This window comes from Maniola hyperantus, chromosome 4, assembly GCF_902806685.2.
Source record: "Maniola hyperantus chromosome 4, iAphHyp1.2, whole genome shotgun sequence".
Classification (NCBI taxonomy): Eukaryota; Metazoa; Arthropoda; class Insecta; order Lepidoptera; family Nymphalidae; genus Maniola; species Maniola hyperantus.
Genome location: NC_048539.1, coordinates 7946357 through 8398046, shown reverse-complemented (window position 1 = coordinate 8398046; position 451690 = coordinate 7946357). Strand labels below are relative to the sequence as shown.

Below are 451690 nucleotides of genomic sequence, written 5' to 3'. Positions count from 1 at the left end.
TCAAGATCGGTTGGCTAAGCAATTATTATTACAGTGCGACAAGGCTATCTTAGCCCGTGGCGAAAATCGGAACTAACGTTGCCGTCATCCCCTTTGTTCTTGTTTGAATATTCCGAATATTCTAAGCCTTTTTTTTTTTAATGGCGCGCGGCTGCACCAAACGGGCGCAATTTACTTCGCCAATGTCGTGTGGAATTGAAGAGTAATTCTAAGCCTTTGTTCTCCAACAGCGCCCCCCTGTCAATGTCATTCAAGTGCCAAGAGAGACTTGTAGTACTAGCCTTGAAAAGGTAAACCGTTTCCAAAGCTTTTATACAATTCTTGTTAAAACATGACTTATGACCCTTTCAGTAGGCAGTTTAGGATTTCAGTCGGCTCCTTAACCGCTGAGCTATTGAAGCTTCTTTAGATTCATTAAACATTTATTTTAAACCAGATGATCCCCGTAACAACGTCCACGTGTATTTAAATTTTTAAAATCTCGGGAACTTCGATCGATCCGATTCCGAGTTGCAAGATATCTCTGTACCAAATAGATGAAGCCCACGCTTTCATCCCTGCGGATTTAGGTTTCTATAAAATAATCCCGTGGGAGCTTTTTAAATTTCCGGGACTCAAAACAGCATAATGACCGTCCTCAGGATGCTCAGGCAAGTACTACAGAACGTAATCTAAATATAAAATCATATCAAAATATCTTAAGGAAAAGGGGACTGATCGACTCATCTAATCTATCATCGCATAGCTCAACAAACTATTGAACGGATCGGGCTGAAATTGGCATGCAGATAACAGAGCCAATGACATAGACATCCACTTTTGATATCATATCTCATCAACTTAGGTTTGAGTGAATGTTGTCTATGGTCAATTGGTTCATTCAGATTCATACGCAAATAATATTAAACTCTATTTCTATCATGATAAACCTTATAATTGCCTGAATAGAGCTGAAAGGCGACCGCATCTGCGTAAAAAAATGGGTCAGATCCGACCCAAATCACCGAGACGGGCTCCGGTCGGAGATGATACAAATCAATTAATAAGCTAACGAATTTTGAAAATTTAACTCAGGATGTAAAATAGATAGGGGTTTGTGTAGTCCACGCAGACTAAGTAGCGGCTATAAGCTAGTAATTTAATATAAACAAATCGTGAAGAAAGAATTGTGAACTACTGATAATATAATAAAGTATACCAAAACTATTAATTATTTTTGTGCTTTAGGATTGATTATAATATGAATGGTTTATTAATGAAGAAAACTACATTCTACGATCCAAATAGTTTATTATATTTCAACCACTGTTAACAGCCAAAAAAATAAATATCACTTGGATAAATAAATAAACTTATTGTACTTCAAGAATACCCATTGACGAATACGTAGTATAATGAACTTGTCAAAGTTAGCTATATACAAAGGAACATACAAGTACGTGCGGTACTATATACATGATTATTGCAACGATACACGTTCGGGGACACTTCATAAAGTGTCCAAAAATAGGTCGGAGTTTCGCTAATTAGTTTCGATAATGTAATTTCTAAATAAACAACTTAAAATAATGGGTTACAATACTCAATACGGTTCTATGAAAGTATTTTAAAAATATATTCGAAAATTATAAAATTCATTCATTTTTTAACAAGAAATTTGACAATTACACAACAACCAATATTGTTTTTAAAGAATCATTAATAAATGACTATTGGTTATTATTTTTTATTAAAGGACTGCCCAAAAACTAGCGTAATGTTGTGAGGATTCATGTGTATGTATATGAATTCTTTTCTGCACCATAACTTCTAAATACCTTAACAGATTTGAATGAATATGGTATCGTTAGAATCCTCACAGCATTGAGTGAGTGACACTGGCTATTTCAAAAAGAAACAAATTCAATATGGCAGGGCAGTGTTATTTTTTTAAAATTATCACTTGTTTACTTGAGTAAATACTATCTATATATCGAACCTGGGACCACTGCTACGCAACAGGTCAACAGGTTGTCATATATTGGGAACACGAGAATAATTAACATACATTTTATATATTTACTAGAAGTAGTAGACATGACGACATACTGATTACTATTGTGATTAAACACGGTGCACTTACTCTCTAAATAATTATACATTACTATGTGGTGTCGATCAAGTGAACATGAGTAAGCTAATTGAAACTTAATATGACAAAGGTACGTAATACAATAAAATAGTTAATAAATAACATTAATTTAAAAAAAAATTAAACATTTGTTTCTACTATCTACATATCAATCTAATATGAATAAATAACACAGCTCGCACAATTCATATACATTTAGCAATACGCTCACAACGTGACTAACTTACGTTCCACGGCGATATTCGACGAAGTTATGAGATTAATAGGATGGCAAAGAGTATAATTATTATTCTTTGTATTATTGGGAATTAGTGCACAAACAAATATTCTGGGAACACTTAATATGAATATGCGTACTTTCAGGGCAAGCTAGTTTTAACCGTGCGCACAATATAAATAATTTAGTCGAAAACATTATACTACTGAAACCCGCTCAAATCAATGATTAAGTAATTCATTAATTCCTTGCGTTTGATATAAAATCACATATTTAAGTTTGTCGTAGTTATTCGTGCACAAATCCTCAGTGTCGTATGATGTAAGGTGTGATTACGGCTTAGCTTTTATATAGTTCAGAAACCCGTGCTTTTGTGGGGAAGCACCTTCTGCCTTCATGGTTGAAATCCCAGATTTTAAAAGTATCATGACATACCGCCCAACACTGCAGTGAAAGCATTTTGTACATTTTAAATTCATTAGTAAGCTTGATCACTGCCCGTTTCTGAACTGTATGAATTAGCCGGGACCCCGTTCACACGATTTGCATATCACGCTTTTGACAGGATAAGTGTCGACGTAGTGACTGCAAAAAAAACTTAGTCAGTGTATGCGCCACCTATGTATTGGGTAAGATTTAAACCATGTGTTCACTAAGGACAAAGTTGTAGAAACAGTTTCTGGAATACTACGTAGATATTGAAAGAAACAACGTTTCGGAGATTTTTCTGTCCACGTCAGTCAGTTGTTTAGAATAATGCCGCCTAATACAATCAACTGTCTCAATTTTTTTTATTAATTTAAAATTAGTTTCGTAGTCTTACCCTATAGTCATGTTTTACTTTACATTGCACTTGCACTTGAAACACGCGTTTCACTCGTAAGAATTTGTTGTGAAACTAAATTGTATCGCTTGCTGCCACCACCAGCGACAGTAACATAGAAACATGCCGATAAACACGTAATATATACCACAACAGTTTGTACTGTTTCAGAAGCATAATAATTTATTTCAGAAATACGTAATTTTGGTTCTGAAACAGTATTTATATAGTCCGTACAAAATGACTCCTCACGCGCCATTTATCTCTATGGTTCAATCACGTCAGATGTACGGTTCACCTTTAAAATAAGGACTAAAATCGTACTTTTCACATGAAATTTGACACAAAAAGTTAAAATGGCGCGTGAGGAGATAAATTTTACGCGTTATAAACAATTGTTTCACATGGGATACATCGCTTTATCCTACAAAAATCGTGCGGTGTTAATGCCGTGTGAAGGGGGTCTGAGCCGTGCCTGCGGCGGCAGTGTTCACTTCTCGAGCATGTATCGAGGGATGTCGAACTTGACCTCGACACCGGCGCGCTTGGCGAGCCCCACGATCTCCGAAAGCTGCACCACCAGCTTGGCCGCCTCGTCCAGGTCGTCGCGCGGCACGATGCGCAGCCCGGAATCCGCGATCAGCTTCCGCGCCTCGTTGACTTTTGTACCCTGGAAACATACATCTATATTGAAACTTTAAATCTTTAAGCAAAAAGAGTTTTTGAAAATCAAAGTGAGTTTTAAGCGAATACTTTTTTTTGTTGCATTATAAACAAAAATATTAGTGACATATTTATGTGACTTATCTTGTTACAAATGTTGCATGCTTTATCTAAGATTTAGTTAATCCATTCAAATACTATAAGTGCGAAAATGTATCTGTCTTTGTCAGTCTATCGGTCTGCTAGCTTTTCAAGGCCTATCTGTGTGACTGATTTTGACGAAATTTAGTACAGAGATAGCTTGTATCTCAGTGAAGGACATAGTATACTTTTTGTTTCGGAAAATCAAAGATCGATCGGAATTTCTAAAGTCCCATACGTTTCAACTGATTTCTACGAAATTTGGTTTAGCTTGCATCCTGGGCACGAACATACGCAACTTTATATGTAGGAAAATCAAAGAGTTCCCACGGGATTTGTAAAACCTGAATCCACGTGGACGAAGTCGCGGGCAGCATCTAGTAGAAAATATATAAAATCGAGTTTTTAATTTATGTTCAAATTGCTGAAACATGGATTTTTAAAAATTCAACTCCTAAGGGGGGGTAAAATTGACGTGGTCTGACGTAGTCACGGGAATAAGCTAGTTGAATAATAATATAATCGTTACCTGCAAACGAACGATGACCGGTATCTGAATGTTGAGGTTCTTGGCCGCGTTGATAATTCCCTCCGCGATCACGTCGCACCGCATGATGCCTCCGAATATGTTCACCAAGATGGCCGTCACCTTGGGGTCTGACAGGATAATCCTGAAGGCTTCCTGGTGACAACGACGATGGTGATTAGTAAACTGTCACAATTTTTATGGTTCTGTAATAAACGCGCGGAAGTGGGGCCAGTCTTCTGCACGGACCTCGTCTCATCGGCGGACAACTACAACCGGTAGCCATCTGTGACGCAGCCATTTTATTCTAAAACTCCGTTAAGTTTTTTGCATAGTTGTTTGATGCTGTCTACAGTAGCGATTCATTCGAATAACATTCGAACTATTTGATTGTGATTCTTATTCGATGACAATCGAACAATCGAAAAACATCAGATTATTTTCGAATGTTCCATTGGTATTTAGCGCGGGTCTGGGACAAATGAATAGAAAACCGAATGCAATTGCGCAATTCGTTTAGATTTTAGATTTATTCGTTCCACACCGTGCGCTCCGCATGCGTAGACTTAACAATCAATTATCGAGAACAATCGATTGTCGATTTTTATGCGATTGTTTTTTGGGAAGACGAATTAATCGACAGTCAATGGTTCAATGGTTCGAGTCATCCGATTGTTTTTTTGCAATAATAGCCTATCGCTAGTCCATAAGGGCAACCGCCAGACCTACGCCATTCACCATATACCCGAAGCATTCTATAGCCGTAACATGAACACTGAACAGTATAATATTACCGAGACAGCCTGCGCGGTGGCGCCGCCGCCCACGTCGAGGAAGTTGGCGGGGTCGCCGCCGTACAGCTTGATGATGTCCATGGTGGCCATCGCCAGACCAGCGCCATTTACCATGCACCCGATGCTGCCTATAACAAAGCATTCATACTAATGTCACAGAATACTTAACTTACAGGTACAAAAGGCTCACTCCCCAGAAACTTTAAATAAATAGCGACTTTTGTAACGACACAATAAAGTGCAATTTAGCTCGCTCTGCGCCGTGTCAGCTGGAATAAGAGTAACGCGATAGAATGAGAGGCGTTATGTAGGTGAATAAAAATTTTGGGTCACCACACGAGCGCTACGCGAGCAGAATTGCGCTTTATTTCCCTAAAATTAAAAAACTTCCGAAACAAAGTAGAATTGATTTCAACTTACCATCAAGAGCAATATAGTTCAAGTCAAACTTAGCTGCATCAATTTCTTTGGGGTCTTCTTGGCTGATGTCTCTGAGCGCGAAGAGTTCTTTTTGTCGGTACTGTGCGTTGTCGTCGAATCTGAACTTGGCATCCAAGCAGAAGACTGAAAAATAATTATATTTGTATCCAGGTCTATTCTAAGACTTTTCTAGTGGGAACTAGTCATAAAATGAAAAAATCTATCCAACACAAAAGACCGATCGCATGAAATTACACACAGAAAAAACTGGACTGATTTTTCAATCGCCAAACAAACTTTATCGGAAGAATAAATTTGGCATTTCGAAAGATGTGCAATACAATTTGCTTTTATTTTATTCGTTAATGTATGTTCTATAATTTCTTACTTATACGGTGACATGTAAATTTTATTTTATTACAATGTTTAACTTAAATAACAATAAAATAAAATAAAACAGACTAATCACTACTAATTTTATAAATGCGAAAGTTTGTTTGTTTGTCCTTCAATCACGTCGCAACGGATTGACTTGATTTTTTGCATGGGTATAGTTAAAGACCTGCAGGCTAGGCTACTTTTTATCCCAGAAAATCAAAGAGCTTCCGCGGGATTTTTAGAAAACCTAAATCCACGCGGACGAAGTCGCGGGCATCAGCTAGTTTTAATATAAAACTGACTAATAATTTGCACAGCAGTATCTGGTAGAATGAGTAAGGACTGTTCTGTACCTGCTTGAAGAATACGCTCTGCGATAGCAGATTTCTGTTCCTAACTGTTGTATTAATCGTGATACATACAGGCTATTCACATTATATACTGTTAAGTTGTTAGTACGGCGTGTTGTAGTCATCTTAACGAAGTGTCAAGTTAACTTTGATTGGATATAAGTTTTATAGCTCACATTGGCCAGTTATAGCGTCCTCAGCGTAAGGGTTGATTTCAATCAATAGAGCATCCTTCTTGAGAAACAGGTCATACATCTTCTTGATCATACCACAGGCCTCTTTGTTGTCATCTAGACCAATCTAAAAAAAATATACATATCTACTCTGTAAATTGTTGCATATTAAAATCTAGAATTTGAGTACAAGATGCGAGTTAAATACGGAGTGATATTGCCGATGCTTATTTTTGAAAAGTAGTCATAATCATCATCGTCAAACGATAGATCCGACTGCTGGTCATAAATCTCTAGTAGGGACTTCCACACGCCACGATCTTGCGCCGTCCGAATCCAGCGGCTCCCTGTAACTTCGTTTAATGTCGTCTGACCATTTAGTGGGGGTCTGCCAACGCTGTGCTTTTCTGTGCGAGGTGCCATTCTAGCACCTTGGGATCCGAACGTCTATCGGTTTTCTGGACTGTGCTACTTCAGCTTCACAACCTATTGAGCTGTCGGTTACTTTAGTTCTCCTACACATCTCCTCATTTCTGATTTCATCATATAAAGAAACCCCAACATGTATCTCTCCATCGCCCGCTAAGTGACTCTGAGCTCCCATTGCTGCTTCAGCTTAACAACCCAATTAGTGATGTCGGTTACTCCAAGTATAGCTCTCTCCAGAACCCATTGAATGAGTGAAACACATAGTAGTGATAAACATTACCTTCTGAACAACCCGCGACACCTGTTCGTCGGTGATGCCCAGGTTGATGTCGATGGGCTCATACGTGATGGCGTCGGGGTTCTCTGCCGCCACGTCCTCGATGTTCACGCCGCCTTGGGACGAGGCTATGATGACTGGACCCTGAAAATATCATCATCATCACCAACCTATCGCCGTCCCACTACTGAGCACGGCTCTTCTCTTAGAACATGAAGGGTTTAGGCCACAAGTGCGGATTTGGCAGACTTCACACACCTTCGTGCACATTATGGAAACTATATTTTCCTTCACTGTTAAAGCAAGTGATATTTAATTGCTTAAAACACACATAACTCAAAAAAGTTCCGAGTTCCGAAAAGCTCCGGAAAGACGGAATCGATTTGCGCATCGAAAAGCGGCTATGTTCAGAGCGGCCATAAAGATTGGCGAGGGCTGAATTTTCATTTTTTATGCAATGAAAACATAAAGTTTTGTTTTACATTATGTACATTTCCTAATTAATTTAATGATACAAAAGCTACAGAATATTAGTAATAATAACTAATATTTTGTTCAAATCATTAAATTATATCTAAGTTTATATAAAAAATATTGTACCGCTAAGAAAGGGTTTCTGAAAATTTAACTCCTAAGGGGGTGAAATAGGGGTTTGAAATTTGTGTAGCCCACGCGGACGAAGTCGCGAGCATAAGCTAGTAATCTATATTTAGATAATGTCGTGTATGATAATTCGTGTAAAATACACACTGCCCGTCTGTCGCCGTTCTTATAAGAATCTTGTGTCTTGATTTTCAGGAATGTAAACTGTGTGTTTATTTATATTTTGTTGCAGCTGTACTTTACGGTCCGCAATCCATTTTCTTTATCATATACTAGATGATGGACCGCGACTTCGTCCGTGTGGGTTTAGGTTTTTTAAAAACCCCATAGGAACTCTTTGATTTTCAGGGATAAAAAGCCTACGAGTATATCCCTGGGTTGCAAGCTTTATCTGTACCAAATTTCGTCAAAATCTGTAAAACAGATGGGTCGTCACAAGCTAGCAATCAGACAGACGTGCTATGGACGTATAATTATAACAGTATGGACTATGGATTATTTGGAAGAATGGATGGATTTTATAATATTATTAGCATGGATGTGATAAATCTTTTGGCAAACAAGAAGCCCAAATATTTAATGAAAAATACATCAGTAAATAGTTTCAAGGATAGTGATCGATTGAAGATCACAGAGTTACTTTAATCGCTTACTAAACGTTAAGTACCTACTCAATTACAGACAATTAAAATTAATTGCCATGTTTGCAATTAATTATGTTGATTTGTGTAGTGCGTGCTCTATTGCCAGTTACTATTAATAATTTTAAACAACAGGATGCGACTGATAATTGATGTTTTCGTCAAGCATTGTTATGAACCTATCAAATGCCTAATATTATAATTTTGTTTACTTGATGCATAGCTAGACGATGCCCCCGACTTCTGCGTTGCGTAAAATGTAGCTTTATGCGGTTCAATCAAATCAAATCAAATAATTTACTAAAAATATCTAATAAATTACACTTTTTGATTGTCAGTTGTTGGATTTGTAAGATATAGTGGTGATAATTTTTACGCAAGCTTAAAACTAAAGCTACGAGGGTTCCAAACGCGCCCAGGTCTAATTAGGGTATAAGCTATTTGCATTCCAAATATATCAGCCAAATCAGTTCAGTCATTGTGCTGTTATGTTAGGATTAAAAATATCTTTCACCTCAAATCCTGTTATTTTTAAGAGACATTTCAGCACGATTAATAGCCTGATCTGGTGACAGCTGGTGGAGCTGGCTCATTTTTTGCGCAACGGATCAGTCTGGCTGTCCAGCGCGGAAATGCAGCCAGTATTCTTGGCAACATTCCACGCGGGAATGATTTGTATAGTAATTAGAAAAGGCTAGCTCAAAGTTTTATTGTAATATTTTCATTAATCTATTTAAAAAAATTCTGTTATATTTGTTAATAGTGGAGTTCATTATTACAAGTTCAGAAGTACAATATTGGGGCAAGGTTATATTATTATATTACTTGCCTATATATATCGGATTCGTCAACCTCGGTCCACCGACTGCATAAAGTATCTGTTTAGACTGTGTGCTACACTGGGGACACGGAGCAAGCAACCGGCAAAAACACATAAAATTTCTGTGAAGAATGTTTTCGTAAAATACGTACATTGAAACTGCGTTCCATCATGATGGCAACGTAGAACTCTCGTCGTGGGAATTTCCTCTCCGTGACCATAACCATGTTGCAGATCCTCCCTGCTGCGCCAGTCTGCTTCGTCACTAAATACTGCTTTAGCATTTTGTCAACTATATCTCCAGCCGTTTGAGGGCTACAATTAAAAAATTAACACTTATTTGACTAATCTTATTCTAACATAATCATGGGTAGGCCCATGATTGTTAAAATTAGATGAGTTCATTCAACAAATAAATTTAAAAATGTGCTTGTTTCGCTTGTGCTTTATCAATTTAGTACATACCTACATTTGATTGCCACAGTCCAGACATATTACAATTCAGTATGATTTAACTTTTCTAACACAATCCCTAATATTATTTTCCAATAAAAATAACTAATCTATTTTTGTACCATAATCGCTATTAATAAAATTAGTTTTAGCGTTTAAATTATCGTGAGTGAATTCCATTATACATGTAGGACTTGTACGAGGCTTTACTCATGTATTTAGTAATTGTTAGTCCGACAACGATTACGTTAATCGTTAATTTGATTAATATATTTGACAGATTAAGGTGGGTTTTTTAAACCAGAGAAAAATTACAAAGCTGAGAGTTGAATGATGTAGTCTATGCTTGGCATTTACAATATCAATTCACAATCGATATTTTCAAAATGTCCACAATTTAGGTGGGCAGCACGCATGTAGCATCAGGGTTGAAGAGTTTGAACCATAATTTTTCAAACTTCTATTGATTACAAAAATAAATACGCAAATTGGATCAGACATCACAGAGAAATCAGTTTTGATTTGTATTTAAAAATTTAAAAATAGCACCAGAAACATACGCGCCGATTTGAGAACCTCCTCTATTTTTGGAAGTTGGTTAAAAATGATTGTTGTAATTTTACAACAATATATGTAATTTATAAATTAATCATAGGTTTTTAATCATTAATCAGATTAACTTTTTGCTAACATTGGCAGACTGCAGGTATTCATCTAGTCTAAATAAGAAATGATTATTCTTGGAATTTTTAAAATCTTAACTTACTTGTCAACCATTCGGACACCACCTTTGAGCCCATTTTTGAAGGCACCCTTTCCCCTGCCTCCAGCGAGTACCTTAGAGAAGACTTAGGTTAGGTTATTTTATTGTACTACTTGTTTTTCAATGCTTGTTGTGACTGCCCGTAAATTGAGTTACACAAGACCTATAGAACTCAAAAACATATTATGCAATTTAAGTGTGTAAGTCTGTGGGTGGTTCTGTGACAAATAAAATAAAATAAAAATAAGATATTACTTTAGCTTAATTTATACCTATTCAGAGATAACAAATCACAAAATACTTTTGTAATACCTATGTTAAGCACCCCAAAGCAGTGATGTCAGACAGCTTCAAAATGGTCAGTGCCACAATTTTTATATGTCTAGAACTCTAGACTAATATAATAACGAGGAAGGATTTGTTTGTTTGTAATGGATAAACTTTGAATTTACCGTTAAAACAAGTGATATTTAATTGTTTAAAATTCACATAACTGAAAAGATGCAGGTGTGTCTGGGATTGAATCCCAGACCCTAAATAGCTGGCTGTTGTTTTGTAACCCTTTACTATAAAAAGAAGAAATGCATGTACAAATATGTAAAATACCTGGGCTTTCAGCACAATATCTCTGGTGTTGAGCTCTTGAGCAAACTTGATTGCCTCGTCTTTTGTCTTGGCAACATTGAACTTTGGCACAGGGATGCCGTGATCTCTGAGCAGCGTGTAGCTCACATACTCATGCACGTTTAGGTGCCGGACCTGCTGCTTGCATGGTAGGTTGCTTTGTGATGTTGCTGCCAACAACTAAATTTTTATATATATTAATTTATAATTTATCATATTATTTAGACTAATTGTTATGAATGACAAATTTCTTTCTGGTAGCTTTTCACAGTTCATCTGATTTAGACAAACTTTGATACAGAGATAACTAATTGCATCCCCGGACAGACAAGGGTACTTTTTGTCTCGGGAAATGTAGTTCTCACAGGTGCAAATAAATCTACTAATTTTCTAACAATTAAAAAAAAATAAACATTGTACTGATGACGTAAGGACCGTGAGAGCTGAAATTGACAAGGTCAGGCTTTTTAATGACATAAATTAAAGCCAATTGCCTTACGTAACTGTAGATTATAGCTGCAATGTAGCATTCAAAATTAGCGCGATAATTCTAATGAAAATTAAGACAATATTTTATTGTTCGAAGTTTACATTGCTACAAATTAAAACTTAACAAATTATTTTTTTGGAGAATAGAAACAAAAAATAATTACACCATTGGAAAGGCCATCAAATTTTGTAAAAAGGCTTTGGTTCGTACCTTAGTTCCATTTTTCAGAAGAACTGTTTCAGCAAGGCCAAAAGAACGAGGTAGCATAGACGCCATTTTTCATTTAAAATTGAATTTCAGTGACCAAGTTCAATATGTCAAAAAGACATTTTTTTAACTGGCTTTACGGCTCTGGATGCCTTTTTGTTTTTGAGCCTGTCAAAAAGACAATTTTCATGGTGCTGCCACACCAAAAAAACATTCTGTACAATAATCTAATATACTACAAATCTCCTATAAATAGTACGCAACAGGTTGAGACTCGAGATGGCAATCGGGGAGTGAACGCCCCACTCTCATCTCATACCCCGATTGCCATCTTAACCCATCGCAGACTTTATTATATCTATGGATACCTTCGATTAATGGCGGCGCTACATGCTTGCGGCACACCACAGTACTACTGTAGTGTTGTTATGTACCTACGTGTAGTAACTACTACACGACTCGCCTATCATCATCGATAGATGTATAAGTCCCGCAAATTGCTATTGCGTTGGAACCATGTCTCATTAACACCGTGCTGACGTCACTAAAATGGCGGCCACGCGCATTAGAAATTTGCGGGATTTATACACTGCTGGACATAGGTCTTTTGACACTTTTTTTTTAAATAGATATAGCGAGCAAACGAGCAGGCGGGTCACCTGATGTTAAGTGATTACCGCCGCCCATGAACATTTGCAGCACCAGAGGAGCCGCCGATGCGTTGCCGGCCTTTTAAGAATTTGTTGGTCCGCCCCTTGAATAACCCCATGTTATAATCTAGTGGGAACACCGCCGATGGGAGTTGGTTCCACAGTTTGCATGTGCGTGGAAAGAAGGATCTGGCGCAGTGGACGGTCGAAGTGCACCAGACACCCAGATGGTGAGGGTGAAATTCCTCTTTTAGGGACTGCCACACGCCACGGTCTGGCGCCGCTTGAATCCAGCGCACCTCCCACGGGTGCTTGAAAATAAAATAGTAGGTACCTATGTCACTCAGGAATAATGTAGCTTTTTATTGGTGAAAGAATTTTCCAAATCGGTTCAATAGTTCCAAAGATTACTTCCTGCATACAAACTTACACACTACCTCTTAATAATATTAGTATAGATAGATATAAAATGTGGAAATTAAAATAAATTTTAAAGTTCTTGTTTTTATGTTTGTATTAATTTCTGTCAAAAGTTTGCGATAATGGACTTGCGGGTTTCTTGTTCTTTTGTCAAATCAACAATATTTTTTTGTTTTTCTTCTGACCAGACTCCATTTCCAGAAAAGTAATGATTTCTTTCAAGTATATATAAAATCAAACTTAGTTTTTGTGATTTATTTATTGCTTTCAAATCTAGTAATTCATTAAACAGCGATTCAGTGCCAGAGTTTTTTTTCATGTTGAGCAGATTTAGTACATGCCGAATTTTATTCCATGGATATAGGAGAATAGTACAATTTTCAAAAATATCACTAGCTGTAAATTCACTACGCAGTTGTTCTTGAACATATTTTACTTGAATTAGAGGTATATACTGCCAAAATGGATGTCTTTTAATTACTTTTCCAATATCATTCATACTATACAAACTGTCCAAGGATTGAGAGATACAAAACAGAAGATCTTTTCCCTTTCCTAAGCGATCCCCTTGAGCCCTTTCAAACACATTGTAATGTGCTGAACTTCCCGAAAGTATATTTAGGCTCAAACATTTTTTGTTGTTGTTATATAAATTCATTAGTCTTTCTGATGCTTTAGTATTGTAATGAATCATTTTTAAAAACCTTGGGTGATTATAAAATGCATTGAACTCTGGTGTGTTTTTAGCCTTTTCTAATCTCTCCTTAATTGTACTGGGACTCAGTGTGTATATTTGAAAACATCTCTTTTGTGCCTCATCACCAATTCCATAATCTTCCAACAGTTTTTTTATTTCTAGCAGTAAAGAACAATTTTTAGTAGCTAACTTTGGGTGCATTCTTAGAACCTCTTTTATATCTATTCCTCCAATAGTTCTGAGATTGTATATCATATTTTCTAAATTTTCCGGATCAGCATGCACTAAATAAAAATTTGATTTAATTTTATCATTTGTCATCAGTATTTGTCCTTGTAATATGTTCAGTGTCTTATTGATAGCCTGCAGGGGACGATGTTTTACAGTTGGGTATGTCTGCAGCCCTCTATCAAATTCATTTTGACTAAGATCCAAAATAAGTTCTAAGTATCGTTGAATAATTTTAAGTCTCAATGCATACAAAGTCATTTTATTTACATCTCCATAAACCAAAGTTGTAAGCGATGTTGGCCACTGGGTCATGTAACTTGCAAGTCTGTTCTCAACATTTACAGTTGCTGGTATAATTTTAGATTTTTTTAATTCTCCTATAGTTTTTTGTTTCATTATCATCAAATGTGAAAGCAAATGAGAGGTTGATATGTTGTCGACTCCACATTCTTGTAATACTTGGAACCGAAATTTAAGTGTCACAGGCAAAATACTGCAAAGGGATGGTTCTTTGAGGAGAACTTCTCTGTGAAATCCAAGTTTATACAGTATTTCAATTACATTTTTTATTCTTGTACTATCCAATTTCTTTATACCTGGATGTTTTAAAAGTAAATATTGAGCTTTACTTTCATTCACATTAAGATACTTGCACAAAATATGTTTTACATTGCTATCATGGTAATAAGAAACTGAGCGCACAGAAACTGGGCGCCACGAACTGGAGCCTCTAAGGTACAGTATTCTAAGAATCATTTGTTGAATCTATACGAACCGAACTACGAAGTTCTTGAAGATACTACTTAAGGAATATCAATTATAAGCATTAAAGGTGTGATTTACATTTGAACGAGCAATTTGTACGAACCACAAATCACGCGGGGTACTCTTACCGGAATATGGCTTTCAAATACAATTCAGATCAAAATTACCTTACCTATTAAAAATAAATATATAGCTTATTAACATTCAACATCAAGTCACGTCACAAGTGTCAAAAACACAGTCAATTAGTATATTATCTATGGTCAAAACCATAGAATATTCTTAGTCTGAGTGGTTGGTGGTTGACCAACCTAGTAGCCTATAGTCTTAGATAGAGTAATAAAGGTAGATGCAGGAACGTTTGCTTTCTCATTCGCACTAAAAAGAGAGCACAGATAAAGTTACTAATGTGATAAACAGAGACGCAGCTAACCTATTTTTTGTCCCTTATCGTGTAACTGGTTTTTTTCAAGAATACATACAACTTACACATACAAGAAGATGCAAAACAAACTTTGAAAATTCGTGGCGTAATTGTATTTCTCATTAGGTATTTACTTGTTTTCACATAAAAAACGTTTAATACAAATATTGTTGATCGGTTAATACAAATACTGACTACTAAGCAATGGTAATAATTGTCGTGTTAGTTCATCGTTACGTCGTGCTATCGCTATCTCATACGCGGTTACACAGTACTTACATCTACCTATTATTCTATCTACGCCTATAGTACTTTAAATACTCTAAGGTATTTATAGTTATAGTGATCTGTGGTTGACCAAGCTTGAATCAAATTGAAATTGAAACCTGACTAGTATATAGGTAGTAGATAATCTATGAACGTGCTATGAACCTGACCGAACCTGACATCTCCGCCTGACATCCAGGGCCGTAAAATAAAAAAAAAGTAAAAAATTGAAACAATGTTGAATTCATGAATTGGGCGTGTTTCCTAAAACCAACAAAATACCTACTATTTAGCAACTTAGTTAGATTACAAATTCATAACTGTTTCTCATTTTATTTAAAAATGGGTTCTAAATCCAAAACGGGCCTCTTCGCCCTAGGCTTTTATGGACTAGCTTCTTTTTTTATAATAATAGCTTTTGTAAGCCCGTACTGGTTGGTTACGGATGGTAAGCTCAAAAATCCCAAGTTTCTCAAAATAGGTAAGTCGTACAAAATGCTTAGTGTTTTAATTTAACGTTCAGAATTCAGATCACTGAAATTAATATGTTTAATGTTTATAATTTCATTCTGTTTGTGAATGTCTTTGATAGCTATAAAACCGCTTTAACTCTTAAGCTTGCCTCAGTTAATGAGAGTAGGTAATAAGATTCTCTTGCTAATTTATTTCTGCAAATCGGCTACATTAAATATTTTCATGAACTAGATTTGGATCATGTAATAGAATGCCAACTGTTCTACAATGAATTTGCTGACTGGTCATTTATATTTACAGGTTTATGGCAGGTCTGTTTTAATGGATTTGAAGAAGTTCATCATTGGTATGATGTATCTTTCAAAGGCTGCTGGTGGATATTTGAAGAGGAATACTACATTATACATGACATATTGTTGCCAGGATTTTTTATAGCAACACAGTTCTTTTTTACTGTGTCTATGTGCTGCGTTCTAATTTCACTTGTTCTATCATTTTCATACATAAAGAAGGACCATGATGATGACAACTATGTTACTCTTTTAGTAACATTTGGTACAATTCTTGTTATAGGTGGTAAGTTCAAATACCTAATGGTATTGAAGTATACATATTTTGAATCCATTTCTATCTAAGTTATTGTTGAGATTGGGCAATGAAGATCTGTTTCGTAATAATTTCAATATCATTTTTTATTGCCTCATTTAAAAGCAATAAAAAATATTTCTATCTTATTTAAATCTATACTACTAGTACTAGGTAAACTAGCAAACTACAAATATTATAATGTTAATTTGCAGGTTTCTCAGGAATAATATCTGTTGTAACATTTGGAGCTAGAGGTGATGGCCGTGACTGGATGCCCAATTGGGAACACAATGACTTAGGCTGGGCATTTGCTCTTGGTGCTATTGGTGTGATACTATTGTTTCCAGCTGGCATACTCTTCCTGGTTGAAGCTAGGGTACGGAAGTACAAGAGGTTACATGAAATGCAAAGTAGGGAGCCTTCTTCTTACACAATGCAGGAGAGAAAAATGGCATATCCAGGCCACACAGACATATAATAGTTCTTATTGATATAACATTGTAACTGCCTATTAGGTTTTGCAAGTAAATAATGCGCTTTACACAATTCCGTCCATTACCAAGATAATGAATAGAATCTCATAGAAGATAAGTAAATTTTATTATTTACTTACTCTTTCTGTTTGTGTGTTATTTTTATTAGTTATTTTTATTTTTCTGTAATTTTTAAGATAATGAGTGTATGAGAATTTTTTTGGACTCTCAAGTAAGTAGTAATAATCCATACTAATATTATAAATGCGAAAGTGTATCTGCCTGTCTGCTAGCTTTTCACGGCTCAACCGTTCAACCGATTTTGACGAAATTTGGTACAGAGGTTGCAACCCGGGGAAGGACATAGGCTACTTTTTATCCCGGAAAATTTAAGAATTCCTACAAGATTTTTAAAAACCTAAATCCACGCGTACGAAGTCGCGGGCATCAGCTAGTATTATATAATTATAAGACAAAACTTATATTTCTTATGAAGGAGAATCCATACCTGTGAGCTGAGCAACTCAGAGCTGCTTAGGTTGCAGATGTGTACATTGTACATGGATAAAGTTGAATGGCTAGATTCGCGGCCGCACAAGCTGAGTGGTAACTTTTGAACTAAGAGCCAGCGCGTACCAGACCTCCGTTATTTTATAAAATCAAAGTTGTTATATTTCTTTCGGAATATTATTAGATATCATGTCATACAATTGCCAGACATTCAGTACCGTGGCAACACTGTGCCAGACACCCTTAAATTTCCTAAAGCCACCATGATCAAAACTTCATAGTCGCTGATTGTTCCTCCCTGTGCTGGGGACAATATGCAGAGAAACTTAGCTTTTATAAAATAACGAAGTTTTGGCTCTCTCTCTCTATTTAACTTGATCTGCAAACTTGAGCCACTTTATTTGTAGGTGTGGACTGTGGATCATCCTTTACAGAGTTGAATAAAGGTTTGTAAATATTTGTAATGGCATTTTATTAAAAACTCTTTTATTTTATTTTATGTATTTGCTTAACAGAAAACATCTTGCAACTTGCAAGGCATCTTTGGTTTAGTTTTGTATGGTCTTACATAAGTTACATTAATATTTCAGTTGCTTAAATCTGGAGTAGATGAATAATTCTCTTGTCTATAGTTATTTTTTACTCAAAAAAAGTTGAAGCCTTGTTGAAGCTTTTCCCGACTTTGAAAGATGTTACACTTTATAACTTGGATGAAAAATTAGAGTATAATAAATTATTATAGGTCCCGCAAATTACTATTGCGCTGGAACCATGTCTCATTAACATCGAAATGACGTCAGCCGAAATAAAAATACATCGACATAGAAAGTAATAATTGTACCTAGGTACTAAACGTAGTAGTACTTCCAACTTCTTAGCTAAGAATTAGTAGTTATTTGTAAAAATATACCATCAGCTCGAAACTTCAGTCTAGTGCTGACGTCACTACAATGGCGGCCACGCGCATTAGCAGTTTGCGGGACTTAGAATTCCTTTAATTTATAAAATTATGAAAGTACCTAATCATAGTTCGTGAAAGATTTGTGATCATTCGTGATATAATATTTGAATTTGCCGCCTTAGCACCTGCAACAGACCATGTCATTTTGACTTTGTATCGATATGTAAGGCTTGTTGTACACAACTTTGAAAAAACCGGACGATATGATTATTGCAAGTACATTCCGATGTATACCCACTTTGAGTGTTAGTTTTTAAGCTATAACATTTATTAATTAGCACATTTAACTTCTATACATAAAAGGACTAGCTTATGCTTACGACTTCGTCCGCGTGGAGTACACAAATTTCAAACTCCTATTTTACCTCCTAGGGGTCGAATTTTCAGGAATCGCTTCTTAGCTGATGCCTACAGCTATCCGAATGCCAAATTTCAGCTCGATCCGTCCAGTAGTTTGAGCTGTGCGTTAATAGATCAGTCAGTCAAACTACTGGACGGATCGGGCTGAAATCATGCTATTTGGCATGCAGATAGCTATTATGACGTAGACATCCGCTAGGAAAGGATTTTTGAAAATTCAACCCCTGTGGGTGTAATATAGGGGTTTGAAATTTGTGAAGGCCACGCGGATGAAGTCGCAAGCATAAGCTAGTTATGTATAAACAATAAAGACGCTTTCATTTTTTATTTAACGAGTACGACGCCATAGATAGGCATAGATAGTGACAGGACTTGCGATACAAAACATTATTTTTTGTTCTTAAGTAAGTCTTAACATAAGCGGGACTGTTTCTTTACTAAGCAGTGCTTGCTTCGCAGTTTCAAACCCAATGGATATACTTTGAGATTCTTGTAAGTCTTGGAGGATACCATGTATGAAACCACTTGCAAAGCAATCTCCCGCTCCTGAAACATTCTCAACAGAATTTAAAATTTCGGTGGGATACACTTGTACATCCAACTCCTTAACATACGGTTCAAATTCAAACGATTTATTTATACGTTTGATCGTAATAGCACCTTTAGATCCTCTTGTTACTATTAGCACTCTGACACATTTTAATATAACTTTAGAAAGTTCAATAATTTCGTCCAATTCGTTTGTTTTGATAACGTTAATATCAGGTTCCATAAAGTTTGCCATAGTTCTAAGTTCCATCAAATTTGGCGAAGCATATGTTAAGCTATGTTTTCCATGAAATGGTTTTATTGCTTTTCTTCTGTCCGTTGGCTCGTAAAAAACTAGAACAAACATAAAATAAAACATCCATATTAGTTATTCAAACTAATAATAATCCATACTAATATTATAAATGCGAAAGTGTGTCTGTCTGTCTGTCTGTCGGCTAGCTTTTCACGGCCCAGCCGTTGGACAGATTTTAACGAAATTTGGCACAGATATAGCTTGCATCCCGGAAAAGGACATAGGCTACTTTTTATCCCGGAAAGTCGAAGAGTTCCCACGGGATTTTTAAAAACCTAAATCCACGCGGACGAAGTCGCGGGCATCATCTAGTTTATCATAAATACGATAGTATTGTGTCTGTCTGTTATCTTTTGAGTACTTTTGCAGTCATCTTTTTATTCAATAAATTGAATTTATTTCATTAGAAATATTTCATTTCATACTAAGTAGGTGCTGATGGCCACGACTTCGTCCACATGGATGAAATAATTCTTTGATTTTCGAGATAAAATGTAGCCTATGTTACTCTCCGGCCTTTCAACTATCTCTATCCCAAAAATCAAGTTGATTGTTTGCTTAGGTAGGGCGTGAAGAAAGAACAAACAAACAAACACACTTTCGCATTTATAATAGCATAGATTTAACTACTATATGTTCTAAATATGTATACATATTTTATGAATGTATTGAGAACATCTAAGAATTAATTTAGCTGTAATATTGATATCCCTAAATTCGTCGTCCCAACCCTAGATGGAGCACTTAACTAGTGACAAAATGACGCGCGCACTTTTGGAGCTTATTATCCATCCAGATATCCAGATATCCAGACATACATCATTCATCCATGTGCTTGACTCAAGTATCAAGCAGACAAGTTGTAAACAGTCAAAATTCTTGACTCAAGCAAAAATCTACGTGCTTGACGTCTTGTTATTGTTACCTGTCCATAGTGAATAGTTGAAATAATGAATAGTTCCATTAGAACTTATATCTAGACTAGTAGTAGGTATATAGCAAAGAATTTGGATGTACCTACCTACTGTACTCTTGGTTGGGATAGCCCACGAATCTATAGCCACTTCGGTTCCGATTCATTTTGTATAAAATCGGAAGGTATAGGCATAGCCTTTTGTTTTTAATTCTTGAAATATGCAACGGTTTGGCAGGGTTTGGCTAAAAATAATTGAGAATCTATAGAACTCAGAGAACTATGATTATGTAGTCTGTGGTTGGACTAGGTTAGGTTTGTGGGTTTAGTGTTTCTTCATTTAGGGATTTCGCCCTATTTCGCGGTGATACGGCCTATTTTATGTAGGTACGGTTTCGCCTAAAGCTTTTTTATGTTGACAGGAATTTAGGATTAAATTTGGGGTATAAAAAAACCGACTTCCAAAGCCACTACAAAGTAATAAATAACTTTTGTTGGAGCAACTGATTGACGTGATTTTTTGAATGGATATAGTTTGAGACCTGGAGAGTGACATAGGCTACTTTCTATCCCGGAAAATCAAAGAGTTCCCACGGGATTTTTAAAAACTCAATTCCACGCGTACGAAGTCGTGGGCATCAGCTAGTTATTTCATAAAAGCTGAAAGTTTATAAATATGCGTATAGTCCCCAGTACCTAGCACAGGGAAGAAAGATTCGCGACTACGAAGTTTGGATCATTGTGGCTTTGGCGGTTGGGCACAGAATATACCCTGAATCAAAGCTGATATTTTAGGGTACCTACTTAATTTAGGGCGAATTTCTACAGAAATTAGGGTAAAACTGAAATCGTAAGTGTGAGCACTGGTTTGACTCGACAATATACACTGTAGTCTGTGATCGACATCGACTGACGACTCCACCATAGAGTAAAGTACCTACCTAATACACCATTACACTGACTCGGACTGCTCGGACTCCACCCGAAAAGAATAAAGTCGTTGGTCGTTGGCTCGTCGTCCGCTTTTCTTTTGATTAAAACTTTTGTAATTATTTCGACTATCATCGTGTTTTGTGTATTAGTTAGTGTAAAGATTTTGTTTTTGACTTTTTAGAAATACCTAGTAAACTGTAGCTAAAAAGTTAAAATTTGGTGCTTCTGTTTCAGAATCTCTAAAGTTTGTTTGGAAACATTTTGTTTGGGTTTTATAGAGTTTGAATCTTGAGTGTCCCTATATCATATTTGAAAAAAATAAACACTACTGCCGACTGAGGTATGCATATTTTATTCATCTATTTATATTCGACTTTATACCTGGACCACATTTTATTTGATGTTAGTTAATCCCATCTTCAATACATTTTCTTTTTCTTTTCTTGTTTGGTGGCTTTTTGATGTGCCAGACCAGCACAATGCACTTTGCCAGTGTCAAGTCGCTTGAAGGATTTTATTAATTAAATCCTATTTTTGTAATTTCAATCAAAATACGACTATAATAGGCATTAGATATTTAGTTACTTGCTTCTTCGAAACGCCAGAAATTAACAAATATTTAAACAAGGTAACGGCTAGTTTATGCACGCAACTTCGTCCGTGTGGACTACACAACTTTTAAACCCCTATTTTACCCCCTTATGAGTTAAATTTTCAAAAAACATTTCTTAGAAGATGTCTAAATTATAATAGCTACCTTTATGACAAATTTCAGTCCAATTAGTTCAGTTATTGTGGCAAGGAGTCACAAACGTCCAAAAATCCAAACTTTCACATTTATAATATTCAAGTAATATTTAAAGAAATCTGTCCATCTGCTAGCTTTTCACGGTTCATGTGTTCATCAAATTTTAACGAAATTTGGTACAGAGATAGCTTGCATCCTGGCGAAAAGACGTAGGCTACCTTTTATTCTGGAAAAATGAAAGAGTTCCCACTGGATTTTTAAAAACCTAAATCCACCCCAACGAAGTCGCAGGCATCATCTAGTATGGTATAAAATATAATAGTAACTTTATATTCTCTTGTCTAAAAATTAAATGAACTAACCTCTAACCAGTAAAATCTGCAAAAACCTTGCAGTTTTTAAAGAAAGGTCAATTTTTTTATTCCATTACAAGTTGACTGCCCTTGACTGTGATTTCATCTGGTGGTTTAAGTGATGACTGATGATGCAGTCTAAGATGGTAGCAGACTAACTTGGAAAGGGTAAGACAGTTTTTGTTACACCCATGCCGCTTATTGGTTCCTACATGGCATAATACCAGAATGCTAAATTGCTTGGCGGCACAGCTTTGCGTGTAGGGAGGTAACTAGCCACTGCCTCCCAAATTATAAAGATTACATTTTTCTAAAGTGCTTCTCAAGCAGCAATTCCATTTGATTCAGAATGAATTAACACACCTAGGCTAATATTTTACCAGAAAACAAAAGAAATTTATAAAATCTATACCAAAACTGAGATACGAAGTTGCAGGCATCATCTACTTGATTCATTCATAATTTTTTCAGACTTTATATAAAAATCTTTTTATAAGTAATATTATGAAGATATTTTACTAAAAAACTTGAGTTTTACTTTTTTATGTGATTCTGATGAATGATGAAAAATAATAGGACATTATCAAAACATTTGAAGCTGATCAGAAAATAATATAAAAAATATAAAGTATTAATTTGTTATGATAAGCATTTTTTTCATGGAAAATCACAGTGATCTGTTTCTAAAAACACCACCTAATCAAAATATGATTTCTACAGTATACTTTCATAACTATGACATTTTTCATATTCTTACTTTTTTTTTCTTAAAAGGTTAAAATGCTTCCTTTCCTGTATCCGTTAAAGATAAAATTTAGTGCTTTTTGTTAATATTTCCCACAGTAGGTGTGTGTGAAAATTTTAGCATTGTAAATGTTACTTTGAATGTACGTCTACCATTCATTTAGCAAGGATTGCGAAACATTTCAAGTTTGTTATTCATCACAGTCACACAACCTTGTTTTGTGTAAAATGAACCTCAGTTTTAACTCTAGCACCATTAATGGTTTGAACCAAGGCTTTTGTGATTAATGGGTAGGTATGTTTATCATAATGGTATCATGTTCTTGAGATCTTACACCACTGAAGCAGTATTTATTAAGTACAGTACAGTTTTTACCTACACATAAGTTAAGTTTTGATCAGAAGTTGGATTTTTTTTGTTGGATATCCATAGCTTAAAGCTGCATGCTCACCAACTGTGTTTGTTATTAACACTGTTTGCAGCTTTCAAAGTAAAAAAAAACTTTTTTTGGTGAAAGTAGTTTCTACCACACTGGACCACCCTGGACTAGACTGGATAGTCTAGTCCAGTCCAGTCTAGATAGTGCATAGTCATCAATGCAGGCATACTTAATGACCAGCAGACGTGAAGGGAACTATACATAATTAGAGTGAGAAAATTGTTCTCTCAAGCCGGCGATAACGGTGCGGTGACGCGATGTGGATTTTCTAAAAATTCAATATGGTTGCCCTGGAAATTTAAAAAAAGGGGTTGTTTCTTGTATGATGGCATGGGACGGAACAATGTGCGAGTCCGACTCGCACTTGACCTATTTTTCTCATTTTGTTTCCCGGAATCCTTTAAAATTATTTTGAAAAATTAAGCTGGGGCCAGACGAGCGCCATCCATCCATTTGTGGACCATATGGTCCATTGACTCTTCAGATTGGAATGTAATAATAAATTACGTGTTTAAACTTTAAATTACTATTGTTACAGTAACCATGAGGAAAAGAAGCATGGCAGGTAATTGTGGGATCATTGTTTTTATGATTGCCCTTGTCACTGTGGCATTGGCGTTCGGCACGCCCAGCTGGCTCGTTAGCGATTATAGGATACGAGGAGCCAAACTAGACAGGTGATTAATATGTTATTATGCTTTTAGAAATATAATACAAAAAAAGCGTGAAACAAACACAACGTGCGACAGAAACTGCAAGGTGGTATGTTTCACTGACACGCATTATGTGTGGATTAGTTTTACAAGGAACAAGAGTTTTCAAGAATTTCAAGAGTACGACGACCTTTCCAGCGATTTTTTTTTTGTTAAGGGGAAGGAAATCTTAAGATACTCGACGTCCTGAGAAAGATATCGGGTTATCTAGAATTCTTACCTACCAAAAATCCCCTTGGTGGTCACCCTCAGCGCATATTGGGAGGCTCCGAGATCTCTTACGAACACATCGGTGCCCCCCTTGCTCAACGCCAATTGGGTTCGTCACGGAGAAAAAAGCCCCTGTTTGCATGGACATTGACGGCCTACGACTACAAAAGCGACAAGTGTGGCCGTGATGCGTACTTACAGTGTGAACGCCTTTTTCTTACAAGGAACTGTATTTGTTCTTTGTAAGAAAATTTGAGCCGGGACGATAACATACACAAATATGTACGTCGTTATCGTCGCACATTCTGTTTGTTTCAGTCTTTATTTTAACTTAATGAACCTTTATGAAAATGATAATTTTTCAGCGTTTAAACTACTGTGAGTGATTTCCATTATAAATAATATCTGTCCCGGCTGTACTCACGTGTTTAGTCGACGTTAGCCCGAGCCGGGACAGATATTATTTATAATGATAATTTTTCACTTTTGACACACTTCCCTGGTCTTAGGCCTAATTCTACGGCTATTTCTACACATGAACTATTATGTTGGTATAAAATCTAGTTTAAATGTCTAAGACAAATGCAATAATTTCGATAATTTTTCCGAAGTATTTTGCGTTGACTTGTTCGTGTTTATTTTAGATTGGGATTATGGAGTCACTGCTTTAGATCACTGCCAGATCCTTTGGATCAGTATCAAAGACGATTTTTCGTTGGGTGTCGTTGGGTCTATGATCCTTTTACAACTGGATACGATAAAATTCGCGGTTATCTGCTTCCAGGTTAGTATTAATTTTTTTTAATAGAAATAGCGAGTAAACGAGCGGGCGGGTCACCTGATGCTAAGTGATTACCGCCGCCCATAAACATTTGCAGCACCAGAAGAAGAGGAACTGCCGATGCGTTGCCGGCCTTTCAGGAATTTGTTGGTCCGCCCCTTGAATAACCCCATGTCATAATCGAGTGGAAACACCGCCGATGGGACGTGATTCCACAGGTATGTGCGTGGAAAGAAGGATCTGGCACAAAAGACGCACGAAGTGCACCAGACACCCAGGTGGTCAGGGTGAAATTGCCTACGGTGGCGCGTGGTGCGGTATTTACCGAGCAAGTTTTAAACATCACTATTATTAAGTTTATTCCGAAAAAATAAAGGGTTCTCACGGGATTTTTATCACTAAATCACTATCCTATATTTTTGTTTCAGGTTTTATGATCGCAACTCAATTATTTTTCACTCTGTGTTTGATCGGCGTGTTGATTTCAACTGTTTTGGTCATAGTGTTCTTCCTGTGCTGCGGACCCGATCAAAATCGATATGTTATGATAATCAGGGCCATAGGATTCTTAATGTTAGCTGCAGGTAAGCAATTTACTAAATTTCAAGTTTAGTTTTTGAAATTCGATTACGCCCATCGATATAAATGACAAGATATGCCCAAGCGAATTTTTCACGGTTTTGGAACCAAATAAATCAGCGCCACCTCTTGGATACTAATGAACGACCCGTTTGAAATCCAGACGTCACTGAGGTTGCATTGGTGCTAATAGCACCACTGAGTCGGTGCCATTTTGTTTGTTCAATGGCCCCGTCCATACCAATTACGAAGTAATATAGAAGTCAATGATTACGCCATTAGTATGCGATAACGAATCGTCATCGCCTTTACGTCATAGGCATAACCTATCTTATCTGAAAGGGGCCTAATAAATTGATAATGAACTAAATCACGACTGAGATAGAGTTCAAAATAGCGTGCAAGAGAAAATCCACAGATAATTATCTTTTGCATGCTACTTTGAACTCTATTTTAGGTATGATTTAGTTCATAATCAATTTATCAATGAAAATAGCTCGGACATTTTGCTGCTCGAGTGTACACTGTGCGATGAAGCAGGCGTAAACGTTAATATTTTCGTTACCGCGTGCGAATGCGTCATTGTACTAAAGGCGTAAAGCAAAAATTTCGTCAACTTACTTTTAGACCCATTACGCACGGTCGACTAGTCGCCCGGCAACTCGGTCGACGGCGACCGGTAGGATCTGTAATTTATATGGAAGTCGCCGTGCCGTGCCTATGCGCACGCAACAGTGAAAAAGAAAGAAAGAAGAAAAGTCGCGCGTCTACAGTTAGATTGTTCATGATGTTGATGTGTTCAAAAATGTATTAATTACAAGTGATGTTATAATTTTTTTCAGGGATAAGCGGCGGGATAGCAGTAATTGTTTTTGCTTCTTTGGGAAATACAGATGGGTGGATGCCTGATCATTCTAACAATTATTTAGGTAAATATCAATAATAATAATTCGGTATTTCACAAATAGTCAATTCAGTAACTTTTTATCAAACGTCTAAACGCGCGCTTAGTATGCGATATTCTATGAAATACTGGAATGTGACGCACACGTCGCTCTACACGTACACGCAACTTTTTATCAAACGCACAACAGACGGAAACGTTTAAGTGCGGAAACCAGCCCAGAGCGAAGAAGTGACGGCACATCATAATGACGTACTTTTTTAGTTTAATCGATAATTTAAAATGGTTATTACACTTAAATCTAACAAAGGGCGTAGATTTTACGTAATTTGGAAGATCCTCTATTTAATAATCACTGAGATATAATTAATTTTTGATGTAGTCAATACTCAATTACTAATAGCGTAATAATGAGGAAATCAGGAAACCCGCTCGATGAAAGGCAGGATGACATTTTTCGGAGTCACAGTATGTGTTCCATAGTGGCAATGTACAAGTTTTCCTTGCGTGTCTGTCCAAAGCTTTAAAATTTCATAATAGTAGAGAAACTTATAGGTATTAATTTTTGTAGGGTGGTCGTTCGGCCTAGGCGTGGTAGGTGCAGTGGCCTGCCTCGTGACTGCCGCGTTGTTCCTCACAGAAGCGAACATACAACTGAAGAAACGTAAGAGACTAAAGGAGTCCCAAGCGCGCTTCGAGATGGAACACGAATCCAAAGCGTAACAAATCAACCTAAGCTTACACTAGTCTATCTATAGTTCTTGCAATTCACGAGTGCGCGTAAACTTTACTTGTGGTTACGACGTATACGCACGCAGATTGCGTAAGTGTGCGTATGTCTGTCGGACCAATTAGTTGCGTGCAAGCGCTCGCAAAGGCAAACATTTACTTTACTTATTCCAATATGAAATGCAAGAACTATAATAGGCTATTTGTACTGTCCATGTCCGATAACATGTGATGAGACCTGCCGTTAATATCATAAATACGAAAGTGTGACTGTCTGTTTGCTAACTTTTTAATGCTCAACTACTAAACCGATTTTGACAAACGGCATATAGATAGCTTGTATGCTAGAGATTGAAATAGGTTATTTTTTATTCTGAACAATCAAATAAATCTCACGGGATTAAAAAAGTAATCCTAAATCCACGTGGACGACGTTGCTACAACGTTAGAGTAGTGGGTGGGAAGTCACATACCTGATAGGTCTCATGTTATGCTATGCACTGTGTACAAAAAACCCTTCGCATTTGTTCTATTGATATATAATTATTATTATATTAAGCTGATCGCAGTTTAAAGCAAGATTCGCAAAAAGCATAAGACGTACGCAAAACAACGCGTTTTCAGCTGCTGTTGCAGCTGAGTTTTCGCCAGCCGAAAATTTCTTTGGCGCGTCTGATGTGGTCGAATCGTGCTGTTGCATTCTCGTTTTTCGTGCTGAAAATTTTTGTGCAATCGTCGCGTCTTGCGGTTCATGCCGCTAACCACTAGTCTGCGATCAACTCAAACTATATTTAAGCTAAATGTAGCTGAAGCGAAGTCGATGATACTTGCTCCGCGATTTAAAGAGCCCAACTATGTAAATATTTAATAACTTTTTCATTCTGATTTTTTATTAAGTATTCAAAAATTTTCATTCGCCAAATAAAGTATAGAGTTAGATAATGTGCAGTACGCCATAGATATGCTGTGCGGGTGTGCGTGGCGGTCCCTCCCCGATTGCCATCTCAACCTGGCAAGGACTATATTTTCGAATAGAGACATTTTGTTTCACAGATTTCCAATAGCTACAGTAATTGTCAATACGTCAAATTAATTTCTAAGTTGGCGCTTGCAAAATCGTGTCCTGTCTAAAATATACTATACTACATTCCAGTGACATAATAATGTGTACCACCAGATTACCAGCGTGTGTATTACCAGATAAAATTTTACACTATCAGGCATAGAAACTTAGATCTGAAATAAAATGATAACTGAAAATATTAAAAAGTAATAAAAATATTTGTAAACAAATTTATTTGCATATTGGTGGCAATTTATTAAAAATAAGATTAATTTGAATCTCTGAATTTGAAAACTTACATAGTTTCTACTGTTGCTTAGGTTGGAAGTGGATATAATTAAAATATGTGCCTTATAATAGTTTATATTTAGTCCTACTGTATAATTAACTAAGTAATTCCACCGAAGATTTTGTAATAATTGATAATGCGGTCAATATTTTCAGGACCAAATCTAGGTTAAAAACAAACTGCAGCAAAAAATACAACGTTAGTAAGTACATAATTTAATGTTCGCTATTTCGATACTGCCTCTCCAAACAGAATTCTCTTTCTGGAGAGGTGGTGTAGTTATTTTAAATAGAAGACGTTATCGATGAATCATAGATATGATACATGGTTGTATGGATTTATAGATGTATGAATGTATGGATGAATGGGTGGGTAGAGAGTTGATTGATGAAGTGTGCAAAACGTAATAAAGCTGTCTATACTGCGGCGTTTGTATTGCAACATCCCAAGAACTAATTATTAAGCATAATTTTAAGACAATTAACTTATCCAGTTTTTTAAATGTTTCTATTCATAAATGTATTGTGAAACGTTGTATTATATACGTGCGCATAGGAAATAATGCTTTCGGTTCTATATTTTAATACCCTCGCATTCGGCCCGGGTATTAAAACTTGCGCCTCGATTGGCCTCGATTGTAATTATTTTCATCATACCACAATGGCATCATTAAATATGACTACGTGATATTATAATGAACAACCATCTAATAAATGTTTTGTTTCAGAAAAATCTTAGTTGGTGACTTGTACGAAATATCATTATTAGTTTTTATTTAAGTAGTTTAAACATATATTTATTTCTAAATGAACGATTTATAATTAATTACTATTTAGTGATACTTGCACACATTTTGTTTTACCTAAGACAATTGAGTGAATCATTTACAATTTTTATAGTTTTTTTCACAAATGTACGCTTAATAGGAAACCATTCCGTCCAACATTCTGTAATATTTGTTTTCTTTTTGACTTTGATTTTATCTTTATATACTTTTGTAAACTATTCATATTATATTGCTTTATTTTATCTTAAGTAATTTAATAATTATTACAAAGTATTTAATGTATTACTATTCCAAATACATATTAAGGATTATATATAGTATAGTTATTTAACAATTTGGCTTCTGATGGTGAATGATTTTTAGTGGTATATAAACGTACCTTAAATAGCGATCGAAGTAAGAATAGTAAAGTCAATTAAGGGTTTCGTTGCAAAAATTGTTGCCAATATGTTTGATGGGTATAGAAATAGATCGATTGATATTTTAAATTAATCTAAGATATATTATAGAAATAAGTAACAATATTTTAAACACAGATTCTGAACTGCTAATGCAAACTATCCGTCCAACATAATTTCGCAAAATAAGTACGTCTACCCTTTCTAGGTAATATTTTTTGTAGATGAGCACTTTTTTAAATAAATTTTTTAACACTATATTATTATTCTTTTATTCACTCATTTACTGAGTTAGTTTGACTTCTTTCTTTAGACAGTGAGATTTCATTTTATTGAAGCTAGTTTTATTAATGATTAAGTTTTAACAAAGGGAGTGCTGGTGCCATGGACTTATGAATACTCGCTGGTGCATAGATATTATGTACCAGTACGCCCGTGAAAACTTAAAATTAGATCTAGTTATCAATAGTTAATAAATAAATAAATTCCGTGACATTGAAATTATTCACGACCGTGTTAGTTTATCAGTTATCATGCTTGGTCAGGTACTTATTGTACCTTTTTTTTGACATAAGGTCATGGTATTTTGCTTTTTGTTCAAATGAACCGCTTCAATCTATTACCGCTAGGTATAAATCGCATTAAGGCTCCCCCACACAGGCGCGTTATTATAGGTCGATAATATAGCATGCGTTATTGCGATATCTGTTTTCAGTACATTTTGTATTAGGATGGTCATGTAGTTACACACTGCTGCGATAATACGTCCTACTTCCATTGCGGCGTTATTATCGCAGCAGTGTGTAACTACATGACCAATGACCATCCTAATACAAAATGTACTGAAAACAGATATCGCAATAACGCATGCGATATTATCGACCGATAATAACGCGGCTGTGTGGGGGAGCCAGTAATTAATGGTATTTAGCTAAAAATCAACATCTGATTGGAAAAACAACAAAAGTTAACATCAATAACAATACAATTCAGAACGCAACTGTACACTGGAAGTGCGCGGGCACGGTAATATTAACATTACCGTGGCGCGGGGCCCGGCCCCCAGCTATACCTCCACGTTTCGTTCAGCGCTAGACTTACGTGCCGCGAGGCCGCGATTTATATTAGGCATGCCTATTTAAATTTCTAAAAAAATAACTGATAAAAGTCATAAGTCGAAAAACTGGAGTTCCGCATTACAGCCTTCTAATACTATAAGCCCCGCAAATTGCTAATGCGCGTGGACGCCATTTTACGTGACGTAAAAGTTGCGAATGGTGATTTCTAGATATTAATATTTTCAATCACAATGCAATTCGTCACGTAGAATGGAAGAGCCACGGGATAGTTTAAAATAGGCGACTTGGTTCAATTCAAGATTGGGTTTATAATCCATATCTATACTTCCATACTAATATTATAAATGCGAGTGTGTCTGTCTGTCTATCTGCTAGCTTTTCACGGCTCAACCGTTTAACCGATTTTGACGAAATTTGGTACAGAGATAGCTTGCATCCCGGGGAAGGGCATAGGCTACTTTTTATCCCGGAAAATGAAAGATATCCCACGGTATTTTCAAAAACCTAAATCCACGCGGACGAAGTCGCGGGCATTATCTAGTAAATAATATGAATTATAAAGCTTCTTTTTTTGTAGCGGCGCGGGTGTGGTGTTAGGTTGAAAAGAGCTAGAAACCAGAGTCATAAAGCCAGTTGAAAAAATAAAAATATGGTGACCGTCTAAAATGGACCATTAAAATCGTAGATGAGGTAGATTGAAGTACTGTGTAACCACGTATGAGATAGTGATAGCACGACGCGAGATGAATAACACGACAATTATTACCATTGTTTAACATTTGTCAACATTTGTAGTAACCGATCAACAATATTTGTATTAAACGTTTTTTATATGAAAACAAGTAAATAACTAATGAGAAATACAATTACGCCACGAATTCTCATGGTTTGTTTTGCAACTAAAGTTGCATTCCTTGTATGTATTCTTGAAAAAAACCAGTTACACGATAAGGGACAAAAAATAGGTTAGCTGCGTCTCTGTTTATCACATTAGTAACTTTATCTGTGCTCTCTTTTTAGTGTGAATGAGAAAGCAAACGTTCCTGTATCTACCTTTGTTACTCTATCTACGATTAAAATATACTCTAAGCAATGGACCGACATTACAGTGCAACAAGGCTATCTTGGCGCGTGGCGAAAATCGGAACTAACGTTGCCGATAAGTGTCCCCTTTGGCCGTATTTGAATATTCTAAGCTTTTTTTGTTCTCCACAAAGAAGTTGGAATGGTTCTCCAACAGCGCCCTCCGTCAATGTCATTCAAGTGCCAAGAGAGCCTTGTCGGACATGTGATGAGAACTAACTTTTGCAGTAAAAATGTGACTTTTTCTTTTAAGCAAACATCGTAACTTTCGACCAACGCCCAACGCGCAACGGACAGATCGGACCCATGCATGACCCAGGCATGGCATGGCAGTGGCAACACTGAATTGGTAAAAATTTTCGCAACCGCTTTCGTTTCGTTTGTTTCTTTTTCTCATTCTTGTTTATGGTTTAGTTGCATTTTGGAATCGTTTGAAATAATAAATAGAAGTTTAAGGTTTATAGGGATTGAATGAAATATATAAGCCGTAATTTGTAGCAAAAATAATCATCAAACGCAGGCGGCAGGCTTTCTGACTGAGAACGTAGAGTTAAAAGTTAAGTTATAATCATGACTGCAGAGGGTAATAATGAATACCCGAAGGCTTCTAGTAAGTGAATTGTGGGCACGCCCTTTATGTATTTGTTTATTCTTCAGATAATATCGAAAAATACTAATGGAATAATAATAATAATGCAGGAATAGGACTATAGAACTTATATCTTACATTTCGTTTATAAAATCGAAATCAAATGACTTTTGTTTACTGTATGAGGGTTTACGTTCTGCTTCAAACCAATCTTTCTGTATCCAATTTTTTCGATAAGTTACCAGCTTTATTTTTGTCAATATTGTACGGTCTTATTGACAAATAACAATGTTGCTAAATAACATATCAAGTGATTACAGGTAGACTTAATATTGAACCCGATATTAGTCTACTTGGTCAAACCTCAAGACTACCACATGACTACCACCGGTTGTGAAACCGGCCTCTACTGAGAAGAGAATCAGCAATTACACTTTTCAAAAGGCAACATGTTAATATAGTCTGTTAAAGCTAGACATAACAAATCATAATTTTATCTTGTAGGTAGCTGAAGGCAAAGTCGAGATTGGCATTCAGATAATAATCAAAAATATTATAAAATTCCAGATAGGTCATACAATTGTATCTTATAAAGTGAAGACTTTCATGCTAGTATGTGACACATAGGCATAGCAACATAGGCTACATAGATATTAGCGTGGGGTTTATGCACCTTTTGACATCTACTAGAGTGTTTCAACAAATGGTGGTCTATTATCAAGTTTGATATTGACAATAATTATTAATAAGTAAAATTTTTCATAGATGCAACCCTAATTGGAGCGAGTATCACTTATATAGCAGGATTATTCTTGCTATTGTCCTTTGCGGGACCATATTGGATAGAATCTTATCCAGAGATGTTCTCTTCATTCAAGCATATGGGTCTCTGGGAGTATTGCTTTGAACGATTCAGATTTCCATCCTATCAGTATGACAAATATTTCCATGGATGCCACTATATTTTTGGTCAAGTAAGCAACTTAAATGTTCTTTATTTTATTTTACTACATATATTAACATTATTTGGGATATGGGTAGGAAGTTTACTGCATAACTGAAACACTTATCTAAATATATAAAAGGAAAAGGTGACTGACATTGATCTATCAACGCACAGCTGAAACTACTGGACGGATTGGGCTGAAATTTGGCATGCAGATAGCTATTATGACGTAGGCATCCGCTGAGAAGGGATTTTAGAAAATTCAACCCTAAACTAAAAGTCAAATGCTATGTGATATTTTAGAAATTCGCTTCCATTCCCTTTCAATGTAAATTGAGTCTTACGCAATGTGCTTGTATATACGACGTAACCACAAGGTAGTGTTCACGCACGCTCGTAAATATACAAAACCTTGAAAAGAATAATTTTTTACTAATCTGTTGCTTGTAGGAGCTGTATGTTATCCGGGAATGGCTGCTGCCGGGTTGGCTGATGGCCGTGCAAACATTTGTGACTCTTGGATTGATAATGTCGTTCATGGCCCAAGTTCTGCTGGCCTGTGTGATAGTGCGGATGCCGCTCCGCACTGTTTTGAGATATGAATGGATCTTTGTCTCTTTTTCCTTTATAATGGTGGCATTATCAAGTAAGTTCCCCCCCAGTAATATAATGTAAATATAATAATTCTAGCTGATGGCCGCGACTTCGTCTGTGTGGAATTAGGTTTTCAAAAATCCTGTGGGAACTCTTTGATTTTCCGGGATAAAAAGTAGCCTATGTCACTCCAATCCAATTATATACAATACAATACAATCCATTGCACAGTTGTGACGTGATTGAAGGACAAACCAACAAACCAACAAACACTTTCGCATTTATAATAAGTGTAATAATATGAATGATGGCGCCGATTCTGTTGTCTTTCTCTAAACTAATTTTAGACTATCTGCATCTTTTTGACAGACATGAAATTTACATTTAAAGACTAGTGAATGCTACAAATTTAAACAATAGGCTTGCAACTTGCAAGTCACTAGGTTTGACAGCTTTAAATTAAATTTTAAACTTAAACTTTGTCTGTCCTTTTCATATTACATTAGTAAGAAGAAGATGCAAATATTCTAAAATTTAAATGTGCTCAGAATCAGTACTAATGTAACTAAATTCTAAGTATTTGTTATTTTTAAGGTGTATTCCTGTTTTTGGCTGTGGCTATATACGGAGGCAACTGCTACCGCCGCGATTGGCTCCTGTATCCTTCTTTTAATGTTTTATCGTGGTCATATGTATTTGCCGTTATTGCCTTCATATTGTTTGGTAAGATATTAAAAAAATTAAATGTTACTTTAATTGATTATATTTTGCCTGAACATCGATCTAGTACTGTGTGAAGATAATTATTTAGTACTATCTTTTAAACAATGATCTCTTCAACAAAGGCTGATATTATTTTTCTTTTAAATTACCACTGTATGAACAATTTATTTTTGACAAGACAACATCATCATTGACAGGTTTGGCAGCAGTCTTGTTGTTCCTGGAGGCGCGCAAGTTGTACGAGATGCGCTTGGAGGCGAAGAACCTCGTGGCACAGATGCAGCACAGCCAGCCCGAGCACGCGCTGCATCAGCTGCGCCACCAGTTGCACCAACAGCAGCAAATCGGTTACTTCAGGAATTAATTACGTTTTTCGGCGCACAAGTATGTATGCTACTCGTAGAGGTCGTTGTACCCTACGTTTCCTTTAGCCTAACAATAAACAAAGATTCGTAAAAATAAGAAATAATGAAAGACGAATAGAAATTGATGTTCACATTTGTGAGCCAAATCGTGATTTAATACAAAGCAAACTTTATGTAGAACCTCTACGTAGTACTAAATACTAAAGCTTACAACTTGATGTCCAGTGTCATAATAATTTAGGCAGGCTTATACAAAACGATTTTTATACAGAATGGTCATTCTATACATGGTTTAAATCAGATAAGATGGATAATCTTTAACTGAGCATTAACAAATATCCAATACAAAAAGTAATAATGTGGTCAGTTTATTGTATGAATTTAATATATATGGGGCACACCACATAGTTATATAATCAGTTTTTATAGTGTAATTTTTGCTTCGCAACGCATTTTATGACGTCAGGTTTTTCATTTACAATACATTTCAAGCTATATCACTCTAATTAGAATTACCTGCTGTGGTTAAATTTTACACACTTCATTAGATTCGGTAATAAGGATACCGAATAATTATTATAATAATGCGATAATAAATATTGACCTTACTTCGTGAGCCTGTAAAATATTACCAATTAATTTTGAATATGTAGGTAAAAACAAACTCAAAAAATTTCCAATCTCTGAATCGATGAAAGACAATCTATTATTATTTTTGTTATATGTAATATGGATTTTTAGAATTAAGATGTGAATTTGAATGTATTTATAAGTTTACATACAGTATGTAATATTTTTGTATTTTACTGATGTCCTAAAAGGCGAAAAAAAGGGACAACTTAAAAAAATATTTTTGAATCTCATTTTGAAATATTTCCGTCCAAAAAACGAAACAGTCAACTAAAAGTTGTTAACAATCTCTTTATCATTAGGCTTAGGTATTAATTGAAGATGCATTTGGAAACTCATCTGTTTTATATTTTTTACTGATTTCACAATATTCCACTGTATTTGCATCACAATGGCGTGAATTTTTATGCACACAAAATTTTGATAAGATTTAAAATAGCGTCATTGTATACAATTATCTCTATAGAGAATGACGTGATTTTTAAGTCTAGCGTCCATTGGGCCACCAAATCGATTCGCAAATATTTGCTTCAATATAATATTACAATAAAACTGCGTCTTACAAAGAACCGCGGCCCACTGAGTCGAAGTGTTTACGTACAGACAAACAATGCGACTCGATTGGGCGTACTAGTGGTCGCTAGACTTTATAGTTAAAGTTTTGCGTGCGTTGACGCAAAACAGTATTTTGCCATCAAATCTTGAGACAAAAATATATTTAGTATAAAAATGTTTTTTATTAGATCTCTAGTTTATTTAACGATTTTCTCAAATGTATTGAAAAACGTTGTGTGATAAATAACGTTAGGGTTAATATAAACTTGCAAGTTAGTTGCAACCATGGAAAACCCTCGCCTCTTGCTCGAGCTTCGGGATTTGCTATAACCCACTTTCCGCCCTTATATCAAAATGCACTATTATGTGTAAGACAGCAAAGTCTCCCCTGGATGTCGCGCCCGAAGCGCCTTTGAGCATTGGGTAGTAAGTGAACTGTGGTAACATACTACCCAGTGCCGAAATTTCAGATAATATTGGGTTTTTATTCAGTACTACTAGCGACCCATTGCAGTTTTCGAAACTACTTTCACACATTTAATTTTTTGCAATTTTTGACATGTGGTACCTATTTAAAATGATTTAGAAATTTCGTTGAAATGTAGGTAAAACACAATCAAAAAACTATAAATGTTATAATTATTCCCAGATTCATATTGAGTATTTTTTAAAGAAAATTTAACACCGATATTACACGCAATAAAAGTTGGCAATAAACGAACTACTTTGGCACACGAGTGCATTTTTAACCGACTTCAAAAAAAGGAGGAGGTTCTCAATTCGTCGGAATCTTTTTTTTTTTTTTTTTTTTTTTTTTTATTTTTTATGTATGTTCCCCGATTACTCGAAAACGCCTGGACCGATTTTGAAAATTCTTTTTTTGTTTGAAAGGGTATACTTCAAAATTGGTCCCATTTCAATTTGGTGAAGATCTGATGAATATCTTCGAAGATAGATACTGGAACTCCTCAACGGATAAGAGTAAATTGCTCGCGATCAGTGTAATAGCTTAGTAAACAGTAGATTTTTAACCAGTCATAGCATAATTCCATGGGCCACTAAAAATTGTGAAATAAAAATTTTTTACAAAAAAAATAAAAACCGACTTCGTTACACAAACACTAAAAATTGAAAAATAATTTAATTTATTACCGATTATATTATGTATACAAGAGTTAATATAGTTCCATAATAATATTTTTTGGGGTCGGTGCCAATGAGGTGCCATTGTGGAGTCCCATAAAAATATGAAGTCTAGACGATTCGCGCAGCTAAAGCTAATTGGTACCGGCACCAAAAAGTATTATTATGGAACTATATTAACTCTTGTATACATAATATAATCGGTAATAAATTAAATTATTTTTCAATTTTTAGTGTTTGTGTAACGAAGTCGGTTTTTATTTTTTTTGTAAAAAATTTTTATAAATGCTACGTAGTTATGTCGTATCTATGTATTTCTCTATCACTCAATAACGATTATTATCGATTTTTCAGAAGTAAAATGTATATTTAGAAGCAACAGCTATACGACAATTTATTTGTGTTGTTTATTATATGCCATTTTTTGTCACATGATTACTATACAGATATTTAAAAGATACTTTTCAGTTTTCAGTTTTCATTAGTTTTATCCATAAGCTTAGTAAATATTTACTATGATGGTAACAGTATGTTTCTGAGTTTATTCATATTAAGTTTTTAAGTTATCTTAATTATTAGAGCAGATTTCTCGTCGGTTGTATTTAAAGACTTATTTACTTTGGTAATTTCATGTATTTAACGCCACATAGTCTGTATAAATTTATACTTATATTAAATATAATTATTACTTTAGGATTGAATGACTTGCTATAAATATGATAACAATTTTTAATCGTCATTAAAAGCACTTGAAATTAAGATGCTTAACATTTTCATCAATAAAGGTATATTTTTATATCTAATTTATTTTTTATTTTTCACTAAAAAAGTTTTATGCAGTAGAAGAGTGCCTGTACAGTAACGCGTCATCTCCGCTCCGCTTCAATGGAAAGACAACCTAAGGCTGCCTTCAAATTGAATTGCGTTCGACACCGATCCTTTCAAGTTAGCCCGCTTCCTTTTTAGACTAAATCACCACTTACTACCTGGTGAGATCGCACAAGGGTGAACTTGTATCAATAATAAAATTACGTAGGTATGACTGTGGTATTATTGCGTGCGCAAAACAAGTAGACCAATGTGAACATGAGGCGTATGACTGCACATTGTATAAAAGACAGATCTCGGCCGGGCCGAGATGTATTTAATTCTAAGACCCGTGCAAACCGTCATGTTGTAACTTCAGATTGGACTACTTGTTTTGCGCGCACAATAAATTATACATTTTTACAAAAACATTTCATGTGATGCATATGGCCATACTTAATTATTATGCTTGACACCACGATTCACGGACATACGAGAGCTTGGTGTGGTCAATATCTACGTACGGTAATCAGGGCCATACGCTTCACAACTGATATTGTGAGATTCGCTAGATAGATGCATTCGACAATGGAAACATCTATTGTGTCGGACGTGATGACAGTGATGTTTCAATCTAGCTAAATAATAATCAAGAAAAGTCCTAGGAGTATAATAAGAATAGCAGCTTGAGACACAAACAAACGAGAGCATGGTATGGTAAATATCGACGTGCGGTAATCAGGGACATACCTACGCTTCACAGATATTGTGAGATTCGCTTGATAGGTCGCATTCGACAATGGAAACATCTATTGTGTCGGACGTGATGAGAGTGTTGTTTTCAATCTAGCTAAATAATAGTCTAGAAAAAAGAATATATTAATAAGAATAGCAGTTTAAGACACAAACAAACGAGTGCTTGGTATGGTAAAAAATATCGACGTGCGGTAATCAGGGCCACACGCGTCACAGCTGATATTGTGAAATTCGCTAGATACTCGTAGGTCGCGTTCGACACTATGGAAACACCTATTCTGTCGGACGTGATGAGAGTTGATTTCAATCTAGCTAAATAATAGTCTAGAAAAAACCTAGGAATATGATAAGCATACCAGCTTGAGACACGAACAAACGAGAGCTTGGTAAAATATGGATGTGTGGTAATCAGGGCCATACCTACCTACGCTTCACAGCTGATATTGTGAGGTTCGCTAGGCTGGTCGCGTTTAACAACGGAATACCTATTGAGTCAGATGTGATGTGTGTTTTCAATCTAGCTAAATAAAAGTCTGGAAAAAAGCCTAGGAGTATGATAAGAATAGCAGCTTGAGACAAAAACAAACGAGAGCTCGGTATGGTAAATATCGACGTGCGGTAATCAGGGCCATACTCTTCACAGCTGATATTGTGAGATTCGCTAGGCTGCTCGCGTTTGACAACGGAATACCTATTGAGTCAGACGTGATGTGTGTTTTCAAGCTAGCTAAATAACAGCCTAGAAAAAGCCTAAGGTATAATCTACCTACTGCGATTGAAGTACTTAGATGCGAATTATTAAAACTAGATGACGCTAGCTGATAAGCTGTGATAGCGTAGTAGTTAGGACGTCCGCCTCCTAATCGGAGGTCGGGGGTTCGATCCCGCCCCCGGGCACGCACCTCAAACTTTTCAGAGTTATGTGCGTTTTAATTAATTATGTATCACTTCCTTGAACGTCGAAGGAAAACATCGTGAGCAAACCTGCATGCCTGAGAGTTCTCCATAATGTTCTCAAAGCGTGGTAGACTATGTCCAAAGCCTTCTCACTCTGAGAGGAGACCCGTGCTCTGGAGTGAGCCGGCGATGGAATGATCATGATGATGATGATGATGATGTTAGCGCCTTCGTTCACGTGGATTTAGGTTTCAACGCTCCGCCTCAGGAAAGTCCAAATGTCGTTTGTGGAAAAAGAATCACGTCGACCCATCGTTCCGTTGATTAAGGACGAACCGACAAGCAAACACACTTTCGTCTTTATAATAGTACCTAGTGGTCTTACCTGGTTTTTGGAATTGTGCACATATTCCAAGAACGTAGTCCATAGTTGTTAGTGGTATATTGCCGTCAAGGACAACGAGCGGTGCGCTTTTCAAAACATTTATGTGTCGATTTACCTGCGAGATTAGTTAATAGTCAGATAGATTTAAGTATAGTACGCGACAGGTCGAGATGGCAATCGGGGTATGAGGCGGGGAGACGCCCCGCACGCCCACACGTCACCCGCGCTATCCCGCACCGGGTTAGAGCGGGGGCTGTGTGGGTGTGCGGGGCGTTCCCTCCCCGATTACCATCCTGACCTGTCGCGGACTATATCTATAGAAATGTATGGAGGATATTTGAGGTGAGGTGGAAAAACCGGCCTAGTGCGTAGCGGGCCACGCGCAGTGTAGGGTTCCGTAGTCACAATTAACCTCGAAAAACAGATATAACTCCTTAACCTGTGAACCCTACTTAGCCATGATACTTTTCCTTTAAAATTGATCATATATTATATTGATTATAGATTTTTCACGTTCCTATATACTAACTACCATTTGGCTGATAGAGGGGGCGGGACCATTTAACTCTAACATTAGCACTTTAAAACATCATATTTAACAAACGGATCTAGAAATCGAGAAATGATGTTCCCACACCCACAGTATTTTAAAAGACCTATTCAACGATACCCCACACTATGGGGTAGACAAGAAAAAAAAATTCATCCCCAATTTACATGTAGGGGAGCTACCCTAAAAAAAAATATTTATCACAATTTTATTTCGCCACTTTGTCGGCGTGATTAATATTTGTACCCATGCCAAATTACAGATTTCTAGCACTAATAGTCTCTGAGATTAACCGAGGACGGACGGACGGACGGACAGACGAACGGACATGGCGAAACTATAAGGGTTCCTTGTTTACTACGGAACCCTAAAAAGCATCAGTGAGGATATTTTTAACCGACTTCCAAAAAGGAGGTGGTTATATACTTATTCAATATCACTAATTAGAATTAGTATAAGTAGATACTTACAAGCTCAACGGTGATTTGGTTATGAATATCCATATCTCCAAGACCGAGACGACACTCTCCTTTAGCATCAAACACTGCAGCGTATTTTGCTGTTCTCGCAGATTTCACTACGCAATCTGGAAATAATATGTTACAGTATTTTAACAATTGATATAATATCAGTATTCTATTTTCTAAAGTTTCTACATAAGTAGTGGCAAGTGACGGTGACCTGGCGCAGACACAGGTACCGTATGATGACGTATACTTGGTGTTACATAGGCAACTTGGCGCAGGATACCAACGTAACGCCAGCTGATATACCCATTGCCATACAGTTTACTACCTACTGTGATTGGTCCGCGCAGCGAGCCTCACTAGGCGCGTACTATAACTTAGCACAGAGAATTAAACCTTCTTAATAACCTTGACACACATTTTTACACAACAACAACAACAACAACAATACAGAAGTACAGTAACAATCATTATTTGAAAGTCAACACGGTGTTCTATTTCAAAGTAAATTTTCGTTAGGTTAAAAATATTATAATAAAATTGTTTATGTATTGACGTAGCGTATATCAATGGCGTAGCGTATTTGTAGGTTTGGCGTAGGCTTCGTAGAATTTCCAAGAGGTATTTAAAAACGAAGAAGCGAATCGCTTCGTACGAATGGGATTTCAGCTATGTAGAGGGGTTTATATAAGGTCAGAATAGGGATGTTGCCCATGTCAAAAATAAATTATTTATCAGTAATTTTTAAACATATGGTCTTCCAAAATATGAAAAATCCACGTATTTTGTTAGTTTTATGTGTGATACCCATTTTAAATCGATCGTTTCATATCGATTAAACTAAAAAAGCGCGTCAAATGATTGTGACGTCACATACCAGTATTTTATAGAAGCTTGCACACTAAGCGCGCGTTTTGACGTTTGATAAAATGTTACTGATTTGATTGTAGTACGCGACAGGTCGAGATAGCAATCGGAGAGGGAACGCCCCGCACACCCGCTAACCCGGTGCGGGCGAGCGCGGGTGACGTGCGGGGGTGCAGGGCGTCCCCCGTCTCACACCCCGATTGTGATATTGACCTATCGCGTAGTAAAGTTGTGAAATACCGTATTGCTCATAGTATGGCTTACCATCAAAAATTAAACCTCGCGCGATATTTTGTAAGTATTGGCCATCGGCGTCGTCACCGATGGCAGTGAGGAGACGTGTTCGACCGCCGCGCAGCCGCCACAGCGCCTCGGCGATGTTCCGGCCAACACCACCGCCGCATTGCTCCGTCATGCATGCATGAGTGCTGCCATCCAGCTATACAAAATAGGACAAACAATTTCATAGTAAAAGAAATTTTTTTTTTTTTTTTTTTTGTGATGAACCACAAATCCATGGTTTTCTGATTTTCCCCTTTTCTTGAGCTATAAGACATTGCTATCTACCAAATTTTATGATTCTAGGTCAACGGGAAGTAGGTAGTACCTATCTACTCTGACAACAAAGTTATCGTTTTTTGAAGGGTTTTTTTTCCTTTTGAGGTACGGAACCCCAAAAGTATTTTTAGTGGAAGTAACAAATTGTAACGTTACGGGCAAACACCTATTGACTAACGATGTGAAAAACATTTTTTGAAAGGATGCTTTGCCCGTCGTCGCCGACCTGCGACATAAATAATGGTGCTAAACCTGGTAAAGCTGCCCATTTATATTTTGATGTCAGGTTTTTAGGGTTCCGTACCTTAAGGGTGCCAAGTACTAAGTCTCCGCTGTCCGTCCATCTGTCTGTCAGCGGGCTGTACCTATCTCATGAACCGTAATAGGTAGGGAGTTGAAATTTTCACGAATTATGTATTTCTATTGCCGTTATAACAACAATTTTTTTTTTTTTTAAAGTAGCCGCCATCAAAATAAAAAATAAGTAAGTATAGTGTGCAACAGGCCGAAATGGCAATCGGAGTATGAGGTGGGAGTACGCCCCGCACCTGGAAGTCACCCGCAGTCCGCACTCGCCCGCACCGGGTTAGCGCGAGGGCTGTGCGAGTGAGCGAGGCGTTCCGTCCCCGACTGCCATCTCGACCTGTCGCGTACTATGTCTACATAAACTTTTACTGTGGTAAGGGACCTTTCTTGTGCGAGTACGACTCACACTTGACTGGTTTTTTATAGGTACCTACGTTATTCTCTATGTAACGGATATTTTTGTAGGTAGGTTTATCTTTATCACAAAGGCCGTTAACTTTACCTCCATTTAAATCTAGCCTATCTATTTACTTGTCTAATTTCTCTGTAAATAAGTAAGTTTACATACCTAGATTAATTATTGGTCTCGCTCCGCTCTTAAGTTTATTTGAGTTTAACTTTGCGTGGTTTGCAGTTTAGGATACTGTTGTAAGTTAAAATAATATTTTTTCCAGAGATCACTACCCATATTATAATTAATGCGAAAGTGTGTTTGTTTGTTGGCTTGTTGGTTTATTGGTTTGTTCTTCAATCACGCCGCAACGGAGTAACTGATCGACGTGATCTTTTGCGTGGTTATAGTTAAAGACCTGGAGAGTGATATGGGCTACTTTTTATCCACTAAAATCAAACAGTTTCGACGGGAATTTAAATAACTGAATCGACGCGAACAAAATCGCGGGCATCCTTGTGTTTTTATCCCTTATTATGAAGGGACTTCTATGCACAGCTTTCTACATACAAGGGTTCGGGCTGGGCGTTGTTGAGGTAGTCAGGGAGTCAGCACTTTTCTTCAATAATAGGTTTTTAAAAACCCCGTGGGAACTATTTGATTTTCTGGGATGAAAAGTAGCCTTATTACTACTCTCCAGGTATTTAACTAAATCTATGCAAATAATCACGTCGTTTCATTTCTCCGTTGTGACGTGATTGACCAACAAACCAACAAACAAACACACTTTCGCATTTATAATAATACTAGATGATGCCCGCGACTTCGTCCGCGTGGATTTAGGTTTTTCAAAAATCCCGTGGAAACTCTTCGATTTCCCGGGATAAAAAGTAGCCTATGTCCTTCCCCGGGATGCAAGCTATATCTGTACCAAATTTCATCAAAATCGGTTGAACGGATGGGCCGTGAAAGGCTAGCAGACAGACAGACAGACAGACACACTTTCGCATTTATAGGTATGGATATGGATGGGTAGTGATGTATTAATGTATTGTATTGATGAAAACTGATAACCAAACAAGAAACTTTATCAAATTATGGGTAGGTATGTTTCAGTTTCAAAAACACATGCAACTTGATGATTAGTTGTTGGTTGCAATATAATTATTAAAACGATTTGAACGATTTATTGCATGCGAATATTAAAATGTATGAACAATTGTCACGATATTCGTGCCTTTGAAAGTTATGTGTGGGTGCAAATGTCTTCATAAATCAACATTGGAATAGCCCATTTACATAGGTAATGATTTACATTTAGAGCTGGCAAAGTTTTTTTTGATCCTGCTTGCCTAAACTAAGCTATAAGAACCTTTATTGCGTTAAGTATAGTAGCGCACTTATAATAATTAATTATCTCTGACAGAAGTCACGTGATGTGTTGCATCACCATCTGGAATCGATTGGTTTGGTATAAAAGCGAGTGTTTGATGACTCTTAAGGCAGTCTGTGTTCAACCACAGACTCATTCGACTATAAAATGCTTTTGTGTTTAGGTCGCATTCCTGATTGAGTGGTTTCAATAGCAATTGTGCCCTAATCAAGTTAATATTGCAGTAAGGTTATTTATTATGAAAGGCAAAACTCTCGATAAGCCGCTGTGTATCGTGGTTAATATTTAACTTCACTTCTGGTATGTTATGTATTAAATTAAGATAAGATGATACCACAAAAGTACCTACTCTACCTACCTCTAGTACCTCTAGTACCTACCTATAAATTCACTAAGTACCTAAATAAAATATAAGTACGTCTAAGTATGGAATCCCGGCGTCCGTTTACCCCGCCAGTTGCAATATCGAAATTCGAGAGTCGATACCTTCTAAAAAACCGGCTAAATGCGAGTCAGACTCGCGCACCCAGGGTTCCGTACTCGGATATTTTTTTCGTCATTTTGCACTATAAATCAATAACTATTATGCATAAAAATAAATAAAAATCTGTTTTAGAATATACAGGTAAAGCCCTTTCATATGATATCCCACTTGGTATAGTTATCTTACTTTGAAAATTAAAAATACAAATTATTTGTTCAATAAACATTTTTTTTGTGTAATATAAGCACAAATCCACGGTTTTCGGATTTATTCCTTTATTTGTGCTATAAGACCTACTTACCTGATAAATTTCATGTTTCTAGGCCAACGGCAAGTACCCTATAGGTTTCCTTGACAGACACGTGAGTCAGAGAGACGGACAGACGGACAACGAACCAAAAAAAAGATGTATTAACCACGTATAACTAGAACTTTTAAGTCACTATTAACGGAAAACTTTGAACCAACCATTTCTAAATAGGTAGGTACGAGGCTACAGCTATTATGTAAAGTTTGGTTGAAACCACGTTGAAACTTGGCCTCTGTAACTTTTGTGCTATCTTGTGTTGCACTGCTAGGTCGTTGACCCCGAAGATAGTATCTACGGTAGGTAGGTACTGCACGCGATACTTTGCCCCTCATTTATGCAATCTATTTTGTGCCTGAAATAAATATAGCCTGGCAAACGCCTACGACTTAATGTAAATGAAAGCTGATTTAAAATATGCTCCTTAGTCCTTACTTAAACCACTGTAAAAAAATGTGGCATCGTGTAGGCAAGTAAATAGAGCATTTAACCTCGCACTAAATTTCCGATCCAATTTTAATTTTTTTTTAGGTTAAGAGTCACTTACTTACGGACTATAAAATCACAAAATGCTGACAGATCCAGGTGGAGCTTCAATCGCAATCATGAAGCAAAATTTTTGGCCGATATATCGGAAACTATCCGCTTTAGGGCAAAAGTTATTTAAACTATTATTGTAGAAAATAAAATTTCGCATCTTTTATTTCCTATAAACTTTTTTGTAACCGTTTACGATTTATAGCCGATTTAATGAACCGGTTTTTCTATTTCGGTCGATAACTTTTAAAATATTGGAAAAACCGGTTCATTAAATCGGCCATAAATCGTTTTTAAATTTAGGCTCTATGATATTCAATTTCAGATTCCTTGCTTGTTTGTTTTCTGAAAATTTCTTCTTAGTAGAACTCTACCTCTAATTGCAAAATCTCAAGTTTCGTTACTTAGAAGTTTACGTTGTTTACGTTGATATAGTTTAGCCTTTTACATAAATAAATAAACTTTTTATCTAGGAAACAAAACTGACGGCTAATAAGTAGCTAGGTAGTGCTTTTTCCGTTACCGTCTTAACTAGCGACTGTCCGCGGCCTCACTCCCGTGGGAATTTCAAAAATCCGATTTTGTTCCTTGTCTACATTATAAAATGGGAACTGGGTTTGGGTTTATGAATCAGTCAGTGAGTGAGTCAGGGGTATTTATTTTATACTAGCTGATCCGCCGGGCAACGCTCGGGTGGAATTTAGAAAATCAGCTTGATGGGGGGTGGAATTTCCAAAAATTCTGAAACACGTATTTATTCATTTGTAAACGGCAACTCATATACCAATTTTAATGGAAATAACTTGAAATACGGGGGACTTTCATACAAGTCAAGAGTGAATAGGAATAAGATGGAGTGAAGAAGAGCATCTTCTAGGCAAGCGCGCTCCATCTTAGGCTGCATCATCAGTTGCCACCAGGTCTGATTGCAGCCAAGCGCTAGTCAATAAATTAAAAAAAAAACTTTCACCCCCTATTTAACCTCTTAGGGGTTGAACTTTTAAAAATCCTTTCTTCTTCTTAATTTGCTTTATGGCTTTCAGTAGTGCCACACCGAGCACAATGCAAAATCCTTTCTTAGTGGGTGCCTACGTTATAAAAGGAACCTACTGCCATGTTTCTAACCCCAGCGGTTTAGGCTGTGCGTTGATCTCAGGAAAAGTCTTTTTATATAGTAAAAAAAATATAGATATTTAAATAGATTCTAGGTAGGTATTTCAGAATATACAGAATAACAATTTTACGTTGCTTCAGAATATTTTATCTTTGTAGGCACTTGATAGAATGTAGTGTAGCCTAAAGTAAGCCAGTCTTTCTGCTTTTGGCCTGCCGTTGACCGCGGCTGTGGTATCATTAATCTTGCATATCACACGCGATGGTGCGCTGCTCTATTATGCAATCCACGTGGTGCGCACAAGCATAAGTAAGGTTTATGTATTTTATAGATAGTAAAACTAAGTTCAATAAAACGATAATAGCCTTAGTGGTCAAGTAGAATGCTAACTTAAAATCTTTTTCCACTCTGGTTAAAATTATACCTACAAGGTTGAGCGCATAAAAAAAGCATTTTATTGTTTCCCAAAAACATGATTGTAACTCAAAATTGCTACAAAGTGAGTTACGACGATTTTCCTTGCAGGGGTCCTTAGGATATTGAGTCTGTTAGTCTGTTACCTAATATATTCATATAATAATAAGTAATATACCTAATACTCGTAGATAATAATTATATTGTCACTAAAAGTAATAATATAAAGTACAAGGCTATGCAATGTCTTGATGTATAGGTGGCAATAGTTTACCTACTAGTGCATTAAATATGCAATCTAATACCATGTTTTGCACCTGCAGTAAGTAAATTCTTATAATTTACGTTAAGGAAAATAATTTATTCTAGGAAGTAAAAGGTACCTTAGTTCATGCTACAGTTGCTGACTTGCGAGTTTGGAAGGTTATACCTACGTTTATAGACGGAGTTAATATCGATTTTCGTAACAAAAGGAAACAAAGGAAAATAAAAAGAGCCTACATTCACTCAATAGCAGTTTATGTAGATAGAACCTATTTCTTATTAGCATGATTAGTGTAGGAGACTGTATGTCTGTTCGCTGGTTTTTGGGTGCTTGAGGTATTGGATTGAAATACTTTATTGTGGCACTGACTTTGACTTAGTATAATTTGATATAGGAAGGGATTAACAACACGTCTTAACACTGTAGCAACTCGAAGGTAAGAGAGCGAGTTCAATCAGTTCATTATTATATATTACATAGACTGAATGACTACCTGAATGAACGAGATACAAAGATAATAAATTATTTTAGCGTTTAAACTACCCTCCCTCCCTTGAAAAAGGACCCCGTATGCGTTCGAAACTAGTCGGGCTAACGTGGACTACACACGTGAGTAAAGCCGGGACAGATATTATTTAAAATGATAATAAATTACTTACTTATATCATTCTATGTTTGTGTTTCCAACATAGATAGGTACATCGTAAATGCATTTTTATAACTCTTTCGGTGTTTTAATAATATGTTGAAATTTGAATACTGAATAGGTACCAATATACAGAATTACTGTTGTGTTCATAGTGCAATTATTTCACTGCCATCCACAGGCATAGCTAAAACGTATAACTTTCTCATTTTTACGTTTACCTAAACGAACCCAATTTCACCCTTCTAATTGCTATCAATACTTTGATAAAATTTCACATAACCAGCTCGTGATGTGAAACGTTACCTGAAACACTAAAACCTGTGGTTTTCAAGTTCTGCTGTTATACTGATTACAAACAGATGGAAGTTTCCAGACAAATATCTCAATTTTGGTTTGCTCAGGTCTGGTCCCAAAGGTTGTTCTAGTCTATGCTGGGTTATCAATCTATAGTACGCGACAGATCGAGATGGCAATTGGGATGAAGACGCCCCGCACACCCGCACAGCCCGCGCGCTAACCCGGTGGTGACTTGCGGGTGTGCGGGGCGTCCCCCCGTCTCATACCTCGATTGCCATCTCGACCAGACGCGTACTATATCAGCAAAGTCGTGCCGCCGAAAGATAAAAACGTTTTGGTATGGAAGCCGTAGGGAGTATGATAGAAAGTAGAAACTGATTAGGCGTACCTAGGTACTATGTTATACAAATTATTTAGCAATAAGACCGCCTGTGTATACTTTAATACTCTTGTATGTTGTTTCTCTGTTTAAGTGTGTTCAATAAAGAGTGTATTTATCTAACTATCCTTTTAGGTTAGCGGACTGAGATCGCAGTCAAGCCCTCACTTGTTCCACAAACAAACCATTGAGCTTTGCAGAGGTTTTTAAGAGGCAATTAAAAATGTTATGACTTTACGCTTCTTTTATTTCTCATACAGTACAGAAGACAAAGTGATGTCAAATATAAAACGATCTCGAGCGTGTATAAAAATAACGAGACAAGACTGCATAAATGAAGCCGTCTACGTGGCTAAAAGCTGTTTGCTGGCAACTCTGCAAGCTACCGGTTTGCATAAAAAACCCATTAAAAGCTTTCCCGTTGACATTCTGCACGGGAACTGATTGCGCTCCCCTGCTAGGAATGCACATTCATTACACAATAGCGATGTAACAAATTGACAGTAGGTAAGTATAACATACCTACGTACAAACGAATATTTTGTTACAATTTTGCATTTTTATTTCGTACCAAGTAGTTTTTGCCTACGACTGTCTATGAACTAAGTTGTTTAAAGCGCTGGACTAAAATAATATTTTCTCGCGATAAAGTCTTCGCTCACAATTGGCTACAATTCATTGTTGCAACAAAAATACCAAAAATTCAGCCAATCACAACAATTGTAATAATGATTGATGCAGGTTTTGCGATATTGACTTGCTGGCCAACATTATGTTGGTGCGGCCCATTACACCCCGATTTCCCACGATAAAGTAGCCTGGTTAAGAAACTGCAAAAACCACAAAGATCTTACATAACTTGCCACCCTTTTCCTTGCTCATCTTCGTTCACAATTTTATAGTGACTTATTTGTATATACCTACCTACCAGCTACGCTTAGTATAGCGTATAGCTAACCTACTGAGGTTAGGTTAGAAGATTTAAAAGTGTGATAAGCGTATAAAAAAGGTGATTATTTTGGCTGTTGCACATAATCTCTAAACTAAACTAAATTGACAGGTCTAAATCTACATCTGCCATTTTAGAAGAGATTGTGTGTACCAGAATGGGCCACATTATTTAATACCTACTCATTACCCACTCGTTCACGTAATGAAATCAGTAAAACCATTTATTCTAGTTGGATATTTTGAATCTATCAGTTAATAGATAAGTTGTTGAGCCTGTAATTATATTGCTATTCAAAGCACAGCTCAGGCATCAAATAACAAATTAATGAGGACGATTGATGGGGATGGTGATGTCACGCTTCAGAAAGTGATTAATGTTTCAGTGTATACCTATTTAGGTTATGATGTACATATATAACACTAGCGACCGCCCTCCACTTCACGCACACACTCTATAAAGGGAACATCTATGTAAAGTTTCAGCTTTCTAAGCCCAAGTGTGTGGGCTGGGCATTGATGAGTCCATCAATGAGTCAGTACTTTTGTTATACTTATTTAGATAATCTTGACATAGGTACATCTCTTAGCTCTGCAGTCTGCTTTATAATCTATCCATACATACGGTGGGTATGATGATAAAAAAGTCATAATAACACGATTTCGTAACTGTCTCCAAAATATATCTACTGGACAAAAGTACATAATAATGAAAATAAGGAATTGGCGATTACGTATAGTTTATAGAGAGTGCCGGGAATAACTGGACATCGAGTAGCAAATCACATAATCCATTCTATTTTAATACTCATCATATTACCAGCGTGAGCAAAATCTATTTTAAAAATCAGCCAATAACAAAATCAAAATACTGGATGTATTTTGATTTCTAGCAGCATCATCTAGGTATTTGTTGAAAATAGAGACATGCATCTTCGAGTTCAGCGATTTCCGCACTTTTCCGCTGGGTACCTACCTACTTACTTAGGTATAAAATATGAAAATAACATAAAGTGTGAATAGAAAAGCAAAATAACGTTAGTCATAATTAAGAATAAAAAGTTAAGTAAAATAAAATAATATTGTATGTCTGAAAGTGGAAATAAAATGACTATATTATTCTTATTCAGATAGTCACTCGATATTTATGTCAGCGTAAATATATATATCACGGAAACATAAAAATTCCGCTTTCTGCGCTGGTATGATTTTATGATCTCAGTAAAATGTATTTGAGGCGAAATGCTGCCAACTAGACTTTACGGGCGTTATTTTTCAGCGTTCCGAGTAAAGTGAAATCGATTGCTCTAAGGCATCGAATGCACATCAAGACCCGCAGAAAGTGCCAGAACCACTAGAGCTCAAAAACCGCAAGGATTGCAAATTGTATCTACAAGAGGGACAAGAGAGACGTATTTCAGTATTAAGGCTCGACCAGCGACAAGTGGCAGCAACGGGCGACAGCGACAAGCGACAGTGTCGCTGATGCAGGGATGCACCGGCAGTGTCGCCGTATGTATTCGGAATATCTTCACACAATATCATAGAAAATAGGAACGAATAGTTTTGCCTGCGGTCGAATCGATCCTTTAAAATTTCAAGAGACGAAAGCGTCTGCTGCACTATGAAAATTTGTGAGTAGAGAGTGAGATTTCTGCAGACGTCAAGCATTTCTTTGACGCGTGAAGCGGCGGAATCTTGCTGCTGACATCACACGCATCAAATATATAAAAGGAAAAGGTGACTGACTGACTTACTGACTGACTGACTGACTGACTGACTGACTGACTGACTGACTGACTGATCTATCAACGCACAGCTCAAACTACTGGACGGATCGGGCTGGCATGCAGACAGCTATTATGACGTAGGCATCCGCTAAGAAAGGATTTTTGAAAATTCAACCCCTAAGGGGGTGAAATAGACTAGTTTATAAATATTTTAATAAAAATCTACTTAAACTAACTTTTTTAGTAGGTAGGTAAGTTTCTCAATTTTTTATTACAAAAACGATTCACATTAAAATCTGCAGCTCGCTTCCTTTTATTCCTAGGAATAAAAGGAATAAGCTTTAAGCTGACACTTCAAATGCACTTATAGAGGCAGTATAAAGCCTTGTAAATCCGATAATGACCTGTTTTCCACCTCGGCGATACTTTCCATTCAATTAGGCGCAAGAAGCTATTTTGCATATCTTCAACTTCATTCACTGAAGCACCGAATGTTCCGTTGTAACCAATGCATGAATTAAAGAGCTTAATAACTCTAGTTACGCTTTCACAGAATATTCGTGTTTGTCGTCCCGTTCTCGCTCGAAGACAGTCGTTAATACTGTATAAGCCTCTCCCCAATATGTGTTCAGCTATCACTTGGTAATTGATCTCGGAGTACCATTTTGTTTCGAGACTCTCCGGAAAATCATTTTGATTCATTCGGCTTTTATAAAGAATTAAATTTTATTTTGGAATTCAAAAAGATTGCAGTAAAGAGCAAGAAATTATGTAGTTAAAAAAGGTCAAATTCTTAGTAAGCAAGGCCTTTTACTAACAGGAGTTAGATAATATTTAGAAATGTTATCTATTAGAGTATAAGACTCTATCGTCTTTCACAATCCAATAGTAAATTATCGTTAGCAAAAGTCCTACCTAGTAATCGTTTTAACATGAACAAAGATTGCTTTGTATCCGATCACTAATGGAGTGTATTGGATACTATTTTGGCAGCAAACAGTTGGTTTTTCAATGGTTTTGCAATGTGGGAGGGCGCTAGGGGGCGGCGGTATCGAGCGTAGGCGCGCCGCCCCGCGCCACTGAAGCCCTACAGTAGAGCCAGTCCGCCTGGAGGCATCACGCGCGCCCGCCGCTCCACGTCCGCGAAACTTGTCTCAAGTGCAAATATAACAAGTTTCATAGTATACCAAACCAATATTCACGTGCAACCACCAGACCACTAGACAGTGGCGCCCTCGTTGGCAGACTAGATTTATTAACCTTCGCGTGTTCCTTGCCGTGACATCTTGCAAGAGCGGAAAGATTGGAAAAATACAGTGCGAAATAAATTTAAATGATTTGTGACAGTAGGCCAGTGTTTATAGAATAAATTGGGTGGTGGCTGTAAGTCTACGGGATGCTACGAGGTACGTGAGTCATTTCTACATAATCGTAAAGATTTTTTGAAGAGAGCTTTCAATTTATTTTATTACAAGACAGGAATACTGCTGTCGTGTTTCTTGACGATAATGGTTTTATTTCTAGAAGGTTTCCTTTGCATTACATTAAGGAAAAGGTAAATTGAATTAAGTATATTTTATAAGACAAATGATAATGGCAAAATTTAGCTAACAGTAATTAATTGTCCTTTGATACTTACCTACTTAATACCTTTCTGAAACTGTAAAAAATACGGATTTATATGGCTTATAAGTCTAAGGACCTTTGACCCTGGAACTCCACCCGAAGTAATAGTATTCCTTTCGTAAATTAAGGCTTATATTTTTATAGTCTCGACTCTCGTCGTTAATCTAAGGTCACTCGAAAACGTATGTGATGCCGGCGGCGTAAACAAAACAATTTTTTCAAGGCCGAAAATATTATTTATTCTTGTATCTAGATCTATTCTAGAAATAGATCTCATGAGTTATATTTACTTTATATTAGATAAATCTACGTCATAGTTTGCTTATGAATAATAATTAAGCAAGCAGAGATGCCAAGTCTGTTTCTTATATCTCACGAAAACAATCTCCTACGCGGCTCATACTGTGTTTATAATTTTTGGCGATTTCTCAAGCGTTACAGAATATTAGCCTTGAAATTCCAATTCCGATTTCCTATTAATATCAATTATGAATTAAAAACACCAAGTTTTCACTAAATTTGTTAAACTAGAATTGATTTTTCAAAATAGAAATTGAAAAATAAGCATTCCTGCACCATTCTTGTCTAACTGTTCCGCCACTTGACAAAATTAAGGACTTGCTAGGTTAAATCATAATTATTCATTTATTCGCAAGCTAGCAGGCGGTACTAATGTTGTTTCAGTATAAGTAGCAGTAGGTACACAATCCACAATCAGCCACACTATAAAAATTAGTGATGACGTGTTTAGCCCAGATTCCCATATACTTAGATTAGTTATTAGTAATATTAGTATGTTCCTGAGAGAAGCATATTATGATACAGTCAAAGATTATGTGAATGATAAAAGAGCGTGGAGATGACTAGCAGCTTGCTTCAGCAATGTGCGGGACTGCAATTATTTAACATGGCACAATATTGTAAATTGAATATTTGAAAAGAGCAACTGCTTAGTTTCTTACCGATTCTTCTAGATAAGAAAGGCATTCTGAACCAACGGTAAATTTAGTGATGATTCAAAAGCACTTGTTAAAGTTTATTTGAATACAATCCTTTCTTTATCTATTTAGCACAAATTGGATACAATAGATTATTCAACGCAATACCAAAAAACTATAGTTGAACAATAAGTTCATCAAATATGAACGTTAACAACGGTAAAGGAGCAGACTAGGCTGTTTGCTCGTTATAACTTCTAACGCCCTTGGGCCAGCCCAGGAGCGGAACCGCGATCAAAGTAAGACCCCTACCAATGTATATTATTACGAGGTAGCCTTGAAACGTTTTATGAACTTAGTAGACACTTATGTTTTTTGCTAAATTAATATTTCGAAACAACCTTTGGCGTGCTTTGGTTAGCCAACAGATTGCAGTTATTCATACTCTACACATGTACCTATACCCACTATTCTATTATATACTTATTTGTATATCATGACCGTATACTATAAAAATAACTATGTGATAGCTAAAGTCGCAAGGGTGTGCAATATCGACTCGGTTCACGTTAGTTATAATGTTGCAGACTTATCCTACCGACTGCACCTTTTATATGTAGGTATAGTCGGCGACAGGTCAAGACGGCAATCGGGGAGGGAACGCCTCGCACACCCGCACAACCCCGCGCACCCGGTGCGGGCGAGCGTGGTTGACGTGTGGGTGTGCGGGGCGTCCCCCCGCCTCCTGCCCCGATTACCATCTTGACCTGTCGCGTAATATACTTATAACCACTATTCTATATCTACCTATTTGTATATTATTACCGTATACTATAAATAACTATGTGATACGCAAAATCGGAAGAGTGTACAATATCGACTCGGTTCAGCTAGGTGATTCGCTAACTCAGTGTCTAACACAGAATGATAGCCACCGAGGTTGGTTGGTTCTACATTGCTGCTTCACTGGGTGGTAGTAAAATATTTTTTCGTAGAAAACCTTCAACGGATTAAAAAATGAGCTCTGTGGCTATTGTTCAGTGTTAGACACTGAGTAAGAGAATCACCCCACAGGTAGAAGCCCTAGTTATAAATGTTGCAGACTTATACTACCGACTGCACCATTTATATGTATAGTCGGCGACAGGTCGAGATGGCAATCGGGGAAGGAATGCCCCGCACACTCACACAGCCCCCGCGCTAACCCGATGCGGAAGAACACGGGTGACGTGTGGGTGTGCGGGGCGTGAAAACACCGCGTGTATTGTTAAAATATAGGTATTTTTGATCAATAATTGTTATTTTGAAAATCGAGTGTCCTAAAATATACCTATATTTTAGGACACTCGATTAATTTTTTTGAAACTACATAAACGCGTTTAGTATCAAATTAAGCATTTTTTAATTACTTAATAGTAATAAAAAAAATTAATTTTAAGGAAATAGCAAAAAGGTTAGTCGACATCACAGGAGACCGAAGAGCTGGCAGCTACCTCGGGCAAAGAATTAGCCTAGCTATACAAAGGGGGAACGCTGCCAGTATCTTCGGAACCTTGCCTAAAGGGACTCCTTTTAATAATATATTTTAGTTATAATATTATATTTTTTAAGGTTTTAGTTTTAGTTTAAATTATTAATTAAATTGTAGAAACAATATTAAAATAAAATTAAAAATTAGTGGTGTTTATAAGGGTGACTCGAAGCTAGTTATATGAATGTTGAAGTCTTTTTTGGTGTGAAATGCTTTATCTCATTGGCTTACATAAAGTGGTATAATAAAATGGAAGAAAGGTACGTGTCCGTCCGTTCGTTCCGAGATTAGGTAAGGATACGAAGAAGTAATTGTCCAGGATGACGGATTCACGGTGGAATTAGATACGCGCGGCACGTTTCGCTGACTAGGGTCCGGTAGTGTAACATCCTGGGCAAAGTTCTCGATTACCGAAAACAGCTTAATTTTTGCTACGCTCTGGAAAAAACATTTAATCTATCCTGGACATTATTCTATTTACTGAACAATTTTTTGATCCACCACCGGTTGTACAATCATACCCATATTATAAATGCGAAAGTGCAGTGTTTGTCCTATGTTGGTTTGTGCTCGGCGTGATTTTTTTTTCATGGTTTTAGTTAAAGTCTTTTAGAATGTCATTCACGGAATTTCAAAAATCACAATTCATGCGGACAAAGTCGCGGGCATGAGCTAGTATTGTATTGTGTATTGATAGCTAATCAAAATACTGAACCGGCTTCAACAAAAAATAAAAAGAGCGTCACTCAGTTTTAATTTGGAGATGGATTATTCGATATTTTGGAACTCTGCCCAGAATCTCTACGTAAAGTGGACTCTGCCCGGGCAGTCATTGTTCACCCTTCGAACTTTACGCGTAACAAATTCATACTCAAACAATCTTTTAATGATAGTAGCAGTGGTAGTCTAGTCACTAGTGGTTAAGACGTCGGCGTCCTATTTGGGGGGTCCGGGATTCGAGCCTGGGCACGCCCCTCTAACTTTTTCAGGGTTTAGGTGTGTTTTAAACAATTAAATATCACTTGCTGTAGCCAAATAATACTATCAATACGTAAGGGTATGCCTAGTGGTACTACTGGCTCCTTGTCTCGCTCGATTTACGTATTGCACTCTCCTTGTCAATAGTAGTTTGTCTGTATGGGTGTGCTATAACGGCGAAGGTAAATATCGTCATGCATGTCTGAGGGTATATAATGTTCTCAAAGGTGTGTAAAGTCTTTCAGTCCGCACTTGGTCAGCGTAGTAGTCTATGGCCAAAATCCTTCTCATTCTGACAGGACACTCATCTACAGTAATGATGAGGCCGATGATGGGTTGAAATGATGATGAAAATGTTGATCTTATAATGGGAATAATATATATATTTTTTTGCCATTAATTCTTCCTGAATTTTGTTTAATAGTAGGTAGGTATCTATCACAGGTTATAATACTTATAGGTTTCCCCTTTGGTTTCTAAACGGCATCGTCGGCAGCACGTGCTTTGCCGGTAGGGTACCATAGCCGAAGCCTCCCACCAGACCAGACCAGAAATTTAGAACATATAAAATTCCAAATCCCTGCCAGGAGTCGAACCCGGGACCTCCCACTTATAAGACCAGAGCGCTTACCAGGCACTGTGCCAGGGAAATCGTCAAAGGTGTTTCCGTATTCTCAAACCTAGGTATAGGTCTGTACGTATAGATACATGTAGGTATTATAGCTCAAGTAGGTACAGTAGGTACCTGTAAAAATGTTTATGTCTCGGTCACATTCTAACATTAATTTGAGGACAATTATTTTTGAAGTGAAAACTTCTTCGGGTGCATTGGGCGATTTTAGGATGGGTAAAATTCAAGGTCGAGTCACCGACATGTGTGCTAATAGTGCTCTGATTTCTGGTAGATGTAAAAACTATACTAATGTCAAAGGTTTTATTTTACAAAATATGAAATTTTAATTTTTGATACCTACTATAGGAATGACAATCAATTTGTAAACCCAAAAAATTACTGTTATTTCATGGCTTTCACTTCTATTGGTAGTTCGCCTGCCATTTTTTTAAATAATTATAATTATTGTTTTGTTTGATTCATGAACTTACCTTCTTATGTACCATCTACGTATCTATAATCAATTTTATTTTCTCGATCTACGGCACAATCTACGGGTACAATAAATACAGGATGTCCTAAAATCAAATTCTGCATTTTTCAATAAATAAAATATTATGTGTGTTCAGAGAATAGGTACCAACTTAAATAATTAAATACGGGTGGCGTGGGTTTATAAAACGTAGGTAGGTAGGTGGTAGGTAGGATATTTATATAAAAGTTTTTACTTAAAAAAAATTGTTTTAAAACATTTTAGTCTTCATTAGAACAGTGTCTACTTTTCATGTCTCTTTAAGTCATTAGTACTAGTGCGGAAAAACTTAATTAAAAACTGAAAATGTAATTGAATGATAAAAAACGTTTTAATTTAGCTAGCTGAATCAAGCATTCAACTACGAGTAGCTTGAGATTAAAAGACGAGCTTAATTTCCTAAAACGCTTACGTATTCCGGAAAAGGCTCTCTTGGGAACAAATTGTTACCGTCCCGTTCATTTTTTTCAGCCCAAAGAATCTTCTTGTACTACGAAAAGGCCACTTAGCTGTCATCATCATATTAATTGGGTAAGTTAGTTCAGCACGGTTGATTGATACCTATCGGTGGTCGCAAAATGTTTTTTGAAGGTTTAAATTTAGGTTGGTTTTACTCGCCCGACTCGCCGGTCTACGGGTCAGCTGTTGTTTTATATAAATATCATTAGACTGTATTTATAATAGTTCATAAATTCCGATGCGTGGTCGCCATTTCAGCACCTTGGGACCCCAACTAGTACTATTATACTATTCTGTGCCCCAACGTCTATCGGTTTTCCGAACTATGTGCCCTGTTTGTTTTATATACCTATATCTATGCCTATTATATTTAAGTAGGTATATACAATAAAAATCTATTTGAGAATTGAGATAGGTGCCGCTTTTTTATTCCTCCTACATCAATGACTTTTTGCGTAGACCGATGTGATTTTGTTCTCCGAATCGAAATATGCCAGATGTGAGCATAAAAAAGGTAGAGTGTAGAGAAAAGTAATTAGTTTCAGGTTCGAGCTAGTGTGGACACATTGGACACATTTCGAATATTATATGCATTTTAAATTGAATATAATCTGTTGCAACTGACAGCTTGAAAGCTCGCTCCATTTATTTACTGAAACTGTCTTTTGTCTTTGCAAGTTTTACAGATTTTCATTTCCATCAACGTGAAGATCGAGCTTTTAACACGTTTTTATTCGAAACGAAGATCAAAAGAAGGTCGTAATGTGATCTTCCTTTGTGATTTGTACTTAAGTAAGCTTTAAGCTACTTATGGGCTTCAAATGAAGTCGACCTAAAATTAAAATAAGAATAGAATTAGTATAATTTTATTTTCCAACACGTCTACTAAAACAATAAAAATATAATCATTCTAAAATAGTACTTTACCAAATAGACGTAAATTGAATGGATGCCCGGGGGCATCCCTTTTACTTATTAAATAAGAATAGAATAGAATTAAAAAAAAAAAAAAATGTTTTTTTATTCATGTAAACTTTTTACAAGTGTTTATGAATAGTCAGGTAGTTTTAATTTACCACTACTTTACTTTACTAAGTAATGTTTAGTTACAGAATATTAGCTTCTGAAGCTAAAATAAGGTGCAACTATGCTTCATCTTCAGTGCCGACATAAAAACATGTGGTTAACCTAAGTGCGATAGCTACTGGTAACAAAACATCTCATAGGTCCTTGCTAATAAAGATGCTCTGACTGATCACTCATTCACGTCAATTGTATGGCAAAAGTCAGTAAATTTTTGATAGCTAGGATCTTAAAATTTAAGCTCGACTGAAAATGGATGTGGTGGTGGCAAATAACGATATTGTGGCTGAAATTAAACGCGGCTTTTATTAAATTGCCGCTTTACCTGCCGTTGAACTATAAATGAACAAGTAATGGCGAACACATTAATCGCATGATGTTGAAGAATGATTAATTGTTTAAGTTTTTATTGCCTGGAAATGCAGTGCACTTAAAATGCAGGGGATTTTATGGGAGTGGAAGTATATGATAGGAAGCATTGCAGTATTTTGACTATAAGATTATTCGAAATAACTCACTATATTCTGAAGTTAACCTTGTATAAAAATCAGGAACATGTTAGGATGAAAAAGAAACATTAGTTACAAGTTAATTTTTGTTGAAATATAAATGACTTCGATGGCCTAATGGTGAGTTTTGGTGAGTCTTATACGGGAAGTATTGTGTGCGGTTGCCGGTGGGGCCATTTGGGAGTTCATGATTACTTATCTCTGTTCTGGTCTGGTAGAAGGTTTCAGACGTTACTAGTTAGTAGTTACCACTATACAAACAAAAACGTGTGTCAAGCGATTTTTAAATTTATGTGTAGGTACGATTTCGAACAAGGCAGGCTTCATCCCCTTTATCAAACTGTACCAGAAGTAGGTAAAAGTCAATAACAAGAAGTCTATCTACAATCTACCTAGCTATGAAGACGGTTGCTGCGTAGACTCCGTGTTTGTAGTGGACGAGGACGGGCGACACACGGTCACGGCACGGTCGCCGTGCTTGGTGAAAACTGTCATAAAGCTCGTACATTACTACTCTACACACACGGTGATCGTGCCGTTACGATAACGGCACGATCACCGTGTGTGTAGTGTTTTCACCGCACGTGAAAAGTGCCGGAGGGTAATGTTTCATGTTGTGTATACTATGCATTGCCAATTGCCATTGTGGCATTGACATTTCTGTTTACTGAGTTGCGAATGGCACGCCGCACGACTGAAATAACCTTTACCTATTAATAAATCGTCCTTCTCAACGTGCCATTGAACAATGCAGAAATGCTCTAAGTTCAACTTCAAGCCTTAATAGAAAATGACGCCTTATTTTTATAAGAGCTTAAAAACGATTTAAGTAATTTCAGTAATTTTAAGTAATAGTATTATTCTATGTATATTTTATAAAACAAAATTTCCCAGTACGTTTTGTAATACTAAGATTCTTTATTTTTAAGACTATCAAACTGAGAAAACGCTAGTGTGGAGATGATATAATTATATGACTGATAACCTTATTCAAAGGTTATATAAAAGGTAATAGATAGAGAAGCTCATAGAGCGTTTTTATTAATTTATTTTATTATTTAAAGTCTGCCAATCCGCACTTGGCCAGCAAGTCTGCCAATCCGCACTTGGCCAGCGTGGTAGACTATGGCCAAAACCCTTCTCACTCTGAGAGGAGACCCGTGCTCTGTAGTGAGCCGGCGATGGGTTGATCATGATGATGTATTAATTTTGTGTTATAATATTCCTGTAACCATATCCTACACCGTAACAGGAATGTTATTCCAATTTTAAAATCAAGATTTTTAATGCCTGTGTGATTAAGTATTCAGGGTTAGGACAGAATTCAAGAAGAAAAGGTAATAATATTTTATATTATAGGCGCTTAACTAAACAATATTCTGCATAAAAAGGTGATTATTCTTGTAAAATGAGAATCTCCATTCCTTATATGATATAGATTTAAGGCACAACTACTCTTTAGATTTTGTTACTCTTACAATAATAAATTACACTGATATCTCTACTAACCAACATTCAGTTATCAATCAACGAGCACTCGGGTGAGTTTTATAACTTATTTTTGTTAGATATATTGTACCGTAGAAATATTATGATAAAATAAGTGCAAAAAATATATCTTTTATTGTATCAAAAGTAGTTCATTCGTAAATATAATATTAACTATACATTTTTGTTGGTTTTTAGAGAACATGAAAATTCTACTTATGCTAACAAGTGCAGCAATCATACAGGCTGCTGTAATTGAAAACAAAGATCAAGAGGACATAAAATGTGATGGAGTTGTAATAGATAATGTATATCATGATATTGAAATACTAAAAACTGACATCGATAGACCATACTTGTTAGCTGTAGACTATAGCACCAATACAGTTTATTTCAGCTATAGCCTTAATAAAGATGACGATGTATTCAAAACAGCGTATGTGAATTTAAATACAAAAGAATATGCTGATTTACAAGGTATTAGTAACGGGTTTGCGCAGACAGTTGACCAAAAGAATCACGAAATATACATTGGTGGAAGTGATGGATTGTACAAATATAACCACATAACTAAAACAGGAGAACGTATTGGCGCTAAAGATAATGACATTTGGATTATTTACTTCAAAGATATACTTTACTACTCTACTTTTCCCGATCAATTTCTATATACATTTATCAACGGAGAATCAAGTCGTTTCAAGGACCTTGAAAATACTAAAGTAGATCAATTTGTGATTGATAATGAAGACATAATGTTCTTCACAAATGGAACTGGTTTGTTTGGTCAGAAGAAGGGTACACAAGCCGCTGTTTTATATAAAGCATCAAGTGAAGGAATAAGAGGGCTAACAACAGATATTAATGGAAATGTGTTTGTGTGTACTGTTAATGGTATTTTTAAAATTGATAAATCTACAGTTTCCGTGGAAAAGGTTGTGGATATTGATGATGCATTTGGGTTGGCTTTCGACAACGAAAACAATATCGTTTACTCGGATGCCACAAACTTGGTAAGACTTAAGCCGAATAAGTCAAAAACTTGTGAAATTAGTTAACAGATTTAAAACCTTTTTCAGCGAACTAATGACAACCTATATTAGTTAAAACCAACTGTAACAAAGCATAATACGGAAAATAAAAACAGTAAAGGTTTTTTGGTGTTTTTCTTAATTTTTAACGTAACGATGTAATGTACGACCAATGTTGATTTTCACAGCGTGGACACAGAGTAAGACTTGATTTAAATATCCGCCCTCGCCTTCGGCTCGGGTAGATAAACGTCTCGGATAAAATGGCTCGTTTTATGCCCTTGTTGTACAATCTACTATTAACCATGGCCACGATCGTTAGAAGATACCTATCGGTAACTGAACCTTTGAAGCAATTTAAAAACTAACGGATATCTTGGGGTCTTGAAAACAAAAACAAAACAAAAGAATTACTTACCAATTCCAACTAAAAAATAAAATTGGGTAGGCAGGCTTTAAGACATGGGATCCAATGCTTTTAGATAATTATATCGTCGCATATTAGAAAAGCTTATAATTTCAGCGGCAACTAGGAACCTGCTTTATTGTTTAGAGTTGATAAGGCGGCGCCTATTGTCTGTTACGCCTACACAGCAGCAACAAAAGGAATATATGTGTTTTCCATTTTCTATTAAAAAGCAACGTGTGGTAACTTTATTTAACTGATTTGTTTAGCAAAGCATTATTTGTAGAGTATTGACAAATTGTCTGCCAATATTATGTTAGTGTGTAGTAATAACTTAGTATGTATATTATTATTTGGCGAAATAGATTTTTTGAAAATTATGTGACTTACTTAAATTGTAAGTGTAATTACTGAGAGATAGAGACGTATGACTCGTCGTGCCTGACTCGTCATTGGTAACACGTGTGAACCCAACCCTATGGTGGCTGTTCCAATATCAATGTGTAAAACATACTCGTAATTTCGTAATATGACTACAGTGTAAAAGTCTATTGAATCTATTGAAGATTAGATCCTGAAATAATATACATAGCTCCCCGAGAGGGTGGCAGGCCTCATTATATTTATAGGCCAGAATTACAAAAAAATGTAGTTCCGATCATTTATTTTAATTGGAGGAACTTTTTTACAATTTATAGGGGAAACCCTTTGAATTATAAAAAAAAAATTACTTCGTAGTAATTCAGCACTCTGTGTTAAAAAATCTTTCAATTAGGAACAAGATACAAAATGAAATGTTGGTTTTCATTCTCTTTCCTTGTTTCATTAATGTTGACTGTAGTACACTACATTAATTATATTATTATTGTGATGAAAAGTCAGAGGCACGTTCAGACGGCAATATTTTTCCCGTTCGAGAAACATTTTTTCCAGCGTCTGAAGTTATTAGTGAGGAGGCCACGTCTTGAAACTATCTTACGAATACCACGCAGTGGCACATTAGTTCATGTTTTATCGTTCACGCGAACAAACTTGTCTTTCGATTCGATACCCGCGCGTATGCAGTATGCACGCAGTTGAGCTTGTGACGTAGGTAGCTGTAGTACCTATAGTACGCGACAGGTCGAGATGGCAATCGGGGTATGAGGCGGGGGCACGCCCCGCACACCAGCACGTCATCCGCGCTAGTCCGCACCGGGTTGGTGCGGAGGCTGTGCGGGTGGGCGGGGCGTCCCCACCCCGATTGCCATCTCGAACTGTCGCGTACTATAGAATGGAAGTGGTCGTCGTGTGAATGTCTCGTAGGTATACGGTAAAACCTTATACAAGAATAATCGAATCAAAAAGCCGCCCTGTGAGCGTAGCCAAAGAAATTAAAAGCTATATTAATTGTTGTATTTATCGTTTGCTGTAATGAAACAATTTCAAGTTTCAAGTGTCGCAACGCTGCAGGAACTTGGGAAGTTGGATGCTAGGAGCTAACTGAGACTTGTTCCATAATCTATATGGTCTGGCACTGCGCCAAACCGACATGGTGATCCTGCAATCTGTGTCTTGCCGCCATTTCGTGTCCAAGTACAAAAATTTATCAATTTAAAATCTTTAAGGTTACTAAAATAGTTTGCAATAAGGTCGTTATGATTTCTGATGAGAGACTTTACTAACTACGCAAGTTACCAGTTACAACCCATTGCATGGCAGAATTTTAAAATGTTTTTAAGACCTTATGCATGACATCATCATCATCATCATCATGATTCCATCCCACCAACGCTGCTCACTACTGAGCTTGAATTTCCTCTCAGAAATTCAGGTGTGCCCAATAGTCTACCACGCTTGCAAAGCGCGGATTGGCAGACTTTACACACCTTTGAAAATATAATGGAGAACTCTCAGGCATGCAGGTTTCCTCACGATGTTTTCCTTTACCGTTAAATCAAGCTATATTTAGGTAATAAATGCTTTAAACGTAAATAACTCCGAAATGTAAAAAGTGCGAGGCGGGATTGAACCCGGCTCGGTCCCCTCGACTTATCGTTATTATGTAGATTTACAATTAAAAAATAATCTAATCAGAGTTGCATGGGACATAGCTGAAAGAAACGACATCTATGTACCTATAGGTATTTAATTCCAACACTCATACCGTGTCGGAGGGAAATTTTATAAAAAAGCCATACTGCTTTCAGGCCATTGTGGTTGGCTGAATTTATGGTATTCTTGCTACAACAATGTTTTTTAACCAATAGAGAGAGTAAGAGTATCATCCAGTCAGAGTCATTTTTATCATCACGCTGTAGCTGGCAAACTTTAGTGCTAGGGGCTGAAAACATTTTTGAATGAATCACCTATTTTTAAGTGAAATTGTACGTATTGCTTGTTTCCATTTGTCAAGTCATAACTACACTTCATTTTACATGAACAAGTCTAAAACTAAAGCATTGTGAAAGAATATCTAAAACTATTTTTCAACCGAAATAGCAACATAAATTTTAATTTAAAACATAACAGAACGCGTTAGTCTGAGAACAGAACAGAACCTATATTTCCACCTATTCTTATTTAAATAAATGGTTTTGCGTGGGTGTTTCTACCGACTAGGGGTTTTCTTGCAGTCATCATTAAGTTCAAGTAGGCAGGTACGTGCCACGTCACTGAGAGGTTGAATTGTCGACTGGCACTGAGCCAAAGCTTCTCGTTGATCGCGCAATCCGTGCCTCCTTACAACTTTGTTTTACCACAATTATTATCATGTAAAACACAACGAAACAATTTGGGGTTTTACTCGGTGGTCCAACTGTTGGAACAGAAATCAATAATTTGATTACTTTCCAACAATGAGAATCTATTTATGGTGATTGGAAGTTATTAATTGGCGCTAGAATCTTTTTTGTCTTGCTTTCCTCTACAAATCTGTGCCATTTACTTGGTCTTAGTGGCAGTCTTAGACTACGATGTTAACTTTTGTAATTTAACGTAACTAAGTAGATAATAGATTTGGCAACTTTCACCTAGATAGTAGATATCACGGAATTCAAAATAAGTGTACTTAGGTACCTATTTTTAATTATTCACAATGAAAAACTTCTAGAAATAGGGCGTTATTAAATCTAACTCGGTTAATTTTTAATTTTTTAAACTTTTACAAATATTTATTTTTGGCATACTACAAAGATTTTGCAAGCAGGTCAAAGACGGATCTAGAAAATTCAGAAATACACTATATCCACCTATATACTAACACTTAAAAAAACTAGAAAATGAATAGAATAGAATACCAACGAGTGTCAGTACCATTGCCTTTAAGAAGAGGTTATTTGATGATAACAAAATTGATCAATTTTTCCTCAATTATGTTAAAGCAAAAGTAAGTAGATAAATTGCACCAGGCAGGCTTGCTTGGTATCCAATAGTCATTAGCTTATAATGGCTAATTTGTGACAATAAACAGGCAACATACCTATGGTAATAATATGATTTTATTTGGGTATGTATCAAAGACTGCAGATAGGCAAAGCTCATACAATTCGGCTCGATACCAGCTGCATGATACTGATACGATTGCGGGAGAATGACAGCTACAATGTCACGATTGCAATCATCTCTGATTGGTTAACGCTCGCTCACTATTGGCTACAATGCATTGTTGCAACAAGAATCACTCAAATTCAGCCAATCGGAATAATTGAGATTGTAATAATGATCGATGCAGGTTTTAGACAATCGCCCTACAGAGTTGTGATAACTAACAACCTCGAAGTACGGGATTAAAAACATTATTATCTACCTACTTTGATGTTGTTAAACTGTAATATGACTTATCGATGACTAATCGAATACTTACTCTAACTATTGGATGTAAAGTAAGAGGAAAAAAATCGGGTATTATTGCGGTATTAAAAAGCGGTATTTTAGGAATACCGCTAGCTTCGTATTCCTACCAATATCTAATAGGATTTAACTTATACGTGACTTAGGTAAACCTGGTACAAAATAATTACTATAAATTATTTTACAATAAAGAAATACGATGGAGATTGGGATAAGAATATACCTACTGACAGAGATAATATATTAATATATTATCTCTGCTACTGAGAAGAATTCCACAGTCATTCGGAAGAAAGTTCACAACGAAATATTTGAGAGAACACTCGAGTCTTGACTCTTGACTTAGGTATACCTACGTAGAGAAAGGAAATTGCTTTTCCCTAAGAATGTGTATATACGAAGTGTTGAATAGTGGACTTCAACGGCTATATGCAGAAGTGGCAAGTTAATATCTATGTGAACTATTTTACCTACTTTCAAATAGAAACAAAACTGCATTCAAAGTTTTTCTAAAATTCGCTAGTCTCACCCGGGAATCTGATTTTTAACAAAACAAAATCGATAAAACTGTTCAAAATGTTCGTTCCAAAATTACTGTCCCGCACCGCAAACAAAGTTTAACGTTCCATTTTTAAATTTTTCATCAGAACGCCTCGTACAAGAAGAAAATGTGCATTGAATTATTCTACCACTAGTGGAATTAGGAACGCGTGAAATTAGGTTTGATTTCCCGGGATAAAAAGTAGCATACAATGTCACTCTCCAGGTCTTTATCTATACCCATGCAAAAAAACACGTCAATCCGTTGCACCGTTGCGTTGTGATTGAAAGACAAACCAACAAACCAATAAACCAACAAACCAACAAACAAGCACACTTTCGCAATTATAATAAGGGTACTAATTAAACGATTTTCTTAACTTTAGTTTTCAACAAGGTAAGGTAAGAGATAATTAGCAAGCTTATGTACTTCATACAATGTCTTTGGATGTTAGAGTTATTTGTTGAAAGTGAACACGCTGAACCAGTTGAAGGTAATGTTGGTTAGAGAACTTGTGTACTAAAATATTAAATTTTATGGATATCTTGTGCGACAAACGAGTGTAAGACCTAATGTTTCTTAGACTGTATCGATTAGTAGATTAAAATAGCGAGTATTAATTTTTTGAATTTTTGACTGGTTCGATTCCTGGATGAGACAAGCGAATTATAGAAAATTTTTGAATGCAGTTTTGTTTCTTTTTAAAAATAAGTGAATGTTTCCTGAAGTTGAAATTTATGTAGTCCACGAGGACGAAGTCACGTGCATAGCTAATAATAATAATATAGCATAATCTATATAAATAAAAATACTTGCCCTGATTGATCTATCAACGCACAGCCTATAAACCGCAGGGGATAGAAAGATGAAATTTTCACAGTAGGGCACACACACACACACCTTTTATAACGTAGGCACCCCCAAACAAAGAATTTTTGAAAGTTCAACCCCTAAGAGGGTTAAATAGGGGATGCAACTTTGTATGAAAGTCCATCGTTTTTCAAGTTGTTTCCATGAAAATTGGCATATGGGTTATCGGTTACAAATGAAGGAATACGTGTTTGATGACTTTTGGAAATTCGACCTCCACGCTGATTTTCTAAATTCCACCCGAGCGAAGCCCGGGAAGATCAACTAGTCTATACATAGAAATGTAGGCACGTAACGTAAACAAACAGACGAAGAGATTTTGCAAAATTGAAGTCCTTAGGGAGTGAGTGAAGAGCAAATCAAACTAATGGACGTCGCTCGGCTTGTATTCAATTAGTTTCTGATTAATGGTGACAGTAATTTAAGAGAATACGGAAATCATAGATTTCTGTCATAGAATCATAGATATAATCGATCGGTGATAGCCTAGTGGTTAAGACGTCGGCCTCCTAGTCGCACAGTCCGGAGTCCGACTCGACCTCTAGAATTTTTCAGAGTTATGTGTGTTTTAAGCAACTAAGTAAGTATTACTTGCTTCAATGGTAAACAGCGCGAAGAGACCTGCATGTCTGAGAGTTTTCCATAAAATAATGTTCTCAAAGGTGTGTGAAGTCTGTCAATCCGCACTTGGCCAGTGTGGTGGGCTGTGGCTTTAACGTTTCTCATTCTGAGAAGAGATACAGTAGGCCGAGCGATGGGTTTCACTGAGATGATGTTTTGAATTGAGCGAGTCTACTTTGTACTAGTAAAGTATGATTTATGCTAACATGAGGCGGGCAAAACTTCACGAACATTTTATATGGAGCAGTTTATGCTTCACCGTGTGGCATCCGTGGCACGGCCTGCGCCCGCCACGTGTTAGCATAAATCATCCCTAAATAAAAGACCATCAACGAGTGAGTCCAATTTAGTCTTATTAACTATATTATGTACGTATAAAAAGACTTGACTACATCGTTTCTTACCTACTATTGTAAATGTGAAAGTTGGGATTTTTGTTACCTACTCCTTCACGCGACAATGACTGAATTTTGAATGGGAGATAGCTTGTAGGTTGACCTGAACTTTGAATAAACATATAGGCTACTTTAATCCTAGAAAATCAAAATATTCCCGCGGGATATTTAAAAAAACTATTCATGAGCGAGTCGGACTCGCACACGAAGAGTTCCGTATCATCGTACAAGAAAAACTTTTTGTATTCAAGGCGGCCATTTTGAAAGTTTTATTATTTATCGTTATAGCGGAAACAGAAATATACATTCCGTGGAAATTTCTCTACCTATTAAGGTTCACGAGATACAGCTCGCTGACAAGACATACGGGCGGACGGATGGACCGACAGCGCGGACACTTAGTAACAGGGTTCTCTTGGCACATTCACGCGGACGAAATCGTGGGCATTATCTTGTATTATATACAAGGAGAAACTGACTGGCATAGCAAAGTATAGCACAGCTCAAACTGACCCTAGCAACTAGGTATCTTGCAAGTAGGTTTCTGTATAACGTAGAATCCCTACTAAGAAATAATATTCAGATATTTCACCGGAGCACAGCCTAGGGCTAGCTAGTTTATACAATGATTAAACCCGAGCTAAAGCTATTAAGAAAGTAACGAAGTTTGCATTGTTCATTTACAGATTGGGTCCTATATATCCTAAGAAAACACATTCGTGATATTTTATTACAATCTCGTTATCCGAATTCGCCCAGGCAACGTTAATTCGGAAGATTTGTGTATAAATAGGGCTGTAATCGGCATTGACCTGCTGTCAACGGAGAAGTGGGTTAGGGGCGCGTCGGCTGAGGGTGAGCCTAACGATATCCTTGCATCCACAAAACTTCCCATCGTTTTCGTTTAAGTAATTATAAGCTTAACGTAAGCTTTAGCTTAAGTGTAAAACTAAGGCGAGCTTAATGTTCTATTAGCAAACCTCTTCCATTATGTGATGAAAAGAGAATGGATAGCCCAGCAATGAGGATAGGTAGAGGACAGATAGACTAAACTATTGCAGTGATTATGAGTTCTTAGCTATCATCATCTATCTCCAAAGATATTCATCAGATCTTCGCCAAAATATAGGACCACCTCTTTCTTCGTATAAGTCTTCTCTACATCTTTGTTATTTTTCTGTCGTTTTGGTTTAGTGTACAGTAAAGTATTTTTAACTTTTACTTTAAGTCCACCTGGAAAGCATAAACTATAAAAAAGAATCATTGAAACTGATGCACACAATGATAAGTTAAGTTTGGACATCGACAAAAATTAAAGACATATATAAATAAGTACTGCTTGAATTAATGACCAACTCTTTTTTGAAATCAGTACCTAATATAAAACTTTTTGAAACTAGGTGTGTAGTATTTTGGTTGACCGTTGAGTAGGTATAGTATTATCACTCATAGTACATATGTATAATCATACTATTGTATAATGTATATGCTATATAATATGTAGCGCAGTGTTTCTTACATTGTATAAGGTCAAAAATAAAATTTAAGTGTACGTAACCAAATTCTTTCTGTTTTTTTTAGATATCTTCAGTCATTTAGAGCTGTGAACAAAATTAAATTGGTAAAAGATTGCCGTCCTTAATTTAAATCTGAAAAGCTGCCAACTTCGAATAAAAACTCAAAGAATTTTGCCATAAACCCGGGGATCGTCTGATGGACCGAATTACTTCGCCTTTTATACCAAGAATTTTACAAATAATGGAAATGTTTAGAAACGCCTTGAATTTAAAAAATAGACTGGAAAATTATGATGAAACAATGAATTTTTCAATTCAAACAACCTAGGCAAGATTTTTAACGCCAAGTAGGTACCTAGGTGTAAATACAGTGTAATAATTAAACCATCTGTATAATACTGTACCATCTGTGTAATGTATAATACTGATTGCTTTGTGATATATTAATGACTGCGCTTAGTGATCTCAGTTCATACAGTTGCGTCTAAGCAACTTGAGTCGCAGAAAAATATATAGTAAAACTAGCTTATACCCGCGACTTCGTCCGCGTGGAGTGAACAAAATTTAAACCCCTATTTTACACCTTTAGGGTTGATCTTTCACAATGAGATTTTAACATAAAATATGTCATACTGCTAATTGCAAAAATATTAACTACAAAACTTCAAACTTCTAACTTGAAAACTGACTGACTTTCATACAAACTTCAAAACCCTATTTTACCCCTTTAGGGGTTGTATTTTGAAAAATTATTTCTTAGCGGATGCCTACGCGACGTCATAATAGCTATCTGCATGCCGAATTTCAGCGCGATCCGTCAAGTAGTTTGAGCTGTGCGTTGATAGATCAGTCAGTCAGTCAGTCACCTTTTCCTTTTATATATATAGATAAGTAAAATAAGTTAGATATAAATAGAATTGTTGGTGATCAAGTAACATAGTCGCTGCAGTAAGGCGAACTCCAAGCAAAAACCATTATAGTACCTAATTATACCTATGTAATTTCTAATTTTAGTGCTACCCACTACAATGAGGTTAGATTCCTGTCACCAAGTCACCAAAATATCAAACGTCTTTACACAGTCTTGCAAAGAAGCGACAACACCCTAACAGACTACACAGTACTATTTTTAGAATTAAAAATCAATGTACGGGCCGGTAACTTCATTCACAAGGTTCATTTGCTTGCAATTTCTTCGTAGAAAAGACAGACGAATCGATATTATTATTCAGGGTGAATAAGGGTGAAGGTTAGAACGTTAAAAAGATAGATAGTAGTACTTACTTAAACTAATTGGAAAAATGCGAGACTTAAATATTTTAAACATGGAAAAATACTATTTATTTAGAATAACAAGTGTAACAAAACCACCCCTGACAACTGAAAATAAGTCTACGTTTGATAAACGTGTTATCCTGTTACCCATCACCTCACAACTCCAACATCAGACCTTGATTAGTATTTATCTGACATATACTCATCGAAGCAAATCCAACGATTAATTACTAACTCTCTACGTACTTTTAATAGAGCGCTTTATAGAAAGCACATAATATGATAATGGAGCAGGGAGGTGTTCATAGGAACACCTCCCTGCTCCATTATCATTAGACCTCGGTTACTGCCTGTAACTCGACTACTCATCGAGACCAAATCAATCAGTCCCAACACGATACTCATCTGCTATAACCTTTCGAAGAGATAGGTATAGTACGCGACAGGTTGAAATGACAATTAGGGAGTGAACGCCCCATGCACACACTCGCACAGCCCCCACGCTAACCTGGTGCATGCGAGCGCGGCTGACATGCGGGTGTGCATGTATGATAGATCCATTCCAGTGGCATTTAACTAAAACTTAGCCCTTTGTAGCATATAAAATACAGTGAAGGAAGTTTATGAAACTTTCTTTTACTTCCTTAATATCATGTGCGTGGAACAAAGTGTTGTAGTCTGTAGACGGTTCGATAATAAAATACTCAACCGTAATAAGTAGGCTCTTGACTTTCGAGGTCACACATTTAGTGATACGGCAAATTCTATAAAGACCTATTTCCCTGTCCTGCCGAACCGAAATGAGTTTGGACACGCAACTGGCCCTTATTTTTTTTTTTACTCCTCCGCCCTAGCACGTTTCCTGTGCTTGTATCTTCACGAATTGACTATAATTAGTATCCTAACGACTGAGTACTTAAATTACTAAAGCTAAGTGACTTTCATGACATATTTTGGTATCAAAATCAAAATTTATTTATTTCATGTAGGACAATTACTATTGTCTCTTATGCTACGTCTGTGACTCTACCACCGGTTTGGAAAGGAAATTCTACTGAGGAGAGCTAGCAAAAAACTCGAGCAGTTGCTCAATTATTAATTTACTATACCATATTGTAGTTAACTGAAAGCTCAGCCGGTTGCTTCCACGCAACTTTGTCATTAAGGAGTTCAGCAATTGTTTAATAGCCTCAACTTAATAAGAATATTTTTACACAATTTTTTATCTGTGTGATGGCAAATCTAAAAATTTTTTTGGAACCATACTTACTATAAAAGCAAATAGTCAGCCCCACGAAGGATTACTGTGCTTCACGCAAACGAGGTAGCCGCGTTCCGCGTTAATAGTTTATGGTGGTCTCTAAAGTAAAACGATTTTGTGTCTTGCTAGAAGAGGGGTCTCTTTGTTTATAAAGATTAATATTTTGTCTAATAAAAACTAGACAATTGCACTGTAAGAACATCAATCTCTTTTTTTCACGAAGGAATGCGCCTCGCCTTCGTATATGGACAAAATGTCAAAAATCAGACAAGGCGTTATACATGTACCTACGATTAGTATTCGGTCGTATGTCAGACTTGCGATTAAGTTATTTTTAATCAAAGCTTTTTCTATCATTCATCGTGCAACCCAAAGTGGGTTTTTTAATGGATAAGTTTTTTTTAACCGCCTATGATCTGTAACTGGATCTAAGATGGATTGTGGACCAACTTGGAAGGTATATATACTTTGCAGTTTTAATTAAACTGCCATACATTTTGAAGTAAGTCAATCGGTTTCTAACTTTTTACGCGGCATCCTACCGGAATTTTAAATCGTCGTAAGCGTTAGAGCAACTAGGCGAGACCGAGGCCTCCCACTAAGACGGGAAAAAATTGTGCAACGCAATAGTTTGACATAAATATAATACGAATATCATGCGTTGTTGTCGCAACTTGTAACTCAAATCGTGTTTTTGGATTTTCCCGTGTCATGGGGCGTCAACCGGAAGGTAAGTTTGTTCGACTAGCGTTTAGTTTATCAATGTGTTATAAACTTAAATTGCATGGGAAATAAATATTTCTTTATGTAGACGTTAATTTGAAGAGTATACGCACAATGTTTGTGTAAATCGACACATCATCAATAGCAAAACAGTATATAGTAGGTATGCCTATACGTCAGATGTGCTTATATTTTTGATTCCATTGAATTCCAACGCTAGTTGTATCAAATCTCTGCAAAATCGGTTAAGCGGATGGACAATGAAAAGGTAACAGTCAGATATGAGCTCAACATAAAAATATTACCTAACTATATTGACATCAATTACTATAATGCCATATTACAGTTAGAAGTGTTAAAAAGTAATCTTATTTGCAAATCCATTGCTTTATCCATTTTCCGTAACTTAATGACTTAGCTCCGACTCGATATAGAGATTATTACTTAAAAGGAACGGAGGACAGATTTTTTTCATTTAGGAGAAACGCGGTTATGTTGTCAACTTATACTTCATTTTCCTTAAAATCCAAGACTTGGTTTTCATGGGGGCACAGTTGACACAGAGATTTTGACGAAAAGTTGTTACGGAGTTTCTTGAACGCCTTCCGAGTTGGATTAGGTACGCAATTAAACTTTTTTCAATTTTTATTTTAAATCGTTCCAGTTTAACTTAGATATAAAGGAATTTATAAGATCCGGCTCGAAAAACCATTCAAAGTAACTTAGCGGATGCGGCTCAAGGTCTGCAAACGTTAGGATTCTTCTGAAGAATTTGTTGTATCTTTACACTTGGTAGTCTCTTGGTCATGAATTTTATAGCGATATAATCAATCATTTGAATTTGGAGTTGGACGGTAGCTTCATGAATCAATGCCTGAGATGTGGAAATAAATCAATATCAAACGATAAACACTTTTATGACAAATGGTGATCGGTAAAAGCGGTAAAAACTGTGTTTTGTCTATTTTTCAATGTGTTATCAGATCAGACACTGCACTGACAGTCTAGAAGTGAGTTTTGCGCAGTGAAATATGATGTCGGTTCGTCGAATAGGTACAGATAATGTTTTGTTCTCACATTTGAGAGTAGAAATTAGAATGGTAAAACTGTACCGTACCTACTACCATTAAGCTATTTTACGTTCAACGAATAGTATGGCTTGGCCGTTTAATATTGAAATCTCGAAAATGTATAGTGGGGCCTTTTTTGATTGTCGCACAAACTATTCTTATGGGCTTAAATGTTATATCAGATAAAAATACCACGAACATTAAACGGCCAAGCCATACTTTTTTTACCAAGATGTAGGAATTGTAGAATCAAGGCTTATAAGTAGAGTTATTTGTTATTTAATATTATAAATGTGATACAGTCAAGAGCACTTAAAAGAGCTATATACTTTGGACTTAGGACAAGCCCCGTGGGCAGCACAAATCGATGCTCAGCTAGGGGCTTGGCTCTACTAGAGATCTCATAACTTTTTAACAGTGAAAGAATTATGAACTTGTGAGTCTTGGCAACCAAATTTACCTGAAATGTTTTTGGCGGAATTTATCTTTCTGTACCTACATGAGACGAGCAATTAAAATCGTAACGTAAATCACAACAAGAATAAAAAGTCAATTTATCCGTAGCTACCAATTACCAAGTAGTCAATTTATACGTAGTAGTACGTAAGTATTAGTACTTACTACTATTGATCCGAAAGTGTATATCTGTTTGTTATGTCTTTAACTAAATAAGCGTAAAGAAATAACAGGAAAAGCATGTCTATAGCTATATCTACACAAATTCAGATAATATCACAGAATTCATTCAGAAAACATTCTATATTCTGTGATATATTCCTACCTACTTTAGAACTGCTCTAGAAAATAATAAATCTTTTGATCTTAATTAAAATTAAGGATGTATCGATCCCAACAACGTGGATACCGGATGAGAGCAGACATCCGGTCTGATTATCCGCTTTATTGTTCAGAATATACTCGTGTTCATAGTAAGACTTTTAGCCCTGCTTGTAACAATGCTATTGACTATAATATTATGTGCATGTGAATAATATTGATTTAAGTATGTACGTTCTATGTGATGCCCGCGATTTCGTTCGCGTGGATTCAGGTTTTTAAAAATCACGTGGGAATTGCTCTGATTTTCCAGGATATAGAATAGATAAGTATCTGTCTAAGCTATCCTGTACCAAATTTCGTTAAAATTGGTTAAACAGATGGGCCTTTAAAATACCTTAGGAACCCTTTAAATTCCCGAGATAAAAAGTAGCCTATATCCGTCCCCGGGATTCAAGCTATCTCCGTGCCAATTTTTGTCAAAATCGGTTAAACGGATGGGCTGTGAAAAACTAGCAGACAGACAAATATTCGCATTTATAATAACTAAGTATGGATTAAGTGGGGGCACTTTATGGAGTCCGCTGTTCCATGGCATTTTCAGTGCAATGATAATAAAATATCCATACTTACTAATATTATAGATGCCTAAGTGTGTCTGTCTGCTTGTTTGTCTATCTATCTCTGCTAACTTTTCACGGCCCAACAGTTTTAATGAAATTTGGTACAAAGTTAGCTTACATCCCAGGAAAGTAAATAGGCTACTTTTTATCCCAGAAAATCAAAGAGTTCCCGCGGGATTTTTAAAAACCTAAATCCACGCCGACGAAGTCGCGTGAATCATCTAGTTGGTAATAAATATTAAAACGTCAAAATTTCAATATTGCTTTATTTTTTTATTTACAGTATTTGATTCCCCTAGTGAAATCACAATTCAGAGAGCTCAGCTTATAATACGATTTTCCGACCATTTTGTCTTCAAAAGAACAATTAAAAATTGCAACTGGAACTGGCTTAATGGTAATGAAAAATACGACAGAGGCGACGCGACGTATTCACTTTTATGTTTTTGGGATTTTCATATTTTCATTGTGGTGTTTGCCGGCTCGATGAGATGCCATGTTTTCAGGAGGTTGTTTATGAATGTTGTAAAACTATTAAATATTTGTGTACCTAAATTATGAACCTAGATTTTTTCCATACTAGCTGATGCCCGCGACTTCGTCTGCGTTTTTTAAAATTCCCGTGGAAATTCTTTGATTTTCCGGGATAAAGCCTGTGGCCTTTCCCGAGATATAAGCTACCTCTGTACCAAATTTCATCAAAATCGGTTAAACCGTTGGGCCGTGAAAAGCTAGCAGACAGACAGACAGACACACTTTTGCATTTATAATATTAGTATGGATGTTCGAAAGCTAATAATTATTATTATCAACGATAAGATCATACAGGACAAGACAAAACAATTACAAAGACACCTACTACTTAACACTTTGTTGTGTCATCTTTTCTCACTGATTTTACTTTATGGTAATTACTGAGTTAGTTTCAGATGTACTGATTAGTTAGATAGATAAGATAGGGCAGTAGGGCAGTAGGTATCAGCTTATTTAGGCGTAAAGCGTACACATTTCGTTTAAGTACTTGGTCATTAGGTCATTACAATGGAAGAAAAAATACATACGGAAATAATACAAATAAGTGCTCAAGTATCTACCTCTGTGTATACTATGGTAATAGGTTCCTTTTAAATTTTACAAGTCTTATAGATTATTTAAAAATAGCTGTGACACACAGAAAGATGGACAGACGGACTGGACGAAACTATGAACGTTCCCTGTTCATAGTAAATAGGTATGGAAATGAAGCTACGATAAGAGTATTGCCCTTTCACCTGTACAGTTATAATTTAAAAGGTTAAAAGAACGTCAAGATAAATTAGAGTGTAATATAAAAGTGAGTAAATATGCAAGAATAAGACTAAGAGTTAGTACATTTGCAAGAGGTTCAGACATTCAGGAAATTATATAACTGGTTGGCAAGCTACGTTTGGCGAAAACGGGAAGTCTACAGTTCATTTTCGTTCTTCATTTTTTACTTGGCAACTTCGGTTATGCGATTAAGTGAACCTAGGTTTATTGCTAGCCCATTAAAGTGTAGCTGCAATATGATGAATTTTTACGGCTGTAGGCTCGTATTTAGGCTTATAGGCAGCGGCGTTCAGACGGAGTAAGTATTCATATAAAACAACTAGATGATGCCCGCGACTTTATATGAGTGAATTTAGATTTTTGAAAATCCCGTGGGAACTCTTTGATTTTCCGGGATAAAAAGTAGCCTGTGTCCTTCCCCGGGATGCAAGCTAGATATAGCTTGAATCCCGGTACCAAATTTCGTCAAAATCGGTTGAACGGTTGGGCCGTGAAAGGCTAGCAGACAGACAGACAGACATACACACTTTCGCATTTATAATATTAGTATGGACAAATCTTGTTATCTAATTACTTTTACTCACAGTTTTTACTTTAGAACAGAACAAAGTAGAGTCAGTTTTTTATCTAATTTACTAGCCGATGCCCGCGATTTCGTTTAGGTTTTTAAAAATCCCCTGGGAGCTCTTTGATTTTCAGCGATAAAAGTATCCTATGTTACTCTCCGTCCTTTCAACTATAGAGGCTCAATAGCTCAACGGTAAAGGAGCGGTCTGAATTCCGAAAGTTTGGCAGTTCAAACTTTTCGCTTAGTTGGAGGCGGAAGGGGAATATAAGTCATAATTTAACAAGGCTAAGTAATATTCTTTAAAAAAACAATCTCTATGCCAAAAATCAAGTCGATTGGTTGCTTAGTTAGGGCGTGAAGGAAGGCAAACAAACAAATACAAACACACTTTCACATTTATAATATTATCTTATTTATTCCTTTAACTGCTTCGAGGTGGTTTTATGAAAATAGTAATTCTGATCCTTTGATGTAAAAGTTTGGATGTTTGTCACTTCTTCACGCCACAATGAATAAACCGATTTGTCTGTTTGAAATGAAGATAGTTTGTACCCTGAATTAACACATAAGCTACTTTTTTATCACGCAAAATCAAGAGTCCCAGTAGTTTTTTTTAAACCTGTATCCACGCGGACTATGACGCGAGCATGATCTAGTACTTAAATAATAAATGTGCCGGCGAAAAAAATAACCAGACAACTGCAATGGATTTTACGGAAACTGATCTAAGTAACTAATTACTATCAAAAATAAGTAAAAACTTAAGATTTTTGCTCCGTGTATACTTCGAGAGTATAATCCGAACATTCGCGTTTTAATATTATCGACATAAAGCATTTTTTTGTGATAAAGTTAAGGTAGATAGGTACTGAATACGTAGCTGAGTAGTTAAAAGTTTTTCAAAAAAACGTTATCTGACAAAGTTCATTCCGAATGGCAGTTCGCTGTCAGTAACTACGGGAGTCGACAGCGCGGATTAAAAATGTACAATACAAATAACATCGCATGCCAAGATCGTTTTATACTTTTTTCTTTATACGGTTCGTTTGATTGCTTTTATTCTGTGTTTGCTGACATGGAAGTTAGCAAATTACAAACCAACCATACCAAACTAAGTCCTTTTGCGATTGATCATCCTGTTAGCATTTTCCGTACTAAGTAAGTATCTACTAACCTTCGAAATTGTTGATCTTGCGTTAAATATTAATATAGGTACTATATGTAGTTATACAGCCGATTAAAAAGATAAAAAAATCGTATCGTAGATCGTGAAATAAGTGTATTATACGATAGTATTTTTGTTGCTCAGATGTGGTAAAAGTCTACTTTATAGTTTTGATAGCGATGAAATAAGATCCACTTTAAGAGCAAATGCATTTGTTTATTGAAAATTGTATTTTTAATAAATATATCAGCTATGAAATATTGTCAGTTATATTACAAAACCGCGGGACTATTAATATCATAATCGCGTTACTCAGAAACATAAAATAGGCTAGTTGACACTTTTTTTAAGTAGGTCTTAAATGGTTTATATTTGTCCTATTAGATCAAAAAAATTAACACTATATTTTTTTGCGCCCTAAAAACCGTAAAACTTTAATTTAAAAATATATTTTTCTTAGACAGGTGAAAACACTGTCGGCCATGTTTGGCCGATAGATTATCTGTGCTCTGACGTCATGTATTTGTAAACAGCATAACCTCCCAAAGTTTAATAAACATGACTTCTATACTAGTTTACATGAAAAATATAGTAATTATCGTTATTGTATCATCCGAGAATGTAAAAACGCATCGATAAAGACCACAGGAAAGTTGTGGATTAGAGTGCCCAGTGAAATAAATATACGTAACACGCGAAGACTTGCTTAAAGGGATCCTATATCACTAACGACTGCAACCCAAATTTATTTTTGCAAAGATCACTTTGTTGTAAGTCTTACTTAATAACTTATTCAATTTATCAAGAGAAAACGATAATTTTTTACGTTTACTATGAGTTTTTAGAAATATATAAAGACTAGCTTATGCTCGTGACTTCGCCCGCGTGGACTTCATAAATTTCAAACCCCCATTTAACCCACTCAGAGGTGGAATTTCAAAAAATCCTTTCCTAGTGGATACCTTATCTTTACCTACAAAGAACACACCCACCAAATTTCATGTATCTAGAACCAGCTGTTTAGATGTTTAGGCTGTGCGTTGATATATAAGTTAGTCAGTAGGACTTGAAATTTTATATATATGGATACTACGTTAGTCAATAGGGATGACATTTGTTTGTTTACATATTTAATGACGTCACATCATGGCTGACAGCGTTTTCTGAGTTTCAAATAAAAATAAAAACTGTATTTTTTTAAATTGGATTTATATATCCATCCTGCGTTTTTAATAATTGTTATTGATATATTTCGTTGTCCTAAGCAAAATACTATAATAAATAATCATTTATTGGACGAAATTAGATATGAGTCAAGTAGCCTATTGTTCGCTATTAATGCTCTAGCATTAATAGTTATTTGTTATGCAAGGTTGCAAACTTGTTATTTTGTCGCGAGAATTTGTATTGAATTCCGAGCCAGCGAAGGGTTCAAAGATAGAATCCTGAGCGTAGCGAGGAATTCAAAGACTCGAGCGCAAATAAATTTGCAACCGTGCGAAACACACAACTTTTCATCTCACTACAGCGAGGAAAACGCTAGGTGTTTGATACAAGAGGCGCCAGTACCGTGAAGGTTTCAATAAGAAGTTTCTATATTAATAGGCCACAAGTCAGTCAATTTAATTACCTAAATAAAAATAGAAATGAATTAGACATATTTTAATTTAATTAAAGTAAAAGTTCCTACGGGTCAATTAACAAGTTAAGTAGTAAATAATAATAACAGTAAAGACTGTAAGGACGAACCGCGTTTCTGAACGTTTAATTATGTGGTATTTTAATAGAAAGAAAAATTTAAGTAGGTACGCAACCAATAACCATAGACCACAGTTCGTCACGTTCGAGTTTCAACTCGTACTTTGCGCGCTAGCGAGCAAAATTACCACTTTTCACTCAGATTTCACAGGGCAAAAAGATTCTTTCCGAGCGAGTGAGATGAAAAATTAAACCTATTTTTCACGATTGAATCTCTAATAAGGGGTTGAATTTTTAAAAATCCTTTCTTAGCGGATGTGTGCGTCATAATGGCTATCTGCATGCCAAATTTCAGCCCGATCCCTACAGTAGTTTGAGCTGTGCGTTGATAGATCAGTCAGTCATTCAGTCAGTCAATCAATCAGTCAGTCCGTCACCTTTTCGTTTTATATTATTTAGATAATATCGCTATTCCTTTATTACGCTTACTATAACGCAACTTCTATGGTTACATAAAGTAACAGTACTAATCGGTACAGCAGTAATTCGGTTATATCGGAGAGCTTTTTGACGTCTGATGTATGAGGTTTTGCTTCTGCCAATCAGTCTATGGCTTCTGCATACATTTATCTGGATGTAGTTAGGTTATACAAGTAACCATATTTAAATGTTATGCATATCTTGTTTTTTTTAAGTTTGAAAGGTAGGTAGGTAATATTAATACAAAACAGTTTCGTCTTTCGTCGTCTCGTTTTTATACCTAATTACAAAGGTATCTCATTTATTTTGTTTCAGATTGCTGCAGCTTGCACCGTAGCACTGGATCAACATAATGAAGCTCATTAGTGAACTATATAAAGAAACACTTGAAAAGAGAGGTACTAATTTATATATTTATTTAAATTTAAACACCAAACACCTATATTCACGTTAATCACCATTATAAATGCGAAAGTTTGTTGGTTGTTAAAGACCTGGAGAGTGGGTGGGCTACTTTTTATCCCGGAAAGTCAAAGAGTTCCGATGGGATTTCAAAAACCTTTATGATACAAAAGCCACAACAGGCGTGTTTTGCTATTAGCTTTTATACGCGACTTCGTCAGCGTGGATTTAAAGGCCCGTAACCTACATCACTTTTTAAATAAACCTTTCCGTGTTTGTGAAAGTTCCTTTAAATATTTTCTTTCCTTCCTCTTGGAATTTCCTAAAATCCTGAAATGCATTCCCTCCCTTGGCATGGAATTTCTGAAAAACGTAAAATACGTATTCTTTCTTTTTTAACTGAAAACCTAAATACCAATGTTCAAGGATATACTTAGCTTAAAAATTGACAGAATTTCATACTTATTTCCCCCCCTTGTGGCTTGAATTTTCAAAAGTCCTTTCATCCCGGATTCCTACTGTGCCTGTAGCTATTCTGTATGCCAAATATCAGCCCGATCCGTCTTATTGCGGTGGTTTGAGTTAGCGTTGATGGATCAGTCAGTCGGTCATCTTTTCATTTTTTGAATATTCAGATATTCCGCAAAACCAAGTAAAACAAATGTGACATATGGTCTTTGTTATGTAAAATACAGAGTCAATATCTCCTGAGGAAGTGTCAGTTTCGAAATAAAACGCGCGTAGAGTCTGAGAATCTGTGTGATGGTGGTGCCGTATGTACGTACCTACCTAAATAAGCTTGTTGTTCCTTGTGTAAGTAGTATTATATGTAGAAACGATTTTACATACTCATTAAGTTCAAGTTTCAGGCAGATATTTTAAACATAGTCTACGAAAACTTGAATGTTCGCTTTTTTACATGAACTAGCTTCATGAAAGAAATCTTCACTTTTCACGATGACGTTTAACTTTTGTACTCCTTGATACTTACTTAACGAAAAATTCTGTTATTAAAACTAATGAGAAATTGAATTTGATATTGTCATAAAAAAGCGAGTTAAAAGTATTTTGAGCGTTATACTCCGTAGAGAACGCTGCGTAAACGTATGACGTGGGTTCATAAACCTCTGAAATTGAGTTTGTTTGCACTGAACCATTAAATTAAATATTTGTAACTCATATTCTGTTTATATTCATATTGGCTACTGAAATAGGATATTTGAAACATACCTATAGGCTAACAAACATCAAATCAATAATAATTGAAGTGTGATATAACTCTGTTGGTAGGTATTAAAACAGTAACGTATTTTGCAAAAGCAAAATGGTGGAATCTATTCCCAGTAAGTAGGTACTGTGGCACAGAAGCATGAATGTTAAAAGCATCAATTAACTATACAACTCCCAAGTATTTTTAACAAAGTTATTAATGTTATTAATTCAATGTTATTAAACTAATTTTATAACATTAAAAACCATTGTTTTTGAAGTAAGCTAAAATTAACTTGCGGGTTTTGTGAGCTATATCTAAATAAGTATATAAAAGGTAAAGCTGACTGACTGACTGACTGACTGACGGACTGATCTATCAAATCACAGTTCAAACTACTGGACGAATCGGGCTGAAATTTGGCAAGCAGATAGCTATTATGACTAAAAAACCGGCCAAGTGCGTGGCGGGCCACGCGCAGTGTACGGTTCTGGAGTCACAATCCTCGAAAAACAGATATAACTTCTTAACCTGTGAACTTTACATAGCCCTGATAGTTTTTCTTTAAAATTGATTATATATACTACTGCTCTGAATTTTGTCACGTTCCTATATACTGCCATTTGGCTGATAGAGGGGGGGACACTTGACTCTAATAAAAATTAGCACTTTAAAACATCATATTTTACAAACGAATCTAGAAATCGAAAAATGATGTTCCCACACCCACAGTATTTTTAAAATACCTATTCAACGACCACAAACTATGGGATAGACGAGAATAAAAAATTCATCCCCACTTTACATGTAGGGGAGCTACCCTAAAAAAAATATTTATCAAAATTTTATTTCACCACTTTGTCGGCGTGATTAAAGTTTATACCCATGCCAAATTACAGATTTCTAGCACTAATAGTCTCTGAGATTAACCGAGGACGGACGGATGGACGGACAGACAGACGGCCGGACATGGCGAAACTTCCTTCCTTGTTTACTACGGAACCATAAGAAGGATTTTTTAAAATTCAATCCCTTAAGAGGTAAAACAGGGGTTGAAAATTTGTGTAGTCCAAAAAAAGTGTAGTAAAAAACCAAAATCTTTAAGAAATCTGGTCTTCTAAAGTTAATGTAAAATCTGTATGAAGTTGGGAAATACTTACTACATTGCTGGCAAAGTTTTGAGTCGCCTCTATTCGACTCACTGGCCGCTCCCAAAAAAACACAATTAAATATAGTTCACAATTAAACGATGTTAACGATGTGTATTAATGAATTTGTGGTCTGTTGAAAGTTTTCTGTTAACTACAGGTTGTTTGTTGTTGTTAATCGAGAACTCGAATCCAATTTCAGCGCGGGTCATTTAAGTTGCGCTAACGATTAATTGCTCTTGAAATTTTTTAAAACTTGTCATTTGAAAAGGCTAGTCTCTATCGTAGTCTTGTAAAATATGAAATATGTTGTTTAAACGATATACCTACCTTGACTTTATTAATGGGTTTTAGGATATTTAAAAAATGTTTTAGGTAGTTATAATTTCAACGTGTAACCCCATATGTTTTTTATTTATGTGATATCTATCTACATCTTGTAGTGTTTATTTTATTAATTATTATAATTTTGCAATGTTTTGGATTCGGGAGGTGCTGGGTTCAAACCGGGGTTCGCATGTAGTTTGCCTCTAGCTTTTCGGAGTTAAACATCGTCGAAGGCAAACATCAACTAGTGAGTCATGTCTAAAATAACTATAGTCTTATTAAGTAGGTATAGTAATTAGGCAATTCTGAGTGGTATTATTAGTGATTATCAATACCACTTGAATATTTATCACTGCTTCCTCTAATTGGCTTTTAAGTTACAACGTACGTGTCGTATATAATAACGGGGCTTTGTTGACATGTTTATATTTTTTGGTAATGACTTTTCATTTAGCCTTTGACCATCCACACGAAAAAAAGTACGATTGATTCTTTAAATCTAAATATATAAAAGGAAAAGGTGACTGACTGACTGACTGATCTGTCAACGTACAGCTCAAACTACTGGACGCACAGACTGGACGGATCGGGCTGAAATTTGGCATGCAGATAGCTATTATGACGTAGTGGCATCCGCTAAGAAAGGATTTTTGAAAACCCTTGAGGGGGTGAAATAGGGGTTTGAAATTTGTGTAGTCCACGCGGACGAAGTCACGAGCATAAGCTAGTTACATCTTTCTATAATATAAAAATTAATTACTAAATGTGTTGGTCATCGCAAATCTCGAGAACAGCTGAACCGATTTCGCTATTTTTTTTTTATAATATTCCTTGAAGCACGAGGATGGTTCTTACGGAGAGAAAAATTTAAAAAAATTGAATCGACTGTTAGGCGGAACGAAGTTCACCAGGGCAGCTAGTATAATATACAATCCTACTTAAAAAGTCAGATTATTATTACAGTATTATTTATTACACCCTATATAACATATTTTCATACCACATCATATCAGCAATATAATATACGTGAAAATACCTTTTATTCATTTTATAGTAAACTCGATACGTTTGCCTCATTTATATTTACTTCTCTGTAGTGGGGTAAAAATAATAAAAGGCCTATTGAAATTAAGTGTTCACGTTAAGAGCGTACCTACTTAATATATTTCAAGTTAGTTAAATAATATCGGCATCTGTATTCTTTGTGTGCTTTAGAAATAGAAAGTTTATCTCTGAATCGATGTTTGATTCTTTTCGGCAGCTCAAACGTAATTGATACTCTAACAGAATGGTGAACCACGTTCGATAAATTTAATCACGTTCTCTTAACTGCCAATGTTTGCATTGTATTCAATCTAGCTTCTATTCAATCTAAAATCGATTTAACGATTCTTAGTTTTTACAAAACTGACTACTTAACAGTAATTTTTTAGAGATTTCTATTATTTTTATTATTTAAAGCTATTAATTATTTTCACGTCTCTAACTTCAAAAACATAGGACTTTCATACAACTTTCCATCCCACATTTCACGCGCTTTTATGTTCTCAAAACCGTTTCTTAGCTGACACCCACCTCCTAGAAGGAACCTCCAAGTTTGTAGACTTTATAGTTCCTGAGATTTCGTGATTAGAAAAAAGATGGTTCTAAAAAGGTAATGTTTGACCAAACTCGAGTTCAAGTTTGGTCCAACATTACCTTTTTAGAACCATCTTTTTTCTCTGAATTCCCATATTTTTTGCGATATACGGCTTTTTAGATGTAGGACGGCAGATTCGCTGTTATTTCATCCCAACAGCATTTTAGCCTCGCGAGGCATTGCTTTGCTCGATTTGACTTGTAAAAAGGTAATGTTGGACCAAACTAAACACTTACTAATAACCATACATACTTAGCGTCCTTTTTTGAACGGATTTCTGAAAATTTTCACCTTTTTAAACTCAAACATTATTAATTTTTGCAGTTAACTAACCACGAAACCAGTAAATAATATTAGTCCGTACACTAACAAACAGTTTTGACTAGGTTCCATTTCATCATGTTAATAAATAACTTACTCAGGGGAGGCAACAAAAAAGTTTAATTAAAATGTAGACGAAACCTTACAAACCTGCGAAGCTGACACATGAGAGAGGCAAAATTACAAGCTTTGTCAACTCCCAAGGGTGACGCATACGAACAAACAGAGCACAGACGACGCCATAATTAAATACATTGGTGCTTAGTGTTTACTGAGATTGGGGATATAGGGACAGAACAAAGTGAAGTTAATGATGTTAACGAACTAAGGAATAACACGGTGGCATCGTTTACGCCCGCGGATTAGGTTAATAAATATTTTCCTTTTAATTTTTATGGTATTATCTACACTAGTAGAAATTTATAGAACTATATTATAAATACAATTACTCAAATAATCTGTCACTCTGACCAAATAGACGTATTTTTCATTGATATAATAAAGTCGGTCAGTCAGTCTGTCTGTCAGCGGGCTGCATCTCATGAAACGGTCATGATACAGGTATAGGCAGGTAGAGTGTGTATTTCTATTGCTGCTATAAAAACAAATAATAAAAACCAAGATGGCGAATTTCAGAATGGCTGCCATGCAATTTTAAAAAGTATAGATAGTACTCGCACTTGACTGGTTTTTATGAGTAAGTAGTTCAACCACAGTTCACGACAGTTCTAACAGGGAACTTCTAACAAAACGTCGAGGCTTCGACCCTAACGCCCTATTGTAGTCAAATTTTTCCATGATTTTACATCAAAATAGCCCAACATTTTGTCATATTGCAAAACAGGATCAAATCGAGAGTTCCCTTACTCTAGTTTATTCTGGTTTTACGTTACGATGTCCAAGCATAATAAATCATAAGCCGTAGCTTGGATCTATGCTACAGCGTGATCTATGCTACGGCCTACGATTACGCCGTAGCCTAGATCCATAATCAAGTCATTAATATTAATTGTCAAGTCTGAAACTTATCTTATCTATACTTATAATTAAAAAACCTTCTAATTTGGAAACATTTGTAAGATATTTACAGTACCTAAGTAGATAATTTTATTAAGATGTTCAGACTGAATTGATGCTATGTAAAATATAAGCCTTCGCTTCATATTTTTCATTTATTAGATATCATAATATTGTAGCCCGAAAGAATAAACCAGCCTAAAACTTTCATTACATTTCTATCAATACCATCAACAACATATAAACCTCTTTCCTTATAGATAAACAGACCTATATACTTACATAATACAACAACAACTGCCAACCTTCTTATAACAATATTGCGAAACTTCGCTTACTTTTTTCAAATGAGGGAGACACAGTAGTCAAATATTGCAGAACTTCAAATAGTTTCCGTTTGCCTCGGTAACTTATTGGCTCGTGATATTGCACTAAGTACTATGTTGTTGCATTTTGTGCCTGCAGGTAAGTAACAATAGTTACATTATTATCTTGCAGCTTATCTTGCGGTATACCTATTTCTTTTTTAACATTGTAATTAAATTAAAATAGTTGATTCCCGCTTCTTGGTCTGCGGGATTTAAATTTGTAAAAATTGTGTGGGAACCTTTTGATTTTCCGGTATAAAAAATAGCTTATAGGTAATATCCGTCTCCTGGACACAGCTATCTCTATACCAAATAGATGATGTCCACGATTTCATCCACCTGTAGGTATTTACGTTTTTTAAATATCCCATGGAACTCTTTGATTTTCCACGAAAAAAGAAGTCTATGTCCTTCCCCCACAGGATAAAAGCTATCTCTGTACCTTTCGTTAAAATCGGTTAACCAGTTGAACTGTGAAAGTAAACAAACAGGCGCACTTTCGCATATAGGTATAATGTTACTAGATTATGCCCGCGACTTCGTCCGCATGGATTTAGGTTTTCCGGGATAAAAAGTTGCCTATGCCAATTTCTGGTAGCCAAGCTACCTCGGTACCAAATTTCATACGATCGGTTAAACAGATGGACCATTAAGAATCCCGTGGGAACTCTTTGATTCTCCGGGATAAAATAAAGCCTAGGTATGTCTGTTCCCGGGATGTAAGCTCTCTAACTCTCTAACTCTGTGCCAAATTTCATCAAAATCAATTAAAATGTTGCGCCGTGAAAAGCTATCAGACAAACATACAGACACACTTTCATATTTATGATATTAACAGAGTATTTTATTTACTCACAGTTCAGTTACTTCCTCTGGAATTTGTGTATCTATGATGTTCGTATGTCGATAACGAAGGTTAATTTATAAATTTTAGTTTATAAACGCGATTTTGAGAATGTGCTTGAAACCCATTTTTAAAGCTTTGTGTTTTAGAATATTTTGTCTGTAACAGTAATAGGTGAGAAAGTTTAGATAAGGCACGGACTTCCACTATCGAGAAATTGCCTTTTATCTCCAAGCACCAGCCTCGTTTCGAGCGTCCTTATTTCGGGCCTATCAAATCATATGATATAACTTTCTCAATAGGATCGAAGTAGTGTGGAAAAAGAAACAAAGGCCATCATTAGCGACAGCCCATTTTAGTTTTATCAGATAAATAACGACGAAAAACAATAGGTATATGTTGTAGGTAACTTGTATAAATGACTAGTCACCCTACCCGGTTTAACCCCAAGCCGGGCGGGCTTACCTGTTGTACAGATAAATATTAATCTATATAATATTACTAGTATTTTGCTCGCTGCTCGAGCTGCTAAAGCAGCTCTCGAGGTCTATAATCGCCATTTTGAATAATAAAAAATTTTGTATGAAAAAAATAAATTCCGCCATTTTGAATTTTTTTTCTATCCATCGAGTAGACCTTCGGACCCTGATCATCTCTTGCCAAGAAACCACTCTTCCATCTTTCATGCCCTCCGAGCTGGACGCGGATGAAATTTGTATGGCGGCCATCTTTTTTTCGGAATTTTAAATTTTTTTTCAAATTTTTGGCAATTGGATGAGGTTTCGAATGACATTTGCTCGAGCACCTCCCACCTATCTTCAATACCTTGAGCGTGCCCTTCACCCGTCTCCGAAATCCTCAATCATCAGCTCCCTCCATATGTTGCCCATAAGGAATCTTTGTCTTCTATATGAAACCATAAGTGAAAAAAAAAAGTTTCATACAAAATTTTACAGGAGGGAATTTTTTGAAAATCTCGGCCGCCATCTTGTTTTTCCAATTTTTTTTACATTTTCTAAAAATCGTTTACTAACATCTACAAGAGCTGCAAGTTTAAACAAAATCGGTTGGAAAACAAAAAAGTTACAAAAGTCAGGTCGGCCGCCATCTTGTTTTTCTGAAATGTCATAATTTTTCCCTACTCGAATCCCACTTCTGAACATATCTCCCATACATTATTATATCATTTTCTATCTCTTTCTAGGAGAACAATTATGTCAATCAGTGAGTGAGTGGTAATTGAGCTATATATAGTATAATAACTAGTATTTTGCTCGCTGCTCGAGCTGCTAAAGCAGCTCTCGAGGTCTATATTGGCCATTTTAAACAATTTAAAAAAAGTCGTACATTTTCTATGAAAAAAAAAATCCGCCATTTTGAATTTTTTTTCCATCCATCGAGTAGACCTTCGGATCCTGATCATCTCTTGCCAAGAAACCATTCTTCCATCTTTCGTACCCTCCGAGATGGACGCCGATGAAATTTGTATGGCGGCCATCTTTTTTTCTGAATTTTGAAATTTTTTTCAAATTTTTGGCAATTGGATGAGGTTTCGAATGACATTTGCTCGAGCACCTCCCACCTATCTTCGATACCTCAAGCGTGCCCTTCACCCGTCTCCGAAATCCTCAATCATCAGCTCTCTCCATGTTTTTCTCAAAATGATTTCTTGTCTTCTGTACGAAAGTATTAGTGAAAAAAAAAAGTTTCATACAAAATTTTACAGGAGGAAATTTTTTGAAAATCTCGGCCGCCATCTTGTTTTTCCAATTTTTTTTACTTTTTCTAAAAATCGTTTGCTAATATCTAAAATAACTGCAAGTTTAAACAAAATCCGTTGGAAAACAAAAAAGTTACAAAAGTCAGGTCGGCCGCCATCTTGTTTTTCTGAAATGTCATAATTTTTCCCTACTCGAATCCCACTTCTGAACATATCTCCCATACATTATTATATCATTTTCTATCTCTTTCTAGGAGAACAATTATGTCAATGAGTCAGTGAGTGAGTGAGTGAGTGGTAATTGAGCTATATATAGTATAACTAGTATTTTGCTCGCTGCTCGAGCTGCTAAAGCAGCTCTCGAGGTCTATAATCGCCATTTAGAAAATAAAAAATTTTGTATGAAAAAATAAATTCCGCCATTTTGAATTTTTTTTCAAGTCATCGAATAGACCTTCGGATCCTGATCATCTCTTGCCAAGAAACCACTCTTCCATCTTTCGTACCCTCCGAGATGGACGCCGATGAAATTTGTATGGCGGCCATCTTTTTTTCGGAATTTTAAAAAAAATTTCAAATTTTTGGCAATTGGATGAGGTTTCGAATGACATTTGCTCGAGCACCTCCCACCTATCTTCAATACCCTAAGCGTGCCCTTCACCCGTCTCCGAAATCCTCAATCATCAGCTCCCTCCATATGTTGCCCTAAAGGAATCTTTGTCTTCTATATGAAACCGTGATTGAAAAAAAAAAGTTTCATACAAAATTTTACAGGAGGGAATTTTTTGAAAATCTCGGCCGCCATCTTGTTTTTCAAATTTTTTTCACTTTTTCTAAAAACCGTTTACTAATATCTTCAATTGTTGCAAGTTGTAACAAAATCGGTTGGAAAACAAAAAAGTTACAAAAGTCAGGTCGGCCGCCATCTTGTTTTTCTGAAATGTCATAATTTTTCCCTAGTCGAATCCCACTTCTGAACATATCTCCCATACATTATTATATCATTTTCTATCTCTTTCTAGGAGAACAATTATGTCAATCAGTGAGTGAGTGGTAATTGAGCTATATATAGTATAATATAAAAGGAAAAGCTGACGTACTGACTGACTGATTGATCTATCAACACACAGCTCAAACTACTGGACAGCTCGGGCTGAAATATGTGATGCAGACACGAGTAGCTATTATGACATAGACATCAGCTAAATATGTGTAGTCCACGCGGACAAAGTCGCGGGCATAAGCTAGTGTGTTATATTACAATATATTTTGCTGTTGCGAAGGTCCGTCCTACATCTCCAAAACTGGAATTCATCAGATTTTAACTAAACTTTCATGGGTTCAACCTTTGAAAAAAATAATTACAAAATTGGTTCAATTGTGAAGTAATATCGACAACAATTTTTATTCTCTATCCAACTCTATCTAACCAAGTTATTTTTCGTGAAACTATCCTTAATCCAAACTCAGTGTATCGATCAGTAGTTTCAGCGTGATCCGCACACTGACAGATAGATGAGCAGACACAAATAAAAAATACTCTTTTGGGTTCTATAACGATAATAATGCTTCCTTTGCTTGAAATTTTCGAAAATGGATCGTCTAGTTATAGTTTCAATTTAGGTAAGTATAGTAGTGAAATGTATTTATATGTGTTTTGTCTAAATAGTTTAATTTGTATGATTAATTAATTTTCAGTTATTATTTAATAATACCAATCTAAAGATTTCTTTTCTATATTAAAAACATCCATAATTAGTTTCTACAAAAATCGCATTATGTAATCAAACTTCAGGGCTGCCTGCAAACTACGAAGTTGTTTTACGTAAGCGGTAACTTTGATCATCTTATAACGACCACTGGACCTTTGGGACTATTAGAAGACATCTTAAAAATATGCCGAACATCGGAAGCTGGCAAATCTCAGGCTTGACTACCATTACCATTATAAGGATTAATTTTGTTTTAAGTATTTATCAGTAATCAATGCAGAAGAGATACCCGGCGTCGTATAAAGTGGCTCGACAGCTAAGGAAAGTTCTACTTTGCGCCTGGCACTGTTTCACCACAAACATTAGCAATTTACTTAACTGACTGTGTTAGCACTGGTTTATGGAATATAATTTCGCACCAGCCACCGTTTTGCGCAGTTCGTGCCAATGAACTAGCTCAATTTATGCAAATCGCAGGTGAACAACTCACCTTTAAACATCTACAATAGCTGAATAGAATTCAATAACTTAAATTGGTTGGTTATCCCTTCTTAGGGCTGTCAAAAGAAAAAAATATCTTCTCTAAATTATTATCACTGTACCCATATTATAAATGTGAAAGTGTTTGTTTGTTGATTTGTCCTTCAATCACGTCGTAACAGAGCAACGGATCGACGTGATTTTTTCATGGGTATAGTTGAAGACCTGGGGAGTGGCATAGGCTACTATCCCGGAAAATCAAAGAGTTCCCAGAAGATTTTTAAAAATTTAAATCCATGCGGATGAAGTCGTGGGCGTCAAGTAGTAATTAATAACTAGGCACCCTATTCGGTTTTGGATTGAATTTTCCGATATAATTAGGAAGGTTTCCGATTACGCTTAATACTTGTTTGTTTTTTATATAATATTATTTTTGATATACTTATTTGGTTTTATCAATAATTCAGACGACATTATTTTGTCATAATCAACTAATAGGTATGCAATGCATAAAAGTACGCAACTTACAAGTTATAAAACAGATGAGTGTCAATGGACTCTAGATGCTTATACCTACCTAAACTAGCGGCACGCTATGATGGCCGGTTTGACGTTTGTCCGCTCATGAAGTTCCGTATTAATTGATAACGACTTTGAAGGAAATAATTGTATTACTTTATTGACGATAGTGATGTGCAGAGATTCATAAATTTTATCGAATGTAGTTTTAGGTTTAGGACTCAAAATTTATTTATTAAATTGATTTCTTAAATGTATACAAGTGTAGAAAAATCAGTTTGCACCATTTAAGGGGTGAATGTACTTGTGAATATGAACAATTTTCACTATGTGGACAAACCTCTGAAATCGCAAAAAAATATCAATAAATTTTTAAAAATGGAATCTAATACGATCGTCACATAGGATCGCTGGCTAGCACAACTACTACCTCCGGCAAACTCGCGTCAATGCTCAATGCAAAACAAAGCAGTTTCGAATTGACGTTGCTTCGAAAAGTATAAACTGTCAGTGCAATGCGATTGTGATATAGTTTTGACCTGGCTTTGGATTTCAAATATTGATACTGCATTACTGTTGACCCTTGCTCGTTAATTTGGACTCTGTTCAAGCCCTTTGTTGTGGATTTCGTCGATATGACCGAACGTACGCAGAGAACTGTTCTAAATAGTCAGACACGTGAGTTCCTAATACGCCTTCGTAACTATTTCGATCGTGAAGCTCAAAATGGAGGGCCAATTTTACCTATAACGTCAGTGGTTGAACGCGTAGCTGATGCGCTTAATATTGGACAACGAACTGTTAGACGGATAACTAAAAAAAAATATGGCGAGACTGGCACAGAAGAAAATAAACTTCACACACCAAAAAAGAGAAAACGAGCAAAACCAGTCGTAGGCATCGATAGCTTTGATGCCGATGCTATCCGAAGACATGTTTACGGCTACTATTTACAGAAGGAGTATCCAACAAGAAAAAAGTTGGTGCATTCACTGAAGGAAGCTGGATTATTCTTCGGTGGGGAAAGTTCTTTAACGAAGATTTTGAAGACCATTGGATTTCGATACAAAAAATGTAACAAACGCAAAATATTGATGGAAAGATTTGATATAGCGATGGCAAGGTATACTTTTTTACGGCAAGTGAAAGAAATCAAAAATTGGCAAAATGTTGTGTTCTTGGATGAAACATGGCTTAATGCTAACCATACTGTAGGCCGTTCTTGGAACGATGACACAGCAGCATCTACTTCCAAAGTTCCTGTAGGAAAAGGATCGCGACTTATAATTTGTCACGCCGGAACCATCAACGGGTTTGTCGAAGGTTCTCTCATGGCTTTTGCGTCAAAAACCACTGGAGACTATCATGAAGACATGAATGGAGAAAAGTTTACTGAATGGTTTACCTCAATGTTGTGTAGCCTCCCTGAACCATCTATTATAATTATGGACAACGCCCCATACCACTCGATGCAAATTGACAAGCCACCTGCCCAATCCCAAAAGAAAGCTGATATCGTCGCATGGCTTCGTAAAAATGGCGTAGATGCAAACATGAATATGTTAAAAGCGGAATTAGTACGTCTTTTAAAAGAAAACAAACCAACCAAGATCCGATACGTCATTGACGAAATAGCATTAGAACATGGGCACAGAGTTATACGGTTACCGCCTTACCATTGTGAGTATAATGCGATTGAGTTGGTGTGGGCTCAAATTAAGGGATATGCTGCAAGACACAATACAGAACCCCCATTTACCACAAAAAAAAATGCTAAAATTATTAGAAGAAGCTTGTGAACATGTGACTAAAGGAGACTGGGAAAAGGTTGTGAATAGAACTGTTAAATTAATAAGGGAAGATTATGAAAGAGATGTGAAAATAGATAATATTATAGAAAACGAACATATAATTATTAATGTATGTGATGATAGCAGTGACGACAGTGAAAATAGTAGTATGGACGAATCTGATTAATTATGGCCTTTTGTGGCACCTTTTCGGTATCTTTTGTATTCATATGTTTCTTGTGTGCATATAAAGTATGTATATTCATTTTCGTTCAAATATTCAGTTCGTTCAAATAAATTAAATAAACATATACATTTTTGTTTTATTAAACCTATTTAATCAGGTACAAAAACAAAACTTAATTGTTTTTTGTTCGAGAATAAATTGACATTCCACATCACTATTGTAATGTGTCAAACCGGCCATCATAGCGTGCCGCTAGTGTAGTATCTATAAGTAACTCAGAGTTACAGAGCTAATTTTAAATTTTCTATAACTATTATTTATTATTTTCTATAGCTTTTATTTAACTTGCCATGTTAGCATGTGGTCAAATCTTGCCACAAAATTTTAAACCAAACCCCAATGGTTTCCGTTAGGATTTGGACAACCCTATGCAAGATGCAGAGTGTAGACTGAACTTAAATGGTGTCAACGCTTGCCAAGTTTCTTGCCACGTTTCCATTTGACCTGAAAATAAATGCGTCTTTTCTTAGTTATTGATGATCAAAGTCTCCCGATTACAAATAAAAATTTTTATTTTGAAAGTCAGTCTTTCTTTTACCGTAACATATTTTTCGATTTATGTTAAGAGTCTTAAGACACCATTAAACAGATGTTTACCTGTAAAATATGAACGTACAAGTTTGTACTAATACTCCATGTCTCCTATAAATTTATATTAAGCTCTGGAGTGCAGTTTCCCGGTGGTTTCCACGGAAATCGTATTTCCTAGAACATTCTGTAAAACCCGCTTTTACTGATGTTTGTAAAGCTTAACATAATAGTAGCATTCCGTAAAATAAGCGCGAATATCCGTGGGAAATATCGCGGAGGAAATTGTGTAGCGCCTCGCTATATTCATTTTTATACTGTGGTAATAGCCTCCTTGCATGTCATGAATTTCTACTGTACTATCTATCAAAAATAAAGTTTACGTATTCAAATCCATGTGTAGCATTCGATTTTTATCGGGAACTTACAATTTTCACTGCTTATCTTATTAACTTATAAAACTTAAGGCCTAGCCTTATCTAATTAATGTACAAATCACGCCAGCGTGGAATGGTGCCAAGAATACTGGCTGCCGTTGGACAGCCAAGCTGATCCTTTGTGCAAAAAATGAGCCAGCCCTTCTGTCACTAGATGAGGCTTTTAATCGCGACAATATGTCTCCTAAAATTAAAACAATTTTATTTATACCCACTTACCCAAAATTAAAGTAAAAGGCAAAAGATTAAAGTAAAAAATAAAATGTAAATGAAAAATGCAATAAAAACGCAAAATAGTGTCAAAACGAAGACCATAATGCAAAGTGTTAATTTTAATTCCCGCTACGTTTGGTCTTCGGTAGGACGTTCGAAATGGCACAAAAAAAATCTGTCATTTTGCATGACATATACCTCTTCCAGCGTACATGTTTAATGTTACGTATAATTCAGTGAGTCAAAGCGAACATGTTAACTCATAGTATATACGACGAACATGGCTTAATATTCCGGGAGCCCGTGGGAAATTTTGAGTCCACCACGCGCCACGGTTCGATTGCACTGGCAGGTTTAGCAGCCAAACTGAGAAAAAGTACAGGTAGATTTGATTACTCATTTTTAATTTATATCAAGCAGCCCTCTAGGTATATAACGCTTTTTTGGGTCACTGGTGATTGCAATTAATAATCATTACTTATTAATGATTATAATGGGACGTCGAGTTTTCAGGGGTTGCCTGAAAAACAGCGCTGAGGTAGTGACCCACATTCTTTTACAGCATACTTCTACAGCATTACGCTGAGGCAATTCCCCTTTTTTGGGACAGTTTTGCGCTACAGACACGCATTCGGGCTTATGCCAGACAAGATTAATTTTACTGTGATTCCAATTCGGCTGGGAAGATCACCGCCTCTATCGTACAGTCGTACACCATCTATCGGAGCTAAGTAGTGGCGGTGGTTTTCTCGGTTGAGATGCATGGAAAGCCGTACTTATTATTAGTTAGTACATGTGATCTTTTTGTCTTCATGTTTTGTTCTTTGTTGTGTTTTTTGGTTTTTTCTGTACGTTTATTTGGTGTTATGTTTTGTATAAATAAAAATATTTTTTATTCAAATAAACTTTTACAAGTACTTTCGAATAGTCGGATGCATCTACCTTCTTCTTACCGAGAAGAACCAACTAGAAACTCGGCGGTAGCTCTTTTTAACTATTTTGTTTGTCTATCTGTCTGTCTGTACACTCTTAAACAGATTGTTATTTATTTTTATGCATACTTAACAGTTTTAAATTTCTCGTGCAAAATGTCGAAAAATAGGATTGTGGACACGGAACCCTCGGTGCTCGAGCCTGACTCGCACTTGGTCGAGTTTTTTCGTTCTAAATTCTTAAAGCGGTGAAAATTTGAATTATAAGATTTAAGATAAGTACTACGGACGGAAATATACGGTATATTTAATACGCGCGTTTACGTGCACTTATATTATGGTAAATTAATCAAAATATGACTGCCTCTAAGTATTTCCTAATGACTATGTAACTCCACACAAACCAATTGTATTTCGTACTTTACGTACTTTTTAATTGGCTACGCGAAAGGGCCAAACACAAAGCAAAGTTAAAACATGCGAGTATTAACTTATTTTCAACAGCAATTGCGAGGAAGTATAAACGGTGTTCCCACTTCCCAGTTTATACAAACGAGCAAAAAAAACTCGTTAATCGACATACCGACTCTTTGTTCTTCTAATATACCTACCAAATACGTAACTCGGTCTGACTGTTTAATTAAAATTTTGAACGAACGTAATTTTTTAGGAAAATATCGTCGCTATAATTTAATTTTATACTTGCTGCGGGGGCGATAATGTGTTATTTATAGCTAAATGTTTCCTATTCCTAACTTTGATTGATAATAATGGAAAATTTTGCTCATTTTACACGATGGAGTGCGCATATTTTATTACGAAGTGAAGCGTTCATAAAGAGGATGGTCTCTAAAAAGCAACGTTTAATTTAAATGAAAAAAACAGAATCGAGTATTACCCATAAGTAGTAGGTACATGTATAGTTTACGACTGTGTTTGAAGTTAAAACGATTTTGTTTTCAGCAGCTTTAAAAAATAGATTATAAAAGTTTCTTCCGACTTTCACGAGTTTTGATTTGTATTTTAAAACGACAGAAAAGGTCGTGGTTTTAAGTCGTGAATTTTATTACATGCTAAACTTTTTACACAACTATGAAACTTATGAGTTGAGTAGTTCAGGTAGTTCTGTCTGGTTTAGTATGTTTGTTAATTCATCGGTTCACGCATAATACCTAAATAAATATCCATTCGATTTTGATAAGGAGGTATCGCTGACTTCGTCTTAGTGGTCTTAGCGATCCGCGTTATATTGTTAGGTAGATTACTCCGACATCAATGGTTACTAAACAAAAATACGTCATCAATGGTTATAAAGTAAAATATTATAATATATTAAGAGGGATTTATTCGTAGTTCGCATTGTTTGGAATAAACGTAGTTTGGCTCTTATTTGAATACTAACCAATAAAACTCAATGTTGTAGTTACGTTCTAGGAACTATTCTGTTGTGGTCCAGATTTTCGTTAAAATATTCAGTTTCAAAGTTACACAGTCTTAAGAATTTACACATAAATTTTTAACCTGTGTAATTTTAAAACTACTTATTTTTACGGAAAACTGACCAACCACATACATTCTAATTAGTTTCTAGAACGTGTCTACAAAACTACATCGAGTTTGATTGGTTAATATTCAAATGAGAACCAAACTCTGTTTGTATGGATCTCTGGTGGAAGGCTTCGGCCGTGGCTAGTTACCACCCTACCGGCAAAGCCGTGCCGCCAAGCGATTTAGCGTTCCGGTACGATGCAGTGTAGAAACCAAAGGGGTATGGGTTTAATAAAAACTGCCATACCCCATGCAGGTTAGCCCGCTATCATCTTAGACTGCATCATCACTTACCACCAGGTGTGATTGCAGTCAAGGGCTAACTTGTATCTGAATAAAAAAAAAAAAAATGGAGCGTACTGATGGAGAGTTCTCATAAAAGCTCATAGTGTAGTTTCGGAAAATTATGTATATTTAATTTACTTTGAATAATTAAGCAAGCAGGAAAATATTCTTCACTTTTCCGTGGTGGGTAGTATTTTTAAAAAGAGAAGTCGGATTTTAGTTTTTATGTAAGTAATTTTGTTTTTGATACACTACAATTTTTTTATATTTTAGGTACGTAAGTATTTTTCATTTGAATGTTACTTTTCGGGTCATCCTTTATAAAATTTAATAAAGAGTATGCTCGATTATCAAAATTAGACGTATAAAATACACCTAAATTACACGAGATAGACACGGACTTTTCACATTATAATTACGTAAACAATATCGCTGATTGTACAAAATCTCTTTATCGAGTAACTCGAGTGTTTACGCGTCGGGGACTTCACCATACTTCCCTCGTTAATTAGTATTCTATCGGTACTCGAGGTGATGGGATAATGATATTAGGGATTCACGATAAAATAGGGCAAATACCTCTATATTTTCTGCTTAATCGGTCCCGTAGTGGCTGAGGGACGTGACCTTAATAATTCGAGATGTGGTCTTTGATCTGTTACGTGCTTCGGCTGGGGCTGAAATTTTCCAGCTGTGACGTTTATGTAGGTTCATTTCGATTCGAATCCTTATAAAATATCCATTTTTGTGGTATAATATTGGAATAGCTACCTACAAATGTCTATATATCTGTATTTTATCTTGCATCCGATGTTGATCCGATGACTTCTTAATTTAGTTGGAAAATCGAAATAAGCAGTTTCAATGAAAAAATGAGACAATGAAATTGAAGGCCAATCATTTTAGTGTTGACCCCAATGGGTTATGTGTTTGCATGCATTTGTACACGGAACTCTACTGGGAGTCCAGTCTATAGGTATAAGTTTTAAGTAAGGAAGTTCCGAAGACCTCTCTGGTGCAGTGGTGAGCAGTGTGAGCATATTGGGAGGTGCCGGGTGCGATTTCGATTCGATCTGGTTCTGATTTGATCCTGAAAATTGTCTCTGGTCTCGTTTGGTGGGAGACTTCGGCCGTGGCTAGTCACCAGCCTATCGGCAAGCTGTGCGCCAAGCGATATAGCGTTCCGGTACGATGCCGTGTATAAACCGATGAGGGGTATGGTTTAATAAAACTGCCATAGGTACAGAGATATCATACTTAGCCCGCTTCCATCTTAAACACTACATCGTCACTTACCACCAGGTGAGATCACAATCAGGTAGTAACTAATTGTAATCATAAAAACACTGTTTTTAGTTCTGTGGCAACATTTTGTTGAAGTTGATTGAGAAGATAATTTTGGTGCCAAGAATTAACAACAAAGAGATAAACAGTACTTTTGAATTTATAAAATGTACCTATCTATTAAATAGGTACATTGTTTTTGCTTGGATATTCCAATGTGTAGATAGGTAGATTATCTAAGCAAAATATCACACTGATACATTTCATTAGAAGCAAATATTTGATAAACATTCCACCCAAGTTCCACTCGAGGGTAGAATTTCATTTATTTCGTTCATGCTGTAGGTAATAACCGTTCTTAACCTAAATAAGGAATTTGTAAATATGGGCCAAGGTTCTCGTGTGACGTCTTGCTCCTTTCCCTTTGCTAGCAAGGTCATAAAATTAGCATACGCTTGCTTTGATTAGTTACAAAGGTACCTTACGCGTATACGTCGACGCAACAGTTCTACTTATATAGTTTTTGGTAAACTTTCTCAATGCATAAAAATAAATTTAAGTTCTAGCTGTTGTCCGTAACTTTGTACGCGTGGATTGTTTTATAAAAACCGGCCAAGTGCGAGTCAGGCTCGCGCAATGAGGGTTCCGTACTACAGTCGTATTTTTTCGACATTTTGCACGATAATTCTAAAACTATGATGCATAAAAATAAATAAAAATCTGTTTTAGAATGTACAGGTGAAGACCTCTCATATGATACCCCACTTGATATAGTCACTCACTTCGAAAGTTGAAAATACTAATTATTAGTTCATGACCACAATTTAATTTTTTTGTGTGATCTAACCCTAAATTCACGGTTTTCAGATTTTTCCCCAAATTTCAGCTATAAGATCTACCTACCTGCCAAATTTCATGATTCTAGGTCAACGGGAAGTACCCTGTAGGTTTCTTGACAGACAGACGGACAGACAGACAGACAGACAGACAACAAAGTGATCCTATAAGGGTTCCGTTTTTCCTTTTGAGGTACGGAACCCTAAAAATGAGGTATGAAGATTAAATTAAATTTATTTTACGTAAAGACGTGATTAATGACACTCTTGTTTCTCTCGAATAATAACGAGAACAACAACTCTGCCTCTGTTTTTAAATTGTTAATCAGGCAATAATTTAATATGTACAACAACCTATTCGGCAAGTGCCTGCAATAATTATAATTTTTCTATTTAGAGTTAAAAATAACTGAAAATAACACAAAAATAAAACGACATTTTGTAAGTTCTCACGTATTTAAAATCATACGTTATGCTGATGGCCATTAACGTTTGTGTAATGAATACGGAATGGCGCTCGACTGTTTAAAGTGTGTCATCGGAGCCGAGGAAATGAGTTCCGGTGTCAACGAGTGAACATCGCGTCGGTCCTCATGAAGGGGCGTGTGTTAACCCTTTTAATAAATTGAAAGAGAAAGAGTTTTATTAGTGAAACTACGCATGACAAAATTTACACTACAAGACAAGCATTGTTACCTTATGAAGATACTAGCTGATGATCGCGACTTACGACCGCGTGGAATTAGGTTTTTTAAGAATCCCGTGAGAACTCTTTGATTTTCTGGGATAAAAGTAGCCTATGTCACTTCTGAAGGTCTTTGTCTATACCGATGCAAAAATCGCGTCAATCCGTTGCACCGTTGCGACGTGATTGAAGGACAAATCAACAAACAAACAGACTTTTGCATTTATAATAAGGGTACTGATAAGGGTACTGATTTTGAAAGCGTAATTCTTCGCTGTTTTCATTAAAACATTTTAATTAGACAATAGGAGGAGAGCCAGGCTGGACTCACTTGATACTTGTAAGCTCTAAGCTACTATTAAGTCACTTAATTTGAGTGTTCGGTGGTAGAGCCAGGGTGCTAAGTGGGCAGTGGCTATGCTATGGCTATTTATAATCATGAATTGCTGATCTTTGTTCAAAAATAGGTATTCGTCGAATAGAAAACTTCATTTCATGTCTGCGACTTCGTTCGCGTGGATTTAGGATTTTAAAAATCCCGTAGGAGCTCTTTGATTTTTCGGGATAAAAAGTAGCCTATGTCCTTCCCCGGGATATAAACTTACTCTGCTCCAAATTTCATCAAAATAGGTTAAACTGTTGGGTTGTGAAAAGCTAGCAGACAGACACTTTCCCATTTATAATATTAGTATGGATTACATCAACACCATCATCATATTCCGTTATGTTAGAATATCGGTCGAAAATCGAAAATAATCAATCTATCTTCAATCTGGCGATGGCGGTTTGAACATCAATGGTCAATAAGTTACTAGCAAATAGCAACGTTGTAATTTGACAAAAACAGTATGATCTTTTTGACAAATTATAATAATGTTGCAAATTAACATATCACAAATAGATTGATTAGATTATTTTATGACCGTTAAATGACTATATCAAAATCAAACTACATTTTTAGGAATATGTTACTCCTTCAATATGAAATTAATAATTCAAGATATAATTATTAAAAACAGCTGTTGTAGGTAGGTTTACTATTGTATTCAGAAGGCGGTCAAACCGTTTGACCTTAACAAGACTTATATTTTGTAATATGTACGTCTTGGTTGACCCACAACTTCTCTATCCGAACACCAACATAACATAATATCTTATTTGAGTATATACAATGCTCGTTTATCATGTCCTCGATTGTTATGAAGATTAAGAACGCCACATTTAAATTATTCTGGCTCTCCTCCTCCTCCTCTGAATTGTGCCAAGTTTTTGGCACTAAATCCTATAGATACAGAGTAAAAGTTCAGGCTTGTATTGCTTTATTGTACTATAGTCCGCGACAGGTTGAGATGGCAATCATGGTATGAGGCGGGGGGACGCCCCGCACACCCGCACGTCACCCGCGCTCGCCCGCACTGGGTTAGCGTAGCCTACTACTAGCCTTACGCGGAGCGTTTATATAGCCTAGTGGTTAAGAGCGTCGACCGCCTCCTATTCGATCCCGGGGGGGTGGTCGGGGATTCGGGCACGCACCTCTAACTTTTCGGAGTTATGTAATAATAAGTAAGCAATAATAATTTTACAAACCTTGCATGCTTGAGAGTGCTCCATACTGTTTTCAAAGGTGTGTGAAGACTGCTAATCCGCACTTGGCCAGCGTGGCTGACTATATAGCCTAAGCCCTTCTCATTTCGCGAAGAGACCTTTGTTGAGTAGTATAGGCCAGCGGTGTATAGGTTGATCATAATGATGATCAGTTACTCAGGCCAAGTTTTCAATAGCAATAAAACTTTCAGAATTTACCCATGAATTTAGGTATGTAGCCTACTGTGTCACTTGCACTGTAAAAACATTCACAGAAAGTCAATTTCAGCAACTAAAACTTGCAGAAATTAACATTGATTGACATGACAAGGAACAGCTTGATAAAAAAACCGCTTATTTTCACTGAATTGCTATCATAATTTACCCATGAATTTAGGTATGTCGCCTACTGTGTCACTTGCACTGTAAAAACATTCACAGAAAGTCAATTTCAGCAACTAAAACTTGCAGAAATTAACATTGATTGACATGACAAGGAACAGCTTGATAAAAAACCGCTTATTTTCACTGAATTGCTATCATAAATTTCTGATTGAATTGATAAAAATAAACGTTTATTTCGTTGAATTGCTTTAAAATTAAAATAAAAAATAAATGTGCTCCGGAAGAATTTCCGGGAAGTGCCACTTTGAATTCAAAAAAGATTCGTGTAAATAATTAAGCAAGGTTATTTTTACACTTATAGTATAAAAGATGCAGAAAAAATACTCGCTGAATGGGTGCCTGCAATTGTGTATTTAACGAGTATCCAAAAGAAAGAAGTCCCAGACAAACTTAAAAAAGTAGGAAAGTACGTTTATTTGTATAATAGTTAAAATATTATATTATAGGTTAATGATGAACGCGGAAGGCACAACTGTATGTGGATGCATTTCTCATAACAAATTATACACCTTATTAATACTAAAAGTTACACTTGAATTCAAAAAAATAATTAAGCAGAATGCTAGTCATTCTAATATTAAAATCTAGTTAAATGCGAAATGCAATATGCAAACTCTATCGTGGGGATCATACAGTCGACGTCATAAACGAATAACCACAAAGTTACTGTGCCGTGTATTTACAATAATTGCTTGATTGCATACCTAGTAAAAATTTGTGGTGGTAGGTATTATTTACTTTTGTGCCATAGATGAACTGAATTAAACATCATCAATGTAATAAATAACTAAATAATCTTATTAGTCTGGTAGTTTACCAACGCTTATCAAGTTACAGTAGCCGGAATGAAATATTATACATCGATCTTAAGAATAAGATTTCGGCTTTGTAAAGCGTTGTCTCTGTCACTCATACCTATGTAATCGGTCCCAACGACAACACTCTACGAAACCGCTAAAGGTTTTTCTAAAGGTCGATGTACAGTATTTTCTGCTGGGTACTGTAATTACGTTGCAATACAGGGCTACGTCGATGGATGAGTGGCTCTACATTATTTATTAGTCATGTGATATACTATACCAGATATCACATATTTTATTTTTTTAAGGCATCATACCGCAGCGAACAAGACTCAAGGCCCGGAAATCATTTATATTAAGTATTATTGTCGTTTTGAGAGTCTAGAGAAAATTTACGATCGGTAAAACGGTCGGTTGAATAGGTTCATTAAAAATTAATCACCGACGGATAAGCACTCTCCCATAGAGGACGCCGGGTTTCGTCCAGTAATTGTAATCTAATGACATAACGTGATCTGACTTTATTGGAATGAATAAGTAAACATTTTATTCAATAAAGCATTTGTATTATGAAATAAATATCTTTGTTATTTAAATACGTAATAAAATTATACATATATATATATATATATATATATATATATATATATATATATATAAATTTAAATTCAGATTTAAACTGTACTTAGCTACAAAAATATCTAAGGTTTAAGATTTTTTTACTCAATATAGTATAGAGTTCTATGACAAGCTATTTCAACTGTGGCATGTTTACAAATATTTGTGGAAGTTATTATCCTGCCTGCGACATTTCTATTACAAATATTATGTGGCGCTGTCTGTACATGCGCTTTGCAATAACGAGATGTGGGGCGTTCCTCTTGGCTAACATTTCAAAATATGAATTTATGTATTTCCGTTCTAAATTTCAGCCAAATCCGTCCAATAGTTTTTGTGTGAAAGAGTAACAAACATAGACACATACAGAGAAATTTTCGCCGTTATAATATTATTATGATAATATTTTATAATATTCTCATAAATTGTTGTGTATGTTATTTATTATAGCTCCAGTGATGTTTAAATGCGAGGCACTTTTGCAAATTATGAAGAAAACGACTTTTTCAACTATTTGACTTGTAATAAATATCTCAGAAACGGTGACTCTTAGGGGAAAAAGTGTAAAGACAATTTTTATAGATAATTGCATGATCGTCAATTTGATTTAAGATCTTTTTTTATGAAACTTACTGCTTGGCTGAAAAACGCAAAAAAGCCATATTTGTGAACTTTGACCTTGAAATTATTTTTTGAAAATGTCGGATCGATGGGGACTTTTCACATTTCATTTATAATGATGTTTCGAACATTCGTACAAATTTTCAGTTCTATGCGAATCAATGTAACCTTGAATGTCTAATTTAACTGGCCTATAAATAACTTATCCAATGTATCGATACACGATTACAAATAGAGGCTAGAGCGTCTACGCACCCTTACGATAGATATCTATTTACCTGATCGTTATTTCCAAAGTTTTTATATTATAAGTACTAGCTTATGCTCGCGACTTCGTCCGCGTGGACTACCTTAATTTCAAACCCCTATTTAACCCCTATGGGATTGAATTTACAAAAATCCTTTCTTAGCGGATGCGTACGTCATAACAGCTATCTTCATGCCGAATTTCAGCCCGATCCGTCCAGTAGTTTGAGCTGTGCGTTGATAGACCACTCAGTCAGTCAGTCGTTCAGTCAGTCAGTCAGTCAGTCACCTTTTCCTTTTATATATTTAACAGATAGAATCGTTTTTTACTGACTTGAGCGGTTACGCACTCATCGGATCCGAGTCCGTGAAAATACGGATATACAAAACTCGCACCGAACTCTGATATTGTTTACGCGCTAATCCGATCTCTGATTGAAATCCTACCTATTCAGAGGACATCTTTGACATATTATCTAGTCTCTACATCATGATTCCGATTTGAATCCGAGACACAACCGAGATATTCTCACGGATGACGAAAAGGACTCGGACGACGGAAATCGGATCTAGTGCGTAAGCTACCATACAAATACAGTAGTTCTATGACTACTTCGGAACGTATTTTGATGGATTCGGATCGGATGCAATGCGTAATCGCCTTTGTTTAGTTCCTACCATTATATTATTATCTTGCATGTATCTCATACATCGTCAGAGTGCGTGCGTGTAGCCCTCAAGCTACCCTCGTCCATTGCGTGTCGAGATGGCTTTCGGAACTTTTATTAAGACGCACATTGAGTTATCTACGTAGTATAACCAACACAAGCCCCATCAATATTTCTCACCGACATTGAAATAATCAAAGTTATATCTATTTTTGTTTCCCGCCGCTTTGCTTTGCCCGTGACCCACCCTAGCTTCACAGGCTACATAGTTTTTGTGTAACTTTAACTAAGTATTTATGCAGAGCACGCCAGCTTACAGATAGAGTTCGTATACTTAGCAAGTAATATTTAAATTTTAATAATAAACGAAAATGAAGTCAAAAATATAATTCTAACATTCGTTGATCGCTGTTATTAGATATACCAGATTTGATAAAACTTTGGCAGCCCATTATAGGAGCATACCTACATGCAAATCGATTTTGGCACGCATACGAGAACATCAAAAGAATTAGTTTCTGTTAACAAGGACCCCTCATTGGGTATAGGCCTCCTCAAGTTGATGCCATTATTCTATCTTTGACATAGAATTGATAAGAAAAGGTTTAATAGTTAGATAGATTTGTCTTTTCTAAACTGACCTAAACCAAACCCGGAACCTTTATTCACAAAATGGCGGTTATGACTACGTCACAGTTTAGTAACCGGATATTATGTTGTTGTTTGTATAACATGTACGCTAGGTGATGCTGCGGTTTCGACTCTTGTAATTTCCTGCCCCAAATTATGTCATTATGTCGTGTGGACACTGCAGGCTCGCCAGAATATATTCATTTTCTACTGCATTCAATAATCATGACTACATTTTTAAAGCATAGGATTAAAAATATATATTCCAATGTTGTTTTAGGATGGCATTTATTAATCCAGATTGTGCCGTATTCACATATGGACAGTATCCAGATATAACTGTAAACGTGCTGTAAACTGTATCCGGATATAACTATAACTGTGGATTTCATATTCGATTATATGCAATGAAACTAATTATGTACTTATTTAATTTAATATAGTCTTTTGAAATGGTTTAACGCGTTCGCAAAGTAATAAAAATGGAAGTGTGTAACATCCTAATAACACAAAATCCTAATAAAATGTCTTTCTCTTTCTAATATTACCAAAAAAATATTTTTGGTAATATTAAAAACAAACGTATTTCACAAAGGGGGTTTAATATGAGATGAAAGTTTGTATGAAAGTTCGTCATTTTTCAAGTTATTTGGATGAAAATTGGTATTTGGGATTTCGGCAACAAATGAAGAAATAAGAGGTATTTCAGGATTTTTGGAAATTTAACCCCCACCTCGATTTTCTAAATTCCACCCGAGCGAAGCCGGGGCGGGTCAGCTAGTAGCAACATAAATAGTAACGCTTGTGATGACGAATAATTTGTCTTCTCTTCTCCAAACGAAATATTATTTCACTGTAAAATTATACCTGCAAAACCTATTTTATTTATACATATAAACATCCGGTTGTAGGTAGGCAACGTTTAGTAATTTACTTAAAAGCGTCGTATAAATTCACAAGAAAAGACGAGGTGTTTGAAATAAATTCTTCACATCAACAATGTTGTGACTTGTGATGCCCCAGATTTCTAAGAACTGACTGCTGACCTCTTGCAAGGCAAAGATATTGTAGGTATAAAGTTGCATCTTTACTTACATCTCTCATTAAAATCTTCCTAGGTACACTGCGTTATTAAGTGCCGATATGAAAATAATTGCGATATTTGAAAGTTTTTATTTGGAAAATATAAATATAAAAAATAACATTGATATTTCAATTATGTGCTTTTGGTTCTGTAATCTAAATTCGCCGTGGTTTTCCATGGCGAACATACTTAATTGGATATAAATCAATTCTTCGAAATCCGAAAAATACTCTAAATATCTAGCTTTCTTAGTTTTAATCGGGAACGTTAGTAAATTTTGTTGTAGTTCTTCTAAGTAGGTATTATGTTTTGTAGAGGCATGCGGCCTCTTCTAAGACTGGCAGCTGTAAAGAAGACATTTCACATCGCAGCTGCCACTTAGAACGGAAATTTGAATACGGAGCGATTCGAAAATCCTGCGGCCCTGGGCGAAATCCAGGGGCCACATTCGCTCCTCAGATACCAAGACCGAGACATCACTGTCGAGCACCGAGCTCCAGTTTTCTTGATTTCGTCTGTTATATTAATTGTGTTTATCCTGAATTATATCTTGTAAATATGTGAGCAGCCGTTTCATTCATACTCCGTGCTACCACAGTTTTATGAAAAGTTCACGTAATCCTTGATGTCAGGCCCCTTAGATGAATGATTACCATCTCTATGTCAGGTCCACAGTGAACAATGACATACCGATAATCCGACAAGAGGACGTAGGTATCGTAGGTCTAAAGGTTTTAGAGCTAAATGCTACATTCTGACAAATTGCCAATAGGCTAGTTGACACTTTTTTAAAGTAGGTCTTAAATGGTTAATATTTGTCCTATTAGATCAAAAAAATTAACACTATATTTTTTTGCGCCCTAAAAACCGTAAAACTTTAATTTAAAAATATATTTTTCTTAGACAGGTGAAAACACTGTCGGCCATGTTTGGCCGATAGATTATCTGTGCTCTGACGTCATGCATTTGTAAACAACAGCATAACCTCCCAAAGTTTAATAAACATGGCTTCTATACTAGTTTACTTGAAAAATATAGTAATTATCATTATTGTATCATCCGAGAATGTAAAAACGCATCGACAAAGACCACAGGAAAGTTGTGGATTAGAGTGCCCAGTGAAATAAATATACGTAACACGCGAAGACTTGCTTAAAGGGATCCTATATGACTAACGACTTCAACCCAAATTTATTTTTGCAAAGATCACTTTGTTGTAATAACTTATTCAATTTATAAAGAGAAAACGATATTTTTTTACGTTTACTATGAGTTTTTAGAAATATATAAAAACTAGCTTATGCTCGTGACTCCGCCCGCGTGGACTTTAAATTTCAAACCCCCATTTAACTCACTCAGGAGTGGAATTTCAAAAAATCCTTTCCTAGTGGATACCTTCTCTTTACCTACAAAGAACACACCCACCAAATTTCATGTATCTAGGACCAGCTGTTTAGATGTTAAGTCTGTGCGTTGATATATAAGTTAGTCAGTCAGGACTTTAAATTTTATATGTATGGATACTACGTTAGTCCACGCGTGACATAGGGATGACATTTTTTTGTTTACATATTGAATGACGTCACATCATGGCTGACAGCGTTTTCTGCGTTTCAAATAAAAATAAAAACTGATTTTTTTAAAATTGGATTTATATATCCATCCTGCGTTTTTAATAATTGTTATTGATATATTTCGTTGTCTTAAGCAAAATACTATAATAAATAATCATTTATTGGACGAAATTAGATATGAGTCAAGTAGCCTATTCATTGAAAAAATGATTTCAAACGTAATCATTAAGTTAAGCACTATCGAACGAAGTTAATTTGCGCATATAAACAGGGCGTAAAATGTAGGTTTAGTAGACAACAAAAACCAGAAATACTGGTTAAAAAATTGAATGCATGGCAAGTGTTACAGGTATCATTATTATACATTCTAAAGATTACAGGTTTCTAATTATCAAGTTTTGCAATTACATATATTGATAATATGCAATCGAATTTCAGCGGCTCATAGGTAGGTATATTACACTTGGTTTTAGAATGGAGGAAACCAATTAAGATTTGAGTTAGACTAAGTAGGTAGTTAGGTACCAATACTAAGGTCTGTAGGTTTATAGACATAGGATTATAGACATTGTGAAATTGAGTGTCACATTGGTTGAGCGTTTATGCTAGCGAAACACATATATTAAAATGACAGGCCTAAAATTATTGCTATCCCTTTTCTTATACTCCATGCGGAAAAGGAAATGACTAGATTTAGACCTCTCAATTTAATTAACTTCTGAGATTGTGCGCAACAGAATTGGTACTATTGTCGCAATCACCTAATAGCTGTTTTAATTCTACGCCACATTCAATATCTTGTGCTCGATAAAGTAAGGAATAGTACTGAGACTCCATTTAGAAGACGCAACTTCACCAGTTAAGTATACTTATACTAGCACAAAGCTACTAATAAATCAATCCCTCGCAGGGTGAAATTCTGAAGTAGTACTTAATGTTCTTTGTTGGAAGATGACAAGTCATACATTTTTCACAATAATTTATGATATTTAGCTACAGTACTTCCCCAATTATGTATTGGGAAATTCAAATTTTATAAGCTTTGCTGAAGGCAAAAAATATAACGTGCTTTGTGCTTATACTCACACACGTTCACATGAACTTCAAGGTCAAGCTATAGGTATCTTTTTTTATAGGCATCTTTACAGGTTTTAATGAATTGCTTTTGATTAAAATCGGAGTAATTGGCATTCTCATGTGGTTTTTACTAAGCATGATTGTCGTCAAGCGCGTGCTTATATCTCACAATTAAAAAAAGTGTGTACATACCTGTATTTTTTTTAAACCATTTATTTAAATAATTAAATAAATGGACCAACCATTAAAATTAATTCATAATAGAAGTGAAAGCAATAGTTTTTCTTTATATTGGTGAACACAAAATTATAATAATACTTAAATACTTAGATATTACTAAGATTTCACATTCAAGAAAACTAACATAATATTTGAATTGCATTAAATTCAAAGTTAATGAGATGTCTAGACAATGCAGTAGGTAATGTTTGCCTTTTACTTTACCGCAAAATCGCCAAATGTAGTTTATTTAATCTTCTCGGCGAATAAAGATAATGTTAATTAGTTTGAGAAAGCAAGTAAGATTTCACAGACATACGACTCTAATCTCTTATCTACTTAACAAAACACAATCTAATACTGACTGACTGATAGACAATGCACTAAGCAATTTGTCTAATCAAATCAAATGGTTTATTCAAAATAGGTAATAAATTACACTTTTTGAAAGTCCGTTGTTGCAGTTATAAGTTGATTTCGTGGTGATAATTTTTACACGAACTTAAAAACTAAAGCTACGAAGGTTCCAAACGCGCCCAGGTCTGAGAAGAGCCCACAACAAACTCAGTCTAGATGCATGGTCATTCGTTTTTGTCAAATTTGAAAGGAATTTGTTTATTGTTGAATTTATTTATTTCATACGGTGATGTAAATTCCATGTTTCTTAGATCAAATCGGTCGCAATTAAAAATCTGTCTTTTTTGTCGTATCGTCCGTCAATCTCAATAGGCTACTTGACTCATATCTAATTTCGTCCAATAAATCATTATTTATTATAGTATTTTGCTTAAGACAACGAAATATATCAATAACAATTATTAAAAACGCAGGATGGATATATAAATCCAATTTTAAAAAATACAGTTTTTATTTTTATTTGAAACGCAGAAAACGCTGTCAGCCATGATGTGACGTCATTAAATATGTAAACAAAGAAATGTCATCCCTATGTCACGCGGGGACTAACGTAGTATCCATATATATAAAATTTAGAGTCCTGACTAACTTATATATCAACGCACGGCCTAAACATCTAAACAGGTGGTCCTAGATACATGAAATTTGGTGGGTGTGTTCTTTGTAGGTAAAGAGAAGGTATCCACTAGGAAAGGATTTTTTGAAATTCCACCCCTGAGTGGGTTAAATGGAGGTTTGAAATTTATGAAGTCCACGCGGGCGAAGTCACGAGCATAAGCTAGTTTTTATATATTTCTAAAAACTCATAGTAAACGTAAAAAAATATCGTTTTCTTTTTATAAATTGAATAAGTTATTACAACAAAGTGATCTTTGCAAAAATAAATTTGGGTTGAAGTCGTTAGTCATATAGGATCCCTTTAAGCAAGTCTTCGCGTGTTACGTATATTTATTTCACTGGGCACTCTAATCCACAACTTTCCTGTGGTCTTTATCGATGCGTTTTTTACATTCTCGGATGATACAATAACGAAAATTACTATATTTTTCATGTACACTAGTATAGAAGTCATGTTTATTAAACTTTGGGAGGTTATGCTGTTGTTTACAAATGCATGACGTCAGAGCACAGATAATCTATCGGCCAAACATGGCCGACAGTGTTTTCACCTGTCTAAGAAAAATATATTTTTAAATGAAAGTTTTACGGTTTTTAGGGCGCAAAAAATATAGTGTTAATTTTTTTGATATAATAGCACAAATATTAACCATTTAAGACCAACTTTAAAAAAGTGTCAAGTAGCCTATTCAATGCGCATTTTTTTTGTTTTCATGTATCTACGCAAGATTCAAAGTGATCTCGCAAGTATCTATATTTAGGCTGTATGCTGAATTCGTCGCTTTATTGTTAGCATGATCGCCAATCTCGCCCACTCAAGTTGGCAGTTGGCACCAGTTCCACTATCGATACCATGTTATCTTCGTATAGTAAAATTGGTGCCAAGCGAATTTAACATGTTATGTTATCTATATTTTATTATTACCCTATTGGGCTATAGGAACTATAGGTATGGTACATTCATTAATTATAGCGAAAATCTTCTTTTGCATCGTAAGTCGTAACATCCTAAAAATCTATTTGCAAACGTTTTATAATTTGTGTTAAAATCAGTTTAGGAAAGAAAAGATATAAAAAATGGGTGCTAATTTCTAAATAAGGACCAGTTTTTTATTATATAACGGGATTAGTCACGAGTTCAAGATCATATCCTAAAAAAAGGTCGTTACATATTTACACGTTTTCACAGCAGGTATTAACGTAACCTAAATGAGCTACTCAAAATTGAACGCTTACGTTTTACGAGGTCCCGGGCATAATATTTACAAGAGTCAGGGCATTGAATTAGTGGGCCGTAAACCTCGTATACTGTAATCGATCCATTTTCTCCGGTATTAGGGTGCGTTTTCACTGAAGCGGGGACAAACGAAGTGTAGATCAGAAGTGCAGTAGTGAATGCAGCATGCGGTTTAACAGCTTGGAGCCAGAAGGGCGTGATAGTAGCGTTGATCTTGTGAAAAAATATTATGCCTTATAATGTAAACATGGAATAGGTCTATTAATAAATATAAATCTTCTATTATTTTCTACTACCCTTCATACATATTTATTTTCGAGATAATAAGTATTCCTTTATTTATTTATGATTCTCTTTTCTTGCAGGAAATTACCAGAGTGTACGAGTACGAGCTTCGAAATGCCACCTAAGTAAGCCTCATTGCAAATTCAGTTTACTATTATAGACTAGTTAGGCTAGGTTCGGGATTGTTTCGTGACTTCCAGATGACTTCTTTTCACCGTATGCTGAGTATTGAAAATAATTATTTTATCTATTGTTTACACGGTACAAAATAAGCGAAGTCAAGAACCAGTCCGGACATGCCCTTATACATTTTGATCAAGTCCTAAAAATATACATGTATGTATGTATTTTTCTTTCTATTCGTTCTTTTAGTCATATATTTTGTAAACAAAAAAAAGCGTCCTCAATTTTCAAATAAGCTCATCTTTACGTTTATAATATCCACACGTTCACAAAATCTGAGCCGGCTATACGTACCTATAGCTGGCTCAGATTTTGTGAACGTGTTTGGTGTAAATCATAATATGGATTATTCGCAAAACCATATAATAAACATTATACCTATTACCTACCTAAGGCCAAAACAGACCTTCGAAATTAAAAGTAGGTATACATTTTTTAATAAACAACTATTTAAGGTGACCAAAAAAATATTAAACTGATCTGTACAAGGCATAAAGCCTTTATTAGCCCGACATAAGTGGCGTGAATGCGACGTTTTATCTTAAAATAGGCAAATACAAATGACCTCTAAATAATCTGAACCAGATAGAGAACAGTGCACACAACCCTTGGGTTTTGTACAGGGAATTCGTTCACGAGTTAGAAACTAATTTCCTGCGACACAAAGCAATCGGCAGGATCGATGCGCCTCTCTGATAGGCATTAGCCACCATTTGGCACGTCCCGTTAATTGATTTAGTATTTTGCTAAGTATGCTTTTTTCATGACCGTAAAATCAGTAGGTATACTAAATGTTGAACAGGTAAAAAAAACCGGACAACTGCGAGTTGAACTTGCGTGAAGAGGGTTCTGTACGATGAATAAGTACGTAAGTTTGTACGCACGAAATTGAGATATTTACCATGTTATTTTAAGGGTATAGACTTCATAGTTATGGGCTTATTGTAAAAATATGTCATTTTATATGGCACACGATATAGTTTGCAAAACTTTTTTTAGATCTTATAATTTGCCACCAGAACTGACTCCCATATTAAAAATTTATTACTTTTTACGTTACAAGTCTGTGTTGGGGTCACAGAAATTTATATGAGTAGCAAATTTCAACTTAATCCGTCTAGTAGCTTTGGATGACTGTGAAAGTGGCAGCCAGACAGGCAGACACATGAGTATCTTATCAGCGTTCCGTTTTTGCATTCGAGCGTACGGGACCCTAAAAATAAATTCTATATTTATGTTATAGATACGTATAAGTTTTCAAATATTTTTTAGTTTTGGCTTTATTTTCACTCCAGCAATCGCGACCGAGTTTGGTTACCTGCGACGTGCTTGCGACATATTTGCCTTGTTTACGACCCCAGTCGCGATGAATTATTGCTACCATTATTTATGAAACAAAAGGAAGGCGTACACGGTTGATTGGCAATTTTACGATAGATATAAGATTTTTTCTTCTTTGAATATGATACATATTATGTTTTAAGATTTAGTAATATATGCCCCAACTTATTGAACTTAGTAAGACGGTAAGCCAACGGAACGGAATGAAATTATAAAAGTATTTAAATCGCTAAGCTTTGGATAAAGACAAACTTGATAAAAATAAATAATATTATTGATGCCAATTTCTGCTGGCCGTCTTCTCTGAAGTATGCAAGGATGAAAAGACTGCCTCCCTTGAGTGTAATAACGTAGACCCCTAATGCGAAACGATTTTAAGAAACTAGCTGATAGCTTATGCCCACGATTTCATCCGCGTGGATTTAGATTTTAAAAACCCCGTTTAAAAATTCTTTGATTTTCCGGGATAAAAGGTAGCCTTTGCCACTCTCCAGGCTTTTAACTACCTATACCTATACCCATGCAAAAATCACGTTGTTTCGTTGCCTTGTTGCGACGTGTTTGAAAGACAAACCAAAAAACCAACATACAAACACACTTTCGCATTTAATTATGGCTATTAGTGATCGTAGCTACGTGCAAAATCTCAAGTTCTGGTAGGTACTCAGCTTAGGTAGTGCAGCGGTGTGAATATTATGCAAGTGAATAGTGATGACTTTATAAATCAGTAGTTCACTCTGGTATTGCTACGAGAGAGCTACGAGTTTGACAGCCAGTAGAAAGACGATGTTTATATTATGTGAAACGGCATAATATTATTAAGGATGACCTAAGACAGGACTTGTAGGTTTTTGCGTGAGATAAAAAAATAAATAAAACTTGTGGACATTATTGGATAACTTTCATGAAAATGCATAATTATAGGACTGAACTAGTTTCATTTTCTGTTAGTTGTTTTATGATAATTAAAAGCGCAGTTGTTAACTTAACGTACGTAAACATACTCGGAATAAGTGGTAGTTTTAATTAACGTTGTATAATTTTGCACGGAATTTATCCGATGATGAAAAATGTTATGTTTTGAGTTGAGTAGGAACATATATATCTAGTTTATTAAATTGCCCCTTCAATTATTTTATCTGCTTTTGTTTTTTTAATACTTACGATTCTTTAAAGTTAGGTATGTGTCGTTTTTACGGTTTTAGTCTATAATGGCATAACTTCCTTTATAATTCTGATAATACCTATATACTTACCTAATTTTGATATGTACCATCGTTCGGTCTTCGGTTTGAATAAGCGCAAATCAAAAACTATCTACCTAAGTAGGTATACTTTTTATGATGAGAACTACTTACCTATATTTAAATATTTACTACTTAAAACTTAACTATGAGTGTGATGATTCAGTTTCCATTACCCTAATATAATAAGTCAATGGTTTCTATCTAAAACTCGTTGCCTGTATTTAATACTTACCTAAGGATTCCAACATCAATGCCTAAATAGGTACCTAAATACCATAAATAAACATTTATTCTCGCCCCAGTGACCTTGCAGGGTGAAATAGTATACGTAATTAATTGGCTAAAACTATTTTAGGCTGAAGGACATTCTTAACCAAAATAGCTTCCTGAAACATGATTAATTATACATACTAAAAAAGCCGTAAGAAATATTATTTTGGTTTACCTTTTCGAATAGTTTTAAAATAGTTATTTTGCTACAAGTGCGGCATAATACATTTACAACAAATTTAAGAGTGAAACAGTAAAAAAACTGGGTATAATATGTTAAAATTATACTATAACGTTTTTACAACAAATTTAAGAGTGAAACAGTAAAAAAACTGGGTATAATATGTTAAATCCATACTTCTATGACCTACAAGACACCTATATCCAGCAGTGGACGTCTATCGGTTGTGATGATGATACTTCTGTTTCATCAGAAAACCTTTTAGATTTTAAATAACTAAAAAATAGCAAACACCTGCTAGATTTCATTCTTGAAAATGAGTTCTCAATCTGTCGTAATATCCTATCGTACTATTAATTATTCTATCGTACTGTTAAGTATTCTGTGGCTCAATGCGGTTTTCAATATTATTTTATAACGTGCGAAGCCGCTGCACTAGCCTAGGCTTCCAAAAAAGAAAATAGTTTCAAATGAAATTTCCCGAGTCACGCCGCGTTCTATCACAGGCGGCGATTTCATTTTGTTGTCTGCATGAGGAAAATAGAATGCGTGCCACAGGCTATACCTACTGTATTTTGCATTTGGCTTTAAGCGACTTTGGAAAAACTATTTAGGTATTAAATGCATGCTCCAAATGGATCGGTAATGAGAATGACGGTGCTATAGTTATAACTAAAATCTACCTACAAAAAACACTTGCTTGCTTCGCCTAGATTAACATATTAATGTATAGGTGTTGATTTTGCATAATAATTTTGCTGTATATTTGTGATGTGTGAATTTCGATGCAACGATTTATTTTAACAGAATTTCGAAGAACATTACAATTAAGTTGTTTCTAATTTAGATTTTTTTAAACACATTATACACTATATATACATATAAAAATGTTGTAAAATAAGTAAGGATATGGCTGTTGTACAAATAATATCAATACACTTTGATGTACCTACCCCTTCCAGGTTAGACCGCATCCATCTTAGATTGCATCATCACTTACCACCAGGTGAGATAGCAGTCAAGGGCTAACTTGTATCTGAATGAAAAAAATGAGTATTTTATAACTTTTGAACACCTGAATCTAAAATCGGGGATTTTTATTCGCCAGTTAGGAATATAATAGCAGGAAAATTGTAGTCATTTATACAAAGCATCTGAACACTTTTAGTGTCGATACCTCTTTCGCTTTTATCTACCGGAATAATAAACACACATTAACATGTCTGTCATATGCAAAGAGCACATGCATGTCACACACCACCGACGTCGCGTGAACGTCCCGTGTTTCCATAAGTTACCTTGAGGAACACCCATGCTCGTAAACGTGTTTTTCCTTTTATGCAAATAGCAACACGTACTTTGCCACGCTAATGTTTCTATCTGACACGGTTCCTATGTATAAATCATCATTACTACATATCTACAATATATTCCAAAGCTCTAATCTCAGAGAATCTTGCTCAGTTTTTATTTAGTATCTACAAGCTGATAGAGATTTCTAATACTACTCCGAAGAAAATATTAATAAAATTAGACTTTATACTTTGACGTAAGATTTTTTACATTTTTATTACCTGTTATCTCCTAAAGCACCATGATTCAAACAAACATCCAAACAAATGCTCCTCCTAGTGTTGGGGACAATATGCAGAGAAACTTTCAGCTTCTATAAAATAAGGAAAGTCTGGCACGCGCTGGCTCTTAGGCCATGATGCCCGTGATTTTGATTTTTCGGTATAAAAAGGAGTCTATGTCACTCTCCACGTATTTCGGTTCGGTTTAAAGAATTTTATTCTCAAAAAGAACATACTGTTCACTTACATTAAGATTAATTATATATACATTTTAGTAACTACTAACACAGACGCATGCATTACAAATACAATTTTTAAATTTTACTATAATAATACTTAACTATGTCTATACCTAATTATAATATTTTTTATCTAACTTATTAACTATTTCAATTTTATGCAAATTACAAGTTCTAGTTGAACAATATTGTCCGCAACATATTTCTTTAGCCTATTCTTAAATTGAACAATGGTTTTAGGCTGTTTTATCACTTCAGGTAAGCTATTAAACATAATATGTACACCCTCACACATTATATTTTTAGTTCCGTAGGTTTTTGTTCGTGGTTGCCAAGTGTGTAATTTACTTTTATTTCTAAGATTATAGTTGATAGTTTTTTGTTTAAATGTTATATTGGTATGTACAGTTTTACTAGTAATTTTTTTAATGAGAAGACATGTGTTGTATGTGTATAATTGTTTTATGTTAAGGAGTCTAGTCTTTCTATATAGGTCTTTAGTTGGTGTTAGGTAATTATAATGAAATAGTGTCTTTATTAGTTTATTTTGGGTTCTTTGTAATCTGTTGATGTGTGTTTGTGCAGCTGATCCCCAGATTTCTATCAGGTACTCCAAATGTGACTTAGCAAGGGCGTTATAAATGATTGTTCGGATTTTAGGTGGAATGCAATTTGAGACTTTTCGTAATGCTCCTGTTTTAACTATACCTTTGCAAAAAATCACGTCGATTCCAACAAGCAAAGACTTTCGCATACTTATTTTATAATAGGTATAGGTAGTGAAGTAATAATAGTAAGGTAGTGATTTTTCGGAAAAAGTTCCTATAATTGCTACATCAGGTTACCCGTGTGAAGTCCAACTTCAACTAGTCAGTCATGTGAGCAACCCATCGCCGGCTCACTACAGAGCACGAGTCTCCCCTCAGAGTGAGAAGGGTTTTGGCCATAGTCTAACCACGTTGGCCAAGTGCAGATTGGCAGACAACTAGTCAGTACTGCAGTAGCTAACTAACTAGTCTTGCAGTACTCTGCAAAGTTGTTTCTTTCTAATTGGTGAAGGACATATTCCAGTTCAGTCACATTGCTCTATCTACAATATTATGTAACAGTGTTATTATGTAACTACAGGAATCCTGATTTCCGTCCAAAATTATTTTTCCGCGATGTTTGTTTTCATTATTTTTACCAAACTTTCTTCCCAAACTGAAATCTGAAAACAGCTCCATGTTACGCAAGCTTAAAGTCCGTCCGATTAACGACAATTATTTTGCAATTTTTTTACATAAAATATATTTTCCCGCAGGGATTACTCTATTTTTAGTATGTTAAAAAATTGAACAATATTTCTCATTTACGTCTTGTGACGTTATTAATCGCTTTCCGTACAGCGTGACGTTAATAATTATTAATTATGGTATATTTTTACCATATCATAATTTTTATTTCATCAAAACATCTCAACAACATGTTCCCAAGTGCCCTGTACTGGTGAAAGTATTACAGAACTATTTTATTATACAACTTTCTAAGGATTCAGATGAAAATATTACCTATTTATTTGGCGAGTGAGCAAATTGTGGACTAATAGATGATGCGTCTGACTTTATGATTTTCCGGGATAAACAGTACCTTATATCTGTCTTTGGGATGCAAGATATCTCTGTGCTAAATAGATGACACCCACGACTTCTTCAGTGTGATTTAGATTTTTAAAAATTCCGTGGAAGTTTTTCCATTTTCTGGGACTAAAAGTAGCCTATGTCCTTTCCTGGGATGCAAGCTATCTCTATGCCAAATTTTGTCAAAATTGGTTAAATGGATGAGCCGTGAAGAGTTAGCAGACAGACAGATAGACAGATACACTTTCGCATTGATTAGTATTAGTATGGTAGTATGGATTCCTTAACGTTTCGGTTGCAAGCTAAGCCGCAGGAGGCGCAAAACCGCTGGTATGTAACAGTATTGAAAAATGTATTAGCCTTTTACATATTATCGTCACATTCCATACGATCTACTTTTACTACGTCTCATTGTATACGATCTACTTCTACTACGTCTCATTGTATACGATCATCTTTAGAATTGGTTCTGGGAATGAGAACACTCGGCATTGACTGCTATTGACAGGGAAATGGCTGTAGGCATTTAAATGATCAGCAATCCCGTTCGACGTCGACTGCCAATGACTCATTGGCTCATTGCTCATTTCTATTCGGATAGTTAGCTATTGTGCATAATTACTGCGAACTCTGCTACAGTTTAAAGCTTTTGCGTTGGATTTTTGGCTTGTGATTACTTTGTTGTTTCTACTGAAATCATTTGCATTCCCTCGATATCTACGCCGTAGCGGCAATTGGCTTAAACTCATGATTGGTTTGTGGTTATTTTTAAGCAACTTGATTAAATTATTAAGTAAACTTGCGAGCAAATGCAAATCTGGGTTATTTATCATCAATGGGTGCCAGATATAATTTATTACAAGAATAAATTATCTCTGTCAATTCTTATACGTACAAAAAGTCCTAACTCAATCCCGGACTGACTCATCAACACTCAGGACAAACTTTTGGTCCTCCACAAATTTCAAACCCCTATTTTACCCCCTTAGGAGTTTAATTTCAAAAATCCTTTCTTAGCGAGTGTCTACGTCATAATAGCTACCTGCATGCTAAAGTTCAGTCCGATCAGCCCAGAAGTAAACGGCTGTGCGTTGATAGATCGGTCAATCAGTTAATCAGTCAGTCAGACAGTCAGTTTTTCATTTTATATATTTAGAATAAGTAAAAGATAGATATTAAACTGAGCTGGATTACTTTATAATGTGGTCAGTATTAATGAGTTCAAAGTATAACAGCGTAACTGTTTTATTATTAAAATAACATATCATAAATGTATGCCTCTATAATGCGTGCGTGATTCCATTGTAGCCTCGGAAGTAAAGCCACAGAGTAGGTAAAGCCATCAACATATTTACATGTTAGATTTAATTAGCGCTAACGAAGGGGGTGGATAAATACGAATTAGTCATGCAAGAACTAATTTGAACCGTTTTTCCTTATATCGTCTAAATAAACAGACAATCAAGCTAATACACCTATATATAGTCATGTGCGGTGAAATAGTAACCTTCTTCATTTTGCTGTCATCGTCAACCGTCCTTTGTAGGCTTTTTACAGGTCTTTTGTAGAGACTTTCATAACACACGATCTTGCGTTGCCTTGATCCAGCGGCTCCCCGACTTATTTGATGCCGTTTTTTCACCTAATGGGAGAGTCTGCCAACGACGCTTCGCTTTCCAGAGCGAGGTCGCCATTCTTTGGGACCCCAATAAATGTATATCGGTTCTTTGGACTATAGTACGAGACAGGTCGCACAGCCCCCGTGCTAACCTGGTGCGGGCGAATGCAGGTGACGTGCGGGTGCGCGGGGTGTGGTCTCAACCTGTCGCGGACTATATTATATGCCCCAACTTTTACCACTTCACTACCCGTTGGAGTTATAATAAAATAATATCTAAGATTGAACAATTTTGTAAAGGAAAATTTAAGATTTTTTTTTATGAATACAAGGAAAGGAAAACTGTCATACGGAGATCATTATAAAGCTGACACAGTGACCCGCTTCAGACCGCAAGCTACATTAGCAAGTCAGCACGTCTGCGGTTACCTTGTGATCTGACCGGAACAAACAAGTAAGGAGTGACACAAGCTCTCTATTGGTATACCTATCACGAGGCTTAAGGAGCTTGCATATAGATCAGGTTTCCGGTACCGACAGGTTGGTAACGGTCGGAACCGCTCGGTGCGGGTAAACAAGTAAGGAGTGACACAAGCTCCCTATTGGTATACCTATCACGAGGCTTAGGGTGCTTGCATAAAGAAACAGGTTGCCGAAACCAAAGATAATATATGTTTAATATATTATCTTTGCCGAAACCGACAGGTTGGTGCCGGTCGGAACCACTCGGTGCGGGTAAAATAGCCTTATGTTATCTTATATCTATTACTATTTACCTGTCTCATAGTGACATTATGAGAGCTCTTAGACAGACAGTCTGACAGACTGACAGTCAGAAAATCCTTAGACACCACGGACCTGGTTTCAATCCAACATTTTTAACAGATGTTTGGGATGGTAATAAAGGTATCGCCAGGCCAGGCTTGAGCACTCGTTCATGTGACCCAAAAAATACCAATGGAGGCGCACCCCTTCGACGGATCTCGCGTAACTCATCTCTTATGAGAGAGAGAGATAAGTGTTTACGGGATAAAATAGAAGCGTTCGTTAAATTTTAGGCCGTAGGTCTGTGCCAGCTGAATCACAATTAGTTGCGTAGTAATAAGAGTCGTTATTTATTTACACGTCTTTACGGAGTGATCCTTCTGTACCTAGAAGGACGCGACCTTATTGACTGGATTAACACACAATCTATAACAATGAAGCGATCACATTGTAGGATTTCACACATCCTCGCTTATCCATATAAAAGTAGCCTTCATATCGACCGATAAGACAGCACGTACGAAACTGCGTCCATAATTAAAATCTATCGACAATAACGACAATCAAACCGAAATTGAGTAAAAATATTCCAGTTACAAGATTTTGGTAAAAATAATAACTAAGACTTTCACTAATCTCTGCCCGAACAGAACACATTATTTGGTAGAAAATAATAATCAAATTATTATTGCCATAGGGTTATATTGATTATCGAATGAAATTCTAAAACAATGTATTCCATAATATTCAATTTAGATGCGATTTAAAACATACATTGGGGCCGATTCTCTAGGCGGTTTTCTAATTTTAAAATGTCTAATATTAGACTTAGAAAGGTGTGTTATTCTGAAAACCCACTTAAATGACAGGTCTAACCTAAAATTGAATTTGACAGCACTAAACTATTCAATTTAGATTTTAAAGAGCAAAAGTTATTCTGTTGCACGAACTAAATGCCTAAATTAAGAAACGTTAACCTAAAATTTTCTAAAATTAGAGTGGACCTCGCGAGGTGCCCACTAAATTTAAAGAGTCTGCTTAAATGGCAAAATGGACGTGTTTTGAAAGAAATATTTTTATTTGAGTTTAGAATTGTTATATTTAAGATAAAAAAAGTATCTTTTAAGTGTTTTAATTTAATTTAAACTTTATAAAATGGAAATATACGTGGTTTCTCTGGCTCGTCGTTAATTCACAAAAAATAATTAGGTTGGTTATCTACTTTGTTGTCTAAGAGTATCAGACACCTCCACAGACATCCTGGCGGCTTCAGCAAGGCAAACCTAAGATCCTTAAGTCTCCTTATTTCTTAACTAGCAAGTGGCAGCTGTTCGAAAATCCTGTGGGACTAGGATACTTTTCTGTAGGTACTTAGCTTACCTACCTACCTAATAAAAGTAGCCTATAAGTATATCCTTCACTAGTATGTGTCCTTGTGAAAAATCTCTGTGCCCAACTAGGTTAGATGCATAAAGGAACATACCCAGAGACAAAAACTTGCATAGGTAGCTACCTAAATATTAGTGTGAACATAAATCTTTGCCAATTAGGTATGCCAAGGTAAAACTTGATGCCTTGTTATCATTATCAATGAGATTAATTCCTACTACCTACTACTTATTGCTAAACATATCAAAAATAAAGCAGAATAAGTGTGGTGGTAGAGTAGGTACTTATAATAAAGTTTAAGTTCTAAAATCTTAATGAGTTCACCTAAAGGTTTATTTATAGGCTAAATTAACAGATTTTACATTTAGTTATGTCTTATACTTACATACCCCTAGTATTGAACTAAGTACTTGAGTAGTACCCAGTTACTTCTTTATTTTCAACTCAGTAGATACCTGCTTGAAAGACTACCTATTACATGCATAAGTAGGTACTTATACTAGCTACAGTACAGTATAGATAACTACAACTAACTGACATAGCCTGGGTTCACTTTAATCATCTGATAAGTTTTAGTTGAGAAGTACCTAGTAGATACATCTTGTAATTCCTAAACATATCATGATAGGATCTTGTTGAGTTTACCTATATAGGTATACCCATACCCATATGGGTATACCTATATAGGTATACCCATACCCTTATGGGTATCACATTTCAGGTTAACTAGCTGACCTGCCTGAGTTGTACCTGCCCCAGCTTTGTTCGGGTGGAATAAGTACCTATGTAAGTATCTGAAAATTATGTCGTAGTGGTCTATATAGGTACTTAAAGTAAACGTTCCTTACATGCAAATTCTCAAGTTTTTAAACTCAGCAGCTTAATAAATTACTAGACTCAGGAGTCAGCAGCTTATATGCTGATGTCAGTCAGTCAGTTTATATTTTTACATTTACATAATATGTACAGAAGAGAGAGAGAAAAGCTAGGACTTCTCCATAACATCCTCAAAAATGTGTGAAGTCTGCCAATCCGCACTTGGTCAGTGTGGTAGATTATGGCCAAAACACCTTATTCGGAGAGGTGACCCGTGCTCAGTAGTAGTGACCCGGCGATGGATTGATAATGATGATGATGATGATGATGTACTGACCTAGCTACCTGCCTTTAGGTCACAAGAAGTATATAGGGTACTTCTAGTACCTAAAGTGATCCTATAATGGTTCCTTTTGAGGTATGGAACCCATAGTTAGAAGAGAAATAACGTCAAAAAATAATTTGATTTCTTTTATCTTTTCTAGATCTATTTTATTGAAAACGGACTAAAGTTTTCTACACATTCCTATAATTCTACAAATTAATACAGAAATCTATAGACTCAACCTTTATTTAGTTTGAAATCTATAGATCTCTGACTTTGCATAGACTTAAGATACTGATAAAAGAGACAGAGTTATATCATTGGCATAAATCTGTCTCGTTTTAACTGAAACTTACGTCAGAGCAAAGTCAAAGTATGCTCTCTATACATATCTGTGCTTAAAGTATTATGTTTTAACTATGTCTAGTCTGAGCTAATTCAAAGTATAGGTACTCTATAGATTTTAGCCAAAGAATATGCAAACCTCAAAAAATGATTTTATAATTGTTATGGTGAAGACTGCATTGAAATTGATATAAATAGGGACTGAAAACTAATTTTGAACTATTTATACCTATAGATTATAAATTTCATTTTTCAGGTAGTACTAGTACAACTAAGTCATACTACAGCTGCACAGTATGATGAAGGCAAGAATTTCCTAACAAAAGCAAGAAAACTTCAATCAGATACTTAATTAACAATTACTTTTATTAAATAAAATAATAAAATATATACATATGTTTCATTCTGTACTGTACATAATTAATATTTATTTCAATAACATTTAAATAAAAATTAAGTTTAGGAAACAACTGTTCATTTTTGGTAGATGAGTGACGGAACATCTTTTTAACTCGCAGACTCCATATACTTGGTTTCATGAAATGGGCTGAAATAAAAATTATCAACGTTGAAAGTTTGTTATGATGATGTGTTGAAAGGTGTAATGTATCCTACACTTCAATTTTTTGCTATGCATACTAGCTGTTTACTATGCAATTAAGCATCACTTTCTTTAACGGTGAACCAAACCATTGTGAGGAAACCTAAATGCCTGAGAGTTCTCCATAGTGTTCTCAAAGGTGTGTGAAATCTGTCAATGTGCACTCGGCCAGAGTGGTGGACAATGGCCAAACTCTTCCCGTTTTGAGAGGAGTCCCCTGCTCAGTAGTCAGCCGGCAATGAGTTGATCGTGTGATGATACTAACTGTTGCCTGTAATTATTATTTTTATATAGGTATGCTACACTTCCATTTTTTGCTATATTATAATATGTACTAGCTGTTTAATAAGCAATTAAGTATCACTTTCTTTAACCGTGAAGGAAAACATTGTGAGGAAACCTACATGCCTGAGAGTTCTCCATAGTGTTCTCAAAGGTGTGTGAAGTCTGTCAATCTGCACTTGGACAGAGTGGTGGACTATGGCCAAACTACATTTTGAGAGGTGAGCTGGCAATGAGTTGATCATTATGATGATACCAGCTGTTACCTGTTATTATTATTATTATACACGTAGGTATATACATTCAATCTTGATCTTGTAGGTACTTTCATGCCTTAAATCACATTACCGCCTTAGTTTGTTGAATTCATGGATACCTCGTTCCACGTCCTTGCACGCCAGATTTGTAAGTATACCGCCAAGTTTCAGAACTTCCTCGCTGTATATTCCTTTACCTGTATATTCAATGTACTCTGTGGCAGTCAGTTATTTAGGATGATTGCTTTTCATCTGTTTGCATTGATTTCCTAGCAAGAGTTTGACAATTAGGTACCTCGGTGATTTCAAGGTAAGGTAGGTAGGTAAGATTCCAAGCAAAATTCTTTGCTTTTATCTATTTTATGCACATAACCACTATTTTCACAAAGTTTTGTAACAAAAACTAAGATTCTTTAACCACAAAACATAAAGAAATTAGGTTAGAAATTATATTTGCAACAAAAATAATAGATCTGTTTTTTTAACTAGTTTTACGGCTCTGGGTTCTAGCACTTTTGATCAAAGACTTAAGCCTACTTCACACGATAAAATGAACAAAACTTCAATTTTCGACACTTTTATTGTGATTCGACCTAAATAAATCAAGTAAAGTTATTATTTTTGTATTTCAAGTAACATCGTTCGATATTTTTCGCAAAAAATAGTTTTAAGATTAAAGGGGAAAATCAAACACAAATTTAGTGCAGTTCTTGTTATCTTAAATAGCAACACTTACTATTCAATTCAAACGTCATTTTAGACGGCCATTTAGGATGTTTAAATTTAGTTGAAGCAAAAAAGCGAATGCAGTTTAGAAATAGAAATCCTAAAATTAAAGAATCTAAAATTTAGTTTAGGTTTAGGTTAGAGTACAACAGAATTAGCGCCAATATTTTAGAATTTGAAGGAGGCTACCCTCCTACAATATTATGTGCTACGCCAAAAGAGTTTTAGATATTATACAGGTATCTAAGAGACGTCTGTACCTATATCATATCAGTGGCAAGGTAATTTAGATTGAGATGCTTGAATCTACTAAAGGTAGGCGAGATATTGAGGCTTTTATTTTATTGATAGAGCATTTCTGTCAATAAATCACAAATATTTTGACCATTGTCAGATTGCCAAAATATGTATAATAGCACTCATACCTAATATAAATTATGTTGTAGGTATGAGTGAAATTATTTCAACCCGCAACATCAGAACTGGTCTCTTTTGTGAAATATAGTAGTAGGTATACTAGTTTAGTGGTTTTGTGCCACAGACGACGTGTTTTGTTTCACATAAACTTACATATTTACAACATTTTCAATCATGAAAAATAAATCTTAATTTACCTTTATTACATTATATCCAGAGTTATAGCTAAGATTAAAAGTAAAACTTATTCCTCATTAATTAGCGTACTGTTTCCAATAAACATCAACTGTATCATAAACATTTAACACACCCACACTAAGTTTTTTACTATACTACACACTTACAACAGATTTATAGATACCTAAGGGTACGTAAACCATGCAGCAAGTGTTGGCGAGACTGCTAACAATTTGCCAAAGCGAGACTATATTTTCTTGTCACGTTGATAATTAGTCAGTCATCACTCGTAGAAAGATTACTGCGCGTCTGGGAGACGTCTGGCAAGACGCCAACACACTTAAATACATTAAGTTATGTTGGCCTGTGCGTTGTAGCTTTTTGATTTTATCCACAACTAGCTGATGCCTTCGGCGTGTTAGCGTAAAAAAGGTTGTAAAATATGATAAACATTGTCTCAATATGTTTCATGTCATTTTAGGCACCGCACAGACGCTAAAATGTCAATCCCATACAATACAAACGTACGTGTTTAACGTTAGTTTAAAACGCGCCTAAAGTTTTTGTAATAGGACCCTTGTTTTCGTTCTCGTACTTGGTTAAGCAAGTTCTGATCAAGGTTGTTGAAATCTATCGCGACAATCCATCATTTTTGTGTATCAAAGACTCTACAGATCTTGAATTTTACTCAAGAAAACTCGTTTCACAAGAACTATTAAGTGAGTTATTACTTTCAAATTGGATCCATCATAAAACGAATAATATTGTAGCGCAAAAAGGGTCCGTTGATTTGAAAATTACGATGACAGCTAAATTTCACGATGTAGGCAGCAATTCGAGTTAAAATGACGTCAAATTAAACGTGTCGCTACTTTATAAAGCTTTTTGCTGTACAACGCCTTACTATAAAAGGAAGTTGATTAATTTACATTATTTAATCTATATAATTTAAATTTTATTTATTCATCCTAAAACAGCCACCCTGAAGTCTCCCAGAACTCTGTCTATCTATCATCCACGGACGTTGAATTTGTACCTATAGTATTATTTTTTAATCCGCGGTGGTTGGACGCACACACGTTTCAGAGTTTGCGTTTGTTTTAGGGTGATACACGGAATAAGTCTTATGGCTTTAAATAGAGAAGTCCTTTACCAGCTCACATAGGTCGCACAAAAATGGTATATTTTTTACATTTAATTTAAATCGTCATAAAAATAAAACTATCGCTAGGTTATACCTACTAAATATAACACGATAGAATATGCTACGATACGAAAATATTCTAAATTAAAATACCATGTCTCAAAATTATGGTTATTTACTGTAATCCAGAGATCTTTATCTATGTTTCAGCTGGAAGGTATTCTGTAGTTACATATTGATGTATTCATGCATTGCACTCCGCAGTTAGTTGCTATTTAAAAAAATAAAACCAAGTTTTCGTCTCATTTGGAGTAAATTGTAGCCTACAAAGTTCTTAGAGTTGTTTGAAAGTTTTGTTGATTTGACCATCCTATTTGATTACGATACATACCATTGTTTAACGACTTAACTATTTGAGGTAAAGTGAACTCAAATTATTGTTTTCTCTTCAATCCCAAATGCTAAAGTAAGGAATTTAACAAAATATATACCTACAAAGTTTTAACTGAATCGAATGAATGATGTGTGAATGCATAAGTAACGAACTTTTTACATAATTAGATCAGACTTGACTTTCCTAGTTATTCGATACTAGATGATGCCTACGATTTGGTGGATTTATTATAAGAATCCCGTGGAAATTCTTTGAATTTCCGGGATAAATATGACACCTGTGACATATTCGTCCACGTGGATTTAGATTTTGTTTTAATCCCGCGGTCTTCGATTTTCCGGGACAAAAAGCCTATGTCCGTCGCCAAGATCCAGGCTATTTCTGTACAAATTTCGTCAAACTGGTTAAATAGATGGGCCGTGAAAAGCTAGCAGACAGACACACGTTCGCATTTGTAATATAAAGTATGGTAAGTATTAAGTAAAGATGGATAGGTCGACCAGCAGTGCAAAAACTTTTGTTGTAAAGTTGACAAAATTTCCGATGATTGTATCTAATTTTTAATTCAATTTACACGTTTATTTAGGCTTTGGAGTTAAAGGGGGATGTGAGGCAGCTGTTCATGCGGCTCGCACGTTCCTTCTTGGCTCCCGGGAGGAGGTACTCCTTAAAATTGATGTTAAAAATGCATTTAACTCAATAGATCGTGGTGTCCTCCTCTCGGAAGTTAAAAATAAATTTCCACAGCTGTTTCCATATTTAGCGCAATGCTACCGGAATCCGTCTAAACTTGTATATAAAAAAAATTTACTGATCTCCGCTGTGGGCTGTCAGCAGGGGGATCCACTTGGACCAGCTGTTTTTAGTTTGGCTATCCATCCTATCATTTCGACGCTAAATTCAAAATTCAATGTTTGGTATTTAGATGATGGGACCTTAGGTGGCGAAGTGAACACAGTTTTGGACGATCTAAGCAGTGTTATATCAAAATTTGAATCTATTGGCCTAGAACTAAACTTTGATAAATGCGAAATATATGTTCCAAATTCGTTTTCGGCTGATTCTAAATTAGATATTTTAGAGAAATTCAATATGTTGGCTCCTGGTATTAAAATTTTAAATGATGAGTCACTTCGTCTCCTAGGGGCTCCCGCACTAGATGCATCAGTTCCTCAATTTGTTGAAAATACTATTTCAAAATTTAGTAGTAACTCCCACCGTCTGTTTGAAATTAATCCACATATGGCTCTCACAATATTGCGGTTTTGTTTATTTGTTCCAAAATTTACTTACTATCTAAGATGTTCTCCACTTTGGAAATTTAATACTTTATTGGACAATTTAGATGCTTTTGTTAAAAATATTCTCACTAGTATTCTAAATTGTCCAATAAGTAATCAAGCATGGTCCCAGGCTTCTCTTCCAATCAGGTATGGAGGTCTGGGAATTCGCAAAATTTCTAGTGTTTCGCTGCCAGCATTTCTTTCCTCTGTTTACAGTACACACACTCTCTATGGCAAGATTATATCCAATTCTTTGGGTTCCATAGAGGTGTCTGGCTTAACAGAGGCAAGAAATGAATGGTCCATGCATAGTCCCAGCCAAGTGCCGGTTTCTCTTTCTTCCCAGAGACAGTGGGACGACATTATTTGCAAAACGACATTTGACACTTTACTAGCAAACGCAAATTCTAAAAAAGACCGTGCTCGTCTTCTCGCTGTCTCTGCAAAAGAGTCCGGCTACTGGCTACATGCTCTTCCCTCTGCCAACCTGGGCACTCTGTTAGACCATACGACACTTTCTGTTTTGATTGGTCTTAGGCTTGGCGCCACAATAAACCAGCCTCACCGTTGCCACTGCGGTGACTGCGTTGACGCCTTCGGCCACCATGGGCTCTCCTGTTCGAGAAGCGCTGGTCGCTTCTCCCGCCATAGTACCCTTAACGACATCATCCGGAGGTCCCTTGCCACCGCCCATGTGCCAGCTGTACTAGAACCTATTGGTTTGGCACGTGGCGATGGCAAGAGACCTGATGGTATGACGCTCGTACCGTGGAAGATGGGCAGGTCGCTTGTTTGGGATGCAACTTGTGTAGACACTTTAGCTGCATCCCACATTCAGGCGACCTCCTCTATGGCGGGTGCAGCGGCCATCAGCGCCGAACAGGCCAAAGGGCGCAAATATGAAAACCTCGATGGGAGCTTCGTATTCGTGCCTTTTGGTGTGGAGACCTTGGGGCCGTGGGGCCCGGGGGCTCGAGCTCTTTTTGAAGAAATTGCGAAAAGAGTTATCGAGTCAACCGGGGACCCGAGAGCTGGCAGCTACCTTGGCCAAAGAATTAGTTTGGCCATCCAAAGGGGTAATGCTGCCAGCATCTTGGGTACAATGCCTCGCTGCGGTGGTCTCGATGAGGTTTTAGATTTAATTTAATTTATTTTAGTTTTAATTTAATATTGTTTTCTTTTTTTTAGATTTAAGTTTATTAATAGTTTATTTGTTTCCATCTTCACATAAATAAATTGATGTTAAACCTTTAAAAAAAAAAAAATTTACACGTTTGAAATGATTGTACTTATTCAATTTTTAATTTAATTTACACGTTTGTAATGCTGTTAACTAATACATACATATTAGGTTTGATTGATTTGCAAAACATTTTGCAAAACAAACGTTAAATTGGATTGCAATATTGTTAGCTATTTCAATACTAATTAACCCCATCAAAGCTAAATTGTTGTGTAAATTGTTCTGTTAAAGTAATTCCAAGTATGGCAAACTCGGGCGCGTCAGAGTGGTGACCTTACACGTAGACTGATTTGCATTTAAGCTTTACGATATACTAAAGGTTTAATTGAAAATAATATCGACATGTGAACTGGCAACCGGTATACTAACTCAATTTATAACAACTTTACAGGATGAAGAAAAAAAAATGTTTCTTTAGCTAAATAGTGATTGTATACGCCTGCCAGTGTAATGGCCTCGCTAGTATACGTGCATTTCAAATTGCTACGAGTAGATAACTTTCTTAAACTGTGACTCTGCGGAGACTGTTTGATAGGACATGTTGCAAGTTCATAATGGATATTTTGTGCCTTTTCTTTAAGGCCTTTTCCCACGGCTGTACCACTACATGTACCTATCTATCGCTGCAAAAAGTCACCATGGGCGGAGCCCCTAAAAACAACTGCTATTGGTTTCTATTCTTCAAGTGGTAATTTTTTTTAAAGTTCTTGTGCTCTAATTCGAATCAGATCCTGGAACATATTTTGTTTGGATCTGACACTGGTTTACTGTTTATTTTTCTAGCGTAGCGTATAGCTTCCGAAGCATATTTTCTTGAAACTATCTTGAACTATATAACTATCCTGAATATAAAGTGTAAAAAATATTTTATTAAACTATTATGAGTTTTTGATTAATGTTTTTCTACTACTAATTCGAATTAGTGTTTTTCTGGAGTTTATTTTTTACGTATGATATTATGTTTATCTTTATTGTACTTAGATACTCACTAACAGTTTGTAGTTTGATCAAAACTTTGAAGTCTCCAAGACTAATGCGGTGTAGCTGAAAGATTCGCCTCAAGCTCTATCGTAGTTTCAAACTAAAAAAAAAGAGTATGTAAGTACCTACTTGTTTTGAAATACATAAGTATATATCTTTCGGGACGGGGATTCAATTTATCGTTTACTTCGAATTCGTTGACTTGGAAAGATGTTTGTTCCTTCTGTTTATCATAGAAATATTGTATGAGCAAACTCAAGGACGTAAACTAGGCACTTGGAATCTCAACGTGTCATAGAACAATCACTTATAATTTTTCTGCTTTCGTTTAGTGACTTTTATTGAGTTATTTTGGAGTCCCAAGGTGCTATAGAATGGTGATGTTGCACGGGAAAGTGCAGCATTGGAAGACCCCCCACTGAGTGAACAGACGACATCAAACGAGTCGCATGGAGCCGTTGGATTCCAAAGACCGATGGCGTGTAGAAATCCCTACAAGATACCTGTATGTCTAACAGTGGACGTCTATCAGTTGATAATGATAATGATAGAATTTCCTTTTATTTATACTACTGGCTCCAAGAATAAATCGAAACTTGAATACCTACTATCAAAATTAATACAGTAACTTTCAGATCCGCCCTGGAGCACGTCCTCGTAGTTTCTAACTAAAAATTGTATCCATGTTCTCAAACAAATCTCTTTCGGGCCGGATTTTCTCTTTAGCAAATTCGCTGGCTTGTAAGGCTACTTGTTCTTTCTGTAACATGGATGGTAGGGTGGAGGGATTTATCCCAATTTGTTTCGTTCATTCAATGCAACTGACATGGAGGAAAATGGAAAACATTTAACATTATCTTACACATTTAGTACTTCCTCAGTGTTATAATATTGAACTAGCTATTTATTACTTTAAAGTCTTCACGGGCAAGTTGTTTTTTTTACATCAAAAATATAAATGTGAAGTATTAGTTATAAAATATCATCTAGATATAATATAGGTATCAAACACGTTAGGTATAGATAGTTAAACATTTTTAAAAACTTCAAGTACGTGAAAATGACCGACGTACCTACTTAGCTCTCAAGGCTAGCAAGTAGCACCACATCAGAGTGAACGACCACATGGCTTGTGCTAGCACGTTGAAGTGGTAGTGGACTAGTGACGTGTGTCAGAGGCCCGATGCATGTTAAAAGTTATTAAGGAAGTTGGCATTGATTAAATGTGAAAAGTCAAAGAACGAAAACGTTGGTGCTACTTAAAAGAGGTCTGTGTCCTTTCTTTATCCAATTTAAAAACTTGGCAGACAGGTGGGGACTGTCGACAGAAGTGAACAAAACTATAAAATAATAGTAACTTATTTTGGACTTTTCTTTTTGGATATAAATCGTAATTTTTAAACTGAAACAATTTTTTATGCCAATCGCCCAATGCGGGTAAAGAAATTTTTACTTGAACTGTGGAGACATATTTTTGAAATTGATGATAGACCTACATATAATTATACTATCTATAGTACGCGACAGGTTGAGATGGCAATCGGGGAGGGAACACCCCGCACCATACCCGCACAGAGCGAGTGCGGGTAGCAAGCGGGTGTACGGGGCGTCCCCGGCCTCATGCTGATGCTCGTACTTCTTTACGAATCGGCCATTTTGAACGATTTGTTGCGCACTTTATCAATCCGCGTCAAAACAACCATGACCTTATTCCAGAGGCCTAATTTCAAACGTTTCCAATAATATCTTCACATTAAATCGACGTTGTACCCTCGTCAAGCTTAATGTGACCAATCAACGATACAATATCTAACAGGGTAAAATACTTGGCAGGCTTTTATTACTTTCGTTGAATTTTAAATTATTTTGACTTAGAAGTGTAATAAACTATGTATTTATTTGAAGAACTAATAGAAAGAATAAGTCTTTCAATTGTTAGAAATTCAAGTTCCGTAACATATTACCATTGATGGTGGCAATATGCCACCATCAATGGTAATATGTTTGAGAACCTATTTGAAAATCATTGCCCACACTGTTTTTCAAATTTTCTTTTTTTAAAGGTGTTTATTCGACACCCTGGTACAATGATCTGTTCTGGTCTTATAAATAAGAAGATTCTCAGATGGGGTCCATTCAACTTGCATTGTACCCTACATGTGCTTTAAAAATATCTTATTTCAACAATTCCATATTATAATGGATAATAGTAGATGATTTTTCATTTATAGTATAGAAAGTACATATTATGTATATGTAGCTTCTCCTTATTAATATTATTTAATGGTCATTTCACAATACCTAATATATTTAATATTAAAAAAAAATATATATGACGAATAGCTTTGACATTACAAGCTCCATGATACCTATTCAATCCCCACAAAAGAGCAGATACTTTAGGATCTTTCATTCAAAATCTAAAATCTAAATGAAACAGGCATTGTGACCAAGTAATGGTGATGATAGCGATAACTGAGCCCTTATCGGCTCTCCGATCAAGCGTGCTTTGAATAAAAATACCTGTTTATTTTTACGTTCGAAATAGATGACAGAAAAAAAATTCGTTTGATGTACACTGTAGAGCTGTAGAGGGAATATCTTCATGCCTAATTCTAGGTACGTCTTATTGTATGTTTCAGGGGCTATACTTATAAGCAGATTTTTCGTTCCAAATTATAAGTATGCAATCCACACTAATATTATAAGTGCAAAAGTGTGTCTCTCTGCCTGTCTGCTAGCTTTTCACGGCCCATCCATTCAACTGGTTTTGATGAAAGGCACTTCTTAGCTTACATCCTGAGGACGTAATCCTGATCATTTTTATTCCAGAAAATCAAACAGTTCCCTCTAGATTTTTTGTAACCTAAATCCACGCAGACAAAGTCGAAGCCATTTGCTAAAAAAAGGAAGGAAAGGATTTTTCTAGCAATTCTATTCATCCAACTATTCTAACAGAACTAAACCTACAAAGACGGGTGAAGCCACACTTGACGACATTGCTACAGAATTCATAGATATAGAGATGTAGAATAGACAGAGCAGTGTACAGTCAGTGTACGTTTTTGCTTTACTTCTTGCCAACTTATCGTTAAAAATACAAATGAGCAATATATTCAACTTAATTTCACAGTTACAGTAGTTAGTATACCATCATAGATTACAATAGTTTTGTTGCCAAATTACCTACTAGGGTTAGTGCAATAAAAGGTAAGAAGGTAGGTATGTATTATAAATTTATACTCCACTGCAAAACAATGGTAATCTGAAAGCAAATTAAAAATAAACACAAAAACTATGCCTAGTACAGATTCGAAACTTACATGTGACGTGAGCTTAAGTTCAATACAATTTCCAAGATAAAAGCTTGTACACGATATCGACATCGTACCCTGGTTTCAATATCCCAGTTGCAAACAATCTCTAATCTCGATCGCTCTGTATGTCTGCACTTCACTCAAGTGCCTTCAACTTGCGGTTACCAAGCAACTCGGGTTTGTAGTAGACACTAAATCAAGCGACAGTTTATACATACTCTACTAACAAAGATTGTATGTGGCTTAGGTATGGTAATCTTAGAATAAAACTGTTACGAACCAGATTTTGAAAAGCTTGAAAAGTTGAAGCCATGGAGTTCCTTAAGCTAGCTAAGGATTCTTAATTCCATGGATGAAGAATAGGACTTACTACTCAAGATATGATAAGATAAGCCTTTGTTGACAATCTACATGTTTTTAACTTATTTTAAGTACTATGTACGGTAAACTTGTTTCTTATATTATTATTTAAAGACACCGACAAATAATTAGTAGGTATTAATTAACGCGATGGTCTTGCTCCCCCAGGCTCTTCCATGTTTCACGGTCGTCGGTTTTTCTCTTCTAGAGTATTCCTATGCCGTTGCTCTCAGATCGTCTTCCCACCTTCGTAAATATCTACCCCTTCTTCTCTTTCCCTTTCTCGGATAGAGGTCTGTTACATTTTTGGCCTAATTTAGTCTCTTGTATGTCTCGCAACCGTAGCCAAACTGGGCAGTAAACACGAGTTCCATGGATTTATTACCCACAAATTATTTCCGGTCATGGTGATAGGTTAAATCACTCACTGACTTCCACTTCAGCCGCAATGAGAAAAACCAAAGACCACCACTTCAGCTTCGCAACCTGTTGAGCTATGTCAGTTACTCTAGTTCTCCTACGGATCCCCTCATTTCTGGTTTGATCACGTAGAGAAACTCTGAGCATAGCTCTCTCCATCACCCGCTGAGTGACTCTGAGCTTTTTATGATGCCCATAGATAGATCCATATGTCCTCACTGGCAACACGCACTGTTCGAAGACTCTGGTCTTCAAGCACTGAGGAATTTTGGACAAGAAGACATCTCAAAGCTTTCTGAATGCTGCCCAATCCAGTTGGATTCGGTGGCTAACCTCTTTCTCGAAATTAGACCTACGTGTCCTAGGTATACATACTAATCTACAATTTCGAATGCAGAGCTCCCAACGATTACTGGGTGGGAAATTGATGTAAGAAATGATAATGATAAGTAGGACATAACAGTTTTGGAAAACTGTTACGACAACCTAAGTATCATCTCTCATCTCTTAGCGAAGCGACCTGCTTTCTATTATAAATGATGTGTACTGACATTTATCTGACCCGCCGCCCCGACTTCGCTGTTGTAGAATTTCTTATAAGTAATCCTTTCTACTCGGCTACGTTACCTAGATATAGAGAAAACTCATATCTAAATCTCAAGTTTTTTGACAAAGCGGTTTGATTGCACATTGAAAACAAAAATTGCATTAAGTATCCAAAAATTGGCAGGTCTGCGGTTTTTTTATAGAGATAGCTAGCAAACGAGCAGGCGGGTCACCTGATGTTAAGTAACTACCGCCGCCCATGAACATTTGCAGCACCAGAGGAACTGCCGATGCGTTGCCAGCCTTTCAAGAATTTTTTGCTCCATGATGAGATGGGATTCCATTGTTTTGATTGGGTTGATTCCACAGTTCGTATGTGCGTGGAAAGCAGGATTAAATCTGTACAAGCCTTACCTAAATACCGACCCAATTGTACCGACTATTTCTGATTTGAGATTGATGTTGTTCCAGGCCCCGCACCGGTCTGCTAGGCGCACTGCAAAGGCTCACCCGCCCCCTTCTGTGACTAGCCAGACTTCGAGAACAAGGCACGGGCGGCGGATTGTATGGATTTTTGTACTATTATAGAACTACATAATATTGTAATTTTTCTTTTCCTAATTTATATAACTAGTAAGTATAATATAAAGTTGGAGAATTTAGAGACATCTTACTATAATAAAACGTAGGTACGTAGGTACTTAAAATTAAAATACCTACCTGTACCATTTATTATATTAAAGTTTGTGTCCGATAGGGTAGGTTTCCAAGCTTCTATAGAAAGTTTATACTGAAAAATTCTACTGCAACCTGTGTACCTTTGAGTAAAATACTTTATCTTCAGAAAACTAGAAATCGAAGAATTGCTTTCTCAGCTCATATCAGCTTCTAAGCTCCACGATTTCTAAAACTTTTAAAAGGAATTTTTAAAATTTTCTTTCAGCAGTTAATTACTTTGGAAGGTTAGAAGCGATTTTCTTGCCCTCGTTCGTTCTACCTACTTGCGCTGTTCTGAATAGGGGCAATACTTAGATACTTAAGAACCGGCATTATCTCTTTGAGGCTATTTATCATGTTGTAAGTAGGTTAGGAAGAATCTACAAGATATAAACCAATTAATATAGTCTGTTAGGGCAGTTCTCCACAAGAACTGTGACGCTGCGAAAATTTATGGAGGCTATTTACAATTTTGGTTTTGAGAGGTTGTGAAATATTCCTTTGTTCAGTCTACAGTAAGCCAACAATTTATTGGAATTCCAAACTAGGATATTTGGCATCTATATTTCTATTAAACCTACTTATAGCTTGAGATTACGAGTGTTTTTTTATCACCAACATCTTACAAATTCAACAATTGACAATCGAACCAATTTGAATAAATGATTTGACTTGCCTTGTCTTTTATAATTAATCATGCGTTAGAATATAGCAATTATAGGTAGGTACTATTCAACAAAGTCGAAGTCTACTACCTACTGGAAAAAGGCGAAGAAATAGAGCTTTTGTGTGGTACGGTAATACTTAGTAGCTCCACTATCGGGCATCGGCAAATGAGTTATGATAATATCACGAATTTTGTGGCCGGCTTCAATCGTATCGCTCCGCACATTTACGCTCACCCTAATGTAATAGGTAAGAGTTATAGGTTTTACAAAAACCTCCGATAGTGGAGCCGTAAATACCATAACAGCACTGAATTGTTGCAGAGGCGTGGGGCGCGGCGCGTGGCGGCGGCGCGGGCGCGGGCGGCGCCATGACGCGGCGCCCGCCACCATGACGCTGCCGCCGCCCCCGCGCCCCGCGCACTACCCCGCTGCGCACCGCGCAATGCGCTATTACCGCATCTGGATCTACGCGTGCAACGGGGCACTGCTGCTGGGGGCGCTCGCGTTTTGTGCAGCAGCGGGCCGCGCGCTCGCGGACTACCGCCGAGCGCTCGTGCCCGGCCTTGGCGCTGCGCAGCCCGGCTTTCTCTACGGATACGCAGCTCTACCGGTGCAAGCCGGTCTCCTGCAACTGTTAGGTTGCTTGGCCGCTTTGCGCCTCTCCGAACGCATGCTCAACGCCTACTGGCTAGCACTCCTGGCGCTTTTGGTCGGAGACGCTGCGATAGGTGTCTATTGGGCGTTCCGATTCGAACGTGTTTGCCGAGAGCTACGACCGCAACTACGCATACGCTTAGCGAGAGACTACGATTTGGACGTCGACTTCGCAGAGGCCTGGGATCGCCTCCAGAGAGAACAGCGCTGCTGTGGGGTAACGGGCCCGTCAGATTTCACCGCGTTCAACCGCACTGTATTACCACCCAGCTGCTGTCGGATACCGGCTCACACTCCCGCCGTGACGCCGGCTTCGATCGCTGCCACCTCCGCTTCATCACCACTACCGTTTACGCCCGTTCACTGCGTGCCGCATACGGCTGCTTGCGCTGAACGCTTACTTTCGTGGCTTCGAAGAACTGCGGATGCGTTATTTGTTTTAGGCTATTGCGTTATAGCATTTCTAAAGTTGTGCTTCCTTGGAATATTGAGATACGAAATAAAAGAAATGATTCAGAAAATTAGAATATTGCAAAGTGAGCTCGGTGCGGGAGAGCTTCTCGATGGCAGTCCGCTACACGGCGGACCTTTATCTCAAACCATCGTCGTTAACGCAGTGAACGCCAACGGAGGAGTTCGCACTCACGGCGGCAGCCCTGACCGAGCGGGCGAGAGGGAAGCCCTACTCGGGCGAGCGTCGGAGCCCTTTTCGCAGCGGCGCAGCTTGCACGACGAACCGCTCGGTCCCAAAACTGTAAACGGAAATAACAATTGCGAGATGCGTGAGCTGGCGCGTGGGGAATACCGACCTCTGGCAGCAGACAGTGCGGCGACTCGAATCTGACTAAGATGTTACTTGGAGCGCTTGTTTGGGCGGCGCTGGCGCTCATTCCCGGCAGATGGCTTCGAGGTGGAGCCCCCGATGGCGCGCGGCGTGCCCGTATGCGTGCGCCACTCGGGGGCTCGCGTGCGTCTCGACCACCGCCGCCACACACGCTCCGAATTCGAACTTTAAGCTTATCGCGTGACTAGCGTTCGGTGCCGGCAGAGCCGCTGATGCCGCCGCGGCTCAATATCGCCGCTGTCAATTCAATGAACTGATTTTATTGACTACGAGTATTTTATGTTCTTAAATACATAGTAATCCAGTCCTGACTGTATTAGTGGAAGGATATTTCGTGTTGTTACTTTAGATGCATTGTGATCAGCGTGAACTTTGATTATTAAGTGGCAACGACTAATTTAGGTGAATCGAATCCACGAGCAAAGCTTGTGTTTAGTTCCTATGCTTGGCAGTTAACACATTTTTGAAAATTTCATAGTTTATTTAAGTGTTTTAGTTTATCGTTACAAACGTTACAATACGAATAGGGGAGTGATCGGAAAAAATGCGTAGCCACTAGCCACTGAAAGACGGTGTAGTGTGAATGACTCAAACGTGTAAATTACTAGATCAAATATTGTGATTATTATTATTAAATTATTGATTGTATTATTTATTAGGCATAAGTCGGCAGCTTTTAATTGTATACCAAATACCAATAGATTAAACATTACACCTACCTACGTTGTGCAAAAAACAACATTATCTTTTTATCAATTCACTTACCTATGTAATGTTTGTTATTAATTACCTACTTCTGATCAATTCTTGGTTCTATAACATAACTAGGTATACATTTTAAGAAATGTTGTCTCTCATCGTAGGTACATACTTATTATAGACAGTGTATTCCCACTTTCATGTCAGTTTTTAAATCTTTTTGTACTAATAATTTTATTGTACCTTTGTCAGTTATTTTCCAATTTAGTAGAAGTCAATGCTTTTTTGACCAATACCTAACTAACATAATTATTTAGGTATTTTTATTGGTTTTAACCTCGGACCAACTGTTGATCAGAGAATAATAATTGTGACTATTATCATCCTATGTTATATCAATAAATTACTGTAAATATTAGATCTGTTTTGTATTTAAATGTGTAGAATGCGAGTTGTGTATGGACAGGTCAACAAAATAGTACTGATATGAGCTTATTTGACGTAGTGCCTAAGAATAAAACCTAATAACCAGTTTAAAATGAACTACAATACAAAATATTTTTTGTGTATTCTAGTAATACGGCAGATCAGCCTCTTTCTGGTACGAAGGTGATACCTACATTCGGATTCGGATTTAATTTGATTTTAAAAGGCAGACAATGGGGGCATTTACGTATTAAATGGCTGTGTACCTACATAGGTGTATAAAGAATTAAACTTGAAACTATTCTAGCTTCTTACTATTATTTTAACTTTTATTTCACTTAGCAAACAATGTTAAGTACAGATTTTTCTGGTAAACAAGAACTTTTCTGTGTATTGAGATAGCAAAGTTTTTTTTAAATTTCGCCTTTTTCGTTCAGATGGGGAAGTGTTCAAATGAAGTGAATCAAAAGTCGATTTCTGGCCAAAGTCGAAGCCGAAGCTGATAAATTTTATATTGCCACAACCTTCAGTCAAACCTTAAAAAATTCAGTTCAAGGTTGGCTAAAAGTGAATAAAATAATATTTTTTTAAAGTTTATGCTGTGTTGTCTTGTTGAAGTCAACACTAACTAAATAGCAACACGTCGACAACAGCCCCCTGCTCGACGCCTCTTCCATGCGCTCTCGCGCATTCATAACAGTTCGTTCAATTTCGGCATTTGCTAGAAATTTTTGGCTTGGACGAAAACCTTCAGACACATTGGGCTTTATACGAAAAACTGATTAACCATCTTTAAAAAAAACTTTTGCACGCCCAAAGAATACAAAACGCGGACTTCAGAATCTTACCTTTCCTGTAAGCTAAGTAAAAACAAAGATAAAACTGCCCATTTTAAGTTTAACTTTTTATTAATAAAGCTCATTACGTTTATTATAGTTGTTTCAATTTATAGTGAATATATATATTTGCTACACAGAAACGTGAGGGTAGAGAGATCGGGTAAATATACAAGTAGCTACTCATAGGGCCCACGCATATACTTACCTACATCGATTTTGGATGTACGGCATGCCATTTGAAAAGTAATAGAGATGGTCATTGTCACCTTTTAAGAAAATGCAATGTTTTTTCCATTTCTAAGAACAAAAACTAAGTAACCTTCCAAAACAGTTGAGTCTCGTTTCCTAAAAAGTCGACTAACGGGGGATTTCAATATTCAGTCTATCTCTAATCTGTGTGATAACTTAAGCAACGTTGCTATTTGCCAAAAAGACAATACCATTTCTGACCTTTAGTAACTTATCCAGAGGTTACAGATAAATTGAATGTAGAGAAATCAGACGTAAAAAATCCAAACCGTATAATGAAGGCCATCGAATCGATGTTTGTGTGTAGAGCCCTACTCGGATAGAAAGAACTAGTATGTAGTAAACACGAATAACCGTTAAATTTAGTATTTTCAAAAAGAACCAAAAATTACATAATATAGATAAGTATTTCAAAGAAACGGGGAGAGCGCAACATGGTGAATAACTAGCCTTAATATAGACTGAGAGTCAGAGAAGAGGTTTCTTTCTGGATACATAATTAGACACATATATGTATATATACGTATAGGTTGAATACATAGGTAGTTACTTATTCCTGGATTAGACACACCTGGTAAAAGAGCTGCGAATGTTTTTTGAAAAGTTTTATATGATGATTCCACAATTCATTCGTCGACTCTTAAAAAAACCACCTTAGGGTGTATACTCGGAAATTCCCTCTATCCATCCTAGACTAAACAAATAATAATATACAAATTCCTTTAACAAAATGAATACAATAATATATTTCCGAGTGTACATCCTAAGGTGGCTGTTTTTTAGGGTACATAAACGGAATTAACCGTTTTATAGAATCAAGTCGAACGTAACGTCAAAGATGGTTTACAATCTGTGTTACTATCCAAATTGTTCATCTCAGTTAGTGAGTACTACTTAGTTACACCGAGAAATTGTATAATACATACATATGTATTGCCAAAAGAAATCTGTCGACCGTCTCTCGGGCTATAAGAACGGAACAGTTAGTTAGTTAGTCTAGTTCTTTCGCCTAAAAATGTCGTGGCGTTTTATCCATTTCGCAAAACTACACATACCTACATTATTTTGTACTTATATGGTGTAACTTTTTAGAAATATTGTAATGATTATTAAAATTATCTATTATGTTCGCTTAGAGTAGGTATAATATTTTGTGAATTTATGCAGAAGAATAGTTTTTTAATATTGTTGTCACTGAATGTACCAATCTTATTAAAATTTGTACCTATATTCGGAAAGTTGGATAATATGTAGCTAGGATCAAATCTAAATCCTGCAATTTCTTCCAAATGGTAAAATAACATGTGCCTTGGCTTATGAAATCGTATTACTGATGTTGAGTTTATTAAAGGATTCGATATTAAATACCATTGTTAAATGGACCTCAGAACCTCATCTCTGACGTGCGACCTACACCTATTATTCCTTTTACACTCAATGGCTAACCCCTTTTATCGTTAAATAAAATATATACCTACAGGTTTTCGAATCAACTCAAAACAAATGAACTTTTCAAAACTACCAGTAATTCAAAATTATGTTTTAGAAGTTTATGCCCGCGACTTTGTCCGCGTTGACTACACAAATTACAAACCCCTATTTCCTGTCCTAGGGTTGAATTTTCAAAAATCCTTTCTTAGCGGATGCCCACGTCATAATAACTATTTGCATACCAAATTTCAGCCCGATCCGTCCAGTGGCTCGAAATGTGCGTTGATAAATCAGTCAGTCAGTCAGTCAGCTTTTCCTTTTATGTATATAGATTAAGAGCCGTTAAAGTTTTGATTTGAACGAGTGTTTCGATTAACTATATTTTCAATTTAAATAGAGCGTATGAGCGATTTTTTTACAGTAGATACTAGTAAAGTATACTTAAATTTGATATGAGAACTTTTGTACTTGGTTCGAGAAAACTGTTAATAAATAAAACACCGTGAAAAGATAAAGCTCAAACGGCTGAACTCATATATTCGTCATAATATTACAATTTCATTAATTATATAAATATGTTACAATAATATTATTTTGTAAAGCTCATGCTCCCTGGGACAGCGGTGCCGTCAGCGGATATTATAACGGTATAGGAAGCAGTTACAAACGGCAGAGGAAACGATGTTGATACCTATGTTACAGTGTCAAAAACGCTTCCCTTCTTATTTCAATCGACGCTCTGATACAATAATATATGACTGCACCGCTTTCCTATTAAATCAGAGCTTAAGGAACTTACGTACACCAAAAGTCATACCAGCCTATGAATTACTTGAAATACCTAAGAGTCATCTGCATTGTCTTAACTTTGTATGAATAATTTTAACTTCTAGACCACCTCGGAATAAAATAATAAAAAATTGTTAGCAACGTTAATAGGTAACTATTTTTGTGAACAGGCCCGTGCATGGATGACTTTTGACTTGTACTTTTTACTTCTTTAGTTTATTACCGTGTATTTTCGAAAGTTCTTGTTTCAAAATAGCCTTGTTACAACTTTCCGAAGGTATGCACTAGGCGACTGAGCTAATATTATCATAAATAAATGCATTAAATAAAATCTTTGTTAAAACGTTCTGCATTTTTTTTAGATCCTATGAGCCAAATTTCACATATTTACTTTAAATTTTTAAATTATTTCGAAGAAGTAGTAGGTAAATAAATCTAACCTTCTCATTTTACTGCTGAAGTGTAGATTTTCCCGAGCCGTAATCTATTAAATAAACGAAATTTACAAAATTACGCTACCAATAATGGTAGCGTATTTTCTAAGGTTATTTACTACCCAAATTGGCAAAATTTGCACAACAATCCAACCACTCATAGTTACGGAGCTAGTTCGATGTTCCTCGAGGCAATTAACCGGCATACGGGAACTAGGCCAAACCGCCTTTGACTTTGTAGATACACCATTATTTACGGCTATATATTTTTAGAAAGCAAAATCTAGCAGTCTTCTAATGAACGTTTTCAGTTTAAAATATAAAGGGGAAAACAGCAATTAAGTACCTACCTATGTTAAATAAGAAAAAGTTACAAAAATTACGTCCATCTCTTTAATGCATTAACGTAAGTAAGTTTTCTATTAACTTCACCTCTTATCATTATCCTGATTATTGAGGGCTTTGACCCCTTTCATTAATCATGAATTAGTCAGCGATTTATTAGAGACTAGCTGATACCTACTTGCGACTTCATCCGCGTGGATTTAGGTTTTCGAAAACTCTTTGAATTTCCAGGATAAAAGACGACTATGTCACTCTCCAGGTCTTTAACTAAAATGTGTCACATCACGACAGCCCGTTGCTCCGTTGTGGTGTGATTGAAGGACAAGCCAACAAACATACACACTTTCATATATTTTGTAATATGTGGTAGTAATAACAAAACTTAAGATTCTCCAAAATTTTTTACCTGCACGGCGTTAAAAGAAAATTTTAGTTCCGGCATTCGGTACCGCAGGCAGTGCTAGAACTTTATTGAAACCTCTAAACAACAGCATTAAAACAATATAAGTAAGGGAGAAAGGAACCCATTTCAGGAATAGGTTTCATAAGAGCTAACGACAGTTACAAAAACTACGCAAATCTTAAACGACAAATGAGAGAAGTTGGCGCAATTTGTAAGTTGGCATGTGCTATGGAAGGTACGTTGTGTGCTATGAAATTAAATAGTCAAGCAATGTGTTCATGTCTGAAACATAATATTATATGCAGGTGGTATCGGCAGCAAAGGATTAGTGTTTTCTTAATTTTTTTGTATGTCATTAACCATGAAACGTATTGTAACTGGTACTGAGCTTGACTGTGGACTGTACGGTATGCTTAGTAATAAGCTAAGCCGATTCCTAGTTCCATTATCCATAGTACGATAGAACATATGTACTTAGGTAACTTACAATAAATAAATAATTAATTACTAGCCCACGCAGTCCACTTATAAGACACTTATCCCAACCTATATTAGATAGACCATTACAGGACAGACAAAATTATTTCAATTTTCAAAGTAGGCACATTTAGAGCGCTTATGCACTCATCCAATACGGATATAGAAACCTCGGACCAAACTCGGGTATTGCTTACGCACTAATCCGATCTCTGAGAAATCCAAGCTATGACATATCTACGTCATATTATGTCCGAAGGTCCGATTTGAATCCAAGACACATCCGAGATATTCTCACGGATAACGCAGAGAAGTCGGAAGCGAAAGTCGGAGCTAGTGCGTAAGCTACTATACAAATAGTTCTATGACTACTTCGGAACGTATTATAGAATCCGTAAAGATTTTGATCGGATGCAGTGCGTAATCTCCCTTATTGTACAAAATTTGTCCCATTACAGTTTTATTATAAGCTTATATTATGTCTGAAAACTCACCTGAACGGATTCTTCTGTCACTCTGTACGTCCTGTCGACGTTGGCTCCACCGATAACGAGCACGTCCCCTCCCAAATCATTATTTATCATATTTTCTTCTTGTTTGATACCCATAGCGCACGAAGTATGGAACCGTCTCGAAGAATTTGTCGTACATTTTCCCGGGCTCTTTGAGACCCCGATATTAAAAGCATTCTCTAAATTGTCAACATTCCTCAGTTTTTGAAATTGGACGGCAATATCGGCGCCGACTTTAGCATTGTTCTTTATGAGCGCGATGTCTGTGAGTCGTTAAGGAAAAAACCGGTCAAATGCGAGTCGGACTCGCACACAAAGGGTTCCGTACCATCGTACAAGATATTTTAACATTTGTGCAACACTACAAGTTTATAACAACAGCGCCATCTGTATGTGATTTAGTAAATTGTTTTTTTTTCGTGAACACATTTTAATTTTTTTTGTGATGTAATCAAATCATGAATTCAAGGTGAATAATTCAAGGTTTTCGGATTTTTTCCTTTACTTGTGCTATAAGACCTACCTGCCAAATTTCATGATTCTAGGTAAACGGGAAGTACCCTATAGGTTTTCTTGATAGACACGACAGACGGACAGACAGACAGACCGATAAACAACGAAGTGATCCTATAAGGGTTTTTTTTAGGGAACCCTTAAAAATTGCAGCAATTAGCTTTAGTGGGTATCATTTTAGGAGCATTTATGCTTCTATACGTTAAATTTACTGCTGGCATTCGTTACGAGCGGGTCAAGATTGTAATTAAGGATTTTTAATGGCTCCAGAAATTGTTTTCTATTATATTGAAGTGACTTTCCTTATGTGTTTTATTGTTTAATTTCTGAATCCTTATGATACATAGAAATCGCCGTGCCATGCCCCACGACGCGCAACGCACCGCGCACTGTGGATTTGAGTATTGGGTGCCACACGGGCACTGCGTTGCCGCTCCGGAAAAAATTATGACGTTGCAACGCACCACCCCTCCCCGCCTTGTCTCTCTGGTCCCAAGTTCCGCTGTGCGTGGGGTTTGGCATCGCACCACGTCGTAACGCATCGTGTGGCATGGTACACTGATTTCTATGTAGCACAACGCAGCGGTACCGCTCAGGCGCCGTACCGCTAACGCAAAGCATCGTGTGGCTTCACTCTTACGGATTTGAAATGATTTCAATATCATTGAGAAAAACATTATGGTATGTACATTTTGGTGAATATTTAAGTCAAAAAGGATACTGGCATCAAGCGATGCACCACCCGTGGCTGCAGACACGGCAGCCAAAAGGAACGGAGTTACTTCTTTGCCTGTAATTCCTTGCTGACTGACTTCAACTAATGCGTTCTTGATAGCTGCTTCAATAATTGTATCTGTCCAAACCGGAAAACACCCATAAACACTAATAAATAATTAATAATTTTCAACACTTACATCTAGTCATACAGAGAAATTCCTAAAATAGTTTGCTCGTGTACTTTCAACATAATATAATAGAACCTAGCATTAATACTAAATACAAAATATAACGAAACTATGCAAAATGTTTTGTTTAAAAATTCCTCGCTAAATTCGACCCTAAACAAAAATTGATTTAATTTAATTCATTTTTCGAACCACCTTCGAACATAATTACATATAAAAACTGACATGATGAAACCTTAGGTGCAGCTAGGTATAATTCAGTGAAGCTAGTTCCATCGTGCTGTACAGACCATGTAATTCGGAAAACCGATAGATGTTGCTACTTAAAACTACTTTATTTAATTCAAATTAAAGAGTAAAAATTACACTTAAACATAAGGTCTACCACTAGAGAGTCAAGATAATCTACATAGTTTAACTTTGAACTTTGCATTTTTTTTGCAAAAAACACATTATTTAAACACATAATCTATGTTGACTTATCTTTTTCTATAAAGTCAAGTCTTTTAGGGAATGATGTCCGAGATTGGTCCTGTGGACTCGATGACGCTAAAGAGGGCTGAAAAACTTCTGCTCTAGAAACTTGATGTATATTATCCAATTATTTATCTTTCGAATTCAATACGAAAATGCTCGTACATTTCTTCAGCGCTGTGGTAATTTACTTCAAAGGAGACCTTTAAATGCCACCACATTATAAGTACTCTACCTTTCGCCAAAGGTCTTTTTTTGAAAGGGTACGATCGTAAGAACGCTATTGAGCTTGTGTCGCATGCAAAAAGGTATAGAATGTATGCAAATGGCAAACTGGTACGCTCGGGTAATATGATATGCAAATTATAACACTCTTTTTTGTTATATATTTTTAATTTGCATATCTTTTTCATTACTTTGGGTTTATTCATAGGAAACTTTTTGCTCTCAACCAATATTAGCTTTGCAATATTATATTTGGTAGGTATGTTATAATGTTACTGATAACATTAAAAAAAAACAACAGTCCGTTCACTATAAATTTTTCCCTGCCGTCAATGTTGGCACCATTGCTTTGTGTGCTTTATTCCTTAGAGCTTAATAGGGTTTATTACTGCGTGATTTGCAATGGTGCCAACATAACGTCAGGGGAACAGTTATAGTGATAACGGGACTGTACCTAAAGACTATTTTCAAAAACCGACTTCCAAAGCCACTACAAAGTAAAAAAATAACTTTTGTTGCTATACGTATCAGGGGGCACGGGAGTGCCCCCGCCAAGACGAGCCAAACTAAAGGACGGGGCACTACGTACCTTTTCTCGAAGCGTTTCATCGTATTTTCGAGCTATTATATACTGAAATCGGGCGAGCGTCACGTATCAATTGTTAGTTTATTTTATGCTGTTCCTGAAGATCCTGCAGTTCCTGAATCTCCAAGGTTTAGAATTAGAAGAGCTCTGCATCTAAGTATAATATCATGGCCCTGCATCAATAGGGCTGAGGAGTTGATACGTATAGTTCAATCAATATCTGCAATATTAATTCACCATCAACAGTTTCTGAATCTCCATAACTTAGGCAGACAATTTCTGCAGATTAGGATTAAGGATACAAAAAATTTACGAGACCATCTCGCAAACTTACTCTATTGTGTAAAACAAGTTTTGTGAATCGATTCAGAAATGTCAGAGAAATCGGTGCACTTGTACCTATATCTACCTACATGGAAAAAAGGCACCGAATTGAGATCCTTCCCTTTTTTGGAAGTCGATTAAAACACCGAGAAAATTATAGGTTTTAAGGTAATAAACATGTACTCACTATCCATTGCGTTTTTCTCAGGCACTGGTACAGCAATAACTATACCAGAAGAGAGATGTAACTGCCGCGCAGTGTACAAAATCCGAGCTGCGTGTAGAGCATCGGTCGCGCGGTTAGGCGCGTAATATCCTGAAGACGTGGTGTAAAACGCCGGGAAATCGTTGGACTCACCAAAAGAACACACTGTCACTCCTTGAGTTTCCTGTCATGAAAAATTAAATCTGAGCTTTATCTATAAGGAGAAAAACTGGTTCAAAAAATTGTGTTTTTAATAAGTCAATGGTTGCATCCGGCTCACCACAAAAAAATAAAACTAGTTTAGCTAATAAACAAATTGTCACAGTTTATGAATGGATGGGAAATCTGTCAAGTTTAAAATAAAACTGCTTTTAACGCTTATTTAAGTTTTTTTGTGGTAACAGTAGAGTGTGTTTTAACATACTTAGTTTTTTCTCTAGCTTATTCTTGTGTATTTTAATTTGTAATACTTAGTTACCTTCTGCCGATGATCATGAGTTTTGGTTCTTATTTATAAGATCGCTTATTTTATAGCTATGACAAACAAATAACAGTAGGTACCTACATGCAGATCGCAATTTTTTAAACATTGATTTCAAAAACCTTGCTGTTGAGTTAAGTTAGGTAGGTTGTGAGAGCGATGCAGCAGCAGTTTTCTCAAGATTGATGCCTTAAGGTAAACAGAACTACGTGCCTTCGACACGCGTCACATAGGAGGGGACACTTACGCACTGCTTCGCACAGAAAATGGAGAGCAATTGAGGTGAGCGACTGCAACGCGCGACAGCGGCAGGAGACCGCAAGTCTACCTTTAGACCCGTTACGCACGGTCAACTAGTCTTCCCGCAACTCAGTCAACGGCAACCGTTATAGAATCTGTAATTTGTATGTAAGTCGCCGTGTCTATAACTATTTACGCACGCAGTCACCGTAACTCCGTGCGCATAGGTACGTCAACTTTTTATATAAATAACAGTCAACCGAGTTGCTGGGAGACTAGTGGACCGTGCTTAGTGGGTCTTACACTTACCAAAAACTCGAGTGTTCGTCCAATATCTAGAATTGACTTGACACCGCTACACACTACCAGTGTCTTGCTGCGCCCCAGCTCAGTGAGATCTGCAGATATGTCCATTGTGTCCTCACCTTCACGATGCACACCACCTATGGCGAATTCATTGGAATGTATTATAATGTAAAAATCTGAACTGATTAAACGATTAACATTATTTCAGTTGTTTCAGTCGATTAACATCGGTTCAGTTCATAGGATATGAATAATGGAACGAGAGAACAGCAACTAGCACACTAGCAACTAACAGCTGTTCCGGTAACCCTTTTTCGTTGAATTTTAATGTGAATAGGAGCTTATAATTCACTTTCGTTGTATTAAAATACTAGATGATACTTACGACTACGTCCACGTAGAATTCGGTTTTTAAAATTTTGTAGGAACTTGTGGATTTTTTCGAGGTAAACGTAGCCTAAGTATATCCGTTTCTGGGATGCAAGTTTTCTCTGTACCAAAGGTCAAATCAGTTAAATGTATGGATCACTTCGTTGGATCTGGTTGAAGGACAAACCAACTAACCAACGAACACACTTTCGCATTTATATGGGTAGTGATGATTGTCGTCAAGCGCAAGCCTATCTTTCAATAAAAATAATATAATATGTAGGAACTCTTATAAAGTAGGTAATATATGGGATTTATACATATTTCGTGGTATGTTACGAGTATAACTAATAACAGAGACAGGACAGGCGAGAGCGGAAGGAAGAACGGTCCGGCACCCGCGCAATGCCTTTCTCATTCAAATTGAACATTTTCAGTGTACTTGTTTGAAATAAGCCTAACAAGCTCTTTTGAATTTATATCTTCTGTAAACTGACATCTGGGTGGAAGTTGCGGTCTAAGTCAGAGGGTACTTGTTAAGTTTTGTTACAGCGCTAAAGTAATATCAGTAATATCGTGAAGAAGCAAGTTATACTTTTATTAGGGGTATGAGTTTAAACATTTTGCACACTCTCCAACTGTAAGGAAAATTACTCGCTACCTACAAATAATCGCAAAAACATACTCAATGAAGTCATAAATTATACTCTCTACACTTATATTGAGGAATACCTATATATTTCTATCAATTTCAAAGTTAAGTCGCCTAAAAACTACTTCCTTTATTACAACATCATTCTCGCTATTTGACTAAACTTGAACTACCTAATTAAACATTCATTAAGTAGTTTTTAATTAAATCATTCGTCGATAGTAAGACCGCGCTATTAAAAAGTTTAAGCGTAATAGTATTAAAAACCTATTTTGATTTAAAATTGAAAATACAACGAATATATTATCCGTACCCTTATATAAATGCGAAAGTGTGTTTGTTTGTTGGTTTGTTGGTTTGTCCTTCAATCACGTCGCAACAGTGCAATGGATTGACGTGATTTTTTGCATGGGTGTAGATAAAGACCTGGAGAGTGACATAGACTTTTTATCCCGGAAAATCAAAGAGTTCCCACGGGATTTTTAAAGAACCTAAATCCACGCGGACGAAGTCGGGGGCATCAACTAGTTAAGTTCTTAAACTAAAAATTAAAACACTTAATCGTTTAATTTTAATTAGAGTGTAGAGTAGAGTAGGTGGGTAGAATAAATAAATTATTTATTTGCGGAGAGGTGAAACTATTCCATAAAACTTTAATTACAGGCAAACCGCATATAACATTGTACAAAATACGTAAGCGTTCCACGGTAAGTTCAATTATGCCGTATGGTGGAATGCTCGTGAATTTTAGCACGAATGAATTCACTGGCAAGCACCACATTCAATTAGAGCGCACGAGCTGCGTGATGAATGAATGATGAAATTAATAACAAATTCCACGCGACCTCCAATTCCAATATCAACCCGCAAAATCTCGTGAGCAAACTGCGAACACAAACCCAATTCGGTCCACATAAATCTTAGACCAATTCGTTTAAAGAATTACTGTGGAGTCGGCGGTTTGGGGATTTAGAATATTTCACCGCGTTGCGTAGCGAAGAATAACTTTTAAATGACCTTTGTGGTGTGTTGGTACAAACAGCCGCCTTGCTTACAAAAATTCTGGGTTCTATGGATGATATTTCAATTTATTGCTGATGTTACAGGAAATAGTTCATAACATATTACTTTGCAGAGTATAGATTATGTACCTATACCTACCTATAAGCTTAACCATAACATATATTAACAAAGCACAACAACAATTCGCTAACAGCACAGATCACGACAGTTAAGAAACTTCTAACAAAACGTCCAGGCTTCGACGTCACTGGGAGGCGTCAAATATTACTACATTGGACACAGGTAGCCCTATTTTTCTTTGATTTTATGTCACCATAACCTAATATTTGACATATCGTCGATTCAGGATTAAATCAAGAGTGCCCTTACTCAAGTTCACTCTGCTAACAGCCTCCGCATGTTGGCCTGCACTCACCAAAATCTTTGAGCCAACGCGAACTGGAACCTTAATATTAAGATTCAACACAAAGGGTTTTTACCGACAAAATTATTCAAGAGTTACATCGCCCTAGCTGTCTGCTCACTCCCAATATTTCATATTCATGATACAGCACGGACCTACTATAACATAAGACATTCTTTTGTATTACCAAAGATAATATATTAAATTACTTAGTAAGTAAAATTTTTATTTATGATCTTTTTTATTTTGTTTACAAGTTAGCTCTTTGCTGTAACCTGTTGGTGTCTTATGAAGATGCAACATATAAATCGGAAGCCGGCTGACCTGGAAGGGGTATGGTAATTTTATTATGGCTATTATACTACCTACTCCTAATTTTACCGTACCCGAAATCCTAAATCGATTGCCGGTAAGGTGGTAAAGTTTGTCTGTCAAAGTCTCCCACCGGACAAGAATGAATTTGGAAATTGTAAATTCGATAGATAGGGTATCTATCGAATTTATAATTTCATCAATCAAAAGACATCAAAAGACATAAGAATTGTAGAAATAAATTTTATAGACATTAATAGTCACTGAAGTAAATCTGCATAACAAACTTGTCATGATTGTTCGCTCTACGCTTCGTAGACTCGTAGCTTTTCCGCTACGACGCAGTTAACAGCTACAAATAACGTTAAATTTAACTTAGAGCAATCTAAAAATACTTATAGCTTTCAAATACAATTCAGTTACTATTGCCCCCTAACTATTACGCAATGCAATGAACTAGACAATTTTAAGAATTAAGGCTTCTTTGATCAAGTGACCATTTCGATCTTACATTTGAGCTGAGAGGTAAGCCATTGTTATGAATTATATTTTTGAAAGCATTTTTTATTATTTCAAACTGTGTGTGCTGCCAGTGCAAACATATTGTGGACTCGAAACTACTCACTAAGTATGAGTTTCATAAGAAAACTCAAAGTCAGTCACCGATGGAAGGAACTATACTTGGAGCTTCTCTACGTGATCAAATCAGTAATGAGCTATAGACATCGGTTACCCTAGATCTCCTACGGATCTGTAGGTGATCTAGGGTAGCCGATGTCTATAGCTCAACGGGCTGTGAAGCTGAAGTGGCAATAGGCAGGGCACAAAGTTTAAAAAACCAATAGACGTTGGGCTCCCTAGGTGCTACAATGGCGACCTTGTACCGGAAAGCGCAGCGTTGCAACATCCCCCGCTAGGTGGACAGACGACATCAAACGAATCACAGAAAGCCACTGGATACAGGCTGAAGACTGGCGTGTGGAAGTCTCTACAAGTGACCCATGCCCAGCTGTGGACGTTTATTGGTTGATAATGATGACGATGAAAGGTTATTTCCCAATATCTACAGTTACAAATACTGTGTTACATATTCCAACGTCGACATACTTAGTTGAAATCACTTGCGCAGCAAACCAGCCTCGAAGACTATGGTACTAGGTTATGAGTCCGACGCACCGTCAGCAAGATTCACCTCGACGTCACACGTGACTCCAATTAATTGGGGCTAATCTACATTTTAATATTAGATGTTATAGCTAAGGTATTAAAAGTAAGTAAGAGATATGAAGAGGGGCATTCTGTGTCGTCTCACCTCAACGCAGTCTCTTAGTTAAGTTAGATTAGATTAAATTTAGGTCGTCACAATGTGAAACTCTGCATCTAATCTCGGTGCAGAGTGCAGGCGTTAGGTTAGGTTAAAATATAAGGATTTTAGAATAAATTTAGTAAAATTCCATTTTCGTTTCCTTATAAAATCCTTCTGGCTGCGGCTTACGTAACTTCTGTTATATCAGCTAGTTATGTGTGGGGAAGGCCGTGCAAGAGATCTAGGTAGGTCAGTGGACGTCTGTCGGTTGATAATAATGATGATAATGAAAGGTTATTTACCAATACCACCAGTTACAAATACTGGTATATCAGCTAGTTCTGCTGCGATGATGGTGCCGGCTACTGTGGTCGCACCATCTTGCTGTCCCGCTATGACGGGCGCCAGGTCTCTTCTAGATGCTTTGATAACACCTTTGGCTTGTGCAAGATATTCCAGTTGTTCCTTCGTTAAGCCCACTGTTAGAACGCCTTTCAAAATGGCGATTGTTGCAGGAGTAGCTCCCTGAAATATAAAATTATTGTTAAAGATAAATTTTAGATGTAAATTAGATTGCATAGATTTGTTGATTATATATTATGCTGTTAATGCAGTAAGTATACAGTAAGTATATCGTTCGTTTGACATGGTTAACGAATTTTATAGACTAACTAGCTTATGCTCGCGACTTCGTCCGCGTGGACTACAAAATTTCAAATCCCTATTTCACCCCCTTAGGAGTTGAATTTTCAAAAATCCTTTCTTAGCGGATGCCTACGTCATAATAGCTATCTGCATGCCAAATTTCAGCCCGATCCGTCCAGTAGTTTGAGCTGTGCGTTGATAGATCAGTCAGTCAGTCAGTCAGTCAGTCAGTCACTCAGTCAGTCACCTTTTCCTTTTATATATATATAGATATAATAACGCACGATCATGGTAGAGTGAGTCATGGTTTCAGCATGCTCCTAGGTGTCGTTTTGCCCCATATGTGCTGAAACACTGCGCCAGTATCTATACCCGTACTACAAGATTTTACGTCTCACCAAACCATACCAAATTCGAGAGTCGAAATACTTCCGCGTTACAGTAAAATGGACCTAAACAGCCTTGAATTCAAGTCAAATATTCAATGCCTCTGATTTTAATTTCGCAATGTTTCCGCTTGGAGCGCTGGCTGTAGAAGTGTAGACAAACTTGAGCTTTAAAACAAGGCATTTAAGATCCAGTTTACTGTAACGCGGAAGTATTTCGACTCTGTAATTTGGTTTGGTTTGGTGAGACGTAAAATCTTGTACTACGGGTACTGGTCAGTGCTACTACGCGCATTGGTGTTATATACACTTGAAATTTTTTTCAAATACCTTGCCTTTCCGGTGTTTTAGACTTAATATCTTTAGATGTCGTGTAAATACCAAAAACAATATTAAAAACTATTAAATTAATCGATATTCATAAAAAATTACTGCACCTCGGCTCTAACACAGTGAAACTACTCTATTCTGCGCCTTTATTCCGTCACGATGCTGCGTAGAAATCAAATAGTGATATGAGATACATATTATATTCCTTCCAGAAATTTATTTACTTTTGTTTATTTATTTATTTATTATTATTTATTACTTTTGTTTATTTATTTATTTATTATTTTGTTTTATTTATTTATTTATTATTATTACTTTTGTAATTATTGTTAAGTACTTAAAATCATCAACTTCACATCCTTGTCATTCCTGGACCGTTCTATTACAAAACAACAAGCATGATGGTCATCAAGGGCAAGACTATATTATTATTTAAGAAAAAATTGTTCAAAGTTGTTATATTAGCTGCAGTAGGTGTGTAGATACTTTTCAAAAACATACCTGTTTTCGTACAATATCTTCAACCTCACGAGCTGTCTCCAAGTTTTTTGGATAAGGCATCCCGTGGGTTATGATGGTCGATTCTAGTGCAACTATTGGTGCTCCTTCCGCTTTTGCTTGGCGTACTTCCTCAGAATAAACTAGGGGAAGAGACGAATAGCGCCGTGTATGACGAGAAAATCCAGTCGACTGTAGTCTCCACGTAATTCTCAACAGACGCGACATCTTGATTATTATGAGCTTGACAGGTCACTGTGAAAAAGTTTTTTACAATAAAATTACAATAAATTGTTTTAAACAATAAGTAGCATAACTGTTATAATTTTAAGTAACTTCCAAGTCTTCGGGGTAGTTTATGTTTGTCCGTGTATCACCGGGACCTAAACTGATATGAAAGAGTTACTGAATATAGCTGTTTCTAAATAATAGATGATTCCTTGACGTTATCCACGTGGTTTTAGGTTTTCTTAAATCCCTGTGTGAACTCTTTAATTTTGAACATGACAAAAGATTAGATGTACTCTAATCTTGTACCAAATTTCATCAAAATCAGATTAACGGATGGGCTGTGAGAAGCTAGCAAACAGACAGACATTTGCATTTATAACATTAGTATGGATAATGGGCAGACTTTCGCATTTATAACATTAGTATGAATAATGGAAAGATCTATCAGGATACCTAGCTATAGTATATCTGGATAAGAGAATTTTTACTAAATGGAGTTGCCAACGCGACAGGTCGAGACAATCAAGGAGGTAACGCCCCGTACATCCGTATACGTACAGCCCCAGCGCTAACCCGGTGCGGGCGAGCGCGGGTTACGTGCGCGTTCCCTCGCCTCATACCCCGATTGCCATCTCGACCTGTCGCGGACTATAGATACTTTAGTTTTACTGAGAATAAACTTGGGTGAAGGCTAATTAAAACTAGTTTATGCCAATAGAAATAGAAAGTTTTTTATTCAAATATTTTTTTACAAATGCTTCCGAATCGAGAAGTGACTCGGTCTTTTCTAAGTTCTATGCTTTCGGAATAAATGTGCTTCCGAGTAAATTTACAGGCTCTGTAATATAATACATCTTCATAATTTTACACCTAAACTAATTTTAAATAAAAATAATACTTAATTAATTACTAACAAATAATTATTATGCTTCAAGTTTTTAACGGAGCCTCGATAAATTACTTATTCTACCTGAGCGAGCACCTATTATAGAAGATAACAAAAGAATTATTTGTTAAAATAATCTTGATCATTAAAGTGGGGTAGGATTTAGAAATGATTTATACCTATTATAAATTATTATTATGTGACTTAACCGAATATCGATGAATTATAGCAGCCATTAGCGTTCTACTGCTCTTTAAAACTAAGTACCTATCTCTTGCGAAAATAAAAACCGGCCAAGTGCGAATCAGACTCGCGCACTGAGGGTACCGAGGAGGGAGGGAGGGATAAATCAAAAACTACTATGCAAAAAAACTGTTTAGAATGTACAGGTAAAGCCCTTTCATAGGATACCCCATTTGGTATATTAATCTTACTTTGAAAGTTGAAAATACTAATTATATTTGTTCATGAACACATTTTAATTTTTTTTGTGATGTAACCACAAATTCACGGTTGTCGGATTTTTCCCCTTACGTGTGCTATACGTACCAAATTTTATGATTCTAGGTCAACTGGAAGTACACTATAGGTTTCTCGACAGACAAACAGACAACAAAGTGATCCTGTAAAGGTTTTTTTTGAGGTACATAACTCTAAAAATTAATGGTCTACTATAGGTCATATTTCACTAAAACTGCCGAGTTTGCTCATCAACTCGCCAGAGCGGTCGTCAGAGGCTTTGCCACTGACGACCGCCTCTTAAAAGAATAGCACTAAAAATGGAACGAGCACGAAATGATGCCTTTGTCGCAAAAAGAAACATAACAATAACGCTTCATATTTTGTGATTGTATTGTGATGAACGCTTATGAATGAACTAAGTAGCTTATGCTCGCGACTTCGTCCGCGTGGACTACACTAACTGACTGACTGATATATCAACGCACTGCTCAAACTACTGGACTGGCTCTAACGACCTAAACATCCGCTAAGAAAGGATTTTTGACAATTCAATCCCTAAAGGGGTAAAACAGGTGTTTGAAAGTGTAGTCCACGCGGACGAAGTCGCAGGCATAAGCTAGTTCAATAATATGTCAATTACATTCCAAATATGTGATAACGTTCGGTCATGAAAGCGGTCTTTAGCAATTAGTTCACAGCATATTAGGCTCTCAACCAATACAAAAGATACAACATTGTTACCTGAAAAAATTCAATGATAAAGCAATGTATAAAATTAACCTTTATTACGTTAAGTATGAAGTTTAAAGTCGCTTGCAAAAACAGGATGAACTGGTAGTGAATTGGCGGAGTTTTTTTAGCCCTGTCATCCTTTCCAGCATTTTTTTTCATTGTATTTTATCCACAACGAACTCGTTGAAGGGAAAAGAATGAAAAATTTACTGAAGGGGATAACTTGAATATCCAATTGTATTAATTTTGAAAATGTCTGTAAAATAAAAGCGGTGGTCAAAACGTCAGCCTCCATTTCGGGAGATCGCCGGTTCGATCCCGCACACGTGCATTTCTAAGCTACGAGTATGTGCGTTTTAAGCAATTAAACATCACTTGCTCTAACGGTGAAGGAAAACACCGTGAAAGTTGCACGCCTGATGCCTGAGAGTTCTCCATAATATTCTCAAAGGTGTATCGAAGTCTGCCAATCCACACTTGGTCACTGTGGTAGACTATGGCCAATCTCTTTACATTCTGAGAAGAGACCCGTGCTCAGTAGTGAGTCGGCGATGGGTTGATCATGATGATGATGATGGCTGTAAAATACGTGCTCAAGACATAGAGTTATGAGATAACCACATCACTGACTCAAGAATAAGATCTTCAACTAAAAATCATCAGCTGAAAAATTGTTAAAAAATATTTATTACTAATGAAATAGAATACTAAAAAGTAGGTAAAATTAAAATTTTCCTTTTCATGCCTTTTCTCTACTTTTTTAGCCTGACTATTGATACAGTGCTGTTGAGGTTTCAAATACACAGATATGGATATATGCTATATACATATACGCTAGATAAGGTGTGCCATACAAAATATGAAAATCTATTCGATAAATCGTTATCGATCGCGTTTGTACAGTTTTATCGTAGCATGTGGATGGAAGTCGCAGCAATCGTTCAGTTTGTTCGAGTTATGCCATTAATTTTTTCTTCACGTTGTGTCAAATGGGTTTCATGTTGACAGATGTCTTATGACTAAGTAACATTAAGCGCCGATTAGGCTCAGTTAAACTCACTATCCGCGCCAAAATGGTGACAATCAAGTCGTTTCAAAAACAGGTCGGCAATAGCAAGTCCAGCGCACTTGTATTAGTAGAAATCAGTACTTCATTCATAATTAAAAGCATTCAAAGAGACCATGAATACTTTAATAACCCTCTTTTAATCGATAACGCATCAAAGAGTCTTGGCAACCAATGGCGTTATCTCCAAGCAACCAAATTGTTTATTTTTGACAATATTTGACTAATCTGCCATACAATCAAGGCATGACGCCTTCATAGAGTCATACTAATTAATATTGTACTAAGTTTAGTGTATTTGCTTTTATTTTATATAGCAAAATATTATTTTTTAACTCTATTTTTGGTAAGTCATTAATTATGTATCACTTTACCTTTAGTAGGTACTTAATATCAATGTACCTATATTTAACGATCGTTTTCTTTCCCCATTCATTTATATATTTTTCTTACAGTAATAGAATATATTGCATACATTTTGAGAAAGGTGTTGCTCTACGTGTCAACTCTTTTGTCAAAAAACGATTTTAGTCCTTAATTTAAGGGTTAACTGGGGTTAACGCACTGGGTAATTGGGGTAAACGCATCGAAACTTCGAAATGGGTAAACGGTTGAAGTTTCAGCTCAGGACTTTATCAGCTTTGAACATGGCGTGGGGTTTACCGAAACTGCCAGGGTTGACGTTCGCAGACCCAACGAAGACCCAGCAACACATGCGAGGCTCACTGAAGTACTACCAAGGATATCGATTTCCGGACACCACGGTTAGAGCTCCAGGGGGTACCGCTACAGATGTGGATAGCAACGCGTTTGCTTTACCCGAAGATACTTTAATGTAAGTCTTTTTATATATTTTCTCGTTAGCTGAAGTAGTTTATGGGACAAGAATAGGTACTCTCATAATACGTAGCCGAGTTTATTAAAATTGATTTTATTATTGATATTATCTTCAAAATTTATTAGGTACCTAATGTCTCCGTTTTGAAAGATTAAAAGCAAAATTGGTCACAGCTATGCTGCGATGCCACCGAGGTCGTGACCTATTATAGATCCCAAAGTAATCGGGCTAAGCCGATAACTCACTACCGACGTGAATAATGACGGTTCCAATATGAATGTAGCCCATGAAACTAATACTATAAAGTATCACGCAATAACTCTGTCAAACCAACTAAAGTAGCAAAGCCAAGTTCGAGATAAAGTAGGTTTAATCTAATATTATTTTTATACCTATCGCTTATATACCCAATGATTTTGGGTTTTGCACATGCACAGTGCGGCAGCGCCGGTGCATTTAAGCGCTGAATAAGTCTTACTTGTATTTTACAGTGATTAAGTTAAGTACCTACATAGTGGTTAAATGTTTACGAACACTAAAACGTTTTCAAATACTTAATTAATAATATGAGACTGTTTTCAACGCTTGCTATACAGAGAAAATATATAGGTATATCCATCCATACCTAATATTATAAATACGAAAGTGTGTCTGTCTGTATATCTGTCGGTATCTGTCAGTCTGCTAGCCTTTCACGGTCCATCCGTTCAACCGATTGTAACGAAATTTGGTATAGAGATGAACAATGATGAGTGATGACAAATGAAAACATCAATTTAATCGTGGTATGTACCCGTTATCTACATTAAAGTAATATTTTCTAGCTACGACCCTTCACTAACCTACGGCAGAGTGAAACAGCCAGCGTTGCCAGCTGTGATACCACATTGGGTGCATTACGACAAACGATGCTTGAATTTTACGGCTTTCTTCAAACAGCCGGTCTATGATAACCCTGACGAAAACTATAGAGTCCGAATTGTTAACCTGGTGTACTTCCTCGAGGACGATACCCTCACAGTGATGGAGCCACGAGTTAAGGTAGTGTACATCCGAATTCCGATATTTTGTACAGTATTAAGTATATTTATTATATTAGATTATAATTGTATAAAATATCATAATTTCTCCATCAGAGAAAACATTGTCTTAACTCTGGGCACTAGTATTGAGAATTTCTTAACAGAAACCCCAATACCTATTTTTGCCCTGCTTGTATATATCTATATACAAGCAGGGCAATATCTATGTATCCATAGAACCAAATACTGTGAAATGTAACGGTACCGACTATCGCACATGTTTTATTCACATCAGACTTCACTGCAGATAAACAAGCCAATGTAGCTACGAGGAAATATTACGTCCCTGTTTATTTACTAATGCACGAGAGTTTCCTTTTGGGCTTTCAGGGAATCACTGCGTGTTCACGGCAAAGGATAATGCAGCTTATTGGTTCTGACGGGGAACAGATTGGCTTATGTTATTGCTGCTTACGTTGAGTATACTGCATTGTAGTGAAATGCGTCGAGAAGTACATTGTGATGTACTCAACCTGCAGCTTGATTATGTACCTACTTTAGGCAAGATTTATTTTATGCTGAGCATGGGCAGGATTGTGTCGCAGCTGGGCAATGGTCAATACATATTTTGCAGTCGGTCTCATTTTATTACATCACTACCTGATGCCCGCAAGTTCGTGCGTGTGCGTTCACACGTCCAAAAATCACGTCAATCCGTTGATCCGTTGCGACGTGATTGAAGGACAAACAAACACACTTTTGCATTTATAATAAGGGTACTCGTACTTAGGTACTGATTCATATAAATATACGACCAGCTATACTTAATTAAAATAAAACGTACAAATCACTTTAACGAATGTCTCACAGAATTCGGGATTATGGCAAGGAAAAATCGTGAAGCGAGGCAAGATACCCAAGAATGATCTCGGAGAATATTGGCACTGGAAAGATCTGGACATCGGGAAGGACTTCTGTATCTACGGCAAAGTGTTTCACACGGTCTCTTGCGACCTGTTCACCAAGGTAATTTTTTTTTATTACCTAATAGCGAGCAAACGAGTAGGCGGGTCACCTGATGTTAAGTGATTACCGTCGCCCATGAACGTTTGCAGCACCAGAAGAACTGCCAATGCATTGCCGACTTTTCAGGAATTTGTTGATCCGCCGCTTCAGTTAAATTACCTACTCCTTATCTATTAATGAGACTATGTATGTATCTAGACAACATATTAATTTTATTTTATTGCAGGATAGGTAGGACAATCATCACCTCTCATAATATTATAAATGCGCGCGAAAGTGTTTGTTTGTTGACATATTGGTTGTTGGTAGTTCCTTCAATCACGTCACAACGGGGCGATGAATCGACGTGTTTTTGTCATGGTTATAAAATGAAGACCTGGAAAGTGACATAAGCTGATATTTATATCGGAAAATTAAAGAGTTTCTACGGGATTTTAATAAACTAAATCCACGCGAACGAATACGCGGGCATCGCCAGCAAGGTTGGAACGCACCTGCCTAAAAGATGCTTGCAGATTTACTCTTGCCTTGAAGTTAGGTTATACGTGACAAGTAACATGTACACCGGAAGGGCCGGAAGGCCACACCTTAGCGATTCGCGTAAAAGTTGAGCAAAAACGTTTCGTGCGAGTAAATTAATTGATGTCGACCACATGAGGATGCCACCGTGCACGGTTTTTCGCTGTGGTAGAATGATGGAGGAGGAACAAGGTTAATAAATTATAATAATTGAGGGATGTGTGACATATTTGGAACAGGGGATATCAACCTCTTACTGCGCGTAACATTGATGTAGGAAGCCCTACGCACGAAAGCATCATTAACCTAAGTCTGTAGATGGATGGGTGATTGACTTTAGAGGTCCGAATTTAGCTATTTCGTTTCCTTCCATAGTCCGCGGAAAGCAGGTTAAACCGCTGGTCCCCGTTATCTCACTAGCTTCTGATAATAATCGTTAAACCCAAGAGTTGAAATTTCGCACGCTTAGTAAATTACCCTGGCAGCCTCTACCGCATCATTATATCAAGAAAATCCCTACTATTACGGAATAAATGGGTACGGATTACGACCATCGGCAGTGAACAGACGTCACACAGAGATTACATACACCTCTATTAGTTCGAGATTGCTAACGTTATCTACTCGTTATAATGTATTTTTGCGATAGAAAAAGCTTTTCATTATTTTACGAATTGTGCTTGACCACAATATAATGTACTTAATCAAATTTTGTGTCATGATGTAGAGTTTTTAAGGACACAATGAGTAAAACACTGTTGTAATTTGGGTAACAACAGTGCCCATACCTATTATAAATGCGAAAGTGTGTTTGTTTGTTGGTTTGTCCTTCAATCACGTCGCACGTCGACGTGATTTTTTGCATGGGTATAGATAAAGATCTGGAGAGTGACATAGGTTACTTTTTATCCCGGAAAATCAAAGAGTTCCCACGGGATTTTTAAAATTATTAAAACCGGCCAAGTGCAAATCAGACTCGCGCACTGAGGGTTCCGTAGTACAATCGTATTTTATCGACATTTTGCAATGATAAATCAAAAACTACTTACTAGATTTCGTTCAAACCAATTTCCGGCGGAAGTTTGCATGGTAATACGTACATCATATATTTTTTTTAGTTTTATCATTCTCTTATTTTAGAAATTACAGGGGGGGGGACACATATTTTACCACTTTGGAAGTGTCTCTCGCGCAAACTATTCAGTTTAGAAAAAAATGATATTAGAAACCTCAATATCATTGAGTTCCAGTTTATTGTTTTTATGTATATGTTTTTTTTTCTATTTTTGTGTAAAAGTCTTAATGCGGTGCACAGAATACATCTACTTACCAAGTTACAACAGTGAAAAAAATGGTTGTGACATACACACTGACAGACAGACATAACAAATCTATAAGGGTTCCGTTTTTTGTCATTCGGCTACGGAACCCTAAAAAGTGTTTATAATTTATACGCTTACTATTTTCGATTCCTGATGTTAAACAAAGCTTATTATTTATGACGGACAGTCATAAATTAGCAGCTTATAAAAAAGTTACTGATTTATATTTTTAATCGGTCCGTACCAGGCTGGATCAGCTAGTTTTAATATTACAAATTGGGCACTGGGCATACCGCCAGCTACAATATTATACCTACATAATGTAAAACTTTTTGCGCACATACTACGTCAAAAACCTGCAACATTACTGAAAATTACTGCGTGTAAAAATTAGTTTGGCCCACTTATAGCTAATACTCTGGGTTAATGTTTAGGATATTTTTTATCCCGAAAAACAATAGGGTTTTTTCAGGGTGGACACTGAATTTTTTTAATTGATCCCATACCTAATTTCGTTAAATCATTCTTTTTATTTACAAAAGTTTTACTGTCAGATGGCAAGTAGAAGTAAAGATCTGATAAATACTTTTTGAGATGGAGGACGGAACTCCTCAACGAGTATGTATAACAGAAAATCCATCGCGATCAATATTTAAAAACTTAATACTTAAAAGAAAGTTTTTAACCATATTTTACTGAAACGAAAAATATGTACAAAGATGTTCTTTGTAGGGAGCATATTTTCTTTAATATTAGTATGAAAGGGTTATTAAAGATAGATATTTATGTACTTAAATTAAATCTAAATCTAATCTTAAATCTAAATATTCAAATGAATACGACATACTCATAAGTACTGAAGATCATATTCAAAAATTATGTGACGGTATTGCATATCCCGTTTTTATTTTTGGTCTAGACAGATAAACTTATATTGCAGATATAGTAGTCTTTTACTGTTACGAATACTCGCAATTTGTAGGTAATAGGTATACCTATTCAGTTATTTAAGGGGAATCGTCACAGTTAAATCGTTCAATAATATATGAAATATATTGCAATCTTTCGAATAACAATAATTTATTATGTTTCAAAAGTGAATTCATAACACGCAAAAGATTGGATTCCGTAGCCATGTTAAATCCTAAAGCTTTTTGCGATTCCTACAGGGTAATTTTATTTCCTTTCGAAAAACTATCTTAGAAACCTTACAATTAATAATATTTTTTTTAATATTTCGTTCAGTGTGCTTAACATGAGATTTTAAATCAAATTCGAGCGTAGAAACACCTTAAAGTAAAATGGACCTTAATTTTTTAGTTCAAAGGTCAAGTTTGTCCATGTCTACAGCCAGCGCTCTAAGTGGAAATCTTGTGAAATTAAATAAGTGGTACTGAATTTTTGACTTTAAATCAAGAACACTTTTTCTGGTTCACTGGTTCACTTTACTCTGACGATTGTGTTTTGACGCTCAAATTCTATAACGTTGCGAGATGTAAGATCTCATACTAAGCACACTGGTATTGTCACGCAGTGGCATCACACGTTTTGTTCTTTCAGTCTGGAAGAACAAATATTTTTTGATAAGAGAAGAAAAAGAATGGGAGAAACCTGAGGGTGAAACATATAAATAAAACAGTGTGACAGCAATCTATGTAGGTGCATAAGACCTTTGAATAGGTTCAGAGTCAGACTAAGGTTACCTACTTATTTATTGAAAAATAGGAAGTTGTTGTTGTAATTATGTATGATTTAAAATAATACAAAATTAATATGCTTGTTATAAAATGCTTGTTATAAAACATGGTAAGTACGTGAGAATTCACTTAAACAGGTTATTAATTTAAAGATCTTTAAAGAATTCAAGTGCATCTGCGTAAAGTAGCAATTTGCAAATCTTTGAATAATTCAGTCGTGTTAGCTAAGATAGAATAATAATGTAACACGGTTCAGTACTCCACGCTTTTTGTCGTAATAAGGTAAATTAAAAATTATACTTAGCGTTAAATTCTTCTTAGTTTTTTTTTACTGATATTTTAGGAAATTTTATGGGTTACCTTTATGCCAGTTACTAACTAAATTAAAATTAAGTACCTACTTAAGTATTATTAAATCTAAAACTTCAATAATTAATTTGAGAGAACCACTTATACAAGTTCATACACTTTCACTGTCGAAATTAAAAACTGATGGGTCTAAGATACAAAAAGACATTACTTATACCTACTATTAAACTCATAAAATATCCCTTCCGTTGTCTGGTAAAAAGATATTTTGCAAAAGTTACTTCACTTTGCGTAGCCCATTCAGTGTGATACACTGACTAGATTACGGCCTTTTGTCGCTTTTTGCTTTTCACATAGAATCATTTGAGAAGGGTTGTATTATCTTGGTTCATCGAGTCGAATTCTAAACAACGACACACTTTTTATTTAAATACAAAATATTTAAGTTATCTATTTATACGACTGCCCAAAAAGAGGAGTGTAATGTTTGCAGGATTCATGTACCTATGTGAGTTTTTTTGCTCCACCATTAATTCTTAATGCCTGAACTGTTTTAGGAGTAGGTATCGTTAAAATCCCTAACATCATCTCGAGTGACACAAGCTTTGATTAATTTTTTTGGAAAAATTTAATATGGTGACGGTATGGCGCCATTTTTAAATGTGATTTTTTTATTTTTTGGTTGGTATTTAATTTTTTTTTGTTTTTTTTTATAAATAGCTGTAGGTAGACCTACCGTTCATTTCAGCGTTGGACGATTTATCTACATTATGTGCCTAAGCTGAAATTATATGCAAGCACAGCACTACACAATAATTATAATATACCTAGCTATGGAATTCCCTAGGCACATTATACCTACTGTTTTTGTAATATTTTCTGTTAATTAGAAATCGTCTTCATTTTTCAGTAAGTATTTGAAATATAATTTGAATAATATTAGTAGGTATTTAATGTGAATCTTAAAAACTGAAAACTTATAATACCTAAAATTTTGTCTCTAACTTGAGAAAAGGGTCCTCTTACGAGCGTCACACTACTCTTTTGTTACAAAATGACATTATTTTGTGATATAATAATTTATATTGTTACTTATTTTGAGTTTACATTTTATCTGTATAAAGGCCAGTTCAGACATGCGCAAAACGTGCGGCTGCAGACCACGCGATTTGCCTGTGGAATGTGGATATGTAGAGAGAGGTGACGTCACCACATACATCTTATTTCTCGTCTCAAAAAAAATCCTGACGGTATACCTACGTAGACTTTACTCCAACAGAATTATGTAGGAGTTGACATAATGCTGTAATACGTGGGACCAAAACTTGTGCGCTAAGTTTCGGCTCAGTAGAACTTAGAAGTAATTCATATAGTAATATCTGTCGCAAAAAACTAATGAACACATATTGGCCTATCAACCAATAAACAAGTTGGCCGGTAAGTATATCCAATAAAAACCACTTGCACATGAAATTAAAGCTTATATACACACGCTTTAATTTTTATTATGAGCAGAACGCTGGAAACCACCGGAGAAAAGAGATATCACCCCTGAAAATACCACAAAAACATGCAGTTTTTACTAGTATTTTATTGTAATTATAAGTAGTTCAGCTATAAACCACTTACATTACTGTAACTTAATCACTCTAGTACGTATGTGTACGTATGAATCTTTTTGTTCGTACGCTCATTAAGTACCTGAGAAGAACAATGTTGCAACTTGCATTGCATGCAATCAAGCTTGGTCTTTCCGCGCTCCACACTGTAAAGGTTCTGCTTTGGTATCACTCTAAGGTGAATAACCCAAGTGATAAGCTGACCAAAAATGCACCACAGCATGAATTTCTCCTTTGTTGATTGAATTTTCACAACAAAATCGTCACAAAAACATTTTATGTCCTTGACTGTAAATACCCGGTGGTTTCATGAGATAAACTATTGCGTTACAGTAACTGTAGGTTATATATAAGCAACAAACTAACATACATTAGAACTCTATTGGTTACAAAAATGCCCATGCTCCTTTACAATGAAATAAACAAAGTAAAACAGTTTTATAACTGTTTAAAACCCGCGCGGTTTGACTATGTGCAGATTTTAATGTGTCTGAAATAGCGACAAGCGTTAGCCTGCACTGCGATATTTCACCGCCCGAATTTTGCTCGCAGATTTCTGTAACATACGAAAAATGTATGAGGCTGCACAGGCTTAATAGAATACGCGCGAACGGCTTCATAAAATTTCCATAATATTATATTCCACAGAATTCTGCGGGAAAATCGCACGGTTGAACTTTCATAGTCTGGTCTTACCTTTAGTCTCACTCACCGCCCACGCACGGATGTAACCCATTGAACCGGATTGCTTATGAACTTCCATAGCCCTTGCCTCCGTCACACTGGAGAGAGGTTTGAAAAGGGTTGCTTCTCGAGTATATTATCGAGTACCTACCTAAATTGGGAGACATTTTTCATTTCTCATATAACTTTTGACAATCATCCACTCAGGCTAGCGCTAGGTTCATGTTAACTTATCATAAATGCGAAAGAGTGTCTGTCTATCTGTCTGTCTGCTAGCTTTTCAAGTTCCATCGTTTAATCGATTTTGACGTTTTGTACAGAAATAGCTTGCATCCCGGGGACTACTTTTTATCTCGGAAAATTAAAGAGATTTTTAAAACCTAAATCCACGCGGGCCAAGCCTTTCTTCTTTAACACGAAAAGAGAAAACAACCCCTCGAGTGGTACTTTGTTAAATTAAAATCATTATGAGGTTCTTAGACAATTTTTGTAAAAAAAAACCGTTTCAGAAATAATGACAGCCAAAGTTTTTAGCAATTAAACATGGCTACGGAAAAACGCGCGATTATAACCTTATGCCGTTTTATTTCTGACACGCACTTGAGCGTTTTTAGGGTTCCGTACCTGACAAGGAAAAAAGGAACCCTTACAGAATCACTTCGTTGTCTGTCTGTCTGTCTGTCTAACCGTCAGTGTAGTGTGTGTCAAGAAAACCTAAGGGTACTCCCGTTGACCTAGAATCATAAAAATTGGCAGGGAGGTTGGTCTTATAGCACAAGTAAAGGAATAAATCTGAAAACCGTGGATTTGTACTTACATCACACATAAAAATTAAAATGTTTTAATGAACAAAATATATTTAATACTAGCTGACCCGCCCCGGCTTCGCTCGGGTGGAGTATTTCGTACTGGGAGTGTCATCGTGAAGCCGTTGCTTGATACCTAAAATATCAATTCACTATCAGAAATTCTTAAATCCCCACGATTTAGGACTTTAGTACTTTGCAGTTTGCAGCATCAGGATTGAGGAGTTAGGATCCGAAGTTCAATGATGTAGCCTATGCTTGGTATCTAAATTAATTTTGCATCATTCGCAGTTACTGAAACATTATAGTTTAGGAGTGCTGTACCCTACATCATCAGGGTTGAGGAGTTGGGACTTGAAGTCTGAGAATAAAGTCGTTGCTTGGTACCTACAATATGAATTCACTATGAACACTTCCTGAATCTTGATAACTCAGGCGGGCAGTAACCCTGCAGCATCAGGATTAAGGAGTTGAATCTAGATTTTTTTATGTGACCACCACGAAAACTTTTTTTGTTGATTTAAAAAAAAATGCAAATCGGTCCAGAAACCTCGAAAAAATCGATGTAGAAAAAAGAACCACCTCCTTTTTGACAGTCGGTTAAAATTCGATGACCTTGAAATATTTACGGAACAATCTTTAAAATATCCCCTTTCTAACAAAAAAAGAATGAATGAAATCGGACTACGCGTTAATGAATTACAACTCAGTATACATTTTAAATTTCATCCCCTCTCCTACGGGAACCATGCTGAATTTCGGGATAAAAAGTATCCTATATTCTTCCTCATAGTATGACCTCAAATCGTACCAAGTTTCATTGGAATCCATTCAGTAGTTTCAGCGTGATGAGCGGCCGTGATACAGACAGACAGACAGACAGGCAGACAGACAGACAGACAGACAGACAGATAGACAGACAGACAGACAGACAAAAATGAAAAAAATTACAGTTTTGGGTTCAGTATCGATTATAGAGTGCCCTCGTAAAAAAAATTTCAAAATATCTTCAATGTACAGAATTTGACCTGTTACAGTTTTATTATAAGTATTGAATTGATTGATTGATTTTCAAATTTCAAAATAAGATACTACAGTACGACAGCAAGACAACTAAGTAAGGTATCATATTATGAAACTTTCATGTCAACAGTACGGTTCACCTTTAAAATAAGGACTAAAATCGTACTTTTGACATGAAATTTGACACAAAAAGTTAAAATGGCGCGTGAGGAGTTAAATTTTATACGTTAAATACCTAGGTACCACTAGTTGGTAACATGTTTCTAATTCTAACTCTGTTAACCTTGATTCCATAAGAGTCTCGGACCACACACTCGGTTGCTCACATGTGAGAGCGAGATAGATACCTCATGTGGTCTCACCAACACATCTACCTATGACGTCACATGATAACAAACCCGGTTTTATCGGTCAGATGCTTCACGATTAGCGACTTATACAGTGTAGCTATAAAGTATATTTTATTAAACTACTGAACATAACCTTACTAATACTGACTGTGCACATTACGAATTAGGTACCTACCTAGATAATTGATGATACCGTGCATTTGACCGTTTACTATTGTGATTGTTTATTATTCAGGTACGCTACATTGAGTAAATTGCTAGCTTACCTCTGCTCGTTGGTTATGTTTTGAGAACACCACGCGTTTGGCAGCCGGCCGTGAAACTGGGGAGCCCACGTCACAAAACTGGTTCGGCAATGGAATCGCTCAACTCGAACTGTACGAGTAGTTTACTGACGATAATACGTTAACGTGGACATCGGGATTTGAATTAAATTATTAAAAACTTATCCCGTTGTCCCCGTTGTCGTTTCTGTTTAACGGGGACAACAGTATTTGAATAAAATTATTGAAAATCTATCCCGTTGTCCCCGTTCTCTATTCCCCTTCAACGGGGACTGCGGTAAATGAATAAAATTGTTAAAAACTCTTTCCGTTGTTTCCGTACTCTGCCCCCTTTAACAGTATCCGAGAGTCAATTCCACAGTCTTATGGAATCTTGCTATGGGGTAAAGCAGCAGATATTGGAAAAAAATTCGTATTACAAAAAAGGGCAATACGTGCAATTTATAATTTAAAACCGCGCGATTCCCTAGGAGAGAAATTTAAGGAAATAGATATTCTTATAGTAGCTTCTCAATATATTTACAATAATATAATTTTTGTTAGACATAACATTCTCCGTTACAAAAAAAACGGTGATTTCCACGACAGACAAGCTAGGAACCGTAATAAACTTGCAACTCCTACGCTTATCTAAGATTTTTTTACGAAAACATAGAGGTTTTTTTACAGAGGTAAAATTGGAGTTAAAAGGTTATATGAAAGTCCTATGTTTTTGAAGTTACAGGTATGAAAATCGCCAATAGGCTTGAGTTATTTTGGAAAATCCCCTCTTAAGGTTTGTAGAATAGGGGATGAAATTTTGTAAGCGAATATTCTTTTTAAGGGGTAAGTTTTTGTATCAAATGTAATGTAATAAGTGCTTCTATAAACAATGTAAATTGTTTATAGAAGCACTATTATTATGTATTAAGAAATAGACGGAATGACACACTTTTTAAACCTTCGTGGTTTTTTGCTGTGTCTAAATTAGATTTGTTAAACATTCTTTATGTTGGTAATTTAAAAAAAAAAATCTGATAAAGAAATATTTTGCGAAAATACACTCCTAAGGGGGTGAAATGGGGGTTGAAAGGTTACATGAAAAACCTATGTTTTTGAAGTAAGAGATATGAAAATTGGCATTTAGGTATTCTGGGTTCTGTGCCTTAAGGTGAGTAGGTTAGTGACGCCTTTTGCAGCGGGAAAATTTCTGATCTCATGAGAAACCAGAAATTTTACGCAGACGAAGTCGCGGGATTATCTAAAATAATTTATACAGATTTTTATTATTTAAAGCTAGTAACCTAAATGACAATTTTCACGTCTCTAACTTTAAAAACATAGAACTTTCATACAACCATTGACCCCCCTTTCATCCCCATAGGAGGGAATCTTCTTACCTGATACCTACCCCCTAGAAAGAACTTACGTTTCAAATTGAAAGTTAAAATAACAATATTTAAAACTTTTCTATAAAACTATTTTGCCACCCTTACGAGGGGAATTTCCCAAACTGACTTATACAGATTTTTATTATTTAAACTTAATAACCTAAATGTCGATTTTCACTTCAGTGAGTGAGTGATATTTCTATATACACGGTGAAATTTTAGTGTTTGCCTTCCCGCAGCAGAACGATTTGCCCTCAGTAGTACTATGGAAATTTTGAGTTAAACTTAAAAAATACAAATGTTTTTGTCTTAAAATAATTTAAAAAAAAATCGACAACTCTAAAGTGTGAGAAACAGTAGTACCTCTCTAGATGTAACGTGAATAGTGGGTAGGTACATCCACTCGAACCACGCTGTCAATAAAGTGAAAAAGTTTAGAGCAAAATAAGCTCTCGCGCGTAGTGATATGGCATAAACTAGCCTGCACGCACGTGGTATCACTATTGGTTCGAGGCCTCTCTCGAGGTCTTTTCTCGATTGTAAATTTGTCATTTTTGACTCAAATAATTTTTTTTATTTATAAATCGATTGTAATACCACGACACAATCATTTTGCTTTGGGGAAAACAACCATTAAAATTTCAGCGTGTATATGTCGCAGGTATATTGTCAAAGCAGTGATATTATAATTTCAGTAGTGATATTATAATTAAACCGTAGATTGTCAATCGACTTCATTTCTCAAAATTTAACGGTCTGGTTTTAGTGTCATTGTAATGTGACGGGGACACTATAGTGATATTGTAAGGCAATGATATTTTGACAATTTGTTGGTCATTATGAGGCCGTCTCTGATTGGCCGTTTCGAATGTCAATTTTGCAATCATAGAGTTATAAGTACTATTGTACTAATATCATAGGAAGTAATAAGATACTTTTCTGGAGGAGGACTTTATTGACCAAACAGAATGCTCGACGTCTCCCACTGCCAACTTCACTCATAATAAATAAATAATGAATAAATAAATAAATATCTTTATTTGCAAAAAGATTTGGCACATATGAGTTTGACCACTGGCTCCCAAAGAAGTAGAAAATGTGTCATGGGAGCCAGTAATATACCTAGATTTATTATAATGTCGCTATAATGATCCCATGATATTACAATACCACTAAAACATGACTAAAACCAGGCTATTAAATTGTAAAAAATGAAGTCGATTGACAATCTACCGTTTAATTATAATATCACTACTTTGACAATATACCTGCGTTAGATATAAGAAGAAGAAGATAATTTAAAGCTAAACACCTCCATGTTTATGGTTTTTACTAAACGATTTCATTACAGTGAAAAAACTGTGTATATGGTACCTAGGTACTTAGTTTAATTAAATAATAATGTCGACTCTCGGATACTGTTAAAGGGGGCAGAGTACGAAAACAACGGAAAGAGTTTTTAACAATTTTGTTCATTTACCGCAGTCCCCGTTGAAGGGGAATTGATAACGGGGATAACGGGATAAGTTTTTAATAATTTTATTCAAATCCCGATGTCCCCGTTAAACGGAAATGACAACGGGGACAACGGGATAAGTTTTTTATAATTTTATTCAAATCCCGATGTCCCCGTTAACGGGGATACGGCTAACGGGGACAAAGGGACTACATGCGTTTGACGACCTCCCTGTCGCAGTGGTAAGCGCTGTATTCTTATTAGCGGGAGGTCCCGGGTTCCAAAAATTCCAAATTTCTGTTGACGTGAGTTTTATCATATCGCACTGATGATACAATACTGTCGTAACTCAAAATATGTCAAATTTGAGATAAGACCATATTCAAACGTAAAATTCAATTCCCTACACGCCAATAATACCGTCGTTAGAATAGTGTAAGAAACAAATAAGATATGGCGCCGTGAGTCAGTGTTCATGATTGTCCAACTATCGTGATACCCTAACCAATATTGCATCATCTTTAGTTACATCTAAATTCGACGAAAAAGGACGTGACACTTTACGGTTTAGACCGCATTAATTCTAATTGGAACGATATTGTTGAATCGGGTATGTAAAAGTTCAACTATTAATTCGAGTTAATACATTATAGCTGATTTAAACCTAAATAGATATTTCTAGTTTATAGGTGTATTTCTAGTTATTACACTATTATCAATTCACAGAAATGAAATTTAAAATAGTATTTTCACTTACGACTTCCTTGTTGGTTTAGTAAGTAATTTTAGACTTAATACTGTTTTGCTGAAACATTTTAACTAGCTTATTTCTTGTGATAATTTATTAATATTTAAACAAATACTTATTTGTTAATTACAGCATTTAAAATGACGTATTCGAACATATAAATTTAAAAATGAGAATATTGTCATTTACCGTTTTTTTTTAATAATTTTGAGTTACTACATTGTAGGTGACATACAATATTTAAGGTGTTTTACTCAATTAATATTTGTTTTTCTTGTAGAATCAGTATGCATTGTGGGCGATTGCTTGTTGATATGGTGATAAAAACAACGTCAACCAATCACCAGAAGAAGGAAAACGATTAACCTATTCTGAAAATTGGAAGAATTGGGACTAAAATGGAAGTTGCATATAGAAAAAAATACACAGGCTAATCCTGATTAAGAACTGGATTTCATATTTTATTTTGATAATTTCCGCGGCCAGCAAAATAATAAGTATCTCCTTACACTTACGCAGTACAAAAAATGAATGTTAAAGTATAACTTATAAATTTCTGATTCGTGGTCACTCTCAAAACGAGGGTGACAGCGTTATAGAAAAGCAAGTAAAGTGCTTCCTTTCATCTGGATCAATCTATCTCCCACTAATATTATACCTTAATTCAGACCGCTTAAAAGACAGGACAACCCTATAGAGTCAGTGAAATGACTTATGATAAATTTTTTGACCTTAAATCACTTCAACAACAGTGGGGTAGTAATTTTAATGTGAACACGGATAGAAACCAAGTATAATGGCACGACATTAAGAAGTTTGTATGTATATTTTTTATTGCACTACAAAAACACAAATAACAGGTTACAATAAAAGATCTTAAAAAGTAGGTACAAAGATGCTTTGCATTGAAAAGGAACATCCAAGTACTTTTTTCTATAAGACTTCTTACGAAGATGGAAATTACTAAAATGTTTTAGTACGTAGTACATGACGAGCTGGAAACCAAACGTTATTATTTTCTGTTGCTTTGACACCAGCATAAACAATTAAATCAAAATATAAAAAAGACACGAAAGAACTGCTCGACAAAAATATAATTCCCAGGACCTATAATGAATCATACTTTCGAGATTTGACTGGTTAATTATTTTAAGTACTTAAATAAAAAATATTACTGCCATTTTGATGCTAATTATTAGTAACAGACTGATGTATTAAGTATACTTTTATTTGTTTTGCCTAGCTCCAATTTAGTGACTACGTACAATTTCAGTGCAGTTACAATAATAGCTGATTATTTAAGTAAAACAATAAATATTTTGATTGGCTCTGTTTTTTTGTATTCAAGACAAATTTTGTTTATTGTTTTGGAAGGTATATTTTGTTATTTTATGTTGAAATGGGCACAAATTGGTGAAATAACATTTTGATTATTACTTTTTATAAATAAAAACTGATTATCTGATTGATTTTTCTTGATTATCTGGTTTTATTTATCAATTTCCAAACCTAAATGTGAAAATTATTATGTTGGAGGGAACTATAAAACTTAAAACTAAATTTAAAAATTGTTGTAACTACAAAATTTTACTCAAAACCATACGGAAAAAGTCACCTATTATTTGTAGTAACTCAAAAATTTTCAACAATAACTAAACAACTAAAAATAATTATTCTTTCTGAAAACTCTTTTTTCAGAAATACAGTCTTAACTCAAAAATTGCGAATTACAGTTACTACTTGTAATTTTTAAAATAATTGGTAAAAGATATTTGCGTTAATTTTATTTATAAACCTTATAAAGTATTTACTTTTTTATTATCTATAACAGGAAGTGAATAATCAGTTTTTCGTCGATTCTGAAAAAAGTCATTTTTTGAGTTACGACAGTATTGTATTATTAGTGCGATATAGGCACTAGAGTATAGTTGCCATATTTTCTTGAGACCCTGTCGGGACACTTTAGTGGAGGGAAACGTTTATACTTACATGGTTAGGTACTTATGTGAAATTAAACAAAATAAATTCAGAAACCATAATGCGCCAAAACTCGCCGTTGTTTTAGAACTCTTTGATTTCTAAAACAACGGCGATGAATTCCTAGTATTATTTCACTCTCCAGGTCTTGAATGTTATCCTTGGAAAACATCAAGTCGCGTCGATTCTTTGCTCTGTGGCGTGATTAAACGACAAACCAACAAACAAACACACTTTCGCAAATATGATACCTAATGTTAGAATCTAACAATGTCGGTTTCGTAAAATAGGTAGGTACCTACCTTATAGTATCATTAGGTACCTATCTAAATAGATTGCTACAAAGAGATAGATCGTTAGTTAGGGTTATGTTAAGTAGTGTCAGAGAGCGTTGCAGCGGAGCGTTCGGTTTCATCAATCATTCCGTGCCAGGTGGTGCCTTGACTAATTGTACAGGCTGCCACCAGGGACGACGGTGACAAATAACACATTCCATGAATGTCCAAATTATACAAACCTTTTTTGTTGTCAGCATAGAATTCAGATTGGTCAGGGGATTAAATTATCAAAAATTCTGAAACACGCAGGTATTTTTATGGTTTCGTACCACAAATGGAAATAGGAATCCTTATAGGATCACTTTGTTGTCTGTCTGTCTGTCTGTCTGTCTGCCTGTCGTGGCTGTCAAGAATGGGAGTCCGACTCGCATTTGACCGGTTTTTTTTTCATTTTTTACCGAAAGCCCAAATAGGTAGGTACCAATTTAAAACTGATTTTCCGGGATACAAAATTGCTTCTGTCCGTCCCCGGGACTAAGTTAACTCTTAAGACTTGACTTGACTTAAGTTAACTCGGTAAAAACATTTTTTTTACTTTGCTTTGGAAGACGGAAGTTGTTTTTTTTAAATTATTTTTATGTATTAGATTATACCTATAGAAGAGAAGAATAAAAAGATAGCCTAATCGACAGGAAGCTGTTTGTCTTTGTACCAAATCTGTAGAGACGTACTTAAATGTCTCTGGTAGAGACTAGAGAGTAGATAAACGGAACACTTAAATAAGAGTTCGGTTCATCAGTCACCAGGTGACAATCTGGGAAATCGTACTTTTCACGGCTACCTATCGATGTTAAAGATGTTAAAATAAAAAGTTTCAAAGTTCATTCCTAAAGTTGTCTGCTATTTAAAGGAAGAATATAAAAGAAATAATACGCCGGCGAGAAAACGACTAACTATCGGCGATTTTCTCTGTCAAGAAACGCACAATAAATGTACATTCCATGTAAACGAAAGAGGCATAATATATCAAAAGTTGCTCTCTGACTGTTCACACTGCCGGCGACGACTCGCTGTACTAGTTTTGTCGCTGAACTTTATCCTGCTATTAATATATATAATGCAAAATCGTTTTAAGCTAGACCCAGTGTTTTGAGCCAGACAGTTTTTCCTTTAATAAATAATATTGGTACATAATAATTAATATTTCATCATGACATAGGCAGACAATACTGATTTATCGAACAATAATCATTTATTATTATTATTACCAATTCGTAGGATCGATGTCAGAACTTTGCTAAACGGTTAATTTCAAATTAATACAAATTACTAATAGTGATAGTGTCAATGCCAAATACAAACTTGTAACAGTATTGTAACAAATACATCTATAAGTAGGGTACCTTTTGTAAAGAATAATTTCATAAAAAATCAATAATTAGATGTTATATTAATACTTTGATATTCTTGGTAGCACTTACAAGATAAAGAAAATCTATTGGCGCAAGAATCATTCAAATCAGTCGACAATATCTTAAGTACCTAGAGCACCACAAAGGAATAATCAAACCATGGAGCGAGACCAATAATTAATCTATGAATCAAACATTAATTATATAGAGAACACGATAATCTATTATTTTCGTTGCGTAGTCAATTAAAATCAAAGTCATTTTTCCATACCCGAAATGCAAAAATATATGCCTTCTTAAATACGACATAAGATCTGGATTGGTAAATTGTGTATTTAAATATAGTTTAAAAATTACAATGCGCTTATGTAATGAGATACAATTTTTAAACCCATATACCAATTGATGAAATATGGAATTCCGAATGCAATAGCGCGCGCCGGCTGAGGCAATGGCTTGACAGCATAAACAATAGTGTGTAGTATCCGACCAGCTGTGAACACTCTGAACAGAAGGGTAGCCAACTCGGTGGCAGGTCCTGTCGTCAAATACAAAGCACCGAGCACCCAGAACGCCGGTATATTCTCCAAATCGTTTAAATGGGCGCGTCGGGTTCTCTCTACGTCAGGATCGTTGAATTTTACAACTCCTTTGGTCGCTTTAGCATCCTCTTCATTCGCGAACACTTTCTTCTTGTGTCTAACCATTCCTGTTAACACTGACATGCCTAACACTTTCAGGGCTAAAACACTCGAGTAAATGATGTAAGACTGCACTGCGGGGTCAGCGATAGTCACAGGCACCATGTTTATTTCAGTTATTGATTCTTATTGTGGTGAGACGTGCGCTCCCTGCGGCTCACTAGCAACGAGTAGTCTCTGTCTGATTCACAATCCTGATGGGATAGTATATTATAGTAGGTATACAGTTGCAGCTCCTAACATGCCAGTCATGCTTGATAAACAAATTAAAGTACCTATGACAAGTGTTTATATTTTGTAGTTATAAAAACTTATCGTCATCCAATCTAACAAAAGGAAAATATGACTGATTGGCTGATCTATCAACGCACATCTTAAATTACTGGACGGATCGGGCTGAAATTTCTCATGCAGGTAGATAGCTATTATGACGTAGCCATGAGCTAAGAAAGGAAAATTCAACCCCTAAGGGGGGTGAAATAGGGGTTTGAAATTAATTTATGTGGTCCACGCGGACGAAGTCGCGGGTATAAGCTAGTTATAAATAAAACTAAGGGCCGGCACACCACACATTAGAAGAATCAAAGATGCTTGTATTTACAGTACGCGAGTCTGGTGGTTTTTCACGGAACGTCTATTTACGCATTTATGATCGCAAATGCGGAAACTCGCTTTCCTCAAACGATTGCTTGTTACATTAATTAAATAGTTTAAATATGTACCATTTGTAAGTGATGATGTATCATATTTGAGTTTTGACGAACTCCCTGGCGCAGTGGTACGCGCTGTGGTTTGTTAGTTTGCGGTCCCGGGTTCGATTCCCGGCAGGGATTTGGAATTTAATATCTTCCAAATTTGTGGTCTGGACTGGTGGGAGGATTCGGCCGTGGCTAGTTACCACCCTACCGGCAAAGCCGTGTAGAAACCAAAAGGGTATGGGTTTAATAAAAACTGCCATACCTTTCCAGGCTAGCCCGCATTCATCTTAGATTCCATCATCACTTACCACCAGGTGAGATTGCAGTCAAGAGCTAACTTGTATCTGAATTAAAAAAACCTAGGCTGCCGTATACCTACTCACTCAGCAGTAAGTTTTAAATTTTGGATTCAACAACTGAAAGTAGGTAATTTGTGAGGTTATGTTGTAGGTATAAGAAAGAAAAACATTCAAATAACATTAAATAAATTTATGTTGCTAGTTGCTACCTATCACATAATCTTATATCCATTAGGTACCTTCTTGTATCTATCGTTTAGGTATGAAACAGTAATGTATTATAGATAAAGCGACCTTCGACAATGAACTCATCATAACACAATAATATTAACATTGACTCTGATTATAGATTAATAATAATTAGAGTAACAATTTGAATCAGGCTTTTTCACAATACCTAGTGCCATTTGAATTGACTTAGTACCTATTGAAGTGCTATTTCAGATTAAAACAGTGTTCTAGGTGTTAAAATTAGTGAGATACTGGATATCATGTTGTATAACGCGTAAAATTTAACTCCTCACGCGCCAATTTAACTTTTCGTGTCAAATTTCATGTCAAAAGTACGATTTTAATCCTTATTTTAAAGTTGAACCGTACTTTTGACATGACAGTTGGCCTATAGAGTTTAAATAGCGTGTGAGATGTCATTTTGTACGAAATGCAAAAAAGAGTTGCAGCCCGTAAATTTTTTTGTCGTCCTGTGGTCGTTTAGTAACTGATGCTACAGTACCTAGTCTATAGGTAGGTAATATTTTGTTCATAATTAATTATCTTGTACTTAGGTGACAAAATCTCCTTTTGTTGTTATTATTCCAGTGTATATATATAAATATTGAAGCCCCACTGTCTTAACATTACCATAAAGTCAGGAAATTCACAAAGTTGTGTCTCCAAATCAAACCTCAGTCCCATAAAATACACTTAGCCTGAAACAAAACAAACGCTCGATGGCAGTGCGATGTGACATCAAATGCACAAGTATGACATAACGTTTCACAGAATGCGCGCGTACGCACATGACTGATTTATAATACAAGTAAAAGACGACAGTAGGGACTAATTATGAGCTCCAACGCACACCTTGCCTTTATTTGAGTCGTTGTATTATTAAAACTTCTAAAAGCAATGGAGGATACGTTTTTGTCGCGCCGCGCTGACGTCGCGCGTTATGAGTGTTTCAGGACCTACTTACCTACCTAAATTTCTATACAATGTTTACATCCGTAATTTATAGAGCGGTTATATAATAAGACACAATTCGTACTCCCATGAACCAATTGATAAGATAAGGAATACCATAAGCGATAGCGCGCGCCGGCTGGGGCAAAGGTTTGATGGCGTAAACAATCGTGTGTATTATCCGACCAGCCGTGAACACCCTGAACAGAAGAGTAGCCAATTCGGCGGAGGGCCCCGTAGTCAGGTACAATGCACCAAGCAACCAGAAGGCTGGAATATTCTCCAAGTCGTTTAGATGCGCGCGTCGAACTCTCTCGACGTCAGGATCATCGAATTTTACAACTCCTTTAGTCGTTTTGGTGTCTTCCGGATTTGCGAACACTTTTTTCCTGTATCGTACTCTTCCAGTCAACACTGCCATTCCCAGCACTTTAAGCGCCAAAATACCAGAGTATACGATGTAAGATCGCACAGCGGGCTCAACTAATGATGTAGGCACCATTTTTATTTATTTACACAAGTTGTTTCGTTATCGTCTAGTAAACAAGCGCGTGCGGTCGACACGGCAATCTGACACAATATGATGTTAATTGTGATCCTACTAGTTCCGAGAGTCAGAGTGAGACGGTGAGACCTTTAAATTTTGATATTACTATGCTGATACTTGATATGAACATGCAAGTCATGCTTGTTTTTACTCACCATCAGTTAGGACTTAGGAGTTTAGTTATAACTATAGATAGGTAGTATCGACCTATTACAAGTTACAAGTTTTCTGTCAACATATCGTATATCGTTATATCTATATTTATTTGCCTTTTTTATTAATAATCATCTATATATATAAAAGGAAAAGGTGACTGACTGACTGACTGACTGATCTATCAACGCATAGCTCAAACTACTGGACGGATCGGGCTGAAATTTGGCATGCAGATAGCTATTATGACGTAGGCATCCGCTAAGAAAGGATTTTTGAAAATTCAACTCGTAAGGGGGTGAAATAGGGGTTTGAAATTTGTGTAGTCCACGCGGACGAAGTCGCGAGCATAAGCTAGTATATTATAACTAGTTTAAATTCCAAATTTCAGCCCGATCCGTCCAGTAGTTTGAGCTATGCGTTGATAGATCAGTCAGTCAGTCAGTCAGTCACCTTTTCCTTTTATATATTTAGATAACCTACTTGTCTATCAAGTGGAATTGCAAAATAAAATTAATTAATTAACTCGCCCTGGCTTTGCATGGCCTGAGATTATATTATTAAACTTCATTCAATGTTAATAGTGTTACATAGGCAATTAATATTATGTTAAACATACAAACCTTCCTTGTAAATGCTTACTCTGCCAGATCATGATATTCTTACTTTATTTTTATTTTATTACTCTATTATCTAAACTAAGTAGGTACTTACTACCTACTTACCCAATACCTATCTATAAAATTCTAGCCTTGTACCTAACTCTACGTTAGTCAAGGTAACGGCTAGTTCTTTCATTGTCTATCTACTCTTTTTTTAAATAAGTTCTGTTTGTCTGTTTGCCCGTTTTTTACAAAGACTGGTCTAGGCTAGGTAAGTAAGTAGGTACCTTTTACCGCAGAAAATTTTATCTTATTCCCCATGGGAAATCAAAGATACATACCTATAGGTAACACGGTTAAAGTCGCAGTCAACTGTTGCTGATAGATTAATAATTTATTATTATTATTTTAAACGATTCTGAAAGAAAACAAAATAATGCAAATTGTGTAAAGCAATTTAATGATCTTTTTGATTAAATTTATATAAAATCTTAAAAATTAACACATAACAAATGCAAAACATACAGAACTTCGTAGTAAGTAGGTACTTACAATTTATATAATGTTCTTAACACTCCAAAAAATTAAACTGCAATTACTAAACCTTAACCCTACAGAGCTGATAAATAATGCAAGATAACCTGGACTCCCATATACCATTTAATAATATACGGCACCATGTATGCAATTCCTCGAGCCGGCTGAGGTAATGGGATAACGGCGTACACCAACGTGTGAATGACCCGACACACTGTATACACTCGAAATAGTAGAACAGCCAACGCCGCTGCCGGTCCAGTGGTCAAGTACAATGCTCCCAAAATCCAAAATGCAGGAATGTTTTCCAAATCGTTGAGATGAGCACGACGTGTTCTTTCCACTATAGGGTCATCCAGTTTCACCTTCCCTTTAAAAGCTTTAGCATCTTCGGGATTCGAAAACGATCCTCTTCCCATTCGCACCAGAGATGTCAGAGTCCCCACGGCCAATAATTTCAACGCTAATATTGCTGAGTATATAATATACGATTGAACTGTTGGGTTCGATAACTCTATTGCAGCCATTTTACTTCGGGGACAAGTAGACAGCTCACTTTAGCGGTTGATGATAGAATGAGGAATATTAATTATTCTGCTTTGAGTTTGCCGTTTGGTGGCGTTACTTGTAAACCAACAAGTTTAACGGTAAATGGTGTGGTCGGCTTAAATCCGTTGCACATATTTTATTGAAGGTTCGTAAGTAAAACTTAGATTCATGCTCGTACATATTCTTCGATGTATGATGTTGTAACATGAAATTTTTTATCGACGTGTGAATATAATGATGATTATGAAACTTATATTTAGCATTACTCGGGCTAAGGTTAAATTTAACGAAGAAAATTTTTACAAAAAAAATAAAAACCGACTTCGTTACACAAACACTAAAAATTGAAAAATAATTTAATTTATTACCGAATATATTATGTATACAAGAGTTAATATATTTCCATAATAATACTTTTTGGTGCCGGTGCCAATTAGCTTTAGCTGCGCGAATCGTCTAGACTTCATATTTTTATGGGACTCCACAATGGCACCTCATTGGCACCGACCCCAAAAAATATTATTATGGAACTATATTAACTCTTGTATACATAATATATTCGGTAATAAATTAAATTATTTTTCAATTTTTAGTGTTTGTGTAACGAAGTCGGTTTTTATTTTTTTTGTAAAAATTTTTTATTTCACAATTTTTAGTGGCCCCATGGAATTATGCTATGACTGGTTAAAAGTCTACTGTTTACTAAGCTATTACACTGATCGCGAGCAATTTACTCTTATCCGTTGAGGAGTTCCAGTATCTATCTTCGAAGATGTTCATCAGATCTTCACCAAATTGAAATGGGACCAACTTTGAAGTATACCCTTTCAAACAAAAAAATAATTTTCAAAATCGGTCTAGGCGTTTTCGAGTTATCGGGGAACATACATAAAAAAAAAAAAAAAAAAAAAAAAAAAAAAAAAAAAAAAAAAAAAAAAAAAAGATTCCGACGAATTGAGAACCTCCTCCTTTTTTTGAAGTCGGTTAAAAAGACAGTAAATAGTTTTGATGATACTGAAGATTGCTATCTATTCATTTTGCTTTAGCATTTTGTTTTGTTTGTGAAAATTAGATTTCAGTTCAACTAGGTAATAATTTTAGATTTGACGGACGGACAACGTCTAAATGCAATAATTAATAAATAATATAAAAGGCCCAGGAAGAAATGAATACCTTTAAATAATTATGTAATTATACATACTCATTAAAGTGATTATTATTTTCAGTAAAGACTGTGTCTTTCGACTTGACAAGAAAACAAATTGATTAGGTACGATAAATGATTACGATAAATTGATTATGATAACTTGAAACTAATATAAATTGACTACGATTGATAATTCACTCTTTTATTTATCAAGCAAATTAAAGCGCAAAACTACAATAAAAATACATTCTATAGAATGAATGGAACAATCTTTTGAAGGGGCTCGATAGAATTTTTGACGCCTTTTAAGGTTTGTTCAAGCTTAGTCAGTCCCTTGGAAACCTTTACGTTAAAGTACACTTCATTCTTTGATTACGGTTTCAGTAAGTGCACTTAAAAAGGCGGTTATCATGGAATTTTTGGTTGGTTCAAAGCAAGTAGGTACAGTACGCGGCAGAAAGTAATGTACATAGGCCTTTAGAATGACATTTTGGCTTTGTAGAGCGTTGTCCTGTCACTCATACCTATATATGACGTTTTGTCGGTCTCAACGACAGGGACAACGCTCTACAAATCTGCTATCTCCTTCTAAAGTCGTCGATATACGTCACTTTTGGCCGCCGGGATTGAATTGAACTCATTGGGCTATTTTGAATAATAACAAATTTTGTGGAGCACTGGCGCCGGCAGCAATTGCCAATTCAATTTGCATGCTAATAAATACAGAGTATTTTCAATTTTCGTTTCAATTTTTGTTTGAAAAGTGTCCATGTAAATAAGAAAGCGGGTCGTCAATATTTAAAAATTATCAGTCGGTGTCACATAAAGAGGCATCTTACTTTCAACCTGAGCAATAGGTGATTTATCGATCAATATAATATCTATTTTGATGGTATATACCTACATACACCATACATTACAAAAAAAATTAAATTAACATTACACCATACTGATACATTACACTTTAGAGTAAAGTTATTAGTGGGAGGTCCCGGGTTCGATTCCTGGCAGGGGTTTGGAATTTTATAATTTCTAAATTTCTGGTCTGGTCTGGTGGGAGGCTTCGGCCGTGGCTAGTTACCACCCTACCCGGCAAAGCCGTGCCACCAAGCGATTTAGCGTTCCGGTACGATGCCGTGTAGAAACCAAAGGGGTACGGGTTTAATAAAAACTGCCATACCCCTTCCAAGTTAGCCCGCTATCGTCTTAGACTGCATCATCACTTACCATCAGGCGAGGTTGCAGTCAAGGGCTAACTTGTATCTGAATTTAAAAAAAAAGTAATACACTGGTATACACTAATACACTCATGCATGGACACAATTTCCCGCGACTGTTGTCTAGACTCTAGAGGCTTATCTAGACTTGCGGTTGTCTACCTGTTTTTGAAGCAATTTGATTTTGAGCGTCAAGCGAGCGTACTCGGAATCGAATGTTAGTGATGAAACATCTGTCAACATAGTGTCAACGTGACATAGAATACCTAACAATTATTAAGTACCTACTTACTAAAGCGAAGACCGTTTGCTATAAAGTATCAATTTAAATTCCCAGTACGCTTGTTGGAGCGCTTTGAATGGGCACAAAAATAACTGTCATATTGTATGGAATATCTTTTCCAACGTACTTATATATTCTACTTCCTCTATTTCAGTGGATCAAGTGGATGTGTATCAAGACAATATAAAAAGTTCAAAGTCAAATGATTAATTCAAAATAGGTAATAAATTACTCTTATTGATGGTCTTATATGGTGTTAGATTTGTAAGATATAGTGGTGATAATTATTACGCAAACTTAAAACTAAAGCTACGAGTTATTTATTATATCTAATCGGAACCTATTTTATTGAGGTTTTCTCGATTTATCTAAAAGAATTTTTAAAAGGGTCTTATTTGTTTTTAAATTATTTACATTGAGAATATATTTTAATAAGGTAATAGAATACCCAAGGCTGAAGAAATATGAAATTCCGTTGAAATTCAGCTTTAGCCCTGCTTAGTAACAAGATAGGATTATTAAACGCCTATCGTGCGGTTAGTGGCAGCTGTGTTCTCATGTAACATTGCTTTACAATCCACTCAAGTTATGTACTCTGCATACCATCATCATCATCATCATTATGTACCAATAGATCATAGACGTCCACTGCTGGACGTAGGTCTCTTGAAGATATTTCCATACGCCACGGTTGTGTGGGTCTTCATCGACCTCCATGCAGGCCCTGCACAGAGGACTGTCGGTGACCGAAAAGGTATTTGCTTAGTGGGCTACGCCCTGTTATGAGTCCCGCCACCTTCCTAAGTTTACCTCTATCCAGGAGTAGTTTGTTAATTTGTCGATTGTTAGGGTTCGTGGTTGTTAGAAAAAGCTAGGTAGCCTATGAATTGCCTATTTTTTTTTGATTTCACGTCGCCCATAGCCTAATATTTGACATTTCGTCGATTCAAGATCAAACCGAGAGTTTCCCCAAAGTGCTGAAGTATAAGTGGGTATTGCCAGAGTGAACAAGCACTCTGGCAATACCCACGTACACTTCCGCAAATAAATCTACAAGCCAAGTGTAATGCAACTAATGTCGCGCAACATTTTCCTCAATTGTTGCTTAGTTAAGACATGGCCTCAACAACCGTGTCTTTCATAATGAAAACAAAATTAATTCTATTTATTTCTTGTCTAATAGGTACGAGCAGATAGTGTCTGTAATTTTCACAGCTATCAGCTGTGTATCGTGGCGTAGCGTGGGTTTAGATTGCCCTGTGATTGCCTTATCGAATGGTTCCGTGCAAACATCGACGCGGTATACAAATTGCTGCGAACGTATAACCTAGATTAGATGTTAAGGATTTGATTTGTTGTACGGTTAGAGTGAAGAAAGCCCACCGAAGAGTTTTTTACACTATCTATAGAATACATATGCATAAGATACAAGTTAGCCCTTAGGTGGTAAGTCACGATGCAGCCTAAGATGGAAGCGGGTAGACCTGGGAGGGGTATGGCAGTTTTTTATTAAATCCATACACGCCTTATCAGTCTCTGCACGGCATTGTACTGGAACACTAAATCGCTTGGCGCTACGGCTTTGCCAGTAGGGTGATAACTAGCCACGGCCGAAACCTCCCACCAGACAAATTATATTTCCACAACTCTACGAACTATCTCTTATCATTGATCCAATGATTTTCATAGCCCTTTAATTGTTAGGATTCCAACACTTTAATCGATTTTGATGAAATTTGGTACAGAGTTAGCTTACATCCCGGGGACGGACAAAGGCTACTTTTTATCCCGGAAAATCAAAAAATTCCCATGAGATTCTTAAAGGCCCATCAGCCTAGGTACGGAGCTTACATCCCGGGGATGGACGTAGGCGACTTTTTATCCTGGAAAATCAAAGAACTCCCACGGAATTTAAAAAAAAATTAAATCCACGCAGACGAAGTCGCAGGAATCATCTAGCATTCACTTAACAAAAAATTCGCCCCCGGGTGGGCTTGAACCACCAACCTTTCGGTTAACAGCCGAACGCGCTAGCCAATTGCGCCACGGAGGCACTTGAAGTATTGTATCAATTTATTTACTTATCAACAATTTTTACCAACACCTTGCCTTTTTTCACACATTATTATTTATCATGAAATCTAACAACATAGTTTTTTTTTTAATATTAATAAACTTAGCATCAGATAAACATAAAATAGCTTCAGATTCGTCGTCATTGTTCGTCTTATTCGATGGTCCACTATTGGATATCTCTTATAGATTTGCAGATTTGATATCGTGTGTACACCTGTACCTGGACAAAAAAAAACAGATTTATAATATGTGCTGTGCTAATGAGAGGGTACTTTACAGTTTGGGGCCGCCAATCAAACACCTTGCGACCCCGACGACGTCTATCAGTCCTCTGTGTTCTCAGCCACCTCGTCGTCAATTCGTTGAAATGTGTAGATGATTCTGGGTTTCTACGCATCTCCCCATTTCTGCTTTGATTACGTAGAGAAACTCTAAGCATGGCTTATTATAATCACTATAGATTATTATCTTTTCAGCATAATTTACTTTTATAGACACGTTTTTATAATGTCTTTAATCTCCTCAGGAATGGTTAGAATCCCAAGGCGTAGAACTCTCGAAAGAAGAGGATTTGCCCGTGGATTCTTATACTCAAAAAGAGCGCTGGAAAACAATACAGCCGCCCAAAAGAAAGCAGTCTCACGCCGATACTTTGCGAAGGTTCCTGGAATATGACGGAAAAGTCCTAACGTAAGTACTTATTTCTTTAAATTATAAGTATAAAAAAAATAAAAGTCTTGACTCTCCTACTGACTGACTCAGTTTGACGACCTCCCTGGTGCAGTGGTAAGCGCTGTGGTCTTATTAGTGGGAGGTCCCGGGTTCGATTCTTGGCAGGTATTTGGAATTTTATTATTTCTAAATTTCTGGTCTGGTCTGGTGGGACGCTTCGGCCGTGGCTAGTTACCACCCTATCAGCAAAGCCGTGCCGCCAAGCGATTTAGCGTTCCGGTACGATGCCGTGTAGAAACCAAAGGGCATGGGTTTATTAAAAACTGCCATACCCCTTCCAGGTTAGCCCGCTTCCATCTTAGACTGCATCGTCACTTACCACCAGGTGAGATTGCAGTCAAGAGCTAACTTGTATCTGAATAAAAAAATTAAAAAAATCATCAAGGCCCAGCCAAATCTTTGGTCCTAGAAAACTGATATTTTGTATACAGGTTTTCCTTTAAAATTTGACAAGGAATATAAGGCCGGATTTTTCCAAATTCCCAAATCTATGGAAAATTATACCTACTAAATGATGATAAATAAAAGGATGATTAGGGAAATGTCTATAGTTTTTTGCCTTAAGGCAATGGGCACTAGGCAAGACACAGACTAGAAATGATAATATTGTTTCATTCATACAAAACTATACAACTTATCCTTCATGAATCCACCTACTTGTCTAGCTTATTTCATATGTCTGTAATATATTCAGTTTGCCCGAAGTATGTTCCCGCATTTCATGAATATTGTTCGGTAAATTCAGTAGGGTTATTACTTACCTATTAGATATGAATTATGAGCTTTGATAACGAGAACATCTGGATGAAAAATCACGGGTGCGTGGAATTTTAGCAAGATTTATTGCATTATAATACAATACTTAGATATCAAATTGTTAGATATTAAACTTCACTGTACTCATCGAAGAAAGAGCTTGAACCTCGCACCCCCGACTATTCCTTGTTCTCTGCCTATTATAATGTGAGTTGTGTGTGACTGTATGTTACCTTTTTAAAGATGAACGACTGAATCGATCTTAGCCCCACAGAAAAAAAGAAGTTCGAAAGGACCTCAATAATTTCACGTGGATGAAGTTGCGGGCAACAGTTAGTATTAAACTAAAGCACAGAATACCTGTGTCAATAAAGTCATCCAATAATTTCAAGCAATCCAATTATTACTTGCCGATATCTATTCGTGCACGCCAGGCTACGTACAGACGGCAATATTTTTCCCGTAGATGTTGTTTACGAGATTTTAAGATTTTGACAGCTGAAAATACTTATATTAAACTGGCTTATGCCTGCGACTTCATCCGCCTGGACTCCACAAATTTCAAACCCCTATTTCGCCCCCTTAGGGGTTGAGTTTTCAAAAATCATTTCTTAGCGGATGCCTACGTCATAATAGCTATCTGTGTGCCAAATTTCAGCCCGATCCGTCTAGTAGTTTGAGCTGTGCGTTGATAGATCAGTCAGTCAGTCAGTCACCTTTTCCTTCCACCTCCTTTTCACCTCCACGAAGACGACACGCAGTCGTGCTTAATTGAATGAAAATGGTCGTTTTGTGAACGACTGTCTCGTATACGGTGAAAACGTATACGTGAAAAAATCGAATCGAGTAGCCGCAGTGTGAACGTAGCCTTAAATTTGCAAATTGCAGTAACTTGCAAGTTGTAGTGAACGTTAGTCGAGCTGTTTGGTGTTCCACATAATTTGGCAGCGAAGAGTCAGGTGTCTAGATGCACTACGATTTTCTGAATCTCTAACATAATCAAACTGTATGCAACTCGAACTTAATTCAAGTTGGAATACAATTTATAACTTTCTCGGGCTACGTAACCCAGGTACATTATGTTCACAGTTATTGTGTTAAGTTAATATTATGCAAGAACATGATTACAACTTTAAGATAATCTTACTTGACACTTTTTAGGGTTCCGTACCTCAAAAATAAATCCTTACAGGATCACTTTGTTGTGTGTCTGTCTGTCAAGAAACCTATAGGGTACTTCCCGTTGACCTAGAATCATGAAATTTGGCAGGTAAGTAGGTCTTATAGCACACGTAAGAGGAAAAATCCGAAAACTGTGAATTTGTGGTTCTAAAAAATTAAAATGTGTTCATTGACAAATAATTAGAATTTTCAATTTTCAAAGTAAGATTGATATTATACCAAGTGGGGTATCATATGGAAGGACTCTACCTGTACATTCTAAAACAGATTTTTATTTATTATTATGCATTATAGTTTTTGATTTATCGTGCAAATATGGAAAAATACGACTGTTGTACGGAACCCTCTGAAGGGTTACTTATTTCACTACGTAGCTGTTAACGCGATAGGATTGAGTTTTGCTCGTTTCCACTGGAGAGTGTGATTTTAAATAAAAGACGCGTGCACTCTCTTTGAAATTTTAATTGTCACTGGGATGATGCAATAATGCAATGAAAACTTGCACCTTATATATAATACTCTTTTACAACCTCATATTATATTTAGACAGTAGCCCTAAAAATCCCAGTGCCTTTGCCAACTCCTATACCTACGATTGTCAATATTCTCTATACTATACTATACCGGAATCGTATAGATAGGTAGCGGGTAGTAGGTACAAGGCTTGTGTCCAGTGTCCACCGATTTGAACTACTTACATTTTTTGCGGGAACACGCAGGCAAGAGCGGCGCACTTCCTACCACGATATTAGACTAGAGGACAGTGTTAGTACTATTATATATTCTGTGACAGTGTTACGTAAATTTTATGAGGGATAGCTAGAGTTATGCAATGCCAAAATATTCTTGATAAACAAAAAGACACCGAAATGAGAGGACTTTAGAAAGTTTAGAAAGTAGTAGAATAATTGATTTAATCAATTTTATTTTAAATCCCGTGGCACCTGATACATTGCAGACAGACACACTCTTGCATTTATAATATTAAGTAGCTTGTATTGTACGCGACAGGTCGAGATGGCAATGGTGTATGAGGCGTGGGGACGCCCAGTAGGTACATCCGCGTATGTCACCCGCGCTCGCCCACACCGGGTTAATGCGGGGGCTGTGCGTGTGTGTGGGGCGTCCCCACCCTGATTGTCGCGTACTATAGGTATAGTGTGGAGTGTGGACTAACAATCCACCCGCGGCATCATTCGCGTGGGAATCCCGTGAATATTTCGAAAAGTCTGGCCTTATTTCTCGTCTGCATTTCAGCTTTCTAGGTGCAAGGGTTTGGCTAGAGACACAAACGTTAGTCTTTCATTGACAGATAAACTCCGTAAGTTCGTGTGCCTTCTCATTATAACTGAGAGATATTTTCTTTCCGTAATTTAACAAACTTTATCCATAAATCCAACGAAAATAGCTCCACTAGAATATCAGCATTTACACCACTGTTATATAAATGTCATATTCCTTCATACGATGTGTAAGCTGTCTCGTGAGAACGCGCGCTGGCTTGCTCAGTTATTATGATCCATAAACGTACCTATACCTCTTCAAAGGCTGTAATCCACTGAAGTACCGAATCGACTATGTATTTGGTTATTTATGTGTAACTAGCTTAATGCCCGCGTCTTTGTCCGCGTGGATTTGGAACCGTAAACCGTAAACCAACAAACCAACAGACGAACTCACTTTCGCATTTATAACGTGGGTAGTGATAACATGATTAGTGATAATATGGGTAGGATATTTGAACTCCTTGGTGCAACGGTAAGCGCTGTCGTACGGGTTCGACTCCCGACAGGGGCAATTTTGGAATTTATAATTATTTATTAACTTTCTCTGGTCGGATCTAGAGCTTCGAGCGTGGCTTTCTAGACTGTATTATCACTTACCACAAGGTAATAACGCAGTCAACAGCAAACATGCCATCGATTAAAAAAAAATAGTAAGTGTGGTGTCCGTACACAGACGCCACTCTGTCATATTTCCTTGCCAAGTAAAGTCAACCGAGCGAATTTCCCTCGCCGCTCGTGGCAGTTAATGACTGCCTCAACACCATATTGTGTTTACGAATATTAGGTCTGTGTGCTTAGTAAGAGATTTCACATGGCAATGATAGAATTCGAGAATCGAAATGCTGACGATACGAGACGAGATGTCAATGTAAAATGGACTAATAGAGAAGAGAGCCAGCGCTTGCCAGACCTTCGTTATTTTATAAAAGCTGAAAGTTTCTCTGCATTTATTGTTGCCAACACTGGGAGGTACGATCATCATCGTGGTAGCCCCCTGCCAGACACCCTTAAACTGGCGTCTGGCAGGGGATTTCCACGATCCAAAATGTCTGGCAATGGATGACGTAATTTCCAGTACTCGTTCGAAGAAAATGTAAAAAAAATTGACTACACTTTGACGTAAGATTTTTTACACCTTTATTTTTTATTTCCCAAAGCCACCATGATCCAAACTTCATAGTCGCTGATCGTTCCAGTGTTGGGGACAATACGCAGAGGTGCCAATGAGGTGCCATTGTGCAAGTCTAGACGATTCGCGCAGCTAAAGCTAATTGGCACCGGCACCAAAAAGTATTATTATGGAACTATATTAACTCTTGTATACCTACATAATATATTCGGTAATAAATTAAATTATTTTTCAGTTTTTAGTGTTTGTGTATCGAAGTCGGTTTTTATTTTTTTTGTATTTTTTTTTAAATCATTAAGTATGCGGTTTCTTGTACAGATTTTCGAAAATTCAGTTAGCAAAAAAAACAAAAAGAGAAAATTCTTCAATTAATCCTTACTTTTATACTAAAATGCGAAAGTATGTCTTTCTGTCTGCTAATTCGACCCCGGGCATGCACCTCCAACTTTTCGGAGTTATGCGCGTTTTTTTAAGCAGTTACTCGTAAATACACTTGCTTTGACGGGACGGAAACCATCATGAGGAAACCTTCGTGCCTGAGAGTTCTCCATAATGTTTTTAAAGGCACACTTTTGAGAACATTACATACCACATCATTATTAAAGTACGAAACTGGTTTTCATAATTAGCTCGAGTTATAAAAGTTTCGTTTTACAACCGATTCAAAATTCATATCATAATAATGGATGTGAAAAATGGGTGGGTCGTTCAAGGGTGTCCTGAAAGTAATATATTATGAATAGCGAGGGTTGTGCAGGGCCACGTGATTTATTAAATAACCAGCACTTGTACGGTAGAGTTAATAATACCTACGCCATTTTACTTAGTAAAATAGGTAAAAAAACCAATTCAATTATTTTATTAAAATAAAGACTACTTCAACAAAAAATAGATTGAATTACAGGGTCTTACGACTAGAATCATGATCATTAAACCTTCGCCGCCTTACTACGGAGCACTGATCTCCACTCAGAATGAAAAAGGTCTGACCATAATCTTCGGATTAGCAGACTTCACACACCTTTGAGAAATGAGAACATTATGGCGAACTCTCAGGCATGAAGGATTTCTCACGATGTTTTCATTCAACGTTAAAACAAGGATAGGTACTAATTGTTCAAAACGCATATAGCTCCAAAAGTTAAGGTGCGTGCCCGGGATCATGGCCTGGACCTCCCGACTAAGAGGTCGTCTAGGACATCTTAATTCACTAGGGTGTCACCCATACTGGTTTATACTTCTAATGAATAATGCCGACGGACGTGTTATCCTAGGCACAAGGTTAATCCACAAAGTTTATTATATCTATATCAAACATATTTTCTAATATTCACCCAGGTTCAACGTTGCATGGGACAACCGAGACGCGGAGTTTGGCGAGCTCACGGAATACAAAATGTTCTACTTTTTACAAGACGATACAGTCGCTATTAAGGTAATCCACATTTTATTTTTAAAAAGACTTTACGGCGTATTATAGCCATAGGTAGAATTAAAACATTAAGTGTAAGGCCTAAAGTACAGTGTGCGAATTGCGATCACGAAGCTTCGCAGCACAATATAAGACTATTCGATCGTAAACTAAAAACTTGATTTACGGATGAAATTAATAAAGAAATCTATCTGCAATCTGTCGACAACTTACTAGGCAATATTGCTACTCATTTTTTTTTAAAAAACTCTGTTAAACAATTTTTGACATAATAATATAGCAATGTTGCTAAATCGCTTATCAACAGATTACGGATATGATTGATTTTATTATTAATTTTGGCCGCAGTAGTATGATCCAAATCCAAATAACCAAATTCGATCGTCTGCGAGGTTAGACTAGTTTATAATAATATCATTGTATAAAATTTACATTCTAGCAAGGTAATCTTAAAGGTAACTATTTAGGAATGTGATAATAATTCAAACTTTGAATAGACTTTTATAATAATATGATGTTGAAATAGTTGAAATACCTAATTGATTGTAATTCTGAGGCAAATAATGTAAGTACGTACCCACAATAGCTAGAAGGATATTAATTTTGAGTCGATGCGTCGATTAGTGAATTCGCCATCATTTCGTTATTTTTACAGTGGGTAAGTAAAGTTTTGAGTGTAATTTAAAATCAGTCTGTGTGGTTTAGCCTTAATAGTAAGCTATTTTCTTGAACAAACGAAAATGGACTTTCATGTCGTGCTTTAAAATTAAAATTTGCATAACGAAACATAAATGCACCCTTATTATTTATCAGGCTTTAATCTTTTCCTTACATTTTTTGCAACGTCACGTATACTATCGGGTTTTAAAAATATGAGGTATTAGCGTTACTTTATCGAAGTTTTTTTATGAAAGAAATATTAAACTACGAGTAAATTAATAGAAAATGCCTTTGCAGCTAAATACGGGTTTTAAAACTTTTTAAACAGTAAGCTTGTTGCATTCGAATATAGTATTAACATTTGTACTGTCTACCTACATATTATGTACGTCTATAAGAACTTAGATAGATGGACTTACACAGAGTAGGTAATTACGTAATTGGACAGTAGATTCTTGTCCAATTAGGGAGAATCCATACATTTTGAGATCTCACTCGCCATTATAGCTCTATATTGTGTCAACAGTCATGTCAAAATATAAAGTAAGGATACCTATAATCCTATGTAAGTACCTATAATCCTTAATCTATGTGTCAAAATTAGATTTTAGTCCTTATTTTAAAGACTTACCGTACTTTTGACATGACAGTTGACAGTGAAACAGAGCTAAAATGGCGAGTAAGATCTCAAAATGTACGCACTATATCTACCAATCGTTTTATTTAACGTTGCTCATTTTCTCACAAACTTAACTGTAAGATGAGCACTAACTTTTTGTATCTGAAACACCCGATATGATAACTTTACTTGAGATTTAAAATTATCGTGGTCAAGACACATGCACAGCAATCTATAGGTAGTATAGTAGTAGTATCTATAGGTGTATATATTGAATCAAGACACAAAAAAAGATAATTAAAATCGTTAACACTTCCTTCTACCTTGTTACCATAAAGTTGTACGCCCATTAAAGCGACGATAAAAAGCTTTTAAAAAGATGGTAGGTAGTGTAAACTTCCCCTCTGAATTTCTAAAAGTTCAGGCTTGTAGGAAATCGAAGAGATGAATATATTTTATCCGACGGAGTTTGGCAGCGGGGCGCGGTGCTCTGTTTACGAAGTTTTGCTATAATATCTAATATTGCTGTGAGTTTACGTCCTAATTAAGATTTACTACTATGCGTGGAATTTTGCTAAAATCGTAACATGTTTCAACCCTGTTTTAGTTGTAGGTATAACTGTAGGTATATGGTTTGATTTAACGTTACATTCTTAACGCCTTACTACGTAGTACTATGCCGCTGCTATTGACGTTACTTACTGGTAATGTTGAACGAAATGTTTTAGTAGTTTTAATGTTAAATTAAATAGGCAACGGCAACAGCCCTTCAAAATAAATGTGTTTATCAAATATTCACAGGAGCTTCATGACGGTAAAGGTGGTAAAGATCCTTTCCCTATGCTGCTCAAGAAAAGGAAATTGCCTAAGAAATGGAAAGAACGACCGGGTGAGTGAGAAAATTTGATTTAATATTTAATCAGAAGAAGACAAAAGAAAAATGCAATGGTAGTCTCGTGCCAAATGAATTTCATTATTTTTTTTAGCTTTAATTAAACGGCCAAATATTAATTATCGTGCTTAACTTTGATTGTAAAGGAATTTTCATCAAAGATTTTTATAGAAAACCAACATGTCTCCAGGTTGTCTAGTGTGTGTGTGTGTGTTGTCTACAACATGTGTCTAGGTTTGTTGAAAAACACATAGGAAAATTTTGTTATCCCGGAATCATAATTAAGTATCCAAAGTCCATCAACCGTCACCAGGATGCAAGCTATCACTCGGCCCATTACAATCAGTTGAGCAGTTAAAGCGTAAAGTAGAAATACATTAACAAAACAGACCCACTATCGTAGTTTTATTTTAATATTAAGAACTAGTTACGATTTCTCTGGTAGGTACTAAATAAGAGGGACTTAAGGAAAAAGAAACGAATACATTTACAAAGTTTGAGTAAAACTCACTGGGGAAATCTTAAGAGGATCCTCAGTTACTCTTAATCTTGTCGGTAAATAACCTGGAGGGCGCAACATGACATCAAAATTTCACAGCTTAATCGTTCTATTAATATGAGACTGTGATAGCTCAAATATTAATATTCCTGTTTTCCTGTTAATCACGGGATTTATCTTCCAAACTATCTTAAACGTCTCATTTGCAACTTTCTTAGGTACTTATCCTCTTTTAACACAATTTTAAACTTGTGTAGGTAAAGGCAAGTCTAGTGTGTGTTATCGGTTTTTCAAACAAACATCACGGGTTTTTGGCACAATTCGCAAACATTTGATCGACACTCACCGAACGTGTTGGATTAATTTGAACTCCACCGTTCTTTTTCTAAAAAGCAGCCCGCAAAAAGTGTTTTTGAGGTTTTATCGTCATAAAAAATTAAAATTTTTAAAAACTTATTTCTAAAGAACAATGCTACGTACGACCTAAATTTTTAGTTACTTACAGTTTAATTTTACATATCAATTTTTTTTAGATAGGTAAGTTAGTAAATCAGCTTTTCTTAATTCACATCTTTTTTATCGATTACTCACAAACTATTTTTTGTAATAAGTCACTTTTTAGAAAAAATACGGCAAAAATGGAAACTATTGTACTGGACTTGGTATTATGTAGGTACACTAGGCAAACCTTCGTTCGTTAATCGGCAATGACGGTAACATTATATTTGCATTGGTAATTTAAGCCATTTGCGCACTAAATGACCAGAAGTTAACGTAGGCAGATAAGAGCAATTCATAATTAACATACCTAATTGTATTTAATGTAAGTGCAACGAATTGCAAAATCGAAATGCGATCCAAAGTTTTAAACGCGTGAATGGAAGCAGTAATGCAAGTTAACTAAATTGGATCTTGATTCTCGATACGTTACATAGCTGCTACTGCTCTATATAACATACAAGAGGGATTAAAGAACAAATCCGGTTTGTCAGTGCCACTGTTAAACGAATATTGAAAAGCAAGATAAAATCAATGCATTAATTTGCAATCGGTTTTTTTTTCTAGATAAAGTTTTATTTTCAATTCAATAGAAATGGAATAAAAAGTAGGTATACTTATTTAGTCTTGATCATTTGCATTCTTTAGCTGCATGACGTAAGAGCTCCGTCAAAAGTCAAACATTTCTGAGATTCGCCCGTACAAATAGACAGACAGACAAACCGAAAGGTAGTCTTTTATAGATGTAGGCAATGTACAAAACAAAATAAATGTATAATATAACAACGTACAGCTACGTTGTTATATTATACACTTATTTTGTTTAAATTACCATTATATTATGACCTTTTAACAAAAGGCAGTAATATCGAAATCACTGACGGACATTTCATTTATTTGTATGATTGCAAATTTTGGACATCGTAATATTTTATTACCACCCAATTTGAATATGTCGCAACCAAATTTCATGTTCTGTTTGCGAGATAGTTCTGATTCAGTTTTTGATATAATTATGCCAATTTTTATTCACATGTTCTATAATAATCACACCTACTAAAACTTTGTAAATGTTTGTTCATCATCATCAACCAATAGACGTCCACTGCTGGACTTAAGTCTCTTGTAGGGACTTCCACACGCCACGGTCTTGCGCCGCCTGAATCCAGCGGCTCCCTGCGACTCGTCTGATGTCGTCCGTCTACCTAGTGGGGGGGTCTTCCAACGCTGCGTCTTCCGGTGCGAGGTCGCCATTCCAGCACCTTGGGACCCCAACGTCTATAGGTTGTACGAACTATGTGCCCTACCCATTGCCACTTCAGCTTCGCAACCCGTTGAGCTATGTCGGTTGAGCATGTTTGTTCCGGACAACGTAATTAAGTTAGTAGATATCCTTATTTCCTAAGCGCATACTGAAGATACATTATGCACCTGCAAACCTAGCATGTGAATTGTGAACACAATACCACGAATTTAATCGAGAAAAGCGTTTCGTTTCTATGCGAGAGAGTCTATTTTTTATCGATTCTCTTCTGCAATGCAAGACATTTCCGTTGGGTCATGCTAGGATTGCGATATTGCTTCTATTCGCCAATTCCCGACGCGGCACGGTCGAATTGTAGAAAATATTTATGGTTTTGATTGCGTACACCTAACACCTCTTGCTTTATTCAGTGACCTTCCCGTCGATTGCTCTGGAAATTACGGAGGAGGAGGTAACGGAGTACTATGCGCCCAGGGACCTGATTGTGGGGCAGACTGTGTTCGTGCTGGGACGGCGGTTCCTGATATTCGACTGTGACACCTTCACTCGGAATTATTACAAGTTGGTACCTACCAGTAGCACAAAATAAATACTATCTATTCTTCAAAAATATTAGATAGGGAAAGCTCTCAGAGTTTTATTTTATAAATTAAGACAAATTCGTACGCTTGTGTGCGTGTGACATGGTAGGTATACTTGATTATATAAGCGCGGGGTGTTTGTAACGGGGTGACCTTTTGACAGTCTGAGAGTGTGCTTCAAAAAATGGCGGACCGTTAGCAGGGTTTCTGTACTTAGATAGAAATCTGTAGGCACAGTACTCCTAGATATTATGCTAGAAGTTAATTTTACTTGCAATAGTTGATTTCTCGGTAGGTATTAATAAGATTATATACCTAAGTATGTAGGTAGGTACCTATAAAAGTTAATGTTTGTCTGTATGTATGTCTATTCGTTACTTAAGTACGTTCGTTTGTGCGATTGAGTAGTAGAAACTTTGTTGTTGATACTTGCGGGAAGGTAAGTCTATGTAGAAGAATAATGTATTTTATCTAATAAATTATAAGGTAATTAGATCTGTACCTATTGTGCTCAGAAGTTTTACACATCATAAAATAGAAACAAGTTAGGGCTTCTAAAGCAAAGATAAATGCGAATTAAGTGTAACTTCGTTAGTAACTTGACTTGTTTAAAATAATGTGGACAAATAATTATTACTATTTTAATTTTTCAAAGTGTTTCAAGTTATTGGATTAGGATGCTTCTAATAAATTCACACTCTCGTACATATCATCTACACTAGATATTGGTGTGCACTCATATGAGACCAAAACTCATGATTCGATGTTTCAACTGTACTTAAAAGATTAACTCTTAGAGTGCTCGGAGCAGATGTGGTAATCCGTACTTAAGTCGTACTTTTGAATTTAAGACGTACAAAGTTTGAACTAAGTATGAGTTTTGAATTCAAATATCTTTAAAGGTACCTACATATTATAACACGGTACTATTCATTTTAATAACTATTCATTTATGCATGAGTACCTAGTAATAACTTATCAGATCGCTGACGATAAAACCTCCTTCGAAATTTGTTAATTCTTTTTTAACTGCGCAAGTCAAGTAGCCAGAGCCATAAGACCAAAGGCGAATTTTTCATCACTAAAAATCCATAAGAAGAACACGGCGGCATTGGACGCGAAATTTTGGATAGTTTTTAAAAATTTGATAATTTTTAAGTTTTGAAAATTCGTTTTTAAGGGCACATAGATAGATTTTAGAAATCCTTATTAGATTTGTATAGTGAGGCCAAAGTGTGTTAATTTTAGGGTTCCGTACCTCAAAAGGAAAAACGGCCGACTTGTAAACAAGTCGGAAATACCTATTCTATAACCTAAAGGTTATAATCAGATGTAGAATCAAATAACAATAATTTATTAATATCTCTACGATCAATCAATATATTATACAAAATGTCATGTTTACAATTATGTCATGTTTACAAATATAGGGTTTAACGGTTTACATACCTACATGTGGGGCACTCATCAATCACTTACTTAGCAACTGTCAAATTTATGTTAATTAACTGAATTAATAGGTACTTACCTACTAATAGTGTTATGTCAAAGATTAGCCATGGAAACTGAAATGAAATACTTCATACTGATACATATCTACCTATACTGCATCCAATTAACAATATCACGACAAAATATTCATCATCACGATATCGCCGGCACATTACTGAGCATGGCTCTCCTCTCAGAATGAGAAGGGTTTTGCAAGTTTGCCACGCATGGTTAAGTGCAGATTGACAGGCTTTATACGCCATTCTGAGAACATTATTCTCATGCAGGTTTCCTCGACACATATGTTTTCCTTCACCGATAAAGCAAGACATATACTTTAATTGTTTAAAATGCACATTAATTACCTACTTCGAAAAGTTAAAAGTAAGGTGAGGATTCTAATGATACTCCATATATCCAAATCTGTTCAGACATTTAGAAATTAAAAGTTATGGTGGAATAAAGAAATTCGCATACATATTACCTACATACATGTGATACATGAACCCTGACACCAAACGAGTCGCAGGGAGTCGCTGGATTCAGGCGGAGCCAGACCGTGGTGTGATGGAAGTCGCTACATGAGACCTATGTCCAGCAGTGTTTATCAAAAAAAAAAGGTTTTTATTCAATTATACACTTTAAGAGCTACCGCGCACCACGGAAAATATCCGTAGGTACGTTTTTTTCCCTGCAAAATCTGTGAACTGTAGAACTACATAGAAGTGAATTAAATCCGCACCGGATTTTGATACATTAAAGTTCAAATTTGCGGATTTTAAAACGCACCGCAACTTACCGCACCGTGGTGCGCGCTAGCTCTTACAGGTACTTTTCAATCGTCAAATGCATCGACCACTAGTTCGGAACGCCTTTCCTACCGGTTAAGAGTGATGAGTATGATCACATGAAACTTGATAACATTACACTTACTTCTTTTTCGGGCAGTCATGTAATTACAATACAATAGGTATAAAATACAAAATACGATAGGTAAATCAATATACTTATAATAAAACTGTAACAGGTCAAATTCTGTACATTGAAGATATTTTGAAAATTTTTTTCGAGGGCACTCTATAATCGATACTGAACACAAAACTGTAATTTTTTTCATTTTTGTCTGTCTGTCTGTCTATCTGTCTGTCTGTCTGTCTGTCTGTCTGTCTGTCTGTCTGTCTGTATCACGGCCGCGCATCAAGCTGAAACTACTGAATGGATTCCAATGAAACTTGGTACGATTTGAGGTCATACTATGAGGAAGAATATAGGATACTTTTAATCCCGAAATTCAGCATGGTTCCCGTAGGAGAGGGGATGAAAGTTAAAATGTATGCTGAGTTGTAATTCATTAACGCGTAGTCCGATTTCATTCATTCTTTTTTTGTTAGAAAGGGGATATTTTAAAAATTGTTCCGTAAATATTTCAAGGTAATCGGTTTTTAACCGACTGTCAAAAATGAGGTGGTTCTTTTTTCTACATCGATTTTTTCGAGGTTTCTGGACCGATTTGCAAATTTTTTTTTAAATCAACAAAAAAAGTTTTCGTGGTGGTCACATAAAAAATTCTGGATTCAACTCCTTAATCCTGATGCTGCAGGGTTACTGCCCGCCTGAGTTATCAAGATTCAGGAAGTGTTCATAGTGAATTCATATTGTAGGTACCAAGCAACGACTTTATTTTCTTATAATAAAACTGTAACAGGTCAAATTCTGTACATTGAAGATATTTTGAAAATTTTTTTCGAGGGCACTCTATAATCGATACTGAACACAAAACTGTAATTTTTTTCATTTTTGTCTGTCTGTCTATCTGTCTGTCTGTCTGTCTGTCTGTCTGTATCACGGCCGCGCATCACGCTGAAACTACTGAATGGATTCCAATGAAATCTTATAATAAAACTGTAACAGGTCAAATTCTGTACATTGAAGATATTTTGAAAATTTTTTTCGAGGGCACTCTATAATCGATACTGAACACAAAACTGTAATTTTTTTCATTTTTGTCTGTCTGTCTGTCTATCTGTCTGTCTGTCTGTCTGTCTGTATCACGGCCGCGCATCACGCTGAAACTACTGAATGGATTCCAATGAAACTTGGTACGATTTGAGGTCATACTATGAGGAAGAATATAGGATACTTTTAATCCCGAAATTCAGCATGGTTCCCGTAGGAGAGGGGATGAAAGTTAAAATGTATGCTGAGTTGTAATTCATTAACGCGTAGTCCGATTTCATTCATTCTTTTTTTGTTAGAAAGGGGATATTTTAAAAATTGTTCCGTAAATATTTCAAGGTAATCGGTTTTTAACCGACTGTCAAAAATGAGGTGGTTCTTTTTTCTACATCGATTTTTTCGAGGTTTCTGGACCGATTTGCAAATTTTTTTTTTAAATCAACAAAAAAAGTTTTCGTGGTGGTCACATAAAAAATTCTGGATTCAACTCCTTAATCCTGATGCTGCAGGGTTACTGCCCGCCTGAGTTATCAAGATTCAGGAAGTGTTCATAGTGAATTCATATTGTAGGTACCAAGCAACGACTTTATTTTCTTATAATAAAACTGTAACAGGTCAAATTCTGTACATTGAAGATATTTTGAAAATTTTTTTCGAGGGCACTCTATAATCGATACTGAACACAAAACTGTAATTTTTTTCATTTTTGTCTGTCTGTCTGTCTATCTGTCTGTCTGTCTGTCTGTCTGTCTGTATCACGGCCGCGCATCACGCTGAAACTACTGAATGGATTCCAATGAAATCTTATAATAAAACTGTAACAGGTCAAATTCTGTACATTGAAGATATTTTGAAAATTTTTTTCGAGGGCACTCTATAATCGATACTGAACACAAAACTGTAATTTTTTTCATTTTTGTCTGTCTGTCTGTCTATCTGTCTGTCTGTCTGTCTGTCTGTCTGTCTGTATCACGGCCGCGCATCACGCTGAAACTACTGAATGGATTCCAATGAAACTTGGTACGATTTGAGGTCATACTATGAGGAAGAATATAGGATACTTTTAATCCCGAAATTCAGCATGGTTCCCGTAGGAGAGGGGATGAAAGTTAAAATGTATGCTGAGTTGTAATTCATTAACGCGTAGTCCGATTTCATTCATTCTTTTTTTGTTAGAAAGGGGATATTTTAAAAATTGTTCCGTAAATATTTCAAGGTAATCGGTTTTTAACCGACTGTCAAAAATGAGGTGGTTCTTTTTTCTACATCGATTTTTTCGAGGTTTCTGGACCGATTTGCAAATTTTTTTTTAAATCAACAAAAAAAGTTTTCGTGGTGGTCACATAAAAAATTCTGGATTCAACTCCTTAATCCTGATGCTGCAGGGTTACTGCCCGCCTGAGTTATCAAGATTCAGGAAGTGTTCATAGTGAATTCATATTGTAGGTACCAAGCAACGACTTTATTCTCAGACTTCAAGTCTCAACTCCTCAACCCTGATGATGTAGGGTACAGCACTCCTAAACTATAATGTTTCAGGAACTGCGGATGATGCAAAATTATTTTAGGTACCAAGCATAGGCTACATCATTGAACTTCGGATCCTAACTCCTCAATCCTGATGCTGCAAAGTACTGAAGTCCTAAATCGTGGGGATTTTAGAATTTCTGATAGTGAATTGATATTTAAAAAAAAATTAAAAAAATTGAATCGACTGTTAGGCGGAACGAAGTTCGCAGGGTCAGCTAGTATAAAATAAAATAGATTTTGACCAGATTAAATTACAAGGAACTTTGTGAAGCACATCACACTGCAGAGTGCAATGGCAGCACCGCAACTTTTATACGGTATCTTTTTATCAAACGGTGTATAGTATGCGAGCTCCTAACTATAAAAATACTGGCATGTGACGTCACAGTGATTTGACGTGCTTTTTTTAGTTTAATCGATAATTTAAAATGGTTATTACTTATTATACTTAAAACTAATAAAGGACGTGGATTTAACGTATTTTGGAAGACCCTCTATTTGATAATCACTGAGTAATGATTTACTTTTGACATAGGCAAATAGCCTATTATGATATTGTCATAAAGTTCCTTGTACTTACTAATTATAACTACTGGGAGCCGGGTTATGTGTTGTCTCAAAAACAATTATACCTAGCTGCGCAATTAATTAAGGTAGGTAGGTAATCTTCTATTGTTGTGGTAAATGCCCCCGCATCAGTCACGTAGGCACTTACAACTTATCTATAGCCTACTAAAGCCTGTCTGTAATTGGGATAATTGCGTTTAGCATTAGGTACCAAGATGTTATCTAAAGTCTTCATAGCGTCTAGATAGCTGGTTTAAACTCGAACGCGAGTATTGTGTGTACTTTTATGAGTTTATAGGATTCCGTACCTCAAAAGGAAAAAACCGGCCAAGTGCGAGTCGGACTCGCGCACGAAGTACACCAGAATCAAGAAAGAAAGAGCACCATTTTCTATAAAAAACGAGCAAAAAATCACATTTGCTGTATGGCTCCCTTAGATATTTACTTTATTCTGTTTTTTTAGTATTCGTCGTTATAGCGGCAACAAAAATACATCATCTGTGAAAATTTCAACTGTCTTTCAAGTTGAAATAAATATTATCAAATATTAATTTCTTAGATCTACATAATTTACATTGTATATTTATCTAAGTAGATACTTACTATTTTAATTTATTAATTTTATTAATTTTTGTACTATTTATTTTGGCACTATCTTCTATAAAATATAATATCTCTTTTCTACCAGTCAGTGCTTTTGGGCACATCCACTGCTTACGCGCGTTTCACACCTTCCTAAGGTTGACTGATGGGATCTCGCATTTATTTAAGGTTCTTGAACCTTAAATCCGCCTTTTGTAAACTTTATTGGTTGCGTAATAAAGTGAATAAAAATATAGTGGTAGGAGGATGTACGACAATAGTGCAATAAAGAGTGGATTTTGAACCGTTAACTTTTCAGATTTCAAACCTCTTTTAAGGCTCAAATTGCAAAACTTTTTATGGTTCTTTACTGAAAGTAATAAAACAAAGAAAAACACGTGATAACTTAGATACCATAACAATCAATTGTACCTAACAGTAGCCGAGTTTTAGGTACGTAATAGTAACTAACAGACGGAAAGTTTTCACTCAACGTTTCGTTAATCATGTCGTCAACAAATGAACAGAGTCCACGCAAACTGTAACTAGGCACAAAGTTCCAACTCTGCTCTTGACGTGCTACTGTCCCGTTTCTCCAACAGCACTGTATAAATTTATGGATAATCATAGTAGATAGGTACAGGATTCTATTTTGGCAGCGCAGTGAGGCGAAAACTTAACTATTTGGAGATAGAGAAATTTTGTAAAACCGGGGTCGATTTTAAAAACCATTTTCGTTACCTACTTCTAAAAGCCAATAAGTTATGAAAAACCATTAAAAAAATTATACCTGTGTATGAAAAGAGTAACAGAAAATTATCAAGTTAGGGGACTAACATGGAAAATTGTAACAAAAAAATCACTTATATTTTGCAAGGCAATATTTTAGTATTTTTGTACATAATATTTCTTATAAAGTATCAACGGAACTAAGATTATTTATTTCTTAAAATAATAATAAGGCGTCAAGGTTTATTACTTCAAACTTCTATAATCTCCAAAGTTTTCGCCTAGCACTCCCAAAGTAACAGCCTGTATAATTAACTTTTGTTCAGGGCCATGCTGAACGTAGAGCAGCCACCGCGAATTGAAGTTCGTCACGAAACTAAGAGAGAATTCCCTAAGGTAAGACGAAAATTATTTTTAGTTGCAGCGATTGCTTTAATAGAAGTTTTTCGACACCCATGTACCTACATTTCGTTCGAGACTTCATAATACTACTTCATAATATCTTACTAATATTATAAAAGTGAAAGTTTGGATGTTTTCATGTATGTTATTGACGATTTGGTTGAACTTTATAACGGATATAGTTTATACGCTAAATTAATGTAGCCTCGTAGGGCAGCAGTTTATCCCGAAAAAAGCAAAGTTTTACTACGAGATTTTCTAAAACCTAAATCCAAGCGGACCGAGTCGCGGGCATCATAAAGTGTTTGAATAAAGAGATCAACAACATAAATCTAAATACATACAGTGAGAAGACGCCCTTGATATTTGCGGACTCGAGTCGGCTCTACGTGTACGGTCGTAGCAACTACATAGGTTATAATTCGTGACAGATCGAAATGGCAATCGGGGAGGGAACGCCCCGCACGCCCGCACAGCTCCGCGCTAACCCGGTGCGGGCGAGCGCTGGTGACCCCCCGCCTCATACCCCGATTGCTATCTATACCTGTCGTGGACCTATACCTACCCAAACAACTGATTCAACTACTAAGCAAATTAATCTACTATAGACGTCTCCATTGAGCGATTGAAAAGAAGAATATACCTATATTTAAGATGTGCTGAATAGACAGAGATATCAACAGCTAACCAGGTTAGTTGGTAACACAGCACTAAGATAAATAGATATTATAATCATTAAGTATATATACCTGTAATAGGTACATAAATATACTTTTTCTAAGTTTTGCACTCACATTCTATAGGGTTCTGGTAGAAAGAGATAAGTTGTCTTTGTGCATGTCCATTCAATATTTATGTTTTAGTTTTAAATATTGGTCAGTACGAAATAAATAAAATAAATAGATTTATTTTAAAATATTTTCAGAGTATTCCTCCACATATCGGTATCGGTGCCCCAGAAGACACGTTAGGTTCCTGCTTCGGACTCATTCCCAAACCACCACATAAAGACATCATCAAGTACAATCTTAATGCTAACAAGGTACAACAACACATACAGGGGTGTAACCAGAACGTTAGCAAAAACTTTATTACTATATACTATCTAAACACAATCCAATACCAATAACCATTTGCCATTTTGTAGTTTTAGTGATTTAGTATTTTTTAAACCCGCAGTTGTATGGCAAGCACAACTGGGGTCAATGCTCTAGCCTCAGTCAGATGTTTTATTTGCAATATATCGTGAACTTATACAAAATATAGGATTATTTTTTTCGGGTTTTTTTGTGGTATCATATCAGTAATCATCAGTACTATCGCCTGTCTTCGTTTTTGCGTTCTGGTTACACCCTGTACTGATTATTGAAATACTATGTATGCTACTTATATTATGTGTGTTGCCATAATACGTCATTAGCTTTAGTAAGGTTGCCCATTATCAAACCTATGTCTGTCTGTCTACTAGCTTTTTTGGGGAAATTAGGCACAGAGATAGCTTGCAGCCCGGGGAAGAACATACCTACTACTTTTGTCCTCGAAAATCAGGGGGTTCATCATCTACTTAGTACAAAAATATAACTTGCATCCTGGAAACAAAGATTGAAAAAATCAAAAAGTTCTCAGCAAAATTGAAAAAAAAACCCCCTGAAACTTACACGAACGAAGTCGCAGGCATTATCGCATTACAAATAAATTCTTTTTTTTAATAAAATCAAAATAAATCCTTTACCGTTTCATAAAATGTAGTGAAAAGCTGAGGTGTTTGATACAAAATATTCGGAATCGTTTTATTGCATTCCAGGAGCTAGTCATTTAAATCCATTTGTGAATGCAATTGTTTCTTGCACAGCATTTCCATAAACACAATAATACTTTTATAACAACTTCTTAGTACTTAGGTACCTACCTACTAAGTATGTTACGTCTCGTGTCTCGTAGTCGTAAGTCGTAGCGTAGGTACCTACCTAATTGCTTGTGCTTTTGTGCAGGGGACACAATATTATAATAGTTGATCCTCATTGAGTTCAACCTACTTAGACCATAATATAGCAGCATAACCAGTGGCGTAGCTACGCAGGGGCTGGGCGGGGCAGTGCCCCGGGGCCTTCAAGCTCAGGGGGCCCTTGAATCCTTACCAGAGAATCTCGATCGAACTAATTTTTGACAATTTCTCCTATTTTCAAATTAAATATGACACAGGTTGTAACCCGACTTTATTCATGGCAACTCAGTTGAGGGAAATTCGAAAGTTATACCTAGGGAATTCCCCTAAATTCTTTCTGTGGGTTGGCAGTGTTTTAAATTTGACGGATAGCGATATGTGCGTTTTATTATTCATCGATGTGCGTTTTATTGTGAATTCGAGTCAAGATTTTTTTGAACGATGATTTTTGAGAACGTTTAAAAAATTAAAATGCTATATCAGGAGTAAGTTAATGTCAATTGACTTTTTAGTACTGGTACATATATTTTTTCAATTTTATTTGATTTTAATACCACTCATTGTCCATTCTTTGTTTTGCCCCAGGGCCCTTGGTTACCTAGCTACGCCACTGAGCATAACTCGTACCATAGATGATACACATATACTCGTACATCAAAGGCTCCATTGTAAAGGGTAAGTCCCGTTTTTTCCATAGAACTTGACGTCATCGGACGAAATGAGACAATTTTATCCTAATTTGTTTCATAGAACAATAAACTAGCATTTCATCAGGAACTTGCTTTTCTTTGACGTCATAAAAACTTTCTTTTTTCGTGGCGAAATAATATCATTAGGATCATTTTATTTTAGGGTCCGGTTGACATTCCGCCACGAAAAGAGAAAAGTTTACTTTGTCACTTAGTTCTATAGAACTTAAGTAAAGAAAGAATAATCTCAATTGTTCTATGGAACAAATTAACATAAAAGTATACAACATTTTGTCCGATGACCTCAAGTTCCACAGTACAAATGGGACTTACCCTATTCTGATTTTTCAAGTCATAAGTATAGTTCGCGATAGGTCTAGATGGCAATCGGGGTATGAGGCGTAGGGACGCCCCGCACACCCGCGCTCGCCCGCACCGGGTTAACGCGGGGGCTGTGTGGGTGTGCGGGACGTCCCTACTCCGATTGCGATCTCGACCTGTCGCGTACTATAAATACCTAACAAGTTTACTGTCAAACGCCGGCCAACTTAGGTATTATGCATGCTCGAACTACCAATTCTACCTATAACTTAGCATAATCAATGATCTAATGTTATCGTGTTCTGTTTATAGTACCTTCGTTACCTTTGCGAATTGGATTGGATCCACCCCGAAGACAAAGGCCGCCAATTCGTGCTGGCCTACAGTCTCGCTGATGGCACGGTTAAGATCGGGGAGATACCGCGCCGAAACTCCGGCATACGTGAGGGCACATTCCTCAAAGCGATGCGCTTACAGACGCCCGAGTCGGATCCAAACTTTCCAACGTATTTTACACCTGACAAATTTTATATCGGTAAGATATTCTATTCTAACCCATCGCTGGCTCACTACTGAGCACGGGTCTTCTCTCAAAATGAGAAGAGTTTAGGCCATCGTCCACCACGTTGGCCAAGTGCAGATTGCAGACTTCACACACCTTTGAGAACATAATGTGGGGAACTCTGAGGTAGGTATGCAGGTTTTTTTTTTTTTTTTAAAGAATATTAGCCATGTTAAATGACTTATATTCCCTTTACCTCTCCAACTAAACGTCAAGCTTGTGCTAGGAGTAGGTACGACAATAGTGCAACGGGCGGGGTTTGAACCGTCAACCTTTCGGTTTTCAGTCCACTCCTTCACCGGTTGAGCTATTGAGGCTCTTTTCGAGGTTTCTTCACGATGTTTTCTTTTACGTTAAAGCAAGTGATACCGATTCATTTCTTAAAACGCACATAATTCCGAAAAGTTCGAGGTGAAGGAAGGAATTGAACCCCGACTGAATAAGAGGCTGAAGTCTTAACCACTAGGTTATTACCTACCACTTAATGTAAGATATTGTAGTACTAGAGATATATTTTGAAACAATTTTATTTAGCTTCACTTTTTTATATTATCCAAACTTTTTTTCACAATTTTTTTCTACAACCGCACCACCTGGGTGCCTGGTTCACTTCGACCACCCTTTATGCCAGATCTTTTTTCCACGCACATGCAAACTGAGGTTAGTTCCTCATTCCTCCTACTCTGTTCGGTGATGTTCCCATTAGATTATATTATATAGATGGAGTTATTCAAGGGGCGGATCAACAAATTCCTGAAAAACCGGCAACGCCTTAATTGTCGGTTTACAGTCGAAAACTATCGATAATGCGTACGTAAGGCACATACACAGCCCTAGAGCATGATTGGTTTATGGCCCTTTCCGTTTACAGCCCTTAATTTATGTAAATGTTTTCAATCCGGTAGGTAACTAGATAAGATATTATTTTGTGGGGATTGTTTTTATCGACTGTCGTTATTCAGTCGTACCTAAGACCACTTTGCTTGGTAGGTACGAGTGTGTACTTACTTACATTTAGAAAAGGAATATATTCTATTAGCTAATACTAACATGATTCCTCTGGTTAGAACTGTAAACATAAACTTCATAGCAGACTTGTAGTTTCTGAAGTCTGAAACTTATAAAAACAAGACTGTGCGAATTCAGTGAAACTTTCAAGTCCCTACTTAAATTATTTCCATTAAGTAACTCTGCATCAGCTTCAGTACTTCCCACCAAATATTATTATTTTATAGGTACCTATACTCAATAAGTTTTAGTTAAAGAAAAAGCATGTTACAAAATTTTTGACCTGTGGGTTGTTTTACACTTTTTATATTTATAAAAGTTGTCTGATAAAGTGTCCAAACAGGAATACCTACTAACGTACTAACTACTTATCTAGGCTGTTAGATACCGTAATTAATAAATTAGGTATTTTTTAAATCTTTTTAATGCAATGATGAGGTCTAGGTTGGAGGGGGTTTACTTAGCATTAACTTTTTATTAATAATTTGTTTTTATTCAATAGGAGCCATAGTTCCTGTATTTAAGCACCGATTCAAGATAGTTGGATGCGATTTATTCGTATACCGTTACATGACTGCGAACCCGGATAAATTCCCTCAGGAGGTGATTGATAATGTCCGCAACTACCACATGCGGGAGGGCAATTTGAAAGACGAATTAGAGGTAAATAATTTATTCCGATAAAGTACTTACCTGTAGATAATTTTTTTTAAGATTACAGTAGAATATTGGCTGGGATCATTTTTCAATCGCCAAATAAACTTTATCAGCTTTATCGGTACTTAAGCACATAATCGAAGAACTGTCTGGTGAGAGGCTTCGGCCGTAGGTAGTTACCACACTGCCGACAAAGCCGTGCCGCCAAACGATGTAGCGTTCCGGCACGTTGTCGTTTGGAAAGGTATGAGTCTAAACTTTCATACACAAAAAACTTTTGTACGACTTCCAAGTTACCCAGCTTCCATTTTAGACTGCATCATCACTTACTATCAGGTGAGATTGCAGTCAAGGGCTCACTTGTAAAAATAGAATGGCTCGCAAGGTGAGGATTAAAAAGCGAAATTTGGAAAAATAAATAAATAAACTTAATCTGCAACTCTTGAATATTTTAAAAGATGGTTTTTGAATTTTACTTTATAACCGCCGGAAGTCTGGAGTTTTCTATAAGGTGGAGGAAGGTTAATTTGGTCGCATTATGTTTAACCTCTACCTCTGAAAGCCGCAGATGCATGACGCGGCATAAGGATCAAATATGCAGCTGCCCTGGTGTTGTGCATCACTTGTATTTTGTTATATTGTGGTATGAGCATCACTTGCCCACTAAAGTTTATGTAACAGATACTGAGGAACTTTATATTTTACAACTCCAAATAATAAACCAGCAAAATGTAACTGCCTCCGGTACTCCATCTCCATTACTCCAGCATTATTTAAGAATGGCGTAACGTGAGTACGAGGTGGTACATGAAATTGTCTGGTTGAGTTGGTATTTAAATGACGACCTCACACCGAAACCCCACTACGTGGGCAGACGATCTCAAACGAATAGCTGGGTACAAAACCGTGTTGGAGATCCCTGCAAGAGAACTTCTAGCAGTGCGACGACGATGAAAACGACTTTCATTTTCGATTTATATAGGAAGCGTCACGCGAAGAGCAAGCGGCTGAAACCAGAGCCCAGCTGGCTAAGATTGGCCAAGCAGCCGTTGCTGAACCGAATGCTATGGAGCGTTGCCTTGCTGCCCTCGATGTGGTAGAAGGAAGTGCCGCTCCGCCGCGTCCACCTACGCCGCCTGCCACCACTGATCGCATATCTTACGATGACTCTTTACGTATTGCTAGATTGAGGTAGGTATAAATATATTTTACTATGTAGATGATGCCCGCGGTTTCGCCCGCGTGGATCTAGGTTTTTTTTAAATTCCGTGGGAGCTCTTCGATTTTCCAGGATCGAAAGTAGCCTTCCCCGGCATGCAAGCTACCTCTGTACCAAATTTTATTGGAATCGGTTAAACGGTTGGGTCGTAAAAAGCTAGCAGATAGACAGACGGACAGACAAGACATTTTTTTCATTATTTTTCCATGAGCAAATAAAATTAGCATTATTTCTGTACAATCGAATTAGCATAGTACCAATAACCTCTCGATATCTCAACAGAACTAATATAATTAAAACTTAATAGTAGGTACTAAGCACTAGTTTAATTAGATATATTTGCCAACTTTTGGTTTACAGCAAGCCAACATGCGACAATGTGGTGCCACTGAAAGGTATCCTGAAATCAAGTACCGCTAGCGACGACCACCAGAAAGTGGTGTGCTTTAGTGGGCCGAAAGTTGAAGAGCGCCACGAAGCAAGCAAACCTGTGACGTACCCGCCTGGCCAACAGCCACATTTCATCGAGGATGCGGACTTCTGCAATAGATACAAGGATGCGGTGAGATTGAATTTCGCACTAAGCGAGAAGCTCAAACTGAAGAGCTTTCGAGCATGGGCCCTATACCGACATGCTCGGCCGAGCCAGCGATCGTCTGAGGCATCCCGAGCCATCCACACCGACCGAGGCAAAGCTACCGTGCTATTTTTTTAGTATGGTCGGGACTCGGGAAAAACAATTTTAACAGATTTAGGTTAGGTAGGTACTCCGGTCCAGATCACTTTTACTTGAAACCTTACACTCAGGGCTTAGTATTGGAAACGTAGATGGATTCACTCAATTGCAGCAGTTACATGTCGGCGTGTGCGATACACACGCACGATGATCCATGACCTTTTTGTTTGCTGCTGAAATGGGTAGGTACTTTAATGATACGTTCGGCGCATGCTTTTGCACATGTTTTCCACTATCAAAGAGGTCCAATCAAACAAATCTTGTGATAGTTTTACAGATTTTATTCAATTTTTCCAGGACGCAGATGAGAGAGCTGAGCGACGTGCACGGGACGAATGTGCGTACGAAATGATACCAAGCAAGCAGCTTCAGGACGCGGCTGGGGAGGAGACAAAGGATAAAACCAATCTGCCAGGATATCTGGGCACATACGGCGTTGATTGTAAAGAGGTGATTTTGTTTTACCTTTTTCATAGTTTCACTACAACTTGAATTTCCTTTTCCAAGTTTGATCTAAGTCAAGCCTTTAGACTGCCTGACCACTGATGCGGAGAAGAGAGGAGCGGAGCGGAGCTGTTAAAATATTAACCAATAGAATTGCACAAAACTCCCGCACCGCTTCAGTAGACAAGGATTTGCGGACTAATTTAAAAAAATCATACAGTTATCGCGGAGCGCGGCCGCACAGATGGGAAACGTAGCAGCGAGGCAGAGCGGAGACGTGGAGCGGGCGAACCACGTACCCGCCGTCATCACCAGCAGCTCAAATGACTCGTCGCATGCTCGCAACCTAGCTCCGCGTATGGACAGACACAGTCCGCAACTCCGCTCCGCCTCGCTTTCTCGCTCCAGTCCGCATCTTCGCACCAGTGCAGTGGACAGGCAGCCTTAAAATGGCTAATAATAAATCAGCTTACCCTTCCAACTCTGCCATGGTATTTATCCAAAATCGCAATAGCAGTAAATCGGAATAGTTTAATTTAATTTTTGAAATGTTCATCAAACGATCTTTGTTCCTATTTGGGTTTCTTGCCTCTATGTAGGTAACATGAAAATCGTGTCTATAGGTTTTTTACAAATACAAAAATATTATTCTAGGTACCCGATTACATGCGATTGTCACCGGACGCCTACGAGAAAGTGAAGAAGCTTCGACGTGACGTGCCCGACATCTCACCGGCAGCAACTCGCATAGCTGATCACCCTCGCCAGCCAGCCCCTCCCGTGGACGTCTGCGTGAACCCTCCACCTGAAGACACGGGCCCATGCACGACCAAGAAAGAAGATGTTTCTTTCTCTTGTCCACACGTCGAACCCAAACTACCTTGTTGTGTACCTGATACGGAAAAGTGAAGGTCCCACCCCAATTTCTTTAGATCATCTTACTTTTCTATTATATGGAATACATATCTCTAACATTTCTTTAATTTAAACTTTCGAAATTATAGCACGAAGAAAGAGTCTAGACAGCCAAGCGGTCGGTCTATAGTAAAAAATATCCGGCAATAATTAGTTTTATTAGCTTTTGTTCCTCAATGCAAATTACTTAAGTATATTAAGGTGAAATTTTTGATAAAAATGTGTTTACTTTCGGTAGCTGGAGTATGTAATAGACCAGAACGATATCTAATCAACCCGAGTCCACACAATATTCTCTATCCTAACCCTAGCGTGTTCTTGAGCGAAGCCAAGTAGCTTGCGAAGGAGGTCCTAAATAAAGCAAGTCTAATGACTTGATTTTGTATTGGCCATGTCTTGCCTTGACTTAGTTGCGAGTCGCGACTTGGTCTCGTCTTGTCCTGGTTTTGTCTACCAAGACGCAACTTAGAACCAAAACAAGACCAAGACACGACCGACCAAGAAGCGACCAAGAAGCGACCAAGACACGACCAAGAAAAAGCCAAGACACGACCAGGACAAGACCAAGACACAAGTCGCGCTCTACAAAAATGTGACTAGTGTGTCGCACTTTTAAGTCTTCACTTTAGATAAGTAGTAACGTAGGTATCTACTTTTGTTTTATACATCATATTATCAACATTAGGGTAGAGCTATTTTAATAATTGTTTTAAAAATCATAAATAATGTTGCACGTACAAAGGTTACTCCCAAGTTAGTTACAAAGAAGTAGCTAGGTACATATATTATGTATTAGGTAGTTATTAAGCCCTATAAATAATACGAAAAAATACACGAAACTACATGAAATGTTTAGAATTGCACGCTACCTAATTGCACAAATGCCTTAATTAAAGATATTAAGGGGCTAGTATACATTGACCGAATGTGTTCAGAGAATGCAGTCAGCTGACATATAGGTACTCGTTTGCCACTTACATCGGAATTTATAGTCAAAATAGGGGCTTCTTAAAAAACGATTCTGACAACATGTGTCATACACAACCTTCGCGGCAGAAAATATTGTACCTACATCGATTTTTAGAAAGAGATAGCGGTTTCGATAGAGCGTTGTCTCTGTCGTTGAGACTGACAAAAGGTCAGACTGAGTGTCAGAAACAACACTCTACAAAGGCGAAATCCCATTCTTCAAAGGTCGATTTACATATGTACTATAGAATAGAATAGAATAGAATATGTTTTTATTCAAGTAGACTTTTTACAAGCGCTTTCGAATCGTCGGGTTGTTTTAATTTACCACTGGTTCGGAATGCCGTTCCTACCGAGAAGAACCAGGAAGAAACTCGGCGGTTGCTCTTTTTAATTTTTCAATTTACAATGTTATTATACCATACTATACAAGCCATTGCAGCCCCGTGCATTGCTGGAGTGAGTCAAATTCAAACTTTTTTCAACAAAATTACTTATTTCTTGCCGGCTACAGCTGTAATGCATTGCTTAAAGGTTGAATATGACACATGTTTGAACAATCCTCTAAAGAAGCTCGTATCTTGACTATGAATTCTAGCGTTAGTGCATATTCGCTGCATGGGGTTAGCACTGGTAACACTGTCGACTGTGGTCGGCTTTCCGCGCACAAGTCAAAGGATCTAGGCATAATTTTAAATAGCGTATATACGTTAGAGCCAGTCTCGAACTTCACGTGTTTTTTATGGCCCATATCTCCGTTAATTAAAGAATAAATAATTTACGTGTTTTTTTTGTTTTTTGAGACACAAATGTAACGTGTATACCTGAGCACCTAATGATTTTAAGCTTATTTCGTGGTTTAACGACATATTTTAATGTATAATGTCTCGCAGCACCGCAGTCCCGTCGTGACCACGACCCGTGCAATTGGGTTGAAATATCGACAAATAAAAACAAAATTAAGCGTGGTATGTATCCGTTATATACATTAAAATATGTGTATAAGTAAACTAGCTTATGCACTACTTGGTCCGCGTGGACTATTCAAACGCCTATTTTACCCCCTTAGGGGTTGAATTTTCAAAAATCCTTTCTGAGCGGATGTCTAAGTCATAACAGTTACCTGCATGTCAAATTTCAGCCCGATCCGTCTAGTATTTGAGCTGTGTGTTGATAGATCAGTGAGTCAGTCAGTCAGCTTTTCATTTTATCCTCATCAAAATGGCCAGATTGAGCAAGCCAACGTTACTTTTTTCGTATGAATCCGCTCGCCGACGCGTTGGGCCAACGTGAACTGGAGACAATGCACATATTCTAAGAGTAGGTAATTACAAACAGGTTTAATCTTACTTAACGTAACCTTCATTTGGACTACAGGTATGCATACGTCTTACTTACACTACAATCAAAGTACGTTTAAGAAAAAAACGAGGTAAAAAAAATTTTTTGCTGGCTGGTTCACATTGAATATTATTTTCTCATGCAAACAGGCGTTTTGGCATGATGTGCACAAAACTACAACAACAATCAAGTACCTACAGGTTTATGTCATAATAATGAATATTTAAATACATAATAAAATAATATTTTAAGACCGGCTTTACGTATCTCGCGACAGGCGTAAATCTCGCGATCATTGCTGTCAAACGTCCGGCTAGAGAGAGACAGCAATAGCCACAAATTAAGAAAAAAAAGAAGAGAGACAGCAAATGAACTGTCGGATAACGGATTGCTACTGCTGTCGCTACTGCAACGTTTTACGTAATCACCCCGCGGACTTGTGTTCAACTCACAGTTAGTGTAATTCGTACTAATATTAGAAATGTGTATGTCTGTCTGCTAGCTAGTTTTTCGCGGCCCATCCGTTCAACCGATTTTGACGAAGTTTTGACGGATCGACATACGCTACTTTTTGTCCCGGAAAATCAAAGAGCTCCCACGGGATTTTTAATAACCTTAATCCACACGGACGAAGTCGCGGGCATCAATTTTGCGTTTTTAACCTTTTGCGTCGCGGCGCATCTAGTGCTGTAATCGCAGCTCACAATAAAACTACCGAAAAAACCATATAAAAACAATTTATCTCTCTTCAAAATGCATAAATACTTAAAGCTATGTTTATCTCCTTATATCGCAAAACATTAAAGGCAGTGGCGTGCAGCTCATATAGGCATAAACGCACTGCTTACCCACGTTGTAGTAAATCAATGCTTATTTATCATTATAACCTGCCGGAAAATAAGTTCATGCCAAAATGCATACCCTGGCTTGAAATCCTGTGCACGCCACTGATTAAAGGTACCAATTATTATTATTTTACATTGATAGTAGGTACGTATAGTACGCAACAGGTCGAGATGGCAATCGGGGTATGAGGCGGGGGACACCCCGCACACCCGCACGTCACCCGCGCTTGCCCGCACCGGGTTATTGCGGGGGCTGTGCGGGTGTGCGGGGCGTTCTTACCCCGATTGCCATCTCTATCTGTCGCGTACTATAGGTATAGTATGCTTCGTAGGATTATTATACTATAAAAATATTTTCTAAGTCTGGAGTCGACACGAGGCGCACCGAATCGAGCCGAAACGCATTGATTGAAAATATGATAAACTATTCGATTCGGTGCACTGCATTGCGTCACTGATCGACGCAGTTCAATAGTAAAAACACATGGTGAATTATTGCGATTCGATTCGACTGGGCTCGGTGAGCCTAGTGGACGCCAGCCTTCACACAACATATATGATCACAAGCACAATCACAGCCAATGTGATTAACATTCCGCCAAATAGCACGTATTTGTCTTGGGACACTCGTCTTTCGATTAATGAAATGGTTGCGTTGGATAGGCCTAGCGTATTAGCCAAGTCTATTATTCTCTTGTGCGCTCCTTTTAGCGTTTCTCGGTTATATCTTAACGTCTGCAAAATATTTGAACCTGTAACAAAGAATGGTTACTATTATTATCTTCATTTTTAGTATTATCTATACTGATGAATTTAAGCTTATTTTGTGGTTTTAACGACATAATATTTTAATGTAGATTTCGGGTACATGCCACGATTAATTTGATGTTTTTATTTGTCGATATTTCAACCCAACCACGACCCGTGCAGGTCGTGGTCACGACGGGACTGCGGTGCTAAGAGAGATGAAGTTTAGCTGTAGGAGCTCCTATATTGGTCAAACGAAGAGACCCATAGCGACTCGGGTAATATCAGAACGTATCAAAGCGGTGCGAAACAACGATCCTCAGAAGTCTGCAATCGCGGAGCATATTCTCCAGCCAGGCACAAAACATTGGATTGAACCCCACAACCCTCGAGTTCTCTCCACAAACCGCCACTATATACCTAGACTAGTGCACGAAGCAATTGAAATTCGCACCAGAATTTCAAGCGATGGTTTTAACCTAGCAAGTACATATGTGGAATCCAGTAGTAGAATTATGCAAACCAAGACAACATCGTACGGCATCGAAAGTTAATAGTGATGTGTATTTTGCTGGACAGCTCGTGAAGTTTCAGCGAAAAGAATAAGAAAGAGGGTTGTTCGCTACTGCCCTTGACAGCTCGAACTTCATCTCTCATAGCACCGTAGTCGTGGGTTGCAATGGGTGATAGATATTATTATCTACTATATTTTCATAAAAGTAAACTTAAGTAGCGTGGTTGGTGAACCTTGGCCGTGTGCAACCAAAGCCGGGCCGCGGTGGCCAGGCTATGTAAATAAAAAATAAATAAATCGATACGGTAAACTAGAAGAACGAAAAACAATCGTTGTCACGTTAATGATATAGGTAGGTACATACCGTGGAATTATTGTATAATTATCGCAAGTGCACTAGCAAGTTCAAGGTTTCTCATGGCATTTACTTCCTTATTAAGTTATGACGTAAATACAATCCTTTGTACCTATTCTTAAAGATTTTTTAAAATACACTAGTAGAGTCAAAGCTACGCGACGCATCTTTTTCAAATAGTTGACTTATCTATACTTTTCTAAAATGACGTATGCGACAGGTCGAGATAGCAATCGGGGTATGAGGCGGGGCGTTCCCTCCCCGATTGCCATCTTGCCCTGTCGCGGACTATACGTTAGTGTTGAGGCAATCATCTAAAATTTTCTCCTTACTGCTTATTGATAGTTCCTCCGCTGTACCTACATATATAAATATATAAAAGGAAAAGGTGACTGACTGACTGACTGATCTATCAACGCACAGCTCAAACTACTGGACGGATCGGGCTGAAAGTTGGTATACAGATAGCTATGATGACGGAAGCATCCGCTAAGAAAGGAGTTTTAAAAATTCAACCCCTAAGGGGGTAAAATAGAGGTTTAAAATTTGTATAGTCCACGCAGACGAAGTCGCGATTATAAACTAGTTTAGGTATAATTTACAGCTTAAAGTACTCAGGGATAATGCTGTATCAGTGAAAGAATTTCACAATTGGATCGTTACTTCCAGAGATTACCTACACATCCAAAAAACGTTACCTCATCATAATATTATGTGTAGATATTTTTTTCTACAAAATTGGGTGCATTGCAATACAATAGCATAACATGAAAACATTATGTGGAATTATTGTTCCTCTCAAATCCATACTTGTATAAAAGGATAAGCTGATTGACTGACATATGAACATTAAGGTACTTATTAAGAGACTAAGTTACAGAGAAATTCTACAAGCAAGGACGGGTCAGCTGAGTAGGTAATAAAATATACATAAATTAATAGATTATGTCATAAGATAACCACTTCCTGAATCTCAGCTAATTGTTTAAAACAACGATAATTAGTTTCAATTTCTGTCGACTTTTGGTAATTGGGTATTATTCGTGTACTCAAGGTTGTATTGTGGGAAAACTGATATCAATGAACACTTACCAACTTTAAAAAAATAAGCTTAAACAAAAAGTTTATGGAATTATAATATTAACATAATAATATTATTCCCTTAGCTGGATACAATGAGCAGACTCATTGCGATGTCTTGAGTTAGCTCCACACTAAGCATTTGTCTCGTGGAAGGTGTATAGAGCGAGTGGTTTTCAACAAACAGTTTAAGTTGCACGCACGTGTAGTTTGCACAAAAACGTTTGAAAATAATTCACAAACATTGTTTTACGTTGATGTTATACAGCCAGTGTTGCAAACATAACAAACTTTGAAAAAGACGTGTTGAGTGCCATTGATATAGTATAGTAGTTCTGTGATAGACCAATCAAAAATGTGGTAAGTTACAAATTAAAATTATTGACACCCACGGGCGAATAGTGAACAAATGCGGCGCTACTGTGACAATAATAATGTGGAATCTATAATAATAATAATTTTTGAAATGAAACCGTTTTTGGCCGCGTAAGGGCTGATTTATGCTACTATGCAACGTCCGAGGCACCTCAGACGCGCGGACGATACACGGATTGTAATTTGGTATGAAGAAACGTAATACGGACGAGACACGGACCAGGCTCTGATGACTCGGACACGGCGCGGTCTGATTTGACCTCATACAAATTCCCAATCCGGTGCCTCGGACGCGGCACGGCTCACCCGCCCGGTCCGCCACGTATTAGCATAAATTATCCTATAGGCAATTTTGGCCACTTCCCACTTGACTGCCAATTTTTTATCATTGGTTTTTATTATATAAACGAACAAAAATTATTAATTAATTTTATTAGTGCCTAGGTAGACCGTACAAAAAATATTTATTATTTAAGCGACCACTCACAGTGCAGCGGTGCGAGAATTTGCCTTATTAGGGTTCCTTAGGTGTGACTTAGTCTGTCCGTCCGTCTGTCAGTAACTACTAACGCTATCGACTTGTGAAATAGTTTCAAATACTAATGTAATACGATAATTGGATTTGTTAAATTTTGTAATACTAAACGTTGATTCGTGTTGTTCGCACATCACGCATCTCGCTCTTGATACCTACTCAAGAGTCAAGAGCGAGATGGTCCCGCCACTAAAATAATATGTTAATTGCAATAGCATGCTCTCACGCTCGACCAGTCATCCTATTAATATGATGAACTTATTGTTCATGTGCGAAGCTGTTAAAAGAAGATGTATCTATACGCTTGACGCAATCCTAGTTTAGGTATGATGGGGCACAAAAACATTAGCATATCATCATCTTTATAATTCAAAATGTTAAAGTTCATTCATTTTAATATAGGTAATTAAGTTAAATACCCAGATTATTCTAGAAATGGGTACCTATTTAGTTTTTCAAATTATCTTTAAAACTACTTTATTAACTTCAACGTTTTTCTTTTTGAACAAAATTATAACCTTGTGTTGGACGAGTGCATGTTTTTAATGAGTAGAACATAAGAGACTCGTGTAATTAAAATAACTGAGTTAAAATGAAACCTGTAGGTATGCAATGTATACTAATATTATAAAGAGGTTAAGTTTGTAAGTTTGTTTGTAGGGGGTGATCTCTGGAACTACTGAACCGATTTTGAAAATTCTTTCGCCAGTAGAAATCTACATTATTCCTGAGTGACATAGGTTACCTACATTTTGTTATCAATAAAATTAGAGATTACTACGAAAATTGTATCAAGCTACCCGTGCGAAGCCGGGGCGGGTCGTTAGTTTTCTATATAAGCAAGCACACGCAGAATTGCCTACCTAACCTAGTGCTTTCGGTTAAAGTCTAGATCTAATGCATCCCTTGATCTATATTTCAATTTTAGTGCCTATGGCGTCATCTAGTGCGTTTAGAATGTTTGATTTTTATCTTTATCTAAATATATAAAAGGTAAAGCCGACTGACTGACAGACTGACTGACTGATCTATTAACGCATAGCTCGTACGTAAAATAGGGGTCTGAAATTTGTGTAGTCCACGCGGACGAAGTCGCGCTCATAAGCTAGTCTATATATATAAAAGGAAAAGCTGACTGACTGACTGATCTATCAACGCATATCTCAAACTACTGGATGGATCGGGCTGGAATTTGGCAGGCAGATAGCCTATTATGACGTAGACATCCATCCGCTTAGAAAGTATTTTTGAAAACGAAACCCCCGAGGGCGTAAAATAGGGTTTTGAAATTTGTGTAGTCCATGCACACTCTTATCATTATCGTACGGGCAGGCAGCACTGTCCCTATTTATCCTGTCACTCTATTTCCATGCAAAAAATCACGACGATTGCTTTGTTTCCGCTTTATTGAAGGACAAACTAACAACCAAACACTTTTGCATTTATACTATAGTAGAGAAAAGTAGGGATTGTATTACTAATGATTTGTATACGCGTAAGGACGTTGGCTTTCAATTGATGTCTTGTACAGTTGTTGGTTTCGTGCTTAGTGTGGTCGAACCAACCGGCCCTTCAATGTTAAGGTCTATTAGTTGAATAAAGTTAAACCGCATTGCATCGCAGGTACTCTAACTGCGTTAGTCAGAAGTGGATCGGGTCGAGGTGGGACAGTCCTCAAGGAAATCACGGATTTACTGTCAACTCTAAAACAAGTTAGTCTATTGGCATATTATATGTACCTACATATAATATGGTGAAAGATCCCAGTGCCGCCAGACGTTCCTTATTTTCTGAGAAAAAAAATGTGTGGGATAAAGAAATGCTCTTTGAACCCTCATCACTCTCGTTAAAGAAGTCTCTATCTTCGACCTCTGCCACAAAAAGTAAAACTAGATACGTTACGCCGAACACATGATGTTACAAAAGTAGTAGGTATATTAGTCGAGGTCAGCCTTAAGGAGTAGTTGCTTAGAAGGCGTAAAGCGACGTAGAAGGGAAGATGGAGGCAAACGGCTTTACCTGGATTCGGCAGCATGGGTTGGATCCGGTTGAAAGAACGTAGTCTCAGCGCAATGCTCATTGTGGTGCATAAAGTCGAGGAGGATAGATGATATCTAGTCAAAACTATGATTATTACCTATGTCTTTTTAGCTCTAACGAATAAACCACTCGTATAAGCTTTCAAGTTTCTACAATCACGCCCCATGTGCGTAAATCATTTACAGGTACGACAGTCTGTATGCGTATTGCCTAGTGCCTACAATATACTAATCTAAATATATAAAAGGAAAAGGTGACTGACTGACTGACTGATCTATCAACGCACAGCTCAAACTACTGGACGGATCGGGCTGAAATTTGGCATGCAGAATTGCAAATAGCTATTATGAGGTAGGCATCCGCTAAGAAAGGATTTTTGAAAAATCAAGCCCCATAAGGGGGTGAAATAAGGGTTTGAAATTTGTGTAGTCCACGCGGACGAAGTTCGGGCATAAGCTAGTCTAAATATGTAAAAGGAAAGGTGACTCACTAACTGACTGATATATCAACGCACAGCTCAAATTACTGGACGGACAAGATTAAAATTTGGCATTCAGATAGCTATTATGTCGTAGACATCCGCTAAGAAAGGATTTTTGAAAATTCATACCGTAAGGGGATACAATAGGGGTTTGATATTTGTGTAGTCCACGCGGACGAAGTTGCGGGCATAAGCTAGTCTATACTAATATTATTAAGATGTAAAGTTTGTTTGTTTCCTACAAACAAACTTTACAACTGTACCAAATTTCATCAAAATCGGTTAAACCGTTGAGCCGTGAAAAGCTAGCAGACAGACAGACACACTTTCGCATTTATAATATTAAGTATGGATATTGTGTACATCAATAAACCTGTAGGTCGACTGCAACATAAATTAACCTATAAACCGTTTAATATCCGACGTTTTTTCGCTTGCACGTGTTATTATCATCATTGTTCAATATAAAATTATCTAGACTACTAGTTAATTTTATGCGATTAAAGATCACGTAGTTATAGTTCGCGACAGGTCGATATGGCAATCGGAGTATGATGTGGGGGCGCTCCGCACACTCGCACAGCAGCCGCGCTATCCCGCACCTTGTTAGCGCGGGGGTTGTGCGGCTGTGCGGGGCGTCCCCACCCTGATGGCCATGTCAACCTGTCGCGAACTATATAATAAGAAAGCTAATTTTAACGATTTTTAACCGACTTCAAAAAGGAGGAGTTTTACAATTCAATGTGAGTTTTATAAGGATGTACACAGCGTATCTACATACTGATTTGTTCAAGATTATCATATCGCAATAAAATAAAATCGATTTTCATGATTTTGAAGGTGGTAAAGGATGCCGCGTTCTTGGACGCGCCTATGGTCAGTCAACGGCAATTTAACTGTCGTTGTCTTTGCTAATATTATTATTACAATATGACAACAGGCAATTCAATATCAATTTATCTATGTTATCATTTATGTTATACTATTTTATTGATACTAAAATAATTAATTAAGAATATCATATTAAAAAAAATTTATTAAAAAAAGGAAATTTTTTCCTTCACGGTTAAAGCATTGCTTGCGTTAAGGCATGAGGAACCCTGCATGCCTGAGATCTGAGCGTTCTCCATAATGTTCTCAAAGGTTTATGAAGTCGCCAATCTGTCAGTCAGTCAGTGTGGTTGACTGTTGTCAAACCCTTCTCATTCTGAGAGGAGACCCGTTTTCAGTAGTGAGCCGGCGATGGGTTGATGATGATATTGAAATTGCTTCTATAAAAGACTGCAGTCATAAAATACCTACAGAAAAAATTTAAGATACCTACCTAGTGCCACTTAGCGTTATCTATATTATATTTGACTAATGGATACCCGGCGTATGCTACGCTAAAAAAATATATTAAAAAACTTCTCATTATTGCCTTATTTAAACCCGTTTGTGGCGCATCGGTTGGATAGTTCAAAGTTTATAACAGACATAGGTAGAAACATTTTTGTGTTTTATATATTAAGAAAGATTATTATCATTGCATCAATATTTTATCAGAACAAAGGTTGCATAACTGCCTATGCTTTTAAATTGATGTCATCACGACTTTAATCATCATAATTTATTACATAAAAATTGCTCAAAAGTAATCATTTGAAATCATTCCAGAGGTTTTAATGTAACTTTTCAAATTAATGTTAACTATATTAATTATGGACAGGAAACTTACCGGAAATGTCGTGTTTAATATCTCTATATTTATAATTCTAGATTTTGGCATATTGATGCACATAATATAATTATTAACTTAAAAAGTTGTTAAACTCAGTACTTTGTGGTGTGACATCAGTTGACGTAGTAGTTGTGCCATAATCCTTGGAAGAGGCCTTCAACCTGTGTTTTTTCTTACAGGTATGTGAATTTCACTTCAAATACATATCTGCTCTGAGATTTTTTAAATATAAATCATGGTTTAACGACTCGATAATGTAAAAAAAAACTTTATTCGCAAATAAAATTATAATGGCATGTCATCATGCCCATCCCCATCGCCGGCTCACTACAGAGCACGGGTCTCCTCGCAGAGTGAGAAGGTTATTGGCCATAGTCTACCACGCTGGCCATATGCGGATTGGTAAACTTTACACACCTTTGAAAACGTTATGGAGAACTCTCAAAATGCAGGTTTCCTCACGATGTTTTCCTTCACTGTGACAAAGCAAGTGACATTTAATTACTAAAAACGCACATAACTCCGAAAAGTTAGAGGTGCCCGGGATCAAACTCCCGACTTCCGATTAGAAGGCAGATCTCCTAGCCACTAGGCTATCACAGCTTTTATTTATGGCATGTATCATCAGGTTGTAATTAGTGTAGTGGTCACAAAACAAGTCCAATCTGAAGTTACAACATGGAGATTTGTACAGGTCATAGATTACAGATTAAATACACAAGCCTGGCAGAGATCTTTTTCGTGCAATGCGCAATCATACACCTTGTTTTCAGATTAAACTACTTGTTTTGCACGTAATGACAAGTAAAATAAACTACCTTCTGCCAAATGTTAGGGCTTCAGCCAAAATGTGCCAAAGTTTGGGGTGAAGCCAAAGGCTTACAGCAAGTGCAGAATTAAATGAACAGTTACGAGTGAATACGCGAGAGCGCAATGGAAGACAACTTCAACAAGACACTAAATTTGCTAGGGTTATTAAGCCTTTGGCTTCGTCTTCGGCCGAAGGTTGTGGTATAGCCGATTGGATTTGGCTTCCGCCAGAAATCAATCTTTGGTCAAACACTACTCTTCCATTAACTTTTCGCTTCTCACTGCGAAAAGAAGTCCTTCAATAACGCCACAAGGGATAAAAAATAAGTATATCATATTAATATACCATACCTGTATGTATCATATCATCAACATTTCTGTGAGAATTATGTAAGGAGTTTTGTTCTTGTGCCAAGTAGTCAACAGTGATCTCTGTGTGGTCATGGCCAAACCTTCTGCTCAGCAACTGTTCCCTCTCCACTTTCTCTTGCTCACGCCTGCGCCTTTTGTTTGAAGCATTGTTTAGAGATGCCTGCATTATAGAGATAAATTGTTTTTGTTACTTAACTTTGTTTTATAGCTTCTTCTTGTTTTGTTGTTTACATAAAAATATATTTTACTTTGCTTTAAGAACACCTTTTTCTTCTTCTTATTTTGCTTTGTGGCATAAGAACATCTTTCACTTAATGTTTATTATATTTGTATGTGTTGTTTACAAAATAATTTGATTTATAATTTATAGTAATACTAGCTAATGCCCGCCACTTCGTGCACATGGATTAACATTTATCAAAATCCCAAGGGAACTCTTTGATTTTTCGGGGAAAAAGGTAGCCTATGTGTTAATCCAGGGTATAATCTATCTCTATTCCAAATTTCATCCAAATCTGTTATGCCGTTTTTGCGTGATGGAGTAACAAACATCCAAACATCCACTTTCACATTCATAATATTACTAGCTGCCCTGGCGAACTTCATTCCGCCTAACAGGGGATTCAAATTTTTAAATGTTTTTTCTCTCCGTAAGAACCTTCCTCGTACTTCAAGGAATATTATAAAAAAAGAATTAGCGAAATCGGTTCAGCTGTTCTCAAGATTTGGGATGACCAACACATTTAGTGATTCATTTTTATATTAACATAACATTATTAGGATTAGGATAACATTATGTATGGTACTCAACTGAGCTACTTCTACTTAAAAATGACTTGAGCTGAATATATAGCTGGTATTAGTTTTGGCTCCAAACAGTAACATGCATGTCCTTCAGTGTATTTCTTAGTTTTCAAGAAATGTATGATTTATCAAATAATTTATCAGATAACTTTTGAATAAATACTTCAAATAAGTTAGGTAGGTACCTGAATGTGTTTATTGTCATATTTTAGCTGGTCAACTCTCATTTTTGCCATTGCTCTTTGATTAATTGGTGTCTTGAATACCAGAACATCTAACCTTTCACAATTTCTGAAATATAAAGTTAAAAATTAATTTAAAAAATATATAAGTATATAAATAAAGTTTCGTACAGCACTCGTTATTTGTTATTTAAGATACATATACAAGTGAATGTAGACCAAATAAAATAAAATTCAAAGAACCTGATGGTAACTTAACATTCCTAAAACCATTCCTATGCCAAAAGTAAATACCTACTTAATTCTAAAAGAAAACGATGACATGATGATGACGAAGAACTTACGCACTAATTGTATTAATTTTCGATTGAATCGCGTTTTCTATATCCTCCCAATCTGGATCGGTCTCCAACTTATGGAACAAATTGGATGTTTCCTGTATTAGTTGACTCGTTTGATGATACAAGGTCTCCATTGTTTATATACAAAGCTTGGCCACCATAACAAGTTATTTAGTGATTAGTTTGTAACTGTTTTCTCTAAAATTCTTACAAAATTAAAAATATTTAGAAGTTCCAAAATTGTTTACAAAATTTGACCACAGTTTGACAAGTGACACAGCTGACGTTTACTCTTCTAATTTTGACATACGTGGCACGGCACGTGTGGTAGGTAGATACCATGTAGATACTCTATGGATACTTGACCACTTGGCGCTAATAATCTGTACAGTGCGACAAGGAACTAACGTGCTAATAAGGCCTCGTTTACGGAGACGCGGGGCGTCGCGCGTCGCGTGTAGCGTGGCATCTCGCGGCGCGTCGTACGTTTTTTCTGTTTACGGTGAGGCGGCGTGTGAAGCGGCAATTCGCAACGCACACGTAATCAGAAACATATGGCAATATACGATGTTGTTCATAGAGATGCGAGGCGGGAAGAGTGGCGGTGCCCGCCGCTGTGCCCGCGGCATTGCACGCGGCGGGCGCGTCTGCGTTATGTGATTTCCAAATAAAGACTGGCAGAAGGTTCCGCTGCGGGCATCGCTTCATCGAGAATTGCCGCCGCGTGCACCGCCACGATGAACGCCGCGTGGGACGCGTCGATGCCATCCGCGGGCTCGGCCGCAAAAAATGCTCCATCTCATCAAACAAACGTGTATAAAATAGGCTACTTGACAATTTTTTTAAGTTGGTCTTAAATGGTTAATATTTGTCCTATTATATCAAAAAAATTAACACTATATTTTTTTGCGCCCTAAAAACCGTAAAACTTTAATTTAAAAAAATATTTTTCTTAGACAGGTGAAAACACTGTCGGCCATGTTTGGCCGATAGATTATCTGTGCTCTGACGTCATGCATTTGTAAACAACAGTATAACCCTGGTGTTGTAACAGTATAACCACAGGGTTATACTGTTGTTTACAAATGCATGACGTCAGAGCACAGATAATCTATCGGCCAAACATGGCCGACAGTGTTTTCACCTGTCTAAGAAAAATATTTTTTTAAATTAAAGTTTTACGGTTTTTAGGGCGCAAAAAAATATAGTGTTAATTTTTTTGATATAATAGGACAAATATTAACCATTTAAGACCAACTTAAAAAAATTGTCAAGTAGCCTATTGCTTCTCGGTAAACGTACTCATACAACGCCATAATATTATGTTTAAATTCAGTGCGGGCCGCGCCGCCCATCGCAACGCGCGACGCCCCGCGTCTCCGTAAACGAGGCCTAAGCCTTTGTTTGCACTTGGCACTTGCTTGACACTAAGAGCGGCTCAAAGAGCGGCGACCCATGGCGGCCACACAGACGATGCTTGCCACAGAACACTAATACTTGTACACGTAATACGACGTGACGGGTAAGCTATCGAGTCCATAGAGATAGTATACATTCATCTAAGATCGAGTCACAATGTTTGACACGTTTACAATGTTACCCATGTCGACTGCTCATAAGCCATGTCTGTAGATGTAGGTACCTATTTTCTACATGGCCATGACTTGGCTAGAGTTGGCTCACCTACCTTTATCTATATTATGTAAACGTGGTCGATACCTACAGTACAATTACTATTGTTTAGTAGTCAATATTTGTATTAACCGATCAACAACATTTGTATTAAACGTTTTTTATGTGAAAACAAGTAAATAACTAGTTATTGAGAAATACAATGATGCCACGAATTCTCAAAGTTTGTTTTGCAACTTAAGTTGTATTCCTTGAAAAAAATCGGTTACACGATAAGGGACAAAAAATAGGTTAGCTGCGTCTCTCTTTATCACATTAGTAACTTTATCTGTGCTCTCTTTTTAGTGTGAATGAGAAAGCAAACGTTCCTTTGTCTAGATTTTTTACTCCGTCTACGTGATACTATAAACAAGCACCGCCATTTTCTGTGCTAAAAATAGGTAGACTGTACACGGTAAAACCATAGATATTTCTCTCTTACAAGCTCTATTAGTTTAAATCGTATACCTACCTACCTGTGATACCTAGGTAGGTACCTACCTACCTACTCTTAAGGAATCATAGAGGAGTTTTGATTTTGACAGATGTGAACCACTTTGACGACTGACGTTGACTCATTCCGTGCTCATTCCGAATGGTTCGAAAGTTATTTTATAAAAAAATAATCTGAAAACTAAAGTTGGAAAGTGAATTTTTGCAATTATCGAAGTGAAAGAAGAACTATACAGAAATACAATGGGAGACGGATGTCAAAGATGCCTTACGAGGGTTCCTCACGCCACCCTCATAGCAACAATAATGTGCTGTTTGGGCGTGGGGGTGTTTTGTGGTACGATGTATCGAGGTTCTGCGCTTTCGATATTAATGTTTGACGAAGTTTTTCACTTTCGACTGATTTGGATTGAAGCTCTTCAAATGATTTTCATCGTAGGCAGTGCTTGTATGGCGGCGTTAGGATTCATGTTGTTGTGCCTCGGGTGTCTCACGACAGGTGCTACGAGACTAAAGGTATACCGAGCGTGGAGAGCCCGTGTGGGCGGCCGTATATCATGCGCAGTCTTCATGATCATTACATACATACTAACATTCGTTTGGTTAATACTACTTGGCTTTTTAGTTATAACAACATTCCTTTTCACGATATTTTGGAAACTCTGTTCGAAGCCGAAAAACATCGAACTATCGACTTGCATTGACTTCACTCAATTCGATTTCATGTTTCCGTCATCTGTAAGACAAGAGGATTTAAGGATATGTGAGGCGCACAAGATAAAGCTATTCTGTAAAGATTATGTGGAGAAAGCTGAGTTTATGTTTATCCTAGCTATGGTGTCATGCTTGCTTGTGATATTGAGCTTGGTGCATTACTTGATGTGCTTATCTGCAAATTATGCACACATCCGAGACCATGAGAAGTTCCAGGAGTTGCAGGAGCTCCAATATCTCACCAGCCCGGACCTGCACGCTTCTAAGGATAGATTCTAGTATATGGCCCGTGCGCCTTTGCTGCGCTCGCTCGAAGCCACTACCAAGATGTGACAAAGCAGAAAAGTAACTGCATTTTAAAATGTCACAATTGTGTTTACAGATCAAAATTATACATCAAAAGACTGATATTTTGTGAACGATGCTAGAACTCACAGTTCTCGGCTGTAAGTATTACACATTAAGCTTTATAAGTAAAATAAATCATCAGCTTCGCTTTCTAAAGTTCAATGTGTTATATTTACTGCCACGTGCATGTAAATTAATTACTAATTTTATATATTTGAAACCCAGTGTATTCATTCTTATTTTTTGCTGCAACACAACATTCCTTTAAATTAAGTTTACATTGTTAAACAATATTCTTAGAGAATTTTATTTACATAATTAAATTAGTGTAAGGAATTGACTATGCTAAAGCATTACTGTAAATTTTTGTTTATTTACACAGTCCCATTCTCTTTGTTAGAATATATTATGTAGGTTAATATTGATGTGTGTTTGATCTAGATTCTTCCAATTCCAGTTCAAGTATTATGATACAAGTTGCATCAAACTACAAATTACTGAGGTCCTGTTGCATGTCAGATAGTCAAAATTTCATTAAAATTTGACCATCAATAAAAAGCCAAGTGGGCTATACTCAACCAATATTCATACATCTATAAATTAAAGGTAACAAACCGTTACTTGTGCAACCAGTTTTGGTCTTATTTATTCATGTACCCATAAGTTATGTACAATGAAAAGATGCGCACAAAGGACAACTTATCTCTACTGTAGAGTGTAGAGATTTGATCTAGCAGCCCTAAAAAGTGGAAAAATTAGATTTTGATAATGCTCAAAGTTTAACACTAACATAACTTTAACTGCCTGATATACAACTGGTGCTTCTTTTCCTTTTTCTTGTGTTACATCACAGAAACAAAGTTTAAAATTTAAGCGTTGCTATTGTATATTTTGGTAGTATTTATACAATCAAATGAAAATGTTTGAAGGAATTGATAGATCAAATAGTTGTAAGGTAAAAGTAGTTAAGAGAGAGCTCACAACAAATGACAGCAGTTCAAAAAATTTAACCACATTATTTCTTAACCTATTTTTATTATAATAAAATATGTAATGGGTAATTTTCTCAAACGTTTCTCAAAATATTAGTCATGTGAAGACATGACTAATATTTTTCTTAAAAATTTTCTTAGCAAAGGCTAAGAAATTTTTCTAAGTACATAATATTATATCTATTAATGCAGTAGTTTTTGAAAGCATAAAAATATGTTTAAGCCAACTTGAATTGTGATTCACAATTAATTGTTCAATGTTTAGTACAATAAATATATAGATTAAGAGCTGCACAAAATTTATATAACATAGTTGTAAGTTATATAGTTATAATCTTAGTGATCAATTAGGACAATTTATGAATTATGACTTCATTATTGGTAGGTATAAAGTCAATCTTTTGAAATATTTTACAAGCTTAGATTTTTGTAGCAAATTGCATTTTATAAAAGAAAATTCCCACCTAAATTTAATATTGCAGCAGCTATTCATATTCGATAAGACTTTATTTTGGTGCAGTGCTGGTAGGCTTAACTTACTGTTAGACTACCTATTTTTAGTAGAATTTTAAAAACAATACTAGAGCACTGGTTTTTTAACTAACTAATTACTGACTTGATTGATAAATCGAAATAATTTTGATAAGTTGACTATTGCGGTTACAATTTAAATGTGCTCATTTTGTTGGTTTACTTCAAAAATTCATTGCAAATAAAAATGATCAAGTAGTACCTACTTCTGTACCAGCTTACAGCTATACTCTCCAAGAGATTTCTATAAAACTCTGGTCTTGACCAGTTCATAATAGTTCTTTGTCAAGACAAGATTTAGAACTCAGTTCATTCATAGCTGTTGTCAACTGTACCTAATTGATGATATACGTATTTTATCCTAGCTATTATTTTAAAGACCCCAAATAATATGATGTCTTAGAAAAAATCTGTGGCCTATTTTCTAGAACTTTTACCGAAATTTTCACTTAAGCTTAAATACAATTTTTATCAAGCTTTTCTAGCACTATGTATTTTTAAGTGTTGTTTTCTAAACATAAATTTTAGCAGGGTATTTGACTGTGGAAAATATACCACCAATTCTTTGCATACGAGGAAATAAACGTGAAGCGATGAATCCGGCACATGTGAATATTTTTATTTCACCGAAGAGGAATAAAAATATTCACGTAATATATTACTTATCAACCAAGGCAGCTACATCCTGATAAAACTTATTTTATGGAATTACAACACATCACAAAATGTTTAGAATTTTCTTATTACTACTTTTGTAGTTACTAATTTTACTAATTTTAATCAATTTTGTACTAATATTAATCAATAGTTATAAGAAAGAAAATATTACGATTAGCACATGATTAGCATGGCTAAAGACGACTGCAAAAACGGAAAAATTATGATTAAGTATTTAGAATCGTTACGAAACAAATTTTTTATGATCATGTCCAGTAAGAGCCCGCTTTGTTTACGTTTGTACGAATTATTTATTATACTTTACTAAGTATAGAAACCGATATATGTACATCTATCGCCAGCGTAAAACTTAGAAATAAACATGTAGGTAGGTGCAAAATTATTATGTTATCTCACAAAAACTTAGGATGTGCAAATTACTTGTACTAGTAGTCAGCTATTTTACATTACATAGTGATGACTTATATTATAACGTTAACTACAATATAAGTACCTAATCATATTATTGTGGGCTATTTGTCTGCCAGATTATATTATTATTCGACCCATATCTTTGTCCGGTCACTCTATCAATTATTATTAGTAGTTCTAGTTACATACATACTTTAGATAATATTATATTATATTCTTGGTGTTATTATTCCTGCTAGTATTTTTGTAGCTACTATGTACGTCTTAAGTTTTATAAAAATAAAAAAATCGTTTTTAATTCTTTGTTTTCAATTTATCAATCGATTTACAAGAAAATATTTTTCCCTTCAACTAAACAAAAATGGGCCTATACAGACACGGGGGTGTGACTCAACGGGAATAACCCATAATAACCCTGTAGATAAACGCCCAATGGAAGGAAATAAGACGATCCTAGAGCTCTGCCGACATATATTATGGCTAAGAGTCTACTTTTTACTAAGCTATTATATTATAGTGATCGAGATTGATTTGCTGTTGCCCATTGAGGAGTCCGTCCTCTATTTCCGATACTGTTTATCAAATCTTTACCTTAACGTACATGATACCAACCTGACAGACCTTTGTAGAAAAAAAAGAATTGTGAAAATCGGTTCAAATTTTCCGGAGTTATGCAATAAAATCGATAAAAAATTTGGTCCCATATCCCGACGAATACCTAATTATTTTCGGGATAAAAACTACCCTATATTATATTAACCCGGAGTATCGACTACCACCGTACTTTTCATTTAAATCCGTTCAGAAGTTCTCGCGTGATGCGCGCAGACAGACAAAAAATCCAAAAAAAATGTTTTGAGGTCTATATCGATAATACTTAATGTTTCCTCCGATTAAAATTTTCAAAATACATTTAATGTACAGAAATCTTCCAGTTACAGTTTTATTATAAGTATAGATGGATATAGATAGATGCTCTAATCTCAAAACTTTTTACGGTAGAAGAACTAGGTATTTTGTGTTAATTATTTATTTATTTATTAGTTAGTAATATTGTGAGACTTCTATTTTTGTACACGTTATGTTTTTGATGGGATTCATATTATCCGTTACAGTTACAACCGACGATGGTTGCTTGCCTTCTTTTGACTAACGCCATCTTGTACCTATGCCACAAAATGGCGTCAGTTGTAATAATGTATTATTATCTGCAGAGATAATTTTAGAGTTATCGTCAAAAAAGTGGAAGTTTTTAAAAACTAAGTAACCTAATGATTAAAAAAATGCTACATATACCTACTACCTACTACTAGTTACTATGTTGTCTTATAAGATTCAATTTGGGAATTTATATTTTCTAAATTGTCTCTGGTCTGGTCTAGTGGGAGGCTTCGGCCACCCCTGGTAAGTTCCCACCCTACCGGCAAAGCCGTGCCGCCAAGCCATTTAGCGTTCCGGTACGATTCCGTGTAGAAACCAACCAGGCCAGGGGTATGGGTTTTGATGAAATTGCCATACCACTTCCAAGTGAGTAGCCCGCTTCCATCTTAAACTGCATCATTACTTTCCATCAGCTTTTTGGTATACATAGGTACTGCTATCTTATTGATTTACCTATCTCCTTTGTCTATATTCTTTATGGGAAAGGTACCTAACTACTACATATAATGGCGGAGTGTGGTCGAGCCGCAGCGTTTTTTTGACAACTCATACCATATTGTATTATGTACTTATTTCGACATACGCAACTCTCGGGAGTTCCATAGTCCTTTGGTAATACGATTACTATATTACGCCTTAGTCCGAAGCAAGCTCGAAACAAGCACCTGTGTCTGGCATCCGTACGAGGCAAAGTACGGGCTTATATTAGAAAAAGTACAAAAGGCCTTCCTAAGATACCTGTATAAACGTTGCTATGGATATTATCCTTTCCTATACCCAACCAAATTTCTGTTAGGTTGCTTAGGTTTCAACTCCCTGGAGGTCAGACGCATTTGCGACCAACTCAAAATTATGTGTCAAATTTTGCGAGGAGATGTTAATGCTCCAGAACTTCATAACCAACTGTGTCGCATACGTGTCCCTGAATCCAACAGTAATCTTCGTCCACGAAAAAATAAACTTTTCGTGGTCCCACATCATCGCACTGTTGCTAGATCTATGTCACCTATACCCCGTTCATTAGCATCATTCAACGCGCTTTTGGACAATAATGCTCAATGGGACCCATTTAATGATGGGTATATAATACTGGTTCGGGAGTTACTGAAGTACGCTGAGAGCATTGCATGAATATGTCATTCAATGTTCTCAGCGTACATATTCAAAATTCTTTGATCTTTTATCGTTTTGTATTTTATGTCTTTTTTCTTGTACCTTTATTTGTATTTAAATTTATTATTAATCATCTAGTTAGTGTAAGTGGCACTGCCGTTCTAATTAGATATAAAATAAATAAAAAAATAAAAAAATAAACTTACTTACGAATTATGATTAAGTAATATTGGGATAATAAACGCGGAGAGATACCCGAATATGAATCTCCGCCGCTATGCCAAGTTTGACAAAACAAAGCCGGGCAAAGTACGATATTATGAACTCGCGTGGAAAGGGATCGGGTACGATAGATGGCACAATATTGTGAGATTTTCTACCGTGTTAAACTTTTCATAAGCTTGTCTTGTGACCTATAAGAACTAAATATTATCTGTATTTTCGGGGATAAAGGGAGGAATAATGGCCAATTTTCATCTATTTAATAGAAGTCTCACAATATTACTAACTAACTAACTTTATATATTTGACATCAATTAATAAACCAATAAGTTGTCTATCAAAACTTACATGAAACAGGAAAAAATAGGTACGTAACTAGGTAGGTACAGTACGCGACAGGTCGAGATCGCAATCGGGGTGGGGACGCCCCGCACACCCACAAAGCCCCCGCGCTAACCCCTTGCGGGCTAGCGCGGTTTGGTAAAATCGGTGTTTATTTATTTTAGATTTTTTTTCTTTTACCATTTTTAGTGGCCCCATTGTACTAAAAAATAATATGCCTGGTTAAAAACGGAGTTAAAAATACAATTGAATATGTGTATAGTAGGTACGGGACAAGTCAATATGGCAATCGGTGTGGGGACACCCCGCACACCTGCACAGCCTCCGCGCTGACCTGGTGCGGGCGATCCAGGTGACGTAGGTATGGGTGTGCAGGACGTCTCCTAGCCTCATACCCCGATTGCCATCTCGACCTGTCTGTACCGAAGTAGTTGTAATTGATCAACGTGTAGGTACCTGGTACAGTGTTACAATTATTAAATTAGCTTTTTACACAGACCCCGTGTTTGTGTTGTTTTATGTAGGTACATAAACATAACGTTATTTAAATAGGTTGTTATGAGAGTACGACTTTAGGTAGGTATAGGTAGGTGCCTGATAGATATTACAATTTGAATTGCGTAAATTGTTTTTGTAGGTACTTAGAAAAAACCAATAGCTCAATGTTAGTCGTCAATAACAAGAGGATTGAAGAGGCCAAAATGTTTTGCTAATTATCTCTGAATATGCGAGTCAATCTACCTATTCGAGTCTCATTCTTTTTCACAGCCCATCCGTTTAACCGATTTTGACGTTTGGTACAAAGGTACCAGCATCCCAGGGACGAACACAGAACAGTTCATTTTACATAGGCTACTTTTTATCCCGGAAAATCCGAGTCCCCACGGTTGTTGTTCAATAACCTAAATCTAAGATTTGCAACACCCTTCCAGCATCAGTTTTCCCCTCCAATTATAATATGGGTACCTTCAAGTCAAGAGTAAATATGTATCTTCTAGGCAAGCGCGCTCCATCTTAGGCTGCATCATCACTTGCCACCAGGTCTGATTGCAGCCAAGCGCTAGTCTAAGTATAAATTTAAAAAAATCTACGAAGATTAAGTCGCGAGTGTCATCTTTTTGGTACACAAATAGCTTCCATCCCGAAGACGAATATAGGCTACTTTTATCCCGGAAAATCAAATAATTCCCACGAGATTTTTAAAAACCTAAGTAAATGTACGCGGACTAAGCAGCGGAAACCATCTAGCGTGGAATAAACAAATAAAACCGCTATTAACCGTGATACAGATTATCAAGAAAAATCAAAATACACAACGGTGACGTTGAATTTGTAAATAATTTATGCGACTACATTAGTTTATAAAGTCCAATTTCAATGTGTCACCAGTATACTAGTAAATGGCGAAGCGGTGTGAGAAAATCATTTTTCTTTTGTATTATTACAAAATATTTGCTATCGCCTTTTCTTTTCTTAGTCATTCAAAACGGAAATATATATGTACCTAGTGCTTACGTATGGATATGAATCCGTGATACAAAAAAATGATTCGAAGAACCGCAAGGTGGATTTCCCTTGGTCGTATACTCAGTCATTTGTGTACCTCGGTAACGATCGCGTCCACTTGACAGAGGTATGTACGCTCCATTGCATTCGAATTTAAATCGATTTTTAACGATTGATCCTTTAATTTATCAATTAAAGTGTCATCATTATGTATTTTATTAATGACCAATTAAGTTTTTGACCCGATTAGGCCGCTAAACATTGAACGTTAGACGATATATCTACTTAGTGATCATTTTGATGTCGTAACGTATTGTTTTCCTGAAAAGTAAAGCCTTAAATGTCTATAGTTTAACAAAGCTTTCAAGCTGAATTATTTATTAAGTATATAATACTTTTTTTAAATAGTGAAAAACATGTGCAAACCAACGGAGACGCGTTAAATTTATTAAATTAAATACGGTATTAATTAATTCACCTCTTTAAATTATTATCGATCTATTCATATAAAGTGATATTATGTCCTTCAAAAAGAAATGGTCTTTTAGGACAAAAGATCAACTCGAATTAAATCTTAACAATGCACCGAAGTGTACTGCAGATAGTAAACAAAACGAGGAAGTCAATGTCGTAAAATCAGCGACCTTACAAAAGACTGCGATGTCGGATGCTGATGAAATTGAATCATGCGGAAAAATCGACTTTGATACACTGTCGCAAGTTGAAAATACAGATGTTGTGGAAAAAAGTTCTAATGACTTTGAAATCAATGATGCAACATGTTTGGAAGTTGACACTGTTGCCCGTGAACTTTCTGAACAGTCTGAGCGGGTCGAGTGAGTAAATCTGAGACAGTGAAAAAAATACACAATGAATAATATGTTTAAATTGATATAAGTATACACCTACTTACTTATTTAATGATAAAGGCACGTAGGTTATAGGTACAGTATAAGATAAACTCCGTTATCTTTTTTGTTTTTCTTAAATAAAAAATTATTTACGCAAGCTGAATGTTCTGTTGCCTAGGTATTTTATAAATTAAGACGAGTTAGTGCCTATATTACAACTTTACCAGATTTTCTTCCTGAAGTTTTCCTAAGTATTTAGGTAGGTAGGTACCTACTTTAATTTGAATCCATGGATCCTATTCCTCTAGGTTAGGTACTCAAAAGTAAATGAGTGCCTAATACACGGTTAAAAAAGTTGTGTGAAAAGGACCTCTACCTATATAGAATTGTATATCTTCTTACCAAACCATTATTAGGTTCTAAAGAACAACTCTACGTACCTATTAAAAAAGGTCTTGTAAGCGATTATGCGCTGACGTCCATGCATTTAATTCTAATGGGTTGAATTTATGGGTTTAATTCTACAGGCATGTCGCCTTAGCATTAACTTTGCACCTAATAGAAATCTAAGGTAAGAGCAATGACAACCTTCCTCATAATCAATCCATCGCCGGCTCACTACATAGCACGGGTCTCCTCTCAGAGAGAAGGGTTTTGGCCATAGTCTACCACGCTGGCCATCTGCGGATTGGTAGATGACAACCTTAGTAGGTATGTATTGTCTAATAAGAACTGCGGAGTTTACGATAGGTAGAGTAGTGGTATTCAAAGAATTCTAAGCCTGAGTAAGCATTAGTTAGGTAGGTTGGTTCCACAGATAAGTGAATAAGCTTATCTGTGATTGGTACCTATTTAATAGCAGGTCTTAATAATAAATGAGCTATTTCAAATCGAGCTATTATTTAGGTTTTCAAAAATCCCCATCTTCCATTTTCCGGGACAAAAGTTCCTACTCTATAGCAATTCGTCCACGGAGCTATCTCGCTGTACCAAATAAGTAGAACCCGCGACTTATGTTTCAAATTATAGGTTTTTAAAAATCCCGTGGGAAACCTCTTTTATTTTCTAGGAAAAAAAGTACCGTAAGTATGTCCATTCCCGGGATGCAAGCTATCTCTGCCAAAATCGGCTAATTGGATGACCAGTGAAAAGCTACCAGACAGACAGACACACTCTCGCATTATTATTTGCACGTCTCTGGATAGTAGGTACGACATAGGCATTATAAAATCCTTGCAAGGACATCAAACAAAGGTAATTTCCTTGCTTACTCACTGCTAAACATAATCTCATTCTTTTGCTTATGCAATGTGCATAAAAATGCATCGGAAATTATAAACATTTACCTACCTACTGATATAGACCATTTATCTACATTTATGTGCTATATATACCTATTAGTATTTATCGATAATCCAATAGGGATCTACAGTAAATGCAAAATATCAGATTTGTTTGATATCTTGTAAGGTCTCTTGGTTTTAAATTGTATCTAGGTACTCGGAAATTGTTAATTTAAATAAAGCAAAAACCTAAAATCTGATTTTGATAGTTATAACTTGAAATGATAGACTTTTATACAAATTTTCAACCCCTATCGTACCCTACTAGGGGTGCAATTTCAAAATTCGTGAAACATGCAGGTAGGTACCTATCTATTTCTTCATTAATTTTAATCGAAAGCCCAAATACCTACAAATTTTCATGGATATAAGTAACTTGAAAAATGATGGACTTTCATAACCCCCAATGTGCCCCCAATTCATAATTCATAATTCCCTTGGGGGTGGAATTTCCAAAAATCCTTTTTTAGTGAATGCCCATACATTGTTAAAGAAACCTAACTGACAAAATTTTGCTTTGGCTGTACAATGGCTGTGCGTTTATAAATCATTTTGTCAGTCAGGATAAGTCTTTTTGTATGTAGCTATATAAATAAACGTGCGTCTCGGCGTCCGTCGCGTCGAAACATTCTGCCTTAAAAATTCCGAAGCTCCGCAGTGCGATCAGCCCCTCGAAAAACACCGTTATTAGAAGTTGATAAAAACCCCACAAAACCTGAAAAAATATTAATATTTAATAATACCTAAATAATTTAAAGATATCTTTGAAAGTCTCTCGCTATAACGAAGACGCGAGCATTTGCTATTATTTTTCCACTTTTTTCAATCGCCTGAGATTACTGATGTGTAATAAAATATTAGTAGTTATCTAATTCTTTTACTCAGCAATTAAAAACTGGTATAGTTTAGGTATATACCTAGACAGAATTATATTGAATTAATTGTTTTCTGAACAGATACCTATTGCGCATTACCTTTTCCTTAATAGTCAATAATTATACATAGATAAATAAGTATATTACTTTAGCTCATCTAAATAGTTACATAGATACAGTACGCGACAGGTCGAGATGGAAATCGGGGAGGGAACACCCCGCACAACTACACAGCCCCCGCGCTAGCCCGGTGCGGGCGATCACGGGGGACGTGCGGGTGTCCGGGGCGCCGTCTCGTCTCATACTCCGATTTCTATCTCAACCCGTCGCGGACTATCGGCGCTTACGAGCACGAAGAAACCATTGTTTTCATTTTTTTATAAAAATTAAATAAATGAATAAAATTTTGGCTTCTTCTAATCAGAAAAGCCGTATCTAATAACTACCCAACCACCACATTTTGTGTGATGTAGGTTCATAGTTAAACATCTTGAAATTTTGTAGGTATGAAGTAATAAAATAAATAACGTGTTTTTATTTTTGTATGTAGATACCTACAAAGAAACCGGAAAAGTTTTGACTTTTGAGCTGTTAAAATTCGATTTCTATGTAGGTATAGCTAGATACGCTCCTAATCAACAAGATGTCGATTCAAACCTGTTTTGCCCTTGACTAGTTTAGAGGCCAGATTCTTAGTTAAAGATAAAAAAACTTGCTATTCTTTGTGTTACAGTTGAAAGCACCTACCTATTTAGTATAACCAGTCGAGAAAACCCTTTATATCAATCTTTTACATAGTAGGTAGACAAAAAATCCATTATAAGATAATTGTGTATCTGTCACGTAACAATCGTTGATAAGTGTGGAAAATTACTTTTTAAGCTGATAACCGTTGAAATGTACCTATCTAATGATCTAACGTATTTTTTATTTATCCGAGCAACATAAACATTCTGAAAGTCAAAATGCGAGTAATCCTGAAAAGGAACATTTAAACAGTAAAAAATACATATAAAATATATTTTATCAACAACAATAGGTATACTTATTAATAAAAAACCCGATGAAGATCGCGATTTCATCCGCATGGATTTAGGTTTTTAAAAATCTTAGGTTTTCTGGAATTAAACGTAGCCTATGTCGGTCCCCGGGTTGCAATCTACCTCTGTATTTTTTGTCATCGCTACTTTTTATCCCGGAAAATCTAAGAGTTCTAGACTAAGTCGCGGGCATCATCTAGTATTATATAAATTAATGTTTGTCTGTCAGTTGGTCCGTTATACCTATGCGTTCGCGCAGTTGAAACTTGGTACAGTTGTTACCGGGACTTATGTTAAGTTTTCTATTCTTTTTAGGGTTCCGTACCTACCTCAAAATAAAAAAGGAACCCTTATAGGATCACTTCGTTGTCTGTCTGTCAAGAAATCTATAGGGTACTTCCCGTTGACCTAGAATCATGAAATTTGGCAGGTAGGTAGCACACATAAGGGGAAAAATCCGAAAATATATTTTAATAGGAGAAACTGACCGAGTATATAGGACGTGAAGCTCAAACCTGCACCGATAGCCCGCAGCAATAAACAAGATTTTCAGAAATTTAACTCGAGCTAAGATGGACACGATCACGTTATCTGTGAACCCGATCGGCCTCATCTGTGGCTGATCCAACTCGGCTGGGCAGAGTGTGGAGTCCGTGGCGTGTGGAAGTCCCTACAAGAGACCTATGTCCAGCTATGGACGTCTATCGATTGAAAATAATGATGATGATGATAATAGGCCACCTTTATTATGGCAACTTCGATGCGATTTCTATACTATTCCGAATAAAATATAATGTTTTTTTACACGTTTATTACCTGTTATCTCCCAAAGCCACCGTGATCCAAACAAACATCCAAACAAACGTTCCTCCCAGTTGGGGACGATACGCAGAGAAACTATCAGCTTTTATAAAATAACGAAGGTCTGGCACGCGCTGGCTCTCTTTCTAATAGTGAGCTGCAACATGGCTGCAACCTAAACAAGCTTGACTTTCAAAATTTACGTGTACATCTCGTGACGTAACTACGAAGAAAATATACGAAAAATACCGCTGTCCTAGCTTTTAAAAGTGGTTAAATATTATATCTCTCTTATCCATCGATGCTCTTATCTAAATATATATTATAAAAGGAATAGGTGACTGACTGACTGATCTATGACCGCACAGCTGAAACTACTGGACGGATTCGGATGAAATTTGCCATGCAGATAGCTATTATGACATAGGCATCCGCTAGAAGGGATTTTTTAAAATTCAACCCTAAGGGAGTAAAACAGGGGTTGAAATTTATGTAGTCCACGCAGATGAAGTCGCGAGCATAAGCTAGTTAAGTATATTATCTCGGTAATGTCTGATGCACTCTTCGTTTTAATTAATTATAATAATGTTATTGATCTACAATAAATAGTTGCAATAAAAAGGATAATAAAAAGGATAAATATTACCTTTTTTATATATCCGGAAAACAAAAAGTTCCCACGGAATTTTTTAATAACCTAAATCCACGCGTACGAAGTCTGGGCATCAGCTAGTTACCTATAAAGTAGCGAGTAGAGCTACTCATTTTGATAATCTCGGGTATATAACATTATATAATTAAAAGTATCTAGGTAGTTTATTATGATTTAATATTCATATTATGTATTGTTAATGTGAATTAGAAAATATAAGAGTGCACTATTTCAAATATTGTCAGAAGAGTCAGAAATATTGTATTACGATATAGATAAATGCCAGAAATTTTGTACTAAAAACTATAAAGTCATCTGTTGTATAAGGAATAGTTCTATTATCTTTAGGGGTCCCCAGATGCAACGAGCGCTTGGATAATAAAAACTTTACTATAAATAATAAACGTAAAGGACCAATCCGACCAATACATTGTATGTATGTATGTATACATACATACAATGTATGTATATACTTTATTGCACCACAGAAACACAAATGACAGGTTACAAAAAGAAATCTTAATAAGTAGGTACAAAAACATAGTAGGTACATTATAGGTATATAATACATATTATTTTTTACTTTTAGAGGTTTTTACTGTCGGGAATTTTTTTAAAGTGTGAAAAAGAATGAAATATTCTATCATTTGCGTTATCAGTAAAGACAATAACGATCGGATATAAGTCAGTCTTGACTATTTAACAATCTCTACGGTCCTTTGTTTGAGATGGCTTTTTTGACCGTTGATTTTATCGAAATAAATATGTTTTTGGGTATTAAAATATCGGTTAATCTGTTATAGTTTGGTGATCTGGCAGGGACTACTGGGCCCCAATCGATCGTGGGCCCTGGGCAAGTGCCGTGTGATGTTCTTCAATCATTGAAGAACGTCACACGAAATGTGACATCTCGATGAAAGGTAGCGGTGGCGCGGTAAAATTCAAATTTTGGATGCGTTTGTTCGCAAGAACATAATGTTTTTGCCATCATACAAAATATTATATTAAATTGATTAAGTATTGAAGGAACTTACATAAAATCTAGGTATATAAAAATATAAAAAACATTATGTTTAACAATTTTAATTAGTGGTCCACCTAGGTCCTGGAAGCAGCCCAGGGGGGGGGGGGGGGGTCCACCCTTGGTGCCAGGTTGTGTCGTCTTGCTGAAACCACATGTCGTCCAGAGCCACGCCATCCAGTTGAGTTTAATTACCTAAAAGAATACCCACGTTCATGATTTATCGCAATTGTTACATTAATCATAACTGTAGGTATATAAGTATTATACCTAACCATTGAATATAGTTTTGTTAAATTGCATGCCCTTAAACGTGGAAAGCGATGACCGGAGAGGAAGGCCACTTTTGAGAGACAGCAGTATCCGTAAATCGCTTAGAGGTCATGGCACCCGACAGTCTGTGCATGATAATGTAATGTTGAGTGTTGAACCTTGAATATGACTAGATTTTCTGTTTGTACTTTTTAGGGTTCCGTACGTGAAGAGTGCCAAAGGGACTCTATTACTATCGCCGGCACTCATGCGATCCGAGTCCATACATATTTTTATATATAAAATACGTTCCGAAGTTGTCATAGAACTATCTGTATAGTTACGACATATGACGTAGATATTTTTTATATCCGTATTTTCACTCGGATTTGGAGCGGATGAGTGCGTGATCGCTCTAAGCTTGCTCTAAGCCCCCGCTGTCTGTCCGTTTGTGTGTCCGTCCGTCCGTCTGTCTGTCATGGGTTGTATCTCATGAAATGAAATTTTCACAGAGTGTGTATTTATATTGCCGCTTTCACAAATAATAAAAAACCAAGATGGCGACTTTTGAATTTGCCGCCATGTAATTAAAAAACATTTAAAAAGTACATAGTGTATATCTTGTACGAGACCTTTTATGTGCGAATCCAACTCGCACTTGACCGGTTTTATCTTTAGGAAATATTTTTGTAAGCTTAGAACCTATCTATCAGCTTAGAAGAGGAAATTGTTTATGTTGTCACCATTCGTCATCAACCCATTGTTCGCCAGCTAGATGCGAGGGTGTAGGCCTTAGTCCACTACGCCGGTCAAGCGGATTGGCAGACTTCATATAGGTATACCTTTGAGAACGATATGGAGAACTCTCAGGCATGCAGGGTTGTGGATAATATTATTATATTACATATACCTATTATAGTTTGAGTATAAAATATTTCGTGTATAAAATATCATTTGAGTATAAAATAAATAAGTATCAAAGGATACCTACTTTACCTATCCAACCAGTTTTGGTAGCTTAAGGTGTCAATTGCGTAGAACGGTACTAGCCAATCTGGCCGGATTCACTCAGGGGAAATTTGATATACTTACCTATAAATACTTGATAATATGTTACTTCTGGATAAAGTAGCTTTCTAATAGTGAGAGAATAATTATTAAAATCGTTTCAGTAGTTTCGGAATTTATCGAAATTTATAAACAAATAAATCTTCCCTCTTTTTGATATTTAAATATAGTAAAATTGTAGTATAGTTATAGACTATACCTTATTCCCGCGACAAAGCGGGAAAAAAAGCGACTTACGTTTTTTAAAAATCCCGTTGAAATTTTCTCAAAATCCTTCCTGAGTGAACTTCAAGCGTATACTCAAGGAATAGGTAGGTAGGTACCTATATTCTCCAATTTTCAAATCTCTAGGTTCCAGGCTGTGCGTTGTCCGTCAATCACTAACGGAATGTCTCTAAGAAACTGTTTATGTATAAGAATATGTCAATACAAAAAAAAAAAAATTAAGTACGATGAGGAAATATTTTTCTTAATGCCGTTCAATGCCATATTAAAGGGTTGAAATTTACATAAGTACTTACCCACCACTCGTTTTCCAATCCGTTCTTCATCATCAACCTTTTCAAACATTTCATTTTTTTTTTTTTGGTTGACTGATTCCGTTATAAGTATATTTATAATAAAACTATAACTGGACGATTTTTAGGGTTCCGTACCTCAAAAGGAAAAACTGAACCCTTATAGGATCACTTTGTTGTCTGTCCGTCCGTCTGTCTGTCTGTCTGTCTATCTGTCTATCTGTCTGTCTGTCGGTCTGTCAAAAAACCTACAGGGTACTTCCCGTTGACCTAGAATCATGAAATTAGGCTGTCTTCTAGCAGACATTAGGGGTAAAATCTGAAAACCGTGAATTTTTGGTTACATCACACAAAAAATTAAATTGTGGTCAGGAAAAAAAACTAATAGTTAGTATTTTCAATTTTCGAAGTAAGATAACTATATCAAGTGGGGTATCACACGAAAGGGCTTCACCTGTGCATTCTAAAACAGATTTTTATTTATTTTTATCCATCATAGTTTTTGAATTATCGTGCAAAATGTCAGAAAAAATTCTCTTTTCAAATTCTTGATCCTACTTACTTACGGTTTTTGTAGTTATTCTCAGATGTGGGCAAAACATAACTCCTGTAGCATCATAACCCATTACTGTCGTGAAGTAAAATTCATGTGCGAAGTTTCATAAGAAGAATGGTTCTATTCTGGCTTAGTGGGAGTAATAGGAAAATCTGTTGCAATCGAAGAAAGTTTTAAATAATATACCTGCTTATTAGTTAAATATCTTTGGTAGATTACATTTAAACGAAACATACGGAAGTTACTGTTTAAAAATATTCTTGTTTATACTTTACTAGCTTGCAACACCCCTATTTTACCCTCGGGGTTGAATTTTCAAAAACCCTTTCTTAGCAGATGTCTACATCATAATAGTTATCTGCATGCCAAATTTCAGCCCGATCCGTCCAGTAGCTTGAGCTGTACGTTGATAGATCAGTCAGCCAGTCAGTCAGTCAGTCACCTTTTTCTTTTATATATTTAGATTTAGTTTGAAATAGAAAAATGTAAGTACCTAAGGTATGGAAATATTTAGAACCCCTAAGTACAGATTTTATATTCATTTATTCGCTAAGTCACTAAATAGGTACGAAAGCTCTAGGAGAAAAGCAGTACCAAGCGTAACTACGCGCAAAGCTCAGCTACTAAGCGCAAAGCTTATCTTATGAGTGGCTACGACACGAAGTTCTACAAAATTTAGATGCTATTTACACGCACATAACCTGGACAGCATCAGAAAACCAGAGCTGCCTCCAATCCTATGTTATGTAGACTGAAATGTACCTACCTATGTTTTATTTTTAATCGTATTAACCGTAAATGTATTTTCAACAGGTCTATTCCGATTCCGGACGGCCTGGTGATGGACCCGATGTCGCCCACGGCGCTTGCAGTCCCCGGTGAACTTATGGACCGCATTGGCAATGGGCTGAATATACTTAGGGACCACGGCAAGAAAGTTCAAAAGGTTAACTTTTTTTCAGATATTTTTATTTAAATTATAAACTTTCTGACAATATTAAAAAATACATAAAATGTATTTTTTAATATTGTCAGAAAGTTTATGACAACATTAAAAAATTACTTTCTGACAATATTAAAAAATACATAAAATGTATTTTTTAATATTGTCAGAAAGTTTATGTATGCATGGTAACGCTGATAATAGTGTTATGGAAGAGCGGTGTCTTCTAACACTGAAGTAGTTCTCCTACTCCTAAAAGAAGGCTCCAACCTCTTAAGAGTTAGGTACTTGTAAACCTAAGTTATTTGAAATAATCTATTTTATTGATTTAGTTTATTTATACAAAAAATGTTTGAAACAAAGCCTCAAGCTCAAGCTTTAAATATTTACATTTTATGCCTTCTTCCGCATGCATTTCGGTTGTTAAAAATCCAGTGGTAATGCTTCGATTTCCCGGAACAAAAATAACCTATTATTATGTTCGTTTCCGGTATGCTAGCTATCTCTGTATCTTTTGTCAAAATAGGTGTTCGGCAATGAATATTACAATCATTTCTTTCAATTATTAAATACCTACTAAGTATTTCTTTTCTTTTCTTGCATAAAAAAGGAGATAAGAAAAATATTAACAATTATAGACCTATCAGTTTAACATCAAATATATATAAGGTTTTTGCAAAAGTAATATTGAACCGAATAACGAAAGTGCTGGACGAAAACCAACCACTAGAGCAAGCTGGATTTAGAGAAGGTTTCTCGGTGCTAGACCACATACATGTAATAAAACAGCTGATTGAAAAATATTCTGAGTACAGCACGATATTTTGGTATATAATATATAATATATATATAATATATATATATTATATATTATATATAAACTTGGACAAGAAAGGCAAGGGATAGAGAATTATGGAAAGGGTTAGAGGAGGCCTTTGCCAGAGGGCAAACAGACACCAACCAGGCGCAAACAGATGTCGTTCCGGGATCTGATATTGTTAAATTATAAATACATAAGTGCTTTTTAGTAGTACCTAATGAAATTAAATAAGTGTAAGTTGGCAAGAGACCTGATGGATTGACGCTGGTTCCCTGGGAACGGGGACGGGCGCTAATGTGGGACGCAACTTGCGTTGACACATTGGCCCCGTGTCATATCAGGAAGACAGCATCAAGACCGGGAGCCGCAGCAGAAACAGCTGAAAACGGCAAGCGGCGCAAGTATGCCTCTCTTATAGAGAGTTACATTTTTGTGCCGTTTGCCGTGGAGACCCTGGGGCCATGGAGTCTTAGTGCTAAAAATTTTTTACGAGACATTTCACCGCGATTAATAGCCTCAACTGGTGACAGAAGGGCTGGCTCATTTTTTGCGCAGCGGATCAGCCTGGCTGTCCAGCGCGGAAATGCAGCCAGTATTCTTGGCACCATTCCACGCGGTCATGATTTATATAGTAATTAGATAAGGCTAGCTTTAAGTTTTATTGTATTAAAAAAAAAAACAGTGTAAGTTAATAATGATTGTAAATTGTACCTAGTAAATGTGTCTATAATAAAGGCTTAATAATAAAGTATTTCTAAAATATACCTACAGGTTCTGGTTTGTACTTATGCAGTTTTTTTTTCCAAAATCGCCACTACGTCCTACGAGTCCCTAAAGACCTCTCTATCTCTATATCTTCAAGTTTTCTCTATACTAAATCTTTTTTGACCTAATAAGTATACTTACTTAACTAGTGTTCCACTGAGGAAAACCAAGGGAGAGTTTACAATAAAACCCAACTTAAGTATTTTTATTTAAACCACTATTTACATCCGTCATTGTTTTAACCTTATATCCGCTACAATCAAACCAAAATTACCAAACATCTTAGTAAATCAGATCAAGTTTTACATCCTGCATGACGTCAAGTATAATCCAAACCCCGCAAAAAATATAGTAAAACCACAACAATAAAACACGAGTATTTATTAACTTGTTATTATAGAGTTTCAGATTATTTCTTGCGCGTAGCACTCAACCAGTTTATGCATGTTTTAATAATTACAAATTACTGTATTTTAAAAAGTGAACACAAATTCATGCGCTTGTGTGTGTGAGACAATACACCTACCTACGCATATCAACACTGGCTTGAGACCGCACGAGTAGATATCTACTCATGTGCTTGTGACCTAGGGTTGGGCGCGGATAATACGCACCTTTTGACGCCTCCGAGCGTGCTTCAAAAGATGGCGGTCCGTTATCAGGATTTGCCTATCTATAAATAAAAGAAGAAACTGTCAGGCTGATATTATATCAACATGTACAATGTACCTTCATTCTACATAAATTTTGCATGTAGGTTAGCTCTATAGCTAGACACCCACTTAGGAAATAATTTTTAGAAATTCCGTCTTACCTGAATGCACAATATTTATACTTTGGTAGTTAAAGTAATCTATCGACAGATTACGGATAGATTGATTAATTTATTAATTTCGGCTATTAGAGAAAATAAAATAGAAAAGAACATTTGATTTTGTATTGCTAAATATTTCTGATGCTTTGTTAAAGCATTTCAACGTCTTAAGATATCTTTGAAACATTAATAAATTGTTTATTAAGTATTCACCTAAGCATTCTATATGCGAACGACCGGTCTACCTTCGAGGTTTTTGATGATAAAAATGAACTGAGCTGGTTTTTTAGCATACACTCTATTACAACGTTTTAGTGTAGAGGTAGAGTTGTTTTGCTTACAGCAATGTGTGTCTAACTCATTGTCTTATATGGTTCGATATTATTAGCGATTTATTGTTAATTACGCAACCGGTACAGATACAAGCCACAAAAAGTCGTATTTTATTGACAAATCAGTGAAGTGCTACTTAAATACAGTGTCTTTCCTCAGTCCTGTTTAAGTCATCGATCACGCTGTATCATTAGGAAGTATATTATTATACAGTTTATAAAAGTATATATTATTTATAAAAGCCTTTGTTGCAAATTCAAGCAATACTTGATCAAAAATTTAAAAAAAACACTAATGTATTTATTAGGATTTTTACGGAAATAGGTACAGACTATTTTAACCGCCGTGAACGAACCTCATTAAGTTGTTTATACGCGGTAGAGAAGGAAGTGGAGTAAAGTGATTTATGTAGTGTGTTTTAGTTCTAGTAAAAATGTGTGATTCTAGTTTTGGAACAGATTTACATGAAGATTTTGCAGCTATACTCGCTGTGAGTACCAAGTACCTACGCTTCTTTAAATTCTACGTAGATACACACAGTAGGCCCTATAGAAGGGGTAGTACAAGCTCCTCGCCTAACAACACCAGTTCCCGACCTTGAAACGGTGGCAGAACGCTGATCATTAAAACCTATATACTTTCTGGGTTCAGCTCGTCTCTGTGCGAGAGACACCTTTAATTTAATTTTAATTTAAAACAACTTTATTGTTACTAAAATTACAGAGAGTAAGAATACAGGATACACTTAAAAAACAAAGGGCGACCTTATCACTAAAGTGATCTCTTCCAGGCAACCCATACTTAAGAACTTATAGAACTGTAAGACGGGAGTCGCAATGTAGTTATAAATAAACCTTCTAATCTTAGTTGAAAAGTAATTTTAAAATTAAAACCTTTTCATTTTGACGACCTTCCTGTCGCAGTGGTGAGCATGTGGTGATTTGGGAATTCAAGTATAATCTCTAAATTGCCTCTGGTCTGGTCTGGTGGGAGCCTTCGGATGTGACTAGTTACCAGCCTACGAGCAAAGCCGTGTCGCCAAGCGATTAAGTGTTCCAGTACGATGCCGTGTAGAAACCTTTAAGAGTGTATGGGCTTAATAAAATCTTCAATACCAAGTTAGCCCGATTCCATACTAGACTGCATCACCACTTCCCTACCACCAGGTGAGATCGCAGTCAAGGGCTAAGTTGTAATGTAATAAAGAAAATTGCAAAATACGGCCTTCTATGACCATCAAAACTTGTCTAGGTATCTATTTGGTATTTTGTACAACTCTAGGTGCAAGGTAGACATAATATCCAGGAACGAAATACTGGACTGTACGCTCGCACCGAAAAGTTTAATTGCAGAAACCAGCTCAGAGAGAAGAACGAAAGTAGGGAATGTAATACAGTTAGTATAGGAACTAGAACCATTAAGTAAGGACATTCCATATTTATCTTCACCATACTTAATTGGGTATGACTTTAATAAAAACTGCCATCATATCCATTCCAAGTTAGCCCGCTTCCATCTTAGATCCCGCAATCAAGAGCTAACTTGTAACTCCACCACGGGACTTCATTATCTACCTAACGAAAACCTGCATCATTAAAATTATTAAAATTCTGGCTGATACCCGCGACTTCGTCCGCGTGGAATTAGTATTGTAAAAATCCCGTGGGAACTTTTGGTTTTCCGGGATAAAAAGTAAGCTATATCACTCTCCAAATCTTTATATATACAAATGCAAAAAAAGTCAATCCGTTGCACCGTTGTGACGTGATTGAAGGACAAACCCACAAACCAACAAACAAACACACTTTCGATTAATAATAATGGTACTGATGCAAAAACGAACTCCATCTAGTCACTACACTATTGATTCCTAAAATGCTAACTTGTATCAGTATGTTATCTTTTGTTACAGTATCTCCTAAAAAACAGAAAGTTTGAAGTTGCCAAAAAATCATGGACGTCAATAGTGAACATTGTTTTGATCGAAGCCAAAGACTTGCCAGATTTGCCTGCGAATGGCTCTAGCGGACTGTACTGCAAATTCAAGTAAGTGTTATAAAATGGTTATAAAGCTTGCTTTCAGAGTAAACAAGCCTCCTTGGTTCAATCCTGTATCTTTCTATTTATAGTTCTTATTCTTAATTCATAACTTTATAAGTTTAGTGGGTATGCACTATGCACGGATTCATATGAACTGAAGCTGCTCAAATGATTAGCTCAAAACTACAAAATATAGTATCTCGGAGAATTTGCCTTGTAATGCGTCAGGTACTTTGAGGCATAGCGTCTAAAACCTGTGGATGACTCTAGCGGATACAAAATTAGTTACTTATATCCATTTAGTTATTTTTTATTGATGTGAGTTTTTTTGCAGTTATTGAACTCGCGACCTCTATAATGTAAAAAAATCTCTCTTGATTGCATTTTTTGTTCTGTGCGGTTTATACGGTGGTAGGAAGTGGCAAACGTTGGAGACGGGTACTTGGTACATTGCTCAAAGACTTTCTAAGCAACGTGGCATACCACGTCCTCCACGTATTACGCCAAAAACGCCTTACCCTCTGTTCTATAATAAAAGTATCAAGACCACGGCATCAGAGGAACTGGGTACCTACTACAAGCCTCCCGTCTAGCGTGCCCGATACTCTTTCGTCAAAGTATTTTTTTTAATTAGTTTATTCTCGTGACTTCATCCGCGTGGACTACATAAATTTCAACCCACTATTTTACTCCCTTAGGTTGGAATTTTCAAAAAGCCCTTCTTACCGGATGCCTACGTCATAGTAGCTATCTGCATTCCAATTTTCAGCCCAATCCGTCCAATAGTTTCAACTGTGCGTTGATAGATCAGTGAGTCAGTCAGTCAGTCAGTCAGTTTTATTTTTAACCGACTTCTTATATATTTAGTTTTATAGATTAGAGCTTGGCTATAGTCACTCTGCTGGCAAATGATGATACAGCCTAAGATGAAGCGCGCTTGCTTAGAAGATGCCCATCCACTCTTGACTTGTCTGTTAGCTCACGTTGTCATCATCAATAATAATTCGCCTGGCGGTTTGTTTCCATATTATTTAATGAACATGCGGCAACTAGCTCTTCCAAGTACGTGGTACTTTTCCACGCCACATCAGCTACGAGTATTTGACTCTTCTGTATAAACAGAGTGCCTATACAAGATGACTGAACTTTTTTTGTGTAATATGATGTTAAATATTATGTATGGACTGTGATATTATGTGACGCAAGCAACATAATCATATTAATTAATTTTTGTCAAGGCTTATTATAAGATCGTATATCTTTATAATTGTATAGTACATTTGATAGTTCGACAGTCAGAGTCTCCGCAGACCACAAACTTTTTATCGGCCGATAGTTTGGTCGGTTTCTTAATCAGTATGAAGATATGTAATGTACAATTTGCGCACTTACATACATCTTCATACTGATTAAGAAACCGACCAAACTATCGGCCGATAAAAAGTTTGTGGTCTGCGGGGACTCTCATATGACAGAAACAGATTGCGACATGTTCATGGGCAGCGGTCGATAAAATTACTCATCAGGTGACTTGAACTTTTTTCGAAATGTAAATCGCATATTTTTGCGATTTTAAACTTTCACAGGCAAAGCAATTGTACAGCAGTTGGAGATAATTTAAGCATCAAAAAACGTACCTCCTGCCTTTTGGAAGTGGGTTAAAAATAATTACACGTCCAACTTCCAAGATACGGAACCCTTAGTGCGCGAGTCTACCTCGCATTTGGCCGGTTTTTTTTGTTTTAGTTGATTTATTTTGAAAACACCCGTATATGAATACTTAATATTGCGCATAATGTATGTCATATTATTAATATTTAGATGTGTCAAGTTTGTTTCTTGTTTTAGGTTGGGTGGGGAATCCCACAAATCAAAACAGGTCCACAAAACAAAACCAATATGGCGCGAGAGGTTTAATTTATACCTTTACGATGATAACTCTCTAGAGGTCAACGTATGGCACAAAATAAAGCAAAAAAATTTTATGGGAAGGTAAGCGACGACGAGACGATGTATGTTTACAGAAACTAGTTTACACCCAGTGGTATGCAATTATGCATAGGGTTTGAAGCTAGTGATAGAGCAAGAACCTGCCTTATTTTCTGAGTGAGAAAATGTTTGGGATAGAGTGGTGTTTGTACTACTTACTCTATCTTACACAATTTGTTACTAAGAAAATAAGACAGATCTGGCACTATTGGGATCTTGGTCTAAAATTATTAGTCAGGTTTCAACTTGGGTAAGCAGTGCTTTTATGCCTCTATGACCTGCATGCCTACACCTGCTTACGACTGAGCACGTCATATTTGTTTAGCTACATCCTATTTATTACAATAATGGTGCAATTTAAGGGTCTCGGAAGTCATTAATAATATAATTTTGAATAGGTATTTGTCGTATTTCGTGATGATGACGTTATTACCTATAATGATATTATCGCAAGAATTATTTATGAGTGTCATTAACGCTCAACTGACGTTTATTTTTAGACTAGATGATGCCCGCGACTTTGTCCGCGTGGACCTACGAATAACAAACAATAGGTACAGTACATATTTTTATTAAGCTATATCTGTGCCAACTTTTCTCAAAATCGGTTAGCGGCTGAGCCATCAAAAGGTAACGGAGAGATAAAATACACTTTAGCATTTATAAGAAACTAAAATATTATGCCCGTGATTTTGATCGCGGCTTTCTGAAAATTTCGTTGGAAAATTTTTGTTTTCCGAAATTAACCTCCCCGAAGCCCGTCTCTGGGATACAAGCTTCTAACAAATTTCGCCAAATCAGTTAACGGATGTGTCGTGAAAAGCAAGCAGATAGACAAACAGACTAACGCATTTTCGAATTTGTAATATTATTATTTTTTGCATGAAATTAGCTTGAAACTGAAAACAGCAGGTTTATCAAGTCATAGAGAAGGCAGTTTATTAGTGCACTGAGAAAGCCTTGGATCCATTTTCTTCAAGCAAATATAAGTAGGTACTTAATCCTCATATTTATTACACTAGGTGTGTCATCGACCTGTCTCAGCTCGAGAAGGAGAAGACGCACGATCTATGGCAAGAGTTGGATTGCGGATTCGGCTCAGTTCACCTGCTGATCACCCTCAGTGGATCAGATAGGTGCATAGTCGCTGAAAACGTGCTCACAACAAACGGCGTGCATCATGAACCACCTACGGAAGAAAAGTTTGTGAGTACCTATTTTATTACTAGATGATAGAGCCCGCAACATCGTCCGCGTGGATTAATGTTTTTAAAAATCCCATGCGAGTTCTTTGATTTCCGGGATAAAAAGTAGCCTGTCCTTCCCCGGGATCCAAGCTATCTCTATATCAAATTTCATCAAAATCGTGACGTCACAGTCGGAATTAACATGGCGGCTACGGTATCATGCGTTTTGGATATTTTTTGTAGAACCGATAAAAAAAGTGAAATTTTGAAATGAATTAGCAAATTCATTATATAATTTTATAAACTCGCTTATTGCTAATAGGTACTATCTAGTTTATACATTTTTAGATTTTTTCTCGCTTGGTGTAAAATACCGTCCGCAATATAACGCCAGCTCCCATCCAACATACTGGTGTTATTACGAGGCCATAGCTAAAATATTTCATAAAGAACTCTAAGTTCAGTAAATCTTTATTCTTTATCCGTTCCTGTATTTAATGATGCATTGTTTCACGCTAAGATCAAAGGTTAGCATAAAATAAGATGTGATTGACAAGTATCCGTTTAGTTGAAATGACGCACAAACCTACTCATTCAATTAACAAGTTATAATACAAAAAACAAATAGCGATCTCTTGTGTTTATGTGGACATATGAAGAAACGAAATATTGATTATCATCCATAAATCTTAAATATATAAAAGGATTGACTGACTGACTGATCTATCAACGCACAGCTCAAACTACTGGACGGATTGGGCTGAAATTTGGCATGCAGATAGCTATTATGCCATAGGCATCCGATAAAAAATCATTTTTGAAAATTCAACCCCTAAGGGGGTAAAATAGGGGTTTGAAATTTATGTAGTCCACGCGGATTTAGTATTCGAAGTTGTCAATACGTCGTCATTATATTATAAATATACTAGAATAGATTGCTTAAAATATAATACTCAAACCGCTAAGACAAATTATTATGTAACAATTCCTCATTTATCAATCAATTCTGAGGGAACTGGTAAACACGCCAAAACTAAAGACTCTACTCTCCCTACTCGGGTAAAAATACAAACAATAATATAACGTTTGACCATTTAGCATCGATTGAGGCTAGCCAAGGCTTGGGCCTTTTCTCACGATGATCCCCACTAAGGTCAGTTTGCTTATTTAGAATATACATATATAATTTACATAGAATAGAGCTACATTTGGGACTTTTGTAACATTGAAATTTGAATAGTCTCTTGACGAATTTTGTTAAACCAAAGTAAACTTATTAATATTAGTAAGTATTATTGTTTATTCACGAAATGCATTGTGTGTAGACTTTGCATAAATACAAACAAAACTCTTGCCTTCATACTACCTTAGTTATGTTCGATTGAGTAAATAACATTTTTACTTTTTAACACATACTCTATCGCAGTATACTTTTTCCAAACTTTTTCTAAAAACGTTTCTTAAACCCATACTACTGCACTGTGGCATTCTATAAAGTTTTAAATACCTACGAAAGTATGTAATATCTGTATGTTACCTTTTTCGAGGCTTCAGCTGCTAAACCGGTCTAGATTATACCTAATTGGCATAGAAATAACTTGCCCCTTTAATTCCAGAAAATTAAAGAGTTCCAACGAATTTTATAAGAAACTTACATTCTCGCAGACGAAGTCGTGGGATCAGCTGGTTCCCTATAAATGTACTACATCTCAATGCATATTGTCAACCCTTTGTCAACCACATGTGGCTCACTAGTCACTATGCTAGTAAAACATTCCATGATCATCATCAACCCACCGCTGAGTCTCCTCTCCGAATGAGAACGGCTTAGGCATAGTGTTCTACACTATCCAAGTGCAGATTGGGAAACTTCACACATTTTTGAGAACTTTATGGGGAACTCTCAGGCTCTCAACATCACCTGCCCGCGGTATCCTTATTTTTCTACAAACGAGGCCCTGTCGATCGACAATTGGCGGTATAACCATTTTAAATTAGCTAGACTGGATAAATATCACAGGCCTGCGTCGGGCAGCAGCGACACCGGTGTGACCAGTCTAGCCTTACGATAACAAATATCAATATACCTGTCCAGGGAGGTCATTACGGATAAAACTTGTATTGGAGGATACACAAGGCCAAGGCTCCTAGTCCCTGGTGGCAGCGTCTATATAAAATTTTAATTGCCCTTGAATGTTTCCAGCAATGGTACAGATTTGACAATTGGAGCGAAGTCGGCCAGCTTACTGTAACCGTACATGGTGCGAAAGGATTGACTGCGCACAATATTAGTGGTAATATCAACGCCTACTGCGTGCTAGAGTTGGATAACTCAAGGGTTCAAACCCATACTGTTAAAGGCACCTCGGAACATAATTGGAATAAGAACTTGAACTTGTAAGTAATAACTTTTATAAGTATCTATTCGTATTTTCATCTTCGAAGAAATAAAAATTAATAATATTATTATTATCTAAACCTAGTAGTTCAATTTATATTGCGTGGGTAGTCCGTGTTGGAGTACACGAATAACTTTACCCTAATTTAGGCAAACCGACTGAGTTTCGGAAGTTTCCGTTAGCTATGGGCAAACCTATAAAGCTTGCCTGAAAATGGGCCTACTCGACACCATGCATGGGTCGTTACCCCGAACCCCATTGATTTCATTAGTATTCAATATTCATCAATGTATTAGGTATATCGTAATATCCTAATCGAAGCTAAAACTGTAAAATAGCACATGTGCGCAACATAATATATTATTATTATATTGGCGATGATTAAACTAACGATAAATATAAAACATCGCTTTTCATTAAGGAATTATAAGGTGTAAAGTATACCTACAATAAAGTTATGTAATTCAATACAAAGTTGTATAAAACATATATCTACCTTCAGTTATCCTTCAATTTGTTTGATGGCAATACCTACAAGCGTACCTACTCGCTTTTTATGTGTTGAACTTGAAATACTATAAGATTTGTATTCTAAAATTTACTTATAAGTTAACATTGAATAGAAAATAGAGTGAAACTAGGTAACCCAGTAGGGTAAATATGTATTTTAATATGTATCTGTCGCTTGCGCTCTCTGAAAGTACCTACTTCTTTGCCTATCCACTCCCAGTCGAATGCATGAATGAATGAAATGTATGAAAATTTGAGTACCTAAACACTCACTTTCTTCAATATTATACCGGTATTTGGTAATCACAATGTACTCGAAAATGAGGATCAAATACAGTAGCCGTACAAAACATCTACCTACTAATACGCAAGCTAATTATTATTAATCCTTTTTCAGTGAAGTTAATGATGTTACATCAACATTAGATATCACAATATACGATGAATCAATGATACAGTCAATGAAAGGTGAAAAAATAGGTAAAGTCTCAATACCTTTGTTAAGGATAAATAACAACGAGAAGCGGTGGTATGCCCTCAAAGATAGGTCGAAGAAGAACAGTGCCCGGGGGAACTGTCCTAGAATACTTCTGGAAATGTCACTTGTGTGGAATCCGGTGAGAACTATAAAATACACAATTTAGAACGTAATTTATATTTTACTAGCTGTTGCCTGCGATTTGATCCGCTTCCCGCGAGAACAGTCTTTTCCCGTGGATTTTCCAAAAAAAAATTCATTCAAACTAATTAAATTACAAACAAAACAAAAAAAGAATAAACCAATTTGGTGCAGTCGTTTGGAAGTTACGCGCGTACATACATTTTGGTGATTTATTTTTATTTATATAGATTTTGTATATTTCGTAAAATTATTTCTAATGTACGAGTACACATTTTCGTCTTCGAAGATTTATTCTAATATTATTATTTTTGCATCAAAAGCTGTTGTTAACAAAATATACATTTTCAGGTAAAGGCATCCATGCGAGTATTAAGCCCAAAAGAAACTAAATATATGCAAAAACGAGCAAAATTTGACATCCCTCTCATTTATAGTAATTTAATATTCGTCAAAAATATATTCAAAGTTTTCCAAATTGGAAATGAACACTTGAAGTAAGTTGAAATTCATTATTCTATTGTTAGTAAGTCAATACGATTTATAAATATTTATTATATACCGTTCTATATTAACTAGTACAAAGATTATTGAACTTACATCATTATTATGTTAAAATCTAACATGCCGAGTTACATCCATCGTTTAGCACAAGCAATTTCATTCGATTTGGGTCACTAAAAATGAGAGCTTTGCGCTCGTTGAACTCTTTTTCACTAAAGTCGTATACTTTTGTTTGACTTCTTATCCGAAACTTGGGTAATCATTCATCTAAGGTTTCAAGGGACTTAAATTGACATTTTTGATTGTTTCATGTTTTTTTAAGGTTTCCCAAATGCAATAATATTTCGCATTATTAGAGTTGGTGTGGAGAGAGTTAGAGTTCAAGAAGTACCTACTTAATATATATAAGTATATAATTATACCTACAAAAACGTTTGCGCTTACTTTAAGTTGAATATAATAGTATCTACTCAAAAATTCACGGTCTAGTGATTATAGTAGGTACTTTGAACTAATGAGATTCATAGGAAGTCATAAGTTTTATTACCCGCTGCGATTTATTTCACATTAATCTCATCTACCCAATTTTATTGTTTTTGGTAATAATAGGAAATTCCGGAAAATCCCATGGAATTTTTAAAAATATAAATCCACGCGGCAAAACGGATTATTTTATGTAAGCTCAACAATCGAGTAAACTCAAATTCAAAAAGTTCATTGAATGCATCGACTTGTTGCTCTGATGTCATATACCTTCTCCTAACATAAGTCATACCATACCCTTACCTGGAAGGTAAAGGGGAATTTATTCATTTCTTATGTTATTTTTAATTGATTTTGATTAAACCCATGAATTAATACATATACTTTTTTCAGGCGAGTGTTTGAATGGGACAATCAAGAAAAATCAGTGTGTGCACTAATCGGATGGCTGATATTTTGGTACTTCTTTAGAATGTGGATGACGCCTCTTTTATTAACCTTGCCTTTTGCCCACTACTGGCTCACTCAAAGAAGTAAGTGCCTTTAATTTAGAAATCACCTTTTGACCAACTCTGTCTCACTAGTCATTCAAATGATCTTCAACGTGGTTGGTAGAGATTGCTTCAAAACCATAAGGTCCCAACTATACCTACTCTTAATTTTTTAAGTTTATTTTTGTTAGCATTTTTCTTTTGGTGTGTAATGATATTCATCTACTTACTTATTAATTTTCATTTCAATTATATACGTAGTTACGTGCAAAATGATCTCATAGATACTCATAAACAATAAAACTCTTATTTGCCCACAAAAACCTAATATATTTTTAGCAAAGTGAAGAACGACCTTAATTGACTTCCAGATAACAATATTCCTGTCCCCTTATACCAAATAGCTGATGAAGAATATCAAGAGGAAGAACAGGAACCTAAGGTAATATTGTATACCTTCTCCATGTCTCAATATCCCAAAAAATCTATAACCGATATATAGATCGTCTTTACTTTGAGATATGCTATTTTGTAGTTTGGTTGACAAACAAAACTACTTGTGCATTCACAAATAAAATTTTAATATACTCGTATGTTCATACATACAAAAAGACATAATTATAGTTACATTTAAATTAGACTTATAGTAATAACACGGTATACAAAATCGTGTTTTGTTGTTATAGAAATAAGATTTTATTCGCAATATATTTTTTATAAATAATATCCTTGATATTTGATTTTAATGATTTCCGTTACACCTAGACTTGCAATATTATCAAATACCGTATAAAAGTGGCCGAAAACTTCCTTATTCATTTCTAGAAAACCTAGCATATCTATATTATTTGAAATAAATTAATAAAATACGAACATACGTTTTCCTTTTACTCTATAAATAGCATAGAATGCCACAATGGGTGCCTTTAAATATTTATACTTATGCCACTTAAAATTTGTTCTCGGTAAAACATCGCTGTCCTATATCATAATTACAAGCATATAAAATGTAGGTATGTACCTACTTTAAAAACCAGTTTTACCAGAGCTTAAAATATGAGGATACATCGCGTACTACAATAAGTCTACATAAAGACTTTTTTGCGAGCTTTATCGAATTAAACTTTATAATATCTAAATATATAAAAGGAAAAGATGACTGACTGAAGGATTTTTGAAAATTCAACCACTAAGGGGGTGAAATAGGGATTTGAAATTTGTGTAGTCCACGCGGAAGAAGTCGCGAGCATAAGCTAGTCTTACCTAATTATAAAACATGATGAGGAAAGTTTTGCAAGTTCATCATATTATGTCTGGGTTTTTCCAGTTGAGTCATGGACTTAGACCTCCAATCATGAAACTTACCTACTTAAACCACAAAGGTTATTAATTAAGTCAGACTTAGCTCTATAGGTATAATCACAATTATACATGTTTTAAAGTCAACTTTACTAACTCACACACGTTATAATACCAACTTACCAACTTGTAAATATTGAGTCGTACTCGTAACTCGAGTACCTAACGGAACTTGAATTCACACCTAACCCTAACGTTATGCATTGATGAACAAATAAGAGTCATTAAGTATATAAACTGTTATACGTCACATATCTACACTAAGTATACACAACCAGTGAGGTCTATTGCATATAAAAGAGTAAACTGGATGACTAGTACATAAAGGTAACCTTAACAGTTCGATCTAGAAATTATATTTTCTTCAGTTGATTAAGGGCTTTTGTAGCTATATAAAAATTTGAGATTTTGTATTAACGCATGGTTTGCATACTTGATAGCATACGCCCCCACTAAGAAAGGATTTCCTAAAACAAAAAAAAACCCAAGTCCAAAATACAGCTTGTCTATGCAGACGGAGTCTTGCGATAAAACTAGTGTGTAAACCACTGCAAATTAGCATTATTTAATTAAAGTGTTAAAAATGCTGTGTTTATTTCGAATGGGAAATGTTTTACATTTATGTTCCGGTTTAAAAATGTTATTTCCTTGTTTCAGAAACCTTTAAACTTTAGTTTACGAGGGACAGGTCGAGATGGCAATCGTGGTATGAGGTGGAGGGACGCCCCTGCAAACCACTCGTCACCCGCACTATCCCGCACCGGATTAGCGCGGGGGCTGTGCGGGTATGCGGGGCATCCCCACCCTGATTGCCATCTCGGCCTGTCGCGTACTATAGGTACATTTTGATATTATATTTCTACTGTTTTCTATTTAACAGGATGACAAGACAATCAAAACCCGTATCAATGAACTTCAAGATCTCACATTAACAATCAAGAATGCAATTGACTATGTGGTGTCCCTTCTCGAAAGGATAAAGAAGTAAGTATAAGCCATATAGTGCGACCGGTCTGTAAAACTTGAGTAGCTATTAGTACTTACTTAAGGGCTAGTTCAGACAGTGGAATCAGCGCGGATTTTATTTAAACACTAGCTGATGCCAGCTACTTCGTATGCGTGGATTTAGGTTTTTAAAAATCCCGTGTGAATTTTGATATTCCGCAATAAAAAGTAGCCTGTCACTATCCAGGTCTTTAACTATACCTATGCAAATATCACGTCGATCCGTTGCTGCGTTGCGACGTGATTGAAGAACGAACCAATAAACCAACAAACAAACACTTTCGCATTTATAATAATATGGGTAGTGATTAGCGTCTTCATATTATTCCTTACCTATCCGAGCCAAGCGGATGGTATCATCCCGGCTGCCGCTACTGAAAAAAACACGCTGTTGTCGCTAATGAGAAAAAAATTTAAAACCTATTTGGAAGTCGAGTCGGTTGAAAAAAATTCGCACGGGTATCCGCACGGATCCGGGAGGTGCATGACATGGCACGCTTAGAAAAAACAAGAGTAACTAGCTGATGCCTGTGACTTCGCCCGCGTGGATTTAGTTTTTTAAAAATCCCGTTTGAACTCTTTGATATTCTTGATTGATGAGTAGCTTGTGAGTTGTGTCACATGTCTTTAACTATATCCATGCAAAAATCACAGCGTTACTCTGTTACGCCGTGATTGAAGGACAAACAAACACTTTCGCATTTATAATAATATGGGTAGTGATTGCGGTGACCGCGCTTTTTGCACGTGAAGCCTACGTGTATGTTACCTTGTCTGTCTACGCCCTATCCGCTCACTTATCGTTGTTTTAAAAACTTCTTTTCATTTCCGCGATTCAACTTGCCCATTAGTATAAGCAATAAAACTTTTGCATAGCAAAAATAAATAAAAACCTTGACTGCCATTTAGCCTATAGAACTTGATTTTTTTATTCCGATTTAAACCCCCTTCTTTAGAGATTAAAGACTTGTATAGAGCCTTCGACTAGTCCTTGACTGCAATCTCAATCTAATTCTAGTGGGAAGTGACGATGCAGTTTATGATGGAACCGGGCTAACCTAAAAACTTCTATGTTAGTTTACCTAACCAGTTCCTATGCGGCATCGTACCAGAACGCTAAGTAGCTTAGCTGTAGGTACGAATGAGGTACGGCTTTGCCGGTAGGTTCAAAACTAACAAAACAAAATCTCAAACCGCCGGGAGTTGAACCCAGAACCTCCCACTATTAAAATCACAGCATTCACCACTGCGCCAGACATTGCGCACCACTGCGTCATTGACAATCGTAGTTGTAATGGCAAACTGGGCGAGTTTCTTTCGGACTCTTCTCGGTTAGGAATGGCAACCAATCGTAAATTCTTTTGTCAATTCCAAAGCACTTCTAAGCCCTTCTAAGAAATGAAAGCCATTCTATGTATTCTATGTCTCGAAAACGCAATCTATACTAAGTAATATTATAAATTCGAAAGTGTGTCCGTCCGTTTAACCGATTTCGATGAAATTTGGTACAGAGATAGCTTGCATCCCGGGGAAGGACATAGGCTACTTTTGATCCTGGAAAATCAAAGAGTTCCCACAGGATTTTTAAAAACCTAAATCCACGCAAACGAAGTTGCGGGCATCATCTATGTAGTTTGAAATAAAAGTTATTCTAAGTATTCTATGTCTCGAAAACGCAATTAAGTAATAAAGGTATTTTGGTTTTCAGCTTGGTGAACTTCAGTGTGCCATTCTTGAGCTACTTGGTCATTATAACGCTAGTTGCGTTATCGATAGCTCTGTTCCTGATTCCAATCAATTATTTATTTATGGCTCTTGGTAAGTAACGTTATAACTTTTTAAATAAGTATACCTACCTATTAAGCATTAATAGTCGTCATAAATTACTTCTACTTGTCATCCAACTATTAAATACTTAGTTAGCACTAGCTTATGCTTGCGTCTTTGTCCGCGAAGACTACACAAATTTTAAACCTCTAAGGGGGAGAAATAGGGGTTTGAAATTTGTTGAATGAATTTTCAAAAATCCTTTCTAAGCGGATGCCCACGGGGCCACGTCATAATAGGCTATCTGCATGCCAAATTTCTGCCCGATCCATCCAGTAGTTTGAGCTGTGCGTTTATAGATCATTCAGTCAGTTAGTCAGTCAGTCAGCCAGTCAGTCAGTCAGTCACCTTTTCATTTTATATATGGAAAGGGGGGTCGTTCCGCCCTTGGACATAGTAGGCTCTAGGGGCGGACCGAGTGACCCCTCCTTTAGTTCTTTAAATTTTTTTGAATTCCATTCCACTTCTTTATGTCTTCCTTTTCAGTTTCATGAGTTATTCAGTTCATTCTGCAATAATTTCAATCTTACTAACAAATGGTCTCGTTTGTTACAGGTCTTTATAAGTTCACTCGTAAGTTCCTAAATCCTGAGAGAGTCCCTAACAACGATCTGCTAGATTTCATTTCACGAGTTCCTGATGATGAGATGTTGGTAAGCAATCAAACTTCATTGAATCTAGGTATATAACTAACAGTTGGTACCAAAAATCTTGTCCCAAAATGTAACTTCTATTTAATTATTTATTCATGTAGGTACCTACCAATAACTTACTATCTCCACTGGAGAGATTTCTTCCAGCTGCCCTAAAATCCCCGTCGTGGCAACCCCCTATTAAAGTTTAAGGGTGTCTGGCTGGGGGTTGCCACGACACTGTCTGACAATGCATGACGTGATTTCTAATACTATTTCGAAGAAAATAAAAATAAAATTACACTTTATACACTTTGACGTAAGATTTTTTATACCTTTGTTACCTGTGATCTGCCAAAGCCACCACGATCCAGACTTCATAGTGACGGATCGTTCCTCCCTGGGGACAATGCGCCGAGAAACTTTCAGCTTTTAGAAAATAATGAAGGTCTGGCCCTCGCGGGCTTTTAGTTCGTAGTTTGAATCAACTTTTTGTTACAGAAACAATGGCGCGAATTGAAAGTTCCTGAGCCAAATTTGAATCCACCAGATCCAGCAAAAAGCAGATAGTGAATAATAATTATTTGAAACACTGGTTAAAACATTGTTATAATATTATGGATACAGTGCCATATGGAGGGCAGCAGGGTAGTTGGTAGCTCTACGCCGTAGTAGGTTAGAGATATGGGACGAATTAAGCGTGCAATATAACTTAATATTCCGAAATAGCAAGCTGTAATTTAAATTAATAATGCTCATTCTTGATTTATTTTGTTGCACTGCTAGATGCACAAAAGGAAAGGATCATGATTTTACTTAGGTATCTTATATAGATAATAGATATATATTATATAGAGATAATAATAAAGTCAAATAAAAGTAAACTGAGAGTGCAACTTACTTGTTATCTAGTGAATGCGGCAGGCATTCGCCAAAATTACAACATAAAATATATTTTTTCAAAAAGAATATTAGCCATGTTAAATGACTAATATTCCCCTTTCCTCTCCAATTAAGCGTCAGGCTTGTGCTAGGAGTAGGTACGACAATAGTGCAACGGGCGGGGTTTGAACCGTCGACCTTTCGGTTTTCAGTCCACTCCTATACCGGTTGAGCTATTGAGTCTTAATTTATTTGTTTCATTATTTCGGTAAAATATATTTTGAGTTCTGAGATATACACATTTTCAATATACATTACTAGGTACAACTACTCAGCTTGGTTTAGAAATTACACTTAATAATAATTCCGATGTTATTTTTATATTCATTTTATTTATATACAAATGTTGTAAATAAAAAATATAAACTAGAATTAATATTACCTACACAATAGACTACCTCAAGTTAGGGGTACTTATAGATCTTGGAATCTTAAACGGTCGACGTTGGTATTCTTCATTGGGTTCTGGAACACCTAATTCTTTCCAATCTTTCTGCAATTAAATCAAACAATATAAGTTCTTAGTAACTAATTTAATAATAGCAATAACACGAATAAGTCATACTTACAGACACTATATTTCATGAAAAAAGAGAATAAAACAATGTCGTAAGTTAATATTGTGATTACCTACTGATTAACGACGTTCATAGTCAAATATGTTTGCTTTTCTGTTTACAAATTACTTAGTTACCAAAACTGTGATTTATGCTGCATTCAAATTCAATACAAGTAGGTAGCTATTCAATAGTTGTAAAACTTTAGAAGTAATATTTATAGATAAGTTATTTTCTAGATGTAATAATGTAGAGACTGAAATAAGTTACCAATATAATATTGTCCGGTACTCTTGAAAGGAAGTCTATTAAATCATTATTTAACTCTCTGTCTGGGTTTAAATATTTCCTCGCAAATTTGTAAATTCCTGTAACAGTATGGATGAAAGAAAGAATTAAAACCTAAAAGCCGAATTAATATTTAAGACTTTTGCTAAGTATAACCCCCCCTAAGTAGGTACTAACTTGCACCGAGAAAAACTTCAACAGGATCTTTTAAAAAGCTACGTCATGTGGAAAGCTATGTAAAGAATAAGTTTGGAAAATTAATTACCTAAAACCATTAGGAGGTAATTAAATGGGATATAGTATAATGCGACGGATGCTGCTAGCAGTATAGTCATTGCAACGTAGCTCAAGAACGGCACTTTGAAGGTTAATAAACTGAAACAAAGATGATAAGTAGTGTTCGACTGAAGGTCGATTTCTGACCGAAGCCGATTAATCGCCTATCACTATAACCTTCGACCGAAGCCAAAATCAAAAGTTTAATATCAAGTTTAAGTGTGTTGATTGTTGTCTCTTTTAACTTTTCATAAATAATTAATAACACTTCGAAATTAATAATATACGAGTAGGTATAAATCCACCTCAGGTTGAGTTGGCAATCGGGGTATGAGGGGGGAACGCCACGCATACCCACGCTCACCTGCACCGGGTTAGCGCGGGGCCTGTGCGGGTGTGCGTGGCGTTCCCTCCCCGATTGCCATTTCGACCTGCCGTGTACTTAACAATGTGACTCTTCCATTGAGCTCTCGTGCATTCGTAACAGTTTCGGCTCTTGCATTGAAACCTTCGGCTTCGGCCAAAAGGGGAATGCCAGGTGGCCATAGTAAAGGCCCTTAGGTGCCCACTGCCCACACATGGAACTATATGGAATCAACAGTATATAATACAGTTATTGGTAAAAATATAGATTTAAAAGAAGAGACGGTTTCAGTGTGTTAATTTTTTTTTTTTTTTGCCATAAGATTGGTTTTCAAATTGTACAAAGGTACAAACGCATCGTGCAGTAAGGTTTTGTCACTTGATAAATGGTTTTTAAATACATGCATCATACATATGTATTAAAAATTTTAAAATTTTGTACAAATATTATTATCATTTTTTCACAATAAAAGTATGCTGGGCACATTTGGGCCAAATGTTGGCATGCACCTTTCGGCCACTTTTTGGCCGAAGCAGAAGGTACCGTCGGACACTTGTAATAAGTCGACTAACTAACGCTCAATGACTATAAAACGACAAAACCAGAGACATCATGCTAGGGACGGCGTTATACCCTAAGCGGGAAAATACGCGGTAGTTTTCTTTGGCATAGGTATATATCGTCCGTGCAGATAATGGCTGCACTTTCTAACATTTCACTATCACACATTGTAGCGGAATTCTGCTCAATTTGCTTCTAGCCTGATACTTACTTATAAAGTCTTTCAATATAAGACACGATAAACTCTATCCCATTTGTAATAGTAATCGTCATCTTTTGTAAGTCCTGTATTCTTCCACCCACAGTCTTTTCTTCCTGAAATTATAGAGTTCGATTAAGTGAAAATCTTACTTAGCATAGTAAAAAAGAAAATAATGATGATAAGTAATGGTAAATAATGATCTTCGAAGTAATATCTACATTCCCAAACGGTCCATGCCGGTAATCAAATCCAAAACTCGTAAGACCACAGTGCTCACGACTGTGTCAGGGAGATCGTCAAAATATCTATCTAAATATATAAAAGCGAAATACCACTCACTCACTGACTGACCGACTGACTGACTGACTAATCACGAAATCTCAGGAACTATAAAGCCTACAAACTTGAAATTTGGAAGGTAGGTTCTTTCTAGGACGTAGGTGTCACCTAAGTAACGGTTTTGAAAAATTCCCCACCTGAGGGTGTGAAAGGGGGGGTCGAAGTTTGTATGAAAGTCCTATGTTTTTGAAGTTAGAAGGAAAATCGACATTTAGGTTTTTAGCTTGAAATAATAAAAACCTGTATAATTCAATTTGGGAAGTTCCCCCCTTAAAGGTGGTAAAATGGGGGAGAAAAGTTTTTATAGAAAAGTTTTAACTATTGTTATTTTTACTTGAAATTTGAAAAGTAGGTTCTTTCTATGGGGTAGGTATCAGATAAGAAAGGATCTAACTAAATTCTCCCCCTAAGGGGGTGAAATGGGGGTTGAAATGTTATATTATGAAAATCCCATGTTTTTGAAGTTAGAGATATGAAAATTGGCATTTAGGTATTCTGGGTTCCGTGCCTTAAGGTGAAACTAACTGATTAGTTAAGTGAGGCCTGCAAAAGGCTTCACTTAACTACTCAGTCAGTCAGCGGGAAAATTTCAAATCTCATGAGAAACCAGAAATTTTACGCGGACGAAGTCGCGGGCAACTGCTAGTAACATGATAAAATAAAACTAACAGACTTGACCTACCTACCTTAGTTTCGTCATCGTTGGCGCAATCCTGTACAATGTACACGTTATCTGAAAAATGTATGTCATTAACTACTCGTAAGTCGTAACTGGATTAATAACCTAAACAATACGGTCGCGACCTGATAAAATTGTGACGGATGTTTTTAACCCAATTATCCAGTAAATATATTTTTTATAATGCACTTGAGAGGCCATGATGACATACCTATTATTACATTAAGTGGGAAAATACGTAATAAATAAATACCTCGATGGCGACCAAAAATCCATTGATAAGAGAAAGGTATTAAGACTAGGAGAGGAATATTCCACAGCCTGATATAATAACAGAAAACCAGCCATCCGACGAGTATACAAAAAGAGTATTCTCTATCATCCCATTCAAAGACACGCCTGTTGATCAAGCAAACACGACAATTTATAATTCAAAATACTCAAGTAGGTCAAAGAAAAAAGATCCTTACAGACACGAGCCCTACGGGAACCAACATAAAATTAACTTAATTTTTTTAATTTTTTAATTAGAAAGCTTTTGCTTTCTTTTAGAACATTATCAATTCAAACCGATCGATGCCGAAATATTATCACGATTTTAATATGAACATTATTTTGCAACACCAGTATTGAGGAGTTTGAGCCCAATATTTATTTATTCTATACTAGCTGACCCGGCGAACTTCGTTCCGCCTAACACGTCACTCAATTGTTTTGCCTTCCCGGAATCCCTCCACTAACACTTGAACTTTATGGCATGGTATTAAAGTTCAAATTGACTTTTAAGTAATATTACGAATCTTTTGTATGGGAGTATAGAAAAGTGTTGTTTTAAGACTTTTTCAGGCAATTTTTTAATTTTTTTTTCCGTAAGAGTCATCCTCGTACTTTAAAAAATATGATAAAAAAAGAATTAGCGAAATCAGTTCAGTTGTTCTCGATATTTGCGCTTAGCAACACATTCAGCGATTCATTTTTATATATAGTAGATTATTCACTTGATACCCACATATCAATTCGAATTGGCTTTAGAAATTAGAACACGTATTATAGTATCTAAATTGCGAGGGTTAAATCCCTGTAGCATCAGGAATCAGGATTTAGAAGTTGGAACCAGGAGTTCGTATAATGCTGTCGTGAGAATGAAATTCGTTTACAAACTTCCTTATAAAAATCGCCTGAATACAATTACCTAGTTAAAACTAAATCTAAAGTAAAGATAAAAGTTTTATACAAAATGTCAAAAAGATTTTTCAAGAGCATTACTTACTTATAATATTCATTTACTTCTGCAGTAAGATTTAGAAGATCTGATATGTACTTTGTATTTTTATAGACTAGTGCCAAGTCGAATTTTGGTGGCTTCTTGATATATTTCACCTCTTTGGCTTGAAATAATCTCACGGTTGCTTTTACCTAAAAAACAATAAGGTCATACTTAATATGGTAAGCTACATATAAACTTAGTAAAGGATTAGGTAGGTACAATATAAAGTTCAGGTAAAAAAAATTAAATGGTTTAGGTATGTACAAAAAATAGAAATCTGGACTCCTTTTAAATGAAGAACATCCATGTCAAGAATGATTTTCCAAAGTTTATCAAACTGTGTACTTGAACGTTGAGCTATTTAATGGTAAGTATATACCTACATAGCAAAGCCTTTTTAAACATTAAAAAGACTGATTTTCTCCTACGGTGAAACATTGACGTAGCTGCGAAGATGCTGTTATACCTACTGTGAAGCTGATAACAGATAGTAGTGTGGTGCTTATAGCACATAACATAACAGCTACCTAGGCACGATAGACGTACGCAAATGAATCTTGCGTAGGAAATCAGTTGATTACTCACTGGATTCCAAGCTAAAGACATCTGCAGCTGTATCCTTGGGCAGTTTCCTTTCGCATAACTCCGTTTTCTCCTGTCTTTTAAAGCGTACCAACGAATCAAATCATTGCTTATCCTGAGTAGAGGTATGGACACTTTCCCTATCGACTTGTTTAGAAGTGCATTCTTCAGCGAGCTGTCGTAAACTTTAATATCGAGAGTTGATGTTACGTCGTAAATTTTACTAAAAAGGTTATCACAGTTAAGTATTTTAAATGTTAAACAGAAGGATTGTACGTAGCAATTTTGACTAATGAGAATAATAGCCCCAATAGAAGATTTCTTTAGTAGACAATAATTTTTTACAAACTATTATTTAACATGCCGTGATAATAGATATGTGATCAAATCTTGCTACTGAATTCTAGGTCAGTTCCCGCCAACCGATTGAGCTGGGAACACATATATTTCTTCAGTATATTTCAGTAGCTTCAATGAGAATGCAATAATATGCAGTCTCATAATGGAGGTTGGAGGTGGCCATAGAAACTTTTAAACTTCTCAACATATTGGCACAGCATTTATGCTCGTTGGATTTGTCTTGAAGTACTGTAGACCTAGACCAAGGTATCATAACGAACCTGAGAGGTGGTCATAGGAACACTTCAAAAATCTACCCATAACTCCGTCGTGCTTGAGCACGTTGGATTTGCCCTAACATATTCGTTAGCTAGAAATGAGATGCTGGGTTCAATTAATTTTGCACGCCATGCTTGGCAGGATATGTGACTGATTACCTAATTTTTAAGACCCCATGTAAATAATACCTATACATGTACCTACCATATCTAAGAAAATAAATAAATGATTATTATTATTATTAAGAGCTAAAACTTGTTTAACAAAAAAAATTTTTTTATTTGAGGATTTTATTTCTAAATTGACTCCTTTCTGTTTTCTCATATATTTTACTAATATCCTCTGGCGATTTTACTAAAGCTTTGTTAAAGATTTGCTCTTTGGGGTTGGGGTTATACCTACTTTGCCCAAATTAAGGCATTAGGTAACAGATTGAGAATGTGATGCAAACCAAAATATAAGGAAAAACTCACAAAATATAGCATTTATTCCATTTCGGTTCTGAGCTTGGGCAAACGCGATTGGTCTCAACTTTCTCGTTATCAATTTCCAAAGTACAGTATGCTTTTGGTTTACTGATTAGGCCTTTCGCTCCAATAACGTTCACATATAAATTTCCTACTACAGACCATTCGTATGGATCATTTAAGATTTTCTGAAATAAAATATCTTATTAAGTACAGCGAAGTGAAGGTACCTACTTAGTGTGACAAATTAGTGAATGAATGTAAGAATTTACCTACCCATCAGATCGGGTCCCAAGAGGAATTTTGTTTGCAAAACTCCTATCAGGACCGCAGTTTGATTTCTTGATTTCTGATGTCATTAGGTCACAAAGATGTAAAGGGCTTCCGAGACGGCCAAGCGGCTTGACGTCAGCACGTAGCTTTGTTTTGCTTGATCATACTTTTAGACTGACTGCTGATCAAGCAGCTTGATGCGACCGTCATCAAGCAAACGGCGTTTTTCTCATACTTATATCTCGAACACTGTCCGAACGTCACGTCAAGCCAAAATATAAAATCGCAACAATCTCCGTCAAGCACGTAAGTGCTTGACTCAAGCGCCAAGCAAACATTGGAAACAGTCAACATGCTTGGCTTAAGCAAAAATGTACGCGCTTGACCCCTTTAGGAAGCTTATAAGTTTTATGGTCCAAACGCACTTATGATGCGCTGCGCGACGCGACGTGGCACGTCACATACAGATTTAAAATATGAGTTGGTATGGAGTTAAGCGCACTTGAGTGAGAGCAAGGCGCTGCCACGTCGTCGCAACGCAACGTAAGTTTGCCCAAAAAAATGTCTTTTCCAGCTTTTTGTATGGAATTGAATATTAAACTAACATATTGCATATATATATATTGCATATATATTGCATATATATTGCAGCAAAACATTTTCAAAACATATCTACCAAGTTTTAGCTCCTACAGGTAGCAAATGGATGATTTTTCTTTGTAAAGCAAAGGCCATAATATCTTCATAATATTTAAAAGACCAGTGAGTCATAGCCTTGATAACAATCACGGATATCGCTGATCATGGATTCGAAGAATAGAGGGCTCTCTAAAGCCAAATATCTGACTACGCTGAGTTATGTACGTATTTGTGATGCCTGAAACTTTTTAAGACCACAGAACTTGCCAGAAATATCAAATTATACAACTTTGTGACCTAAAGAATAGTTGGGTACAAGACTTATTTGTACTACCAAGAGTTTTCTATCATCTCTTATCGTATTTTAGAACTTTTTATCTTCTTTTTGTACCTTTTCTACTACCTCTACAGCCTCTCGCACTGCTAAGGGTCACCGGTCACTGGTAGAGATCTCTTATAGAGATATGTGCTTCCCTTTTACTTTCTTTTTCTCTTTAATGATTCTGGTACAAATAAAAAATAAAAATAAAATAAGAAGTAGGTACTTACATTGCTCTTAACAAAATCTCGTAAATCCACCAAGCAGTTGCTTGTGGTATCCGACGAGCGGATGGCACACATCGTAATTGAAATATGGAGCATGCCGTATCCATCGTCTAGCAGTTGCCAAACCTCGTGAGTACGCTCCTTCTCGTACTTAGACAGATCTAAAATACAACTTAAGTACTGAAATTATTAATTTTTATTTTGCATACATAGAAGCCGTAATAGCCTAGTGGTTAGGACGTCCGCCTTCTAATCGGAGGTCGGGGATTCGATCCCGGGCACGCACCTCTAACTTTTCGGAGTTACGTGCGTTTTAAATAATTAGATATCACTTGCTTTAACGGTGAAGGAAAACATCGTGAGGAAACCTGCAAGCTGAGAGTTCTCCATAATGTTCTCAAACTCTCAAAGGTGTGTGAAGTCTACCAATCCATACATGTCCAGCGTGGTAGACTATGGCCAAAACCATTCTCACTCTGAGAGGAGACCCGTGCTCTGTAGTGAGCCGGCGATGGGTTGATCATGATAATGATGATTTTGCTTACTCTCTCTGTGCGTTGTATTTGCTGAGGGTCGTGACTCCTGTCCATTAATCACATAATGGTAGAAATTCTCTTGGGATAATAGTACTGTGGGTTCCCAGATCCTTCCGAATAAGTACAAATTCGACTAAGAGAATTAAATTTCGAGTTTTAGCTTTTCGCAGTTAAGTATTATCAAATGTTATTGATAGTAACCGGGATTTATAATTAACTAGCTGATGCCCGCGACTCCGTCCGCGTGGAATTAGGTTTTTAAAAAAATCCCGGGGGAACTCTGATTTTCCGGGATAAAAATTAGCCTATGTCACTATCTTCAGGTCTTTGACTACATCCACAGCCTATGTTGAGACGTGATTGAAGGACAAACAAACACACTTTTGCATTTATAATATCGGTACTGATGTGCTCTCGTAGGCATGATGGAAACGAAAAGGCAAAATTCGGACCCTTAAAGTTGGTCACTCATCGAGTTACCGACTTGGGTCAACGTTGCGTAACAATAATTGCAAACGATTGATATATGCGTAGTCACAGGCCCACGCAACCTATCGTTAAATGACGACCTCTCTGGCACAGTGGTCGGCGCTGTGGTCTTAGAAATGGGAGATTCCGGATTCAATTCCCAGAAGGGTCTAAAAATTGTGTTCCCTCCCCGATTGCCATTTCAACCTGTTGCATATTATACATACGCATTTGTAATATTAATATGGATTACGTACCTGCCCATAGAGTTTTCCATTTTTCCTTTATCCGTTATAGATATATTCAATACATAGTTTTGATAGACGTGCAGTCGAAAGCTTTCTTTCCACTTCGGATTCTGACTGCTTGGAACACTTTTGGTTTTAAACCATTCCGATCCTAACCTTTAAATTTAACAATTTAATTAAATAAGACAAAAAAATTAAAAGAATTACTTACTTTATTTTATCTCGATTAGGCACTCGTAAAGGTAAGCTTTTAGGAATTATTACATCAGTAATAGCACAGTCTTTTAATAGTGTTCTGTGATTATTACTGTCTGTCGGTAGATGGCTCTACAAATCAGAGGGCCATAGATTATCTACTATATTACTTGCAGAGGTCACAGCAATGCTCCCGCCAAGACGAGGCAAAATAAAGGACGGGACACTATACCTACGTACCTTTTCTCAAAGCGTTTCGACTTTCGTCGTATTTTCGAACCGTCATAGCTTCGGTCTGGATAACTTTTACAAAAACCACTAAGTATTGATACTAAATTAATTTTATTATTATAAGTCTGAAATATTTTATAAAATTTTCATGTTTTTAGTTATTTTTTATTGAATAGATTTACCAGCTGCTACCCTGCTCTGTTTTGATTAAAGAGGTAACCATGAAATAGGTGGTTGCAAGGTGGTTAAGTAAGTATAAGTAATATGTGTAAATAAGGTGCTCCATACATACCCAAGTTTACAGTATAAACTATGAGATATTCCATCATGCGGAACTGGTGGAAGACGTTTAGCTTCAACTAACACTACAGTAGCGATGGTATCCCAATTTCGATCAAACTTTCTAGCCTGCAATATTTCATCACTAATTAAATACATATCAGCATACTTAGATCAATATTAATCTTCTAGAATGTAACTGAGAAGTCCTTAGTAAAGTCCATTATCAACAACCTCACAACCCTATTAGGTCAGCCTTGTCAGTAGACATAATTTACGTAGTAAGGTAGTTAGACTAGACTCAAAAACAATACTACTAAGTAAGAATAACTTAAATCTAATCTAAAACATACTATTTTTATATTTTTATTTCGTAAATTAAAAGAAAAAATAATAATTGTATCAGCATCACCATAGCAAGAGTTAAGGTACGGCGTTGCGATTGGCGCCAGACAGGGAATGTTTTACACTTGCAATTAGTTGGGCGCAAAAGAGAGTAGGTACTTACTTAAAAGGTTTAAATACTTACTTACTTTTATTTTTGATACAGTTGAATCCACAATAGAACTGCTACTGCTATTCAATTTAGACAAACTAATTAGAGAACTCGGGCGCCACCTGTTGGCATAAAAACTAACTTATATTTCTTTCCAAACCGTCGAATTACTCTATCTTTACTTTTACCCAACCTTGAGGTCCCATGCCCCATAGCCATGCTGTGAAAAGATTTGGCATTCGCCTAAAAAAGTTACCGGAAAAGCGTCCTTCTTCATGCCCATACCCGGATAAGGTTTTGCCTAGAAGCTCACGCCCTCTGTTAGCCTACGGCCAACTTGTGTATCCTATCTCTCTCATTGCAAAACACAAGTTCTCTACAAATCAGCTAATTTGTAACTGCATTATTAATTTGTTACCTTAGCATATTTATTAAGTCGGTACTAATTTAGCCATAAGCTTTGCAACAGCTCTGAGTAGGTACCTAAGGGCCGCTGACCTAGGTCTCTATCAGAGAAGAAGCAGCAACCTTCTTTACAAGAACCGCTACTGACACTACATTTTTTTAAGTATACTTATGGATTTCTAAAAACCGGCCAAGTGCGAGTCATACTTCGCATTGAGGGTTCCGTTTTATAGTCGTATATTTTCGACATTTTGCACGATAAATCAAAAACGATTGTGCATAAAAATAAATAAAAATCTGTTTTAGAATGTACACGTACAACCCTTTCATATAAATATCCTACTTGGTATTATTAATCTTACTTTGAAAGTTGAAAATACTAATTATTTTTTCATGAACATATTTTAATTTTTTTTTGTAATGTAACCATAAATTCACGGTTTTCAGATTTTTCCTCTTACGTGTGCTATAAGACCATCTGCCAAATTTCATGATTCTAGGTCAACGGGAAGTACCCTATAGGATTCTTGACAGACTCGACAGACAGACACCGAAGTGATCCTATAAGAGTTCCTTTTTCCTTTTGAGGTACGGAGCCCTAAAAAGGCTAGCAATTCGACAAATATAATAAGGATAACGTAGATATTTTCATTAACTTTAAAGTACTTTTAAAAATGCATGGTTTAGAAGCGCTTTCCTCTCCATGCACCTAAGCGTAAGCTTGTGCTATGAGTGGGTAGGTACGACAAACCCTACCAACTTTTCAAATTTCAGTTCATCTCCTGAGTTAAATAAAATTGCATCAGAACCAGGAAAACGGCAATAACCGTCTAGTAGACATAAAACTTTAACATCGTCATCATTTCACCCCGCGGACGTCCATTTCTGATCATTCGACGGACGGCCTTTCCTAATGAGCGCCACTATATACCCGACCCTTAGTCTTCCTCATCCAGGTACATGAACCAGGGAATTGTAAAAATTACTTACAGGCCTCCATTTCGTTGCGTCCTCCATTGGGTTGCAGAATTTGTAAGCATGGAATCCATTGTTGTACCTAGGTATTTTTTAATATTAAAATATGCACTATAAAAACGCGTAGCCAAGAGGAATATCGTTACTTCGATTAAGTATTCTATATTTTCTTTACCAACAACAGCAATTTATTTATCTTATCGTTAATTTATGATAAAAATGTTTAATCCGAGATTTAATTGATGAGATTTACCTAAATTTCCCAATAAGTGATAAGCAACGAACATCTGTTTACTTGCCTAGGTACCTACTCGATTCGCTCGCGTTTTTAATTTGTATAGTGCATTCAAAATAAACTGGCGTGTTTCCACTGTAGACCAGCATTAGCAATAACAATAGGATTACATTCGACATGCCACGTAAACAATAGGGGTAATAAACCAAACACTCACAGAGCCATTCATTTTTAAAGGAGCCGGTTCAACCTTATCTATTTTGTTGCAAACCAACCAGTGTTGATAATTTTGAATTCATCCGCCACGACTTAATCCTATTAATATTGCTAAAGAAACACGTCAGTTTATTTTGAATGCACCTATTACTTTGTGTAAGGCCCGCCACTAAGTCTGGATAGGTTTTTCGAAATTCCGTGGTAACTCTGATTGTCTGGGATAAATTAGGATGCAAGTTATCTCTGTATATAAAAAAATTTAGGTAAAGAAGATGAGCCATGAAAAAGTAACAAATAGATAGGTAAACAGACACACTGTTGGACTTTAATATTACTATGGAAAAGAATTAGAATAACTTTTTTAATTGTTGTATTCTATCTCACTATCAAATTGAAAGGCGAAATTCCACTAACCAGGTAATTAGGTACCCCATCAAGTCAAGCGAAAGTTTTTTTCTCATAAGAGGATTCGGTTGTGGCTCTGATAAACCCCCTCCCTAAATCAATTCCTATGATGTTGATAGATATTAGATAGTAGGTACCTACTGTGATGGCGGAATTACAAGTTAAATTACATTTATTACATACATTAATTATTTTAAGTTGACATGCAAAGATTTTTACACATTTGTTTCATAAAATAAATATCTTTAAAAGCTGTTTCTTCAAGCAATAAATATTTTTAATAAAATATCTAGGTAAACATGTTTCCCGTAAAAAAAATATAAGCCCCGTATTTTTGATACTGGCTGGAGACCCGTAAATTAAGAAGTGACAGGTGGCAACCCTAGTGAGAGCTGTTAGGACGTGGTTAGGAGTTAGGACTTCGGAGCTTGGATGAATCTCTATGCTTAGATATCTCTATGCTTAGGAGTCTTAAAAAATAAAAAAATAAATCGTGAACACGCCATCTGTTGCTGAGAAAAAACAAGCATGTTTTTGCTACTCCCCGCTAAGAGCGCTAGTTTGTGGCGTGACGTCGCGTCGCGCGTCGGGCGCGTCCTACAGACAGAAAACATTTTCATGGTGGCGCTAATGTCGCCGATCACTGTTTCGCTTTCCGATAGTAGTTAGTATGAGGTTATGTAGATAAATAAGGAAAACATTTATATCTAAGTGCAGTGCAGTGTTATTTTTATTGTTTCGGCTAAATCATAAAAATGGAAAACAGAAGAGAGACTATAAGTTTTGTGAAAATATGTCGCTTTTGCCTCACGCAAAACAGGCCTTTAGGAAGTTTGTATGAGAAAAGCAAACCAAGAAACTTAGTTACTCTTCCATTAAAAATTTTAACAAGCGTATCAATTGAGGTATTTATATAAGTTCTTTCTTTTCTTAATAAATGTGATTTTATATTTTGCGAATGAATGTTGACAGTACAGTGCAGAATGGACGCCACCTATTTATTCAATATTCACGTTCTGCAACCTATCGTTGTGATTCCTTACTTTTAAACAAAAATAAAGTGCATTTAAAAAATTTAATAAATAAAACTGTCCACTCTATTGATCAAGCCCATTTTGATGACATTTACAAGTTACAACATGTTAGCGCCACCTAGCGATTAACAAAATGTTAACGATATTTAGGTGGCATAATTTTTATTTTCCAGGTGCTCCCATCAGATAAAAAGCCCACTTATATATGTGACAGATGCAAGTACTTCATGAATATATTCTATGATTTTAAGCACATAGTCCGCCAGGCTGATGAATCTATCCTGCAGTATGTACAAAATGGTGCAGCGTTGGGAACAGTCAACTGGCCTTCTTCTCTTACTAAAGTACCTAATTTATTTACTTTTTGTGTACCTATTACATCTAATATGATTATCACATACATTATAAATTATGAGCTAAGTATACAAAGAGTTCAGCCAGTAATACATGTAAGAACATAATGTGTATGTTGTATTATGCACTCACACTTTTGACATTATGGGTATTAAACTTTAATGTATGGCTTGTAAAATAGATTTAAAAAAAAAATATAAATGGACATTTTCAAGAGCTTCTGAATCATCAAAAGAATCTACTTACCAAAAATGAAAATCTGTTCCAGATATTCCGTCACATAACTGAGTCAGAATCAGTTAAAACAGTGGTTGAAGGCGGAGCAACTATTCAAGTTACATCTCATGATATTTCTGACACTGATGAAGAAGATGGAAATGTTTACAATGTCAAGGTCAGCTTCCATTTGTATTCTTTGCTAAACAATCTCCGTGGTCCTTTACCTATTGATACAGTAAGAAGTAATTTGTGTCTAATAGTAGTAGTTTTTTGAAATGGCTGCATAATATTTAAGACAGCTGGGTCCACACCCACCCATTTAAGATTATTACTAAAAAGTGCATTACTTAGACAAAAATCTGATTATTAATTAGACACAACCAAATTAAAAAGATTGTATCATGGTCGCTTATTTTTTAGTCATAATATGAGAACACTATTAGATATCAACTCAACATAATAATTATTTAAGTAATATTCTGACCAACCAACAAAAATACAATTAACTAGCTTATGCCCATGACTAATACTGCGTAGACTACACAAATTTACTGACTGACTGACTGATCTATCAAGGCACAGCTCAAACTACTGGACAGATCAGGCTGAAATTTGGCATGCAGGTAGCTATTATGACATGGACATCCGCTAAGAAAGGATATGGAAGATTCAATCCCTAAAGAAGTAAACAGGGGTTTGTAATTTGTGTGGTCCACGCGGACGAAGTCACGAGAATAAGCTAGTACCTATATATGTACGATAATAACATTAATACATTTTAGATTGGAGATGATGAAGATTCAAAAGCTTGTGTCAAAGTAGTAACAAGCAAAGATACCAAAGCTAAAGAGAATTCAAGGGGTAAAGGTAATTTTGTGTGCACTGCATATATTTTATTATTATTAATTTGCATTCCTAATGTATTCAGGTGCGTGTGTTCATAGCTATGTCCTTTTTATTTTTATTTCTTTATTTTGTTACGTAGGTACCTACATAGAATTTGTGGCTTATTCATTTGTACACCATCCAAACTAAAATGTCAAATCTAAATATATTGCTATCCTTTTCATAATGTTCTCTGTAGAAAAGGATTGCATTAGATTGATTTAGAGATTGTGTACAACAGAATTGGTCTCAATAATTTTATTATTCAATATATTATTTTAAAGAGATTCAAATTATAGAGACAATCTACAGTACGCGACAGGTCGAGATAGCAATTGGGGTGGGTACGCTCCGCACACCCGCACAGCTCGGGTGCCCGCACCTCAGTGCGGGGTTGCGGGGCGTCCGCCCGCCGCCTCTGTCTGTTTTACGTTTTAGTCCACAATATTACGTAATTTCAACTTATATTTCCGAGCTTTGCTCAATGCACTCACTAAGCATTAAAAGTCTAATTTGAATCTTCATAATGGCTAATTCTGTTACAAACAATCTCTATACCTACTAAATTGAGAGTTCTAACTCTAGTGCTATCCTTATCCACAGCAAGCATTATGAAAGGGGTAGCAAAGCATTAAGACCTATTATTTTAGTTTAGTTTAAAGATTGTTTACAACAGAGTTAATGACATTTATCAATTTAGTAAAAATTAAAAATGTTTAAATGCATGTTAATATTTTTTGTGCAGTAAGTAAGCTACCTACTTTGCATGCCATAAGGTAATCAAAATCGATGTTTGTTTTCTTTCTTTCGAAAATTTTAAGTAGCCAGTATCTGCTACATAATTCTAGAAGCTTATTTATCATTATTTTTGACTATTTCTTACCAGTATACCTACCTATCTAACCATTGTAACCTTCCTGTGATTCAGTCTACTAGGAGACTTCAGCCAACATCTTATCACCAAGCAATTTATTTTCCTAGTACAGTGCAATGCTGCAATTATGAATACCTAATCAAGTTTTCAGTCTGGTTAAACTGCCAGGCCTGTTCCCGATTAGCATGTTTTCATTTTAAATTTTAACTTTACTTGCTAAGTGAGAAAACAATGAAGGTGAAGAACTGTCATCCATTTTAAATACCTGTCATCACTACCCATATTATAAATGCGAAAGTGTGTTTGTTTGTTGGTTTGTCCTTCAATCACGTCGCAACGGAGTAACGGGTCGACGTGAGTTTTTGCATGGGTGTAGTTTAAGACCTGAAGAGTGACATATGCTACTTTTTATCCCGGAAAATCAAAGTTTCCACGGGATTTTTAGAAACCTTAATCCACGTGTACGAAGTTGCTAGCATCAACTAGTCTATAGTAAATACAAATCTTCGTCTGTTACCTTTTTACGGCGCATCGGTTTAACAGATTTTGGTGAAATGTGGTACAGAGATAGTTTGCATCCCGGGGAGGGACATAGGCTACTTTTTGTCCTGGAAAATTAAACACCTAAATCCATGCAGACGAAGTCGCGGGCATAGTCTAGTAATCTATACAATTAATCCACGATAGTGATGTCAATTAGTAGCAAGCTATTTGATTTTCTGGGATAAAAAGTAGCCTGTCTGTCCCTGGGATGTAAGCTTAGTCTACCAAATTTTATCAAAATTGGTTGAATGGATCTAGCATAAACTTTCGCATTTATAATAGTATGGATATGGATATGGATTTTGTTCAGATACTCCAATTATTGAGGAAATTAAGGAAGAAAAGCCCATAGCAGAGGGCTGCTATGCGTGCGATGAGTGTGACTGCACCTATCCGTTGGAGCAACTGCTCGACTTGCACAAGATACAGAAACACAGGACCAGGGATGTTGCTTGTGACCAGTGTGATGCGTAAGTTATACGAATAATTAATTGTATTTTTTTAGGGTTCCGTACCTCAAAAGGAAAAACGAAACCCTTATAGGATCACTTTGTTGTCTGTCTGTCTGTCTGTCAAGAAACCTACAGGGTACTTCCCGTTGGCCTAGACTCATGAAATTTGGCAGGTAGGTGGGTCTTATAGCAGGCTTTAGGGGAAAAATCTGAAAACCGTGAATTTAGGGTTTGATCACACAAAAAAATTAAATTGTGGTCATGAACTAATAATTAGTATTTACAATATTCGAAGTAAGATAACTATATCAAGTGGGGTATCATATGAAAGGGCTTTACTTGTGCATTCTAAAACAGATTTTTATTTCTTTTTATGCATCATAGTTTTTGAATTATCGTGCAAAATGTCGAAAAAATACGACTGTAGTACGGAACCCTCAGTGTGCCAGCCTGACTCAGATTTCTAAATAATTGTACCTATATATATTGGTGTTTCTTTTTTCAGTAAATTTTACACAAAGTATGATTTGGCAGTGCATCAGGTGCGACACCAATCTGATATGCCATTCCAGTGTATTGCCTGTGGCAAAAAGTTCAAACGACTGATTTTACTCAAGCGCCACGAGAAGGTGAGTAACATGGAAACTAAAACTGCCGTCCTATATCTAAAAAACTTTTAAGTGCTGTGGCGGTCGCCACATGTTGACAGAAGATTACGCTTCTCACACACATACATCATCATCATCATGATCAACCCATCGCCAGCTTACGGGTCTCCTCTCAGAGTGAGAAGGGTTTGGCCACCACGCTGGCCATGTGCGGATTGGTAGACTTCACACACCTTTGAGAACATTATAGGGAACTCTCAGGCGTGCAGGTTACCTAACGATGTTTTCCTTCACCGTTAAAGCAAGTGATATTTAATTACTTAAACGCACGTAACTCCAAAAGTTAGAGGTGCGCGCCCCGGATCGAACCCCCAGACCTCCGATTAGAAGGCGGACGTCCTAACCACTGTCACAACATTCACACATACATACGAAACGATAATACGGCAATCACGCGCTCCGACCTTAAGACGAAAAGCAACTTACTACGATCTCTCTAAATTGTACCACGGGTATCTTCAATAACTCACTTTGAAGCCTGAATCACGCTAACAAAGTGTTAACCTCAGAAGCTATAGGAAACATGACGGTATATATGAGTTCCAAGATACAACGGTTGGATATGAGGAAGGAACCCTGAGCACGAGGAAGCTTGGTCTTCACACACCTTTGAATATAGAAAACTGACATGCAGATTTCCTCACGACGATTTTCTTCACCGTTAACGCAGTGATATTTAATTTGTTAAAACGCACATATTAGTCTTTAAGCTTGTTATATTTCAGATGATACACCCTGATTTACCGCAACTGATGTGTCTGAACTGCCCCGCCACATTCCTATCTATTGAACAGTTGAATGCACATCAAAAGAAGCATGTCCGCGTCCAAAAGCACCAATGTACGCAGTGTGATAAAAAGTGAGCGTCACTATGTTATTTTTTTTATCAAATGTGTGTGCTGTACGGTACCCTACATCATCAAGGTTGAGGAGTTGGGACTTGGAGTTCAAGCATAAAGTCGTTGCTTGGTACCTACAACATTAATTCACTATGAACACTTCCTGAATCTTGATAGCTTAGGCGGGCAATAACCCTGCAGCATCAGGATTGAGGAGTTGGATCCAGAATTGTTTATGGGACCACCAACGAAACATCCTCTGTTGAATAAAAAAAAATTTTGCAAATCGGTCCAGAAACCTCGAAAAAATCGGTCATCATACATTAAAAAAAAGGGCTGAATTGAGAACCACCTCCTAGTGGAAGTCGGTTAAAAATTTAGGTGTGCTCAGAATCAGTACCATTGAGGCCGATTCTCTTGTACACAATCTCTAAACTAAACTAAAATGACACGTCTAAATATATTGCTATCCCTTTCATAATGTTGCTTGCGGAAAAGGATGGCACTAGATTTAGACCTGTTAATTTAGTTTAGTTTAGAGATTGTGTACAAGAGAATCGGCCTCATTGTCAAATTAAAGTAAACACATAGAAGAACTTTTCCTGTACTTTTATGATAATAATTAAAAAATAGTGAGGGATAATTAACAGTGAGTTAGTTATAAAAAATTCTTTAAATTTTCAGATTTCACGAAAAATCAGCACTGCAAAGACATTTAGATGTGATTCACAACAAAGAAGCTACACTGTGCTGCGAATACTGCCCGGAGCGTGAGTCCACACGGTTCCCCGTCCCCTAAGACAAATGAGCTATGAACATGCGCAATTTACTAACACACAAAATATTCACAGTACCTTTTACCCACTGACCTCTGCTAATACAAGTACGCTGGATCTGCGATTGTAGACCTATTAATACAACTTGATTTTAGCCATTATTGCGCTGATAGCAGCAGTGAGCGTACTTGGAACCAAAAGTTAGTGATGAGACTTCTGTCAACACGAAGACCATATGACACAAAGTGACAATTTTAATTCCCGGTACGCTCGGTGGGGCGTGGCTTCGAATCGGAATAAAAAATGACAAATTTTTTATTGGTACACCTCTTCCAGCATACTTGTATAAGTCCATTTCCGTGCTTTTACCCCATAACTCGTGAGTTGGTACTGTGGTTGTAACAAAATTTGTTAACTGATAAGAACGTGTTTCCAGGTTTTGGGTCGATAACTAAATTGGCGCGTCATGTGAGAACGCACGTTGGCGAACGGCCCTACCCTTGCAAGTACTGTGGGAAGAGCTTCACTAAATCTCATCATTATACTAGGTGAGATGTTTTTTATGTAAATTTTTTAGGATTGTGACTACAAAATTCAAATGATTTACAAAGCAATTAGAAGTTTTAGGTTGTAATTTGGAGCGCATGTCTGTAAAGTACGCGATAGGTTGAGATGGCAATCGTGGTAAGAGAGGGGGGGGGGGGGGGGCGCACATCCGCACATTTCCTGCCGTGCGTACCTTTCTTTTTTTTAAGCACTACCAACTACCAAGTCACATTTCAACACTTCGTCACACAAATCAACGTGAAAGCTATCTTTCACAGACATATCCGTATAAAACATGGCGACCAGGCTCGTTCTGGCTCCAGTACAACTGGACAGGAGCAGTATCGCTGTGACCAATGCGAGGACGTGTTCGACGCGCAAGACGACCTCATATACCACTCTGCGATACATGCAACCCAGAACCTCATATGTCCACTCTGTCAGGAGAAGTTTGAGGACGTGGAAGCTGTCACTGCACACATCAAGTCACATGTTAATGGTATGTTTTTTTTTTAGTAGAGATAGCGAGCAAACGAGCAGGCGGGTCACCTGATGTTAAGTGATTACCGCCGCCCATGAACATTTGCAGTCCGCCCCTTGAATAACCCCATGTTGTAATCTGGTGGGAACACCGCCGATGGGAGTTGGTTCCACAGTTTGCATGTGAATTTAAAACCATCGCTTGAATGTTCACTCTTTTTGAGAGAATTTGTAGGCAGTGCACAGATATTGCGTGGGACTCACAAGATCCTATGGTGTGTTGCATCTAAATATATAACAGGAAAAGGTGACTGACTGACTGATCTATCAACGCACAGCTCAAACTACTAGACGGATCGGACTGAAATTTGGCATGCAGATAGCTATTATGACGTAGGCAGGCTAAGGGGGTGAAATAGGGGTTTGAAATTTGTGTAGTCCCCGTGGACAAAGTCGCGAGCATAAGCTAGTCAATACATACTACACAAAACCTCATATGTCCACTCTGTCAGGAAAAGTTCAGGGATTTGGTATCCTGTCACTGCTCACATCAAGTCACGTTTTGAAAACGTAGCCAAACTGTAAATATCTTTCACCTGGTTATTAGATGTGTAGAGGTCATTGTATAGCGGAATCTTAGAGTATAAGTCCCGCAAATTGCTAATGGAGCGTGGCCGCCATTTTAGTGAAGTCAGCGCTAGACTGAAGTATCGAGCTGATGGTATATTTGTATTTCGGCTGACGTAAAAATGACGTCATTTCGATCTTAATGAGACACGGTTCCAGCGCAATAGCAATTTGTGGGACTTATATCTATTATTATTTTCAGTACTTAACACCTTGACCAAACATTGTATTTTTTTGTAGGTGTAGAATTTATGTGCGACTATTGTGAGCTAATTTTCACGTCACAAGAAAAGCTGGATAACCATGTGATGGCGGTACACGAAGACGAAGTTCATCATGTAAGTAAAGAATAATAGTTGTTTGTTATGCAAGGCCGCAAAGTTATTATTTGGCGCGAGTGTTTGTATTGAATTCCGAGCAAGCGAAAGATTCTAAGGTTAAAATAGAATCCTGAGCGTAGCGAGGAACTCTTTGAATTCACGAGCGCAAATAATTTTGCAGCCGTGCGAATCTTAGAACTTTTCATCTCACTACAGCTAGAAAAACAAACCAAAACAAAAGAAAAAAGTTAGGTACGCCATCCATAGTCCATAGTTCGTCACGTTCGAATTTCGAATGTCTTTTCCACGCTAGCGGTCAAAATGACTTTTCCACGTAGATTTCGAATGATAAAAAAGCCATCCGTACCCTTATATAAATGCGAAAGTGTGTTTGTTTGATGGTTTGTCCTTCAATCACGTCGCAACGGTGCAAAGGATTGACGTGGTTTTTTGCATGGGTATAGATAAAGACCTGGAGAGTGACATAGGCTACTTTTTATCCCGGAAAATCAAAGAGTTCCCACGGGATTTAAAAAAAATCTAATTCCGCGCGTACGAAGTCGCGGGCATCAGCTAGTTATAAATAATATCTGTCCCGGCTGTACTCACGTGTTTAGTCGACGTTAGCCCGACTAGTTTCGAACCCAAGGGAGTCAGTTCGCGCACGCGCCGCGTTTGTGAGTTTAGTTAAGTTATAATGGAAATCACTCACGGTATTTTAAACGCTAAGATAAAAAAGCCTTTCAGTGCTAGTGAGATGAAAAATTTACTTAAAACTTGTTACTAAAATGCCTAAATGTTTTAATGAGAACAATCTTTTTGCAACAGGAAATGAATGATGAGTCATCGATGGAAATGGAGGTAGAAGACGATGATGACGATATTGGAATAAATGGTAATTTTTACTTTACGGACATTATCCAAAATGCCCGGGGCAATGTTAGTGAGTAATATGCCACAAGGTTCTTTATTGGTCTGTGTTGTGCGCCCATAAGTGGGTAGAAACTCCGGCAACATTCTAGATATTCTTTTTCCCTTCTACTTTTGTTTTTAGGGTTCCGTACCTCAAAAGGAAAAAGGAACCCTTATAGGATCACTTCGTTGTCTGTCTGTCGAGTCTGTCAAGAAACCTATAGGGTACTTCCCGTTGACATAGAATCGTGAAATTTGGCACGTAGGTAGGTTTTATAGCACACTTAAGGGAAAAAATCCGAAAACCGTGAATTTGTGGTTACATCACAAAAAATGTGTTCTTGAACAAATAATTAATATTTTCAGTTCGTTTTTTTTTAGTTCTAATTAACTCTACAGTGAAGTGGACATCACTAACCATAAAATGGTATAATTTTAGCCCACTCAAGGATACGTCTTATAACTAAATTAGTTATTTTTAGGGATCCGTACCTCAAAAAGAAAAACTGAACCCTTATAGGATCACTTTGTTGTCTGTCTGTCTGTCACATCACAAGAAAAAAATTTAAATGTGTTGATGAACAAATATTGCTATTTTCAACTTTCAAAGTACGATTAGTATACCAAATGAAACCAATGGAACCAATCATATGAAAGGGCTTTACTTGTACATTCTAAAACAGTTTTTATTTATTTTTGGGCATAATAATTTTTGATTAATAGTGCAAAATGTCGATAAAATACGATTTTAGTACGGAACCCTCAGTGCGCGAGTCTGACTCGCACTTTTATAATTTTTTGCACTTTTTGGCAACCGCATTATTCTCCTGCCAAAAAGTGATAGTATTACAAAATTTCAGTTTAACCAGAGTGTACTAGAGTTAGGGAACTCTGGGTTTAATCCTGATTCGCCGATGTGTCAAATATTAGACTATGACGTGAAATAATAGAAAATTTGGCAATGCATAAGTAAGCGTCAAACGTAGGAACATTTGACGCCTGCCAGTGACGTCGAAGCCTCGACGTTTTGTTACAAGTTCCCTAACTATCGTGAACTGTGGTTTAACTGTCCTTGTGCAAATAGGCCTTAACGGGTCCAATTCGCGTTTCGCGCGCGTCTTTACTTATAACATTACGCGGGTATTATGAATAATGTATCCATACTAATTTTGCATCAGTTACAATGACAAGTGATATGCTTATTACAACTTGATTCATCTTTACAGTAAAAGAAGATGGCGATGACATGATAATCGAAATAAAGAAACCTGATAATTACCTCGTAAGTTTACACAATAAATTATAATTTGGAGAAAAGCTATTATGATTCTGACCACTTGTGAAAAATGTTTTTTTATTTTATTTTAGGTAAATGACAAAGAAGATATGGAGGAGAAAATTGATAACACGAACTCTGAAGGTTAGTTTAAACATGAAAAAAACGTGACTTGATTTCTTGATAGGGGATTATTATTATATACTTCTTATTTGTGCCACAAAAAAAAACTAAACATTATTTATCCTTAACACAGATCTAAAAATCTAGCTAGGATAGCCAGTTCTTGATCTTGTAACATTCATAATATTAAGCACTAATTGTTCAAGATCAAACCCATGTATGTGTGTAACTATATGATTGAAAAATAAACGTTTTATTTATTATTTATTTTATACTCTAAATTATTGCTCAGTACATACAGATTGCATCACAGAGTTGGATGAAGGCTACGTTTTATCCTGGAAAATCAAATTGGATTTTTAAAAACTTTTTTAAATTATACGATAGGCTTATTGCGCTTGACTAAAATCATGCCTAATAAAAGGCAATGATGAGGTCTAGGTTGGAGCACGCTTGCGTATTCACTTTTGCTTTGAAGGTATTTAAGTTATATGTGGCAGGAAACACGGATGCCAATCAAAGAGTTTCAATGGGATTTTTCAAAAACGTAAATCCACGCCGACGAAATTGCGGGCATCATCCATCCATACTAATATTATAAATGCGAAAGTGTGTCTGTCTGTCTGCTAGCTTTTCACGGCCCAACCGTTCAACCGATTTTCATGAAATTTGGTACAGAGTTAGCTTATATCCCGGGGAAGGACATAGGCTACTTTTCATCCCGGAAAATTGATGAGTTCCCACGGAATTTTTAAAAACCTAATTTCACGCGGACGAAGTTGCGGGCATCAGCTAGTACTTAATATTATAAATGCGAAAGTGTCTGTCTGTCTGTCTGCTAACTCTGTCTGTCTGTCTGCTAACTTTTCACGGCCCAACAGTTTAACCGGTTTTGATGAAATTTGGCACAGGCTACTTTTATCCCGGAAAATGAGAGAGTTCTCACTGGAGTTTTAAAACCAAAAATATTTAATATTAGACGCAAAGTATAAAATGTTATTTACTACCACATTTAACCAATGTGATGAATGTAAGAAAAATACGAAGAATAATAAGAAAATTTTATGACTTTAAAAAAAAAAAATATTAGCCACTTTAAACGACTAATATTCCCCTTTCCTCTCCAACTAAGCGTCAAGCTTGTGCTAGGAGTAGGTACGACAATAGTGCAACGGGCGGGGTTTGAACCGTCGACCTTTTTCGGTTTTCAGTCCACTCCTTGCCTGTTGAGCTATTGAGGCTCTAATTATTACTCGTCTTACAGAGAGCGAGAGCGAAATCACATACACGGAACTACAAACAGTGGACACACTCGCAGTACTGACGAAGGACGCAACAGTGAAACCGGCGACGCCAGAAAAGACGCCGCAAAAACCTGTCGTCACCACGTCGACGACGGATAATATCAAGATTGTCAGCAAAACCATTGATAATCAGGTACATTACACTGCAAGGAATATTGTGCATCGACCTTCTCTCGTCGTTTGTCGAGACCGACAAAACGTAACATAGGCATGAGTGACAGAGACAACACTCAAAGCCGAAATCTCTTTCTTAAGACCGATGTACAATATTTCATGCCGGCTACTGTAACATTTACTTTACCTTGTACTATTGTACCAAGGTGGTCGTCAAAATTATTGTAATAACATTATTTTAATGTTCCCAGACATCAAACATACTGCGAAAAGCTGAGGAAATAAAACGCAAGGTGCCTCAATCTCCAGATGCAAGTGATGCAGGTAATGCTGTATTCTCAAAAATGATTTTAAAAGACTTATTTTTTCTAAAGTGTACAATAAAATTTATTCCCATTAAGTCATAGAACTTTAGAAATTGTTTATGTGATATTTAGATCCATACTAATATTATAAATGCGAAAGTGTGTCTGTCTGTCTGTCTGCTAGCTTTTCACGGCCTAACCGATTTTGATGAAATTTGGTACAGAGTTAACTTATATCCCGGGGAAGGACATAGGCTACTTTTTATCCCGGAAAATTAAAGAGTTCCCACGGGATTTTAAGAAACCCCACGCGGACGAAGTCACATGCATCATCTAGTATTGTAATAAATACTTGACACTATAAAAAACCCTCGATAAAAATGACGGCTCTGTACAACAGTTTCGCGTGGTGGCCATTATATTCCCGCACTAGTCGGTACCCTTATTATAAATGCGAAAGTGTATTTGTTTGTTGGTTTATCCTTCAATCACTTCGCATCGGTGCAATGGATTGACGTGATTTTTTGCAAGTGTATAAGACCTGGAGAGTGACATAGGCTACTTTTTATCCCGGAAAATCAAAGAGTTCCCACGGGATTTTTAAAAAACCTAATTCCACGCGAACGAAGTCGCGGGCATCAGCTAGTTCAAATATAAATATTCCCGTACGGCTTAGTAATTCTCCGGCAATGTTTTTATTGCCCAAGGGTGGTAAAAGTATAGTTTTGATAGCGGTGAAGTAAGAGCCTTTTTACGAGCAAATGTATTGTAAATTCATTTTCAGTTGTCATAAAAAAACTTAAACCAGACCGGAAAGTGGAGAGCGGTAACAGCAGTGGTGCGAGTGACAAGTCTCTGCGCTTACTAGAAAAGGAACTGCAAGATCTTAAGAGAGTAAGAAATATTATGCTTTTTAGGGTTCCGTACCTCAAAAGGAAAAACGGAACCCTTATAGGATCACTTTGTTGTCTGTCTGTCTGTCTGTCTGTCTGTCTGTCTGTCTGTCTGTCTGTCTGTCTGTCTGTCTGTTCGTCTGTCAAGAAACCTACAGGGTACTTCCCGTTGACCTAGAATCATGAAATTTGGCAGGTAGGTAGATCTTATAGCTGACATTTGGGGAAAAATCTGAAAACCGTGAATTTAGGGTTGCATCACACAAAAAAAATTAAATTGTGGTCATAAACTAATAATTAGTATTTTCAATTTTCTAAGTAAGATAACTATATCAAGTGGGGTATCATATGAATGATATCCCACGATATATCATATGAAATTAATGTTTATGGGCTTTGCGTTAGTAAACAAATGATTTTTATGGTAATGCCATACACTCAACCAATTTTCTTATGAATTTCTTTCAGACCAACACGCGGAACACGGAAACCAGTAAAGCCTCCTCTAACAAAGTCCTAGAAACATTAAAAACTAAACGGCCACAGTTCCAAACTTCTACGCCTAAATTAAGGTCAGTCAAACTAATATACACATACTAGCCTATGTCACTCTCCAGGTCTTTAACTATACACATGCAAAAAATCACGGTTATCCGTTGCGGCGTGATTGAAGGACAAACCAATAAACCAGCAAAGAAACACACTTTCGCATTTATAATAATATGGGTACTGATAACATGGGTAATTCTGTTGTAAACTATCTCTTTTAAATCACAAAATGAACTGCTATCTCTTTCATAGTGCTTCCTGCGGAAAAGGATAGCACTAGAATTAGACCTGTCAATTTAGTTCAGAGATTATGTACAACAGAATAGCCACTAATCACACAACAACAGAACAACAAATAGAATGTCCAATTTAATAGAATCTTAAAATCAATAATGATAATTCGAATAATAATAATAATTTATTCATGATGATTGATTATTATTGATTCAAGGTTTATATATGTATAGTTTTATAATATTGTTTTGTTCATAAATTTGTATTTATGAACAAAATTTGAATGAATTTGTTTTGTGTAAATTTGTTCTGAACACACGTGCGAAGCCGGGGCAAGTCGCTAGTATGCGATAAAAATACTATTAGAAAAATGAACCCACTATGTGTATCTATAGTACGCGACAGGTTGAAATGGCATTCGGGGAGGGAACGCCCCACACACCTGCTCAGTCCCCGCGCTAACCCAGTGTGGATGGTGTGCGGGGCATCCCCCCGCTCCGATTGCTATCTCAACCTGTCGCGGACTATACATTCATATATTAATTTTCACAGAAGCGCCGAGGAAAGGAAACCAATTGTTAACAAACCTCTCCCTGTAGAGAAGAAGCAGCCCGAGAAACGTACTGTAACCAAAGAGAATAAAGAACCAAAAGAAACCAAGGAGGTTAAAAATAATAATGGTAATTCTAAGGAGGAAAAAGATAAGGATATCAATGAAAAAGATATAAAAGAAAAAAACACAGAAAAAGAGAATAACACAGAAAAAGAGAAGAACACAGAAAAAGAGAAGAACACAGAAAAAGAGAAAAATACAGAAAAAGATAAAGGAAAGGAAACACCAAAGGTTGGTTGGATCCTCCATAAAATTTTAGTTAAAGAGGTAGATACTACTTATGTGTATTTGATAGCAATTTAGATGATCTCTTATTAAAAGGCATTGGTATTTTATTTTTCAGATTTCAGGGCTCCAAAACTATTAGTTTCATAATTTTTTAGCTATCTTACGACGAAAATTTAAATCCTCTTTTCTCTTCATTCCTTATCCCGTAGGAATTTCGAAATATTCTGCATTATAAAGGGAACCTCTGTGCAAAAATGCAACTTGCCAGTTCCAGGGTTATGGGCTGGATGAGTCATGCAGGGTTTTTCTTTTAATATGCATTGATTTTGTAGAGTATAATCAAAAACGGATCAGCAACTGAGCGAAACAGTACAGACGAAGGAGTCGTCCGTCGCTCCACGAGACCGTCCAAGATCAAGGACTACGCGAAGATGATACGCGACAGGATACAGGTCGATGCTTCTGACGACGATGAGACCACGGAAGACGATGAGGACTATCGTGAACCGGATAGAAGCACTGAGGTAAACACCGTAAAGCCTGAGGCTTCGTGTACAAAGCCGAAGTCACAAGGTCCGGCCAATGCAAGCTGTCATCTTCATAGTTTCTTTAAGGAGGGATCATAAGTTTACATGTCAATTTTTTTTAATTATGGCATTTGGCAGCTCAGAATAGACAGTAGGTCGATTTCGTATAACCTGCATCAATCATTATTACAATCTCAATTGTTGTGATTGGCTGAATTTGTGCGTACCTAATATCATTCTACCGCAATCGAGCAGTGGTTCCACAGATCTACATCTATGGCCGGTTCACTTATGCGCCAACTGTCGGGATAAAAGTTATCTGTCTGTTTAGCTCGCACTTACCTACGACCTGTAAGTGCGAGCGAAACAGATAACTCGACGACTCATTTTAAAATGCGTCGACTATAGAAAGTTTGGGGTTTAGAGTCGCAGAGGACGTCGCCCTGCTCAGCCGGCGAAAGTTGTTCCAGTTGTTAAGACACCGCCCGCTGCGACACCTGTCAACCCTCCACGAAAACGTGGCCGCCCGCGAAAAGAAAACAAAGAAGTGTAAGTAACATTAAATTAATAAAAACTGGCTATGTTGTATTCGCTCACTGAGGGTTCCACAGCTTGTGAAGAATGTGTGTATTTCATTACTTAGGTGTATGGTGCAGCTGCACTGCACATTTATAAAAGTTTGTAGGTAATCGTAAAAAAATGTGATAAAACTAAAAAATTGTAAAAATCTGACTTTCCGTTTACTTGTGTTGTTACCTTGCTTCTTGCCAAATTTTATGATTCTAGGTCATTGCGGAAATATGAATCTTCTTTATTCCCTATCCCGTGGGAATTTCAAAGAATTCCTTGTCTACACATTATAAAGAGAGACTGTACAAAATTTCAGCTTTCTAGATCCAAGGGCTCAGCCCCCCAATTGTGTAAGAATAACCATTTCATGGCTATCGCAATCGTCAAGAATTCTGCCCTTTGATTGGCTGTGAAAAAATGTAAACAGCGAATCAACTAATCAAATGGCAGAATTTCTTGACGATTACGATAGCCATGAAATGGTTATTCTTACACAAGTGGGGGGCAGGACTTCTTTTGATGAGTATTGATGTCGATTTTGATATATTTTTATATCTTGTCATAACACTATTTGAAACATTAAAACTATTCCTAAAGTGTCCCCTTGTCTATTACCGACCCCATCTATGTTTTCAAATCTGTAAATGCGACAAGATAACGAGATCTATAGTACGCGACAGGTTGAGATGGCAATCGGGGTGGGGACGCCCCGCACACCCGCACAGCCGCCGTGCTAATCCGGTGCGGGATAGCGCGATTGACGTGCGAGTGTGCGGGGCGTCCCCCCGTCTCATACCCCGATCGCCATCTCGACCAGTTGCGTACTATAGTTATTATGCTGCATCTTAGTATCTATTATCGTATTTTCAAATGTCCTTCTTTTATATAGGCCTGTAAAAGTAAAGAAAGAAGACTTAGAGGAATCTGCGCAAGAATCAAACACATCAGTTTCAGTAAAGGAAGACCAAGCTAGTCCCGATCAAGCAAGTGTGACGGACACTGATCAGGTAGAATCGTTGTGTTCTACATGAAATATAATATATTGATTTTGAATTTACAATTTGTTGTTAGATCGAACACGTTATGTTTTTAATTCTATTTCACACAACATTATTATTTCAGAGTGTAAGCAAGACTCCAGAACCGACAAATATTCCTACGGATGTATTAGTCTCCCCTACAGGACAAACATTGAAAAAAGTAATTTTATTTAATTTAATTGACTTTAATTTTAATTTAATTTAATTAAACATTTTAAAGACGTTGAATTTCAAAGGATAAGTATGGTATTTACTATACATTAAGAAGAGTCGATAAAACTTAAATTTTTGGTTTGTTTTACAGGTACCAGTCAGAGCATTACCGCCAGGAGTAAAAGCGATGCCCCTGCCAGTCAATTCTAGACGTAAGTTATGTAATATTGTTAGCTGCATGAGTTAGGCTACTTCCATTCCATACTGACAGGCTTATATGTACATTTTTACTACTTCGCCGGTGTAAAATACACCTGATTTTGATCAGCCACGCCGAAATGGACCGGGCTCGATTCGAGAAATATACCTACTGCGGCGCGCCCCATCGACGGCACTGGCGTAACTCTTATTTTTTACTAGCTGACGCCCGCGACTTCGTCCGCGTGGAATTAGGTTTTTTAAAAATCCCGTAGCAACTCTTTGATTTTCCGGGATAAAAAGTAGCCTATGTCACTCTCCAGGTCTTTAACATATCCATGCAAAAAATCACGTCTATCCGTTGCTCCGTTGCGACGTGATTGATGGACAAACTAACAAAGCAAAAAACAAACACACTTTCGCATTTATAATATGGGTACTGATGAGAGAGGAATAAAAATTAAGAGTTTACGCGATAGAATGAGTTGTGTTTATATGTGTGTAACTATTTTCCTCAAGAAGAAGTAGGCCATCACCTCATAGCAGGTTTTTAGACAAAACATAAGGACCTTGGTCATGGTAATGTTATCTATACAGTATTGTAACTCGGCCATATCTTTTTAAATAAATACCTACAGCAGCGCGGTACGTAAACATGCGATAGGGCTGCCCGCCTCCGGCATTTTAATTACATTTGCTTACTTTGTGTTTAAATATGTACTTTTCATTTGCCTACTTTGTGTTTAAATATGTACTTGACCTTATTTTTAGTGAAAAAATCGCGCGGTTATTAAAAAAACAAAACACCTACCGTTCGTCACTGCGGCACAGTCCCGACTGGCTGCACCGCGAGCGCACCGCGAGATCGAGGCGCGTACTGCATAGATTACATTACCGTGCCTTGGTCCTCATAGCATACTTAAGAAATATTATTTTTTAAAATATTATGATGATTTTTACTAATTATAGAGGAAAAAAGTTACAAGGCTTCAAAGTGTAGCTTATCAGTGAGTCATTAAAATGAGATATGATTAAAGTTACTTACATACTTGTTACACACAGTACCGGTACTTACTTATATGAACTACTAGCTGACCCGATGAACTTCGTACCGCCTAAAAGTCGATTGTTTAACTTTTTTTAATACTTTAAATTTTTTTCTCCGTAAGAACCATCCTCGTACTTCAAGGAATATTATAAAAAAAGAATTAGCGAAATCGGTTCCGCTGTTCTCGAGATTTGCGATGAGCAACACATTCAGCGATTCATTTTTATATATAGAGAAGATTTCCTTTCGATACGGTACAACTTCTTCAATAAGTAAGACAGATAATTATGTTTGTAACAACTTTTGTTCATAATTAATATTGCCTATCAAATGTAAATCAGTTTCAGAAGCGGCCGCAATGAGGACCATTTTGCCCATTGTTATTTTTATATACCACCATGCGGCGCTGAAATCGTGGGCTGTTAGAAATTTCAATTTTACGCATGTTTCCAGCGATGGCCACTGGGGAGCTCTGCGAAATGCAAATAGGAAAGAAAGTTGTGAAGGTGCAGAAAATAGTCATGACCAAGGCTGAAGTGGAAGCGATGGCTAAGAAAGGTCTTGTCGAAATGAAGGTGCATAACTCTTACTAACATTGTTCTTATTATAGTTTGCGAATCAGACCTATCTAAATATATAAAAGGAAAGGGTGACTGACTGACTGACTGACTGGCTGACTGATCTATCAACGCACAGCTCAAACTACTGGACGGATCGGGCTGAAATTTGGCATGCAATAGCTATTATGACGTAGGCATCCACTAAGAAAGGGTTTTTGAAAATTAAACCCCTAAAGGCGTGAAATAGGGGTTTGAAATTTGTGTAGTCCACGCGGACGAAGTCGCGAGCATAAGCTAGTCCAGTATAAAAGATCCTACTATTGTCACCAACGCCCTTCCCGCATCCATGTTTGCTGCCACATATAAATTTTCCTAAATCCTGTCGGATATTTTTCCGAATCACTTTTCAGTATAAATTTGTTACTTTTATTTCAACTTTTAACGTCAAGGACTAATTAACTGGCTGATCTATCAACGCACAGCTGAAACCACTGGACGGATCGAGCTGAAATTTGGCATGCAGATAGCTATTATGACGTAGGCATCTGCTAAGAAAGGATTTTTGAAAATCCATCCCCTAAAGGGTAACCCCCTTATAGGAGTTTGAAATTTGTATAGTCCTCGCGGACGAAGTCGCTGGCATAAGCTAGTTATTACATATAGGGCTCAGTTCAGATTGACATATTATCCTGAACATGACCTTAAAATTAAAACGTGATTTAAAATTACTTTAATGTACTTGCAGGATGGTACGATGGTATTAAAGCAAGGTATAAAACTTCCTACAGCAACAGATGCAAGTACAGTTAAATCTACATTAATGAGTGATGGAGGTAAACAACTATCAGGTAATATATATGTTTCATTTTTAGTTGTGACTAGATTATGCCCTCAACTTGTCTTTCTCCGGGATGCAAATCAATGGATTGATTATTATCGTAAAAGTCAAACCGCTAAATCTAGAAACTTAAAGACTTTGCATGTGGATTCTCTTTATAATGTGACCTCGCAGAATGTAGAGCTAGAATGGATTTTGAGAAATTTCAACAAAAACTTTAATAAAATAGGTTAGTTTCACTTGATAGATAGATAGATAGATCATGGAATAGAGTTGGATTTCGAGAAATTTCAACAGAAACTAACCTATTTTATGTTAGTTTTACTTTATAGATAATAAAACATTATAAAAAATAAAATAAGTGTCAATACGTAAATTTCCTTGTTTGCAGATGCAGGAAAAGAATCTACCAAAAAAGAAAAAGCAGCACCAACTCGCTGCGACCTTGGTGATGACGCATAATCTAATTACACTTTATCATTTACACTAATGCTATTTTATTATAATAGTAAACAATAACGCTAATATTGGACTAAAAAGTCAAATTTATTTACGTCGAGTTCCTGTATTTAATCTATCTAACCTGTCGATAACCTAGCATGTAGCATATCTGTCAAAAAGGCACAATTTTTGACAAAAATAATGTTAATAACATATTGACATGTTACAGATAGATTTACTATAGAAAGCTTATGACATTACATAGGTAAGATCAGAGAAATCCACAATTTAGTTTTATGTAACTTTAAGCATTATTATAGATCTATATTACAATAAAATGTCAATCTTTACACGATCGAATGTTTACATTTTCTGTATTTATGTTTAGCAAAATCTAGTTTGTGTCACACTTCCTTTCTATGTTAGAGGGCAGTCTTAGGAAATAAGTATAAATCACTTGTGTTTTACATTTATATTATTATTAGTGCATAAATGAGATAGAAATTCCAGTTTAGTTATTTTATTTTTAATATTATGTATTGTATAATATTTTTGTCTTGTGTGTTAAGAAGATTGTATAACTTAATATACATAATAAAAAGTGGAAACAAAAAAATTATTTTATTTTAGTATCGTATAGTTTGTTTGTTATCGATGAACTCGAAACTCCCGAACCGATTTTAATCATTCTTTCACTTTCACCACTCATTCACTTTATCTAGAAGTAACACATGCTATCATAATGACAATAATTTACTGAAAAAAAATTAGTAGCCACAGTAAAGCATTCTAATCACGCCTTTGCGGCAGGGTCGATTTAGAGCTGATCTTCACCATGTCGTGTGGGGTCCGTGCACCACAGCCGTGCACGGACACGGCGCCGTGAAGCATAAACTGCTTCATATAAAATGTTCGTGATGTTTTGAATCCGTGCCTCGTACGTGGCACGCCACGTGTTGGCATAAATCATCCCTTAGGGTGAAAAAGTGGGGAGGATCCTAGATTGCCTCCTAAACATCCGACCTAGAAAGCGCCTAGCATACTAATTCGGATCTTAGATCGGCTGGCAAGACCAGATATGCATCCAATTCTCATAGATTGTGGCAACCGCCCTGCCCTTGTGTAGGGTCCACTTTAGGCCCTCGCTTGGTCCAATCTAGCTAACCCCTAGGCTTCTAAGTCCTAAATCGGACCTGAATGGAGTAAAGGTAGCCACTTCAGATATGAATACTAATCACTATTCGACAATAGATGGCGCTTTTCGTTTATATACTTGATGCACTACATAGATGTCGCTACTATACTAGTAATAATATGTTTCCCGCCAAGAAATCGACATCGAGGGCGGCGTGTTTAAATTAAGCAATCAAACGACATCAAAATCGCGTAGGTACCAGCCGGGTGTGAGTGAATTAATTCGGACGAAAAACGAAATAATAAAACACGAACTTTACTACTTTTAGTGCAAAAAGTGATACATCCCTAAACAGTTTTAGAGTAACACCACAGAGATTAACTACCAGGTGAGTTAAAAAAAATACTAACTTTATTTACCTAATTTCATTAGGTAATTTTCGAATAAACAGAAATAATATATAATGGCTTATTGTGTTTTATGTCTGCATCCTTTGTTAGAATATAATTATAGTACCTACTTAGTTCTATATTCAAATTTTTCGATAATGTTTTTATTGAAAAATTTGAATAAAATTAAAGATACAAAAAAATACTTAAAACATTAAAAGAAAATTAATTAAATGAATAGTATATAAGTAATCTAAAATTCGATTAATCTAAAAAAACTTGTAGATTAACCAAATACCTAATTACTATAGGTACCTACGTGTAAAGTAAGAACTTGATAGGTTTTTTTTAACTTTCGTCTTTATTGCAATGCATTTATGCAAAAGAAAAAAAAATTTGTTTGATGATTGCTTAGATAGATGCATTCATTAAGGTCATAGAGATTTGCTAAAACAATTGATAATGATCGATAAGATAAGATAACAATTCCGTGATAATTCCTACAATATTGTGTTAGTACCACGATGTGTTGCGGCTTTCACAAACTAGCACATAAAGGGCTTTGCGGACTAATTGTTTTAACCATGTCTTATTAAATATCATTGAGTATTTAGACGTAGGTAGGTATATTGAGGTAAATGAATTATGAAAGATTGAGGTTGGGTTTCAGTTTTTATTTGTTCCTTACGTTACGTTGACACCTACTTCTAAATTATTTAAGTAGGTACCTTATACCTATTCGTATTAGTTACGTATTTGCAGTAAAAACGTGCGACTGTTACAAAAATAATTAAATTTTAAGTAGGTACATTTATTTATTTACTTAGTTACTTATGTTAAAGAATTTGTTTTGGAATTCGCAACAAATGATCTTATGTCATTCGTCACATCCACCTGTTTATCTATCTTGTGGACTAACAAGCCAGCGCGTGCCAAACCTTCGTTTTTTATTTTATAAAAGCTGAAAGTTTCTCTACGTATTGTCTCCAACACTGGGAGGAACGTTTGTTTGGATGTTTGTTTGGAAATTACACTTTACAATTTAAGATTTAAGATTTTTTTACACCTTTATTATACCTCCCTTTGTTATCTCCCAAAGCCACCATGATCCAAGGCCCAAGCAAACATCTAAACAAACGTTCTTCCCAGTGTTGGGGACAATACGCAGAAACTCAACTCGTTGAGCCTCAATAGCTCAACGGTTAAAGGTGCCGACTGAAATTCGAAAGGTCGCCGGTTCAAACCCCACCCGTTGCACTATTGTCGTACCTACTCCTAGCACAAGCTTCACGCTTAAGTGAAGAGGAAAGGGGAATGTTAGTCAAGGACAAAAAATCTAAACAAACGTTCCTCCGAGTGTTGGGGGCGCTACGCAGAGAAACTTTCAGCTTTTATAAAATAACGAAGGTCTGGTACGCGCTAGCTCTGTCTCTATTGGCTCCCTAAACAGGAAATCGTAATTTAAATATTTACATAGGTTATGGCAAAAACAAAAAACAATGAATACTGGCTCAGATGCAGCCAATCTATGCTGTATGATTTTAAATAACAAAGATCAGGATTTTTTTGTGTTTACTTATCTACCTAGTACCTATATTCGCTCAGGGAAGTCGTTCTTTTTGTTTTTTAGGGTTCCGTATCTCCAGTGAAAAAAGAACCATAAGATCATATCGTTATCTGTCTGTCGTGTCTGTCAAGGCCCATCAACTATTAAGGGAATCGCAAAAACTATAGGGAGGGTACCTACTTCCCGTTGACCTATAATCATGGAATTTGGTGGGTAGCAGTGTTTTATAGCACAAGCAAAGGGAAAAAATCTTGGGATTTGATTTTAAATGAGTAGGTACATATAAAATCATCTTATGATACGGAAGTCTGTAACGCTGTAGTGACAATGGTAAGTGTACCATCCGGCGTGATTGTGGTTAAACTTAAACGCACAAGGGAATAATATTTTCCACTATCTAAATAGGTAGGTATATATATAACATTGAGACGTGAAAATGACAAACGCATACACTTAAAGCAAATTAAATAATATGGTGCCATATATGGACTACGGTTTTTAGCGTTCCGTAGTCAACAAGGAACCCTATCTAATAGTTTCGCCATGTCCGTCCGTCCGTCGATCCATCTGCAGCTCGGAGGAAAGTGAGGACGAATTATTTTTTATTGTTTATATGTATATAGGTAAGTATATCTCTTGGCACAATATCGTGGTGTCGTTAGATCGGTCTTTCAAAATTATTGTGGGTATGTATACCTAAACCATTTTTCGATACAGGGATCCGGTGAGAAGTAATTTTTTACGGACTACACCTATTATCGAGACATGGTCGCTAACTATGGGCCTCATAAGAGTCACTCAGCGGGCGATGGAGAGAGCTATGCTTGGAGTTTCTTTACGTGATCAAATCAGAAATGAGGAGAACTAGAGTAACCGACATAGCTCAACGGGTTGCGAAGCTGAAGTGGCAATGGGCAGGGCACATAGTTCGTACAACCGATAGATGTTGGGGTCCCAAGGTGCTAGAATGGCGACCTCGCACCGGAAGACGCAGTGTTGGAAGACCCCCCACTAGGTGGACGGACGACATCAGACGAGTCGCAGGGAGCCTCTGGATCCAGGCGGCGCAAGACCGTGGCGTGTGGAAGTCCCTACAAGAGACCTATGTCCAGCAGTGGACATAGGTCTCTTGTATTGGTTGTATTGGTTGATGAGGATGATGATGATGATGATCATGATGATGATGATGATGACACCTATTATTATAACGAAGTTAAAAGAAATTCCTACTTTTAGGTATCCCAGCTAAGTAGGCTGTACAAGTTAACAAGAAGGTAACTAATAAGTAGTTGACCAACTTATAAAATGTACTTACTTGGAGTTTGAAAATTAAACATTGAAAATTACTACCCATATTATAAATGGGTGCGTTTGTTTATTGGTTTGTTGGTTTGCCCTTCAATCACATCGCAACGAAGAAAAGATCAACGTGATTTTTCGTATGGGTATAGTTAAAGACCTGGAGAGTGACATATATGTATCTCGGAAAATTAAAGAGTTCCCACGGGATTTTTAAAAACCTAAATCGACGCGGACGAAGTTGCGGGCATCAGCTATTTACTTTTACGAGTGTTACCTACCTAGTTAGTAGTTGTGTGAAACAGCTATTCTAAGTCCACATAATATTGTGACTACGGAACCCTACATATCGCGTGGCCCAACACACACTTGACCGGTTTTTTGAATGGTAGGTAATTCACACAAGAGTGTTAAACATACGAGTAGGTAAATGTCTCAAATAACTCGCTATTAACAGCATTACCGGAAATAATTTCATGCTTTTTGAAGTTTCAATTGGGTTTCATAAAAACTTGGATGGGTATATCTACAAATAACCTACTCTGAATTATTAACTTAAATTACTAATTTTTTTTAAAAAGTAACTGTATAAAAAACTTTATAAATGAGATGATGAAACTACAACATTTTTTTCTTAAAATAAAAGATATAGTTTACCTATTTATTATTTTACAGTTTTGCGTGCGTGCGTGTGAGCTCCTCACACTATACTATAATATAATAGTGGTACTGTAGGTACCACTATTATATTATATTCTGTGGTGGTACTTATTCTGGTACTTAATCTACCTTACCTTACTACGCGACAGTTCGAGATGGCCAATCAGGGAGGGAACGCCCCTACAATTACACCCGCACAGCCCGCGCGTTAACTCGGTGCGGGCGGGCGCGGGTGACGTGCGGAGCGTCGCGTCCCTCCGCCTCATTCCCTGATTGCCAACTCAATCTGTTGCGGACTATATTTATTTTGCTAAAATTGCATTGCTTGTTTGCTTGCAAGTTGCGTAAATATTTATTTATATATAAGTACCTACCTACTTCGATAAAGTAGACAATATAACTAAATATCCATTGATAAGTGAAGTAGAATTGCCACACCTCTTTTAAATACGTTGATTTTATTTATCGCATCCCGTCTTATAGCTCTACACACTGCATCTGATCATCTGAGAATTCTCGGATTCGTATATCGGATGCAATGCGAGAGCCTACTCGTAGATATCGTAGCTAGGCCTGAACATAGTGGTCTCAAATTGCAATCGGGATCCATTTTGGCTTTCTTATATATGTCTTATATTAAATGTATGGTCCTGAAAAAAGCATATTACACTAGCGAAGATTAAATTACTTATAAAAGAGCGTGGATTTACTCGCACCTTGCTCCAGCAATGCGCGGGACTGAAATTATTATTTTATTTATGGCATGATAATATTGTAAATCAAATCTTTGAAAAAAGCAACCGTCGAGTTTCTTACTGGCTCATCTTGGTAAGAAAAGCATTCCGAACCAGTGGTAGATGCATTTGACGATAAAAAGTATCTAGGTACTTATAAAGTTTATTTAAATAAAAATCTTTCTTTTCCTATAACCCATGCGCGTTAGCGCGTGTAGAAAATGTATGGAGTTTCAGGGGTTTCAAACGCCTAACTAGGGTTTACTTATTCGCGTGGACAAGCTATCATGGATTTGCTTGATACTTTGATCATTTTAGATACTCTACATACCTACTTATTCATATTATACAGACTCCTACGAATATACCTAGATAGGTAGAGGTACTTGTTATTCGTAGGCAATGAGTGAATGATTTATTTGATTGCTATAAGAACAGCGTTTTACCTTTCAACGTTTACAACACCTTTTCCTGTGAACGGAAACTTTTTGTAACAAAGCTGTTAAACCTAAGTGTTGACGTGATGTCTCACAGATCCAGATCGTTGAATGAGCACGTGAATCAAATTCTGCTCATGGGAGGTAACAACACTAACAACAAGCTACTTTCCTAATCGTTTGGTAACAAAAACAAAAGCTATTGAACCACAGAGTCGCAAGTTGTCTCTGGGCGCGGCTACATACAAGATACTTAAGTATTATTAGTGGAAAAGAGGTTGATAAATTTGGAATCCACGGACTCTCTTGCCAAAGGAGCTCCGGTAGGCTGTTTAGGCATGGCTCTCTTAACGATACAATTAAAAGAGTTCTTGCCACCATAAATATTCCTGCGCTCATTGAGCCGGCAGGGATTAGTCGGGATGATGGCAAGAGACCTGATGGATTGACGCTGGTTCCCTGGGAACGGGGACGGGCGCTAATGTGGGACGCAACTTGCGTTGACACATTGGCCCCGTGTCATATCAGGAAGACAGCATCAAGACCGGGAGCCGCAGCAGAAACAGCTGAAAACGGCAAGCGGCGCAAGTATGCCTCTCTTATAGAGAGTTACATTTTTGTGCCGTTTGCCGTGGAGACCCTGGGGCCATGGAGTCTTAGTGCTAAAAATTTTTTACGAGACATTTCACCGCGATTAATAGCCTCAACTGGTGACAGAAGGGCTGGCTCATTTTTTGCGCAGCGGATCAGCCTAGCTGTCCAGCGCGGAAATGCAGCCAGTATTCTTGGCACCATTCCACGCGGTCATGATTTATATAGTAATTAGATAAGGCTAGCTTTAAGTTTTATTGTATTAAAAAAAAAAAAGTATTATTATATTATATTTTGTGATACTATGCAGAAATCGTACTGTGATACCATACATACCATACCATACAAATAAAGGTAACAGACATACTTAATTCAACGTTGATTTCCTCGGCCTCTTTGCTCCTAAGGACTAAGGTGCCTGTAGTGCCCGACTATGGCACCATGACAAGTGTGACGGAAACACAATGGGGCGCGACTCATGATCATGAATACTTATCTGAATGTCAGTGCTGCCGGAACGAATCGCCTCACGCGCACGTCGTCGGCTCCCTCACTGATTCTTTGTATAATATTATTATGTAGATAAAATTATGGCACAGATTAGACATGTTGTGTAACAAACTTAACTACGGTTTAAGATAATTATTTCCACTCGAAAAATTCGGCTTACTTATAATTAAGTAATTGCCTAATTAAGTCACTCGTAGTCGTTAGCAAGCAAATGCTACTTCTGAAATAAAATTTTGCGTGCTATCATAGTTTTTTAGATAATTTCCAAAAAAAATCTTTTTCTTAATTAAGTAGTAGGTACCTACAAGTTAGCCTACTTTTTGTGACGGAATATCGAGTAGTTCCCACGGGATCCTAAAAAACCTAAATCCACGTGAACGAAGTCATCTATTTATTACAGACATAGCAGCTTTTTATCCCGCAAAATCAAAGATTCCCACGGGATTAAAATAAACTAAGTACCTCGATATCCACGCGGAGGAAGTCGTGGGTATCATTTAGTAGAGGAACATGCCAATGCCAATAGTCTGGCAACTCTGGCTGACATTGCTCATTATAGGACAAAATTGACATAATGACTCCAAATTGGAGAGGAACTCCAGTAAAACGCGAGGGCTCAAAAAGCTGGCTGCATGCAATGCAACAAACGGTGGTTAAATTATTTATTAATAGAGCGCATTAAAAATTCCGCATGCCACGAAACAACGTATTTTAATGAATCACTAGACCTTTATAATTTTTAGGGTTCCGTATCTCAAAAGGAAAAACGGAACCCTTATAGGATCACTTTGTTGTCTGTCTGTCTGTCTGTCGGTCTGTCAAGAAACCTACAGGGTACTTCCCGTTGACCTAGGTCCTAGAATCATGAAATTTGGCAGGTAGGTAGGTCTTATAGCAGACACTGCAGACATTCGGGGAAAAATCTGAAAACCGTGAATTTAGGGTTACATCACACAAAAAAAAATTAAATTGTGGTCATGAACTAATAATTAGTATATTCAATTTTCTAAGTAAGATAACTATGGGGTTCCAGTGGGGTATCATATGGAAGGGATTTACCTGTGCATTCTAAAACTGATTTTTTATTATTTTTATGCATCAGTTTTTGAATTATAGGTCAAAATGTCAAAAAAAATACGACTGTGGTACAGAAGCTTAGTTGCGCGAGCCTGACTCGCACTTGGCCGGTTTTTTTTGCCAGCAGCGGCTTCATATGCATAAAAAATGTAAATTAGGATCTAATTTTAAATTTATACAAAGCTATTTTATTTACATACGAGTAAGTACCTGCTGATTACTTAATCCCTTTGGACTGCAATGTGTGACAGTTTCTTACTATATTATGATAGGTTACTGGACATAAGTAAACGTAAAATATTTGTATTTCTTTATGGACAATGCAAACATATTAAATATTAATGTATACATAGGTACATAATATTACATTTATTATAACGTGTAAAAAACATATCATTCAACGTAAAATCACAGTAAAATGCCTTGAAAATGTGTTGTTTTACACATTGAATTTCCACTGAAGTGGAGCGGAGAAGAAATGTACTTAGAATGTAGGAACTAGGAACCTATATTTTTGATCAAATCTGTGACCTTTAGATAGATGAATGAAGTATAATGAAGTTTGTAGGTTATTAAAAAAATTTAATATAAGTACTTAGTGAAATCACTACCCATATTATTTAAAAAATGCGAAACTGTTTTTGTTTGTTGGTTTATTGGGGTTCGTTGGTTCGAAGCAACGGATCGACGTGTTTTTTTGCATGGGTATAGTTTAAGACCTGGGTAGTATAGTTTAAGACATAGGCTACTTTTTATCCCGGAAAATCAAAGAGTTCCCACGGGATTTTAAAAACCTAAATCCACGCGTACGAAGTCGCGGGCATCAAATATAGTATTAATCAAATATCAAAATAGCGAGATTATATCCTAATCATAATCCTAATCCTAATATCCTAATAATATTATAAATGTGAAAGTGTGGATGTTTGGATGTTTGTTACTCAATCACGCAAAAATGGCTGAACGGATTTGGATGAAATTCGGAATGAAAATAGATTATACCCTGGATTAACACATAGGCTACTTTTTATCCTATTACTTAAAATCAAAGAGTTCCCGCGGGATTTTGAAAAATGTAAATCCACGCAGACGAAGTCGCGGACATCAGCTGGTATTATATAAAAGGAAAAGCTGACTGACTGGCTTACTGATCTATCAACGCACAGCTCAAACTACTGAACGGATCGTGCAGAACATGTGCTAAAAGGTAAGCAGATAGTTATTATGACGAACCCATCTGCTAAGAAAGGATTTTTAAAAATTGAATCCCTAAAAGAATCCTTTTAGGGATTCAATACTACAATACGGTACTCTACGGCCTGGTACTACCGGATCAAAAGGCTCCAAATGTCAAAGTCAAAGTCGAATAATTTATTCAAAATATACTTACTTAGTTAATAAATTTCACTTTTTGATTGTCGGTTGTTGAATTTGTAAGATGATAATAAGTACCTATTATTGTAGTGATAATTGATTAGCTGAACCAAAGATAATATATTAAACAAGTACAGATCGCTAACTCTCTATTTAAAATTGTAACTAGTTCAAGACTATTACTAGATGGCGTCACTTGGTTCGTATGAAATATATTTTTTATGGATTTGACGAAATATCATATTTTACTTGTCTGGTTCATCAAATTTATTTATATTTAGTAACAAAATACAAAATTTTCACAACATCACCATCGGAAAAAGTTAATTCTTAATTTTAATTATTGACTCATTGAACTTGACGATATCCATAGCATTTTGCTTTGGATAGCTGAAGTAGTATTACAAAATTCCAGTAGATGGCGTAACAAAATGACTTGTTACTTGAAAATAAAATTATTATTTTGCCTTTGGATTGGTGACGGTTGAATTTGACGGTGTGTTACAATTTTCTGAGTGCTTTTATTTCTTTTCCCTATTTCGTTTGTGAATTGTTTCTGCTATATGGACTCCGAGATTCTGCTAACCCGATTACTTGTGCTTGCTCCTGGATTTTTGATGATGCCAAACTGCTGACCTACGCTTGATAGCGGACCCTTTGATGATTGCCTGTGATTTTGGATTTCGTTTATTATTTGAGTAAAATTTGAGTTGGCTCTAAATAAAATTGAGTTTCATCAGCTGTTCGATAGATGCCACTAAATAAATTCGATAACTCACATTTTAGCTTGCACAATAATGCCATCACACTATAAGGAGTTGACCTACAAGGTACCGGCGACTTAAAGGAGTTTTACGCAAGCTTTAAATGAATGTATGACGTTAGCGATCTTACTTGTATATATTATCTTTGGCTGAACTTAAAACTAAAGCTATGAGGGATCCAACGCTGCACTAGTTCCGAGAATAGCTCACAACAAACCAGTCTGGTATTCTTGTATCTATGTAGGGAGACAAACCCGGGATCTTTAGGAGTTTAGTAGATCTGCTTGCAATGTTAAAAAGAGGTCTACAAACAAATACAACCTATGACCTTTTCGTACCTACCACAAAGAAAAAAAGTAATGGCGTTAGATGCATAAATTACTTATAATAAATTAAGGCATTAGTCTACGGCAGAGCGCCGCCTTGAGCCGTGATAGGGAAATGCGGGTCGGATTTCCGCTGATATATTACCACAACTAAATAATGGTAGAAACACATTTTTAACATACCAATTACCAAGTCACCCCAACGCCACGTAACGAGTGATGAGACAAATCATATCTTAGGTATTTATTTGTTTATTTACTAGATGATGCCAACTTCTTCATCCGTGTGCATTTAGGTTTAAAAAAAAAAAATTGCACTAAGTAACACTCCATGGCCCCAGGGTCTGCACGGCAAACGGAACAAAAATGTAACTCTCGAAGAGAAGTACCTAGCCGGTTTCAGCCTTTGCTGCTGCGACTCCCGGTCTTCATGATATGGCACGGGGCCAATGTGTCAACGCACGGTATTGGCTTTTGTAAAATGTCCACGATACACTTGAGCTATGGTCAAGTCGCGTCAGGTAGCGTAGGCATTACAAATGTGTTCCTATTACCCATTACGCGGTTTCAACCTACCCCTGGCCACCTTGAACCTTTCTGAATGCGCTACAAAATGGCGAAGGAAAAGAAATGCGTTGTATTTTTACCTACTAAATGAAATTCCAAGAGCCACCTTGATAGTAACTACAGGAATTACGGCATACAATTGGTATTGTATAACATTTAATTTTCAAATCATCTAATTTCATTAAAGCCGTACAATTTAGGGTTTTCTTTGTATATCTACCCTCCATTTATAAACCACATGACGATAAATGTAAACTTAAACTAATTAAGTAACTTAAATTTATTAGATACTTACCCATAACACCCTACCATCACCCTACATGGAAAAAGAAGAGCATTCTCAATAGTTTTATACCGCCAATTTGATCTGAACACGTTTAGGTTTTTATCATTAACATGCGATAAAAACCTGAACTCCCCAATAAAATCCCACCATTAGCTATGTGATTAATGAAAGGGGTCACGACCCACAGCAATGACCATTACGAAGTAAAGGGAGACCTAGAACATAGTGATCAAACAAAAGCTAAAGTAGGTAGGTTCTAAAGCTTTAGAACCTACCTACCTATCCTTACAATATTATTGATTCCGATATTTAGGAATAGTAGGGGAAGCTGTGATAGCCGCTAGGTTAGGACGTTCGCTTTCTAATCGGAGGTCGGGGGTTCGATCCCAGGCACGCACCTCTAACTTTTCGGAGTTATGTGCGTTTTGATTGATTGAATATCACTTACTTTAACGGTGAAGGAAAACATCGTGAGGAAACCTGGAAGCCGAGTTCTCCAAAATGTTCTCAAAGGTGTGTGAAGTCTACCAATCCGCACATGGCAAGCGTGGTAGACAATGGCCAAAACCCTTCTCACTCTGAGAGGAGACCCTTGCGCTATAGTGAGCCGGCGATGGGTTTGATCATGATGATGATGATGATGATGAGGGGAAGTTAGGAATCCAGAAATAGGTACGGGACCTTCATACTATCTTTGGTCGAAATCACGGCTAAGAAGCTTTCTAAAGCCTTTGCCGTTCTGTGCCCAAAGAATGAGGACTGACCTAATTTTTCTTATTCTTGTAGTAAGCACAAAATATCTTCCTATTCTGCCTATGAACGTTGCATTGAAAATGCGGAAGTTCAAAAAACAATCTTATTCGTCAGAAGTCAATTTCCTGCTTTAGATGATAAATGGTGCCAATTTGCTATAATAATGACTAAGAAATACTTAAATAAGAACGCATAAGCAAATTGCCTTAGTTGCGTGGCAGTTCACGGAAAACAGTACCTACCTATGGTGTATTATTATAAAATTATCCTATGCAGATAGAATCATCTCGGTATCACATCATAACAATAATATGTTATTCCTATCATCATCATCATCATCATCATGATCAACCCATTACCGGCCCACCAGTACCACATGGGTCTCCTCTCAGTCGAGTGAGAAGGGTTTAGGCCACAGTCTGCCACTAGCGCTAGTCTATAAATTAAAAATATATTATATATGTGTAGGTATATTATACTTGCTTGCAAATTTCATAAACTTTTACCAGTGGACCCTACACTAGTTTTAGTATTTTGTTATAGATACGTGCATCTATTGATGGAATAAGACGTTTAGCAAATATAGTTTTTGTAACGGGTATGTTTGCTTTGTACACTCTTCTTTTAATGATTTCACTTCGATTTGGCGCATTAAGCATTTCGGAGTGTTTCTTTAACGTTATTTTCAAGAAGAAAAGTTGGCGAACATTTAACACTTTGGCTTCCTTGTAAAGGATGTTTGTTGGATATCTATATGGCTTCCTTAACATAACCTTTAGGACGGATCGCTGGGCTCTCTCTAATTCAAGCATATATGTTTTAGCAGCTCCACCCCATGAAGATATGCACCTATATTGCAAATCCATACTATATTATAAATGCGAAAGTGTGTGTCTGTCTGTCTGTCTGTCTGCTAATTTTTCACGGCCCAACAGTTTAACCAATTTTGATGAAATTAGGTACAGAAGTAGCTTAGGTACATCCCGGGAATGGACATAGGCAAATTTTTATCCCGAAAAGTCAGAGATCCCACGGGATTTTAAAGGCCCATCAGTTTAACCGACTTATGTGAAATTTGGTACAGAGGTAGCTTGCGTACCGGAAATTGACATAGGCAACTTTTATCCCGGAAAAATCAAAGAGATCCTACGGGATTTTTAAAAAACCTAAATCCACGCGGCCGAAGTCGCGGGCATTATCTAGTGATATATAAAAATGATCATGTATCTTTTTATCAAACTTACTGTCGTAAAAAATACCGCAGTCGAATATTTTGAACAAATGTAGGGTTCAGTACAACACCCTCTTCTACTAAGCTCATTGGTTTAGTATAATATGTACCTATGACTGCCATCCATTAAAGTACCTTAATTTTATATGTACAAATTATACACTAATAAATACAAGTATGCTGACTAGGTAAACCGATCATAGGTATTAAGTACCTTTACATAAAAAGTAGGTGAAGTATGAACCTGTCAAGCGTTATGCGTCACGTCACGTGGTCTTCAGAAAAGCTCGTTGAAATCTAATACTTAACCACAATTCAGTGATCAATATCAGGGGTTTGTGACATATCAGCCACGGAAGTTGCAATATTCTAGAAACTCATTTTATTTTAAGAAATAAAAAATATTCTTCCACCTTGGCTTTTACATACTTGAGGAAAAATGTTTGTGCTTTCAAAGAAATATGCATACCTGCCTAATTATGTAAATGTATGTTTTTTCTACGATTACGATGCGGATATTTAGGTACTTAGCATTCTATAAACTGTTAGGAAAATGTTATACTTTTTTTTAAAGAATATTAGCGAAGTTCATCATGCTGACTAATATTCCCCTTTCCCCTCCAATTAAGCATAAAGCTTGTGCTAGGAGTAGGTACGAAAATAGTGCAACGGGTGGGGTTTGAACCTGCGACCTCTCGATTTTCAGTCCGCTTCTTAACCGTTGAGCTATCGAGGCTTCTATAGTGATTATTTTCAATGTACCTATTAAAACGGTTTTTTTTTTAATTTCTGTATCTGTATACAGAAATTTTTAAAAAAACTTTATGTAGAACAGCTATCTTTGTATCCGACAAAGCTCTACCTTTAGTCGTTCTTAGTGCACTGAATCATTCGGTCCAGAAATCAGCCGTTATTAGGAGACTGAAATGAAAACGTTAAAACAGTATTTTTTTATTCCGATATCGGAAAAAATGTAAGTAAGGTCACTTTACTTAAAAATTAAAATATATGGGTGTGTTTAACTTGTATAAGTTAGCCCTTGACTGTGATCTCACCTGGTGGGTGGTAAGTGATGATGCAGTCTAAAGTGCCCTAATTTGGAAGCAAGGTGGCAGGTTCCATTAAACCCACAGCCCTGATCGGTTTCTACGAGGCATCGTACCGAAACGCTTTTCACCAGATCAAACCATCAAACTTATTACAAATTACAAATTGCTTCTGTCGGGAATCGAAACTGGGACCTCCCACTTATAAGTTCACAGCACTCACCACTGCGCCACCGAGGTACATACAGTTTACGAATTCACTGAACTTTTCGTTGACACATCGCATCGAATGAGTCAAACGTATCAATTTAACTATCTTCAAATGATCTTCAATAAAGAAATTAATAATCTTATTTTTCGTTGAATTTAAATTGAAATTTGGCAATGAACGCCACACATCGAATGAGTCAAGTAGGTATCTATTTAATTAATCCTTCAATAAAGAAGTTAATAATCTTCTAAACTAAAAATAAAAAAGAATCTGACACTTTATTATCTGGGTAGGTGTAATGCGTACAAATGACTCCTCACACGACATTTTAACTTTATGTGTCAAATTTCATGTTAAAAGTACGATTTTAGTCCTTATCTTAAATGTGAACCGAACTTTTGACATGACCGTTGACCCAATGAGTTAAAATGGCCCGTGAAAACTGAAAAGTCATTTTGTTCGGACTATAGTTCTATTAAATATAGCTAGTTGAAAACATAGTATTATAATTTCATTAACATTAGCATAGCCATAAAGCCTTTACTTCTTCTAACCTTGACACAGCGAAAGGAACCAGTTCTTGTCGTACCTATCTGCTGCAAAAATATAGATGTGTAAATAACGATTGAATCATGAATCAATTTTAATACGAAATCGTCGGTCTGTAGGTCTGTCTGTTCCTTCTCACGGGACATTCGTTTAAACGATTAGAGATACCTTGCACCTCGGAGGGCCACAATGGCTAGTCTTCTTACCGGAAAATCAAATACAGTACCCAGCAGAAAATATTGTACATCGATCTTTAGAAAGAGATAGCGGTTTTGTAGAGCGCTTTCTCTGTCGTTGAGACCGACAAAACGTCACATAGGTATGAGTGACAGAGACAACGCTCTACGATTTCTACGAAGCCGAAACCTCTTTCTAAGTCGATTGTACAATATTTCCTGCCGACTACTGCACTTAGTTTCCACGGGGAAAAAATCTATTCGGACGAAGTCGCAGGCATCATTTTGTATAAATAGTTAATATAAACCAAGACCAAGACCACGATAATTTATTTGCTTGACTGTTAGGTACAAATCATAAAAACCTATAGGTATGTAGGTAGGTACGTACTACATAGATAGGTCATTCCTTCCTACATACATAGGAAGCTGTCACAATTTAAGTAGTATGGCACTGGTCACCAAATTATACAGAAAAGTGGATTGTAGGCCGCAAACATAATTTTTGTTCGAAATGACCCATCTACATAGTAGGTAGGACATGAGGTCGTTGCTTGAAACCATTAGACAACTTTTTGTGTGAGGTAGAAGCATGGATAGGAGTTAAATACAAAGTTATCTCATCGTAATTTGTCAGTTGTTTTTTATTAAGATTATTATTATCATGCGTTTTTGTGTTACTTACTCATTTTTAATAAATTTAAGTACCTATCTACTTAGTCTTAATGAAACTGTGTATAGGTAACATATTTTAAATCAAAATAAATTAGATATTTTGGATTAAAATATTTAAGTATTATGTTTAGTATAAATCCATACCTCTGTAAGCCTAATCAGTAATCGCGGTCAAAGCCTCCCACCAAAAAAGATCAGATCTCAATTTAGAAATCTACATATTACCTATATTGTAAAGAAGAATATCTTTTACTTGTTTGTAATCGATGAACTCTGAAACTACTGAACCGATTTTAATAATTCTTTCACCATGAGAAGCTACTCTATCTAGAAGTAGATAACGCAGGCTTTATATAATATTATGTAAGTACATATATACTTACTGTAGGCGATTATTTTCACCTAAGCGAATTAGCTAGTCGGGAATGGGACTAAACCAAAAGCTGTTTTGTAGTAATAAATATTGTAAAATATTATGCAAACACAAACAATTTTAGTCCGAACGAAAATAATATTATGCAGCTAGTCTTCTTTTCTTGATACAAATCCGTGCGAGCTTGATTTTTATAAAAATGTATTAATTAATTAGCATTACCTGCTTAGTCAGATTAAATTCTGCGTCAAGAGTTTCTTAATTCTAGCAACGTATGTATGGAAATTCCAGCTGACGTCACTAAAAACATTTTATTTTATTGTTAGAAGTTAGAACTACACTTTTGTATCTTTGTTATTATCTATTGTTTTATTCGTTATAACTTAAGTCTGAGGTATGAGCTCTACATTATGTAAGTATCTACTTACCTAAGTAGGTAGTACGTGGTAAGTACATATAATATTTTATATATATTTTTAGCGAGCGAGCAGGCGGGTCCTGATGTTAAGTGATACCTAAGTGAAATAGTGCGACTACCGAAAGCCCTATTCAAAGCGTAAAAGTACTTTTCAATCCTTAAATGTATCTACCACTAATTCAGATTGCCCTTCAGTAAGAAGATCCAGCAAGAAACTCGGCCGTTACTCTATTAAAAGATTTTATATACATATAACTATTTTATGCCTATAAAAGCCTAACTGCAGCCTATACGCATTGCTGAAGAGAGTTGCGAGTCAAATCCACGCTCTTTTTTCATTTATATGATTTTGTCAGGAATTTCCTTATTTGTGAGAGCATAGGTACATACCTATACCTACATTCAAAAGATTTATAAACTTAAGTAAACACGTCTTAAATTGATTTTTTTAAATAGATTACAAAAGCTTACACTCATTCCCACAAACGACTTTCTTTCTTAGCTTATCTTTTTAAACATATTATCATGTCAGTAAACCTTGAGGTGACAGATTCAGCTTCCACCAACAGGTATGTGGAGTGCGGACTAATAACCAGTTCGCTCAGGTAAATGGTCCTCCCGTGGATCTGATCCTTCTACTGGACTCAGACTAGCTAAATACTTCTTAAGTACAACTCAAATTGACACATATTTAGGTAGGTCGTGGAAGAAGATTAGTCGTATGTCATGTAAACTTTCCGATTTTTCCTAGATCGACCACACAATCCGATATCTTTCTTTGGATCTTTTTTCACTATAGGTACCTATATCCAATTCGATCCTCTATTAAGATAATTGAAACCTCTTGTTTCTCTAATGAATAAATAGTTAAGGTTAATAATTTTTAAAGAAACCGAGAATGTAAAGGAGTATTGGCGACTTTTGCCGCAAAACCAAACCAGTCGAATTTTCCTTGATCGCACTAGAGTGAGCCGACTAGAGTTGGCTGCGGCAGTTAAGGATAAATCGTGCTGGGTAAAATTTTCTATGCCCTTGCATCACTGCAAATAGAGAAAGAGAGAGGGAGAGAGAGAGAGATCAAAATAAGTATACTTAAATATTTCTTTATTAATATGTAGGTCAGTTACAAGAATGTAAAATACAATTTGCCTACGTCTTAGTACCTACTGCGTATCTAATAAATCCAACAGTATGACTACTGGAATAACGTTAAAAAGTAGGTAGGTATCTTATCATGTGTACCAAACAAACACTGAGATCAGTATGTCATGATAACCCGCTCAATGCAATTATTTGTCTTTATTAGATACACATCAGGAGGCATAGTACCTACTTGTACCTAGTGCCTACGTAAAAAAGCGTGAATTTCTTATACCTATCTTAGTACCTTCCTACGTGTCTACTCGATAACGTGATAACAGATAACGTAACGTAACGTAGGTATAGTACGCGACAGGTCGAGATGACAATCGGGGAGGGAACGCCCCGCACACTCGCACAGCCCTCGCGCTAACCCGGTGCGGGCGAGCGCGGGTAACGTGTAGGTATGCCGGGCGTCCGCGTCCCTCCGCCTCAAACCCCGATTGCCATCTCAACCTGTCGCGGATTGTACCTACACACTTATTAATTGTGACTTCACTTAATTATAAGTTAAGTAAATCTTAAATTCTAACAGTAGGTAGGTATATTGTGAAAATTATTGTTTGTGTGTTCATCCGATTGAATCGTAAGTTTGTACAGTTGTTATAATTTGTACCTATTTTAAACATACGTCAAGCATTAGCCTAACCGTAACCCTAAGAAGAATCAGGTTTTAGTTTTTGCATAAAATAATATTAGGAATTGTTCCTTGCTGATGATCACTGTTGACCCTGTTACAAAATGTATAATATAATCAAGTAATCCCGCAAATTGCTATTGCGCTGGAACCATGTCTCATTAAAATGACGAAATGACGTCATTTTGACGTATATTTAAGTAAAAATATACCATCAGCTCGAAACTTCAGTCAAGTGCTGACGTCACTAACATGGCGGCCACGCGCATTAGCAATTTGCGGGACTTACAGCTACTTATGTCTATTTTAAAATGAAACATAAACATGTCAGCGTGTTGAATACACGAGTATTACCGAGTTTATATATCGCTCTTGAACCAATTACATAATAACGATTTATTTTTTACGCGCCTACCAGATACGACTATAATTATTGAAGCGTACTACATTAAACTACCTCTATCTCTGTAAAACGTTCAACAACAAAAACCCATTAAAGTTACCATAGCCCTACTCTTTCTAACATCCATTATAAGAGCAAGAGATTTGAAAGATTTTTTTAGGGTTCCGTAACCGAAGGGTGCCGATAGGACCCTGTCCGTATGTCTGTCAGCGGGATGTAAGTAGTATGTCATTGCCATGAACCGTTATAGATAGAGACACAGATAACCTTGATAAGCCAAATCCATCCTCACCACCTGGGTGTCTGGTGCATTTCGATCACCCGTTGTGCCAGATCCTTTTTTCCACGCACATGCAAACTGTGGAATCAACTCCCTTCGGCGGTGTTCCCATTAGATTACAACATGGGGTTATTCAAGGGGCGGACCAATAAATTCCTGAAAGGCCGGCAGCAACGCATTGGTAGTTCCTCTGGTACTGCAAATGTTCTTGGACGGCGGTAATCCCTTAACATCAGGTGACCCGCCTGCTCATTTGCTCCCCATTTTTATTGAAAATAAACTAAGCTGATTCCTAGTTCCATGGGTAGAGAGTTCAAATTTTCCCAGAGTGAGTAGGTATTTCTATTGCGAATTTCAAAATGACCGCCATCACGAATTAAAAAATACTTGTACGGAACCCTTCGTGTGCTATTCCGACTCGCACTTGACCGATTTTTTTCATAAAATCACCTCGTCATGCGAACCCGCGCCACCGCGCCCCGCGGCCTGTAGCCCCATGGCTGTACCTTCTCAATTCTCGGTATACAATTACATTCAACGTCAAACCACGAGCGGTTGATGCGATGCTAATACCTACTCGATCCTCCAAAAATAGAGATAATTAATGCCCATGCCAGTGGTTTTTTTCCCCGAAGCAAGTTTCGGCGTTTTGTGGACCATTGTTCCAAGACTTCCAAGTATTTAGATCGCGCCAGAATGTATCATAACATAATTCATAACACTTATTTAGTAATAATCGGTCATTATATTTTTTAAATTGCCAACACGCAAGTGCACTTTTATAAATTAAAATGCTCTTTCCTGTTAGGTTTTACTTCGACATTTTCAGGGTGCGACAGTTTCAAGTTAAAAAATAAATAAAATGGTCAATTGGTTTTACGTTACACATTGTCTTTAAACAACTAAGTACCAGATTTTGAACCCATAATTCAGCGCACACCTATTCAAATAAATATTTTTAACTGCAGTGCAACTGAATGGTTGCAGGTAGGTAGGTACGTCTATAGGTCGAATGTGGCGCAGAGCGAAATCATCTATGATCCCGACTCTCTCTCTACGATGACACTCTAGGATTAGTCTTCAGTCCTACCCCTAGAGTGTCTTTGTACAGCGCGATGCCAGAAGCTCGAAGCAGACGTCGACGAGTTGCCAAATGAAGAGGCGTACCTACTAATTAAATAGGACAGAATTAATGTATAGAGCTGCAAAAATACTTTTGAGTGTTTCTTATTTGCACCAAAATTAGTTTTGCCCGGTTAAGAAGTCTGACTGTAACAAAACCATTATAAATTATCTTTCAATTAAGGACTTCTATCTTTTGACTGATTGAAAATTTATAGAGCAAATTCCCAGAAATACAGACAAAAAATAGTTGAAATGGAACAAGACCTAACCGTTGCCGAGAACAAGGACACAAATGATGCATGACGAACGAATGTCTTTTTTCTAAAATATTAATTTAACTTACCTAGTTAATCAAAATCTTTTAATAGGTATAATATACTTACCCCTACTTTATTCTAATAATACCTACTATTGTTATTACTCCGTACTCTCTCGTAATATTCGTAGATTATTATAATATTATCATCATTATCATCAACCGATAGACGTCCACTGCTGGGCATAGGTCTCTTATAGGGACTTTCACAGGCCACCGTCTTGCGCCGCCTGAATCCAGCGGCTCCCTGCGACTCGTCTGATGTCGTCCGTCCACCTAGTGGGGGGTCTTCCAACACTGCGTCTTCCGGTGCGGTTATATTATATAGTACCTATAGTGATTTGTATTATTACATAATATTATGTACATAACATTAGCAAGCGTCATAATTTAGCTATAAATTCTTACCTCCATGGTAGGTACGTCTACACTTATCGATGCGGGTTCAAATCCGATCGTTCCACAACGGAGCTAGTATATTTATGTTTCAAAACATGTTTTAACTTATTTAAATTTAAATCGATTGCTGCACAGTAAAAATCAATTGCTGCACGTACCAAAGATCATTATTTGAGAACGGCTCGAGTGCTCGACCGTTTTTGTTACAATTTACTGATGCCCGCGAAGATTTAGGTTTTTGAAAATCCCATGGGTATTCTTTGATTTTCCGGGATAAAAAGTAGCCTATGTCACTCTCCGGTCTTTAAATATACCCATGCAAAAAATCACGTTGATCCGTTGCTCCGTTGCGACGTGATTAAAGGACAAACCAATAAACCAACAAACAAACACTTTCGCCATAATTTCGCATTATAATATGGTTAGTGATGTTCTTAATAATTATTATTATCAGGACAAGGTTTAGTATGATTTATATAGTAATTAGATAAGGCTAGCTTTAAGTTTTATTGTATTAAAAAAAAAAAAAAAAAAAAAAAAAAAAAAAAAAAAAAAAAAAAAAAAAAAAAAAAAAAAAAAAGGTTTAGTATGAAAAACAATTTTTGGAAAATCTTCATTAGTAGGCCTAAACAGGTTTCTAGTATTCAATAGATATTCTTCTTCTTCTTCGGTTTCTTCTTCTTCTTCCTTACCTTATCCCACGCTAAACGAAAAAATACAAAATCTGCACAAAATGTCTTCTTCCACTCACTTCTGTCATCCGTCAACGTATAATCCGAACTTTTTACACGCATATCCTCTTTCTCGCAATCCATCAACCTTTTCTTTGGTTGTCCTCTCTCCTCTTCTTTTCCTCGAATAGATATTGATATGTATATCAACGATACCTAACCGTGATAACTGTAGATACCTTACCGTAGAAGTCTTAATAATTATATTGTCAATCGAAAAACCGTTCATTTGCAAAATGATGTTTCTCAGATGTTAGATGTGCGTGTCGGCAGAAGGTTACACTTCGAAGACATTTCGTGTCACCGCGTACCAGTTCCTTGTTCAACCTTCTATTTTCTACTCAGTGGACTCAATCGAGGCAAAAAGCTGGGTTGATAATATTAGTGTCGTGGTGTGGTGTGGCACTAGTGAGTGTTCATACAATATGTGGTGTGTCGTGTAGCGCCGTGGCGCGTTTTTGGATCATTTATAGTCTGCGCATTGTAGTGTGAATACATCTCAAATGTTTCAGAATCATCTGATACCGACAGTGATTTCAATGAAGATATTAAACTTGTGTTTGCAAGTCTTTTAAAAAAAACCGGCCAATTGTGAGACCGGCTCGCGCAATGAGGATTCCGTACTACAGTCGTATTTTTTCGACATTTTGCATGATAATTCAAAAACTATGGATGCCTAAAAATAAACAAAAAATTGATTTAGAATGCACAGATGAAGACCTTTCATATGATACCCCATTTGATATGTTATCTTACTTAGAAAATTGAAAATACTAATTTTTCGTTCATGACCACAATTTAATTTTTTTTGTGTGTTGTAACCACAAATTCACGATTTTTGGATTTTTCCCCAAATGTCAGCCATAAGACCTACCTTCCTGCCAAATTTCATGATTCTAGGTCAACGGGAAGTGCCCTGTAGGTTTCTTGACAGACAGACAGACAGACAGACAACAAAGTGATCCTATAAGGGTTCCGTTTTTTCTTTTGAGGTACGGAACCCTAAAAAGGAGAAACTATTGGTATATGGTACCTAGTGGTACATTTCACTGTCTTGTCAGAAAGTGATGAGAAAGATGATGAAAGATTATTATTATTGTTTTTGCAATTTCTTCCCAAACCGCATTCCTGATGGATTGGTCTTTATAATCTTTGAATTTAGTGTCATATAGTACCTACTACCTATTTATTGCCAAACCAACTCTATAAGTTCATCGGACATTTTTACAGAGTAGAATCACAGGCAAAAGATGGCCATATCTGTCGCGGTAACGCGTTGTATACCTACTTAATAAAGCAATTGCTTAAATATGCTATTCATTCATATATTAGGTCTTTATTAGGTATTGTAATGAGCAGTAGGTAAGAGGCATGACGGTCATGGATTGCTATCTCGAGCAAACCTTATAAGTTCAATAATAAAAATACAAGGTCAAATTTGACCTTAGTCCATAAGTATTTGCCTATCTGTATATTTTAATTCCATTAAGTAGGTACCTATTCCATAACTTCCTTGGTTAGTGAAATATGGCAAATACTAGCATACTGAAAGTTATTTAGAATAGCCATGCTAAGTAATATTACTTTTACGAATGTAGATTTACTCCATTTTAATCACCTGGCCCTGGGTGATCAAAGGTATAAATTATTCAGCTTGGTTCTTCAATCTACCTGCTTCCTCATTTTGATAAACAGAACTTATAGTACCTATACTTACTTATGAACAGAACTAAGGACCAAAACAAAAAATAATGTCTAAAAAGCTTACCCCCTTAAGCTACCGTTTAGTTTTCGGAAAATTCAGATCTTGATCATTTGTTTTTTACAATAAAACTTAAAGCTAGCCTTATCTAATTACAAATCATGCCCGCGGGGAATGGTGCCAAGAATACTGGCTGCATTTCCGCGCTGAACAGCCAGGCTGATCCGTTGCGCAAAAAATGAGCGCAGTTGAGGCTATTAATCGCGGTGAAATGTCTCGTAATTTTATTTTTGCACTAAGATTCCATGGCCTCAGGGACTCCACGGCAAACGGAACAAAAATGTAACTCGATAAGAGAGGACATACTTGCGCGGCTTGCCGTTTTCAGCTGTTTCTGCTGCGGCTCCCGGTCTTGATGCTGTCTCCCTGATATGATACGGGGCCTATGTGTATACGCAAGTTGCGTCCCACATTAGCGCCCGTCCCTGTTCCCAGGGAACCTGAGCTTGAATTGATTGTACCTACAATTGGAGTTAACAGCAGGCGAGTCAACTGAGAAATGCTAGGTAGTTTTAATTAATAAAAATGGGAGTGTTGAAGCTATTAAGGGCACTCCCGTAATATTTGCATGCCCACGTCGAATCGAAAAGCAAATTAGACATGAAATATTATCATTCTACTAGTGGAGACGGGCGCACCTTACCCAAGGGAAGCCGGCTATTACCTTATTGCCATTTGTGTCTACTGTCCATTACTTACCGTCCCGAATAGACTTGAGAATTGCAGCAATTCGCTAAACGGCTAACACCAATAATCCTGTTGTCAACTTCTCACGGCCTACTACTTTTTTAGGGTTTCGTTGTAAACTAGAAACCCTTATAATTTCATCCAGTCCGTCTGTCCGTCTGTGTGTTTGTGTATCAATAACTATTTTAAAATAGACTATAAGAAAAGAACCGTAGAGACTAATGTTGAAATTAAGTAGGTAGGTACTAGGTAGGACATACAAATATACAAAACTGTTCCCCTACGCTGCAAGGCGTACAGTACGCGGCAGAAAATATTGTACATCGACTTTTAGAAAGAGATAGCGGTTTCGTAGAGCGTTGTCTCTGTCGTTGAGACCGACAAAACGTCACATAGGTATGAGTGACAGAGACAACGCTCTACAAAGTCGAAATGTCATTCTAAAGGTCGATGTACAATATTTTTTGCTGCAACGTTGTCGATGTCTTGCCGGCTACTGTACTTATCTATTAAAATTTTGAAAAAAAGAAATCAGGATAGTTAACTTATTAATTAACTTCTGAAAAAGAAAACTGAGAGTCGAAATAATGTTTTGGTTTACCCCCTCGAGTGATACCCCGTTAAATCGATATTTTAAAATCAATATTAGCTTTCTTAGAAAGTTTTTGGTAAAATAATGACAGCCAAATTTTTTAGCAATCAACATGGCTACAGAACCCTATCTTGTGTGTCTTCTGGCACGTACTTGACCAGTTTTTATAGACATACCTAATACCTATTTAAACGAGTCAATCATGATTGATTGAAATCATATTGTTGTCGACAACCGACCAGGAACCGGACCAAGGACTTCGTTTTTAGGGTTCTGTAGCAAAACAAGGAAGTCCTATAGTTTCGTCCAACCCGTCTAACCATCACGTAGGTATCTAACGCGTACGTTAACAATAATTTTAACCAATGATTGCTATTCTGTATGGTTATTTTAGGAAACTCGATTGAAACTACACTTTTTTAAATAATTAACGTGAATTTTTTAAACTAGGTACATCGAATAATATACACTAACCGAAGTTATTGGCGTCACTTTTTCAGTACTTACTATTGAAAAGAGCTTCCTTTTGCATCTTTGGAGGATCATGCGTTTCCGCGGATTATGCGGCTGTGTGCGGTTGCCTTTAAAACCTAAGAGCCGAATTGCCTATGAAGTATAGGTAGATACCTAATTTTGTATTACCATTAAAATCTAAAAAATTATGTTAACCCGCCTGTTTTGAAGAATTGCATTAATTTATCTACTTATTACATAATTATATTATGAACGATTTATATATTTATGTAGCTAGCTAAGTAGATGGATAGGTACTTAATGATTTTAAGCTTATTTCGTGGTTTAACGACATATTTTAATGTAGGTATATAACGGGTACATACCACGTTGTATTGTTTTAATTAAAAACAAAAATTAATCGTGGTATGTACCCGTTATATACGTTAAAACAGACAGGTACTTGGTTTGAATATAACCAGTAAAAACTGCAATAATATTTCTGGAAAATAATATAGGTAGGTACTTACCTATTTACTACCACGGAAGTGGTGCTTATACTAGGTACAATGACAGGCGACAGCGGCACGCGATAATTACATGTATTTTTATTACAAATGGAAAATGTTTCTAGACTTTACCATGCCTCCATGCAAATATAGGTGTAGGATAATTAGTAATTATAGGTACTAAGCCAGGAACGTGACGAGATTCACGTAGGTACTACATATTTGTCGCTTTACGCAAACAATTCTACCTATAACGATTCTATAAACATTTAATCCTTTTAGCCTACTCATGACGTACTTATCTAAACCTAAGTACCTGAAAGTATCGATTAAATATTTATCAGGGCCTTCTTTTAATGTTTACCTTCAAGCTAGCGATGTTTTCAGTTTCATAAATTAGGCAGATAGCATTTTGCACACGCAGTACAGAATATAAATACTTACCTACTAGAGATTGTTTAAATTTTATATTTAAAATAGTTTATAGACGTGACTAATTTGCCTACCCCATTGTTAACTAAATTAAAATCAAAACAGTCAAAAACAGAGAGAGTCACAACTCACAAACAAATTTTACACTTCATTGCCGAAATGCTCAAAGATTTGCTAAAATACAATTGAAAACACCAATATTCATAAAAAAATTAATTTAATTCAGACAAGCACAATTTAATTCAAATTGTGATTACGAACACATGCCAATACCAAGACGTGTGAAACATCGTCCACTTTACCACATACCTACCTACTACACAATAGGATAGGAAGATTTCTGGAGGTTCATTCCTCGAAAATGCTCGAAATCACCAGTCTGACGTAGATACCTGGGGTGCTGGTGGCAATTTTGGTATATAATTTGCTCATTGTTCGTGTTGGGCACTAGGAACTTATAGTATGCGACAGTTCTCGATGGAAATCGGGGTAGGGACGCCCTGCAAACCCGCACAGGGATAGCGCGGGTGACGTGCGGGTATGTGGGGCAGCCCCCCGCCTCATACCCCGATTGCCATCTCGACCAGTCGCGTACTATACCTAGGTAGAGTTAATACTTTTAATAATTATTTAGAATACTTAGGCTGAGTTAATAGCTTTAATAAGCTTGTGAACAATGTAAACTACTATAGATGGCAAGATTAGGTGACGCTGACTGACTTTGAAATAATAGCCTTCAAAATGGTAAAAAATTAAAGTTGTCCTATATATCATTCGCTCGTGTCTGTTAACTAGTTAATTATGTTAATTTAAGTACATCCAAATAAGAAAATATAAAAAGAAAAATCCTGACTCAGTGACTGACTCATCAGTGCCCAGCCTAAACCTTTGGACCTATGAAGCTGAAATGCACAGAGGTTCCCTTTATAATGTAGACAAGGTGTCGGAGGTCGGATTGAGGAATGAGGTCGGATTTTGTGATATTCCCCCGGGGACACAGAATTTAGAGGATTTATTTCACCAAGTAACCAAGTGCCACATGCGAATGTATGATTTAGTACGACATATTCATTTATATTATGTTTAACTAGCGGATAACCGGTGCGTGCTATTACGCTAAAAAAACCGGCCAAGTGCGAATCAGACTCGCGCATTGAGGGTTCCGTACTACAATCGTATTTTATCGACATTTTGCACGATGAATCAAAAACTACTAAGGTACTAGATCTCGTTCAAACCAATTATCGGTGGAAGTTTGGATGGTAATGCACATCATAGATTTTTTTAGTTTTACCATTCTCTTATTTTAGAAGTTACAGGGGGGACGACACACATTTTATCACTTTGGAAGTGTCTCTCGCGCAAAATATTCAGTTTACAAAAAAAATATATTAGAAACCTCAATATCATTTTTGAAGACCTATCCATAGGTCATAAAAACTTTTGAGTTTCAGTTCTAAGTATGGGGAACCCCAAAAAATATTGTTTTTTTTTTATATTTTTGTGTGAAAACCTTAATGCGGTTCACAGAATAGGTACATCTACTTACCAAGTTTCAACAGCTCTTATAGTTTCGGAAAAAGTGACATACGGACGGACAGACAAACATGACGAATCTATAAGGGTTCCGTTTTTTGCCATTCGGCTACGGAACCCTACAAAAGACTTTGCCTGATGCATTGTTTTAGTGTTCTTAAATCATCTTTGCATTATGGCCTTTCTAATGAAACTGGTTTGGGGCACATCGGTTGGATGGTTTTAAAGTTTAGATACATTGGACATATAAACATTTGATGTGTTTTATATATTAGGAGGATTAGTTAAAACTATTAAACGGTGCGAAAATGCTATGCCAGTAGGTAGTATGTACATTTTAGGGGTTTCTAATCTAAATGAATGCTCCCTGCGTTCATTAGGTACTTAGACGTCTAAAGTACCTAGTTATTATTTGAAAAATTTCCTAAAGACTACCTATATTAAATTAAAAAGGTACCTAATAGACGCAAACAAATGAAAGAATTGTTTTTTTCATATTTCATTTAGTTATTAAGTAATTAATAATGTAGATAATTATGTTGATATGTCAGAAGTTAAATTGTGGTGTTTTTTTGTAATTCTTATAATGAAAACTCAACTGCTGGCACGCGAGTAGATGATATATACTAATGGGCAGATTACACCTACCGAGTACAGTGGCGAGTCAGTGTCCTCGGCCGAGTACTCGGTTGGTATAAACACTTTAACGAGTGCAATTTCTCAGCAACAGCACTGTCTCGGCCAAGTGACATTTTACTGTCTCGCTTCACTACTCGGTAGGTGTAATCTGCCCATTAGGTAGAATTCCTACCATCAACACCATAACTGATTTTAGTTCTCCCTTTTAGGTGAGCTTTTGAGATATGATGCTCATTCCATGAATATAATATTGTAGGTACTTAAGTAATTGTTTTACTTGTAATAAATAATACTTATTTCATGAATCAGATGAAGCATGTAAGTATTACTTATAGGAAACTAGATGATACCCGCGACTTCATCCGCGTGGATTTATATTTATGAAAATCCTGTGGGAATTCTTAAATTTTCCGGGATAAAAAGTAGCCTATGTCCTTCCCCGGGATGCAAACTATATCTGTACCAAATTTCGTTAAAATCGGTTGAACGGTTGAGCCGTGAAAAGCTAGCAGACAGACAGACAGACACACTTTCGCATTTATAATATTAGTATGGATATTTATCACCGTATCAGTATTCGGTACGTATATAACTATGCAGCATTTTTTTGTTTAAATAAGGCGAGAAACTACCTAGGTATAATGATTTCACAATCGTTTTCTTATAATCCGTAATTGCAAATAAGGTCATCACGCTCATTATAGAGTGACGAAGGCTGATGTGGAAAAATTATGGTTATCGTCCCTAAGGGCGGATTTCTTTAGTATCATTGAAATCCCCTAGAGCGTTGCATGGGCATTCGTTTGTTGCAATAGCATTTAACGTACGGTCTATTGGTGATTGTGATTGTTTTATTAATGTGGGCCCGGCTCTAATTTTCTCCAAGGTGGGTATCTATCAGATTATTATTAATAGCTGTAGGTGCTCAATGCTCATGTACATAATTAGGTAGGTATGTAAGAAAATCCAGCATTATAATTAATATTCTCAGATCATTGCACGAATATTTATAGGGAATGTATTTAGAACTATGTGTATGTTTATATTAACTGAGTAAAGTGTCCTAAAATATTATCATCATCATCGCGTGCCCTCATCGAAATTAAGTTTGACTTGACGGTCATCAAATGAAACTATTTTAATTTTGGGCACATTTGGGTAACTAAGCCCTGTCTACCAATGATTACCGCTGCTGCCTAGCTATGTAATAATAGTCAAGTCAAAGTCAAAGTCAAATGATTCAAAATAGGCAATAAATTACTCTTTTTGATAGTCAGATGTTGGATTTCTACAATATAGTGGTGATAGTTATTACGCAAACTTAAAACTAAAGCTACGAGGGTTCCAAACGCGCCCAGGTCTGAGAAGAGCCCACAACAAACTCAGCCGGGTATATTAATTAAATTAATAATTTCGTACATTAATTATTTTTATAAATAAAGAGATGAGTAATCAGAAAACGATCTTATGATCTGAGCCAATCATGAAACAAACGAAGTCCCAAATTCCAAGAGTAGACCACAGCGCTTACTCGGCCTTCATGATTCGGTCAAAAATCATGTTATCATGTTGTAAAATATTATAAAATAAATCTTGATTAGTAGATATATATGTACCTAGTTAGATTATTGTAATCTGTACCTACATCATATTATCTGTGTACCTAACGCCAAAACCAAAAGACGCCATGACGCCACCGCGCTAAACTTCAAAGAGATTATAAAATTAACTTTTCCCCAAACAATTTTCTTTTAGATAAAATTTTATCGTGACAAGAAAAATTAGACAATATGAATTAGGGCGTGTGCCGCTTAATCAAAATTGTATGTTTAAATTGGTTTACAACCACTCGTACCTAATCTGAATAAGTACCTATCTGTGATTTAGCTGATAAATTAACTTATCTAAATTACAAGTCTATATGATGTAGGTACATATGTCATACATGTAGTTTAGAGCTTAGATTAAGGATTTATATTAGACTAGCTATGCCCGCGACTTCCTCCGCGTGAACTACCTACACTAATTTCAAACCTCTGTTTTACTCCTTTAGGGATTGAATTTTTAAAAATCCTTTCTTAACGGATATCTGCGTCATAATAGCTATCTGCATACCAAATTTCAGCATGATTCGTCCAGTAGTTTAACTTTGAGCTATGCATAGAATAGATCAGTTAGTCAGCTTTTCCTTTGATAAACTTATATAGATTTAGAGGCATAGATTCTATGACGTAGGACATAAATTAGTTTGAAAATGAAATTTTCCCAAGATGCCACCAACTTCAATGTCAGTCACAGTCAGTGACTTAAGAAGTAAAGATGACCTGATAACCAATCTTATTAAAATCATCCATCAAAATATATTATCTTATCGTGACTTAATAAACTTCGTCAATGGAGAGTGCAAGTGCAGCGGTGCATGTCTAATGCCTTCTTCAAATTTGAAGTAAGTAGGTAGGTACTATCTATGTAGGATGGAATAGGCATGTTGCAGATTGAATTATACCTAAGTTGCTATAAGTTACAGTAGCTGACAGGAAATATTGTACCTACGTTTAGAAAGAGAATTCGGCTTCGTAGAGCGTTGTCTCTGTCACTCATACCTATGACGTTTTGTCGGTCTCAACAACAGAGACAACGCTGTACAAAACCGCTTTTTCTTTCTAAAGGTCGATGTATACCTAATAAATAGTTCCTATCGGATACCGTACTAGAGCGACTATTAGGATTTTAAAAATCTCGTGGAAACTGCGATTTTCCCGAATAAAAAGAAGCTTATGTCGCTTTTCAGTTCTTTAACTACATCCATGCAAAAATCACGTCGATCCGTTGTTCCGTTGCGGCATAATTTGAAGAACAAACCATATACACCTGGAGAGTGACCACAGGCTACTTTTTATCTCGGAAAATGAAAGAGTTCTCACGAGATATTTGAAAACCTGAGTCCACGCAGACAAACTCGCCGGCAACAGCTTGAAACCTATACCTACTTAGATATAGGAACTCTTTGATTTTCCGAGATAACCGTTCATGTCTCATGAACAGTAGAATTGGCACGACAGCTAAATATTTCCACGTTACGGTTACGATCGGCCCAAGGCTCGCTGCAAACGATACACAAATCGTAAAGCCGCGCTAATGCGTGTGTTACGAGTTACGACCTCTTTTGATGCCACTGAAGTCATTTTAGTGATGGGAACGATTGGACATCCTCATGATAACAAGTAGGATCAAATATCATACTATCATGTACCTACCATTCGCGATAGGATCATCCCTACTAGGAGATGATCAAAAGAGCCATGAGAGAGTGACATAATGGACACATCCCTTAAAATAAGACAAAGATTAGCGCTGAAAGCTTGTGACTCTCAAGCCTCAATGCGAAATTTTCCCCCGACCTTTAAACAACAACATCCATAAGTCCTGTAAAAACAGGCGTGTACAGCTGGTCGTTTGCGTAAAAGCTGCAACAATCATTACTACAGTGTCAATCGTTGTAATTGGCCGAATTTATGGCATTCTTGCTGCAAAAATGCAATTCATATTGAGAGAATAAAGACCAAGCTGAGCCAAGATTTCAGGGGCTGTCAAACTAGGGCGGTAGATTTTTTTTGTTTTTCAAATAGGGTTCTGGGTTCCGACCTTTTTGAGCCTAAACGGTGTTAGACTGGTAGAACCCCAGTGCACTGCCATTACAGCAGCGAGCTTGACAAGTTATGAATAAGTATGACGCATCACGCAACTGAAGCTTCTTATTGCGTGTCAGAGCGTATTGATTGCGTGTATGTACACAATGTATAATGATGGTTTTTTTATGCTAATGCATTATTATCAATCGAACCAAGCGTAGACAATAGTCCATTTTCCATCACTAATGTTAACGTCAGACTTAATCTTAACAAACGTAGTCACGCAGATGCCATCCAATATAACTAAATTACTATCTTCGCGTGAACCTATTAATCAATGGCGTTCAACACTGTGCAAACACAATATGAACTCGTCTCATTCTACTAAGCATTACCTACCTAAATATTTTTAGGTAAAGTAGCCTAGCGGTCCTAGGCGCCCTCGAAAAGCTGCTAAAAGCTATTCAAATTTCAAAATCAGCAAACGTTTTACTTTTTAATATAATTTGATATTTAAATGAATATAGACTACACCCTACACCCATTATATTTACCTCAGTATGTACCCAGCGGAAATAACGATATTGTCAGTGTTCGTGAACCTTTTTCCAAGCTATTATTACGTCATTATCAAGCATAGTAACAGGCATATAACACCAACGAAATATTACCTACAACAACAATGCATTAGTCAAATTAGATTCCGGATATTCCGCTTGGCGCATATTATTATTTGATTGTATTGTAGTAGGTATAAGTCCCGCAAATTGCTAATGGGCGTGGACATGGGCATCGGCACTAGACTGAAGTTGCGAGCTGATAGTATATTTTTACTTATATAAACTGACGTCAAATGACGTCAAAATGACGTCATTTCGATGTTAATGAGACATGGTACCAGCTGCGCAATAGCAATTTGCGGGACTTTTAACTACTTCTAGTAACCATAAACACAGTAAATACGCATACTACGCTATTTACTGATTCATAGTATTTTTATGGTAGAAATAAAAGCTCTGATTCATACATAATATCTACACTAATTCTGTTTGCTGATGGATTTGTACACGTTTGCCCAAAACAAGGAGTGTAATGTACTTACCTATTCAGGATACATTTGGGTATATTATGTAATTAAAATATCACTTGCTTTAACGGTGAAGGAAAACATCGTGAGGAAACCTGCATGCCTGAGAGTTCTCCATAATGTTCTCAAAGGTGTGTGAAGTTTGCCAATCCGCACTTGGCCAGCGTGGTAGACTATGGCCAAAACCCTTCTCCCTCTGAGAGGAGACCCGTGCTCTGTAGTGAGCCGGCGATGGGTTGATCATGATGATGATGATATGCTAAGGAGTTCGAGAAAAATGTAAATGCTACATCTGTCCTATGTAATAAACCGTTCTATCCTGTGACAAGAGGCTCGCAGGAGGCAGAGGTAGCAATGAGGCTTGAGAGGGCAACAATCGATCAAGTACCTATACAAAATAATTAAAAATATAAATGGTAGAAAATGTCCAGGTTTCGACAAAATCAGGGCGGCTGACATAAAAGGTGTCGGCAAAGAAATAACGCCGGTATTGACCCATCTCATTAACACCTGTATTGATACCTCTACCTACCCAGATGCCCTTAAAATTGGTATTATTCGGCCTATATATAAAGGGGGATGTCATAAGAATTTTAACAACTATCGACCTATAACTATTTTGTCGTGTATTGATAAGGTAATAGAAAAATATATCGGCGACAAAATTAAAAACTTCTTAGAGGATAATAGTATTATCAACAAAAAACAATTTGGCTTTCAAAAAAATCGAAATACTTCTCAACTTCTATGTCAGTTTACCAATGAAATCAACGAGTACATGAATGATAAGAAGCATGTGCTCGTGGTTTTCATTGACTTTAGTAAAGCGTTTGATATGCTGGTATTTGAAACGCTATATTCTAAACTAGAGAAATGTGGAATACAGGGATCCCTCCTAGAATGGTTCAGAAATTATCATCAAAATAGATTAACCTATGTCAAAATAGATAATACGATTAGTGACAGCACACGTACGACCAAAGGAACAGCTCAGGGTTCGATTCTTGGTCCTACCGAATATCTAATGTACGTAAATGAGATGTGTAATCTGTTCAATGAGGGATCCGTGTATCAATTCGCAGATGACACATGCCTCATAGTAGCAAATAGAGACCTGCAGGCGGCCGAGCGATTGATGCAAGCTAACTTTGATACCTTATGTAAATGGGCGCATGATGTTGGACTAGTTATAAATACTAAAAAAACTAAAGCAATGCATATACATACTGCGCATAATAAATCAGTGCATAAGGCTTCTATTGTTGCTCATTCGCACGACTGCCTGCACGGGTACATAAACCCCTGTAAATGTCCGCCCATTGAAATGGTTAGTGAACACATGTATATAGGACTCAAAATCGACAATCGCTTTAATTGGCTCCCTCATATAAACTATATTTGTAATAAATTAAGAGCTAAGTATCCTAAGTAAAATGTATATACTTAAATTTAAACTTCCATATAGGACGCTGAGACTGCTTTACTTAGCATTGGCAGACTCTATAATTGATTATGGCTTAAGTAGTTATGGTAGAACCTTCAAAACTTATCTGTTACGCATATACAACTTACAAATAAAAATAATTAAAACCATAGTACCTAAAAAAATTAAATTAAAATTCTCCAATGATTATTCTAAATTATTTAAGTACTGCAAGTTACTGCCAGTGCTAAGTAAGGTTAGCCTGGCGATCCTGAAAGAAGAATATCATAACATAAAGCACCTAACTTGTAAAGAGAGAAACAGAAAGCTGCGCATCTTACCAAACTACAAGAAGTTTAAATTACCTAAGAATAATAATAAGTATGGAACTAGAACATGTTCATATATCTTAGCAAATATAATGAATAACTTACCTTTAACTCTGCAAAATACCTACAGTAAAAGAGCGATTTTTATAAGAAATTGTAAGAGGCACTTCCTGGATCTAGGTGCCTCTTTGGATGCCTAGTCTAGGTCTAGGAAGTGCTTCATGTAACGATATTTTATATGTACAAATATGCACTAATTTACAGCTTTTAATTTTTATAAGTTTGTTACCTAGATTTTATTAAATTTGTAAAACGCGAACTCGCCATCCTCACATAAACTTTAACAGTTTCTAGAGGATGGCGAACTGTTTATTTTAAAATGTATTTTTGAAATTTACGTGATCAATAAAAAAAAAAAAAAAAAAAAAAAAAAATATGTATGTGAGTTTCTTTATTCCATTATAACCTCTAAATGCCTGAACAGATTTGGGTGTATCGTTAGAATCCTTAGATCTTCCCGAGTGACACTGCCTATAATGTTTTAGAAAAAAGTTCAATATGGTGGCTGTATGGCGCCATTTTCAAATACGATTTTTTTTGTTTATTAGCAGGGCATAAGTATGTGTTTTTAATTTTTTTAATTACGACTTTATTTAGGCATTAATGGTTCACTATGTTAATACAATCATTAGGATCATTAGGATTTTTACTTGTAAAGTTAATAATTTTTGGAAATTCAAACAGATTGCACTTATTAATAATTTGCCTAGATTTTCTAAAATTCCGTTATAATAAATAATTTAAATTATTATTATTATCTATTCATTTGTCTAAGACAATTTATGTAGCAGAGCTTTAAAATATACCTATATATTAAAAATGAGCAGCGACCGAAGCTTGAAACTTAAAAGAGCTTACAAAGGACTCTTTTAAATCGTAGTCTTGAGCCGGGCTGCAATTCAGGTGGAACTGCAACGTGCAGTACTTTACATTCCAGAATAGTTTTTCAGCCGTTTTCTTAGCAATTAATGAGTTCACTAACGATATTGCAGATTGTAACAGCTTTAGCTGTCATTGTATAGTCGGTATGTTTGAAGTTTCAGTAGCTGCTCATTTTATACTCCATCTACAGTAACATACCGCCAACAGAAGCCTATAAAAGCTCCGAGAATAGGAGTGGTAAGTATAGGTATCTATTTTTTTTTTTTTAGATATATCGTTGTTAACCGCCATTTCACCATTCATTTGTTTTCAATCGTCAATAAATATAAAGGACAATTGTTTAAAATTTAAATGAAACCTACATTAGTGAATAGCGATATGGTAATCGTAAGACGTGTCACATTCAGTATAATTTATATATCCCTCGTGTACCTACCTATTTTGCGTGCGTATTTCATCGTGAGGTGAATTTAATTTTAACCATTTCTTTTATCGATATTGAGTAGGATTATTATTATTTTCAGACTAGATAATGCTCACGACTTCGTCCGCGTGGATTTATGTTTTTAAAAATTCCGTGGAATCTCTTTGATTTCCGGGATGAAAAGTAGTGTATGTCCATCTCCAGGATGCAAACTATCTCTGTACCAAGTAAATGATGTTTGAGTTTACATACCGGGAAAGGACATAGTCTACTTTTAATCCCGGAAAATCAAAGAGTTCTCACGGGATTTTTAAAAACCTAAATCCACGCGGACGAAGTCGCGGGCATCATCTAGTTTAATATATTGAAAAACTCCTAGCATTAATCTATCTTATGAGACCCGTAGAACCGTAGAACCTACGTATGCCTAGTTATTATTAAAAACTGAATAAATAATGAACTACATTATGATTATTGCTTTTTAATGTGTCCGTGTATTCATGGATAGGATGATGGATAGATAGTCTGTTTATTTATTTATTATCACTTGTACCTACTTTCTTATCTCGAACTGATCTAATGGCCCAACAAGTAAAATCTGTGCCACTCATCATCATCGCGATACTACCTACCTACCTGCAGTACGCGGCAGAAAATAATGTATCCGCTATCCATCGACCTTTAGAATGAGATTTTGGCTTTGTAGAGCGTTGTCTCTGTCACGACTCACGAGTCATCTCAACGAAACAATACTCTACAAAACCACTCTCTTTCTAAAAGTAGATGTACCTACATTATTTTCTGCTGCGTACTGTACAACTCTTTGTGGGTCTTGGCCTCCTTCAGAGTCTTCTTCCATTTCTGCCTTTCTCAGTGTGTGTGTATTTACCCATTCTCATCAGGCCTACACATGCCATCCAACGCTTTTTTGGCCTGCTGCGGCCTCCACACCTGTGCATTACTAATTTATTTAATTTGTTTAGTTACTTACTAAAAATTGTCTTTATTTGGGCGAGTAGATACGTAGATATTGATAGAGCGCTAGATGAATGCTATCCTGAGAAATGCACTAGAAATCTAAAAAAAACACTTTGTTATTTTTATTGTAATTTGTGTCTAGTTGCATAGCAGACACACAGTTATTAAAATTAGGTTACCGTTACCATAGTACTATAAAATATTCTGTGCCGTTACCGCAAAAAACAATGTGGGTGGCACAAGTTATTACCTATTCATACCTCCATGGCAAAGTAAACAAAAGTTGACAAACCCAGACCTGTGCAACCCATTTTGCTTTTATTAACGGTCAAAGTTTAATTGACGATAACAGTAACATAACCCGCTACTGGACCTAAGACATCTACAAAACCTTCGTCTTTTCTGCAACTCTCAGGGAATCTGCGAGCCTACCAAATATTTAACTTAGTAGGTTTGTTATACTTTGTTATAATAATTACAAGATTGTCCAAAGGACAAACTCCTTCAATAGTCTAAAAAAATATATTCAAACAAAGCATAATTGTTTTTCCCATTTTTTTAAATTTTAGTAATGGTTACTCAGTTATTATTATGAGGCAGAACTAACATGTCAAACGGTCGTTATGATCACAGGTTTTCATTCGGTATTTTTCAGGTGGAGCACTTTTTTTTTCTAAAAGTTTGGAATTTTTTACTAGAGTAATCCATTAGTGCTTTCTGGAAAATCCTGTCATACCTATGAATTATCCGTGAAACTTTTTGTCCTAATCATTACATTTTTTAGGTCCTTTTTTATGCTATGGTAATTATATTATTGCTTATTATATAAAGCACTTTCCATTTCTTTATCCGCATAAGCTATCTTACAAGACTTATATAAAATTCAACTATGTACCTAAAATTATTTTAAGTTTTTTTAACAGATTATTCAGAGTATCAAACTTATTAAACTTAGGTACCTACCTTATGGTAGGTACCTAAGTTTAGAAGTCGGTTAATAACCGACTTCTATACCGATAGTTCTGACTACTTCGGAACGTATTTTCACGGACTTGGATCGGATGAGTGCGTAACTGCCTTATAAGTAATTTGATTAATACAATAAACTATAATTATTTTCTTCATGAATCCACCCATCGCCCCATAAAAGTAGTTTTTACAATAATTTACACGTACCACTTGCAAGCATTGCTGTCGTGAAATACGAGCACATACCTAGGTAGGTACCTACCGCCCTTTGTTGTCCCAACTTATTAACATTTACAAGTCTGACAAAATCATAGGCAAATAGTGTTAGCATGACTCCACATAGCTAGTCTCAACTCATGATTGCATTGATTACGTAATACTTAAATAAGTAATAATATATTTCATTACTAGCTTATTCCCGCGACTTCATCTGCGTGGACTACACAAATTTCAAACCCCTATTTTACCCCCCTTATGGGGTTGAATTTTCAAAAATCCTTTCTAAGCGGATGTATACGTTATTAGAGCTATCTGGCCCAACAGCCCGATCTATTCAATAGTTTGAACTGTGCGTTGATAGATCAGTCAGTCAGTCAATTAGTCAGCCATTTATTTTATATATTTAGAAAAAAGATACGGGCCTGAAGTCTACAGTCATTACATAGGTACATCAATGGCCTTCTTCAGTAAGACATTTGTAGGTAAATGCGTTACAATTTAATATAAGTACCTACCTAGTTTTTATGGTGACAAAAGAATGCTGATCAGTAGATAAATAACTTTTTTTAGCTTCACTTTCTTTGTGTGTGTGATTTGATTTTGATTTCTGTGCACTATTTCGTTCCTAATGACAATGAAATATATTTTTGAACAGCCCAATACACCTACCTACCAAATCATCAATTCTGATGCTGCAGAGTGCTTACCATGACCTACCTAGTATCATCTGCATAAACCGTAAGGACTACGGATTAGCTAATTTTGAATTGATGAAGTGTTATTATAACTACTATGTTAATTTACTTACTTGTTTGATATCTTTAATTTAACACATTTCAGTAAAATATTCATTAGTTTGCGTTTTGCAATCCAATAGACATGAAATGACATTTAATTTGAAATCAATGCATAGTTTTTTATATTTCCAATCAAACTTGATTACATTATCCTTATTGCTTATAAGCATTCTTGAATTCATTTTATAATATTTGTATTTCCGAAAGTCACTATCACTTCGGTAATATTTATAACAATAAACTTTCCTTTTTCTGAGAAATGGTTGAGTTAAACGCATGAGGAAATGTTTTTAAATATAGGCACCTACCTACGTATTTATAAAATGGGAAAAAGGTCATTGTTAATAATTAGCAATCGGGAAAGGTATAAAGCTTGCTCGTTTATGGTCAGTGGTGTAGGTCAGCCAAGGCCCGGTCAGGGTTAACCACGAAAGCCTTGCGATATGCATTTACTGCATACCTACTCTCGATGCATACAGTCAAATATGGATCGCTGCCAACTGGTACATTCACATTCAGCTCGCCTCGTATCCTCAAAGTTTTTAAATATACCTACCAATACCTACCTACCTAACTACTAGTACTATAAAAATACACTTCGGTACTAGCTGATCAGCTAGTAAATTGAGAAATTTGAATTAAGTATATTGAAAATTCCAGAGGGATCTCTACAACGAAGTTGCTGAGTAAATAAGTAGTTTATCAAAATCGAATGGTTACCTACCTAATATGTCACTCTGCTATGGTTTAGCGATTAACAATGAGCTGATGAAGCGACAAACATACACAGATTAAAAATTGCATAAGACAATAAACCTGGAATGAAATGATTTGTGAAATACGGGGCTAATAACGAGTCTTACCTAACACATTTTGAATTATAGAAAGTAGATATTGGAACTATCGAGAGCATACGTAAAACATTCCAGAATTTTCATCTGTGAATTCTGTGATGACGTTTATTGTTTTGAATTTTATCTTGTAAACATTTAATGTATGTACCTACAATTCACATTAGGCAAAGATATTTTATTATACATACATAGTAGTTACTGTATATTAGGCCGATTGTTCATGACCATATGGTATGTAATTAGGTAGGTATAGTACGCGAGGTCGCGATGGCAATCGGGGAGGGAACGCCCCGCACACCCGTAAAGCCCCCGCGCTCACCCGGTACGGGCGAGCGCGGGTGACGTGTGGACTTGCTGGGTGTCCCCCCGCCACATACCCCGATTACCCCACATAGCCCTTTTGGTACCGCTATTGTGAAAGCCCTCCCGCTTTCCGTGAAAAAATGCTAATAGACAAAAATAATGATATCAGATTTACCGAACCAGCCACCCGCATCGTTGCCGAGATCAAATAGGTAGATTATCTGTCATTAACACTGGAATTCGTAGGCAAGATAGGGGCTTCTTTAGAGGACAATTCAAACGACATATTGTGTCCTCTAAAAAAGCCCCTATCTTGAGCATGAATTCCGGTGTAAAAGTCACTATCAGTTGAGAGGTACCCGCAATCATTACATTAATCTCTATTTATTTCGATTGTATTATCTTTATACTTATAGAAAAATTCAGCTTCCGTATCCACCTGATTCTGTTTGTGTCGTCGTGAAGGTCCCACGGGGATCCCCCTTTCCTAATAATAATTATTTTACTTGATTAATAAATATATGACCGAGCCCAGAGTCACAGCGAAGCATAGCAGGTTTAGCTATAGTTAAATATTATTAACAAATGATTCAATTAATCAGAATTTCTTTGTTTTGGAATGCCTTTAAGGAATAAGGATTATCTTATTTGCAAAATTCTTTACTTTCTCAAAAAATCCCACTCGAAGGATCAAATGTCCGAATTTCTTATAACTAATATACGTACGCTAAAGTGCAAGCTGGAAGCTATTTATTTATTTCTGACATTTCTCAAATTGAAACTTTTCTAATGTAAGTACCTACCTGTGATGCCTATTCTTAATAAGTACACGAACTTCAAAAGGGTACCCTATATGGTAATATTATCTTCGAGAGTAGACACCTCCCAACCGAAAGTGCGTTCAACTGCATTAGGTCACTATAAAAACGGGTAGGTAAGTATCACGTAGTCATTTTAATTTGGGTAGATGGATAAAAGGCAAAACTTCTCCGTCATGCTAAATCGGGTTTGATTGTTGTCAAAGAGAGTGACTTGCAACCGATTCGAGATGATACTTTTTCTATTGTCCAGTGTTCTTCGACCTACTGATAGCTCCAATGCGTTTCATCTTAGACAGCGTCAGCATAGTAAGATCTCTTTGAAATGTACGGTGCAACAAGATACCTTCTCAACAAAGTACCGTAATACCTAGCTCCTTAAAATTTTCATATTAATCATATTATGCAATACACGTTTGTAAACAGGTTACGTCCAGATTCCAGTTGACCGCTAAAATATTACATTAAGTAACACCGCGTATAATATTGTATTCCGAGAGATATTAAGGATTCTGGGAACCGCTTCGTGATAAATCGCTGTTTGTAAATGATAAGCAATAAAAACGTCAAAGCACGTAAAAGTAAAATACTTAAAGCATACTCTTTTAATTATTATTCAAGATGTCGAACCGCAGTGGTACGCTGTTTTAATAGTTTTACAATGAAAAAATAGATTTTTAATATTTTATTATAACAAAACTAAATCGTAATTATACAAATTATAGTAGTAGGTACCATCTTAAATAGGACCTCCCAACATAAAATCTGAGAACCTGCGATATAGTACAAGTACATTTTTTTTAATTTATAGACTAGCGCTTGGCTGCAATCAGACCGTGGCAAGTGTTGATATTATATCCTAAGATGGAACCGCGCTTGCATAGAAGATGCCTATTCACTCTTGATTTGAAAAACTTATTTTTTTACAAATTATTATGTAGAAACATTAGTTTTTAAAAAAAATTCAAATAAGCTTAGTGCTTTCGAATCGTCAGGTGACTCTACCACCGTTTTAGGATGCCCTTACTGACTAAAGGATATACCTAAGAATAAGCAAAATTCAAAATTTATTTCATGTAGGACAACAGCTTGTACTCAGCTTGGACAGCAGCTGTGCACTCGGAAAACAGCTTCTATTGAAACGAGCCAGCAAGAAACTCCGCAGTTACTCTGCAGTTAGTTTTTGAACTACATACTTTATAAGACCTACCTACCTGCCAAATTTCATGATTCTAGATCAACGGGAAGTAGCCTGTAGGTTTCTTGACAGACACGACAGACAGATAACAAAGTGATCCTATAAGGGTTCCTTTTTTCCTTTTGAGGTACGGTACCCTAAACAATGTAATTTTAGTAACCAGACACTTACGTACGTACCTATTATATAAAATTGTTTATGTTTTGTTACAGAACCATGGGTGAAATGAGTAACAAGCTCGGCCTAAATGAACTGTCCGGAGGAGCAAAAGGAATCAGCAAGGCTCTTCTCGCTGAATTTATAGGTGAGTTTAACTTGATAAGAATTATGAGGAATAGTTTTAAAATAGAACCATTACCACATATATACATATATACCACCAATAGCACATATTGTAAATACGTATTCCTAACGTTATTGTAAGTCGGTCTGTTTATATTTTATGGTGACTCTACCACTTTTCTCAATTTTCTCTAATTTCGGAGTCTGCATTTCGAATTGCAAATCTACATATTAAAAAAAGAAATAATTTTCATTCAAATGAACTTTTAAAAGTAAGTATGTACTTTTGAATCCTCGAATGAATCTACCACGCCCAGTGCATTTGGGATGCCTTTTTTACGGGGAAAAACCAGCAAAATAACTCAGCAGTTGCTCTTTTCCAATGCTCAAGAACTTCTACGTACTTACCTTTATTTAATATTGAATATGACAAATCGATAAACATAAAATACGAAGAAAGTAGTAGGTAAGTATCGTGGCCTTATCGCTCAAAATAATAAAATTAACGATTCAAGTTAATTAATTCATAATTTAATCGCAGATAATTACAGTAATACATAAGTAGGTACAATTTTTGTAACAGATTTACCAGGACCTACCTACAGTCCGCGAAAGGTTGAGATGGCAATCCGGGTATGAGGCGAGGGGACGCCCCGCACACCCACACGTCATCCGCGCTCGTCTGCACCGGGTTAGCGCGGGGTCTGTGCGGGTGTGCGGGGCTTTACCTCCCCGATTGCCATCTCGACCTGTCGCAGCAAAAGTTTTCAACATACTTACACTGAACAATGAATCATACTCCTTGACCATACTCCGGCCGACCTCTTGTTCTAGGTAATTTATTTAATAGTACCTACCTACTACAAAATGGTTATTTATCATATTATATTAGGATATTTAAATAAATCTAACCGCTAAGAATTTACAAGTAAACAAATATTATTCTTACACCAAAATTATTTAATTATGGATTTAAGTTTTCCTTATAAGTATTCTAAGTATTGGTCGTATAAACAATAATAGGTACCTACTGTTATTCCGTAGTTCTAGGACATGGGATTCGTCATTTACATTTATAGGTGTTCAGCAGCTCTGCTAGTCGTTTTCCTTTTGTTTAGACATCCAGAAAATCACTGAAATTGTATACCTAGGTACACATACATAATAATATACATTATTACGTATATACATACAGGTCAGATACCTGTAACTTTTAGGTAAATGAAAATTTAAAATATGTGTACTTATGCTATGTTTTTGATTTAAGTATACATAGGTAAATCAAGATGGCTTTCGAGACTAAAATTAAAAGCACGTCTTGGTAGGTTCTATAGGAAATTAGAATAAATTATATTATTTGATGCTTACAAAAGTTTTCTTTCGGATGAAAATTGGGGTAGGTACTTACACCAGCCAATTCGCTTTCTTTTAAGATTAAGAAATATTTACTATTGCAGCTAAGTAAAATGAGGAGCGGGGCTAAAATTGAGCCCAAAATTCGTGATTTCGACCAAAACGGTATAATCACATACAGTAAAGCTTCAACAGCTTCCGTTCAGTTTTTTGTTCCTCCTGTAAATTTTATTTCGTGCATTAACAACGTTTTGTTCACCAGCTTCTCAAATATGTTACAGCTTACCCGGCAGGAAATATTGTATGTACATCGACCTTTAGAAAGAGATAGCGGTTTCGTAGAGCGTTGTACCTATCTCTCGTTGAGACTGACAAACGTCACATAGATAGGTAGTGACAGAGACAACGCTCTACAAAGCTAAAATCTCATTCTAAAGGTCGATGTACAACATTTTTTGGCGGCTACTGTAATGATGTTATAATCCAGGTAACCTGCTCCTGAATATCTTCGGATGCGGCGCCTGCATCGACATCGCACACGGCCTGGATTCCCCAGCGCCCCCAGCTGACATCGTGCTTATTGCGCTCGCTTTCGGTCTCTCAGTCTTCGCTATCGTTTCGGTGAGTAAAACCTTTTTTTTTTTCATTCAGATACAAGTTAGCCCTTGACTGCAATCTCACCAGGTGGTAAGTCATGATGCAATCTAAGATGGAAGCGGGCTAACCTGGAAGGGGTATGGCAGTTTTTATTAAACCCATACCTACCCCTTTGGTTTCTACAGGCCATCGTACCGGAACGCTAAATGGCTTGGCAGCACGGCTTTGCCAGTAGGGTGGTAACTTAGCCACGACCAGTCCAGAAATTTCGAAATTATAAAATTCTAAACCCCAGCCGGGAATCGAACCCGGGATCTCCCACTAACAAGACCACAGCGCTAACAATGGCGCCAGGGAGGTCCTTACTTCGTTGCATTAGATAGAGATAGTATAGATCTATAAATAACGCACTCGTAGGTTCATCAAGATCAACACTTTTTCGTAGCGCCAACTCTACTTAATTTTTAAAAAAATTAAAAAACCGGCCAAGTGCGAGTCAGACTTGGGCACCGAAGGTTCCGTACTACAGTCGTATTCTTTCGACAAAAACTATTAGGCAGAAAAATAAATAAAAATCTGTTTTAGAATGTACAAGTAATACCTTTCATACCCCAACTTGGTATAATTATCTCACTTTGAAAATGGAAAAAAACTAATTATTTGTTCATGAACACATTTTAATTTTTTTTTTGTGATGTAACCACAAATGCACGGCTTTCGGATTTATTCCTTTACTTGTGCTATATAACACCTATACCTACCTGCCCACGATTCTATACGTCAACGGGAAGTACCCCATAGGTTTCTTGACAGACACGACGGACAGATGGACAGATAGACAACAAAGTGATCCTATAATGGTCCCTTTTTCCTTTTGAGGTCCGGAACCCTAAAAACACTTTCGCATTGATTATTATTATAATAATATGGGTAATAATAGGTATTCGAAATACATACCTATAGACAAGATAATGCTATAATAAATAATGTAATGATCCGCCTCGGCCTCACTCGGGTGGTATTTCTAAAAAATCCTACGTTATAGAAAAAACCGCCCAAGTGCGAGTCGGACTCGCGCACCGAGGGTTTCGTACCTTGGAATGCATACGTGTAATTATTTTGTGGCAATCGCAAATTAATGTGATAAATTACAAAATGGGTTTAGGATTTGTCCATTATAGAAAACTCTCAGGCATGCTGGTTTCCTCACGATGTTTTCCTTATTTAATTTCTTAAAACGCACAAGATTCCGGAAAGTTAGAGGTGCGTGCCTGGGATCGAACCCCCGTCCTCCGATTAGGAGGCAGACGTCCTAACAACTAAGCTATCACAGCTGATCTTTTGGAGGCACGGAACCCTAAAAGCCTATGTAGGTACATGCAAAATTCCATGTTTCTTTAGGCATACCTACTATTATATTACATTCTGTGCTATACCTAGGTAGACCGGATAGACAACTTCAGTGAATCAGTTTCACCTTTTAAATAGGCAGATACCTACACAGATTTTACAAGGCAGACTCTATATGCAAATTATTACAAAAGCTTTTATCACACCGTTTATTTGATGTTCGCTGTAGTAGGTGATAAATACAAATAGAGGTTTTAAAACCTGATTGAATAATTTACTAAAACCGGTTAGTTTTATCCTCTTACTCGTTAAGTACATATATCAAACTTATGCATACATTGCAATAGGTATGTCATTTTAGGAAAATTTAATCGGGGGGGGAACGCCCTGCACACCCGCACAGCCCCCGCGCTAACCCGGTACGGGCGAGCGCGGGTGACGTGCGGATGTGCGGGGCGTCTCATACCCCGAATGCTGTTTCAACCTGTCGCGGACTTTAAGTAGGTAACTCTATCGCGATTCTCGACTGACCATCTACATAGCTAAAAAGATTCTACTTTCTATGGGTTTGTGGTAAATTCTATCCCACTTTTAATCTACACCTGAAATCTACAATCTGAAATTTTATTTTCTTTCTCTTACAGACAATAGGACATGTATCAGGTGGTCACGTTAACCCAGCGGTCACTGCTGGAATGGCTGCAACTGGTAAAGTGAAGCCAGTGAGAGCAATCCTGTACGTCATCGCCCAGTGCGCAGGCGCCGCCGCCGGCTCCGGCCTGTTGAAGGCTTTCACCCCCGACGCAGTGGCTGGAAAATTAGGTGTCACAGGATTGGGCAAGAATGTGACCGCACTGCAAGGCTTCGGCATCGAGTTCTTCCTCGGATTCGTGCTCGTTTTTGTGGTTTGTGGGGTAGGTAATGTGTAAACCTTCGATTTTTGTACGTAGCAACTTGAGAGAGAGATTGTGTCTTTATTCTTTGCAGACGGCAATATTTTCACGTGCAGTTGAAGAACGTCAGACAGAACTAAAACGCGCTATGCAATACAGAACATATTATTTACTAGCTGATGCCCGCGACTTTGTACGCGTGGATTTAGGTTGCTAAAAATCCTGTGAGAACTCTTCAATTTTCCGGGATAAAAAGTAGCCTATGTCCTTCCCCTTCCTTCCTAATGTTATGTGCATTTAAGTAGGTAATTAAATATCACTTACTTTAACGGTGAAAGAAAACATCGTGAGGAAACCTGCATGCCTGAGAGTTATCCATAATGTTCTCAAAGGTGTGCGAAGTCTGCCCAATCCGCGCTTGGCCATCGCGGCGTGGTAGACTATGGCCAAATCCCTTCTCATTCTAAAAAGAGACCCGTGCTCTGTACTAGTGAACTGGCGATGGGTAGCTCATGATGATGATGATGAATGTCTGTGGTCTTTTCCATTACATCTCTCTCTACTACTCTTACTAACATCTACCTACAGTACACGGCCGAAAGTGATGAACATCGGCCTTTAGAATGACATTTCATCTTTGTAGAGCGTTGTCTCTGTCACTCAAACCCATATGACGCTTTGTCGGTCTCAACGACCGAGACAGTGCTCTACAAATCTGCTATCCCTTCTAAAGGTCGATGTTCATCACTTCTGGCCGCGTACTGTACTTATAATTTAACTGGCGAAACTCTATAGAAATTTGAGCAAGATCATCAATAAGTATATTATAAAAAAGTCGACCGGTGACTTTGGTAGGCAGTTATGCAGACAGGTTAACTTTTTGTTTGCGGTAAAGTGGCAGTTGTAGGTTTTCGGTGTCGGCTTCCCCGAATCTGCTCTCATTTTTTAGAGATTCGGCGATAAATATCTATAGCAGGGGTCACCAAATGACGAACCGCGGTCCGGATCCGGACCGCCACCGGCCTATTTTGTGTGCACTTTAATTGAATACAAAACAGAAACTAAATCTTCTTTAAGAAGGCTTAAGACATTTCTATTCAACATTGAACAGACTTCAGCAATTCTAAACGAAAAAAATACGGTTTCCATCGCTTTCTCATTCTTCGTGGATATTTTATGATTTTATATTTATACTAGCTTATTCCCGCGACTTCGTCCGCGTGGACTACACAAATTTCACACCCCTATTTTACCCCCTTAGAGGTTGGATTTCCAAAAATTCTTAGCTGTCTGTCATAATGGCTATCTGCATGCCAAATTTCAGGCCGATCCGTCCAGTAGTTTAAAGCTGTGCGTTGATAGATCAGTCAGTTAGTAAGTCATTCAGTTTTAACTAAGTAAAGATGTGGGCCCTGGAGAAGGGTGGTTTGTTGGCTTAGAAACTTATCTGGTGTATAAAAAAGTAGAAACGGACCGCGACAGTCATATTATTTGAAAAAACGGACCCCAAATGGAACTAATTGGTGACCCCTGATCTATATGTGCTATAGGTATTAACTGTGACTTGATTTAAACCGGTTTCCTTTGTAACCCAGTCGGAGCACACGTCATTCTTTGAATAAGCTTGACTGAATCCTAGTGGACACAAAAAGTTTCTTATGAATTGTGAAGTCACATAGGTAGGTACCTACCTAGTCTTTCGTAGCTATCATTGATTATTTAGGCCTAAGTAGGTACCTACCTATGTGGAATCTTGCCAACAATTCCAGTCCATTTAGGTTCAATTTAAATGGTTCATTTGAATATTAAAGCCCTAGGACCCCTAGGTACCTACTACATGCCTCTACTATTTGCGATACATACAGAATACAGATACTACATGCCTCTACTCACTACTGCCATAAGTACAGATATACAGTTCTGTTTCATCAGCAGATTACTGCAAATTAAAATTATGGTTCATTGTACATGCCTCTATTGTCAAAGGAATAAAATTACTTGGAACTTCAAGCAGTATAAGAGACGATTGGCAATATAATATACCTACTTCATTTCTGTTCGAAACATCGCCTTGGGATTAATTATCCAACGAGAAGCATCACATTTATGTAGGTTTATCATTGTACCTACGACCGTTGTTGAATACTTAGTAAGAATAGCTTCCGTGACGACTCTCATTACTAAGGCCCAAAGCACACAATGTTCTTTTAAGCATCGACAATTAGCGATTTGATCACTTGTCAGTTGTCGGAAGCTAGAAGCAAGTTATTTTGATCACTAATCGCAGCGACATCGCGTTTCACTCCGCACACACTCGAATTTCGAACGCTAATTTCAGCTTTCCAATGGACGCGCGATATCGAGCTCTCGAAAAGCAATCGCTGCGACTGGAGATAGTATGTGTGTGAAATGGAGCGTTGAAACGCGGCATCAAGCTTCCGAATTACGTATTTTAAAAAACTACAAAACCTGACTTCTAATAAATAGAAACTGGTAACTGATAATCAAAAACAAGCTTTACATTCTATAAAATAGAAATTGATAAGGTCATAAACATAAATATCAGAAAATGTATGGCAGGCGGAGCTCGGAGGCACTAAGTAGGTAGTTGGCTAAGCAATGCCCCTGGCTGCCATACATTTTCTAATATTAATTATGTTTATGACCTTATCAATTTCTATTGGTTCCAACGGTTTTTTCACTCCAAACATATAGATTGTATATATTTTCGTACTCGCCTTTTAAAGCCCTTTATTTTGATACTCCACTCGAGGGTCTTGAAAAAATATTTTTTTCAGCCCGCACATTAAAGAGCATAAAATCCGCCATTTTGACTGTTTAAAAATGTTAGCTTCGTAGTGACACTCGCGCTATCAAGACGCATCTAAGGAAGTATCATTTATTAAAATTACTTGTGCTGTTGAGCAGTTACAAGCGGACGTACATACATACAAATATTTAAATACACGCAGGACAAACACATAGCCCTCCTTTGGGGGTCGCCGCAGTCGGGTAAAACAACTATAGACGATCCCTGATGCTAAAAGTATCGTGTATGCTATGGCCCTAAGCGATTCGAGCTAATCTAGGTATAAGTAGTAACGTAGTACGCTAATCTGTGCTCGTTGCACGTAGAAATATTTAAAACGTTGCTAGGTATTTGATTCGCAACAGTCATTTCCTTGCACGGTATTTAGATGCACAACAAAAACAAATCAATTTTTTACTAAACTACGAATTCCTAGGAATTAATTAAGTTGGTACCTACATAACCTGCTTATTTAAATTTTAATGATCAATGCAATATTCCGAACTACAAATTAGTTTTAGTTTTAGTCGTAATATTATACTTACTTATACTAGCTATTCAAGCCGGAGTTTTGCCAAAATACCTAACTATATTATATCGACAACGAGCCAATGCTCGCGACTTCGTCCGCGTGGATTTTTGTTCTTCAAAATCCCCCGGGAACTCTTTGATTTTCCGGTATAATCTATCTATATTCCAAATTTCAGCCAAATCCGTCTAGTAGCTTTTGCGTGAAAGAGTAACAAACATACACACACACACATACACACAAACCTTTGTCTTTATAATATTATTAGTGTGATTACTTAACTACCTTCCATTTTGGAATCGAGGATTTCTTTGGCGCAGCGGTGAGCTCTGCGGTATGTGTATTATAAGTGGGAGGTCCTGGGTTCGATTCCCTGCAGAGATAATTTGGTAATTTTTTTAATTTCTAAATTGTCTCTGGTCTGGTCTGGCGGGGGGCTAGTTATCATTCTACCGCCAAATCACCACCAAGTGTCACCAAGCGATTAAGCGTCGCGGTGCGATGCCGTGTAGAAAGCGATAAGAATACCTACCTCTTCCAAGTTATTCAGCTTCCATCTTCAACTGCATCATCGCGTACCACCAGGTGAGATCGCAGTCAAGGGCTAACTTGTAATGGAAAAAAATTGTAAAGCGCTTACTCGTAGTCAATCAATGAAACCTTTTTAACATTGCTGATGATTTCACAGGTTTGCGATGCGAACAAACCCGACAGCAAATCAACTGCTCCTCTCGCGATCGGCCTCACTGTGACGCTGGGCCACCTACTCGCAGTCGACTACACTGGCTCCGCTATGAACCCTGCTCGCTCATTTGGATCTGCTTTGGTTGCCAGTGAATGGAGTGATCATTGGGTAAGTAAATCACATAAATTTTTTGATGAGTATTGATTCAATATTTCAATATTCTGGAAGAGATCGCTATTTAGCGATAAGACCGCCTTTTTGTACCTACTTATTAAGATTTCTTTTTGTAACCTGTCATTTGTGTTTCTGTGGTGCAATAAAGTATATACATACATACATACATACATATTTCTATTTCCAAACTGGTACAAAACTCGTGCCGGAATTAACAATTCTTACGTAGATACCATGTAACATTTGCCAAACAATAAGCCAGAAAAATCCAATTTGATTTGTCTTGTCGTACTTACACTTATTTATTTAGGAACGGATGTGGCAAATGTATAAGGCAGGTAGGTAGGTACATAGGTATAGTACGCGACAGGTCGAAACTCGAAACGGCAATCGGGGTAGGAACGCCCCGCACACCCCCACATCCCCCGTGCTATTCCGGGGCGGGCGAACGGGTGACGTGCGAGTGTGCGGGGTGTTCTAACCCGATTGCCATCTCGACCTGTCGCCTACTATAAGTGGGATAGCTCGCCTCTTATTCGAGAGGTCGGCGATTCGATCCCGGGACCGCACCTCTAACTTTTGAAAGTTTTATGTTTTAACCAATAATTAAATATCACTTGTTTTAACGGCGAATGAAAACATCGTGAGGAAACCTGTGAGCCTGAGCGTTCTCCATAATGTTTTCAAAGGTGTGTGAAGTCTGCCGATTGCACTTGGCCAAACTATGGCCTACCCTTTCTCATTCTGAGAGCAGATCTGTGCTCGGTAATGGACCGGCGATAGGCCGATGATTATGATGATGACGTGGGATTGACATGATGGTGATATTAAACTTCTAAATCATTTGAGTAGTCTGGTTAGATAATTAGGTATCAAACGTTTTAATTTATGAAGACGGCGCGGTGTATAATGTTATTCCAAAATTTTAGGGTATGATGACGAATCAATATTTTATTGATCACAAAAGGAATCCACTCTGCCTAACGATTTCAGCATAATATCCTTATGCCTAGGCTATTATAAATATATTTATATCAATGATTTATTAAAATGATCCCATAGGCCCTAATATAGTCATAGTTGATTGTATGAGATTGAGAATAGCGTGAGGTCATCAACAATCACGAAACCATACATCCAAGTAGGCACCTATACCTAGTCAATATGTAGATAGTTAATACTCGTAGCTATGATCGCATACCTACCTTTGATAAAAATACCTATAGAAGAATATCCATTTAACTAAGTATGCGCAAATAACACCTGCTAAATACGTCATTTAGGTCAATTACAATAATAAATGGTAGTTATTTGAATATTATCCTGTAGGAATTTTTAACCGCAATTACTAATTAATTATCCATATATAGGCTACTAGCTGATTCGCCTCGATTTTGCTCGGGTGCCAATCCCTGCTTAGTGAAGTCTACGACCTATGTTATAGAGAAATACCGGTCAAGTGCGAGTCAGACTCGTGCACCAAGAGTTCCGTACTACATTTTCTCGATATTTTGTACGATAAATCAAAAGTTATGCATAAAAATAAATAAAATCCTAAAATCGATATTTGAAAGCCTGGCCACATGACATTTATTTGTTTGGTCTAATCTCGATAACGCTACCGAATCACCTATATTGCCCTATATCTGTAACTAAATTGATTCTGTGCCGTAATTAATACTGATAAAAGCGATAACCTATTGATAAAGAATATATATCTGAATTTGCCGCTAACATCAATATACTTAGATAGGTACCTATACGTTTCATTGATATTATTTTTTGACCACCATTGGTTGAAAGGAGTGGTGAAAATTCCATAAAATAAAGAGGTCAAAGGCCTCATTTAGTGATGCCGTCCCGAACCGCCGCTGCTGGCGAAACCAAAATAGAGATGCCAAAATATAGATTTGAGCTTACTTTATTGAAATCGACAAACTAGCGAAGATACTAGCAAAGCCACTAGGTAGTGACCAATTAGATTTTGAGCGTCATATTGCCAAAAAAGGTTAATTGCGCGCATACCTAACTAAAGTATCAACATGCGGCGTATGACACTTCCAATACTAATATTATTAGGAGTGTGACTCGATTTGTACGGAATTGACCTGCTAATCGGCTGTTTTGGACTTTGCAGGTATATTGGGCGGGCCCAGTGGCGGGTGGCGTGGCAGCGGCCCTGCTGTATGTGCACGGGTTCTCGGCACCGCCCCCAGACTCCAACTCGCTGTCACCGCGCTACCGGCCTGTAGCTGCCGACGAAAAAGAAGTAAGTGCAAAATAGATGTCCATGCAGGGAGCAGGCGAGTACATTTTTCCTGATGCAAACTATTCTTTACCTCAGAATACATAATATTAATAGTAAGTACGTACCTACCTACATAAAGGTAAAGACTGTCTCAATAAAAATTTAAATTTTGAATGATTTCGCTTGGGATAATAATGCGGTGGTAGGTCCCAAATCCTTCCGCAATAGGTAAGTACTACAGTCTACAACTCGACTAAGAGAACTGTGATTATAACCGGGACTGAACTGACGGCTTAACGTGCTCTCCGAAGCACGAAGGTAACGTAAATACCAAATTCGGTCACTCATCTAGGTACCGAAATGGGTGACCCATTTCGTAGCATAACAATCACAATCGATTGATATGCGTTGTCACAACTAGGGTACACGTTTGTTATTAGGTATTTAAGGTTCCTCACTGAAAATTTCTGTTTTACAAGCGGTCTGGACGTCTTGCTCCTACTGCATGGACTGTGGAACAAAGTGTAAGCTCGCTAATCACCTGTATTTTAATACTTCTATCTACAATGTGGCTAATTCTGTTGTACACAAACTCTAAACTAAACTTAAATGACACATCTAAATCTATTGCTATCCCTTTCATAATGTTGCTTGCAGAAAAGAATAGCACTAGATTTAGACCCGTCAATTTAGTTTAGTTTAGAGATTGTGTACAATAGAATCAGCCCCAGTATACCTCCAAATCTAATCTTGGAATAAGTGTGCAACACGTGCAATAAGTGTGTGTACACTTGGGGTCATTATTGCTGCTTCTTGCGGTTCCATGTCAACCAAAATGGTGAAAGAGGAACCAGGTCGACGTTCGAGTCGAGCGTAGATATGTGGCATCAGTGACGCCACGACAAAGAGACAGATTAATGTGATAGTTCGCGTAAGGTCGAGATGGCAATCGGTTTATGAGGCGGGGGGACGCCCTGCACCCACGTACCCGCACCTGGTTAGCACGGGCGCTGTGCGGGTGTGCGGGGCGTCCTCACCCCGATTTCTATGTCGACCTGTCGCGAACTGTACCTATAGTACGCGCCAGGTCGAGATGGCACACCCACACAGCGCCCGCGCTAACCCGGTGTGCGAAATAGCGTGGGTGACGTGCGGGTGTGCAGGGCGTCCCCCCGCCTCATACCCAGATTGCTATCTCGACCTGTCGCGCACTATACCTACTTTGCAAATGCAGGGAACGTCGGGATAAAAGTAGCCTCTCCAGCTCTTTAACTATATCCATGCAATAAATCACGCCGACCCGTTGCTTCGTGATTGCGGCGTGATTGAAAGACAAATTAACAAACAAACACACTTTCGCATTTATAACATGGGCAGTATAACAACGACATTTTTATAAATCCATTTTTTTCATATTCCAGCTGAAACGATTGGACGGCAAAGGCGAAGACATGGCCTGAAGGCGATTGCAGCGGGGACTGCCGCGACCTCCCTCCCCCCTCTCCGTGCCCAGCGACATCCGCCCCGCGCCTCTCCCCACCCGCCTACACAACTACCAACGATGCCTGTGAATAACAATTATACAACAATTATATACGTTTGTTTGTATAGTTAAGTTAGTGCAGTCGTCCTTCGTTACTCCGTCCTACCCCCTTAGCACAAAAGTCATATCAATACAATCTCAATTTTTGTGATTATCTGAATTCATGGTATTCTTGCTGCGACAGCGCATTTTAGCCAATCAAAGGCGATTGCAATTATAGTACTGTAGCTGTCGTATTTCAGATGTAGGCCTCCTACTTGACCTGGCCTCAGTACCAATGTTACTTCGAATTGCCACTACGAGCCCTAGGGCCCTAAGCCAAGACTGGGAGACCATAGCCGGCGAAATACCACTGCGCCCTAAGTTGCCTTGCGCCTCACTCGGGTAAAGAGGCCACGCCTCGACGCCTGTACCCCAGTCTGGCCAATGAAGACCCGCACAGCAGAAATCTTCTATTGGCTACTGGCAACGATGCTCAGTTGTAACAAGATTACCACAAATTCAGCCAATAACAACTATTGCCATAATCGCAATGTGCCTTTGATAACAAAACTTGATGAAGATTAGACAGCAGTTTATGTACGCAGGAAATAATAAAACATTGCGATATGTCTAGGTATGTGATTATAAGTACAAAATATATTATCATAACATAATACATAAAAATGATCACAACGATTTATACAAAGGTTTTATCAGTATAGTGTAATACATAAGTGTTATAATAATGTACCAAATACAAGATTTTTATTCAGACCTGATTATTATTTGTATACCTATTATAGGTCAGATACCTATTATATACCTACTTTGTAAATGACTTAATACAAGAATGCAAAATATTGAAATTACTTTTAAAATGAAATCAAAATAAAATTTCCTGTTTGTATAATTACCATACTTCTATCTTGGTGTTGTTAAAGAATTTTTATTTTTATACCTACAAAAATATTTTTCGTCTATTAGGTACTATAGGTATTGAATATATTGGATCTTTACTGCCATTCTTATTACTTAAGTTATTGAAACATTAGATATGTAAAAAATTATAGATACATAATCACATTTTTTGTACCTAGTCTATTTTTTCTAATTCACCTATTTAACATCATTTTAGATATACCACGTTTAATATATACCTACTCTTCATTTTATTATTAAATTGTTAATAATTCATAATATTTTTCTATTCTGTAATAGAAAAATATTTCTATAATTAGGAATAATAATTACACGCTACAAAAAGTAGATATTACCTTAAGAAATCAAATTATTGACACGAAGACAGTATGTAAATTACAGTATAATATACTTATACATACTTATGTTACATTATTATTATCTTTAAAAATCCAAGTAGTGTATTTTTGTATTTACTATAAGAATTAACGCAGAAATTCTAATTATACCTACTTACAAAATTTAAAAACCTAATATAAATATTAATTTTATCATAAGTAGGTGACAAATTGAATATTATATATATAATAATTGAAAAACATAATAACCTAGGTACCTACTTAGAAAATATTTTTTTTATAAAGGTGCTTTATTAAACTTTAAGACTCTTGAAACTTACGCGGAAATGTTCGAAAGAAATTAAAAACTGTAGTGGAAATTAAACTACTTGATTTAATCACGAGACTCCATAGAATTCTTGATATTAAATTAGTTTAAGCTCCACTCAAATAGAATTTGTTTCGAACAATTCAGTATTAAGTACCACAAAATTCTTTAATTTTATTCCTAATATTTTTTAAATACTCTTTAAAATTACCATACTATTTGTTAAATTAAATATTCTAAATGATAGATAGATAAAGCTTGTATGTGTCAATGATTATAAACTAGGCTAAGTTCAATACAATACAATAAATACGTAATAATATATTCTATTTTATTATCAATGTCTTTTTTCATATAATACCCATCCTATTTTTGTTAATGGAATAATGGCCAGCTCGTAAGAACCTCCATTAACCAGCGCCCCATTTTTAAATGACTTTCAAAGAGGTGGTTCTCAAATCAATGCGTATTTTGTACCAACCTTTAATAAAATATAACCGCACCTCGTTTATCAAAATCGAAATTTTGATAAACGAGGTGCGGTTAGCTTTGTCTTAGCGTTCCACGTACCGTCTATAAGCTAATATAGATGACAGGTGGCAACCACAGATTAAAGATATAATATAGGTACACAATAGTGGTCACAAATTGTACCATTTAATGTTTTTAGGAATTTCATTTAATTTGAAGAAAAAAAAAACCACATGTACTGTTTCATTTCATAATATAATTCTATAACTCAAAGTAAAATAAAACATATTACATATCTACACACAAGTCATTAGACATCTACTGTATAATCCTCTTTGGAAACTTATGGGCACTTAATACTATAGCTGATATATCTATGCTAAAATAAAAAAATACATGAGCGTAATTAGCAAAAATGTTAGTCAGTCTTAGAAACCACTAGACTCATTATACCTAAAAAACATTTTTTTGATAAAACATACCAAAAAATACATTAAAAAGAACAAAAAAACAAAAACAACAAAATTATGTAATATATTTGGGATAAATAACTAATATTCCCATCTGCTAGAAGCCCCCTCGATTGTTTAAAATTAAATCATAACGCAGAAACAGTATACCATATATATTTTTGATTTCCATATATGATAGGTAAGTAAAACTGACTGTAGAGAAAAGTGGTCAAATGACAGAAACATAATACAGGTTGTAACCAGAACGCTAGCAAAAACTTAGCGTTATTGGGGCCGATTCTCTAGTACACAATCTCTAAACTAAACTAAATTAACAGGTCTAAATCTAGTGCTTTCCTTTTCCGCAAGCAACATTTTGAAAGGGATAGCAATAGATTTAGACGTGATATTTTAGTTTAGTTTAGAGATTGTGTACAAAGGAATTAGCCACATTGTTATACTACCTAAACACAATCTTATACTAATAACCATTTGCCTCATTTTGTGGTTTTTAGTGATTTAGTGTTTTTCAAACCCACAATGCTATGCGTGTACAACTCGGGCCAATGCCCCGCCTACGACGCGGCATTGACTCCGAGTGGTAGGTATATATTTACGCAACGTTCATTGACCTCTAGCGGCCGCGTCAGTCAAATGTTTTATTTGCAATAGGTATATCGTAAATTTTTACTAAATTATAGGATTTTTTATATAGATATTTTTTCGCGATTTTTTGGGGTATCATATCAGTAATCATCAGTACTATCAGCTGTCTTCATTTTTGCCAGCGTTCTGGTCACGCCCTGTCTACAAGTACGCTCTACGTTGGAAGAGGTGTGCCCACGGGTGTGCCATACAAAATGACAGTTATTTTTTGTGTCGATTCGAAGCGCCCTACCTGGCGTACGTATCTGGAATTCAAATTGACACGAAGGTGTCAAATGGTCTTTGTATTGCACTATGTTGACAGGTCGCAATTATTAGTAATACCTACCTAATAATTTTATTATTACAAGCATTTACAAACTTACTTAAGAACACGTATTATATGTATAGTTATTCAATTTAAAGGCTGCTGAACAAAGAGAGCACGAAGACAAAAAATGACATTATGATTTTGCATTAGCGATTTCATTTAAAGTATCGTGAAATATAATTTCAATATTATTTACATTGCATGTTTTGTATATTATTTTATGTGCGTAGCTATGTAAACAATATACAAAAGTTATGTGTGTACATGATCTAAATAATAATTAAAGGTACTTTGCTATTTATTTCTTATAGTATATTCTAACGTTATGTACAAGCTTAAATGTCAATATGAACAGTGTTAAAGTAACTTATATAAATTTAAAGCACTTCTGTTTGTCGTGAGGTATTCTCGTCTTAAACAGCACCGAATCGGCCCGATACTGCGTTGACAGTAAAGGTGTATAACCCATTACCTAATTTTACAAAAATCATGTTAATACAAAAAGATGGTGTAAGAGTGACAATACTGAGCTATGCTATGGCTCCTCTTAGATTATAATGCAGATATATATAAGTACCTTTAAGTCAAAAGTGAATAGGCATCTTCTAGGCAAGCGCGTTCCATCTTAGGCTGCATCATCACTTGCCAGCGGGTCTGATTGCAACCAAGCGCTAGTCTATAAATTAAAAAAAATACAAACCCTGCTGCACTTTGCTTTGTAGGGCTGACGCTGTTGTGTTCAAAACATAGCTACGATGACGCGATACGTGCTGGCTCGCTCGTCATTGCCCATCTATTTCGCTTGCACTTGTGTGCATGCATGTTGCGCTGTCGCAGTCACACAGCACATCGCGCAGCTCAATGTTGTTTGCAGAAAAAACATAGCACCACAAAGTTATCTGAGCACAGCTCAGCACAGCGCAGCATAGCTCATTGTTGATTGGTCACCCTAAAGCGGTTACTTCACGTCAAATAATGCCTCATACTTTATCAAACTCAGGTTGTACATGGCATGAAGTATTGTGGCCAACTTAGAGATGGCTCTGTTAAGTACCAACTCGATGCATTAGCTAGACTAGATAGATCGCCGCGCCCAGAAAAATATTATTGTTGATCAATCACTAACGCAGGCGAAATTGCTCCATCAACAGCACCATCGCAATGTGGAGTATCTGATATATTTTGGAAAGTGTGTTCAGGTACTTTACATACCTACTTGTTCTCCTTCTCCGTTCTACTACAGAACAGCGAGAAATCGTGAGCGTTGGCAGCACATGTTTTTTTTTATTCTCGGATTTGCTTGCAAAATATTATGTTTGGTATGGTATTTACAAAAGCAATTAAGAATAAGAAAGAAATGAAAGTCTCACCTGAGAGAAGAACTGTATACATTTATGTCTTTCGTGGAAATGTGTTTCGTCCGCCGATAGCGTCACTGGACAACCCGGACAGCGAAAAGTCCAACGCGACGTTACCTAAAAAAGGACATTTTATCACATTATCACTCAACAATTATACCTAAACTAGCTTATGCTCGCGACTTCGTCTGCGTGGACTACGCAAATTTTAAACCTCTATTTTACCCCCTTGCGGGTAGAATTTTCAAAACTCCTTTCTTAGCGGATGCTTCCGTCATCATAGCTATCTGTATATCAATTTTCAGCCCGATCCGTCCAGTAGTTTGAGCTGTGCGTTGATAGATCAGTCAGTCAGTCAGTCAGTCACCTTTTCCTTACTACTACTATTACCAGACTACCGACAGAAGTAAAAACTTTACTCTATGAAATATGGTTTTTTTTGGATTTACAAATACATGTGAGTTTCATAATTTGTAAAATAAAGCTACTAACTCTAAGTCTTTTGATCTGTTGTCCCTTCCTTCTCTGGGATACCACACACTAATTGTCTTGCACCGTTTTTCCTTCCCCGAATGGTATGGCCAGCCCATTGCAATTTAAGAAGCTTTTGTGAATACAAGATGCCTCACTCTTAAATAAAATGGAAATAGCTTTATTTTCCTTTCCCATAGTTATAGTATATACTTTATCCTTAATTTTTAAACTCACTTTTTAATTTTTATCTTATAATATCTAGAAAAGTTCTTAAATACTAAGTGTTAGTGAAAGAAAGGAAGGTCCTTTAGCAGTGAAAGCCTCCCTTAACCTTTACCATGTCTCTCCGTCTTTTGCAACATGCCATACCTGCCACTTGCTCAATGTCGTCGCTCCAATTTACTTATAAGATCTGCCCGGTCTGCGTTTCTTATTAATGGGGTACCAACTTGAGTATGAGTGAGGCAAGATGGTGCCTAAAAAATAAATATAAATAAAAAATACAGGGTGGCCGAAGAAGTGACGTCTAAAAGAACAGTTACCTTGACGGGCGGTTTCCGGGTGAGGTGCGCGACGAGGAAGTTCATAGCGATGTCCTCGCAGTTCATGTACTCGTCCACATAGTCGCGCACGGCAGCCGGCAGCGCGCGCCAGTACGCCCACAGGTAGTAGCGGTGCACAAACGCTGCGCCTGTTAGCACCATGCTCAGCTCGCAACTGGCGACAACATCGAATCACAAAGGATGTGATTTTACATACAGAGGTTCGACGAAGTCTAGACAGTCGTCTAGACAGAGTCAAAAGTAACCACAAATCTTTCGTGAAAATCCCACTAATATAATATATACCTAGGCCACACAATCCAGTTGGGTAACTGGATTGTGTGTCCTAGATATATATACTCGTCTACAATTTCGAATGCAGAGCTCTCAACGATTACAGGGTGGGGCGTTTTCGTCTTACTCATATTCATTTTTAGGCCCACCTGCTGAGAAGCACTGCTAAGGTCATTGAGCATTGTATTGAGGTCTTCCAGAGTCTCTGCAATAACGACTATGTCATCGGCAAATTGAAGATGAGTGATGTGCTCGCCGTTGATCTTAATGCCAAGTCCGTTCCAATCCAGAAGCTTAAAGATGTCTTCCAAAGCTGCGGTAAATAGCTTCGGGGAGATTACGTCTCCCTGTCGAACTCCCCGCTGCAATTGGATTATAATAGGTGTGAGAATTATTGTGTTACCTGTAGTTTGAATTATAAAGGAATCCATTGTTAAAATTGAGGTCCCACGCGTGGTATCTGCCCGGAAACCCGACGATTCGGTCGCGATGTTCACGCCACACTCTAAAAAAAATTACAAAAGTAATACAAATTACGATCTTGATAATAATTTACCTACTAATATTCCAACAAAGGCTGCCTTTTCAATCGCCAAACAATATTTATATTATCTAAGGAATAGACGGTTTGATAGCTCTTATATTAGAAAAATATTGGAAATTTAACAAAATAACAAATGTAAGGCAACGTGTAGGCATTGTACACGACAGCGGTGCGCGGGGGTGCCGCCAAGCATTTCCCCGTGACCGCCGCAGGCGCGTCCCGGCCCTGCGTTTGCCCCTCAGTACTCCCATGTTCGACAACGTGCACGCACGCAAGACAGCGAGCTCGTCACGAGCCCTGCCGCGTTAACATTATTTACCTCGTGCCTATGTAATTCAAATGATTGTTATTTGTAATATACTTTTATTTTATGTGAGCCAAGCATTTTATTAGCTCATAGTGGCGCCTAAACGTGGAGCACGAGGAAAGAACATTCAATCGGGAGTACGTACATACCTACCTTTGTGTGGTTTCGTGGAATCGCGTTCGTTCGATTTTTTCCGTCGCGCTACTTGTGGCCAACGGTCAACGGACATTTTGTTACGATCCATGAACACTGCCGTGCTAAAGTGAGGTCAACTCAATAGACGTTTTACGTAACGAACGGGGATACCTATCGCGTCGAGTTAATTACATCGCGTACGAGAGGTCCGTCGCGCTTCTGGGAAGCCAACGGCCATTTTGGGTGATTGTGAAGCGACACATCGCTACCTAACCCTACTACGACGCGATGACGACGCGCAGCAAGACCCGGACGGAGTCGAAAAACGAAGGGATGGCCAGCCCGGATGACCGGGAGCAAGAAGTAGAAGATCTCATCGGAAGCGCGACCCGGGAGTCGCCTTCTGCACTGATGATAACGGAGAGCCAGCTCGCCGCACTCATCCGAGGGATCTCGGGTGGAAATATCAGCACGCCGCCCGCGCCGCCGCCATGCGGGACGTTCGCGAAGTGTTCGGCTCGCTTCGCGGGGAGTTTGCCGCGCGATCCCGACGTGCTAGAAGCTTTCATCGATGCAGTCGAGGTGTATAAGGACTGCACTAACGTCTCCGATGAACACGCTCTGCGAGGCCTACCCATGCTTCTCACTGGTGAGGCAGCTGTCTGGTGGCAAGGCGTGAAGGCAACAACGACCACGTGGGCCGCTGCGATAGAGTGTCTACGAGGCATGTTCGGCGCACCACGAGCTCCATACAAGATCTTCCGTGACGTTTTCGCCGCCGAGCAACAGGACAGCGAGCGTGCCGACGTGTTCGTCGCGCGCACTCGTGCGGCGCTTTCGAAACTTCCGTACAACCTCGAGGACCACATCCAAGTAGACATGTGTTATGGACTTTTACATAAACGCGTGCGTAAACGGTTGAAGCGTGAGGAATGCGTAAGTACTGAGGGGTTGTTACGTAGGGCTAGGGAAGTCGAAGAAAACATAGAAGAATTAGTAAACGTAAGTAGTAAACCTGTTTCAAAGAACTCTTCTCATAATAATAATATGGAAAGTTTGCCTAGTACTAGTCACGCTGACAAGGTAACTATTAAACCACGGCAAAGTCGCCCCAAGTGCAGCTTTTGTCATATTTTTGGGCATGTAGTGTCAGAATGCCGTAGGTTAAAAGACAAAGAGAAAGAAAAATCTGAATCAAGCTCTAAGAGCGACAATAGTAGTGCGTTGCGGTGTTATGGATGTGGCCAGCTAGGGGTAGTGAGATCTCGGTGCACTACCTGCAGGGCTGCCAGTGACAATAATAAAGCAGGCGATAAACAAGTGGATTTTCACAGCTTTTCAGAAGTCAACGAACCTACTTCTGCACCGGCTCGCCCCGTGGTGCAGGTGAGCGCCGCGGGCCGAGCAGGCGTCGCCATGCTGGATACCGGAGCGACGCACTGCATCGCCAGCCCGGGACTGCATCACATCCTGCTGGATGCAGGGGTGCAGTTCTACGAGTCGCAACGATCAGTGAGACTCGCTGATGGGACTCGCCGGGTGAGTAGAATTTTCACCGGTCACACAGAACTCGAATTGGGAGGCCGCGATTTGCCCATTACCTTTATGGTACTACCTGATGCTGCCGATGCTAGAACTTTACTCGGCCTTGACTTTATTACTCAGGCAGGCATAATAGTTGATGCGCCTCAACAAGTCTGGTACTTTAGTGACTCTCCGAGTACCAAGTATGATTTTGTTACATACCACTTACCATCTAAAAACGATGACCACTCACCATCGCAAAATGATGAACTTCTCGCTTTAAATAATGATCAGTCTGTCTACCTTAGAGATGAAGAGGGTACTAAGCTTACTAGTGACCAGAGGTCCCAGCTGGATCAGCTGCTGTCCAAGTATGCCGACGTGTTCGCAGCTGACGGCCCGCCTACCGAGTACGCTATGCACTGCATTAAGGTGAAGAAGGGTCAACAACCTATTGCGTCACCACCCTATAGAATGTCTGCAGGTAAGAAGGAGATATTAGAAAAGGAGCTGCAAAAGTTACTCGAGCAGGACATAATAGAAGAATGCGAATCACCATGGGCTGCAAACGTTGTTTTAGTAGGAAAGAAAGATGGAGGAGTGCGCTTATGCGTAGACTATAGGAAGCTTAATTCAGTCACCGAACCCGACCGGTATCCACTTCCTCGGATGGAAGATATCCTTCACGAGGCAAAGGCGAGCAACTACATGTCAACTCTTGACCTTCGCTCGGGATACTTTCAGGCTTTAGTACAGCCTGAAGATCGGGATAAGACTGCGTTTGTCACGCCGTTAGGGACTTATAGGTTCAAACGAATGCCGATGGGTCTGAGGAACTCGGGCGCTACCTTTCAAAGGTTGATGGACCGTTTTAAATCCAACCTACAGGATATCAATATATGGGCTTACCTTGATGATTTGTGCTTACTTTCAGACTCATACGAGAAGCACCTGGAAGACCTGGAGGCTGTTTTTCAACGCCTGCGGATGTTCAAGCTGCGCGTCCATCGAGGGAAAAGCTGTTTCGCTAGAGACTCCATAAGATTTTTGGGGCATGTGATAGTGCCAGGCGGCTTGTCCACGGACTGCCAGAAAGTGACCGCCATCGCAGCCATGACCCCACCACTAAATCTTAAGCATCTCAAGAGCTTCATTCAAGCCGCAAGTTGGTTCCGGCGTTTCATCCCTAACTTTGCTGCTACAGCCAAACCGCTGACGGATCTGCTGAAGAAGGCCAGCACCTGGCGATGGGAGCAACCCCAGCAAGATGCATTCGAACAGTTAAAGGTAAAACTTACATCTGCACCTATATTACGACAAGCTGATGGCACAAAACCCTACTCGCTGTACACTGATAGTAGTGGCTACGCCCTCGGGGCTGCTTTGATGCAAGGGGAGGGGCCTGACGAACGTCCAATCGAATACGCCAGCCGCCTACTCAATAGCGCCGAGAAAAACTACACGACGACGGAGAGAGAAGCGCTCGCGGTTGTATGGGCGGTGCAGAAATTTAGAGGATATATAGAAGGATCGACAGTACGTGTGATGACCGACCACCAACCGCTGAAATGGCTCATGAGCTTGAAATCGCCGAGTGGTCGTCTAGCACGCTGGGCGCTGTCGCTACAAGAGTATAATCTTGAGATAAATTATACACCAGGTAAAAAGAACGTTATCGCCGATGCACTATCGCGTCCATCGTGCGCTAACGATGATGCGTGCGATTTCTGTTATACTATCGTGGATATGCCCACGCGAAACCCGGCAGATATCAGAGAGAACCAGATGAAAGATCTTGAAGTCAAGAAAGTTATAGACGACATGGAATCGAACGATCCCTTTAAAGCGCGAATGTGGTCCGATAAAGGCTACGTCATGTCAGACGGCATTCTGTACAGGTGCTCAGCCGACGACGAGGACGTCGAGCAGCCCTGCCTCGTGGTGCCGCAGCACGAGCGCGCGCGCGCCCTCGCCGACCTGCACGACGCACCGACCGCTGGTCACTTTGGTGTCGAGCGCACCTTGGAACGTCTGAGAGCCAGATACTACTGGCCAGGCATGAGAGCCCAAGTAGCTGACTACATCAAGCGATGCGTTCCCTGTCAGAGATATAAAGTGGATACCCGGAAACCAGCTGGCCTAGTACAGACGCCAGCTACGGCGAGAAGGTTCGAAGTCATATCTATCGACTTGTTTGGTCCTCTCCCTGAGACCCAAGAAGGGAATCGCTGGATCTTTATAGTAGAAGATGTATGTAGTCGGTGGGTCGAGCTGTTCGCACTTAAAGCTGCTACGAGCGCAGAGTGTGCTAAAATTCTCATCAACGAAATTTACTTTAGGTACGGGACGAGCCGCCGGGTGATTTCCGATAACGGAGTCCAATTCATCAGTGACGTGATGCAGCAGGCGTGCCACGCCATGGGAGTCACCCAGGCACTCACCCCACTCTATCACCCGCAAAGTAACCCAATTGAGAGGAAGAATCGAGACCTCAAGCCACAGCTCGCTATATTAGTCGGCCGAGATCACACCTCGTGGGATACTCACCTCGCCGCTATCCGCTTTGCGATGAACTCAGCTGTGACTGCCAGTACCGGATTCTCACCTGCTTATCTCACCTTCGGGCGGGAACTCCGAGCTCCTAGCGATGCCACCACCGACGTCCGCGCCATTTTAGAAGAAGACAATTTCGTCCCTAGCTTTACGCCTTACCTGAAAAAGATGGCTAATGTACTAGCCCAAGCCAGAGATGTGCATGAACGCGCGCAAGCGGAATCAAAGAAGTACGCAGATGATGGGCGACGGCCGGCGCCTTTGTATAAGGAGGGTGATTTGGTCCTGCTGAAGACCCACGGCTCCAACGACGCTGCCAGAGGGCAAACGCCGAAACTACTGCCGCGTCGCGACGGCCCGTACCGCGTGCGCCAGGTGTGCGGTCCTGCTACTTTCCAGCTGGAGAAAATCAGCGATCAGGAGGTTATTGGTAAGTACCACTCGTCTGATCTTACTCCCTTCGTTGGTCACATCCAAGCGCCGCTTCAGGAAAAGCGTAAACGGGGCCGACCCCGTAAGTTAGGTGCTAGTCCTATTGGTACCACGCTACCACCAGGACTATAGGGGGGAGATGTAAGGCAACGTGTAGGCATTGTACACGACAGCGGTGCGCGGGGGTGCCGCCAAGCATTTCCCCGTGACCGCCGCAGGCGCGTCCCGGCCCTGCGTTTGCCCCTCAGTACTCCCATGTTCGACAACGTGCACGCACGCAAGACAGCGAGCTCGTCACGAGCCCTGCCGCGTTAACATTATTTACCTCGTGCCTATGTAATTCAAATGATTGTTATTTGTAATATACTTTTATTTTATGTGAGCCAAGCATTTTATTAGCTCATACAAATCAAATTTTGTTTGGTGACTGTAAAATCAGCCCTAAGCTATTTTATTTTGTTGTCCTTGTTGGTAACGGGCTGCCATTTTTAAGGTAGGTGTCAAAAGATGCGTAAACCCCGCGATCGCGTAGATCAGTCAGTCAGTCAATCCTTATATATATTTAGATTTCATATGAGCTTTGCCTATCTGGAGTTTTATAATAAGTAGGTATGTTTTGGTGTTACCTAAAAGCAAAGACGATCTCATCGTGCCTCAAATGTGCATCGTCGTCTACACACAGCACGGCTTCGGTCTCGATGACACTGTACGGCAGGAAGCGGTTGTTGAGGGAGTTTCGCGAAGCTCTCACCACGGCGACCGGCGCGCCCGACTCCGGCCACGCCTGCGTCGCCATGGGCGCTGTCACGCCGTTCCATACCACCACCACCTTACACATACGGTCATTTTTAGGGTTCCGTACATCAAAAGGAAAAAGGGAACCCTTCTAGTATCACCTTGTTGTCTGTCTGTCTGTCTGTAGTGCCTGTCAAGAAAATAGGTTACTTTCCCTTGACCTAGAATCATGAAAGGCAGGTAGGTAGATCTTATAGCACAAGTAAAGGAAAAATCCGAAAACAGTGAATTTGCAGTTCCATCACGAAAAAATGTGTTCATGAACAAATAATTAGTATTTTCAATTTTCAAAGTAAGATAACTATATTAAGTGCAGTATCATATGAAAAGGTTTTACTTGTATATTCTAAAACATATTTTTATTTATTTTTATGTATAATAGTTTGTGATTTATTGTATTGATTTATTTTTGAAAAAATACCCGAGTACGGAACACTCGGTGCGCGAGTCTGACTCGCACTTGGCCAGTTTTTTAATATACAGTCTTGCGCTTGACTGCTATATCACACCAAACAGAAAATGATGCAGCCCAAGGCGGACCGCGCCCGCCCAGAAGTGCCTATTTACATTTCATTTGAAGGTACCAATATTATAAAGTGTAACGCTAGCAAAAACGAAGACAGGTGATAGTACTGATGATTACTGATACGATACCACAAAAAACGCAATAAAATAAAAAATATCCTATATTTTGTAAAAGTTCACGACATATTGCAAATAAAACATCTGACTGACGCTAGAATCAACGAACGTTGCGTAAGTAGGCCACTTGGAGTCAATGCCACGTCGTAGGCGGGGCATTACCTACTATATACAACTACATACAAAACAAACTACTAACCTATATTACAAGTTACTGTTGCTACTAACTACTAGTTATTATTACTAATATTTTAAATGCGAAAATGTGTCTGTCTATCTGCTTGCTTTTCGCAGCCCATTCGCTTAACTGATTTGGACGAAATTAGGTAGATACAGAGAAATAGCTTGCATCCCGAGGAAGGCTACTTTTCCTCCTGGAAAATCAAAGTTCCCACTGGCTTTTTAAAAAACCGAAATTTAAGCGGAGTCACAGGCATCATCTAGTAAAATAATAAATATTTATAAATAACATATAAATTTAATAATCCTTCAGATAACGTGGTTCTAGTCCGATCCGAATCTAAGAAAACTCATTGACTGAACAGTGAACAACTTCGGATGCCATTGATGACAGCGCCTGATCTAGAATCCGAAAAAATAGTAGTCTTATTATTTGGTGGCTATCTTGAAGACTATTTTAATGGAATCGGATCGGACTGGTGCACAATAAGTCATAAAAAGTTACCTTGTTCAAATATGGTAACCCTCGTAGTCGTGCTAAAGCCGCTGCCAGCACTGCTTCTCTCTCGTACGTCAGTATGACTATAGTGAACTGCTCTCTAGGCCGGTCTCCGCCGAGTGCTTCACTAAACTCCTTTCCAGAGCCACCTGCGCCAGCGCCGATTAGCCGAAACCCAGCCGCAGAACCCATAAAGCGCGCTTCGGACGTCACCGGCGGATCCCAAGGCAACTGCGGGTACAGAGCGAACGGCTCGCCCCACTCATTCCACAATTCATATCCATGCAACAGGGCTACAGAGTAATTTCTTCGATAGGCTGGACTCGGGTACGGAGCTTCCGATGGCCCGAGAGTCTCTTCAGGTTCGGTGTCGACGGCGGGCGGCTCTAGTTTTGGCGGATAGTAAGAATCGTTGAACGCAGGCGCCCCGAGAGTCGCGATCGCCGGCTGAGCTGGTATGTTCAACCTTGTTCTTATCGTCGCGAGCAGCGAGTCCATGCTAGCCTGTACGGAGCTCAAGTAGCGCTCCCACAAAACTCGTCCTTGCCTCCTAAACGCAAGGAGATCCGCATCTGACAAGGCTCGAAGTAGAAAATGCAACTCAGTCACCCGAGCTTTAGGAAGAGACAAAGTCGCTCGGCGCCAATCGAGCACTTCATCGAAGGGCAAGCGGATTCGATCCCCGCCTAAAATTAAGGGTATGGCACCAGAGCGCAACGCTTCGTATAATCGGGCTTGTAACAGAGCCGTCGTGCAATAGTTATTATCGGCTGGGGCTAGTATTAAAACAAAAGTAGAATCCCGCAAAATAGATCGCCGCGATCGATCGGTGCCGCACAGCGCCCAGTCGCCGATCGGAACCACGGCGTGCCTCTCTATTGGCGGATCGCATTCAAATTGTAAGAAAAACACATCGGACGACGGAGCCGAACTCGCAGTCTTTTGAAGCGTGTCAATGACGAATTTATCATTATCTACCCTTGGTCCCGCCGGCAGCGGTGTTTGAGAACCCTGAAAACTAAATTTTGCTTATGAATGCATACTAAAACTTAATTTTTCGGCTAGTTTTGCAGCTGCATACCTACCTAAGTACGTATTTGCGCCTCGCGGGTGCTATGGGAGCACAATCTGACCACACATCTCCACCCGGAGGCCCGAGGGCGGGCGGAGTTACTAGATCAAAACCGGGTCGAAACTGTTGCATGGTAAATGTAGATTGGGCGATCATAGCTCTTCCAGTAGACGCAGTATGAAAGGCATCACCAGATCCGACGGAGAGCTCCCGTCGCGCTAAGTTCAACAACACATGGTTACGACCGTCGCCACCCCAATACGGTAAGCTTTTAATAGCACTCTCGTTCAACGACATCTTGTATGTATCTGTTGTTGACCTAAAACATAATACATAATTTATAATTGTGAAAGTACCTACCATGTAATCCATACCAATAATAAAACTACAAAACTGTGACTTTCTGTCATCTGTTATCTGTGTGTTGTCTGTTTCGGCCCATATGTAACCAACCAACATGACCAATTTTGACAAAATTTACCTAATACAGATATTAGCTTGCATCCCAGAGACAGATATTATCTTTTTATCCTTTATCAATACTTATAATAAATCTTTTAATATTACTAGACTTTTAATCCCGGAAAATCGGAGTTTTTACGAATTTTTTAATATTTAATAAAGACAAAATCTTACGAAGGGCTCTTATCCAGAGGAAATCCTTCGCCGACCAGGACAAGATATAGACAAGCTTCATTAGGATTGTGCGTCAAATGAGAATTGTAGCCTAGAGTTTGTCGCAAAGTAGTTTTGAGAAAGCCATCCACTTCGGCACCGGCGAGAGGCAAATATTTTTCGGGATCATAGAAGTAGATTGGAAAACCGGAGGTAAGGGAACAACGAGAATGATCGAAGCATGAATGCATACGACAGTGAACTTCAGAAGCGGAACTGATAGGTGGAAAGATGGGGGGTGGTTGTGAAGGCAGGATCTGTGTAGGTGGAGCCAGTTCGGGCGAATCTCGGCGGATAGCCTCTAGTTGCGCGAGACGTGCCTGGTCTGCGGACACGCGTAGTCTTTGCAGTTCAGCCGTCGCACGAGAATACTCCGCTTTAACGCTTTCTGCTTTAGCACTTGCGGCAGCTGCTTCTCTTTGTAATTTGCCCCGCCTTTCTTCTAGTTCACGCAATTCAGTTGACACAGAAGCCTAGACGAAATAAAAATTATTTTGTAGTTCAGCATTTGTTTGAGTATAATTACAGACAAAATTTGTTATTGCCTGGTTTTGATGTTTGGTTTGCATTGTAGGGACCATGATTATTAGGTCGCAAAAGGCAGTAGTTGTAATAACCAGTGTTTAGTCTTAATGCTACAAATAGCTGGAACTTACATTTTATACATTATAACTAATACATCAATATAAATGATCTCATTATAAACGGTTTTAACTGTTTTTTTCACTATTAAACATGTAAGGTTTTGTGTATCAGCAACAACAATATTAATGTTTTACAAAATTTATATAGAGTAATTAAAGTAATCATTATATTTTTTTATCTGCATTTAACATAGTAAAACTTTTAAGTTATTACCTTAATCCGAAGCATCTCCTCAATCCTTATTTTAAGATCCACCACATTCATTGTAGATAGATCCCCCAATGCTTCCAGAGTGTGCCGCATATTATTAGCCCCTAAGGACATGGATGAAGTTTCATACTGTGAACAACAGCAAAAACCACAATTTCAAAAATAAAATTTGATGTTGTCTGTCCACTTAGTGGGGGTCTGCCATTGCTGCATTCTCCAGTGTGAGGTCGCCATTCAAGCATGTTAGGACCTCAGCATCAATCAGTTTTTTTGAACTGTGCTCTGCCTATTTGCCAGTCTAGCTTCACAAACTGTTGAGCTATGTTGGTTACTTTGGTTCTCCTATGTATCTCTTCATTTCTGATTTGATTACTTAAATAAACTCCAGGATTAGTTCTCCACATTGCCCGCTGAGTGACTTTGAGCTTTAATATCGAATGGCATTAATATAATATAATAATTTAGTGGCGATTTCACCAACATCATGTGAAGTTTAATTGAGGAATAAATTGGGTGTAATGAAAGTTTTTGTACTGAAAACCTGCCAAAATATCAAATTTATTCTCAGATAAGACTTATTTTACATTGGTGAAATCGGCCCTTAATAGAATAGAATATAAATTTTTATTCAAATAAATTTTTACAAGGCTTTTGAACTGTCAAATAATTTACCACTGGTTCGGAATGGCTTAGTTGATATTAAATGGCATGGCTTTAATATCTAAAATATGATGTACTATACATATTATTGTATTCTAATAAGTACAAATTATTGCTTAAGAAGGAGAAAAGAAATCAAATGTTTAAAGATTTCTAAGAACAATGCAGAGAACTCAGTTTCCAACTGAATTAATAATTGAATACTGATTAAAGTGAAAATCTTATAATATGCTAATCGATTAAATGAATTACTTAAAACAGCTTATTTATATTGCAAACCAATAGAAAATTGGACTGTATTATGAGCTTGAAGGTAAACAGTTTTAATGTTGCATTGACCACAACATCACTTCACTCTTATATACTAAGAAGTAACAAATGATTACTAGCAAAGTTTGACTCCTCTCCGACTTCACTCACACAGTAACAGGTAACTAATGTTGGTAATATAACAAAGTTAGGAAGAGGAGCAAAACCACACCTATTAGCATTTAAATAGGATAATAACTATCCATACTATAAATGCAAAATGCATATTATAAATGCGAAAGTGTGTGAAAATCTAGCAGATCGATGGCTGCTAGCTTTTCACGGCCCATCTGTGCAACCGATTTTAACGAAATTTGGTACAGAGATAACTTGTATCCTGGGGAAGGACATAGGCTACTTTTTATCCCGGAAAATCAGAGAGTTCCCATGGGTTTTTAAATCCACGCAGACAAAGTCGCGGACATCATCGTCATCTAGCATTGTATATTTATAACTAGCTGACCCACCCAGGATTCGGTACGATATAATTTCCGAAAATCGTTTCTTAGAAAAATTCTTAGCAAGGTAAACGCAGCTATCAGCAATCCATTAAAAATCTGTAGATATTGCTGACCCATAACTTTGATATACTGATTTAAGCTAGACATGAAACTCATTATGCGTGTTTATTCATTAAATATCATAAAAACTTACGTTACTGGACATGGAAGTCTGGGAATTAGGTAAAAAACGTTATTTTGTGTGACGAGAACGTGCGTGCAAGCAGCTCCTACCTTCTAGTTCTTGTGCATTCCAATAAGAACTTTTTTTTTGCTAAGACATTTTATAGGTGATGCCCGCGACTTCGTCCGCGTGGATTTTGGTTTTTAAAAATCCTGTGGGAACTCTTTGATTTTCCGGGATCAAAAGTGGCCTAAGTCCTTCCCCGGGATGCAAGAAAGGCAGACAGACAGACACACTTTCGCATTCATAATATTAGTATGGAAGTTTAGATTTTTATGATAGTGTTTTTACCGACACTTCAAGGAAATTTCTTGGCAGTAAGTGAACCATGGCCTAGCAGTCAATGGCGCTCCGTGCGCGATACCCAGGGGAGATGCAGGTTCGAATCTTGCCGGTACCGCAATATATGATTTGAAAGTGTATTTAAAAGTATTTAGAAACTTTATACTGTATATCGCTTGGCGGTATGGCATAGCCGGTAGTGGTGGCTAGAGCTGCAGGAAAATCTACCCACTTAGATATTTTCCATAATCCATGTTTCCGTATTATACTCTTGTAATATTACTAGAGTTCATTGGTACGTCTTACCTTTGATAAATAATAGTGTGTAATAAGCGGCACTACGAATAATATCACGGAAACCATCAGGATAACACGAGAGAGCTTCAAATGCCCCAGCCATTGGCAAATACGTTCATGTAGCAACATTTTGATTGCCCTACAAAAATTCGTTACAATAAATCTGTCATTGTTAATGTTCAATAGGCAATGTAATCCCCATTTATTTTAATTTTAAGCGGAATTTTAAAAAATGTAGAATTACAACCCCAACTTTCACAAAATGACACATGACACAATAATGACAATAATCAACTATAATTGACTTCTTCTTTTCTTGTCTATGGCTCTATGTATAATCAATGACCTAGTGTATAATTGACTATAATCAATCAATTGATTGTCACTTTGTATTTGACAGTGACAATAATGGATGCATCGATGCATAATATCTATGCATAATATACTTAAATAATTGTATGCAGTTCATAGAGTTTCTCTAAGATGCAGTTAGAGTATTTATGAGAATGACAAAGAAGTTGGAAGTACTACTACGTAACCTATGTCGTTTTTTTAAAATTATTAAATGAGATTTTAGCTTTGTAGAGCGTTGCCTTTATGTCGATGCTCTATGATTGTATGACAACGATAAAAAAAATGGCCAAGTGCGAGTCAGACTCGCGCACTGAGGGTTCCGCACTACAATCGTATTTTATGGACATTTTGCACGATAAATCAAAAACTATTAGGTTTGCCTAAAAATAAATAAAAATCTGTTTTAGAATGTACCTACATGTAAAGCCCTTTCATGTGATATACCCCACTTGATAAAGCAATCTTACTTTGAAAGTTGAAAATTGCAATATTTGTTCATGACCACAATTTTTTTGTGTCATGTAACCACAAATTCACGGTTTTCAGATTTTCCCCCGAATATTTGCTTTTTTTATTACCTAACTTTACCTATTAGGTCAACGGGAAGTACCCTGTAGGTTTCTTGACAGACAAACAGTACAGTAGGGCGATTGTCTAAAACCTGCATCAATCATTATTACAATCTCAATTGTTCTGATTGGCTAAATTTGTGCGATTCTTGTTGCAACAATGCATTGTGGCCAATAGTGAGCGAGCATTTACCAATCAGAGATGATTGCGATCGTGACATTGTAGCTGTCAAACAACCGCGGTAGGGCCACAGGACAACAAAGTGATCCTATAAGGGTTCCGTTTTTCCTTTTGAGGTACGGAACCCTAAAAAACGACTTGTCAGATTTGGAGCGATTCAATCGCTCGACAAGGCTCTTTTGGCACTTGAATGACATTGACAGGGGGGCGTAGTTGTAGAACAAAGGCTGCTAGGAAATAAAATCTCAATTTTACGGAATAATATAGAAAATGACAATGGCGAAAATCGAGAAGTTTTATCTTATTTTAACTGAATGAGAAATTGCGAAAGCCGTCCCTGTTTTCAAATCGAGAAAGAATAATAAAAACCATTTATAGGCCATGTCTTATTATGTAACTTACCTGCTCAAATACTGCATTTATATAATGCTGTATATATTATCGGATATATCGTGATGTTATGTAATGGCTCTAATATTTAACAAATACAGTGACTTTCAGATTTTTTACTTAGCAACACCGTATAAAAGGAGTCAGCGTGACACCGATTTCCGATTTTGGCCACGCGCCAAAGCAGCCTTGTCGCACCGTATTGTCATCAACATCGCGATCGCCGCTTTTTCACGTCCACACACATCGCCAGCGAGTTCCTGGCGACCAAAGTCGCTATCGTACCCGCCATTATTCAGTGATTCAAGTTATAGTGCAACTTTTGGATAGACATAACAGATGGCGCCACTAAACGCTTGCCTCGCTTTGAAGGTTATAACGGAAAAGTTTCAAAAACTGTAACCCGACTACAGAAAAATAGAAAAAATAAAAATTGTAACTTGACAAGGTATAAATAAAATAAACTAAAAGGAAAGAAACAAGTGTTTAGAGCTATCATCGCCTTGGCCTTTCAGTAAAAATAAGTCCTTTGATGTGTTATATATTATTATATGCCTTGCTGTTAATTTAGGTCTATTGAGTCTTCTGGCAGTTTCACATTATATGCCAGTAGGTAAATAAACTATGAAGCCGTTTTTTTGGTCAACCTCGCACTAAATTTCCGATCCAATTTTATTTATCACAAAATGCTGACAGATCCAGGTGGAGCTTCGATCGCAATCTTGAAGGAAAGTTTTTGGCCCATATCTCGAAAACTATCCACTTTAGCGCAAAAGTTATGTAGACCATTATTGTAGAGAATAAAATTTCGCATCTTTTGTTTCCAGTAAACTTTTTTGTACAACTTACCGTTTATGATTTATGGCCGATTTAATGAACCGGTTTTTCCAATATTTTAAAAGTTGTTGGGTAATCATTCATCCAAGGTTGGGCCAAATAATTTTACGACGACACCTGTTCGTAAGACTATGCCATACCATACGCGCAACTGTTTACGAACAGTTGACGTCATCAACCACTCGGCCAATCACAGCCGGTAACGATCACGTGACTAAAGTAGACAAAAAATCATTTTATTTGTCGATTTTCTCTTAAAATAATCTCGTATTTTTCTTAACTGATTGGTTTCCCTAATTCATGTTCAATACGGATGCCATCAATAGATCCTACAGTGCGACAAGGCCATATTGGCGCGTGGCGAAAATCGGAACTAACGTTGCCGTCAAGTGTCCCCTTTGTTCTTGTTTGAATATTCCTGGAATATTCTAAGCCTTTGTTCTCCAGCAGCGCCCCAATGTCATTCAAGTGCCAAGAGAGCCTTGTGGCACTGTATATTTTATATGCTGTCAAATACCCTATTAAAATAAAAACATAAAACACCCTAGGATTGACATCAGATGTAGAGGTCGCCACCCTCCAAACTCTATCGCCCGTTTTCAATATCCAATCTATTTTTAATCTGTAGATAAATTACTTAACAACGCCGTTATTTATATGAAAAATTGTGTACAGACCGTTCACTGTGTTCTGAGGTTCACTGTAACTTTTCCCCTGACGTTATGTTGGCACCATTGCAAATCACACAATAATGAACCCTAAGTTCTAAGGAATAAAGCATACAAAGCAATGGTGCCAACATGACGGCAGGGGTAAAGTTATAGTGAACGATCTGTAGTCTTTTTTGACAAATAACGTTGTTACTTAGGTACCTATCTTCAGATTACAGATAGATTGAATATTGAAACGGATCTAGGTCCTGTAAGTATGTCCACTAGGATATCTCTAGATTATCTACCTATACCTACCCATACTAATATTATAAAGGCTAAAGTATCTGTCTGTTACTTTTTCATGGCCCATCCACTGGTAACAGATTTTGAACATAGATAACTAATTGCATCCCGGAGAAGGATATAGGCTCCTACTTTTTGTCCCGGTAAATCAAAAAATCCCACCGGCTTTTAAATTCTATACGGAAGAAGTCGATGACATCATTAGTAGGTGTATAGAAAAAAAGAATAACAAAGATAGAACAAAAAAATACTTCATTGTTAACATTAAAAATACTATATTCCTACAATTATAATAATGGGCACTGCCTTATACCTAACTATTAATTATTTCATAGAAATTGTACAAAATGAATATAATTACTAAGTAATTATCACACCAAATAGGTAGCAAAGGTATTAGCTTAAAACCTTACATATTATTAATATATAAATATAAACGATAGTTTTAAATTTTTAATTAATCAAAAATTACAGTAATTATATACCCCAGAACAGTTTGTATGTAACTATATTATGTGATGTACTTTTTAGTAAGTATGGTGGTTAAGGAAATTCACTTCAAAAGGATAGATTATTACCAATCATAGATTAGGTAGGGAAGAGGACATCCGACTCGAGTAAAACTGACCCTTGGGCCACTTGGGAGCTTATTACTTGTTATAATATAAGGTACTTATGGCAGTTTTTTCAGAAAAACTGAGAATGCTTAATTTCCCTAGGCTCCTACGCATACAATCCCATTTGCTTTGCATCACGTACAACACACAGTTGCAATAATATAATATTAATATTAGAATAGTAAATAATCTATTGCACCATTATAAGAATATGATTACTATTTCAAGCTACACTCAAGCTGCATTGTTTTTATTTTTAGCTGCTGTGTTATCCATCCCCTGGATTTTCAACTATTTCATATTTAAATACAACATTTTTGTCTCCATGGTGTTCGAGTAAATGTCTAAATAATACATCTGACGTGAAACTTAGACCACATTTGAAACAGATCTGAATACTTTGCTTACTTTTATTCTTGCCAGAGCATTTTTTAATATGTTCTTGTAATGATGATTGTTGCACATAGTGTACACCACAGGAACATTTATATAATTTGGTTATTTTATTTTCATTTGAAATAATATGCTTCATATTTTCATTGCTATTCTTGTCATTTTTTTCTATTTCAACAGCCAAATTTTTTTTAGGTTTATCAACATTTTTACTTTGTTTGCGATTAGTAAATGGTTTCACCAGTATCGTTTCTTTAGTGAAATCGGGGTCTGTGTCGTGTAATTTTAAATGTCCTTTTAGTTTCCCTTCATCAAATATTAAATCACATTTTGTACATTGAGACTTCGCAGCATCAATAAGACAAGAATGGTGAACCGTATTCCGCGCATCTCTTATGCATACTTCACAATCAATACATTTATAAAATGTATAATCGCACACGATTCCATTAAAGGTTGGTAACAATATATTGTGTCCTTGCAAAATATTGTTTTCCTCGGTTTTGTTACCGAGTAAAACCACTTTAATTTTATTTTCATTAAAACTCGGAATTAGTTTATGTTTCAAAATGTGTTCATCCAAGTTTTCCGCGCAAATTAGTAAACCACAAAAATTACATTTTTTAGAATCATTTCGGAAACATACATGGTAAACATAATCGTAATTTTCTACAAGTACATGGCAGAACCTACATTCATATAAAACATAGCATTTTTTAATGTTCGATATGTTATAATTTATATTATGATCTTGTTGCCGATTAAACATAACTATTCTATAAGACTTAACGGTTATCTCAGGTGTCAAATGAGTTTTCTCATGAATATTTCTAGTTACACTGCAAGCAAAAGATAAATCACAAAAAGTGCAATCACTCATTTCAGAATTTGGACAGCAAGTTACTATATGACCATAAGTAGAATTAGAATCAATAATACAATCACATTTTTCACATTTATAAATCGTTAAATTGGATGGACCTTCTTGTATAACTTGCATTTTAATTCTAGTTTCATATTTGTATATTGAATCTTTAATTAGTTTATTTACTTCATCTTTGCATAGCGATTTAAAGATATGTTTTAACCACTTATTAGACCCAAAATACGATACATCAAAATTAAAGCGTGTAAATTCTATATTTTCAAAATCTTTATGCAATTCTACATGTTTGTTAAAGGATGAGTTGTCAAATTTCAATTGGCAAATTGCACATTCAATACCATTCAAATCCACTTTGTTGAGGTTTGTATGTAAATGGCAATGTTCTATTACATCATCATAGGTGCTTAAAGATACATTACAATTTTTACATGTATAAATAATTGGCATTATTTCATCCATTTCTGAAATACTCTTATTACCCTCATTTCGTTCTTTACAAGTTTTGATTTTATAAATAAGTTTATTAGTTTTATTTTTTAATTTGTAACTATGAAATGGTATGTGTAATTTGTAAGCTGATTCCGAGAATTTAGTTTTGCAGACAGAACATATGAGATAATCATTTATATCACATAGATGTCCTATGACCTCGACCTTTGAAATAAAATGTTTTTCACATAACTCACATTTAGGAAATTCTGGTATTAGAGGTTTGATTATCTTGTTAGTCTGCATACTATAGAATGTTATGTCTTGCAGTTTTAAAGTCTTGTATTGTTGATGCCACTTTTTGTGCGAAATTATTGACTTATTGGAAAACATCAGCCCACAAAACTTGCATATATATTTTAAAATATTTACGCAAAGCGATTTGAGATGAACATCTTTTTTAAAAACTCTGCTTATGTTGCATTTGCATACATTACAAAAGTTATAACTTAACTGTTTTTTTGCAGAAACGCCAAACTTTGATATTCTCGTGGCATCTTCACATATTTTGTTATCAACTTTTGTATCGGCAGAATTTCCAAGACCAATTGGAATGGAATCTGGTAAAAAAGACTTTTCTTCTTTATGTGAATCGTCCAGGGAATTTTCGTTATGATTCTTGTTACCATTCTTTATAACAGATGATTCTAAATTAATGATTTCAATATCAGACGGTGTAAAATTTCTTAAATTATGGTCATTATCGTGACTTGTTTTAATGCTAGATTCTACGAAAATGTCGCAAAATTTACAATATGATGAGTCAGATGATCGAGACTGTTCAGAATCGCAAATATCGCAATGATCTGAAATTTTTTCTTTGCTATAATGCACAGCACACATGGGACATTTATACAAAATTGTAGGCTGAACTTCTGCAAGTACTTTTATTATTACAAAATATTCGGAATACTGATGTTGTTTTTGATGAATCTTGGCATCTTTATCTTTGAAAAGTCGGTGACAATTTGTACATTCCCAATTTGTTTCAAAACATAAATGTTCCAAATGTTTGAAAGCGGCGTCAGAAGTCAAAAAATTAATATTGCATTCCGAACATTTAAAAAGTATAATTTTTGAAACCAAAATTTGAATATTATTATAAATAGGCTTCTCATGATGTAGGCTCTTAGAATTTTGTACAAATGTGGTAAAATGTTCATGTTTGGGATTGAAATCTACAATGCAAGCTTTAGATAAAAGTAAATTATTACTATTGACTGGTTTCAGCATTTCAATTTTATGGCTTTTCCGCAAATGGGTATTGTATGACAATATATCATCAAGTTTCAAATCACAAAACTTACACATGGGATTAAACAATGACTTATCTATTTGCATGTTTTTCAATGCTTTATGTTTAACCATAGCATGGTTTTTACAAAACATTTCTTCATTGAAATAGTAAGAGCAAATTGGACAACTATAGATGCTCTTCGATTCATTTACTTTATTTTCCATCACTAAATCTGAACTCACAAGTACGTTTTTTTGTAATATTTCTTTATTTTTATCTTTTGATTTTTCTACTTGTGTTATTTCTCTCTTTTCTGTAGTTTCTGTTGGAATCTGCGCTTTCTTAGCATAAAGAATAGTATATAAATGATCAATAAGGTCCTGTTGATTTGGAAACAGCTCATCACAGTGAAAACAAGCTTCACGATAGACATAGTTTGTTTGAAGATCAAATGAATGCTCCACAGCATCATCTTCTATAATCTGCGTTGTAGCGTATTTATTGTATCTTTGATCTATTTTATGAATATTCCTTTCATGTCTTCTTAAACTACATTTGGCACTATATTCTCCCTGGCATAGGCTACATTTGTAACTTTTTTTGTACGTAGGGTTTAAAGGATAATTTTGTTTAGAGTTACACTCCAAAATTGTATGAACACTTGATTTATGATCATTTAGAGACCCCTTATTGGGAAACAGTATTAAACATTTGTCACAAAATCTTTTTGTTCTTATTAGATAAGGTCTTATATTTTGTAACATAACTTTCAGGTCAGATGTCAAATTCTTTATTTCTTTGCTTGGTTTTGATCCAAGAATAATTTTTCTATGAAAAGAACAGGCAAAGTGTGACTGTGTCGTATCTGAGACATTTATGTTATCAGTAAACTGAATTTTATTGATTAAAATATTTTTATCCATTTTAATATTTTTATCAGTTTCCTTTGAATTTGTTACTTTTTCTGGAAAACCTGGAAGTGGCAAAATATTAGGAAAAATAATCAATATTTAAAATTTTCAGATAATATAAGTACCCACCAATATACTGCAAACGATATAACAATTTATATACTTGCGTATAGCAAATAGCAATACTGCAAGTTCCTATATGATAAGGTGGATAAATTCAAATAATTGAAACTAGGTAATGCCACATGATAACAAGTATCTACTACTTAATTTGAAAAGTTACGATTACAACCGATTGCTGTTTGCACTGCATCTTTTTCAGCCCGCACTTTAAAGCACATAAAATCCACTCACTCAATGTCACTCGCGCTAGCAATATGTATCTCATTTATCAAAATCGGTTGAGCCGTTGAATAGTTACGTGTGGACTCAGGAACGGACATGCATACATCACAGGCCAAAAAGACAACACTCCTTTTGGGCTTCGCCGCAGATGCATAAAAAGTACATGCCCGTCCCCATAGGCCATAATGCAAGCTATAATTTATGTACCCAATTTCGTCAAAATCGTCAAACGTATGGGCCGTGAAAAGTTGGCAGGCAAACAGACACATATATTATACAATAATATTATATATTAGTATTGATACCTTCATCAACATCCATAATTTCTTGTTTTAGAACAGATAAATCGGGAAATATTCGTTGTATAATTGGATTTTGTAAGAGATCATGCTCCTCTATATCTATGTCTTCAGCCATTTTACAGCTGTGAACAAACAAATTCAAGCAAGTTATTGTACAATAGAATAACTACTAGATGATACTTGTGACTTCATCCACGTGGATATGACTTTTTTATAAATCGATGGGAAACGCTGATATACCGGTATAAAAATTACTTAGTCTATGTGTCAATTCAGGGTGAGCTATCTCCATTCCAAATTCAGCCAAACCTGTTCAGTCATTGTAGCAAGAAGAAGTAACAAACATCCAAACTTTACCATTTATAATAATTATTAGGATTAAATATATAAAGTATGTACTATACTACATACTAGAATATCAAGTAGGTATTACTATTATTTTCTTTCATTGATATAGAATTCCTTAAAATAAACTTTCCAGATGGGAGGTTTTGCAGGTGTCAAGTACATAAGAGCTGAAACGTTGTAAGATTGGCTAGCGATACGACGGTCGGTTCAATAAAAATAAATTAGCCTTCCATCGGTCGGTCGGCTAGACACTTCCAAGTTCCATTATAGTACCTTCCCAGTATACCTGGCTGCCACTTAGCAGTAAAAAACAAAACAAAGAATAGAGATACTTAATATGAAACTTTGAATACACCTTGGACGCAAAACGCACGACTAAAAGTAATAGCGCTCTACTAATGTGATCCACACGCGGTATAATGTATTTATGCATATAATAATATCATCTTTCATCGACTACAAAGATTTTGAGGGTAGTTATCGCTCAAATTTTTATTGGACGTTCTGAAAGACTGATCTTTATTTGAATAGAACGTGTGTGAGATAATCATACATACCTTTTATGATGCGCTGTATACTTTTTACTGAAACTTCCCCGAAATTATGAATTACGATGAAATACGATGTTTCTGATATTTTTTATCAAGATAATAATATTACAATAATTGTATGTTGTGTTGATGTTGTATGCACAAAGAGTATATATATATAATAATCACGTTTTAGTTGTAAGCACACGCTTGACATCTTGACATTGACTTGACAGACATTGTACTGGCCACAGATTAGTTATAGTGGTTAGAAATGGGTTTGAAGAAGAAAAAAAATATATAGTGGTCGTAGATATAATAATAGGTAGATATAAGTACTGTGTAACCGCGTATGAGATAGCGATAGCACGACGTAACGATGAATAACACGACAATTATTACCATTTTCAATAGTCAATATTTGTATTAACCGATCAACAATATTTGTATTAAACGTTTTTTATGTGAAAACAAGTAAATAACTCATGAGAAATACAATTACGCCCCGAATTCTCAAAGTTTGTTTTGCAACTTCTTGTATGTATTCTTGAAAAAAACCAGTTACACGATAAGGGCCAAAAAATAAGTTAGCTGCGTCTCTGTTTATCACTATGGAGATAACATGGACCATGTTATCTCCATAGAGAAGGTTATCTCACTAGCCTAGCCCTAACCTTGTACACCTGTAACTCTGCAACGCAACAAACAGCAAACAACAAGCTGTGGCAAGCGTGTGCGGTGTGGACGGGTGTTTATAACACTGACTACATTGGTGTACCTACGAATGCTTGCCAACGCTAGGTAGCGCTTGTCCTGCAACATAACATTAGAATAAGATCCTGTATTGTGTTTTTTCAATGTTTACTTTGTGTTGTGTGCAATAAAGTGTCAATAAATAAATAAATAAATAACATTTAACAAGTTTGTCAGTGACAGTCGACAGAGTAGTTAGTCTTCTGATTCCGTGCATTCTGTGGACTACCCTGTGCATCTGTATATATATGCTAGGGGATAAAAAAAAGCTTAGCTGCGTCTCTGTTTATCACATTAATAACTTTATCCGTGCTTTCTTTATAGTGCGAATGAGAAAGCAAACGTTCCTGCATCTACCTTTATTACTCTATCTACGGTCTACCTAAACAACCCCCCCCCCCTGCTCAAAAAGGCTAGAGTCCAGAGCCGTAAAACCAGTAAAAAAACTACCCCCCCCCCCCCTTCACCGCACAGCTGATCAAATGTCAACTGTCTAATTGTCAAGAAAATGGAGTTATGGAGTTTTGTTACGCCTAAAATGAAATGATAGATAAAAGTTTCAATATGAAATCAAATAAAATGCACTTTTGCTACTGCCAGGGTTAGAATGGATAATACGACTCCATTTCAACCTTGGACAGCTGACGATAATTCTAAAAATGTTAAATCTGAAAGAGAATTAGTGGATGACGCGAAACTTCATCGGGAAAATGTCAATCATCCAAAACATAGGCAAACTGCGTCTTACGATAAAGAAATCGTCGATGCTCCAAGTGTTGTTCCTGGACCTTCGAGTGCCCCGGGTTCCGGTGCCAATCCCGTCGGTGGAAAAGAGCCCAAGATGGACTCAGGCAAAGTAGCTTCTATGCAACAAATTGTTGAGAACACTCTGAGGTACTTACTACTTACAAAGTAAATGTTTAAATCCTAATCGTATTGGTGCATTCATATCACTTTCTTTTATATCTGTGTGATTCATTAATGCTAAATACATCATTTAGTGGTAAAAAAGTTAAGATGTAACTACATTAAACAAGGACCTATTGAACATGGTTCTCATTTTATTTTATAGATTCTCAAATAAATTATGTTTATCCATAAACTGAATCCTCATAATAATGTACTCAAATTCAAGCCGAGCATCACAATGTGCACAGTTGTTATATCTACAGACTTCAAACATTGCTGTAGTGAGTGAGAATGTTACAAGGCAAATGTTCCTCTGATCAGTACTGCACCATTGTAATGTACCACCCTGGTGCAGTGGTAAGCACTGTGGTCTTATTAGGGGGAGGGCCCGGGTTCGATTCCTGGCAGGGGTTTGGAGTTTTATAATTTCTAAAATTTCTGGTCTGGTGAGAGGCTATGGCTAGTTATCATCCTACCGACAAAGCCGCCAAGCGATTTAGCATTCCCGTATGATGCTGTGTAAAACCAAAGGGGTGTGGGTTTCACTGCCATACCCCTTCCAGGTTAGCCAGCTTCCATCCTAGACTGCATCATCTCTTACCACCAGGTGAGATTGCAGTCACGGGCTAACTTGTAACTGAATGAAATAAAAAGGTCAAGATTTAATTCATAATTATTACATTGCATGTAAATGTTATGGTATGTTGAATCTGGACAACCTGCATCAATGATTATTATAATCGCAATTTTTGTGATTGGCTGAATTTAAATTTATGGTATTCTTGTTGCAACAATACATTGTGGCAAATAGTGAGCGTGATGATTGCGATCAACACACTGTAGCTGTAATTTTACCATAATCGAGCACCTGGTCAGTAAGCACCCATAAAAATGTAACATTTTGTTTAATTTAAGAATAATTTTATCTTCATCGAACTATATAGCTCTATTACAGCAATAAATTATGCTCTTGTAGCTTCTCTAAAAAATTGTGAACAAATAATACTAAGTAAAAGGTGGAAACCAAAAATAAAAAGATATATTTTTTTCTAGCTCTCATGAGAAAATTTTATCATAAATTTCAGCCAAGAAGGACGACAAAGAGTATCACAAATTCTAGAGGCAGTGGAGGCTCTAAGTGGAGCAGAGAGACTGTTATTGTATCTCCGACTACCAACCGGTGTACCTCCTCATGATCCTCTCAAGCAGCCTATTAATCCATTAGGTTCCAGGTACTTGATTTAATAAACCAATATTTTTAAATTAATGATAAAAAATGAAACAAAAAGAATAAATTAAAGTAATTATTATATCTAATCAAATAGAATAACTTTTGCCAGTGTCCTGACTGAAAGTTGATTAAAATATGTTCTAATTTATGTTTTTATTTATTATATGATATATATATAATTATACAATTATACCTACAAAAATGTGTTTTCTTCTAGAGCTGAACTTCAACAAACTGTAACATGGATACAAACACATTTAGAAGTAGACCCAGACGTTTCATTGCCCAAGCAAGATGTTTATGATGAATACATGTAAGTAATAATTATCCTAGAATTAACTTACCTAATTAAAAAAATTAAAAGCTGGACAAACACGCAATGGCAACGTCATACCATGAAATAGGATGCCACGGAACCACACGGAACGCACGCATACGCGTGTGCGACTTGTAGTTAAAAATTCGGTATGTACCTACTATGTAGCACGTCACTGGAAAGTGCGAAGATAAGTGTAAACTCCTATTAGGCATATTTCCTGGCATTACAACTTTTAAGTTACCGTCGTCCATCATACGTTGTACATACCAAGTCTTAGCAATGACCGGAGCTTGCTACCATCAAAAGTGGTTCAAAATTTTATTTAATATGTAAATAAATAACGGCTATGACTACTCGTGGATTTAGTTTTTTTAAGCAACACTTTGATTTTCCGAGATGAAAAGTAGCTTCCATTATCTGGTAAAACTATATACATATATATAGATTTTGCAAAATCTATATTATAAATACTAGCTGCCCCGGCGAACTTCGTACCGCCTAACAGTCGATTCAATTTTTTAATTTTTTCTCTCCGTAAGAACCATCCTCGTACTTCAAGGAATATTATAAAAAAGAATTAGCTAAATTGGTTCAGCTGTTCTCGAGATTTGCGATCAGCAACACATTTAGCAATTCATTTTTATATATAGAGATTAATAAAATTGTAACAGTTAGGTAAATGTACTTAATTATTATGTTGTATAGAACAGTACATTATGATTGATATTAAATATCGCATGCACCATTATCAAGAATATTATCTGCCCCTTCTTTTGATTAGACACATTATAATACCTATACTCCGCGATAGGCTGAGATGGCAATCGGGATATACCGGGTTAGCGGGGGCCTGTGCATGCCCTTCCCGATTTCCATTTCAACCTTTCACATACTATAGGTTATTTGCTGTAAAGTATAACGGATCGGGAAATTAGCTGGCCCCAACAGTCGCGCCAACGTTGGGAGTTGGCCGCTCTGTGTCGGGTTTTAAAGGAATCTGCGCCGAACGATCGCGATCTATCGACACGTTGCCGCCAACATCAGTCTGGTTGCAATGCACATCGAGTGCGTACGTCCACCATCTTCTTTGACGTGGCTTTTTAAAAAAATCATTTAACAAATACAAATTATATGCACCTAGTACTCTAAAAGCGCATAGACCAATTACGGTTTCCTTATCGGACATCGGACAGAAATGTATTAATAGCCAACATGTCTAGTGTAATGATGCCTTACGAAAATAACCGATCAACGTTGGCACGAGCGTTGGCATCAACGTGTGGAGCCGGCCTAATACTGATGGTCGATATCCGGTAGTAAAAGACAGTTGGCATAGATCTATCGGTCATCACAGTTTGATGAGTAAGTATTTCACATCAAAGTTCAAATACTTATCTTTAGAATGACTCGAAAAAACGTTAAACTTGTTACGTAATGTTGGAGTAAGTAGGTATCTTTGTATTATGTCGTTTTTATCAGCGGGTATACGATTGATTGTATCTCGTTTAACCCAATGTCATCACGCCGCCTTTATCATCATTTTTATGTCACTTATTAAGGTCTAAGGAGTATTTATAGGTCTATGGAGCTAAGTTTTCGACGGTATTATGAAAATCAATCATCTGTTATCCTCATTATTAATAACTAGCTGACGCCCGCGACTTCGTCCGCGTGGAATTTGGTTTTTTGAAAGTCCCGTGGGAACTGTTTGATTTTCTGGGGTAAAAAGTAGCCTATGTCGCTCTCCAGCAGCGGGGTGATTCTCTCACTCAGTTTCTAACACTGAATGATAGCCACTGAGCCCATTTTTTAATCCCTTGAAGGTTTTCTACGAAAAAATATTTTAATATCGCCCAATGAAGCAGCAATGTAGAACCAACCAACCTTGGTGGCTATCATTTAGTGTTAGACACTGAGTTAGCGAATCACCTAGCAGGTCTTTATCTATATCCATGCAAAAATCACGTCAATCAGTTGCACCGTTGCGACGTGATTGAAGGATAAACCAACAAACAAACAGACTTTCGCATTTATAATAAGGGTACTAATTATTAGTTAGCTTTTGCTTGCGCCTTCGTCTGCTTGATATAGTTGATATAGTTTTATAAACTATAGTCACAGTTCACGACAGTTAGGGAACTTCTAACAAACGTCGAGGCTTCGACGTCACTGGCAGGTGTTAGTACATTTGACGCAGATAGCCCTAATGTAGTCCTATTTTTCTATGATTATACGTCAAAATAGCTAACATTTGTCATATCGTCGATTGAAGATCAAACCGAGAGTTCCCTCACTCTAGTTCACTCTGCTATAGTGGGTAATCGGGAAAAGTGTAGTTAGGTAAATAGCATTAAAAGAATTGCCTGAATCGTACCATTAGTTCCGGAATATCATACCCCTATATACAAACTCACAAACCAACAAATTTTACCTCTTTATCATATTATTGAAGTACGAAGTCACGGCCAAAAGCTAGTACAGCTTTTGTCCGTGACTTCGTACGCGATACATATTATAATAATTTATAGCCCAAAGCAGATCGGATTAGTTCCGGAGGTTTACCTCCTACATCCAAACTTACAAACTTAATCTCTTTATAATATTAGTGTAGATTATTTAAAATTAAATAATAGGTAAATAAATATAGCAGTAGGTAAAAAGATTATCTAGACGTAATGACGGAAATAGATTTAGTCACAGTTTTTCTTATGTTCTTAATATTGTAATTTAATGTTTGTTTTAAGTTTCTTCTTATTGTCTCAATCACCTTACCTAAAATGCCTACTTTTTCGTATTATTAATTCGAGTGTGTATTTTTTATTTGTAATCCGTAGAAAATGACTTTTCACGCGCCTTTGTAACTCTATGGTTCGACTGTTATTTCAAAAATACGATTCACTTTAATAAGGACTAAAATCGTACTTTTGACTTGACAGCTGAAAGCTTAAAAGAAAAAACTGACTGACTGATCTATCAACGCACAGCTCAAACTACTGGACGGATCGGGCTGAAATTTGGCATGCAGATAGCTATTATGACGTAGACATCTCCTAAGGATTTTTGAAAATTCAATCCCTAAAGGGGTAAAATAGGGGTTTGGACATCAATATAAATGACAAGATATGCCTAAGCGAACAAAATTTTCCACGGTTTTGGAACCAAATAAATCAGCGCCACCTCTTAGATACTAATGAACGACCCGTTTGAAATCCAGACATCACTGAGGTTGCATTGGTGCTAATAGCACCACTGAATCGGTGCCATTTTGTTTGTTCAATAGCCCTGTCCATACGAAAAGTCAATGGGTTTGAAATTTCTGTAAGAAGTTGCGGGAATAAGATAGTTCGAAACAAAGTTAAAATGGCGCGTGATAACTCATTGTTTACGCATTATACCTTGTTACTTTACACCGTAACTGCACCGATTTCAACTAAAGGCACAAAGAAGTTTTGTAAAGTATTCGTCGTCGAGTGGAGTCTACGATACTTTTGTAAAAATTAACAAACAGTCATGTTTGTTAATTTTTAAAATAAAGACTTGGTATTTTCTTTAAAATCTACTCCACGGATGGCTCTTAATAGTTAAAGTTTAATCGCCTAACTGACCGCTACTAAAATCAGACCAGTATAATTTGTTCTTACCTAAGTTTTAAGATCAAATTTTAGGCAATAAAGATACCTAGCATAATAATATGTTGTGTATTTTAGTCATCATTAAATTGCAGAGTACTAGGTAGGTAGGTAGTATTTTTAAATGTTCTAAACTTCTTCTATACTAATATTATAAATGCGCAAGTGTGGTTGTTTGTTTGTCCTTCCTTCACGCCCTAAGTAAGCAACCCATCGACTTGATTTTTGGCATAGAGTTTAAAGGACGGAGAGTAACATAATATGAGGTATAAAAATTATTTTATCCCGGAAAATCAAAGAGTTCCCACGGGATTTTTAAAAACCTAAATCCACGCGGATGAAGTCGCGGGCATCAGCTAGTAACAGAATAAAACTGCTTAGATGTTTTTCGTTTTATCAACCGATTTAAATTATAAATTCGAAGCGCTAAACAAAGACAATTAAGGACTTATCGTAATAGTCACGTTTATTGCACCAAACATGCCTGTTGCAGCTGTACAATGTACTTAAATTGGACTTGCTATTGTTTTTCCGTAAACCGATAGAAGTCCACTGCTGGACATACGTCTGTGTGGGCTTCCACAGTCCACACGCCACGGTCTTGCGCCGCCTGAATCCAGCGTTTCCGTGCAACACGATTAACGCCGCCTGTCCATTTAGTGAGGGGATCTACCGAATGCCAAATTAGTAAAGCTATTTTTTATAATCTTTTTTTCCAGAGCTCATTGTATGAGCAGTAATATGAAACCTTTGTCAACCGCCGACTTCGGCAAAGTCATGAAGCAGGTGTATCCCAGTGTACGCCCGCGGCGCCTTGGAACGAGGGGCAACTCTAGGTAACATGCTCTAATTTTTTTTTAATATTAAAGTGACGAAACAAACAATGCGGGTACCTACTTACCTTGTACACAACAGAATTAGCCACAGACCACAGTATCTCTCTTATTGAAAATGGACTTATGAGTAGACTAGACAATCTAGTAGGAGTGCCTACATAATGTATCATATCTTTACAAAATGGACAGGTTCAAAAGTAATTATATTTATCACTAGCTGACCCAGCGAACTTCGTTCCGCCTAACAGTCGATTCAATTTTTTTAATTTTTTAAAAAAAATATCAATTCACTATCAGAAATTCTAAAATCCCCACGATTTAGGACTTCAGTACTTTGCAGCATCAGGATTGATGAGTTAGGATCCGGAGTTCAATGATGTAGCCTTGCTTGGTACCTAAAATAATTTTGCATCATCCGCAGTTCCTGAAACATTATAGTTTAGGAGTGCTGTACCCTACATCATCAGGGTTGAGGAGTTGGGACTTGAAGTCTGAGAATAAAGTCGTTGCTTGGTACCTACAATATGAATTCACTATGAACACTTCCTGAATCTTGATAACTCAGGCGGGTAGTAACCCTGCAGCATCAGGATTAAGGAGTTGAATCCAGAATTTTGTATGTGACCACCACGAAAACTTTTTTTGTTGATTTAAAAAAAATTTTGCAAATCGGTCCAGAAATCTCGAAATAATCGATGTAGAAAAAAGAACCACCTCCTTTTTGACAGTCGGTTAAAAGCCGATGACCTTGAAATATTTACGGATTTTTTTAAATATCCCCTTTCTAACAAAAAAAGAATGAATGAAATCGGACTACGCGTTAATGAATTACAACTCAGTATACATTTTAATTTTCATCCCCTCTCCTACGGGAACCATGCTGAATTTCGGGATAAAAAGTATCCTATATTCTTCCTCATAGTATGACCTCAAATCGTACCAAGTTTCATTGGAATCCATTCAGTAGTTTCAGCGTGATGCGCGGCCGTGATACAGACAGACAGACAGACAGACAGACAAAAATGAAAACAATTACAGATTTGGGTTCAGTGTCGATTATAGAGTGCCCTCGAAAAAAAATTTTCAAAATATCTTCAATGTACAGAATTTGACCTGTTACAGTTTTTTTATTTTTTTTAAAAAAATATCAATTCACTATCAGAAATTCTAAAATCCCCACGATTTAGGACTTCAGTACTTTGCAGCATCAGGATTGAGGAGTTAGGATCCGGAGTTCAATGATGTAGCCTTGCTTGGTACCTAAAATAATTTTGCATCATCCGCAGTTCCTGAAACATTATAGTTTAGGAGTGCTGTACCCTACATCATCAGGGTTGAGGAGTTGGGACTTGAAGTCTGAGAATAAAGTCGTTGCTTGGTACCTACAATATGAATTCACTATGAACACTTCCTGAATCTTGATAACTCAGGCGGGCAGTAACCCTGCAGCATCAGGATTAAGGAGTTGAATCCAGAATTTTGTATGTGACCACCACGAAAACTTTTTTTGTTGATTTTAAAAAAAAAATTGCAAATCGGTCCAGAAACCTCGAAAAAATCGATGTAGAAAAAAGAACCACCTCCTTTTTGACAGTCGGTTAAAAACCGATGACCTTGAAATATTTACGGAACAATCTTTAAAATATCCCTTTCTAACAAAAAAAGAATGAATGAAATCGGACTACGCGTTAATGAATTACAACTCAGTATACATTTTAACTTTCATCCCCTCTCCTACGGGAACCATGCTGAATTTCGGGATAAAAAGTATTCTATATTCTTCCTCATAGTATGACCTCAAATCGTACCAAGTTTCATTGGAATCCATTCAGTAGTTTCAGCGTGATGCGCGGCCGTGATACAGACAGACAGACAGACAGACAAAAATGAAAAAAATTACAGTTTTGGGTTCAGTATCGATTATAGAGTGCCCTCGAAAAAAAAATTTCAAAATATCTTCAATGTACAGAATTTGACCTGTTACAGTTTTATTATAAGTATTGATGTACAGAATTTGACCTGTTACAGTTTTATTATAAGTATTGATTTTTCTCACTGGACTTTGTGAGGAGGATAGCTACTTGTAGAGTGTATAGACCTGTCAATTTGATAAAGATGCAATTTTTTAATAAATCGTAAAGAAGTCTGGTTTTACATTATCAGCAAATATTACTAATAATAGTTTGTTATACAGGTATTGCTATGCAGGCCTACGTAAAAAGATTAAACTTGAAGTACCACACTTACCTGATTTGGGTGAAAGTTCTAAGGTAACAAATAATACATTTTTTCTAACAAGTACATACTGAAATATTGAAGTGAAAAATTTATTTGCTTATAAATATGATTAAAATAACGAATTTGTTAGCTTATTAATATATGTTTTATTTTCAGGAACCTACTGTAATGAAAGAAAGTGAAAGAATTGTTTGTGAGTGGGCTGAAAGTAAATTCGGTAAGTGTATACTTACTTACTTTTCGCATTTACCGCCCGGCCCAGCTCTTCTGTAAACCGAATTAACAAGCTTCAAGTTTTTACACTGAGCGAATTCCGTGTGGCATCCTGCCTCTCGATCACGGTAAAATGACAGCTGCAGTGTTATGATAGCAATTACCTCTAATTGGCCGACACATGTTCACTATTGGCTAAAATGCATTGTTGCAAGAATACCATACATTCAACCAATCACAACAATTGCGGTTGTAATAATGATTGATGCAGGTTTTTCGGATTCGACCTACAGATCCGCTACTTGTTAGAAAGAGTAGTTGTAACTTGTAGCTCCACGTGGTCTTGTATGCCCCTAATGTTGATAAACTTCGTGCATTTTATTAATGCTTTTTATTTTGCAGGTATAAAGTTTGTGAACATAACGGAGCTATCGAGACACCTGGTATCCCCCCTCGGCCCCGCCGGCGCGTCGCCGCCGCATGTCTCTCACGGTAAATATTACCCGTCTAGGCTAGTCTAGGTTGAAAGAATTTTAATTTCATTTTTTCTTGGTGAATTTATTAATGATAATACCAAATTTTACACTAGACTCGCTAGTCGCTGTCACCTGAACGGATACTAGGGTAAAGAAAAGACGATTACTTTCCAAACTGCGCCACACACCATATCTTACCTAGAATAATAAATACTATAGAACGCTGATGAAGTTACTTTTGTATGAAAACCGCGCGAGCCACCTCGCACACTATCTTAAAGAATAGCGTATTCAGCACACAGCCATCGCGACTCTACTATTGGTCAAAAAATTACAAGCAAAAATCGTCTGTATCTTCTTAACGGTAGGGTTGATTTTGAAGTACCATTCAAGTATTGTATTGCCAGCTATGATAAAAATTTGCACAATAAATATTTTCAGTTCTTAATATCATGTTCCAAGCGTTGATAATTATTGTGCTTATTGTGCAAACATCTGAAAAACATGTTTCACTATATAAAGTACATGTCGCTCGGAGTTATCACTTTAAAAATAATTAATTAAATTATTGTGAAAATTTTTGTACGTCACTGGCAATACACAAGCCACTGACAAATAGTGATGTGTAACAATTGGAAGTCGATATCGATAATAATTATCAATACGTCATAATTATTGGCTATCTTAAAGGGCAGTTAAAGATGGTATGGCATTGTTTAAATTTATTTACATACATGACGATTTCTAACAGACTTTCGAAAAAAAGGTTCTCAACTCGACTTATATGTATGTTAAATATCAGTATGTACCTACCTAAGTTACCAATCTTCTCACTTCAGCCGAGATCCTGTTCTTACGATTTCAAAATCAATAATGGTACCGGAAATGTCTATAATTCAGTCATTCTGTAGAATACCTAGTCAATCCATGATATACCTGTCTTGTTTTGGCAAAGTATAAAATATGCAATCTATTGTTGTCCATCATCATCATGATCAATCCATCGCCGGCTCACTGCAGAGCATGGGTCTCTTCTCAGAGTGAGAAGGGTTTGGTCGTAGTCTACCACGCTGGCCATGTGCGGATTGATAGAATTTATATAAGTATATTGATAGACTAGATAATAAATAGATCAGTCTGTCAGTCAGGCCAGAGGAAGTCTTATTATATAAATAGATCTACTATTGTTGTATTACTACCTACTATAAATTATGCTATAGTACTTAAACTTTTTTATAACAATAGGTACCACAAGATGTTTAGCCTTTAATAACAAAAATACACTATCGATAAAATTATCGACACACGCAAGCCCAAAATTAAGAGCGTTGACGCGTGGGACCACTTCGCAAGTTCTTTGTTTGTTTGAAAATGCAGGAAATTTTTGTATGAATTTGTTTTGTTTGCTGGCCATCTTTTTTCCCCGACCGCAGCGATAATCCTTGAAGATATCTTAGTACTTACTTAGTAGAGACTTAGTGTATATCCCCTTATAGCAATAGCTTCTGCCTACAATCTGCCTACAAGAATAGGAACACAGACGGTATTAAAAGCCTTGGTGAGATCAATAATCACGCCTACTACTTTGTTCTTATCTTCTATACGATTAACAATTTGATCAGTCAGAATGTTGATGGCATCTTCTGTAGACTTTCCCTTCCGGAAACCAAACTGATTCTCAGATAATAATATGTTATGTCTATTCAAGAAGCTGGCTGGCTGGTTGTTCAGAATTTTCTAGATGACATTTGAAAGCATTGTTAGCACTGAGATAGGTCTATAATTTGTAATTAAGGTACTCTAATAAATTTTGTACAATTGTGACTTTAAGGATTTTTTTTCTGAAAGAAAACCTTCAAGCTCTGTGCACATGCCAAGTGTCAAAAAAGAGTTCCATACAAAAATGTTCTAGGGAGCCTTATGAAAATTAAAAATAAATTTGTATGGATGTGAAGTTTTTTTTCACTGGTTCACAAATCACCAGTGACCCAAGTTGTCGAACATTTTTTGTTTCGTAACCGTCTGTCTGATAGTTTTCAAGAGCCTTAAAAGTATCCTAGTCAGTTATTCACGTCTGGCTATCTTTATAATCTTGTTGCCCTAGAGTTTTCACTTTTACGCACACGGAAAGTTTACTCTGCTTGACCACGATACGTGATCATCATTAGCTATGATTGGAAGACTTGAAATTGGCACAATACAATTTCGTAGCTGGGCCAATTTCAAAAGTAGCCTGTGATTTAATAGGATTTACTAAAAGACCATGCATAACAGTTCTTTTTTGTTTTGATATTTCTAGGTCATCTGTAATCAGTCATTGGTATTTTTATGAGTGTGTCAAGAGTTGGGAGAAGGTCATTCCATCGAAAAACTCTTCTCATAAGGCTTTCGGTGGCTTTAGTGCCCACAAGACAGTTCTTATATTCTTCTAAGTGACACTGTAAGACTATTCGTATGGACGTATTCGTATGGATAGCTTGGCCTTATGTTTCTTAGCATTGCTATGTCTATCTTCTCTTATTGTAGGCATTACGAGATACTCGTGTGTTTCCGATGTTTCCGTGTGAAAGACTGAGTTTTGATATCACTGTAGTTTTTGTATGTTAGAAATAAATGTCTTTGTTAGAAATAACCAGAGAATGTGTTTATTATATGTGTTTTTCGTGGTTATATGTTAACTAAAGACGCTCAAAATCGTATAATTTAGTAAACGTCTTCCGCAAGAATAAGGATTTGATAGGATTATTATTTTTCAATAAAATTAATAATTCATTAGCAATAGATCTTTAAAAAAGGCTTGTTCTTAAATATTTCAACCTTTTTATTCGTTATTACTCCTAATATCTGTAGCACTTCGCACATGAATAATTCCTAAAAAAATCGGTAATTGTGTTGAACGCTCTTAACATTGTCAACCGATATAATTTTTCGAGATTATGCCTCGATCTACAAATATTTTAGTAGATTTTTATCTTATGGACGAAAGAAATTCCTTTATTTACCCGGACTCACAGTTTTATTTCGCATACGACTTATAATTATAGTAAAACTCGGCATCTTTTCGAGTTTAGTACGGCAGCTCTAATCACGGTGACAATTGGGCAAAAATGGTCCATAGTAATGTGCTCAAAAGACTTTGATATGAGCGTTTGCTCATATCCGCGGCTCGCCTGCCCCGCCCACATGCTTCATCAAGTAGAGGGGGATTCCAACATCAATGATATCTTATGACTAAGAGCTGGTTATCCTGGTTAGAGCTGGGTAAGGTGAAACGTTCTCAGCCTGACACAGAGATTTTTTTTTATTTTTTATTATGGAACACAAACAGCTTTTACATTTTTACTTAGCTACTTATTTCTAGTTTGTACATATGCCTATTAAGTGTTCACTCATTTACATTATATCTATTTAATTTTGTGCGGGAGTTAGTTAGGTTAGTAATTACATTAAATTAAATTATAATAAGTTAGTTTGTTATGAAGTGGTTACAAATAAAGTATATAATTCTAATCGTGCTAAACCTACATATAATTATTTAAACTTTTTTATTTCAGCTAAAAATTTACCAAATATGTGTTGAAAATGATCCAATTGTACATATTTCTTATTGTATATATCGCATGTCCTCACTAAAAATCTATTATGGCCATAGTTTGTGTTAATATGTGGAAGACTAAAGGTTTTTACATTCCGTCTGGACAATCGCGGTACAGAGTACATTATTTTACTTAGTAAATAAGGGGAGTCAATAAGACCATTTACAATTTTATACAAGAAGATTTGATCCTTGTGTTCCCTCCTGAGCTCTAAAGAGATTAATTCAGTGATACTAAAGGAATTAAATCTCTTACTTAAACATTTTAAAAATTTAAAATGTTTAAGCTATCTTTATAATCTTGTTGCCCTAGAGTTTTCACTTTTACGCACACGGAAAGTTTACTCTGCTTGACCACGATACGTGATCATCATTAGCTATGATTGGAAGACTTGAAATTGGCACAATACAATTTCGTAGCTGGGCCAATAGGCTACTTGACAGTTTTTTTAAGTTGGTCTTAAATGGTTAATATTTGTCCTATTATATCAAAAAAATTAACACTATATTTTTTTGCGCCCTAAAAACCGTAAAACTTTAATTTAAAAAAATATTTTTCTTAGACAGGTGAAAACACTGTCGGCCATGTTTGGCCGATAGATTATCTGTGCTCTGACGTCATGCATTTGTAAACAACAGTATAACCACAGGGTTATATTTGTAAACAACAGTATAACCACAGGGTTATACTGTTGTTTACAAATGCATGACGTCAGAGCACAGATAATCTATCGGCCAAACATGGCCGACAGTGTTTTCACCTGTCTAAGAAAAATATTTTTTTAAATTAAAGTTTTACGGTTTTTAGGGCGCAAAAAAATATAGTGTTAATTTTTTTGATATAATAGGACAAATATTAACCATTTAAGACCAACTTAAAAAAATTGTCAAGTAGCCTATTTCAAAAGTAGCCTGTGATTTAATAGGATTTACTAAAAGACCATGCATAACAGTTCTTTTTTGTTTTGATATTTCTAGGTCATCTGTAATCAGTCATTGGTATTTTTATGAGTGTGTCAAGAGTCGGGAGAAGGTCATTCCATCGAAAAACTCTTCTCATAAGGCTTTCGGTGGCTTTAGTGCCCACAAGACAGTTCTTATATTCTTCTAAGTGACACTGTAAGACTATTCGTATGGACGTATTCGTATGGATAGCTTGGCCTTATGTTTCTTAGCATTGCTATGTCTATCTTCTCTTATTGTAGGCATTACGAGATACTCGTGTGTTTCCGATGTTTCCGTGTGAAAGACTGAGTTTTGATATCACTGTAGTTTTTGTATGTTAGAAATAAATGTCTTTGTTAGAAATAACCAGAGAATGTGTTTATTATATGTGTTTTTCGTGGTTATATGTTAACTAAAGACGCTCAAAATCGTATAATTTAGTAAACGTCTTCCGCAAGAATAAGGATTTGATAGGATTATTATTTTTCAATAAAATTAATAATTTATTAGCAATAGATCTTTAAAAAAGGCTTGTTCTTAAATATTTCAACCTTTTTATTCGTTATTACTCCTAATATCTGTAGCACTTCGCACATGAATAATTCCTAAAAAATCGGTAATTGTGTTGAACGCTCTTAACATTGTCAACCGATATAATTTTTCGAGATTATGCCTCGATCTACAAATATTTTAGTAGATTTTTATCTTATGGACGAAAGAAATTCCTTTATTTACCCGGACTCACATTTTTATTTCGCATACGACTTATAATTACAGTAAAACTCGGCATCTTTTCGAGTTTTGTACGGCAGCTCTAATCACGGTGACAATTGGGCAAAAATGGTCCATAGTAATGTGCTCAAAAGACTTTGATATGAGCGTTTGCTCATATCCGCGGCTCGCCTGCCCCGCCCACATGCTTCATCAAGTAGAGGGGGATTCCAACATCAATGATATCTCATGACTAAGAGCTGGTTATCCTGGTTAGAGCTGGGTAAGGTGAAACGTTCTCAGCCTGACACAGAGATTTTTTTTTATTTTTTATTATGGAACACAAACAGCTTTTACATTTTTACTTAGCTACTTATTTCTAGTTTGTACATATGCCTATTAAGTGTTCACTCATTTACATTATATCTATTTAATTTTGTGCGGGAGTTAGTTAGGTTAGTAATTACATTAAATTAAATTATAATAAGTTAGTTTGTTATGAAGTGGTTACAAATAAAGTATATAATTCTAATCGTGCTAAACCTACATATAATTATTTAAACTTTTTTATTTCAGCTAAAAATTTACCAAATATGTGTTGAAAATGATCCAATTGTACATATTTCTTATTGTATATATCGCATGTCCTCACTAAAAATCTATTATGGCCATAGTTTGTGTTAATATGTGGAAGACTAAAGGTTTTTACATTCCGTCTGGACAATCGCGGTACAGAGTACATTATTTTACTTAGTAAATAAGGGGAGTCAATAAGACCATTTACAATTTTATACAAGAAGATTTGATCCTTGTGTTCCCTCCTGAGCTCTAAAGAGATTAATTCAGTGATACTAAAGGAATTAAATCTCTTACTTAAACATTTTAAAAATTTAAAATGTTTAAGTAAGAGATTTAATTCCTTTAGTATCACCAAAGATAATATATTAAAGAAGTACAGATCGCTAACTCTCTATTTAAAATTGTAACTAGTTCAAGACTATTACTAGATGGCGTCACTTGGTTCGTATGAAATATATTTTTTATGGATTTGACGAAATATCATATTTTACTTGTCTGGTTCATCAAATTTATTTATATTTAGTAACAAAATACAAAATTTTCACAACATCACCATCGGAAAAAGTTAATTCTTAATTTTAATTATTGACTCATTGAACTTTACGATATCCATAGCATTTTGCTTTGGATAGCTGAAGTAGTATTTTTTTTTTTTTTTTTTTTTTTTTATTTTTATTAGATATGCCAACGATAAATTGTAACAACATTCACAAATATTAAAAACATGTCACAAACAATTCCAGTCCTACTACAATCATCAATTATAGGCATATACAGTACACAAGTACATAAGTCTCCGATTGTGTTAACAATAAGCTACCTACATTACAAACTTTTAACATTAACCACTAATTAATAAATATAATCTACAGCTAAATTAATAGATACAATTGCTTAATTAATGAAATTAGTTACTCATTGCATAAAAATTAATTAAATTAGATAAGAGTCAGATAACGATAACAATTTAAGGATTAAAGATTACGACAATGGGGCCGATTCTCTAGTACACAATCTCTAAACTAAACTAAATTAACAGGTCTAAATCTAGTGCTTTCCTTTTCCGCAAGCAACATTATGAAAGGGATAGCAATAGATTTAGACGTGATATTTTAGTTTAGTTTAGAGATTGTGTACAAAGGAATTAGCCACAATGTCAGCTCATTCATGGAGTACAATTTTTTCTTAAATTTAATTAGAGAATCGTGGAAGATATCAATGTCAGTGTATGTTAAGTTATTGTAAGAGTTCATTAATCGATTTGAAGGGGCAAATTTTCCTAGATTACTTTTGGAAAAATGGGGCAAGAAAGTTTTATTTACAGGAAGTCTAGGAGGTCGTCGTGGGACATGGATGTTTATCAGGTTCAATAGGTCAGGGGAATCCAGAGTGTTGTGGACAATTTTGTGCAGAGTTATTAAGTCCGACATAAGCCTGCGTTTTTCCAGGGATTGGATTTTAAAGTGTTTCATTCGTATTTCGTAATCGGCGCGATATGGACATGACTTATCTTTGAAGGCCAGGTACCTTGTGAAGGAACGCTGAATTCGCTCTATTCTTGCCGTATGAGTTTTGTAATGCGGATTCCATGCTGGGACTGCATATTCTAAGATACTGCGGGTCAGTGCATTAAATATTTTTATAATGCAATTGGTACTTCTGAGATCGTTGGTATTGCGTTTAATGAAACCCAGCAACTTCCACGCTCGGGTTGTTATGCGGTCAATATGTTCTTTGAGTGTAAGCTTACTATCGATCATGACACCGAGATCACGGATGACTGCAACCTCTTCAAGCTGTTGCTTATGGATAAAATAATGAGTTCTTACAATGTTCTTTTTGCGCGTGAATTTAATGTGTGCGCATTTTGAGACGTTTAGAGTCATTCTATTCTTAGTACACCAGTCCTCAATAGAGTTCAGATCATTTTGTAGTAGGTGACTATCTTCGATAGAGTAGATTTCTCGATAAAGCTTAAGATCATCGGCAAATATAGAGCACTTACTATAGCGTATAATATTGGTTATATCGTTAATAAATAACAAAAACAGTAATGGTCCCAAGTGTGAACCTTGGGGCACTCCGGATGTTGCAGTGAAGGGATCAGAGGTGAAACCCTTCACTACTACCCTCAAGACTCTATTAGCAAGGTAAGATCTAAACCAAGATAGCAAGGGGTCGTGGATCCCGTACCCACATAGTTTTAAAATAAGGATGTTGTGGTCTACTTTATCAAATGCACTGCTGAAATCTGTATATATTGAGTCGACTTGTTGTTTGTTATCCACACACTTGGAAATGTACGAAATATAACCGACCAGATTGGAAACTGTGGACCTGTTTCGACAAAAACCATGTTGGTCAGCTGATATAATGCTCTTCGAATAGTGAGACAGAATTAGTATTACAAAATTCCAGTAGATGGCGTAACAAAATGACTTGTTACTTGAAAATAAAATTATTATTTTGCCTTTGGATTGGTGACGGTTGAATTTGACGGTGTGTTACAATTTTCTGAGTGCTTTTATTTCTTTTCCCTATTTCGTTTGTGAATTGTTTCTGCTATATGGACTCCGAGATTCTGCTAACCCGATTACTTGTGCTTGCTCCTGGATTTTTGATGATGCCAAACTGCTGACCTACGCTTGATAGCGGACCCTTTGATGATTGCCTGTGATTTTGGATTTCGTTTATTATTTGAGTAAAATTTGAGTTGGCTCTAAATAAAATTGAGTTTCATCAGCTGTTCGATAGATGGCACTAAATAAATTCGATAACTCACATTTTAGCTTGCACAATAATGCCATCACACTATAAGGAGTTGACCTACAAGGTACCGGCGACTTAAAGGAGTTTTACGCAAGCTTTAAATGAATGTATGACGTTAGCGATCTTACTTGTATATATTATCTTTGGTATCACGTAGATAGCGTTCCTATCAGCATAAATTTACATTTCCTGCATGGGTGCACGTGTCTTTAGTTCGTATGACAAGTTTCAACTTGTTTTCTCAAGTATTTTGTTTACACGAGCTTTTGCAATAGACCTCTCGCGTGCTTTTCGTTAAAATGGATAAACTTGAATATCGTGCTGTCATAAACCTCTTCGTTTTGGATGGATTAACCTAACCCTAAGGAAATTCATCCAAAGTTAACAAAAGTTTACGGGGACTCTGCTCCTTCCATCACAACCGTTAAAAAGCGGGCAACGTGGTCGCATGTCCCTCGAAGATGATCCACGTGAAGGACGGCCAAAAACCGCCACTACACCAGATACCTTCGAAAAAGTGCATGATATCGTGTTGGACGATAGGCGAGTGACAGTCAGTGGGATAGCTAAGGCTGTGGGGATATCGGAAGAAAGGGTGCGAAACATCTTGCATAAAGAATTAGGGATGCGAAAGCTCTTCGCAAGATTGGTGCCGCTATTGCCAATCAAAACTAAATGCGCAAATGATTTTGGAACAATTCAATAAGGATCCGGCCAATTTTTTGCGGCGATTTGTCACCATGGATGAGACATGTGTCAATGGTGGCAACCCTTTGCCAGACATCTATAAAGTTTAATAAATTATTAACGTTTAAGGGTGTCTGGCGGAGGTTCCCACGACACTAAGTGTCTGGCAATACATGACGTGATTTCTAATACTACTCCGAAGAAAATAAAATAAAATTGGACTTTATAATTTGACGTAAGATTACTTACACACCTTTATTACCTGTTATCTCCCAAAGCCACCATGATCCAAACAAACTTTCCTCCAAGTGTTGGGGACAATACGCAGAGAAACTTTCAGCTTTTATAAAATAAGGTAGGTCTGGCACGCGCTGGCTCTCTTTATAAGCAACCAATCAACATGATTTTTGGCATAGAGATAGTTGAAAGGATGGAGAATAATAAAGGCTACTTTTTATCCCGGTAAATCGAAGAGTTCCCACGGGATTTTTAAAACCTAAATCCACGCAGACGAAGTGCAAGCATCAGCTAGTATATGATAAAGATAACGATATTGTGACAAGATGAAGCAGATCCAACTTGTGTAAAGTATGTTTCCGCCAGTTCCGCAAAACGTTGTAGGAAGAACATTTAAAAATTATATTAATATGATTCAGGTCCACCGGAGGAGACACCTAGCCCTCAATTAATGAAGCAGCAACTGAAACGAAAGTTACAGGTGAGTCATTGAAATTCATTTAGGGCTGATTTTTCAATCGTTAGATAACATTAGTCAGGAATAATGGCAGATTTTTCGTACCAAATCTGTCAGAAGTAAAACTTATTCCTTGATTAGAGATTATAATTTACTAAAGCTCTGGTTTCCTAGGATAGCAGTGCCGTCCTATAGCGGCCGTTAATATACGGACACAAAAAGACGACCGACTTTACGGTGACGATATGTGGAAAGTTCCACAGCCGTTATATATCTACCGTCGCGCATCTTTTTTTAACCGACTAGACTTCAAAAAAAGGCGGAGGTGCTCAACTCGAATGATTTATGTTTTGATACGCGATTACGCTGCTAATTATGAATCGATTTTGATGATTCTTTTTTTGTTTGGTAGGTCATACTACAAAGGTAGTCCCATATAAATGGTCTAATGAATATCTTCGTAGACAGAGGACTCCTCAACGGATAAGAGTAGATTGCTCGCAATCAGTGTAGTGGCTTATTAAACAGCAGGTTTTTAACCAGGCATAGCACATTTTAATACATGGACCCACTAAAAATTGTGCAATAAAAAAAATTAAAAACCGACTCCAATTCTGTTTAACTGGGTTTTTCTGTACTCTTTTCTTTTTATAATATTATAAACAGCTTCATGATTCCGTAAGAAATCTATTAAAATTTGGTCGTCCTCGCTGCTCTAGTTGGAGTTGGAGCTCATTTTGTACGTCGTCCGGTTAAAACAAAACAATATTTTTTAATGGCTTCACCGCACACCAACAAGACAATCGTCATGCAAATGACGGTTGTCACAGCTTTTTGACTTTACAGTGTACATTACCGCTCTCTAGGAAACCGCGCCATTTCGTTTACATATCGACAACGTTCTAGTGACGTCATTTACCGCTGTTTTACGGCCGCTATACAACGGCACCGCTATTCTAGGAAACCAGAGCTTTTTGCCGTATAATTGATATTTTTACTATGTATTCGTAAATATGTTATTTGGAATTCATCCACTCGCCAGACGCAGGGTACACCAGGAAGACCCAAAAAGAACAAGGGGCAAGAGGTTTCTGGAGAATCACCTCCGTCGACGTCGTACGTCGGCCCGCAATTGTCCGTGAAGCACGAGAGTGAGATGTCCGAGCCCGCTTACGCCTATCAGCCGGGCTACGGGCCCGTGTATGACGTGCGGCAACCCTACCCGTACGCGCCACCACCGCGCGCGCACCCGCACGCCGCGCCGCACCCGCACGCCGCGCCGCACCCGCATGGCGCGCCGCACACTGTACCGCCGCCGCACGCCACGCCGCCCGCGCCGCACCCGCCGCTCGTGCATGACTACCGCCCCGACCCCTACGCCTTCGAGCCATCCTACGCGCCGCGCGACCTCACCGTGCCCGATACTGCGCACAACCTGCCTATCAACCTCAGCAGCGACGCCTCGCTCGACCTGTCCACGGAACGCGGCGCGTGGCCGAGGCGTCGCCCGCCCGAGCCGCCCGTGCCGCCCGCCGCGCGCCTGCCGCTGCCCGGCAAGAAGCTCATCCTGGAGACGTACCAAAGCGAGACGCAGGCCGGCTCGCCGCGTGCCGCTCCCCAGCCCACCGAGGACTTTCCGCGCACCGAGTACCTGCCTAAAAAGATGCGCGCCGCCGAGATCCTCGGCGGCAAGCTGTCGGCGGCGCGGCAGGCGTTCGCCGGCGCCGCGCCCGAGCCGGCGGCCTCGTCCTCCTCCGTCGGTGCGGAGCCGTCCCTGCGTCCCGAGGGTGCTTTTTTAGAGGATCCAAAAAACTTAACGAGCCGGTCCAAGAGCACCGCCGCGGCGCTGGCCCGGGAGGAACAGGAGGCGGCGAGTCCGACACGGTCGGGGAAGGCTCCGGCGCCTAGGTGCGACGGCGCCAGGACGCGCCGGCGCGCGTCCCCGCAGCGGCCTGCGCACCCCGCGACGCCCGACTCGTGCTGCGGCCTGGACGGCATCAGCATACGCACCGGCATGATCTGCGAGGAGAAGCACTCTGAGATCTTGAACCGCGAGCGCGTCATCAGCATCTGCAACATCGACAAGCACGATCTGGACGACTACCTCAACGAGGGCAGCAGCCAGGAGCACGAGGAGGAGCTGCTGCAGTACTTCCACCAGCGCGGCGCGGATCCGGCGTCCGCCGCGCACGTTGCCGACGCCCAGGGCTCTTTTTTAGAAACAGGTCAGGACCCACACGACGAACACAGTCAAGGAAAAAGTGAAAAAATATCACAGTTGCGCGAATTACTGGCTAAAAATTTAAAAAACCAGAGTGGGTCCAACGCTCAAAATGTAAAAATTAATCAAATTTCTGAAAAATCGATGGATAACTGTGAAGAGTTACACGTTGGTAAAACTACAGTTTTGGAGGGGGCGTTCAAACCGCTAGGCAACGGTAATGTCGTCGAAATTGTAAATGGCACGAATGGGTTGAAGGAAAATGAAGTGAATATTAGTAAAAATTGTGATACTATTTCGAACGAAAATGGGATTTCAGTGCCATGTACACCTGAAAATAATCATAATCCACTAATGACGTCCGTTAGCGGATCCCATCTTTATAACGGCAATTGTCACAACGAGCCTCAAAGTCCAACGACGAGAACGCAGCAGTACGATTTTGTGCCTATATCTGAAGGTTGTCATTCGCCTGGAAACTTTCATTCAAAATCTCCCTTAGGTTTCGGACAGAGAGGACACAGTCCGACTAAAACGAATAAAACAATTATTATGGGAGGATCTTTACAAACATCTCCAATCTCACATAGTACCGCAGCTAGCCCGTTCGTGAGTCCGAGGAACACACCAGTGCCGAGGTCGCGTTTCTGCTCCCGACCTATACCAAAGCATAATGGAAGGAAAAAGCGTAACCTTCTTACTCTAGGCGTAACCGACCCTTGTAGTAAACAGTTTGCCATACCGAATGATCAGAAATTTATGCCGAAAACATCATTAAGCGGTCCTAATATTAAGTATTGCCAACCGATGTCAGCACCTCCTTCTCCAAACATTCTGTCACATTATAAACAGCAAATGGCACAAAACTCCGGTATTCCTAATGGTGGTGGCAACATGTGTCTAAGCTTCATCCCGAATGCATTCCGAGATAATATTAACGGTGAACTAGCAACACCGTTGTCAGCCGATCCTTTATCGAGTGAGGTGAGCCGATTTTTCCAAGAACCTGTGGTTAATTATAGACTAGGGCACGATACCTCCTTTAGATCACAATCGGTGCCACTCAAACAAGCACCGATGAACATCGGCCTATTGAGCTATACCAACACTCCGGTGGGCTCTGTGCCACCGACGCCGGTGCCGAACGAGTTCTGCGACTTCGGCTCTCTCGCAGACACGTGCGACATATCGAAGGCCGGCCTCAACCCCGAAACGCTAGACAAGATATACGACGCGATCGATAGTAGCAACGGAGTACTTAATGCAGGAGCATCGACTACTATTATGAATACCAATGATGCTTTGACTAATGGTTGTGATCCTTTACCTGACCAGCAGATTCTCACCGAAGATCAATTGCATTCTCTTATCCCAGATAATAATACCGAGCTCGGTAGAAGCGGTCAGTACAGCGAATCGTTCCCAACCGATGCGACAAATGCTGATGACGTCGAGGAGTTTTTGAAACGAACGAACACTATTGACTATGATATATCCGAATTGGTGACTGAAAAAAATAAATATTATAATTCACGCTCAGTCCCTAACACACCTATACCATATAAGCGTACGGCGCCAAATTTACAAATCGATTCACGTCTTTCTAGAGAACTGTTCACTGCTGAAAATTACTCCAATATTTCGAACGGCATATCATCAAAATCTGTTCCGTCAACTCCACAACTGGCTGAAGATCGAAGTGTTTTTAGCTACAGTAATAGAGATTTTCTTATAAATGGAAATTCTGTCGACATGTGTAACTCCAATCAAATGCGTTCCGTCGAAAACGACCAAGGTTTAACTTCTCCGCTTGACATGTTACGTGAAGACATATTAGTAGATCCGATGACCCCCTCCATCGACCCATTGCTGGCTGACCTTGACAAAATGGATGGAACTCCATATGTTGACCTCTAGTCGGCAAGATAATTATCACCAATTAGAAATAAGATTAGCTTCGTTAACTTGTACAGTCAGATATCGAGTATTGGATATCTTCTAGAGTACAACGTATTATGCCTTCAGTGAAGGTAATTATTACCATAGTAGTTTAAAATATGAATCGCACACTCCCAAAAACGAGTCAATACAATGCACCACAATATTGTAATAATAATATTTTCATGAATTTTAATCTCTTAATTTACTTATAGATATGGAATTACAATCCATGAGATTTATTTCATTAAATTATATGATATTGATCGTCAACGTAAATTAACCTTTCATTTTTTATTTAATCATTATGTAAATAAAAGGCCTAATGAATAATAATTAATGAATCATTGTTGAAGACATCGTACCGAACGTCGAGCTTTGCTGTTTTAAGAGGAGTCTCTCATGAGAGCTCCAGAGCACGCCCCATATAAACGATAGATTATTCTTATTTGAATATTCTTATAAATACATCAATGAAACTCAATGCACGCTACTAATCTATGTAAATCTGTAGTTGACAGATTTTCATAAAAATATGTATTTTCGAAGTTACACTGGCTTAAAGATTACACAAATATCTGTTAGTCTGTGTAATCTGAAACTCATAATTATTTTCTTCGCGAATTAATTACTGACGCGAATTACATTGCAACGCATGCTAAGCATAATATTTAAATAAGATTCAATCTACGTTTGTAAAGGGCGCGCTCGAGACAGACTTAAAGAATTTTAATGGCAATGTCGTGATATTTTTTATTTCTCGGGGCCAATATTACTACCTATCTGATTTGGAAAAAATATTGCTTCATGACAATATACACGAAGAAGAATAGAAAACATCGAAATTTTGATACGTATGAGTATACATAGTCTGTAACAATCATAGTTAATCAATTCCTCCCGGATAGCATTAGCTACGTAGTTAGTAAGCAGACCAAACGGGCACGCCAAGCGTGCATTGTGAGCTATATATATTAATTGGTTTCATAAGATATATAAAAAATATAGTATATAGTTTATAAAAAAATGAATTTATTGTATAAGTCAGCACAAAGATTTTAATATATTTTATTATCGCATAGGAGTTTTTCTCTTATACACTAAATTTACAAGATCGCATATGATGCGGCAAGGAATTTTAACATGCCCTTTACGGCTGCAGAGAGCTTATGGAGAAACCAAAATAAACATTAATGAGTTCCCGTCGACATATACTGCTCGGATTAAAGATAATTCTTTCGATTTTGTATAGCAGATCTTTGTAGATGTTTTTTGTGCCGCCGCGCAATATGTACCGCCGGGTAAATTACGTTGTTGATGACACCTATGAGGTCAGCACAAGGATATTGAGGTAGACTATGTTTAAGCATTTTAACACTGCAGCGTGTTGTTAAACAATGAATTGTAAATCAGACAAAATGCTGGCTGACCTCAGTTGTTTCCGGTCAAGATAGACCTTAAAGTATCGGAATGTTGATTTCGATATAATTGTTGTTATATTTTGTTATAGCTTCTTAAAATTATAAAAATAATTACTTTATAATATTTCGTTAACGAATTGAATAAAAGAATGCTCAGCATTCAAAATGCTGAAGCCCATTATATTTATTTCCTTAAATTGTGCCTAAATTATGAATAACAAGCTTAGTAGTTGGAAACGCTAGTACAAATGACACACTGATTCGACAGGGATATACATTTATGTAAGTGAAACCGAAGACTGTTAAAAGTTAATAGATATTTTGAATGTGAAGTTATTCATTTCCACTTATAACGGGTGCCCCAAAATTCATGCAAAAAGTAATTTTGTTAGAAAACAGGTGTTCATAAAAATGTTTTTTTAAATTAATTTATGAAGTATTCAGTATAAGGGCTATGTATGAAATTGGCGGTTTCAACAAGTGCCACACATCATACAGCCCGAGAAACAATTAAATTACATCTTGAGTCATTTCCTGGTCGTGTGGTAACCCGTTTTGGTGCTTAGCATTGGCCGCCCTGGTCTGCGATTTAATGCTGTTGGACATTTTGGTGTTTTTAACGTGTAAGGTTTATGCCAATAAGCCCACGACCACCCACGCCTTGAAATAGGAAATTGCGCGCTTGGTCAGCATAGCCTTGATCAGCGTAGCCACAGTTATGCAAATCGGTCATGGGGAATTTCGACAAGAGTGCGTAGGTATATTGTGCCAGCAAAGCCGTGTACAATTTACCCGATAATCTAATTTCTATTCCATACAAATCCTACATATACTGTGTATTTCATGAATGAATAAAAATAATTACAACTTAATTAAAAGCTTGAGCTTTCTATTAAGATTACTTCTTACGTGAATTAAGGGATACCCTATAGTTGTCTCGAAGTGTGACAATGAACTAAGCGAACATCCATAATTATATTCCAATTTGGTACAATTTACCAAAATAGTCTTGTACCTTATTACTTTAAGTGTACACTTGTCAAAATGTTTTATAATAATTACGAGTCTGAAGACTCATTGATGACATCGAAGAGGATAATATTTAGATTTCACCAACAGTACTTGCCTATGAGCCGCAAGTTGTTCTATTCGATATTCGATAAATAAACCCAGGACAAAATTATAATTGAAAAATAGGTATCAGGAGAACTGAGCGTGCCCAAAAATTATATTGATAAGTGTAATGAGATTTTCATACAAAAATACCACCCTTTTGACTTTTCCGGTGGATTTCCCTAATTTTAGATTTTTATTTATATATAGAAATATGAAAACAAAGCTAATCTAAATATATAAAAGGAAAAGGTGACTGACTGACTGACTGATCTATCAACGCACAGCTCAAACTACTAGACGGATCGAGCTGAAATTTCGCATGCAGATAGCTATTATGACGTAGGTATCCGCTAAGAAAGGATTTTTGAAAATTCAACCCCTAAGGGGGTGAAATAGGGGTTTGAAATTTGTGTAGTCCACGCGGACGAAGTCGCGAGCATAAGCTAGTGAATGATATAATTAATCATCAACCGCTTACTTCTACTGGAATATAATTTAGCAGGATTGTTGTTTTAAATTTTAAAACAAAACCCCTGAATTTAGGTTTTAATATGCTCAAATCAAACTGACCCAACGGTCACTTGCATCACATGGTTGTATACTTCGATGTTATCAGTGAGATAATTTCAGACCTTTATGTAAATATTTTAAGATATATTTTAAGATATATTTTAGTAAGTGTTTAGTTACTAGAAAAATCATTAACTTGACTGTAACATCCATCATACGTCTAATTTTGTCTCCATAACTTCTTAGCTTTAAGCCCAATTTCACCAAGCATTTAACTTACCCCTGTTAATTGAACATTGTAATGGCATCCGTTTTTGGCAGTTGGCATACGCGATTTTCAAAAAGGAGATACAAAGAATGTTTAACTAAACCATGGTTAATTGTTTGGTGAAATAAGGTTAGGCATTACATACTTTCACTTAGGTAGCCATGCTATACGATTGGTTAGGTAGCTGAGATTTATTGGAGAATTAAAGAATCATTTTTATGGGATGATGTTTGGAAAAGACAAAATTATGTCTCTATTAATTGATTAGTAATTATTATTGATGTTTGGTGTACTGCCGATCAAATAATTAAGCTCTATGCAGGTATTAAGTATACAGCTAGATGCAAACAATTGTAACGCTATATCGCCTAATTATTAAATAATCTTTTCTCAAAATCTGAATACACTGTTGCCAATTTTACCAAATGCGGATTTACTGCTAGTTTATACTAAAACGTATTTGAAAGTGTTAAAATTGTTTTTGTAAAAGAGGCATTTTAAACTAGAAATTCATCTCATTACTATACCCTATCAGTTCTTAATTTAGGTCAATTAAATTAATATATTTTGGTCCAATTTTATTGATGATATAGATATATTACTTCCATACCTATGTCTACTACTTTTTTTTAAATGAATAAACAGGAATTGATGTTTTTTTAATCATAGACATGTAATTAACCATATTATTCTGCATAGGTAGGGTAGGGACATGTATCATGTTAGATTCATGATTTAATTTCATCTACCTATACTTAGATGTCTGTAATAATAATATTAATTAATCAATTTGTGTGAATGTTGGTATTAAAAAGATATATTATTATGTAAATATTTGTTTAAAGCAAATGTGAAAAAACTTTCAAAATAATTTTCGAAAAATCAATTCAGTACCTAAGCATAAAATATCATTTGGATGAGTAGACCCATTCTTAATATTGAATGATTTTTTTTTCAATTCAGGGATGTTGCTAACTGATCAAATCAGCACCTTTTTATCAAACATCAAAACGTGCGCTTAGTATGTGAGCTTGTGTGACATGGGACGTAGAATTATGTGTTTTTTCAGTTAAATCGTTTATTTAAAATGGTTATTATTAAAATTGAGGACGTGGATTTAACGTATTTTGGAAGACCCTCTATTTAATTATCACTAAAACATAATTAATTTTTGACGTATATATAAAATAAAGGGATACCTAGGTAAGGTATCCCGTTATTTTAAATCTTGTCGGACAATATTATAAAATATATTATTATGTATATAACTTTGGCGTTTAGTTCGGACTATTGCAGGCCTGTAGTATCAAAAACTTTCCCAGAGACATTAAAGCTTAAGGAAACAACTATCAGTCATATGATGGAAAATTGTTACCTAACTAAAAATGATTGTTTTGTAAATATTATAAAGATCCATTTTGTAGACATAAAAACATGACATGTTTAATTTTATAACGATTATGTTGTTCCGTTAATATTATTGTTTTTATTTCTTAATATTTTTATGAATGTACGATATTGTATAAGGTTTTAAATGTATATTTTAAGTAAAAAATATCCATGTTGTTGATTAGTCTTATGGATGTTGATTTACACCATTTGCTATACAGTGATAATAAAATGGTATGATAGAATATGAAACCATTTTGATATTTAATTTTTATCTACTTTTTCCTTATATCAAACTAGATGATACCCACGACTTCGTCGGCGTGGATTTAGGTTTTTTAAAATCCCGTGGGAACCTAATGTCCATGGAAAAGTACCTTATAACCAACCAAATACCAATTGGGCTGTACCAAATTTCGTCAAAATTGATCAAGCTGATGGGCCGTGAAAAACTAGCCGACAGACACACTTTCGCGACTATAATTATATGTATGGATCTATACCATATGAAATCCATCGCTAAATAAAAACACTATCTTTCTTCTCTATAATCGCTGAATATTTCTTGACGTACGAGGATGGTTCTTACGGAGAGAAAAAGCTCACTTACTCATGTTTGTTTTTCCTCGCTCATACTTTAAATACTTCACTGGTAGAGATCTCTCATGGAGATAAGTGCTTCCCTGTCCACTTTAACTCTCTTTTTCTCTTTATTGTAAATGTTTTTGTACAAATAAAAAAAAATAAGTACGAGTGAGGAAAAATAAACATTTAAGGTTAAAATATAATCACTTTTCGAATTGTGGTTAATTTTTTTGTACACTTTACTAAACTAAACCAAAATAACTGGTCTATCCCGCCTATCCCTTTCATAATACTTCCTGTGTACAGCATAATTAGCTACATTGTCACACAAAATAAAATATAAAAATAATATAGTACATAAGGTTATTTATTTGTTGTCAAAATAAAAAAATATAAAATTATGTACTTACAAAAGACTTACATAATATTTATGAAATATTTGCATAAACCATTCCACCATATGCTTCAAACATCTGTAAATGATTTTCCGAAATTTTCTATGAACCATTCGAGCAATATAGGATCATCTTCATGTCTATAATTATCTGATACATGTACCGATGAGTTTGGGGTCCATTCGAACAGTAAACATATCAATGGTACTGCTTGTAAATTATTCAATAGGTTTTGTCCAAATTTATGTTTAATTTTTTTTGCTAGACACCGTTTAACAAATGTTAGGAATGTGTCTAAAAAGTTGAAGCAAATATTTGGTTTCCAATATTTCTGCAACCAAAAAGGGCAAAGAGTTATAAAATAAATGGAAATTTAGTATTAACTATTAAATACAAGTACTTAAGGGGCTACACTTGGTTAAATCATAACTATTATAGAAATTAGCATGAGCTTAAGCATATTATTTTGTTTTCTTTTTCACACTGTAGATTAGGCACATGGTTAGACTCAGTTCCTGAATAAGCTGCACAAGTGCACAACTGCCCCATGTCAATGTACGCCACATGGACGTTAAGGGGCAGTTTTGAAAATCTATGCATCTGGTGGTAGCAGCTTTAACACAAGTTAAAAACTATAAAGACAACTAATTCCTTAGTAAAATATATATTTTTAGGGTTCTGTAACTAAAAAAGGAAAAAAGGAACCCTTATAGGATCTCTTTGTTGTCTGTCTGTATGTCTGTCTGTTGGTCTGCCAAGAAACCTACAGGGTACTTCCCGTTGACCTAGAATCATGAAATTTGGCAGGTAGGTAGGTCTCATAGCAGGCGTTAGGGAAAAATCCGAAACCGTGAATTTGTGGTCACAACTCAAAAAAAATGTTTATCGACAAATAATAGTATTGATTACTATATCAAGTGGGGTATTATATGAAAGGGCTTAACCTGTACATTCTAAAACAGATTTTTATCATGTTTATGTATAGTTTTCGATTTATCGTGCAAAATGTCGAAAAAATACGACTGCAGTACTGACTGAAACCAGGTGCGCGAGTCTGACTCGCACTTAGCCGGTTTTTAGGGTTCCGTACCTCAAAAGGAAAAACGGAACCCTTATAGTTATACTATATATACTTTGTTGTCTGTCAGTCTGTCAAGAAACCTAGGATCCGTTAACCTAGGATCATGTAATTTGGCAGGTAGGTCTTCTAAAACATTCGGGGGAAAATTCTGAAAACCGTGAATTGTGGTTACATCACACAATAAAAAATTAAATTGTAATCATGAACTAATAATTAGTATTTTCAATTTTTGAAGTAAGATAACTATATCAAGTGGGTATATATGAAAGGTTTTCACCTGTGCATTCTAAAACAGATATTTATTTATTTTTATGCATCATAGTTTTTGAATCATCGTGCAAAATGTCGTTGCGCGATCCTGACTCGCACATGGCCGGTTTTTATTATTTTCTTTTATTTCGATTGATAAACAGACATGAAAGAGTTTATATTTTCTTTTTGAAAAATATTTTAATTTCACATTTATATTCAACTAGATGATGCCCGCGACTTCCTCCGCGTGAATTTAGGTTTTAAAAAGCCTGTGAAAACTTTTTGATTTTCCAGGATAAAAATTAGTCTATGCCCATCTCCAGGAGGCAAACTATTGTACTAATTAGTTGATGCCCACAACTTTGTCTGGAATTAGGTTTTTAAAAATCCTGTAGACATTAATATCGGTGATAGGCCATGAAAATCTAGCACACACAGTTTCAAATTTATAATATTAAGTATGGATTTGCAAGTTACCTCTGAGATATTAGCTAAATCTTTGACGTTATACACCTTCAATTCTTCAACTATCCCAACATCATTCCTGTATCCACAGACTAATGTGTCTATTCCAACGAGAAAAGACTGACACCACCACTTCTTGGTTTTAAATCTCCTGAAAAGTTAAAAATCATAATCAACCCATCGCCGGCCCACTACTGAGCACGGGTCTCCTCTCAGAATGAGAAGGGTTTAGGTTAGTATAGGTAGTATAGTTCACTTATCTTTGAGATTATTGTGGAGGACTCGAGCATGCAGGTTTCCTCACGATATTTTCCTTCACTGCTAAAACAAGTGACATTTAATATTTTAAAATGCTTATATTGAGTTAGTAATTATCATTTTCCTTAGAGGAATATTGTAGTATGAACTAAAACTATGTGAAATGACATTTCACATAGTTTTGACAATAAGGCTTACTTAATCCTATGACCCGAGAAATATGCCTATGGCGGCGCTAACCCTTCAATGGCTCCTTGTCTTGTCTTATAAGAGAAAGAGAGAGAGATAAGAGTTTATGCGATAGAAACAGAGACTTGTTTATTTATAGGCTGTAGTGCTGTTGCAGCTCTTAATTTCATTGTATTTATTTAAATGCCTTTGTGAAATAAATCTTCTGTAATCTTAAGTAAACACTGGGCCCCCCATACACAACTGATGTGTGACTAGTGCTTTAATTTAATGTAAAAAATATACCATAGATATAAAATAAATATAACTGCCTACCAAAAATTTATTTCCTGCCTAGAGGACTCAATATGTCTACTTGTTTTAAGTTCTATAAATTCATTAGAAGATAAATATTGTACAATGTTATCAGGATTTGCTTCAGCATCAGGTAAAGCTGACACTGGTCTCTTGTCACACCTAATACCATCCATCTCTGCTCCATATACAATTTTGTGATGATTTAAATGTGTTGTAAAAACTAGTGAAAACTCTTCAGTTTCATCAACTGGTACATTTGGATTAGGTTCCACGTCTGGTCTATCTGAAACAATTGTTTGTTTACTAATTTATAAAATTTGGGTTTTTCATCAACTTTCCAAATCACTTGAGATTGAGAAGTCCTCGGCGTCGCCTCAGCCTTCCAATAGTACTATAGTTTACTAGTAGTAAATTTTCTCTTCAGAGAATCTTTAATCTATGTATATAAAAAGCTGACTGACTGACTGATCTGTCAACGCACAGCTCAAACTAAGTGGACGGATCAGGCTGAAATTTGGCATGCAGATAGCTATTATACTGTAGGGATCCGCTAAGAAAGGATTGTTGAATATTCAATCCCTAAGGGGGTAAAATAGGGATTTGAAATTTGTGTAGTCCACACAAACGAAGTCACGGAAATAAACTAATATTTATACAAGTTTCAAGATACAAAAGATGCACAATTTGGGTTACCAGGCATAACAGCAGACAGCCGAAGAGATCTTTCTATTATTGTGGTTGAATGCATATCACCGGCTCTCATAAACATCAGTACCCTTATTATAAATGCGAAAGTATGTTTGTTTGTTGGTTTGTCCTTCAATCACATTGCAACAGTGCAAACGGATTGACGTGATTTTTTGCATGGGTATAGATGAAGACCTGGAGAGTGGCATAGGCTCTAAAAAACCTAATTCCTCGAGGACGAAGTCGCGGGCATCATCTTGTAGATTATAAACACCAAAGAACTATACTGTTCTATATTTAATGAACCAATCATGGAAATCTTTATAGAAAACATAAACGACTTGCTTTGCCTTGCACTTTAGATGTTTCACATTTTATTTCTTTACTGACTTACAGGTGAAATTAATAATCCTCCTATGTGTAATGTCAATAATTTACATAACATTGTTATTCACCAATAAATAATTGTGTATTTTTAAAATTTAACAACATCGCTTTTAATGGGAGATTATGGATAGCAAAGAGTGTATTATTATATTGGATAGATTGACTATTAATTTCAGCCTTATAATTAACATAGAAATTACCAGATAGCATATATTGTTCAAATTTATACCCCCATGAGGTAAATTGTTTATCCCTCGCTGACATGCAAAGCTTCTGTTGCCTCTTTGCTTCTGTATCCCTTGCACATAAGTATATGTTGCCTTTGTACAATATAGCAACAATTTTCCATGGTTCCCTGTTTTCAAATGGAGTACACGCTACACAAGTTAACAAGCCACGGTAACAAAAAAACTTTGCAGCATCCAAGCTATTGGCTAAAGGAAAGTTCAATCTGGTTTCATGTTCAATTAAAAACTTTAGCAGCTCTGTCAACTTTACATCTAGGTTTGGTGGTTTACGTTTAACTTTATCGAGGTGTAAGTTTAAATCAAAATCCACTCTTCCATTTTTTATTCGACGCGAATATTTCAGGTTCTCTATCCCAATATATCCGATTATTTTGGGCTTCCCAAAGTTTGGAAATGGTTTGCTGTGATCCCGTGCTTCCACATGAAGCATTTTTTATTGAACAAGACGTCTTGTTAAAATTTTTATAGCAATAAATATCAATCAAAGACGTCTTATTATCATAAGAGTAAATGGGAATACACTGGAAACTTATTATGCAGAAACAAAAGATCACAAATCACAGGGGTGCAACCACGGAACAGAAAGAACAGTGGAAGTGCAATTCACCAAAATTACTATAGGAAACGCTGTCGCCAAACTCATACAAATATACCGATAGTCATATATTGCACTACAAAGAAACAAATCATTTGATTTGTCGTTTAAGTTTAGTCAAAACTAGCCTACGTCACAGATTTGGAAATAAACCCTGACGTTCTAGAAATAAGATTTATTTTGCTTTAGCGGAAGAACGTATTTACGAGCTATAGTCACACTCACGTCACACTAGATTCAATTGTCCAATTAATTCCGCTACTTGACCATAGATGGCGGTATTCTAAGTAGTAGCAATTATAAACTTAATTACTTTAAACATATGGTTGACATTTGCGTGATCGGTCGATTTTTTTTCCTACTCAGTTAAGGCTGCACCACGTAGCTCAATGAATTACCTATCGATATCGATAGATACTCGTTATTTTGTTCATTCGCAAAAATAAAATTAAAAAAGGTAATTATAAAATTGAATAAAAGTGCTGGTATGTATGCATGCCTTTTACAAGTATGCACAATAAATACTGCAACGTATGAAAATAGATAAATTTTATTTATTGCCCTTGAAATAAAACATATTTGTTAAGAAACTGGCGTTTCGAAAGTCTTATTTTTAATTTTAATAAATGGTGTATGCGAACATTTATGTATATATTTTTCGACTATTGCCTTCATCAAATCGGTTCGTGATTAGACGCAGGAATCTCCGAATCACTTTGTCTTTTTGAAGAACCTGGAGTGACCACATTTATCATTTTGTGGCTGAAACCAAAATTAAATTTTGAGAATAAATCCGTACTAATATTATAAATGCGAAAGTGTGTCTGTCTGTCTGTCTGCTAGCTTTTCACGGCTCAACCGATCAACCGTTTTTGATAAAATTTGGTACAGAGATAGCTTGCATCCCGGGAAAGGACATAGGCTACTTTTTATCCCGGAAAGTTGAAAAGTTCCCACAGGATTTTTAAAAACCTAAATCCACGCGGACGAAGTCGCGGGCATCATCTAGTACCTATATAAAAATGAATAGGAGAAAAATTAATTAGTGTGTTTATGAATTAAATTTGATATTTAGTCAGTCAATCTTCATACAAAAATATAACTAAGAGGTGTGTTGTTTTGTATTATAATATCAAGTATTTTCAATACTTACTGAAAGTAATAAAATAAAACAAGGTTATTTGATTAAAAGACTTAACGATTTTCATTGATGGAAGCGCAGTAGGTTTCGTATATCTATATCCTTTATTTGATATTATAAAATCGACTTCTAAAAAAATGTTCAGAGCATATCATGCTTGATTTGGTTGGCATCCAATTAACTCTACCCGTTGCATCTATCCATTTCTCTTTGATGCTTGCATCTTTGGGAAACCTAAAAATATTTTAAATGAAGGTTAGGAACTAGGAACTACTGATGTCTATTTAGTGATCAATGCAACGTCTCACTCATTAATAAATTATAATTATTGCGTTACTATTTATTTATATCCTTGTATCGATATCAATCGATAAATTCAATATTCTACTTGGCCACATCACTATTTGAGTAGCGAACACGGAGCGAAGTACTTTCGGAATAGAATCAATCCAAAATAAACTTTATCTTAATTGTTTAAGGTTGATTTTGACTAACCATTCTATTAAATATTAGTAAATTGAAATAAATTAAGATTTATTAGAAAACAATGAAAATCGTACTTACCGATAATACGAAACACCTCCATTTTTAAGATTTTATCTCCTACTATCATTTTTACACTACAAAACGGCAGTACGGCATTGCTAGGGCAATATGAATTTGTCGCGAGACTACCAACTCCACGCGATGTTAGAACGCGACTGGGATCAGTTAAGCGTAACTACGCTTAATTGTGGCACGCGTGCCACGCCTACTTAGCACTTCCACTGTTTTTTCTGTTCCGTGGGTGCAACTCTAGAACATTAAAAAATCGCAAATTGAAAATCGCTTGTGGTGCCATCTAAGCGCGAGCACGGCTAAACAAATAGAGAACAGTTTCAAAAGACGTCAATAGATGGCGGGCACATTGGTGTAATTTTAATGACATTAATAAATTATAACCAAGTTTTCATGTTTTCGTGTGCTGTAGTAAATATTTATATTTCTGTTAAATTTATCTGACCCTGCTTTAATAACAGGACTCTGTAGTCTGTATTTCCTTTCACCACCTCGATAACTACCTATATTCTAAGGATTAATTTAGTGACTCGATTCAGGGTCTTTTCACTCAGTACATTTTAGCCACAGTACAAAATCGCACAGGGTACATTGATTCAAACTTAGCTCGACAGATGGCACTAGTAACGAATTAATAGTATTATATTCTGTGGACAGCTATGGCAATATGAAGTCTGTGGTTTGTGATTGACGATTGTCATTTCCGTGCTGTGTTTCGTGCTTTCCGAAGTTTTCTGTTGTGCTCATGGTGTTTTTTTGCGATATTTCCCGACGACTTGGCTTTGTTTTATGGATTTTAGTGGCTTTCTTATACTGTATTGACTTGTGCTTTGTTTTGGACTCCGACAACTCCGTTTTATATTTGACCCCGGCTACGTTTCATGGACTACGATTTGCTGTAATGGCATCCGATAAAATGTGCTGTGTGCCCGGTTGTGGTAAGTAGATGATTAGATATTATCTTTTACCAGTATTAGAATAGATTTTGTAATTTGAGTATTTTTAAAACGTTATACAATGTTGGTCTTTATTTTTATTTTCAGGTTTGGATAGTGAAATTCTTCACAAATTCCCTAATCCTAATAAAGACATTGATCGCTTTAGGACCTGGTTATATAATGTTGGAGGTGATATTTTGGCAAAAGATAATGAATACATCTATAAGTACCGAAGAGTATGCCACTTACATTTTGAGGTTAAATTTCACACCAGGAGCAAAATGCTTAGTGCTAATGCTGTCCCCACACTTAATTTAACAAGTAAGAACTAATTATTCAACTAATAAATTTTCATAATTTATTTTAAAGTATGAAATCTAATAAATGTAATCAATTCACCTCTGATTGTCATTGCTAATAAATTGATGTGCTGTAATTGAGGTATATTATTTAGAAACCGTGAGAGTGATTTTAAAATGTTCTATTTTTGTTTACAGAATTTTCTTTTGTTAAAAAGCAGCCCCTGATTGACGTTACCAACCAACTTTTGAATATTCCTCCTGCTACACCTTCAACATCAGGTAAACTTTCATTTTCATAGTGACTTGTGTGTTTATTACTCATTAAATCCAGCTATTTTATCAATGTTACTAAGAAATCTCGGAATTAATTAAGCTTGAATGGTTTTTCATAAAAAGTAATACAGCCATGCTGTAATTGTTTGCTGTAGTATAACCCTAAAATATGAGGGGCATTTTAAAATATTAAGTACTAGTTTATACCCGCGACCTCGTCCACGTGGAGTAAACAAATTTTAAACCCCTATTTTACACTCTTAGATTTTTAGCAATGAGACTTTAACATATGAGCTTAATAAATTATGTCATACTGCTAATTGCAAAAATATTAACTACAAAACTTCAAACTTCTAACCTCAAAACTGACAGACTTTCATACGAACTTCAAACCCCTATTTTACCCCTTTAGGGGTTGAATTTTGAAAAATCCTTTCTTAGTGGATGCCTGCGTCATAATAGCTATCTGCATGCCGAATTTCAGCGTGATCCCTCCAGTAGTTTGAGCTGTGCGTGTTGATAGATCAGTCAGTCAGTCACCTTTTCCTTTTATATATATAGATAAATTTTGTTTACAGGGCTTTCTTATGCTGAAAAATGCTCTCAGATGACTGATAAAACTCTGAATAGTCCTCATCCTACCCCTTCAACATCAGGTAATGCTTGTTTCCATAGTTTATATTAGATGATGCCCCATATACACACGATTATCTCAAAGACCAAATGTAATATTTTTTCACTGATGTAATTCATGTACTTTTGGGAAGTTAAGTATATAAAACAGCTGGGTATTATTCTTATGTACAAAGTAATATAAATATACACTCATATCACCCTTAGTTATGATACCTATGTACACCTGTATCTCTGAGATTTCTGAACTATTTAAGAATTTATTTTTTAACTCTGATTCTGAGGAAGTCTGCGAGATGGTCCCATGAAAATTTGTGGATCTAACTCTTTTATTCTGATGCTGCAGGGTTGCTGCCAGCCTCAGTTATAAACACACATTCATATTTTATAATATTGGTAGTGATGACTACATTATAATCTATACTTTTAATAATTTATAAATAAACTTGCCTTTGCTTATTTACAGGTCAATTCCAAAGACAAGATGAGCCAATGGATGTTGATGATTTACCAGTGAAAACTGCTCATTCAGTGAAATCAAGTAAGTTTGAAAATTATGTAGAGCTGTAGTATAGATGTTACCACCAATGTATATAATTCAATCGCTCTGTAGAATACCTAGTCATTCCATGAAATAGGGGTCTGTTTTGGCAAAGCATAAAATGTTATCTATCGTTTACCATTTCAGAAATGTATAAAATGTAACATTATAATTTTTACTTATTTTTTAATTTGAATTAATTTGTTTTAGGTACTATCAAGAAACGTCCAGGGATGAACAAACAAAAGTTGCTTAAAGAAATAAAGAAATTGCAGAAAGACAAACATTCTTATAAACAGCGGCTAAATAAAGCAAAAAAGCTATCAACAAACTCTTCATTTCAGAATGCTTTGAAAAAGTTCAAAACCTTGGCTGCTATTTTTACAATAATGCAGTTTAGGGAAATAAGTAAACCTAAAATGGGACGAAGATTCACAAAAGAAGAAAAGATAATCGCGCTATCTATGTACAAGCGAGGACCTCGAGTTTATAGGTGGCTTATCAAAAGCGGCTTCGTGTTGCCATCTCCAGTAACACTAAGCAGATTAGTAACCAGAGCTGGCTTGAAGCCAGGGTTTAATCAAAATATATTCAACCAATTGCACGAGAAAGTGAAAGATATGAAAGAAGAAGAAAAATTGTGTACCCTAATCTTCGACGAAATGGCAATCACTCCTCACTTGGATTATAACAGAAAAAAAGACCAAATAACAGGATTTGTTAATTACCAGGGAGAAGCAATTAGAAAAATTGCGGATCATGTACTGGTTTTTATGATCAGGGGCATTGTGAAAAATTACAAGCAGCCAATTTATTACTCGTTCTCAGCTGGAAGCACTCCTAAACAAGTTTTGGCATGTTTAGTAAAAGATATAATAAAAGAATTGCAAAATAGAGGATTTACTGTTTTAGCTACTGTTTGTGACCAAGGGTCATCAAATACGAGCGCAATAAATTATTTAAGGCAGCTCAGTTCGGTGCTTTCTTCATACAAACGAAGGAGGGAAAATACAACAATATTCGATATTGAACGCACAAAACTAAGAATTATATCGATTTATCTCGTCATTATCTAGGTTCAATGATATCTAAAACATTGAAAAAAATATTGATTTAAAAGTTACGAGCCTCAAAAGATTCCTATTTTAACACTAAATTTATGTCAACTTTGGGCGTAAATAAATAAGATTAGGGATATGAAAATTCTAAAACAATTTATCATTACACGTAGTTTATTTATTCATTAGTTGAAATAACTTTACTTTGCAAACATAAATTCAGTAGTTTTTTCTCAAAAATACTTTTCCCAAACTACTGTTCAACCCTTTTCAAGCGCTAGATTTCGGCTAAAATAATCATGCCTCTCACCCCAAAACATTAGACACCATGCGGGTGGCGGAGGGAAGGGCCAGCCCAGCGGCGCGCGGCTGCGCGTGTAATATTGTGGTTTCTATGACGACGAGTGTTGTTTTCAAAAATAAAAGTCGTAATTATTTCATAAAAGTACTTGATTATTTATTAATAAGTTAATTAGTTTCTTCTTATAATTCAGTGGCTATGCAAATGTGTAGAAAATTGAGCAGAGTCAATAAGTGTTATCCTTCAAATACTTATTGCATTTTGTACATTGACCTCTGGAATTTGAACTTTGGACACCAATTTTATTCATTGGTTTATTGACCTGACTTTGTTGTTGAGGTCCTAGTAGGGATATCTACTCGTGTGGTCCTAGTACAATAGGTAAGTAACTTTGTTTAGTTATTTATTTTATCTAATTTTAAACCGGCCAAGTGCGAGTCGCTCGCGCACCAAGGGTTCCGTACTCAGGTATTTTTTGACATTTTGCTCCATAAATCAAAAACTATTATGCATAAAAATAAATAAAAAATGTGTTTTAGAATACACAAGTAAAGCCCTTTCATATAATACCCCACTTGGTATACTTATCATACATTGAAAATTGAAAATACTAATTATTTTTTCATTAACAAACTTTAAATTTTTTTGTATGTTGTAATCACAAACAAATCTACGGTTTTCGGATTTATTCCTTTACTTGTGCTCTAAGACCTACGTACCTACTAAATTTCATGATTCTGGGTCAACGGGAAGTACCCTATAGGTTTGTGTGACAGATACGACACAGACGGAGAGACGGACAGACAGACAGACAACGAAGTGATACTAAGGGTCCCTTTTTTCCTTATAAAGTACGGAACCCTAAAAAGGTACCTGTATATGTATAATAATATAGGTAGGTAGGTACCTACCTGGTGGTATTTCTTTGTATTTTTAGGGTTCCGTACCTCAGAAGGAAAAAACGGAATCCTCTGTCTGTCTGTCTGTCCGTCCGTCTGTCCGTCCGTCCGTCAGTCTGTCCATCCGTCGGTCCGTCTGTCGGTACGTCTGTCCGTCTGTTCGTCTGTCCGTCTGTCCATCTGTCCATCTGTCCGTCTGTCTGTCTGTCGGTAGGTAGGTAGGTACCTACCTGGTGGTATTTCTTTGTACTTTTAGGGTTCCGTACCTCAGAAGGAAAAAATGGAACCCTATGTCTGTCTGTCCTTCCATCCGTCCGTCCCTCGGTGCGTCTGTCGGTCCGTCTGTCCGTCCGTCCGTCTGTCCGTCCGTCCGTCCGACCGTCTGTCCGTCCGTCCGTCCGTCCGTCTGTCCGTCCGTCCGTCCGTGCGTCTGTCGGTCCGTTCGTCGGTCCGTCTGTCCGTCTGTCTGTCTGTCCGTCTATCTGTCTGTCTGTCTGTCTGTCCATCTTACAAATAAAGTACGCAACGCTTCGTACAAATAGTACTTTTATTTATTTATTCAGCTACAAGTTAGCCCTTGACTGCAATCTCACCTGGTGGTAAGTGACGATACAGTCTTGCTTACGGCTATTTCGGATCGGAAATTCTTGGATTCAGATTAAATGCAGTGCAAAAAGAGAAATCATTAGGATTCCGTACCTCAAAAGGAAAAAGGAACCCTTATAGGATCAGTTTGTTGTCTGTCTGTCTGTCCGTCTTACAAATAAAGTACGCAACGCTTAGTACAAATAGTACTTTTTTATTTATTTATTCAGCTACAAGTTAGCCCTTGACTGCAATCTCACCTGGTGGTAAGTGACGATACAGTCTTGATTACGGCTATTTCGGATCGGAAATTCTTGGATTCAGATTAAATGCAGTGCAAAAAGAGAGATCATTAGGATTCCGTACCTCAAAAGGAAAAAGGAACCCTTATAGGATCAGTTTGTTGGCTGTCTGTCTGTCCGTCTTACAAATAAAGTACGCAACGCTTAGTACAAATAGTATTTTTTTATTTATTTATTCAGCTACAAGTTAGCCCTTGACTGCAATCTCACCTGGTGGTAAGTGACGATACAGTCTTGCTTACGGCTATTTCGGATCGGGAATTCTTGGATTCAGATTAAATGCAGTGCAAAAAGAGAGATCATTAGGATTCCGTACCTCAAAAGGAAAAAGGAACCCTTATAGGATCAGTTTGTTGTCTGTCTGTCTGTCTATCTGCCAGTCTGTCAGTGTGTCTGTCAAGAAACCTGTAGGGTACTTCCCATTGACCTAGAATGATAAAATTTGGCACGTAGGTAGATCTTATAACACACGTAAGGGGGAAAATCTGAAAACAATGAATTTGTGGTTACATCACAAAAAATAAATATAAATGTGTTCATTAACAAATAGTTAGTATTTTCAACTTTCAAGTAAGATTAGTAAACCAAGTGGGGTATCATATGAAAGGACCTTATTTGTACATCAAAAACAGATTTTATTTATTTTTATCCATACTAATATTATAAATGCGAAAGTGTATCTGTCTATCAGTCCGTCTGTCTGTCTGCTAGCTTTTCACAGCTCATCCATTTATGCAATTTTGATGAAATTTGGTACAAAAATAGCTTGCATCCCGGGGAAGGACATAGGCTACTTTTATGATAAATTAGATTTAGTGGATACCTACCGCTATTTTTCTGGAAATAACGTTAGATGCGAAACTTCAATGGGGCTCTCATATAAATAACTTATCGAACAGACAGTTCTGCTGCATATGCGGTAGAAAAGATTCGCCAGTTGACAGACATAGAAACGGCGAGACTAGTATATTTTAGTTACTTTCACAGCATTATGTCATATGGCATATTATTAGAAAAGAAAAAGAAAGAAAAGAAAAAACGTTTATTTTTTAAAGCTACCACACATTACCAGTTACCAACTGGTTAGGTTATCCCAGTGCCTCTTATACTTGAGTAATAAAGTCAAAAAACCTCAAGTAGAAGAAGCGCCGGAATAAAGTATGTCATGTGTGGCACAACCCAAAAAAAAAGGTACCTACTCAGCATAAATGCATATTGTCTTGCACAAGTACAAAAACATATAGCGCTGGTTTTCAGTAGGAACCCTGATTCGGGTGGCACCACGGAATTATTATGGGGTAATTAATGCTGCTGATATAAATTCTATTTTTGTGCTGCAGAAAAGGGCTGTTCGAGCCATAATATAGTATGGGACCACGAGAGTCACTGAGAACTAAATTTAGAGAAGTTAAAATTATGACAGTGCATAGTCAATATATTTTTGAAAATTTATTGTACGTACATAAAAACATAAATAAATTCAAAAAAAAGTGACTGTCATAATGTAAATACTAGAAATAAAAATAAACTTGTACCTAATGCCCGCCTCTAGGCTAAGTAAAGTTCAATTCATTTGCTATTGTAATTCTATACGTTTTTATAATAAACTTCCAGAAAACATATTGGAGATGTCTCTCAACAAGTTCGAAGTTTTCATAAAACGTAAACTAATTAAAAAATCCTATTACATTGTAAAGGATTATTTAAATGATAAGCAAGCTTGGGAATGAGTTGCTCGGCTTTGTGATAGTTCTAATAAGTTTAATTTATGATTTTGTAAAGTGGTGATAATAAAAAGAATACCCGGCTGAGTTAGCTGTGGGCTCTTCTCAGTCTTGGGCACGTTTGGAACCCTCGTAGCGTTTGCGAAATAATTATCACCACTATATTTTACAAATCCAACAACTGACAATCGAAAAGAGTAATTTATTACCTATTTTGAACAAATCATTTGAATTTGACTTTTGATCCCGGAAAATCAAAGTTCCCACGGGATTTTTAAAAAACCTGAATCCACGCGGACGAAGTTGCGGGCATCATCTAGTGCATAATAAATAGTTTTTGATTTATCATGCAAAATGTTAAAAAATACTATTTACCTATTTATTTATTTTTATTTTTCACTAGCTGCCCCGGCGAACTTCGTACCGCCTAACAGTCGATTCTTTTTCAGGAATTTTTTAAAAATTTTCTCTCCGTAAGAACCATATTCGTACTTCAAGGAATATTATAAAAAAAGAATTCGCGAAATCGGTTCAGCTGTTCTCGAGATTTGCGATCAGCAACACATTTAGCGATTCATTTTTATATGTACCGAAATTCTAGTTACATACGGAGATTTAGAGATAAACATTTTACTATTGTAGTACGGAAACCTCGGGGCGCGAGTCTGACTCGTACTTGGCCGGTCGGTCTGTCGGTCGGTCGGTCGATTTATTTTAGAATGCATCGTATCGACAGCTGGTGGTAGTAGTTTACATATATCCTACTAATATTATAAACTAGGTGAAGCTATGATAGCCTAGTGGTTAGGACGTCCGCCTTCTAAACGGAGGTCGGGGGGTTCGATCCCGGGCACGCACCTCTAACTTTTCGGAGTTATACGCGTTTTAATTAATTAAATATCACTTGCTTTAACGGTAAAGGAAAACATCGTGAGGAAACCTGCATGCCGAGTTCTCCATAATGTTCTCAAAGGTGTGTGAATTCTACCAATCCGCACATGGCCAGCGTGGTAGACTATGGCCAAAACCCTTCTCACTCTGAGAGGAGACCCCTGCTCTGTAGTGAGCCGGCGATGGGTTGATCATGATGATGATGAGGTGATGCCCGCGACTTCGTACGCGTGGATTTAGATTTTTAAAAATCCTGTGGGAACTCTTTGATTTTCCGGGATAAAAGTGGCCTATGTCACTCTCCAGGTCAACCATACCCATGCAAAAAATCACGTCGATCCGTTGCGACGTGATTGAAGGACAAACCAACGAACCAACAAACAAACACACTTTCACATTTATAATAGGTGTAGTGATGTGTGTGTGTGGATGTTTGGATGTTTGTTACTCAATCACACAAAAACGGCTGAACAGTTTTGGATGAAATTTGGAATGGAGATAGATAAAAGTGTTAATTTAGGGTATACCCTAAATTAACACATAGGCTACTTTTTATCCCGGAAAATCAAAGAGATCCCACGGGATTTTTAAAAACCTAATTCCACGCGGACGAAGTTGCGGGCATCAACTAGTAATAAAATATAATTTGGACTTATCCGAATTCCGAAAGTCAGGGTTGTCAAATCACACTTACATTATAAAGGCGAAATTTTGTATCTGCGTGTGTGTGTGTATAGGTTTGTTACCCTTTCACGCAAAAATTACAAGACGGATTTGGCTGAAATTTGAAATAGTGATCGCTTTTGAAAGAGTTCTCGCGGGATTAAAAAACCACTATATCCTCGCGGACGAAGTCGCGTGTATCATCTAGTTACAAATATAAGTATGTAGGTCATATTGTGTGCTTAGACAATTTAATTATATACTTGAGTTTTCGTGTAACAGAAACAAAAATGGATTGGCGGAAGAGGAAAAAGAAACGGTTTAGACTCGCAAAAGCTTCTCGCAAAAGCAAATCCCTTGCAAAGAGGAGATCTATTAAAATTCATCAGAATCTTTCCAAACCATAATATTATCTTGTGATGATAATGCCATTACTTTTTCGGGGTTATTCCCGTGCGTCACACCCGACGTGAGTAACAATGTGACTCGACGGGAATTTTATTTGACTGAATATGTACTTTTCCGGGATGCTGAATTTGATAATGACATTTATTTTCAAATCCAAAATAGCAGACATGCACTTTTCACAAAAAATAGAAATGGGTGTCGTTTTCAGGGTTTCCAGGATGCTGGTTTTGATAATGACATTAATTTTTTAATCTAAGATGGCGGGCCAGCACTTTTTATAAAAAATAGACGCGAGTGTCGTTTTCAAGGTTCTCCAGGATGGTGAATTTGATGATGATATTTATTTATTTTTAATAAATACTTATATATTATACTTCTATTTTAGTGGATCACGGGATTTTCTTTGGCAAGGAAACGACAAAGCAAAAAATCGAATTGAATTAGATTATGATGCTATCACACCGTACCATTTAGAGCCAGCTTCTGAAAGTTTGACACTGTGTTTGTAAATTGATATTATTTAGATACTACCTAATGCCCGCCACTTCGTCCGCGTGGGCTACACAAAATTTCGAACCCCTATTTCACCCCCTCCAGAGTTGAATTTTCAAAAATCCCTTCTTAGTGGATGCCTGCGTCATAATAGCTATCTGCATGCCAAATTTCAGCACGATCCGTCCAGTAGTTTGAGCTGTGCGTTGATAGATCAGTCAGTCAGTCAGTCAGTCAGTCAGTCAGTCACCTTTTATATTTAGATTAGGAATTAGGATTAGGATAATATAATTATTATGTTACTAGCTGCCCCGACGAACTTCGCACCGCCTACAGTCGATTCTTTTTCAGGACTTTTTTTAAATTTTTCTCTCCATAAGAACCATCCCCGTACTTCAAGGAATATTATCAAAAAGAATTAGCGAAATCGGTGCAGCTGTTCTCGAGATTTGCGATCAGCAACACATTCAGCGATTCATTTTTATATAATATAGAGATTTACTATTTGTTGTCAGATTTGTCAATGCTGAATTATGTTGTATTTTAGTGACTCAAGACATTCCTTTTAGAAGAAAACAAGGAAAATAAAATGAATGTGCCCAATATACGTACCACTGAAATCCAACATGATGCTACAACATTCAATTCCGTACTAAATATTGAAAGGTCTACCCATACCATACTTGCAAGTTGTTATGCTATGTTTTTTGCATACATTCTATATAGATAATACTCACAATATATTTATGTTGATTGTATGTTTATTAATTCCAGAAATGAAATGGAGAGCTTCAATAGTTCTGCGTCGAATGATACATCTAATGTGACTGTTGAAACAGAAAATGATACATATTGTGTTTATGTGTGTAGTGGGCTTTTAGAGGGAAATTGAATTGTACCTACTTCCTACTTATAAAAATAAAATTTTCATTTTTGAGATCAAAGTGGAATTTATTTAGACTTTTTTATACACAAGTAGATGGTATATATAGTTTTTAGTCGCTACTAATAGATAAGTCTAGGCAACAAAATTTATTTTCACAGACAAACGAATGTGTAATCATGTGTTCCTAATAGGTAATCCGCCAGCACAGAGAATTCAACTCCTAGAGTACGCATATACAAGGATTTACATGAAAACAAAATCGTAAAATGTTGGCGGGGGACAGGGGAGAATGCTTTGTTGTGATTGGTGGACTGACTAATAAAAACAATGTGCGGAATGAGGGTACCGAACGGGCGTGGGCGATGATTCATTTAAAATTCCGTGGGATCACCACGATTTAGCAATGCAATTCCTTAGGTACAGCATCAGGGTCGAGAAGTGGGTCTTCGAGTTCAATGATAAAGTCTTTACTTGGTAGATATAGGTACCTACCTCCAATATCAATTTATAACCGACAGTTTCAAAATCCCATAAGTTTTGGTGGTCATGTCCCCTGCAGCATCAGGATTGAGGAGTTGAAATCCTGTGTGTCCTATATAAAATGACATTTTATATAGGACAATGTTGCAAAGTTTCTTTATCAATTAAAAAAAATACGCAAATCGGTTCAGAAATCTCGGAGATTTCTGTGTACATAGGTAGAAAAACACAACTCCTTTTTTAAAAGTCGGTTAAAAAAGTATCCTTTGTTAATCCTCTACTTGTCTGTAAAAGTCCCGTCAAAATAGGTTCTGCCGTTCCGAAGATTAGCCCGTTCAAACAGACAGACAGACAGACAGTTTTTAAAAACGTTTGATTCAGCTGTTATGGTACAGTTCAAATAACAATATTATGAGCTTGCGGTAGTTATTTCGAAATTACAGACAGACACTTCATAGAAGTATGGATTTCTATAATATATACGAGTTGTTTATACACGCTGAGGCAGTAGTTACCTAATAGGTATGTATGTAAGTGAGATTTTATAGTATTCATCAAAAGATAAGTAGGTAATCATTATCATTCAAAAAAAAATTCAAAAATATTTATTTCAGTAGGTAAAACAATTTCACATAGTGCGTAGTAATTGGGACCATCCCAGTAACTGTTTTAGTATTGCTACGAGTACTCGTGGCAGGCGACCCCGCTCTTCCATAAAATCTTATACAATAATAATTGAAATAAGTAGTTCCTTCATAAATCATATATTTACAAAAATTCATCGGTGACATCTGTCCAACTATCTGTGTGCCATCATCAATATATCCGGACGCTAGTGTGAGCGCATGCACTCGCTACACTGCTCATCACTGAGTCTATTTCTTTCTATCACAATGTTAGGTGAAATAGCAATACAGGTTACCCACGTGGGCCGAGCAGTTCGGACGTGCATCCAGCGTCACCTTAATAGAAGAAACTAGACAAAAATATTTGAGAAAAAATGAAACATTGAAACATTCCATATTTGAAGTCGAAGGGAAGTGTATTATACCCTTATATGATGTCCCGCATCTATTAAAAGGTTTACGAAATAATCTTATTACAAAAAATTTAAAATATGTAATGAATGGTCAAGAAAAAATTGCCAAGTGGGAGCATATAAAAATGCTGTATGAAAATAACCCATCTTATAAAGGATTAAAACTTATAAAAAATTTGACTGAAAACCATTGCAATAAAGATAAAATACCAAAAATGAAAGTAAAATACGCATCCCAATTGTTTAGTCAAACAGTTGGTAAAACCATGGGGTATTTAGCCGGTAAGTCTTATTGAATACTAGCTGAGCTGCCCCGGCTTTGCTCGGGTGGAGTTTAGAAAATTGAGGGGGAGGTTGAATTAAATTTTTCTCCGTAAAAACCTTCCTCGTACTTCAAGGAATATTATAAAAAAAGAATTAGCGAAATCGGTTCAGCTGTTCTCGAGATTTGCGATGACCAACACATTTGGTGATTCATTTTTATATTATAGATATTATTATGCTTAATCTAGTTATTATTTGTAAGATAAGCATTTTATGTTGAATAAATAGAAACTCATACTTAGATTGGTTTGGTACCAAATTGGTTTTGTTTTTTCAGAGAATGGAAAACTGCCTGAAGATGCGAAGGATACAGCCGACTTGATAATCTTTGTGGATAATTTGTTCGATTCAATGAACGGAAGTTTCCAAAATTCAAAGTCCCGAAGTGGCAAACCGTTGCTAAAAAGTGTCACACCGAATTCTCTGCACAAAAATGTGTGGACACAATCAAAAAGGATATTAAAATCGATGAAATTTGTATCCGCCACTGGGTCTGCTGGTACTGTGCCGTCAATAAATAACTGGTTACATACTGTAGAAAATATGGAGCTGCTACGAGATAAATTATTTCTTGAATATAAAATAAAATCTTTGTGGTGTAGGCATCTGAACCAAGATGTATTAGAGAATTTTTTTGGCAGCATACGTAGTCATGGTATAAGAAATGTTTCACCTACGTGTGCTGCTTTTGAAGCTGCATTTGCCTCACTATTAGTAAATAATTTAAGTAGCAACTATGCAGTAGGTTCAAATTGTGAGGAAGATTTTTGTTCAATGTTCCATACATTTGCCGAATTGTTCTTCCAAAAACAAAATGAAATATCAGAAATAAGTGAAATCGATTTGAAAGACATAAATGATGGCGTAATAATTGACTATAAAGAAAAAGAAAACGATCCCACGATAAAGGCTCCACTAGAGTATGTAACTGGGTATTTATTGAGAAAGAGCCGATCTATAATAAAAAATTGCAATCATTGTGAAAACCAACTTTTCACGAGAACTGAAACAGAAAATACTTATATACTTTGTAGGGAATACAACAACAATAAATATCTGTCATACCCAACAATAAATATGAAAATATTTTTTTCATGTTTACAGGATGTGATCCATAATGTTTTAAAATATAAAAGCCAAATCAAAAATCTAAAAAATTACAGTAAAACATTGCTATATGTATCAGCAGACTCTAATTTTATTGATTGTCCACAACACAAAAATGATTTAATTGAGTTTTTTTTTGATTTTTCGTGCAGATTTTTCACTTATAATTGGTGTAAGTCTACTAATAAATTATTAAGTGGCATCCAATGATATTAGAAGAAAAATAGGTAGATAGGTTACTTATATCAAATTCGATGTTTATTAATGGCACGCTGCGTCAGCGCCGAAAGACTCAACACACATAAACGCATAGATAGTATTTTAACCTCACACAACAGAGAGTAAAGGACGGTGAACTAATAACCTCAGCTTCAGTTGCGCACGAAAAAGAGACGGTTATATTTTGCACTACCTCGTCCTGCACAGAAGAGTGGAAGAAGGACGGATATATGCCTAATAATGCGAGCGTAAAAGAGACGGGACGAGACGGTAAACTAGAAACTCCAAAGAAAAAAAAACAGTAAAGTCTTTTCGGCTAATGCCGATTTATGCCTACACTGTAGTTGTATAGTAAAATAAAAACCTTATACTGTGGTATTTAATATATTACGAACTAGCTTTTTCCCGCGGTTCCGCTCGTTTTTAGGGTTCCGTGCCCAAGGGGTGCCAACGGGACCCTATTACTAAGCCTCCGCTGTCTGTACGTCCATCTGTCAGCGGGCTGTATCTCGTAAGCCGTAATAGGTAGACAGTTGAAATTTTCACAGAATGTATTTCTATTGCCGCTATAATAAAAATAATAAAAATTAAATTAAATTAAATAAAGGGGGCTCCCATACATGGAAAAGAAGTCGAAATAAAATTACTAAATTTTACGCGGACGAAGCCGCGGGAAGGTAGGTAAAGGAATAAAATGTGAAATGAAAATATTTTTTATTTTTGAAAATATTTACTATTACACAATCTACATACCCATAGCCAAAATTCCCTCATTGTATGAAGAGACCCAGCAGTGGACCGTAAAAAGATGTTAGACCATAGTTAATTTATCCTTCCCTAAAACAGGAAATATGCACACTATTTGAATTGTCAATACTCAGAAGAGACCTATCTGTTTATTTTATATTCTTTGATCGGAAACTTTAAAATACGTACAACGATAACTTGATACGTACTTATGGCATGTGACATAAGGTACAAATTGCAATGAGTTGCATTTTACACGAACGTGCACGAGTTTGTTATTGTTAAATAAGTGAAAAATACGAATTATATAAAAGAAATAGTTTTACTTACGAATGAAATGTGATTCCTTGACTTTTGGAAACCTTGCTTGTGTAGTTTGTGCGGAATCTCATCACACACGACGGCATTTTCGGTTGTTTTGGGAGACGAAAACAAAATACACATTACTATCAACGACGTCATCGATAGCGCGACGCCAGCGGGCGACTGAGCTCAGGTTTGCTAATTAGCTTAGTTTTAACGTGCCACTTGCGGTCCGCGTATAACGTATCTACCTATTTTCTTCTAATATCATTGGTGGCATCAGTAAAGATTATGACAAGCAAGACAAAATTCAAGAGGAATCATTTATTTATTGTAATAAAAGGCGTAGAAATAAATAATTGTTATCCCATACATGTGTTTTAATGACATATACCCATAGAAAAATAGAAATAAAAGAAAATCTGTATATTATACATACGTACCTATATTATAGGTACCTACGGTGTCTAGTATGGATAGGTATTGGTATATATAGCAGATCCTGTAGTTGCAACTCAGCTCAATAGATGGCGTTACCAAAAAATAGGGACTGATGACTCTATACCAGTATATTCAATGTACTCTATGACTCGATTCATGCCTGAACGATTGACCACGGCCATAGAGTACATTGAATATACGGGTATAGAGTCATCAGTCCCTATTTTTTGGTAACGCCATCTATTGAGCTGAGTTGCAACTACAGGATCTGCTATATATACTAATCCCTATAGGTACAGTATATACGCTACCTAGATAGGTACCTATATATAGGTTTTAAATTTTCTTTTATTTCTATTTTTCTATGGTTAATTTCAATAAAACACATAAATAAGGTAATACCTAATCTTTTATTTATTTTTATAACTGGGCACACACTTTTTTTCTGTTATTACAGCAAATCGTAGTCCGAGAAACGTAGTCGGGGTTATATTAGTTAGGTACTTTCCATCACATCCAGATCAGCACAAATCACAATGCACTGTAAATCCATACTTTGCAGTTTCGAATAGCTAAAGAGGTACAAAGAAATAAAGAAAGTTGCTCGGTAGAGTTGTCAGAGTTCAAAATAAAGCACAAGTCACTTCACTATAACAGAATCACCAAAATCCAACTAACAAAGTCAAGTCGTTGGAAAATATCACATAAACACCTTGATATAATGGAAAACCTCGAAAAAAGTGGTTGAAAATAAATAATTTTTAATAGACACAGACCACAGACTTGACAATTTGTGACTGTGCCAGTGTTTCCATATGTAAATCAAGAATTACCGTGTTGTAAGGTTAAAAATACGGTGTTTCTTGATTAAATTACGGTGGATGAGCTAAAAGAATACCGTGTAAATTACCGTGTAATTTTTAAAAAGAAAAAAAAACGTTACGAATTTGCTTTTTAATTAATTATTAATATTATTCTGAGTCTGACTCTCCTAGCATAGCAATGTCTTTTCATATATTTTTCTTATTGCATTCATCCATCACATTTAAGAATTTTTACATTTCACTTCTTGCTAATTGCTTGAATAAGGACGAAAATAGATTGCCAAGATTAATAATTGTCGCGACGAACGTCGCGAAATAGTTAATTGTACAAAATATAAATAGTAATCATCGTAAAATTAAATCATCCAATTATAATATCTAATTACAATAACGAGCAAAACGAGATTAGAAGGAGAGGAATCCAGAGCCGGACGCTTAAAATACTATGGTAAGTTGTCTGTGACTTTACTCTGTGGGTCTAATGGTCTACACTTGAAACGCGACGCCGACTGTCTGTGGTCGAAGCCTCGAACCACGGCGCCCACCATTTTGTTAACTGACTGGATCCGAGCACGGCAGCCTCGCCTCACAGCACGCCCACCGTCATCAGTTCGGTGCCTCGCATCCTGTATTATTACTCGTAAGTGGCTAACTATAAGTAGGTAACTATATTTGATTGCTATTAATTGTGTGCATAAGGAACGTTTCCATGTAGCCAACGTCGAGAGTCGTAAGGGCCCTTTATTGGCAGGCCTTAGTCGGAATAGTAAATCGTCAGCGTCGGGAGCCATTGGGACCCTTGTTGGCAGGACTTGGCTGGGAGAAAGTAATCCGTCAGTATCGAGAGTCGTAGGGGCCCTCGGGTGGCAGGCCTTAGCGTCGAACCGCTAACTCTCGATACAGATGACGAGACCAGCTAGCTCTCGACGTCAGTGACGACCCCGGCTAACTCTCGGCGTAAGTAGCAAGCAAAGGTGTGGCACTTTGAGCCGGCACGAATAGCCAGTTACCTGACCGAAACGCGGTAGGTCAATTGGACCCAATTATAATCCTAATGGCTGGGCTAATGATGGAACCGTTCCTCCTTTAATTTAGCGCTAGTCAGCACTGGTCTTCCCCGCTTAGCGGCGAGGAAGACAGTAGCCCCGGCAGATTTCGTCTAGGCGAAATCTGCCCGTCCCATATATGTATTACAGAGTGCGAGGCAGTGGATTCTGTCCTATGCGACGGGGAGGAAGGCCGCTTCCTCGCCCGTCGCCTCAGTGCCGCGGAGACGGCGCATTAACCTGGTGTCGCACGCGCAAGCAGACTGCGCATCGAGCAAGGGTGAGTGCATAATCAAACATTCACAAACTAGCCTTCGTGACGTCTCTGGTTTCAACCCTCAAACCCGGGCGGCAAGCCGAGTCTAACTAAGCATAAACAGGAGGCGCCACGACATGGTGGAGATGCTGAGGATCTGATAAATCAGTAAATGAGCTTTCAGCAAAAAATGCTAAAAGAAAGAGGGTTGTCAAATAAGTTGTGAATGTTGTTATGCACTGACCTAAATCAGACATGTCTCGACAAGTCTCGACACGTATAGAGCGGCAAAGACCATTAGACCTTAATAGGTTATTTTCATGTCTTGTTTTCTCGTAGCTATGTGATTTGTTCTGAATATGATTATTTTTAAGCGTAAATGACCTACCTACCTACACATGAAAAATATTTTTCCTACTATTGAGTTTTGATACCTACCTACAGGTGATGAATAATTCTACTTATAACTAACACTTTAAACTCTAATACCTACTTTAAATAAGCAAAGTTATGTTGCATTTCACTGATGATTTTAACGTTTTCTTAGACAGTTTTAATATAAATACCTACAATACATTGTAGTGAATAGTGACAAATGTTCAATGTTTAATTTAATAAAGGATAGGTACCTACCTAATGTGAAGAATAAAGGAGGATGCTGTGCGTATAGTCCTATAATAGAATAAAGGAAACCGAAAATTAAGAATAACCTCATTCTCTGTTAAAGTCTAATTGTAAAGATGCGACGGTATTACCAATGTTCTGAATTATTATATTCACAATAAAGTGACACTGTTACTGCAGTTTAGTGGAATAATTATTATAATTATGTTGATCCATGTGGGACTAAATCAATTAAAATAAAAGTTTGAGCTCGCATGAACTTTCTGACAAATTAAGATTATTGTAATATCATATTCAACTGAGACTTAAAGATGAGTCAATTTCAAAAGTGTTTAGGGTTCCGCACCTAGTAAGAAAGAAAATCAATTCTAAAGGTTATCGTTTCTTGTATAACAGTTATAAATGTGAAAAAACCCTTGGTTTCGGTGCGCAAGAAATTCTTTTTTTTTTTCACAAATTTTATGAATGAAACAGTGAAGTGATATGGACATTAACAATAAACGATAGGTACCTAGAGCAGTCACCTGCGATAGTACACTGACCTTTGCCGGTGCATTCACACTGGACTTGCTAGAACGGTTAAATAGTTACACACACATACCTACCCGACTTGAGATTGCTATGATCATACAATTTTGATACGAAGGGGTCAATCATTGAATGCTTATGCTGAATGGTCACACAGTGTGTGTGCCCACGCATACCTAGTAACTGAGATGATTAAATACTAAAATTGAGACCCGGTTTAGCAATGCGAACCTTAGGCATGAAATAAAAGCCAGTAGAATGTACAGAGATTTAAGAATATTTGTAGAAGTTTATTGAATAGAGGTATAATGCTACTCTATTTTACTACATTCTATATCTTGTTGCAAGGGTAGGCATAACCCTTCTAGCATGTTAGTGGAATTGTGTACACATCTGTGGGCAGATGACTGACAATTATTGATAAGGTCGTTGTCACACTATGACGACAGGGCCGGACTATGAAATTGATTTATGATAAAGTCGGTTACTTACTTTATCCGCGATACTAATTAATTTCATTCTACAACAACAACGGTACAAAATTATTTCGTTATAACTAGTCGTTGAAATTTATTTGATAAATTATTTGATGAATATATGAGATTTATAGAACAAGGGTCACCATGAATATTCAAACCATAGGACATTGATGTAACACAACAACTAAATAGAAGTTTTAAATGAACTTTAAAGTGAAATAAATGAAAGATGAACGATCATTTGAAAAATAGATCTACGATACTGACACAGATAAATAAAATTAAAAAAAAAAAAAAATTTTTTTTTTGTTTTGGCCAATCCGCTTCCTTTCTTTTTCTCTCGCTTTTCTCCTAAGCGGTGCTATTTCATTTATAGAGAGACGAGCCACGAAGTTCCCGGTCACAACGAAGACATCAACTAAAATTCTAAAAAAAACCTTAAACAACTAACCCGTTTAAAGGAAACTTTTATCTACTAATATTTCGAACATACCGACAAGATGGATCAAAGTCTCTTGGCGATATTGCACTCAATGAAAACAAAATTACAAAATTTATCAACCAACGCATCTCAAATAATAGAAACTCTTGATGATCCAACCACTCAATCTCCAACGATTATACAAGAAGCAGAAATTATTTCTTCGAAATTACAAACTTTGTTAAATAGATTGAGCTCCGAATTGACCAACTACTTTCGATTAAGCAACGATCCTGCGCCTGATGACATATCCGAGATATCTACAGTACAATTAGAAGCCGAAGATATATTGTGTGAACTTAAAGTCAAAATTAAAGAAAAGATTAAAGTAATTGAACGAGAAAATCAAGTCAACAGGGATACGAATCCGAATCTAAACAGCCGGCTACCGAAACTGAGTTTACCGGAATTCGACGGCGATATCCTGCAATGGTCAACATTTTGGGATCAATTCAGCTCAAATATTGACAAACGAAACTTAACCGATGTCGACAAGCTATTGTATTTAAAAGCTTCATTGAAAGGTGAAGCGAAGAAGATCGTGGAAGGCTTAGAGACAACAAACAAGAATTACAGTATAGCACTAGTGACATTAAAAAATCGATATGGAAAGGAAAACCACATAATTGATGCACACTACTCAGCACTGTATCGTGTCAAGGCTTCCACCGCAATGAATGTCACAGAGGTGAGACAAACACTAAACGAGATAGAACGACACCTTAGGGTGCTTAAATCGCTGGGCGAGGACATAAACCACAACCATCTACGTTTCCTAATCATGGAAAAATTCCCGCAAGAAATCATTTACGAAATGAAAATGAAAATAAACACCGAGTCCATCGAGGAGATAAGGAAATGCCTCGAAGTCATTATCACGGCTAGGGAAGACGCAGAGAGAGTTATCCAGGGAAAATCTGAAGACAATTACACTACCCAATCTCTACACGCGAATGCATCCGGCGACAATAATATGAAATTAAAATCCAAAAGGCCAACAAGTAAAGAAATGTCCACAAAGAAACAAGATAAAAATCGGGGACTATTTCAAGGTCGTCAGAGAAGTTTTAGGAAACAATTCAAAAGAAAATGGGAAGAGCCAGTAGGAAACCAAGAAAGGCAACACGAAAAGAAAAGAAAACTTCACTGCATCTTCTGTCAGGAGAACCACTTTAACGATCAATGCAAAGCCTTTACAACGTTACGAGAAAGGAAAAATAAATTAATTAACCGATGCTACGCATGTCTTCGCATAGGACACACCGTAAAGACATGTGTGAGAAAACCAAAATGCGCACACTGCAACGAGATTGGATCACATAATCGGGCACTTTGTCCTAGAACTTTATCGAAGGAGATAGAACCGACTAACACTCTAATGCAGCTAAACGCCAAAGGTACTACTATACTTCAAACAGCAGTTGTGAACGCGAAATCTGAAAAGGAAGGACACGTGGAGACAAAATGCCGTATTCTATTAGACTCAGGAAGTCAGCGCACATATATAACACGAGAAGTCGCGAAACAATTAAATCTTCCAATTGAAGAAGAAAGCAGACTTTCTATATTTACCTTTGGGTCGAAAACACCTCAAATCATAGATAGTCCCATAGTAAAAATTAAACTCTTAACCAGAACCAATGAAACACTATTACTTTACGCTAACGTCGTTCCTTACATATCGCAATGCGTACCATATCCCGATACGGAATTAGGACATTGGGAAAATAAGACTGTTCTAGCCGATGACGGATCATTATCATCTAGGATTGACATCCTGATTGGAAACGATTATTACCATAATGTTATGAAAACCGGAAAGCTTAAAATTAGAGAAAACTTATACCTGGTAAATTCTAAACTTGGGTGGATACTATCTGGTGAGACAAATTTAAAACCAGTAGACGAATTATCTGTAATTACTTACTTTCTGTCTTGCGGAGAAACGAAACTGAATAAACCAGATTTACCTTTAAACAACGTTGACATAAAATCATTATGGGATCTAGAATCAATAGGAATTACCGACTCACCTAAGATCAGTGCCGATGAAGAAGCAGTTAAAACCTTCAATGAAAGTACCGAAGTTATCGATAATAGGTATACCGTATCTTGGCCATGGACAGAATATCCTCCATCTCTATCAACCAATTTCGGGCTATCATTCGGTCGATTAGTTTCATTACTAAAGCGCCTCGATTCAAACACATTATTGGAATATGATAACATCTTAAAGGAACAAATTAGCAAAGGCGTAATAGAATTAGTATCGAAACACACCAACCAGGAAAAACACCCTGTTCATTATTTGCCGCATCATTGTGTTCGCCAGAAGGAGAAACCTATTAGAATTGTATACGACGCTTCAGCTAAAACAAAGGATAGCAACAGTCTGAACGAATGCTTATATTGTGGCCCAATGATGTTAGAAGATTTGACTGGATTATTGGTAAAATTTAGATATCATCAAATCGCATTATCAGCTGACGTAGAAAAGGCTTTTTTACAAATTGCACTTCATGAGAGAGACCGAGATGTGACTCGATTCTTGTGGATCAAAGATCTTAACAAACCACCAACCGAAGATAACATTATTTACATGAGATTCTGTCGCGTGCCATTCGGAATTATCAGCAGTCCGTTTCTGTTGAATGCCACGATAAAGCTCCATCTGTCAAACGATGACAAACCGAAGGTTAGAGACCTAGCCAACGATATATATGTAGATAACCTAGTCACTGGTAGTTCATCCGTTGCGGAAGCTTTAGAATTGTATAACGACTCCAGAGAAGCATTTAAACAAATGTCTATGAACTTAAGGGAGTGGAGTTCTAATTCTTACGAATTTACGGAACAAATCCCAGACTCGTCAAAGGAAATCCGTGTTAAGATATTAGGACTTGATTGGGATTTAAAGGAAGATCTACTTCAATTGAGATACAAGATCGACTCTAATGCGAACAATAAACGGGAAGTATTGAGAGTGATCGCTTCAATCTACGACCCTTGCGGATTTGTTGCACCACATATTCTACCTGCTAAATTATTTCTGCAAGAGCTTTGGAAAACCAAAATTAAATGGGACACCACCTTTTCAAAACAGATGAAGGAAGAGTGGTCGACAATACGTGAACAACTAGACAAGATTAAAGAAATATCAATACCCAGATGTTATATGGCGAATGCTCAAAATAACGATGTTCAATTGCATTGCTTTACCGACGCGTCTCTCAAAGCTTATGCAGCTACTGTATATATAGTGAATGAGAACAAGATCAGTTTCGTCATTGGAAAATCTAGACTTGTACCTATAAAGGATCAGGATAATTTGAAAATTCCTCGATTAGAATTACTCGGAGTATTAATTGGAAGTCGTCTTATAAAATTTATTCGGAACTTTCTTCCTGCAAAAGTAACACATCAATTTCTTTGGACCGATAGCCAAATTGTAATCGGATGGTGCAAGTCTTCTAAACTTTTACCACCATTCGTAGCAAGGAGAATCCAAGAAATTAAACGAAATAAAGAATTGATCATAAGATATGTTCCCTCAGAACTAAATCCAGCAGATGTAGCAACAAAACCTTACAGCACTTGTGAAGATAAAGTGAAATGGTTAGCTGGACCTCAATATTTGTTACAAGCATGCGACACATGGCCACAAAAGACAACAAATACCAATTCCTTGTTGTCGCGGGAGGATCTTCCGAATGAAAGTGAAGATGAGGAAGTTGAAATGGATGAAACAATTTCTGCAAATTGCAATAAAAGATTAGATGAAATTAATAACCAATGTAAAATAAACGAAAAGGAAAAGGAACAACTACAAGAAACCTATTTAGAAGAAATAAAGAAACTACAAGAAGAATATTTCAAGGATGAAGTGAACGGGAAAGATACAAACTTAAGTCGAAATTTAGGATTATTTCGTGATATTGACGGCATATTAAGATGCAAAGGAAGGATGAGAAATACGAATTGGTCGTTCGATAAAAGATATCCTATCTTATTGCCTAAGGACTCTCAATTGACTAACAGAATAATTATGGAAACACATAATAAAAATTACCACGTGGGTGTTAACCACACATTGAGCATCATACGCGAAACGTATTGGATTCTACAAGGTAAACGACAAGTACAGAAATTGTTGAAAAAATGTCCAACATGCGTTAAGCACGGTGGAGGACCATACAAACTACCACCTACACCCGCACTACCACCTGAGAGAGTTAACTATAGCTCTCCCTTCACGTTCACGGGAATTGATTATTTGGGACCAGTTTTAGTAAACAATGGAAACGGTTTAGAGAAAAGATGGATTTGTTTGTTTACTTGTCTAGCGATAAGAGCCATACATTTGGAAGTCGTTCAAGATCTATCAGCGGAGGAAGGCCTTCGAGCCCTGAGAAGAATGATAGCCACTAGAGGTCTCCCGACACTTATCACCTCAGATAACGCGTTGCAATTTAAATTGATGTCAGAAATCTTAGCAAAACCTTACTGCATAGAGAATAAAATTCGCTGGAGATTTATACCCGCTCTCGCACCATGGTTTGGCGGTTTTTATGAACGATTAATGGGCATTGTGAAACACTGTATGAAGAGAACATTACAAAAACACTGTCTTAAGGATTGCGAACTATCTACAGTAATGAAGGAAATTGAAGCCGTGGTAAATACCCGTCCACTCACCCATATAGATGCCGAGCTGGATCATATATTGAAACCAGCTGATTTCTTGGCCGTAGGAAAATGTATAACAGTAGAGAATACCCGGAAGGAACCTTTAGCAGAAGGAACCGTTACAAAAAGGGAACTAGTTAAAGGTTGGAAAAGAGCTCTTAAAATCCAGGAAGAATTTAGAGAAATGTTTTCTAATCGTTACCTTCTCAGCCTTCGAGAAAGATACCAGCATTCACATAGGGATCCAAGAGTCACTTCGAAATTAGAACCTCAAGAAGGACAAATAGTCCAGATAAAGGGGGAACATCCCAATCGGGAAAGCTGGCGAGTTGGGAAAATAACAAAACTTATGAAGGGGAAGGATGGATTTAGCAGAACAGCGAAAGTAAAAGTAGATAATAGCGAATATATTAGATCCATTTCACACTTATATCCACTGGAAATGGACGAACAAGAAGCTCACGCTCTAGCTGACAAACCTAGACCAAGTTACAACTATATACCTTCCGAACGCATAACAAGAGAAGTGCACGAAGAAACCACTGGAGAAACCAGTGAGATACGTAGTGGTGAAATCGATGCACCTGAAAAGGAAAATGATCACACCATACAAGACCATAATGAGACGATGTTAGAGGATCAACTTCTGCCAGAGGAGATTACTAACGAAAACGAAGTAGACCTTTCTTCCGAGGAGCCAAGACCCAAGAGAGAAGCGGCTGTCAGGGCCCTCGAGAAGATTAAGGAATGGACGCAGAATCTTATCGTCTTATTGTAACTTCCGTTGTTGGGGAGTGTCGCGACGAACGTCGCGAAATAGTTAATTGTACAAAATATAAATAGTAATCATCGTAAAATTAAATCATCCAATTATAATATCTAATTACAATAACGAGCAAAACGAGATTAGAAGGAGAGGAATCCAGAGCCGGACGCTTAAAATACTATGGTAAGTTGTCTGTGACTTTACTCTGTGGGTCTAATGGTCTACACTTGAAACGCGACGCCGACTGTCTGTGGTCGAAGCCTCGAACCACGGCGCCCACCATTTTGTTAACTGACTGGATCCGAGCACGGCAGCCTCGCCTCACAGCACGCCCACCGTCATCAGTTCGGTGCCTCGCATCCTGTATTATTACTCGTAAGTGGCTAACTATAAGTAGGTAACTATATTTGATTGCTATTAATTGTGTGCATAAGGAACGTTTCCATGTAGCCAACGTCGAGAGTCGTAAGGGCCCTTTATTGGCAGGCCTTAGTCGGAATAGTAAATCGTCAGCGTCGGGAGCCATTGGGACCCTTGTTGGCAGGACTTGGCTGGGAGAAAGTAATCCGTCAGTATCGAGAGTCGTAGGGGCCCTCGGGTGGCAGGCCTTAGCGTCGAACCGCTAACTCTCGATACAGATGACGAGACCAGCTAGCTCTCGACGTCAGTGACGACCCCGGCTAACTCTCGGCGTAAGTAGCAAGCAAAGGTGTGGCACTTTGAGCCGGCACGAATAGCCAGTTACCTGACCGAAACGCGGTAGGTCAATTGGACCCAATTATAATCCTAATGGCTGGGCTAATGATGGAACCGTTCCTCCTTTAATTTAGCGCTAGTCAGCACTGGTCTTCCCCGCTTAGCGGCGAGGAAGACAGTAGCCCCGGCAGATTTCGTCTAGGCGAAATCTGCCCGTCCCATATATGTATTACAGAGTGCGAGGCAGTGGATTCTGTCCTATGCGACGGGGAGGAAGGCCGCTTCCTCGCCCGTCGCCTCAGTGCCGCGGAGACGGCGCATTAACCTGGTGTCGCACGCGCAAGCAGACTGCGCATCGAGCAAGGGTGAGTGCATAATCAAACATTCACAAACTAGCCTTCGTGACGTCTCTGGTTTCAACCCTCAAACCCGGGCGGCAAGCCGAGTCTAACTAAGCATAAACAGGAGGCGCCACGACAATAATTGATACTTTAACTGTGTGTGTGTGAGTGTGGCGATAGATTAGAAAAATAATAAGGATTTCCTTGAAATCTGCCACAATCTACCACTTTGTTAAATCGTCAGCTTTTTCTGCCAGAGTTAAAATTTAGGAGCCAAATCTGCCCAAATGGCAGAAATCTGCCACAAACGGTCACACTGCTGACCGGCCACAAAATTTACAAGTAGTGCCACCTGTTGCGCGTGGTTGGCAACAAAACTTGCTACTAGTGCCATCTGTCGAGCTAAGTCTGAGTCAATGTACCCTGTGCGATTTTGTACTGTGGCTAAAATGTACTGAGTGAAAAGACCCTGACCACGGCTACGGATTACGGACTTGTTTTTGCTTTGTGAAATGATTTTTCTGTGAATATATTTGTGCAGAAAAAGGCCACGGAGATCTCGATGTGTGTCTGGATGTGACTAATTCGGTAAGTATAAAATCAGCTTACTCGTAATCTAACTCAAAATTACTTCAATGAGTCAAACTCTATGCAACATTAAGGCACCATTAGCACATTAGGTATTTTATCATGATATTAGGTATATAGTTCCTGCGATTTCGTCCGCTCGAAAAAACTATTTTAGAAATCCCGTGAGAAGTCCAATTTTCCGGGATAAATGTGGCCTACAAGTTACAACCGTCTGATGCAAGCTATCTCTGTACCAAACAGATGATGACCACCACTTTGTCTATGTGGATTTAGGGTTTTTGGGAATCCCATGGGAACTGTTTGAGTTTTCCGTGACAAAAGAAGCCTATGTCCTTACCGATGCAAGTTATCTCTGTACTAACTTTCATCATAAACGGTTACACAAATTTACTGTAAAAAGCTAGCATACAGACAGGTTGACACACTTTTGCATTTATCATATTGCTATGGATTATTAACTACTAATTCTGTAAATTTTTTGTTTTGTAATTAAGTGTACTTACAACATTTGTTTTGAACTTTATTGACTAAGTTATTTTTATATTATAGGTATCAGCTATCAACTAATTAAGTACAATAAGTAAGTATAGACTAATGCATATTTTATGTTATTACTTTTTCAGATGTTTGCATGGCTTTCCAAAACCTGGCTACTCCTCTCTTTGAAACCATTTAAACAATGAAAAGAGATAGTAGGACAACATTTAGAAAGCAAGACTGATAATGAAATAATATATAGTTACGAATTATCAAATTTGCAATCACCAGTTTGAAGATCGTTGAAATACACCAGTTGTGGTAGTAATATGAAAGTTATGAAAAGTAAATAACCAAAAATTTTGGATTTGAGCGTTACCTATTTCACAATCTCGTGGGTCTTGAATTTGGGTATGTATTTTATGTACCTAGTTACGAATTTATGAAAATAAAATATTTTACAAAACCTTAAAACCTTTTTATTTCTATAGTGTTTTATAATTTAGTATCTTAAAGAGTCAGTCTTGTAATATATATTTTTAAACATGTTTTAAACAAACGTTAATGGAATTATTGATATTTTTTTAAAACATGTTCAAAAATATAAAATATTCTAGTAAAGTACATTTAAATAGCATTTAAATTTTCGCGCTCTCGCACGCCTAGCGCGCTTTTAGTGCCCTCTAGATGTGAGCACACGCGTAACTTTGAAAAAGAAATCTAGAGTCGCACATCTATCTCTAGTATATAGTAGATAATCTATGTCACAAATCGTCACATCTACATGTTTTTTTTTAATTTATTTTACGGCCCTGGATAGCCCTGGATGTCAGAACTTTATACATGTTCTATGTTCTAATATCACAGATCACTATATAGGTACCGTAGATAGAGTAATAAAGATAGATGCAGGAACGTTTGCTTTCTCATTCGCACTAAAAAGAGAGCACAGATAAAGTTACTAATGTGATAAACAGAGACGCAGCTAACCTATTTTTCTCCCTTATCGTGTAACTGTTTTTTTTCAAGAATACATACAAGAAGTTGCAAAACAAACTTTGAGAATTCGTGGCGTAATTGTATTTCTCATGAGTTATTTACTTGTTTTCACATAAAAAACGTTTAATACAAATATTGTTGATCGGTTAATACAAATATTGACTACTAAACAATGGTAATAATTGTGTTATTCACTTCATTTCCTTAGCCAGACTCTAGTTGAGTATGGTATAGATATAATGTAAGCTAGATAAAGAGCATGATTTCGGGTAGGAATATACCGATTTTTAGATTGCAATCTACCGATTTTCCATTTTGACGTTCGAGAACGACAGACAGTCGACCACTGTCGACAGCGGTAAAAATCTCGGATATGAGTTCATATTAGGGGTCTCCGATATAGTACGTGACAGATTACTGGTCTAGACTCAAA

At 36.6% G+C, this 451690-nt stretch overlaps 23 protein-coding genes, 2 long non-coding RNA genes, 1 other non-coding gene and 1 pseudogene across 46 annotated transcripts; 15 read left to right on the top strand and 12 right to left on the bottom strand.

Annotated features, from left to right (window-relative positions):
• Positions 1 to 1270: 1270 nt before the first annotated feature.
• Positions 1271 to 12082, bottom strand: ScsbetaA (Succinyl-coenzyme A synthetase beta subunit, ADP-forming). The gene is made up of 10 exons (XM_034985233.2): positions 11927 to 12082; positions 11209 to 11406; positions 10606 to 10676; positions 9539 to 9701; positions 7326 to 7466; positions 6620 to 6743; positions 5716 to 5859; positions 5296 to 5423; positions 4505 to 4657; positions 1271 to 3841 (listed from the first exon to the last, which is right to left on the bottom strand). The coding sequence occupies exons 1-10, from the start codon at positions 11990 to 11992 to the stop codon at positions 3662 to 3664; spliced, it is 1368 nt and encodes a 455-aa protein (XP_034841124.1). The 5' UTR covers positions 11993 to 12082; the 3' UTR covers positions 1271 to 3661.
• Positions 12083 to 13054: 972 nt separating this feature from the next.
• On the bottom strand, positions 13055 to 14907 carry LOC117997055 (transcription termination factor 5, mitochondrial-like). Of its 3 annotated transcripts, none has more exons than XM_034985231.2 (2): positions 14815 to 14907; positions 13055 to 14517 (listed from the first exon to the last, which is right to left on the bottom strand). In XM_034985231.2, the coding sequence occupies exon 2, from the start codon at positions 14321 to 14323 to the stop codon at positions 13100 to 13102; it is 1224 nt and encodes a 407-aa protein (XP_034841122.2). In that variant the 5' UTR covers positions 14324 to 14517; positions 14815 to 14907; the 3' UTR covers positions 13055 to 13099. The 3 variants fall into 3 exon arrangements, with proteins under 3 accessions (XP_034841122.2, XP_069354366.1, XP_069354367.1); XM_069498265.1 differs by having other exon boundaries at positions 14697 to 14901; XM_069498266.1 differs by having other exon boundaries at positions 14790 to 14888.
• Positions 14908 to 15561: 654 nt separating this feature from the next.
• On the top strand, positions 15562 to 17886 carry kune (kune-kune). Its single transcript, XM_034985245.2, has 3 exons — positions 15562 to 15858; positions 16152 to 16427; positions 16652 to 17886. Exons 1-3 carry the CDS (start codon positions 15624 to 15626, stop codon positions 16915 to 16917), a joined length of 777 nt encoding a protein of 258 aa, XP_034841136.2. The 5' UTR covers positions 15562 to 15623; the 3' UTR covers positions 16918 to 17886.
• On the bottom strand, positions 17808 to 173566 carry LOC117996789 (uncharacterized). Of its 2 annotated transcripts, XM_034984926.2 has the most exons (12): positions 173460 to 173566; positions 158605 to 158856; positions 157045 to 157267; positions 152681 to 152814; positions 151633 to 151834; positions 149653 to 149784; positions 148401 to 148681; positions 42872 to 43046; positions 41744 to 41859; positions 40724 to 40838; positions 19404 to 19625; positions 17808 to 19289 (listed from the first exon to the last, which is right to left on the bottom strand). In XM_034984926.2, exons 2-12 carry the CDS (start codon positions 158827 to 158829, stop codon positions 19144 to 19146), a joined length of 1971 nt encoding a protein of 656 aa, XP_034840817.1. In that variant the 5' UTR covers positions 158830 to 158856; positions 173460 to 173566; the 3' UTR covers positions 17808 to 19143. The 2 variants fall into 2 exon arrangements, with proteins under 2 accessions (XP_034840817.1, XP_069354407.1); XM_069498306.1 differs by having other exon boundaries at positions 17808 to 19625.
• On the top strand, positions 21469 to 30431 carry sinu (sinuous). Of its 4 annotated transcripts, none has more exons than XM_069498335.1 (7): positions 21469 to 21587; positions 21668 to 21773; positions 24257 to 24395; positions 25286 to 25425; positions 25851 to 26006; positions 26844 to 26930; positions 27477 to 30431. In XM_069498335.1, the coding sequence occupies exons 3-7, from the start codon at positions 24262 to 24264 to the stop codon at positions 27626 to 27628; spliced, it is 669 nt and encodes a 222-aa protein (XP_069354436.1). In that variant the 5' UTR covers positions 21469 to 21587; positions 21668 to 21773; positions 24257 to 24261; the 3' UTR covers positions 27629 to 30431. The 4 variants fall into 4 exon arrangements, with proteins under 4 accessions (XP_069354436.1, XP_069354435.1, XP_034841137.1 ...); XM_069498334.1 differs by having other exon boundaries at positions 21474 to 21581; XM_034985246.2 differs by having other exon boundaries at positions 21485 to 21773.
• Positions 32704 to 37478, top strand: pck (Claudin superfamily protein pickel). Its single transcript, XM_069498332.1, has 5 exons — positions 32704 to 32943; positions 33688 to 33896; positions 34319 to 34514; positions 35057 to 35185; positions 35383 to 37478. The coding sequence occupies exons 1-5, from the start codon at positions 32904 to 32906 to the stop codon at positions 35547 to 35549; spliced, it is 741 nt and encodes a 246-aa protein (XP_069354433.1). The 5' UTR covers positions 32704 to 32903; the 3' UTR covers positions 35550 to 37478.
• On the top strand, positions 53462 to 146594 carry LOC117997077 (tetraspanin-9-like). Of its 2 annotated transcripts, XM_069498323.1 has the most exons (5): positions 53462 to 53785; positions 82612 to 82694; positions 114952 to 114996; positions 139403 to 139495; positions 140638 to 146594. In XM_069498323.1, the coding sequence occupies exon 5, from the start codon at positions 140705 to 140707 to the stop codon at positions 141812 to 141814; it is 1110 nt and encodes a 369-aa protein (XP_069354424.1). In that variant the 5' UTR covers positions 53462 to 53785; positions 82612 to 82694; positions 114952 to 114996; positions 139403 to 139495; positions 140638 to 140704; the 3' UTR covers positions 141815 to 146594. The 2 variants fall into 2 exon arrangements, with proteins under 2 accessions (XP_069354424.1, XP_069354425.1); XM_069498324.1 differs by lacking the exon at positions 82612 to 82694.
• LOC117997060 (ommochrome-binding protein-like) lies at positions 62156 to 63246 on the top strand. Its single transcript, XM_034985239.2, has 2 exons — positions 62156 to 62189; positions 62335 to 63246. Exon 2 carries the CDS (start codon positions 62340 to 62342, stop codon positions 63192 to 63194), a length of 855 nt encoding a protein of 284 aa, XP_034841130.1. The 5' UTR covers positions 62156 to 62189; positions 62335 to 62339; the 3' UTR covers positions 63195 to 63246.
• LOC138402290 (uncharacterized) lies at positions 131947 to 139457 on the top strand. Its single transcript, XM_069498432.1, has 2 exons — positions 131947 to 132937; positions 139403 to 139457. Exons 1-2 carry the CDS (start codon positions 132024 to 132026, stop codon positions 139455 to 139457), a joined length of 969 nt encoding a protein of 322 aa, XP_069354533.1. The 5' UTR covers positions 131947 to 132023.
• LOC117997051 (EF-hand domain-containing protein 1-like) lies at positions 162614 to 218049 on the top strand. Its single transcript, XM_034985227.2, has 15 exons — positions 162614 to 162813; positions 163641 to 163857; positions 164709 to 164864; positions 191236 to 191399; positions 197133 to 197229; positions 199307 to 199394; positions 202069 to 202219; positions 209421 to 209490; positions 210422 to 210538; positions 212764 to 212986; positions 214524 to 214684; positions 215661 to 215869; positions 216258 to 216459; positions 216931 to 217083; positions 217732 to 218049. Exons 1-15 carry the CDS (start codon positions 162626 to 162628, stop codon positions 217984 to 217986), a joined length of 2451 nt encoding a protein of 816 aa, XP_034841118.1. The 5' UTR covers positions 162614 to 162625; the 3' UTR covers positions 217987 to 218049.
• On the bottom strand, positions 180735 to 181612 carry LOC117997073 (microsomal glutathione S-transferase 1-like). Its single transcript, XM_034985254.2, is given in 2 exon segments — positions 180735 to 181128; positions 181131 to 181612. Coding segments are annotated over 2 exon segments (615 nt in total). The 5' UTR covers positions 181525 to 181612; the 3' UTR covers positions 180735 to 180907.
• LOC117997076 (uncharacterized) lies at positions 182592 to 186026 on the bottom strand (annotated as a pseudogene).
• Positions 190613 to 190686, bottom strand: TRNAN-GUU (transfer RNA asparagine (anticodon GUU)). Its single transcript has one exon. It is a non-coding gene; the product is annotated as a tRNA-Asn (tRNA).
• Positions 218050 to 221057: 3008 nt separating the features above from the next.
• Membrin (golgi SNAP receptor complex member 2) lies at positions 221058 to 231796 on the bottom strand. Its single transcript, XM_034985250.2, has 4 exons — positions 231507 to 231796; positions 231166 to 231271; positions 230156 to 230336; positions 221058 to 221899 (listed from the first exon to the last, which is right to left on the bottom strand). The coding sequence occupies exons 1-4, from the start codon at positions 231635 to 231637 to the stop codon at positions 221691 to 221693; spliced, it is 627 nt and encodes a 208-aa protein (XP_034841141.1). The 5' UTR covers positions 231638 to 231796; the 3' UTR covers positions 221058 to 221690.
• LOC117997054 (multiple C2 and transmembrane domain-containing protein-like) lies at positions 224005 to 271170 on the top strand. Of its 3 annotated transcripts, none has more exons than XM_069498311.1 (14): positions 224005 to 224203; positions 251436 to 251568; positions 256210 to 256343; positions 258186 to 258329; positions 259349 to 259532; positions 261717 to 261910; positions 262820 to 263039; positions 263393 to 263538; positions 264422 to 264561; positions 264891 to 264961; positions 266759 to 266862; positions 268592 to 268701; positions 269266 to 269363; positions 269844 to 271170. In XM_069498311.1, the coding sequence occupies exons 1-14, from the start codon at positions 224199 to 224201 to the stop codon at positions 269910 to 269912; spliced, it is 1752 nt and encodes a 583-aa protein (XP_069354412.1). In that variant the 5' UTR covers positions 224005 to 224198; the 3' UTR covers positions 269913 to 271170. The 3 variants fall into 3 exon arrangements, with proteins under 3 accessions (XP_069354412.1, XP_069354413.1, XP_034841120.1); XM_069498312.1 differs by lacking the exon at positions 224005 to 224203 and adding an exon at positions 228959 to 229173; XM_034985229.2 differs by lacking the exon at positions 224005 to 224203 and adding an exon at positions 241539 to 241772.
• On the top strand, positions 233732 to 234850 carry M6 (neuronal membrane glycoprotein M6). Its single transcript, XM_034985241.2, has one exon. It carries the CDS (start codon positions 233871 to 233873, stop codon positions 234618 to 234620), a length of 750 nt encoding a protein of 249 aa, XP_034841132.1. The 5' UTR covers positions 233732 to 233870; the 3' UTR covers positions 234621 to 234850.
• LOC117996788 (multiple C2 and transmembrane domain-containing protein-like) lies at positions 270679 to 281841 on the bottom strand. The gene is made up of 14 exons (XM_069498340.1): positions 281791 to 281841; positions 280433 to 280517; positions 279913 to 280028; positions 279204 to 279350; positions 277946 to 278114; positions 276491 to 276672; positions 275403 to 275622; positions 274821 to 274966; positions 273804 to 273949; positions 273558 to 273604; positions 272542 to 272645; positions 271395 to 271504; positions 271112 to 271209; positions 270679 to 270777 (listed from the first exon to the last, which is right to left on the bottom strand). The coding sequence occupies exons 1-14, from the start codon at positions 281838 to 281840 to the stop codon at positions 270679 to 270681; spliced, it is 1719 nt and encodes a 572-aa protein (XP_069354441.1). The 5' UTR covers position 281841.
• Positions 281842 to 283262: 1421 nt separating this feature from the next.
• On the top strand, positions 283263 to 303782 carry LOC117982008 (zinc finger protein pita-like). 6 transcript variants are annotated; one of them, XM_069498260.1, is made up of 27 exons: positions 283263 to 283536; positions 283839 to 284009; positions 284288 to 284413; positions 285021 to 285099; positions 286851 to 287010; positions 287498 to 287621; positions 288386 to 288519; positions 289184 to 289269; positions 289712 to 289823; positions 290100 to 290320; positions 291169 to 291266; positions 292077 to 292143; positions 293387 to 293442; positions 293529 to 293580; positions 294824 to 294996; positions 295229 to 295301; positions 296067 to 296176; positions 296644 to 296747; positions 297511 to 297802; positions 298132 to 298323; positions 298751 to 298875; positions 299786 to 299903; positions 300019 to 300096; positions 300241 to 300301; positions 301789 to 301910; positions 302641 to 302743; positions 303125 to 303782. In XM_069498260.1, exons 1-27 carry the CDS (start codon positions 283387 to 283389, stop codon positions 303193 to 303195), a joined length of 3258 nt encoding a protein of 1085 aa, XP_069354361.1. In that variant the 5' UTR covers positions 283263 to 283386; the 3' UTR covers positions 303196 to 303782. The 6 variants fall into 6 exon arrangements, with proteins under 6 accessions (XP_069354361.1, XP_069354363.1, XP_069354362.1 ...); XM_069498262.1 differs by having other exon boundaries at positions 285021 to 285105; positions 302641 to 302728; positions 303131 to 303782; XM_069498261.1 differs by having other exon boundaries at positions 285021 to 285105; positions 303131 to 303782.
• A 726-nt stretch (positions 303783 to 304508) lies between these two features.
• Positions 304509 to 360306, top strand: Prip (prip). Of its 2 annotated transcripts, none has more exons than XM_034985266.2 (7): positions 304509 to 304697; positions 346149 to 346240; positions 348059 to 348192; positions 350163 to 350432; positions 354438 to 354602; positions 356746 to 356877; positions 358278 to 360306. In XM_034985266.2, exons 2-7 carry the CDS (start codon positions 346153 to 346155, stop codon positions 358314 to 358316), a joined length of 828 nt encoding a protein of 275 aa, XP_034841157.1. In that variant the 5' UTR covers positions 304509 to 304697; positions 346149 to 346152; the 3' UTR covers positions 358317 to 360306. The 2 variants fall into 2 exon arrangements, with proteins under 2 accessions (XP_034841157.1, XP_069354432.1); XM_069498331.1 differs by lacking the exon at positions 304509 to 304697 and adding an exon at positions 332827 to 332849.
• Positions 360307 to 360672: 366 nt separating this feature from the next.
• Positions 360673 to 377242, bottom strand: botv (exostosin like glycosyltransferase 3). The gene is made up of 10 exons (XM_034985271.2): positions 376987 to 377242; positions 374749 to 374874; positions 373852 to 374363; positions 373229 to 373534; positions 372150 to 373161; positions 370654 to 370856; positions 364936 to 365037; positions 364239 to 364413; positions 363235 to 363339; positions 360673 to 362336 (listed from the first exon to the last, which is right to left on the bottom strand). Exons 1-10 carry the CDS (start codon positions 377104 to 377106, stop codon positions 362232 to 362234), a joined length of 2766 nt encoding a protein of 921 aa, XP_034841162.1. The 5' UTR covers positions 377107 to 377242; the 3' UTR covers positions 360673 to 362231.
• A 3259-nt stretch (positions 377243 to 380501) lies between these two features.
• LOC117997111 (zinc finger protein 91-like) lies at positions 380502 to 386486 on the bottom strand. Of its 2 annotated transcripts, none has more exons than XM_034985278.2 (3): positions 386350 to 386486; positions 385448 to 385566; positions 380502 to 384859 (listed from the first exon to the last, which is right to left on the bottom strand). In XM_034985278.2, the coding sequence occupies exons 2-3, from the start codon at positions 385557 to 385559 to the stop codon at positions 381150 to 381152; spliced, it is 3822 nt and encodes a 1273-aa protein (XP_034841169.1). In that variant the 5' UTR covers positions 385560 to 385566; positions 386350 to 386486; the 3' UTR covers positions 380502 to 381149. The 2 variants fall into 2 exon arrangements, with proteins under 2 accessions (XP_034841169.1, XP_069354360.1); XM_069498259.1 differs by lacking the exon at positions 386350 to 386486 and adding an exon at positions 385878 to 386200.
• A 1052-nt stretch (positions 386487 to 387538) lies between these two features.
• LOC117996949 (uncharacterized) lies at positions 387539 to 416024 on the top strand. 2 transcript variants are annotated; one of them, XM_069498275.1, is made up of 9 exons: positions 387539 to 387969; positions 389070 to 389216; positions 389433 to 389528; positions 393883 to 393999; positions 396194 to 396269; positions 396394 to 396454; positions 396853 to 396942; positions 406869 to 406930; positions 407955 to 416024. In XM_069498275.1, the coding sequence occupies exons 1-9, from the start codon at positions 387683 to 387685 to the stop codon at positions 411042 to 411044; spliced, it is 4026 nt and encodes a 1341-aa protein (XP_069354376.1). In that variant the 5' UTR covers positions 387539 to 387682; the 3' UTR covers positions 411045 to 416024. The 2 variants fall into 2 exon arrangements, with proteins under 2 accessions (XP_069354376.1, XP_034840984.1); XM_034985093.2 differs by having other exon boundaries at positions 407949 to 416024.
• Positions 416025 to 416703: 679 nt separating this feature from the next.
• On the bottom strand, positions 416704 to 421110 carry LOC117997147 (decapping and exoribonuclease protein-like). Its single transcript, XM_034985322.2, has 4 exons — positions 420566 to 421110; positions 419310 to 419574; positions 418560 to 418698; positions 416704 to 417080 (listed from the first exon to the last, which is right to left on the bottom strand). Exons 1-4 carry the CDS (start codon positions 421041 to 421043, stop codon positions 416820 to 416822), a joined length of 1143 nt encoding a protein of 380 aa, XP_034841213.1. The 5' UTR covers positions 421044 to 421110; the 3' UTR covers positions 416704 to 416819.
• Positions 421111 to 423634: 2524 nt separating this feature from the next.
• LOC138402299 (uncharacterized) lies at positions 423635 to 426438 on the top strand. The gene is made up of 7 exons (XM_069498447.1): positions 423635 to 423845; positions 423951 to 424166; positions 424343 to 424426; positions 424999 to 425076; positions 425520 to 425594; positions 425805 to 426259; positions 426376 to 426438. The coding sequence occupies exons 1-7, from the start codon at positions 423653 to 423655 to the stop codon at positions 426436 to 426438; spliced, it is 1164 nt and encodes a 387-aa protein (XP_069354548.1). The 5' UTR covers positions 423635 to 423652.
• Positions 426439 to 426604: 166 nt separating this feature from the next.
• LOC138402271 (uncharacterized) lies at positions 426605 to 433556 on the top strand. The gene is made up of 3 exons (XR_011236690.1): positions 426605 to 427334; positions 432811 to 432930; positions 433465 to 433556. It is a non-coding gene; the product is annotated as an uncharacterized lncRNA (long non-coding RNA).
• Positions 433557 to 437669: 4113 nt separating this feature from the next.
• Positions 437670 to 438289, bottom strand: LOC138402236 (uncharacterized). The gene is made up of 2 exons (XR_011236647.1): positions 438050 to 438289; positions 437670 to 437809 (listed from the first exon to the last, which is right to left on the bottom strand). It is a non-coding gene; the product is annotated as an uncharacterized lncRNA (long non-coding RNA).
• A 1294-nt stretch (positions 438290 to 439583) lies between these two features.
• On the top strand, positions 439584 to 449214 carry LOC117982007 (uncharacterized). 4 transcript variants are annotated; one of them, XM_069498258.1, is made up of 3 exons: positions 439584 to 439735; positions 440484 to 448528; positions 449085 to 449214. In XM_069498258.1, the coding sequence occupies exon 2, from the start codon at positions 442721 to 442723 to the stop codon at positions 448163 to 448165; it is 5445 nt and encodes a 1814-aa protein (XP_069354359.1). In that variant the 5' UTR covers positions 439584 to 439735; positions 440484 to 442720; the 3' UTR covers positions 448166 to 448528; positions 449085 to 449214. The 4 variants fall into 4 exon arrangements, with proteins under 4 accessions (XP_069354359.1, XP_034824176.1, XP_069354358.1 ...); XM_034968285.2 differs by having other exon boundaries at positions 439584 to 439927; positions 442597 to 448528; XM_069498257.1 differs by having other exon boundaries at positions 439584 to 439927; positions 440484 to 448336.
• Positions 449215 to 451690: the final 2476 nt, after the last annotated feature.

Bases quoted from the DNA above. Each gene is read 5' to 3' on its own strand.
- ScsbetaA (XM_034985233.2), bottom strand. From the start codon at position 11,992: ATGGCGTCTATGCTACCTCGTTCTTTTGGCCTTGCTGAAACAGTTCTT. The intron at 11,407-11,926 runs GTACGAACCAAA...ATAAAAATTTAG, and splicing joins TTCTGAAAAATGGAACTAAG to TTGTTGGCAGCAACATCACA. The intron at 7,467-9,538 runs GTACGTATTTTA...TGATATTTTCAG, and splicing joins TGATGGAACGCAGTTTCAAT to GGTCCAGTCATCATAGCCTC.
- LOC117997055 (XM_034985231.2), bottom strand. From the start codon at position 14,323: ATGATAATGAAACAAAAAACTATAGGAGAATTAAAAAAATCTAAAATT.
- kune (XM_034985245.2), top strand. From the start codon at position 15,624: ATGAATTGGGCGTGTTTCCTAAAACCAACAAAATACCTACTATTTAGC. The intron at 15,859-16,151 runs GTAAGTCGTACA...TTATATTTACAG, and splicing joins TCCCAAGTTTCTCAAAATAG to GTTTATGGCAGGTCTGTTTT. The intron at 16,428-16,651 runs GTAAGTTCAAAT...GTTAATTTGCAG, and splicing joins TACAATTCTTGTTATAGGTG to GTTTCTCAGGAATAATATCT.
- sinu (XM_069498333.1), top strand. The intron at 24,396-25,285 runs GTGATTAATATG...TGTTTATTTTAG, and splicing joins CGAGGAGCCAAACTAGACAG to ATTGGGATTATGGAGTCACT. The intron at 25,426-25,850 runs GTTAGTATTAAT...TTTTTGTTTCAG, and splicing joins TCGCGGTTATCTGCTTCCAG to GTTTTATGATCGCAACTCAA.
- pck (XM_069498332.1), top strand. From the start codon at position 32,904: ATGACTGCAGAGGGTAATAATGAATACCCGAAGGCTTCTA. The intron at 34,515-35,056 runs GTAAGTTCCCCC...GTTATTTTTAAG, and splicing joins TATAATGGTGGCATTATCAA to GTGTATTCCTGTTTTTGGCT. The intron at 35,186-35,382 runs GTAAGATATTAA...CATCATTGACAG, and splicing joins TATTGCCTTCATATTGTTTG to GTTTGGCAGCAGTCTTGTTG.
- LOC117997060 (XM_034985239.2), top strand. From the start codon at position 62,340: ATGAAAATTCTACTTATGCTAACAAGTGCAGCAATCATACAGGCTGCT.
- LOC138402290 (XM_069498432.1), top strand. From the start codon at position 132,024: ATGGCTCTCACAATATTGCGGTTTTGTTTATTTGTTCCAAAATTTACT. The intron at 132,938-139,402 runs CGCCGAACAGGC...ATGTTGTTCCAG, and splicing joins GCGGGTGCAGCGGCCATCAG to GCCCCGCACCGGTCTGCTAG.
- LOC117997077 (XM_069498324.1), top strand. From the start codon at position 140,705: ATGACGCTGCCGCCGCCCCCGCGCCCCGCGCACTACCCCGCTGCGCAC.
- LOC117996789 (XM_069498306.1), bottom strand. From the start codon at position 158,829: ATGTCGCGTCTGTTGAGAATTACGTGGAGACTACAGTCGACTGGATTT. The intron at 151,835-152,680 runs GTAAGTGTAAGA...TTTTCATGACAG, and splicing joins GACGAACACTCGAGTTTTTG to GAAACTCAAGGAGTGACAGT. The intron at 148,682-149,652 runs GTATCCTTTTTG...AACGACTCACAG, and splicing joins TGGTGCATCGCTTGATGCCA to ACATCGCGCTCATAAAGAAC.
- LOC117997051 (XM_034985227.2), top strand. From the start codon at position 162,626: ATGGCGTGGGGTTTACCGAAACTGCCAGGGTTGACGTTCGCAGACCCA. The intron at 162,814-163,640 runs GTAAGTCTTTTT...AATATTTTCTAG, and splicing joins TTACCCGAAGATACTTTAAT to CTACGACCCTTCACTAACCT. The intron at 216,460-216,930 runs GTGAGATTGAAT...CAATTTTTCCAG, and splicing joins GCAATAGATACAAGGATGCG to GACGCAGATGAGAGAGCTGA.
- LOC117997054 (XM_069498311.1), top strand. The intron at 258,330-259,348 runs GTAAGCGACGAC...TTATTACACTAG, and splicing joins CAAAAAAATTTTATGGGAAG to GTGTGTCATCGACCTGTCTC. The intron at 266,863-268,591 runs GTAAGTATAAGC...TTTGGTTTTCAG, and splicing joins CTTCTCGAAAGGATAAAGAA to CTTGGTGAACTTCAGTGTGC.
- Membrin (XM_034985250.2), bottom strand. From the start codon at position 231,637: ATGGAGACCTTGTATCATCAAACGAGTCAACTAATACAGGAAACATCC. The intron at 231,272-231,506 runs GTAAGTTCTTCG...TTTATATTTCAG, and splicing joins AAAATTAATACAATTAGTGC to AAATTGTGAAAGGTTAGATG. The intron at 221,900-230,155 runs GTATGGTATATT...TCTTTGTTACAG, and splicing joins TGATGATATGATACATACAG to GTTCAAATATTTTGCAGACG.
- M6 (XM_034985241.2), top strand. From the start codon at position 233,871: ATGGGAGACGGATGTCAAAGATGCCTTACGAGGGTTCCTCACGCCACC.
- LOC117996788 (XM_069498340.1), bottom strand. From the start codon at position 281,840: ATGCTTACAAATTCTGCAACCCAATGGAGGACGCAACGAAATGGAGGC. The intron at 275,623-276,490 runs GTGAGTTTTTCC...TAACCTTTTTAG, and splicing joins TGGAATAAATGCTATATTTT to TAAAATTTACGACGTAACAT. The intron at 270,778-271,111 runs GTAACTTATTTC...ATTTAATTGCAG, and splicing joins TACCGGACAATATTATATTG to AAAGATTGGAAAGAATTAGG.
- LOC117982008 (XM_034968286.2), top strand. From the start codon at position 283,387: ATGGAAAACAGAAGAGAGACTATAAGTTTTGTGAAAATATGTCGCTTT. The intron at 283,537-283,838 runs GTATTTATATAA...TTTATTTTCCAG, and splicing joins TAACAAGCGTATCAATTGAG to GTGCTCCCATCAGATAAAAA. The intron at 298,876-299,785 runs GTAAGTAACATT...TCTTTTATATAG, and splicing joins CGAAAAGAAAACAAAGAAGT to GCCTGTAAAAGTAAAGAAAG.
- Prip (XM_034985266.2), top strand. From the start codon at position 346,153: ATGGGTGAAATGAGTAACAAGCTCGGCCTAAATGAACTGTCCGGAGGA. The intron at 346,241-348,058 runs GTGAGTTTAACT...GTTATAATCCAG, and splicing joins TCTTCTCGCTGAATTTATAG to GTAACCTGCTCCTGAATATC. The intron at 356,878-358,277 runs GTAAGTGCAAAA...TTCATATTCCAG, and splicing joins TAGCTGCCGACGAAAAAGAA to CTGAAACGATTGGACGGCAA.
- botv (XM_034985271.2), bottom strand. From the start codon at position 377,106: ATGTTGCTACATGAACGTATTTGCCAATGGCTGGGGCATTTGAAGCTC. The intron at 374,364-374,748 runs GTAATAACTTAA...TATTTCGTCTAG, and splicing joins AGGAGATGCTTCGGATTAAG to GCTTCTGTGTCAACTGAATT. The intron at 364,414-364,935 runs GTAACACAATAA...TGTTGTCGCCAG, and splicing joins CTTTATAATTCAAACTACAG to TTGCGAGCTGAGCATGGTGC.
- LOC117997111 (XM_034985278.2), bottom strand. From the start codon at position 385,559: ATGGCTGAAGACATAGATATAGAGGAGCATGATCTCTTACAAAATCCA. The intron at 384,860-385,447 runs GTATCAATACTA...TGCCACTTCCAG, and splicing joins AATTATGGATGTTGATGAAG to GTTTTCCAGAAAAAGTAACA.
- LOC117996949 (XM_034985093.2), top strand. From the start codon at position 387,683: ATGGATAATACGACTCCATTTCAACCTTGGACAGCTGACGATAATTCT. The intron at 389,529-393,882 runs GTAAGTAATAAT...CTTTTTTTCCAG, and splicing joins GATGTTTATGATGAATACAT to AGCTCATTGTATGAGCAGTA. The intron at 396,270-396,393 runs GTAACAAATAAT...TTTTATTTTCAG, and splicing joins ATTTGGGTGAAAGTTCTAAG to GAACCTACTGTAATGAAAGA.
- LOC117997147 (XM_034985322.2), bottom strand. From the start codon at position 421,043: ATGCTTCATGTGGAAGCACGGGATCACAGCAAACCATTTCCAAACTTT. The intron at 419,575-420,565 runs GTAATTTCTATG...CAATTGTTTCAG, and splicing joins TGAACAATATATGCTATCTG to ATAGACCAGACGTGGAACCT. The intron at 417,081-418,559 runs GTAACTTGCAAA...TTTTGGTTGCAG, and splicing joins ATTTAGCTAATATCTCAGAG to AAATATTGGAAACCAAATAT.
- LOC138402299 (XM_069498447.1), top strand. From the start codon at position 423,653: ATGGTGTTTTTTTGCGATATTTCCCGACGACTTGGCTTTGTTTTATGG. The intron at 424,167-424,342 runs GTAAGAACTAAT...TTTTGTTTACAG, and splicing joins CCCCACACTTAATTTAACAA to AATTTTCTTTTGTTAAAAAG. The intron at 425,595-425,804 runs GTAAGTTTGAAA...AATTTGTTTTAG, and splicing joins TGCTCATTCAGTGAAATCAA to GTACTATCAAGAAACGTCCA.
- LOC117982007 (XM_069498258.1), top strand. From the start codon at position 442,721: ATGGATCAAAGTCTCTTGGCGATATTGCACTCAATGAAAACAAAATTA.